This window comes from Rhinoderma darwinii, chromosome 3 (assembly GCF_050947455.1).
Source record: "Rhinoderma darwinii isolate aRhiDar2 chromosome 3, aRhiDar2.hap1, whole genome shotgun sequence".
Taxonomy (NCBI): Eukaryota; Metazoa; Chordata; class Amphibia; order Anura; family Rhinodermatidae; genus Rhinoderma; species Rhinoderma darwinii.
Window position 1 is genome coordinate 322,026,120 of NC_134689.1, and position 576,716 is coordinate 322,602,835.

The window sequence follows — 576,716 nt, forward strand, 5'->3', positions numbered from 1 at the left end:
CTTACCTGCAAACGCTGATGCTGCTGCAGAATCAACTGTAGCCTCTGGTGCCGATGTGGCCGTCACGATGCAGGACCTGTGAGTGACGTCACAGATCTGCACTGTCAGAAGCTGGGCGTTCTGAAGAGAAGAGGATGTTACTTCTCTTCAGAGCGCCCAGCTAGTGAAAGTATTAAAAACGCCCCGATGTACGCACATAATACACGCCCACTTGGACTTTTACTTTTAAACACACCCACTTGGACTTTTGCAAGCCTCATTTGCATAACTACAAAAATGGTCATAACTTGGCCAAAAATGCTCGTTTTTTTAAAATAAAAACGTTACTGTAATCTACATTGCAGCGCCGATCTGCTGCAATAGCAGATAGGGGCTGCAAAATCTGGTGACGGAGCCTCTTTAATATCTACATTTGCCTTTAGCAGTGAAACTCACTTGACATGTATCCGTGTATGAACTTTAGAGCAATCATCACGTCCACAAATTGTTACATACAGTGGACAAATATTAGTAGTAAAATTGGATTAAAATGTGGGAATGCAAGACCACACGCACATGGTAACATGATGTTTGCAGACAGGGTGAATAGAATTGGTCACACCAGCGCTGCTTTGTATAACCTCCTGACAGGGGTATTGCTTGTGAAACACAGAATAGAAGCGAGTGTACCGTGACAGATCGTATTTAAGCTACAAAGGGTCAGAACCACGGAGAACACCCACAAGACATGTGAATTAACCCTTTTTCCTTTTCCATTATTAAGCCGTATTGTTAGTTATTGGGTTACATTCCCAGTGGTAGGATATATGAACATGTAATTTCCTTCTCACGTAACCATTAAAACATTCTTGATATACCAGATGGACGTCCTCATTCAACTAGATAGAAGTATGGATCTGGTTCCCCTACTGTAGCCAACCTAATGAAAATATTCCTTACCCCCCCCCCCCCCCAAAGGAAATATAAATAAAAAAGAAAAAAAGTGAAAATGGGTACTTACTGCTACTTGGGTTCCTGGTGTGCACCATTTGATGACATGGCTAGCGGGCTGTGTTAATTTCCCAGAATGCTTTGCACTCACTAAATATAGCGCCATCTTGATTAGAGAGTACAGTGGGGACCGCACATGCGTGTTCCCTGCTGTGATAATACACGCCTCTGAAACGTCACTAGTGTCCATGTGATCGGTTTATGGCATGCCACCAGAGGCAGAAGAAAACGTGACATCACAGGTTACGTCACGCTCAGGGAGAGCCGAGAAAGGGGGACTTTTTAAAAAAGTAAGTAAATTACAAGGTTAGGGCACATTCACACAAGCGTGAATCTCGCCCGTGTGTAGCGCGTTGAAACAACGCACAGCACAAAGCCCCATTGATTTCAATAGGGCTATTCACACATGCCTGAGTTTTCACGCAGCGAAGCGAGTGTCCGTTATGTGAAGTTCACTGCATGCCTTATATTGGTGCGTTTTAAACGCACCTAGCCGCCCTTTGAAGTCAATGGGTGCGTGAAAACTACGAACATCCGTATGCTGTCCGTGTTTTAAGCAAAATGACATTGAAAAAAAAAAAGAGAAGCGATTGCAAGTGCGTGAAAAACACATGCCACACGCAAAGCACAGTGAGGCATAATGCAACGCACACGGACAGATTTACGCTCGCGTTTTTTACGTGCGTAAAGCAGTCACGCTCGTGTGAATGTAGCCTTAGTGTGGAGTATTGACCATATAAAAATTGATCTTAAAATGGGAGATTTCTGTTGGCTGATCTCTAGCTAACAAGCTCACATCTATGGGACCTGGACAATGGTCCCCGATGTCTCCTGTCTGGAGAAACATTGATCGACAGATTAGGTTTTAACCTCTCTGATACGTAGTTTCTCTAGATAAGTAGTGGTCGAGGTGTCTGGCAGCCACATATCTCCCTCCTTGAAAGTTCAGAGGGGGGTTGGGGGAGATATCGGTTTACGCACAACTATATTATGTACATAAAAGTAGACAGAAGTCACACATTCCTTGAACCGTTTGTAAATAGAAGCATGAACACACACGCGCACGCACGCACGCACGCACGCACTAGTAAGAGGTAAATTATGCCCCTGCCAAAAACAAACATGACATGAAAGGTGTGAACCCTCCCTCACTAATCTTTTAATAAAACAAATTAAATGTGCTTTGTTGCGATGAGCAACAAGGCCTTTTTCATGAGAAGGAACCAATTAATAATAATGATAAAGTAACGCACCACGTTCCAAGAAGCGATGCATCACAATGAAGTGAGGGCGGCCAATGAGAGGTTAGCCTAGATTTTCTGACACAACCAAGATATCCTCAAAGTGGTAAAGATAGAGAATTTGGCTTAAAAGTACACTTTTTAATGAAACATTGATACGGTATATTCCAGTAAATACAGATATGAGTCTTGTAAAATCAGGTCCTAACTCTGTACACAACTGCTTTATAAAGGTACTTTCCTTCCACATATGACATCAACACATGTAGTTGAAAGTGCAAAATATCTATCTATCCACGGATTGAAAATGTGACAATGAAAAGACAAATGCATAGGGCTGACCGCCACATCACATCAGTTAACCTTATTGGTTTGACGCCATTTCTAAGGAAAACATCATTCAGAGCGCCATACTGTAGTGAACCAAAAACCATCTACAACATTATCTGTTAAACTGACAAGTCACCAAATTTTCTGGAAATGCAACATGTCCCTCCAAATGCAGGTGTCACCTTGCATATAGCAGCCATCTTTTTTCAGTAGAGGACGATTAGTTCACCGTATGCTCCAACCAAACTCCACATCAGGTACACAAACTCGATACCCTGAGGGGCAGAAGGAGATGCTACTGTTGCAGGCGGGTTAGTCCCTTCATCTTGCTGGTATTTTTTAAAGAAATAACACCAGCAAGTTGCTTTAACCTCATCCCCCGCCTGCGGAAGGCCCTCTTCTCCCAGGTCTCCAGGCACATGTACCTCCGCTGTCACCTGTTAGAGGGTTATAACCTAAAGAAAAAAAAGACAGATGGCATACAGGTTACGAATATACATCGTACATGTCTTCGTTATATATTAACATGATTATATATATAGCCTCTTCCCAAAATTTTACATACAGGCTTGTCACAGATGAGGGTGGGGGGGTTGGGTATGGAGCAGGCTCACAGGCTAGACCCGCTCCATACACCACAGGTGTAAGCGGTCTATTACAGCTGACACGCCGTTCTAATGACAGGGATCAGACATAACTCCAATCCAGGCCATTTAACTGCTTTGGTTCCAAAAGTCAATAGCGCCCACAGCATCTAAGCTGTCAGGGAGGGAGGGCTCCCTCTCTCTCCGCATCGGCCCCCCAGGTCAGCCAACTGGGTCCTCCTATTATGTCCTTAATAGGAGGACGCTAAAAACACCATTAAAAAAAATTCCCATAAGTAATGTAAAAACATAGAAAAAAAACAAACATAATTGGTATCGCCGCATCCGTAAAAGCCTTAACTATGACAATATAACATTTATCCCGCACAGAGAACGCCATACAAAAAAAAATTACAAATAATTGTGTAATTATGTTGTTTTTTTTCCATTTCACCCCCAAAAATAATTTTTATAAGTTTCTCCGTACACTACACGATACATTAAATGGTACCATTACAGACACTTACAAAAACAGACATTCAACTCGTCCTGCAAAAAAAATAAACCATCATGTTGATGGATAAAATAGGATCGTTATGCTTTTGGAAGGCGTGGAAGAAAAAACTAATATGAAAAACAAAAAAAATGGTCTATGAAGGGAAGGTGTTAAAAGTCTTATCCATGTCATGATAGGTAACGAACGTCTTCTATGAAGAACGTTCTCTTAGTGTAAGAAGAAATTTGTGTGCCCTCTTCAGGACAGTCAGAGTATTACATCTATATCTGATTTCTAAATAAAGCCCTGTTATAGTGCACAATATCTCTATGTGCTGTCTTATAAAGTTCAGCCTTGTGCACATATACAGAGCCAGGGGTGCAGCCAGGGAATCAGTGGTGACAGAATACAACCCAAGGCTGTTTACGTGGAGTTGGAGTAGCAGAGCGGTCAGCCCCCTTGTAGCAATACTGGCAGCGCACACAGAATTCATACCGGGCATGCATGCATTAAATACTTCACTTGTTCAGCAATGTAAAATCAGAACAACTACTGGTTTATTTTAAACCCTTGACCCATTTTCTACCACAGCTCTCTAGTGTCCTCCAGTTTTAGGACAAACTGACCTTCGCCTCTGAGAGGTTTCCTATCTGGTTTTGGCTTTGGTGCAGCCGATGATGCCGATGTGCTGGGAGCTGGCTCCTGGGGCTGTAGTGAGAATGAAGAAGAGACACAAATAGTACAAGAAGAGAAAGAAGAAATCTCCATAGAACAGGATGATAATACACATGGTAATGAAGTGATCAGTAGGTGGGTATAGAACGTGTAAAGTGGATGATGGGATTTATTAAAACCAATCAATTCTGGCTTTCAGTCCTGAAGTACTAGAAATATTAGATAAATGTCAGCAAGATCAGACGTTAAAATGTGTGTGGAGCAGCAATACTGTCCTCCCGGAGTCTGATGGAGGTCGACATGCTTCAGCCTTGGTCAACAAGAGCAATCCGATGTTTTCCTTGGAGATAAGTGCTGTTAGATGTTACTAGAAAAAGCTTATCTCCTTCTTCAGATTAAAATAAACAAGCACATTCCAAGGAGATAGTGTTGGCCGAACACACAACAGACAGCTATCTTACGTGTATTGCTGGCTAACATAAAGCTGGCCAAACTTAAAAATCTGCCAGCCTGTGTTGGAACCCTGTTACACTGGCCAATTATTGGGCAAACGAGCGTTCACAGAACGATCGTTCCCAAGAATTGTTGTGTAAACAGGGCAACGATCAGCCGATGAACTAGCAAATGTTTACACAGGGAGATGTGCTGCCGATATGATAAAAGCGTTTGGGGATGAGCGATCGGAGTAGCGAGCGCTCGTTCCTATACTAGCTCCCTGTGAAACGAGCACCGATCAACAAGCAGTCTCGTTGATCGGCGCTCGTTTACGTGGCCCAGGTCGGGCCGTGTAATATCACCTATACAACATCAGATACAGGGGATATTTACTAAATACCATCTCAGATTTAGACAGGCAAAAACTACAACATTAGTCACAGTGGCACGTGCTGTAGGATAACTTTGTTGCACCTTGCTAGACTCCTCATGGCTGCCGTACTTTAACCAAATATTTTGTACCAAAAGAACGGCACATGCCATTGATAAATCTTGTGCATTTTATGACATCCCTTAGCCAAGTCCCTTTCTCTAGACACTTTGCAAAACGGTCGAATGAGATGGTAAAAAAAAAAAGTAAAAAAAAAAAAAAAAAAAAAAGTCTAAAAAACAGAATAAATTTGACACAGCACGTAGGCACATTTTTTGGTGCAATTTGGGCTAGAAATCTGGTGCATTTTGCGTTAAAAATCGCCCCCGGTTCTTTTATTACTTCCCCAGTAGAAGGTCGAGTGCTGAAGGCATTCCCTAGAAAGGTTTACCAGCGAGTAGCTCTGGAGCCACATGTGACTCTTGGGCACCCTGCATGTGGCATCGATAGCACTAGGGATATCATAGCATTACCATATCACTGACAGTTAACACTAGGCCATAGAGTTAATAGGATTCTTCACTTTCAATATTCAGTGCAGCTCAACACATCATATTTAAATGTGGCTCGGAAACTACAAAAGGTTGGGGTTCACTGGTCTAGTGTAATGTCCAATTGGCCTGCAGTTGGTTGTCCATGCCATGTCAAATTTGCCTCATATCTTTAGATTCACAGGATATCGTACAGAAGCTATAATCTAAAGGAAACCTGGCCAAGTTGTATCCAGCCTCACCTGACTGACACGAGTGGCCACCTTGTAACTTTTTCCTTCCTTCATACTCTCCCAGCTCTCAATCTTCTGACGCCTTTTCTCTTCTTCCAGCTGAAATATAGCAAAATAATAAGATGGTGAGAGGTAGGATATACAGAGAATACACATGCCGACAGATACATAGTCCTGCTAGTTACACATAGTCTTATTCTATCAACTACAATTTTGACAGAATGGCATCTCTGGCCCCTGAATGTCATCTATTTTAAGAAAAAATGGTCCCAAATAAGAAATAAATACAGAGAACAAAACGGTCATGACTTTTTCTGAGCTTGAGGGCCTTTTACATGGGTTCTATTGAACGAAAGTTTCCAATTATTGTCCAGTGTAATCCTGTGTGGCAAGCGATCAGCGATAATTTGCTCATTGATCACATCTTTTATGCTGACCTTAAAATTATAGTTTGTCGGCTGTACATCCACTCATGTAAACAGGAATCTGCCTGTCGTATGTAATGGAAACAGCATGAGAGGAGAAAAGACAAGGGATCGCAGATACGAAAAAAAAACACCCGATTATTGTAGCATTTATATTAACTCCTTCAGGACTGAGCCTGTTTTGGCCTTCAGGACGAAGACGATTTTTCAAATGGGACATGTGTTAATTTATGTGGTAATAACTCCGGAATGCTTTTACCAATCCAAGTGATTCTGAGTTTGTTTTCTTGTGACATATTGTACTTTATGTTATTGAAAACTTTGGTCGATAAATTCAATATTTATTTGTAAAAAACACCAAGATTTGGAGAAAATTTGCAAAAATTTGCATTTTTCTAAATTTAAATGTATCTACTTGTAAAACAGATAGTAATACCACACAAAATAGTTACTACTTTACATTTCCCATATGTCTACTTTATGTTTGCATCGTTTTTGAACATTCTTTTATTTTTCTAGGACGTTACAAGGCTTAAAAATATGAGAAATGCTGCTAAAGTTCTAAGAAAATTTCAAAAGGCGATTTTTACAAGGACCAGTTCAGTTCTGAAGTGGCTTTGAGGGCCTTATATATTAGAAAGTCCCCATAAATCACCCCATTTTGAAAACTGCACCCCTCAAAGTAATCAAAACAGCACCCCTCAAAGTAATCAAAACAGCATTCAGAAAGTGTTTTAACCCTTTAGGCGTTTCACGAGAATTAAAGCAAAGTAGAGGTGAAATTTACAAATTTCATTTTTTTTTGCCAAAATTCATTTGTAATACATTTTTTTCTATACCACAGAAAGTTTTACCCGAGAAATGTAACTCATTATTTATTGCCCAGATTCTGCAGTTTTTAGAAATATCCCACATGTGACCCTAGTGCGGTAATTTACTGAAATACAGGCCTCAGAAACAAAGGAGAACCTGGTGGATTTTGGGGCCTCCTTTTTTTAGCATATATTTTAGGTACCATGTCAGGTTTGAAGAGGTCTTGTGGGGCCAAAACAATAAAGACCCCAAAAATGACCTCATTTTGGAAACTACACCCCTCAGGGAATTTATTTAGGGGTATAGTTAGCATTTTGAACCCACATTTTTTTTGCTAAATTTATTTGAATTAGTATGTGAAGATGAAAATCTACTTTTTTTCTGAAAATAAAATAGAATAAAAGAGAAAAAACACACCAACATATGTAAAGCAATTTCTCCCGATTATAGCAATACCCCATATGTGGTAATAAACTGCTGTTTGGACCCACAGCAGGACTCAGAAGGGAAGGAGTGTCATTTGGATTTTGAAATTCTGATTTTGCTGGAATAGTGTTGCCTAGTGACAGCTCTCCTGACAAGTGCGTGCTCGGCAGCAAAGTAAATGATGCTATAAACAACGTTTATATGTACAGATTGTGCCGCCAAAAACGGTAATTTTTCACATCTGCCAATTATCACTACAAACACTCAAAACCAAGTGAATCGTGACAATCGGCCATTGAAGTTACACAAACAGATTTTTTTAAAGATTCAACTTTCAGATGCGGTTTACACACAGGCACATTAAGGTACCAAAAGGGAAGATTAAACGTAAATTTCTATGAATAAATATTTATCTACCCTTTAAAGCGGCTCTGTCACCAGATTATAAGTGCCCTATCTCCTACCTCATGTGATCAGCGCTGTAATGCGAGAACAGCAGTGGTTTTTATTTTGAAAAAACAATAATTTTTGAGCAAGTTATGAGCAATTTTAGATTTATGCCAATTCGTTTCTTAATAGACAACTGGGTGTTTTTTACCTTTTACCAACTGGGTGTTGTAAAGAGAAGTGTATGACGCTGACCAATCGGTGACCAATGAGCTTCATACACTTCTCTCCATTCATGTCCATTTGTACTCACAGCACAGCGTGAACTCGCGAGATCACACTGTGCTGTCACATACACCCACATTAACTTTACTGAAGTGTCTTGAGAGAGAATAGACATTCCTTCCAGCCAAGACGCGATGTCTATTCACACTCCCGACACTTTGGTAACGTTTCTGTGGGACTTACTCACACAGCACAGCGTGATCTTGCGAGATCACGCTGTGTTGTCATTCACAGCTTGATCTCCCGAGATCATGCTGTGCGGTCACATACTCCCACGGTAACTTTACCGAAGTGTCAGGAGTGTGAATAGACATCGCATCCTGGCTGGAGGTGATGTCTATTCACTCTCAAGACACTTCAGTAAAGTTAATGTGGGAGTATGTGACAGCACAGCGTGATCTCGCGAGTTCACGCTGTGCTGTGAGTACAAATGGACATGAATGGAGGGAAGTGCATGACGCTGATTGGTCAGCATCATACACTTCTCTTTACAACTTATTAAGGTACAATAGACTGCAGTACTTGAAATTCAAAATGCCAGACCCTTCTGTCCTCCAACATTGGGACGCCACCATGCGCATTAGACGTAAGCCGGTTCCGCCAAAATTGGCGGGTTCGCCTGACATACATCTAATGCGTATGGCCAGCTTGGATAAAAAGAAGTGGAGAAAAAGCGTCATGTCTGATCTTATTAGGATAAGAGCAGTACTGTTGAGAAGCCATCCTGCTCTTGTAGCGATTGCTATCACTGGCTACATTCACAAATAGTGGAATTGCTGCAAATGTTCCGTCTGGACTTGTGGGCGGAAAATCTGCAGCTTATTACACCCCCTGAGGAAGCGACACAAGCGAAACGCGCGTCGGGGTGCCTCAAACATTAGGTGGATCATTCTATTCCCATAAACTTCATGGGTAAGCTATTATCTACTCATTTCCCTGGTTCTTGCCAGGTGGACTATTTACATACCGGGTTTTTTCAGGTTATACTTTTCTCTTGTCTTCTACCCGGGACCCGGCAATAGGTGGGATTAGACATAACTCCTTGTGGCATTTATTTGTATGCTGCTAACTTGATACGCATTTGCTATTTCATTGGTGGAATGAGGAAGTGCTGTTTCAGGGTACCGGCACTATCTGTATGGAACATCACTTTGTCTTTTTCCTCCATTAAAACCACAGTCAGTAGAACTCTCTGCCTGTAATATTCTAGGCATACCTGTGTAGAAGGTCTAGAATTTGATCTACCCATTTACCCTTCAATTTTAATACCTCGTTGTGTATTTGTGTTTTTATATTTGAATTTTTTGATGTAACAATAAAAGTATATTTATTTCTCTGTACACTTATGGTTTAAGACTCCTGTTTCTCATAGTTTTCAAGCTTATTACAGTAGCAGTAAGGTGGATGAGATTTTAACAAATCTTATCTACACGCTGCTGAAAATTTCTGTGCAGTTATTGACCATGTTCATTTATGCTGCAGAATGGTCGCGCATTTGTTGCAGATCTTACCTATTGAGCTAAATGGGGAAATGAAAATCCACAACAAATGTTGCTGAATAGCTATGTAACTGCAACAAAAAAATCGTTAGGGAATAAAAAAATAATTCCACTGCCACTCCCAAAGCGTCACATTTCTGCTCCCCTGGCTGGTGACTGTATACCAAGTCTTCTCTGATGACGTTTCGTCCCATGTGACCGCTGCAGCCAATCACAGGCGCAGCAGTCACATGGGTCGAAACGGGGGAGATAGCGGTTGCGCAAGTGACATATTATGGTCAGTTATCTCATGAATATGGTAAGCTTAAAGGGGTTTTCCAATTAACTTGAAAGGGGCTGACACTTTTTTCCAAATCTGGACAACCATTCCCAAGGACAGTACTATTTGCATGTCTAGAAAAAAGCTCTACCTACATAAGGTAAGTTTACATGTGACTCCCCCGCCCACTGCATTTTAATTTAACGAAAATATAATGATTTATTTTTTTACTTCAGTATTTTATATTAATTATCTTTAACCTCATTAAAGGGTAAATAAACGACCAACAAACTTCTGACACGTCATAGGGACGTTTTGATCGCTGGGGGTCTGAGCACCGAGACCCCCACCGATTGCTAAAACGAAGCGGCAGAAGCGCTGGTGTGAGCGCTGGTGTACGGGCTCAGACTTTCTATTAAGTCCGTACACCAACTGCTTGGCTTACCAAGAAAAGCCGAACAGAAAGCAAGCGGCTTAGCTCTCACCCGAGCGCTTATGCTACTTCATTTTAGCGATCAGTGGGGGTCACAGTGCTCAGACCCCCAGCAGTCAAAACTTCTGACAGGTCACTGACACGTCAGAAGTTTGTTGAACGTTTAGTTACCCCTTAAGGGTCAGTTCACAACTGAAATTGCCTCCCATTGATTAAAAAAGAAAAAAAGCGGAATGTCCTTTCTTGATGCGGTTCCACCTTTGACCTCCCATTCAAATCATTAGGAGGCAGAAAAAGCACTTTTAAAAGGCATTTTTTGCCCGTGGTCCTCAACGGCAGCAGGCGTAAAACGCAGCGAAAGCCGCTGCAAAAAAAAAAAAAAAAAAGAACAGGCAGGTCAAAATCTGCCTCTAAATTCCTAAAGGAGTTTTAAGGCAGATTATTTCTGCCTGCAAAATACCCTGTGTGAACAGGGCCTGAAAGTGAAAAAATGCCAGGAGACATCAAAAAACAAAGAAAAAGCATTGCATACAGTCAAACAGAGCGACGCAGTGCAATAACATGTCAGTCAGATGAAGCGGTAGGGAAGAAAAAAAGAGGGGAGGGGGAACAAAATAAAAAGGTGCATCATAAAAATAATCACACTTAAAAAACTGGTCATGAGCGTTTAGGAGAGAAAGTAAGAGAGCCGGTAGCCAGAGAATCTCTGTGTCAGCAAAACCATCTCTCTGCAAGGGGCACACTCAGGAGGAGGAGTACCAAAGTTGTGATGCTGACCAAGGGGACAAGCTGACCTGGAGAGTCTGTTTAGACTGGATCAACCTCTCCACACGCTTCCAGTGGGTCTGAGCTACTGGACAAGACCACCAAATGTTGCCCAATGATCCCACCTCACTGCAGCCGGGAAAGCATAAATCAGAGTGTCAATGAAAGGTTTTCTTTCGCCAGTCGCACGGGAGTTAGATACCATATAGTTAACAGTTTGTATGAAGCTTCTTTAACATTATATGAGCGGAAACAAGTGTGAACATTCTCCCAAACCTGCTGCTAAATAATGTTATCAGGGATCAGGCCAAGTTCCTTCTCCCAGGCCTCTACATAGGAGGGGGAACCAGTGGAGCTCTGGTTCCTAAATTGAGAGTAAAGTTGGGAAATCATCCCTTTATTTTTAAGGGCCAGTCTACAAATATTCTCAAATGTGGAATCGAGCGTCCTAGGAGTGACTGAACATTTGAGATCTATGCAAAGATATCACTTCATTTAAAAATTCTTTAAAGAGAACCTTTCACTAGCCCATACATGTGCAGCGGAGTGCACCACGTAATAGGCAGTGCTGCACAGAACTTGTGTCACTTTAAACTATGTTTCTAGCCTCCTCTGTTTTTTTTAAATATCGGTGCCGTTCTACTAGGCGCCAGATATGTAAATTACCCCCTGTACTGTCAATGGGGCGTTTCTTTTATTGGAAAGGGCAGCGGGGCGTGTTACTTATCGCTCTGACACTTGCCAATCAGCTAAAGACAGTGTGAGCGGGTTGTGAGGTGTAATCTCTCTCGCGAGATCAGTCTTTCCTTCACTGTCTGACAAGAGCTGTAGAGAGGAGAGAGCGCGCACACACACACAGATCCGCCACGGAACAGAAGAGAAGAAGAATATGAATTCTTCTCTTTTGTTCCGTAGCGGCGGAGCAGTACGCTCATGCTCTCCTCTCTCCAGCGCTGGTCAGACAGTGAAGGAAAGACTGATCTCGCGAGAGAGATCACACATTACAAACCTTCCACTAGCCCATACATGTGCTATATTTCATACATTGTTATTAGTGAGATTGTTCCATTTTGCTGCAGGAACAATGATAACATACAGTGCATGCTATGGAAATGCCAGTTCCTTGTGGTTTCCCAGTGTACTAGGTCAGCTGTAAGTACGCTGCTACATGTCTGAATTTTAAAGGAGGGAGTCCAGACTACAGATTCTGCTAAAACAACTGTCATAAGCAGGGAATCCTCTTCAATTCCCATATTAAAATTACGACCTACCGGACTCTCTGATGAGTTAAGGGGCGAGCAAGGAAATCCAGTGGTAGGTGCGCATCCCTCACTCACCAAAGCATCTGGCAGGTAGAGCAGGGAGATCAGATTAGCGTGGCTGGTTATTAGGAACGGACTGAAACAGTCTAGTCTGTTGTAGAAATACCCAATGTACTCTAACATTGTGTGCATCGTGTTTCAGGAGCAGGAGGCATGAAGGGTTCCCCACTGAGAGTAGCTGTATTCAGTGTGTACGGCGCCGAATACGGATTTTCCCTAGCAACGGCCCATAGTTGAGGCTAGGGACAGCAGTTCAGGAACAGTTTGCAATGAAAGGAGGCTGAATTGGTTAATAAAGCATATTGCAATATTTCTTGAAATTGCCTGCCCTATACTTTATTAAAAAATATATATTTTTTTTATATATAAATGGGTCATCCACTCAGACTCTCAGTTTGATATGGTAAAAGTTCCAAAATGTCTATCCTTTACTGTAAAAATTGCCCTCTAAACTGTCTGAGCCTCTCGATAGGTCTGTGTGGTATTCCTGGAAGTATGGGCCGTGCTCAGACCTCTCCTGTTTTGTAGGACTCATGCAGATATGATGTATTATATCTGGCATGTTCAGATTCCCACAGTCCCAGCTGCTCCGAGCAGGAGAGGACGCTGCCAGGACCTGGCTGTCAGTATTTGCTTTGGGTAAACAAACCAGCAGTTTTCACTGCCAACATGACTATTGTTATATTGGGTGAGGAACCCTGCCAAGACGTCTCCCCTCATCTGTGCTCATTTACTAAAGCACAAGTAATCTGAAAATTCCAGATAGGCAATAAGACAAGATTCTGTAGCCAGTCTCAGGAAGAATTTGTCATTCTGTATGTAGAAGAGAAGAATTACATATTTCTATTATTATTAGAGAGGCTGATTAATTATGGTTATCTAGTGTCTATTGCCACCCTGAACCCTCCATTAACATAATGTTATGTCTAATGACCTTTGTGTACATATTGTATGTTAGAAGATGGCATTGGTTGGGTCCAGACCATGGGACCCTCACTGATCATTAGAACAAATGGGCAGCCGTAATCCTACAAGCACCTTTATTAGTCAAGCGGTCAGGCCACAACAGCAACACCCTTATTTGAACCTTTTCACTACCAAAGACGTATGTAATAGGTCAAGACTTTAAAAGCTATGTCAACTTTTGAATGCAATGCTTTATTTTATTTTGAGCAAGTTTTGAATTGGGTTTTATTAAAAATAATTTTAACTTTTTGAGATACAGCTTCTATGTATCCGGGATCAAAGCCGAACCCGTCATCTAAGAGGGACCAACGGTTTCAGTGAGCGCTGGTCCTGCGAGTCTCTGATCTGCAGGATCCAGCTATTATCAATCACTTGTAAATTAAACAGTCAGGAGAATGGGATTTTCTTGTTCCCCCGTTTAGCCCTCCAGGGAATAGGAGATGAGGTGGCCATGGATTCCAACTACAAAGTGTCCCAAATAATGTACCAGCCACACAGTGTCCATCATTAGTACCAGCCACACAGTGCCCCCCTCTACTGCCAGCCACACAGTGCCCCCCCTCTACTGCCAGCCACACAGTGCCCCCCCTCTACTGCCAGCCACACAGTGCCCCCCCTCTACTGCCAGCCACACAGTGCCCCCCCTCTACTGCCAGCCACACAGTGCCCCCCCTCTACTGCCAGCCACACAGTGCCCCCCCTCTACTGCCAGCCACACAGTGCCCCCCCTCTACTGCCAGCCACACAGTGCCCCCCCTCTACTGCCAGCCACACAGTGCCCCCCCTCTACTGCCAGCCACACAGTGCCCCCCCTCTACTGCCAGCCACACAGTGCCCCCCCTCTACTGCCAGCCACACAGTGCCCCCCCTCTACTGCCAGCCACACAGTGCCCCCCCTCTACTGCCAGCCACACAGTGCCCCCCCTCTACTGCCAGCCACACAGTGCATTATTAGTACTTACCAGTCCCTGCTCCACATACAATTCTCTTCTCTCTGACATGGAAGATATATGTGAGCAGCCACAAAGGGCACTTACATGTATCTTCTAATACCTGAACTGATATTGGAGATCAGTGCAGGAAAGAACAGAGCTGCCCTCTAATGACGGCACAGTTCTCTGCATTGGGAGAGGGCAGGCCTGTCCGTATCTCAATGGTTGGGGGCTGAACAGAACGGCATAGCGGGCTACAGGTTGTGCACCCCGAATCTAGATGTAATATTCGGGATGCAGCACCCATTTAATGTCAGGGAGCAAAATGAAAGGTTTTACTTCGTAGTTTTGCATCTCTGTAAAGAAGGGGTAAGAGGGAGAAGCTGCAAATTACATCAGGAAAAAGAAACGCAGCCGGTTACAGTCTCTCCCCCTGTACAGTCTCACAGTGATCTTAGGGAGTAATACAGGAACATTTCTTCATGTCATCGCCTCCATTACCAATGAGAGAGGATATGTGCTCTCTAATTATCACACTTTGGATTTTTGGTCTATTCAGTTCTTGTGAATATGTAAAGATATATGCATGAAGATATAAGGGGGGCTTTACACAGGGCAATTATCAGGCAGACGAGCGTTTATAGAATGCTCGTTGCCGATAATTTCCCTGTGTAAGCAGGGCAGCGATCAGCACATGAACGAGCAGATGCTGTATTATCTGCTGATCGTATAGTTTAAAAAAAAAGTAAAATATTATCGTTGTCGGCAGCAAATGTGTAAACAGGGAGACGCGCTGCCGACATAATAATAATGTATGAAGACGAGCGACCGGAGTAACAAATGCTCGTCCCCATCCATGGCTCCTTGTGACGGGAGCAGACGAGCGCCGATCAACGAGGTCTTGTTGATCGGCGCTCGCTGCACCGGCCAAAATCGGCCAGTGTAATAGGGGCTATAGGCAGTAGTGGCATGTATGAACTCTGAACATCTTGTACTTTTATTTTTAGTAGGTGATGTGCGTCTCAGGCTCTGCTTAGGTCAGACTTTTTGCCTCAAACATGAATTTTTATGCATTACACAATGTTATGCTTTCATACAAAACTACATGAAGGTGCCCATGAGTGTAAAGTGCTGGGTGCCATATTACAATGTGCCAAGTGTTTAAATTCATAATGTAGATTTATTTTTTATTTAATATGCAGGTTTTAATTCTGTACGTCAAAAGTGTTAAAATTGTCGCAACAGCAAAAGGGTTAAAACAGGCACAGACCCTTGATTTTATTCGACAGATCCCGACAATTTCATTGAGGTCTTTAAACAATCCAATATAGAAAGTCCCCTAAAATCTGCCATCGGGGAAATAGACGATCCGACTAGTACATTTTGTAGAGATCATTTTGTTTCTTCCATGTCAGAAAAAGGCTTTGAATGGGTTGAACTCACAACTATTCATGATCTCTATGTATTCTGTATATGTTTGTATGAGGGACAAGTCTTTAGGCTACAAAGAAGCTAAATATATTTTAGGAGACTCTTTCATGGCAGATAGACTCTCTCTCTTCAAAAGTACAGGTGATGTAATTTCCTTGCGGTTACTCTCCCCTATTATATATTATTAAGAGAGTTACTCTAAAAAGAGTTCAAATAATAGACCTATTTTAGGAATTTGTACATTAGGGAATTGCACTATGAGCAATAAAAGGTTCACCAAGGCAGAAAGGTTACGTTAGATAAGACGATCACCACGACTCACCTGTTTCTGCTTCTCTTTAAACCTCTCAGCCTGAGCATTGAGCTCCTGCTGCATCTTCAGCCTGGCGGCAGCCACTGCCTCCTGTCTTCTAACCACTTCACCTGGGTCTACAGAGAAAAGCATGATCACTTAGGATATTCTACCCCTCAGAGATTTATTTACCTATAGGATGACCATTTACACGTTACGATTACACTATAGAGAATGATCATACATTTTCATCAATGAGAAACAAAATTATCGTTGATCATTTTGTGTTTTTACATTGGGTGATTATCGTTACGATCTATTTAAATCATAACAATAATCTGCATGTGTAAAAAAGACTTTACTGCCATGGAATAATTGCTTTTAATTATAAATATTCCTACATAAAAGCTTGAAGATATATATATAAAAAAAAAAAGTGAACTGTTAGAGCAAAATGCTGCCCTACACTTAGGGCCAGTTCACACCTGCATCTGTATTTTCTTTGTTCTTCTCCATCAGAGGAGCAGAACAACAAAAATACTGGAAGCACCGATTCTGATACATGATGGACACCATCGACGCCCGATGGGACCCATTGACTTTAATGGGTTCCATCTATTTTCTGTAATGCTGCACGTCTTTTACCGGAAACAATAGCAGATGTTTGTCTGGATTTTTTTTAGTGCTACGGTTGTAGAAATAACTGACCAAATTGCCACAACGTCTGCACTTGGTGGTATCCCACTCAGGAAACCTCCACCTGGCAACTGTACGACGCCCAGAGAATATTGTGCATTAGAATTGGACCTGTGAACGATACTCTCAGGGCATCGTATGGTTACCATGGCAACTGTATGGCACCCAACTTGGTGGGACATCAATTTCTATAGCTATAATGTATACTCTTAAAACAAACTGTAGTCTAGACAATAAACCAGGTGTAGATCTTTTCTTGATTCCCCTCATCTTCGGCATGGTATAACCAGAGACGTGGGTTTCAACTAAAGGGTCAGGGTATAGCTTTTCAGGTCTCACTGCAGACAGAGCAGTGGCGGAAGCTTTCTGCTGCAGCAACATGCCTCCCAGCCAGAGATGAAGCAGCCTAATCCCGCCCCTTTACCAAATTTACTGTTTTACATGTTATGGAACCGGAAGGGGGAGAAGGAGAGGAAGACAACATGGAAGTCTTCTGGGAAACATAGAAGGTTTTTTTGTTTTATTCTACACCCTATGGAATGCAATGTGGGACAGAGCAGGAACAAGCAATGGGAGAAGGTTATGGAAAAGCTTTTCTTCCATGGATATATCAATACACCGTATAGCTTGTAAAGCTGTGTGGCTCAGAGACTGCAGCTCTCCAAGGCTAGGGGGAGGCTGCAGAGTGTGCTGAGGAGAGGAGAGGAAGAAACGTAGACAGAGAACAGGTTGAATATGGAAACAGCCGGCTACAGACTAATTTGAGCCCGAGTTTGTTCTGTCTGAGACTGAAGTGAATCAGGAATGAATTCACATTTTGTAGCTGCACGTGAATTAAATATTTCACAATTGCAAAGTGCTAGAGGTGAGATGTATTTATCCGTCATCATTTTTGGGTTGTGCAGCAGGGGGGAAACTCTGATCTGCTTATTGGCAAGGGACCCTTCTAACAAACAGGGATTGTCCAAAGCACCTAACCCCTTTATTGGTGCGGTCACACGTGGTGTACTTGCATTGTTGCTGCAGAAAACTTTACAATGTATGCCTTTAGGAAAAATATTCCGCAACGCAAGAAATCTGGTCTAAGTTGCGGAACATGTTTTTCTATATGCATATATTGTAGGTTTAGGCAGCATATTTTTGTGCTCCGGAAATACAATGCAAGTACACCAAGTGTGAACAAGGCCTAAGGATGCAGTCACAGAAATTTATGCTACCGGAAATGTATCTGAATGGGGTTGTTTCTGCAGCAGGTGCATGGATTTCTATAAGTTCCATTTAGATGAATGGAACCGTTTATCAGTTGCAGAAAATGTCTGCAACAAGATCTGCCACGTGTGACTGCACCTTTAGATTTCCTCCTTGTAATGCACCTTGCTTCTGTATTTACGGAGTTGGCTATAAAGGGGCAGTAGCCTGGTAAGTGGACTAGGAGTTCTCGACTCTTGATAGTACCAGGCATTTATGTAAGGCCTCTTAAAAGTTACTAGTAGCCGCTTAAGTGTGTGACGGACGATACCGCAAAAGGTAGTGGTCAACCACCACAAGGACCCACAGTGGCATTTGAGGGCATTCTTATCTAAATTTGTGGTGTGGCCAAAGACAAAGTGCTCCTCCCTTTGGAATAGGCTGTGAGGTAGCGGGTGGTCTTCGCAGTAACCCAGAGGTGATTGGAAGGATACGACCACACGGTCGTAGGCGAATCCTACACGCAACAGGTACAGGTTAGGACTCCCACGAGGCAGAGTTCCCCAACCTAGAGTTGACCTTTCAGTAGACAAGGCATTATTCTTCAACAATATAATTGAATTGGATAAACAACACTCTAAATTCCTCCATTACATGCGAATATCACGTTTTATCTATGACTTCTACATTGTGACATTAGATGTCTCAGCAAATTAAAACTCATAAGGCAGACGGCAACAAATACCTTCTGTGGATCTGGGTGCAGACGTGAGCAAAGAGCTGATGTTATCGGAGAACCTCTGTTTCAGAAGATACAGCAATATACAGCCTAATAGGATAAACCATCCATAGCTTGACAGCACTGTGCCCGCTGCAGGAGGAAGAGACAAGAGTCAGAAACGCCCTATACACAGGTATCACACAGCCCCTACCCTAGCTCCTAAAACATAGGCCCCCCAGAACTGCTCGAATACCCAGTCTACTCGCATAAACAACCTCCTGCCTCGTCCTAAACATACACGTGTGTATAATCCTGCCCCGTACTAAACATACGTGTGTATAATCCTGCCCCGTACTAAACATACGCGTGTGTATAATCCTGCCTCGTCCTAAACATACGTGTGTATAATCCTGCCTCGTACTAAACATACGTGTGTATAATCCTGCCTCGTACTAAACATACGTGTGTATAATCCTGCCCCGTACTAAACATACGTGTGTATAATCCTGCCTCGTACTAAACATACGTGTGTATAATCCTGCCCCGTACTAAACATACGTGTGTATAATCCTGCCTCGTACTAAACATACGTGTGTATAATCCTGCCTCGTACTAAACATACGTGTGTATAATCCTGCCCCGTACTAAACATACGCGTGTGTATAATCCCGCCTCGTACTAAACATACGTGTGTATAATCCCGCCTCGTACTAAACATACGTGTGTATAATCCTGCCCCGTACTAAAAATACGTGTGTATAATCCTGCCTCGTACTAAACATACACGTGTGTGTAATCCTGCCTCGTCCTAAACATACACGTGTGTGTAATCCTGCCTCGTACTAAACATACGTGTGTATAATCCTGCCCCGTACTAAACATACGTGTGTATAATCCTGCTTCGTACTAAACATACGTGTGTATAATCCTGCCTCGTACTAAACATATGCGTGTGTATAATCCTGCCTCGTACTAAACATACACGTGTGTGTAATCCTGCCTCGTACTAAACATACGTGTGTATAATCCTGCCTCGTACTAAACATACGTGTGTATAATCCTGCCCCGTACTAAACATACGCGTGTGTATAATCCCGCCTCGTACTAAACATACGTGTGTATAATCCCGCCTCGTACTAAACATACGTGTGTATAATCCTGCCCCGTACTAAAAATACGTGTGTATAATCCTGCCTCGTACTAAACATACACGTGTGTGTAATCCTGCCTCGTCCTAAACATACACGTGTGTGTAATCCTGCCTCGTACTAAACATACGTGTGTATAATCCTGCCCCGTACTAAACATACGTGTGTATAATCCTGCTTCGTACTAAACATACGTGTGTATAATCCTGCCTCGTACTAAACATATGCGTGTGTATAATCCTGCCTCGTACTAAACATACACGTGTGTGTAATCCTGCCTCGTACTAAACATACACGTGTGTGTAATCCTGCCTCGTACTAAACATACGTGTGTATAATCCTGCCTCGTACTAAACATACGCGTGTATAATCCTGCCTCGTACTAAACATACGCGTGTGTATAATCCTGCCTCGTCCTAAACATACGTGTGTAAAATCCTGCCTCGTTCTAAACATACGCGTGTGTATAATCCTGCCCCGTACTAAACATACGCGTGTATAATCCTGCCTCGTACTAAACATACGCGTGTGTATAATCCTGCCTCGTCCTAAACATACGTGTGTAAAATCCCGCCTCGTACTAAACATACACGTGTATAATCCTGCCTCGTACTAAACATACACGTGTGTATAATCCTGCCTCGTACTAAACATACACGTGTATAATCCTGCCTCGTACTAAACATACGTGTGTAAAATCCTGCCTCGTTCTAAACATACGCGTGTGTATAATCCTGCCCCGTACTAAACATACGCGTGTATAATCCTGCCTCGTACTAAACATACGCGTGTGTATAATCCTGCCTCGTCCTAAACATACGTGTGTAAAATCCTGCCTCGTACTAAACATACACGTGTATAATCCTGCCTCGTACTAAACATACACGTGTGTATAATCCTGCCTCGTACTAAACATACACGTGTATAATCCTGCCTCGTCCTAAACATACGTGTGTAAAATCCTGCCTCGTACTAAACATACCTGTGTATAATCCTGCCTCGTCCTAAACATACACGTGTATAATCCTGCCTCGTCCTAAACATACGTGTGTAAAATCCTGCCTCGTTCTAAATGCCGATCTAATACTAAATGCTGATCCAATGCCGTCAGCGTGCTGTCCGTTTTTTTCACACACCCATAGACTTTAACGGGCGAGTCTGGGCTGCAAAAATGGACCGGAATAGGAAATTCTGAGAGCGCCGTGAAAAAAACTGAATAACCTAATTTAGGGCCAGTTCACATCAGCGTTGGCTTTCCGTTGAGGGGTTCCGTCTGAGGTTTCTATCGGGAGAACCCCTCAACGGAAAGACAAACGAAAACCTTAGCTTCCGTTTGCATCGCCATTGATATCAATGGTGATGGAAGCATTGCTAATGATTTCCATTTGTCACCATTGTCAGGCTTCCGTTTTTTGATGGAATCAATAGTGCAGTCGACTGCGCTATTGATTCCGTCAAAAAAACGGAAAGGTGACAAACGGAAACCATTAGCAATGCTTGCGTCACCATTGATATCAATGGCGATGCAAACGGAAGCTAAGGTTTCCGTTTGTCTTTCCGTTGAGGGGTTCTCCCGACGGAAACCTCAGACGGAACCCCTCAACGGAAAGCCAACGCTGATGTGAACTGGCCCTAAATTACACGCGTCAGTGTGCTGTCTGACTGACGAGAAACACGCCTGTGTGAACAAGGCCTAAGCAGTCTGACAAGTAATGAACGAGAATTCCCTGGGGAACACTGACCAGACTGGCCGTGGATTATAAGCCTGTATGAAATATTTTGCATCGTCACAATTAACCTTTTTTCTTTTTACTTGTGTGGCTCGGTCACGTGGCCTTGTCATTTTAATAGTGGGATATCGTGGCCATGACTTATTGTCACGCTGGCACATTACGTCAGGTCAGGAAGAGGACACATTTTCCTCCTATCTTGCTCTATGACTGCGTCCATGGGAACAGTTTTATGGTGTCGTGACAGAACCTACAAGTTAACGTGTGCGAGTTGGTGCGATTTTCCCCTGACCCCAGCCTGTTCTTTCTGTTGCTGTTAAGTCTGAATGGGTGATTTAAAAATCCTAATATAATAGTTTGTGGCTTTTCTCGGCAGTATAAGCGCATAGAAAAAACGTCACTACCCGTCCTTGCGACATAATTGATGGTTGCGCCCAAGTATGTGACCCTATACACCAGTCGCCCTCTGCTAGTTACACAGATACAACACCAGCGTTGACCTGTGTCTTGGAGAAAAGCGCTCCATTCCACCTCTAGCTCGGGCTTGGCCGCTGGGACTTCCCGCTCTCCCAGCTCCATGCTGACGGTGCTAAATCCTCAGCTCCGGCTTTCTCTGTGTTTACTCCTCTCCAGCCAATGACAGCACAAGATGACGTGTCCTTGCCTGGCGTCACATCCAAGCAGCCGGAAGAGTGCTGCGTTCCAGACCTCGTCTTGGCGATGACAGGTGGACATGTGACTGGTAAGACGTGACACACGGAGACGGGGAGGAAGTGTCCGTGGTTTTATTCCCGCCACATGTAAGGCGCATGGTGTGAGGCCGGGCTGCTCCTGGAGATATGTCCGCTTTCTCCTTGGAGCCTCCGGGTAAGTAACGTCTCCTTCGGGATAGAGAAGTTAGGACTGCAGGTGTATTGCCTTTGGAGTTGTGCGACAACACCCCCATGGGACAAGACTACGGCGACCTGAGCCTGGCTATGATTTATTGCGCGGAGCTTTTTTCATTGTCATTATAAGTGAATGGCAAATCTGTTGTCCCATCCTTGAGGACCGTGCTGATCTGCGGTATGACCTGTTGGATTGTGATTTTGCCACACCACCACTCCATCCTGGCACTGCCCACCATACCATCCTGGCACTGCTGCACCGTTTGCATCACACCCATCTATAAGCCAGAGTGGCACAATGAATGGCATGATGTACTTAAAGAGGCTCTGTCGCTAGTTTATAAGTGCCCTATCTCCTACATAATGTGATCGGCGCTGTAATGTAGATAACAGGGGTTTTTATTTTGAAAAACGATCATTTTTGAGCAAGTTATGAGCAATTTAGATTTATGCTAATTAGTTTCTTAATAGACAACTGGGCGTGTTTTTTACTTTTTACCAACTGGGTGTTGTACAGAGGAGTGTATGACGCTGACCAGTGACAAATCAGCGTCATACACTTCTCATTGTTCCAGCCCGGCTTCTTTCACTGCACAATCACACTAACAATGGGCTGGAACAATGAGAAGTGTAGGACGCTGATTGGTCACTGATTGGTCAGCGTCATACACTCCTCTGTACAACACCCAGTTGGTAAAAAGTAAAAAACACGCCCAGTTGTCTATTAAGAAACTAATTAGCATAAATCTAAATTGCTCATAACTTGCTCAAAAATGATCGTTTTTCAAAATAAAAACCACTGTTATCTACATTACAGCGCTGATCACATTATGTAGGGGATAGGGCGCTTATAATCTGGTGACGGAGCTGCTTTAATACAAATGATTGTGACTGTTCCAGTTAATTTCTCTAGGACTCGCATTGACGCCAAAGTGCATCCGTCTTCTTTGGTTGTGTCCTGTTCAGGTTTTTTTTAGGCCGGTGTCTTGGTCTCTATGTTGTATAAAACTGTAATGTGTCGCCCTTATTTTTATACAGAGGCACGTGAGGGTCACTTTCTCCCAGAGTCCATGAGACTCCATTGGATGCTGTATTACATTAGCTTTGCTTCTAGAGGATAACACGACACCTCAGGGTGGCACCTACTGATGACACATGAGTAACACAGACCTGTAGGGACCCACTCTATTGCCATACGGGGTGTGCGTTGGTGACGAGACGTACATTTATAGTGCCATGTAGTCAGTGCCAAGCACAGTAGCTGTACGGCAAGGAGATGAGCCTGCACCATCTGCAGTGGGTGTCTTTATATTACAACTTATACTCTGCTGCAATGGCTCGGATCAAAGATGATCCGACTGTTTAACCCCTAAGATGCTGCGGTCAATAGTGACGGGCTATTTAGTAACAATGAAGTGTTTTGGAGCTGTCGGGGTGGTCTTGGTTGGAGATATTAGGCAAGAATAGATGTAACTGAGAAGTATGTTGGAGAATTGTGGAAGGTTTTGCAGACATGTTAAAAAGATGCTGTGTAAGATTAGGGCTGCTAGTTCCTCCAGGCGGTAAACTTGGTCGACTTTATCCAATGCGCTATTGAGGGACTAGGTCTCCAGAGTTGAGATGAGTGTTGCTCCTGCGAGGAGGGTAGCGTTAATTTAATAGCCTCACGTATATGCAAAATAACTCCCTCGCACCGGAAAACATTTCCTCAACTTACACTAACGCTACACCTCCTCGCAGGAACAAAACTCCGTTGCCCTCAATCACTCCAAAAACATACAGGTAGGGAATTTAGATTGTGGGCCCTCCTGGAAACTGAGAGTGATGTCCGCTTCTGTACATCTCTGCGGAGTATGTTGGCACTATATCTAAGCAACTGAAATAAATAAGCAGTGTGCATGTGGTAAACGTAAGTAAAATGGAGATTTCCTGTTTTTTTTTTCCGCGTCTTATCTACTTTTTAACTGCATCTCTTCTGTACTGCATTAATGGCCTGATGAAGACGGTGGATCGGTGTTGAAACGCGTAGCCGCTGTTTTATATGGTTAAACTCTTTTACTCCAACACTGCATGATTCTTCTGGATATTGGCAGCTCTGTTATATTTCCCAGTTTTTCTACATTTTATTTGCGGTGGTGCCTGATACCCACCGGTTTTGGGGTTTACCTGCAGCCGAACATAAATGATTACCTGTCTATGCCAGCATTGTACAACTCTCCCAGGTATTATCGCCCTGTCGATTTTCACTTCTCTTTGATCTGCACGATGTGGTGCCGTGTGCCACCTTTTTTTCCTCTATTTGTGGCAAACGTAAACACATCTTCAAGCCGTCAAGCACCAATATCAGAAACGCTGGTCGGACCGAAGGCTTGTCTGTTTCTGATTGCTATCTATCGGGTATAAAAGAATTAGAATATCTTCAAAAAGTTGTAATTTATTTCAGTAATTAAATTCAAAAAGTGAAACTCGTATATTATACAAATTCATTACACACAGAGGGATCTATTTCCAGCATTTTATTCTTTTAATGTTGATGATTTCTAAGGGTATGTTCACACGATGAGGCATTTACGTGTGAAAATACAGACTGTTAACAGCTGCCTCGTTTCACACGTAAATGCTCCTCGCATTTTGCGAGCCGTCTGAGACGCTCGTAAATCTTGAGCTGTGCTTCATTGAGTTCAATGAAGAACAGCTCAAATTACGTGGCAAAGAAGCTGTCAAACGACGACGCGTAAATGACAGGTCGTCTGCACAATACGTCGGCAAACCCATTCAAATGAATGGGCAGATGTTTGCCGACGTATTGGAGCCCTATTTTCAGGCGTAAAACGAGGCATAATACGCCTCGTTTACGCCTGAAAATATGTCGTGTGAACCCAGCCTAACAGTTAATGAAAACCCCAAATTTAGTGTGTCAGAAAATTAGAATATTGGGTAAAACTTGAAGATTAGAGTGTCACACCATGAGTCTACAATCAGCTAATCAACACACCTGCAAAGGTTTCTTAAGCCTTTAAATGGTCCAACAGTCCGGTTCACTAGGCTACACAATCATGGGAAAGACTGCTGACTTGACAGTTGTCCAGAGACAGTCATTGACACCCTACACAAGGAGAGTAAGCCACAGAAGGACATTGCTAAAGAAGTTGTCTGTTCACAGAGTGCTGTATCCAAGCATATTCATGGAAAGTTGAGAGGAAGGAAAAAGTGTGGTAGAAAAAGCTGCACAAGCAACAGGGATAACCGCAGCCTTAAAAAGATTGTCAAGAAAAGGCAATTCAAGAATCTGGGGGAGATTCACAAGGAGTGGACTGCGGCTGGAGTCAGGGCTTCAACAGCCACCACACACAGACGTATCTAGGACATGGGCTACAATTGTCAGATTCCTTGAGACGTCACAAGCGTCTTACCTGGGCTAAGGAGAAAATGGACTGGTCTGTTACTCAGTGGTCAAAAGTCCTGTTTTCAGATGAAAGTAAATTTTGCATTTCATTTGGAAATCTCGGTCCCTGAGTCTAGAGGAAGAGTGGAGAGGCATCAATCCAAGCTGCTTGCGGTCCAGTGTGAATTTTCCACAGTCAGTGATGGTTTGGGGAGCCATGTCATCTACCGGTGGTGGTCCACTGTGTTATATCAAGTCCAGAGTCAGCGCAGCGTCTACCAGGGAATTTTCGAGCACTTCATGCTTCCCTCTGCTGACAAGCTTTATGGAGATGCTGATTTCTTTTTCCAGCAGGACTTGGCACCTGCCCACACTGCCAAAAGTACCAATACCTGGTTTAATAACCACAGTATCACTGCGCTTGATTGGCCAGCAAACTCGCCTGACCTAAACCCCATAGAGAATCTATGGGATATTGTCAAGAGGAAGATGAGACACCAGACCAAACAATGCAGATGAGCTGAAGGCCGCTATCAAAGCAACCTGGGCTTCCATAACACCTCAGCAGTGTCACAGGCTGATCGCCTCCATGCCACGCCGCATTGATGGAGTAATTCATGCAAAAGGAGCCCCGACCAAGTATTGAGGGCATATACTGTACAGACTCTTCAGTAGGCCAACATTTCGGTATTAAAAATCATTTTTGAAATTGGGCTTATTTGATATTCTAATTTTCTGAGACATTACATTTTTGGTTTTCATTATCTGTTACCATAATAAACATTAGAAGAAAAAAATGCTGGAAATGGATCACTGTGTGAAATGAATCTATATGAGTTTCACTTTTTCCATTGAATTACTGAAATAAATTAACTTTTTGAAATTCATTGTGAAGTATGTGTGTGTGTATGTGTATATATACACACATGCTGGGGGTGCTGGTTTCTACGTAGGGAGGCTGGAGTAGGTGGTGGTCTTTTTTTTTATGTGTCTCATATAGATCTGGGCAACGTCTAACGTCGCACTGATGCACGCAGAGGGTGTTACTGTCTCAATGTGTGTCCCATGCTGGCGGTTCAGTATATAAGAGGTTTTGGAAAAGCTCGCACTGAGGGTTGTCATCCTGTACAGAATTCCGGTTTAAAAAACAAAAACTTTTTTTTTATATTTTACATAAAATAGCTTTTATTGAACAAAAACGATCAAACATTAAACTATAAATATTTGGTTTTCATGTAAATATAACGACCCGTAGAATAAGGCTCAGTTCACATCTCGTTTTGTGCACACATTTGTGGTATATGACAACTTACGTTTTTTAAAGTTACAAAAACATATGCATTTGTAATCTACGCTTATGTTTTTTTGTAGTATACGTTTTGTGTCCGTTCTTACTTATAAAAACGTATATTTTTTTTTTATTTTTTTTTTCGTTGAGCTAAATCAAATTGACTTCAATACAAATAAAAACGTATAAGTTTTGGAGAAGTACGGAAAAGCGCAGTAGACTACGCTTTTCAGGACATGGAAAAGAAAAAGATGTAACGTAAGCACAGAAAACGTCTGCACAAACGACACTATTAGGGCATCCGTCCTGACCATAGGAATCTGTATACACTCTGTAGTACATGTTTGGACACTATTTTCTCATGTCAAAACGTGCACGTCAGACGTACATTAAAAACGAGATGTGAACTTGGCCTAGGCCTCATGCACACATCAGTTGGACATTGTACGGCCGCTAATGACAGATCCGTGAAACACGGATGGCTTCCGTGTGCAGTCCGTTGTTTCAATGGACCAAATGAAAAAGGCCCAGACTCTTCCGTCAAAAATGGACAGGAGTTGGACCTGTCCTATTTTTGTTGGAACAGCCGCACAGTCCCGTTAAAACAACGGAAGCGTGCATGGCCCCATTGAAATGAATGTCAGGGTGCTATCCGTTTAAAAAAAACAGATTGCACCCTGATGAAATTAACTGAAGTGGGCATGAGGACTTAACGCACATAATACAATGGCGGAATTGATTTTTGCTTTAACCCCAATATTTGTTTTATAAAAGTTATTGTCTGATCTCAAAGCGTGCAGATTCCTGTACAGGGTTCAATGACCACTGTATAGAGACGTTATTGCGCCCTCTGTCTCTGGGGCATCTTTGCTTGTGCTGTATTCGCCAAGATAACGCACGTTGATTGTGGAATATGGCTTGGCTAATGAGCAATGACAGTTTTTTGTTTTTGGTCCTTTTTAATATCTATTTATACAGTTTTACCCATCAGTGGAGGAGTTTATTATGTTTTCTGAAGTTGCAACTTGCGCAAATAATTTGCAATGTTTGTGCCATTTTTGCCGCTCACAACAGAATGAAGCAAAGTGGAAGTGGGCAAGGCCACCCACAGCCCGGCACATTTACTGTGATTTACGCCTGAAACTTGCGTAAATTATTGTGGAAATTACGCCAGCTGTGAGCACACAGAAAGCAGAAGATGAAAGACATTTGTTAAGGGGTGTGCGCCTCTTAATAAATTAGCCGCATCTTCAGGATTCATAATATATGAAACGCCAGTCGTAGTAAATCTGCCTCCGTGTTGTTGATGGCGCCTGTATGCGGTAAGCTGTCCACTCATGAGCTGGATGCTAGTTGGCTCAGATACACTGTAATGAGCCATTCACCTACATAATGCTTCCAATCCCTGACAGCAGGCAGAAGTTTTGAAAGCTCTAATGTGAAAGAATATTGTAAAGTCATTAATTAGGGTCTGAGGTCGGCGGGGTTCTCCGATTCCCACCCATAGAAACTTCCCACATGTCTCTGATCTCAGAAGTTTTCTATAACTGGAGGTACACTTTAATTCTTCATTATACAATGAACAAGCTGTATTTACATGAGACCTGAAAACCATTGCTGTCCCCTATAATAGAGATATAGAATTCTGCATTAAGTGTTTCATTTAGTTTTTGAGGAAGCAGATCCCATTGTAGCAGAGACTGTAAGACTAGGGCTCCACGGCAGCATAACTATGAATCTGAAGCGACCTCCGTGTTTCCCTGATTCCTCGGGGAGTTCCCGATTGTCACCACGATTTTACAGCAAATTGCGGGTGACTTAATGTTGCCATGTAGCCCTCGCCTCGATAATATATATTCCAGCAAAGAAAATTGAGTATTGAACTTGTAATTATGAGTGGGTTAAAATTGTATATTTTCCGTACTGCAGGAGAGTTTCCATTTTTAAGTCTTGTATGTTGATTCTTTCCTTTTTCTGCAGGTGGAGAGCCAATGGCAATGGGTTCACCAACATCTCCAAAATCAGGCGCCAGTGCCCAGTTTTTGCCTGGTTTTCTAATGGGTGATCTCCCAGCACCTGTAACACCACAGCCACGCCCGTCATTTATGGAATCACGATCACCAGTGTTGGGAGGTAATATAAGTAAACACAATCCAAATTCAATTAGAATAGTAGAGCCCATTATTGTAAAACTTCATTACTTCTAAGTGGCCACCTAATAACTGTGAGCAATTATAGACTGCAGCTTGTACTGTGCATGTGTGAGAGCCAAGGAGACTGCAGCTTGTACTGTGCATGTGAGAGAGCCAAGGAGACTGCAGCTTGTACTGTGCATGTGAGAGCCAGGGAGACTGCAGCTTGTACTGTGCATGTGTGAGAGCCAAGGAGACTGCAGCTTGTACTGTGCATGTGTGAGAGCCAAGGAGACTGCAGCTTGTACTGTGCATGTGAGAGCCAGGGAGACTGCAGCTTGTACTGTGCATGTGTGAGAGCCAAGGAGACTGCAGCTTGTACTGTGCATGTGAGAGCCAGGGAGACTGCAGCTTGTACTGTGCATGTGTGAGAGCCAAGGAGACTGCAGCTTGTACTGTGCATGTGTGAGATCCAAGGAGACTGCAGCTTGTACTGTGCATGTGTGAGAGCCAAGGAGACTGCAGCTTGTACTGTGCATGTGTGAGAGCCAAGGAGACTGCAGCTTGTACTGTGCATGTGTGAGAGCCATGGAGACTGCAGCTTGTACTGTGCATGTGTGAGAGCCAAGGAGACTGCAGCTTGTACTGTGCATGTGTGAGAGCCAGGGAGACTGCAGCTTGTACTGTGCATGTGTGAGAGCCAGGGAGACTGCAGCTTGTACTGTGCATGTGTGAGAGCCAAGGAGACTGCAGCTTGTACTGTGCATGCGTGGGAGCCGGGGAGACTGCAGCTTGTACTGTGCATGCGTGAGAGCCAGGGAGACTGCAGCTTGTACTGTGCATGCGTGGGAGCCTTGGAGACTGCAGCTTGTACGGAGCATGTGTGGGAGCCAGGGAGACTGCAGCTTGTACGGAGCATGGGGGAGAACCAGGGAGACTGCAGCTTGTACTGTGCATGCGTGAGAGCCAAGGAGACTGCCGCTTGGACGGAGCATGCGTGAGAGCCAAGGAGACTGCAGCTTGGACGGAGCATGTGTGTGAGCCAGGGAGACTGCAGCTTGTACTGTGCATGTGTGAGAGGCAGGGAGACTGCAGCTTGTACTGTGCATGCAGGAGAGCCGGGGAGACTGCAGCTTGTACTGTGCATGCGTGAGAGCCAGGGAGACTACAGCTTGTACTGTGCATGCGTGGGAGCCTTGGAGACTGCAGCTTGTACGGAGCATGTGTGGGAGCCAGGGAGACTGCAGCTTGTACGGAGCATGGGGGAGAGCCAGGGAGACTGCAGCTTGTACTGTGCATGTGTGAGAGCCAAGGAGACTGCTGCTTGGACGGAGCATGCGTGAGAGCCAAGGAGACTGCAGCTTGGACGGAGCATGTGTGTGAGCCAGGGAGACTGCAGCTTGTACTGTGCATGTGTGAGAGCCGGGGAGAATGCAGCTTGTACTGTGCATGCGTGAGAGCCAGGGAGACTACAGCTTGCTGTGCATGCGTGGGAGCCTTGGAGACTGCAGCTTGTACGGAGCATGCGTGGGAGCCTTGGAGACTGCAGCTTGTACGGAGCATGGGGGAGAGCCAGGGAGACTGCAGCTTGTACTGTGCATGTGTGAGAGCCAAGGAGACTGCCGCTTGGACGGAGCATGCGTGAGAGCCAAGGAGACTGCAGCTTGGACGGAGCATGTGTGTGAGCCAGGGAGACTGCAGCTTGTACTGTGCATGTGTGAGAGGCAGGGAGACTGCAGCTTGTACTGTGCATGCGGGAGAGAAGGGGAGACTGCAGCTTGTACTGTGCATGCGGGAGAGAAGGGGAGACTGCAGCTTGTACTGTGCATGCGGGAGAGAAGGGGAGACTGCAGCTTGTACTGTGTGCATGCGGGAGAGCCGGGGAGACTGCAGCTTGTACTGTGCATGCGGGAGAGTCGGGGAGACTGCAGCTTGTACTGTGCATGCGGGAGAGCCGGGGAGACTGCAGCTTGTACTGTGCATGCGGGAGAGTTTAACAGCAATGGGGGGAGGAGAGACACTTACAGGAGCTCTAGGTGGGCAAAAGTTGAGTTCAGCTCAAGAATATACTTGGACTTACAAATAAACTAAAAAAAAAAAAATGTCGGAATTGCTCTTTATATGCAGCATGAAATGGTGCCATTAAAAATACAACTCACTCCGCAAAAAACAAGACCTCATACGGCTGTGTGAACGGAGTTGTGGCTTTTGGAATGTAGAGCTGAAAAAACGAATAAAAAAAATATGCTTTGTCCTTAAGGATTTCATTAAGGAACAATGTCTTGTTTTTCTTCATGCTGCTTTTAGGTGGCTCTCTTCAGCCCGTGGTTCCTGCTCATAAAGAAAAGAGTGGTGCGCCCCCTGTTGGAAGCATATATGATGACTTTTTACTTCCAAGTTTTAACACTACACCTTTAAGTTCCAGAAAGCTGGTAAAGTATTTTTTTTTCCTTTTCCTTTGGTTGGTTGTCACTGTCCTGACCAGTGGATTCACTGTTCAAGACGGGAATTGATCACTTTTTTTTTTTTTCGTATAATCGATTGTTTAAACCAGTTTCCCACAGTAATTATTTTTTTTTTTTTTTTTTTACTAAGAAGTCTTATTTTTATTACAGGATTTTATTATTCTATGCTTAATGAACAATATTATTTGCACTCTTTTTGGTGGTGAATATATTCAGCAACAATATTAGGCCCCAGCCGATGGGTGATACTGGGAGATGTCCTGGCTCCTGTGGAGATGGGTAGTGTCCCTCGCAGGCCACGATCCTCCTGGACCCAGCAGCTTAGAGGGGGTTTTTGGAGAGTGGATTTCTTGGTTCATTTTTTTTATTTTAAAGTTGCAGTTTGGAAGCGGGCCAAGGAAAAATAGACTTCACTGTAGGAGAGATTATTATTCCAAGGCTGGAATTGCAGTAAATATTCACATAGCCATGAAATGTTAAAATCGAAAAATTCTGCATTATATTATGGAACTAGAAGAAAGATGCATCTGGTTATAAGAAAGATTTTGTGATGATTATAGACTATGTTTTGTGGCGAGTATATATGCCACAGTTCTGAGACTGTCCACTTGCCGTTAAAGGCTAGTAAGTGTTGGTTTTTGTTCATACATATATATATATATGTCAGCCAGTGTGTTTACTGACACTTTCAAATTTAGTCTTTATTAAAGATTCTTTTTACTTTTTGAGATAGCTACTTTGTATACAAGATACAAATCCGCTGTATCAGAAAATGTAAAAAGATTATTTTTTTTTTTAACAAAAAGGCGGTTAGGCTGCAAGATACAACCTAAAGGTCCTTTTACACAGTCTGATGATCTGGCGTTCAAACGCTCTTTTCCGATCAACCCGTGTAACATGCCCGGCGAGAAACTAGTAAATGATCAGATCTTTTATACAGCCAAAATAAATATTATTTGTCAGTAGCACATCTCCCCATGTAGACAGGGGACGTGCACCGACATGATGCAAACTGTATGGGAACGAACGATCCTATTAACCATTGGTCGTCCCCATACTCACGATCATTTCTCCATATAAATGGAGCAAACGGCGCTTGTTCCCGGACAGGAAATCTGACTGCTAAAAGGACGCTTCCACATATTGAGCCAGTTCAATGCCAGTGAGTATTGGATATCTTTTGCCTACCTTATTAACTAGGCAGGTTGTAGGCACAATGTCCGGATGGTGGCGGGATGCAGTACTGCACCATGTGGTGCAGCGCCTCCCTCTTCTGCGGCACTCCTAGTATTTCACCCATTCACTTCCTAAGCTGAGCTACGTCCATCCTTGACTGCTTGATGCGGTTTCTTCTCTGCTTGTAAGGGAACGAGACTGCCAATGCACTTTCTCAGCAGCCCCCAGACAAGCACAGAAGATGCTTCAGTATCGGAGAGCCTTCTCACCACACCAGGGATCCCTCCGCTTCCAGGACAGGAGTTCCTGCATATGCAAAGACTGCTTTAGAACCTCGCATGCGCGTCAACTTCGACACTGTTACCAAAGTGGATGCCGTAAAGAGCGAGAACAGGTGGCGCTATACACATCTGTAAAGTTAAATCATTTGTGAAATTAATTTTTCAATTTTTTTAGTGAAAATTGATCATATGCTCAGATTTTTGTGCTTTGTTTGAAATAAAAAAACATATTTTTCGTGGGACAACCCATGGACCGTGCCATGTTTCTTTCTATTTGTGTATGTCTGTATGTTGCTTTTTTTTTTGCATTGCATACTTCATTCTATTCATTTAGAAACCTACATATTTATTTAGACATGGACATTTTGCTAACAGGTTTTTTTTTTTTTGTTTTTTTTAGGGATCGAGCAGTTTTTTTTAGCAGACCGCCATGAGATTTTATTCTTACAAATGGCTGGCACAGTTAGTGATGGTGTAAAGGGATAGGAACATACCAGTGTTGTAGATCTTAGGGATTGCATCAGGGTAAAAAAAAACAAAACTTTTATTCCGACACGTGCCGGATGCAAATTAAGTTGGAATGTCCACCGAACCCGAAAGTGTCTGCCATATAGAGCTCCAACCTCTCCCCTCTCCGCTGCAGTGGATTGACAGTTCTGCTTATTTGACAAAATGACAATGAAGACGAGCAAAGCAGTCAATCAATGGAGTGGTTGGAGCTCAGCAAACCTAATTTGCATTAGACGGAATAAAAGTTATTTTTTAACCTGATGCAAACCCCAAGATCTTCAGCACTGGTAAATTTCCTATTGCTTTACCCCATCACTAACAAGCAGTGTCAGCTGTTAGCCTAAAAATCCCATGACCGACTCCCTTCAATCAGCTTACTGTTCTATTTAGTGACATTGTAATTGTGTGGCAGTTCAGGCTCTTTATTTAAGCAATAGAAGAAGGCGGCGATGTCCTCCATTTGAATGTGCATACAGTGGTTTCAGACTTGTTGTCCTCCATTAGTGCAAAGTATAGAGAGCATTGCATTTTTGCAGTGGTGGCCAAATGGCGACCTGCTTGTACTCTGCAGCCCTGATACCAGCAGGATAGCGGACAGTAAAAACCTCATGGTAATAAATGGTCAGGATTGCCTCTGCACAAAGTTCTGTTCCCAATGGTAGAATACAGAGGGGCTGCCATGTGACAGCCTCTCTCTGCACCAGAGTCAGGAAGTGGTAGAGATTGGCTATTTACTCAGCTGCCTCTTGCACAGAAGGATGGAGCGACTAATGGTAGCCACCGACGGCCCCTCACAGTCCTGCTAAAATAAAAAGGTTGTTGGGTCATTGGACAGTTACCGGTGGGTTTTTTTTCAAGGCTGACGCAGGGTGCACTGTGGTTGTCAATTTTAAGGGGCCACTATAGTTGGTATTTTTTATTAAGAAAGTGTTACTCTATTTACAGCCTTTGTTCTCTATATATTATGCCAAGTGCACAGGTGAAGTGAATGTGAACAGCAAAAATAGTGGAGTACACAATCCGTATATACTATATGGACAAAGGTATTGGGACACATCAAAATCATTGACTTCAGGTGTTTTATTCAGTCCCATTGCCACAGGTGTATAAAATCCAGCACCTATCCATGCAGTCTGTCTTTACAAACATTTGTGAAAGAAAGGGGTGTTCTAAGGAGCTCACTGAATTCCAGCGTGGTCCTGTAATAGGGTGCCAGTGTTGTAACAAGTCTGTTCGTGAAATTTCTTCCCTCCTAAATATTCTACTTTCAACTCTCAGTGATATTATTACAAAGTGGAAGTGTTTAGGAACCAAAGTGGTAGACCATGTAAAGTTACAAAGCGGTGTCGCTGAGTGCATTAAAGTCGCCAACACACTATTGAATCAATAACTGCAGAGTTCCAAACCGCTGGAATTAACTTCCGCACCAAAAACTGTGCCCTGGGAGCTTCATGGCATGGGTTTCCATGGCTGAGCAGCTACATGCAAGCCTTACATTGCCAAGCGTTGGATGGAGTGGTGTAAAGCTTGCTGCCACTGGACTCTGGAGCAGTAGAAACGTGGTCTGTGGAGTGATGACTTGCCCTTGTCTATCTGGCAGTCTGATGAACGAGGCTGGGTTTTACGAATGCCAGGAGAACATTGCCTGACTGCACTGTGCCAACTGTAAAGTTTGGTGGAGGAGGGATAAAGCTATGGGGTTGGCCTAGGCCTCTTAGTTCCAGTGAACGGAAATTTTAATGTTTCAGCATACCAAGACATTTTGGATAATTGTATTCGTCCAACTTTGTGGGAACAGTTTGGGGAAGGCCCTTTTCTGTTCCAGTATGACTGTGCTCCAGTGCACAAAGCAGATTCAGCAAGGTTCATAAAGACATGGTTGGGGGAGTTTGGTGTGGAAGAACTGGACTGGCCCAACCTCAACCCCATTAAACACCTTTGGGATGAACTAGAACAGAGATTGTGAGCCAGGCCCTCTCGTCCAACGTCAGTGTCTGACCCCACAAATGCTCTTCTGGACGAATGGGCAAAAATTCCCACAGACACACTCCAAAATCTTGTACAAAGCTTTCTCAGAAAAGTTAAGGCTGTTTTAGCTGCAAAGGGGGGACCAACTCCATATTAACCCCTTCCCGACATACGCCGTATATATACGGCGCTGTCGGGAGGTGGTTCCCGCAAAGCGCCGTATATATACGGCGCAGTGATGGTGCGGGCTCAGGAGCAGAGCCGGCACTATCACTGCGGGGGGACAGCTGTATTATACAGCTGGCACCCTCCTGTAACTGCCAGGACCGGAGCTACTCTCCGATCCGGCAGATTAACCCCTCAGATGCTGCGCTCAATAGAGCGCAGCATCTGATAGGTTTTCACCCGATCGGCAACCCAGTGATGCAATCGCTGGGTTGCTGTGGCAATCGGACGCCAGAAAATGGCGTCCGAGTCTGCCTTGTACGGGAGCCGATGAGGACCCGCCTGCGGTGAGTCCTCATAGGCTTGCTGTCAGTGAATAACTGACAGCGCTAATACACTGCACTACGTATGTAGTGCAGTGTATTAGAGTAGCGATCGGGGCATCAGGCCCTCATGTCCCCTAGTGGGACAAGTAAAAAAAGTTAAAAAAAGTAAATAAAAATGTGGTAAAACAATAAAAACACACACATTTCAAATAAAAATAAAGCTAAACTGACTTTTTTCCCATAGTAAGTATTTTATTATGGGAAAAACCGTAAAAATAAAAAAAACTATACATAATTGGTATCGCCGCGTCCGTAACGACCCAAACTACAAAACTATTATGTAATTTATCCCGCACGGTGAACGCGGTGAAAAAAAAAACATGAAAAACAGCGCCAGAATCTTTGTTTTTAGGTCACATCTCCTCCCAAAAAATGCTATAAAAAGTGATCAAAAAGTCACATTTACTCCAAAATAGTACTAATAAAAAACGCCAATCCGTGCCGCAAAAAATAATCCCTGACACCGCTTTGTGCACGCAAAAATAATAAAGTTATGGGTCTTACAATATGGCGACACAGAAAACAAATGATTTTATAAAAAAAGTGATTTTATTGTGCAAAAGCCGCAATACATAAAAAAAAGTATATAAATTTGGCATCGCCGTAATCGTATCGACCCGCAGAATAAATCTAACATGTAATCTAGGGCGCACTGTGGATGCAGAGAAAAAAAAACAATAAAAAAACTATTCCAGAATTGCTTGTTTTTGGTAATTTCCTTTACCAAAAAATGAAATAAAAAGTGATCAAAAAGTCGTATGTGTTCTAAAATGGTACCAATAAAATCTACAGCCCGTCTCGCAAAAAACAAGCCCGCACACCGCTCAATCTACTGAAAAATAAAAAAGTTACGGCACTAGTAATGCGGTGATGAAAAAACATCTCAATGCGCAGGCCGGAGGGGAACATTCCTGCAGTTTTAGGGCCCTAGTATTTAGGAACTAGGAAAGGGAAGGGACATCGCACATCCGCTGGAAGCGAGGGCGCCCGTATTATATCAGCGCATAAGTTTCCCAGCAATATTTCCCAAACTACGAAGGAGAAAATGTCCCCAAAAGGTGCAGAGCGTTACAAAGGAGGGATAAGAAAGAAAACCGTTTATCAGTGTGACGGATCGCTTCACAGCGTAACACACATCTATGGAGAATTGTATTATTTACCCCATGATTATACCCTCCTATTATGCCCTGATGTTCTCCGCCCAGCTTACATATGCCACCACATTATAAGCTGAAATACCAGCAAAACCCCAAACAGAACTATTACCAAGCAAAATCCATGCTCAAAATGGCGGTCTTTCCCTTCTTAGCCCTACAGTGTGCCCAAACAGCAATTTATGGCCACAAGTAAGGCATTACCATGCCCGGGAGAACCCGCTTAACAATTTATGGGGTAAGATTCTCTAGGGGCACAACATCTTGTGCGGTGAATGGGCAGATCAGTGGAGAAATTGCAATTTTCACTTTGCACCATCCACTGCGTATTCATTTCTGAAAAACACCTGTGGAGTCTAAATTGTCACTACATCCCTTGATAAATGCCTTTAGGGGTGTAGTTTCTAAAACGGGGTCACTTTTGTTTGGTACATCAGGGGTTTTGCAAATGCAACATGGCGTCCGCAAACCATTCCAGCAAAATCTACGCTCCAAAAGATAAATACCGCTCCTTTTCTTCTGAATGCTCCCATATATGTAAACAGTCGATTATAACCACATATGGGGTGTTACCGTACTCGGGAGAAATTACTTTACAAATGTTGGGGTGCTTTTTCTTCTCTATTCCTTGTAAAAATGAAAAATGTGTATCTAAAACTACATCTTGTTGGAAAAAAAAAATATTTTTCATTTTCATGGCTTAATTCTAATTAATTCAGCAAAAAACCTTTGGGATCAAAATTTTCACTATACCCCTAGATGATTCCTCAGGGGGTGCAGTTTCCCAAATGGTGTCACTTTTGGGGTGTTTCCACTGTACTAGTACTACAGGGGCTCAGCAAATATGACATGACACCCAGAAACCATTCCAAAATCCAAATGGTGCTCCTTCCATTCTGAGCCCTACCGTGTGTCCAAACAGATGTTTGTGACCACATGTGGGGTATTATTTTACTCGGGAGAAGTTGCTTTACAAATGTTGTGGTGCTTTTTCTCCTTCAGTCCTTGTGGAAATGAAAAAAAAATACCTAAACCTACATTTTCTTTGAAAAAATGTAGATTTTCATTTTTACGGCCTAGTTACAATAAGTTCTGTAAAAAACCTGTGGGGTAAAACTGCTCACTCTACCCCTAGATAATTCCCTCATGGGGTGTAGTTTCCAAAATGGGGTCACTTGTTGGGGGTTTCCACTGTTTTGTCCCCTCAGGAGCTTTGCAAATTCGACATGGCCTCCGCAAACCATTCCTGCTAAATTTGAGTTCCAAATGCAAATGGCGCACTTTCCCTTCTCAGCCTCGCCGTGTGTCCAAACAGCCGTTTATTACCACATGTGGGGTATTGTTTTACTCGGGAGAAATTTCTTTACAAATTTTATGGTGCTTTTTCTCCTTTAGTCCTTGTGGAAATGAAAAAAAATTAGCTAAACCTACATTTTATTTGAAAAAATGTAGATTTTCATTTTCACAGCCTACTTGCAAAAATTTCTGCAAAAAACCTGTGGGGTCAAAATGCTCACTATACCCTAGATAATTTCCTCAAAGGGTATAGTTTCCAAAATGGGGTCACTTGTTGGGGGTTTCCACTGTTTTGTCACCTCTGGGGCTTTGCAAATGTGACATGGCCTCCGCAAACCATTCCTGCTAAATTTGAGCTCCAAGAGCCAAATGGCGCTCTTTCCCTTCTAAGCCCTGCCGTGTGTCCAAACAACTGTTTATTACCACATGTGGGGTATTGTTTTACTCGGGAGAAATTGCTCTACAAATGTTGTGGTGCTTTTTCTACTTTAGTTCTCTTGGAAATGAAAAAAAATTAGCTAAACCTACATTTTATTTGAAAAAATGTAGATTATCATTTTCATGACCTAGTTCCAAAAATTTTTGCAAAAAAACTGGCCGGTCAAAATGCTTGCTACACCCCTAGATAAATTCCTCGAGGGGTATAGTTTCCAAAATGGGGTCACTTGTTGGAGGTTTCCACTGTTTTGTCCCCTCAGGAGCTTTGCAAATGCGACATGGCCTCCGCAAACCATTTCTGCTAAATTTGAGCTCCAAGAGCCAAATGGCGCACTTTCCATTCTAAGCCCTGCCGTGTGTCCAAACAACCGTTTATTACCACATGTGGGGTATTGTTTTACTCGGGAGAAATTGCTCTACAAATGTTGTGGTGCTTTTTCTACTTTAGTTCTCTTGGAAATGAAAAAAAATTAGCTAAACCTACATTTTATTTGAAAAAATGTAGATTATCATTTTCATGACCTAGTTCCAAAAATTTTTGCAAAAAAACTGGCTGGTCAAAATGCTTGCTACACCCCTAGATAAATTCTTCGAGGGGTGTAGTTTCCCAAATGGGGTCACTTTTGGGGGGTTTCCACTGTTTTAGTTCCACTAGACCTGTTCAAAGCTGACATGGTGCCTAAAATATATTCTAATAAAAAGGAGGCCCAAAATCCACTAGGTGCTCCTTTGCTTCTGAGGCCGGTGCTTCAGTCCAGTAGCACGCTATGGCCACATGTGGGATATTTCCTAAAACTGCAGAACCTGGGCAATAAATATTGAGTTGCATTTCTTGGGTAAAACCTTCTGTGGTACAAAAAAAATGGATTCAAAATGAATTTCTGGAAAAAAATAATGAACTTTGTAAATTTCACCTCTACTTTGCCTTAGTTCCTGCGCAATGTCTAAAGGGTTAAGAAACTTTCTAAATGCTGTTTTGAATACTTTGAGGGGTGCAGTTTTTAAAATGGGGTGACTTATTGGCGGTTTCTAATATCTAAGGACCTCAAAGCCACTTCACAACTGAACTGGCCCCTGTAAAAATAGCATTTTGAAATTTTCTTGAAAATGTGAGAAATTGCTGCTAAAGTTCTAAGCCTTGTAACGTCCTAGAAAAATAAAATGATGATCAAAAAACGATGCCAATCTAAAGTAGACATATGGGGGATGTTAGTTAGCAACATTTTTGTGTGGTATAACTGCCTGTCTTACAAGCAGATGCATTTAAATTGAGAAAAATGTTAATTTTTGCAATTTTTCGCTAAATTTTGGTGTTTTTCACAATAAATACTGAATGTATCGGGCAAATTTTGCCAGTAACATAAAGTCCAATGTGTCACGAGAAAACAATCTCAGAATCGCTTGGATAGGTAAAAGCATTCCGGAGTTATTACCACATAAATTGAAACATGTCAGATTTGAAAAATGAGGCTCTGTCAGGAAGGTCAAAAGTGGCCAAAGAGGGAAGGGGTTAATAGCTGTGTATTTATAATGGGATGTCCAAAAGCTCCTGTGGGTGTAATGTGTACGAGTCCCAATACTTTTGCCAATTGTGTGTGTGTGTGTCCGTGTGTGTGTGTGTCCGTGTGTGTGTCCGTGTGTGTGTGTGTCCCCATATAACTACTCCCTCTCCCATCACTGGCTGAATGTGATGTATGGCCATCATTGAGTCAAGGTCTATATTTAAAGAGGCTCTGTCACCACATTATAAGTGGCCTATCTTGTACATGATGTGATCGGCGCTGTAATGTAGATTACAGCAGTGTTTTTTATTTAGAAAAACTATCATTTTTGACGGAGTTATGACCTATATTAGCTTTATGCTAATGAGTTTCTCAATGGACAACTGGGCGTGTTTTACTATATGACCAAGTGGGCGTTGTACAGAGGCGTGTATGACGCTGACCAATCAGTGACCAATCAGCGTTGTACACTTCTCTCCATTCATTGACACTACAGATATATATATATATATATATATATATCGCTATGTGCAGTCACATAAACACAATATAACGCTACTCATGTGTCATGACAATGAATATACATTACCTCCAGCCAGGACGTGATGTGTATTCAGAATCCTGACCACTTCTCTAGCGGTGTCAAGTTTTCTGTATGACGCTGTCCATTCCTCATACACCTTATCCACCTTCCCTGCCCAGCAACACCGTGTGATCATATAGTATACAGCTTCCATTCCCGACTGTATTCAACTGGTGATATCTCCGGTTCTGTCACCTCTAGAACTGTGATTCTGGTGTCATATGAAAGATTAGAATCTCCTCTTCCATATGCCACAGCTGTTCTAGGTTGGCCACAGACTGAGATATAGCTGTTTGACGTGATCCCCCTTCCCTCCAGCCTCAGTCTCTCACACTGTGTGAAGCAGCTTCATGCTGATAGGACAGAGTCAGAGGCTGTGAGGCAGCTCCATCTCAGGAGAATCACTGGTGTTGACACCCACTTGGCTAATAAAGGCTCATTTACATATTTAGAAAAAAAGCTCATAACTTTTAAAATAATAAACACTTCTGGGACACTATTTTCACTAGCATTATTAGTGTGACAGCGCCTATTAGATTATCTAGGAGATTGGGCATTAGAAAACTAGTGACAGATCCTCTTTAAAGGAACCATTTTTGGGGATTTGTGATACGTTCCCTTTGGAGAAGGCATTGGTGTACTTTAGTTTCTCATTGGAAGGCTTTATAATGGCTTTCATCCCACAACATTTTAACCTTGCTGGTCGTATCTTATGAAATTTACTCTTTTGCCAGCCAGTGGATTAAGGGTTTGTATAATACACAACTTGTGAACGTTATGATGGAACTCCTTTTATATGTGACTGGGGGTTGTATTTTCTTTTTAATGTGACTTTTTGAGTGGTTTGTGAATGACTTTAGAGAACGTGCAGCACCTGGATTTATTATGAATCCAGTTGACTGTACAGTTTAGCGGTTTTACCTTTTGTGCCATATCCTGATCAGATGAATGTGATAAGATCATCTCTCTATTGCTTCCCGACATGAGGCTATCCTGCATATTCACTACTGTAGTTATTTATCTAGTATTTTCCTACGTTGTATTGTATGTTAACATGTTTAATACATTTTTTTTTTCTTGTTCCTACAATGCAGACTACTTTCACTGCAGGAATTCCATTGACCCCACCAAACCCATACACACGTAAGTTATAGTCACAAGATACAAGCTGCCATTGTTTTGTGTATATAGAGCAGTTCCACCTTTGTGAGCCTTTGCTTACATATTCGGGACTGTATATACAGCATGTCCTCCAATCCTCCCCAGTATATAAGTGAAGGATGAACACCCCCATAGGGCTAAAGTGAACCCCCAGTTATGTCAAAGAATTAAAATACTACAGAACTCGCCAATTGATAATATTTTTGACCACTGTCTTCTGCACACAGAACAGTATCCTCGCTTTATGGATTTTATTGATTACAACAGGAGATTTTCAGTAGACACTTCCATGCTGTATCCATACTCTATCTCCTCTTCATTATACACGATATGGCCAAAAGAATCTGGGCACCTGACCATCACACTTGTATGAGCTGTTGGACAATCCATTCCAAAACCATGGGTGTTCATATGGAGTTGGGCCCCATTTTGCAACTAGAACAGCCTCTACTCTTCTGAAAAAGCTTTCCACAAGATTTTGGAGTATCTGTGTGAATTCCGCCAAAAGAGCATTTGTGAAGTCAGACACTGATGTTGGATGGCGTTCTAACACATCCCAAAGGTGTTGGGTAAGGTTGAAGTCTGGGCTCTGTGCAAGCCACTTGAGTTTCTCCACATCAAACTCCTCAAACCATGTCTTTATAGAGCATGCTGGAACAGGAAAAGGCATTTCCCAAAGGGGGAAACTACAATTGTCTAAAATGTTTTTGTATTCTTTAGCATCAATATTACCATTTTATTGGAAATATAGGACCCAGCACAAACCCCGAAAAACTGCCCCAGACCACTATCCCTCCACCACGTTCTACAGTAGACACTGCATTCCAGTAGGTAGTGTTCTACTGGCATCTGCCAAACCCAGATTCCTCCATCGGACTGCCAGATCGTGAAATGTGATTTATCACTCCAGGGAACATGTTTCCATTACTCCAGAGTCCAGCAGGGCAGGTCCCCGTGAAGGATGGCACTCCACTGTCAGCTTGCTAGGGGAGGACACCAGCCCTCAATGGATTCTGTAGGGTCTACATCGCGGATGTGTATATATTTTTTTAGAGCAACTTGTGCTCTGTCTTGTGTTAACCTGTATTTAGTGAATATTAATTTAGTCTGTGCTCACTATTAATATTTGCAAATCTTTTTTTTAAATGTAAACAGCTTCAAGTACATTTAGTCCATCAACCATTGTTCAAAGCAGAAGAGCCACGCTATCACCTGCTCAGCTTGATCCGTTTTACACTCAAGGCGATTCTTTGACATGTGATGACCAACTGAATGATACATGGGTTACTGTATATGGGTAAGTTATGTTATATTTACATATCCACCCTGCTAATAGGACAATGAGACATTGTGAGGCTAGGGATACACTTTACTGTCAGTCCGCTTATGTACCCTGTAGTAGCTATCCTAGTGGGTGCAACAAAAAACGCATCGTGTATGGGGCAACTATAAAGTTAAAGCGCATCCAAAATGTAAGTTATAGTTCAGTAGATACAGATGTATTTACTTCTAAAACAAGGGTCCCAGAGAGCGTTTAACCTGTTTTGATATAGAAAGTTACCGAAATATAAAGATAGAATATAGAGAGACTGACTGATGTACTAGATAGCTAACCGTTTGACTGAAGCTGCTCTCCTTCTGCCACTATTTGTCCTTATGTATACAGCTTATATATTATCCTCTATTAGATGTGCAGACGTTCGTGTAACGTCTGCCAAGCATAAAGGTCTGAAGCGCCAGGATCCTCAAAGTTTCCCAGGTGGCAGAGGGTCTGATATCTACATCTCATGTTTGATGATGGGATCTCTAATGATAAGTAGGCATTGTTCTGCTTGTCTTTCATATTACTTTGGTACTTTAACACCGCATGCTCGTGGCAGAGCCAGAGTGAGCTGTAGGCACCCCATGTGCCGCTGTATGGTGCAGTGCTTCCAGAGTATATTTCCAGGGGTACAGTATGAGTCTTTGGGTACCATATTACTGATCCGTACAACTCGTAGAGAGTCCTAATTCAGCCGTGTGCATAAGGCCTACATCTTTTTATTGTTGACTTCTTTCATTACAACTCAGGTTTTTACCATTTGTTTCTAGGTTTCCTCCAGCCTCTGCTTCCTACGTCTTACTACAGTTTGCTCAGTATGGAAATATAAGAAAACATGTGGTAAGAATTGTCGTCTTTTTCTTTATGAATCTGCTTCATTGAAGGGCGAATCCGTGCTTGCTTACTATGTATGCCTGGAGAAGGTTTAGTGCTGACATTTTGTAGCTCATTATAGGTGAAATTCATGTGGATCAAAATCACATCTACCTCATAGCTCTTGCTATAAGTCACTAAGGATCGTTTAGCATATAGACATTCAGGTAGATCAGGATTTTGACCTGCATCGATGTACCCTATTAGGCCTTATTCACACGAACGTGTTTCACGTCCGTGATACGCTCGTGAAAATCACGCGCGTCGCACGGACCTATGTTAGTCAATGGGGCCGTTCAGACAGTCCGTGATTTTCACGCATCGTATGTCCGCTGCGTAAAACTCACGACATGTCCTATACTTGGCCGTTTTTCGCGCATCACGCACCCATTGAAGTCAATAGGTGCGTGAAAATCACGCATGGCACACAGAAGCACTTCCGTGGGACGCGCATCATTTGCGCAACATCAGATAAAGAAACGAAGGAAAAAATAAAAGCACTTCCTTCATTTCTTTTTCTAAATATCAAAACCGCGTGTCATAAGGATGGCATATGCGTGAAAATCACGCAGCCACGCACCATTCACTGATGACACACGGATCTGCAACGCGCGCAAAACGCACACGTTTGTGTGAATAAGGCCTTACAGTGATGTCTGGCAGGTGATGAAGACTGTCGGTACTATCTTAGGAACAAAAGGAATGCATCCTTTTTATAGGGAGCCCGGATGTCAAAGAGGGAATAAGAGTAAGGGCTCATTCAGACGATGAAAATTACGCACAGCACACTGATCCATTGATTTCAATGGGACCATTCACACAGGCAGGAGTTTTCACACAGCACGTGTCCATTGCGTGAAACTCGCTGCCTCTCCTATATTGGTTCGTTTTTCATGTACCTACGTGCCCATTGAAGTCAATGGGTGTGTGAAAATCACGCACAGCACACTGCTGCACATCCATGTGCTGTGCGTGATTTGCGCATCAATTCCATTGAAAAAAAATGTGCTTTGCGAGTGCGTAAAAAACGCATGCCACTCGCAAAGCACATGGACGCGTGTATCTGATCCGCTCGTGGGAATGTAGCCCAAGTTGCTGGTTGTATTTTTTTTATTTGGAGAACGCTGTAAAGAGATTGCTCATTTGGGAGTATTTTAATTTTTTTCTTTAAAGGGTTATACTCTGGCTAAACCATCATTTCCCATGTGAATTCTCCCCTGTAACATTGTCTGATGCTGCTGCTCACTTATCTTATTATTCAGAAACAAACATATCAGATAAAATATGTTTAGGCCATTGTATAGCAAGAATCTAGGAATACAATAGGTGACCACTGCAAAAGTTTTGTCCTTCATGCTGCTTCCTGTAGATATTGTTAATCTATTGCCAACCCATTATCTCTGCCCCGCTCTGCAGTAGGCACCGAAGATCCAGCCAATCGGCATGGGCATTTTACTGGTAAAATACCTGTTGTAATGCAGTTCATGCCCTGATTGGCTGTCTAGTGCGCCTCTCTACAGTACAGTACCACAAAAGGTCTGGATCTCGGGCATGTGTGATTGGCTGGAAAAACCAGGCAATTAGCATGGGAATTTTACTGGTTAAACACCTGCTGTAATGCAGTGCATACCCTGATTGGCTGCCCAGTAGCGCCTCTCTACGGTACAGTACTGCATGTCCTGTACTGCGCTTTACCTGCACCAGGACACCAGTTGAGCGCGGCTCCATGTTATATTTCTGGTACACTGTGTACTGTACAGACTCCTGAAGAAGCTCCTGTCCTCATTGTAGAAAGTGATTTACAGCCTCTAGCAGCTACAGTATTTCTGACTTTTAGGCTACATTCACACGAATGTGGCCAACGTCTGACGTGAAAAGCTACAGTTTTTGACGTCTAGGTGCACCCGTGCGGAGCGTGTTATTACGCATCCCCCATAGTCTAGGGAGGGATGCATGAAGCACAAAAAAATAGGGCGTTCTATTTTTTCATGGACCCTTCACACGCTCCGTTGAAGCAACAGTCGTGGGAACGGCCTCGTTGAAATACAGGAGTCCGTGTGACGCATGCTACGCTGCTTCCGTAACTGCCATTCACTACTATGGGAGTTATGGAAAGAGCGCAGCTCTGCGAGTTACGCTGCTTCCGTAACTCCCGACCTTGTAATCAGGAAGTGGCTTGGAGTCAGCGTGTGCACAAAAAGGGGTCCCTGTTCTAGAGATAGGTGCGGGTCCCATAGGTAAGATCTATTTGACATTTATGACATATCGGGAAGGAAAGGGAAAAATGATCCCGCGCATTCGAGTTTAAAATGAAACGTATGTTTCAATTTTATTCCAAATCTAAAAACAGGGAATAGCTTCCAGGTACAAGGAAATAAATCAAGAAATTTGCCTACGCCTTTCAGGCGTATACTACGTCCTTCCTCATGGCTTGTCTGTCATATTTGTCATAAATGTCCCTGATGGGAAAACCCCATGCCGCGGTCAACAGCGACCACCGCATTTAAACCGTTAGGAGGGGGATGGCCCCCTCCAACAGCTCAATGTTCCCCTGCAACGTAATCGGGTGGTGCCGATGGTAGGGATGCCAGCCTAATTAATGAAGGCCCCCAGGTCTGCCTCTGCTAAGCCATGCCTCCAGCAGGGCTTGGCAGAAGCCTGTAAAAATAACAATATACTGCAATACATCTGTATGAGTTTGATCGCACTCCCCTAGGGGAACTAATAAAATGTGTCAAAAATAATTGGATACGTTTTCAGGAGTGTAAAAAAAAAAAACAAAACCTTTTTCCATTTTTCCCCAAGCACAATGTAAAAAGTAAAAAACAAATGGGATCGCTGCCTCCGTAAAAGTCCAAACTATTACAATATACAATTATTTAACTCGCACGGTGAACGGTGTGAAAAAAAAAGTAAAGCACAAGAATCGTTGTTTTTTTGGTCACGCTAGAGTTTAAAAAAAAAATTGTATTTACCGAAAAATGGTACATATAATGGTACCAATAAAAACGACAGCTCGTTCCACAGAAGAAAAAGGCACTCACACAGCTCAATCGATGAAAAAATATAAACGTTATGGCTCAGAATGTGGTGAAACAGAACACTAGTTTTTTTCTTTGTAAAAGTAGTAAAATATGAAATAATTTTTTCCTATTTTCTGTTGTCTAAAACCTGTGTGCGTCTTATGGTCAGGTGCATGTTATACCAAAAAATATGGTGAGTGTGTGTGTAAATATATATGTGTGTGTGTGTGTGTGTGTGTGTGTGTGTGTTTATATATTTTTTTTTCATGTACAGTACATAAGAAAATGGCAACAGCACTCTGCGAACACCAATGGTAACTAAACACTATAAATAATTTTTTTATAGATGTCAAATACTGGAAACTGGATTCACTTACTATACCAGTCCAAGCTACAGGCAAGGAAAGCTCTAAGTAAAGACGGCAAGATATTTGGTGATTGCATTATGATCGGTGTGAAACCCTGCATAGATAAGGTGAGAATGATGTGTAAAAAATATATTATATATAAATATGACACTCCGGCGGCACTCCCAGTGATTGTATACAAGCCTGTAGCATGTCACCGCTGCAACCAATCAGTAGTCATGTGCTCTATGTGTGGCATTATGCCAGAAATAAGATTGGTCACCGCTGAGCCCTCTGATTTGCTGCGGTGGTCACATGCTACGTGCATGTAAACAATCACTGGGAGTGCCGACTGAGCATCAGCACTGGATCGCCGGGGGAAAGGATAGCCGATTACTGCTTATTTTCTTAATTTATCTCATTTGCAGCCATTGGCAAAAAAAAAATTCAGAACCTGGATAACCCCTTTAACTATTGTCATTGTTTTTCTGTTGAAATACATCTCTGTAAAACCAATCTGAATATTGTGTTCACATGGCGGTACCACTCGCTGCTATGCAGGGACCCATTTATAGCTATTTGATGAGCTAGATGTTCTTTTGACCATTAAAGCAATACATCTATTTAACTTTTTTATTTCTGGGATTTTCGATTGATGGCCTAACCTTAGGGGATAGGCCATCAGCGTATAACTGTTGGGGGTCCATCCCACTGGACCATGACATGCTGCACAACGAAAGGACAGCGGCGCTTGCTGGAGTAAGGCTAGGAAAACACTGGGCGTAAACAATGCGGATTTTCCACAACGGATTTCATAAGTCGCAAATGGAAAAAATAACTCTCTTTTTTAAGTTAAAAGGAATAATAAAAAGCTTATACTTACCCCCGGCCATTGTCACAGTACAGCGGATCGCGTCGCTGGGTGCAGCACGGCCTCTTGGGATGACAGCGGTCACATGGACTACAGCGGCATCCCAGGAGGCCGGGCTGCGCTCAGAAGAGAGGGTCGTGTCTTTGGCAAGTATAAGCTTTTATTTAAAAAAAAAAAAAATTCCTGCAGTATTTCCGCAGTGGCCATGCTGCCCGAATAACTGCACCACAAGTGCATCCGGCCTGTGTGTTCCTACCCTAAATCTCGTAAGCCCTGCTGAAGTGCAGTCTCTTCACTGCAATATCTGACACAGCAGTTTCCGCTCTGCCCCGCTCACTTGACTAGGCTGAGCTGCAGTACCAGACAAAGCCACATGAATATGACTGTCACTGTGTCAAGTACTGCAGTGAAGGGGCCATGATTCTCCAGCAAGTGCTGATGCCCCTTTGTTATGCTGATCATGGGGATAAGGATAGGCCATTTATGTAAACTCCCAGAAAATTCCTTTAAATTATTAATCTGATCTGTAGGTTTAAGCCCCATGCACACGACCGTGCCCGCAAGCATGGCCCGCAATTGCGGGCACGGCCGGCCGCCGACTGCCACACGCATTTTCGGGCCATGCTCCTATACAAAGTATGGGAGCACGGCCCGCAAAATGCAAAAGAACGGACATGGTCCAAAATTTTAGGAACATTTCTACGGCATGGACACCCATGAAAGGTGTCCGCGTTCAATGAAAGTGAATGGGTCCATTTTTGCGGACCGCAAAAACTGAGATTTTTTACGGTCGTGTGCATGGGGCCTAACTGTTTGCATTGCTGCCATTACCAAGGTTACAAAACCAATTGCATAAGAAGAATGTAATGTTGAATATAAACCCAACTTGCCATATCGTTACTTATGCATGTACGATGAAAGTAGCTCTATAAAGATTACAAGATTTCTAGAAGGTGTAACGTAATCTAGAATTGTCATTTTAAGGGCTTGTCCACACGTAACGGAATTGCTGCGTATTTTCCGTCCGGAATTGCGGACGGAAAATAGGCAGCAGAATACGGTAGCAGCAAAGTGGGTGGAAATGAGCAAATGTCATCCACATGCTGCATAACATTTCAGTTCTGAAATTCACCTGCGGTGCGTATTTCTTGTACCGCAGCTTGTCAATTCCTGCTGTGGAAAGTGGACTAAATTGCTGCGTTTTTCAGGAGATGTCACCATTACACAGGGTTGAAAAAACACAGAAAAATCTGCACTATTTTCTGCATTAAAAAAACCGCAATGTCTGCTAGTTTTAGAGGAAATGTTGCAGAAATTTTCTGCTGCAATTCCATTGTGTGTGGACAAGCCCTTATTTATTTTTTAGCCTCATTTACCATTTGCTGTATTTCTTTCAGAGTTTAATGGAGGGTAGCGAGAAGGCGTCCAACTTTTCGGTGTATTCAGTTGTCACGCCACCCGTTAAAAGCATAAGCTCTCCACATTCAGGAATGAGACCTCTTGCTGCAGCTTACAGGGCTACAACTAGTCCCTACAAGGTAATTGAATTGGCTCCACCCAAAGCTCTACATTTTTAACCAGTGGAAGGGAAGTGTAACTACTACCCAGATGGATTGCAGTAAACTGCTTTTACCTACTGCCTGAATCAGCCAGCTGCGCAGAGCATTGCCGTCAACCAATTCAGCTCACCAAGATGTTCTTGCCTGAGAACAAAGTGATAGCTGCCATTTCTCCCACACTGCTGCGCCCAGCTGACCAACACTCAAGTGGAAGCAGCTTGCAGCCGTTTATAATGAAAGGAAATGCCTTTGGGTATATTCAAAAATGGCGTTTTGCCACGTGGGCAAATACCCACACTGAAAAAGCTACACATCTTTTACCGCAAAAATAGTCAAATCGCGGTAAAAACACATTCCCTTTTCTTGTGCGGTTTTCTTCCGCACGGTGTACAAGATTGCATGCAACTCAATGTATTCATTTGGACTTCAGCTGTCACTCAATAGTTAATCAATCAGTAGCGCTACACAAACTGTTGGTGCAGCCCTGGTCTGTAAGACAGCGTTCTCCTGTCACTCATTGACAGCACAGCACCACTGTACGGAACACTGAAAATGCAATGGAGGTTGGGTTGGTTAGGGTCAGTTCACACGTTGCAGAAAATCCGCAGCATAATACAGTAGCAGCAAAGTGGATGAGAGAACAAATCTCATCCACACGCAGCGTAAATAGTGAGCGGAAGAACCGCTCAGAAATTGACATGTTGCGGAATAAAACTCTGCACCGCATCTCAATTGTATCTGCATAAACGCTGCTTATTTGTTGTGGGTTTTTCTCCATTGAATTGAAAGGGGAGGTAAAAACCACAACAAATAGTCGTTGCGTTTATTTCAGTGGAATCGTAGCGAAACAAAAAAAAACAACTTATACTTACCCAGAAGTCTGTGTTGTTCTTCCAGGTCGGCTTCCTGGGATGTTTCATCCCATGTGACCGCTGCAGCGGCAGCCTCCTGGAAGAACGTTTCATCACATGTGACTGCCGCTGGAGCCCATCACAGGCTGCAGCGGTCTCCTGACATTCAAAGTCCTGCTAGTAGGCCGGCTAAATGCTAAGCAGGTTTCCTCAGCAGACATTCCGGGCGAAAAACTGCACCTAAATTCCCTGCGGCCACCGGGGTGCATACCAAATGATCCGCATCCCGGTGGTTGGGGATCACTGCCTCAGATGACGTGGTTAATAATGACCGCTGCATCTAAGCTGTTAGAAACAGGGGGGTGCGATGGTGGTCATCGTATCTTGGGCAGTAATTAAGCCCCCAGGTCTGCCATCTTTGTGCTCCTGTCACATTGTGGTGCCGTTTTTCGGACAGAATTTCCGCTCCGGAAAGCAGCGCTTGAAAAAAAAAAAAAAAAAAGTGTGTGGCCCCTCCCTCTTCGCATAGTCTGGCCTCCTGGTATGATGTTGCAGGCCATGTGACGCTGCAGCCTGTGATTGGCTACAGCGGTCACATGGGATGCAACGTCATCGCAGGAGGCCAGACTGCAGGAAGGAGAGGCTTCTGGGTAAGTGACCTTTTTTTTTTTTCTTCCCTGAATTGCGATTGTTGTGGCAGATTTTGCATCCCCATTGAATTCAATGTGGATAACCCGCAACGGAAACCCAACAAAAACGCAGCATAAATTTATGCTGCGGATTTAAACTCCACACCGCAGGTCAATTTATGAACGTTTACGCTGTTATTTTTCCGCATGGTGGGCATAACATTTTCAAAATCTCATCCACTTTGCCTCTACTGTAAATGCTGCAGGATTCCTGCAGCGTTTACACTACGTGGGAACCTGTAACAAATAGTGATATACTGCAATACGTTCGATCATGCAAGCAATCCTACATTCAAGTACCCTAAAGTAAAATACAGTGTGTGTGATCTATCCAAAAAGCAAACTGATATCGCCACGTCCGTAAAAGTCCAAACTATTACAAAATAACATTACTTAACCCAAACTGGATGCAGTTTAAAAAATCCAAAATTCATCTATTGGCCTCATCTCCGACAAAAAAAATTTAATAAAAAGTCTCTTGTATGCTAGAATAGTACCAACAAACACTACAGCTGGCCCCGAGAAAAACAAACCCTTACACAGCTCAATTGGCCGAAAAATACAGTTCTGGCTCTTAAAATTAAAATTTTCTTTTGTCGCAATATTCTAAGTTTTTTTTATTTCTTAAAGTAGTAAAGCAAAGATGAAACTTGATCTCGCCGTAATCCTATTGACACATAGAAATAAAGTAAACATGTCGCTTTTACCACACGTAACATTGGAACCCAAAATAAGGAATCCCTGTTCTTTTTCCCTTACACTCCAAAAATGTTTGATGTCCAGTACATTCTATTGTACAATAAATGGGGCTGTGAAAAACTACAACTCGTCCTCCAAAAAACAAGCCCTCATACAGCTATATCAATGGAAAAATAAAAAGTTATGGCTTTTGAAACATGGGGATGAAAAAACGAAAATGAACTGAAAATGGCTACAGATGGAATGGGTTAAAGCAGATCCCCAGACCTCTCCCCTCCTATTTTCACCAGAATACATGAGGCAGTTGGTTAAGTTACTTAGTTTGATTCTGTTCTTGCTATAATGGAAATCCGCTCTCCATGCACTGCTTTCCTTGTGGGCTTCTGTTCATATACAACAGCTAGTCTAAAGAAGCAGAGCTGCAGTATAAAACAGGGGGAAGGGGCAGAGCAGACAAAGGGGGTAATTTATCAACATTTCTATGACCGTTTTCTGACATAGTGTCATAAGAGGGCCTAAGTGTCAGTTTGTGGAGTAAATTACTATGCTTGGTATTTTCCTGCCACCCTTGCCACTTTTGTGGAAAGAGGATGTGGCCATCAAGGCCTAGCAAATTATAATTTACAGCAGAAGACTGGTGTAAAAATAGTGGAAATCAAACTGGCCTTGGTTACTCTATGGTGAGTAGCAAGGTAGCATGCTTTCTTTTGCCTCTGAATAAGGCCCCATGCAAACGACCGTAAGAAATCTCCATAATTGCGAACCGAAATACGGTCTGCAGTTCCGGACCCATTCAGTTTTATTCGCTGCGGACACCTTTCTGAAATTATGGAGCATGTCCTATTTTTCGTATTTTATGGGCCGTGCTCCCATACTTTGATTACGGCCACAGCTGTGTGTATGAGGCCTAAGCGTTGCAGTTTACTCTAACTTTTCTTACTATTAAGACTGGCATTTCATACGCCAGCCTTAATAAACTGCCCCCATGGTGTTTGTGATTAGGAAGGTGGTTGATTTAACACTACTGTGAACAGCCATTGGACTATACAAGCTAAGCTAGAGTCACAGCGCAACCCTAAGGCTAGATTGATACGGTTTCAACGCAAAATAAAAACCACCACCAAAACACTTAGCATTGCTGCATTTTATGAGTTTTAAAACGCATGTAAAAGACAACAAGCAGTCAACACAAAAACTTAGCCTATATTCAGACAGCATAGCCAATCCAGGTCCTTCAGACTGGAGTCAGGAGGGATGCAGGACAGTAAAAAGGACATGTCCTAATTTTCACGGACCCTTCACACGCTCTGTTGAAACAATGGTGGCGTAAATTGCCTCATTGAAGTACATGAGTCCGTGTGACGGCCGTTGTTTTAACTGCCGTCACACACTACATATACAGTGCAGTACGGGCTCATTCATAGGAGCGTAGAATTTATCTTGCCAAAACTGGGAAACCAGTAACATATGTAAAGGCTAAAAGAAAGTGCCTAATGTCAACTTTTTAATTCTTGCAGGCATTCATGGATAGACAGACCCCTAAAAAGGATGACACGCTAATGTCTAAAGCTCTGGAATATCTATTTGGATGGTAGTGGGTTTTATATCATGTATCAAACTGCCATATTTTTGATATTTAACTTATTTATATATGTTCATTTTTTACATAAACTTTGTACAAAGAACAAATTATTCTTCAACATTGGGAGTCATACTGGGTGTCATTTTGAGTACGAGGAAAACTAATCACAGATGAAGTAACTTACAAGCAAGCCAAAGAATAACCTCCTGCAGCAGCAGTCCCCGAGAATAACCTCCTCCTGCAGCAGCAGTCCCTGAGAATAACCACCTCCTGCAGCAGCAGTCCCTGAGAATAACCTCCTCCTGCAGCAGCAGTCCCTGAGAATAACCTCCTCCTGCAGCAGCAGTCCCCGAGAATAACCTCCTCCTGCAGCAGCAGTCCCTGAGAATAACCTCCTCCTGCAGCAGCAGTCCCTGAGAATAACCTCCTCCTGCAGCAGCAGTCCCTGAGAATAACCACCTCCTGCAGCAGCAGTCCCCGAGAATAACCTCCTCCTGCAGCAGCAGTCCCTGAGAATAACCTCCTCCTGCAGCAGCAGTCCCTGAAATCAGTGTTTGGCGATTAACATGTATTAGGAAGTTCTCGCTCTAGATGTGTTATTTTAGCCCGATTTACTGAAAGGTATGGAATCCTATTTAGTAATCTAGTTATATATTTTTTTTTAAGTGATGTATGTGAAGATTATGCGGAGATAAGTGGAAAGTTTATAAGACTAGAGTTTCCACATTGCTGAGCTTCATGGATCATACATCTATTATAAATCACTAGTGTTCGGGTATGTGCACACGCAGTCGTGTGTTTTCAGACGTTTTTCGGGCTGCGAACGTCACGAAAAACGGCTGAAATAAATCGGAAACAGAACGCTTACAAGCATCTGCCAATTGATTTCAATGGGAAATACAGTGTTCTGTTCCGACGGGCGTTTTTTTACGCGGCAGTTTTTCAAAATGGCCGTGTGAAAAAACACCCACGAAAAAGTGCATGTCACTTCTTGAGCCGTTTTTCATTTTCCCTTAAATGGCTCCGTATTTTCAGATGTTTTTGCTAAGCATGTGAACATACCCTTGGGAGTAAAGGCCATTTTAGTAATTACGCCACGTTTTTACGGGCCCATGGACTTCTATTGGCCACGGGTACCGCCCCGTATACTTACGGGAAGGTGCCCGTGCCGTTGAAAAAGATAGAACCTATTTCAGGCCCATAGAAGTCTAGGTGACGTCAGTAAATAGTCACTGTCCAGGGTGCTGAAAGAGGTAAACGATCTGCAGTAACTGTTTCGGCACCCTGGACAGTGGCTACCGATCACAATATAGATAAAGCTGTAAAAAAAAAAAAATGTTCATACTTACCCAGAACTCCCTGCTTCTTCCTCCAGTCCGGCGGCCTGGGATGACGTTACAGCCCATGTGACCGCTGCAGCCAATCACTGGCTGCAGCGGTCACATGGACTGCCGCGTCATCCAGGGAGGTCGGGCTGGAGGTCAAGAGGGACGCGTCACCAAGGCAACGGCCGGGTAAGTATGAAATTTTTACTTTTACCTCGGAAAGGGCTGCCCCTTCTCTCTATCCTGCACTGATAGAGAGAAGGGGCTGCGGATTAGTGCAGTGCAATTTTGCAGCGAAATTGTGCCCGTAAATACGGGTCGAATACGTGTGACCAAGGACCCGTATTTACAGGAGGACAAAAATACGTTTGTGTGCATGAGGCCTTACACTCGGCAATTATCAGGCAGACAAACTTTGATAGACTACTCGTTGGGGATAATTGCCCTGTGTAAACAGTGCGGCGATCAGCAGGAAATGCTCCCAATGTATGCCAAGAGACTAAACGTTTGGGTGCTATGCATAGGCATAACTTGCAATACAGAGGGATCACAAATTTTCTCTTTTTCACAGTGGAGTCAATGGGTGACTCAGTTTACAAGTTATGAAGTTTTAAACGAAGCAGCGAAGTATGAACAGAGCCTTAGGCTACATGCACACGTTGCAGATTTTCTACACCAAATTCTGCATCAAAACCGCATGTAATTCCGGAGGTGCCGTTTTTACATTTTGATGTGGAAAGGCAAGAAATATTGACATGCATGCGAATTTTAAAATATGCACTGCAGGTAAATTTATGTGCAAAAAAAAATAAATCTGCAATGTGTAGATGGGATTTCCTGAAATCGCATTTGCTTTGCTAATACTGCACCAAAATATGTGCAGAAAACCTGCACGTAATACGCATCGTGTGCATTTCACCTGAGTCTGCCCACACACCTACAACAGCTGGATGTTCAGTAGAGAGCTATTCCTCCTGACTCTCCCATACCCAAACATACATGTTTGCAGATTTCAATATGGAGAGGGGAAGCAGCCACTGCCAGAGGCTTGTCCCCTGCAGGTACAAAGGATTGGGCATGTTGGAATCCAACATGCCGACCCTTCTTATCCCAGTATCTGACATTGGGTGGCGGGCTGAGACTTTCCCCATACAGTCGTCCAGTCCTCACCAAAATTGGAACGTTCGTCTCACTCCTCTAATATGTATGGGCACACTTACATATGTATATACTGGGTCTCGTGGTGTTGTACAATCAATGGAAAGATAATTACTTCATCAAAAACAAATAAAATACAAAAACTTTTATTGAAATAAAATTTACAGAAGGACATTTACAGTGAAACAAACAGTCTTGTAAATAAATATCACAAAACTTGACTCATCAGGAGCCATTTACTTCTGAATCCTCTTCCATTTCCTCGTCTGCCTCCTCTGAAATAAACACTTCAGTGCCTGAAAATTGTGCAAGAGAGACGTTTGAATAATGTCATGCAGCCAACATAGGGATCTATGCGAGAAACAGTGTCTGTAGCTGCTCCTCACTGCTATTATAACAATACTAATGGAGTTCATATTCTGTAAGCTTAACCCCTTAAGGACACGGCCAATTTTAGCCTTGAGGACAGAGCAATTTGTTTTAAATTTCCCTCTTTGCATCCCAACGCTCATAACGCTTTTATTTTTTGTACGACGTAGTTGTATGAGACTGTTTTTTTGCAGGACGAGTTGTACTTTATGTACGTACCATTTTTTGGTACAAATACATTATAGTTTAATTTCTATAAATTTTAAATTAGATTAAAATGCAGAAAAAAAGCAGTTGTGCAGCAGTTTTAATATTTTTTTTTACACCATACACCGATCATAAATAATGTTATACATTTGTTGTACAGGTTGTTACGGTCGTGGCGATACCAAATATGTCTATATTATTTCATGTTTTGGGACTTATATTTTAAAAAGTTTATTTATTATAAAAAATGTGTGTGTGTATTTTTTTTACTTTATTTATTTACCATTATTTTTTTTTTACATTCATTTAACTTTTTTTTTTAATCCCATAACGGGATTTATCATTTTGATTTTTATTTTGTAACTAATGTCCTGGCATAGATCTATATGCCAGTACATTAGCCTGTTACTGATCGTACACAGGCAGTTGTTAGGGCAGACCTCAGTATGCCCTAACAGGAAATATGTTCAGACAGCCCTGGGGTCCTTCACTGGACCCTGGGCTGTCTGCCCATACGAGTTGTTGGCTTTGATCGCGTCAGTTATTTTCTGTGACGCGATCAATGTGCAGTCCTCTCCTTGAACGCCGCGATCAGCTGTCATCGCGGCGTTCAAAGGGTTAACAGCGGAGAGAAGATGTTTCTCTCCTCTCCGCTGTCAGAGCGGGGCCGTGGCTGTGTATTACAGCCGTTGCCCCGCTCTCGATCGCACACACAGAGACGGCACAGACGGCTGTCACACAGGACGAGTATGCTCGTCCTAATGCGCGAAGTGCTCGCTGCTCAGGACGAGCATACTCGTCCTGTGTCAGAAACCAGTTAAGGACACAGCGTAAACACTGCAATGGATTTCATTGTGGAAAATTTGCAGCGTATTACAAAAGCAGCAGAGTGGATGAGATTTGAACAAACCTCATCCACACGGCAAAAAAAATAATCTGAGAAACCGTTCGTAAATAAACCTGCATCTCAATTTATGCTGCATAATTGCTACTAGTTTGATGTGGCTTTTCCCTATTGAATTCAAAAGGATGGTTAGACAAGTTGGAAATGCGGATTTTTATTTTATTTTGGTGAATAAGCTGCAAAAAAAAAAAATACTTACCCCCAGATGTTGTCATAGTGACACATTTTTCTATTCTCTGTCCAGGCCAGCTTCCTTGATGACGTTTCATCCCATGTGACTGCTGCAAGTGTCACATGGACTGCAGAGTCATTCCAGAAGGCCGGGCCGCTCTGAGAACAGAGGGATGCGTCGCTGTGACAACATTCAGCTGGTATTAGCTTTTCTAGCACTGTTTCCACATTGAGATTCTGCCCCAATACGCACCATTATGTGTGCAACCAGCCTATAACGGCATTACCTGGTCACTGGAGAACCTTCCGCAACAGAAACCAGTGGATCTGAAGTCATCTATTAGATCCAATAGTGGTTAATCTAGTAAAAGAATTCCTCAGTGACCCAGCCTGCAACGTCACAGCTAAGCAATGGGAAACTAACAGGATTATCTGCTGCCATTTAAGTAGCTGGGCCTTTTAACAAAAACTAGACATAAGTTAAAATAGATCAGAAACCCCAGAATTGTGTGTATGTAAACAAGCAATTCTTTATTAATGCCCAGCTGAATTTCAGTTTTTGCCTCTGCCTTTGAGCAGCAATAACGGATTTTTTTCATTGACATGGCTGTATGAGGCCTTGTTTTATGCGGGAGAAATAGTATAATATAGGAAATAGCCAGTCGGCAGAGTTTTTTGTTTTTTTTATCCCTTTCACGCTAAATAACCTGTTAAACTAATTCAGGTTACTACGGTCGTGTAGACACCTAATATGTGTAGGTTTTTTGTTTTTCTGTAATGTTGGGGTAATAAAATATATTTTAGGCAAAATAATGACTTTTTGGGAACGTATTTATTTTTGTTACTTTTTTTAATCCCATTAAGGGATAACTTTACTTTAAAAGTAAAAAAAAAATAAAAAGTTGAATGTATTAGCATACAGGAGTATGCTAATACATCATACTGTGTCCCCAAACAGGCAAACTGAACAGACAGCCCTGGGGTCCTTTCTAGATCCCCAGGGCTGACTGCAGATCCATTCCCCGGTCTTTGATCACGTCACCGGGCTTCCGATGACAAGACCAGAGGGGAAATCCCTTTGATCTTGCCGTGGTCACAGACCGTGGCGATCAAAGGTTTAAACAGCTGGGGTTGGAATGTTTTCAGACCCCAGCTGTATTTAGCAGGCTGCTCTAAGCAGGAGTTGTAGCTTACAGCTCCTGATCTTAGAGGATGAGCGCTGGTCAGCTTCTTCTACAACAGCACCAGAAGACGTCACTGTAGAGTATGCACCTGCAGTCAAGACGGTAGGCAGTCAATAAGGAGTTAAGACTTCTCTGCCATCACAGCTATATGAAGAATGTGATCTACGTACGAACCCTATGAACAATTTTGATCCCTGGATTCTAAACACATTGTGCATTTATATTCCACTGGCCACAAATTCCTTCAATGATCAAAATCTGCAATTGTAAAATCAAATTTCTTGCATAAATATTAATGCTAAGAGGGGGATAAAAAAAAAAAAAAAAAAAAAAAAGTCTCTTCTTACCAGGAGCACGGTCTTTGCCAGGAATCTGACCGGACTGCAGCAAACCTTTGAGCCGCTCCACTTCTGCTAGGGTTGTAGCATTGGCAATAGCATTCTGTATACAGTACAACAGTTAACAGAATTAAAAACAAACTATCAACCCCCCTAATAAAATCTCTATGAAGTGTATGGCCCATATTACAGATATTTACACATGGGGGGCAGACTCAAATTCATATGTACAAAAAGAAAAAAAACACGTTTCTATCAATATATCCCAGGGTGTCTAATGTGATTAGAACATTAAGCTTACACAGGTGCAATCGTAACATGCGCCTAGACCCCCTCAACACCAGAAAGTCATGGCAACAGGCAATAGATGTTTTGCCTAATTTTAGTTGTGAAATATGAACATGTTTTTAAAAGGGATGCCCTTGTAGGATGAAAGCTGATGCGTTGATAAGTTGAACACAGTGGGTCTGGCTTCAGAGATCAGTGGTTATCTTCAGGGGAAGCATTGCATCCTGGGGAAACGTAGCATTACACATTGGCCATCAACTGAATGGCTGACCCTGTAATGCATGGACAGGCCGAGTCCACCAGAGCAGCTATTCCATTCTGACTCAGAGTGAGGCGTTTTGTTTTTTGGTAATGTAATTGGTGAAAAAAAGGAATACAATACACTTGTTTAAAAATGTCCCTGGTTTCGGTTATGCAGCTTCTTTATATCCACTGCACATAGAAGCTGTAGAAAGCCTCTGTCAGCTGAATTAGTCAGTGAGCTGGACTGACTGCTCGGATGACAGAGACTCCCGTTTGCCTCTGGCACCTCAACTAACCCGAATACTGATAATACTGATGAAATCGAAGTTGCTCAGTTCAGTTTTAAGAGTTAGATTGATTAGGCCAACAGCAGCGTTCTACAGAGTCTATGTAAAGTGGTTACATAGCAGTTGCAAAACCGAAAAAGAACATTTTTAATTTATTTTATTTTTTTTAAAAAGATTACTAAACTTATTTTCACTAAATAAATTACAGTATTTTATTTTTTTTTTTCATAAAAACACTACCTTAATGGCTTCGACATCACTGGGCGAAGGGCCAGATTTCTTCTTTTCCAGTTGTAAACCTGCACCCGGTGTGAATCTATAAACAGAATGGAAGGAAAATTTTCAACAAAAATCAGTTCATGAACAGTTATCGGCTTCTCTCATCTTTCAATGGGGACACCATGAAAGAGATTTCAACCCAGTGTAGTATCTTATCTTGGTTAACAACTGACACATAGAAAGCTTCTTCAGAAGCACCTTGTGGGAAATGGACTTGTGGTCTATGAGCAAAAGTGCTGTTGCATGGCGCTTACTTTTATCTATAAACTTAAAATTCTATCTACAAATTATTTGTACATTGTTTAGCCTTAAAATTCCCAATCTGTTTCGCAGTTCAACCAGTGATTTGGAGACTGCCTATGATGTAACGGACGCCATCATTGCAGGATTACTGTGCAGTATATGACCATTTGCCATGTCCTACATCTCTTTATCAGACGTGTGTGACTGAGGAAGGTGCTTGTGAAGGAAACTTTCAAGCTTCAGAGAGAAATTCGTATCTTACGTTTTTGATCTCTTGGCAATATCCTTTGCAAGCTGTGCACCCCGCTTGCCCTTGAACATACTCGCTGCTTCCTCTCGCTCCTGAAGCGATACCATACACAGAGTTAAATGAGAATCAGCAAGAGCAAATTGAAGAGTGGGGACTAACTGCTCAGCAGCCGTCTTGTTACAAAACTAAGTGTCATGAGCTCAAAGAATAAACCAAAAATCAGCCAGCATTGGTGACTATGGGAACTCTACATTGGGCTGTTCCTCTGTTATTCCTGTACCCATAACACCTAGTTGTCTATCATTTCATGGGGAATGCAAATATTTACAAACACATTTAGGAGATCTGACAGGTCCTCTTTAGGGTCAGTTCACACAGCGGTTTTTGGCGCCGATTTTGACACGGAAACCGCTTTGGAATCAGCACCAAGAAGCCCCTAATCGCCCCATGGATTTCAATGGGAGGCAGAGGCTTTTGTTTTTACCGGGCGGCTTGTGTGCAGAAAAAAATAAATAAAATCGATAAGTGGCATTGAAAACAATAGGAGGCAAGAAAAACCCTCAGTGTTCGCTTGAAGCATTTTTTGGAGCAGATTGTGTGTGCAGTTTTTGCATTAGATTCAACAGCCGCAAGCTAATACAGTTGCAAAAAAAAAAAAAAAAAAAACGCTGGCAATTAAAAGTCCGCCTGATTTTTTTTATGCCTGTCAAACTCCGTGTGAACTAGGCCTAAAGGGATGAAGCGTGTACCAAGTTTAAATTCCCTCATACTGGATAACAAGTTACAGCCAGTGTAAACTTTGCCATAGTTTATTGGGGAGAGATTAACGTCTCACGTACTTCTGGTAAGAGAACATCTTTTCTGCTATAGAGAATACCAATTAGTGCCGAGCACAGACATCGGGGATTACAACTTACGGCTAGTCTGATTTTCTGGAAGTCCAGCACACGGATCTGTGGTATTTTGTAAACCACGTACAATCTGTAATGTCGCTTGTTAATGACTGGATTTCTTAATAAACTGAAAGAGAAAACAACGAGTGCTCATGGTTATAGTTACTGGAAACAATGGCTGCAAGAATTAATATATATATATATCTCCTTGACCAGAAACCACCCAAAATATGTATGTAGGCCGTTTGCACATATTTCAGCACCGGTAGCCTGCGGAGTCCAACGTTATACAAAAGGTACACCGATACGGTAAAAAATAAATTTTGAATTAAAAAGGTGTTATTCATCCCTATAAGCATTTATTTTTCTAGGGGAAATACAGTGGAGCAGATGTACTAATGCGGTCTAACTTTTAGACAACTGAAAGGAAAAAAAAAGAAAACTTATAACCTGAGTCTGAAAATGCAGCACATTTAACTGGTGCACGCTGTATGATGAATCGGGTGCATCTTGCTTGATCTTGACACTTCTTTCTTATGCCACTTTTGGCTTGTTTTGCAACAGAACGTGCTAGATATTGGTCATGCTCATTTAAGCCGCTCCCCCTTTCTGGGACAAAAAAAAAGTCTAGAAAGGCACAAAGATCTGTTTTTTAGCGCATTTGCTTAATACGACTAAACTAGATGCCATATTATGCTTTATATTTTGGAGCATTTTCAGACATTCATGGGTGCAAAGCATTCTACGCTATACATTACTTGAATTCTACAAGGCTACCACCTATGTATGGGCACGGCCTGGAGAGGAGGGTGTTAAAACTTCCCTGCACTGCATTCTTAAATGACATTTTGATTTAACAAAACTTCCCTCATATTTAATATTTGATTTATATCAGGACTAGAGGTTCACTTAAAAGAAACATGCTCCTTCCAGTACAAATTCCCGTTTTCTGGCATTTTAGAGACAAAGATGGTATTGGTAGGGGTCCAGGACCAGAGAGCCCCACCGATCTGACCGGGCCTGCGTCACTCTTCTGAGCTCTCCATGGCTCCCATAAGCTTCAGTCATCAGAACCATATACATTGTGGGTGTATATGTGCAGCCACACACTGGTAATAACGTAATAAAACGGCAGCGGTTTGTGCAAACCTTATATCTCTGTAAAAAGATCTTATATTGTCAGTACATTACTTACCAGAGATAAGTGAGATTCTTAAGCGTCGACAGATTATCCAAGTCACCCTAACAATAAAAGAGCGCATAAACAAAAATTAAAGTAATACTGAAAGCTGTAAAGCTAATGACACACGCAAAGGAGAGAGAAGTCTTACCAGTTCCATAATACTGTTATTGGTAAGGATCAGTTCAGTGAGATTAGGTAAAACCTGTTCAAGTCCTTCCCCGACACGGCTAGAAGAAAACAGAACCGTTGTTATTTTAGGTCTGCAACAAAGCTAGAACTGATAAAAAGACATTTTCACCGCATATATTAACCATATTTACAGAATGATGCACTAGACAGTCGGCTACACAGGGGACACTGTCATTAATCTTGTTAGCTATGCCTGCAGTATGTAAGTAACTCCAATCTTGGCCCAGTGACAACTTAGATGCCACAGTCAATAGGATTCGCGGTATCTCAGCCATTAGAAAGGGAGGAGCGCCCCCTTCAACAGCCCACTGACCGCATCCCGCTTCCGTGATGCGATCGCGGGGTGCTAGTATTCACCATGGCAGCCTGGGGCCTAATAAAGGCTTCCAGGTCTGCCATCTGCTTGTTTCTGTGGATATGCCATAAATGTCTGAAAAGGAAACCCCTCCCCCATTAACACACGTTTTGTGTTCTGAAAATCAAAGCAGCCTACTCTTAGTACTCCTAAAACGCACACAAAATACTGTATTCAAATATAATCCTGACAAGCATATGCCCAAAAGATACACTTTTGGCATACATCTGCCCCACGTAAGCCTATAGATCTAGTACAACAAACATCTACATATTTTTTTTTTAGAGAGATTTTATTCTGCCCAATGTATGTGCAAACAGACTGAAACCAGTCAGATTGGGTCACTTCACTTCCAGAGAGCCACAGAACGTGTCTTTTGCCGAATGCAGGTGATCATGTGACCACCAGTATTGTTTTTTAATTTCAAGGATCCAGACAGATCTAAGATCACCATATTATTAACCACTATAATCAGTGTCATAACGCAATATAATAAAATATTTTGGATCGGGCAACATCTTCAGTCTGCATTTATACATACTACAACACCAGGAAACCTCATACTGAGCCCCCATCACAATCTGTCAGGCTGAACGTGGTGTTACTGAAACCAACATAGCCATGTCTGAATAATATGTGGAGGGGGGGGGGGAAGCAGGCAACCAAAAACTAGACCATAACGAACACGAATCTTACCATATTCTGTTATTGTTTAGTAATAAACATTTAAGTCTCTTCAGCAAAGGAAATCCATCCAACTTCCTGATCTCATTGTCTGAAAAATCTATTGTATCAAACTGGTCCAGTGTGGCCCCGAGATTCTCAATAACTGGGATTTTGTAACCTAGACAGAAAATATGTAGAGTTAAATACACACACACATATATATATATATATACACACACATACACACTCGCTACTGAGTACAGTTGTCATGTATAAGGCCTCATGCACACGAACGTAGAATTAGTCTGTAATTACGGACACAATCGCTTCTATGGCCCACAGACACCTTCCCGTATATTTACAGGAAGGTTTCCGTACCGTAGAAAGGCTCCGCAAAAGATAGGACTTGACCTATTTTTTGCTTTTTACATACCGTGCTCTGAAACTTTATAAGGGAGCACAGCCGGGTGGCTGTCTGTGGCCGGCAGTGCCCATAACGACGGACAGTGATTACGGGCACAGTCATGTGCAGGGGCTTTAGTTGATGTAAGAATTGCTGGTCATTTGCGACGGCAGAAAGAAGGAACAGGCAAAGGTGTCTGGAAGCAGCATATTTCCCTCCCCCTTTGAATACATACACGCCGCCAGCTATCTAAAGCGTATGGCCACCATAAGATTTTGCAATGTGTCAAAGAAGTAAAAGAACTAGCAATCTGCCACCCTCAAGATGTGAGAAGATCCGGCGCTGTCACTCAAACCCTATATCGTATACAGAGATTAAAAGGAGGGGGGGGGGGGGGGGGGGGGGAGTCTGGAGAGCTCCTCAAGGGGGTATTCCCACCCTGGACATTTAGGGAATATCCACAGGATCTCTCTCTAGATTGGGTCCCCTGAGCCCCATTCTACCTTATTCGGCTCCCTCTGCCTCCAGGCCACTTCTGGATGTGGTGGTTGGGAATTACGCAAATTGAGCTTCGCTGTTTCTGTAACTCCCATAGAAGCGAACGGGAGTTACAGAAACAGCGTAGCACTGCGAGCTACGCAGTTACCAGAACTCGGGAGCTGCGGAAACAGCGTAGTTTGCTGTGCTAAGCTTTCCCCATAACCTCCCTTCACTTCTATGGGAGTTGATGGAGGTCATTAAGATGGGCAGAGATATAAGTGATAACAACTAGATTATTAGACGAGTATACATACTCAACATGTCTGACAGGAACGGACAAATCCCAGGAGCCAGGAAGAGAACATGCCTAGAAATTTGCTGGTGACATCTGAGTCGATTGCGACAGTAGGGTTTGTATCCGGACACAAATAAATGGCAGCCTGGCTCTACCTCATGTTGTCCCACGTTGGACCTCACTGATAACATGATCAGTTCCACGTTAATGTCTACATATAATTTGTTGGAATTTATCATAGCGTCATTCAAGTTTACGCTGTTAAAATAAAAAACTGTTTTCTTTCACTTATTAATGTGAGGCTCGAGGTTATTAAAAACTTTTATATTTATTTGTGTGTTTGTGTTTTACTTTTTTTCACTTTTTCTTCCCTATGGGGGCTGCCATTTTTTTCTCCATTTCTGTATGTGTCGATTAACGACACATACAGACATGGAATACGGCAGCTCCAGTCCCATAGTGAATGCGAACGGGGCCCGTTCCATTCACTATGCCGTACGCCGTCTGTGTGGGAACACACAGTCCAAGATGAACTGCGCGCTGTCCGGCGCCATTTTCCTGTAGACCGGAAGTCGCGGCCGGACAGTAAGATTACTACTTCCGGTCGCGGCTTCCGGACTTGTGCACTTGGAGCGGCGCTAGCAGACGGAGCGGACGGACCGGAGGGAGCGGCGGCGGCAGGAGCAGGTAAGTTATTTCTATGTATGTTCGTGTTTCAGTGTGTGTTTACTAGTGTATGTTAACCTTCTACACTGTGTGTTAGCACAAAAAATGGCGACACACAGTGTAGGAGGTTTGACCGTTCAATCCCCTCGTTTCTCCCGGCACTAGCCAGGATAAAGGGGATTCTGAGAGCTCACTAGAGCGAGTGAGTTTTCCCAAATTTTGCAGCATAAAGCAATGTGGTTGCTTTACCACATGCAATGCTGCAATTTTGGGAATTGCTCCATCTAGTGACCAGCACTGGGAAATATTATAAATTAGAATCTAATTTATAATATTTCCTGACTAGTGAAAAAAAGTAAAAAATTAGAACACTGTTTAATCATTTTTACACTAACTGTTCAATTAAAAAAAAAAAAAAAAAACCTCGCAACACATTCCCTTTAAGGCCCCATGCACACGACCGTAAAAAAACCTCCATTTTTGCAGACCGCAATAGACCCATTCACTTTCATTGAACGCGGACACTTTTCCGTGCGCTACGGATGGGTGTCCGAGCCGTAGAAATGTTCCGAAAATTATGGAACATGTCCGTTCTTTTGCATTTTGCGGGCTGTGCTCCTATACTTTGTATGGGAGCACAGCCCGAAAATGCGGGTGGCAGTTAACGGCCGGCCGTGCCCGCGATTGTGTGCATGGGGCCTAACTGAATGTTGTCCATTATGACTGAGGAACATGATGGGGTTAATCACTATTAATGTGAGGGACGTAGAGGTTCAAGATTCATCACACCACGTGCCTCACATCAGAAAATGGAACTTTTTTTCTATTATTGTTGCAAAAGTATCGTTTTGGTATAGAGTATCGCAATACTACATGAAGTATCGATATCAAAGTTCAAATTCTGGTATCGTGACAACCCTACTCTGGCCAGGGATTCTGGTCCTGGAGACGCCCCCGACAGCACTGTTGATGTATAAACAGTGATGCCATGGACTCCGTACTTAACCCCTTCCCCCTGCTGGCAATCTGGGCCCTAATGTCCAAGCCATTTTTTAGATTTTTCCATTGTCACATTCGAAGAGCTGTAACTTTTTTATTTTTGCGTCGGCATAGCTGTATAAGGTCTTGTTTTTTGCGGGACGACTTGCAGTTTTTATTGGTACCATTTGAGAGTAGATGCGACTTTTTGATCACTTTTTATCACATTTTTTTTAAGTCAGGATTAACAGAAAACAGCAATTTTTCCATTGTTTTTTATTTTATTTTTTACGGCGTTCACAGTGCGGGTTAAATAATGTAACAGCTTTATAGTCGGGGTCGTTACGGACGCGGCGATACCAAATATGTGTAACTTTTTTGCTTTATTGTAGTTTTTTTTAATAGTAAAGCATTTTGTAAGGGGAAAAGCTGGGTTTTTCATTTTTTTTTTTCACTTTTTTTTTTTTATTAACTTTATTAAACTTTTTTTTCTTTTTTACTAGTCCCACTAGGGGACTTCCCTATCCTCCGATCGCTATTATAATACACTGCAATACTTTTGTATTGCAGTGTATTACTTCCTGTCCGTTTAAAACGGACAGGCATCTGCTAGGTCATGCCTGCGGCATGATCTAGCAGGCATTCGCTGCAGGCAGACCTGGGGGTCTTTATTAGACCCCCGGCTGCCATAGAAGACACAGACACTCGGCGATTTTATCGCCGGGTGTCAGTGAGATGAGAGGGAGCTCCCTCCCTCTCTCCAAAACCATTCAGATGCGGTGCTCGCTATTGTGCACCGCATCTGAAGGGTTAAACAGGTGAGATCGATACTAATATCGATCTCACCCGGCAGAGCAGGGACGCCCCCAGCCCTCAGCTGCTTCTGGCAGCTGAGAGCAGGGAGATTTCACGGCTCCCTGCTCTGTTTACTTTATTCTACAGCAGCGACGTAGTTTGGCGGCGCTCTAGAATAAAGCCCACTAATGACCGCCGTAAAAAGACGTATCGGCGGTCATTAAGGGGTTAAAAGCCCCTGACATCACTGCCCATATACAGTGACGTCAGGGGCCTCAATTTCCAGAGCGCTACCTGATGCTCTTAACGGGGACTCTGGCCCTAGGGAAGCTCCCCTAGCTATATGTTTAACATATACATGTGACCGATGCCATACATCACCTGTAAACTCCCATGTTAAAAAAAAAACGCACAGTGCATGTTTTGTTTTTCTTCAATTCCCTCAGAATGCAATACTATAATACATTATTCCATCCTCCAAAAAAACATACTAGCATATACTGGCCAGACATGTCATGCTAATGGAGCTCTATGGACACTTTAGCATGTACGTAGGAATTTCCTGCTAAATATAGGGCTAAAACGCAGTGTGAATCAGGCCTAAAGCATACGGATGCCATAGAAAGCTCTCTCTCTCCCCCCCCCCCCCCCCTCTCTATGTGCTAAAGTGGAGAGAGATTGCAAAGGGCCTCTAGGCAGAGGAGGACTCCGCAGTATCACGTATGGCGGGCGGTACTACATCCCCCCTGAAGTGGAACATGGAGGCCACACGATGCTTCCCAGTTATTTGTTGCGTGCAATAGAACTAATACACATACATTTTATACCCATGCAGGCTCCTCCACATAAGACTCGCAACATGTGAACATGGCCTATGGATTACAAGAAGCTTCTATGGGTGGCAGTCTGGAAGCAGAGACCCCAACTAGGAGCTCAGGAAAGTATAGCGCCCCTTAGCACAGACCACCAAACTAAAAGCCCCTCGAGGCTCAGCACTGCAAAGAGCACCGGAAGCCCCCACAACTGTATCACTGTGTGGAGGACCCCCGTGTTAGTCCAGTAATACTGCCAGAGTCCGGCTCTGGAATAATCCTCCGGTCAACTATTTAACACAACGACCGGGGTTAGTAAACGCAAGCAAGTTCTGGACCCGTGCTTTCCACCCGGGACCAAACGTATACCCCCCGCTCCCTCATCGACGCGCTCCGGTACTTACCCCGCAGGTCCATCTCTCTGTCCCGCACTGCATTCGTGTACTGCGCCGCCTGTTCAATTAAATCGGCCGTGAGCTTCACCATCGCGCCTTCGGAAAATTACGACACGCCGAACAGAAAGCGCGCTGCAGCACAGGATAACGAGGCCCAAAACGTCACTTCCGGTAAGAATCAATGAGCTTCAGAAGCGTCCAATCACGACAGGCGAAATGTCAGACCAGACAGAAAAAGTCGATCAGAGAATGAATCGAGCGCAAAGTTGAGTGAAAGGCTCTTGGATCAATTAGCACGTCTGCTCATCTGATATACAAGATCGTCTGCTCCCAGGATGATCGTAGTGGTCTCCACCTGGGGTCTCAGACTGCCAATCATGGGGCGTGTATAAATATGTCGTTGACGTCTGTCACTGTCACTAGCAAATTAGAATCTAGAATCACGCTTGACTACTTTTATTTTATTATTTTTTTTATTTATTTTTAAATAGGTCTAGAATTCTGTGCTGATGAATTTCTTAGGCTCTTTTTATCTTTTTAAAGGGAATGTGTCATTCATTTTTATTTTTTTTAATCATATTGCTTTTAATATAATATTTTCAATTTTTTTTATTTATTTGTGTTCTCATGTTTAACTTTTTAATGTTTTCTGACTTTTACTTCTCTATGGGGGCTGTCATTAGGGGGTCTGTATTAGTTTAGTGGGTCTGGTCTGGGGTCTCTATTCAAGGGGTCTGTATTTAGGAGGTCTGGGGTATGTATTATTTTAAGGGGTCTGTATTAATTTAAGGTGTCTGTATTTAGGGGGTCTGTATTATTTTAAGGTGTCTGGGGTCTGTATTTAGGGGGTCTGGTCTTGGGTCTGTATATTTAGGGGGTCTGGTCTGGGGTCTGTATTTAGGGGTCTGGGGTCTGTATATTTGGGGGTCTGTATATTTAGGGGGTCTGGTCTGAGCTCTGTATTAGTTTATGGGGGTCTGTATTTAGGGGTCTGGTGTGGGTTCTGTATTAGTTTAGAGAGTCAGGTATGGGATCTGTATTAGTTTAGGGGGCCTGGTCTGCAGTCTGTATTAGTTTAGGGGGTTTGGTCTGGGGTAATTAGTTTAGGGGGGTCTGGTGTCTGTATTAGTTTAGGGTATCAGGTCTGGGTTCTGTATTTAGGGGTCTGGTCCGGGGTATGTATTTAAGGTGCTTGTTCTGGGGTATGTATTTGTTTAGGGGGGTCTGGGCTGGGGACCGCAATAGTTTGGAAGGTCTGGGGTCTGTATGCATTCTAATTTATTAGTCTGAGTAAAAGGGTTTGTCCGGGCACATCGATAGGTCATCAGTATGAAAAACCGGTCCATACCGGTCTGTGTCAGATGGAGAAGAAAAGATAGTGACTCCCATCAGAGAAAACGTCACTTGTGAGTCACTAGATCTATAGAGGATCTGTCCCCTCTCCTGACATGTCTGTTGTAGGAAATCAGGAAATCCTTGTATTTCACATAAAGTCTTTGCGTACCCAGGACTAATAGACAAATGCGTGTTACCATTCCCATTGTCAGAGGATGTGTACCTACACAGTGTAATACAGTCAGCGATGGTTGGAGACTGTCAGTATGTAGGGACACAGCCCTTTGACAAGAGGAATCGTAACACCCATTTGTCAATGCTCACACAAAAAGGTGGTGTTCACTATAGACACGGCAGAGCGGCGGAGGGGAAGGGGGGCCCAAGTTTGTGAAACAGCCCAGTGCCTATGGTCTACTTAATCTGCCACTGGATGTCACATATTATGTAAGAGAAATTCACACCAAAAATCAGCGTAATCCAAAGATTATACAGACAAAGTGAGTACAAGTAAAACATAAATCACATACGATGTGTATTAATGAATTAGTTGTGACATACATCCCTACTATTATTTTGTTCCTGAGCAATCTGGTAAGATGACTTTTTCATCCTCTTTACGTTATGCATTTTGGATATCCTCCTAGACATATTGTCAGTCTTTATATCTAAGTCTCTTATATAGAAAAAAGCAAAGCAAAAGCAGCACCGTTCCTCCAGTGTCAGGTGCACAGGTTCTTGTTCAGACACACGACCATTGTCTCAAATAACCAACGAAATCCAATACACAAGACAGCACTCCAAATTCAGTGAAAAAATCGGATCACATTAATCACCACATGCAACGTTTCAGCCCTACTCCATGGGACCTTTCTCAAGCAATATTTGAGAAAGGCCCAGTGGAGTAGGGCTGAAATGTTGCATGTGGTGATTAAAGTGATCCGATTTTTTCACTGAATTTGGAGTGCTGTCTTGTGTATTGGAGTTCGTAAGTTTCTTATATAGATCAGAACACGTGGACAAATCGGTTACAATCTGTTTCAATTTGTGATAGAACTAAGTATATTTTTTGTAATTCTCTGGCCGTTTGATTGGAAATAGTAGGGATGTATGTCACAACTAATTCATTAATATACATCGTATGTGATTTCTAACATTATCTATGGTGATGTTTTACTTGTACTCCCTTTGTATAATTTTTGGATTACGCCGATTCTTGGTGTGAATTTTTCTTACATATTATTATGTGACATAGTAAATGATGTTGTATACAATTTTTTTTCTATTTTGTTTTATAAATATTTATCTGATGAAGGCCTAATGTGGCCAAAAAACATTTATATGAGTGGATTGCATAATAAAATATATCTACTTCACCATAAACCTGAGAATTATATTATATAACTAAGGAGCGGAATCCTACCTGAGCACCACCGTTTTTTGAAGTGACGCACATTCTATAAACATTGTAACAAATTCACCAGCTAACCATCCTACGACTGTTGAATCAGGCCCGTGAACTCATTGCGCACTACTGGAAGGTACCAGAATCACCTACTGGTGCTAAATTGTATCCAAAGTTAAAGGGGTATACCCAGAATCATAAATTATCACCTATCCACAGGATAGGTAATAATTTTCTGATTGCTTGGGGCCCCACCACTGGAACCCCCACCGAATGCAAGAACGGGTGTCCCAAAGCTCCAGATTTTCCCACGCAGTCAGGAGTTTGAGTGGAGCACCGTACTTGGCTGTTTCTGTCATTCTCATAGACTTTGAATGGGGCAGTAGCGCGTGTGTTCGACCGCCGCTCTATTCAATGTCGAGCGGTGAGGAGGAACACGGGTTCAAGACCCCTGTTCTCACGAACAGTAGGGGCCCCAGCAGTTGGGCCCCCAGCGATCAGAAAATGATCATCTATCCTGTGGATAGGTCATCATTTTTGATTTTGGTACAAGTCTTTTAATACTGTACTGCAGTTCAAAAGATATGTATTTATGAAACAAAGCATTATACAGAAATTTGAGGATTTTTGGTTACCGTGGCTGAATACCCAAGGTCCAGCTTCCTTAATGCTTACACGAGCCATACCGTTTTATACCGGAAACAATTTTGAGTTAAAGTTACCCTGGGATGTACCTGGCTTGTGGCTCTCCCTTTGGGACGTTTGTGGCATGCTGTTAGTGGATTATAGATAGATCTTTACAATATGGCTTATGTATGATTTAATTGATACTTATGATATCTGTTTAGACTTATGCAGACGGCATTAATATAGATAACACCTGTTTTGGAGAACTCAATATTTCTGAGGGTAGTCTGAAATGAGAACTAAACTATACCAATTTATCCTTCTCTGTTACAGGACTTATGCATATATATGGATACGGGATTCATAAAAACTAAAATAAGGCTATTAATGGAATGTTCTTTACAGAATAATGGCGTTCACTCAAGGACTTTCACATAGGCGGCACTGGGAAGGGATGGTATTTTGTTTGTTTTTCTAATTGCAATAAATATTCGTAATAAAAAGTTAAAGTCAGTTGCCATCCCCTCCAAAACACGAATTTGTTGAATATTTAAATGACATTATGCATGTGAAGGAGCTGACGGCACTTGAACACGACTCCTATGTTTTGTTTTCCTCTACTTGGTCTCATTGAATAGAAACAATTTAAGAAAACTTTTTCTCTGCATTGATGGGTAACATCCCTGGTAGTCTAGCGCACTGAAGTGGTTAATTATAACATCCCTGGTAGGCTAGGGCAGTGAAGGGGTTAAAGAGATTTTCCAAGATACATTTTTATATTGTCAATAAACCTAATGTCTACTCCACACTTACATTGTAATTTCCTTAATTTTTCAAAATTGTGCCCGTTCTCGGCTCTCACTACGTGTCATGTGACCTGTGATGTCAGGTTTCCTTCTGCTTCTAGTGGTATTCCGTAGACCGGCCACATGGGCTAGGAGCCATTCAGGGGCGGACATACAATTGGTGCAACATGTGCAGCTGCACAGGGGCCCAGTAGGTAAGGGGCCCAATGTCACCTTAAAGGGAATGTGTTGCCAGAAAAACATGTTTTTTTTTTAAAAATTAAACATTTAGTGTGTGGGTGATTAAACATTGTTCAAATTTTTTTTATTTTTTTGCACGAGTCCATGTAATATTATAAATTATTTCTAATTTATAATACTACCCATTTTTGGTCACTAGATGGAGCTGTTCCCAAAATTGCAGCATTGCAACATTGGGTTAAAAGCCCTCGCTCTAGTGAGCTCTCAGCATCCCCCCCTCCTTTATCCTGGCTAGTGCCGGGATAAACGAGGGGTTTGAAAGGTTTAACCTCCTACACTGTGTGTCGCCATTTTTTGAGGTAACCCACAGTGTAGTAGGTTTACATACAGTAGTAAACACACACAAACACTAACATACATTGAAATCTCTTACCTGCTCCTGCCGCCGCGGCTCCCTCCGGCCCGTCCGCTCCCTTTGCTGCCGCTGTTCCATGTGCACAAGTCCGGAAGCCGCGACCGGAAGTAGTAATATTACTGTCCGGCCGCGACTTCCGGTCCACAGGAAAATGGCGCCGGACGGCGCCAATTTCGAATAGGACTGTGTGGGAGCGGCGCATGCGCAGTTCCCACACAGACGCCGTACACGGCAGTCAATGGGACGGAAGCCGTTCGCAGTCCCTATGGGACTGTGGCTGCCGTATTCCATGTCTGTGTGTGCCGTTAATCGACACACACAGAAATGGAACAAAAAATGGCAGCCCCCATAGGGAAGAAAAAGTGTAAAAATAAGAAACAGTAAAACACAAACACACAAATGAAAATAAACGTTTTTATTAAAGCACTAACATCTTTAACATATAAAAAAATTATTTGTGATGACACTGTTCCTTTAAAGCAGCCTTCTTCTGTCTATTACATTGCTTGTAAATGCTTGAGGTAATATATTTTATAACTAACAACTACTGATGGATTGTTAGAGTGACATCAGAAGAGGATCTGTGATAAAATATTGGAAAACAAGGGGCCCATATACTGTTCTTGCACAAAGGCCCCGAGCTGTCTGTGTCCGCTACTGGAGCCATTAGTCCTAGCCGAGTATATGACACATCACTAGTGATGTTTATTTACGTTAGCGTGTATAGTTGCAGTCCCCGCTGTACTCTCTAATAGAGATTTATCAGCACATTTGTTTAGCGAGTGCAAATAATAATAATAATAATAATCTTTATTTATATAGCGCTAACATTCCGCAGCACTTTACAATTCAGTGGGTACATGTACAAACAAAATCAGACATTGCATAGTGACAACACAATTCAAACAAGAGGCGTGAGGACCCTGCTCACTAGAGCTTGCAACTTATGAAAAGCATTCTGGCAAATTAGGTTTCAGCAAACTGCTGAGTAAGGCCGTATTCACACGAGTGTGTTCAGTCCAGGGGCGGACATACCGCATGTGCAGCCGGTGCAGCTGCACAAGGGCCCCGCGTGGGAAGGGGGCCCGTTCCTCTGCTGGCCGACTCAGTTCTCAGCTGCGCGATGCTGAGGACTGAGACAGAGGCCCGTGGACAGTAGCTGCGAGCCCATCAGCGGGCCCCCCGTGGACAGTAGCTGGGCAAAGAAAATGTGGGCAAAGAAAATAAAAAAACTATACTCACCTCCTCCCTCGCCTCCGTTCACCCGCCGCAGCCCCCATCCTCCTGTCTCGGTCTGTGTTACAAGTGTACAAGGCTGCACTGGTGACGCGCTGCCGATGGCACGTGACCGCTGCTGCCAATAACTCCTCATTGGTGTGCTGCTGAGGACAGTAGTTCCACAGCAAATCGCTGTTGAGGGCATTGATTGGCTGCAGCGGTCATGTGCCATCGACCGCGCGTCACCACAGCAGCTTTGTAAACACAGAAAGGGATAGGGGCTGCGGAGGGGGAACGGAGGCGCCGGAGGAGGTGAGTATAGGTTTTTCATTTTCTTTGCCCACATTTAGGGACTTAGTTTAGATAAGAATTTAACCCGGAAAAAAATGTGTTACTTGTGTTCTAAACTGGTAATAAAATGTACAATATAAATCTTCCTTCATAATTTTTATTAGTAAGGTTTATTTTTATATGCATATATATGTTTAGGTAACTTTGTCGGTATTGGGGGGGGGGGGCGGGGGGGCCCTGGCACATTATCTGCACAGGGGCCTTTTGCAGTCTGTGTCCGCCACTGGTTCAGTCCGTGATATACGGTCCGTGTGTCGGCTGAATTTCCCGGACCGAACACACTGCAGGGAGCCGGGCTCCTATCATCATAGTTATCTATGACGCTAGGTGTCACTGCCTCTCCGTGGAACTACTGTCCCTCACTGAAAACATGAGTACAGAACGGGACATCTATGGCAACATCTGGGATTTTCACTTTACTTTTCCCATACAGTATTTAGATGTAAAGGGAGTGTAAAGGGAAGTGTCCATATATGTGTGTATATATATATATGTATATATATATATATATATATATATATATATATATATATATATATATAGTATGTATGTATACAGTGTGTGTGTATATATATATATATACACATATATATATATATATATATATATAATATATGTGTATGTATAGTACATATAATGTATCATGAGCCAGGGCTGTAACAACAGCCCTAGTCATGAATACGGTTGGAAGCAAAGCAGGACAATTAGCATGTCCCTGCTTTGTTAGGAAACCATGGAGACAAGGGATAGTTATCCCCTGTCTCCATTTCAAGTCTCCCGCGCGCACGGACTGTCTTGTGCGGGCTCTCATGAGTCGGCTGGTGATACATTATTACCATGCCGACCCATGCTAGCCTGGGGCAAGCGCCACACTCCCCGCTGCGAGCGTACCGACAGGGTTAAATAGCCCTGCTTCGGTACGCTCAGGAGCCGAGCTCAGGAGCCGAAGCTGAAGAAGATCAGCTGTGAGCTTCCTTCACAAACCACCGACGGCTCACCTCTCTCTCTCTCTCCTCCAAAGACCTGGGTTCCTGCTGCTGCCTCTGCTGCTCCACAAAGTCAACGCTAAGTATCAAGTGTAGCAGCAGCTACACTTAACCCTGTCTCCTCCTGCTGTAACCCTTGCTTCCCTGAGTTAACCCCTTGATCTCCCTGAGTACTGTCCCTGAGTTAACCCTTGCTTCCCTGAGTTAACCCCTTGCTCTTCCTGAGTCCCTACTGTCCCAGAGTTAACCCTTGCTTCCCTGAGTTAACCCCTTGATACTGTCCCTGAGTTAACCCCTTGCGCTCCCTGAGTCCCTACTGTCCCAGAGTTAACCCTTGCTTCCCTGAGTTAACCCCTTCATCTCCCTGATTACTGTCCCTGAGTTAACCCTTGCTGTCCCAGAGTCCCTGAGTTAACCCTTGCCCTGAGTTAACCCTTGCTGTCCCAGAGTCCCTGAGTTAACCCTTGCTGTCCCAGAGTCCCTGAGTTAACCCTTGCTGTCCCAGAGTCCCTGAGTTAACCCTTGCTGTCTGTTTTACACAGTAACCCATTCCCCTTGTTCCTCCTTATCCCGTATTAACCCTTAGTGTATAGGGAAAGTTATATTAGGAGGGAGTGGGATAGAGATAGAGAGCGTGTGAGAATCACAAGTAACTTATGTTTATTGTGTTGTAACGTAACTGTATTCTGTGTATGTTTATGTAAGTGGGTGGCGGTATAATATCTTGATACCGTGTTTATACTGTACGGTGATTAGTTACTGTATTATACATATGAGAGTGATTACTGTATGTTAATAAATATTACCTTTATTCACTATACGGTCTTATTCCCTTGAGTAGCCGCTAAAGCAATTAGATCGACGTTAGTATAAGGAAAAGGTAGGGGAACTAGGCATAACACTAGTGACCCTAATTATAAAGGCGGTAGTAATAGTGGGTGTCACTAACCAGTGAATCCCGTTATTACCCCTCCCCCTTTAACATTGGCGAGCCAGCCAGGAGGCTATATGTGTATATATATGTATATGTATATATATGTATATATATTTTATATATAGCTCCTTTAACATTGGCGAGCCAGCCCATACTGCTTTCAATTTATTTCTGTCTTTTGTACAATAAAGTTGTGTTAAAACGTGAACTGCAGATAGGCGGCGAGGCGTGGACAGGTAACGTACATACACGGTGTAGTGTTGGGTTATACTGTGCGCCTAGACCTTTTTGAAGTTCAGACGAGTAACACAATTTTATTTAATTCTTGATACAGGATATAATTGATCAGCGAACCTATTGTTTTTTGTTTTATTTTCTGAGGTATTAACGTCTTTTATTTTGCTTTGCGGCATGCTGCTCTACGGCGACGAATCGTCGGGCGAGCGAGCAACTTATACAAAGTTGTTTGCAGAAGTTTTAACGTCGGTGTTCTTCCGGTGAAGTCCAGCTGATCGGGAAAAGGCGTTCCGGAAGAAAAGGACCTTTTTCAAAACAGCGGGTGACAAGGAGGACAACGCAGACGGAGATGACTTCTGGAACAGTGAGTATGGACTTCTCCACACTTAAACACCTCGCCAAACACAGTAAATTTAATCCAGTAACACCCACGACATACAAGTCAGCAGGAATGCTGTGGTCCACTCTGCTGGACGAGGCTTATGCACATGATAAGTTGTGTATTAGCAAGAGGAGTGTTCTTAACAAAACCTCCAAACGTCTCCACATGCTCGCTAAACTTATCTGTGTGTATGAGGAGACGTGGAAACCTGATCACTCAGAAATGAAGAGTGATTCCCCAAATCTTCACTGCCATTGTTGTGCCAACAATGTGAAGCAGGTTTGTGATTTGCAGACACAACTGGCAGAGAATGTCCAATGTAGAGATCAGCAAATTTGCATGCTGGAATCGCAGGTGATAGATTTGAGAAATCATGGTGATGATATTGATGCACAGCTGACTGGGTCTTATGCTGTGATCAATGCGTTTAAGGATAAGGCGGCCTCTACGGATGCCATCATTGCCAAGTTGAATGATGAGCTTGCTACTAGGTCACAATTGGTTGCCAGTATGCAAAACATCATAAAAGATTTCTCAAAAATGTTACCGGCCTTGTCTTTTTCAAGGGCTGATTCTGCTGTAAGTTTGCCCTCTACAGGGCAAAAAGGGGGGAGTAGTAAGAGTGATGGATCAGATGTCACAAATCGTGATCCCATCCGGAAACCTGAAGGTAACATTGTTACGAAAGTGTTACGCAGATGTAAGCGTACGATATTTAGAAGTGCATCCCTGGCCATGCAGAACTTTAAGAGATCATGCACTGCTGACTGCCCTAAGTTCAGCAGAGCATGTACTGTTAAATGTTTTGCATGTGCCGGATCAGGCCATATTGCGAAGTACTGCAAGTCTTTGAGTACTAAGCAATGTGGTCCTGTTAAATGCTTTAAATGTGGTCAGATGGGACATATTGCAAGGAACTGCCACGGCATAAGCAACCATGGAAAGCCCAGTGAAATGGCAATAGAAAATGGCCACGTCAGAACAAAACGTGGATTTAGACAAAATGGCTGCACAAGAGTCTCCTTACAGCCTTATGTGCTCCGCCACGTGCTCAAGGGTCTAAATGACCAACCACAACCAGGGAGGTGTTTAGGAAGTTGGCCATAAATTGCATGTTCAGTCTGGTGTTACGACTGTAATGGTTGTTTATGGTCTGTTGTGTTTGTCCCCAGTTGTCCGTTTGTTTTCATTTGTGTTTTTATTTTGTGGTTCTTTCACATATTCTATTGTGGTATATCCCTGGTTATCAGTAATATGTATTTATACTATATGTGTGTTGCCTGTATTTATAATGCATAATTAGAAAACCACTCCAGGAAAACAACTGGAGAATCAAACATTGGATAGTGGTGTATTTGCGCCCAATGTTTTAATTGCTCTCTATTAGGATAACGTTGAAGTTGTTATTATACTGTGAACTCAGGTTGGGCGGTGCGGACAGGTAACATAAGTTCACGGTGTAGTGTTTTATGATATTCTGTGCACCTAGACCTGGGGGGTTCAGACAGGTAACACAAATTCATCTGAGGCCTAATGCGAGTGCAATTAAATACAGCGAATAACAGTATTGCTGATTCTTTTGTGTTTAACTGGAGTTAGGAAACTTTGGACAGGGGGAGGTAACCCTGGCATTACACCCATATCTTGATTTTAAGATAATGGGTTTGGTAAGACAGGGATATAGTTTCACAAACCTGAGAATTGTGAGGAACCACAAAAACAGTGCTTCATCCACAGCTCCCCTCGGATATCCTGACAGACACCAGTGTTGGGATACCGAGGGGTCCTGTGATATGAAGGCTAATCCAATGCCCTCCTCAAGACATGGGTCAAGGATATTGGTGCTGGTATCTAATGCAGAATGCCACGCGACTAACTGCACCGAAAGAGGCATACTCCTCCCAGGAGCATACTGTACCCTTAATCCCGTATTAGGCGTTGATGTGGCGGATCAGAAGGGAAGAACTCCAGTGACACCTGAAAAAAGGCTCGACATCCGTCCAGACACCCCTGTGAGACTCCAGACGATTCCTCTTGGGTTTGGCATCGAACTCTCCTGCTAGACTTCAATGAGGAAGAGGATATCTTGGAGAAACTGAAAGATTCCCAACACCAAGCCACTATTCAGTTGGAACATGACACTAAAAAGATCACAGGAATTGTGAACAACCTTGACGCGGACGCGGAAGTGTCTTGGTGGGAGAGCTTGTTCGGATATAGTCCCAAGGCCACTTGCTTCTTCAACTTGCTCATCCACCCAGTGATAATCCTTCTCACTCTTGTGGCGATTATGTACGTTGGACTGTTCTGCGTGTACCGACGAATGAAAGGACTGGTTGAGCAAATACAACGAGGTCAAGTAGAAAGCCACGAATACATTCGTAGACAGGGTCTAAGGACATAATGATACAGTCCTGCGACCCAGAATTGTTTATTATTGTATGTGTATATATATATTTGTAAAGTGTAAATCTTAATCAATGGGTCGTACAAAATTTTCAAGGTGTACATATAGACATTCTAGGTGTTGATATGTGTCCGCAACATAGGCATACTCAGTGAGGACGCGCCCGTCCCACAGCGAGTGTGTGTATGTGTAGGCGGGCATATATTTACAGCCTGTTGTCACCCCATTTGCATCTGTACCTTGCACGTGTTTATGGAGGAGTAGTGTGAGATGCTGTTTAAGCATGGATCTCTATATGTACATATACCTATGGTTGGTGGGGGAATATTTTTGTATGTTTGGTTATTTTTCACTTTGTTTGTATGATTGGGTAGTGTGTAGGTACCCTTAGGGACAGGTAAGGTATTCACACACCCTTGTAGGTATTTGCCACCTCAACCTGAGAACTGGTATGGTCAATATGATGATGGATTGAATGTCAGAGGGGAAATCGAAGGCGATGCTCCACCCCACAGTAGATTCCTGGGTACCAAAACCTCACCTCCTCCTCGGGGATGATAACCTGCCATGATGAAGACCTGGATATCGGCCCACAAAGATTGTTTCGTCTTCAATCAAGATGCTGGGAAAAGTTGGAAAAGTAATGGATCACGTACAAAAGGTTGTTGAAAGTCGGACTAAGCCATTCCAAGGCTGACCATATGAGGGCACAAGTAGCCTTACACGGGTCGGCATGCTAAAATTGGATCGGCCACTGGAAAGACCTGCTGACGCCACTTAAGAGGAAGAAACTCCAAGCAAGAAAGAACAAGAAATCTGCGGTTCATGGACTTTGAGATTTTCAAATGAGCTTTGTTCGTTTGATGAGCTTTGAGGCTTCGTTCTATGGACTGTGAGTTTATTTTCAACTTCGTCTGATGAGCTTCGAGGCTTCGTTCTATGGACTATGAAGGTTTCTTCGTTCTATGGACTATGAAGGTTTCATTTCAACTTCGTCTGATGAGCTTCAACTTCGTTCTATGGACTAGGAGATTTAATTTCATCTTCATTCTGTGAACTTTGAGGTTTCGTTTCTTTGGACACTAGACTCCAGAGTCAGAGGACTGGCGGGAAGGTGTCCTTGAGGAGATAGCTGATGTCGAATATCTAGGTCTAATAGTATACTTCCTTCCATCTCAGACCATTACCAGTAACCGGGGAGGTTGAGGGGGTAAATAGAACCCCACAAGCACTTCCCCAAATTGCATTGTCGAGTCCCCGACAACAGGGGGATTGTAAAGGGAAGTGTCCATATATGTGTGTATATATATATGTATATATATATATATATATATATATATATAGTATGTATGTATACAGTGTGTGTGTATATATATATATATACATATATATATATATATATATATATATATATATATATATATATATAATATATGTGTATGTATAGTACATATAATGTATCATGAGCCAGGGCTGTAACAACAGCCCTAGTCATGAATACGGTTGGAAGCAAAGCAGGACAATTAGCATGTCCCTGCTTTGTTAGGAAACCATGGAGACAAGGGATAGTTATCCCCTGTCTCCATTTCAAGTCTCCCGCGCGCACGGACTGTCTCGTGCGGGCTCTCATGAGTCGGCTGGTGATACATTATTACCATGCCGACCCATGCTAGCCTGGGGCAAGCGCCACACTCCCCGCTGCGAGCGTACCGACAGGGTTAAATAGCCCTGCTTCGGTACGCTCAGGAGCCGAGCTCAGGAGCCGAAGCTGAAGAAGATCAGCTGTGAGCTTCCTTCACAAACCACCGACGGCTCACCTCTCTCTCTCTCTCTCCTCCAAAGACCTGGGTTCCTGCTGCTGCCTCTGCTGCTCCACAAAGTCAACGCTAAGTATCAAGTGTAGCAGCAGCTACACTTAACCCTGTCTCCTTCTGCTGTAACCCTTGCTTCCCTGAGTTAACCCCTTGATCTCCCTGAGTACTGTCCCTGAGTTAACCCCTTGCGCTCCCTGAGTCCCTACTGTCCCAGAGTTAACCCTTGCTTCCCTGAGTTAACCCCTTGATCTCCCTGATTACTGTCCCTGAGTTAACCCTTGCTGTCCCAGAGTCCCTGAGTTAACCCTTGCCCTGAGTTAACCCTTGCTGTCCCAGAGTCCCTGAGTTAACCCTTGCTGTCCCAGAGTCCCTGAGTTAACCCTTGCTGTCCCAGAGTCCCTGAGTTAACCCTTGCTGTCTGTTTTACACAGTAACCCATTCCCCTTGTTCCTCCTTATCCCGTATTAACCCTTAGTGTATAGGGAAAGTTATATTAGGAGGGAGTGGGATAGAGATAGAGAGCGTGTGAGAATCACAAGTAACTTATGTTTATTGTGTTGTAACGTAACTATATTCTGTGTATGTTTATGTAAGTGGGTGGCGGTATAATATCTTGATACCGTGTTTATACTGTACGGTGATTAGTTACTGTATTATACATATGAGAGTGATTACTGTATGTTAATAAATATTACCTTTATTCACTATACGGTCTTATTCCCTTGAGTAGCCGCTAAAGCAATTAGATCGACGTTAGTATAAGGAAAAGGTAGGGGAACTAGGCATAACCCTAGTGACCCTAATTATAAAGGCGGTAGTAATAGTGGGTGCCACTAACCATTGAATCCCGCTATTACCCCACCCCCTTTAACAGGGAGCATTGAGTTAGAAGCTTTGCCAAAATTAATCAGGACCTAAATCAGGAGCATAAGCATTGCATTTTGGGGACTTTTATTTTACTGACCACCATAATGTAGTCATACAGAGATGCTAATTGTAACCTTGCATTGACACATTTTGGTAGTCATAACTTTTTAGACAGAAAAAAATAATTAAAAAAAACGGAAGTGCAGTAGCACAAGTCCCAGAATGTAGGATGGCGTCACGTCATCCTATATCGGATAGACCTCCTCCGATCTGCTGCAATACTTCCACCAGTTTTTGGACAACCGCACACATCTCCAATAAGTCCAAGTGGTATTTATTAGTCCAACATCAATAGCAAAACAGTAAAGTTTCGACCCATCATAAATATAGGGTCTTTCTCAAGACTAACGCCACTGCGCATGTCCATCTATCCATGTATTACATCATCCCATCCCAGATGGGATGATGTAGTACGTGAACATGCGCAGTGGCATTTGTTAGAACCAAAAAAATCCTCTACATGTGGTGAGCCGGCCCCTCCGAGTTTCAGAATGGATAAAGATACGGATGAATTTTGAATATATTTCAAATATGTTGCTCTTTATATTTATATTATATACAATGTATATATACAAACTTACTGGCTTGTTCAGTTGATATGTACCAAATGTATACCGGGGGCTAATTGTTCATGAATTTTTTGATACTATTGTTTATGAAACAAAGTATTAGAGCATTTTAGACAACGTTCTAACTGGTTTTTATTAAAAAAAAAATTACTTTTTGAGATACAGTTTCTATGTATCCTGGATACATAGAAGCTGTATCTTGCGCTCAAACCCAAATCCGTCAGGTCAGTGGTACAGACGGCTTTGGGGACAGCGGGTCCTGCATATCAGAAACATTTGGGTTTGAGCGCAAGATACAGTTTCAAAGTATCCAGGATACATAGAAGCTGTATCTGAATAAGTGAATTTTTTTAATAAAAGACAATTAGTTGTCTAAAATCCTCTAATAGGTTGTATACACTGGTGTAATGAAAAAGAAAAAAAGTTTAATGTTTTATCAGATGTTGTTTATTGGAGGTATTCTTCCCTTTAGGCACCCGACAGAGCCTATATGGCAGCACATGGAGGCCATACAGTAAGGCTCCGTGGAGATGGCCCTGCTGTCATTGATCTGCAGTCATTGATCTCATCGTTACGGCAGCTTGAGCTTCTAATATAAGAGCAGAGAGCCGAAATCCTGATCCCTACTGTTCAAAAATACACTGTGATCACTTCCTTCGGTACAAACCTGAAAAGCCTCATGATCCCAATCAGGGATGTCAGGATGACTATTGTTAGCTGCCATATCAGAGTAAGGCCCCCTTTATATAAAATTCATTTACTGCTTTTAAGGTGTACATCAGGAAAGCTCTTGGCGTAAACACTAAACATATACATAGGGCTTCATTTTCCCGACGAAGGCCAAAAGAATGTCCTTTTGGCTTCCGTCGGACTGGTATACGTTGGTTTATGGAATAGCGTATCAGACTACACTATTCAATACAACTAAATCCCGTAAAAAAATTTATACTGTGCGTTATACTTTTTTGTTAACATGGGAACCTATGGATGCCATACAGTGGCAAAAGTCACAGGCATCCATTTAACGCATAAGTCATCTATAGACTAGAATAGTATCTGTTTAACAGAAATGTCCTGAACTCTCATGATCACAGTTCATAACGTATCTGTTTATTGCCTACCATTATAGTCTGTGGTGACGGATGCCACTATTAGGGCATCCGTCACAGCCTGCGTTTAAAGTATATGTTGGTTGCTTATCTCAGAGTATATGTCAAACGTAGCGCAATAAGCGTGATGTTAAGGGGGTTTATCTATGCTAATGGTTTACCATATAAACACATTTTGTTAAACGGATTCTCATAATCGATAATTACCACCTATCCACAGGAGGCGTGGGTCCAACCGCTGGGACCCCACCCATTCCGATAACAGGCTTTTTTCGCCGTCCCTGTGTCCCATACATTTTCTATGGGGCTGCCAGACGCTATCTCTGGTACCCCATAGAAAGTGAATAGAAGTGATGGTCGGCATAGGTGAAAAATATTGACTATGGGAAAACCCCGTTAAGTCCAAAACTGAAATAAAAAAATCTGTTGAGGACATGAATAATACTGCAAACAAAACTGGGGAAAAAAAGAAATTGCAAATGACAACGAAAGATGGATAAAATCATAAAAAGACAAACCTCACACATTTTCAGAATAAATTCAGTTTATTAAGGAAACATTAGTTGCTTATATTTGGTATCCATATTGCCATGACAAGGTATACTATTATTATTATAATAAAAACAAGATGATAACAAAAAAGGATGTAATGCAGGACAGCAATAACATGCAAAGACGTCTCAAAAATGGACCAACACTTCATTGCTGCCTAACAAGCTGGTTCAGTTGGCATATGACTGCCTACTGCTGCCACAGCTAATGTGCCATTTATAACATGCTATCAACTCTATATATAGTACCAGCGAATTCTCATTTTTGAGGTCATTTGATAATGTGCGTATAAAAAAATCTTCTCTTAATAGGCGGCCATTCTGCATCTTTTTCCCATCAGCTATAACAGCACTGTCATGGTGAAGAGGAAATAAATATTATAGGTATTTGGTATTTGTTTCTCAAAATAAACAACAATTAGGTCGCCTCAACTCCTTAAAGGGGATGTCCAGGATTACATAGTTACATAGGTTGAAAAAAGACTCGGGTCCATCAAGTTCAACCTTTCTCAATAAATGACCCGTCATTCATTGCTTGATTTATTATAACCCTCAATGCCATTCGTAAATAAATAAGCATCTAGCCTTTTTTTTAAATGTTGACATAGTATCTGGCATCACTACCTCTTGGGGAAAGGCTTTCCATAGCTTGACCACTCTAACTATAAAGAACCCTTTTCTATATTGATGTCTGAAACTTCTTTCTTCCACACGCAATGGGTGTCCCCTTGTCCTTTGTAGAGTCCTTGGAAGGAACAGATCATGTGCTAGTTCTCTGTATTGACCAAACATATACTTATACATATTAATAAGATCACCTCTAATACGACTTTTTTCCAAGCTGAACAAGCCCAATTTTTCTAGCCTTTCATTGTAAGCGACACCTCCCATCCCATTTAATAATCTCGTTGCCTGCCTTTGAGCCCTCTCCAGGTCTCCTATATCCTTATTACAATGTGGAGCTCAAAACTGAATTCCATATTCTAGATGTGGCCTTACAAGGGATTTATAGAGTGGTAATATTACATTTGAATTCTGGGTTTTTATCTCTCTTTTTATACATCCTAAAATCCTATTTGCTTTTGCTGCTGCCTGACATTGAGTGCTGCTGCTTAGCTTATTTATTACCAGAATACCCAGGTCCTTCTCCTGTTCCGTTATCCCTAGTTTTATTCCATTTAACGTATATGAATTAATACTATTATTGCATCCTAAGTGCATTACTTTACATTTATCAACATTAAATTTCATCTGCCATGTTTTTGCCCATGCTGCCAACTTATCTAGGTCTTTCTGTAATATTTTAAAGTCAAGCTTTAAGTATCCTACAAAGTTTTGTATTGTCAGCAAAAACGGACACCTTGCTATCAATCCCATCCACAAGGTCATTAATAAAGAGATTAAAAAGAATTGGGCCTACCACCGATCCTTGTGGTACCCCGCTGCTGACTTCAACCCATTTTGAGTAAATTCCAGTTATAACAACTGTTTTCTGTCCCTTAACCAATTCTTTACCCAATTGCATAAATGTTCCCCCAGTCCCTGTGTCTGTAGCTTCAGAACAAGACTGTTGTGTGGAACAGTATCAAAAGCTTTTGCAAAATCCAAATAAATCACATCATGACCAACATGCAGGTTTGCACTTACCTCCTCATAGAAACCGAGCATGTTGGTTAGGCACGACCTGTTTTTCATGAATCCATGCTGGTTATCAGTAATTACTTTTCTCCACTATATACTTTTGTAGCTCATCTCTTAGAATACCCTCAAATAGTTTACATACCATAGATGTCAAACTTACTGGATGGTAGCTACTTGGTACCACTGATTTACCCTTTAAGAGTGGGCACGAGCGTGCGTGCGCACCCTGCGGGATCCGAATGAGGTGAGTGTAAGCGAGTGCTGGTGTCTCCTGAGGAGAGGGCTGGGGCCAGCGCTTGCCGACTCGTGGCTGCGGCTGTCAGGGCGAGATTGGAGCTGATGGCCCACAGCCACGGACATGACAGTAACCCCCCTCTTACGCCCCCTCTTCTTGGGACCAGAGCAAGAGAGAAACTTTTTCAGAAGAGTAGGAGCATTGAGGTTCTCCTTTGGGTCCCAGGACCTCTCTTCAGGACCAAACCCCCTCCAATACACCAAATAAAAAGTCTTTCCTCTCACTTTTTTGGTGTCCAAGATCTCCTTAACCTCAAAGGTGTCTGAAGGACCACTGGGGGCAACCGCAGGGCTAGGAGTTTTGGTATAGCGGTTCAGAACCACCGGCTCCAGGAGGGAGACATGGAAGGAGTTGGGGATCTTGAGGGTAGGAGGCAGCCAAAGCTTGTAGGTGACAGGGTTGATCTGCTGTAGGATCTCGAAGGGTCCGAGGAACCTGTGAGCAAATTTGCATGATGGCACCCGTAGTCAGATATTCCTAGAAGACTGCCAGACCTTCGTGCCAGGGAGAAATTGAGGAGGTTCTCTTCTCGTGTCAGCCTTCCGTTTCATGTGGTCGACTGCCATTAGGATGGATGATCGAGTCTGCTGCCAGATCTGCAGGAAGTCTCTAAAAGCGGAGTCAGCCGCTGGTACCTCGGAAGTATTGGGCACCGGGAGACAATGAAGAACGGTGTATTCCTTGTGGACTCGCTGGTGTGATTATTATATGAGAACTCAGCCCACGGAAGCAGCTGCACCCAGTCATCATGCTGCTTGGAGATGAAGTGGCGTAGGTAGTTCTCCAAGATCTGATTGATCCTCTCGACCTGACCATTGGACTGAGGATGGTAGGCTGAGGAAAAGTCCAACTTCACACCGAGGAGTCCGCAGAGGGCTCTCCAGAACTTCGAGGTAAACTGAACCCCCCGATCAGACACAATATGCTGCGGCAAGTAGTGCAGGGGGAAGATGTGTTTTGGATGAATAGTTTGGCCAGCTGGGAGCAGTGTGAAGACCGATCAGAGGAACGAAGTGGGCCATCTTCAAAAACCGATCTACCACAACCCAGACAGTACTGCATCCGGCAGAAAGAGGCAGGTCTGTAATAAAGTCCATAGCTATATGCTGCCAGGGAGCATTTGGCACAGGCAATGGCTGGAGCAGACCAGCAGGTCTGGAGTGAGCGACCTTGTTGGCTGCACATACAGAACAGGAAGAAACAAAGTCCATAATGTCCTTGGGCAGCGTGGGCCACCAGAAATGACGAGCAATCAGATCCCGGGTCTTACAGACCCCACGTGACCTGCCAGTCTAGAGGAGTGTCCGCAGCGGAGGATTCTTCCACGATCAGCTAGGTGCACAAAAGTCCTCCCTGGAGGAATGTCCCCAATTTGCTGGGAATTGAGAGAGAGAATGCAAGACAGATCAATAATGTTCTGTGGTGTCTTCTGTCTCGAAAGACCTGGACAAGGCATCGGCCCTCACATTCTTGTCGGCCGGGCGATAATGGAACTCAAACTGGAACCTGGTAAATAACAGTGACCACCTGGCCTGACGAGGGTTAAGCCGTTGGGCCGTCTGGAGGTTGGTCGGATTCTTGTGGTCAGTAAAAATTAGGATCAGATGAGCTGCGCCCTCTAGTAGATGTCTCCACTCTTCCAGAGCCAATTTGATGGCCAGTAACTCCTGATCCCCAATCGAGTAGTTGCGTTCTGCGGAAGAGAAGAGCTTAGAAAAACACGCACTTCTCCAAGTTGGCATACTGATGATTCTCCCTTAACCGTAGCAGAACTTGCCGGACATGTCTCTGATGCGTCATAGGATCTGGAGAAAAAATCAAGATGTCATCAAGGTATACTACAGCACAAACATAGAGGAGGTCACGGAAAATGTCATTAGCAAACTCCTGGAAGACCGCAGTAGCATTACACAGGCCGAAGGGCATTACTAGATACTCATAGTGACCATCACGGCTGTTAAATGCAGTCTTCCATTCATCACCCTGGCGAATCCGGACTAGGTTGTAAGCCCCACGCAGGTCTAGTTTAGAAAAATGTTGGCTCCACGTATACGATCAAACAGTTCAGAGATCAGTGGCAACAGATATTTATTCTTCACCGTGATCTGGTTGAGACCTCGGTAGTCGATGCAAGGACAAAGAGAGCCATCTTTCCTTTTGACAAAGAAGAACCCGGCTCCTGCCGGGGAGGAAGACTTTCGCATGAAGCCCCTCTCCAAGTTCTCTTTCACATAGGCGGACATGGACAGGGTCTCTGGCAAGGACAGAGGATATACCCTACCACGGGGAAGGGATGCACCAGGAATCAGTTCGATAGGACAGTCATACGCCCGATGTGGAGGCAATGTCTCCGTCTCCCTCTTGCTGAAGACGTCCGAAAATGCAGCATAATGACTCGGCAATCCTGCCAATGACCGAGGCAGAGAAGGCTGAACCAAACTAATCTGCACCAGGCAACGGTTTTGACACTCAGGGCCCCACTGGAGAACCTCTCAAGAATTCCAGTCCAGGACTGGGGCATGCAGTCGGAGCCAAGGCAGGCCCAGCAACACAGGGTTAACGACTTTGGGTAGGACATAAAATGACAGAAGGAATGAAGGGCCCCTACTTGGAGCCTCAGCGGCTTGGTCACAGCTATAACTGGGTCTGGCAGAGGTAGTCCATTCACTGAGGCAACTGTCAACTGGCTCTCCATAGGGGTGGTAGGCAATTGCAGAATGTCCACCAGGTTTCTGCGGATGAAATTAGCAGCTGAACCAGAGTCCAGATACGCAGAGACCTGATGTGTTCCCACACCGGACACTATGTTCACAGGTATGGACAATCTAGACGGAAGTCCATTCTTACCCAAGGTTGTCACTCCTAACAACCCTAGTGTAATGTCGGGGGAGGGAGACAGACAGGTGAGCCCTAATCTACCTGCCACTCAGTCCCTGCCTACTTGCACGGCCCGTCCTATGCGACGGCGTACAACTGGGCGACGGTCCCTACGCTCAATATGTGCACGACAGACAAACAGACAAGGGTACACAGAAGCTAAGGGAAATGGGGCAGTTGCCCACGGCAACACCGTGATCAACAAGAGTAGTGAACGAGCCGAGTCAAACCAGGAGTGTACAAGATACCAAACGCAGAGCAGGAGCGTAGTCAGTAAAGCCAGGGTCGATATGAAGCAGAGGTCAATAGTTATAGCAGGAACAGGAGAGCCAGGAAACAAGAGAGAATCACAGGCAAAGACAAGCAGGAAATGAAGGTATAAATAGACCGAGGGCGGGAGCTAGAACCGTCTGGCCAGGCTGTGATAGGTTCTCCCACTCCTCAGCCTACCAGCCTGAGTGGTAGCAGATCGAGTCACTCTATCAGACCTTGGAGCAGGTGCAGACTGATTAACCACGGGCGTCGACACAGAAGCTGTGTCTGGCAGATCCTTTACAGTACCACCCCCTTTTATAAGGGGCCACTGGACCCTTCCTAGGTGGACCTGGCTTATTGGGGAACCGAAGATGGAACCTCCTGAGCAATACCCCAGCGTGAACATCCCGGGCGGGTACCCAAGTCCTCTCCTCAGGCCCGTATCCTCTCCAATGGACCAGGTACTGGAGGGAGCCTCGGACCATCCTGCTGTCCACAATCTTGGCTACCTTGAATTCTACCCCTTCAGGGGTGAGAACAGGGACCGGAGGTTTCCTCGAGGTAACCAAGGACAGGGAGCAGCGTTTCAGGATGGAGGCATGAAACATGTGTATTTGAAAAGACGGGGGTAACTCCAGCCAGAAGGAGACAGGGTTAAGGACCTCAATGACCTTGTATGGCCCTATATACTGGAGAGCAAATTATTTGGACGGAACATTAAGGCGCAAATTTTTTGAAGACAGCCACACCAGATCCCCGACCACAAACAAGGGGTTAGCAGAACGTCTTCTATCTGCCTGAGTCTTTTGTATGCTCTGGGACGCCTCTAGGTTCTTCTGAACCTGGGCCCAGACTGTGCACAGTTCCCGATGAATGACATCTACCTCGGGATTGTTGGAACCACCAGGTGAAATGGAGGAGAACCGTGGATTAAACCCAAAATTACAGAAAAAGGGGGAGACCCCTGATGAGTTGCTGACCCGGTTATTAAGGGAAAATTCGGCGAGGGGAATGAAGGAGACCCAATCATATTGACAGAGATAAAACACCTTAAATATTGTTCTAGAGACTGATTAGTCCTCTCAGTTTGGCCATTAGTTTCAGGATGGAAGGCCGAGGAGAAGGACAGATCAATCTCCAACTTTTTACAGAAAGCTCTCCAAAACAATGAAACAAATTGTACCCCTCTGTCAGAAACAATATTGACAGGAACCCCATGGAGACACAGGATGTGTTTGACAAACAAGGTAGCGAACGTCTTGGCATTGGGTAGTTTCATGAGGGGCACAAAGTGGCACATCTTACTGAAGCGGTCTACTACAACCCACACCACCGACTTGCCTTGAGATGGAGGCAGATCGGTAATAAAATCCATGGAGATATGGGTCCAAGGTCTCTGGGGAATGGGCAAAGAACATAGTAAGCCCGCTGGTCGGGACCTGGGAGTCTTGGACCTAGCACAAATTTCACAAGCGGCGACATAGGCCTTAACATCTTTAGGCAATTCAGGCCACCAATAGTTTCTAGCAATGATGTGCTTGGTACCCAGGATGCCTGGATGGCCAGATAGTGCAGAGTCATGATTTTCCCTGAGTACCCTTAGCCGGAATTGCAGGGTAACAAACAGCTTGTTCCCAGGAAGGTTCCCGGGAGCTGAACCTTGATCGGAGACTAAGTCAGAATCAACAGAGGAAATAATTATACCTGGGGGCAAAACACAAGCAGGACCTCCCTCCGAAGGAGGGCTGGCCATGAAGCTACCCGACAGTGCATCAGCTTTAATATTTTTAGACCAAGCCCTATAAGTGACCACAAAGTTGAATCTAGTAAAAAACAATGCCCATCGAGCTTGTCTCGGGTTTAGCCTCCGGGCAGATTGTAGGAAAACCAGATTCTTGTGGTCGGTAAGGACCGTTACCTGGTGCCTAGCCCCCTCCAAGAAGTGGCGCCACTCTTCAAATGCCCATTTAATGGCTAAGAATTTGCGGTTGCCGACGTCATAGTTACTCTCAGTGGGCGAGAACTTCCTGGAGAAGTAGGCACAGGGACGGAGATGGGTGGGGGTCCTGGTACCCTGGGACAAGACAGCACCCACTCCCACCTCGGAGGCGTCAACCTCCACGATGAATGGCTCCATTTGGTTAGGCTGAATCAGCACTGGGGCAGAGATAAAGCACTTCTTAAGGATCTCAAAAGCCTGGACCGCCTCTGGAGGCCAGTGGAGGAGATCAGCACCTTTGCGAGTAAGATCCGTAAGAGGCTTAGCGATGACCGAGAAGTTAGCAATAAATCTCCTGTAATAATTAGCAAACCCCAGAAAGAACTGTAACGCCTTCAGGGAGGCAGGTTGGACACATTCAGCCACAGCCTGAACCTTGGCAGGGTCCATGCGGAATTCATTAGGAGTGAGGATTTGACCCAAAAATGTTATCTCCTGCACCCCAAACACACATTTTTAGGATTTAGCAAAGAGTTTGTTTTCCCGAAGGGCCTGGAGCACCTTCCTGACATGCTCAATGTAGGAGGACCAGTCCTTTGAAAACACAAGTATGTCATCAAGGTACACTACCTGAAATACCCCCAGGTAGTCTCTAAAAATCTCATTTATGAAATTCTGAAAGACCGCGGGAGCATTACACAACCCAAAGGGCATGACGAGGTATTCAAAATGACCTTCGGGCGTGTTAAACGCAGATTTCCACTCATCCCCTTCTCTGACTCGGATAAGGTTATAAGCCCCCCGAAGATCAAACTTAGAGAACCATTGGGCCCCCTGAACCTGATTGAAGAGATCAGGAATCAAAGGAAGGGGATACTGGTTCCTTACAGTGACCTTATTCAAGTTTTGGTAATCGATGCACGGCCTAAGACCACCATCCTTCTTCCCTACGAAGAAGAAGCCAGCACCTACAGGAGAAGTAGAGGGGCAAATGTAACCCTTGGCCAGGCTTTCCTGGATATATTCTCTCATGGCCTCACGTTCGGGACAAGAGAGATTAAATATCCTACCCTTAGGGAGCTTAGCTCCTGGTACCAAATCGATTGCGCAATCGTATTCTCTATGATGAGGTAACACTTCGGAGGCCTTTTTAAAAAAAAAATCAGCGAAGTCCTGAATAAACTCAGGTAGAGTGTTCACCTCCTCAGGGAGAGAAATAAAATTAACAGAAAAACAGGACATCATGCATTCATTACCCCATTTGGTAAGATCCCCAGTATTCCAGTTAAACGTGGGATTATGCATCTCCAACCAGGGAAGACCTAAAACCAAATGGGACGATAATCGCTACATCACCAGTACAGAGCACTGCTCCAAATGAATGGAGCCAACAATGAGTTCAAAAACAGGGGTATGCTGCGTAAAATAACCATTAGCAAGTGGAGTGGAGTCGATACCCACTGCCGGGACAGGTTTAGGCAAATCAATAAATGGCATAGCTAGAGACAGCAAATTCCACAGACATAATATTAACAGAAGACCCTGAATCCACGAAGGCACTGCCGGTGGCAGACCTACCCTCAAACGAGACCTGAAAGGGAAGCAAGACCTTATCATGTTTCATATTTACGAGAAATACCTGTGCGCCCAAGCGACCTCCCCGATGGTCACTTAGGCGCGGAAGTTTTCCGGCTGGAGTATTCTTACGCCTAGGACAGTTGTTCACTTGATGCTGGTCATCCCCACAGTAGCAGCAGAGACCATTCTTCCTGCGGAGCTCTCTACGTTGTTGGGGAGACACGGAGGCCCCGAGTTGCATTGGTTCATGCGAATTTTCCGTGGAAGAACGAAGCAACGGATCCTCGGGAGCCATCATGGGGGAGCCAGAAGAGAAGGCACAAAAACGTTCAAGTCGTCGTTCCCTGAGATGTCGGTCAAAACGTACCGCTAAAGCCATAACCTGATCAAGAGAGTCAGAAGAGGGATAGCTAACTAATAGGTCTTTCAGGGCGTTTGACAGACCCAATCTAAACTGACACCTCAAGGCAGGGTCATTCCACCGAGAAGCTACACACCACTTCCTAAAGTCAGAACAGTACTCCTCAACGGGTCTCTTACCCTGACGTAAGGTCACCACCTGACTCTCGGCAAAGGCAGTTTTGTCAGTCTCGTCATAGATGAGCCCGAGAGCAGAAAAAAAAATGGTCAACAGAGGAAAGTTCAGGAGCCAAGGAGAAGGCCCATTCTTGGGGGCAGTCCTGGAGCCGGGACATAATTATACCCACTCGCTGGCTCTCAGAACCTGAGGAGTGGGGCCTTAGACGGAAATAGAGCCTACAACTCTCCCGAAAGGAGAAAAAAGTCTTCCGGTCCCCTGAGAACCAGTCAGACAACTTGAGGTGGGGTTCAAGAGGTGAGGTGGAGGGCACTACCTGATTAGCATCACACTGGTCGCACCTCTGAGCCAGGACTTGGACCTGTAGGGAGAGACCCTGCATTTGCTGAGCCACGGCCTCAAGGGGGTCCATAGTAGTGTAGGAACCAGGGTAGAAAAGGTATATGGGCCTGTGATTATGTAATGTTGGGGTAGGGAGACAGACAGATGAGCCCTAATCTACCCGCCACTCAGTCCCTGCCTACTTGCACTGCCCGTTCTAGGCGACGGCGTACAACTGGGCGACGGTCCCTACGCTCAATATGTGCACGACAGACAAACAGACAAGGGTACACAGAAGCTAAGGGAAATGGGGCAGTTGCCCACGGCAACACCGTGATCAACAAGAGTAGTGAACGAGCCGAGTCAAACCAGGAGTGTACGAGGTACCAAACGCAGAGCAGGAGCGTAGTCAGTAAAGCCAGGGTCGATATGAAGCAGAGGTTAATAGTTATAGCAGGAACAGCAGAGCCAGGAAACAAGAAAGAATCACAGGCAAAGACAAGCAGGAAATGAAGGTATAAATAGACCGAGGGCGGGAGCTAGAACAGTCTGGCCAGGCTGTGATAGGTTCTCCCACTCCTAAGCCTACCAGCCTGAGTGGTAGCAGATCGAGTCACTCTATCAGACCTAGGAGCAGGTGCAGACTGATTAACCACGGGCGTCGACACAGAAGCTGTGTCTGGCAGATCCTTTACACCTAGGCTTTGGGATCTTTGGGGACACAGGCGCACAAGATGGCCACCGAGGCCGCAATAAAGACAGAGCAAAACTGGGAAGGACTCCCTCCTGTCGAACCTCTTGGAGACGTTCTCGGATCCGTATATCATTCCGGGCGTACAGAAGGATGTCATCCAGGGTAGACGGCAGAGCCCGAGCGGCAAGTTCGTCCTTAATTTTAGGAGCCAGTCCATGCCAGAATGCTGCCACCAGGGCCTCATTGTTCCAAAACAGCTCTCCCGCCAGGGTGCGGAAGTGGATAGTGTACTCACTCATGGAGGTGTCTCCTTGGCGTAGGTTAATCAAAGAAGCCGCTGCAGAAGAGACCCGACCAGGCTCCTCAAACACCATACGAAAAGTCCGGAGGAAGGCTTGGAAGTCACGGGTCTCTGGTCCTTGTCTCTCCCAGATAGGGTTTGCCCATGCAAGAGCCTTGCCAGTGAGGAGAGAGATGATGAAAACTACCCTTTCGCCATCAGACAAAAATGTCCTATTATACAGGCTGAAGTAGATCTGGCACTTATTCAGAAATCCACGACAGGTACTTGCTTCTCCATCATAGCGGTCAGGAAGTGGCAAAGAAACACGCGGGTCAACACTGCCAAGAGGTGTAGTCTGAGGATTAATACTGCCAGGAGGTGTAGTAGGAGGAACGGCAGCTTGTGCCTCCTGCCGACGTGCAAGAATGTTCAACGCCTGGAGGAGTTGGTCCTGTCGGGACCGGAGGTCTAGCATATCCGCTCGCATCTCTTGAGACGTCGTCATAGTCTTGAATCGAGCAGCGGGGTCCATGGCCTGAGCGTACTGTCACGAAGGGTCTGTGGACCCACTGGGCCGTACCGCCTTGGCGGTATGGCAGCTGGCCAACAGGGCGCAGGACAATGTCTATAGTTCGTATAGGTACCTGTGGCAGCTCGGACAGCAGTAAGGCAGGCTCGGCAGGGACTAGGCAGTAGGTAGACGTCAGGTGAGGTGAAGCAGACGTGGGATACAGCACAACACGACTTTGGCACAGCATAGTGCTCAACCAGGATGGTATGGAATGCAAGGAACAGGAACTGGAAAAGGTAACATTAACACACTAGGAGGCCATCACATAGACAAACTTAGGAAACATCAACAGCGCGCAGGCATAGAAGCAGGGGGCTGGACCCCTCTTATGGTATGTGCACACAACCTATTTTCAGACATAATTCAGGCGTTTTATGCCTCGAATTACACCTGAAAAGACGGCTCCAATACGTCTGCAAACATCTGCCCATTGCTTGCAATGGGTCTTACGATGTTCTGTTCAGACGAGGTGTAATTTTATGCATCGCTGTCAAAAGATGGCGCGTAAAATTACACCCGCGTCAAAGAAGTGCAGGACACTTGGGACGTTTTTGGAGCCGTTTTTCATGGACTCCAATTTAAAACAGCTCCAATTATGTCCGTAAAAACGCGAGTACATGCAAAAACGTCTGAAATTCAAGAGCTGTTTTCACCTGAAAACAGCTCCGTAATTTCAGACGTATTTTGCATTTGCGTATGAACAAACCCTTATAGTCCAGGGTACTCACGGGTTAAATTCAAGTCATCAGAAGTCCGGTGCGCGCTGCTACTTTAAGAGCGGGCACGAGCGTGTGCGTGCAACCTACGGGATGTGGCTGAGGTGAGTGGACGCGAGCTTCTTCTCCTATATAACCCCCATCATTCCTGTATATACGAGCCTTCATCCATGTATATAACCCCATATATATATATACAGCAGGAACAGAAAACAAGTAACAGCACCAGGACTTCAAAGTTGGGGAGATGTTGGTTTATTCACAACCAGGTGGAAAGAATGAGCAACGTTTCGGGTTCACATCTGGACCTTTCTCAAGCTAATTCAAAAGTGCATAGTGCCAAATATATATAGGAATACACAGGAGATACCGTATCTAATTAAATTAATAATACATGTATTATTAATTTAATACATATAGAAACATGATCATAAAAACAGTGAAAACGTGAATCAATATAACATGATAGGTATATTTAAGTACAACATCTCTCAAAACTAAATAGATAGTGCAAGATATCAATAAAAAAAGATTATAATTATATCAATCAGTATCATTAACTCACAATGAAGGGGAGGAGGAGCAGAGGCCAATAATGTATTAAAAAATAGTTCTAATAATTAGAAAATTGGAACTTACAGTGCCAGCTCTCAGAGGTGCGTGGAGCAAACAACGGTGTCCCGCGATCCATAGTGCGCATGCGCAAGGTGGCGGACTACCGGAAGTACGTCAAATGGAACACATCCCTGGACCGCAATGAAATCGCGAGACAACACCGTCCCAACGCATGTCCGAAACAATAATGAACAGGTAAGATATAGCAAAATAAACATACAAACGGAAATATGACAAAAAATGTATGCTTTATATGCAGATCAATGTATATGATATGCATATATATGCATATATATATATATATATATATATATATATATATATATATATATATACATATACATATACATATATCTAAGACTCTACACGGAGTCCATGTTATGATGGCCACAAACTACGTCCGTGGGAAGAAAGGTTATGCCTGATTACAGGAAACCGCACCACAAAATCGTTGTCTACAACTCACACATTTTTTTGTATATAGCCATAAAAAATATATAAGATATAATATTCACTGTCAGATACAAGATATGCATAGATAGATAAAAGTCATGTTGGTTCAAATGCTGTTCAAGTTTATTCCACACATATTTCCGAGAGCATATAATATACAGGAAAAAATATATCCTATAAATATATTTTTCACAAAAAATAATCATTAGAATGATGATTTAGAGTAGCAACCTCTGCTCCCATGGTATATGTCCCTTCAAGGGCAGACACCTTTATAACCGATTCGGAATTATCGGATGACCCATACAGCGTTCCTTTTTTAGGGGATAGTACCGAAACCCCAGGAGAAAGAAGTCTCGCAGGGGCGGTAGGAGGCATAAGAGAAATGGTAACCAACACCAAATCAAGGGGGAAGACAACCCCAGTACGAGGGAATCGCCATTACCACACAAGGAGAACGAATCTTTAAACCTCGTGGTGAATATTTAACCTGTTCCATTGAATATGCTGCAATTGAAAATAATTAATCGTGGATTATCATTCTGTCCCACTAATTTTGTCAATTGGTTTGAATTGGATCTTGATTTAAAGCGTTTTTTTTTAGAATGTTAAGATTAAAAGCACATTTTTCAGGACAACCAATTTCAAGTTTTTCTGATGTAAATGTGCCCTTATCTAATGATTGCGGGCTTGATATGAAGAGCTTAGATCTAACTAAAAAGAGCAGATTTCAGCCTCCTCGGAATTCACATGAGATAGAGGCATACATTTCATTGGTAGATAAACATATTCAAGCATTCCGAATTAAACAACTTAGAAGGGATAACCATCATAGGAATATGACACGGTTAGAATAGACCGCTTTTAATAAATTAATTGACAATACCTTTATTACTGTTAAACCAGCAGATAAAGGGGGTGCCATCGTGGTGATGGACACGTCCTTTATCTGCAAGAAATGGAGACCCAATTGAATGATCATGATGTGTATGTGGAATTATCAAGTGATCCCAAATTTTCATTCATGTATTTATTAGAGATTACCTGTTGATGAAGCTTTTTTTAACAAAAGTAATTGACAAAGACCTCTGTGAATTTTTGAAGGTCAAACATCTGGTTACTCTGGTGTTGTACCTCCTTTCGAAGATTCATAAGGATCCATTAAAACCCCCAGTGAGTCTTTATTTGTTCCAGCAGTGATCTTTGTGGATAAAATTTAGCAGCAGTTTGCTATGGGGGCTGACTCCTACATCAAGGATACCACTGATTTTCTCATCCGGATTGGCTCTCTTAGGGTACTTGGCCGGTCTATCCTTGCTGCCCTTGATGTTGGAAGTCTTTATACCTCCATAGATCATTCTTAAGGGATTGAAGCTGCTCTTCACTACCTGACACGTTTGGATTTTTCGAATAAGAAAATTTAATTTGTTAGAATATTACTTGAGTTCATACTCACAAAAAATTATTTTATGGTTGGTGACAAATTTTACCTTCAGAAAATGGCTCCGACTTATGCAAATATTTTCATGCGGCGGATTGAGGAGGACCTTGTCTATGTGTCCAACCACTTTGGGCATGTCCTACGGTGGTGGCGATACATAGATGATGTCTTCCTCATCTGGACCGATTCAGAGGAGGAACAAAATAAATTTCATGCTTTTTTGAATGACGTGTCAAGGGATCAAATTCACCATGGTCTATTCCAGTTCTTCTGTTGAATTTTTGGATACTAAAATTCATTTACATGATGGTATTGTCACCAAAGATATATTTTCTAAAAAAAACTGATAGAAATAGATTGTTGCACTATAACAGTGGACATCCTAGGGCAATGGTGAGATCATTGCCTTTCAGCCAACTTCTCAGGGTTAGAAGAATTGTTAGTAATGAAGATCAGCTATCTACAAGAGTAGACGAAATGTGTAATAAATTTGTAAGTAGGGGATATCCGATTGATATGCTTAATATGTATAAAAGACAAACCATTACAATGGACAGACAACAATTACTAGAGAAACAGACGGTTGGACATAAGAGGAATGTTCGCATAGCATTTGTCTCAACTTTCTCTACATCTAGCCCAGAAATTGGGAACATTTTGAGAAGGGAATGGCGCCTACTGACTAGGGCTTTTCCCTTGATTAAGGAATTTCAAGAGCCGCCATTACTAGCATATCGTAAAGGTAGAACTGTTAGGGCAGACTTGTAAAGGCAGACATTGGATCTAAAATTAAAGGTTCACAGATTGTTCTAGCCCCTCTAAAACGTGGCTGCTTTCCTTGCCTTGGATGTAATATGTGCAATCATATGATTAAAGTGAATGTGTCGTGAATTAAACCTTTTTTTTTTAAGTGTCGTTACTTATTTCCATAATATTTTTTACGTTTTTTGCTGTATTTTTTTTTTTTCTTCCACATAGTGGAAAGTATTAAAAATTAAATAATAATTTGACATGTTTTCCTATGTTGGTCACCAGGGGGGGGGGGGGGGGCACTTCCCAGAATTGCAGCAAAGTGAATAAGACAAAGCAACGTGACTCACAGCTGCCGTAAATGTGGGAGGGAATCTCACCCCCCCCCCTCCTACAAGCCAGGAAAAGGTGTCTTCAAATTGCTAAGCAGTGTCTGGCTGCCATTTTGGGTGTGATTCTGGAGCTGGCAGAAGTTATAGGACACACCAAAAGGCTATGGGTATGTTCACACGCTTACTAAACAAAGGGAAAACCGCTCCTGATTTTCAGCCACTTTTTAATCAAACTCGCGTTTTTTACGGCTGTTTTTGGAGCTGTTTTTCTATAAAGTCAATGAAAAAAGGCTCCAAAAACGTCCCAAGAAGTGATATGCACTTCATTTTGGCGGGCGTCTTTTTACGTGCCGTTTTTGGAAAACTACCACGTAAAAAACGCCCTGTCGGAACAGAACGCCGTATTTCCCATTGAAACCAATGGGCAGATGCTTGTAGGCGTTCTGCTTCCGATTTTTCAGCTGAAAACATTGTGTGTGAACATACCCTTAGAATGATGAAAGTGAATGACTTTTCAGTTGACAGGTTCACACGCCGTGTATTTGACACGTTTATTTTTTGCACATTTTACGTGCCAAAAAACACATAAAAAAACGCTTGATTACACTTGATTTTGTGCGCGCGTGTGTGTGTGTGCTCGTCGCTGATTCTCCAAAACAGCTGATAAGCGGCTATGAAGTATCAGCGGCGCCCGTGCACACTCCGCTCTGACACGCACACACACACACACACGGGAAAAGTCTTAAAGGGGTCGTCCAGGAAAACATGGCGCCGCACCTGTCCTCAGGTCGTGTATGGTATTACAGCTCTGTCCTATTCACTTCAATGGAGGTGAACTGCAATACCAGACACAACCTCAGGACAGGTGCGGCGCTGTGTCTCCAATCCAGACACCCCTTCTGTCCTGAGATGACCCGACAGGGGAGGCAGGTGTCAGAGCCACCCACCGCCATCACTGCAGACAGAACCACACAACTATGGCATGAGGGCAGGGCTTGTCCTGAGTGTACTGTCTCTTGTTATGGACAGATTTATAGTCACATGAACCCCGTCTGCATCAGAACCGCTAACCTAGGTCCGATCACATGACAGAGGGGGATCACCAAAAACCCTATGCACCCTCAGCCCGTCCATCCAGCCCTTTCCTGGTTATATCTGCTTCTGGGAAAGCTGGGTGACCACCATTACCCCTCCTACTGGAGTGTGTTTGGGGATGTGACTAATGAACCTCTCACACTCCAGTAGGAGTGGTAATGGTGGTCACCCAGCTTTCCCAGACCCCTGAACGGTAAATCTCTCTAGTTGTGCTGAGACTGTTTGGGGATGTGACTAATGAACCTCTCAGTCTCAGCACAACTAGAGAGATTTATAGTTCAGGGGTCTGGGAAAGCTGGGTGACCACCATTACCCCTCCTACTGGAGTGTGAGAGGTTCATTAGTCACATCCCCAAACACACTCCAGTAGGTTGTACTTAAATATACCTATCATGTTATATTGATTCACGTTTTCACTGTTTTTATGATCGTTTCTATATGTATTGATTTATAATACATGTATTATTAATTTAATTATATACGGTATCTCCTGTGTATTCCTATATATATATTTGGCACTATGCACTTTTGAATTAGCTTGAGAAAGATTCAGGTGTGAACCGAAACGTTGCTCATTCTTTCCATCTGGTGGTGAATAAACCAACATCTCCCCAACTTTGAAGTCCTGGTGCTGTTACTTGTCTTCTGTTCCTGCTGTTTATTCCATTCCAAGGAGTCGATTCATCCTTTCACTGGTAACGTGCACATGGCCTGATGTTCAGCTTGCCTTGAGTGCTGTGGTGTTTTCTCTATCTATTTTGAACTTTATATATATATATATATATATATATGTATATAAAAAAACCAAGAATAAAAAAAAAATAAAAAAAAATATATATATATATATAACCCCCATCACCTCTGTGTATACCAGCCATCATTCCTGCATATAACCCCCATCATCCATGAATATAACCCCCATTACCCCTGTGTATACCAGCCATCATCCATCCATTTAACCCTGATCATCCTTGCATATTTTCAGATTCCGCTGGACTTCTGCCATATACCCGCTCTTTAGGGATCCTATTGGTCCAAAATCTCCTCAATGCCCGGCCCATTTACTTTTATTTCCAGCTCAATGCCCACCCCATTTACATCATGTTTAGCTTCAATGCTCGCATGCCACGGTGAATGAACAATGCCCACCCCAATTGTATATATACAAATGATGCGGGTTATATACAGGGATGCTGGGGGGTTAAAGGGGTAATATACAGGGATGATGGGGGTCCCCGTATATAACCCCCATCATCCCTCTATATTACCTCCATCAAACCTGTATACTACCGCCATCATCCCTCTATATTACCCTCATCATTCCTGTATATAACTCCCATCATCCCTGTATACAGGGTTGATGGTTGTAGTATACAGGGATGATGGGTGTTATACACAGGAATGATGAGGGTTATATACAGGGATGATGGGGTAATATAAAAAAAATTATGGGGGTTATATACAGGGATGATGGGGTTATATAAAAAAATGATGGGTTATATACAGGGAAGATGGAGATAATATACGGGATGATGGGGGTTATATACTGGGATGATCGAGTTATATACAGGGATGATGGGGGTTATATACAGGGACCCCCATCAACCTTGTATTTAATCCCCCCATCCTCCGTGTATATACCATTGGAGTGGGTACTGTCCGCACCGTGTGAATACACCCTAAAGCAGCAGTAAATGTCACCACAGTCCATAGGAAACCTCTGTTGTTGTTTTTTACCATTCTGACTGACACATTTTTCCCTCCTCCAGTCAAGCTGATCAATTCTTCTGTAAAATATACTGTGTTTCTGCTAACTGTAAAATATACTGTAAAAATAGCATGCTGTGTAAGTACAGTGTATGGAATAAACAGGGTCGCTTATATGGTGTTGGAAAAAAGACAGTTATATCATGGTAGATCTTAAGAACCTTCTGTATTATTACAGTAGATCTCTGCTTCACCAAGATTTCCTACCTCTACTATAGAGGCTGGGGATAACTGCAGAAGTGAGGGGCCAAAGATGTCTCAGCAGCAATCTCTGCAGTGCTCATGAGAAGTATTCATGGAGGTCCGGGCCGGATGGAGAAGAAAAGGAAAGAGATAGTCAACAGAGAAGACGTCACCTGCAAGTTACTGGATTTAGAGCTGTCACTTCTCCTGACATGTCTGTTATAGTAAATCCTTGTATTTCACAAAAAGTCTGTGTACCCCAGGACTTATTGATCACTGTATTCACATTTCCCTTGTCAAGAGGATGTGTCCTTACACAGTGTGATACTGTCAGCGATGATCGAACTCTGTCATTGTGTACAGATATAGCCGCTTGACAAGGGGAATGGTAACACCCAGATTTCAATGCTAGCACAGAAAGAGGGTATTCACTATAGATACAGGTTGGCAGGAAAAGGAGGCACCCAAGTTTGAGGAACAGCTCAGGACCAATGGTCTAATCAATCCGCCACAGGATGCGTTCTGTCATTTAGAAAAACAGCTGATGCAGCAGCCCAACCCGGCACACTTACAAGTCACTGATAAGTGGGCCAGGCCGCTACTGCATCAGCTACTTTCTTAAACTTGCACAGTAGCCTCTGTCCGTTTTAAGAAAGCCGCTGATGTATGGCGTCTGTGTTATAGCCTAAGTATATATAAAGATTTGTTCACACCTAAATATGCTGTGCATAATTCTGTATTATTAAAACAATGCCCTTAGTTACCTTTTCATCCACCTGTGCACCTGCCCAACATATTACCACTTGAATTCTTCAAGCTTGCCTGCTAAGCGGTCATCAAAACCTGGGAACACTAAGCCCCAAAGCAGAAAATTAGAATCCAGTGTTACCAACATGTATGAGAGAGTTAGGGTTCCTTAGGAAATTTTTAGGAGATTTTAGGGTTCTGCGTGCTAAAGGAACTTTGGGAACCAGAGGACTACACTACTATATTTAGCCATTTCAATTGTTGTTTTGTATTAACCACAAATAAAACCTATAAATGTGTATGTGACAACAAGTTAGTATCATGGCGCCATCTGATGTGGGTGAAGATTCATCACCTCAGGGTCAGAGGTCTACAGCAGCTGGATCAGACCTTATTGCTGTAAAACAATGGGGCCTCAGCCCTAAAAACTGTTCACTGTAACTAAACAGACCGTAAATGGTTGCTTTGAGAAATACTAACTTTTTCTAAGATCCAAAAATGATTGTCAAAAAACACAAAATCTTATGTCAATTTACAACACTGGTTTATTTTCCAGGAAGCTGCCATATCGAATAGCCCCTGACCGAGAGACACAGACACAGACACACACACACACACACACACACACACACACACACACACGAGTAAGGATAGCAGCCAACCCTATCTTCTATGCAGGAGCTGTATCAGCTGTGAACTTGGCAGGTGCAGTTGTTAAATATAATGCACGCCAATAGAATTCTACTCTTCCTTATTTGTGATAAGAAATGTGCAACTAGGAATATACGTAAGAGAAAAAGGAGATTTATAGCAAAGTTTACATCAAAAGAGCAAATAAACAAAATAAACCTCTTACAGATAAGTGTTGAAAGTGTAGGGATGACTCTCCGCACTGTGACACAGAAGCTCTACTTTCTATACCAGGAATATATGCGTTTTTGTGGTAATCACGGCAAAAACGCTGTAGTTTTTCCACAAAATCGCAACAAAATGTCTCGGTTTTTGCAAAATAGATGAGGGAGGCAACCACTAAAAAAAAACCGCTAAATTATGGGACTATTGATTTGTGTACTCCTGGCCTGGGTGTAATGACCGCTCACTTGGCCGTTGGGTGGAATGTAAAGCTGGGTTCACATGTCCCGGTCAGAATGTGATTTTATTCTGAAATTTTCGTAAAACTGCACTATTTTGCAGCAGTTTTCCAAAAATCGCGACAAGCAAAGCATTTTGAATGTGACGTGTGAGCCCAGCCTCAGGCGTTTGAGACGTAAAAGTCATGACATGATTTTTTTGCCATGACTACCCAGGAATAGTGGCAAAATGCTCCGTTCTTGCCACGGTTTTATCTTTAGAAAGGGTGCTCACAATGTGTACACATGTTCATCGGGGCAAAAGAAAACGGGACATAACTGCACTCAATACTAGTCAGATCCGGCAGCCTGCCAATAACCTGATCATTTCGGCAGGGGGAGAGCCAGTTATTTCCCCCACATACCCAGGGCGGCTTCTTGATTCAGGGGAGGCAGCGCCACTGAAACTAGTCACTGCCATCCCCTCCTGCACTATAATTGCACCTGTGTCTATAGGACACAGATACAATTACACGCATAAGCATTGAATGGAAGGGCACGTTCGGTGCCCTGCCTTGCAATGACGCTTGTGTCATTGAAAGGCGCAAATTGGTAGGGTAAGTCATTCTGCCCTGCCAATCAGAGCCTTTCAACGATGCAAGTGACGCGATGATGTAATCGTGACGCTTGCGTCGTTCAGCCCCAGCAGACCACAGAAGAGAGCAGGCCTGCATAGCAAGAGGACATTGCGGGAACAAGATCAGGTGAGTATGTTAAGTTGTTTTTTTTTCCTTCTAAAAGTGTGAGTGGCAACATCTACAGGCGGAGCTCTATCTTCAGGGGGCACGATCTACATGAGGGGCTATCTTCAGGCACAATCTACATGGGGGGGCTATATGTAGGACACAATCTACAGGGGGGGCATATGTAGGGCACTATCTATAGGTGGCTATATGTGGGGCACTATCTACAGGGGGGGGCTACATGTGGGGCACTATCTATAGGGGGCTACATATGGAGCACTATCTACAGAGGCTATTATCTACAGGGAGCTCTATGTGGGGCACTATCTACAGGGGCTCTATGGAGGCACTATCTACAGGGGCACTGTGTGTGTGGGACACAGTGTATGGCACTATTATATTTAGAGGTGCAATGTATGGCGCGATTATATTTAGGGGCATGGTGTGTGGCACCATAAGAATTTTATCTCCGTATATAGGTGCAAAAATGTTTGAAAAGTGAGAAGCTGAAGACATCTGAGGGGCAAACTGTAGAAATGGGCTGTGGCCAGGAAAAGTCATCATAGAAGTCTGAACCGGATGGAGAAAAAAAAAAGAGAAAAACGAACAACTAGAATCTGAGGACATCACCTGTGAATCACAATGTAAATGTTTATTCTGCCTCTAATCAGTACTATAGTCACTGTATGATCTGCAGCGAGATGATAGGTGGTATGATTTTTTTTTTTTTTTTGTGAAACAGCATCTCCCAGGATATCCTATCATTGTACGAGCCATGCTGAGAGCTGTAATTTTACGCCGTACAAACCTATACGGCAGGGGTTGCACTAAATTGATTGTATTTGTGCTGGTGCTGTATTTCTGAATTGAGCTTGGTTCTGGTGTTGTATTTATGTACTGAGCTTTTTTTCTAGTGCTGTATTTATGTAGTGTATTTATGTAGTGAGCTTGGTTCTGGCACTGTATTTATGTACTGAGCTTTGTTCTGGTGCTGTATATATGTACTGAGAATTGTGCCCGCGGGCACGTCCTACTTACCTGTATCTGCGACCGCAAGACACTTTCTTCATGCCGGCGTCTCCCTCCCCAGAGATGCCACCACACAGGGCTGCAGCTCCCCTCTGTGTTCTGTAGGGTTCGCACGCTCTCTCTTGGCCTTAAAGGACAAGCGTGCGCACCTGTGTATAGTTTCCCGGCCAATCCCCTTACACCCTGGACTATAAAAAGGGCTCTGCCCTTCCCCTGCTTGCCTGAGTGTTGTTGCATCTACCGATGTTCATTTAGCAAATAGTCCCTTAATTGTATCCTGTTCCCTGATCCGGTTTCCTGTATCCGTATACAGTAATTGTGTTGGCGTCGAATTCATCCTCTGTGCCACACCAAGCGTCATCTGTGCCCACCACGTCTGTCAGAATTTCTATACAGTACTCTGTTCTACAGACTTTCATTGACTGTAGTTTGGCCAGCTGCTACTCCGCTACGATGGATCAGGCTAGTGGGTCCACATACCACCAGAGCAGTGACAATGAGCTTGGTTCCGATGCTGTATTTGCATACTGAGCTCGGTTCTGCTGCAGTATATATGTACTGATCTTGGTTATGGTGCTGTATATACACCATGTTCCAAATTATTATGCACATTGGATTTAAGCGTCATAAACATTTAATTATTAGTTTTTCAATTAAACTCATGGATGGTATTGTGTTTTAGGGCTCTTTGGAGCATTGTAATCAATCTCAGACACCTGTGATAATTAGTTTGCCAGGTGTGCCCAATCAAAGGAAAACTACTTAAGAAGGACGTTCCACATTATTAAGCAAGCCACAGGTTTCAAGCAATATGGGAAAGAAAAAGGATCTCTCTGCTGCCGAAAAGCGTGAAATAGTGCATTACCTTGGACAAGGTTTTAAAACATTGGATATTTCAAGAAAACTTAAGCGTGATCATCGTACTGTGAAAAGATTTGTGGCTAATTCAGAGCACAGACGGGTTCGTTCAGATAAATGCATAATGTGGAAGGTTTCTGCCAGACAAATTAATAGGATTAGGAGAGCAGCTGCTAAAATGCCATTGCAAAGCAGCAAACAAGTATTTGAAGCCGCTGGTGCCTCTGGAGTCCTGTGAACCTCAAGGTGTAGGATCCTCCAGAGGTTTGCAAGTGTGCATAAAGCTATTATTCGGCCACCCCTAAACAATGCTCACAAGCAGAAACTGTTGCAGTGGGCTCAGAAATACATGTAGACTAATTTTCAAACCGTGTTGTTTACAGATGAGTGCCGTGCAACTTTGGATGGCCCAGATGGGTGGAGTAGTGGATGGTTGGTGTATGGCCACCATGTCCCAACAAGGCTGCGACGTCAGCAAGGAGGTGGCGGAGTCATATTTTGGGTTAGAATCATGGGGAGAGAGCTGGTAGGCCCCTTTAGGGTCCCTAACGGTGTGAAAATGACATCTGCAAAGTACGTAGAGTTTATGACTAACCACTTTCTTCCGTGGTACAAAAAGAAGAACCGTACCTGCCGTAGCAAAATTATCTTCATGCATGACAATGCACCATCTCATGCTGCAAAGAATACCTCTGTGTCATTGGCTACTATGGGCATAAAAAGGAGAGAAACTCATGGTGTGGCCCCCCTGTTCCCCTGACCTCAACCCTATTGAGAACCTTTGGAGCATCCTCAAGCAAAAGATCTATGAGGGTGGGAGGCAGTTCACATCAAAACAGAAGCTCTGGGAGGCTATTCTGACATCCTGCAAAGATATTCAAGCAGAAACTGTCCAAATACTCACAAATTCAATGGATGCAAGAATTGTGAAGGTGATATCAAAGAAGGGGTCCTATGTTAACATGTAACTTGGCCTGTCACGTTTTTTTTGATTGAAAGAGCTTTTGATTTCTGTAAATATGACCTCCTGATGCTGCAAATTCAACAAATTACCATTTTAGTTCTCTTTACAACCTTTAAAATGTTTTGATCTCTGTTGTGCATAATAATTTGAAACCGTGCATTTTGAGTTTTTTACTTCTAAAAAAAATCTGTTATCAATAGATTTGTTCAATAAAATTTGCATTATACTCCAACGGTTGATGGCTTGAAGATTATACTGACTGTCATTTGCATCGACTATTTAGGAAAATCAGCGAAAAATAACATTTGCATAATAATTTGGAACGCGGTGTATGCACTGATCTTGCTTATGGTGCTGTATATACACACAGCTTTGTTCCAGTACTGTATTTATGTATTAAACTTGGTTCTGAATCTGTAATTATATAAGATATTTATAACAAAATGTCAGGCCAGATGGAATGGTTTTAAATTCATTGTATATTTAACGGAAACCTGCCTGGTAGCTTTAAGCCCTTGAACTACCACCATGCGGTAATACATGACCTGAAAATACTTCCAAACATTATTCCCCTGTATGTTTTTTTCAGATGCAGCAAAATCTATAAAATCAACTTTTAAGACGGCACACACTATATGCTAATTACTCATTAAAAAGGGTCATGGGGCTGTGCCGCTATCCTGAAGAGTCATAGTCCTGCCTCCAAAACCATCTTTCCATGCTTGATTGACATCCCCCTGGCTGTTATATATCACTTGCAGCCTCCTCCAAATTTCTCAGTTGTGCCATTGCCTTGGTTGTACTACTTGGGCATGCACTGTGCAGGGAGGTGTACACTACCCAGCTTCATTACTGCACTGCATATGCCAGGGGAGTACAAGGCAATGGCGCACCTGCTGGAGTTGGATGAGGTGGATAGTGATGTAGAACAGCCAGGGGGAATGTCAATCAAGATCTGGAGGGCACCATTTCAATTTTCACCTCAGACAGCAGAAAAACTAGAAGTGGCCCTGCCCATACCAGTCAATTCCGATATACACTAGAGACATTTAACCCCCTCTCCTCACTACGGCTATGTGAAGACAATTTCTTAACCCTACGATTTCTACCACTTTTTGTTGCTAAAAATGGACATGGATCAGTATGCAGCGAAGACCCATTCAATGGTGGAAATCTATGCGTGACTTCCTGATGCGGTTTTCTGGCAGAATACACATCAAGAAGGAACGACATTTCCTTTTTTTCAGCAGAATCCGCATCAGAATCAGCCTGAATTTTCTATTGTCTGAACAAGGGCTAAGGATATTTAAGTCATCCTGCATTACCACTAAGATACACCCCATGTGTGCGTATATATAGAGCAGCTTAGATACACCCCCACATGGTGTTGTGCATTATATGGAGAGTAGCCTAGATTTGTACTGCACTGTGCTATGTGGGAGTATCTAAGCTACGCTCTGAATGTAATGCACCGCACACTGCACTGTATGACATTGAATCAGTCTATATGTGATCTCTCATATTATATATCTAATTATGTACTTCTTTGGCACTGGTGATTTCACTTAAGTCTTTCACTACAGACTAAGGCCAAATGCACACGATGCACGTTACATGCAGATTATTTTTGTGCAGCAAATCCACAGCGGAATACAGTATCATCAAAGTATGCTATGTGGGAACCTGGCGTAAACCGCTGCAGAATCTCCACAATGGAATTCTGTGTTGCTACTGTAAATGCTGTGGAATTTCTGCAAAGTAGATGAAACTTGGAAAATCTCATGCCCACGCTGCGGAAAAAGTTAATAAATTGACCTGTGGAACCTAAATCCACGGCATGACAATTTTTGCAGCGTTTTCATTGCTTTTCTGTTGCTGGTTTTCCCCATTGAATTCAATGGAAATTTAAAACCCACAACAAAATGCCTAGTGTTGCGACTTTTGCGGAAGAATCGCAGTAATTCCGATGCAAAACTTGCAACAGAAATTTTTTTGTCATTTATACTTACCCGGAATGCCCTGCTACTTCTTCCAGTTCAGCCTCCCTGGATGACGTTTTAAATTTTTTTAAAAAACGCACCAAAATCCAAACCTAAAAAACACACCATTAGGGTAAGGCCACACGGTGCGTTGTTGACACTGTTTTGTTGCGTTTGAAAACCGCATGCGGTCAACTGCATGCGTTTTTTGTCTCTGTAACGCTGCAGTTCTATTGCGTTTTTAAAGGAAATAATTGATGGACAGTTTTCACCCGTGTTGAAGTTTGTTAGGTGCTTCCTGTATCTAGTTCATTACATTGTATTGCAGAACTGTTAGCAAAACGCAAGCAGTTCAGCATCAACTTTGGCAGCGCCGTCATTAACTGCATGCGGTCGGACATTATGAAGATGCAGTTACTGCACAAAATACACATTGTAATATAATAGCAGCAGTCGGTCCATAACCAAAATGTCACCATTGACTTATATTGAAAAATGACTTGCTGCAGTTTCAAAACGCAACATAAATGCAGTGAGGCCTTACCCTTAGGCTGGATTCCCACGAGCATATTCGGTCCGTAAAGGACAGAACGTATTTTGGCCGCAAGTCCCGGACCGAACACAGTGCAGGGAGCCAGGCTCCTAGCATCATAGTTATGTACGACGCTAGGAGTCCCTGCCTCGCTGCGGGACAACTGTCCTGTAATCATGTTTTCAGTACGGGACAGTAGTTCCACGGAGAGGCAGGGACTCCTAGCGTCGTACAGAACTATGATGCTAGGAGCCCGGCTCCCTGCACTGTGTTCGGTCCGGGACTTGCAGCCGAAATACGTTCCGTCCCTTACGGACCGAACATGCTTGTGTGAACCCAGCCTTAGGTGCAGATTTTACCAGTGGATTTACCTGCAATTTTGCTGATTTTCTGCACCAGAATTTCACAACATGTGCATGTAGCGAAGGCTAGATTCAGACGAACGTCTGCAATTTTGGACATGAAAAACTGACGTTTTCACCTCCGAAATGAACCCATGCAGGACGCGTCGTCACGAATCCCCCATAGACCAGTCACGCAGCAATAGGACATGTCCTATTTTTTCATGGACCATTCACACGCCCCTTTGAAACAAGTCGTGTAAACAGCCCCATTGAAATACATGAGTTTGTGTGACGGGCGTCGGTTTAACAGCCGTCACACGGACGTGATACAGACTGCCCTGAATGAGCCCTAAAGACTTTACCACTGGGCATACACCAACAAAATGGCATTGCACAGTGGTATTGAAGGAAACCTACTACCCCCACCTTTGGCACAGAGCTACAAGGAGAGGCGAGGGGAGGTATGAGGTCACAAGCAGTGAGAGGCCTAATCTGTTTTACAGTCTGCTTGTCTTCACAACTATTTTAAATTAGCTCCCTCTGCTGGCCAAAATCAGAAATATATTCTGTAATCTTTCATATTTCCAGACAAATGATATAAAAAAAAAATACTTAATTTTTTTTATTATTTAATCTTTAAATTGAAAGTAAAAATGGGGACATATTTCCGTTGAGTATGCCTGTATTAATGTCAATAGACAAACAGTTTCCTGGATTTCTGATAGTATATTCTAAAGTGGTGTTTCTCAAACTGAGGTGGGGATGGACTTCTACCATTGGCGAGGCCGCAGTAGAAAAACCCTGTCCTAAAGAACATTCCCTAATACGTAGAAGCGCCAAGGATGAAAAGCAACAACAAATGGGTTACCTAGTAAGTTATTTATCAGATTCCCTGGCATCTAAATGCCTATCATGACCCAACACCTCATGATGCCACATACTATCCATAGCACCAGTATTATGAAGGGTTATCCGGAAGCAGCTACAGGAGACAGAGAGGTGACCATTGCATAGATCATAGACCCACACTCCATTTGCAGGACATGGAAGGATTTTCTTATTTCAAACCACTGGCATTTTGCATTCATTGTATTCCATACGGTTTACGCTTTTTCTTTTATGGAGACCAATTTATATTCAGTAAGACCTATATTTTCCGATCGGTAATAAAGCACTAAAAATATTCAATAAAGTTCTTAGGACAGGATTTCACAGCTGGGCACCTTGTGTAAATATGATTACGGGCCAGACCCTTGGGCAGAGACCAACTGATAAGTTATGGCGTATTCTAGCAAAAGGATAATGGCGTAAACAGACAGTCAGTCAGTGGGGTCTGACCCAGGGGTGGACACAGACAACCTAAGGCCCCTGTGTAAGAAAAGCATGTGGAAGGAAGAAAGAAAACTAACAGATACCCCACATAGTTTTCTCCTCTGCCATTACTTTACAGACATTAGACAGGTCCCACCGTTAACTGAAAGATCTGAAGTTCACATTATATGACATGACAGGAACATTACATACATTTCTCCCCGGAAGCAGTGGTCATTGCGATCATTGGAGGGGTGGATGTGGACATTCAGCCACAATTGAAAGGTGCGAATGAAGCTTCTCTCTTCAATGAAGAGTTAAAGATAAACAAACTTTTACTACTACATTTCGCCAACAGAGGGCAGCATACTACCTTTTTCTGCTAAAGCGATTCACATAACTGTATCCACTGAGCGGAGCGTCCTAGTAACGAAAACTGAGCGAACTTTACAGATTGTGCAAAACGCACAAAATCTGTGCATAGGCGTGCAAGTACTTCGTTGGAACATGTTCCAACAAACGTAGAATTATGCTAAACAAATAAATGTCATGTCTGCAACATTTTTGCGCCTTTAGACCAGGCAAATATTGTAAAAAATGTTTTTACTCTACAATAAATTTACATATTCAGATCTTATGGATTTCCATAGCAGTATTGCAGGAACTCTTTAATTGAATCAGATCTACGGTCAGAGAATGTCTTCTCACTAATGGGGTTTTTACACAGGACGATTATCGGACAGATGAGCACTAATATAACTCTCGTTGACGATAATTGCCCTGTGTAAACAGGGCAGCGATCAGCAGAAGAGCGAGCAAACGCACGATCATACGCTGGTCCTATCGTTTTAAAAAAAAAGTGAAATATCATTGTCGGCAGAACATCTCCCTGTGTAAACAGGGAGACATGCTGCGGACATGATAATTTATGGGTATGAGCGATCGAAGTAAAGACCGCTCGTCCCTATCCATAGGCCCGTGCGACAGGAACAAACTAGCGCCGATCAACGATGTCTCGTTGGTCAGCGCTCGCTGCACCGGCAGCTTATCTCTTCGGCCAGTGTAAAATTGCCTTCGTGACAACATGCTGACAGCGACCGGTTGGTTTATAAGTAGCAATTTGTAGACTATCGTTAAAAAGGTAATTTAGAAAATTATAAAAGCTTCTGTGTTCAATCTGTTGTCAGATGTTTCCTTACATTTCACTAAATCATTTTAATACAATTTTTATAAAAGAAAAAAAAAAGCTTGTGCAGTAAACCTCCAGGAGTTCACGTATAAAATATAGTACGGAACAATTGCAAGAGGGCAAATCTGCAGCAAAAGAATGTGCATGCTCAGATTTTCATCTGCTATATGTGGATAGGGTTTTAAAAACTTCATCCACATGTACAGTACTGTAACGTCAGAACGTGGCCCTCAATGAACAAGCTTGAATTGATAGCATGGGCTGCTAGCTAACACAATGGTTATAGGCAGTATCACACAAGCAAGCATTTTCATACAATGCCAGACAAATGATGCAGGTTGATCACACATAACACTGGAAACTGGGCAACAACATTTATTTGGCCAATTCCTCATGATATGGTAACCAATTCTCAATTATTTTCCAATAGTCATTATGCCGCATCTAAATGACCGTCACCACGCACACCTTTTAAACAAGTGGTGGTACAACAGTGCCCGTAAAGAGCCGCCAGTCTAGTTTTGTGTTGGGACGGGGGGGGGGGGGGGGGGGGGGGGGACGGGGGGAGGTGGGGGGTACATCATCTCAGCAGCCGGTTCTCCATGAAGCAGCGGACTATGGTCCATTCTGTAAAACAAAAATGTGCACCAAAACCGTGTCCCCTTTTCAATTACATTTTTAATTTCTGACATGCAATTCTGATAAGTGTCAGTAAGGTGTAAGAGAAGTATAGAAGGTTGGGGTAAAGTCTGTTTTTGTACGAATTGACCTATTAAAGTAAAGAATCAAACGACATTTTAGGCAAGTAGGAATTTTATTGATCAGGATGGAAGTTCTTTGGACTACCTCAGGTTCTGTAGATTGAGATAACAGAAATGCTTCCTTTTTCATGGTCTGAAACTGATGAAGTAAAGAATGAGATATTCAGGATAGGCTATTAAGAGTAAGTATTTTTTTGTCTATTAAAAGGCTGTTCTTTAAAGGAGTATTCCCAGTATCATAAAAGCGGCCCCTTGTATCCCATTTGCAAAAGAACAACTTGTCAAATATAAATCATTTTTCAAAACGATACAATTTATCTGCCATGATCTCCCAAAATACCCCATGCTAAACAGTTGGTTGTTTATATTTTGGCGCTACTAGAGCCATCCTCCAGTAGAACGTTCTCTACCAGCTTGAGCAGTAGGACACCCCCATATAACAGCTATGTTTCTCTCCCTGTGCAATCCACGCATGCGTGGTTTGCCCGTCCTCTGCACAGGTCAAGCATGGGCAGTGGACAACATTATTCTTCACCTATTGCTGAAGTTTATCTACTTTGTATTGACACCACTCGGCCGTGACAGTGGCACAAGAGCGTGCGCAGAAGACTACACCACTTGAACCACCAGCGTTTCAACTTTAAATAACTTCTGCGAAGATGTAGAGGAGTGGCAAACATCACCATTGTACAGGATAGCAGAGGGCATTGCCAGGAGAAGACGCAGGGGGGCTTCTAGTAACTGTTTCCCAGCGTAAAACATTGGTTAAACTGAAGGACCGCCTTGTTAGTTTACTGACCAAGGGAAGACCAGAGGAAGAAGAGACAGAAGGAAATCACATAGTAAAGTTGTGTGGCATTTTCTGCGCTAACAAGAATGAAAAGGATCCTGGGTAGTTGGTGGGCGCAATACACAATAATAACTAATTGCCGTTAGGCAAAAAAGCCCTGTTTTCCAACTGCCATGAAAGATAATAAATAAATAAATAAAGTAAATTCTTTAATGTGCTATATATAGCAATAGGACAGACCACATGAAAGTTAAAAATATCACTGCTTGATTGCCGGGTAAACGTATGCAAGACTGCTGTCCATGCACTAGTGTGATACACCTATGAACCAACGTGCCACGACCGCTGACTTAGCCGTCAGTGATTATAGTGTGTGATTTAGTTTAACCAGCAAGCAGGAATTAAAAATTGAAGAGCCCCCCCGACATGTTTCGTTACTGCTGTAACGTCCTCAGGGGAAATGGGGCTAATGGCGACGCGCCGGGAAATCCTCCCCTCTTGTAAAGTCCGTCTATGACGTAAGCCAAAGTACGTCAGTATACACTCCCAATCACCGAGAGCGAAAGAGTACCAGCCTCCACAGCTGATCCGTGGGCCAATAGGAGGCCGTTCATGGAGCCAATCAGCCATGGAGAGGTGCGCAGGCGCACACTTGCCGATCGGAAACGTAGTCCATTTTCTGCGCTAACCCCCATAGGTAGAGGCATGCCTATTCAGCAATAACCTAGTGTAGCATAGATCACTCAGAATTTCTGACACTGAGGTATTAAGTATAATGTGCATTGTTCCTCAGGTCAGGCCTCTAGCACCTCATGAATTCAGTAGGGGAATTACAAAAGATTTGTTTCAGAGCACAGAACATTTGTCTTCATTATGTGTAAAAGAACAGGTGCACTTGGACCGGTTAGATCTCGACATGCCTGTTTTAGTGAATACTTGCATTCCGCACGAAACAAAATTTCTAGAGCATTTTTAGAACTGTGTTGTGCTTTTCCTCAGTTATTCCTCCTGGAAAAAGTATGAATAAATTGTAAACATTGTGTTTTGTCAATAAGGTGTTTCCCTATATAATCTGACACTGTAAAATCAGTACTGACAATGTCACTGTGTGGGGACAAACATGTTTGCATTTCCAGAAGCAACGCCACAACAAAAAGCTCTAAGAAAACGTGCACCAGCCTTATTTCATGGAGAACGCAATTATTTACTAAGGCAGGCGAGCGGACAGCTCCTCTTTGAAATGGAGGAGTAAGCTTAACTCATACTGTATATGCAGACCTGACATAGAAACACCAGACAAATATTTCTAATACAAAAAAGACAATTTATGGGAAAATAATACACAGTCTGACGTTATAATTTAAGGAAAAAAAATAATAATATGTAAAAACAGTGCCGAGCATTTGGAAACACATTACATAAAAACGTATTCCCTTTAGGGGCCGTGCAGCGCAGAGAATTCGACTTCTACACTGACATCTAAAGGCCTATGTACAATTTTGGCAATGGTTCTTCAGGCATAGTTTCCTATACAAATGATACAAAGAATTAAGAAAAAAAAAAGCTTCAATTATAATAGAGGATTATATTAAGGACAGAACTTTGAAATATATATTATATACAAATCTCAACTTTTTTCACAATATTCCTGGAACAGAGATGTCAAAAGATTATTTGAAAATATATTCATATTAAAAGGGTTAATCCAGCAAAAAGGGTAAAACAATTGTATAATATATATCATTATCTAGTATTTGCTGGTCTTTCCTCTGATAATTGCCTCGGACAGCCCAGAATAAGAATATTTAGGGTATGTTCACAGGCAGTGACCAAAAACATCTGAAAATATGGAGCGGTTTTCAAGTGAAAACAGCTCCTGATTTTCAGACGTTTTTGTAGCAACTTGCGTTTTTTAGCTGCGTATTTTACGGACGTTATTTGAGCGGTTTTTCAATGGAGTCAATGAAAAACTGCTCCGAAAACAGCCCAAGAAGTGACACTTTTTCGCAGGCGCCTTTTTACGCGCCGTATTTTGACAGCTCGTGGGAACAGAACTTCGAAAACCCATTGAAAGCAATGGGCAGATGTTTGTAGGCATAATGGAGTCGTTTTTTCAGGCGTAAAACGCCGAATTACGTCTGAGAACAGTGCATGTGAACATACCCTTAGAGTGTAACTACACTATAAAATAAAAGAAAAAAAAGAAAAACAAAAACGGATGTGTAAATTCCAATATCCCTCTTTCCCGATGCTCCAACCAGAGGTCTTCAAGAAGCTGAAAAAGTGGAGATGTTTGGTGGGGTCCTTAAACACTACAGCTGATTTAGCCGAGCCTTTGCATACATATATATATATATATATATATATATATATATTTATTTTTTTCTTTAAAAAGTGTCTTTGCTTTTTCCACAGAACCAACTCTTGTCATTGTATTGTGTCTTGCACTGCAGCTCGCTTGAATGGGATTGAACTGCAATACCAGAAACAGCCTGTGGACAAGAGCGGCAGGCACTGTTTTTTTATGGAGTAGCCTAGAGTGCAACTATTTTTCTATCCTAGCAATACATGCTAATTGGAGCCAGTGTTTCAATTTATTTCAGGACAATGCAAGATATCTAAAAAGATTGCTGAAAGTGTACTCTCTTTCTACAAGATATATGAACCAATGTTTATTTTAATAATTAAAAAGGACAAAAAAAAAAGGGATAACATTTTTATAAGGCCTAAATCCCTTCACACTGACTGAACATGCTTCCATTGGTCAGAACCTATTGAACCCATAAACATAACCCAAATGTAAATAAGAATTAACGCTCAAAACTCTCCGCTTTAGCCATGGAAAACCTTTGGAACCAAACTTTTCTCACCAGGACAGACAGGACCAACTAAGGCAGCTCACCAGTAAGAACCCAACCAAACACCACCTTATGTCTCCACTACCTGGATCCCTGGGAATATGACATGGAGGGAGATGGATATCGCAGTCAACTGAATTGTCAGATTTTGAGGGGAATTAGCCTTTGAGGTTAGGGCTCCACAGCAGCAGGGATTTGTCAACAATTTGCAGTAAAATTGCAGCAAAGCCATGACTTGTGGACAACTTCAATGTTTCTCTATTGGAAAGCTGCAAGTGACCTCATAAAAAATGCAAACAATCTATAAAGGGCTGCTTGCAACTTTCTTTCCCGTGGAGAAACATTGAAGTCCTTACGAGTCGCGGTACCGCTGAGATTTAACCACAAATCCGTGTCGACTGCGTCGGTGAGAGAAGGGGTGTTCATCATTGAGCACCTTGCATATATGAATTAAAGGCGATTCTATCTGTTGGTTGTCTCAATATGAATTTCATTTTTCAGGAAAGGGGAGGTGGATAGATCAGGAGTTTATGAAGTACTTCTCCAGTCTGCACTTATAATACAATATAAATTACAAGCTTAGCTGGCATCTGGAAATACTCCCCGAGTTATCAAAGCAGCCACGACTGTGGTGAAAAACATGCAATGAAAACGGAAAACTGACAGATACCTTACCTTGCTCGGATTTGCCAAGTCATCCGATCACAAATAGACAGATCCATACCTGTTACATACAATGGTTACCTTGTGCAAGAGTGACTTTTTTTGTTTTCTTTCCTTTATGTCAATTTAAAACGAATAAAACCATGCTGACAAAACAATCCTATAATACGTTGGGGGTGTGTGAGAAGACTGGAAATCGTGCTCAAGTGAAATATTCCTTATGTGAACCCCAAGACGTGTTACTAAATATTTGTGCATTCAATTGTGTGCGACCTCAAGGGTGTAAAAATAAAAGGGTTGTGTGTCAATTTGTACTTTACCATCTTCTGTACATGCCCTGTGACCTATGAAAGTATATAGCAGCTACCAAAGTGATCCAACCAACCCAATAATATGTCAGGAGACACCACGACAATTCTTCAGAAGCATAAGGCTGACTTCCAGTCTAAAGCCATATGTTCATATGCAAGACACATGTTCCTTCTTACTGCTAGGAATACGATAAAGGAAAAGTTCACCCTGAATTAATACTGCAGCCCTCCCCACTGTCATAATTTACTGGAATATCTATTGTCACTCAGACTACAATTTCGAGCTGATAAAGATGGGCACTGGGAGACTGGGCAACTAAAACATGACCGGTTAGGAATTGAGAATTAAATAAAAGTTTGAAATTTCTTCTAGAAACATTGCTTGTAGTCAATGTTTAACAATACAACACAATGGGGTTATCGTGAAGCAGACGGCCTTTTAACCATTAGTTGCCAGTTAGCCTTGGCATGAAATGGATTAATGCCATCCGGTTAGCACCATTGCCAGAAGTGTGTGTTCTGGACACTACATCGGCAGAAATCACGCCATGGTGGGAAGTAGAAGACACTTCAGGATCAGCCGGCCAGCATACAAGTCCGACAGCAGAACTGGATGAATAGCTTCCGTTCACAGAGTTTGCTGGACTTCACCATCTCACAGAACATTTCGTCAGCTGATTTACAGGGAAATAAAAAAAAAAAAAAAAGTTAGAATGGCACCATCATAGAAAGGTTGTAGACATAATCTAACTTTCTAAATTTGCACTGTCTAGAATTACATGGCAGGTTTTGGGTGCAATAAGTGTGACATCAGCCTTTGCATAGTACAAAATCTGCACAATTTAACCCCTCTAGGACGTCGCCTGTTTTGCCTTGTGGACACAGAAGATTTTTTCAAATCTGACATGTGTCACTTTATGTGGAAATAACTTTGGACTGCTTTTATGTATCCAAGCGATTCGGAGAACGTTTTCTCGTGACAAATTGTAATTTATGTTATAGAAACAATTGGTCGAAAATTCTACATTTATTTTTGAAAAACACCAAAACTTAGAGAACATTTGCAAAAATTTGTGCTTTTCTAAATTTAAACGTATCTGCTAATAAAGCAGGGATAGTAATACCACACAAAATAGTTTGTCTACTTTAAGTTTGCATCATTTTTTGAACGTCCTTTATTTTTTTAGGACGTTACAAGGCAATTATATATTAGAAAGTCCCCATAAAATCACCCCATTTTAAAAATTGCACCCCTCAAAGTATTCAAAACAGCATTTAGAAGGTGTGTTAACCCTTTAGGCGTTTCACAGGAATTAAAAGGAAAGTAGAGGTGTAACTTACAAAATTCATTATTATTGCCAAAATTCATTTGTAATGCTTTTTTTCCCCTGCAACATAAGTGGTTTTACCAGAGAAACGCAACTCAATATTTATTGCCCAGATTCTGCAATTTTTAGCAATATCTGACACGTGGCCCTAGTACGATAATGGACTGAAACACCGGCCTTAGAAACAAAAAGGAGCATCTAGAGGACTTTGGGCCTCCTTTTATTAGAATCTATTTTAGGCACCATGTCAGGTTTGAAGAGATCATGCGGTGCCGAAACTGTGGAAACCCCCCGAATGTGACCCCATTTTGTAAACCACACCCTCTAGGAATTTATCTAGGGGCATAGTTAGCATTTTCACCCCACAGTTTTTTTTGATACATTTATTTGAATTAGTCTGAAGATGAAAATCTACTTTTTCAGAAAAAAACGAATTTTTAATTTTTACAATGAATAAAGGAGAAAAAGCACCCCAACATTTGTAAAGCTATTTCTCCCGATTACAGCAATACCCCATATGTGGTAATAAACGGCTGTTTGGACCCATGGCAGGGCTCAAAAGGGAAGGAGCGCTATTTAGATTTTGGACTGCAGAATTTGCTGGAGTCATTTTCGGTGCCATGTAGCGTTTGCAACACCCTGAGGGGGCCAAAACAGAGGAAACACCCCAAAAGTAATGCCATTTTGGAAACTACCCCTAGAAAAATTCCTTGAGGTGTGTAGAGTTAGCATTTTGACCTTACAGGTTTTTTGAGGAATTTATTGGAATTAGTCTGAAGATGAATGCTTTTTTCTGAATTTTAATTTTTACAAGGAATTAAGAAGAAAAAAAAACCCTAACATTTGTAAAGCAATTTCTCTGGATTACGGCAATACCCCATATGTGGTAATAAACGGCTGTTTGGACCCATGGCAGGGCTCACAATGGAAGTAAAGGTTACATTTTTTACAAATGCGTCATTTATTGGACATATTTTTCAGGCACAGAGCATGTAAGTGAAGGAAAGCACCTGAACATTTATTGGGCTATTTCTTCTAAATTCAGAAATACTCCCAAAGTAGTCTAAATATGTTGTCTGGACACCTAGCAGTGCCTGAAAGTGAAGGAGCAGAAGGATTTTGAGGCCTTATTTTTGCTTGGATGATTTTTGGCCACAAGCATAGGCCTAAAAAAATAAAAATAAAAAAAAATGTGCAGATCACACATTTGTTATAGTATTAGGTATTCATCTAGGGGAATAATGAGATGTTTTTTGTTTTGTTTTTTAGTGGGTCCAATTTTAAAAATGGTAAAAGACCAGAATGATAGGGAGGGGTGGGGGTTTTAAAAGTATAACATTTTTAATCCATGGAGGTGTGGAAGATGCGGAAGGAGTCCTTCATGCAGAGTCCAGGTCTGGATGGACAGGTGTCGCACTAATGTGTGGTATCCTTTCGGATACCCCTTTTTTGGAGACATGCCACCTTTTTTGTGCCTTGTCTTTTTTTTGCTGTGGCAGGCACTTCACTTGGAAAGTGCTGCCCAGGAAGAATTCGGCAAACACTACTTGAGCAGCAGAAGTTTTCTCCCACACAGTCTGAGTAAAATAATTTTTCTAATTTTTTCTTGGTACTCCAAATATGTACCCAGATGGCCAGCTTTCCTGTAAATTAAAAAAAAGAGTTCTATAGTGCCATCTTTACTGAGTACACCGCCAATTTTTTTGTACCAAATTTTGCTTTTCCGCATGGCACTATACGGTATTAACACCTAATCATTCAGGTCAACCCCCCATTAATTTATTACATGCCTTAATGCACACAGGCTTCATTGTGGACGCTGAGAACCCACGTGTGGGGACAAGGGTGCAGCTGGCATCGCGTATCGATGTCAGCATAGAGACATCTTTTTTGTCCCTGTATTTTAGATACAGGACCCCATCCTGCAGTAATACCCTGCTTTCGCCAATTTGTAGAGATTGGCCAATGAGGGTCTTGGGAAGGTGCCTTTGGTTTTTTGTCGCACCATCCCACACGCCAATTTTTCTTTTTTTGTCTAGAAGAAATTTGAACAGGGGTACACCTGTGTACCAGTTGTCCAAGTACAAGTTGTACCCCTGATCAAACAGTGGGTGCTGGAGGTCCCACACTATCTTCCCAGTTGTGGTCAGGACGGAGGGACAGTTTGGGGGCTGTATTGTCCAGTCCTTCCCCTCATAAATTTGGAAAGAGTGTGTGTATCCGGTCTCAGATTCACGCAGCTTGTACATTTTGTTTCCTTATCTGGCGCGCTTATTTGGCAAATATTGGCGAAACTTTAGTCTGCCCTTGAAGTGCACCAGGGATTCCTCAATTAAAATGTCTTTCTGGGGTTTTGATTTCGGAAAAAATGGAGGGACCTAATTTTAACAAGTCTATCGAAATTGGGGTCATCCTGGGGGTAGGGGGGCATTGGGAGTTGTCATTAAAATGGGAAATCTATGAAGGACCTCAAAGCAGGGTCTGGTCATGGTATTTCAGTACAACGGATAATGATATGAAATGTCCGTGGACAAGTAGGATCGCAGTTCTGGCATTTTAGTTAGACCCATCTTGAGGACTAACCCCCAATACTTCGGTGGATCTGCAACCGACCAATTGTGCAGAAATGCAGACCACTATTCTGGGTCCATTGCCGGTTACTCGTGAGTGTTGGCTGTCTGGGACAGCTGCTTTCCTGCTTCTCTGTGCAAACAGTCTCTCACAGTGTGCACTGGGAACGTCTCAGTAACTGTACGTCCTTGTGCGGGAAGTCATCTCCCACGACAACGTACAGTTAGAGTGGTGCAGCTAGGGGTTAAATGCCAAATGTATATTTGGCTCTGATAAATCGTTAACACAGTACTAAAACCTTCAGGACACGAATGTGGACTTTAGTTTAACCCCTTCCCTCTTTAGCCACTTTTGACCTTCCTGACAGAGCCTCATTTTTCAAATCTGACATGTTTCACTTTATGTGGTAATAACGTCGGAATGCTTTCACCTATCCAAGGGATTCTGAGATTGTTTTATCGTGACACATTGGACTTTATGTTACTGGCAAAATTTGCTCGATATGTTTAGTATTTAATTGTAAAAAAAAAACACTAAATTTTAAAATCGAAAAAATTCGTATTTTTCGCAATTTAAATGTATCTGCTTGTAAGACAGGCAGTTATACCACACAAAATTGTTGCTAATTAACATCCCCCATATGTCTACTTTAGGTTGGCATAGTCTTTTTGAATATCCTTTTATTTTTCTAGGACGTTACAAGGCTTAGAACTTTAGCAGCAATTTCTCTGATTTTCAAGAAAACTTAAAAAGGCTATTTTTGCAGGGGCCAGTTCAGTTGTGAAGTGGCTTTGAGGGCCTTCTATATTAGAAACCCCCAATAAGTCACCCAATTTTAAAAACTGCACCCCTCAAAGTATTGAAAACAGCATTTAGAAAGTTTCTTAACCCTTTAGATGTTTCACAGGAATTAAAGCAATTTAGAGGTGAAATTTACAAAGTGTTTTTTTTGCAGAAATTCATTTTTAATCCATTTTTTTTTGGTAACACAAAGTTTTACCCGAAAAATGCAACTCAATATTTATTGCCCAGGTTCTGCAGTTTTTAGAAATATCCCACATATGGCCCTAGTGTGCTAATGGACTGAAGCACCGGCCTCAGAAGCAAATGAGCACCTAGTGGATTTTGGGGCCTTACTTTTATTAGAATATATTTTAGGCACCATGTCAGGTTTGAAGGGCTCTTGCGGTGCCAAAACAGTGGAAATCCCACAAAAGTGACCCTATTTTATAAACCACACCCCTCTAGGAATTTATCTAGGGGTATAGTTAGCATTTTCACACCATAGATTTTTTGCTAAAAATTATTGGAAGTAGGCCCTGAAAATAAAAATCTACATTTTTTCTCAAAGAAAAAGTAGGTTTAGGGATCTTTTTTTCTCATTTCCACAAGGACTAAAGGAGAAAAAGCACTGCAAAATATGTAAAGCAATTTCTCCCGAGTAAAACAATACCCCACATGTGGTCATAAATGGCTGTTTTGACACACGGCAGGGCTTAGAAGGGAAAGAGCGCTATTTGGCTTTTGGAGATCACATTTAGCAGGAATGGTTTGCGGAGGCCAGGTCGCATTTGCAGAGCCCCTGAGGGGACAAAACAAAGAAAACGCCCAAAAAGTGACTCCATTTAGGAAACTACGCCCCTTGAGGCATTTATCTAGGGGTGTAGTAAGCATTTTGACCCCACGGGTGTTTCATAGAATTTATTAGAATTGGGCAGTGAAAATAAAAAACAATCCTTTTTCTTCAATAAGATGTAGCTTTAGCTCAAAATTTTTAATTTTCTCAACAAATAAAGGAAAAAAAAGAACCCAACATTTGTAAAGCTATTTCTCCAGAGTACGGCAATACCCCATATGTGGTCATAAACTGCTGTTTGGGCACACGATAGGACACAGAAGGGAAGGAGCACCATTTGGAGTGCAGATTTTGCTGGATTGGTTTCCGGGCACCTGTGGGACCAAAACAGTGGAAACCCCCCAGAACTGACAACATTTTGGAAACTACACCCCTCGATGCACTCACCTAGGGGTGTAGTGAGCATGTTAACCCTGCATGTGTTCTGTAGAAATTAGTGTGCATTCCATGTTGCAGAGTAAAAATTGGATTTTTTCCATAGATATGCCAATATGTGGTGCCCAGCTTGTGCCACCATAAGGGTATGTGCACACGAGAAGTGGCTTTTACGTATGAAAAGACACTGTTTTCAGGAGAAAACAGCTGCGTCGTTTCAGACGTAAAAGCTCCTCTTCGCATTTTGCGAGGCGTCTTTGACGCCCGTAATCTTGAGCTGTTCTTCATTGACTTCATTGACTTCAATGAAAAACGGCTCAAATTACGTTTCAAAGAAGTGTCCTGCACTTCTTTGACGAGGCAGTCATTTTACGCGTCGTCGTTTGACAGCTGTCAAACGACGACGCGTAAATTACTGGTCGTCGGCACAGTACGTCGGCAAACCCATTCAAATGAATGGGCAGATGTTTGCCGACGTATTGTAGCCGTATTTTCAGGCGTAAATTGAGGCATAATATGCCTCGTTTACGCCTGAAAATAGGTAGTGTGAACCCAGCCTAACAAGACAAGCTCTCTAATTATTATGCAATGTTTCCCGGTTTTAGAAACTCCCTACATGTGACCCTAATCTTTTGTCTTGACAGTCGACCAGGCTCAGGAGTGAAAGAGTAACATGTAAAATTGAGGCCTAATTTGGCGATTTACAAAGTATTGGTTCACAATTGCAGGGGCCCAGATGTGAAATAATAAAAAGAAAGTGACCCCATTTTGGAAACTACACCCCTCAAGGCATTTATTAAGGGGTGTAGTGAGCATTTTCACTCCACAGGTCTTTTCCATAAATGAATGTGGTGCGGATGGTGCAAATTAAAAATTAATATTTTCCCCTAGATATGCCATTTCAGTGGAAAATATGTTGTGCCCAGCTTATGCCACTGGAGACACACACTCCAAAAATTGTTAAAAGGGTTCTCCCGGGTATGGCGATGCCATTTATGTGGAAAGAAACTGATGTTTGGGCACGCTATAGGGTTCAGAGAGGAGGGAGCGCCATTTGGCTTTTGGAGAGCGGATTTTGCTTGGTAGTAGTTTTGTTCGAGTATTGCTGGTGTTTCCATTTATAATGTGGGGGCACATGTAAGCCGGGCAGAGTATATAAGGGGCATAGTCAGGTGGTATAATAATGGGGTAAAAAAAAACAATAAAATGATCCATAGATGTGTGTTACGCCTTGAAGCAATCCTTTCTACACAGGCTGGTGTCGCACTGATATATGGCGTCCTTTCTTATGCCCCTTTTGGTCTACACTCCGCACCTTTGCAGTTTGGGGAATTTTGCTGGGAAAGTGTTGTCCTGGTATAATACGGGCGCCCTCGCTTCCAGCAGATATGTTTGGGCCCCCCCCTTCCTTGCTCCCTAATTTTAGGGCCTTGATAAATCGCCTCTTGAAACAGAAGAAATGTTTCCCTCGGGCTGCACAACTGCATATTTTTTATTTCCTGACTTATTGGAGCCTTAACTCATTTTATTTTTTCATAGACTTAGTGGTATGAGGGCTTTTTTTTTGCTGGACGAGCTGTAGTTATTACTGGTAACGTTTTGGGGTACATGCGACTTTTTGATCACCTTTTATTCTATTTTTTAGGAGGCCAGGTAACCAAAAAAAAACAAAAACACAATTCTGGCACAGTTTAAGTTTTTTTTTATACAGCGTTCACCACGCGTTATAAATTACATGTTAACTTTATTCTGCGGGTCAGTCCGATTCCAGCGATACCCAATTTATGGCACTGTTTTAGGTTTTACAACGTTTTGCACAATAAAATTACTTTTGCAAAAAGAATATTTTTTTTCTGTCGCCAAGTTGTGAGAACCATAACTTTTTTGTCGACTGAGCTGTATGAGGGCTTGTTTTTTGCGAGACTAGCTATAGTTTTTATAGGTACCATTTTTGATCACTTTTTATTTCAATATTTGTAGGGCAAAGTGACCAATAAACAAACTCTGGTATAGTTTTTTACCGTTTTTCTTTACGCTGTTCACCGCGTGCAATAAATATAATATTTTCATACCTCAGGTCGTTACGGTCGCGGCGATACCAAATACGTATGGTTTATTATTATTTTTTCAATAATAAAGGACTTAAAATAAAACACAATCACCCTTTTTCTCTTATTACTTTAAACTTTTATTGTTTTCAAACTTATTTTTTTCACTTTATTTCAAGTCCCACTAGGGGACTTGAAGGTCCAACTGTCTGAAGCTTTTTTTCTAATACATTGCACTATCTACGTAGTGCAATGTATTAGATCTGTCAGTTATTCACTGACAGCAAGCCGATTAGGCTTCGCCTCCCGGCGGGGCCTAATCGGCTTCTGTAACGGCAGAGCAGGAGGCTATTGTGTCTCTTGTTGCCATAGCAGCAGTCGCCAGTCCGGATTGCCTGTCAGGGCTGGCGATCTGCTAGCAACCGCTAAGATGCAGCGATCTCTATAGATTGCTGCATCGAAGGGGTTAGTGGCAGGGATCGGAGATAGCTCCGGTTCCTGCCGTTACAGGTGGATGTCAGCTGTAACATACAGCTGACTTCAACCGCAGATGACGCCGGATCAGCTCCTGAGCCGGCGCCATCTTGCCGGCGGCTACGGAAGCCGATGAGACTCCGCCGCCGGGCGGGTCCTGAACGACTTCCGTGGTAAGCAAACCGGGAGGCCAGTATTAGGCCTCCAGTTGCCATTGCAGCCACCTGAACCCCGGCAATTTCATTGCTGGGGTTCCGATGAGCTGCAAACACCTTAAGTGCAGCGATCACGTTTGAGCGCTGCACTTAAGGGGTTAATGGCGGGGATCGAAGCTAATTTCGGTCCCCGCCATTACAGCCGGATGTCTGCTGTAAGATACAGCTGAGATCTGGCGATGATGGCACCGACTCAGCTTCTGAGCCGGTGCCAAACATTTGGGGTATGGATACCGCATACGGAAAATGTCGGAAAGGCGTTAAATGTGTGAAAATAAACTATATAGTAATTGGAATATTTAAATTATGCCATTTCCATCTCAGAAGCCTGTAGGCACAGATTGTCCATCACTTTAGACTCTGTCCATCAAGTAGACCACACCTTAAAGAGGCTCTGTCACCAGATTTTGCAACCCCTATCTGCTATTGCAGCTGATCGGCGCTGCAATGTAGATTACAGTAACGTTTTTATTTTTAAAAAACGAGCTTTTGGCCAAGTTATGACCATTTTCGTATTTATGCAAATGAGGCTTGCAAAAGTACAACTGGGCGTGTTGAAAAGTAAAAGTACAACTGGGTGTGTATTATGTGCGTACATCGGGGCGTTTTTACTACTTTTACTAGCTGGGCGTTCTGATGAGAAGTATCATCCACTTCTCTTCAGAACGCCCAGCTTCTGGCAGTGCAGATCTGTGACGTCACTCACAGGTCCTGCATCGTGTCGGCACCAGAGGCTACAGTTGATTCTGCAGCAGCATCAGCATTTGCAGGTAAGTAGCTACATCGACTTACCTGCAAACGCCGATGCTGCTGCAGAATCATCTGTAGCCTCTGGTGCCGATGTGTCCTCGCTCGTCTGACACGATGCAGGACCTGTGAGTGACGACACAGCGTGATCTCTCGAGAACACGGCTGTGTCTGCACTGCCAGAAGCTGGGCGTTCTGAAGAGAAGTGGATGATACTTCTCATCAGAACGCCCAGCTAGTAAAAGTAGTAAACACGCCCCGATGTACGCACATAATACACGCCCAGTTGTACTTTTACTTTTCAACACGCCCAGTTGTACTTTTGCAAGCCTCATTTGCATAAATACGAAAATGGTCATAACTTGGCCAAAAATGCTCGTTTTTTAAAAATAAAAACGTTACTGTAATCTACATTGCAGCGCCTATCTGCTGCAATAGCAGATAGGGGTTGCAAAATCTGGTGACAGAGCCTCTTTAAGTCACGTATGATTTTAAAATATTATTCTGCCCTTACAAAACAAAAGCAAAAACACTGTGGTGCGCTCTTCACAATCTCTAAGACCCACAGCAGCCTTCTCATTGTCCTTGCCTGGGTGTCCTCCAGGGAAGGACTCCATATAAATACACTGAACATTGTATATTCATATGTAAATGTATATTTATATGTACATCTTCAACAGGAGCCCTCCTTCTCAGGGCTGCCTACAGGCACAGGCCTATTGTGTCTAAATACTACAAAATCTGCCCCAGCAGCTAAATCAACCTACATGCTCTATGGTTTCCATGCAAGGCCCATTGGCAACCAAAGTGTCCCTCACTGCAATGTACAGGCTTTGTATAGAGTAGCCTGTATTCTGCTGAGGAACCTGCAGGGTGTTTAGGATTTCCTACTTTTCTACGTCATCACAATGGTATATTATCTAAACCTCATTTTAGCATGATAATTACTTTTTACACTCTACCCGAATATAATCTTATGAATAAGGAAGCACTATGAAGGCAGTGTCATCTCAGCTACTACAAACATTACAGTTATTGCCCTGTAAGTTTTCTCTAATGTAGTAAATGGCATAAAGCAGGCAAGTATGTGTCAGAGGTCAGCGACAGCAGTATAACATGACTAATGTCTGGTGAACATGGTCGTGCAATGGAGCAAGGATTTCCTGGGAAAAGACTCACCATTGTTACAGGTGTGATTAGTAACACAGGACCCGCTGACTAGGTTGTAGCCTTCTTTGCACTTAACACAATTTTTCACAGTGGCTTCACAGATCAGGCAATTCTCTTCACACCTGCAAGAACAGGGAATGGTTAGACTGAACATATAGTTCCCACCCAACCCTTACCCTGAGCAGAAGGGCATATATCATCTCTAGAAAAAATAATGACATTGTATATACAAAACCATCATACCAGTACAGAGATCATACGAGAAAAATAAGAACAAGTAAAAGCTAGTGCGATAAGGATATTATGTGAGAAAATACAACCTTGAACCAGCAGCAACCCCTGGTATATAAAGTAGAGTACATCAAGAAACAAACAGATTTTGAGCAGTGAAATAGATTGAGCAGTGCTCAAAAATTCCATAACATTCAACACAGCCATTCAAATCAAGTGATGTGCTTAGAAGGAAGAGCACCACCGCCCATTTGTTCTGAATATAGGTGGTGATCACGGAGCCCACCAATGTGATTCTTTCATGCGTCCCTAAGACATGTAAGATAATTTCTGGCTAGATTTGACCAAAGGGAGTTGGAGGGGCGTCCTCCACTCAGGACCACACTATAGAAGCCTGAGCAGAGAGTAACTAAAAAGATTAGCTCTTGCTCTGGAGGACTCTGCGTGACCTTGTATTACATGGTCACCCATTGATTTGAACGGATGCCATTTCTCCTCTAGCGTCCACCCCAGTGATAACAGCGGATCACCAGTGCTTCACTTGCTGAACCATCGCAATCATCTTTAGGTCTGTAGGTGTACATTTAGCCAAGTGGTTATCCCAATGGGACAACGCCTTTATTTATTTTTTTACACGACTGGATAACTTACCTTCTGCAAACTTTGTGTGGTAGCCCAGGCACTTCTTCAGAATAAAACCCAGGGCCGCAGGTTGGGATACAACGCCAGTCATGCAGATGAAAGTCCTTGGCACACTGAGTGCATTGATCTTTGCCAGTTCCTAAAACCAGAACATAAAATAAAGGGGAAGTAGTATAGAAAAAAGTTTTCAAACTTGTGCTAACCCAGAACTAGTTATTATTTTCGTATATTTTTCTCCCAATAAGATTTGCCTGATGTCTTCCGCATTCTATGTAGAGTACCTCAGTTAGAATGTATCTTAGAAATGTCATATTACTAAACAAGATCCAAGCTGTAACCTATGTGATGTTCTCAGGCTCCTTCTGTACAATGACTTAAGCTAGCTAAGCACGAGCTGCTCAGCCGTCCGCCATCTCCTCGGACTCCCACATAAACATGCGCACTCAGTAATGCCTACTTATTTATTTCAATGTCGAGAGGGGACCAGGCTGCTGGCAGGCCTCCCTCACAGCGACTTATCTCCCATTGGAACAGAGGATCGGGCATGTTGAAATCCAACATGCCCAATCATTTGCTTTCTACATCTGCATTCGGGACTATCGGGATGCCCCCATACACTATAAAAACTTTGTCCCACTCCTTCATGACAGCAGATCTTTAAAGGGCAGCCGTGTTCTTTTTGGAGGTGAAGTTTGGGATTTTTCCTAGGGAGCATTGTGTAAAATTTTACGTTTTTGTTGATTCTTCCCAAGGAAAATTAGTATTTCTGTGAAGCTCTATATATACCAACGCACATATTTCAAAATTGTGAACCCTAATAATGGAATGAAATTAAAAGGCTGCAGCTATAGGGTTTTACTGAAATATTTGAAGTAGAATAAAATGCAGATCCAAGAAATTGCAACCAATGATGCTATGTGGTTACAGGCACCAATGTTTCATGGTAGGAAACATCTATATTAACTAGCATGTTCACCGTACATTCAGGTCATGTATTTGATCAGGTAACACTTCATTTTTCGTGAAAGCTTGCATGGTGAAATGACAGAAGACTTCCGACGTATGTGAGGTCATTGCACTAATCATGGAGCCGCCAAAAAAATGAAGACTACATGCATCCAAATCCACAAGGCATCAATGATCTGTTTGTCTGCTTTTAGTTCTAATATAAAAATCGGTGAAAGCTCAGCTTTTCCTCTATCACCCTGCCTTAATGTAGAAAAATCTAGAAACACCTCGCAGCTCTTCCAGCATGGACTCACGTCACAGGTACACTGGGCCACCCAGACACTTCCCAAACTGTGTGTGGCAAAGCCACAGAGCAGACAAGTCCCTCTACCGGGATCACAGAATCAGAGCAAAGATTTTGCACATAATATAAAAGCACACAGGACAAGAGCAGAATATTTCAGAAAATCTAATCTAAGTAAGGCTCTGTTTACATCACAGGGATATACATTAGAGGCATATGCCAGCAGTATTAGTTCCCTTAGTATACCTCCAAAGCATGGCAATGTATAACCATACAGTCGCATGTCAGACATTTGCCACAAAGTAAAAAATAAATAAAACTAAAATAAAAAGCATACATAAAAGTGCTTGTATTAGGCACATGTACAAAATAAATCACAAAGGTTATGCATACAACGTACTGCCACAATCACTGTGACCCATACAATCAAACTATCACCGCATGGTGAAAAATAGAAAATTGCAATTTTTAGTTTATTTATACATGTTGCTCAATAAGTACAGAGTACCTTAATGAATACCACTGGTAGTTACAGAACGAGTAATGTTTTTGCTTACACAGCCACGCTGACATACTGTAACATTTCATGAGACAAAGCTATATGTACACATTGCATAGAAATATTAGTAGTAGCAATTCGAAGCATCTGTGCTGCCATTACAAGTCATTCTCCCAGCAAGCTCATGTGTGCACTCCCAATTGTACAAATTAATATTCTGCAACATAAGGCCGGATTCACACGAGCGGGTCATTTTTGCGCGCACAAAAAACGCTGCGTTTTGCGAGCGCAAAAGTTCTGTGTGTCAACAGCATATGGTGCGCGGCTGCGTGATTTTCGCGCAGCCGGCATCATGATGACACTCTGGTTTTATGTTTACAAACAGGAAAGCACGTGGTGCTATTCATTGTTTTTACTGCGGTTGCGCGAATCACGCGCGGCACCCGGAAGTGCTTCCGTGTGCCGAGCGCGATTTGCACGCACCCATTGACTTCAATGGGTGCGTGCAGCGCGACACACGGCCAAATATAGGACATGTTGTGCGTTTCATGCAGCGGACACACGGACACACGCTGCGTGAAATTCACTGACAGTCTGAACGGCCCCATTCAGTAACATAGGTCCGTGCGACGTGCGTGAAAATTATTATATTATTATAATTATTATAGTATTATAGTATTAAAGTATTATACGTTCGTGTGAATAAGCCCTAATAAAGCAAGTGTCCAGACCTGCCAGGTTTTAGCTAAAAAGCAAACACAAACTGCATGGAAAAGTTCAGCCTAGAAGGAAAGATATCTTACCCACACATGACTGGCATGTTGCATGGCACCTGTCACATTTCATCACAGCCGTATTATAGAACGTCCCCTGCTCACACTCTGGCACACACATTGACCCTGAAAGGCTAAAGAAAATGAATTGCTAAAATAAAGTTCACAAAACGTCACTTTTATATGAATTAGTAATGCGAAAAATATTTTCTACGTAAAACATGGCTAAAGAGGACTGAAAAGGTCCTTTAAATCACCGGCTCATTTGACAAGCCTTCAGTTTTAACTCCGTGGCGTTGCTAGCACCAGAGTCTTGTCTAGTGCCCCGGGTCTCTTGGCACCAGCGATCACATTTAATTGCATCTGCATCCTCCCCCTTCCGCCAGTGCCCCAGATAGCTTCAAGCTTGTTGGGAACGTCAATGTTCGTGAAAACCTCGGTAACAGTGATCATAATATAGTTACATTTTACCTATACTGTAAAAAAACAAACACAGGCTAGAAGGGCAAACACACTTAATTTTAAGAAGGCCAATTTCCCCAGGATGAGGGCTGCAATTCAGGATATGGACTGGAAAGAACTAATGTCAAATAATGGTACAAATGATAAATGGGAGATTTTAAAATCTACTTTGGGTAAGTATAGTGCAAAATTTATTCCTACAGGTAACAAGTATAAACGACTCAAATTAAACCCCACATGGCTTACACCTTCTGTAAAAAGGGCAATACATGTAAAAAGAAAAAAAAGGGCATTTGAAAAATACAAAACTGAGGGTACAGCTGTAGCCTTTATAAATTATAAAGGAGCTTAATAAAATTTTTAAGAGGGTAATAAAATCAGCAAAAATACAAAATGAAATCCAGGTGGCCAAGGATAGTAAAACAAATCCCAAAAATTCTTCAAGTATATAAATGCAAAAAAGCCAAGGTCTGAACATGTAGGACCCCTAGATAGTGGTAACGGGGAGTTGGTCACAGGGGATCAAGAGAAGGCAGAGTTACTAAATGGGTTCTTCAGCTCTGTATATACAACAGAAGAAAGTGCAGCTGATATAGCTGGTGCCAGTGCTGTTAATATATCAGTTGATATACTAAATTGGATGAATGTAGATCTGGTGCAAGCTAAATTAAATAAAATAAATGTACACAAGGCCCCGGGACCAGATGGGTTACACCCTACAGTTCTTAAAGAGCTTAGTTCAGTTATTTCTGTCCCCCTCTTCATAATATTTAGAGATTCTCTAGTGACTGGTATAGTGCCAAGGGACTGGCGCAGCGCAAATGTGGTGCCTATTTTCAAAAAGGGCTCTAGGTCTTCCCCGGGTAATTATAGACCAGTAAGCTTAACATCCATTGTGGGGAAAATGTTTGAGGGGCTATTAACCCCTTAAGGACGCAGCCTAGTTTGGGCCTTAAGGCTCAGAGCCCATTTTTCAAATCTGACATATTTCACTTTATGTGGTAATAACGTCGGAATGCTTAAACCTATCCAAGCGATTCTGAGATTGTTTTCTCGTGACACTTTGGGCTTCATGTTTGTGGTAAAATTTGGTCGATATATTCAGTCTTTATTTGTGAAAAATTGCAAAATTTAGACAAAATTTACAAAAAATAGCATTTTTCAGAATTTAAATGTATCTGCTTGAAAAACAGACGGTTATACCACCCAAAATAGTTACTAGTTCACATTTCCCATATGTCTACTTTAGATTGGCATCGTTTTTTGAACATTATTTTATTTTTCTTGGACGTTACAAGGCTTAGAACATAAACAGCAATTTCTCAAATTCTTAAGAAAATTTCAAAAGCCTTTTTTTGAAGGTGCCAGTTCAGTTCTGAAGTGGATTTGAGGGGCCTATGTATTAGAAACCCCCATAAAACACCCCATTTTAAAAACTAGACCCCTCAAAGTATTCAAAACAGCATTTAGAAAGTTTTTTAACCCTTCAGGAATTTCACAGGAATTAAAGCAAAGTGGAAATGAAATTTGCAAATTTCATTTTTTCTGCTGAATTTCAATTTTATTAAATTTTTTTTTAGTAACAGAGAAGGTTTTACCAGAGAAATACTACTAAATATGTATTGTCCAGATTCTGCAGTTTTTAGAAATGTCACACATGTGCCTCTAGTGCGCTCGTGGACTAAAACACAAGCCCTAGAAGCAAAGAAGCACCTAGTGCATTTTGAGGCCTCTTTTTTATTAGAATATATTTTAGGCAGCATGCCAGGTTTGAAGAGGTGTTGAGGTATCAAAACAATGGAAACCCACCAGAAGTGACCCCATTTTGGAAATTACACCCCTCAAGGAATTCATTTATGGTTTTTGTTATCATTTTGACCGCACAGTTTTTTCACAGCACCTATTTGAATTGGGCTGTGAAATGAAAAAAATGATATTTTTTCCAATAAGATGTCATTTTTGATCAAAATTTCTTATTTTCACAGGGAACAACATACCCCATTTTGTTGCCCAATTTGTCCTTAGTGCGGCAATACCCCATTTGTGGTGATAAACTGCCGTTTGGGCCCATGGGAGGGCTCAGACGGAAAGGAGCGCTATGTGTTTGTTGGAGTCCAGATTTTGCTGGATTGGTTTTCGGGTGCCATGTCGCATTTGCAGAGGCCCAGAGGTATCAAAGCAATGGAAACCAACCAGAAGTGACCCCATTTTGGAAACTACACCCCTCAAGGAATTGATTTATGTTTTTTGTTATCATTTTGACCGCACAGTTGTTTCACAGCACCTATTTGAATTGGGCTGTGAAATGAAAAAAATGATATTTTTTCCAATAAGATGTCATTTTTGATCAAAATTTCTTATTTTCACAGGGAACAACATACCCCATTTTGTTGCCCAATTTGTCCTTAGTGCGGCAATACCCCATTTGTGGTGATAAACTGCCGTTTGGGCCCATGGGAGGGCTCAGAAGGAAAGGAACGCTATGTGTTTGTTGGAGTCCAGATTTTGCTGGATTGGTTTTCGGGTGCCATGTCGCATTTGCAGAGCCCCAGAGGTATCAAAACAATGGAAACCCACCAGAAGTGACCCCATTTTGGAAACTACACCCCTCAAGGAATTGATTTATGGTTTTTGTTATCATTTTGACCGCACAGTTTTTTCAGAGCACCTATTTGAATTGGGCTGTGAAATGAAAAAAATGATATTTTTTCCAATAAGATGTCATTTTTGATCAAAATTTCTTATTTTCACAAGGAACAACATACCCCATTTTGTTGCCCAATTTGTCCTTAGTGCGGCAATACCCCATTTGTGGTGATAAACTGCCGTTTGGGCCCATGGGAGGGCTCAGAAGAAAAGGACCACCATTTGGCCTACTGGAGCTTTTCTGGTGCTAAGTCATGTATGCAGAAGCCCCTGAGGTACCAGTACAGTTGAAACCCCCGAGAAGTGACCCCATTTTAAAAACTACACCCCTTAAGACATTCATTTAGAGGTGTAGTAAGCATTTTGACCCCACAGGTACTGTGTAAAAGATAATGCGCAGCAGATGGTGCAGAGTGAGATTTGCAATTTTATATATATATATGGCATGTCAGTGTCCGATATAGTGTGCCCAGCATGCGCCACCGGAGATATACACCCCTTAAATTGTAATGTGGGTTCTCCTGGGTACGGCAATACCCTACATGTGGCTGTTATCAGCTGCCTGGGCACACGGCAGGGCTTAGAAGGGAAGGACCACCATTTGGCCTACTGGAGCTTTTCTGGTGCTAAGTCATGTATGCAGAAGCCCCTGAGGTACCAGTACAGTTGAAACCCCCGAGAAGTGACCCCATTTTAAAAACTACACCCCTTAAGACATTCATCTAGAGGTGTAGTGAGCATTTTGACCCCACAGGTACTGTGTAAAAGATAATGCGCAGCAGATGGTGCAGTGTGAGATTTGCAATTTTATATATATATATGCCATTTCAGTGTCCAATATAGTGTGCCCAGCATGCGCCACCGGAGATATACACCCCTTAAATTGTAATGTGGGTTCTCCTGGGTACGGCAATACCCTACATGTGGCTGTTATCAGCTGCCTGGGCATACGGCAGGGCTCAGAAGGGAAAGATGAGGGGGGTAAGCTGTGCGGAGTGCATCAGGGTAAATTAAAAATCAAGGGATGTATGATACATTTTAAAACAATCTTTTATACAGAGCCCTGGTTTTTCGGGACACGTGTCACATTGGTATATTGTGTTCTTCCTTATCCCCCTCTTATAGCAGACTCTGCACCTCTTTTGACTCTTTCCCTTTCCACCGGTTTGGGGAACTTCTCCTGGAAAGTGTTGCCCTGGTACGATGCGTGTGGCCTCGCTTCCAGAAGTACTGGGTGCCCCCCCTTCCTGGTCCCTAAAGATTAGATCTTGAAATTCCAGGAAAGTTCCCCTCTGGCCTGCACATCGACGTAGCACGTACGCATTGTACAAAGCCATCTGTATGATGTGCCCGGCCAGCTTCTTATACCACACCGCATGGCGCTGTAGGGCTTCAGGACTTAATTTGACAAATCCATCCCTCCCATGTACCTATTGTAGTCCAGGATGCAGTCTGGTTTGGGGGTGGCCTTTCCTTCATATATCCTAAATCTGTAGGTATACCCTGATGCACTCTCGCAGCTTATACATCTTCACGCCATACCTTGCCCTCTTACCTGGCAGGTACTGGCGGAATTGAACCCTCCCTTTAAAATGTACCAGGGACTCATCAATAGAAATACACTTCTCGGGGGTGTATGCTTGGGAAAACCGGGCACTGAAACGGTCTAATAGGGGTCTCCGTTTATACAAACGGTCAAAACTGGGGTAATCTCGGGGTGGGCACGGCTCATTATCAGTATAATGTAAGAAGCGAAGTATTGCCTCATTTATTTATTTTTTTAGGTTCCAGTTCATTTCTGAAGTTGCTTTGAGGGGCCCATATATTAGAAACCCCTATCAAATACCCCATTTTAGAAACTAGACCCCTCAAAGTATTCACAACAGAATTTAGAAAGTTTATGAACCCTTTAGGTGTTTCACAGAAATTTAGAGCAAAGTAGAGGTGAAATTTACTCTTTTTATACCATTTTTTTAATAACACAAAATGATTTATCAGAGAAACGCAACTTAATAGGTATTGCCCAGATTCTGCAGTTTAGAGAAATATCCCACATGTTGCCCTCGGGCGGTAATGGACTGAAGCATCGGCCTCCGAAGCAAAGGAGCACCTAGCGGATTTTGAGCCCTCTTTTTTATTAGGCACCATGTCCGGTTTGAAGAGGTCTTGTGGTGCCAAAACATTGGAAACCCCCCAAAAGTTACCCCAATTTTGAAACTAGACCCCTTGAGGAATCCATTGTAGTTTTCTTGGGGTGCATGCGGCTTTTTGATCAGTTTTTATTCCATTTTTAGGTGGCGTGGTGACTAATAAACAGCAATTCTACTATTGTTTTTGTATACTTTTTTTTTTACAGCGTTCACCGTGCGCTATAAATGACATATTCACTTTATTCTGCGGGGCGATACGATTACGGCGATACCAGATGTTTATAGTTTTTTTTTATGTCTTATGGCGTTTGCACAATAAAATACGTTTTGTAAACAATCATTCACTTTTTGTGTTACCTTATTCTAAGAGCCATAACGTTTTTATTTTTCCATCAATAAAGCCGTGCGAGGACTTATTTTTTGCGTAACGAACTGTAGTTTCAATCATTACCATTTTTCGGTACATGCGACTTTTTGATCTCTTTTTATTCCATTTTTTGGGAGGTGAAGTGACCAAACAATTGTGATTGTGGTACGGTTTATTAATATATTTTTTTACGGCGTTCACCGTGCGGGATAAATAACAAAATAATTTTGTAGTTCAGGCCGTTACGGACGCGGCGATACCAATTATGTATAGTTTATTTGTTTGTTTATATATTTAAATTAATTATAAATGACTGATAAGGGAAAAAGTGGGACTTTTACTTTTATTACTTTTAAAACTTTTATTTTCTTATTTTTACACATCTTTTTTTAACTTTTTTTTTACTTTATTACTTTGTCCCACTAGGGGACTTGAGGGCAGGAGGCCCTGATCGCTATTCTAATACACTGCACTACATGCGTAGTGCAGTGTATTAGAACTGTCAGCTACTCACTGACAGCAAGCATAGTGGGTCCTGACGTTGTCAGGACCCACTAGGCTTCCGTCTATGGCATAGCCGGACGCCATTGTTTGGTGTCCGGTTGCCATAGTCACCATCGCCGGCCGCTATCGTGTAGCAGGCCGGCGATGGCGGATTAACCCCTAAGAAGCCGCGATCGCTATTGAACGCGGCTTCTGAGGGGTTAATCGGCGGGGGAGCTCCGCGATCGGTCCCGGCACATTGAGCAGTGATAGTCTGCTGTCGGAAACAGCAGCTATCACAGCTCATGAACGCGCCCCGCGCGAACGGCGCCGTGTTTACTCCATGACCTACTATTAGGTCACTGAGCGCGAACGCTACAGTTAGCATGACCTAATAGTAGGTCATGGAGCGTTAAGGGGTTAAGGGACTATATACAGGATTATGTGACAAAAAAAATAGTATTATAAGTGACAGCCAGCACGGTTTTACTAAGGACAGAAGCTGTCAAACCTGATTTGTTTTTATGGAGAGGTGAGAAGAAGCCTAGACAGAGGGGCCGCTGTGGATATAGTGTTTTTTGACTTTGCAAAGGCATTTGACACTGTCCCTCAGACGTCTAATGGGTAAATTAAGGACTATAGGTTTAGAAAGTATCGTTTGTTATTGGATTGAGAATTGGCTCAAGGACCGTATCCAGAGAGTTGTGGTCAATGATTCCTACTCTGAATGGTCCCCGGTTATGTGTGGTGTACCCCAGTTCCGTGCTGGGACCACTATTATTCAACTTATTGATTAATGATATAGAGCAGGGGTCTCAAGCACGCGGCCCCTGGGGCTGTCATCTGCAGCCCGCGGGACACAGAGCCGCTAGTATCGGCTCTGCTCAGAGACTCTGGAATTCCCCGACATCGCTGTCCACATATGAACAGCGATGTCTGGGGCTTCCCCAGACCCGGAGTCCCGTGCAGAGATCTAGTACAGGCTCTGATCCGGGACTTTGTGGAATTCCCGGACATCGCTGTCCATATATGGACAGTGTATCAGGGTCTTACCCAGAGCGGAGACCCGGGCAGAGCGCTAGTATCGGCTCTGCTCCAGGACTCTGGAATTCCCTGACATCGGTGTACATACATCGACAATGATGTCAGGGGCATCCGCGGAGGGCACTGCGGCAGCATCCGCAGAGGGCACTGCGGCAGCATCCGCAGAGGGCACTGCGGCAGCATCCGCAGAGGGCACTGCGGCAGCATCCGCAGAGGGCACTGCGGCAGCATCCGCAGAGGGCACTGCGGCAGCATCCGCAGAGGGCACTGCGGCAGCATCCGCAGAGGGCACTGCGGCAGCATCCGCAGAGGGCACTGCGGCAGCATCCGCAGAGGGCACTGCGGCAGCATCCGCAGAGGGCACTGCGGCAGCATCCGCAGAGGGCACTGCGGCAGCATCCCCAGAGGGCACTGCGGCAGCATCCCCAGAGGGCACTGCGGCAGCATCCCCAGAGGGCACTGCGGCAGCATCCCCAGAGGGCACTGCGGCAGCATCCCCAGAGGGCACTGCGGCAGCATCCCCAGAGGGCACTGCGGCAGCATCCCCAGAGGGCACTGCGGCAGCATCCCCAGAGGGCACTGCGGCAGCATCCCCAGAGGGCACTGCGGCAGCATCCCCAGAGGGCACTGCGGCAGCATCCCCAGAGGGCACTGCGGCAGCATCCCCAGAGGGCACTGCGGCAGCATCCCCAGAGGGCACTGCGGCAGCATCCACAGAGGACACCGCTTAAAAACTTCCCGCCCATAAAATCTAACAAGGGGCAGTCTATATTTCCATAAGTGTTACATGTACGAAATGGAATAAACCGTCAACCGTATTTCTATATAAAATGCATAGTGAATTCAACCAGAACATAATGGCCCCCTGGAATAATAACCAGGTCATGAGATCTAAAAAGGTGGTCACACGCAGCAGATTTTGTTGCAGAAATTTTCTGCGGATGAAAAATCAGTTCCATTTATCCGAATGGAACTTGCAGAAATGAATAGATCGGATTTTCTTAAACAAAAATGCGCCGCCTGTGATTGCACCTTTTTTTTTTTTTTTTTTGTGCAAATCAGTTTTAAAAATGCAAAATTGCTCTCATCCAGAGAGAACACTGTCTCTCCAGTGTCACATATATGTAACTACCCTTGTAAGTCAATGTCCGACGCCGTAATGACCTTGCCTACATCCAGTCTCTGCATACTCTCACTAAGTGATCAAACGATTACATGAAAAAAATAAAATTATATATTTTTTTTTAAAGATTGAGGCAGAATGGTGTCCATTGTACTACTGTAAAAAAATTTTGGGGGAAAATCAATGAATGTTATACAGCTGAAATCAACCAGAAAAAATTAAAGGAGTAAACAGACCTTTCGCTATGACACTAAGCACAGAGGAGCCGAGTTGGTAGTGGCAAAATAACTTGTTACCATGACAACCATCTTTTGCATTTAATGCTTTTAGGACATTTTTGTGAACTATAACAAACAATTCTCAGGAGTGCGCAAAATATCAGCACATTGTTTTTACATTTTTAACCAACATTAAATATGTAACCTGGAATCCTTATGTTCAATTGAATGGGCCAATATAAGGGAAACTTGCCATCTGTACACGATGGCAAAAATTCTCGGCAAAACATTTAAAATACATAGGTAATAGGAGAAAACAAAAAAAAGGAAAAGAGGGCAGAAAAAGGAAACAACTTTATCAGAGCGAGGGAAGAGTGGAGAGGCAACTACGCTCTTTTCTCAAAACTTCTGGTTTAGGCTTTCTGGAGTAAAATCAGACGTTATTACCTGTGAAAAAAAAACCTCCTTTATTAAGCTCCTGTTCTGAAATGTAGAAGTAAAGCTCTATTCCCACGGTTTACAGGTTGTGTCTTAAGGATACGTTTGCTTAGATAAAAATAATTCCAAAACGTATCCTATGTCAAAAGAGGATTCGATTAGAAAAAGTAGCTGCCTTTCCCGATAAACCATGCCACACTTACGCCAGTGTCTGGTATGGCAGCTCAGCCCCATTAACTAATGGAGGAGACACCACCTGTGGACAAGGGGGATGCAGTTTCTCTGAAGGGGGGGTGGGGAGGAAGATTTTTCTAATCCAGGACAACTCCTTTAGGCTATGTTCACACTGAGTATTTTGGGGGAGGAATATCTGCCTCAAAATTCCGTTTGGAACTTTGAGGCAGATATTCCTCTCCCTGCACGCCGATTATCGCGCCGTTTTTTACCCGCGGCCATTGAGCGCCGCGGTCATAAAACAGCGAGAAATACCCTTTCTCCTGCCTCCCATTGAAGTCAATGGGAGGTCAGAGGCGGAAGCGCCCGAAGATAGGGCATGTCGCTTCTTTTTCCCGCGAGGCAGTTTTACTGCTCGCGGGAAAAAGACGCCGACGCCTCCCATTGAAATCAATGGGAGGCGTTCTCGGGCCGTTTTTGCCGAGTTTTGCGACGCGGTTTCCGCGTCAAAAAACCCCGTGTGAACATAGCCTTAACATCTAGAAATAGTATATTGATAATATTGAAAAGTCTAGTCTATCATGCTATAACAATACAGCAAACAAAATAAAAAATAAATAAAATAAATTGTAAAGCATATGTCCACCTTTGCAAATTGTTTTCTACTTATCCCAATGCATCTAAAAAAAATTTTTGCCATAGGTCTTGAATAAAAATATCTTGGGCTCCATTCAGGTGAGCGTGTCCAATTTGCACAAGTAAAAAACCCAGCGTTTTTCCTACATTTCACGTCCGTGTGGAATCAGTGTGCTTTGTGTGTGACATGTGTTTCACGTCCATGCAAGCGTTTTTAAAAAAAAAACAAAAAAAAAAACAACTTCTCTGCTTTTCTATATAATGAATGCGTGAAACACGGACAGCCCACGGATGTCCATATTTTCCACGCACCCATAGAATTCAAAGCACGACTAGGTGCGCAAAAATGCACCAATATAGGACATGCAATAAGTTTCACGCAACGGACACTCAAGCATGTCTGAATAGCCCCATTGAAATGAGTGGGTCCGTGTGCTGCGAGTTATTTCAACAAACAGCACACAGAAGAGTATTGCGCTCGTCTGAATGAGCCCTTACTCTTTTTGCCTACAGCTCCTATACTGACAAATTTGTCTCCAAGGTAACAGGTCCATGGTCTGATCCTGTAGTCCTACTCCCATCTGTCCCTTCATTCTTGATATACATTTGGTAGGTTAGCAAGAAGTAGGGGGCATATAGAAATTGCATGACTGCAGGAGCAGACTACAATGGGTTGAGCTGTAGACACAAAATAGGAAGTTACTTTCTTTTAATTTTAGATCCATTACAGCATTACAAAAAGAGAGACATCGCCTTTAAAGTAAACCTTTTTTATATTTAGCTTACAAAAATAACACTTGCTTGGCAAAGATCCTTGTTATAGGTATTAGAAACCATAAGTAGTATTTGGGGCCTCCTTTTTAGGGAGGTCTATTTAACCTAGAGGAACCCCAGATAACTGAAAAGGAAATAGATTATTGCCAAAATGTTTTGGGGAAAAAAAAAAAAAAAGTCCCCAGAATTGGTAGGAAAGGATCTCAAATACATATAATAAATGTTTACATAGCAAAGTGATTTAGTAAGAAAGCCAGCAGCATCTATGGAAGGTTAACACTGTCCATTTATCGGAGCTGAATGTTTTGCTGACGATTTCATGTTAATTGCTCTCTAAAGCACAAGGGATACTTTATACATAAAACGTTCCGGCATTGAAGATGGAGAAAGTCAGAATTCAGAGGATTTTACTAGTATTTGGGCAAAGCAGCAGAATACTGCGCATATTGTCACAGGCACCGAGGGACTGCATTGAGTCAGGACTTGATTGACATCCATTTAAATGAGTGAAGAGGAGAAAGCCGCTACTATTCTGAAGGACAGAGTTCCAGCAACATTAGATGCTGTCCAATAAACCATGACCGCGGGGGAACCCCGGGAGGTAAGCTGAGAAAGTGGCCTCGGCAGTGAAGAATCATGATGTACCTGCTCCAGGTCATGATAAGGACAACCTTCTATACCCTCTCTAATGGGACAAGCTCTGCCCTTTATGTGCAGACCCTTTAACCCATATGACATCTCAGAGTAGTGTCATAACATTTTAACCAGTTAAGGACAGGCTGTTTTACAGCTAAATGACCAGGGACAGTTTCACAATTTTGCTATGCGCTACTTTAGATGAATATAACTCTGCAGGTGAATAAAGTTTATATTTGAATTTTACACTTTAAAAGGACAGATAGGGTTTTGTTTTAATGGTATTTGTCAGTGTACATCATTTCTATTTTTACTCTAAAGTAGGCAAAATTAGAAAAAAAATCAAGAATTTATCAAATGTGTCATTTTATGCAAACCGTGATCACACATAGTATGGACCACAAATAAAATTTTCTCTCATTTACTCCCGTGTATGGGGATACCACACGTGTGCTTTATTCACTGTAAAGGCATGTGCCAGGGTTTGGCATTAAAGGTGGCTTTTTGGGTCCACCAATTCTGCACTTGATTTTTTTTTAGCAGCATACTGTATTCTGGGGGGCCTAATGCCCTTGAACATTAAAAACACCCCATAAATGACTTAATTTACAAAAGTAGACCCCCCCCCCAAGGTTCTTCAAGGGGTCTATCATCTTTTGAGAAAGTCCAGTAGTCTTCGGAGAGTTTCTAGAATAAGAAATAACAAAATTTAATTTCACATTCTGCTACTTCTCCCATGAATGAGGATACCAAATATATGTGTGCCTTATGTATCACAGAGATGTAGGAGGGCTTACGATAGAAGAAGCTTATTTCACAAGTCATCTATTCCCAGCTTTTTTTACAAAATTCAACGAGTTTCTATAAGACTTTCAAAATAACTTCTCTTGAAGCTTAGATCCCAAAAGTATTCATCTAGGGTTATAATTGGAATTTTATTTTGGTATCCTAAAATAAGAAATTGCAGGTTTATGCAAAAAAGGGAGCTGTACGGCAGTCTTACATTAGAAAATATGCAAACATGACATCCTCCCCCCACCTATTACCTTCCTCACCCTTTGAGTAAAATAAGGGGAAAAATAAAGATGTAAAATAGGGCAAATATATTTTCAACGGTGAAAAAAAAATCTAAGAATTCAGAGCACTATGGAATTTCCTATAACATGGATGAATACACAGGCCTGGTTGTGAGTGATGAAAGTACTGGGAATCCTTGCGGCGCCCATATTTTCTGCAGACGCGGCACTTTTTCTGGAGGTTTCTTCTAGTTGGTGTTGGGGGAATGCGAGTGATAAAATGTCTTTCAGTCAGTCGCTTGACATCCTCAGACTGGGGGCATTCTCTGGTGTCCGGAACGTCAAAAACGAGGCCTTCAATAATTCTTTCCTGAAAATCCAAATGTGTCTCACACGGCTTTTTTTTTTTATTATGGAGAACAAATGTATTGTGGATTACCACCTGTATAAGATAAATGCCCACTTTTTTCTACCAGGTTTTTAAATAGGGCAGTAAAATCTGGTTGCTTAAATCCACCACCCATGTACTTTATATTCGGACACGCTCACAGGTTTCCCTCACTGCCACTGCGGAATGAATTGCGTTTAGCACATAAAGGCCTTTGCAACGCCTGTACTTGACCGCCAGCAATTCCTCACATGCTTAAGCACATTCCCACTTTACCATGCGATTCCCCACGAATTGCTGCAGAAAAACAAATTCGGTTTTTGCACATTGTCTCACACGTCCTTGTAACAGAGCACACTAGAACAACAATTGTCGCAGTACAGGTAGTACCCCTTGTGAAGCAGAGGCTGCATTATCGCCCAAATAATCTTCCTGCTGGACAAAAGATCAGGGGGGCTATACAGGAACATCTATTGATCGGTCCCACCCTTCATAAATTCTGTAGGCGGCTGTATAACCTGACCCGCTTTCATATAATATGTACAGCTTAACGCCATATCTTGCCCTTGAATAATTGAATAGTAGTTACGCTGCTTCCGTAACAGCCATTCACTACTGTGGGAGTAACTATGGGAGTTACAGAAACAGCGTAGCTCAGCTAGTTACGCGGTTTCCTTAACTCCCGACCATGTAATCAGGAGGGGACCGGGAGTCAGCGTGAGCACAAAAAGCTAGAACGGGGATTAGGGGGCCCCGTTCTAAAAGATCGGTGCGGGTCCCAAAGGTGGGACGTGCATCTATCAGACATTTATGACATATCCTGTGGATATGTTATAAATAGCCCTCATGGGAAGACCCCTTTAAAGGGGTTGTCCGGGCACGGACCGGTTTTTCATACGGATGACCTATCCACGTGCCCGTACAACCCCTTTTACTCAGACTAAAATTCGGACCCCTGACTAGATCCTAGAATACATACAGACCCCCGACCTTGTAAACTATTGCAGTCCCCAGACCAGACTCCCTAAATAAATACAGACCCCAGAACAAGCACCCTAAATACAGACCTCGGACCAGACCCAAGACCTGACCCCCTACACTAAAAATGACCCTAGGCCTGACTCCGTAAAGTAATACAGACCACAGACCAGACCCCTAAATAGACCCCAGACCAGGCCCCCTATACAGACCCCAGACCAGACCCCCTAAATACAGACCCCTTAATCTAATAGACCCCCTAAATACAGACCACTGATCCCTTCAACTAATACAGACCCCAAGCCAGGCCTCCTAAATACAGACCCCTTAAACAAACTTATCCCCTTCTCTTACCCAGCAGCTCACCTCACTGTCTTCTCTATAGCTGCTGTTCTAGGACCTGCAGTCATGTGACCAGCAGGTCTCTAAACAGTAACAAGAATTGGAGATAAGGTCATGTGACCTTATATCTTAAGGTCCTTTTGCAGGACACAATGCAGTTTTGTCATGGTCATGGGCCCCCCAGGAGGCTGCCCAAAACACCCCAATGAAGTTCCGCCAATGACTGTGTTTATAGATTGTATTTAACCCCTTAATGACCGACCATGAACCTTTTCATGGCGGTCATTAAGGGTAATTATGTCACAGTGGCGCTGTGACAAACCTGGCACGGGTGTCGGGCTGCCTAAAGACAGCCGGGCTACTGCTCTAATAGGCGGAATTGAAGTTATTAATCCCGCCCATTTAAACCCTTAAATGGCGCAGTCAATAACAACCGTGGCTTCCAAATGGTTTCAGAGGGAGGGGGATCCTTATGTTACCCCATCAGCAACCCCGGCGACGTGATCACGGGTTGCCGATGGCTTTTATGGCAGCCGGGGACCTAGCAAAAAGCCCCCAGGTCTGCCTTCAGTGTATGCCTAATAGGCCCTGCCAAATTGGCAACTCCACGTCCGTAACGACCCAAACTATAAAAGTATTACGTTATTTAACCTGCACGGTGAACGCAGTAATACAAAATAAAAGAAAATGCCAGTATTGATGTATGCTGTTCATCCTGCCTTCCAAAAAATGCGATCAAAAAGTCTACAAAAATTGTCTCGCAAAAAATAATCCCTCATACAGCTAAGTCGGCAGGAAAATTAAAAACGAATGGCTTTTAGAACATGAATCCCCCCCCATTACCCTAAAAAAAGTGTTAATAAAAGTAAAATTATATCTACCGAAAATGGTGCCATTAAAAAATAAAACTTGTTCTACAAAAAAACCCTCATAAGGCTATGTATAAGGGGGAAAAAAATAAAGTTATGGCGTTTGAAATAAAACAATCACAAAACGAAAAAAATTGTTCCGTTATTAACCTCTTCCCGACATTTGACGTATCCATACGCTAAAGTCGGGCAGGGGAAATATGGAACGGGCTCACGGAGTGAACCCACTTCATGCGATGTGGGTGTCGACTGTATGTTACAGTCGACACTTCAGAGTAACGAGCGGGATTGCGCTCAATAGCAACAGCGGCATTTAAATCGTTAGAAAGAGGGGGGCGACCACCTCTAACAGCTCATCGCACCCCCCGCAATTCAATCGCAGGCTGGCGATGGTTGCTATGGCTGCCTGAGGGCTTAGTGAAGGCCCCCAGGTCCGCCATCTTTGTGCTCCTATAAAGCGTTGCCTCCGGCAGGGCTTAATAGAAGCCTGTCAGAAACACGATATACTGCAATACATTAGTATTGCAGTATATAGTGCAAGCGATCTAATGATCGCTGGTTGAAGTCCCCTGGGAGGACGAATAAAGTGTAAAAATTAGTAAAATAAAAGATTTTTTATGTAAAAAAAACACAAAAAAAAAAAAAAAGTTTAAAAAAAAAAAAACCTTTAGCCCATTTTCCCCCTAGAGCATAGTATAAAAAGAAATAAACATAATTGGTATTGCCGCATCCGTAAAAGTCTGAACTATTACAATATATCATTTAACCCGCACGGTGAATGTCGTAAAAAAAAAAATAAAAAAAAAAATTGTAAAACGCCAGAATCTCTATTTTTTGGTCATCTCATCTCCAACAAAAAATGAAATTAAAAGTGATCAAAACATCGCAAGTACCCCAAAATTGTATCATTATAAACTACAGCATATCCCGCAAAAAAATAAGCCCTCACACCACTTAATCGACGGAAAAATAAAATAAAGTTATGGCTCTCAGTATAAAATATAAAATTTATTTTGTGTCGCCAAATTCTAAGATTTTTACTTGTAAAAATACCAAATATATATAATTTTTTCTATATTTTACTATCGCCGTAATCGTATTGACCCACAGAATAAAGTTAACATGTTGTTTTAATTGCACAGTGAATTCCGTAAAAACGAAGCGCAAAAAACAATGGAGGAATCTGTTTTTTTCATTTTCTAGCCCACAAATATTTTTTCCCCCGTTTACTTGTACATTATATGGCACAATAAATGGTGCTACGAAAACCTACAACTCGTCCTTCAAAATTCAAGCCCTCATAGCACTACATCGACTGAAAAATAAAAAAAAGTTATGGCTTTTGGAATGTAGGGAGGAAAAAATGAAAATTAAAATCTGAAAAATGGCTGCGGCAGGAAGGGATTAAGGCCCAAAACCGGTTGGTCACTAAAGGATTAAAAATATATATTTATATCAGATGGAGATATATTTTGTTTTTATATTTTCAGACATTATTATTTGGTGGATGTTGTAGGTTCTCCTCTAGTTTGCCACATATCCTTTTTATACATTTTTTTCTGGGTGAAAAAACAAAAACAGAATAAATCTGCGGCATGTGTACATACCCGTACCTTTTTGTATATTCAGCCTTTTATACTGTTTTACTACAAGTTAAAGAGGCTCTGTCACCAGATTTTGCAACCCCTATCTACTATTGCAGCAGATAGGCGCTGCAATGTAGATTACAGTAACGTTTTTATTTTTAAAAAACGAGCATTTTTGGCCAAGTTATGACCATTTTTGTATTTATGCAAATGAGGCTTGCAAAAGTCCAAGTGGGCGTGTTTAAAGTAAAAGTCCAACTGGGCGTGTATTGTGTGCGTACATCGGGGCGTTTTTACTACTTTTACTAGCTGGGCGTTCTGACGAGAAGTATCATCCACTTCTCTTCAGAACGCCCAGCTTCTGGCAGTGCAGACACACAGCGTGTTCTCGAGAGATCACGCTGTGACGTCACTCACAGGTCCTGCATCGTGTCGGACGAGCGAGGACACATCGGCACCAGAGGCTACAGATGATTCTGCAGCAGCATCGGCGTTTGCAGGTAAGTCGATGTAGCTACTTACCTGCAAACGCTGATGCTGCTGCAGAATCAACTGTAGCCTCTGGTGCCGATGTGGCCGACACGATGCAGGACCTGGGGCAGGAAGTGAGTGACGTCACAGCGTGATCTCTCGAGAACACGGCTGTGTCTGCACTGCCAGAAGCTGGGCGTTCTGAAGAGAAGTGGATGATACTCGTCAGAACGCCCAGCTAGTAAAAGTAGTAAAAACGCCCCGATGTACGCACATAATACACGCCCAGTTGGACTTTTGCAAGCCTCATTTGCATAAATACAAAAATGGTCATAACTTGGCCAAAAATGCTCGTTTTTTTAAAAATAAAAACGTTACTGTAATCTACATTGCAGAGCCTATCTGCTGCAATAGCAGATAGGGGTTGCAAAATCTGGTGACAGAGCTTCTTTAAGGGTCCACCAAACAAAGCTGCTGTTCAGGAAAGGGGTCCTGAAACCAGCTGAAAGTGAATTTCAAAAGAACCAGTAGTGGAATAATTCTAAACAGTTTAAAAGGAGTTCTCTGGCCAAAAAACATTAGCTGTGTCCTGTAGTTATCCCATAGGGTCTTTATTCCTCATGAAGCGGTTTCCTGAGCCGCAATAAAAAAAAAAGAAAAAAGCTACTGAAATGAATGTGCCCCTGTGACACCAAGCAGATCAAAGAGCTTTACCTACATACAATCCTGCAAGCCAACACAGTGGTCCTTTCAAGACTACCTCCAGATTACCTATTTATCCAAGCTACCGGAAAATATTTGCTCAAGTCAATGTGTTGAGACTATCAGTCCACAAAGGAAGGGGAGGCTATCAAATCAGAGCTTATGATTTTATGGCACCTCAAACTATTCCATGGCCAGTGACATTTTCCTATTAGGTGACTGGTGCTAAAATTAGTTTGTGTCCGTGTCGGATAATTATTGGGTACATAGACAGAAATGACAGCGTACGTCAGCATCCCTCCTACTGGACCAGGCTGGTTCCCCTATGAAATGGGAAAAGCGCTCATGTTTTGCAACATTTAAATATCACCTCATTAATTCAGACTCCTTGGCAGATTATTATTATACACTGGAATGAAGTTCTGACCTCGTCCACAACCGGAGAAAGCCGGATTAGCTTTATTATACACTATGTGACACGGAAACCTTGACAGCTCCCACAATACGATCCGCCTGCATGTTCTAATTACCCGATCAGATCCTGACAACTGACAATCCCCGTAACCGTGTGTTAGAGATATTTTTAATATGGATTTCAATAAAGCCTGTAACCCTTCATGTCATCAGCCTCCATCTTGAACTTTAAAGATTATCGTACAATTAAATATGTAGACTATATGATAAGAATGACAAACAGTAACAGACCATTTGGGAGGCAACAACCATTCCGCTTGTGTGGTATGTTCAACTAGGGCTACACGGCAGATCTTGTGGTGACAACGTTTTGCTAACAGTCCTTTCCTTGTCCCCTTGTGTGAGCTACCCAAACCCCTGACTGAGTTTCAGATGTCCACCTATGGACTACATTTGATCAATGGTGACAGCAGGATCCATTTACAAATGTCCAGCAGCTACAATAAAATTTAGCATGGCAGCAAAAACAAAACTATGATCGATAGATTATATATATATATATATATATATATTTTATTCTTTGTGGCTTACGGTACATGTTTCCCCCTCCAATATTGTATCATGTCATTTGCTATAATAGGAGATTTAGCACTGTACAGTGAGCTCCAGACTATTAGCTTTCCCTCATTACAGATCAGCTGTCATTTCCAAAACCGCTTTAGTTCCCAAACGTGGATGTAGGGGACCATGGAGGGCATACATGCAGAGCCCAAATGGCACACGGCTGATGCAATATACGTCATAATAAAGCACAACTGGTAAAAATTTTATATTGCCTTAAAACATTGGTAAATCAAGAAAACATCCCTAGTTTTGCAAACTTGTGACTCGCCAGCCATTAAGATGCATTGGTGAACTGATTTCACAGGTTTGAGAATTAATTTTGGTTCATTTAAAGAGACCATCACCAGGATTCCAGCGGTGCAGGAGAGAACTTGTTATTTTGAGTCATTTTCATAAAATCCGTTTAAATGATTCACCACTGGATTTACAGTCTTTGGCACCACTTTATGCTGCACTATCTTCTCCTCTCTAATAGAACTTACATATAGTAGGCTTATTCAAATGGTGGAATGGAGTTAAATGCTTGTGTAAATGTGTGGCTGGGGACTTACCTGTACCCATCTCTGCAGACCACACACTTATCGGGGTAGCCAAGACATTTCTTACAGTTTTGGTGACACTTGAGACATCTACGGAGGCCTAAAACAAAGCATAGTATAATACACAACATAAGTTCAAACATCAGTAACATCAAAATATTATGGTCTCTATTCCTAGAAGCTAACAAAGACTTTTTGCAAGGCACAGCTTAAAGAGGCTCTGTCACCACATTATAAGTGCCCTATCTCCTATATAATGAGATCGGCGCTATAATGTAGGTGACAGTAATGCTTTTTATTTAGAAAAAACATCTATTTTTACCACTTTATGACAGATTTTTAGCTTTATGCTAATTACTTTCTTAATGCCCAACTGGGCGTGTTTTTACTTTAGACCAAGTGGGCGTTGTACAGAGGAGTGTATGACGCTGACCAATCAGCGTCATACACTTCTCTCCATTCATTTACACTGCACTAGCGATATAGCTATATCGCTATGTGCAGCCACATACACACACTATAACGTTACTGCAGTGTCATGACAATGAATATACATTACCTCCAGCCAGGACGTGATGTGTATTCACAATCCTGATACGTCGGAATCTTTTCTGTGAGATTTCCAGCAAGGCAAACGTAATCTCACGAGATTACGATGTAAACGAGATTACGTTGGCCTTGCTGAAAATCTTACAGAAAAGATTCAGAAGTGTCAGGATTCTGAATACACATGACGTCCAGGCTGGTATTGATGTATATTCATTGTCAGGACACTGCAGTAACGTTATAGTGTGTTTATGTGGCTGCACAGTGATATAGCTATATCACTATGTGCTGTGTAAAAGAATGGAGAGAAGTGTATGACGCTGATTGGTCAGCGTCATACACTCCTCTATACAACGCCCACTTGGTCTAAAGTAAAAACACGCTCACTTGGGCATTAAGAAACTAATTAGCATAAATCTAAAAACCGCTCATAAAGTGGTAAAAATAGATTGTTTTTCTAAATAAAAACCACTGCGATCACCCACATTACAGTGCCCATCTCCTTATGTAGGAGGTAGGGCACTTATAATGTGGTGACAGAGCCTCTTTAAGGCCTCGTTCACATCAGCATTGGGTGCCGATCATGGGTTCCCGACAGAAAGGTCTAACGAGAACTATAGCTTCCATTTGCATTACCATTGATTCCAATGGCAACGATTCCATTGCAAATAATCTCAGTTTGTCTCCTTTCCGTAAGGTTTCAGTTTTTTTTAGCGGAAACAATAGCGCAGTCGACTACAATATTATTCCTGCTAAAAAAAATGAAAAACCTTACGGAACGGAGACCAACGGAAACCATTTGCAATGGAAGCATTACCATTGAAATCAATGGTAATGAAAACGGAAGCTATGGTTTACGTTTGGCTTTCCTTTCATGGGTTCCCCTGACGGAAAGATCTAACGGAACCCATAAACTGAGCCCAACGCTGATGTGAATGAGGCCTAACTCAGAAGAATAGTCCACCAGTCGTTTAATAAAATATGATAGTTAGGTGCAGTATATGGCCGGGTCTGAAGAGTACTATGACAACTGGCACAAAAAAAATTATGCTGCGGGTCTATAAACACTTTAGATAGGACACATCTGCTCATTAATACACGGCACATACAATATGCTACTCTTAACCAGAGCAGCATAGTACACGGACAGATCTGCTTTAATGATCGTACTAGTTGTTTTTTTTATTCAATCCTCATTCAGATAACCATAGTGCAACATTTTAGCCAACAGCAAATCCTGGCTAGATTTTACCTGCAAATGGAGTCTTATAGGAGAGGGGTAAACCTAGACTTTTTGTTGCGCTACTGATTGATCTTATCTTTTGAGCTTCAGCTGAAGTCCAAATTAATACATTGCGATGTATGCAATCTTGAACTGCAGCTGTCACTCAATAGCTAAAATCAATCAGTAATACTACAAAAAGTTTAGGTGTAGCCCTGACCAAAAGGAAATAAAAGCAAATACAGCAGATCTAAAACAGACCGGCTGTGCCAAACGGTGACGTTCCATACCGGCACATGACTGCTCCAACCAGTCACTGGCCACAGTGGTCATGTACCGTATTTAACTGAGATCACTGCCTCGGCTAGAGAACTGTTCGAACAGTCACATGCCATTACGGACATCACCGCCTCAGCAAATATAAACAGACTAGCGGGGGCCCATAGTCCAGCTGCGCTGGAGGTGCAAAATAATATAAACTTTTCATTTTTCACTCTAATGCCCTCTTTTCTCATAATAAGTTCTATATTTTTAGGATAGGATTTGAAGGTAACTTAATCATTTAATATATTGGTTAGAACTAAAAAAAATTGGAAAAAGAATGAAGTTTAGTATTTTTTTTGTAATGCCCAATCTCCTAGCTTATCTAATAGGCGCTGTCACACTAATAATGCTAGTGAAAATTATGTCACAAAACGTTTATTATTTTAAAAGTTATGAGCTTTTTTCTAAATATGCAATTGAGCCTATACTAAACAAATGGGTGTCAACACCAGCGATTCTCCTGAGGTGGGGCTACCTCACAGCCTCTGACGCTGTCCTATCAGCATGAAGCTGCTTCACACAGTGTGTGAGAGACTTAGGCTGGGTTCACACAGTTTTTTGACTAGTTTTTTTACGCGGAAACCGCACCGCAAAACGCGCCAAAAAACGGCCGAAAATGCCTCCCATTGATTTCAATGGGAGGCGGAGGCTTTTTTTTCTACGGGAGCGGAAAAACCGGCTCGCGGGAAAAAAAAGGGACATGCCCCGTCTTCGGGCATTTACGCCTCTGACCTCCCAAACGGAATTTGAGGCAGATTTTCCTCCTGCAAAAAACTCTGTGTGAACCTAGCCTAATGCTGGGGGGAAGGGGGATCACATACAGAAAACAGAAAACATTACACCGTAGAGTGAAAAGAAAGTAACCGCCTATTTGGCTATTAGAGCCACATTAGCAAATTTAGAAAAATGCTCATAACTTCGCAAATAATAAAGGTTTTTAAAACAAAATTACACTGTAGTTAGCAGCAAAGCGCCTATTAGATTAGTTAGGAGATATGGCATTAATAAAGTAGCAATACAGTCTCTTTAAGGACAGTGTCCAAATTAAATCCAACCCCTTCCAAGCTCTTTGACATTACATGCTGGCATGGTGGTAAAGTGACCGCAACATATGGGTAGAGGGAGTGATAACCACAGAGCATTTTGGAAGGCTGCCTGCAAGGCATTATGGGGAAGCCCTCCTGAGGTCATGTGATCTCATTTCTAATTTGTAAAAAGGCCACCAATTTGCGGTGATTCGTGCGGCACAAACCCTAAGAGCTTCAGAATTCACCAAATCCAAAACTCTTGGAAAATTCTGACCGAAATCAATTCTGTAAAAAAGATTTGCTCATCTACTCATGGTCATGCACGAAACAGCTGTTGGCTGGACCCTTGTTCAGCTGACAGCCATTTCTCCCCCGAGTGCACCATATATATGCACACTAGGCAATGCGTGAATGTTTACTTCAATAGGGAAAGGGGAATAAGCCGCTGCCACAAACCTCTAACAGCTTATCTTCTGCGGGAACAAAGGATCAGGCATGCATAAATTCAACATGCGCAATCACTCCTTCCTCTGACATCTTGTGGGAGCACCCACAACCACATAAGCAAGTCATCAGATCCTGCCGACTTTTAGGCTGTGCATGGCCCGCTTAAAGAGGACCAGTCATCTCTCCTGACCTGTGTTTTAATAAATAGTTGTATAACCCATACTACAATTCTACAGCATATTTTCATAGAACTCTACCTTGTGCCATTCCTCTGTTATTCCTAAAAATGTATGGATAAGTTGACTACTGGGGGTCATCATTTGAAGGCGTTCTGACAGCAGTGATTGGACAAGGTCAGTGTCAGACTGTGTAGGGACACACATGTTTGACAAGGGGATTGGTGACACCCAGTTGTCAATTTCAAGGAGGAATAACTGAAAAAAGACTGTGTAGAATTATAGAAAAGGTGCTTCAGAATGGTTATTTCATAGAGAATACAGGTATTAACTAAAGCATGTCAGGAGAGCCGACAGGTCCTTATTCTTTGACATATTTTAGAGATATTTGGGTGGTTCTTGACCTTTGACCAACAATGTATTAAAGCCTTGTTGACACAGGTTTTTTTGCAGACATATTCCTTCAGGAATTTTGACGCCGATTTAGCAACGTTTTCTCGCCTCAAAAAACTCTGAACTGGCCCTAAGCCTCCCAAAAGAAAAAGAAAAACACAGGAGTGGTAGTTAATGAAACATAGTAATGATCCACAGGCACCTATAGATAGAAAAACAAATTTATATTTACTTTCTTCAGCATATGCTCCTGCTGGACAAGATGTCGTACAAGAATTGCTCTCAGGTTGAAGATAGAACCCTCTCTTGCAAGAGCTGCACTGATTTTGTCCTCGTCCAAAGCAGGTTTCACATCCTCTGTGGCAGCGCCTACATCTTCTACCAGAAACGTCTGCCATGTATCCCAAAGGACAGGTGCTCACACATTTCCTGCACAAACCATAATGTATATCAGGAATAATTAACTCAGTTAAGTCAGTCACAGCCCAGGGATAAGGCACAGAGCAAGGTCACAGCCCAGGGATAAGGCACAGAGCAAGGTCACAGCCCAGGGATAAGGCACAGAGCAAGGTCACAGCCCAGGGATAAGGCACAGAGCAAGGTCACAGCCCAGGGATAAGGCACAGAGCAAGGTCACAGCCCAGGGATAAGGCACAGAACAAGGTCACAGCCCAGGGATAAGGCACAGAGCAAGGTCACAGCCCAGGGATAAGGCACAGAGCAAGGTCACAGCCCAGGGATAAGGCACAGAGAAAGGTCACAGCCCAGGGATAAGGCAGGGAGCAAGGTCACAGCCCAGGGATTAGGCAGGGAGCAAGGTCACAGCCCAGGGATTAGGCAGGGAGCAAGGTCACAGCCCAGGGATTAGGCAGGGAGCAAGGTCACAGCCCAGGTATTAGGCAGGGAGCAAGGTCACAGCCCAGGTATTAGGCAGGGAGCAAGGTCACAGCCCAGGGGTAATGTACAAAATATCAGAGCATAAGATTATCGCACACAAGGATGTCACAGTAAGGCTGAGTTCACAATGCTCCTGGCGCATACGTATACATGGGGACCCATTGATCCAACGTATGCCAAAAGAAAGTCCTTTCAGCACACTTTTTTTTTTTTTTTATATGTTTTAATTGTATTAACAAGCATAGGTAACTGCACTATTTACCATGCAGAATATGTTTTTCTTTATAATGGTAGTCTATGGGTGACTTAGGACACCAAGTATTGGGTTGCCTTCCCATGCACATTTATACGAACAAATGTTTTTGTAACAAAAGTGCAGTATGCTTGCACTAAAGACAGACATTGTGTATTGATGAATATATTTCCAGTGTCCTCTGTCAACAAGGAAATCGGAAGCGCTCTGAATCAGCACTAGTGTAGTTAAGAGATCAGGTGGCGATCATAAGTACATAGAATAGAAAGTACGAAGGAATTTAGCAGTCAGTGAGGTGTCCAATTCTCTCCCTAAATATGCGATCTCATTGGTGAATGCCATGCTCGTACTTTCTTTACTATGGCCAATCCTTGCCTACAACGTCTGGAACATACCAATCTCTACAGTTCTTGTTGGTTACAAGTCCATCTTAATTTTTTATTTTCTACATTACCTGCCAGACTTGACACTACCAAGACTATAGTGGACACAGTGGAGACACTGCTCCGCACCTGGCCCATCACATCCTCTGTCTCCACATTCTGTGTGGCATGGACCTTGAAAAGGAAACACAAAACACATGGGTTACTAGAGGATAGCATTAATATGCAGTGAATCAGAGGGACTCTCACAACCAATGAGAATATTTAGAGGGGTTGGTGCTCTTTCTGGGGAAAAAAAAAAAAAGCAGAGCCTTTATTTTAATTCTGGACAAACCCTTTAAAGAGTCACTCTATAGGAGGTGGTGGAATGGATTTCCTGAGTTTGAGACTCTTCTCTGTGACCATTTATTCAACCTGAAATAAAGTTAGATAAAAGGCATCCCACAAGTTTGTTATGTAATGCAAGACTCTTCACTTTTGTGAACTACACACTAAATGGATCTATAGGGCCCCATTCACCTGGTGTCTGCCAAAAGTGTTATACAATGCACATTTTTGTGATATTTGGTGTCCTTGGATTACTGAGTGATGGACACTGGAATGGCGAACATTAGTTGTTTTCACTTTTCGAACCCAGCATCTATTAGACCAGATCAACTAAAATGATTGCTCAATACAGCCATTTAAGAATAAACAAAATGGTCAAATAATAACCATAATAAAAAAAATCACAATAAATCATATCATAATAGTAAAGCGAATACTATTCACAAGGAGAACACAGAAACTCACTTCCAGCTGTTTTTTCTTTTAATAATTATCTGCTTTACAATAGAACTGTACTGTGAAAAGCATTGCGTCACAATCTCACGCATTACCGTAGCATGTATAGCCACCCTAAAAGCCCAAAACCTCACTTAAGATCCTGCTCAGCAATTCTCTGACGATACCTGAACTTATAACAATGTACAACTAAAAATATTCTGAATTATGTAAACACTCAACAGTAACGCCTGGCTGTTTCCATCTTTCATCACACCATTGTACACCTCTGCATTATTGCAGAATTTCTGGTTGTCTTTTTACAATATAAAGATGATTCTCTAACTACTTTTTTTTATTCCTCTGAAGAAAGCAGCAGCTTAGTCTCCGTTTACATTCTTGATCTTTTCAACATTCAAGCTGCAACTTCAAGAGTGAATCCCAGTAGCTCACATCATACATTAAATATGCGTCTGGTCTGAAACAAAATAGAACCTGCGGAAAAGCGATACTTTTCTTTCAAACAAATGAATTATCTTGGAGACATGCTAAAAAAAACAAATCCCGTCACAACACTGGCATCACCAGCCATGATGCCATGCACAATTGGATCTCCTTTGTACATTCACCTCTGTGCTCAGGTCAGTAAATTATAGTCCAGGGGTGTTAACTGATGGAGAAGAAAACGGATCCCATTATAAGTTTTGTTTATGAGCCCCAAGTGAAGTCAAGTGCTATGCATTTGGTTGGTCTTTGTAAAAACAGAATAAGAATGTTTTATACAACTTGTTACTAAGTACAGTAAAAAATAGTGTAGTACTGTGTTAGGCTGGATTCACACGAGCGTTGCGTTTTTGCGCGCGCAAAAACGTGGCGTTTTGCGCGCGCAAAAACCATTTGACAGCTGCGTGTGTCATCCGTGTCTGATGCGCGGCTGCGTGATTTTCGCGCAGCCGGCATCATAGAGATGAGGCTTGTCGACGCCCGTCACTGTCCAAGGTGCTGAAAGAGCTAAATCTTTCAGCACCCTCGACAGTGAATGCCGAACACAACAGCGAAAAACCTGTAAAAAAAAAAAAGATAAAGTTCCTACTTACCGAGAACTTCCCGGCCGTTGCCTTGGTGACGCGTCCTTGGTGACGCGCCTCTCTTGACATCGGGCCCCACCTCCCTGGATGACGCGGCAGTCCAAGTGACCGCTGCAGCCTGTGATTGGCTGCAGGTTGTGCTTGGCCTGTGATTGGCTGGAGCTGTCACTTGAACTTAAAGAGGCTCTGTCACCAGATTTTGCAACCCCTATCTGCTATTGCAGCAGATAGGCACTGCAATGTAGATTACAGTAACGTTTTTATTTTAAAAAAACGAGCATTTTTGGCCAAGTTATGACCATTTTTGTAGTTATGCAAATGAGGCTTGCAAAAGTCCAAGTGGGTGTGTTTAAAAGTAAAAGTCCAAGTGGGTGTGTATTATGTGCGTACATCGGGGCGTTTTTAATACTTTCACTAGCTGGGCGCTCTGATGAGAAGTAACATCCTCTTCTCTTCAGAACGCCCAGCTTGTGACAGTGCAGATCTGTGACGTCACTCACAGGTCCTGCATCGTGACGGCCACATCGGCACCAGAGGCTACAGTTGATTCTGCAGCAGCAACAGCGTTTGCAGGTAAGTCGATCTTACCTGCAAACGCTGATGCTGCTGCAGAATCAACTGTAGCCTCTGCTGCCGATGTGGCCGTCACGATGCAGGACCTGTGAGTGACGTCACAGATCTGCACTGTCAGAAGCTGGGCGTTCTGAAGAGAAGAGGATGTTACTTCTCTTCAGAGCGCCCAGCTAGTAAAAGTATTAAAAACGCCCCGATGTACGCACCTAATACACGCCCACTTGGACTTTTACTTTTAAACACACCCACTTGGACTTTTGCAAGCCTCATTTGCATAATTACAAAAATGGTCATAACTTGGCCAAAAATGCTTGTTTTTTAAAAATAAAAACGTTACTGTAATCTACATTGCAGCGCCTATCTGCTGCAATAGCAGATAGGGGTTGCAAAATCTGGTGACAGAGCCTCTTTAAGTGTCATCCCGGGAGGTCGGACTGCAGGAAGGAGACAGGAGTAATCGGTAAGTTAGAACTTCGTTTTTTTTTTACAGGTTCATGTATTTTGGGATCGCAAGTCACTGTCCATGGTGCTGAAACAGTTTAACTCTTTCAGCACCATGCACAGTGAATGTCTCCCGACGTCGCGGACCGGAAATTTTTTGGCCGGGTTCGGCCAAAACGAGTTTGGCCGAACCCGGTGAAGTTAGCTTCGGTTGTCGGGGTTCGCTAATCGCAAAGACACTCCGTTTGGATGTTCGGAAACAGAAAAGCACGTGGTGCTTTTCTGTTTACATTCATCCTTTTGACAGCTGTTGCGCAAACACGCAGTTCGCACGGAAGTTGACATTGACTTCAATGGGTGCGTGATGCGTTGAAAACGCTGAATCAACGGACATGTCGTGAGTTTTTGGCAACGGAGCAACGCTGCGCAAAAAACGCTGCCATGTCTGCACGGCCCCATTGACAAATATAGCTACGGCCAACGCACGTGAAAATCACGCGCGTATTTTACGTTCGTCTGAATAAAGCCTTAGCCAGAAACCATATGCAATGTTAAATACTTTTGTGTCAAAAGAGAAAAGTATAGTAGGTCTGATACCTATATAGGCGAACCATAAAAATTTATGAAAACGCAAACTTTCAGAGCACACAGGCGCCTTCAGGCAAGCTTACAAAGAAACTTTTGTAAACTTGCCTGAAGGAGCTAAAATACTTTTGTATTTTTTGATACAAAAGTATTTAACAGTGCATATTATTCTGTTTTCGCAATAATTCTTAAAGGGGTTTTTCATTTTTATGTGGCTAAATTTTACTCTACAGGAAGGTCCACAACTTTCTAATATACTTTATGTTTCAATACCTCACCATTATCAACTTATGTTTACTTCTGCACGTAAGCAACAGATCTCTCATTCACTGATAGATTCCAGGAGCATGTGCCGAACATGTATGTAGGGCCCCACTTACCAGACCGTAGCCAAAAGTCGAATAAGGTGCATTTAAAACTCCATTCCTAATGGTAGGTTCCCATGAAAGACCTGGTAAGGTCCCAAAAACTCTTCAAGATCTCCACGGCACTCTATATCGCTCTTAATTAATTGTTCCTGAATACCTTATTAAACAGTAATATTTAATCCTGTGAAGTTCTTGGAGAAGAAAAGCTAAGTGTCTACGTTGGCATACTCCCCCCCCCCCCCCCCCCACCCCCACTGTATAGGAAATCGTAGTCTGCTGTGCTTTTCTATATAGATGCATACTGTAAAAAAAAAAAAAAAAAAAATACAGCATGCCACCGTATAAAAAAAGAGAACTGTATACCTTTTTGTCACAATGGCATTCTATGGGTGGCGTATGTTGCTGTTTGCCTATGTACAGCGGCACACGTTGGAGCCTTCCATTGAAGGTATACAGTACATCGATAAATACTCCAGAGCTATACCTCCGACAGAAGGCAAAAGTGATGTGGACAGAGCCTAAGCTAAATACATTTGCAGCTGCTGCAGTTTGCTACAAGGTCTGGCATTCAGGCTGTTTTACCTAGACTGGATACAATTGTATCCAGTGAATTGGAGTTACGGAAACCGGATGTTCGCACATTCTTAGGCCGGGTTCACACCTGCAGTAGTGTTTTTCCGCTGTTACGTCAGAGGGGTAGAACAATGGAAATATCAAAAGTGCTGGTTTCGTTATATGACGGATACCACCCTTTGACTGTCAGTATGCGCCATTGTTTCTGGTATTTTCGGCTAGATCTGCGATGGAGGACCCCAACTGAACCTCTAAGGGTCAATTCACACAGTTTTTTTGGTGCCCCACATGGATTTCAATGGGAAGCAGAGGCTGTTTTTTTTTTTACTGCTAGCTACTAAAGCCGCCCAGGAAAAAAAAGCTAGCAGTAAAAAAAAAAAAGTGCCATGTCCTTTGCTTGAGCGTTTTTTGCTGCGGTTTTTTTTTTGCCCATGGCCCTTGCATTAGCTTCAATGGACACATGCGAAAAATGGCACAAAAAAGAAGTGGAAAAATACGTGCAGGCAGTTCAAAATCTGGCTGAAGATTCCTGAAGGAATTTAGAGGCAGATTTTTTTCATCCTGCAAAAAAACCTCAGTGTTTCCAGAACTGCTTCTAGCTAATCTTTCTATAGATGGGTAAGGATTTCAGCTGCTACAGCTCTAATGATCTGACTTAGAAGTTAAAGGCGTTTTCCCATAATTAACTTCTATGTAAAAGCATAGGAATATGATAACACATGTTAAGCCACTGTACATGCCTGACATACCCTAGACTTGTACCTGAATACTCGTCCTCTTCCTCAAACTCCAAATGACTTTGAAAGAAAGCGGCTTTAGATGGCTCCATATCACTGGTGGATAAATCCAGCGCTTTAGTTCTTGAGTGATGAAAGTTGAGAGGATTATATGGGTGCTCAGCTGTGCCATAAAGAATCAGCGTCCATTCCTTCAGCTTCCCTGAAACACAGATTTATACCTTTATAGCGTAGGCAGACCGGACGGACATCGAATATACTAGACACCGGATAATCAATGTCAATATAGCAATCGAATGTCTGACTAAGGAGAGGAGAGCTGCTGCTTTCTTCAATGGGGCCACTAGGACAGTCTTTCAGGCTCTCTTTACATACAGAATTATAAAGTTAAGATTTCAGATTGGATCTATTAAAATGATTTCAGTAGCGCCAGTCAACTTAAACTTTAGGCTTGAAATTTTACATGTTTCTCATCACCGTGGTAAAATATGTACAGTGGCTGCTTCATGGGGCAAAGCACTACAAGGCAGTACATTTTTATTCTACTCTTTGAGAAAAGCAAATCACTTTTCCAAAGTACTTTCATAGTTACACCTCTGTGCATACATAATGAGAAGCCTCTGTCAGGAGGCTGCTGTCACCTACATCTTGTTGGGGAGTAGAATACATGGTCATGAATAAATTATTTTCTCCTGGATGGACTGTGAAGATTTAGCAGGGTTAATTGCGGAGATGTGGAATTTACAAGCGGCGTACTGCAACATACTCTTTCACAAAGTGACTTTTATACAAGGTAATTTTGTAGCATTTTCAATAATTTTTTTTTCTTACAATTCCATAAGATGAAATGAGGAGCATTACTGTGAGCTAAATGACAGCATTGCCAGTGATATGATACAACAATTAATGTGAACCTCCAATTGAAAAAAAAAAAAATACAATTATAGAAATATTATAAGATCACATGGTGCCAATTAAAATTCAGACAACATAATTTAGGAGGACAAGATCTATAATTTGGACAAAAAAAAAAGAAAAAAAGCCTTACACAACGAACATTAAAAAAAATACTTTAAATGCGGTTACGTAAATCTATGTATATGGCTGCCTTCCTACCATAGCTAGCTCTGGTCACTATTATCCCCCGCAAATGCTCACCATTCCATTTATAAAGGAAGAGGGAAGTGATTAAAGAGAACCTTTCACCTCCCCAAACATGTGCAGCTGAGCGCAGCATGTTATAGGGAGGGCTATAAAAAACCCCGTCTCACGAAAAAAATTACTTGCAAACTATCTCCGTTATTTACATATCGGTGCTGTTATATTTGGCGCCCGATATCTAAATAAGCCCCTGAACAGTCAATGGGTGTTTCTAACTAACTAAAAGGCAAGGGGGCGTGATGACTCCGCTCTGACACTGTCCAATCAGCTGCGGACAGTGTCAAGGTGGCTCGCGGGGAGTTCCCTCCCGCAAGAACACACACAGACTGCAGATAGCGTGCGCGCGCCCACACGCATGCGCGCACGGCCGCCCAACTTTTACAATATACCAATAAAATGTCAAAATCTCAGTTTTTTTTGTCACATTAGCTCTAATAAAAAAAAATAAAAAATGTAATAAAAAAAGTGCTCAAAAAGTTGTGTGTACCAAAACTTGGTACCAATAAAAACTACAGCTCGTTCCGCAAAAAATAAGCCCTCACACAACTCAATTGACCGAAAAATTAAAAATAAGCTTCTATGAATATGGAGAAACAACTTTTTTTTTTAACAAATAGTTTTTACTTTGTAAAAGTAGTAAAGTATAAAAAAACACAACTATAGAAATTTGGTATCACCGTAATCTTAGAGTCGCAGTAAAAATTCAAGTTGTCGTTTTTACTGCACGGTGAAAGCCGTAAAAATGAAACCCAAAAAACAAATGGAGGAATCGCAGCTTTTTCCAATTTCAGCCTGCAAAGAATTTTATTTTCAGTTTCCCAGTACATTAAATTTTATTTTAAATGGTGTCGATAGAAAGTACAACTCCTTCTGCAAGAAATAAGCCCTCACACCACTCTATTGACAGAAAAATATAAAAGTTACGGCTCCTGGAAAGCAGGGAGGGAAAAATTAAAAAGGAAAAGCAAAAGATGGATCAGTCTGGAAAGAGTGAATTAATTTCGAAAAAAAAAAAAAATGTATAACCACATATGGGGAATTGCCATGCCATACTCGGGAGAAATTTCTTTACAAATGTTGTGGTCCTTTTTCTCCTTTAGCCCTTGTGAGAATGAAAACGTTGAACATTTTAGTGGAAATAATGTTAATATTCTTTTTCACAGCCTAGTTCTAATAAATTCTGCAAAAGACATGTGGGTCTAAATGCTCACTATACCCCTAGATAGATTCCTTAAGTGGTGTAGTTTCCCAAATGGGATCACTTTTGGGGGTTTCCACGGTTTTGGTCTCAGGGACTTTGCAAACACGACATGGCCGCCGCAAACCATTTCAGCTAAATATGAGCGCCAAAAGCCAAATAGAACTCCTTCCGTTCAAAGCCCCGCTGTGGGTCCAAACAGCCGTTTATTACCACATATGGCGTATTGCCGTAATCGGGAGAAATTGCTTATCTCCTTTATGCCTTGTAAAAATGTCAAAATTTTTTCATAAAAAAAGTAGGATTTTCATCTTCACAGACTTATTTCAATGAATTCAGCAAAAACGAAAAAAATAAAAAAAAATAAAAACTGGGGTCAAAATGCTAACTATACCGCTAAAAAAAATTGGGGGGTTTCCACTGTTTTGGTCCCTCCAGTGCATAGACAATGCGACAGGTCACAGAAAACTATTCCAGCGCTCCAAAATCCAAAGGATGCTCCTTCTCTGAGCCCTGCTGTGGGTCCATAACAGTGTATAAACACAGCTGACACCCACAGCGTATGCAGCGCGCTCCATACTTCTCCCCATGCACCAGGACATACTGGCACATCCTGGTGCGTGAAGGGGTTAAGCAGAAAGGGAGGAGTGTACTCCATGATCTTAAAGGAATGGGAAATGGCTTCTTTGATCCATTGTGAAATGGTAATCTCGCTTGCTTTTCTGTCCCCGGTTCTGGATCAATAATTGCTCTTGACATCTAAACGTCTTTGTGCTTTCCACATAGGCGAGGATTTTTCTTACATCGAACATGAAATTCCACCTCCTTTTCATTTTTAGGGGAAGCACAGAAAGAAGAAAGGGATATATCTTGTTGACAGTGAAATCTGGATACTACCTTCGGAAGAAAGGACGGTAAAGGTCTTCAAATATGACTTCCGGAATGTATAAATAAGATGGACTAGAAGAGAAGGATTGTATTTCAGACTGTGAGCAGATTTAATTGCTAGAAGGAATGCCATCTCCATAGCCAGAAACTTTAATGATGAATTGATTCAAAGGGATGTTTGGCAAGTGTTGTTAGCACCTTGTTTAGATCCCAAGGAGGAACTCTAGGAACAATTTAAGACGCCATACGTGATGTCGCTCTAAAAAAAAGGTACGGAGTGCTGCAACATGGACCTTTAAAGTGCTGGTCTTTAAGCCTAAATCAAGACCGGATTTAAAAAAAAGTCAAGGATAGTAGATATCTTGGGTTGAATTAAAGAACCTGATGGAGATCTGGTTCAGGAAGGAAAGCTCTCCATACTTTGTGGTAAATTGTGGAAGTGACCTTCATTCTGCTCTTTAAAAAGGTATCTAAAACCTTTTTTAAAAAGACCCTTATCCATCAACAATCTCTGTTCAACAGCCAGGCTGTAAGATGAAGACTCCCCCCCCCCTCCCCCACAGGGTGCAGGACTGGACCCTGGAACAGAAGATACTGTCTGAGGGAGATGCCAAGGGGTTTACTGGGACATCTTTAGTAACAATGGGAACCAAGAACTCTTGGGCCAATAAGGGACTATAAGAATAATCTTTGCTTCATTCTCCAACACCTTCTTTAGGACCCTGGGAATTAGAGGAATTGTAGGGAACACGTATAGGAGTTTGTTCTTCCAGGTCTGAGATAGGGCATCTACTCAGTTTGGATTCTCTTGACAGGAAAAGAAGAAATTGAATACATTCCTGTTCTTGTATGCAAACAAGTCCATTTCTGGCTGCCCCAATCTTTCTGTAAGGCTTTTAAAAATTTGCAGATTCAAGCACCATTCTCCTGGAAATAAGTTGAAAATCTGTTCGGATACCTGACAAAAGCGACGACTTCTTGTTCCCCCTTGTTTGTTCAGGTATGCTACCGTAGACATGCCTGAAAATATCTTGACATCTTTGTCTTTTATTAGTCCTCCTAAGGCTTTCAGAGCTTTCCAAACTGCAGTTTGTTCTCTTATGAATATTCTTGGGGCAGACTAGAGCCAAATGGTCGGCATCAAACTGAAGATTATGAACCTCCTCCCTTAAAGGGGTTTTCCCATGACACATTTATGACACATCCACAGGATATAATCCAAAAAATAACGTATTTGAAGCATGGTTGAACAGCAGCACACGTCGCCAAAATTTCCATCAATATGTTCTTTTATTGGTCAAACATCCAGTAAAAAATGGCAACGTTTCGACCCGTGACAAATGAAGGCTTGAGAAAGACCCTCCACTTGTCACGGGTCGAAACGTTGCCATGTTTTACTGGATGTTTGACCAATAAAAGCATATTGATTGAAATTTGGGAGACGTGTGCTGCTGTTCAACCATGCTTTTTCTGAGGATTACATCCACAGGATATGTCATAAATGTTAGAGAGAGATGCGGATCCCACCTTTGGGACCCGCATCTATCTCCAGAACAGGGCCCCCTGAACCCAGTTCAGCCGCTGTGTGTTGCGCCTGAATGAGGTGTTTTCCGACCATGAGAAACATATGTTCGTGAGTTACATAAACAGCGTAACTCGCGGAGCTACGCTGTTTATGTAAGTCGCAAAGAACTTAATGGTAGTTACGGAAACAGCGTAGCTCGCTTGCTACGCTGCTTCTGTAACCGCCATTCACTACTATTGGAGTTACGGAAACAGAGTAGCTCAGCGAGTTATGCTGTTTACGTAACTCATGACCATATAACATTTTTCATGGTCGGAAAAACACCTCATTCAGCCGCAACACAGCGGCTGAACGGGGTTTAGCGGGCCCCGTTCTGGAGATCGGTGCGGGTCCCAGAGGTGGGACCCACATCTATCCGACATTTATGACATATCCTGAAATGTCCCTCGTGGGAAAACCCCTTTAACGTTACAGTAAGCCCATGAATCTCTGCGAGTCTGGATGTATTGATACTTGAAAACATGCATCCTGTAGGTCTATTAAAGTCATGAAGCAATAGTCTGAGTATATTTATTGTAGAACAAATCTCCATTTTGAATTTTCCGTACTGAATAATGTTTGTTTAGACGTTTCAAGTGTATTACTCTGAGTTTTCGGTTTTGTTTGGGAACTAGAAACAGTGGGGAATAATAACTTTGGTTGTGATGAAAAACCTGGAATGGAACCATGATCTGTTTTTAAAGGAGAGCATCTACTTCGCTTTCCAGTTTATACTGAGGTTAAAGGGGTTAGTATTGGAGTTATAACATTTTCTGGAGGTAGGGAGCTGAACTCTAGTTGATTGCCCTCAGACACAATGTTCTCTTGGCGTCTGGAATTTGAGGTGATCCTCTAGTTGTTCCATCCAAGTATTTAAGGATCTTACAGCAAACGTTGCAGCGCTGCTAGGTTTAAGAGCTGCTGTGCTGGCCTCCAATGTTGGCTTAAAAAGGATCTGTCACTAGTTTATTAATGCCCTATCTCCTAACTAATCTAATAGGCGCTATGATGCTAATAACCACAGCAAGGCCTTATTCACACGACAGTGATAAACGGCCGTTCTTTTAACGGCCATCTTCAGAACAATGATATTCTATGGGTGCATTCACAGGGCCGTTTTTTTGTTTTTTTAACAGCCCGTGAAAAAATAGGACATGTCCTATTTTTGGCCGTTTTAATGGCCTGACGGCCCCCATAGAAGTCAATGAATCCGTTTTTAACGGCTGTCAATACATGTAACAACCGTTAACAGGATCTGTGGCATTGGGATTTGCAAGGGAACTACTAATTCACTTGCTGGCTATCGGCGGCTCTATGACACACTCACCGATTCAGTACGGACTTCTCCTTGTCTGGTCACTAGACTCGCGGGTTCTGCGAAGGCGGCGCGATGATGTCATCGCCTTCACAGATCCCGTGAGACTAGCGACCAGACCAGGAGAAGTCGGCACTGCATTGGCGAGTATGTAGGGCATACATGTCGGGCTGTGTGGCATCATCGACAGGGGGGGGGGCTGAGCGTGGCATCATCGACAGGGGGGGGGCTGAGCGTGGCATCATCGACAGGGGGGGGGGGCTGAGCGTGGCATCATCGACAGGGGGGGGGGGCTGTGCATCACCGACAGGGGGGGGCTGTGCATCACCGACAGGGGGGGGCTGTGCATCACCGACAGGGGGGGGGGGCTGTGCATCACCGACAGGGGGGGGGGGGCTGTGCATCACCGACAGGGGGGGGGCTGTGCATCACCGACAGAGGGGGGGGGGCTGTGCATTACCGACAGGGGGGGGGGCTGTGCATCACCGACAGGGGGGGGGGGCTGTGCATCACCGACAGGGGGGGGGGGCGGGGCATCACCGACAGGGGGGGGGGGCTGTGCGGGGCATCACCGACAGGGGGGGGGGGCTGTGCGGGGCATCACCGACAGGGGGGGGGGGGCTGTGCGGGGCATCACCGACAGGGGGGGGGGGGCTGTGCGGGGCATCACCGACAGGGGGGGGGCTGTGCGGGGCATCACCGACAGGGGGGGGGCTGTGCGGGGCATCACCGACAGGGGGGGGGCTGTGCGGGGCATCACCGACAGGGAGGCGTGCGGGGCATCACCGACAGGGAGGCGTGCGGGGCATCACCGACAGGGAGGCGTGCGGGGCATCACCGACAGGGAGGCGTGCGGGGCATCACCGACAGGGAGGCGTGCGGGGCATCACCGACAGGGAGGCGTGCGGGGCATCACCGACAGGGAGGCGTGCGGGGCATCACCGACAGGGAGGCGTGCGGGGCATCACCGACAGGGAGGCGTGCGGGGCATCACCGACAGGGAGGCGTGCGGGGCATCACCGACAGGGAGGCGTGCGGGGCTTCATCTACAGGGAGGCGTGCGGGGCATCACCTACAGGGAGGCGTGCGGGGCTTCATCTACAGGGAGGCGTGCGGGGCATCACCTACAGGGAGGTGTGCGGGGCTTCATCTACAGGGAGGCGTGCGGGGCTTCATCTACAGGGAGGCGTGCGGGGCTTCATCTACAGGGAGGCGTGCGGGGCTTCATCTACAGGGAGGCGTGCGGGGCTTCATCTACAGGGGGTTGGGCCAAAAAAAAGCCTGACCAATGAAATTCATCAGTTTTTTTTTTAACGGCCATGAAAAACTGATGCAAAACGGATGTCAAACGTCCATTAAAAACGGACAGACTGACTGGAAATGGGTGAAAATTTAGAGACACACTGATGCAAAACGGCCAAGAAAAACTGAGTTTTTAATGGACATTTTTTTTCACTGTTGTGTGAATATAGCCTAAGTTCTTTTCAAAACCGTTTAGAAAAATGCACTTAAGTTTTCAAATAATAAATATACTAATTTGGCTATACTTGCCAAAATGGGAGGTTACGCTCTTTTCACTCTGGGCGGAGTAATGTTTTCTGTATGATGCTGTCCAAATAGTGTTATACAGCTCTCCTCTTCCCAGCCCAGCAACATAGCGTGATTATATAGTTTACAGCTTCCATTCTAGAGACTGTGTATTCAACTGGCGATATCCCGATTGTTTTACAGCTAGAACTGCGATCCTGGTGACATATGAAAGATTAGAATACCACTGTTCTAGGTGGTCCACAGCCGGAGATGTGGCTATTTGAAGGGATCCCCCTTTCCTCCAGACTCCGTGTCTCACGCATTGTGTGAAGCAGCTTCATGCTGATAGGACAGCAGAGGCTGTGAGGTAGCTCCACCTCAGGTTAGCGCCAACCTTGTATCCTGGTCCGGAAGGTCGCACTGCAGAACTTACACAAACGAGGTGGAGAGGAGGCACCTGCCCCTCAAATCCCAGCTCCCTGCTCTGATACTCCCTGAAGAGCCGCTGCTCATATGTCCAGGGGAAAGAAAAGACTGGGGGCGCTGAAGATAAAATGATGATCCCACGCAGCTCCTGCTTCTCATGTACCAAGGGACAGGAAACATCTGGAAAGGTTAAGGAGGAGGGGGAATTTATACTGCTTCCTGTCCCTTTGGAGGCGGGGAATCCCTCACAGTGGTGCGGTCGTGGAGGTGTAGATGAAATAAATCGGTTACGATGTAGGAGAGCTAATAAAGGCCGCAGAGGAGGAAAATGTATTAAGACTATCGATTCAAATGGGAGTCCTAACATACAGGCCCTGTTCAGTTTTTTTGCCGCGGTTTATGCTGAAATTGACTCCCATTGATTTCAATGGGAGGTGGAGGCGTTTTTTTTTTTACACGCTCACGGGTAAAAGAAGCCACATGCACGATCTTGAGGCATTTTCCGCCTCAAAAACCCCTTTGAAATCAATAAGAGACGGAAATAAACACATTTTGAGACGTTTTTTTCCCGCGATTTTTGACGCGGCAAAAAACGCTCTTGGTTATTCCATCTTTTTGTTGGAGATGGCTAAAAAAAAAAAAAACAACTAAAAACCCCCCCCAAAAAAAACAAAAAAAACGCACCAAAACAAGATTGTAGCGCAAAACCACTTAAAAAAACCAGAGCTGATTTTTCCAGGTAGAATTTTCTGCCTGTGAACATACCCTTACTGGAGTAAGATGCAACATGTTTATTAAATAAATGTGTTGCATATTTTGACTGGCCATGGCGTAACAACCTTGATCAGCTATATAAAAAAAAAAAATTTAATTACTCACCTCACCGCTCCCCCCCATCACCTCAAGCTCTCACATCAGGTCACGACGCATACAAGGTCCTGAAGTGGAGCAGTGTCAGCATATTATATGCGAGGCAGCATATTATATGCGACGCAGCAGAAATTTGTGTGCTGGGTCGCATATAACGTAGTGCCGCTGCCCGGCACCAGGACCTTGTATAATCCGCAGGCTGATGTGGGTACCTGAGGAAATCCGATCGGGGGAAACTGAGCAGTGTGCTACCATTTTTTTTGGGACGTGCTCGCATACAATTTTGGCGCTCACACACTTTGTCAATTACATTCCACTAACAACATCCTTGGATATCTAGATACTAGCACTTCACTAACGTTCCAAGTTAAAAAAAAATAAAAAATCTCCAGTGCAGCCCATAAAGCCATTTTACAAGAATATATATATATTCAGGATGGATTAGTAGAGGCAAAAACGAAGGGTTTTTAAAAAAAACTGTTTTCCCTATGGGAGTCCTTACGCTTAGTTCACAATTTTTTTGCAAGCAGAAAAAAATCTGCCTCAAAACACCTTCAGGAATTTTGAGGCAGATTTAGACTTGCCAGCGTGGTTTCATGACTCTTGCCTGCAGCTGTTGAATCTATACCAAAAACCGCTGCAAAGAACAGACCATCACCGTAGGTTTTTTTCTGCCTCCCATTGAATTCAATGAGAGGTCAGAGGTGGAAACCGCTCGAAGGAAGATTTTCCACAAACTGTCAACAGCCGCCCTTGAAAATAAGTGGGGGGGGGCAATTTATGCCTTTGTTTGGCACGGAATCAGACGAAGTTTGCGTGCGAAAAAAACCCCTGAACTGACCCTTAATTGACACTTCCACCAAGAATAAAACAAAAACCGCATACATACTTTCAAAATACCTACTGGTGCCTAGGAAAAACGGTAGCGGGAACCCCCACCTATTGCATATATAACCTACGGTTGTGTCGTCGATTCACATCCTATTAATCAAGCTCTTAACGCTCTATAAAGTGACTTGCGTGCCCTCCTTACCTGTGACTCTTACTTCCCCTCCCCCTTTTAAACCCCACAATTGATGGAGTATTAGTACTTTTAAATACTTTACAATGAATCTTAGACCGCAATATGTTTAGGGTAGTCAATGACGTCAATTACTTTACTGCTACGCATATTGCAACCAAAAATATTTACTCTGGGTGACTTATCTTCTCCCCACCCATACCATCCGCCTCCTAAACTCCTCCCCCCATTTGTTATATTGGAAAATTTCAATAGAACTGTCAAAAACAAGAAAAAAATAAAATAAGTGTGGGATAGACGAATATAGACAATTTCCGAATATAAACTCATTAAATGATAAAACACTGCGATACTTCTAAGTCACGCTTCCTGGTTATCACAGTCTTCTCCCCTCGATAGCATGCTGCTCCTGGCCAGAATATGGCAAATATTTCATCCCTGACCAAATTTTAGCTGATAACTAAACACATGAACAGCTAATAGGAAAAACACAGCTACAGTCTCCGGAAATCTCTCCATACTGTAGCGTGGCTATTAACCCCTTAGCCACCAGCCTATTTTAAACCCTATCGACCAAGCAATTTTTCCATAGGCGCATTTAAAGAGCTATAACTTATTTTTCCGGTGACATAGCTGTATGAGGACTTGTTTTTTGCAGGATTAGTTGTAATTTTTACTGCCACCATTTTGGGGTACATATTTTTTGGTTATCTTTTATGAAAAAAATTTTTTTTGGGGGGGGGGGGGGGGGAATAGAAAATAATTCCACCATTCTATTCTTTAAATGAAACTTTTGCACAATAAAGACTTTTGAACGTAAAATTTGTTTTGCATTGTTGCTTTCCAAGATCCATAGCTTTTTTTATGCTTCCGTCAATGTAGCCATACGTGGGCTTGTTTTTTGCGGGACGAGACGTAGTTTTCATTGGCACTTTTTTGGGGTACATGCAGGGGCGTAGCTAAAGGCTCATGGGCCCGGGTGCAAGAATCCAGCTTGGGCCCCCCTACTCCTCCCCAATACCACCATCATCATCAGACCCCTGTGCGCGCCTATGCCCAGACGCCTTGCCCAACAGCCCCCATAGTATAATGCCCCCACATTTTATTATGCTCCCATAGCTGCCCCACACAGTATAATGCCCCCCATAACAGCCCCATAACGTATAATGCTCCCCATATCAGCCCCCACAGTATAATGCCCCACATAGCTGCCCCCATACAGTAAAATGCCCCCCATATGAGCTCCCCATACAGTAAAATGCCCCCCATATGAGCTCCCCATACAGTATAATGCCCCCCATACGAGCCCGCCATGCAGTATAATGCCCCCCCATACAGTATAATGCCCCCATATGTGCATAATAGAAAAATAGCATAAATACTTACCTATCCCCGTTCCTTCGCCTCCTCCGGTGTGTGCTATGAGTGACTCGGCGCAGACAGGCGCGATGATGTCGCTACATCCCGCCTGCCTGCATCGAGCCACTCAGGGCACAGTGAATGCTGGAGCAGGGAGACGTCCGCTCCTTGCTCCAGCATTGGATGGAACCGGGACCTCGGTGACTGACTCGCAACCATCCCGGAGGTCTTCACACGACCACCCAGGGGGACGCAACCCACAGTTTGTAATGTATTGTATAGTGCAGTTTGTGGTGGAGAGAGGAGGGGGGGGGCTGTAATTTAAAGGGCCCCCCTCCACCGCAAACAGCACAATACAACACATTACAAGACAACACAACACTATACATTACAAGGCAACACAATACATTACAAGACAACACAATACATTACAATACAGACTCTGTAGCTCACCTGGAGTCCTCCGTACCGACTCTTCCACTGCACTGGCTGGAAAACGTGTCACGTGGCAACACGGTCACATGGTACACGAAGTGTACCATGTGACCGTAACCAGGAAGTGCCGGCTTCACGGCACAGAAAATGTATTTAACAAGCATGCTATATGGCAACGGGGACCCGTGGGCCCCCCAGGCTTAGGGGTTCAGTCAAAACTGCGACCCCTATAGCTACGCCACTGGGTACATGGCACTTAATTCACTTTTATCATGGAAAAAAATTGTAATTTTGCCGTTGTTTTTTGCGGCTTTTTTTATGGCATTCACCTTGCGGTTTAAATTACATGTTAACTTTATTTTTGGGGTCATTACGGTCACGGCAATACAATATATGTGTACTTTTATTTCTTTTTTATACTTCTACTAAATAAAACTTTTTATGGAAAAAAATTTGGATCTGTTTTTACTGTAATCATTAATAATTTTTATTTAACATTACTTTTTTTTTTAGTCCCAATAGGGACTCTCCTATGCGATCTTTAGATCGCAGATATAATGCTTTGGTACACTTCGTATATCAGAGCATTACTGCCTGTCAGTGTAAGACTCTGTGCCATGGCACGGCCTAATAGGAATATAACCTGGGCAGGCCTTGGGCGGGTGTTTATTAGGTTATTAGGCCCACAGCTGCCATGGCACCCCATCAGAGGCCCATGATGGTGACTAAGGGGTTAAAGCTTCAAGCTGCAGCTTCTTCGTTGCATTTAAACAGTTAACACTACTCCCTGCTAGTTGAGAAGTTAATGGGTGTTTTTGCCTGAAATATTTTGTTATTAGAGGGAGAAAACACATGAATAAGCACCATGACTAATGCTTATTATAGACGAATGTTCTCAGCCATCCCAGCCCATTCCTCACACACTGACAGATGTTCAACATATCGCTGTTTGATCTGGATTCAGCACGTGGGCTGACACTCCGCTTCTTATGTAAGTTGGCTGCCCACCGGAACATACAGCTTGTTGTCAACATCCTCTTGGGATCCCTAATTTTCTCTACATAGCTGATGTCCAGCTGGGCTCCTAGTTAATTCTAAGGGAGGCCGGAAACGGGAAAGAACTACACAGAATATTTAGATCTTTACTCCTTCAGGCAATCAAAAAAGTCAAATAGTAATATCTATGGTCAAGGATAAATGCACGTAATAACTTCTACGTAAAATGTCATGCCTATGGTGATCGAAGTCTGGTACAGAAGAAGCCTTTGGATCAGGGTGTTGCCGCTGTAATATGGACATTAAAATACAGCTGTATTGGAGCCATTTAAAACTGACCTAAATCAGTTACTCAACTCCAGTCCTCAAGTACTCCCGAAGGTTATGATTTGAGGATATCCCATAGAGAGAACACCTGCAGCAATTACAAATGCACTGACAATGACCGGTGTAATACTAGGGAAATCCTGAAAACATGACCTGTTTGGGGGTGCTTAAGGCTAGGATTTGTGATGTACTGGTCTAAATCATATGACACTTATGACCTACTAAAATACTAATGACTTACAGCAACATAACATTTGCTTAATAATCTACACAACAATCAAAGAAATAGGGATCCTGTATGTCTGAACCAACATTTCCTTTACAACAGCAGAAAGGGTGAGAAGGATGTTGAGTCGTACGTAAACATCGCTCTGTCAATGTACCCCAACCGTCCACCAGTTACTGGCGCCATCTACAACCAACTAGTTAGAATGGGTCATTAATATATTAGGATAGCGCCCGCATTCACCATACTTTCAGCATGTTGCAAATAATATTATCAATGTAGTCTACTGCCACAGACGAGAGAACTTAAGAGCAGAAAAGCTACATAGCCTTCTAGCCTACTATTAATGTGTATTTTCTGCTTATTTTGGGGTATTTTATGTGTATTTTTTATTTTTAATAGTAAAGACAAAACAAAGTTATTACTACAATACTATAATGCCTTATCATTGCTAAGAGGAATGCAAGCAAATGCCAGCATCTAACAAATGGCATATCATTGCAGAGCTGGTAGTTAGGTCTATTTTAAGCCACAAAGCCATGTGCAGGAGGCTGAACGGCAGCATATGAAGTCCTGTGCGGCTCCATAGTACGTGCGCTGCCTTATGATGCTTTGTATGTTGGGAGATTCTCTCCTAGAAGCATTGCTTGTAGGGGAGAATACCTCCGCAATATATTGTCTGTATATAGGTTTTAAAAATAAAAAAAAAAGACACTGGCCCATCAAGTTCAACCTTTCTATATCAAGTCTGTTATTGCTAAATTAATACCCTCTGAGTAAATAATCATATTGCCCTTTTTTGAATTTGGTGATAGTATCTGCCACTACGGACACTGGGGTAGGGCAATCCATAGTTTGACTACTCTAACTGTAAATAACACTTTCCTATACTAAATCAACTTTCCTCTACATGTAACAAGTCATCCTTAGGCCTCATGCACACGAACGTTTTTTCTCCCTGGCATAAATACGAGTCCTTGGTCACACGTATTCGACCCGTATTGCACCAGTATTTACGGACCCGTGCCCGTAAATTAGGGTCCGGTGTCACCCGTATTCACGGGCAAGTTTTCGCTACAAAATTGCACTGTAGTAATCGGCAGCCCCTTCTCTCTATCAGTGCAGGATAGAGAGAAGGGGCAGCCCTTTCCGAGGTAAAAGTAAAAGAAATTCATACTTACCAGGCTGTTGCCTTGGTGACGTGTCCCTCTCTTGACATCCAGCCCGACCTCCCTGGATGACGCGGCAGTCCACGTGACCAATGCAGCCTGAGATTGGCTGCAACGGGCTGAAACGTCATTCCGGGAGGCCGGACTGGAGGAAGAAGCAGGGAGTTCTGGGTAAGTATGAACGTCTTTTTTTTACACTTTGATCTATATTGTGATCGGCTGAAAGAGTTACGGCCGATCGTTTAACTCTTTCAGCACCCTGGACAGTGACTATTTACTGACGTCGCCTAGCAACGCTCCCGTAATTACGGGTGCAGACACACGTAGTCACCCGTAATTACGGGAGCCCCATAGACTTCTATGGACCTGCCCGTGCCGTAATTACGGCCTAAAATAGGACATGTTCTATATTTTTCAACGGCCCGGGCACCTTCCCGTAAGCATACGGGGAGGTACCTGTGGCGAATAGAAGTCTATGGGCACGTAATTACGGGCGTTTTTACGTTCGTGTGCATGGGGTCTTAGTCTTTTGTAAAACCCTTAGAAAATTAAATTGTGCACAGGATTTATTTCCGTCTGACTTGTTCAGAATCCATCAGAAAAAAAAAAAAGTCCTTTGTATGTATATGGAGGTACAGTGTGACCCCCCCCCCCATTCACTACTTTTAAGTCTTTGTACAACTTGGTGGTTGTACGGAGCAGTAATATTGCCATGAGGGTTCACAATCAAATGCCAGTTATACCCACTTGTTATATCCAACTATATAGAAAATCCTGTATTCGATTTTAATATGCAGCTTTTGTTTGTCTGCCACTGTTCCATATACACATGAAAATTACCCTGTGTCTCAGGATTACGCAGTTGGGATGGAAGGTCATGAATTTCCAGCTTCCATTCCCCTTCAGCTTTTTCTCCCCAGCAATGAACAGTCATGAACTCCCAGTTCTTGAAACCTTCGTTTGAGTAATCAAACGTCCTGCATAAGACAAAACAGCAGTTTATTAAAAAATAATATTCAACCCGTAACTGCCAAAACTACGGCTGTCCTAATGTCTCATGTACGAATGTCTATAGGCAAAGTCTGAGTTTTTAGTCTGTAAAGCCCCTGTAAATTCATTTAGCACTTTATTACATATCTACGCATCTGTGCGCAATGATAAAGGGATGCAGCGGTTCACATTGAAGTAAATGTAAGCAGCTCTGTCATTCCCTAGCAACATCTCTAACCAGGGATACAGAACTGCGCGGATTGTTTCCATAGCTATAAAATAGTATCTTTTAAAGGACCAGTGTCACGTAAAAAAAATTTTTTCGATCAATTTGATTTTAGTGTTTTATTAAACATTTTTTTTATTTATTTGTGTGTTTGTGTTTTACTTTTTTCACTTTTTCTCCCCTATGGGGGCTGCCATTTTTTTTCCATCTCTGCATGTGTCGATTAACGACACATACAGACATGGAATACGGCACATACAGTCCCATAGTGAATGCGAACGGGGCCTGTTCCATCCACTATGCTGTACGCCGTCTGTGTGGGAACGGCGCATGCGCCGCTCCCACACAGTCCAAGTTGAACTGTGCGACGTCCGGCGCCATTTTCCTGTGGACCGGAAGTCGCGGCCGGACAGTAAGATTACTACTTCCGGTCGCGGCTTCCGGACTTGTGCACTTGGAGCGGCGGTAGCAGACGGAGCGGACGGAACCGGCGTCGGCAGGAGCATTTAAGTTATTTCTATGTATGTTCGTGGTTTAGTGTGTGTTTACTACTGTATGTTAACCTACTACACTGTGTGTTAGCTCAAAAAATGGCGACACAGTGTAGGAGGTTTGACCGTTCAATCCCCTCGTTTCTCCCGGCACTAGCCAGGATAAAGGAGGGGGGATTCTGAGAGCTCACTAGAGCGAGTGAGTTTTCTCAAATTTTGCAGCATAAAGCAATGTGGTTGCTTTACCACATGAAATGCTGCAATTTTGGGAATTGCTCCATCTAGTGACCAGCGCTGGGAAATATTATAAATTAGAATGTTTAATCACCTATACACTAATTGTTTAACTAAAATAAATTTTTTTCTAGCGACACTTTCCCTTTAAATGGTCAAATGTCAGTAGGTGCCGCAATTTAAGACATTTTAGAAGACTTTCAAGTATTGTGACTTACTTATATTGATGGCAGTATGCAGGACAATGATGTTAATGTATTTTATAGTTCTAGTTTTAATTCTGCGGTTTCTTCTCCTTCTGAACAATGTTCTGGTTGAAGACCAATTTATTTGACATAAAAATTACCTAATACCCCAATTAAAATGTAGAAAATACAAAAAAACAAAACCAAAAACAGCAATTCCTCCCGTAATATTATTTTCTACGTGTCCCAGGAGATGAACAATTTTCTCCTCTTCTGCTCAAACACCTCGGGCTAGACCTGCCTCCAGCTGTAATGCCCTTCGCCATTATTTCCGGGACATGCAGGATCCTGACAATGTGACCAAGTTCTGTTTACATTGATACATTTCTAGGTTTAGAGTTCCTTAATTTAAAGTTTAGGTATTTTTAGGTTTCGGCTTTATCAGCTCAGTGAACTTCATTACCCATTTAATTGATTTATCAATGAAAAAAACTTTGTAAGGAAAGTATATTGCAAAGTCCACTCTGGTGTCCCACCACCAGTCTTGCGCATCCTGACGTCCCTCTATGTGCGCTGACTTATCCTCCATAGTGATAACTTATCAGGTAGGCAGTAGTGGTGAAATACTCGCAGCAGTGGTGATATCACTATGAACAGCAGCTAATGTAGCTGGTGCCAGTGCTGTTAATATATCAGTTGATATACGGAATTGGATGAATGTAGATATGGTCCAAGCTAAATTAAATAAAATAAAAGTGCACAAGGCCCCGGGACCAGATGGGATACACCCTAGAATTCTTAAAGAGCTTAGTTCAGTTATTTTTGTCCCACTCTTCATAATATTCAGAGATTCTCTAGTGACTGGTATAGTGCCAAGGGACTGGCGCAGGGCAAATGTGGTGCCTATTTTCAAAAAGGGCTCTAGGTCTTCCCCGGGTAATTATAGACCAGTAAGCTCTAGGAGCGGAATCCCCGGCCAGATCGGCAATGGGGATTCCGCTCAATCAGTAGCCACTGACGTCACAGTCCATATATGGACGGTGACGTCAAGGACTTCCGAGCACAGAGCTTAAGGCTATGTTCACACAGAGTATTTTGACGAGTTTTTTGACGCGGAAACAGCGCCAAAAAGCTCGTAAAAAACGGCCCGAAAATGCCTCCCGTCGATTTCAATGGGAGGCGGGGGCGGTTTTCTCCCGTGAGCAGTAAAACCGGCTCGCGGGAGAAAGAAGCGACATGCCCTATCTTTGGGCGTTTCCGCCTCTGACCTCCCATTGACTTCAATGGGAGGCAGAGAAAGCGTATTTCGCTGCGTTTTATGCCCGCAGCGCCCAACGGCCACGGGCGAAAAACGCCGCGAAAATCGGCTTGCAGAGAGGAAAATCTGCCTCAAACTTCCAAACGGAATTTTGAGGCAGAAATTCTGCCTGCAAAATACTCCGTGTGAACATAGCCAAAAAGTAGCACTGTGCTCTCTCTGCTCTGAACTAATTCTGAAGCAGGGAGCAAACGGCTCCCTGCTTCAGAATTGAGTTCAACTGTATCTGCGTCCTGAGGACGCAGATACAGTGGACAGCGGGACATACCCCCAGCCGCCTGGGACTGTCCCACTGAATCCGGGACGGTTGGGAGGTAGGATTCATCGGAATGGATCTTTGCTTAGATGTAAATTTTTTTGTAAACTCACAGTTTAGATTGAAACAATTTCTACAGACCTTTTATTCTAAAAATCAGTGGTGGTCCAAGATGAGACTTCAGCAATGTAATCTCTTAACATGGATCTATGACATACCAGAAGATCAGTTTGACCTCTTTAAATACAAGGTGGTTCCATTTCTGCATGTTCCAGTAACTCACCTTCGAGCTAGAAGTTGGGACTTTGTCCCTGATGGAGAAATTAGGTTTATCTGCAGGTCTCCTCTTCGTGGATGGGATATAGTAAGCCTTACAGCAACATGCTCGAGGTATGCCACGTGCTGCCCGCTGTGATCTGCACAGGCATTAGTTTGAGTTGCGGTTCGTATCAGCTGGTCAGCTCTGATAAATCTGTGCTCCATTACAAAGGAGAAAAACAGAGAAAGCCATTAAAATTCAGCTTGCAGAGGTGATCACCCAGCTTTCCAAGGCTACTGAACAGCAAATGTGTCTTGTTTTATAGTACCTGGGGCAAAGATTCAGTTTGGCACCCTCCCCCCTCCCTAAACCTCTTTCACGACATCTCCTTCCCCCTCGCCATGTTTGCTTTCTATACCAGAGATAGAATTTTTTTTTTAAAAGAGGCTCTGTCACCACATTATAAGTGCCCTATCTCCTACATAAAAAAAAATTTAAAAAAATAAAAAAAATCAGTGAAAAAAAATAGGACATGTCCTATTTGACTTTTTTTCATGGATCCCTCAATAGACTTAAGTCTATGAGGGATCTGTGAAATAGCTTCCTGCACAGATGTAAATATTAAAAGTTGCTAAATTTTTCCCTAAAGTAACATCTAAAAAAACCAAAAAACTAACAACTGGTATCGCCGCATCCGTAAACCACCAAATTTATGTTATTTGGTCACCTTAGCTCCCAATAAAAAATGGAATAAAGTGATCAAAAAGTCACATGTACCCCAAAATTGTATCAATAAATCTACAGCTCACCCTGCAAAAAATAAGCCATTACGCCGCTAAATAGACAGAAAAATTAAGAGTAATGGCTCAGACTGTTGCAACAACTTTATTTTAGTTAATATTTTATTTTATTTTTTTAAATGGTGTGGTAAAAAACTAAAATTTTGTATCGCCGTAATCTTATCAACCCATAGAATAAAGTGAACATGTCGCAGGGATAAATAGGCCGTGTGACATGGATGCATTATAATCAATGCACGTCTATAGGGCTATGCACACGAACTGTGTGAACGGCCCATGAAAAAACGTAGGATTAGGGCGAATTCAGACGAACGTGTTTTGCGTCCGTGCCGGCCGTGTGGTTTTCACGCGGCTCGTGCGGATCTAGAGAAGTCTATGGGGCAGTGCAGACAGTCCGTGAGTTTTGCGCAGCGTTAGTCCGCTGCGTAAAACTCGATATGTTCTATGTGTCAGCCTTTTTCGCGCATCACGCACCCATTGAAGTCAATGGTTGCGTGAAAATCACGCATGCCCCAGGGAAGCACTTCCGTGGGACAAGCGTTATTCGCGCAATAACAGTAAAATAATGAATGTAAACAGAAAAGCACCACATGCTTTTCTGTTTACAAACATCTAAACGGAGTGTGATAAAGCCGGCGGCTGCGCGAAAAGCACGCAGCCGCGCATCCATCTGAACACGGAGCTGTCAAGTGCCTTTTGCGCACGCAAAACGCCGCGGTTTTTGAGTGCACAAAAACGGCACGTTCGTCTGAATCAGCCCTAAGTCCTATTTTTGCCGGTTTTCCCTCAAAAGACTCCGCCCACGCACGTGTGCAAAACAGTTTTTCACAGACGATTTGACACCTGTTGGTGTGAATACGGCCTAAATGGTGTCATGAAAAAACTACAATTTGTCTCACCAAAAAACAAGCCCTCAAAAAAATAAAAGTTATGGCTTTTGAAATATGGGGAGGAAAAAAAAAACAAAAATTGGCTGCGTAATTAAGATGTTGAGCTTTCATTAGAACGGCACCATACAAAGTTCCCGCATCATCTCCTTGGCCATTCATTACTCAATATCACTTCCCTCCACACGCCATGATTGCTTCTTTTTAGCCCACTGGAACCTTGTCTTTTCTATTTAGGTGCTAGTGATTGTTTTCACTAACTTTTCTGTATGAAAATCCCATTTCATTCAGCAGATCTCACAGTTTTGTCACCCACATTGAATGTGTTTTTCATTTGTTCTGCTGTGCATTTTCTATTTTCAAGGCACATTGCTTTGCATTTTCTATCCTGACGGACCTACGCTTTCCTTGATCTAACCTTAATGTTTTCCTTTTATAACCTCCCCATTTTATTTATACTTGCAACCCACATCTTTTGCCACGCACGCACACATGCACACACACACTAATCATTACGCCAGGGGTCTTAAGCACGCGGCCCGCGGGCCGGTCATCTGCGGCCCGCGGGACACAGAGCCGCTAGTATCGGCTCTGCTCCGAGACTCTGGAATTCCCTGACATCGCTGTCCACATATGAACAGCGATGTCTGGGGCTTTCCCAGAGCTGGAGTCCCGGGCAGAGCGCTAGTTGAGGCTCTGCTTCGGGACTCTGTGGAATTCCCTGACATCGCTGCCCATATATGGACAGTGTGTCAGGGTCTTGCCCAGAGCGGAGCAGAGCGCTGGTGTCGGCTCTGCTCCTGGACTCTGTGGAATTCCCTGATATCGCTGTCCACATATGAACAGCGATGTCTGGGGCTTCCCCAGAGCCGGAGTCCCGAGCAGAGCGCTGGTGTCGGCTCTGCTCCGAGACTCTGGAATTCCCTGACATCGCTGTCCACATATGAACAGCGATGTCTGGGGTTTCCCCAGAGCTGGAGTCCCGGGCAGAGCGCTAGTACAGGCTCTGCTCCGGGACTCTGTGGAATTCCCTGACATCGCTGCCCATATGTGGACAGTGTGTCAGGGTCTTCCCCAGAGCGGAGTCCCGGGCAGAGCGCTATTATCGGCTCTGCTCCGGGACTCTGGGGAGCCTCTGACATCGCTGTCCATACATCGACAATGATGTCAGGGGCTTCCCCAGAGCAGGAGTCCCAGTGATGTCAGGAGCACAGCTGGAGTCCCAGGAAGAGCCTACTAGCGCTCTGCCTGGGACTCCAGCTCTGGGGTTGCCCCTGACATCTCTGTCCATATATGGACAGTGATGTCAGGAGCAGAGCTGGAATCCCAGGCAGAGTGGCAGAAGCGGCTCTTCTCCGGGACTCCAGCTCTGGGCAAGCCCCTGACATCACTGTTACAGCATCTGCAGAGGGCACTGTGGCAGCATCTACAGAGGGCACTGTGGCAGAATGTACAGAGGGCACTGTGGCAGATTGTACAGAGGGCACTGTGGCAGCCTCTACAGAGGGCACTGTGGCAGAATGTACAGAGGGCACTGTGGCAGAATGTACAGAGGGCACTGTGGCAGAATGTACAGAGGGCACTGTGGCAGAATGTACAGAGGGCACTGTGGCAGAATGTACAGAGGGCACTGTGGCATTATCTACAAGTGGGTGTGTGGCAGTATCTGAAGAGGACACTGGCATTATCTAGGGGTGTGTTGCCTTATCTACAGAGGGCACTGTGGCCTTATCTAGGGGTGTGTTGCATTATCTACAGAGGGCACTGCGGCAGCATTCACAGAGGGCACTGCGGCAGCATCCACAGAGGGCACTGCGGCAGCATCCAGAGGGCACTGCGGCAGCATCCACAGAGGGCACTGCGGCAGCATCCACAGAGGGCACTGCGGCAGCATCCACAGAGGGCACTGCGGCAGCATCCACAGAGGGCACTGCGGCAGCATCCACAGAGGGCACTGCGGCAGCATCCACAGAGGGCACTGCGGCAGCATCCACAGAGGGCACTGCGGCAGCATCCACAGAGGGCACTGCGGCACTATCTAAAAAGGGGCTGCCCAATCTTGACATGTGTGCCAACTGAGCCGCCGGACTGCATTTACCGACACTTAAACTGGAAAGCTGGATTGTTGAAATAAGCACGTGGAGAAATATCTCAAATTTTAAACCTAGCGGTATTATTATAGTAATGTAGTGTTATAGTAGTTCAAATAACGAATTGATTAACAATAATTTTGTATTGTATCAAATTTGAAAGTAATGCGGCCCGTCAACTTCCCATTTTTTCTATATGCGGCCCACTTACCCGGCCGAGTTTGAGACCCTGCATTACGCTGTGGAACTAGGCTAAAAATGCCGGATTGAGGATTTTGGTGTGGATATAGCACATCAATGAATGAAATCCACGGTGAAAAATAGCTGAATTTCTCCAACAGATAAGGCATGCGGCAGGTCTGTAGCATGCCTAAAATACACTACAGATTATTTTATGCTGAGAGTGAACTGGGTTTATTAAAACCCATTCACGTACATTGTACCGTACTTCTGCAACAGAAATATCAACAAATACTCAGTGTAAACAAGATAAATTTGTAAAAAAATTATATATGTAACAATCTTATGTTTTTTTGGAACTCAGTCGCTTTTGAAATTGCTTGTCTGCTCCTTAGAGAATTCACCACACCTCGGCCAATATTTCCACACCTCCTGCCCGTATGCGAACGACTAGCAGATGCCTGTGTACTGCCAACAAATGATAATTTCTAGGTCATCCTTAAAGATTTGATTAACCCCCTTCCCGCAAAAGGATGTGACTGCACGTCCAGATTACAAGTGCTTTACCGCAATCGGGTGTACAGTCCCGTCCTGGCTTTAAACGGTCACCGTGCTAAGTCAGGCAAGACAGTTGCTGGGCAGGACTCCCTGAGACGGGACCAAACGGAATGGTCCGGTGTCCTCAAGCGCGGATTGGCGAGTCAGTACTGACCGGCCAATCACAGCATTGGAGGGAGAATTCATAGGCATCTCTAGCTCTGATAAGCTCTTGTGTGTGTGTGAGAGTCTGTCAGAGTCGGTCAGTGTTAGTGAAGAGATCAAGTGAAGTGAAGTGGAGAAATAAGTGATAAGTGATAAAACCCTCAGATCTACCCCATTTCTGCCCACTGATACCACCTTCGGTGCCCACTGGTCATCTGATTCATGCCACCTGTCATCTAGATTTTCTAGGGCATCTTCACTCAAATACAATATTTGCTGTTCCGTTCTCTTTGCTACGTGAGCAATGATGAGGAGGGGGGGGGGGGGGGATTTCTTTATAAAGAAAAAAGTAATCGTAAAATCCCCCAATGTGCCCAGAAGGGTTTTCACAGCCGAGGAAGCATATGTAATGTTATGCTCCGATACAGACAGCACAAGCGAAGGTTAAGCGCAGTTCGGTCTCTCGTTCTTTGTCCGTATCAAGAAAAACTGAATCTGCACCCCCCCCTCCCGTCAGCGCAGAAGATCCGTAGAAATTACGTGATGCTGCTACCGGTTACTCCCATGGTTTCAAAATTTATAAGGGAAAAGACTCCCATATGGATCCCCGAGAAATGCACCTCCTTCATAGGAATTAGTGGAAAGATTCTTGGCAAAGAATACCATCTTTATCTTGATAACTTAACTTTTAGAACAGCGTCCCATTACTAAATGTTCTCTCCTCCACATCCACGTTGGCGTGCGGAACAATCCGCAGAAATCAGAAGGGCCGCCCCAAAACTTTGCTGGTTCAGACATTGAAATTAGGAGAGAGCGACGATCTGCTGCTCCTGAAATATAGGGATAAAAGGGACGTCCTTACACTGACCAGCATTCATGACAGCAGGTGCAGCCTTGTCCCGGTATGCGGATCCACCTCCCAAGTCCCCAAACCACTTTGTGTACAGGAGTACAATAAACATATGGGTGGCGTTGACCTGTCTGATCAGGTCATAAAACTATACAGCGCCATGCGCAAGTCAAAAAGGTATAGTATGAGAAGCCTTCTGTCCATCTTACACAGATTGCTTTAAACAACGACTTTGTCCTCTGCAGATATGCTGGCAGAAGGGATACGTTCCTGCAATTTCAGGAAAAAAAGTCACTAACTCCATGCTATTTGCTGACCAAGAAGGGGAGGGCAGCTCATCTGGTCCTTCAGTCAGCAGGATAATTCCCAGAAAGCATTTCCCCACAGAAATCTCCCCCACTGAAACAAAACAAAAAATAGAAGCCCCAAAAAAGGTGTCAGGTGTGCACTAAGCGAGGCAATCGGAAGAAAACCACATAGCAATGTGAGACGTGTCACACAAAGCCTGTCCTGTGCATGAAACAATGTACGAAGTATATCACACCTCCTTGGAGTTTATATTTATGCTTTATCCACCTTTTCTGTCTCCCATATTCGCAATGACAATTTTTTTTAAACTGACTAGCCCCATTGCTCATTTAAAATTTGTAAGAAAAACCCTAAAAATAAAAAAATTCTCACTATGCCAAGAACCCGAGGGAGCGTCTATCTCACCCAGATTGCAAAACTGGTTGAGAATAGAGCCACATGAGGTTGGTTGTCTCAGCAAATCTTTTTGCTGGGGCCATTGATTTATTTTTTGGGCTGGAATTTATGGAATGGTGGGTAGGTTGGTAGTGGGACCTGCCATTCCCTCTTCCTCCATTGCGGGTTTTCCAGGTTGTCCTCAATTACTGCACAAATTTAAAATTCTCACTATACAGCTAGATGAATTCTTTGAGTGGTTTAGTTTCGAAAATGGGGTCACTTTTCTGGAGTTTTTAATGTTTTGACACCCCAGAGCTTCTGTTTTCATGACACAGGGCAGTATATGCCACCATAGTAGGCCTCAAAAGGTTGCATCTGTTCCTTGATGTTTAAGCACATGGCAGGGCTCAGAAGGTAGTTTATGACCACAAATGGGATATTGCTGTACTTGGAAGAAATTGTGTAACAAATTAGGTGTAGTAGGAGAAAAATAACCCCACAACGAAAATTAAACCAACCAATTATTGGAAAAATGAAAATTTGTTTTTATGACCCAAATCTAAAATTCCATGAAACCTGTGGGTAAAAAAAAATAAAATTATGATCACAACACCCTTAGATGACTTCTTTGAAGGGTGTAGTTAAATAAAAGGGGTCACTTTTTTTTTTGGGGAGGGTGGGGGGGGGGGGGGTTCATAGTACTGGTAATCTGAAAAAAAAAGTAAAAGAAATAAAAATAAAAAGCCCTACTATCCGCTAGGTGCTCTGTTGCTCCTGAGGCTTGTGTTTCAGTCCAGTAACACTAGGGCCACATTTGAGATATTTCTAAAAACTGCAGAATCAGGACAAATAAATATTCTGTTGCATTTTTCTGGTAAAACCTTGTGTTGCAGAAAAGGTGGATCAAAATGGAGTTTATGGGAAAAAAAATAAAATGTAATTTGATAATTTCCCCTCCACTTTGCTTTAATTCTAGTGATACGCCTAAATGGTTAAGTAATTTTCTAAATGCGGTTTTGAATACTTTGAGGGGTGAAGTTTTTAAAATTGGGTGATTTATGGGGTTTCTAATATATGGGACGCTTAAAGTAACTTCAGAACTGAAGTGGTCCCGAAAAAACTAGGCTTTTGAAATTTTCTTGAAAATGTGAGAAATTGCTGCTAAACTTATAAGCCTTGTAACGTCCTAGAAAAATAAAAGGATGTTAAATACACGATGCCAAACTAAAGTAGACATATGGGGGATGTTAATTAGTAACTATGTTGTGTGGTATAACGGTCTTACAAGCAGATACATTTAGGCCAGACTTACACTTACTTACTGCGCGCGCAAAAGGTACTTAACAGCTCCGTGTGTCAGCCCCGTATGACGCGTGGCTGCGTGATTTTCGCGCAGCCGCCATCATTATGACATTCTGAATGAAAACAGAAAAGCACCACGTGCTTTTCTGTTTACAAACATACTTTTAACTGCTGTTGCGCGAATCACGCTGGTCAGATGGAAGTGCTTCCGTGTGGTGGGTGTGATTTTCACGCACCCATTGACTTCAATGGGTGCGTGATGCGCGAACAACGAACAAATATAGGACAAGTCGTGAGTTTTACGCAGCGGACACACGCTGCGTAAAACTCACGGACAGTCTGCACGGCCCCATAGACTAATATAGGTCCGTGCGAGGAGTGTGAAAATCACGCGCGTTGCACGGACGTATTACACGTTCGTCTAAATAAGCCCTTAAATTGAGATAAATGCTAATTTTTGCAAACTTTTGGTGTTTTACACAAATAAGGAATTCATTTATCGACCAAATGTTACCCCTGTCACGAGAAAATCTCAGAATCACTCAGATTGGGGAAAGCATTCCAAAGTTATTACCACATAAAGGGACACGTCAGAATTAAAAACAGGGCTCTGTCATTTAGTCCAAAATGGCTGAGGGGGTTAAGGACAAATGAGCAATTTCTCACTGATCTTTATTGTATGAAATGTAGTATCAACTATTGCCCCGTGTTAGGGCTTGTCCACAAGTAATGATTGATGTGTATTTTCCATCCAGAATTGCGGTCGGAAAATACGCAGCAGAATACAGTAGCAGCAAAGTGGGTGAGATTTAACAAATCTCATCCACACGCTGCGTACATTTTCAGAGCAGAAATTCACCTGCGGTGCGTATATTTCTTACATCAGCAGGTCAATTCCTGCTGCGGAAAGTGGACAGAATTGCTGCGTTTTTCAGAGAGGTCGTCACCATTTCCCAGCATTATGAAAAACAAAGCAAAATCAGCACTATTTTCTGCAGGAAATGGTGGGGTTTTTCACAGCGGAATGTCTGTTATTTTTAACGTAAATGCTGCAGAAATTTACTGCAGCAATTCCTTACATGTGGACAAGCCCTAAAAGGCCCCAATGAGTTTGCATCTTTAGAACGCTGATATTTTGGAAATGCTAATTACAAGGGGATTCTAAAATATATATTTTTTCCCCAGATAAGAGGAAAATGAAACAAGCCATTAATTAAAATTATTTAATTTGTTCCACAAAGCCTGAATGTTCAGCTATTAAACATTGATTGTGTCATAATTGTGATTTCTATATTTGCTACGAAGTAAAAAAGCTGAGCGACTATCCTGTAATTGTTGCGAGTCCATAATTTTATATTAAATTAACCACTGGCAGAAGGAAATTGCATTCCTAGCAGTAGGTAAGAATCCTTCACAATTCATTTGTTAACCCGTTAGTGACTGCCAATAAGCCTTTTCACGGCGGCCACTCTATTCCGATGCAATAGCCTTTTTACGGCGCTGCATCAGAATAAATAAACAGAGCAGGGAACCGTTAAATCTCCCAGCTCAGCTACCAGAGGTAGCGGAGAGCTGGTAGCATCCCTGCTTGAACAGGTGAGATCGATATCAGTATCGATCTCACCTGTTTAACCCCTCAGATGCGGCGCTCAATAGCGAGCCCCGCATCAGAGTTGTTTTGGAGAGAGGGAGGGAGCTCCCTCTCATCCCACCGACACCCGGAGATTTGATCGCCGAGCGTCTGTGTCTACTATGGCAGCCCAGGGCCTAATAAAGGCCAGAGGCATGACCTAGCAGATGCCTGTCTGTTTTAAATGGACAGGCAGTAATACACTGCAATACAAAAGTAATGCAGTGTATTATAAAAGTGATCGGATGAACGCATGTTAAAGTCCCCTAGTGGGACTAGTAAAAAAAAGTTTAAAAAAAAGTTTAAGTTAATAAAAAATAAATTAAAAAAAAGTGGAAAAAAATAAAAATGAAAAACCCACTTTTTCCCCTTACAAAATGCTTTACTATTAAAAAAACTAAATAAAGTAAAATAGTTACAAATATTTGGTAGCGCCGCGTCCGTAAAGACCCAGACAATAAAGCAATTACATTATTTAACCCACACGGTAAATGCCGTAAACCATAAAATAAAAAACAATGGAAAAATTGACGTTTTCTGTGAATCCTGCCTTAAAAAAATGTGATAAAAAGTGATCAGAAAGACATCTACTCCAAAATAGTACCAATAAAAATTACAAGTAGTCCCGCAAAACAAAAAGCCCTCATACAACTGCATCAGCGGAACAATAATAAAAAAAAAGTTATGGCTCGTCAAATAGACACAAAAACAAATAATTTTGAAAAAAAAAAAAAGTGTAAAAGTAGTAAAACATACAAAATCTATACAAATTTTGTATCGTTGCAACCGTAACAACCCGCTTTATAAAGTTATTGTATTATTTATACCACACGGTAAACGGCGTAGATTTAGGATGCAAAAAAAGAGTGGCGAAATGTGTTTTTTTTCTATTCCCCCCCAAAAAATTAATCAAATTATATGTACCCTAAAATGGTGCTATTAAAAAATACAGCTTGTCCCGCAAAAAACAAGACGTTATACAGCTATGTCGATGCAAATATTAAAAAAGTTATAGCTCTTGGAATGAGACGAGGGAAAAAAAAACTTAAAAAATAGCTTAGTCATTAAGGTTTAAAATAGACTTGTCATTAAGGGGTTAAAGAGCTGTTCTACGAATGCTATAAACAAAATGTATATATACAGTAAGGAATTCTAATAAAAAAAAATTCTATAAAAAAAACCCAAATAAAACCTAGAAACACCATATATTTCCTTGTATCCCCCCCTCCCCCAGTCCATACATTACAAAGATGGGTAATTTGATTTGCCGCAATGTATTCATTTATTTCCCCTGTAGTGGCAGACACGGCTTCCGCTGTTATCGCCAGGGAGCCAGACCCATGGCAATCAGCTGATCGCAAAGGCTTCTATTTGTCTTAGGGCAGATTCACACGAGCGTTGCGTTTTTGCGCGCGCAAAAACCATTTGACAGCTGCGTGTGTCATCCGTGTCTGATGCGCGGCTGCGTGATTTTCGCGCAGCCGCCATCATAGAGATGAGGCTAGTCGACGGCCGTCACTGTCCAAGGTGCTGAAAGAGCTAACTGATCGGCAGTAACTCTTTCAGCACCCTCGACAGTGAATGCCGAACACAATATCGCAAAACCTGTAGAAAAAAAAGAAAAAGTTCGTACTTACCGAGAACTTCCCGGCCGTTGCCTTGGTGACGCGTCATTGGTGACGCACCTCTCTTGACATCGGGCCCCACCTCCCTGGATGACGCGCCAGTCCATGTGACCGCTGCAGCCTGTGCTTGGCCTGTGATTGGCTGGAGCTGTCACTTGGACTTAATTGTCATCCCGGGAGGTCAGACTGGAGGAAGAAGCCGGGAGTTAGCGGTAAGTCAGAACTTCGTTTTTTTTTCTACAGGTTCATGTATATTGGGATCGGAAGTCACGGTCCATGGTGCTGAAACAGTTTAACTCTTTCAGCACCATGGACAGTGACTATCTCCTGACGTCGGGTACCGATAATTTTTTTGCCGGGTTCGGCCAAAACGAGTTTGGCCGAACCCGGTGAAAATCGGTACGCTTGTCCGGCTTCGCTCATCGCAAATACACTCCGTTTGGATGTTCGGAAACAGAAAAGCACGTGGTGCTTTTCGGTTTTCATTCATCCTTTTCACTGCTGTTGCGCGAATCACGCTCGTCCCACGGAAGTGCTTCCATGTGGTGCGCGTGATTTTCACGCACCCATTGACTTCAATGGGTGCGTGATGCGCGATGCGCGCAATACGCAGAGTTATTGAACCTGTCGCGCTTTTTGCGCAGCAGACAAACGCTGCGCAAAAAGCACGGACTGTCTGTACTGCCCCATAGACTTGTATTGGTCCATGCGTGCCGCGTGAAAACCACGCGGCCCGCACGGACCGAATACACGCTCGTGTGAATCCCCCCTTAAGGGATTGTCTTCATGGGACAACTCCTTTAAGGGGTTAAATGCTTGGAGCAAAAGGGTATGCAGTTCTATGAATATTTTATTATGAACGCTTTATTATTAAAAACTAAGCCATGAACTAGGTTTGAAATATTCAATGCAAGCCAGACAATGCAAAGAAATGTCTCACTATAACCTTTGTGTATTATTCTATATACAAACGCACATTTATAATGTATGACTAAGAATGGAACCTATTTGCACCGTACGCTATTCCACCCAACACATCCAAAATCTAATAAAAAATGACCGCATTTTCTGTATACGGATGGACGATTGTAAATATGACTAACAATATTACAGATGGCTCAAAACCTGGTTTATAGGACATCAATTCGCAGAAACAACATTAGGCAGAAGAAAAGTGATGACGAGAGGAACCAGAGAAGGGAGAAGGGCAGATCTGCAATAGAAGACCCAGAGTAACAAAATGATAGTGTGTTAACCCATCAATGTCAGTGATATTTGAACAGATCACATTACTAGGCGACCTCGTATGTATGCAGCTCTCAAATCTCCTCGGAGGCTTACAGCCGGGACTGATAAAATTACTCAGATTAAGTGTAAATATTTTAGTGAATGCTCGTTAGAACCCAAGGCATTTTAAAACAACCTAATCTGCTACAGAGCTCCCAAAAACAGCACTATCTGCAGCCAACAAAGTGAGCAGGAAATGTCAGGCTTTTAACGGTTACTAAAAGATAAGAATGAAGCTGTGTACCCGTAGTCCAGCAGAAGGAAGGCGGCCAGGGCTACACCTAGACTTTTAGTAGCGCTACTGACTGATTTTAACTATCAAATGACAGATTCAGTCCACAAGATTGCATGGAACTCAATGTATTGCTGTGGACTACAGCTGTAAGGGTATGTTCACACGGCCAAATTTCAGACGTATACGAGGCGTATTATGCCTCGTTTTACGTCTGAAAATAGGGCTGCAATACGTCGGCAAACATCTGCCCATTCATTTGAATGGGTTTGCCGACGTACTGTGCAGACGACCTGTTATTTACGCGTCGTCGTTTGACAGCTGTCAAACGACGACGCGTAAATTTACTGCCTCGGCAAAGAAGTGCAGGGCACTTCTTTGCCACGTAATTTGAGCCGTTCTTCATTGAAATCAATGAAGCACGGCTCAAGGTTTACGAGCGTCTCAGACGCCTCGTAAATTACGAAGAGGAGCTTTTACGTGTGAAACGAGGCAGCTGTTAACAGTCTGTCTTTTCACAAGTAACTGCCTCTCAGCGTGTGAACATACCCTAACTCGATAGTTAAAATCAATCAGTTGCGCTACAAAAAGTCTCATGTGTAGTCCAGGCCTCACTCTTCGGGATCATGACCAGAGTATTTTGTACGTGTTCACTACATTTTCAAGGCTTTGACCTCTATATCCACTGTTGCAGCTCGTCACTTCTCTGTGACACCTTTTCCATATCCATGCATGTGCTAAACTCTGAGGCTGGGTTCACACGACCTATTTTCAGACGTAGATGAGGTGTTTTATGCCTCGTTTTACGTCTGAAAATAGGGCTACAATACGTCGGCAAACATCTGCCCATTCATTTGAATGGGTTTGCCGACGTATTGTGCAGACAACCTGTCATTTACGCATCGTTGTTTGACAGCTGTCAAACAACGACGCGTAAAAATACAGCCTCGTCAAAAGAAGTGCAGGACACGTCTTTCAGACGTAATTTGAGCCGTTCTTCATTGAACTCAATGAAGAGCAGCTCAAAATTTACGGCTGTCAGAGAAGCCTCGCAAAATGAGAGGAGGAGCAATTAAGTCTGATACGAGGCAGCTGTTTTCTCCTGAAAACTGTCTTTTCAGACGTAAAAGCCTGCTACCGTGTGCACATACCCTGAATCTTCCCCTTCCCTATACAGGAATGTTCACACACCGCCTGAATACTGCGGACTTTCCGTAATGGATTCAATTGCAGAAAATCTGCGTGTGTTACATAAGCAGCAGAGTGAATGAGATTTGAACAATTCAGAAAGAGTTTATAAATTTACCTGCCGATCGGTTTTTTTATGCGCAGTATGTCAATTTATGCTGCGGAATCCCTGCTGACTTGTTGCAGATTTTCCCCATTGAACTCAATGGGGAAGTAAAACCCGCAACGAATAGCGAATGTTGCGATTTTTGCAACAGAATAGCTGTGATTCCATGGCAAAAATTGCAAATCAGGGTTTTTTTTTCTGTCACACAAGTGCCCCAATTAAAAGTAAGAATTGTAACAGTTTTTATTGTACAATTTTCAAGTCTTTTTCTTATGGCATCCCACAGGGGGTGATTTTGCGAAATAATGACTGGAGTTTATTTAGTTTCCCTTTATTCTTTTTCTATCCAGATAGGGGCAAAATTCTGTCCTGATTGAGTTCATTATATATGTCTTTATAAGGGTTAGAGCTTCATTTTTGTGATACTGTGCTCCAAATCCCTCACATAGCCAAAGTTAAGAGATACAATTCTGTCTCCTCGCAGCCATCACTAGGTGGGAGTAAATCGCATAAGGATTTAAACAGGTTCCATTGAGCTTCATGGATCTGTCTTTCGAAAGCTCAAAGCTCACCCTAGTGGTCGCTGCAGGCACAAGAATTTTATTATTTTATATTTATGGCAGTGTGAAGGAAACAAGGATTTGGAGCTCTCTAACACAAAAACGGAGTTCCAACAATTATAAAGATCAAATTAAAATCAGAATGGAATTTTCGATCTATTTAGAATTTTTTTTAGAAGTATAAATTTTCTTGTCATATCTCTGGTACCAACTATAGAACAATCTTAAAAGTGATTTTAAAAGGTCCTTTAACCCCTTCCCGCTTTGACTTTCCTGACAGGGCCTCGTTTTTCAAATACGACATGTTTCACTTTATGTGGTAATAACTTCGGAATGCTTTTACCTTTCAAAGCAATTCTGAGAATGTTTTCTCGTGACACATCGGACTTTGTTACTGGCAAAATTTGCTCGATAAATTCAGTATTTGTGAAAAACACCAAAATTTTGCAAAAAATGCAAAAATTAGATTTTTTCGAAATTTAAATGTATCTTCTTGTAAGACAGGCAATTATACCACACAAAATTGTTGTTAATTAACATGCCCCATATTTCTACTTTAGATTGGCATAGTTTTTTGAGCATCCTTTTATTTTTCTAGGCTTTTTACAAAGCTTAGAACTTCAGCAGCAATTTTTCACATTTTAGGGCCTTCTATATTAGAAACCCCCAATAAGTCACCCCATTTTAAAAACTTCACCCCCCAAAGTATTCATAACAGCATTTAGAAAGTTTCTTAACCCTTTAGACGTTTCACAGGAATTAAAGCAAAGTAGGAGGTGTAAAAATGAGTTTTTTGAAGAAATTCAATTTTAATCAATTTTTTTTGTAACTTAGAAAGTTTTACCAGAGAAATGCAACTCAATATTTATTGTCAGATTCTTCTGTTTTTAGAAATATCCCACATGTGGTCCTTGCGTGCTAGTAGACTGAAGCATCGGCCTCAGAAGCAAAGGAGCACCTAGAGGATTTTGTGCCTCCTTTTCATTAGAAAATATTTTAGGCACCATGTCAGGTTTGAAGGGCTCTTGCGGTGCCAAAACAGTGGCAATCCGCCATAAGTGAGCCCATTTGGGAAACTACACTCTTCAAGGAAACTATCTAGGGGTATAGTGAACATTTTAATCCCACAGGTTTATTGCAGAAATTGGAAGTAGGCCGTGAAGATTAAAATCTACATTCTTTCAAAGAAAAAGTAAGTTTAGCTAATTTTTTTCTCAATTCCACAAGGACAAAAAGGAGGAAGAGCACAACATTTGTAAAGCAATTTCTCCAGATTGAAACAATACCCCACATAAACGGCTGTTTGGACACACGGCAGGGCTTAGAATGAAAAGAGCAACATTTGGCTTTTGGAGCTCAAATTTAGCAGGAATGGTTTGCGGATGCCATGTCGCATTTGCAAAGCCCCCGAGGGGACAAAACAGTGAAAACTCCCCCACAAGTGACCCCATTTTGGAAACGACATCCCTTGAGTAATTCATCTAGATTTTATTAGAATTGGGCAGTGAAAATAAAAACAATCCTTTCTTCAATAAGACGTAGCTTCACCTCAAAATGTTTCATTTTCTCAACAAATAAGTACCCCAACATTTGTAAAGCAATTTCTCTTGAGTACAGACATACCCCGTATGTGGTCATAAACTGCGGTTTGGGCACACGGCAAGGATCAGAAGAGAAGGAGCGCCATTTGGCTTGAGGAGCAAAGATTTTCTGCATTGGTTTCTTGATATCATGTCGCTTTTACAAAGCATCTAAGGTACCAGTACGGTGGAAACTATCCAAAAGTGACTCCATTCAAAAAACGACACCCCTTGAAGAATTCATCTAGGGGTGTAGTGAGGATTTTGACCCCACAGGTGTTTCATAGATTAATATTAGAATTGGTCAGTGAAAATAAAAAATCTATTTTCTTCAATAAGACGTAGCTTTAGCTCAAAATGTTTCATGTTCTCAAATAAAGGAAACAGAACCACAACATTTGTAAACCAACTTCTCCCGAGTACGGCAATACCCGATATGTGATCATAAACTGCTGTTTGGGCACACAGTAGGTTTCAGAATGGAAGGAGCACCATTTGGCTTTTGGAGTGCAGATTTTGCTGGATTGGTTTCTGGGCGCTGTGTCGCATTTGCAGCGCCCCTGTGGGACAAAAACAGTGGAAAACACCCAAAAGTGACCCCATTTTGGAAACTACACCCCTCAAGATATTCACCTAGGTGTGTACTGAGCATGTTAACCCTGCAGGTGTTTTGCAGAAATTAGTGTGCACGCGATGTTGCAGAGTGAAAATGGGATTTTTTTCCACCAATACGTGGTGCCCAGCTTGTGCCACCATAACTTGACAGCTCTCTAACTATTATGCTGTGTTTCCCAGTTAAAGAAACACCCTACATGTGGCCCTAATCTTTTGCATGGACATTCAACAGGGCTCAGGAGTGAAAGAGTACCAAGGAAAGTTAAGGCCTAATTTGGCGACTTACACAGTATTGGTTCACAATTGCAGAGCGTATGATGTGACATAATAAAAGAAACACCTGAGAAGTGACCCCATTTTGGAAACTGCACCCCTCAAGGCATTTATTAAGGGGTGTAGTGAGCATTTTCACCCACAAGTCTTTTCCATAAATGATTGCGCTGTGGATGGTGGAGTAAAAATGTACATTTTTCGCTAGATATGCCATTTCAGTGTCAAATATGTCGCCACTGGAAACACCCCAAAAATAGTTAAAAGGGTTCTCCTGGGTATGGCGATGACATATATGTGGAAGTAAACTGCTGTTTGGGCACAGTGTAGGGCTCAGAAGGGAGAGAGTGCCATTTGGCTTTAGGAGCGTAGATTTTGCTTGGTAGTAGTTTTGTTTGGAGTATTACTGGTATTTCAGTTTATAATGTGGGGATACATGTAAACTGGGCAGAGTACATCAGGGGCATAGTCAGGTGGTATAATAATGGGGTAAAAAAAACAATAAAATAATCTATAGATGTGTGTTACGCTGTAAAGAAATCCTTTATGCACAGGCCAGAGTCGCACTGATAAATGGTGTCCTTACTTATCCCCCTTTTGGTCCACACTCCGCACCTTTGCAGTTTGTGGAATTTTGCTGGGAACTGTCGTCCTGGTACAATACGGGCACCCTCGCTTGCAGCAGATATGTTTGGACCCTTCCATTCCTGGTTCCCCAATTTTACGGCCTTGATAAATCGCCTCGATACAGAATAAATGATCCTCTCGGGCCGGCACAACTGCATATTTTTTATTTCCTTACTTATTGGAGCCTTAACTAATTTTATTCTTTCATAGACTTAGTGGCATGAGGGCTGTTTTTTGTGGGACGAGCAGTAATTATTGGTACCGTTTTGCGGCACATGCGACTTCTTGATCACTTTTCATCCTATTTTTTTGGGAGGCAAAGTGACCAAAAAAACAGCAATTCTGGCATAGTTATTTAGTTTTTTTATACAGCGTTCACCACGCGCTATAAATTACATATTAGCTTCATTCTGCGGGTCAGTAAGATTCTGGCGATACCAAATTTATAGCAATAAAATTACTTTTGTAAAAAGAATGTATCGCCATGTTGTGAGAACCATAACTTTTTTTTTTTGTCGACGGAGCTGTATGAGGGCTTGTTTTTTGCGAGACTCGCTATAGTTTTTTTTTTATAGGTACCATTTTTGGATACATGCGACTTTTTGATCACTTATTTCAATTTTTGTAGGGCAAAGTGAGAAAACAGAAATTCTGGCATAGTTTTTTACGCCGTTCACCGTGTGGAATAAACAACAATATTTGTATGTATGGTTTATTTTTTTTTCAATAATAAAAGGACTTGATAAGGGAAAAAGGGCAATAGAATTTAATTTTATTACTTGAAACTTGTTTAGTCCCAGTAGGGGACTTGAAGGTCCGTCAGATTTTTTTTTTTACGTAGATTATTTTTTTTTCTTACCTATGTAGTGCTATGTATATGATCTGTCAGTCATTCACTGGCCGGAAGCAGATTAAGCTTCGCCGCCGGACGGGGCCTAATCGGCTGCTGTAATGGCAGAGCAGGAGGCCATTGTTAGGCCTCCAGACAGCGGACATCCACCGCCGATGACGCCAGCACCATCTTGCCAACGGCTACGGAAGCCTTTTAGGCCCCATCTCCGGGCCGGGCCTGGAAGGTTTCCATACTAGGCAGACTATTAGGCCTCCGGTTGCCATTGCAGACACCGGCCCTCTCGGCAATTTCATTGCTGGGGTGCCGATGAGCTGCAAACACCTTAAAACGCAGCGATCGCGTTTGAATGCCGCATTTAATGGGTTAATGGCGGGGACCGAAGCTAGCTTCGGTGCCTGCCATTGCAGCAGGGTGTCAGCTGTAAGATACAGCTGACATCCGGGGATGATGGCACTGACTGTTTGAGCCGGTGCCATCCATTTGTCGTAAGTATACGTCAATTTGCGGGAAGCACTGGCTTTCCATGACGTATACTTCCGACAAATGTCGGGAAGGGGTTAAAATCTGACCTATTGAGTGAAAAATGCCCTAAACAATGACGTTTGTAAACTAATGCTCATAAAGTCACAGTAAGGGTATGTTCACACAGGCTATTTTCTGCAGTTTTTAAAAAACGGCCGCGTAAAAAAAATACCTCGTAAAAAGAAGTGCATGTCACTTCTTGAGCCGTTTTTCATTGACTCAATAGAAAAACAGCTCCAATAACAGCCGCAAAAAATGGCTGAAAATCAGGCTGTTTTCCCTTGAAAACAGCTCCGTATTTTCAGCCGTTTGTTAAGTGTTTGAGCATACACAAACTCTATAGAAGCAAAACATAATATTGTCTCTGAAGCCAACAATGGATTTTAGAAATATGTAAATTTAAACACACAATCCATTAAGCCCCTTTTGACATCCGCTTTCTGTCTATCTATATAAATATAGTGCGGTCACCATTTTCTTGTATATTGTTTTGCAGGTCACATGCGTACTTGCACCTGTATACATGTTGTTTTCATTTTGCTGGAATGTGCAGATCAAACTCGTGTATTGTATATAAAAATATATAGCAGAGGTCGGGTGGGCCTGTATGGAGCCATGGGCTGAGCACGCTCCATAGAACGAGCGTGACGGCTGTATGACACAGCGGACACTTCAGTGTAACAAGCAGGATCCCACTCATTTAACCCCTTAGATGCAGTGACCGCCGCATCTAAGCCATTGGAATGAGAGAGGAGGCCTCCACCCTGTTTCTATCGGCCGATGGTTGTCATGGAAGCCTGGGGGCCTAAGTTTCTCCAGTTTTGTACCTCTATATACCCATGCAGAGCTTAATAGGAACAAGTCAGAATCCAGATATACCGCTAAAGAAAAAAAAAAAAAAAAAAAAGATCAGAAGTCTAATGTACCCCGAAATTGGACCACTAGAAACTACAGCTGGTAAGAAAACCATTTTTAAACAATTATTTTTTTCCTTGCAAAAGCAGTAAAACAAAAAATAATTTTACAAATTGGAATTGCCGTAATCGTATTGACCCGCAGAATATTAACATGTCGTTTTTACCGCACGGTGAATGTTGTAAAAAATAAAACGCAAAACACTGTAGGAATCAGTTTTTCTCCATTTCACCCCACAAATAAGTTTTTCAGTCTCCCAGTACATAACATGGTACAAAAAAATGCGCTATGAAAAACTACAACTTGTCCCGCAAAAAACAAGCCATCATACGACTATATAGACTGAAAAATAATAATAATAAAAAAAAAAAAGTTAGGGCTTTTGGAAGGTGGGGAGGAAAAAGCAAAAGTAAAAATCTGACAGACTGCTGCGGAGGGAAGGACTAATAATCCTTCTATTTATCCCAATGATAGCAGGCAGAGGTTAAAGAGGCTGTGTCACCAGATTATAAGTGGCCTATCTTGTACATAATATGATCAGCGCTGTAATGTAGATTACAGCAGTGTTTTTTATTCAGAAAATCATTTTTGACGGAGTTATGACCTATTTTAGCTTTATGCTAATGACTTTCTTAATGGACAACAGGGCGTGTTTTGCTTTTTGACCAAGTGGGCGTTGTGGAGAGAAGTGCATGATGCTGACCAATCAGCGTCATAAACTTCTCCCCATTTATTTACACAGCATATAGTGATCTTATTACATCACTATGTGCAGCCACATAAATACACAGTAGTAACGTTACTCAAGTGTCCTGACAGTGAATATACATTACCTCCAGGCAGGACATGATGTCTATTCAGAATCCTGACACTTCTGTAGCGTCTGAGATTTACAGCAAGGCAAGCGTAATCTCGTTTTAAATGACAGGTTCCATCGTTATCTCGCGAGATTACGCTCGCCTTGCTGTAAATCTCACAGAAACGCTACAGAAGTGTCAGGATTCTGAATAGACATCACGTCCTGGCTGGAGGTAATGTATATTCACTTTCATGACACTTCAGTAACGTTACGGTGTGCTTATGTGGCTGCACATAGTGAACAATGCAGGATCACTATATGCAGTGTAAATGAATGGAGAGAAGTTTATGACTGATTGGTCAGTGTCACACTTCTCTCCACAACGCCCACTTGGTCAAAAAGTAAAACACGCCCTGTTGTCCATTAAGAAATTCATTAGCATAAAGCTAAAATAGTTCATAACTCCGTCAAAAATGATCGTTTTTCTAAATAAAAAACGGTTGTAAACTGCATTACAGCGCCAATCACATCATGTAGAAGATAGGGCACTTATAATGTGGTGACAGAGCCTCTTTAAACTAACCACTCCTAAGTGACCAAGCTCTAAAGTGGATGCCATGACACCCATAGTAGTTACCCAATGCCTAGCAGCTACACTAAAATATTCACAGAAGACAACAATGCTAATAGCACTAAATAGAAGGAAAGCTAATTCCTGCAAATGTCCTTAACCCCTTAATGACTAGCCTATTTTAAACCCTGATGACGAAGCTATTAACGTTTTTCCATCATCGCATTCAAAGAGCTATAACTTTTATTTTAGCGTCAACATAGTTGTATAAGGACTTGCTATTATGCGGGACAAGTGTTTTCTAATACCACCATTTTGGAGTACATAATAAAAGTTAATCAATAAATTTTAACTTTTTTTGGGGCGCAATAGAAAGAGCCATAACTTATTTTTCCGACGCTGTATGAGGGATTTTTTTTTGCAAGATGACTTGTTTCTATCGGTACCATTTTGGAGTACATGCGACTTTTTGATCACTTATCACATTTTTTTGAAGGCAGGATAAAACAGAACACAGTAATTCTGGAATTCTTTTTTATTTTATTTTTTGCAGCGTTCACCAAGCCGGTTAAATAACATAACATAATAGCTTTATAGCTTGGGTAGTTACGGACGCAGCAATACCAAATATGTGTAACTTTTTTCATAAAAGCATTTTGGAAGGGGAAAAAGTGGGTTGTTTATATTCACAAAATAACTGTATCAAACTTTTTTTTTTTAGACTTTTTTACTAGTTCCACTAGGGGACTTCACTATGTGATCGTTTGATCGCTTTTATAATACACTCCAATACTTCTGTATTGCAGTGTATTACTGCCTGTACGTTTACAACGGACAGGTCTCTGCTAGGCCAAGCCATAGTCACAGCCTAGCAGGCATCCACTACAGGCAGACCTGGGGGCCTTTGGGGTGAGAGAGGGAGCTCTAAGGGATGTAACGGGCGGATTTCGATCAGCCCGCTCGAGCAGCGCTGCCCCAAGTTCTCAGCTACCTCTGGTAGCTGAGAACAGAGTTTTAACTGCTCTCAGCGGCGCAGCTTTATTCTGATGCAGCGCTGTGAAAAGGCGTATGCATTAGAATAAAGCAAGTTAGTGGCCGCCGTGAAAATAGCGTATTTGCGCTCATTAACAGATTAAATCAATTAAAATCACAATGCTAATGCTATTATAATTGAACATTGATATTTCCAAAAGTTCACCTTGGCCTTCGGTCTGATGCTCCAACACATACATGTTGAGGTGGCACGGTCCTCCACTTCTTTGCCTCAACCACCATCGCATCGGCATCCACTAATCCATAGCCATAAAGATGGCTGACTGAAAAAAATAAAAGTCTGACAATTTCCTTTCCTTGACTATAAACACAAAAAAAATAAGGAAATAGAAAATTGGAGATACCACATTTAAGAAATTGTAGTAAGGCTTAAATCAGTAGGCAAGAGGAGATTTCCATTCAGTTTTTTGTCACATAACGAACGGATTCAAGAACAGGGAACATACGCGGTCCTTCCTACTAGGCAGATTTACACTATCCAAAGCAAGAAGAAGAATTTACCATGTGCAAACAATTAAGCGCGCGCGCACACACGGTAGCATGTATATATGTACATACAATTGCTATTGGAGATAGTGATTCTGGGTACTAGCTATGTTTTTAGAAGTAGACACCTGCAGCAGGCCAAGGAATGTGCAGTGTTTTAGATTTTTAGTAACTGAAGGGGACTGAGCTCACTCTGACCTGCTTTGAGGCCACACATTGAGCACTTTGGAAGGACTAATGTTTTATCAGCTGAATCTTGTGTAACATGAACCCAGATTCATAGTTGACTCATGATAAATATGCTTATGTTAAAAAGAAAAAAATCTGGATCACTTTTTAACCAAATGGATTGTACAAAGAAGCGCAATGAAAATTATACAGACACAAAAGACCGAGAAAGGAGGGTGAAAAGCAGGTTATACTAGGGCTTGAGTCAGCTCATGGTTTCTGACCTTTACGTCCAGCTCCGTTTGTTCTCCAGTCTGGGGCCCTGAGATGGACAGATCGGGAGGTTTTCACCAGTATATGCTGGACATCTCGCCAGTTGAGCATTGGGCTGCATAAAAAAGAAAGAGTCAACTAAATCAGCAGACTGGGAGATCCTATTAACTGCAAATAAAACATTTCATAAAGGCAAAGTACAGTCATGTCCACTTGTTTCAAGAGTGATCAGCTAAGAGGAATCCTTTTGTTAGTCACAAAAAAACAAAATACATTCAGGACTTTGAGATCTAGACATACCCTAAAAGACAAAGCCTTTAAAGAGGTCATCTAGTCATCCCATTATATGTCCTATAAAAGGTGGTTCATACTGCCATTGGACTATATAGAGGTGTGGAAAGAGAACTAAATAAGTACTTACAGTACCTCTAAAAAAAACCTTATATATGGAAGGCTAGATAGTTTAGGTCCACAGCACTCATACTAGAGGTTTATTGCTAATGACTATACTAGAATACTGCATATTAATAAAACGGACAGAGTCGGCAAAGCTCTGTCCAGGGCTTCCACTTGTAGAGGGAGCCCCTGATGTTACTGTCCATATACGGACAGTGATGTCAGGGGCTTTAAAGTACATAGTACATGGCCAGAGCATCAGAATCGGTCTGGCCAGGGAATCCAGGGCTGGAGGAGCCCCTAACATCACATCTCTGTCCATATATGGACAATAATGTCAGCGGCTCCTCCAGTTCGGAAGTCCTCAGCCAGAACGCTACTGATGCTCTGGCCAGGGACTACCTGTTGAAAGTCCCTGACATCACTACCCATACATGGACAGTGACATAAGGGGCTACCCCAGGGCCAGAATCCCCAGGCCAAGTACTACCTGATGCTCTTCCCGGGGATTCCAACCCTGGGAAAGCTCCAAGGTATACACTTAACGTATACCTGTGATGGATGGCATACAGTGGCATCTGTCACATATAGGTTCCCATTAAAAAAAAAAAAAAAAAGTATACCGCACGGTATACTTTTTTTGGTGGAATCCCTCAAGATGGAATAGCGTAGTTAAGAAAAAGAAAAAAAAAAAAAAAAAAAAGTATAGCGACGTTTACCGGCTCAACTGAGGACAAAAAGGCACTCTTTGACTCAGTCGGGCTAGTGGAGCCCTATGGACATGTTTAGCATGTACTGTATGTAGGGAGTTTTCCTATGTACACACTAAACATAGGGCCAAAACGAGATGTGAACATAGCATAGCCTAACTGCCATTTTTTAATGAAGCAGAAGGTACCCTTTTAAATACTTGTGGGTATTTAATTACATGGGTTCAATCACCAGTTACACAAACCTTCTTGAAGAAATTGTGAAAGGCGCAAGTAAAGCTGTACATTTTTATTTTCGCAGGGTAAAGCCGTTACAATGGAACTATAAATGGAAGAAAGTTGAAGTCACAAGGGCAACAACAACTTTCATACAATTAACAGTTTGGTGACTGGATTACGGCTGGCGACACTTAACGTCTCCCTTGTTGCATTAAGGTGAATGAGTGGTAGGAAAACCCAGCACAGCAGTTATACGTCTGCAAGGAATTAACTGACCCTCTCTAGACAATAAAAATAGTGCGTGGACGTATTTTGTGAATCCCTAGACGCTACCAACTTACTTTGCTTCCAACGCCAAAGCAACTACACCAGCCACCATTGGAGCAGAAACTGAAGTTCCAGTGTGATCATCTGTACATCTCTGTCGGAGATCTGTTGTGACCTACCAATTTAAGTTTGGACAATTAACAAGCTGCTGTAAGGCGAATGCTAGATGTACATTAACTGCTGCCTCAATCCTCCAAATACATTGCAATAATAAAAAATAAAAAAAAGGTTGTATATAAAATTAGTAGTTACCACCTTGAAGAAATACAAATCGAATCTGTCTTTATCCATTCAAAACTTAAAAATAGTGAGTTGGGACAAAACTGGAGACTTAAATATGCGGCAAGAGCCTATTTGTAAGTAGATTCAGCAGTAATGCATATTTATTTATCCGTAGTGCTTAGGTGGCATTGGTGTTCGCAGTGTGCGGTCACCATTTTCTTGTGTTCTGTATAAATTTGCAGTCACAGGCGTTCTTGCACCTGTCTACACGCTTTGTTTCATTTTGCTGGAATCTGCTGTTCAAACTTGTGTTGTTTATCCTTAGAATAGGCCATCGTATTTGATCAGCGGGGGTTAGACTCTGTTCCCACGCCCACTAGATTTTTGAAAAGGCGAGCGCTGCAGCCTCATCATGGTTTACATAGTCTTTTTAGGCTGTTCACAATTGCACATGCTGTTATCTTTGTAGAAGCTGTGCATGGTATTGAAGAGTTTTATTCAAGTGAATGGGACTGTACTGCAATATCTTGGACAGCCGCTACGAAAGCAACGGCAAGTGCAAACCAAAATGAAGCCTAAGGAAATGGCATTAATTTAAAAAAATAAATAAAAAAACAACAAAAAAAAAACACTGAAATGGGCACTTGGTTAGAACGTATAGGGAGGGTTGGCAAATATATTACACGTGCAACGTTTATTCCAAAAAACATGCACAGCGACAGCCTTGGTTTCCTGTTGAATAGAAAAGTCAGAAGCCTAGACCATTCCCTGCCCAACGTTGATGCATTTTTGAGGTACAAAAGAGTAACAGGAGACCTGAAGGCAGATATCTGTGGAAAAGTCGATCTGAAGTGATTGCAATTATGCCAATGACTAAATCCAACAACATCTAATAAAAGCCAAGTCACTAAAATCACTAGTGTTACGCCAGCTTAAAAATGGAAGCCATACCCATCTTACCTACACCTCAAATTGGTTAGCATTTCATGAATTAGTTATCAGTTAAACATAGGTAAGCTCCTGCGCCCCAATGCAATGCCTAGATCAGGGACCCTCACCTACCATGTGTCTTATGTGGCCACCTCAAACACCAATGCCCATGTGTGACTGCTACCCCTGGACTTTTATAGCTATGCCCCTAGGCAACTCCAACAAAGTAGAGATTATAAATACTCTATGGAGTATACCTTTTGCTTCATCATTGAGATGTTAGCTTAATTTTGTATTATCCTCCACTCACAAAATGGACTGTGAAATTTTAAGTCATAAGTAAATGGGATCCATCAGGGTCAATTGCAAAGCAGATTCATCAGATCCTATAAAAACAGAGCCCAAGACTGCAGTGTGAGCAGTTTTCAACCGCTTTCAGATCACCTTTACAACCGAATTTTTAAAAAGACACTGGACATGCTTATACTTGAAATCAGCTTTCTGTAGCTCCAGGTATAATTTCTATTATCTTCAGTGGGCATACAAGTTTTGGGTGCAAATAACTGGCACCATAAGAGTCATCAGCAGCTTCCGGCTCAAGATCACTGGCTGAGCAAACAGTGGGTAGCCACTGAATGTTATGTTAAGATAAGAGGCAGCACAAGCAAATTAGATTTCCCATAATGCTTTGCAAAGTATCATGGATAATTTAGTCAGCCAGAGCCAACATTACCCATCAGTGATTAATACAAGCACTAATGACTGCACCTGTTCGCGTGGCAATGCATACCGAGTCCTGCGCAAACATGGCCCATGCATTTTTTATAAATTATGTGGCAAACCTATGCATTTTCCTGAAGCAGAAGGCTCCCAGTCCATAAAATGTAAACTTCAGAGCGATACATATAGCACATTTCAGAAGAGTTTACAAAAACATCGCTCTGGTTTCATTAATGATTTATAAGGCGGCTCAGGTTATTTTGGAACTCATGCTGGGTTTTTCCTCTTAGGGCGAAGTTGTGCCTTATAAAATATACGGGATCATGCTGCATATTAAGTGTGCAATTACAGCAGAAGTTTGACAGTAAAATCCTTTAACTAGTTGTTACTCCCAGAACTATTAAACACATGAATAGTCTGCAATGGTAAGAAAACAAAAACATTAAATGGCTGAGTGCTTTCTACTATTTAACACCTCTTAATATATATAAAGCACATTTAAAGGCGAGATATTTATCTGAAGTCATAAATACACAGAACATTGGCCTGAACCTGAAATACCAGGTACATTAATTATTGTACGCTCTCCTTCCACCTAATTAGCGAGGCAGAGAGTATTGAGAGCTTGTCCTTTAATATTGAAAAGCAAATATCCAGCACAGCCGTGAACACTTGAGAAATAATAAATGGGTAATTGGATGTCAGTTGTCTGTCCAGCTGCAAAAGTATAGAAAGATCGATTGAGAATCTTTTCAAGTCATTAACCAAGTGCTAAAAATAAATCAAACAAGTGAAGAGTCTCCCTCTCCATAAGGTCACCACTTGTCATTGCCACGCTTCTTTGAGACTTCGAAAGACTGGAATATGCTTTAGTTCGCTCAGCATCAAATGTGAACTTTGTGGTGGGAATTTAGAATACTTTCTATGCCGTCTGACATAGAAAAGTAGCAAAAAAGGTTCCAAAAGTAACTTTTGTTGTTTGTGCAGCTCAACATTTTTGTGCCAATGGGGCGTGGTTTTTGAAATAAGGGACGGGGCCACAACTGCCCTACAAATTATAAATTTATGCCAGAATCGGTGTCAATTAAAGTGGAAGTCTACACCAGCTCTTAGTCTGTGGGGCAAAGCACAGTAGAGCCCCGTGCTGGTCCCTGTACCCTGCCCAAACAAAATCGGGCTAACCCTCCAAGCACCACCAAGTGAAAAATGTAAAAAATATAAAAAAATGGAATCCTTATCTTATCACTTATCTTCTCCACTCTGAACACCGCTAGCATGATTTGGTTCATATACTTACTGAAGTCAGGCTGTTGTATGTGACGCAGCACTTGTAAGCACGCAGGACTTGAACGTCAGAAGGCCCTGACACTGCTCGGCAGTATGCAGAGGGGACCCGCGAGTATTTTTTCTAAAATGTATGGTCGTGGGGGGGGGGGGGGGATGAATAGACGGCACACAGCCACAGTTGTTGCATAGCGGCCGAAAGATGCGACACTAAAAGGCGTAACCTCTTAATAAATGCGTCCCATCTCACTCTTTTCTTTCTGCTGAGCCTGCCGCATGAAACGCCAGTCTTTATAAATCCCCCCGTATGCCTTACATCAGTGGTCAATTGCACAAAAGAGATGTCCCGCAAACACGCAATCTGAACCTTTTTACGTGTGCGCATGTGTGATGGAGAGGTGGGAGGGGGAAAGATGCAAGTGGATTAGGAAGAAAGATCAGTCTGACACTCCTCTTTTCTTCGCTCAACCTCCAGCTATCCCAGGGGCAGGGGGTAGAGATGGGAATACCAGAACTTTTCTTCGTTATCGTTATCTGAAGTAACGACCGCTCGTCCCCATCCATAGCTCCGTGTGACAGGAGCAAACGAGCACCGATCAACGCCGGCTGCTTATCGGCTTTCAGCCACAAAAATTACTTTATACATTTTTAACACAAAGTTATACTTAAAGCAAAATTAGATAAAAAGGTGCCAGTGAGGGTAAAGTGCTGGGTGGCATTTTTAAAATGGGTACATTTTCATAAAATACAGTATATGGCTTTGGGATTATATTAGGATTTTTTATATCATATAATTGTGGTTTCATATGTGTTTGTCTAAAAAGTTATAAATGCCACGGCAATGAAGCGGTTAAAGACGTTTTACAGATTGTACACACTCAAGTTGAAGCCTTCAGACAACCCTTCATAATTAATTATTTCACTCTGGTCCCAAAATGCAAGATTCCAAGGTGTTCTGTACACTATCGGTCCTCAACACCACAGGCAAAACCAAAATACTGCCCTCTCATCTGACATCTCTTTCCACTCTGCAGCTATTCGCGTCCTGATCTGCCGCTTCAATCTGCACATAATACTGGAAATACTGAAAGCTCCCTTCTCTATCTTAGCTGCTTTCTCTTTTGTTTGGATAAAAAGTAGGCTGAAATAGCAAAGATGAAGAGGAGCTAGGCAAAAATAACAGTATGCAGTGCTATTCTTCCAGTGAAAATGACATAAGCCATAACGAAATCCATTGTAAGTCAATGGGGGTCTGTCCGGTGCCGTTCTGATCCATTTTACGACAGATCCAGCACAGAATGGTTTCTCCCGTTATGAACGGAAACCAAAACGCAGATGTGAACAGAGACTTATATGTAAGTGCACATTTGTCAAAACATGGCAAGTGTATTTTCAGCGTGATATCAACACAATGTTTCGTAACTTAGATTAAAGGAAAAAACTAAAAAAACTAGCTATACTTCTTTATGAATATCTCTGGAATTAGGCCTCTGCGATTTTGCCAAAAACGAAACTCTAGATTTTTTTTCAACCCCATGAGCGATTTTCGATTTGAATCTCGATTTTCTTATTACTATTAAATAAAACGAAAAAAAAAAACAAACACCAAGAGCGAATTTAAAGAAGAACTCCCATGAAAAATGTTATTTCTTTTCCAGTTTGTATTGGGCATCTTGTACATGTATATATTTATTTCCTCACCAAGCTTCAATAGATCGGCTCCGCTATGTGGTCACGGAAGCAATTAAATGGCAGAAAACTTCACTAAAGTAAGGCCCCCAGGTTGTACCCCCATAAATTTAGTGCCCACTGTAGAAATTGCTAAATTCAAAAAAGGCTGCCTGCCGGCAGAAATAAGCCGTTTTCCAACCATTATTAAAGAGTAAAAATAAAAAAGTCTTTATTAAATTTGCAACAAGGACAGACTACATGAAGTTTAAAAGTTAATGTCCATTTCTGACAGCAATTAGCACAGTGCCAGACGTAAGAGCTCTGTCTAGAAAGGGTTAAGTACCACAACCACAGAGCGCTACATGCAGTTAGTTATTAGTTAGATTCAAAGGTGTCAATAGGACAATTATTAAAATAAAGGTAGAAGCCCCCCCGACATGTTTCGCTACGATGTAGCGTCCTCAGGGGTATCGGGGCCAATGGCCCCTGTAGAAATTGCCACACAGCCCCCTCCACCTCTCAGGGAGTGCCACACAGCCCCCCCCCCCCCCGACTCCCTGTAGGTAGCACCTTTGGGGCTCCCTCTAGGAGTGGAATGTCCAACCAGAGCATTGCCAACGCTCTGGCCAGGGATTCCGAAGCAGGAGGAGCCCCTGACGTCACTGTCCACACATGGATAGTGATGTCAGGGGCAACCCAAGAGCTATAGTCCCAGGCAGAGCACTTCTAGCACTCTGCCTGGGACTCCTGCTCTGCCCCTGACATCACTGTCCAAATATGGTTAGTGATGTCCCGAGCAGAGTTGAAGTCCAGGGCAGAGTGCTAGTAAAGGCTCTGCTCGGGTATTCCGGCACTGGGGAAGCCCCGGATGTCACTGTCCATATACGGATAGTGATATCAGGGGCAATCCCAGAGCCAAAGTCCTGGGCAGAGCGCTACTAGCACTCTGCCTGGGACACTGCTCTGCTCCTGACATCACTGTTCATATATGGACAGTAATGTCAGGGGCTTCCCCAGAGACGGGGTCCCAGAACAGAGCAGTTTCTAGCGCGCTGTCTGGCACTCCTCCTGACATCACTGTCCCTATATGGACTGATGTCAGGGGCTTCGGCACCAATCTGAGTTTACATTCCCCCCCCCCCCCATCCCTTTTCTGAATGACCTCCTGCCATCGGCTGGCAGCATATGACTTCATAAGTTGCCAGCCAATAAAAGACTAACAGATGCAGTAGTGGCATGCCGTGCCAGTACTGCGGAGCATTACATCGGGCAGCCACAGGAGGAGGTGGGAGGACAGCATTGTTGTGTCCTGCGTCTCCTCTCTGAATGGATGGTATGGCGGCCAGCGTCAGCGCAGGGGAGCAACAGTGGTAAACGAGCGACTCCATTTTCGTCACAGGTGACGATGGGGCGGAGCGGAGCTTCCTGTGGTAGCTCAGCCCAACAGTGAGATTATGAAATAAATTCAACGATCACAGGACTCCAGGGCGAATTAATCTAATTACTTTGATTAATCGCCCAGCCCTATCTAGAACCATATAAATGAGGAGTGTAGTGCACCTATAAAAAAGGTTCCTGGTTGGTCTTTTAAAAACAAATAAAACAGCAGTGTATGTGTGTGTAAGGCTCTGTTCACACTACCATCATGACTTCTGCTCCTAATTGAGCCATAACCACTAAGGTGAATAACTTTTAAAAACACATCCCAATGGATCCTATAGACTTGAGGTTTAATCGTTTTTCAAGCATTTTTGACAGAAAGAATAGCATTTCAGAGTACACTATTCTTGCCATTAACTGAATGGGACCCCTAGCAAAAAAGGTAAAAATGCAAATGTGAACACCGCAGGTAAATTTCTCAGCGTTTTTTTCCGCTCAGTATTTATGCAGCGTGTGGATGAGATTTGCTTTATCTTATCCACTTCGCTGCAGGTTTTCCACAACAAATTCCATTGCGGAAAATCTGTAATATTTACGCAATGTGTGGACCGACCCTTATGGTCGTGTGCATGAGGCCTACGCGGCAGGACTTACTGAGTCTTACAGTAACTAAACCAGGCAGGTCCAGAGCTGTGCCATTAAGCCTCACAATGCTTGATTCAAAACAGTCAGATGTTTTGTAGCGGATTTGACAAAACGGATTTCTACCAGATTTAATAGACACTTGTGATAACTAAAAAGGCATTAAAGTTAGTGTCCAACATTGAAAACCAAATCCACCGCAAGGACAAAGGATTTGAAACCGGACGCTCTGGCTGCCTGCAGCCACCCCTAGAGGGAGCTTATTGTACATGGTTATACGTTGAATCCAATATTAAAACAATATGCAGTAAGCTCCCTCTAGTGGTGGCTGCAAGCAACCAGAATGTTACGTCTATGCAGGGTATTTTGGAATGGACCACTAGTAAGATTCATTAAGAAATAATTCAGCACAGTATTTTGTATGTAAAAATGAAATGGTATTCACTTTAAAAGGGTTGTGTCACCACAAACCTAAATGGCATATCCATAGGACGCTAGACCCACCTCTGGGACTACATTTATCTCCGGAACGAGAGTCCCCCTGCCCCCGTCCCATCTGGTGTTCCAGCCGCTAGCCACAATAAACAGACGAAGCTCAGGTGCACATCAGGACGGGAATCTGGAAACAGTGTAGCCACACTGCTTCTGTAACTCCAATACAAGTGAATAGGAGTTATGGAACCCGCGTAGTATGGAGTCTGATTCCTATCCTGTTGTGTGCACCTAGAGGCCGCTGTACCAAGCAGAACGAGGGGGGGGGGGGTCAGTGATTGGTCTCCGTTTTGATACAAGTTGCCCTCGGCCTGCTATCGTTAGGTATGGGGCAGGTACGATCCTCTACAAGTGCAGACATTGGGGCAGAATTACTAATCAAAAAGTACCAGAATTCTGGTACACATGCCTTGCGCCACATTAAAGCGTTTCAGACACTTTTGGCAACTCATCTGACAAGGTGCGTGGCTTAGTGGGGAAGATGGTGTGGCTTAAGATGCATAAGCCAACCAAGAGGTGGTGTAAGGTTAGACAGAAGTGTTTAAAGATTCACCAAATTTATCATCCAGCATGAGCCACTGTGACAAATTCAGACAGCTAAGAATAAGACTAGAAAGAAGAACTTAGAAAAAAAGCGGATATTCCCTCTGGCGCTACCTTCGATTTTTTCGTTCTACTCAGTTGGAGGACAGGTGAGTAAAAACAAGGCTTTATTTGTACAGAATACAACGATAATTGTTTCAAGATCGAACAGATCCCTTCCTCAGACTTGTACACTGCCTGAGGAAGGGATCTGTTCGATCTTGAAACAATTATCGTTGTATTCTGTACAAATAAAGCCTTGCTTTTACTCACCTGTCCTCCGACTGAGTAGAACGAAAAAATCCTACGAAGGTAGCGCCAGAGGGAATATCCGCTTTTTTCTATGTTCTTCTTTCTATGAAATATCGAGACGGTTTTCAGCTCTCGAAACGGATCTCCGGCTGCACCTAACTCCTAAAAACCACAAAGGACCATTGAACTAAACGTTTGTGGATGTTATGCTCCCAGCAGAACACCTTAAGGTGAGCACAATCATGTCACCCCTTGTTTAATAAGCACCTTACTGTTTCATGCACTATGTGCGCTTATTTTTACTTTTGTATCCCGTTTAAGAATCAGACTAGATACACCAAATTTAAGACCATTTAAGTAAACAAGCCCCATTCTTGGTAGAATTTGTAATACTCAATTGATGAATCACCTACATTGCGAAGAATAAAAATGAACAACCCTGTAGTGATGTTCCAAAATTACTATTTTGCTGTGACCAACGAGAAAATAAAAAGTTAAAATGTAAGAGTATTTACAGTTTTCCATGCACATGCTAGCATATTGGTAGGGGTCCATTAAATCAAACATCTTTTTGGAAGGCAAAGCTATTTATTCATAGGAGATTAGGATATATCAGAAACTATCATTTATGCATTTTTCCATTTTGCTCTTAACAGTGGCTTCAAGGTGGTATTTCCCAGATCCAGCCGCTACATCTATCCCAGAAGTTGACTTGTTCAACGGTATACAAAATATTCTTAAAATGTATTAGGATGTCAGAGGGGGTCTTCGAAGGGCATATGACCCGCTTGTAATCCACCTACATGAGCAGGAACAGAGAGCCGCTAAGTATCAGTTTCCTGCACTGGATATATATGGACAGCCATTCATATAATACTACATTTATCCTGCAGCTGTGATCACCGAGGAAAATTGTGGTTTGCCATACATTGTAGTATTACATGCTGGCCAAGCCAATGAATGGTCTCCTATTTAAAACATAGGCGGGCTGGGTCCGCTATAGTGAGAAACACTTTACGCCTCTTTGAAATCCATATGCCCCAATCGGACTTTTGGACTGGAGTTGTTGTAATGAGAAAACCCCGGTTTGCATTCTCTTAAGATGATATGAAGCCAATACAGTACAGAAAGTGTAACATTCTTATGGTCACGTAACATACAACATGGGGGGGGGGGGGGGAGGGGGAGCCTAAGTAGATTTATCGTTTCCACTTATGTCCTGCACAACTTACTATTTTTCGCTCATAAAAGGCACCGCTGCTGTAGGTTGTAGCCAGGGTAGACGCACACTCTTCCAAGTACCAAGGTTTGTATCCATTTTCTGTGGTACTACTGATGGAGATTGTATATATACTGTTGGTATATCCATCACAGGAGCAGTAGTCCCCTTCACGACCACCATTCCCAGACGCCCAGACAAAGATGGAGCCCAATCCTTTACGACCCTACAAGCCAATACAATAGGTCTGTTTCAATTACATGTTACACTTACTGGTCATTCATTGAATAAGACTTGCTTATGAGATGGAATAACCATTGTGCTCATATCCTCTATGTGTGAAGGCTTTTTATTTTATTTTTTTACCATTTGTGATTAGTTAGTATTAACAGATTCAATATACTCCTAATCCTGTCAACGCTACGCTAGCAGCTATGTTTCACAAGTGCAAACAATTAATAAAAAAAGGAGGGGCAGGTGGAGCAAGAGTCCTGATGCCTGGTGGATCAATGCCAGGACTCTCCTGAGGGCTCTGGATGAACACTAGCCCTGTACAGCTGCAGGCTCGCTCTTAATGAGAACAGACAACTGAGAAACCCTAATGGATTCCCTAGAACCTAAACGAATAGTCGGCCGGGACACCTCCCATTTGTGTCTTTTCACAGCACAGCAGCATGTGACAAGCGTGTCAGTTGTTTACGCCCTTACCACATGAACTCATGTAATGGAAAATGTAATTAAATTCATGCTATTACTAGAAAAAGCCTATTAGTCATGTCCCTCCAACAGGATATTATAGCTGCTCATTGCCCACTAGGTGTTGTAAACTCCAAACAAGAAATGTGAAGTGCATTATTAATCTTAAAGCTCGTTCAGACTAATGATTTTCACATCCATGTGCTGTCCAAACGTAGAATGCACAGAACTCTGACTAAACACTGATGACATAGTTAATGGGCCAATTCGGACGGCAGGTTTTTTTTATGGACCATTAGTCCATGATGAAAAAATTAGCATCATGCTCTCAATTTTTTTATGCAGGAATGGTCCATAGAAGTCAATGGGTCTTCGTGACACACGGATGCCAACCATTCTGATCTTCATGGATGGATGCCTAGCGACACTTGAGAAGTGAAACCAGGAAGTAGAGCCAGAGCAGTGTGGTCCTGAATACAAGACATGGTCAAAAGGCAAAAATATGCACAAGAAAAATCTTAATGCTATAAGCGATAGAAAATGGTGTTTGTGTTCAGTTTACCATCCTGTTGGTGCTTTCAGTAGGTTGGGACAACTGAGGACAATCTTAAAAAAAAAATTCACGGACGTGAAAGACTAATGGCACACTCATCTGGATGGAAAAAACTGACAAACTGAAGGCAACTGCATTAAAAACTGAATAAGCCCTCAAGGAAATCTAAACACTTACATTCTAGAACCTCTATGGATATTCAGGTAATGACTGGCATGCACTAATAGGCCAAACAACAAACTTTATAGTAAAAAAATTTATTGTTAAGATACAGAGGTATACGATTTAAATCAAATAACGCATCTTTAAGGCATGGTTCACGTGCCAATAGTGATGCGGCAGGGAGTAGGACCACCACTGCATTGAAAGCCAGACTCAAACATTTTAGTTTTGTTCAGATTGTCATTGTATTTTTTTTCCCTACGGCTGGATTCACACAAGCATATTCGGTCCGTAAAGGACGGAACGTATTTCAGCTGCAAGTCCTGGACCGAACACACTGCAGGGAGCCGGGCTCCTAGCATCATAGTTATGTACGACGCTAGGAGTGCCTGCCTCTCTGCAGGACAACTGTCCCGTACTGTAATCATGTTTTCAGTACGGGACAGTAGTTCCACGGAGAGGCAGGGACTCCTAGCGTCATACATAACTATGATGCTAGGAGCCTGGCTCCCTGCAGTGTGTTCGGTCCAGGACTTGCGGCCGAAATACGTTCCGTCCTTTACGGACCGAACATGCTCGTGTGAATCCAGCCTAAAAGAAGCAGTTCTCAGAAGTTTACCAAGAACTGCTTCTCCAGGAAGAAACACCACAAAAATGTATCAGATATAGCAAACATGGATTTGAAAGTGTATTTAACCACTTCATGTAAACTAGATTTCTTGAAATTCTATTCACTTCAGATGGCAATATTTGCTGTATATTAAAAAAAAAACAAAAAAACAACAACTAGAATTTGTGCAGTGTGACTTGTGTAGTCACAAAATCAGTTAAATCTGCCCTTACTCATCAGCAATCTACCCAAGCAAGGTGACTCAGTGGTTAGCACTAATCAAATCCGACCGAGGACCAACATCTGCATGTAGTTGTAAGTTCTCACGGTGTATGCGTGGGTTTCCTCTGGGTACTCCGGTTTCCTTCCACACTCCAAAAATATACAGATTGGGAATTTAGATTGTAAGCCCCACTGTAAACAGCAACGGAGGACAACTTCTGTACAGCCCTGGAGAATATTTTGGCCCTACATAACTAGCGATTAGTGAATAGTTGTGAGCACATCTTATCAAAAATTCTGACTCAAAAAAGATTCCAAATTTTAACAAAATTAAAACAAAATAAAAAAAAATAAAAAAAGGGTGGATTCTGCTACTGAGGTCTCCGTGCTCAAACACCGTATAGTATTTGTTTCTGTTCATCAGAAAGGTTTTACTTACAAGTGTTCGCTTCACTTTAAAGAGGCTCTGTCACCAGATTATCAAATCCCTATCTCCTATTGCATGTGATCGGCGCTGCAATGTAGATAACGGTAACGTGTTTTTTTTGAAAAACGATCATTTTTGGCCAAGTTATGAGCAATTTTATATTTATGCAAATGAGCCTTTCTAATGGACAACTGGGCGTGTTTTCTCTTATTTCCAACTGGGCGTGTATTGTGTTTGTAACATCTGGGCGTGTTTACTTGTTTTACTAGCTGGGCGTTGTGAATGGAAGTGTATGATGCTGACAAATCAGCATCATTCACTTCTCATCGTTACCACCCAGCTTCTGGCAGTGCACAGACACACAGCGTGTCCTCGCGAGATCACGCTGTGACGTCACTTCCTCCCACAGGAACTTCATCGCGTCGGAGGAGCGAGGACACGCTGTGTGTCTCTGCACTGCCAGAAGCTGGGTGGTAACGATGAGAAGTGAATGATGCGGATTCGTCAGCATCATACACGTCTATTCACAACGCCCAGCTAGTAAAACAAGTAAACACACCCAGATGTAACGAACACAATACACGCCCAGTTGGAAATAAGAGAAAACACGCCCAGTTGTCCATTAGAAAGGCTCATTTGCATAAATATAAAATTGCTCATAACTTGGCCAAAAACGATCGTTTAAAAAAAAACAAAAAAAACACGTTACAGTTATCTACATTGCAGCGCCGATCACATGCAATAGGAGATAGGGATTTGATCATCTGGTGACAGAGCCTCTTTAAGGGTAGGAACGCACACTGCGTACACACTGCGTATTTTCCGCAACTGAATCATTGCGGAAAATCCACAGTATTACAGTAGCAGCAATGTGGGAGACATTTAAACAAATTTCGTCCCCACACTGTGGAAAAATGCAGCCGAACAAAACGCACATAAATTGACCAGCGGTGCAGTTTCTTAAACTGCAGCATGTCAATTAATGCTGCGTATTCGTAGCTCATCGGTTGCGGGTTTTCCCATTGAATTCAATGGGGTGCTTAAACCCGCAGTAATTCCGCTGCAAAAATCATAAGTAAGAAAAAACTAAAACGTTATACTTACCCGGAGTTCCCCGCTTCTTCTCCAGTCTGGCCTCCTTGGATGACGTAAAAGCCATGTAAGCCTTTGTAAGGCAATTTTTTTTATCTTTATAAAAAGGTGTATCAGTGTGTTTGGTTCATAACTTCGATGTGATAATTTACAGGTGGATCCTGCATGCCAGAGAGACGCAGGACCCGCTGACACTGAAACGGTCAGGGCAGCGGGAGTGACTGATTCAGTGAATAGCACTAGATACAGCTGCTATGTATGGAGTATACAGAGCAGCTGTATCTAACGTAAAACTAAATTTAAGAAAAAGTATTTGTGCAGTTGAACCAAACAAACTGATACACCTTTTTATTAAAAAAATTTGCCTTTCAAAAAGGTTTATATAGCCTTTAATTAGACAAGAAATCAGACCCACATACTGAAGATAGATTTTTTTTTGTTTCGTAGACCAAAATAGTTATATCACCTTCTTAATGCCATCTTCAAATGCTTTCCTGGCCAGGGGCCCCGGTCCATCTACAGTCTTGCCATCATCATCAGGCCCCCAACTTGCACTATAAATATCAATGTAGTCGGGTCGGATGCCCAGCGACTTCGCCTCAACAACATCTGTCACATCCCCATCTAGCATGCGGATTCCTGAAAGAAAAAAAAAAAAAAGTTTGGCTCATTCAATAGCAGAAAGCATCAATCAGTACAGTAGATTAAATAATGGAAGCTTATATGAGATACGCTAAAGTACAAGAACAGAAAGTATGATAGAGGAGCAAAATCCTAAAAACAGATTCCCTCTTGAAGTAGTTCCCAGTAAACAAGCCCAAGATCTCTTCTGTCAAATCGTTAATGTGTTTTATTATTACACATTTTGGTTAGGCCTCATGCACACAGCCGTTCCCGCATTTTCGTGCCATGCTCCCATACAATGTACGGCTCTTGGAAAACTGGCAAAAATCTCCGAAAAGCTTTAATGAGAGCCATGTAAGATGTCACTCTGAATTCCTAGAATTTGGTAACTAAGAAATCTGTACAGAGAATTTATATTAAACACAACAGTAGAGGAGAACTCAAAAAACAAACAAAAACCAGCAGTAAATATTTCTTAAGGGCGATGATTTTAACGACAAGTTTTTATGGGAAACTGCAGCTCAGAACACATGTGTATTGAGTTGATCAGGCTACATTACACAAACCTGATATACCTAACAGTCATGCAGGTAGGGCTGGGCAATTAATGGGAAAAAACCCCCAAAAAAACTGCAATTCAGCGCAGATAACCAACGTCGTCTTGCACATTACGGTTTTTTTTCTCCCCAGTTTCACCTGTATTTGCATCTTCAGGACACATACTGTTGCATCCAATGGAGCAGGGGGCCAGTCAGCTCCCTCCTCTACCATAAAATATGTAATGCTGACATCTTATGGCTTGGCGCAGACAGGAGCGTTAGCGTTAGGGGAGTATGTATTTTATTATTTTTTATCAGGCACTATTGGGGCATTATTCTGTGTGAGGTCAACTATGAGGACATTATACTGTGTGGGGTCAACTATGGGGCATTATATACAGTAGGATCAGGGGATATAGATTAACTGACGGATCAAGCAAAAAGGGGTGTGGAATAAATAATCGATCATTAGAGGTTACATGTTCTATTAATAATGATTTTGATTGAGGTCATAAGCGTCCAGCCCTACTGTCACGTACACACCTACACAGAATGTGAAGTGGGTGCCGGGCTTAATGTATTTTCAACCTCGCACTCACTTCACGGAGGTTGCAAATTGAGCGTAAATCACACCCCAAATTAGTCCACACACAATTCACTGTTACCATCTACATATGTACCAAACACACACAGCTCTAAGTAGCAGTCAAAAGCTTAACACCAAGAAAGGATATGGACAAAAAAGGAACTTAAAGTTTTAAAAGGTAACCCAGAAGATTTTAGGTAATTAAAACATACACCATGCTTCTGTAGTGTTTTGCAAATACCTTTGTTCCCCAGTAATTGACCACATTACTATTAACAAAAATAACTTATAACGCACGCCCGGAGTCATTGGGGCGTTGAAAAAGAGGTGGGAGTCATGGTATTCCGGCTGTAATCACGCCCATTCTGCCTGGACCGAAGTGCCACTCGGCAGAGCTAGCGATGACTTAACACCCAGCAGGACATCAATCGCGTCAGAACAGAGACTCATCCCTTCTGCAACACCACAATGACTCAGAGTAAGCAAAATATATAGTCAATTTTTTTTTCCTCACGCATTGTAAAACGTCAAATTTCAAAAGTGGCAAGTCTGCAAAGGTATTTGCAAGTACTATAGCAGCATGGCATCTGTTAAATTGACAGGTTTCCTTTAAAGGGGTTTTCCCATCAGAGACACCTCTGGGTCCCGCACCTCTCTCTAGAACGGGGCCCCCTAAACCCCATTCTACTGCTCTGAGTTGTGGTTGAAGCATGTGATTTCCGACCATGAATTACGGAATCCACGTAGCTTGCATGACTCCGTAATTCATGGTCGAGAATAACACGCTTCAACCACAACACAGCAAGAGAACGGGGTTCAGGGGGCTACATTCTAGAGATAGGTGTGGGACCCCCATCAGTCATATGACATACTGTGGATAGGTCATAAAATGTCTGATGGGAAAACCCCTTTAAGCTTTAATACAAGTGCAATGCTTCAATATAGCAAAAAAAACAAGAAAAAAAAAGAAAGACCCAAACACTTACAACCCTAGTCTCTTCTGCTTCCTTGAGGGTAGGGAGAACAAGATATGCAGACCTCAGACTTGGGATCTAAACCCCACAAGTGAGCCACTTTTTATCGTCTAAGTCATTTAACTCTGATGCAAATGTGAACCCTTAGTTTTTTTTTTTACTTTCAAGTGATTACAGCTGATGCAAAAAAGTATCTGTTGCCATCAGGCTTTTTTCTACATTTTTACTACAAAACCATTAGTTGTCAGTTTTTACCATCCGTTTTAACCACAATGGTCCATCAAAAAGTAAGTCTAAGGTCTCAAAATGTGCCAATTTTTTCAGAGTGGTGCCTAGTTTGTGATAGATTGGATATATGATAGATTAGATGCATCTTGTGTACTTTTCATTTCACAAAACTTCTGATGTGATCCTGGCATGTCAGGGCTCTCCTATGCTCCGGCCTCGGCGCTACACTGAAGTCTGAGACACACATTGTAATGTAACGTGTGTCATTCAGTGCTGTACATTGCAGAGGCCAGTGCCGAAAGGGAGAGCCCAGAAGGCAGATGCTGTCCACTCACCTCTTCAAAGCAGCCTTGTGAACCTGCAAAAACGCAAACTGCCAGCCCTAACTTCAGGAAATAGTTTTTGGCGCCCTTACAGCTACCCAATCCCACCCCACGCTGGGATTGCGGTTTCTATTCACATGACAAGGTACGTGTGTGGGTTGTTTAAAAACAGCTGTCTCTGTTCATTTTTGACGGCACTTTTGCATCCGTTCCGTGTTTCCATTTTTAACGGGCGATTGCGACCTGAGTTGCATCTGTTTCACTGTCCTTTTTAAAAACGGATGAATTTCATGTGTAGATAATACCAGTGTCCCAGTAGATAATGCTTCACAGCCTCTGTAAATCATGCCACCCACCTCCCCTCCTGAAAGAGCCTCTGACGTCCCTGTCCATATATGGACAGGGACTTCAGGGGTTACCTCTAGGAGTGGAATCTCCGGCCAGAGCGTTGCAGACACTCTGGCAGAGCATTCCGCTCCAGGAGTAGCCCCCGACGTCACTGTCCATATAAGGAGCGGAATCCCTGGCAATCTCTGGCTGGGGATTCCGCTCCTAGAGGGAGCTACATTGGCACTATCTAGGGGTGGTAGCACTAAATTCCGCTCCTTCCCCTTGGCAATGCTCTGGCCTGGGATTCCCACACCGGGTGCTGCCGGAAGGTGAATGCGGCAGCACCTGGCGTTGATCCGGCTAACAGCTAATTAATATAGGACCTAAAAACGCTGCAGGTAAAGTTTTTGGATCCGGCTCCTGCACAGATGCAGCACCGTATGGTGCCACAACTTGTGTCCCATGTGTCACAACAGATCTCATAAAAAGCTATGGGATCCTTTCTAGCATCAGATTCCCTCTAGCTTATCTGAAACACGCCGGCAGTGAACTGAAAAGGGACAACTTACATACGTGAACGTCCCCTTATTCCTTCGGTCTGGTTTCAAGAGCTGCCCACCACTCTATAGGCAAATAAGATGTTTGTGAATGGACAGTAAGGCAATAAAAGGAGAAGGACCATGAATATTAAATAGATAATTGTCCCTTTATTCACCTCAGTAGGATTCCTCAGTCACGAGGCCCAACAAATCATTTACGCCAGAAAATCTACACCAGCTCCTAACTGGCGTACACTTCACTCTATAGGGCGTAGAAAGGTTATACTCACCTCTTCTCCCCCTCCGGCTTCCTTCCTCATTCCAGCTGGCCTCATACAACGTAATTACGCTGGACAGCGTCAGGGCGTATGTGACGCAGCACTGATGAAGTTTAATTCCTGCATCGCGTATAAGACCCTGACTCTGTTTGGCGAAGGGACCTTGTACAAGCGGTGTTTGAGTGGCGAAGTGACCCGGAGGGGGAGAAGAGGAGTGCTGAGGTGAGCATGTGTTTTATATTTTATGGGGGATGTGGGGGAATGTATCGCATATGGTCGCTGTCATTGTGCTACTAATGTGGCGCACAACCTGGTCGCAAGATGCAACAGTCTTATTGAGAAGCTTTAGACTTGAAACACCAGTCTTAATTTCCCCCCAATGTCTTCTCCAAGTGACAGGCCCTAAGCTCTGGTCACTGCTATAAACAATGGATCAGTTTATCCGGAAATACATTAAGAATTCCTAGCTACTCAGGCCAATTCCAAGAGTTAAATGCCCTTAAGGCCTTATAACGAGCGTTCATAGGAACACTTATTCCCAATCATTGCTCTGTGTAAACATGGCAATGATCAGCCGACGAATGAACAAACGCTCGTTCGACTGATCTGCTCTTTTATGCATTAAAAATCATAGTTGTCGATGTATGTGGTCGAACAATCAGTAACGAGCACGCATACTTAAGCAATCATTGCTCCTTGTGAAAGGAGCAAACGAGCACAGATTAATAAACTGTCACGGATCGGCGCTAGTTGGCACGGCCCATATCAGGCCATATAATAGGACCCTTACACAAAAAATTAAGCCAGTTGTTTACAGAAATATCTTTCATTACATTAACAAGGTTTTTCTATGTCAAAGGCAAGTACCTAAGTATCTAAAACCGATCTATACAGTTAAGAATCATGATAACCAGTAGCCTGTTATATGCAGAAAGCTTAATATAGGATCAGTGTCTATTAAAATGTGTCATCAGAAAAAAACTATTAATATAATGGTGGTTTCTCTTGGCTCAAAATACCCACAAAATCTCTCTCAGACCGGAGCAGGCAAAACTAAATTGGGTATGATCCAACAAATACCCTAAATAACATATATAAAGTACAGTGAAGTTTACCGCTCAGACGGCACTGGTAACAGTCCAATATCATTCAGTATAGACACTCTCTCCCAGAAAAAAAACTATTGTTTAAATAAAGTTGTGTTAAACATAAGAATTAGATTTTTTTAATTTTCTATGTCATATTAAAAAAGGGGGAGGAATCTGACCGCAAACCAAGACAGATGCTTAAACCTGAGCTCCCATTGCACGGGGTCCAACTCTGCCAATCTAGTGGCTCTAATCAGACCAATATGGTGAAACCTAATAAGGATCGCTTCAAGGATTCAAAGAAACCCCTAAATCTAATTGGGGACAGCCCGCAATGTACAAATACCTGAGGAGAAATGCAGTGGCCTCCCAGGCACAGGCTCCCAAATGGCGCCAGAGACGCAGCAGGCGTCAGATGCCGTGGAAGATTCAGACATTGAGAGCCTGTCTGATAAAGCAGATGTGGCTTGTGACCCTGACATTGCTCGTTCATTAAGGCCTCATGCACACGAGCGTAGTGGTGTGCACGGCCGTGAATTGCGGCTTGGACGGCCGTGGAGTGTCACACGCAAGTTGTGGGTCGTGCACATGGCCGCATGTATACATTTCTTGGTTCTAAATATCCTTTATTCTAGTTTTGTTTTTGCTTTACCTCCTATACTGTATATTGACTGTGCTGGGAATCTATCTCCACAGGCTTGTGCATAGTCCATCTTATGTTGAAAAAGGTAATCAACAAAACAATCGCTTCATTTAACAATAGAGGTCTCAAATGTTCCTCAAAAATGGTCACGGGTTATCTTCTTGCTATGGAGAAACAAGACATTTGTTTTCTCCAAGAATCATTTTAGATTTGGTCACCTCCTCACCATGTCACTTACCTTTCTCAAAACACTGGTTCTATAGCTGCTTCTCCGGCTCCTGCTCTAGAGGGGTCAGCATTGCCATTAGCAAGAATATTCCTTCTAAGCACTTGGTCACATATGACGAAGGTTGCGAAACGCGCGTCGAGGTGCTTTGTTCCCAGGTGTCTGGTCTCTTTACCATCATGTCCTCTACAGGTATGTTCTAATACACATGTATGTAATTATGGGGACTTGTTCATATCATGTACCATTACCTAAGCAGTATAACCAATACTCTATTTGTATCCATTATAGGTATCCTGTAGGATATTCAAACTTTATTTTGAGTAATATATATATTGCTAATAGTGAGGAATTGGTATTAATAGCGAAAAGTTTGACTTAAAATGGTATGACACCTGGCTGATTTTATTGTATTGTTTTTAAATGTTGGGCGTATATACATGTAGGGGGGTAATTTTTGTACTATGTATACCAATAAATTCTATTTTATAACTGAAACAGTGTGAAAGCAAGATGTTTCTTTTTGGCTTAATATATATGGTCACATATTCAGACTGGAGATGGTTTTATATGTGTTAAGGCCAAAATCGGTAACACGCTTGTGTCCCTAGCAAATCTATACGCCCCTAAAATGAAGCAAGCAACATTGATCAAGGAGACACTTGGCAAATGTAAGGATTTTGCCAAAGGCATTAGAATAGTTGGGTAGCGTCTAAACACTTGTGTTAAATCCAGTCTTATATACCTCGTGAAGGACATCAGTGCAGTCAGTCTTTTGTACTCTGCACATCTGACATCTCTTAGCGATTGGTACATACCTCCTCCAAAGACTATACATATTTTACAGCAGTTCATAACACTTTCGAGGCTAGATTGTGTATCTCAACTAATCATAGATCTGGTGCAGTCGGTGGACGTTTGTCCCATTACGATATCTGAGCATTCTTCAGCGTCTACGGGGCTTTCCTTTAATGAAATTCCAGCCAAAATTTTGAGTTTGAACAAAACATTAATGGAAAAGAAATCCGTGGTGTCTGCTTGGCTGGCTAAATCTAGTATTATTAAATTATTTGGGAAAAGGGAAGAGAGGAAAAGAACTGTGGTTCTAGTAGGAAATAAAAATAATAAACTTTATTAATATATTTATGTTAAAATAATTCTATCTTTTTCAATGTAGGTCAAAAATAATTAGCAGTGCAGAAGACCCCTTGTCCTGCACTTAAAGAACAAAATTTGTCTTGTATATGTTTAATTGTAAGTTGCTACTATCATACAATATCAAATTGGACTTTATTGCTTACTAGAGTGAGTAAAGATCTGACTACACTGGTATGTTATGTGCACTACGTATTTCAGCACTGGCTGTCAGTCTATGAACATTGTATCTACTGTTCTGTGTACACTGATAGTTGCAATGTTTCTGTTAGTAAATAGATATTGTATCAATTCCTTGGTTCTATGCTATGCACTGTTTGTGTCAATGTTGGCTAGCTAGTTCATAGAAATGTAAGGTTATTTAAATGCTCGTATTTACTGAAAAAATCAGCACTTGCTGCTAGTTGATATTCTCAAGATTGAATTACTGTTGGAGTATCGTGCTAGATTTTATAAAGTGTCTATTTTACAATTGTTATGTTAATATAACAGTCCACATTTGTTTGTTATGCCACGCTGGTCATTTCTACCAGAAATAGCAGTGATGCGGTAACCTGTGTGAATGAGCACTACAGGGAGTGCTCTGATTCTAAATTGCTCAATGTCAGTTCCCACCCTGCGTTTGTGAGAAGCTGTGAATAGCAAGACTCTAAATGACGGCACTTTATAATGTTAGAATGAATGAAAGGTTTTGTGTTCCACTTTTGCAAGTGACATGCACCTACGATCCTCGTATTAGGGAACAGCAGCTAGATTTTATAAAGTGTCTGTTTTACAATTGTTATGTTAATATAACAGTCCACATTTATTTGTTATGCCACGCTGGTCACTTTTACCAGATATAGCAGTGATGCGGTAACCTGTGTGAATGAGCACTACAGGGAGTGCTCTAATTCTTAGTTGCTCAATGTCAGTTCCCACCATGCGTTTGTGAGAAGCTGTGAGTAGCAAAACTCTAAATGACGGCACTTTATAGTGTTAGAATGAATAAAAGGCTTTGTGTTCCACTTTTGCAAATGACATGCACCTACGATCCTCGTATTAGAGAATAGCAGCAATGCAGTGATCTAGCTAGGTAGCCTTTACGTAGGTGAACTTAGTGAGTGCTATAAAATTAATTAGAAATGCACTTGCTGATGTGCTCTATTAGTTATCTGCTCTCTGTTTATTATCACCGTGTTCACGGAGAGGCAGTGAATAGCAGCACAATGTTAAATTAGCTGGCCTTAATACGTCAGCTGGCTTAGTTAGTGCTGTCAGGGATTTTACCCTGCAGCGTCTTTCAGGATACTCGCACCACTCTCCTATAAGGAGCAGCGCTTTTGCTTTTAAGTCGTTGCCGACTATTGATTGATATTTGTAGGTAGCATTCGATTAAGCTAGGACCTTCAACATTGAATTAGTTAATATGTCTGGACACCCGACGCGCGTTTCGCCGGCATTCCGGCTTCCTCTTGGGGTCTAGTATTCTAGTAAATCTAGTATTAATAGCAAGAGCCCATCTGTATTCAGTTAAAAGAACCATTAGCGACGCATAAAGTGTACATCCAGGGGGAATTGATCGCTCTAGGTGTCAAAGTGAGCATTCAATATCTTCCATTGTTCTGTACGTACACACACACACACACACACACACACACACACACACACACACACACACACACACACACTTCTAGGCCCAGGAGAGCTTACTGACCTAAGGCTCAAATTGCAAAATAATTTTAAATTCTAAAATTAGCTAAACAATTTCAGTATGCTAGTTTTAAATGTTATGCCCATGGGGACAAGTGGAATAAGCTCATGTCACATCTATTGAAAAGGGAAAATGACTCATTCAATCTGTATAGTGACAGATTCTGGTCTGAAAGCCGATCATACAGAACAGATTGTAAAAGAAATAAGCAATTGTCCTAAATTCTTCAATCTAAAATAGAGCCTCTCTCCTTCGGACCCAAAGACACATACCCAAAAAAGGGTAATTTCTGAATTCCCTCAATCTTCTTGCCCTTTCTCAACAGGAATGTGACATTGTTGAGGCCTATCTCCTCTCAAGAAATCTCTAACATTATTGACTATGCTCACGGGGAAAAGCCTTGGACCACATGGCCTTCCGATAGGCTATTATAAATAGTTACTGCCTACTCTTCCACATATGACGAACTGGTTCTTGGCATTGCTAACTGGGACACCTCACACCAGGCAGGCTCTAGAGGCTATGCAAGCAGGATCGTGCATGCAATTCCATACACAAGGATTATTTTGGTCCTTCTCAGCCCGTATGCGGAGGAGGCTTTTGATAGTTAGTTTTCGCTTTCTGGAAAAGATACTTCGCAAGTTTGGATTTCCTTCCAATTTTCTCTGCGATTATGTCATTAGACAACAACAAAAAGTGCAAATATCAGGGTCCATGGCATTTTGTCTTTTGCTTTCACCATACAAAATGGTACTAGACAAAGTTTCCCCCCCTCGCCGAGCCGCTTTATCCTGGTGATTTGAAAACATCCCTTGGAGGGCCTTAAAACTAAAAATGTCCATCAAAATGCAGCATTTGCTATTCTGCTTTTGTGGATCACAAGCTCCACCTTTGTTTTCACACATATATTGGAATTATTTTGAGCATTTTGGTAGGCTCTCCAATTTTAAAATCAACTATTCCAAATCTGAAGGGAAGGATGTCCAGGTCACTGAGCAAGAAATATGATTGATCCAAAGTACTTCACCTTTTAAATGGCAACCCTCCAAAATTACATTTAGGTGTACAATAACTAGAGATCGTAAACATCTTTTCCAAACTATGTGCCCCTATTGAATAAAATCAAAATGCTATTTCCCTACCATATGTGCCATGAATAGAAAGGAAAAACCTTCTGAAGTCTCATATTACCAAAGTTCTTATATATGATACAGATGCTACCAGTACATATCCCAAAATATTTCTCTTCAGGTTGAATCACTATTTACTTAGTTCCTCTGGAAGGGGAATAAACCGATATTAGCTTACAATAGACACTAAAAAAAATAAAAATAAACTTGAGGGTTTGGCCTTCCAGATCTATTAAATAATTATAATAGGGGCAGTCTCAGATTTCAGGCTGTGTCCCAATGTCCCTGGCGGCCATGTGCATTCAGGAAAACTCATACAAGCTCTTAACTAGATGGTATGAAACCCCTGCCTCCTTGAAACAGATGGGACTAGTGCCTTCAGATGATTGTTTCCAGTTTGGGTACCATGGTGGTTTAAGGTGTATATTTTCTGGTCATGTCCAGCATTCCGTACCTACTGGGGCACAGTGGAAAACTGATCCAAACCGCCCGCGACCTAGCTGAATCTCCAACTCTTAGATCAGCCCTATAGCTTCCTCATTTCAAATGGTCGCCAGCAAAAAATAAACAGGCCACCCACCTCATAAAGGCAGCAAAGTTACTTTACTTATCCCATTAAAGTGGCTGTGTAAGGACCCTCTGGTAGTGGATCTTCCATGTAATAAGGTCGATCAAATATACCGAATGGAGGAATTGGCTAGCAGGGAATCGAGAACACTAAATTCACTAGTCCTAACATCTTGCAGTTTTCAGTCTAACCACTGAGCTTCACAATAGACTGTTCTGTAAAGATCACTTCTCAGCACTAATCTTATCATCATAGGCAGAAATCAAATGAGAGGTAACACCTCTATATAGAGAACATAGGATCCAGCATTGACAATAGGTTATGACAGCTCCCTTCCTGGCGCATTGTTTCACTATCGGGTTTAAAAAAAAATGTCAAAAAATATATATGCATTTTATAGTCTGACTTTTCCAATCTAACTCCCTGTATACATCAAGTCCATAGATTACATAATGTAATAAACACTTAACTAATTCCTTGACTATTTGTGGCGCAAAGTTCGCGGGCGTGCGCTATCCATTCCCCCTTGCCATCGGACATAAGGCCGAGTACGTGAGTATTCATTTTTTTATCACATGCAACTTTTGGGAATTCTTGCAGCGTCTGCTAAATTCCCCTGTATCAAATACTGAAGTGGTTCTAAAGCACCTCTATCAACCACCAATTTGTGGAGTTGTACACTGTTTTTAGGCTTTTACCAGTACGAAATTTTGCTGTATCTCAGTATTATGTTGGAAGTTGACAGCCTCTACTCAATTCCTTCGAACTGTCAGTCAGGAATATAAAGGTGGTGGGTGAACGAACGGCCCTTTAAATCTGTTGCAGCAAATAGTTATTACTGACTAAAATGTACTACAAGAGGCGAGCTTTGCAGTTTTTGAACAGTTGGGTGCAAAGAAGAACTCATGCAATAGAAAAGTGGTTTATTATTCTGTCCATCTGAGAAATCCTTTAACAACTCCTAGGAATTTTCCATTATCAGAGTGTAAAACAGATTTGCATGTATAAATGCTATGTCCCTGAGCGGTCCTATTTTCACAGCTGTTTTGCTCAACCATATCTTTGCAGTTTCTGGGAAAACTGAGTGACAATTAATATGGCCTCCATTAAAGGGGTGATCTTATTAAGTCAACGCCTTTTCAAGTGTCCTCTTAGGATGCCTTATGTTCTTTCAGGATTAGGACATCACTCTATTAGCCAGAGCAAAAAGAGAATACATAAAGTGTTTCGTTCTGGAAGAACTGGCTATTTGAATCACTGGCATGTAATGCTACATTTCCCCTGCAGAACAATTATGGCTGTCCTCAACAATTCTCATTTGGGGGGTTTCTAAAGTCAGGCGCGCGGTTATCAGCCAATTTCCAGGCCAGCATCAATCTAGAAAGTGTTTCTCTTGAGAAGATAGCCCCTTTCTAAGCTCCATTGGGGTTGCTATCCAAGTTTATCTAAAGTCCAGAATGTCAAAGCTCCATAACAATACACTAACCCATCAGTAGGAAATGCATGACTGCAAAACCATCCAGGATAACTCTTAGGCCGAATTTAGACAAATATACGCTTGTATTTCAATGGGGACGTTCACACGGCTATTGTCTCAATGTACTGTGTGAAGAGTCCGTTGACAAATAGAACATTTCCTATTTTGTTTCGTTTTCACAGATCCCTCCATAGACTCAAGTCTGTGAGGATCCATGAAAACGGGGGCACCTCAAAGGTGAAAAACTTAATTTTTCACGTCAGTTTTTCCACGTTCCTGTAAATCTGGCCTCAGTAATAACACTGTTTTTTGTCAATACCAAATAAAGGAGTGTGGGGGTAAACGTGTGTGGGGGGGGGGGGGGTCCTTTCTATGACAGTTTTCTTGCATAGAGGAGTCGCAAGTGGGACCAAGAGTCGCAGTTTGCAGCGTTTGAACTTTTTATAACTGATAAAAATGGTGGGCACAAGAATACATTGTATATTTGGGTGCTCATTACCACATATTGTATAACAAATGCAAGACAACTCCTAAGAGACTGACCTGGCACACCAATATAGATGCAAAGGTAACATACAAAGTTTATTTAGACAATAAATACCAAACATGTGAGCTCAAGGGATAAAACATTAGACACCACGCACTCCTCCCTCATTAGGTAATCCAGTACATGAACAAACCTCCTATGGATGCTAACTATGATAAAGTACAAGGGGTATATGTAAACGAATACGAACTGCCCAAATAAATTTTATATATATTAGTTTACTTTTCTTTTTGGTTATATTCGATCTGATGTTATAGTAGTGATCACCCACCAAATACAAGTAATATATAAAAAAAATAGTTTTATTACGAGGGTTGATCAAAAGAAATTAGTTTAGTATATATTTGCCTGCAACCAAACTGAATGACCAAAAAGGCAAGTATGTAGTAGTATGACGCCACCCCTAGACGAAGGCAAGTGCGCGTCGGGATGGACGTCTATCAATCGCTCTAGCACCTTATGGGTCAGTATGGTCATTTATTCTCTAGAATCATCTTGTGATGCAGACTATTATTGAACATTTATTTATATACAAACATTTGTACATTTTTGTCTGCTATACTTCACTTTCTGACCCAGACTGTGTTTATCACTTTATGTGCAGGAGTTTTTGATGTGCATCTTTCTTTTAGTGTGTCTGTGAACCTTTTTACATGCTCTGTTTTAGTATTCTCACTAAAGATTATATATTTTATATTTGATACATTATAATTGCATTTTGCATCTTTTTTCATTTTTGGTTTAACATCAGATAGAAATTGATCATATCTGGAAATGACAGCCGGTATGAAGAAAAAAAAATACATCCCTGTATCAAAAGCGTCCATCTGGTACCCCATGTGTATCACCGCATTGTCCGCTTCCTCAGGGATCAATACAGGCTGTATTTTTTTTACACCGCCCCTTACCACTCGTGGAAAGGGGGCAGGGCTTCCGAAAAGTGGGTGGGCCGAAGCAGCCCAACAAATTATAAGTTACGCCAGAAAACTAGCGTGAATTAGAGTGGAAGTCTACGCCAGCTCCTAAAGATTTCACTTTACGCCGATCAGACTATCACCCTACCCATCCCTCATTGACAATTAAAAATAAAAAATTATGCTCACCACTACTCCAAGGCTCCCCTCAACATGACGTGGCTCTTACAACGTACGGACGCTGTGCAGCAGCAGGACGTTGTAGGCGATAAAGCACTGATGCAGTTAAAGTGCTACGTCGCATACAAGGGCCTGATGGACCTTGTAGAAGCTGTGCTGGATTGAGGAGGAGACCCAGGAGAAGAGAAGAGGTGAGTGGAGTATGTTTTTTTATTTTATGGTAGTGGTCAATTATGGCGCATGGCCCAGCCGAAAGATGCGACACATTTAGAGACGTTTGTTACTTAATAAAGGTGTCGTACTTTCCTTCATCTTTTCCATAATCTATAGTAATTCTTACATGCATGGTAAAACATGGCAACAACAAGAATTCAATACAACAGGTTATCTAAAACACGGATACAGTTTTGCAGCATAACTTCAGCATTTTTACTCGGGTAGTATTGACATAACATTTCCAACCTGAAAATAAAATACATATTTCAGACACGGTCCGTCAGCCTGGACATTGGGTTTGTTCATCTGTAAATGAAATTATTTGCAGTTTATAGAGAGTTCATTTACAGTGTAAGTCAGTAATAAGAGTGCATTGCACTGTGACCCAACCATAAAACAGCACAGAGCCAGACATTCTCTGCACATGGTTTCCCAACGACATTCAATACGCTGCAATCAGATTAACTATTAAGCACTGTTCAGTTAGAACAGACTAAGGCATTTTAACCCCTTCCCAACATCCACCGCATATATACGTTGTATATATACGGGTGCGGGAATATAGAACAAGTGTGTCAGCTGCATCTTACAGCCGACACTTCAGTGTAACGAGCGGTATCCCACAGTCAATAGCGACCGCGACATCCAAGTGGTTAGGCCCCCAGGACTACCATCTTTGTACAGGACTTCATAGGAGAATTTCAGTATAACGACATACTGCAATACATTAGTATTGCCGTAAATCTTTCGAGCAATCCTATCGCTGGTTCAAGTTCCCTAGTGGACTAGTAAAATATAAAAGTTAAATAAAGTAAAGTTTTTTTGATCTAAAAAAAAAAAGAAAAAAAGTTATCCCCCCCCCACCCGCCAGGAACAATATAGAAAAAAAAATTACATTAACGATAACTCATCGCCGCATCGCTAAAAATCTTAATTACAACATATTATTTAACCCGCACGGTGAACGCCGTAAAAAATTAAAAAAAAGTCAAAATCTGTTTTGCACCCTAGAATTGTACCAATAGAAACTACAGCTTGCCCCGCAACAATAAGCCCTCATACCGCTCAATTGGCGGAAAAAATAAATCAGGTTATTCCTTGTAAAAGTAGTAAAACACTCAAAAAAACACAACAAAAAACCTATATCAATTTGGCATCACTGTAATCGTATTGCCCTGAAGAATAAAGGTAATAGGCCGTTTTTACCGCACGGTAAACTCCATAAAAACTTGACTCTCCAAAAAGACTAAGGAATCACTTTCTTATTCCACCCCACAAAGAATTTTTTCCAGTTTCCCATTATATTATATGTTACAATAAATTAAGCCGTGAAAATCTACAACTCGTTCCACAAAAAAAAAAAGCCCTCATACGGCTATAAAGCATCAGAAAAACAAAAACTTATGGCTTTTGGAAGGTGGGGAGGAAAAAAAAAATAAATAAATAAATCCAAAAGTGAAAATCCCAAAAATGTCTGCGGCGGGTTAAGAATACTTTTTACCCTTTGTGTAGCAAAGAAAATAAATTCTCTATTTCTTGGGAAGGCAGCCACCTAGTATTAGCTATTGGGTTACAGTGGCTGCCTCCTGATCTGCTGGGAAAATTAAAAAAACTGCACTTGCAACCGTCCACTGGAAGCGCCCACAGACAAATTAGCAAGTCTTCTTCATTTTTATGGGGCCAATGGTGGACGCCTTCTTGATCGTAGCGTCTGTCAATGTGGACATCCCCACAAAATGCACCTGGGCTGCAAACAAAAAAGGTACTTGCAGTCCTCTCCCTGCTCCTTTGAGAAGGCAGTAAATAAAAAAACTAAAGAAAACCCAGCTGTGAACAGTGATTCTTGTTTCCCCCCCATTCAGGGTCTGTCTGAGGGGAGATCAGATTCCCATATACTGTACCTCATTTGAGTTTTAAAAGTGGGCAGAGAAAGGAGTTTTTCACAATATTAATGTGACCCCTACAGCTGGCAAGATGTCTTGTTTGAGCCAGACACCCATGGTCTTCAGCCACCAGAGTGAGGCATTTGCCTCTTCTAGTGCCTTTGCCCATAGATTCCCTGAGTTTTAGCCGAAGGTACACTGGAACTCAGAGCTAGTCATGCTACTCCGCTTCCTCGTAGAGAAGACAGTGGTGCAAGCTCCAAATGCAAAGGATTGGCCTTGTTGGGGGGGGGGGGGGGGATTGGTTGGTTGCTCTCCTTCCCAGGTTTGCCGGACTACACCAATGATTTGATCATTCACTTAAATCTATGACTCAAAGAAAATATTTGGCCATCATTGTGGAGTACCAGAATTGGTATTTCAGCAAATTGCCTGCTCTTAGCTGCCTCCCAATTAGAGGCTGCATTGGAATTTCTGGGTCATAAATTTCGATCACGTCAGGTCTTTAAACACCATTAAGTCTATAGGTTCTGCTCCAAACCCATTAATTACCAACTTCACATAGAACGAGGTCTATCGGAGAAGATTAAAGGAAGCAGCAGCCTCTAGGCCCTCCATTCACAAATATTCGACAACTTGTGATGTAGAACGCCTGTTAGATTTCCTCAGTGACTTTTCCCTCACAGATTCCCCACAGAGGGTGTGTGGGTATTAAGTGGTCTGGGTTTTCTAGCTGTGGCTATGGTAGCCAGAATAGCAGTACTCACCCTGGTCCTCTTTAACCCTGGGCGGTCTTCACATAGTGTTAAATGGAAGGAGAATGACAGCACCAACTTAGAATCTTCTATTGATCCAGTGACCCTTGACTGTCTGGTTAAAGTCTTGCAGGATTATCTTAAATTGTCTAAACTTCAAAAGACAAGCGATGAACTTGTTTATCACCTCGAGCCAGCGTTAGGGCTCATTCAGACAAGCGTGTATCTCGTCCGTGTGATGGCCATTAAAACGGCAGTCCCACGAACTCATGTATTTCAGTGGGGCCATTCACACAACCGTTGTTTAACAGAGCGTGTGAAGGGTCCGTGAAAAAATAGGACATGTCCTATTTTCCTGCATCCCTCCATAGACTAGTCTACGTGGGATCTGTGACAACGCATTCTGCACGGGTGCATCTCTGACGGGAAAAACTGCAGTTTTTCACCTCCGAAGTTAGCTACGTTCGTCTGAATGTGGCCTAGCAGGAAGGTCTCAATAAATGCCACAAAATGGTTGATCCTCTTTGCAATGAAGGCAGCAGGCATTTATGCCGCAACCTTTCAGTCACACTCTTCAGAAGCGCTGCATCTTCTTGTTCCACAGCTAGGAGCGTTCCTTTTCTGATCACTCAAAATTGCAAGATGGTCTTCAGAGCACTTTTAATAAATTTTATTGATGTCCGTCTAAAGCTTAAAGAGGCTCTGTCACCACATTATAAGTGCCCTATCTCCTACATAAGGAGATCGGCGCTATAATGTAGGTGACAGCAGTGCTTTTTATTTTAAAAAAAACTATCTGTTTTCACCACTTTATTAGCATTTTTAGATTTATGCTAATGAGTTGCTTAATGCCCAAGTGGGCGTATTTTTTACTTTAGACCAAGTGGGCGTTGTACAGAGGAGTGTATGACGCTTACCAATCAGCGTCATGCACTCCTCTCCATTCATTTAGTCAGCGCATAGCGATCCTTTTAGATCACTATGTGCTGTCTTATACTCACAGCCTAACAATACTGAAGTGTTTAGACAGTGAATAGACATTCCACAGGAGGTCTATTCACAATCCCTGCACTTCGTTATTGTTTCTGTGTTAGTTACAGCAGAGCAAAGCGTAATCTCGTAACCGGTCATCTACAGTGTAATCTCGCGAGATTACGCTTGCTCTGCTATAAGTGCCACAGAAAAGTAACAAAGTGCAGAGATTGTGAATAGACATACCGTGGAATGTCTATTCACTGTCTAAACACTTCAGAATCGTTAATGTGTTAGTATAAGACTTCACAGCAGACAGAGAGGAGTGCATGACGCTGATTGGTCAGCGTCATACACTGCTCTGTACAACGCCCACTTGGTCTAAAGTAAAAACACGCCCACTTGGGCATTAAGCAACTCATTAGCATAAACCTAATATCGCTAATAAAGTGGTGAAAATAGATCGTTTTTTTTAATAAAAAGCACTGCTGTCACCTACATTATAGCGCCCATCTCCTTATGTAGGAGATAGGGCACTTATAATGTGGTGACAGAGCCTCTTTAACACCTATAACTTGGGGGTTGGTGTGTGCCATTCTATCCAATAGCTGAGCTGATGCTAGGTAAGCGTCTCCCTGACAAACCAAATACAATTTGCAGGAATCTATTACCTGCAAATGGTATTTGTTCTAGGGGGAAAAAAAAAAAAAAAAAAGGTCAGCCAGCTAGCAACAGTGACTTACCCTACATCTCACCGGAGGATAGCCTGCTGGTAGCCTTTGGGGTCGTGGACTGTTCTCTTTAATATCTGCAGGTCAATCAAGAAGCCAGAACAGTGGCACAGTATCAATCGGAGGCAAAGAAATCGGGGTTGCCGGTACTATGCCAGAGATAATAAAGAGCATTTCAGTTTAGAACCAAAACTATATATAGAGATCCTTGATTTCGAAAGACCTAAAAATTAGGTTGCACCCAGTTTGCTTGTTTACTCACCAAGATATATTGGAGGAGGAGTCTATGATAATCTCGTTCCTCAACCCCTTACAGGCACAGCTAAATTTGGCCTTGAGTAAGCAATTTTTAAGTTCTCATCACTGCACTCCAAGAGCCATAACTTTATTTTATCCTTCCGTCAACGTAGATATGCGAGGGATTGCTTTTGCAGGATGAGTATGTACCACAAAATGGCATTAAATACAAGAGTATATTGCATGTAAAACGTATTTATTTATTTTTTTGGAGGGGAAGGTGGGAGGTTTAAAAAAAATAAAAAATAAAATTATTGGTACCATTTTGAGGTACATAGGGCTTTTTTTTCTTACACTCACTGGGTGGGCTTAATAATGCATTAGTGTTACAGTACGGGTTGTTACGGTTTCAGTGATGCCAATTATGTAGTCTTTTTTTATATTTTTTTTAGCAAAAGAGGGAATTTGCTAAGGTGGGGGAATGTTTTTGCTCTTGGTTTATTTGGATTCTTTTCATTTTTCCTCTGCAAATTTTTTTTTAAACTTTTTTTGTCCCACTAGGGGATTTGACCAAGTGATTGATCGCTTACAAAATAAACGGCAATACTCCCGTAAAACTGATAGGCAGGCCACTAGTCACTGCCGGAGGCATACATCCTTGGCAGACCTGGGGGCTTTCCTAAAGAGATGTGAATGGGTTGACTTTGTTCTTCCACTTTAATGTTGCAGTGACTAATGACCGCTGCATCTGAGGGGGTTAAATGGCCAGCATGGGCTTTATTTGTGATCCCGGCCATTGCAGCAGTGTGTCAGCGGTAATACACAGCTCTCTCACCATCTCTGTGCTGTACACACAGCGTTCTGCGCCAACTACATAGTGCTAGTGCTGTAAATGTACGGTACATGTCGACGAGGGGTTAAAGTCTGCCTGAGAACTTCTGTAGTGTGGTCAGTGCCTTTAGTATTCACGATTCTGTGGAGAGGACAGGGAAGTTAGATGGCTATCATGCTTCCTGCAACTGCACTTATTGGTCAGTGTAATATTAGAGCATAACAAGCATAGTTTTGTCAGAAGTAGCAGCAACATCCTCCTGCCTGTGCACGCCATTGTTACTTGTGCATCTCCTACAGTTTGTTACTGAACAGTAGCTGGTATACAAAGGCTTGGTGCCTCAGACAGACCATGGGGTGTCTAGTAATTTGTGGATCCGGATTGCAACTGTCTAATGGTTTGGTGACCCAGAAAGCCCCTGGTGTTGAGCGGTTGTTTCTGGAAAACAAAAAGTTTTACAATCCTGCCCAGATCCTAGTACCGGGGAGCAGAGCATAGCAATGGACTCCAAGAGTTTTACTATAAGGGGATCATCTAAAGGAGGTCACCATGAGGACTGAAATCACACTTCTGAAAACATGTGAACCCATTTTCCTTTGATTCTAATTATGAATATAGCTACACAACACTATATAATTACCGGAATGTAATATGTACACTTTAGCACTTCCACTCTGCTGTGAATCACAAATAATGTAGCACATTTATGTACTTCACACATTATGGTGCATAATCCACATCTCTGTTCATCATGGATAAACTCCAAATAATACATTTTGTGAAAGTTTGTGAAAGAAGCAGCTCCTGGTTTGTAACATAACTAAAGCAGATGTAGAGCTTCCAACTGACCACCATGGATTATTAAGATCAACTCTACAAACACTGATTGTTTATGACCAACTCCAAAATTCAGTAAGAGGAGGCATGGTTAGTTCACACGTACTTCAAGGACTGATGGACCACATTTGCTCTATAAGGACAGATAGGAAATATTGATATTAGTCCAATTAATTCGGCAGGAATTGCATTAAACCGATTGCCTTAAAAAAATAATAAAACTTGGTGTTCTGAAGTGGTTCGTATCCACCAGGTATTGTATAATCTTTCATATTAATCTGAGTGGCGGTGCAACAGAAAAAGCAATGTGTAGCAGTGACCCATTCAAATGACTTGTTTAACCCCCCTTTGCTGATCATTGGAAAGCCGCGCTACTTATCTCTGCCAGGATCTCAGCACATGAAGAACATAGTGAGATACAGAATGAACAGCACAATACACAGCAACCCAACCAAGTGTGACTAATTATTGCTTTCCCCTGGTACATGTTCCAGCTCATTGCCCAGAAGCAGGTGACGCACAATATAGACATCTACAGCTGTGTGTCCTCACACTCAAGGCATCAGAGGAACAATTCAAACCCTGTGAATAGACTTATTTATATACAAACACTACAGCACAACAAGCATTGAGCAACATTAATACCAATTCAGTATTCTCTGGAGCATGGAAATAGGAGCAGGAATGTTGGCAGCTGGCAGCACTATCACAATTAAGGGGCGCTTCGTTTGAAACAACCGCCAGAAGAAAAAAAAAAAAGTTATTGGGCTGTTTCGTGTTTGCGATGTCAAGTGAAGTGACGTGACATTCTGCAGGGCACCAACACAACTATAAAGCTTTACCATTTACTAACAATTCAAGAAGCTGGTGAAAGAGATGAAAACAAATTACATAAATAGTAAAGCAATCAAAGGTGTAACATGAAACTCCTGTGCCTCAATTTAGCAGTTTAACCAGGGAACCCACCTACCACTCATAATACTGGTCTCTTATTTTGTGGCAGAGGGCATTTAGGCCCCCTTAGATAGCAGGGCCCAGGGTGGTGGGGGGTGTGACTGATGCCTCCTTACCCTTTTACCATTCATTTAAGAAGCAGACAGATTTGCTAAAATCAATCAGATTTGGTGAATATGAAAGATTGCTTGGTGGACAGTAACCACCATCTAATAAGGAAAGAGCTAAAAAAAAATGCAAGAAAAAAACCACACAAAAACAAAACCTCTCCTGCTTTTCTGCGATTCCATTTGGTCTCAGTCCAATTAATATTAAGAAATATATAAAGAGTTCTTCTATATGCGTTCCAGTGGATGATCAGCCTACTCCTCCCAATTCTGAGCCTAGCTGTAAGACAACTGGCTGGAGACCACCCAGTACCCCAGTCTGTAGTAAAACACACAGATTATCAAAGAACTGCTACTTTACCAAGCTTTTTCCCAGCCGAAAATGGTGGGGATTCAGCAGGAAAATAACCTGTGTTCACTGCAGGATTTCTGTGGCATGTTCAGGAACATTCAGAAGATTGTTGTGTGAGCAAGTTTATCTCCTTTACTTTGATCGTTCATTTCTAGGTTTAGAGCTCCATTAATACAGACCAGTTTGAGCTAGCACCGCAGCTAAATAATGTACAGTAGTAAATGGGGATTTCCGAAATCCCTTTTACAGTGCAGATGAAAACCGCAATATTTCATGACAAGATGTGTTTTCTTTGTTTGTTTTTTTTATAAACTACATCCTGCCATATTGGTTGAAGGCTTGTGCCATTTTTGTTGCAGCTTTGGAAAATGTATGCAAAAAATAAATAAAAAAATATTGCCGTTTTAAGATGCATTTTTGTGCATGCTTGCTGCCACACCATCACTGCCTCATATACAGGTAACCTAAGAGGTAATACCGTTTGTTAAGAAAAAAGGGCAAATATACCTTATGTATAATATTTCAGTACAAGTTAAACTTACCACCAATCCTTGCATTATATGCAATACCTACAATGCAGTAGGAGTTATTTGCAGATGCTGCCACTTCACCAGCGCAGCGAGTGCCATGCCTAGAATATAGGAAGGGGGGGGGGGGGGAATAATAGCGCAGTTACATTGTATCTGAACACATTACATTTAAAGACATGTATATGTTCTACCACTAAGGCTGTGTTCACATCAGGTTTCTTTTATTTGTTTTATGGCAAGAATAGAAGGCTACACTATTCTTGCCATTCAAAACACGGCGACCCTGACGGAATGGAGACTAGCAGTGGTGTGAAACTTGCCTCATATTTCTAGGATATAAATCTAAAAAGGAAGACTAAATTGGAACAATTTTGATGAAAACACAATTCTCTGTTTGCAAGCAAACGACCCACTGTTGCCCTGATCATGCCTTCAGTGGCGGACATCTGGCAGCATGTATTCCGTCAGTGGACAGCAGAGGCTGCTGAATCCCATCACAATCGTCAGGCGATCTGAAACACTAGTGCCTGAAGAGTTATTATTGGAAAGTTCTCCCACTTGTAAAGAGATTACAATAATTTATGGGAAAATGTAAAAGCCAACAATTTTGGTGAGATAACAGAACCACTAATAACTCAATTCCATAAATAAGATCTTTGTGGCTACAAGGTGGAGATTTCAGTCACAGATCTAAGCCATGTTCCCAAGACTGCAGATTACATTCGTAAACTCCAGTTATGGTAGGAAAACTAGATATTCCTTTAGTTGATTTAGTCATAATCGTACAGTGCAATATAAAAATGAAATTCATGCAGATAGTTTAGCATTCTGTTCATTTACAAAATCTAATGTGTAAAACTTCACACTATCAGAGCACACTTTTCAGTTTGCAATTACTTTTGTGCCCATCACAGCTTTCTAAAGCGAGCAAATCTAAGCCGCATGGTTAATCAGAAAAAATAGACTTCAGTTATTAACCCCTCAATAACCACAACTAGCAATGATGAACCAAAACTAGACAGAATAAAATGAAAGCACTGTCAGGTGTGCCAGCATTAAAGTGTACCTCCACATGTGATCTCCTGCCCGACCTGACATCGAGCGGGTAGAGACACTCCTGCACATTGAACAGTGAACCGCCAGTGTGTAGAAGGGTCCCTCTACACCGGAAGTCAGGTTGGATGGAAATACACTTTAAGGCCCTGTTCACACGGAGTTTTGACACTTTTGACGCGGAAACAGTGTCGGAAAACACGCCAAAAAACAGACGAAAACGCCTCCCATTGATTTCAATGGGAGGCGGAGGAGTTTTTTTTCCGAGCGGTAAAACCAGCTCGCGGGAAAAAGCAGTGACATGCCCCATCTTCGGGCATTTACGTCTCTGACCTCCTATTGACAAAGAGAGGCAGAGAAAGCGTTTTTTTCACTGCGTTCTTGCCCGCGGCACTCAATGGCCGTGGGCGAAAAACGCCGCAAATCTCGTGCAGGCAGATTAAAATCTGACACAAAAAACTGTGTGAACATACCCTAAAGACAGTTTTAAGTTTACCAGGAATCATACACTAATACAGTACGCACTTATTTTCATTGCTGGCATCATATCTTGGACTTGGATCTTGATCATCCCCATTCACATCATGGCTTGCAAATGGATCCTAAAGGTTAAAAAAAAAAAAAAAGGACTAGCATAAGCCACCTTTATTAGAAAACAAGTTCCCACGAGAATGCACCCAGCTGTATAAAAATCAGTATTGTACGCATCAATAATATGGCATATCTACAATTCTATGGACCCAAAGTGTACCGCCAATCTCACGCCATGTTACCGAGATATTCTCACCTAGAAGCATTGCTTCTGGAGGAAGAATATGAAGGCGCTTAACTCACACCGCCTATTCATACTTAAATGTACTACAGAATAGGTCATCCAGTTTATTTCAGCATTACATGGCCACAATGTGAGGCCATCCTTGCTTCACCAATGGCAGATGCCTTGAGGCTATTGGAAGATTACCTAGTCAATAGCTCATTGCTTTGTAGAAACATACCTTTATAACAGATGTATACATTGAAACATTTACTGATTCACATATAGCGTTCCTCCTTAATAACCCAACTAGGAATTTCCAATCGTTCAACCCAAAGTAGGTGAATGAGGTTTCAGATGGAGGACCCAGTCATAATGGTATTCAAAAGGAATGTCTCATGTATTTAATTTTAGTTACTTAAGCTACAAGTTTATAGAAGAGAAATAATATTCTGGTTTTCTTTATTAAAATGTATGTATATATTTTTTATTTTTAAAACTTCCCTACTGGTGGCCCTCTCCCCCAAGGAGTGACAACGGAGCTGCAAATAGAGACAGATCTATGTAAATTAGTGTACACATCCGGCCTCACCTATGACTCCAGTAATGTAATAGAGCGGTCATTAAATTACCCACCCATTTCTATGAAATTACTTTGCACACATCTATATACAGTGAGCTACAGAGAGCAGCGAGCATCAGCCTATTGTGTCTACTCTTGTCGGCCAGTGTGAACAGTCAGAAAAAAAAAATTAAACAAAAACGACCAACAAATACAAAGTTTAAGATAGAAACCTGATTGAAATAAGTCATTTTCGGATGATACATTATATATATATACATACACATATACACACACACACACACACATATATACACACACACACACACACATTGGGTCAATGGTTGCACACGACATGCTTATACTCACGTAATTGTGAATAAGATCTGGGTGATTTTTCTCCACTCCATCATCCAAGATACTAACAACCACATTTTTGCCAGTGTAGCCTCTCTGCCAAGCAGCCATAACATTCATTTCTGACCTGCACCGGCTGCTCTTATCGCTACAATGCTGAAAAAAAAACAAAGAAAAAAGAAAAAATCTTAACCAAATCGCAGGTCAGCGGAAGATTGCCAGTTCAGAAGGTCTGAATCAGTCAGGTCAACGGGACTGCTTTAATGACCGTGGGTCCTGTATGTCTGACACACATGATCCACCGGTTATCGATCAAATTAAAGTTGGATCCTGCGTGTCACGGATTCAGGTTTCATCGCAAGATACAGCTTCTATGTATCCAGGATGCATAGAAGCTGTATCTCAAAAAGTAAAGCATTTTTTTTAAATAAACAATTACAACATTGCATTAAACACTAATACATTTATTTTTTTCCTCCTAAAACAAAAAGGTTTACATAGCCTTCAACTAAGTCTCACTACGAAGATCACTCACTTCTGCCCCACCATAAGGAAGCAATAATACATCAATGTACTAGAAATGATCTATAAATGTCTATAGTGCCAAGACCACCTGTAGTTAATGTGCATGTTAGGACTTTGCTATTCTTGGGCTCATCTGGCACCCAGCAGATCGTAGAATTATAGCATTGAGTGTACTTACCAAATACCACATGTTAGACCAGATGGGGTCATTAAAGTACAGAAGGTTAGGATCTACTTGAATGTGTCTTTTAACCCTTTTCTTTATTTGCTGCTGCTGCACCCAGTCTACCTGTATGGATATATAACACGTCAGGTCTGCTTTTGTATTTCAAAGTCCATACATTTGCAGTAGATTACAACAGATCCAAGTGAAATACTCCTAAAACAGAATCTATCAAGAAAAAAAAAAACTATTATTTTTTTCCTGTTTCAATTACTGTTCAGCCGCTGCAGGAAAACGATTGTGCTTTATTCCATGTTTAAACTCAATAAACAGGACCTAAGGGAATGGGTGACATGCTGAGAATATGAGTCGTGGTTCCCCTACAGGTCTCAGAAAACACTTCACATCAGAATTTATTTTGCTGCATTGGGTATGACATTCTATCAACAACCAAGGCATTAGATCGGGCAACTAACATTTATACAAAACCAGCAGATGTACCGATTATAAATCAAATGAGCAGAAATTATTTTGAATTATAACACTAGAGCTAACAAACCAATCCGATAAACGTTAAAGAGGCTCTGTCACCACATTAGAAGTGGCCTATATTGTACATGTGATCGGCGCTGTAATGTAGATTACAGCAGTGGTTTTTATTTAGAAAAAATATCATTTTTGACGGAGTTATGACCTATATTAGCTTTATGCTAATGAGTTTCTTAATGGACAACTGGGCGTGTTTTACTATATGACCAAGTGGGCGTTGTGGAGAGGAGTGTATGACGCTGACCAATCAGCGTCATACACTTCTCTCCATTCATTTACAAAGCACATAGATCGCTATGTGCGGTCACATATATACACACACACACACACACACACACACACACACACACACACACCACACGTTACTGAAGTGTCCAGACAGTGAATTATACATTACCTCCAGCCAGGACGTGAGGTCTATTCAGAATCCTTGACACTTCGCTAACGTTTGTGTGTGATTTACAGCAAGGCAAGCGTAATCTCGTTTTAAATGACATTTTACAACGTAATCTCGCGAGTTTACGCTTGCCTTGCTGTAAATCACAGACAAACGTTAGCGAAGTGTCAGGATTCTGAATAGACATCACGTCCTGGCTGGAGGTGATCTCTATTCACTGTCAGGACACTTCAGTAACGTTAATGTGTGTGTGTGTATGCGGCTGCACATAGTGATCTAGTAAGAGCACTATGTGCTGTGTAAATGAATGGAGAGAAATATATGACGCCGATTGGTCAGCGTCATGCACTTCGCTCCACAACACCCACTTGGTCAAAAAGTAAAACACGCCCAGTTGGGCATTAAGAAACTCATTAGAATAAACCTAAAATAGGTCATAACTCCATCAAAAATGATTGTTTTTCTAAATAAAAAGCACTGCTGTAATCTACATTACAGCGCCGATCACATTATGTACAAGATAGGGCATTTATAATGTGGTGACAGAGCCACTTTAAAGCGTACCTAACATTTCAGGTGACTTTTCAGAATAAGCGGTCATGTGTGTACATGAGGAATTTCTGGACAGTTTCTAGCAGTTTTCCCCTATGCAGGCACCATTTCTCCGAGCTAGTGGGTGGAGCCCAACGGCAATCATGACTTCTATACTACACAGGAGAACCATACTCTATCAAATATTTAGAAGCTGCAGCAGCATGGAGGACATCCAGCAGTAATGAGACGTGTAGCTAAGAATCCAGCACTGGGGTGAGATATAACTTACCAGGAAGCTGCAGCAAGTCTGTCTTTCTTCCTCTGCTCCTGCTTCTTCCCCCTGCTCTCCTCCCCCTCTCCAAAGACTTATATTAGCAGGCAGTGAAGAGAAGCACCCTTACTTTCTGCAGTCTGCCAATTCTGCCCCTGTAACTAGGGACAGACTTTGCTTGACAGCAGGGGATGGACAGCAAATTACAGGAAGGGAGACATCTGGTGGCAGTAACTTCACACAGAATTTGCATGGATAAAACTCAATTTGAACAGTAAACTACAAAGTTGATCTATATCAGGTATACTATTAGATTAGCAGAAGTTGTTTGAAAAGTTGATGTCCATTTAAATACTACTAAGTTGGTTCTCCACAAGACAGGCTTTCTAACATTAAGAGATTATAATCACCAGGCTAAGTTAAGGAAGAAAATATCTAAACTCCAGAAGTTAAGTAAAAGCAGCTTCTAAGAGCGGGTAATAATCCTAAAAGCTTTAAGACCATAAAAATAGAGAGAAATCTATTTTATGCAGTGTGCCCTCACATGCTCAGCAGTACGCACAATAAGAAATTGCTTGCACATTGTGAGTAGAGCGAGTTTCATAGCATAGGGTAGGGGGAAAGAGCTTTATAAAACTACATGCAGAAAAAGAGAAAAGCAAACATACAATTCTGCCCTCCAAGTATGACCTTTAAGCATCGGGGTCCAGTCACGCGCAGCAGATTTTTGCTGTAGAAATTTTCTGCGACTGAAAATCAGTCAGCCATCTGAATAGTGGTCTCTTTAGCAGGTACATTGATTTCTGCAAGCTCCATTCAGATGAATAGGATTGATTTCCAGTTGCAGATAATTTCAGCAACAAAATTTGCCACGTGTGACTGCACCGAGGAGCGGCGCAAAACGGCGTAGAGGAGCGGTGCGAAACAGCTTGCGTTTTTAACTTGCATTTTTTTTGTTTAGGTTGATAAACTCATTGAGACAAGGGAGTTTACCAAAAAAAATAAAAAAAATAAAAAATAAAAAATAAACTTGTTAAAAACAAAAAGACACCCAGTGTGAACTCAGCACTAAACTTAGGACATCCGTGGTTGGCTTTCTGCAGATAAGGAATTCACTGCATCAGTTTGATTAACAGGCAAAATACAGTGAAAGAAAATGCCAAACTGTTGAAAATATAGGACAGCGCATGAAACAAGACAATTTGTTGCATTACATCGATACTTCTAATACGAACTAGTTTCCTAATAAGTAACCTCAAGAGTCACAGAAACGTCAGATTTGGTGTTCAGAAACAGTGGCTACTAAATGGTAATGGAATTAATTTTGAATTTGTAACTTAATTCAAGCTTGCCACAGGAATGTATCACAGTTTAGAGAATTAGCATTTTAATTGCAGTGAAATGCGGAAGTTCTCATACAGAATTTCAAGTAATACAAACAGTAAAGTATTGCTCCTAATTTCAATGTATTCACAAAATCTCTTATTGCAATGGTGACCAAAAGCAAATGAAGACAGACAGCGGCATACAGAGTGGTAGTTAGAGTCAAACCCCTGCCATTCAGCGATATTTTACAAGTGTCCCAGATTTAGTAGGGCAGTGCCAAGTCATCCCCTCCTGTGGTCAGAGATTAGAATTTGATTTTAACAGACGATATTAGTTGTAGGACCATATGCGCTCAACTTTTACAAGACTTTAATATGAATTTATTGTTTGAACAACTTCAGGAACTGTTGGATCCTATACGATTTTTGGTATTAAAAAAATGAACATGTATACGAAATACACTTGTGTGAACAAGCTGATCGTGTGAAAGCCTATCAGTAAGCAAGTTATTCTTGGTTTAAAAACGTATAAATGGAGCCACTTCTTAATCATTCCATCATACAACCATTTACAGCTCTTTTGTTTTTTAAAGAAGGCGAGTTTAATACATGGTTTCCGAACCGTATTTTAAATGCAACCATTAACTGTGACCTTGTAAGAACATGAGAAAAAAATGCTAAACATCGAAATCTTAAAGTGAATATCATATTGAGAAAATGTATAAAGGGAAAAGCCATAAGATCGTACGATAGTCCAGAAACGAAGAATATTTATAGACATGACTCACATTAAGAAACGGTCACATTTCACATCGAGAAATAACCTCATTAAAATATGGAAAAGTTGATATGCAGGCAAACGGCTGAAAGAAACTAGACCCCCTACTTCGAGAAGTAATACATTATGTAAGAAAACACTTAATCAAAATGCTGAAATTATTAATACCCTGGCATACACCAACTGCAATAAATCTGACATGGTCAGTTCTCGAATATATCGCAAAAACATTTCCTGTGTTAAAGGGGTTGTCCGACATTTAATGACCGTTAATGCTTGCAATTTATAAATGTAAATACATTTGTAATATACTTACATTTTCCAAAGTGGCCCCGTTTCCAGATCCTGCCGTGAACTAGACGGGTGACTTCACTCTCTGCACTGGCCGCTTTGTTGATCTTGAATTATTTTCCGGGAATACGACACGTCACTTGTTAGGTGCTGTATATGGGCTTGTTCTGTTGTAATGCGCGGCCCCTGCTGTTATCTCGAGAACAGCCAGGACCGCGAGAACAGCAGTGACAGCGAATGCGCGTTACGCGGTGTGAAGCAGAACAAGCCGATATACACCATGTCACAAGTGACGCGTCGTATATCCGGCAAAGAATTCAAGATCAACAAAGCGGCCAGAGCCAGTGCAGAGAGTGACGTCACCCGTCAAGTTCCCCACGGCAGGATCTAGAAACGGGGCCACTTTGGAAAATGTAAGTATATTACAAATGTATTTACATTTATAAATTGCAAGCATTAAACGTCATTAAATCTTGGACAACCCCTTTAAGGGAAGGTGTCTGAATACATTTGTTGAATACACTACTACTACCACTATTAATAATAATATTTAAAGGGCTTTTTAAGCAATGACAAAAACTTATGAAGAAAAGAGTTATTTTTCTGGTGCTGGAAGAGAACCAATCTTCTTAGCTGGAGCTCGCGTGAGCATCGGTTTCCTTGTTCCTCCCTTCTGACAGAGTATTGTAGAATCCCAGGTCATCCCTATCAATTATGAATAGGTATTTGATGCCTTGCAAGGAACAAGACCCTGATAGCTTGGTCGAGCCTTGAGCATGGTCCTTCTCATCTCCTTAAATTCTAAGGGTATGAGTGTGCGAGCATCCGTAAGTATGTGTACAATACCCTGCAGCTGCTGGGCCTGATGTGACACAAATGACCCAATGGTTTTATTATCGAATCCGTACACCTGACAGCACATGCATTGCTGTACCAAGCACAGATCTGTGGAGCTAGGGAGGTTCACCTGAAAGGAGAAAGAGAAGTTGGCCAAGGAAAAACTGCAAAAATACATTGTTGCACACAATCCCCAAAGGCCGTATGAGCAAATATGTGGGTTCGCGTTTACAAAAACTAGGATGTGCTGACTGACTTGCACAATCCTTTCTTAGTAGTAAGCCTCCCCGTCCATCAAACGACCGCAGCGGATCTATATTCTCTAATAATTTGTGCTGCAGAACAGCATATTGACAGGGGTTATATCCAGGTGGGACAACCTCTGAGAATTTTTAATAGATGTCCCCCACGGTCTGAGAATCCGTTCGCACAGACTTATTTGCTTGGCTAAACATCTGATTAGAAAAAAATCTTGACAAAAAGTACACAGTGGTTTGGTTGTTTTTGGATGCCCACTGACAGGAAATTAAATTTTTTTTTTTTTTTTTAGAAGAGCCAGGGTTTAAGGAGTTCTCCAAAATATACCTTCAATAACAACGAACTAGGAAATTACCACACGTCTAGGTTTGTTTATTGAGCTATATTTATATAAATCTCTGAGAACTCCTTTAACGGTTGTCAGAGGAAGGATTTTTCAGTAAATGACTCCTGTCTGTAGCACCAAATTCAGGCCGTTTATAATGACTAGCAAAACTTTATATCCTTCTTAACACTTAGATTGCAACATGTCTCATTGGTTAGAAGCCCAAGTGTCTGCAATACACACCATCTACACATGAGCGCATGGAACATTTCAACACCTCACTACAGCAGAACACCACAAATAGAGGGAAAAATAATAAATAAAAAGAAACCAGTTACAGAGACTAGATTTTAGGTTATATTAATAATAGAACAATGTACTTAAAAAGGGTTTGTATCAAAAACAACCACTTTCCATATTAAAGCACAGAAATCATAGAGGAGGTCCCCCACTCGGGATCAGCCTTTACGACCCACATTGGAAAGCCACTATCAAGCAGCGGCTCACTCTGGCAGACCTCGGACACTAGTGACATGTTTGGCCATTTATCTCAATGGCCGGCATTTAACTAGCAGCTGACTAAGGGCCCTTTTACACCAGTCAATTATCGGGCAAACAAGCTTTCACAGAATTCTTGTTCCTGATAATTGCCCTGTGTAAACATGGAAACGATCATTTTAACAGGGTAGGAACGTGAAAGGCCGGGAAGAGAAATGTGAGAAAAAGGTGATTTAACTTGCCAGTAAGAATGTCAGTTGACGGTCGACGCTACTGGTCTTCAGTCATACGCCAGTCTATCCAGAGCTGACAGTCAACACCAGTGGGGAGGGATTAGAGCTCAGAGCATGGGAAAATAAAAAACAATTATTTACAGTTATGCATTGACTACGTCCAAAAAGGTATGTTTCCACATCTATTACATCTAATCAGCGGTGTTGGCGGTTTGCATGTTGGAAGCTGCGGACAATCTCCAAAAGTGGTATTGTAATCGCCGTAGCATACAGTAGACCAAAGAGATTGTGTGGAAGAAACGAGAAGAAATAAGTTTTTCAAATGGTGTGAGCGGAGTATTGAGTCTGGAAAACGGTGTCAAATAGTGCACAGAGCTATGCAATTTGTGGTATTGTAACCAGGTCCCTGGTGGTATAGTCATAGTTGGTAGGTGGGATGTATAAATGCAGCTCATGAGCTAAGCCTGCTCAATACTACGGGGCGTCCGCTGTATATTACAGTTGGCACTTCGCACGAACGTCCAGAATCGGAGATAATTCCGATCAGACTTTTAACCACTTAAGTGCCGAGGTCAATAGAAATGATGGCCCCGTAATGATGGCCCCCCACGTCTGCCATCTTGATCTTTCTATTAGGAAATCCCAGAGGCTAAGAGCACAGTACACTGCAATGAACAAGGGATAGCTGGTGCAATATACTGCAATACTTAAGACTCCTAGTGGGACTGATAAAAAAAAAAAAAATTACTTAAATAAAGTTTCTAGGATAAAGTTAGAAAAAAAAAAAAAAGATTTCTCCCTAAAAGAAATGTAAAACAAACATAATTGGTATCAGCGCATCTGTAAAATGTCCAAACAATTCCAAAATAAGGTTATTTAACCTAGAGTATCAGAGGGAACGCTGTCAAAAAACAAAACAAAAACTGCTTCTTTTTGGTCACCTTATTTCCCCCCAAAAAACGGAATTTAAAAAAAAAAAAAAAAAAAACTACTATCAAGTAGTAGTCTGTACCTCAAGAAGTTATGGGTCTCCGAATATGGCAATACAAGACAAAATATAATATTAGGTATATTAGATTAGCGCAAGTTGTATTAAAAGTTCATGTCCATCCTGGGCAGGGTTGTATTCATGATTAGACTTTGACCTTAACATTTCTGACTTTCCCAAATTCAATTTCCAAACTCATGTAACCCTATAATCTGGGGGAGGATCAGTAGACTAGCAAGTCACTTGCAAAGAGCCATAGTTTATGCCTTAAAAAAAATAAAATAAAAAAGGTACTTTCTTGATCCTGTAGCACTCAGTGTTTCAAGGGTGCATGAGTAGGCTTCCACGCCAACGTATAAAGAAATGGGAAATCAGCACTCCAAGGTATTATGCAATAAGTGATATTTTTTTCACATATAGTGAAAAATAGTAATCCCAAAATAGGTTTAACGTTCCGGTCTATACATTCGACCTTCTTCAGACACGGATTACATCCGTGGATATGGATATAAGGTGCTTGCGACCTTGGTCTGTGTTAGGTAATGGCGCGAGACAGTTTTTGCCTAGTGTTTCATACACTGATAACTATGATGGAGTCATCCTGTCTAAGTGGATTTGCCAGTCTCCATAACTAGTATGTATAAGTAGGGGTAGATGGGGAAGCCCTGCAGAGTCACATTTCAAATCTAAAAGGGGGCAGATCAGTATCCATTAATCCTAACTTGTACAGTAGGATGATTGTACAGTGCCATAATCAATTCCCTCATACGAGTACCTAGTCCAATTTTCTCAAATCGCCTCCAGGATCCCCCAACGAACCATGAAAAGCTTTTTGGCATCTATGGTTAAGAGAAAGGGGTCCTGGATTGTTCAGCTCTTGCAATCAATGACGTGGTTTTGCAGAGGTTGTCCCTGGCCTCACAGCCAGGGACAAAGCCTAACTGTTCTTTATGTAGGAGGGTTGGAATATTAGTTTACAATCTAGGAGTTGGAGCTTGAGCATACATCTTAGGTCTATACTAATTAAGGAAATAGGGTGGAAGTTGCTGTATACAGAAGGATCTTTGCCTGATTTGGGTATAACCATTATGGGCATCTGGAGCAATTGAGGGAAATTGAGAACCCAGAGAAACTGCTTTGAACATCCTAGTAAGGGGTGAGCAAGTCTTGGTCTAGGGCTGATGCATCCCAGTCCAGAATAGAACCAGGAACATCGTTCACTAAATCCTCCTTGTTTGGGTCTTGGACCACGTACTAGAACAGTCACCAGTTCTAGTGATATAATAAAAAGTTTAGCATATTAAGAACAGAACTCCTAAGATTTCAGAGGTGGAATACCCATTAGATTTTACTGCATGTCAATATAAGCACAAATTTTAATGGAATAATTCTTGGATAGTCTATAAAACTCTCCACAATGCTGCACTGTCATATTTCAGCTCTCAGCTACACCTACGAACCCACTTGTGCTCTTCACTTAACCAGTGACTTACGACTCATCGTCCCTTATTATATACTCACTCATCTGCAGGACTACTGTGCTGCATCAATTTTAATCAAACTCGCCACCCCGGAACAAAAAACGTGCTCCTAACATTCTTGGTCTTTAATGTGCGTTGAAAACTCATTTTTATTAAATGACTAAGATTTAATAACTGCATTTCTGCAGCAAATTAAGAGCCACAAGGTTCTTCTAGGTGAGCTTTAGATGGATTAGAAGCAATTATAAACTGTGCCAGCAAGCGCAAAACAAGAATGTTACGTTTTGTTAATGAAATCAAGCATTGAATAAAAAAAACAAAAACATTTCATAGTCTACAAACATTTACAGAAAAGAATAGAGTAAGAGCAAGGGAATGTTAAAGAACAGATTAATGTGTATGTATAAAAAAAAACAAAAAAACAGTAAAGGCATAAAAAGTTACAGAATAGGTTGGGGTTTTGTTTAACGTGCATTTTGCTTTTACCTGGAATTCTAGTACAAAGTAACAATCTGACAAAAACAATACGGAAACATAAAAGATGAGTGCGAATAGAGAGGGCGTAGAAATGTCACTCTGCTACAAAATAAAAAAAAATGCAATTACATGTCTGGGGAGACTGCTTAGTCCAAAAATAACTGCAGCAAGTTCTACAACACTTCAAAACTCTCACTTTCATCCTCGACACAGATGTTAACTACTATACTGCCAAAATAAGCCAACTAAAAGAGCAAGTGCATCTCGCTTAAAGAGGCTCTGTCACCACATTATAAGTGCCCTATCTCCTACATAAGGAGATAGGCGCTATAATGTAGGTGACAGCAGTGCTTTTTATTTAAAAAAAACTATTTTTTCCACTTTATTAGCGATTTTAGATTTATGCTCATGAGTTGCTTAATGCCCAAGTGGGCGTGTTTTTACTTTAGACCAAGTGGGCATGGTACAGGGGAGTGTATGACCCTGACCAATCAGCGTCATGCACTCCTCTCTATTTATTTACTCAGCGCATAGGGATCCTGCTAGATCCTTATGTGCTGTCTTATACTAACACATTAACAATACTGAAGTGTTTAGACAGTGAATAGACATTCCACGGGATGTCTATTCACAATCTCTGCACTTAGTTACTGTTTCTGTGGTAGTTACAGCAGAGGAAGCGTGATCTCGCGAGATCTCGCTGTAAATGACAGGTTACAACGAGATCGCGCTTCCTCTGCTGTAACTACCATAGAAACAGTAACGAAGTGCAGAGATTGTGAATAGACATCCCGTGGAATGTCTATTCACTGTCTAAACACTTCAGTATTGTTAATGTTAGTATAAAACAGCACATAAGGATCTAGCAGGATCCCTATGTGCTGAGGAAATGAATGGAGAGGAGTGCATGAGGCTGATTGGTCAGCGTCATACACTCCCCTGTACAACGCCCACTTGGTCTAAAGTAAAAATACGCCCACTTTGGCATTAAGCAACTCATTAGAATAAATCTAAAATCGCTAATAAAGTGGTAAAAATAGATTTTTTTTAAAAATAAAAAGCATTACTGTCACCTACATTATAGCGCCGATCTCTTTAAGTAGGAAATAGGGCATTTATAATGTGGTGACAGAGCCTCTTTAAGTATTAAGAAACATCCTCAGAAATGTTCCATCTTCCCTTGCTGAAAAACACACTATATGGACACCAAAAACAGCTTCTATGACCTACTATTCTAAATCCATAGGCATCTATATGGAGTTGGTCTCCACTTTGCAGCTAAAACAGCTTCCACTCTTCTGGGAAGGCTTTCTATAAGATTTTGGTGTTTGTCTGAATTTTTGGCTGTTCATCCAGAAGAGCATTTGTGAGGTCAGACTCTGATGTTGGATGAGAGGGCCTGGTTTGCAATTTCCATTGCAGTTCACCCCAAAGGTGTTGGATGGGATTGAGGTCAGGGCTTTGTGCAGGCCAGTCAAGTTCTTCCACACCAAACTCACCCAAACTTTCCTTGCTTTGTACACTGGGGCACAATCATGCTGGAACAAAAAAGGGCCTTCCTTAACCCCTTCCCGCTCAGCGACGTAGTATTCAGTCACGCTGAGTGCATCGTTCGCACTCAGTGTCGGAATAGTACGTCTTGGGGAAAATACATTGCCCAATAGCAGTGATTGCATACATAATTTCCTGCTCTGACCACAGATCCTGCCGCACCCACTCTCTGTTGGAGTTTGAGAGAGGTTGTAGCGTGAGGCAGTGCAGTTTAGATTAGAAAAAAGTAGTTTACAAAACATTTCCCACCTGCTTTCCACTTCCACTCCTGTCCTTGTGTTCCCCTTGTGACCCACATTTTTGGTCAGTGATCTCTATCACTGACCACTTTTGAGGCTTCAGGGCAACATTTTTTGGTCCCTGGGGATTATTATTTTTTATTTATTTTCTTTATGAAATATAATAGACAAAAAAAAAGTCAGTTTAGTAAGTCAGAGGATATTTTAGTATTAGGGTTAGTTCGGGTCAGGGAACCACCAAAAGCGTAGTTAGGTATAGCGTCAGGAAATTTAGCATCAGGAATCAATCACCGTAGTTAGATTTAGCGTCAGGGAATCGTTGCCGTAGTTTGGTTTAGTGTCAGGGAAGTTCACATAAAATCTAGTTCGGTTTACTGTTAGGAACCCTCGCCCTAGTTAGCTGTAGTTGTAGTGTCAGGGAAGTCCACTCGTTTTATAAAAACAAAAAAACTAAAAATAAAACAAAATATATATTATATAGACAAGTTTAGATATTTCGTTATCTGCAGCATCTCAGCTAGTATTAGGTTTTGTTAGTGCCAGGGAATAGTTTTATCAAAACAAAAAACTAAACTAAAAGTTTTAGGTAGCAGTCTTGCTTCTAGTAGTACTAATAAAAGTACACTTTTATTTTGTTTTTGGTCAAGCACACACCCTCTGCCTGTGCAAGAGAACACATTTTGATGTATACAAAATACACGTGTCTAAAGCACACAATTTACACGTGTGACACAAATAATAAATGTCCCAAAGGTAAATTTTCTCTTGAAGAGGCCTATGCGTTTCTTGCCTCTGACAGACATTAGATGGCGAGACTTATTTATCAACCTCCTCATCCAGGGATGAAGAGGAGGGACCCCTAGGAGACGCCCCAGGACCTTCACCACAGTTGAAACCACCACACCAGACCATTACGAGCCCCAAATCCCTGAGTACACAGACAGCCCAGGGGTAAAATTCAATACAGCAGGGCTTAGTGAGATGGACTTTTTCACGGATGAATTTATAGAGCTTATGGTGGCCCAGAAATTTATATGCCCAACAGTATATAACAAAGAACCCCACATCATTTTATGCCCAATCCCATAGGTGGACTCCTGTAGACGCAGCAGAGTTGGGCAAGTTCTGGGGCCTGCTCTTGAACGTGGGGCTTCTGAAAAAGCCATCCATTAGGATTTACTGGAGCACAGACATGTTATACCACACCCCGATGTACCGCATGGCGTTGTCCAGGATGCATTATGAGGCAATACTTCGCGTCTTACATTATACTGATAATGAGCAGTGCCCATCCCGAGATGACCCCAGTTTTGACAGTTTGTATAAACGGAGACCACTATTAGACCATTTCAGTGCCCGGTTTGCCCAAGCATACACCCCTTGAGACGTGTAATTGCAAATCTCACTCTGCACCATCTGCTGCGCATTATCCTTTACACAGTACTTGTGGTGTCAAAATGCTCACTAAACCTCTAGATGAAGGTCTTAAGGGGTGTCGTTTTTAAAATGGTCACTTCTCGGGGGTTTCAACTGTACTGGTACCTCTGGGGCTCTGCAAATGCGATATGGCACCTGAAACCAATCCAGTAAAATCTTGACTCCAAACAACGCATAGCACTCCTTCCCTTCTGAGCCCTCCCATGGGCCCAAATGGCAACTTATCACCACAAATGGGGTATCGCGGCAATATCACATTTTGAGCCAAAACTATATATTATTAGAAAACATTTCATTTTTTTAAAATTCACATCCCAATTCAAATAAGTTGTGAAAATAACGTGGGGTCTAAAAGGGTCACAATACCCATAACTTAATTCCATGAGGGGTGGAGTTTCCAAATTGGGGTAACTTTTGGGGGATTTCTACAATTTTGGCACCACAAGACCTCTTCAAACCTAGCAGGGTGCCTAAAATATATTCTAAGAAACAAAGAGGCCCCAAAATGCACTAGGTGCTGCTTTGCTTATGAGGCTTGTGTTTTAGTCCACGAGCATACTAGAGCCACATGTGGGACATTTCTAAAAACTGCAGAATCTGGACAATACATATATAGTATTGTTTCTCTGGTAAATCCTTCTGTGTTACAGAAAAAAAAAATGGATTAAAATTTAATTTATGCCAGAAAAAACGAAACTTGCAAATTTCACCTCCACTTTACTTTAAAGAGGCTCTGTCACCAGATTTTGCAACCCCTATCTGCTATTGCAGCAGATAGGCGCTGCAATGTAGATTACAGTAACGTTTTTATTTTTTAAAAACTAGCATTTTTGGCCAAGTTATAACCATTTTTGTAGTTATGCAAATGAGGCTTGCAAAAGTCCAAGTGGGTGTGTTTAAAAGTAAAAGTCCAAGTGGGCGTGTATTATGTGCGTACATCGGGGCGTTTTTACTACTTTTACTAGCTGGGCGTTCTGACGAGAAGTATCATCCACTTCTCTTCAGAACGCCCAGCTTCTGACAGTGCAGACACAGCCGTGTTCTCGAGAGATCACGCTGTGACGTCACTCACAGGTCCTGCATCGTGTCAGACGAGCGAGGACACATCGGCACCAGAGGCTACAGTTGATTCTGCAGCAGCATCGGCATTTGCAGGTAAGTCGATGTAGCTACTTACCTGCAAACGCTGATGCTGCTGCAGAATCAACTGTAGCCTCTGGTGCCGATGTGTCCTCGCTCGTCTGACACGATGCAGGACCTGTGAGTGACGACACAGCGTGATCTCTCGAGAACACGGCTGTGTCTGCACTGTCAGAAGCTGGGCGTTCTGAAGAGAAGTGGATGATACTTCTCGTCAGAACGCCCAGCTAGTAAAAGTAGTAAACACGCCCCGATGTACGCACCTAATACACGCCCACTTGGACTTTTACTTTTAAACACACCCACTTGGACTTTTGCAAGCCTCATTTGCATAACTACAAAAATGGTCATAACTTGGCCAAAAATGCTAGTTTTTTTAAAAATAAAAACGTTACTGTAATCTCCATTGCAGCGCCTATCTGCTGCAATAGCAGATAGGGGTTGCAAAATCTGGTGACAGAGCCTCTTTAACTCCTGTGAAATGCCTAAAGGGTTAAGAAACTTTCGAAATGCGGTTTTCAATACTTTGAGGGGGGTCTAGTTTTTAAAATGGGTATTTTATGGGGGTTATAATACATAGGCCCTTCAAAGCCACGTCAGAACTGAACTGGTACCTAAAAAAATAGGCTTTTGAAATTTATGGAAATACAAGAAATTGCTGATTTTCTAAGTCTTGTAACTTCCTAGAAAAATAAAATAATGTTCAAAAAATTATGCCAAAAGTAACTATTGTGTGGTATAACGATCTACTTTACAAGCAGATACATTTAAATTCAGGAATTTTCTGTAAATTTTGCCATTTTTCACAAATAAACACAATGTATCGACCAAATTTTACCACTACCATAAAGCCCAATGTGTCACGAGAAAACGATTTCGCTTGGATAGGTAAAAGCATTCCGAAGTTATTACCACATAAAGTGAAATATGTCAGATTTGAAAAATGGCCTCTGAGCCTTAAAGGGAACCTGTCACCAGCATTTCAACTATTAAACCAGCAATACCTGGTGATAGTGGGTGAAAAATCATTTCTATATAACCTATAATTGTCTTCTTAGTCGGCTCTATAGCTTTAGTATTCAGTTTTTTAGTGTTCCCACACCGTATGCTAATGAGCATAAAAGAGTCCTATCTTCATTTGGAAAGAGTCATATCTTCATTCCTCAAGTCTTTCCGAGTTTACCCCTCCTCCTATCTTTTGATGGACAGCTCCTCGCCTTCCCCCAGCACACAAAATCCCACGCTTGTGCATTGATGTCCTCTTCTGGTGTGTGCGTACAACGGGACACCGGATTATTACGATAAAAAAAACGCAAAATGTTTGCAGACCGTTATTTACAGTTGGAGGAGAAGTTTAGGAGAGGGGAGAACGGCAATTAACTTTTGATAGCAGTGGCCAGTGAGGGATACGTAAAGATCAATAGGTGAAATGCTGGTGACCGGTTCCCTTTAAGGCCCAAACTAGGCTGCGTCCTTTAGGGGTTAAACTGTTCCCACAAAGTTGGAAGAATATACTAGTCTAAAACATCTTTATATGCTAGAGCATTAGGATTTCCATTCACTGGAACTAAGGGGCCTAGACCAACCCCTGAAAAACAACCCCATAGCATTATCCCTCCTCCAGTTGGCACAGTGGTGTCAGGCAGGTAACGTTCTTCTGTCATTTGCCAAACCCAGACTGGTCCATCAGACTGCCAGATAGAGAAATGTGATTAGTTACGCCACAGAACACGTTTCCACAGCTCCAGAGTCCAGTGGCAGTGTGCTTTACACCACTCCAGCTAACCATTGGCATTGTGCTTGGCGATGTAACGCTTGAATGCAGCCATTTGGTTGCTGGGTATATGTAATAGGATCCCTCACATCAATTAAAGAGCTGGTGGCAAAATAATTTTTTATGGCCCGTCTGAAAATTGCAAGGAAATGGATGGCATTAGAATGCCTGGTGAATAGTGAATGGAAGAGTAATATACTGATGACTAGAAGCTATGAAAGGAGTGGCAGCTTGGAGGTCAAAGAAAGATATAATTGTAAAAAGCTGTGGGATCCATGGATTATTTAACTTTGATAGGGAAAAAAGGATGTTGCCTAATAAAAGAGGAGAATGGGTCTTTAGGAAGCGGATAGAAGTATGGGGTGCTATTGGGGTGAAATATGCGAAAATGTTAAGCAATTAATTAACTATGTTTTACTAAATCGTGAGAAAAAATAAATAAATAAAAAGCTTGCAGCTGCTCAGCCATGGAAACCCATGCCATAAAGCTCCCGCACAGTTTTTGTGCGGATGTTCACGCCAGAGGAGGATTAGAACTCTGCAGTGGTCAACAGGGCATTGGCGACTTCTATGCACCTCAGCGACCCCGCTCTGTAACTTTACATGGTTTGCCGCTTTGTGGCTGGATTTCTGTGGTTCCTAAACGCTTTCACTTTGCAATGATACCACTCCGTACAATTCTAATTCCGTGAGCGCTGTAGAACGACCCAATCTTTCACGAGTATTTGTAAAGTCAGACTGCATGGATAGGTGCTTTGTTTTATACACCTGTGGCAATGGGACTGAATAAAACACCAGAAATCAAGGATTGAGAGGTGTGTCCTAAAACTTGCCTACAGAGTGTATAGCGTTAAGGCAGAACATTAACCCTTTAATGACCAGACCATTTTGTGCGTTAATGACCAAGGATTATTTTTTTGTTTTTTCAATGTTGCACTCTAAGGGTATGTTCACACAGAGTTTTTTGCAGGTAGAAAATCTGCTTGCACTGTATTAAATAATGTATATAATTGTGCTCCCACAATATAGAAAAATTGGAAATTCACTGAAGTGACATTGGAGTAAAAAATACCTTTTATTATAGTAACTCGCTAAAAACAGGGGTAAGACACCACTGTGAAAAAAGCCCCACCGTGTATATTAAAAAATGTATTAAACAGTAAGCACTGAATCATTAGATAAGTATATCTCAGTGTTTATAACGATATTTACCGGAATCAGCATTTAACCTGGGCACAACAATAGTACGAGCCCCAAGAACACACCAGGGTCCGTAATCAAACACCGGAATCTCCTAGCGCTGGGTCCACCACAATGCTACTGTCCCCTATGCAACAATCCCATATACAAAAAACGACCCTACGCGTTTCAAATACTCATCCTCAGGGGTCTGTATCTTGGTCACTCTGGCCTGATTACCAGCGATAAAAATATTCGACAGCAGATATTCTGCTGCGCATCACGGAAGGATGCTCGCGTCGATGTCAGCGGCATACTTCATTTTGGGCACGGAGTTGCTATAAGCACCAAACTCCACCCCTCGTTCTTGGCGGCGCTGTACGAACTAACCAATCACAGCGCCCCCTGAATTCGTGACACCTGTCCATGTGACTCCCGGCCGTCAGCTGATAGCCAAGAATCATCATCGACCGCATCTGAACGAACACGCAGGCGCAGTGGAAGCCACGGACGTATCGCCCATGCTGCCAAGAAAAAGCAAGGTAAGAGCAGAACGATATAGAATATGGGGTATATCTTGCGGGACAGTTACCCACCGCAAGTGGACTACCTCAAAACTCTTTTATTATAAACACATATTGGATAGATGAATGCGGTGTCCCTCACATTACGAAATTTGGATTAAAAACCTGTTGTACACGAACTAGCCAATTGGGCCATATCAATCAGAGTGCACTATGCAGAACACCCACCCACCCACCCGTTAAAGCAACCAAATATTAGCCCGGCTGCTTAAAGATGGATGAGATTGCATGTTAAATAAAGCACGTGTAATTTGTCTGCTCGTTTAGACCCGCTGGTTGTATACATGCCAGTCTGTGGATCCATTGGGCTTCCTTGCGTAGAATTAGGTTGTCCCAATCGCCTCCTCTTTTTGGAGGTCTAATAAGTTCAATTGCTTGAAACTTTAAACATTCTGCACGACCCTGGTGTTTAGCATGTACGTGTTTCGATATCGGGGTATCCCTAGCATGGACAATATCTCCAACATGTTCCCTTAGCCGGCGCCGAAATTGTCGCACAGTTTTGCCCACATAATTAAGGGGGCATGGACATGTGTTAAGGTAAACCACCCCCGCTGTTTTGCAGTTAACAAAATCACGAATGTCATACTCCTCTTGTGTTGTGACACTCGTAAATCTGTTCCCTTTGAGGATGAAGTCACAGGCCTTGCAGCTACCACATCTATATGTACCTGGTGTTTGTCTATCCAGCCATGTGCCCCTCGGTATAATCGGGTCAAAACAACTATGCATGACTCTATCCCTAATGTTCTTCCCTCTCCGATACGTAACTGAGGGCCATTGTGTGATCTGGTCTGCCAGATCTGTATCTGCACTGAGAATACGCCAGTACCTTTTAAGGATTTGCATGATGTCATTTTGTTTCGAATCATAAGTACCTATGAGTCTCGTAACTCGTTCTTTACGTTTTTTAGGAACAAGGAGACTTTGTCTGTCTGCGTCCCTCGCTCCCTCATAGGCCTTCCTGATTACACCCATGGGGAAACCTCTGTCCTTCAATCTAATTTTGAGCTCCTGTGCCTGACTCTCAAAATCACCCATGGAGCTACAATTTCGGCGTACTCTCATAAATTGGCCTTTTGGAATGCCGCGTTTGAGGGAATAGGGATGACAACTGTTCCATTGTAAGAAACTGTTGGTAGCTGTTTCCTTCCGGTGTACCTTGGTGCGGATTGTGCCTTCCATCGTTTTTATAATTTTTAAATCTAGAAAGGACAGTTCTTGATCACTAATCTCGCACGTGAACCTAAGCCCTATATCATTGGTGTTGAGGGCTGCTACAAAACTATTGAACTCCTCAGCTGTTGAGTTCCAAAACAGCAGCACGTCATCAATATATCTAATCCATATTCCAATTGATGAAGTCCATTTAGCAAATTTGTCCCCAAAGACAATTGTCTCCTCCCACCAGCCAAGAAATAAATTTGCATAGGTGGGAGCGGTAGGACACCCCATTGCTGTGCCACATTGCTGGTGAAAGATCTTATCTTCAAAGATAAATATATTTTTTTCAAGAACAAAGTGTAGTAGCTGCAAGACAAACTGGTTGTGGGCTACAAACTGAGTGCCCCTAGATCTAAGGAAGTACTCAACCGCCTCACACCCTAGTTTGTGTGGAATGGACGAGTAGAAAATCTGCCTCAAAATTCCGTTTGGAATTTTGAGGCCGATTTTGCTCTGCCAGCACGCCGGTTTTTTGCACGCGGCTATTGAGCGGCGCGGGCAAAAAACGCAGCCAAATACGCTTTCTCTGCCTCCCATTGATGTCAATGGGAGGTCAGAGACGTAAACGCTCGATAAGGCATGTCGCTTCTTTTTCCCGTGAGACTGTTTTTCCGCTCACGGGAAAAAACGCCTTCCATTGAAATCAATGGGAGGCAGCTTCAGCCGTTTTTTGGCGCATTTTCAGACGCGGTTTCCGCGTCAAAAAGCTCCGTGTGAACTGGTCCTAAGAGTCGTAACTTTTTATTCCATCAACATAGCTGTTTAAGGGCTTGTTTTTTGCGGGACGAGTAATATTTTTCAATTGCATCATAATATACGGATTAACTTTATTTAAGGAAATAATTGAAAAGAAGTAGCTATTCCAGCATTGTTTTTCACGTTATAAATTTACGCCGTTCACCATTTCGGCATGAATAACATGTTACCTTTATTCTATGGGTCGGCACGATAATTGGGATACCAAAAACAGAGATTTTATATGTTTTCCTACGTTAGCAAAACAAAAACCCTTTTAAAAATATTACTTGTTTTTGCATCACCGCATTTCAAGAGCCGTAACTTTTTTTTGTTTTCACGTCGATGTAGCCATTGTGGACTTGTTTCTTTGCGGGACAAGGTTTAGTTTTCATTGGTAGTATTTTGGGGTACATGGGACTTCTTGATTAACTTATTTTATTTTTTATGGTGGGAATGGGAGGAAAAAAAAAGGAATTTTGCCATTGATTTAATTAATGCGTTAACTTTGCTTTAGTAGTTACGATTGCGGGTATACCATATGTGTAACTTTTTTTTTTTTACACTTTTACTAAGTAAAAATACGTATTGGGGAAATAAAAAAGTTTTTATTTTTACTGTAATTTTTTTTCTCTAAAACATTTTTTATTATAAATTCTTTTATTTTCCATTTTGAATATCAAGCTAAAAATAATAATGCATACATGAGGAAGCACACACATCGGCACGCAGACCAACTTAAAGCATCAATAGAAGAAGCGACAAAACCGCATTGAGCAACGGAGAACAGCACTAGAAAAGTAGCCCTGTGCACACAAACCAGCAGACATGTACAGGAACCTGTAAGACAAAAACAGGACAAAAAGACGGTAGAGAGGCAGAAAGAAGATGGGAGGGTGAGGGAAGGAGAGGATAGGGATCTATCAGAGAACAAGACCAGAGGAATTGAAGTCAAAAAGCAACAATGGTCCAATCCAATGATACCAGGTTTTAAGGAATTTAGCATGGGCCCCTCTCATGGATGCAGTGAGATCCTCAATTCTCATAATCTCCTTAATTTTGCCGAACCACATAGCAACCCACGGAGGACGAGATTGTCCCCACAGCGCAGGAATGCATGCCCTAGCTGCATTCACCAGATGGCGAACCACCGAACGCCTGTACGTAGTTAATATCACACAGATGGAGCAGGAACATGGAAGGGGAAGTCCGTAAATTTGGAGATGTGCCACACTTTCAACCAAACGTCAACTTCGGGCATTCCCAAAAGGTGTGTAAAATCGTGCCTACGTGCTCGCCACATCTCCAACACAGAGGGACCGCAGGTATCAATGTATGCAATCTGGAAGGCATTCTATACCGGCGCGACAAGATCTTAAATCCAGCTTCCTGGAATCCGCTAGCCATGGAGGACTTCTGTGTCATTGTAAACAAATGATCCTTATATTTCAGCAGTAAATGTTAGGTCCAAGTCTCTCTCCCAACTAACCAAATAGCAAGGTGTAGAGAGATTGGATGAAGAAATCAGGAGAGCACAAAGTCGAGATAGTGAATGACGTACTGTGCCTGTGCAAAGAAGCTCAAAAGGGGAGTTGTCTCAAGAGTATGACAATATATTAGGTAAGGATGTGAGGAAATGCCTCAACTGAGTAACCTACCAGAAGGTGAAAGAGTGAGGGTCTGTCAGAGATGCTAGTTGTTGGCTAGACATCCAATTCCCACCCTGAAGGAAACGAGCCACGTGACCATTACCTGCCCGCATTCAGTGCTGGAATGGACCCCAGTTCCTGTCCAGAAGGGAACGCAGGATTGCCCAGAACAGGTTACAATGGGGAGGGGGACGGCAAGATTTCTTACCGGGGAAAGAGCCGGGATCTCAAACAGTAACAGTATTACATTTATGTTTTGGTCCCACTAGGGGACTTCACGATGCGATCTGCTGATCGCTTATATAATGCTTTGGCATACTTCGTTTTACACTGACCGGCAATAATGCTTTGGTATACTGACAGGCAATATATAAGGCCATGCCTCTGGCACGGGCTAATAGGCAGATGCTGAAGGCAGACCTCCCGGCTGCCATGGATGCGCAACTGCGCCCTGCGATTTCTTTGCAGGGGTGCCGATGGCGTGACAGAGGGAGATCCCTCCGCTCGTCAAACACATTAGATGCCGCTGTCGTTTTTTTTTTTTTTAAATCAAACCAAATTTTATTGATACGAACACAGAAATGAAATAGCACAGTAACATTCACATTTCAATTTTCCAACATCGTATACAATAGTGACAGCATATCAGGAAATCCCCAACTTCCCCCCTTTCCCCCCCCTCCCCGCACGGCCCCCCACTATATCTCCGCCCTTTGTTTCTAGTACCATTCCTGGTCAGAGCACATTTCTCTTATCCAATTTCCCCACCACCTCTTTTTGATCCAGACTCTATCACCTACAGTTCCTCAGACGACTCTCGCCCTTATTCTGCTCAGTTCAGGTGTCAGCACCTCAGGACAGGCCAACCATCTGCTCCATTGTTTCTCAAATTTTTTTTCCGTGCCCCTTTTAGAAAATATCTTATGCTCCTTCAGGATATTATAGTTCAACATTCCTACAATTTCCCTCATCCCTGGTGGCTCCTCATCCAGCCAGTGTTTAGCAATGCATTTCCTTGTTTGATATAATATCTTGGCAATTGCCAGGCTTGCCATTCTGTCACTCTCCAATTCTCCCACCGCTCCCAACATCATAACTTTAGGGTCTGCCGCCAATTCCCGACCATACACCTGCTTTATCAGATCCAATATTTCCCCCCATAGGGTCCTCAGAGCCTCACATGACCAAAACATATGCAGTATGTCCGCCTTCTCTTCCGTGCACCTAGGACATTTAGCATCCGTTCTAACACCCATCTGTTTTAATACATAGAGTGTACCGCACCCCGTGGGTATCAGGAAGAGTTGTGATCTCCTCTGTTCCAGACTGAGCGATAAGTGACATGTGGATGCTAATATCTCCTCCCACTCCTCCTCAGTCAATGGACCAACATCCTGTTCCCATTTCGCTTTTACCAGCACCATTGGGTTTCCCAGGTGTTTGGACAGTAAGCTCCTGTACGCCATTGAGATCAGGCCTTTGGTCGTGTCAGCCCTTCCCACATACTCCAGGACCCCAAGAGCACAGACCGTCAGGTCCACCACATGCGCCTGCGCCTGTAGGGCATGACGGATCTGCAAATATTGATAAAACATATTGTGCTCTAGTGGAAATAGGTCTTTCAACTGCTGAAATGATCTCAACCCGTTATCATCATACAAGTGTTGTATTTGTCTAACCCCTGCCGATTCCCATTTTTGCATGCCCTCTAATTGGTATAATTCCCACAGGACCGGATTATGCCATAGGGGAGTATATTTGGTGCACATTCCCACTCCCAGGATCTGTTTGCATTGCCACCATATTTTGTGTATCAGGAGTAACGTTGGTTTAGCACTCGCCAATCTCTTAAAGGTATGCGCTTCCAGACCCTCTAGTGGGTTGAGTCCTCCCCCCATATATGACAATAAACGTGCACTGGAGCCCCAAGTCTCTGTGTCCTCCCATCCCTTAAATTGTTGGCTCTGGGCAGCCAGGTAATATATCCAGGCATTTGGCAGCGCTACCCGCCCTTCGTCTTTGGGCAATTGCAATTTCTCCAATTTAATCCTTGGAACCCCTTTTTTCCAGACCAGATCTCGAAAGAGATTGTGCAATCGTCTGAACCAGTGTTTAGGTATCTATACTGGGGAGTTATGAAGAATGTATAAAACTTGAGGCATAAGGATCATCTTGATTAGATTAGTCCTCCCCAGAGCAGAGAGCGGGAGCCTGTTCCAGGCATCCACCTTATGTTTCACCTTGAGCAGCAGTGGTGAAACATTCAAAGACATGTAGTCTTGGACCCTAGCCGTCACCTTAACCCCTAGGTATGTAAATTCAGAGACTATCGGAATCCGGAGTCCCACTCCAGTATCTACAATATTCACCGTGTCAAGTGGCATCAGAGCAGACTTGGTCCAGTTAATATTTAATCCCGAGAACTCCCCAAACCTTGTGATCGTATCCATTACTACCTGCAGTGTATTCTCAGTGTCCGTCATATGTATTAAAATATCGTCTGCATATAATGAAATTTTTTCCTCCATTTCCCCATATTGCAAGCCTCTTATATGCACCTCCTGTCTTGAGGCACGCCAGTGGCTCTACCGCCAAGGCGAATAGTAATGGTGACAGTGGGCACCCCTGTCGCGTACCCCGGGCCAGTGAAAATTTCTCAGACATTGCACCATTCACCCGTATGCGGGCTGTAGGGGCCACATACAACTGTACCCACTTCACGAAGTTAGGGCCGAATCCTATCTTTTCTATTACCCGCCATAAGTACCCCCATTCTACGCAGTCGAACGCTTTTGCGGCATCTAACGTTAGCACCGCCCTTCCTCCTTGCTCATCCGGTGTCGCCTGAAGATTTAAAAACAGCCGCCTGAGGTTGACCGCCGTCGATTTGGAGGGCATGAACCCCGATTGGTCTTCATGCACAACATGCTGTACCACCCTGTTCAGCCGCAGCGCCAATATCTTTGCCAAAATCTTGACATCCGATGTCAACAAGGATATTGGTCTGTAGGACTCCGGTAATGGACTGTCTTTCCCCTCTTTTGGGAGAACCACTATCGTAGCCTCATATAGGGAGTCTGGTAGTTTACCTCTGTCAAAACTATCCTGCAAAGTACTCAAATATTCTGGCGCTAGTTCCGTCCCATATTCCTTATAGATTTCCCCCGGTAACACATCTGGACCCGGAGCTTTCTCATTTGCCATATCCCTTATCGCCTGTTCCAACTCCTCCAGTGAAATAGGGGCCTCCAAGCTTTCACGGTCCTCCCGGCCCAAGGTAGGCAAATTAATGTTTCCCAGGTACTCGTCCAATTGCTGTGTGTCGTAATGCACTTTGGATGTATATAGGTCAGTGTAAAACCGCTGAAATATGTGCAGGATTTGCCCCGTGTCTGCCTCAACCCGCCCCCCCTCCCCCCTAAGGCCATTAAATTATTACTCCCATGCGGTTTTGCCATCCTAGCGAGTATTCTCCCCGCCGTTTCCCCTTCTTCATAATATTGCTGTTTAAGGAATAATCGTTTATTATCCGTCATTGTTAGTTGGTGATTTTTTAACAACGTCTGTGCCTCCACCCAATGTCTAAGTGTCTCCTCGGACCCCTCTTCTACATGTCTCCCTTCTGTTTCTGTCACCCGATCCTCTAAACTTTCTCCCAACTGCCTAGATTTAGTTTTAATTCGTTTAATATGTTGAATGAATACTCCTCTCAACCATGCTTTCATGGCATCCCATAACACTCCTCACGGCACTGACTCAGTATTAAAATTAAAATATTCTTTTATCAGGTTCCGTATTTCCCCGCCATCCATCAATCTTAACCAAAACACATTCAGCTTCCAATTCCCGGGGTTCCTGGTATGCCTTACACCCACTTCCAGCGTCACCGCCATCGGAGAGTGATCTGACAACGCCCTCTGTAGGTATTCTATTTGCGCTATGTACGGCACCGCTGAAGCTGAGCATGCTACCAAGTCTATTCGCGAAAGTGACTGAAATGTGGATGATGCACACGAGTACTGCCTCACCCCTGGATGTTTATCTCTCCAAATATCCCGCAGACCCAATTCCTCCATTAATCTTCCAAAGGCGGTCAGATCTCCTCTTTGCCCTCCTCCTCCTCCTCTATGAAACCTATCCAACCCTTCAGCCATCACCGCATTAAAATCCCCCATCACGATTAACGGTACCTCAGGCCACCTGGAGAGTTTCTCCGTAACTCGTTTCAGTACAGTGCTAGAATAAGGCGGAGGGATATACAACACTACCAGAATACACTCCCAGTGATATATAGTACAGTGCACTCCCACATACCTCCCCTCCTCATCAGAAAAGGACAAATGACAGACAAAGGGAAGACTCCTGTGTATCAGCAAACTCACCCCCCTGGAATAAGTCGTATGAAAGGAGTGAAACCCATGTGCCATCCACACTCTCTGCAATAAGGATACAGACTCTCCAGTCAGATGCGTTTCTTGCAGCCCCACTATCAGGGCATTTTGCTGTTTAACCCAGTTAAAGATTGCCTGCCGTTTCCTAGCTTCCCGTATTCCCCGGACGTTCCAGGATAGACATTTAACCGATCCCATCAGGCGTCATATCTTTAAGAAATCTGTTACTCCTCCAGCCTGCTCCAGTCAAGATATTAGGCCGTGCGTTCCCTCCCTCCTCCCCTCCCCCCCAACAAAACCTCCCCTCCGAAAAGGGTCAGAGCGACATGTACTGTCTCTCCTATCCAGCAGAAACGCACCATAGTGCGAACTTTTGACATGCCCTATTGGCATCTCTCTTTGAACCGTTTAACTTTCTCACCACTTCCAGTGAGCGCAGGCTCCCACTGCTAATCGCATGTATTAAACAATCCCACACAATCAGCAGAATTTACAGATACATTAGGTACCCAGTAACAATCCCACAATAACATTGCCATCAGGTGCGTCCATTCTTGTTAAAAGGATACCACCCTGCTGTGTTTCAGACAAGGTTGTTCACACACTTCGGAGAACTGCATAATAACATAATATGCTACAGTCCCGCAAACGCCAACATGGCTCCAGACTTCACCGCCCAGGCGGGCTTTCACGCATCTTCTTCTCCAGCCGGTCTCTGCAACCGTGCCTCATTGCTATACAGCCATCTTGCAGCCTCTCTGGGGTTCTCAAAGAATGAAGCAGTCCCAAAAGCAACCACCCGCAATTTGTCCGGATACATCATGGAGTATGGTATGGACAAGTTCCTCAGACGTTTCTTGACATCCCAGTATTGCAGCCGCTTCTTCTGTACATCCGCGGAGAAATCCGGATAAAAGGATATTTTGGCGCCATTGATGGAGATATCCTGCCGTTCCCTTGCCTTCCTCAGTATCTCATCTCTGTCCTTGTAGTGCAACAGCTTCACTAAGACCGGTCTCGGGGGCCTCCCCGGTGGTCCCGGTCTGGTAGGTACTCTGTGCGCTCTTTCAACAGCATATAAAGGAGACAGCTCTTCCCGGCCAAACTGCTCCAGCAGCCATTTTTCAAAAAACTCATCCGAGTTATTGGCCTCCGTTTTTTCCGGCACTCCGACCAAACGCACGTTGTTTCTGCATAGCCGATTCTCTAAATCATCCGCCTTAGCCTGCAGGGCCACCACCGCCAAGGACTGAGACTGCACATCCCGCCTGAGCTCCGGCAGAACATCTTCCACTTCAGACACACTCCCTTCAATAACTGTGGTTTTTTCTGCCACTTTCTGTAAGTCTAAATTCACTGTATAAATTGATATAAATATAATTGTGCTCCCACAATATGAAAAAATTAGAAGGTTCACTGAAGTGACAACTGAGTAAAATATACCTTTTAATAGTAACTCGTTTTAAAAACAGGGGTAACACACCACTGTGAAATGAGCCCCACCGTGAAAATTAAAAAATGTATTAAACAGAAAACACAGTCATTATGATATATCTCAGTGTTTGTAACAATATTTGTCTGGAACCAGCATATATCCTGGGCACAACAATAGTACAATCCCCAAAAGAAGCACCAGTGTCCGAAATAAATCACCGGATCTCCTAGCGCTGGGTGTAACACAATGTTACTGTCCCCTATGCAGACATTCCATATTCAATAAACGACCCTACGCGTTTCAGATACTCATCCTCAGGGGTCCGTATCTTGGTAACTCTGGCCTCATCACCAGCGATAATAATGTTCAACAGCAGATATTCTGCTGTGCGTCACGGGAAGATGCACGTATCGATGTCAACGGCATACTTCATTGCAGGCGCTGGGTTACTATAAACACCTAAACTCCACCCCTCGTATTTGGCGGCGATACATGAACTGACCAATCACAACACCCTCTCGATTCGTGACACCTGCCCATGTGACCCCCAGCCGTCAGCTGACAGCCAGGGGTCATCATCGACCGCATCATGCCGAACGCGCAGGCGCAGTAGAAGCCAAGGACGTGTCGCCCGGACTGCCAAGCAAGAGGAAGGTAAGCGCAAACCGATAATTTATTTTGTAAGTATGTCTTGCGGGACAGTTACCCACCGCAAGTGGACTACCTCACAAAGCAACTCTTAAGTTAATAAACACATATTAGGTGGACAAGATTACTGAGTCCCTCCCATTTGAAAAAACTGACAAAAGATCTCTTTATATGTTGGCTGGCCAATATGGCCATATCGAACATAGTGCACTATGCAAATGGAACCCACCCACCCACAGAGGAAACCCAAGGTGAAATTTGGCCACCTTAAGGGGAATGGTATTGCATATTAAATAAAACACGTATAATTAGTCTGCTCGTTTAAACCCGCTGGTTGTATGCATGCCAGTCTATGGATCCATTGGGCTTCTTTGCGTAGAATTAGGTTGTCCCAGTCACCTCCTCTTTTTGGGGGTCTAATGAGTTCAATTGCTTGAAACTTTAAACATGCTGCATGGCCTTGGTGTTTAGCATGCACATGCTTAGATATTGGGGTGTCCCTAACATGGATAATATCTCCAACATGCTCCCTTATCCGGCGTCGAAATTGTCGTGCTGTTTTGCCCACATAATTTAGGGGGCATGGGCATGTAATTAGGTAAACCACCCCCGCTGTTTTGCAATTGACAAAATCCCGAATGTTGTATTTTTTCTGTGTTGCAACACTGGTAAAGCTATTCCCTTTGAGAATGAAATCACAAGCTTTACAGCTACCACATCTAAAAGTGCCTGGTATTTGTCTATCCAGCCACGTACCCCTAGGTGTAATGGGGTCAAAACAACTGTGCATGACTCTATCCCTAATGTTTTTCCCTCTCCGATACGTGACAGAAGGCCACTGTGATCTGATCTACCAAATCTATATCAGAACTGAGAATACGCCAGTACCTTTTCAGGATCTGCATAATATCATTTTGTTTAGAATCATAGGTGCCTATGAGTCTCGTAACTTGTTGTTCTTTACGTTTTTTAGGAACCAGGAGACATTGCCTGTCTGCGTCCCTAGCTCCCTCATAGGCCTTCCTGATTACACTCTTGGGGAAACCTCTATCCTTCAATCTTGTTTTGAGTTCTTGGGCCTGGCACTCAAAATCACCCATAGAGCTACAATTCCTACGTACTCTCATAAATTGGCCTTTCGGAATGCCACGTTTGAGGGGATAAGGATGACAACTATTCCATTGCAAGAAACTATTGGTTGCTGTTTCTTTCCGGTGTACCTTGGTACGAATTGTGCCTTCTTCTGTTTTTATAATTTTCAAATCCAGAAAAGACAATTCTTTTTCACTGATCTCACGTGAACTTTAGCCCTACATCATTTGTATTGAGGGCTGCTACAAAACTATGGAACTCCTCTGCTGTAGAGTTCCAGAGAAGCAGCACGTCATCAATATATCTAATCCATAATCCAACGGATGAAGTCCATTTAGCAAAGTTGTCCCCAAAGACAATTGTCTCCTCCCACCAGCCAAGAAATAAATTTGCATAGGTGGGAGCAGCAGGGCTCCCCATTGCAGTGCCACATTGCTGATGAAAGATCTTGTCTTCAAAGATAAATATATTTTTTTCAAGAACAAATTGTAATAACTGCAAAACAAAATGGTTATGGGCTGCAAACTGAGTGCCTCTTGATCCAAGGAAGTACTCGATCGCCTTATAACCTAATTTGTGAGGTATGGATGAATACAACGCCTCAACATCCAGACTAGCCAGGAGTGTGTCTTTCTCCAAAGAAATACCGTCAATCTGTTTCAAGACATCCATAGTGTCACGTACATATGATGTGAGACTCAAGACAAAAGGGCGCAACACCTGATCAACATATGTACTCACATTTTGAGTTAAATTATTAATGCCTGAAACAATGGGTCTGCCACGTAAGGGGGGATACCCTTTGTGGATTTTGGGCAGGCTATAAAAACACGCCATGATGGGAAATTGTGGGAACAGGAACCCAAACTCACTCGCACTAATCAAAGATCTGCTCTTTGCATCACTCAGAATGCCCAGCAACTCCTTCTTGAATAGTGCTGTGGGGTTGTCCTTTAAAATGGTGTAACAGTCAGGGTTGAGTAAAATGTCCTCACACATTTTTTTATAATCATCCCTACTCATGACCACGATGTTCCCACCTTTATCAGATGCCTTTAGAACAATATTTTGTTTTTTCTCTAAAGTGGTCAGAGCTACTCGTTCGGACCAAGACAAGTTGTTATCTATGCCCCTAATGTCCTGACTAAGATTTTTGGTCTCATCTCCCACCATCTCCACAAATAAATCCACATTGGTAAAGTCTCCTATAGGTGGCAACTTTCTACTCTTCATTTTTAAATTGGTGAAAGGACCTAGACCTGGGGTTCTACCAGATTCCTCTAGTAACCCCTCTAAGGCCACAAGGCCTTCCATATCAGACTCTTCTAACCCCAATTCCATGCATTTTTTTCTATTATGGTGTTTGAAGAATTTGATCCATTTGAGCTTGCGAGCAAATAAATTGAGATCCTTTATCCAAGAAAATGAGTCAAATTTAACTGTGGGGACAAAGGAAAGTCCCTTTTCTAATAATGTACTCTCTGATGCACTCAAAATGTATTCAGATAGGTTTATGATTTGTAGCCTATCCATATTACTTCCCTTCACTAATCCTTTTGTCCCCTCAGCATGTAGCGGGAAATGGGGGGATTGTTGGCTAAAAAATTATTGCCACTATTAGAAGAGGCTCTAGCACGGCCTCTATTTCTACCTCTAGCTCCTCCCCTATATTTTTGTTTCCCACCACTACCACCAAAGACCCTTACGTGGCAGACCCATTGTTTCAGGCATTAATAATTTAACTCAAAATGTGAGTACATATGTTGATCAGGTGTTGCGCCCTTTTGTCTTGAGTCTCACATCATATGTACGTGACACTATGGATGTCTTGAAACAGATTGACGGTATTTCTTTGGAGAAAGACACACTCCTGGCTAGTCTGGATGTTGAGGCGTTGTATTCATCCATACCTCACAAATTAGGTTATAAGGCGATCGAGTACTTCCTTGGATCAAGAGGCACTCAGTTTGCAGCCCATAACCATTTTGTTTTGCAGTTATTACAATTTGTTCTTGAAAAAAATATATTTATCTTTGAAGACAAGATCTTTCATCAGCAATGTGGCACTGCAATGGGGAGCCCTGCTGCTCCCACCTATGCAAATTTATTTCTTGGCTGGTGGGAGGAGACAATTGTCTTTGGGGACAACTTTGCTAAATGGACTTCATCCGTTGGATTATGGATTAGATATATTGATGACGTGCTGCTTCTCTGGAACTCTACAGCAGAGGAGTTCCATAGTTTTGTAGCAGCCCTCAATACAAATGATGTAGGGCTAAAGTTCACGTGAGATCAGTGAAAAAGAATTGTCTTTTCTGGATTTGAAAATTATAAAAACAGAAGAAGGCACAATTCGTACCAAGGTACACCGGAAAGAAACAGCAACCAATAGTTTCTTGCAATGGAATAGTTGTCATCCTTATCCCCTCAAACGTGGCATTCCGAAAGGCCAATTTATGAGAGTACGTAGGAATTGTAGCTCTATGGGTGATTTTGAGTGCCAGGCCCAAGAACTCAAAACAAGATTGAAGGATAGAGGTTTCCCCAAGAGTGTAATCAGGAAGGCCTATGAGGGAGCTAGGGACGCAGACAGGCAATGTCTCCTGGTTCCTAAAAAACGTAAAGAACAACAAGTTACGAGACTCATAGGCACCTATGATTCTAAACAAAATGATATTATGCAGATCCTGAAAAGGTACTGGCGTATTCTCAGTTCTGATATAGATTTGGTAGATCAGATCACACAGTGGCCTTCTGTCACGTATCGGAGAGGGAAAAACATTAGGGATAGAGTCATGCACAGTTGTTTTGACCCCATTACACCTAGGGGTACGTGGCTGGATAGACAAATACCAGGCACTTTTAGATGTGGTAGCTGTAAAGCTTGTGATTTCATTCTCAAAGGGAATAGCTTTACCAGTGTTGCAACACAGAAAAAAAACAACATTCGGGATTTTGTCAATTGCAAAACAGCGGGGGTGGTTTACCTAATTACATGCCCATGCCCCCTAAATTATGTGGGCAAAACAGCACGACAATTTCGACGCCGGATAAGGGAGCATGTTGGAGATATTATCCATGTTAGGGACACCCCAATATCTAAGCATGTGCATGCTAAACACCAAGGCCATGCAGCATGTTTAAAGTTTCAAGCAATTGAACTCATTAGACCCCCAAAAAGAGGAGGTGACTGGGACAACCTAATTCTACGCAAAGAAGCCCAATGGATCCATAGACTGGCATGCATACAACCAGCGGGTTTAAACGAGCAGACTAATTATACGTGTTTTATTTAATATGCAATACCATTCCCCTTAAGGTGGCCAAATTTCACCTTGGGTTTCCTCTGTGGGTGGGTGGGTTCCATTTGCATAGTGCACTATGTTCGATATGGCCATATTGGCCAGCCAACATATAAAGAGATCTTTTGTCAGTTTTTTCAAATGGGAGGGACTCAGTAATCTTGTCCACCTAATATGTGTTTATTAACTTAAGAGTTGCTTTGTGAGGTAGTCCACTTGCGGTGGGTAACTGTCCCGCAAGACATACTTACAAAATAAATTATCGGTTTGCGCTTACCTTCCTCTTGCTTGGCAGTCCGGGCGACACGTCCTTGGCTTCTACTGCGCCTGCGCGTTCGGCATGATGCGGTCGATGATGACCCCTGGCTGTCAGCTGACGGCTGGGGGTCACATGGGCAGGTGTCACGAATCGAGAGGGTGTTGTGATTGGTCAGTTCATGTATCGCCGCCAAATACGAGGGGTGGAGTTTAGGTGTTTATAGTAACCCAGCGCCTGCAATGAAGTATGCCGTTGACATCGATACGTGCATCTTCCCGTGACGCACAGCAGAATATCTGCTGTTGAACATTATTATCGCTGGTGATGAGGCCAGAGTTACCAAGATACGGACCCCTGAGGATGAGTATCTGAAACGCGTAGGGTCGTTTATTGAATATGGAATGTCTGCATAGGGGACAGTAACATTGTGTTACACCCAGCGCTAGGAGATCCGGTGATTTATTTCGGACACTGGTGCTTCTTTTGGGGATTGTACTATTGTTGTGCCCAGGATATATGCTGGTTCCAGACAAATATTGTTACAAACACTGAGATATATCATAATGACTCAGTGTTTTCTGTTTAATACATTTTTTAATTTTCACGGTGGGGCTCATTTCACAGTGGTGTGTTACCCGTTTTTAAAACGAGTTACTATTAAAAGGTATATTTTACTCAGTTGTCACTTCAGTGCACTTTCTGTAAGTCATTACGTAACAGCAGTATATCTTCCTTCAGGCTTCCCACCTGCCCGGTCAGCACAGATAAAATTGAGGAGTTCTGCTTTACCGCAGCGAATATATCTGCAAGGGAAGGCTCCTTCACCTGGTCTCTCCTGCTATGCGTTCTGCCTCCATCTTCCTCCACACACCTCTCCCGCCGCTGACTCCCCAGCTTTTCCTCCTCCTCACTCACCGAGTCCTCTCCCAGCACGGAGTATCTGGAACCTGAGGCCATGCTGTCTGCCTTCCCACTGCCAGCCACCGGCGTCTTGCCTGCTGCAGATCCGCTCGCACGAGGGGTTCTTGCAAATCTCTCCAGCCTGTCTGCCGCTTCAGACCGCATGTGCCTGCTCCTGCATTCAGTCTCCTCGGCGCCATCTTGCCTTCTCGGCCCCGGACTCGCCGGCGGCGTTTTTTGCTTCTTAGAACGGGTCATTGCAGCTGTATTAAGCGGTACCGACTCCTCCAGCCTCCCAATCGGTGAATATTACCGGGTAATTCAGGGATAAACAGTACTTTCAGGATGAATACAGCAGGAGCTCCAGCCACACACGTCCTCTTACATCTGCTGCTAGGCCACGCCCCCCCGCTGTCGTTTTTGACAGCGGCATCTAATGTGTTAAACTGCCGGAATCTGGGCGTGCTTAGATTCCGGCAGTTGCCAGGCTGTGTATAACAGCTGTGCTCCTGCCGCTGATCGCTTGGGTACACTGGCAGTACCCACACGATCAGAGCAACAGATAGTTCCCGCGTAGCGACGGATAGAACACCTGCTGGTGAATGATATATCCATCGCTTGTCGTTAAAACCATTGAGAGGTGAAGTGAAAAATATTGATTATCTTAATACAATAGCATCCAGCAGGGGTGGGATATTTAGGCAGCAAGTGATCAGTTCTTAAAAGTTGATGTGCTGTGGATCCAAATTCTGATGACTAGGCAACTGGCAACTAGAGCATCTCTAAAACGTCAGGCTTAGAGTGGTTGGAACCTTACAAAAATGGTGCAAGGAAATAACTGGTGAACCAGCAACAGATTCATGGCCACCCAAAGCTCACTGATGCGTTGGCAGTGCGAAGGCTGGCCATCTGGTCCAATCCCGCAAAAGAGCTATTGTCAATAGTTGCTCTGGTAGAAAGAGATCAGAACACTCAGTGCTTCGCAGCTTGCAGTGTTTGGGGTTGCTTAGACACAGACTGGTCAGAGTGCCCATGCTGAGCAGTGTTCACCGACTAAAGCTTCTATAAGGCCTTATTCACACGGACATGTTCATTTTGCGCGCGCAAAACGTCCGTGTGGCATCAGCATATGGTGCATGGCTGCGTGATTTTCGTGCAGCCGGCATCATGATGACACTGATAGTTTTTACTACTGTAGCACGCGTCACCCGGAAGTGCTTCCGTGTGCCGAGCGCGATTTGCACGCACCCATTGACTTCAATGGGTGCGTGCAGCGCGAAACACGGGCAAATATACGACATGTCATGAGTTTCACGCAGCGCACATACGCTGTGTGAAATTCACTGACAGTCTGAACGGCCCCATTCATTAACATAGTTCCGTGCGACATATTTTCACGCGCATAGCACAGACGTATTAGGCCGTATTCACACGAACGTATAAGTCGCACGTGACTAAGAACTGAACCGTGTAGCAATGGAAGGTGGCCTGGTCTGATGAAATCGGGTTTTATTTTAGATCATGAGGATGGCCGACATGTGAGCTTCGCTTACCTGGGCAAGAGATGGCACCAGGATGCACTATAGGAAGAGGCAGTGTGATGCTTAGGGCAATTTTTTGCTGGGAAAACTTGGGCCCAGGCATTCATGTGGATGTTACTTTGACACGTACAACCAACAAACATTGTTGCAGACCAAGTACACCCCTTCATGGCAACGGTACTTTCTAATTGTAGTGGCCTCTTAGCAGGTGAATGTGCCCTGCAACACTGTAAAAGTTGTTCAGGAATGGTTAGAGGAACATGACAGAGTTCCAGGTGTTTACTTGGCCTCCGTATTCTGCCGATCTCGGTGTATCCGTGGGATGTGTGATCCAAGGAGGCCCCACCTTTCAAATTACAGGACTTAAAAGGGTCTGCTTTTAATGTCTTGGTGCCAGATACCACAGGACACCTTCAGAGGTCTTGTAGAGTCTATGCCGCGACAGGTCAAAGTAGTTTTCACAGCACAAGGGCGACCTACACAATATTAGGCAGGTGATTTTAAGATTACGACTAACTGGTTTAGATCCGCTTGAGAATATGTACTTTATATCAGATCATAATCCTCGTTTCACTGCACATAATCTGCACAAACCCGGTCATTAGAACTTCATTTATGTGGTTTATGTTGGACAACCCTTTCTCCCATGTAAGATCCCGCAAGGAGCACAAACTACTAGGAAATCTGGCTAGGCCGCTGCAGGAGGCACGCCACTCATTGAAATCAAGAGACCAACCATTTCCCCCACTCTCCACTCTGGCTAATAGAGATGGGTCCCAAGCAAGGGACTCGCATGTATAACAGCCATATGCCCTAATGGGGAATAACGAAAGGAGCAATCCGAAGCAGACGACCCCATTAACACCCAAACACGATATATAAAACGTATTTTTCATACTGGATACATTGCATAATAATTATTGATCTAATCTAATTGGAACAATGGGAAATCACAACATGGGTTTATGCCTCAAGTTGTTTTTTCTTCAATCCAACACCCATTAACCTTATTAAAAATTATCATAACTGTTCCTGTAAGACTTTCATGTAGGGAACTACAACTTCTAAGTAGTTCTTAACCCTTGGCTGTTTCCGCCCATGCGTCAAGTGTAAATTCTTTAGTCATACTGTTATGTCCTATACAAGTGAATCTCTAGCAGTTAATGAAGCTTAAGGGTACAGTATTAGCACAATTAAAAGCCCATTTCCAAGAATTACCAGCTATGGTACACCCTTAGCTTTGTGGGCAGATCAGCCAAAGGTGAAGAGCCACTTCATGCGACATCCTGCCTCAAGTCATCAACAGAACTCCTTTAACATCTCAAACAAGCATAACAATTCCTAGTCTAAAACATATTTCATGAGTAAATAATCCTAACGGAAACCTTACAAAAACAACCCAAATTTAAGTTGCTTGTACATTTGGTAACGCATAAGGTAGATGCAACACAGAGAGCGTTCCAAAAATATGCATAAATAGCATCAGTGCTCTGCAAGTATAGTTAATAGCTGCACAGCTTTGATCTACAGTAGGTGGTTTCAAAAGCTGTAGCTGCCACCACCACAGGACATCGGTTGTTTCACGTTGCTAGAAAGACTTCACAGGTCGCGCGTAGAAAACAAGCATTTGGGATATATAGATTTAGAATAAAACGGGGAATTGGGGTACGTTAAATTTTCCCTTTTGAACGATTTTACAAAACAAAATGTTTTTTTCATTTCAAAGTATTCAAGACACTGTACACTTCCAAAACAAGTAAAAAGGTGTTCTAGTGTAGGAAAACTAGCCATATTTACAAAATATATCCTTTCATACAAAAGGTCACATAAAATAACTAATAAAAAGCTCAGATGATCCATAAACTAGTCCCTGAACATCCTCAGCTACTGTTAATTACTGTAGATTATTACTTACATTTGGATCCATTTGAAGAAAGTTGTGTGTGCCTCTGCTGTTGTAGGTGGACCGCTTAATGGTCTTGCTGTGATAAAAATGGTAGTAATTCTCAAGACTTCCAATCTGCAAAATTAAGAAATACATAAACGTTAATCCAATAATATAAGTACATATTTCACTACACGTGTATGGACACAGACAGATTACAATTGCTGTAAAAGACCTAGGGGTTGCTGGTCTAAGGGTATGTTCACACGGCAGCGTCCGTAACGGCTGAAATTACGGGTATGTTTTCTCCTGAAAACATCCCCGTAATTTCAGCCGTAACGGCATGTGCTTGAACGCCGCGTCCATTACGGACGTAATTGGCGCTGCTTTTAATTGGAGTCAATGAATAACGGCTCCAATTACGCCCCAAGAAGTGACAGGTCACTTCTTTGACGCGGGCGTCTATTTACACGCCGTCTTTTGACAAAGGCGCGTAAATATACGCCTCGTGTGAACAGACAAACGTCAGCCCATTGCTTTCAATGGGCAGATGTTTGTCAACGCTATAGAGGCGCATATTTCGGACGTAATTCGGGGCAAAAACGCCCGAATTACGTCCGTAATTAGTGTGTGTGAACATACCCTAAAGCCCACTTTCCTATTAACATATCAGTGAAGACAAAAAGCAACTCAAAAATTGGCCATAATAGTACAGATTGTCATAATCATACAATAATGTACGCAATGAGTAGGAGTCAGTAAACTAGCATAACACTAATTGATATTTTTTCATAATATATGAAGGATTTTTAATTGGAAAAATCATCCATTCTATTGTGGGGAGTACATCTTTGCATTGTCCCTGTACACTTTTCTCTGACATTAACCACTACCAACAAAAGAAACATTTAAAAACCATGAACGTGTTCGGACCAGAAAATCTGTCAGAACCCATTGTTTTCAGTAACAGACAAATATCATTAACAATCTAAACAATTTTACAATCTGCTGCTCTCCGACCTGCTCTTGCTCTCTGACCAGCGGATTAACCTCCATTTGCTGGCCTCGTAAGCCAGCAGGCTTTAATCGGCTGCCTCACTTACCCCATTTACCGAGTTAGCGGATTATAGATCTCTAGGGGTGTGCGCGTCCACCCTCCAGACTAGCAGTCTTCATAATACCACAGGCCTGGTATGGTGCCTCAATTATATTCAACATACTAAGTATGCCTGCAAACTTCCCAGGCACTAGCAGAATACTATTGAATAAGCAGATTACTGAAAACTCGTGTGTTCATAAGGCAACCATGAGAGGCCACTAAATTAAACAGGCAACTCAGACGAAAACTTAACTCCAGTTGCAATTACAAACCCAACATAGCACTTTGCATAGGTAACAAAAAAAACGCAGGATTTTGTGTGCTGGCTGTAGGAGGGGAGCGGTCAATCAAAAGTAAGGAGGAGGGGTAAACTCGGAAAGACTTGAGGAATGAAGATATGACTCTTTTCAAATGAAAATAGGACTCTTATGCTCATTAGCATAAGGTGTGGGAACACTAAAAAAACTGAATACTAAAGCTACAGTGACGACTAAGAAGACAATTATAGGGTATATAGGAATGATTTTTCACCCACTACCACCTGGTATTGCTGGTTTAATAGGTGAAATGTTGGGGACAGGTTCCCTTTAATGTTCATAAACGTGACAGCATTGCAGAAGTTAAAAATGCATTTACATTGTACGAGACAGCTCATTGATGGGCGCTAGTTTGCTCCTTTCACAAGGAGCTGTGTATGGGATGAGCGATCGTTAAGATTGCTTATCCCCAAGCATTTCCAGCACATCTCCCTGCCAAGACGATACGCCGATGAACTAGTGTTTGCTCGTTCATCGGCTAATCGTTGCCCTGTTTACACAGTGCAATGATAGGGAACGTTTCCTGATCATTGGCCCATGTAAAAGCGCCTTAAAGAGGCTCTGTCACCAGATCTTCAAATCCCTATCTCCTATTGCAGGTGATCGGCGCTGAACTGTAGATAACAGTAACGTTTTTTTTTCTCAAAAACGAGCATTTTTGGCCAAGTTATGAGCATTTTTATATTTATGCAAATGAGCCTTTATGGACAACTGGGCGTTTTTAATCTCATTTCCATCTGGGTGTGTTTACTTGTTTTACTAGCTGGGCGTTGTGAATGGAAGTGGATGATGCTGACGAATCAGCATCATCCACTTCTCTTCGTTACCACCCAGCTTCTGGCAGTGCACAGACACACAGCGTGTCCTCGCGAGATCACGCTGTGACGTCACTTCCTCCCACAGGAACTTCATCGCATCGGACGAGCAAGGACACGCTGTGTGTCTGTGAACTGCCAGAAGCTGGGTGGTAACGAAGAGAAGTGGATGATGCTGACATATGATGCTGACATATGATGCTGACATACACTTCCATTCACAACGCCCAGCTAGTAAAACAAGTAAAAACGCCCAGATGTAACGAACACAATACACGCCCAGTTGGAAATATTAAAAACGCCCAGTTGTCCATAAGAAAGGCTCATTTGCCTAAATATAAAAATGCTCATAACTTGGCCAAAAAAGCTTGTTTTTGAAAAAGAAAAACGTTAGTGTTATCTACATTGCAGCGCCGATCACCTGCAATAGGAGATAGGGGTTTGAAAATCTGGTGACAGAGCCTCTAACTCTTGTTCACCACCAATCACAGCTGGAATCTCTGTACGGACAAAAGTAGCGCCAAATTCTATTAACCTTCCCCCTCAGTATAATACAATATGCCATGCAAAATTCTTCAGCAGCTTATACCACATACGGATTACACAGTCTGGATTAACAATTGCACTTCTACCCTAGGAAACATTTTTGGGAGGGGCCATTTTATATTTCTTCCATCAAATCTCTCAAACCTTCCATATTTCTTCTAGAATTTTTCTTCATTTTTTAATCAACAGTTACATCACATAAAAAAAAAAAGCAATAAAAAACAAAAACAAACAAATCAAAAAAATTAAAGCGAAAAAAAATTAAATTTATATCTAACAGCCCATGGGCTTATAAAGCGAACCATCTTATCCAGAGGATCTAGCTTTCCTGAAATAAAGAATTTCCGAATCCATTTTAACCAGAGTGTTTTTTCATACTGTAAATATATACGGACATTTACCACTTCAGTCTCACAGGGGGTTTTGTTGACTTTCTTCTAGAAATGTATACAAGTACCTGCAGTTAAGGTGCTTTGTGGCTGCACTGGACACCAACCAAGGTTAACCCTCCCACACTAAATAAGGCAAAAATTTATTTTCATCTCTGGTTAGGCAGGTGAGAAGTTAGTTATGAAGTGGACTTGTTTAGCTTCGGTGCCAAAATCAGGAAAACTACTAGCACGACAGGCCAGCGATTTCCCAACTATTCTTAAAGATGGTTCAGATTTCCTGGATTGTCTATACCTAGCCAACATTTCTCAAGTTTAAAATGACTCACTGAATGCAGACATAACAGGAGGAAAGGGGCATTATTTAAAGACTCCACAATGGCAAGGCGCCAGGCGGTACTCAGAGTTCTATAAATCCCTGCTTAACCAGATCTTTTCAACCTGAACCTTTTATTTCAACAATGACTTATACACCGGGATGCTCCCCAAAGTAGCCAATGCAGTACATACAAAAGTCCTACATAAGCAATACGCCAGGGTTCCTATCCGACCATCTATTTGATAAACTAAGACCTTAAAATACAATCCAAAATATTGCCTGACCATTTGGCTACCCTATTACCACCACTAGTGGAAACTTCACAGGTAGAGTTTGTCAAAGGCAGGTCAGTGAGAAAAACGTTAATGTTTTCCATCTGTACTAGAGCAGGTGAGGCACCATCGCTTGCAAGGAGTAAAACTTATCTTGTTGGTCTTTGACACAGAGAAGGCTTTCGATAAGGTAAAATTCAACTTTAGGGGAATGGTGCTGGAAATGATGAATATCACAGGTCTTATTGTATTTTCTAGAAATTGCCCACTAGCAAGGATACACTACTTCAAGATTTCTCTCAACCAAAAGGGACCTGCCAAGGATGCCTGAGTCACCACCACTGACTAAGTGCCTTGCCAGTGGCTCCAAGGCTAAAAGGATACAGAAGTTTATAGTGGCACTAATGATGGGATCAAAATAATGAATTGGCTGAGGATGCTTCATTAATGTCAGATCCAAGGGCTTCCAACACCGAACGGTACAGCAATATCTCAGGTCACCATGTTTGTGTCTGTGTGTACGGCTATATCTAGGTCCCCTTCAAGCCTCCTCCACATATGATACACTGTGCTTAAATACACTACCAATGCCCACTCAGATCACATAGTAAATGTTCTACAATATTCTTTGTATTTCCTTTAAAACAAATCTATACATACATAATTAAATTAATTAAACATCACTTTACTGCTGATCAACAGACTACTAAATGCCTAACTTTTTTTTCTATTCATTTAAAATGTCATTTGAACGAATTCAAGGAAACACAGCTAAATGTATCCAAGGGCAGAACATAATCCTTGGAAAACACATTACAACAAGGATCGTGGATGCAACTCCTTAATTAGAACTCTGTGCTGGAAAATATTCTACCACCAGGAGAAAGAACGCTATATTAATTTTTCTTGGCAGTATCTTTGTAACCAAGGTTCTGGGACAGCACTCACCCAATTAGTGTGGTAATACTTAATTAGAGGAACCATTTCAGCATAGAAATCACTTCTAGGCAGCGTATATAGTTCTAAAATGGATTCTAAACACCATACTAGTTACTAAAAAAAAAAACACCCCATATCTACTTCTTATACCTTGTTGCCTTGGTTTTGTCTTTTCGTTTTATTATTGGTAAAAAGCTGAAATTTACAAATTATAGAACGAGCAATAAAAGCTCAGTAACCACTTAACGGAATCTCATCAGAAAATGGGCTATTGCTTAAAGAGGCTCTGTCACCAGATTTTGCAACCCCTATCTGCTATTGCAGCAGATAGGCGCTGCAATGTAGATTACAGTAACGTTTTTATTTTTAAAAAACGAGCATTTTTGGCCAAGTTATGACCATTTTCGTATTTATGCAAATGAGGCTTGCAAAAGTACAACTGGGCGTGTTGAAAAGTAAAAGTACAACTGGGCGTGTATTATGTGCGTACATCGGGGCGTGTTTACTACTTTTACTAGCTGGGCGTTGTGTATAGAAGTGTCATCCACTTCTCTTCACAACGCCCAGCTTCTGGCAGTGCAGACACAGCGTGTTCTCGAGAGATCACGCTGTGACGTCACTCACAGGTCCTGCATCGTGTCGGCACCAGAGGCTACAGATGATTCTGCAGCAGCATCGGCGTTTGCAGGTAAGTAGCTACATCGACTTACCTGCAAACGCCGATGCTGCTGCAGAATCATCTGTAGCCTCTGGTGCCGACACGATGCAGGACCTGTGAGTGACGTCACAGTGCTGCACTGCCAGAAGCTGGGCGTTGTGAAGAGAAGTGGATGACACTTCTATACACAACGCCCAGCTAGTAATAGTAGTAAACACGCCCCGATGTACGCACATAATACACGCCCAGTTGTACTTTTACTTTTCAACACGCCCAGTTGTACTTTTGCAAGCCTCATTTGCATAAATACGAAAATGGTCATAACTTGGCCAAAAATGCTCGTTTTTTAAAAATAAAAACGTTACTGTAATCTACATTGCAGCGCCGATCTGCTGCAATAGCAGATAGGGGTTGCAAAATCTGGTGACAGAGCCTCTTTAAAACAAGTTTGTGTTTGAAATAAAAAAAAAATAACACATTTACCTCCTCTGGCACTCTCGTGGCAACACCCTGGTCCTCCCCCGCCAGTCTCTGTACACCCGGCCTTCAGCAATGACATTTCAGGAATTCAAGTTTCGAAGGATTTTTACCACCACTAGCATAACTCAGTTTTAAGATTGGCTCTTAATGTTTGAAGAGGTGCCTGCCTCTTGAGGAATTATCCTTTTGTAATCACATGTGGAACTTGGCCTAATTTCCATGATACTAGTAATCTACCAATTATTTGACCCAGACCTATGAAAAACCAAGTACATGATGAATGTATGCGTAAACCGACAAAATTGGTACAGTTTGTATTAGGCAAATTCTAGAATGATACCACAGATTATTCAAGGCTGCCATATGTTCTGTCTAGTGTCCAAGTTTTCATTCACCTGGGATAGAAAAATATTCTTCAAAGACCTCCGAAGTAGAATTTTCTCTAATGCGATACTTCTTAAGATACATTACTTCTCAACCCTTTGATAGAAAATATTCTGATTCAGGACACAAGAGCACATTACGGGTAGTTATACCAAATTATGCCAATGCAGTAATATGCAGGCCATCACCACATTTATGCAGTCATTATGGATAAGTAACATTGAAAGTTTTAGGACACATTTAGGCATTTTCTTTATAGAAAGATTGGTAGCACAATTTTCAGTGTCCGAATCTCGTTGAAATATGGCAGACATATGTAAAAAAGCATGCTTACACATAGTATAACCATCACATCACACTCCGAATCAAAATGTTATTTTTATTAATTGGATTTAAAGAGGTATTCCCAGAATTAACATCTATACCCTATCCACAGGATAGGTAATAAGTGTCTGATCGCTGGAAGCCCCAACATTGGGACCCCGTATGATCACTAGAACCATCATGACCACAGTGAGAACTTTCAATGAATCTTGTGGATAGGGGATGTCGATTCTGGGAATACCACTAAGTGTGCTCGATTTAAGGCCTGCTTTACAATGAATGGGAGTTAAAAGAATTTGTCCAGGATTAGAAAAAAAGAATGCTTTTTCTCCAGTAACAGCACCACGTTTCCATGTGCTATGCATTGGGCTGAACTGCAATACCAGACACACCCAAGCGATGGAGGTGGCGCGGTTTCTGAAAAATAGAATACATTTTTCTAATCCCCGACAACCTGTATGGTAAAAAAAAAAAAAGCCAATAGACCAATACCAGATAGACAAGAACAGACGAGGAGACAACACTTCCAATGAATATCAGCTTTATAAATCACCCATGCGACGTTTCAGTCCAACAGGACCATTCTCAAGCATGCTTGAGAAAGTTCCTGTTGAACTGAAACGTCGCACGGGTGATTAAAAAGCGGATATACATTAGAAGTGTTGTCACCTTGTCTATCTGGTATTGGGGACCGTGGACCAGGTCCTATTGAGGCGTGCACCCACCTGTGATCCAGTGCTGTGGTGCTTCTCTTTTTTGAATAGACCAATCAAGTCTTCCAAGAAGTAATTGCATTCAGCCCGACCCCCTGCCAGAGAGCAGGGGAGCTGCATAGAGAACCTTATATAGGCCCTCATTACAACAAAATAGTCATTGGTCATTAAACCCCACCCCCTCTGATAGTGAGATGCAGGGCCAGCCTTTAAGGTGTGCAATCTGTGCGATCGCACAGGGCGCATCACTCCAGCAAGCGGAAGGGGGCGCTGTGCTTGCTCCTCTCCATTTGCATTTCTCAAGTGTCCGGCAGTGCTCACATTAGGGTGGGGACTGGGCCCCCTGCCCACCAAAGCAGCCACAGCGCCTGCTACTGGGCCCACCTAGCCAGGCACAGAATATTTATGGGCCCGGGCGGCACTGGCCCCCTCATGCCCAGTGATGCAACTAGCACCAGGGCGGGGGGCGGCGCTAGAGACTAAAATTGAATACTATAGGCTGCAGGCCACATTAGGCCTGAAGACACTGGAAAAGAGTCCCTGTGCAGGCCGGCGTGATTACGCCACTGCATCGCGCTGTCCTACGCATGTGTCCTGTCTGGAGGCTGTGGTGCGCTCCGTCCGTTGTGGGAACGGAGCTAGGTAAGTGAATTTGTTTTTATTTGGGGGGGGGATTGCTATGTGGCACCATCAACTAGGGGATGCTGTGTGGCTCTATACAGGGAGGAGGGGAGGCTGTGTGGCGCGCTATCTACAAGGAGGGATGCTATGTGGCGCTATCTACAGGTGATGCAGTGGCACTATTAACAGGGGGTATATTACTGTGTGGGGGCACAGAGGGGGGGGGCGGTTACTGAGGAACACTTATGTCTAGCTCTGAGGGATCCTTACCACCGTCTTGGGATCTGTGGATTAAGAGTTTGTTTAGAGGATAGGGTATTGGTGTACTTGTCTCTGCAGAATTTAAGACGTCACAGTGCTCTGGGCAGGACGGAGACAAAAAAAAAAAAAAAGGAAAGTGAACGACTAATCAGTGAAAACCACCTGTGAGTCACTGGATATAAATGTGCTGTAATAACTTATATGGTCTGCAGAGCTCCTGTGTATAACTGGCATCTACCACTATATGGTGGTAATATTGGTCTTTGTATAGTGGTTTTTAGTCAGTAACAGTATGGGGGTATTATTCAGTCACTATATGCTTATGGTGTGGCGGTATTATTCAGTCACTATGTGGTTAAGGTCTGGTGGTATCATTTAGTATCAGTATAGGGACATTATTCAGTTACTATGTGGCTGTATTATTCAGTAGCAGTATGGGGGTATTATTCAGTCACTATGTGGTTATGGTGAGATGGTATTATTCAGTAACAGCGACTGAATAATTCCCCCATACTATGTGGTTAAAGTGTGGCAGCATTATTCAGTAACAGTATGGGGGTATTATTCAGTCACTATGTGGCTATGGTGTGGCGTATTATTTGGATCTTAGTTTATTATTGGAAATATTGGTCTTATAATAGTGTGTTGCGCTTCGTAACAGTATATGAGTAATATTTAAACTGGTATTGTGGTAGGATTTAACTGTATATAGATAATTTGTGTGCGCGAGAGGGGGGACATATGCTTTTGGGCTTGCAACACTCTTGGAGGCGCTGGAAATTAGCGATGCAGTTCTCTGCACACCGCCTTCTGAATTGACTGCATTATTGATACAGTAATTCTGAATTTGGGGCCCAACTTCTAAATTTTGCCCAGGGCCACACTGTCTAAAACCAGCCCTGGTGCTGCCTTGCAGCCCACCGGGGCGCTTGTTCTCTGCTCCGGTGCAGATGCGGCACTGAAATGGACACATGATGTGACATTACAATGCAATGCATGTCAGACTCTGTGCAGAGTCGGGGCCGAAGAAGAGAGGCGCCAAGTGGTGAGTGAAAACTAACCACCGCTCACTCCCCAGGCTGCATTTATATTTTGTGGAGACCGCTTGGGGGACATAATACTGAATGGTGGGCACTAAGGTCAATATACTGTGTAGGGGCACTAAAGGGGTATTATTGTGTGTAGGGGCACTAAAGGGGCCTTCTACATAGTTACATAGGTAGTTTATACAGAAAGGTTGAACCTGATGGACCTCTTTTTTTCAACCGGTCATTCATTGCTTGATTCATTACGACCCTCAATGCCATTCGAAAATGGGCATCTAGCTTTTCTTTTTTTTTTTTCTTTTTTAAATGCCAACATAGTATCTGGCATCACTACCTCTTGGGGGAAGGGCATGCCATAGCGTGACTACTCTTAACCGTAAAGAACCCTTTTCTATATTGATGTCTTAAACGTCTTTCTTCCACACGCAATGGGTGTCCCCTTGTCCTTTGTAGAGTCCTTGGAAGGAACAGATCATGTGTAAGTTCTCTGTATTGACCACACATATACTTATACATATTACTAAGATCCCCTCTAGGACGTCTTTTTTTCCCAAGCTGAACAAGCCCAATTTTTCTAGCCTTTCATTGTAAGCGACACCTCCCATCCCATTTAATAATCTCGTTGCCCGCCTTTGAACCCTCTCCAGTTCTCCTATGTCCTTTTTACAATGTGGAGCCCAAAACGGAGTTCCATATTCTAGATGTGGCCTTACAAGGGATTTATAGAATGGTAATATTACATATGAATCCTGGGTTTTTATCTCTTTTTATACATCCTAAAATCCGCTTTGCTTTTGCAGCTGCTGCCTGACATTGAGTGCTGCTGCTTAATTTGTTACCAGAATACCATGGTCCTTCTCTTGTTCAGTTATACCCAGTTTCATACCATTTAAGGTATATGAATTAATGCTATTATTGCGTCCTAAGTGCATTACTTTACATTTAGCCTATCTTTCTGTAATATTTTAAAGTCAAGCTGAGTTAAGTATCCTACAAAGTTTGTATCAGCAAAAACGGACACCTTGCCATCAATCCCAGCCACAAGGTCATTAATAATTAAAAAGAATTGGGCCTACCACCGATTCTTGTGGTACCCCGCTGCTGACTTCAACCCATTTTGTGTAAGTTCCATTTATAACTACTTTGTTTTCTGTCCATTAACCAATTCTTTACCCACTTGCATACATGTTCCCCCAGTCCGTGTGTCTGTAGTTTCACAAGACTGTTGTGTGGAACAGTAACAAAAGCTTTTGCAAAATCTAAATAAACCACATCAGCCGCATGTCCAACATCCAGATTTGCACTTACCTCTTCATAGAAAACGAGCATGTTGTTTAGGCACGACCTGTTTTTCATGAATCCATGCTGGTTATCAGAAATTACTTTTCTCTCCTATATACCTTTGTAGTTCTTCTCTTAGAATACCCTCAAATACTTTATATACCATAGATGTCAAACTTACTGGACGGTAGTTACTCGGTTCCACCTTTTGACCCTTCTTAAAAATTGGTACAACGTCAGCAGTCCGCCAATCCTGTGGCAATGATCCGGTTACAACAGAGTCTAAGAAGAAGATACAATGGTCTGTCCAATACTGAGCTTAATTCCCTTAATACTCGTGGATGAATGCCGTCTGGGCCAGTGGGATTTATCAATTTGCTCAGACATAGCTGCACTTCCTCCTGTATTAAGCAGGTAATTGGTTGGGGAACATTTATCACTGTCCCCCTGAATATCTGGTACTGGCAGCTTATCTGTGAACACAGAGGAAAAGTACATGCTTAATATCTCAGCCCTCACTTTGTCCTCTACAATTATATTCCCATGCTCATCTTTAAGAGGGCCAATATTATCAGATTAGTTTTTTGGCATTAATATATTTATAACATATTTTGGAATTTATTTTAAGGTCGTTAGCGATTTGTTTTTCTGTAGATATCTTTGTTAACTTGATTTACATTTTCTATTGAGATCTTTGTAAGTCTGGAATGCTTCTGCTGAGCCCTCAGCCTTCAATGTTTTGAATGCTTTTTGTCTTACTATATTCAGTAATTACCTATTCATCCATATTAGTCTCCTTTCATTCCTAGACATTTTGTTACCAGTGGGTATAAACTAATAACACGATTCATGTAATAGATCTTTAACCCCTTAACCCCTTCCCGTTGTAAACAACTTTCAGATTTTCATTTTCGTTTTTTCCTCCCCACATTCCAGAAGTCATAACGTCTTTATTTTTCCATCTATATAGTACTATGAGGGCTTTATTTTTGCGGGACGAGTTGTAGTTTTTCGTAGCAGCATTTTGCCGTATAATGTACTAGGAAACGGGAAGAAAATTATTTGTGGGGTAGAAAATGAAAAAACCAGTGATTCCTCCATGGTTTTTTGCACGCCGTTTTACAGGATTCACTGTGCAATTAAAAACATGTTAACTTTATTCTGTGGGTCAATAAGGTTATGGCGATACCAAAATATATATATATATATAGTTTTTTCTATATTTTACTTTTTCATGAAAAAACCGAAGTGTAAAAAAGAATTTATATTGCGTTGCCAAATTCTGAGAGCCATACGTTTTTATTTTTCCGTCGATTAAGTGGTATGAGGGCTTATTTTTTGCGGGAAAAGCTGTAGTTTTTAATACAATTTTGGTGTACATGCGACGGTTTGATCACTTTTTATTTCATTTTTTGTGGGAGATGAGGTGACCAAAAAAATAGACATTCTGGCGTTTACAATTTTTTATTTTTTTTACGGCGTTCACCGTGTGGGTTAAATAATGATATATTGTAATAGTTCAGACTTCTACGGACGCGACGATACCAATTATGTTTTTTTACTATTCTCTATACTAATGTATTGCAGTATATCGTGATTCTGACAGGCACCTATTAAGCCCTGCCGGGGGCAAGGCTTAATAGGTGTACAAAGATGGCGGACCTGGGGGCGTTCATTAAGCCCCCAGGCAGCCAAAGCAACCATCGCCCCCCCCGTGATTGCGTTGCGAGGGGCGTGATGAGCTGTTAGAGGGGGTCTTCCCCCTCTTTCTGACGATTTAAATGCTGCGGTCGTTATTGACCGCAGCATTTAACGAGTTAAACTAGCGGGATCGCGCTCGAGCGCGATGCTGCTAGTTACTCTGAAATGTCGGCTGTAACACAGCCGACACCATCGTATGGAGTGAGCCCACTGCGTGAGCCCACTCCATACTTCCCCCTACCCGACTCGGGAAGGGGTTGAGGACGCAGCCTAGTTTGGGCCTTAAGGCTCAGAGCCCATTTTTCAAACTGGACATATTTCACTTTGTGTTAACGTCGGAATACTTAAACCTATCCAAGCAATTCTGAGATTGTTTTCTCGTGAGACATTAGGCTTTATGTTACTGGTAAAATTTGGTCGATATATTCAGTGTTTATTTGTGATAAATTGCAAAATTTAGAGAAAATTTAGAAAAAATAGAATTTTTCTGAATTTAAATGCAACTGCTTGTAAAACAGATGGTTATAGCACCAAAAATAGTTACAAGTTCACATTTCCCGTATGTCTACTTTAGATTGGCATAGTTTTTTGAACACTTATTTTTCTTTGATATTACAAGGTTTAGAACAAACTGAAATTTTCTTAAAAATATGAGAAATTGCTAAGGCCTTTTTTTTTTAAGGTACCTGTTCAGTTCTGAAGTGGCGTTGAGGGGCCTATGTATTAGAAACCCCCATAAAACACCCCATTTTAAAAACTAGACCCCTCAAAGTATTCAAAACAGCATTTAGAAGTTTTTTTGAACCTTTTATGCATTTCACAGTAATTAAATCAAAGTAGATGGGAAATTTGCAAATTTCATTTTTCTTGCTGAATTTCAATTTTATTCCATTTTTTTCTGTAACACAGAAGGTTTTACCAGGGAAACAATACTAAATATTTATTGTCCAGATTCTGCAGTTTAGAAATGTCCCACATGTGGCTCTAGTGTGCTCGTGGACTAAAACACAAACCCCAGAAGCAAAGAAGCACCTAGTGCATTTTGAGGCCTCTTTTTTATTAGAATATATTTTAGGCAGCATGCCATGTTTGAAGAGGTGTTGAGGTGTCGCCAAAACGGTAGGAATCCCCCTCAAGGAATTAATTTATGGTTGTTACCATTTTGACCCCACAGTTTTTACACCACACATTTGAATTGGGCTGTGAAATTAAAAAAATATTTTCCAATAAAAAAAATTTTCAACATTTCTTTTTTTCACAGGGAACAAAATACCCCATTTTGTTACCCAATTTCTCCTGAGTGCAGCAATATCCCGGTTGTGGTGATAAACTGCCATTTGAGCCCATGGGAGAGCTCAGAAGGAAAGGAGCGCTGTGTGTTCTTTGCAGTCCAGATTTTGCTGGATTGGTTTTCGGGTGCCATGTCGCATTTGCAGAGCACCAGAGGTATCAAAGCAATGAAAACCCACCAGAAGTGAACACATTTTGGAAACTAAACCCCTCAAGGAATTAATTTATGAGTGTTGTGACCATTTAGACCCCACAGTTTTTTCACAGAATTTATTTGAATTGGGCTGTGAATTAACAAAACTAAATTTTTTTTCCAATGAGATGTCGTTTTGGCTAAATATTTCTCATTTTCACAAGGAATAAAATACCCCATTTTGTTGCCCAATTTGTCCTGAGTGCAGCAATATCCAAGTTGTGGTGATAAACTGCCATTTGGGCCCATGGGGGGCTCAGAAGGAAAGGACCACAATTTTGCCTACTGGGGATTTTCTGGTGCTAAGTCATGTATGCAGAAGCCCCTGAGGTTCCAGTACAGTTGAAACCCCCGAGAAGTGACCCCATTTTAAAAACTACAACCCTTAAGGCATTCATCTAGAGGTGTCGTGAGCATTTTGATCTGAGACATACACCCCATAAACTCATGTGGGTTCTCCCGGGTACGGCAATACCCTGAATGTGGCTGTTAGCTGCCTGGGCACACAGCATGGCTCAGAAGGGAGAGATAAGGGAACGATAAGCTGTGCGGAGTACATCAGGGTAAGTAAAACTGGGGTGGATTAAAATTCAAGGGATGTATGATAAATTTTAAAACACTTTCATACGGAGCTCTGGTTTTTCGGGACACGTGTCACATTGATATATTGTGTCCTTCCTTATCCCCCTCTTATAGCAGACTTTGCACCTCTTGACTTTTTCCCTTCTTGCCAGTTTGGGGAACTTCTCCTGGAAAGTGTTGCCATGGTGCGATGCGTGTGGCCTCGCTTCCAGAAGTACTGGGTGCTCCCTCTTCTTGGTCCCTAAAGATTAGGTTCTCTATAACCACCTCTTGAAATTCGAGGAAAGCTCCCCTCTGGCCTGCACATCGACGTAGCACGTACGCATTGTACAATGCCATCTGTATGATGTGCTTGGCCAGCTTCTTATACCACAACGCATGGCGCTGTAGGGCTTCAGGACTTGATCTGGAAAGTCCACCCCTCCCATGTACCTATTGTACTCCAGGATGCAGTCCGGTTTGGGGGTCTCTGTACTGGTACCTCGTACAGGTACATGGGTACTGGTGTGACATCTCTCGTGTCCTTGTAAGTGACACACAATATGTTGCTGCTAGATTGTGCCCTGCTCTCACCCTTTGAGTGTTTGCCCTGCAGAGTCTTAGGGAGGCCACTCAGATTTCTTCTAGCAGTGGAAGCGTGGCACTTTGAGTGGGACGCTGGTATAAAAATGATCCAGGTAGTGGTGGTAACCCTGGTCCAGCAGTGGGTGCACCAAATCCCACACAATTTTTGCATTAATTCCCAGTAAGGGGGTGGCATTATGGGGGCTGAATTCTGCTGTCCTTCATATATCCTAAATGTGTAGATATACCCTGATGCCCGCTCACAAATCTTATACATCTTCACGCCATACCTTGCCCTCTTACTCGACAGGTACTGGCGTAATTGAAGCCTCCCTTTAAAATGTACCAAGGACTCCTCAATAGAAATACACTTCTCGGGGGTGCAGGCTTGGGAAAACCGATCACTGAAATGGTCTAATAGGGGTCTTCGTTTATACAAACGGTTAAAACTGGGGTCATCTCGGAGTGGGCACTGCTCATCAGTATAATGATTAAGAAGCTAAGAATTGCCTCTTTTCAGTTCCAAAGTTGCTTTGAGGAGCCTATATATTAGAAACCCCTATAAAACACCCCATTTTAGAAACTGGACCCCTCAAAGTAGTGACAACAGCATTTAGAAAGTTTAACCCTTTAGGTGTTTCACAGGAATTTAGAGCAAAGTAGAGGTGAAATTTACATTTATTTATTTTTGTCAGACAATCCTTTTTATTCCATTTTTTTCTGTAACACAAAAGGTTTTATCAGAGAAACACAACTTAATACTTATTACCCAGATTCTGCAGTTGAGAAATATCCCACATGTGGCCCTAGTGCGGTAATGGACTGAAACACCGGCCTCCGAAGCAAACGAGCACCTAGAGGATTATGAGGCCTCCTTTTTATTAGGCACCATGTCCGGTTTGAAGAGGTCTTGTGGTGCCAAAACAGTGGAAAGCCCCCAAAAGTGACCCTATTTTGCAAACTACACCCCTTGAGGAATTTATTGCAGTTTTCATGGGGTGCATGCGACTTTTTGATCAGTTTTTATTATATTTTGAAAGAGGCATAGTGACTAAAAAAACAGCAATTCTACTATTGCTTTTTTATTCTATTTTTTTACAGCGTTCACCGTGCGCTATAAATGACATTCACTTTATTCTGTGTGGCAATAAGATTACGGCGATACCAATGTTTATAGTTTTTTTTATGTCTTCTGGCGTTTGCACAATAAAATACTTTTTGTAAAAAATCATTAACTTTTTGTGTTACCTTATTCTAAGAGCCAGAAATTTATTTTTCAATCAAGAAAGCCGTGCGAGGACTTGTTTTTTGCGTAACAAACTGTTTCGGTCAGAACCATTTTTAGGTACATGCGACTTTTTGATCTTTTTTTATTCAATTTTTTAGGAGGTGAAGTGACCAAAAAAAAATGGTGATTCTGGTATGGTTTATTATTTTCTTTTATGGCGTTCACCGTGCAGGATAAATAACAAAATAATTTTGGAGTTCAGGCCGTTACGGACGTGGCGATACCAATTATGTATAGTTTATTTTAATACTAAAGACTGATCAGGGAAAAAGGGAGGATTTTTACTTTTATCACTTTTATTTTCTTATTTTTACACAACTTTTTTTTAAACTTTATTACTGTGTCCCACTAGGGAACTTGAGGGCAGGAGGCCCTGATCGCTATTCTAATACACTGCACTACATGCATAGTGCAGTGTATTAGAGCCGTCAGCTACTCACTGACAGCAAGCACAGTAGGGCCGGACTGTCAGGCTTCCGTCGATGGCGCATCCGGAGTCCTTTGTTAGGACTCTGGTTGCCATAGCCACCATCACCGGCCACTATGATGAGGCGGGCCGTCGATGACGGTTTAACCCCTAAGTAGCCGCGATCGCTATTGAACGCGGCTTCTGAGGGGTTAATCTGCGGGGACCACCGCGATCGGTCCCTGCACACTGAGCTGTGATAGCTGCTGTTTCCGACAGCAGGCTATCACAGCTGATGAACGCGCCCCGCAAGAACGGCGCCATGTTTCATCCATGACATATGATTATGTCATGGAGTGCGAACAATGCAGTTACCATGACATATGTCTTGGAGCGTTAAGGGGTTAAAAGCTCCCCATTTAGTGTCAGTATTCCTATTTACCATTACATGATCCCAGTCAACAAGACTAAGCGTTTCTCACTCGATTAAATTATGCTCTCAAAATTTCAGGTTTTTGTGGCTCTCCTTCATATGGTTTTATTGAAAATTATATTAAAACTTACCATATTGTGGTCACTATTGCCCAAGTTCTCCCAGACCTCCACATCTGATAGTGTCAGGTCTATTAGATAAGACCAGATCCAGCACATTATCCCCTCTGGTTGGTGTATTGATCAACTGAGAAATAATGGTCTTGATTTGTCCCAATTAATGTCAGGATAGTTCAAATCCCCCATAATAAGGACCCCCTTATTTGCTGCTTTGTCTATTTCTTGCATTTCATCCTCTGCCTGTTCCACTATGTTCGGAGCTTATACCAAACTCCAATTAGAAGTTTACCGTTATTAACCGTTCCATGAATATTTAACCATAAAGACTCCACACTGTCACAGTCTCCCCCAATGCCTTCATTCAGGACTGGTCTTGGGCTGGATTTTACAAACAAACAAACACCTCCACCTTTTTATCCCTTCTGAACACGGTGTAGCCCCCCACATTTGTTACACAGTCGTGGCTCTCTTCCAGCCAGGTTTCTGATATGCCCACTACATCATAATCCATGTCAGTCATTAGAATCTCCAACTCGTCCATTTTACTTGCAAGACTTCTTGCATTCGCCAGCATACATGTAATCTTACCAAAACCTTTAATATTCCTAGGTCCGTATTTATGCCTTGTCACCTCCCGACTCTGCTTGCGAACCCCCAACCCCCACTAAATCCCCATTATCCCCTTCTGTATCCTACTCCCTATGTACTCTAACCCCACTTGTGTATCCCCACCTTTCCTCCCCAGATCCTAGTTTAAAAGCTCCTCCAGCAGTCTAAACATTCTTTACCCCAGCAGAGCTGCACCCTCCCCATTTAGATGCAGCCCGTCCCTACCATAGAGCCTGTAGCTGACAGAAGTCAGCACAGTTCTCAGTGAACCCAAACCCTTCCTGCACCAATTTCTAAGCCAGTTAACTCCCTAATCTCCCGCTGTGTCTTTCTAGTGACGCTCGTGGTACTGGCAGTATTTCTGAAAACACTACTTTGGAGGTCCTGGACTTTAGCTTCTCTCCGAATTCCCTAAAATCATTTTTAAAGGACCTTCCATCTCCCACTGACTTTCTCTAGCCCCACCCAGCAATCTGTCTAATCGATCCGCAATATGCCGAACCAAAGCACCCGGCAGACAACACATTGCATCTGTACCACCAGTATCTGTCTGACCTTTACTGCACTCCTACTTCCATCCTTCCTAAAGCAGTCCTTGTCCTGGTTGCTAGGAGCACCACCCTGCTGCAGTGATGCTGGCTCTGGACTTGCATCCCTAATTTCAGCCAAACAGGCATATTTACTAGATTGTGCCAGTTCAGGACTAGCCTCTGGCACTTTTTACCCTACCCCTTCCTCTGTTACCCATATTGTGTAGGGGGCACTAAAGGGCATTATACAGTGTAGGTGGCACTAAAGGGGCATTATACTCCTTTATGGGGCCTTTTTTGTGATGGGGTGGGGCGCAGAAAATTTTTGCAAAGGGCGCCATCCTAAGGCCGGGCATGGTGAGATGACATTGTTCCACTCTATACAACTAAGCTGACAAGTGGGCTGCAGAGAAGATTGTGTACACCAAACCCTAAAGCGCACACACTGGAATATTTCAGGATTTTTTTTTTTATTATATATAGTCAAATTAAAAATATACAAATGTTTTTCGGCTTAAAAGGTTTATAGTAAAAACCTGGTTTAAATAAAGTAATTTTTAATTTTCTAGTTATACATTCCCTTTAATTAGACAAGTATAAATAAACCATTCAATACAAATAATGAATCCGTATGGATTGCCTTGAGTAACTTTATAATATTTAGTAGTGCAGATTATTATTACGCTGGCATGGGTCACTATAGCTACACTTTTTTCAACCCACACAATTATATACAACATATTTGGCCCAGATGTACTACGACTGGCGTGTCACACGTTAATCCGAAACCCACAGGAGTAAGGTGCAACTAATTAAGAGGCGTACAACTTTTAATAAATTAGTCGCATCTTGGGCTGTTCGGTCACCAGAAAAAGGTAATCTGAAAAAAAAGATTCCGGCTATAAATTATGTCACTTTTTGGCATAACTTATAGTACATTTCTAGGGCTGAGGGAGGCCACACTCAGTTTAATTAGCCACATTAAAAAAAAACTTGCAAACCTTGAGAAATAAAAAATACAATATACATATCTACCTACCTCTAAAATGTACAACTTTTTTATGCCAAAATTCTTCTGTACAGCCTTAAATAAATTCCTCCACTTTGTATCTGAAGCTCCAGCTTGGAGGAACTTCAAATATAATAAGAGCATGCATAAATAGTTATGTTAAGAAAAGTAGGAATTAGACGTACCGGTAATTGTATTTCCAGGAGTCCATCATGACAGCACCACAGGAGGTTGCCCTATTTACCTCCATAGGGACAGGAAGACAAGTTAAAAGGCCCCTCCATCCACCCACTTGCCAGTGTTTTCCAAAATACTATACCAGGATGGATGCAACCCTATTTTATTTTTAGGGATAACAACTGACATGTTAACTGCACAAATCAGAAATTACACTAATGGGATGGAATGTAAGGTTGCGGTCATGGTTTACTCCTGGAAATACAAATACCAGTATGTCTAATTCCTACTTTCCAGTACCTCCCTCATGACAGCACCACAGTAGCAATACCAAATTATAATGCTCGGGGCGGGACTACGGATTGGAGGACTTTGCGTCCAAACTTAAATCCGTATCTGACAGAACATCTAGCCTATAATGTCTGCAAAACGTATGAGAACTCGACCAAGTGGCAGCTCTGCAGATTTGGTCCATAGAGGCTTCTCTTCTTTCTGCCCAAGAGGAAAAGACTGCTCTTGTTGAATGATCTTTTATGCCCATGGGAGCATAGAGTCGTGGGGAACCGTAGGCTTCTTGAATCGTAATCTTCAGCCATCTTGCTAGAGAGATTTTTTTTTAAGCTTTTATTACTTTGTTTTTTTCCACCATATAGCACAAATAATTTGTTATCTGGTCTCCAGTGGGATGTTACCTCCAGGTAATAGAGTACAGCACATCGAACATCCAGGGAATTGTACCTTCGTTCCTGCTGATCTTTTGGATCTTGATAAAGGGAATGCTAAATTATTTCCTGCTCTCTGTGAAAGGAAGTAGCCACTTTAGGAATAAAGGACGGGTGTAGTTTTAGAATGATTTTGTCCTCCTGGATTTCCAAGTAAGGTTCTATGATGGAGAGAGATTGAATTTCTCCAATCCTTCTTGCTGATGTGATGGCGACTAAAAATGCAGTTTTTAAAGTTAAAGCTATACGTAGTCGATGGGGTCAAAGGAGGGATCACAAAGAGCCGTCAAGACTACATTTAGGTCCCAGGATGATAGATTTTTTTAGGGATGGTTTTAATTTAGAAACTGCCTGTGTAAATATTTTGATCCACCTATGTTCAGCTAGGGGAGTGTTGAAAAAAAAAATTACCCAAGCTGAAAGTTGGACTTTTAGGGTACTAGGACTAAGTCCCCTTTTATAACCTAGCTTTGAGATTACCTCTTCTGAAAGCCCATGGTTTCTTAGGATTTGCCTTTTAGGATCCATGCTGTTAAGATTCAGATTCTCCACTTCTTGATAAAATAAGTGGCCCTGAGAGAGAAGGTCCCTTTTTACCAGGGAGTACGATCGGGCCTACCAGTGCCAACCATCTCAGGATTGGGAACCAGCTCCTTTTTGGCCAGTACAGTAGAATTGTTATTTAAGGTTTCATGTCCCACTGGGACAAAGCATCTACTCCTACCAGGTTATCCTTGAAGTTTAGGGGAAAAAAATTCTGACTTGTTTTGTGGCAAATAGATCCACTTAAGGAAGACCCCATTTCTGGGTTGGAGATTAAAAGATTATTGTTCAAGGACCATTCTCCCGGCTCAGAGTCGGCAGATATATTTTCTGTGCCCTTTACAGTCCTGGACTGCTGACACGGACAGGACATTTTCTTCTGCCCAGCTGAAAATTTGAGCGGAGAGAAGTTTGTTCCCCCTTGGTAACGAAGAAAGGATACTGCTGTGATCTGACAATATCCTTATATATGTTTCACTTTTACTAGTGAAAGAGCTTGCTTGGAGGTTTCCCATCTCTGTTCCCTGTAGTTTGAAGACATCTTCCCTATTCGAGGAAACCAGATGTCTTGGAAGTGCTGGTCTTGAATTATAGACGACCCCCCCAACCTTATTTGCTGGCATCTGGGGTGACTACCACGTATGGAGAAAACTTCAATGGAACTCCTCTGTTTAGGGACCCCCACCAGAGGAGGGATGTCTTCACTGACTCGCAGATCAATATCTGAATTTAGGGACTCGAATTCTATCCCAGTGGGATCACAAACTAACTTTCATTTTTGAGAATGGTATTCGCTCCACAGGATGGATTTGATACAGGATGTCAATCCCAGAATCTGCATCACCTCCATTACTGAACAGCTGTTTTTCCTAAAACTTCCTGATCTGGTTTTTCTAGGTAAAGCTTTTTTTCTCTCTAATAGAAATGAATATTAAAAAGGGGAGGAATCCAATAGTACCCCTAGAAATATTTTTCTTATTCTGGGGAGAAAGATTTTATTTCTCTGAGTTAATCAACCAACCCAAACTTTGGAGAAGGGTCAGGACTAAGTTTAGATGGATTCTTAGGATGGATGGGGTATCTGCCACAAGGAGAAAGTCTAGGTATGGGATGATAAATCACATTTTGCTTCCTTCGAGACTACATAGCTTCTGCACTCTTCGTAAACACCCTGGGGCTGAGACTATTAAGAAAAAGACAAGAACTGGTAATGGATGGAGGGAACATCCTGGATTGCAAATCTTCGATAGCTCTGATATAATGGGTGGATTGGGATGTGATAAGAATCTTTGAGATCTATTGTCACATTGCTGCATCCTGATTTATTAGTCGAGTGGTAGGTCGGATAGACTCCATCTTGAACTTCCGATATTTCACTCATTTGTTTAATCCTTTGAGGTTGATTATCGTCCTGTAAGATCCGTTCGGTTTTTTTTATCAAGAAGATTTTGAACAATGGACGTTTTTTACTTTGTGTGGCACAAGAGATATCGCCTTCATTTGTAGAAGTTCAGTAAAGATCGCTGATGAGAACTTTAAGATCTTTGGATCTGTATTAAGTTACCTAAAATCTTTCTGGAAGAGCGTAAAATTCTGTTTTCTACCCCTCTTCTATAATTCGTAGCACCCAAGGATTCTGGGATATCTTGGTCCACTCTAAATGAATGTATAGGGGTCTTCTCCCCCACACTCCTGGAGTCATTGTTGGGTTGGAATGAATTGTTGGGGCTTAGAAGAAATCCTTGACCTCTTCCCCCTTCAGGGTAACTCCAGCGACCAGACTTCCCTTAACAACCGAGCTATAGGAGGTAGACAAAATCTCCGAAACTGAGGCGCTTTTGGTTTCTCTTCTGAAAACCCTTTATCAGACGTGTTCTCCAACATTATCAAGGAGTGATCCCAACATGACGGATCCAGAGATAGGTATTGAACACAACTTTTTTGATTTTGTGTCCCGCATGTCTTGAGCCACTACGCTCCTCTGGCGGCGTTGGATAGGGCCCTATTTCTGGCAGAAAACCTGACCGACTCGGCTGATGCGTCTGCCAAGAAGCCTGTCGCCATCTTAAGTAGAGGAAGAGTTTCTAGAAGGTCTTCATTATCAAATTGTTTTCAAATTGAGTTAGCCATATGAACATTGATCTTGCGACTGATGTAGCCGCAATGTTGGTTGAGACTAAGGCAGATGAAGACAGTCTTTAGAAAACAGTCTTACAATCTTTTGGAGGTGAGGAAATCAAGAGGATTTCGGTCTTTTTTTGCTGCTCTTGCAACCGGGATGTATACTTTTAGAATTTCTTCCCAGGGTTTTGTATTTTCAGCAAAGAGAAGTCTATTTTTAAATTCGAGAAATAAACAGCCTTTTTCTGAGTCCTCTCATTCTGAAAATTTCATTTTCATGGAGGTTTTCATTTATAGGCCTCCAAACATTTTGTCTTGAACGGAACGGGGTTGATCTTCATCCTGAATACCCATGGTTTCTCTAATTGCTTGTATCAAGGTATCCATAATTTCTGGAGAAACAAAGCTTCCTTTCTGGAGCATATGAGGATGACCAAATCAGAGCCTCTCCCTCTTCCAATTTACCGTCAGACAGATAAAAACACTCCTGCTCCGAGTCGGATTCCCGAGTCTGGTGACCCCACTTCCGATCCATTTCCATCCTAGGTCTTTTTGCCTGGGACAACGATGGAGTAGCTTGGTGGTATAAAAGGAGGCCACTGACTGTTTTACTTCTTCACGTATTATAGTCCTCTCTTCAGACATAAATGATGGTTGTTGTTCCTTCAATAATTTTACTACGCAATCCCGGCATAATTGCTTTTTATACGTATCCCGCAGTTAGCTAATTTGTTAATATTTTTTAGGTCCGATTGCCCCAGAGAGGGCTCTTTTGCCCTAAAAAAAAATAAAAATAAATAAAGAAGAAGGGGAGGGCGGTAAAATACCTGTATATAGAAAGGGAGTATATCTTTAAATCCCAAGAGGGACTCGCATGACTGGGACACACTGGAATACCATCCAGCAGAGAAGGATCCACAATACACAGAGGATAAACTCCAAACAATCCTGTAGATAAGTATTAGCAGACCAGTACTAATAGGATATCCACTTGCTTACATGTGCATGTCCCGTTTTTATAGCTAGGAAGATTTGAATTTCCCACGGTCCTCCCAAGATGGACGCAGTCCGGTAGTGGTCCGACATAATTTCCGGTGACGCTGCCACCTATACTGCAAGACATGAGTCACGGATACTTCAGTTTTCGGCATTCCGGGGATTAAGGGAAAAAATAAATAAATAAAGACCTGTGGTTTGGTGTGCCCCAAAATGGCTGCGTCTTCAAGCCTTGCCGCTGGAGCTCGATGTGGCCATCAAATTTCCCACCTCCGGACTACACTAGGATTCAGCTTAGGCTCGTAGTCTGGGGGTGTGTGGGACTAAGGGACCCCCTCCTGTGAGCCCGAGGCAGTTTAAACCAGGGAAAGGAGAAGCCAGGTTCCCCGATCTTGCCCCACGCCTCAGTCTTCCAGGTAGCTGAACTCTGCTACTGTCCTCTGTAGGTAATGGAAGAACACTGGCAAGTGGGTGGAGGGAGGGGCCTTTTAACCTGTCTTCCTGTCCCTATGGAGGTCAATAAGGCAACCTGCTGTGGTGCGGTCATGAGGGGCATACTGGAAATTATTATAAATAGGAGTTTTAGTTAAACAACTTCATAATTAAGACTTCCAATCCAAGGAAACCAATTCCATGAAAGTTGGACAATACACACTTGCTCTTGTATTGCAGAAATTATTTTCTAAATTTCATTTACTTCCTTCTATATCTCGGCCAATGTTTATTTCCCTAATTGTAACGATTGCTTAACTTAAAACATTTTCTATACCACACAACTCTTACGCCATGTTTATTAATGTAAATAACTATGCTGTAATTAAGATTGACACTTCTAACGTCTGCAGAGAGAAGCTGTATGTAAAACAAGAATATCCAAACTTAATAAAATGTCTGTAAATACAATTTCGCTTTTAATCCATTCCTGCATTAACTACATCTCTGCTGAACCTGCATTTCAAAACGCTGAAACTTATTTTATGGTACTCTACTTTGCTGTCTTCCTATATAGTCTAATGTTCTCTAACTCTGCATAGCTTTAGTTGATTTGATTAATAGCTGAACGAGCTTAATTAGGCCTAGATCTGAGCATCTACTCCCCTATAAATTTAGATGTAGCATAAAGGGAAGGCACTCGTGCAGGGAGGCAGGACAGCAGAAGTCATCTCGTTCTAAGTGTCATATTGTCAAAGTGTCCTGGCAATTGTACATGGCAGTTGGAGAAGGTAAGTGACAGGTAAGCTGCATTGCCAAACCAAACAAACTAGCACACATTCTAATTACTACATTCAATATTTTACCTGTTTACAAACAAACATGTTCACTACCGCACTCATTATAGCTGCTCTTGGTTTACAATCCTACCCCCCATTTAGGCCTTGGGAAAAAAATCAGCCCACATAAGACCCTCTCTCCTGCCCTCGCCCATGTACAGCTCCCATGCACTATTCACTTTCCTCAATCACCTTAACCCATCTCATCCCACTGCTCAACATAAAAATCTATCATAAATCACAGAACCATCTGATGTGTCTCTCCTTTCTCCTGCTACTAGCTGCAGTGGACATCTCTCCCAACCCTGGTTCTCCTACCTTTCTTCTGCCAAGCTCAACCACTTACCTGCCACACATAGAAACCCTGCAAATCTTCTTACCATTCCTTGTATGTCTTCTCCTGTCTCTTAACTGTGCTCTCTGGAATTCTCGGTCCACGTGCAACAAACTCACTTTTATTCATGACATTCCTTTCTAACTCGCTCAACATTCTGGCTCTTACAGAAACATGGCTACACCTGTCGGACACAGCTTCCCCTGCTGCTCTATCTTATGGTGGTCTCCAGTTCTCTCATGCCCCCAGACCTGAGAACAGGCAGGGTGGAGGAGTAGGTATACTTTTTTCCCCATACTCCCCTTTTCAAGTCGTTCCCGGGTAGCCTCGCTCACATTTCCCTCTTTTGACGTCCACACCCTCAGACTCACCCTTTTTCCCTCCAAGTGGCAGTTGTCTACCGCTCCCCGGGCTCACCCCACCAATTCCTGGATCATTTTGCTGCCTGGCTTCCACAATTTCTATCCTCTGACACACCTACTCATCATGGGCGACTTCAATCTCCCCATCTGCCTCCCAGTTACTATCTTTAACCTCCTCCCTAGGTCTGTCACAACTTACTAACTCCTACACATTAAGACGGGCATTCGCTTGACCTGGTCTTCCGTTTCTGCTCAGTTTCTGACTTTATTAACTCTCCTCTCCCACTCGGACCACAACCTTCTCTCCTTTACGATCAAATATTCTCTGCCTCCTCAGGTCATGCATACCTGTCAGACAAACAGAAATCTACATGCCATTAACGCTCAGCAACTCAGACAGTCTACAATCCCCTCTCTCTTCCCACTCTTGTCCCAATCTGGCTGCCAAACATTGCAATAACACTCAAAAATGCATTGAAGGAAGCAGCCCCCATACACTTCGACACACCCGACAAAGACAACCCTGGCACACGCCTCAATCCCGCTTTCTTCAGCGGTGCTGGAGATGTGCCGAGCGACTAGAAAAAATAAAAATAAATCACATTTGGCTACAGACTTCCTCCGTAACAAATTGATGCTCAAAACTTACAAACTCTGCCCTTCACCGCGCCAAACAAGTCTATTAACCTCTCTAATCTCCACACTATCTAATAATCCAAAACGCCTCTGATACTTTTCACTCACTCCTTAGTCCTAAAGTGCAAATGCCAATCACAGATCTCAGTGCTTAAGACCTAGCCACTTATTTTAAAGTTAAAATTTACAACATCCGGCATGATATGATCTCCCAACTCCGATAGTAACATAGATACCCTTCCCTCCCGCACTCCCTCTTCTTCCCTTTCAGCATTTGACCCAATAACAGAAGTCTCCAGACTCCTCTCTTCTTCTCATCCTACTACCTGCCCTAGTGATCCTATCCCCTCACACCTCCAGTCCTTCTCCCCGGCTGTCAATAGTCACCTGACTAAAATATTTAACCTCTTTTTCCACTGGTATCTTTCCCGCTTTTAAAATTGCCATTATAAACCCATTACTGAAAAAAAAAAAAACAACTCTTGACTCATCCAGCGCTGCTAACTACCAACCAGTCTCTAATCTCCCCTTCATCTCCAAACTCCTGGAAAGCTTGGTCTACTCTTGCCTTATTCTCGATCTCTCTGCCAACTCCATTCTAGACCCCTTACAATCTGGTTTCCGCACTCTACACTCCACAGAAACTGCCCTTACTAAAGTCTCAAATGATCTCTTGGCAGCTAAATCGAATGGTAAATACTCTCCTGATTCTTCTGGATCTCTCTGCAGCCTTTGACACTGTAGACCACCAACTCCTACTTAACATGCTCCACTCTATTGGCCTCAAGGACGCTGCTCTCTTGGTTTTACTCCTCTCTGACCGCTCATTCAGTGTGTCATTTGCTGGTTCTACTTCTCCTTATCCACTTGCTATTGGGGTTCCTCAGGGATCAGTCATAGGTTCACTCCTCTTTTCTCTCTACACAGCCCCTATTGGACAAACCATCAGCGGATTTGGCTACCAGTAACATCTCTATGCCGTCATCGGAAGAGGCATATAAATGGGTGTCATCACCTCTGCTCTAATACAAAACACCAGTGATTGTCTGTCCGCTGTCTCTAACATGTCCTCTCTCTATCTGAAACTGAATCTTTCTAAAATGGAGCTCCTTTGTTCCCACCATCTACTAACCTCCCTAAACTGGATGTCTCCATCTCCGTGTGTGGCACTAATCATAACTCCTAAGCAGCACGCCCACTGTCTCGGGGTTATTTTTGCCTCCAATGTTTCCCTTACTCCTCACATTCAAATCACTTTCACCTAAAAAAAAAATAATCTCCAGAATCCCCCCTTTTCTTACTGAGGAAACAGCCAAAACTCTCATTGTTACTCTGATTCACTCTCGTCTTGACTACTGTAACTCATTACTAGTCTGTCTTCCCCTCACTAAACTTTCCCCTCTCCAATCTATCCTTAAAGGGAAGGTGTCACGAAAATTTTATTTTTATATAATATTGCTTTTAGTTTGATATTAATACATTTTATTTGTGTTCTTGTGTTGTACTTTTTACTTTATTCTTACTTCTCTATGGGGCTGCCATTTTTTTTTTACATCCCTGTATGTGTCGATTAACGACAGAAACAGAGATGGAATACGGCACATACATCCCCATAGAGGTGAACAGGAGCCGTTCCATTCACCATAGCATACGCACTCTGTGTGGGAACAGCGCATGCGCCGCTCCCACACACACCAAAAGGAACGTCTTCGGCAGAGCGAAATACGGTGCCATTTTCATGTGGACCAGACGCCGTGGCCGGACAGTAAGATGACTACTTCCGGTCGCGGCTTACGGCCAGATGTTCAATAGCAAAGACGCAAGGAATAGGAGCGGAGGCGGCAGCAGCAGGAGCAGGTAAGTTATGTTTGTGTATGTGATGTGTGTTTTACGTTCGTGTATGTTTGTGTTATACTGTCTGATTACCACTGTATCTAATCCTCCTACACTGTGCATCCTCTCAGAAAAAGGCGAAACACAGTGTAGGAGGTTTGAAGATTCAACCCCCTCCTTCTCCTGGCACTAGCCAGGATAAGGGAGGGGAGATTTTGTGAGGACACTAGAGTGTGTCTACCCCAAATTTGCAGCATAAAGCAATGAGGTTGCTTTACCACATTGCCAAAGCTGCAATTTTGGTAATTGCTCCCTCTAGTGACCAGCACATGGAAATGTTATAAATTAGAATTTAATTTAGAAGATTGCCCACATGGTCTTTAGACCAATCTCCGGCTATCATTGCATCTGAAACCATAGCGGGACTCCTTGCTGAAGAGGATAGACCTCCATTGTAGTCTTGCTGCGCACAATGAGAGCGGTGGCATGTGGTCAATGGAACACCTGTAGCTGGACGTCTGGCTCGAAGCCAAATGTTTTGCAAACTGTTTGATGGTTTGTGTAGACACCGGTTGGCGCCCTAGGCTTGGGATGAGACGTTCCAATTCACTTACAGTAAAGAATGGATTACTACGCGACATTCTTCCAATTAGATGATCCGTCCGTGCAGAGGTTCGCCTCTGCACACCTCTTGCTGTCAATCACATTCGTTGCCATTCTCCCAACCTCCGGGAAACGCAATGTTGAATATTTGACATTTCGGCCTAGGCGCATAGCGATCTGCCGGAGTGATAATCCAAGGTCTCCCAGTTCAAGGATTCTGTCCCCCTCAGTTTGCGATAAGTGGCAATAACTGGCACTTCGACGAACAGGAGGCATTGCACAATCATCCCACACCACTTGACCAATTTTTGAGGTGCCATGTGGCTAAAAAACTGCTGTCAATCTGGCATTTGTCCCTCCCACATGCCAGATTAGAGCTGGGTGCTTGAAATTTTTTCATTTGCAGATTTTAGCGACACCTGTTACTACTTTGATTTGCATAATCTTACGGCTTGCCCTTCTTGTTCAACTCAAACACAGAAATTTCAACACTAGCTCTCGTTTTGTTTCGTACCTGCAAAAAACACAAGCCTTTGATAAACAGCAAATATGTAGCATCTGGTAGGTCCAATTAACATATGCGATCACTGCGTCCTGCTGTCTCCCTTCTTGTGTGATGAGCTATTAAGCAAGAGTGAAATCTGGAAATTACCCAACTACGCAGACGAAGGTTGATTCACTAATAAATTTATATCCATCACCTTTTAGTGACTCCATATTCTCCAAGATGCAGCTCATGCGATGCAGAATAATCAGCCACTTATTTGTGAAAGCAATAGCTTGGAGGTTTTACTGCTCAAGATAATCTTGTTCTTATTAAGGATATTGGCGCAGGGCTGTCTCCCAGCCCACAACTCACTATATTTTTAGTTTTACTTTTCAGATGTGAGAGTAATGACGCACTTTGATCACCTTCCTATCATTTCTTTCTGCTGCTTGGGTGAGCTAAATAGCATGCTTCATCTTGAGATGTGACATCCCATTTCTACCATCCTAATGGAAATAAATAAAAACACCAGCCCAAATCCTTTTTTGTCTAATCTATGGCATTTCCCGGATAAAACCAGCAGGCTTAATAAAAAAATAAACACGGTCGAGTAACCTCTAGCTAGACTTTCTGCTTGATGCTATAAAGCAAAATTAAAACTGAGCGCACAACTTCTCAGAATACAAATCCATGTCTAGTATTAAACAGGACTCCGACATCCCCATTACCCAAGAGGTCACTCAAGATGTTGCTCAAACACCCATCATTTTATTTCACTGCATTCGTTTTGCAAAGCAAATGATTTTGATAGGACCGTGCGCTTTATAGTATGGAATACTTAGGTTTTTTTTTAAAAAAAATTCTACAACTTCAAGAAGGCTTAGGATTTTTCCTAAATACACAGCTGTCCAAATGCCAAACCTCATATGGGAATAAAGTAGTGAGTTTCCTCAAAAATATCCCTCCCCAGCACTGCTCCACCCATCAAACCATTCCCCAGAATTGCAGGTCGAGTGGGTGTATGGTTATGCAATGAGAAGAGCTGTAGGAGGCATGGTTACAGCAACCAGCCTAAACAGCACTGAAAACTGCACTCCTTTATCCTATCCTGTCATTGCCCTCTTGGTGCTAGGCTAGGTCTCCAGCTAGAAGAGAATGTATCACCTGTAAGAGGACTACATATTGATATGGTAGCTCTAGTACTTATAATGTGGTGACAGAGCCTCTTTAAGTGCCCTATATTGTATACATGATGTGATCGGCGCTGTAATGTAGATTACAGCAATGTTTTTTATTTAGAAAAACTATCACTTTTGACTGAGTTATGACCTATATTAGCTTTATGCTAATGAGTTTCTCAATGGACAACTGGGCGTGTTTTACTATATTACCAAGTGGGCGTTGTGGAGAGAAGTGTATGACGCTGACCAATCAGCGTCATACACTTCTCTCCATTCATTCACACTGCAAATAGCGATATAGCTATATCGTTATGTGCAGTCACAAACCCACTATAATTCTACTCATGTGTCAGGACAATGAATATACATTACCTACAGCCAGAACGTGATGTGTATTCATTCTCCTGACCTCATCTGTAGTGTCTGAGTTACAGCATAGAAAGCATAGTCTCGCGAGATTACGCTGTAAACTGTCATTCACAGCGAGATCTCGCTGTGCTGTAACTGACGCTACAGAAGTGGTCAGGAGAATGAATACGCATCACGTCCTAGCTGGAGGTAATGTATATTCATTGTCATGACACATGAGTAGCGTTAGTGTGTTTATGTGACTGCACATAGCGATATAGCTATATCGCTATTTGCAGTGTTAATGAATGGAGAGAAGTGTAAGACGCTGATTGGTCAGCGTCATACACTCCTCTGTACAACTCCCACTCGGTCATATAGTAAAACACACCCAGTTGTCCATTGAGAAACTCATTAGCATAAAGCTAATATAGGTCATAACTCCATCAAAAATGATAATTTTTCTAAATAAACACTGCTGTAATCTACATTACAGCGCCGATCACATCATGTACAAGATAGGGCACTTATAATCTGGTGACAGAGCCTCTAAGCATTGGTTACTAGGAAATCTATGTCTAAAAGTCCTTAAAGGGGTTCTCCTCGAACGGACAACTGATTACCTATCCGCAGGATAGGTAATCAGTATACGATAGGTTGGGGGTCAGACACCCGGACCCCACACCGATCAGCTGCCTCCTGGCAACGGATGTCCATGCCAGAGGCAGATGGCTCCAGTCACCGAATAGCAGCCGAGCTGCAGCTATGCTCCTATTCTAGAAGCAGTGCTGCAGAACTGCTGCTAAGCAGTGGTTGGAGCCATCTCCTTCCAGCTCCAACTACTGCATACCTGTCAAAACATTTGGTGCCCAGAGGCAGCTTATTGGTGCGGGGTCTGCACCAATCATATACTGATTATCTATCCTGTGGATAGGTCATCAGTTGTCTGTTTGTGGACAACCCCTTTAAAAAGAGGTTTTCCCCTCAGACATTTATGGTATATCCACAGGATATGCCATAAAAAGACAGACCGGCGTGGGTCCCACCTCTCTAGAACGGGGTCCTGTAAACCCTGTTATTACTGTGTTGTAATTTCTAACCATGTAAGCAGAAAACCGTGTAGCTTGCCGAGCTAGGCCGTTTTTCTAACTCCCATAGACGTGAATGGCAGTTACGGAAAAAGCGTAGTTGGCATGCTGCTATACAAAAAACCCACAAAGAAAGGACCTGAAATAGTCTCCAGAGAAAGCCTGTACAACAGGATCAGCTATTTATACAATGGACAGTAAATCTTAATTACCATTAAACTTACTACAACACTTAGATTAAAACCAAAAACACTGTGCAATTTTTTTTTAAGCTTGGTTTGATATTACTTATGTAAACCTTACTGATGTGTGAATGTGCAATCTTACAGAAATTAAATCCCTGTACCTAATCTTGAAAAGTTATATATATGTATGTATATAAATAAATATATATATATATATATATATATATATATATATATATATATATATATATATATATATATATAAATAAAAGTTGTGTTTTCCTGTATACAACATTGATGATCTGTCATTAGGATACGCCATCTATATATGATTTTTGCGAGCCATGGGACACAAGAGCAGCAGAAAGGTGTCTCAGTCCCTTTACTGCAGTAGCAGCTGCAGTGCTGTTCAGGTCATTGAGGCGGTGTCTGGTACTGCAACTTAGTCCAATTCAATTGAAAGCGGCTGGGCCCGAGTTGCAATACCAAACACTGCCACATGGAATGGACGTGCGCATATTTGTGTTGGGAACTGTAGTAGTTTCGCATGATGGTTAGGAATCCCAGGGGTTAGACCCTCACTGAGCATGTATTGATAGTTTATCACAACGATTTGCCATCATTTTATATACCCGTTAGAAATGAGTGAATAAACAGCATATAAAATCATCAATGATCTGTGTGTCAAGAAATACTAAGAAAAAAACATCTACGTGATACTATCTTCTGAAAGCTTACAAACTCCACAATAAATTATGTAGGATTTACCTTGCATAGAATTCCTCCAACACAGTAATATAGAATGCAGTAAGGTAAACATAACGGTGTACAAATGAAAAACTACCTACTGTACGAAGTGTTAATGTCTTATGAATGAGTAATCTTACTATTAAAGCATAATAGTTGAAGCGGAATACCTTCATTTTTCAAACAGCATATATAAAGCATACATCGGGGAAGTAAGGAAATGAGTCGCAAACTCGTCTTTATTTAGCTTATGTAATGCTGCCCTATATAAAACGGCTTCCCTTCAATTCATTGAATCAATCACGCATCAGGATTTCTATAAATGACACGTCTGAACCACTCCATAAATAGCAATTCTATAATAAAATGTTTTCATTGGACTCACACCCATATACCATGGGAGAACTAACTGCAGGGCTTTCAAATTCAGTCAATGTACTCCAGACAGCAAGCCGTCATATAAAACCCTGGATTCTGCTGATGGATCTGAAGGCAACCACAGGATATTTAACACTACCCACAGCTCTGAATGTTACTGGACTACTCACAGCTAAACTGGGCATTTCTGACACGCTGCATCAGAAAACTTGAGAGATTTATGCAATTTCCGAATATATTTTTTAAAGTGGCTCTGAAGGGGACACATCAGTTAAATTACTCATGGCTACAAATTAATACAAATAAGAGCTGGAAGGCTGTACAAGAAAACAAGGTTCTGTTCCAGAAAGGGTTTGCCCGGTTGTATAATGGAAAGTTATGAAACTTTCTAATATATTTTAGTTCTTGACGAGTCACTGACCGCAGGGATTGTACATGGCGAGGAATAAACACATTTATTGATTACATTTGGAGGCTTCTGTCCCTTACCTACAGCTTCTGGGTTTGCTTCAGTATCATGTAGGTAAAAGCAATCACCCTGGAGTTCAAGCCAGGAGAGGGATTTCTGCTGCTGTATTCAAGCTCACAGAACAAAGCATAGACTAATATATTAACATCTTCTCAGCTGTACGAGCAGGGCATAATCTAATAGCTTTAAATAACATTTTAGTGGCACATACCGATCAGCCATAATATTAAAACCACTGAGCGGTGAATTGAACAACAATGATCTTGTTCAATGACACCTGTCAAGGGGTGGGCTATGTTCAGGTACCCACGTAGTGAATTTATGTCAGATTTTTCACAGCACATATGTGGCTTCCCCAGCAAAGTCAGAGCTGAACTTGTTATGTACGTACAGACTTCACCCCTCCTATATTGAAAAGGGTGGAACGAACAGAATGAGCAAGTTGCGGATTTGAAAATCTGCACCATGCTCTTATTTCCATGAGAAATATGTTCAACTGCATGTGGATGAGATTTTATTTCTTTAAGGCTAGGTGCACACGGATAGCAGGCATTTACGTCTGAAAATACACTGTTTTCAGGAGAAACCAGCTGCCTCGTTTGTCGTAAACGCTCCTCCTCGCATTTTGCGAGGCTTCTCTGACAGCCGTAAATTTTGAGCTGCTCTTCATTGAGTTCAATGAAGAACGGCTCAAATTACGTCTGAAAGAAGTGTCCTGCACTTCTTTTGACGAGGCTGTATTTTTACACGTCGTCGTTTGACAGCTGTCAAACGACGGCGCGTAAATGACAGGTCGTCGGCACAGTACGTCGGCAAACCCATTCAAATGAATGGGCAGATGTTTGCCGACGTATTGTAGCCCTATTTTCAGACGTAAAACGAGGCATAATATACCTCGTTTACATCTGAAAATAGGTCGTGTGAACCCAGCCTAAATCTCACCCACTTGCCCGCAACAGTTTTCTGCTGAGGATTTTCCTCCTGCAAATCCAGACAGAAAATCTGTAACAAATCTGCTAAGTGTGCAAGGGGCCTTAGGCAGTAAGTGAACAGCAAAGTTCTTGAAGTTGGTGTTTTAAGAGGAAAAAGGGCAAGGGTAAGTATCTGAATGACTTTGACAAGGGACAAACTAATGGCTAGACAACTGGGTCAGAACATCTCCAAAACCGCAGGTCTTATGCAGTGTGTACCCGGTATGCAATAGTTACAACCTACCAATAGTTGGTCAATGAAGGACATTCAGTGAATCAGGGACAGGCTCATGGGGGCCCAAGGCTCATTGATGCGCTTGGAGAGCAAAGGCTGGCCCGCCTAGTCCGATCCCACAGTGGAGCTACTGTAGCATGAAAAAGTTACTGCCGGCTATGATAAAAAGATGTCCGAACACACAGTACATCACAACTTGCTGCATTTGGGGCCGTGTAGCCCCAGACCAAACAGAGTGACCATGCGGACCCATGGCTACCATCCAAAGAGTATACAGTGGGCACATGAGCATCAGAACTGGACCATGGAGCAATATGGAAGGTGGCCAGGTCTGATAAGTCCCTTTTTTGTAATTATTTTTTTACATGTGGACAGCCGGGTGTGTTTGCATTGCTTACCTTAAGAGGAGTTGGTACCAGGATGCACTATGGGTAGCAGGCAAGCCAGAGGAGGCAGTGTGATGATCTGGGCATTGTTCTGCTGGAAAGCCTTGGGTCCTAGCATTCACGTTGAGGCTACATTGATCCGTACCACCTACCTAAACATTGTTGCAAAGCAAGTACACCGCTTCATGGCAACAGTATTCCTTAACTGGTTCCCGACCGCTTTCTGTGTATTTACGGCCAGCGGTCAGGGTCCTTAAAACCCGCGCCATAGACTATTTACGGCGCGGGTTTTAACTTGCTGGCTGAGTGATTGGGCAGCTGAATGTCGGGTCTCCAGCAGTCCATGACTGCCGGGAACCCTGAGGAGGAGATCTAAGCAGCTTTCGCTGCTTCGGTCTTCTCCGATCTTTTACACAGCTAAAAAAGCTTATTTTTTTACTATGATTTTCAAACTTTAAGCCTTAAATTTTTTAAAATAGCAAAAAGGATGTGTATAAAAATTATAAAAAGAAGAAACTTGCATTGTCTACGGAAAAAACCAAATCGCAAAAATCACGTCGCTAGCCCAACAAATAACAAAGTTATAGCCATTTAACTAATGCGTGCTAAAAATAGCTAAACGGTGTCTGGTCCTGAAGGCTCAAAAATAGCCCAGTCCTGAACTGGTTAATGAAAGTGACCTCTTTCAGCAAGAAAATACGCCTTGCCACCTGACAAAATCGGCCAGGAATGTGCCTAAAGAGTTTAAAATTATCCAGATCTCAATCCGATCGAGCATCTGTGGGATGAGATAGAAAAACAAGTCGAACCATGGGAGGTCCAGCCTCACAATTTACAGGACTTAAAGCCCCTACTTTTAATGGTTTGGTGACACCACAGGATACCTTCAGAGGTCTTGTGGAGTCCATGCCTTTGGTGCCGTTTGGTGGCACAGGGTGGACATACATAATACCAGGCAGGTGGTTTTAAAAGGGTTTTCCAGACATAAGAAATTGATGGCCTAACAGCTGATTGGTAATCAGCTGTTTTCGAAGGGACAGCAGCGCTGTTTCCCCTTCCGATCAGATACTGATCTGTGGGGTTTTCGGGAGTTGGAACCCCACCAGATATTAGTGGCCTATACGGAGGCTTGGCCATCAATTTTGTTATGACTGGACAACCACTTCAATAAAAGTCAATTAAAAAAATAAATTTTAAAGTTTATTCTTTAACTTTTTATAAAACCGCTTTTATGTATCCTATACACATAGAATAGTTCTCTCTAAGCAGTACCAGCCACACCAATGCAACCCTCTATAAACTTAGATGTCACACCTATTAGGTGGATCCTGTGTGTCAGACACACTCTGTACGTCAGTTCAGCTAAACTGATAGATTTAGCTGCGAGAATGACCCTTCTATGTAAACAGAATACAGGGAAGCAGTATTGTAAAAAAAAAATAATAATTACAAAAAAGTAAAATTAGAGAAGTTCCAAAAAACATTGATTCAATGGGGTTTTCCACCTTCTGACAACTGATGACCTATCCACCGGATAGGTCATCAGTACATTATCTGTGGGGGTCCGACACCAAGGCCCAGTGTCGCACCTGCCAAGAGGCGAGATGAGCCGACAGACTGGGGGTGGCATTTTGAACCAGTAACGTCTGTAAGAACACTCCCCCCTCTGACGCTGTACCAGAGGAGCAGGTCTGCAGAAGGAGCGGTCGAGCGCTCTCTCCTCAAGGAGAAGCGACGAGATGCACGAGGTGAGCAGTGGCCTGTATTAAAAACTGAGTGCCACTTACAGCGCTCACGCTCCTGCCTTCCCCAATTTAAAAAGGTGTAGGGTCGGCCATAGCTGGGGGACCGGGACCCAGGAATATACTGCAAGGGAGGTCTTGGCATTTTACTGGCAGCCAAGGGCTCTATGGGGGGGGATTTTTCCCCCCCTAGAGCCCTCTGCTGTCAGTAAAACGCCCAGACCCCCCCCCCTTGCAGTATACTCCCGGCCCCCCAGCATCAGCCGACGCCTTTTAAATTAGTAGGCTCAGGATCGAGCGGTTACCGATCACATCTAAGATGTGATAGACAATAGGTGACCTAATGGATTAAGGTCTCAGCTCTAGATACAGCTGCTCTGTATACAGGATACAAAGCAGCTGTATCTCAAAAAGTAAAAATAATTTTCAAACAAAAAGTAGTTAAAACTTGCACCAGTCACATTGATCAATATCTTCATATATAAAAATAAAATAAAAAAAAGAAGGTGTACATAGCCTTTAAACTGTAACTAAACATTTATCATGTCATACTGACATGTCAGAAGTTTATCGGTGGGGGACTGAGCACTGAGACCCCACCGATCGCTAAAACGAAGCAACAGAAGTGCTCGGGTTAGCGCTGTGCCGCTTCATTTATGATAGACTTATGGCCAAGTGAGCGGTGTACGGACTCAGGCTTTCTATGGAGCCCGTACACTGCTCCAAGGAAAACCAAGCCAAATCGAAGCAGCACACCGCTCACCCGAGCACTTCTGCTGCTTAGTTTTAGCGACTAGTGGGGGTCTCAGTGCTTTGACCCCACTGATCAAAACTTCTGACATGTCTAAAGTGTAGCAACATTTTTCAAAAACTTTTGAGAGAATCTTTCACCTGCCCATACATGTGCAGTTGAGTGCAGCATGTAATGGTCAGGGTTGCACAAACTCTGGGGCACTTTACATAAGGGACGCCAAATATCTAAATAACGAATGAGTCTAGGAAAAAAATGTAAATAACCCCCTGAATGGTCAATGGGGCGGTAATTGGCAAGGGGGCGTGTAACATCGCTGTGACACTGTCCAATCAGCTGCAGACTGTCAACAGCAGGAGCTAGAGAGCATTTGCGTGCGCACGCTCTCACTCTTCAGCTCTCGGCAGGCAAGTACAAGACTGCATGATCTCTCGCGAGAGATCAGTCTCATCGTCCTAGTCTGCCAAGAGCTAAAGAATGAGCGTGCGTGCACAGCTCCGATGCCATGGAACAGAAGAATTATCCACATTCTTCTCTTCTGTTCCGTAGTGGCGGCAGAGCTGCGCACACACGCTCTCCTCTCTCCAGCTCTTGCTGTGACACTGTCCGTAGGTGATTTGGACAGTGTCACAGCCATGTTACACGCCCCCTTACCAATTACCGCCCCATTAACAGTTGACGGGGTTATTTAAATATTGAGTGCCAAATATTACTGTACCGATCTCTAAATAACGGAGGAGGCTAGGAAAAAAATGTAAAGTGCCCCAGGGTTTGTGCAGCCCGGCCCATTACATTCTGCACACGTATGGGCAGATGAAAGGTTCTCTTTTTATTTGATAGTTTATTGAAGTTTTACTTTATGGACCTATTTTTTCTAATTATTTTAATCTGTTCCCTAAAGTAACTATTTATTCATGTTTGTACTTCTGTGGGGGCAGCCATCTTTATTTTTAGTTTTCATACTGCTAATTTTTGTTTTGCAGGTTCCGCTGGAACATTTTGACTACGTCAGATTCGTTGGACTACTTCGCTGATTTAAGCTTTTTTCAATAAAATGGTTAAAGTGGATTGTGTGGAAGAGTTATTTCAATAAAACTAACCCCGTATTATTACCCCGGTACCCACCGCCACCAGGAGTACCGGGAAGAGCTGGGTACGATGCAGTACCCGACCATCTGAAGTGAAGGGTACTGGGGTGGCCGCAGGCTGGTACCATCAGGCTAGGAAGGGCCAAAATCTATGGCCCTTCCCACCCTGGTAATGCCAGGCTGCTGCTGCTTTATTGTATCTGGCTGGTTATGAAAAACGGAAGGGAGATCTCACGTAATTTTTTTTTTAAAAAGTATGTGGGTTTCCCCCTATTTTTCATAACTAGCCAGATACAATAAAGCAGCAGCAGCCTAGCATTCCCAGGGTGGAAAGGGCCATGTTTTTTTGGCCCTTCCCAGCCTGCAGCAACCCCGCTGCCTAGCCGTAGTTTCAGATGTCAGGTACTGGACCGTACCCGGCTCTTTCCGGTATCCCTGGCGGCAAGGGGAACAGGGGCAATAATAGGGGTTAGTGATAGCCTTGTTACTGGCTAATGCTAAGCCCCAGCCTTAGTAATTAAACGGTCAGACAGCAGCCCTAAGGCCTTAATTATTTTTAAAAAACCGAAAAGTGAATAGGAGCAGAACTGCAGTACGGCCGCTATGCTATATATGGAGCCAACCGCTTCCATATTATCTGCCACAACATCCAGTTCCCGCAGGCTACCGGAGCGGCTTATCGGTGTGGGGTCTGGGTGTCGGACCCGCACAGTTGACACTGATCCGGTGGATAGGTAGTCCGTTATCAGGTGGACAACCCCATTAATCAGAAAAGTGTACAGCGGTTTTCCAATTTCCGGAGTGGTGGACTGGTGCGGGGTCCGGGTGTCGGACACGCACTGATCATATACTGAGGACCTATCCAGTGGATAGGTCATCAGTTGTCAGAACATGAAAAGCCCCTTCAAGATTTTACCTGGACTAGAAACAATTAATTTTGACCCTTAACCCCACAGCCACTATTTTCAGGGGCAGAAATTGACAACCAAGGGCCCCTGTGAAAAAACAATGTGGGCCCCTTTCTGCCAGAATACCAGCATCTTCTCACTTTAGTCAATATTTTAAGTTTACTCTGCATTGATGGGTAACATCCTTAACAGGCTAAGGCAGTGAAGGGGTTAATGGCCACAGGGACTAGGAGGGGGACTAGAGAATTAGGATACTTTTTTTTTTTTTTTTTAAACCCTGTGGTCGGACTGGGCCCCCTTCCTTTGGGCCCCTGAACATACTGGACAGGATATAGGTTTGCCCCTGACTATTTTGATAGGTGAAGATTACCGATCACTACCAGCTCTCCAGTACAAGTATCCAGTCAAACAAGGCCACACATCTCAGCTTCCTAAGCCCTTGTAGTTGACTGGCAGATGAGATGAGGATATTGGGGTTAACTGCAGTCATACTTGAATAGTTTTTGAGTGAAGTTATGTTTCTAGGTAACTACTTCCACAAAACAAAGTTAAGTATTTCCAGAACCATTTAAGTGGAGAAGACACGTTTTTTCTTCCAGAGCATCTAAAACTAAAAAAAAAAAAAAAACCACCACAAGATATGAAAGACAATAAGGAAGCCTTTTATCAGCATGTTAAATGCCATTAACACGTTACAAAACTGATTACAATCAGAGGTGCAGCAGATCAGTTTGCCAGCTCGCGAGGTCACTCCGATGTAGTCCTCTGTAAAACCACAGAATGCCAGTCAGACTTGTACATGGTGCACTGTGGAAACATACCATCAAGACCAACTATGACGCCTCTTTAAGTTAAAGGACATTTTGCTTCATCTTTTACAAAACGCCCGTTTAGATCAAACTCTTATTACATCACAAATCAAAATTTTCCACACGGCCACTGAGAGCCAGTGTTACCCGCATCTTCCAGGTTGTGTTGCTAACAAACAGCCTGAACATATTTTTGGCTGTCAAAAAGCTGCGGTAAAGATTCATAACGGTGTATGTCTTCAGCCCATATGAATACACCCTTCGTGTTCTTAAAAAGGACACACTAACAAATAATTACTATAGGAATGATTTTTTTTCCCTTTAAATTAAGAATTATGAAATTCTCTTGAGCAAATTTGTTGAAAAACATGCTCATCTTGGAAATGAAATTTCTGCAACCAATCTCCCTCATATGACCATACCCTAATATCTTTTTCTACGACTAGAAATCCATTCCGTACATATGAATAGGTTTGTTTCTGCAGCATGTTTAAGAATTTCTGCAAGTCCCATTTAGATGAATAGTCAAAGAAATCTGACACAAAAATATGCCATTACAGTAGCACCATAAGTAAAATAAAGGACCATTTGCAATATGGTTTCTAGGTGAGCAACTTCCCCTGTACAAGCTGCACAGACAAAAACTGCATCGCAAACCCACAGCAATTCGCTAGGTGTACGGGCACCCTAAGGTTGGGTTCCCAAAGTCCAGATTTGCTGCAGATTTTGCATGCGTTTTTTTTTTTGGGTCAAAAACAGGAACGAATCCTTAACAGAAGTCAGGAGTGTAGCTAGGGAGCGCAGGCTGGGCATGTGCCACGGGCGCATCTAGGAAAGACGGTAGGGGTGGTGCCGGGTGCAGATACAATTGAGTACTCCACCTGGAACGGAATCCCCGGCCAGAGCATTGCCGTTGGTATGATAGCCTAGTTACATAACTAAGAATATGGTTATTTATACCACCTGGTGAATGGCGTAAAAAAAACATGAAAAACCATGCCAGAACTTTTTTGGTCACTTTGTCCTACAAAAATTGGAATAAAAAGTGATCAAAAAGCCGCATGTATCCAAAAATGGTACCTGTAAAAACTATGGCTCGTCTCGCAAAAAACAAGCCTCCATACAGCTCCGTAGGGGAAAAAAATGTGCAGAAAGTTGTAAAACAAAAAAGTGGTATAAATTTGGTATTGCCGGAATCTCACTGACCCACAGCATAAAGTTAACATGTAATTTACAACGCATGCTGAACGCAGTATAAAATAACAAAAAACTATGCCAGAATTGCTGTTTTTTGGTCACCTTGTCTCCCAAAAAAAACAGTGATCATAGTTGCATATACCCCAAAATGGTACCAAGAACTACAGCTCGTCCCGCAAAAAAGTTCTCATAGCACTAGGTCTACAAAAAATAAAATTAGTTAAGGCTCCAATAAGTCAGTAAATAAAAAATATGCAGTTGTGCAGTGCAGGCCCGAGTGGAACATTTCTTTTGTTTCAAGAGGCGATTTATCAAGGCCCTAAAATAAAGGAACCAGGAAGGGCCCAAACATATCTGCTCGAACCGAGGGTGCCGTATTGTACCAGGACAACAATTTCCAGCAAAATTCCCCAAGCTGCAAAGGTGCAGAGTGTGCACCAAAAGGTGATAAAGGACAGTTTATCAAGGCGACACACTGACCTCTGCAGAAAGGATTGCTTCAAACACACATTATGGATTTTATTGGGTTTTTTTAAGCCATTTTTATACCACCTGACTATGCCCCTGATGTACTCTGCCCAGCTTACAAGCACCCTCACATTATAACAGAAATACCAGTAATACTACAAACAAAACTACCAAGGAAGTCCATGCTCCAAAAGCCAAATGGCACTCCCCTACGGAGCCCTACAGCGTGCCCAAACAGCAGTTTACTTAAACATACATGTCATCGACATACCCGGGAGAATGCTTAATTTTTGGGGTGTCTCCCCAGTGGCACAAGCTGGGCACGGCATATTTGCCACTAAAATGGCATATCTAGGCAAAAATTTAAACTTTTACTCTGCACCATACTCAGCGCATTCTTGGCAAAGACATGTGGGGTGAAAATGCTCACTACACCACTTAATAAATGCCTTAAGGGGTGTAGTTTCCAAAATGGGGTCACTTCAGGGGTTTATTTTATTACTTCTCTTCAGGGCCACTGCAATTGCGAACCAATACTTTATAAATTAGGCCTCAACTTTGCATGGTACTCTTTCACTCCTAAGCCCTGTCGATTGTCCAGGCAAAAGATTACGGCCACATGTAGGGAGTTTCTAAAACCGAAAACGCAGCATAATAATTAGAGAGCTGTCTTGTTATCGTGGCACAAGCTGGGGACCACATATTGGAATATCTATGGAAAAAAATCCCATTTTCACTCTGACATGAAGTGCACACTAATTTCTGCAAAACACAGACAGGGTTAACATGCTCACTACACTCCTAGGTGAATACCTAGAGGTGGTTTCCAAAATTGGGTCACTTCTGGGGGTTTCCACTGCTTTGGTTCCACAGGGGCTTTGCAAATGCGACATAATGCCCAGAAACCAATCCAGCAAAATCCGCACTCCAAGAGCCAAATTGCGTTCCTTCCATTCTGAGCCCTACTGTGTGCCTAAACAGCAGTTTATGACCACATATGGGGTATTGCCAAACTCAGGAGAAATTGCATTACAAATGCTGGGGTTCTTTTTTTCCTTTATTTGTTGAGAAAACGAAAAAATTTAGCTGACGCTACGTCTTGAGGAAAAAGGATTTTTTTTTTTTCACTGCCCAAATCTAATAAAATCTATGAAACAACTTTGGGGTCAAAATGCTCACTACAGCCCTAGATAAATTCCCAGTGGGGTGTCGTTTCCAAAATGGGCTCTTTTTTGGGGTGTTACCTTTGTTTTGGCATCACAAAATCTCTTCAAACCGGACATGGTACATAAGATATATTCTAATAAAAAGGCCCCAAAATCCCCTAGGTGCTCTTTTGCTTATGAGACCTGTGTTTCAGTCCATTAGCACATAGGGTTGTCACGATACCAGAATTTGGACTTCGATAGATACTTCGTGTAGTATTGGAAAACCAAAAAGATAATTTTGCCCAAAAAATAAAATAAAAATTCTTCCATTTTTCTGATGTGAGGAACGAGGTATTATGAATTTTGAATCTCCATCTGCCTCATATTAATAGTAATTAACTCCATCATGTACCTCAGTCATAACGGACAACATTGGGTTAATGTGTCAGGTACATGATTGGGTTAATTACTATTAATGTGAGGCACATGGAAGTTCAAAATTCTTAACACCTCGTGCCTCATATTAATAAGTGAAAGAAAGCAGGTTTTATTTTGTTTTATAACAGCGTAAACATCCATCATAAATTACGCTAGACGTTTATTACGGTCGCGACGATACCGAATGTGTATATCTTATGTATTGAGACTTATTTTAATGTTTACTGTAAAAAATAAAAAAAAGTTCTTTTTTTTAAAGTTTTAAACTTTAATGCACTGGCATATATCTATATACCGATAGGGCAGGTAAATCCTAACTGCCTGTGTACTAACAAGAAATATGGTAAGACAGCCCTGGGGTCCTTCAATGGATCATATATCGTATGTCCCTCAATCGCGTCACAGGGATTTCCTGTGACGCATCCAAAGGGCATCCCCCCTGTTCATTTACCCCATAAATGCTGCAGTGAGCTTTGTTCGCAGCATTCAGGGGTATAACGACGGAGATTAGAGATTTCTCGGATCTCCGCCGCGGCTGTTTAATACAGCAATTGCCCCGATCCTGTGCGCGCGGTCAGCACTAGGCGATGCGGCCGGCGCTGCACTAATACGCGGAAGCGCAAGCACTGAACATGGGGGTGTTTTGCAGTGCACCCGCCATGTTCTGTCTTCATTGCCAGCGCTCATTAGTGCAGCGTTAGTTGCATCACATCATGCTGACCGCATGCGCACTTGTTAGGACTCAGGAGCAGGGCAATGGCTGTATCACAGAGCAGCAGCCCCGCTCTAACATTCACGTGTTACAATGCTAGGCTGTGCGACCGCTCAGCTTAGTATCGAAATACATGAAATAACGGTATCGAACTGTTTGAGGGTGCACAGTATCGAAACAGTATCGAAGTTTCGATGCATCGTGCAACCCTATTAGCACACTAGGGCCACATGTGGGATATTTCTAAAAACTGCAGAATCTGGGCAATAAACATGGAGTTATGTTTCTCTGGTAAAACCTGTGTTACAGAATATTTTTTTTATTAAATATGAATTTCTGCAAAACAAATAGAATTTGTAAATTTCACCTCCACATTGGTTTAATTCTTATGAAAGGCCTAAAGGGTTAAGAAACTTTCTAAATGCTGTTTTGAATACTTTGAGGGGTGCAATTTTTAAAATGGGGTGATTTATGGGGGTTTGTATTGTATAGGCCTCTCAAAGCCACTTCACAACTGAACTGGTCCCTGAAAAAATAGCCTTTTGAAATATTCTTAAAAATGTGAGAAATTTGTCCCTTTACTCTAAGGAATGCCCATAAAGCAGTTTATGAGGGTTTTTTTTTTATACAAGGGGCACGGTATAAAAAAATTGAAAATGGCCACTATGAAGTCTTTATTATCGGACATCCGTTCTGTGGAACAGGAACTTCAACAAAATAAGTTACCTTCCCTGCATGATAAACTTATGATCCTCAGACGGAATTTCAGTCCTTTATTAATAAAAATAGATAAACAAATGAACCATACATAATTGGTATCGCCGCATCCGTAACGGCCTGAACTACAAAATTATTTCGTTATTTATCCCGCGCGGTGAACACCGTAAAAGAAAATCATAATAAAACCGTACTAAACACAATTGTTTGGTCACTTCACCTCCCAAAAAATGGAATAAAAAAAATTAAAAAAAAGAAGATCAAAAAGTCGCATGTACCTAAAAATGGTAACGCTCGAAACTACAGTTCGTTACGCAAAAAATAAGTCCTCGCACGACTTTCTTGATGGAAAAATAAAAAAAAGTTATGGCGCTTAGAATAAGGTAACACAAAAAGTAAATGATTTTTTACAAGTATTTTTATTGTGCAAACTCCATAAAACATAAAAAACCATAAAACATCTGGTATTGCCGTAATCGTATCGCCCCGCAGAATAAAGTGAATGTCATTTATAGCGCACGGTGAACGCTGTAAAAAAAAATAAAATAATAGAATAAAAACTGATCAAAAAGCCGCATGCACCCCAAGAAAACTGCAATGAATTCCTCAAGGGGTCTAGTTTCCAAAATGGGGTTACTTTGGGGGGGGGGGGGTTTCCACTGTTTTGGCACCACAAGACCTCTTCAAACCGGACATGGTGCCTAATAAAAAAAAAAAAGGCCTCAAAATCCACTAGGTGCTCATTTGCGTCGGAGGCTGGTGTTTCAGTCCATTAGCGCACTAGAGCCACATGTGGGATATTTCTCAAAACTGCAGAATCTGGGCAATAAATATTAAGTTGCGTTTCTCGGGTAAAACCTTTTGCGTTACAGAAAAAAAAAATGGTATAAAAAGGATTTTGACAAAAAATAAATATGTAAATTTCACCTCTACTTTGCACTAAATTCCTGTGAAACACCTAAAGGGTTAATAAACTTTCTATATGCTGTTGTGAATACTTTGAGGGGTCTAGTTTCTAAAATGGGGTATTTAATAGGGGTTTCTAATATATAGGCCCCTCAAAGCAACTTCAGAACTGAACTGGAACCTAAAAAATAAAATTAAAAAAAAAGAGGCAATACTTCGCTTCTCCTAATGAGCAGCGCCCACTCCAAGATGACCCCGGTTTTGACAGTTTGTATAAACGGAGACCCCTATTAGACCGTTTGTGCCCGGTTTTCCCAAGCATACACCCGAGAATTGTATTTCTATTGATGAGTCCTTGGTACATTTTAAAGGGAGGCTTCAATTCCTGCCGAGGAAGAGGGCAAGGTATGGCGTGACGATGTATAAGCTGTGGGAGAGTATCAGGGTATACCTACAAATTTAGGATATATGAAGGAACAGCAGTATTCAGCCCCCAGAATGCCCCCCCTTACTGGGAGTTGATGCAAAAATTGCGTGGGATTTGGTGCACCCACTGCTGGACCAGGGTTACCACCTCTACCTGGATAATTTTTATACCAACGTCCCACTCAAGTGCCTTGCTTCCAGAAGTCCTGCGGCATGCGGCACTGAAGAAGAAATCTGAGAGGCCTCCCTAATACTCTGCTTGGGCAAACAAGGGTTGATAGCAGGGCACAATCTAGCAGCAATATATTGTGTCAAGTACAAGAGAGATGTCCTTGTATTGACAATACATGCCCACACCAGTACCCATGTAGACCCCCAAACCAGACTGCATCCTGGACTACAATAGGTACATGGGAGGGGTGGACTTGTCAGATCAAGTCCTGAAGACCTACAGCCCCATGCGGTGTGGTATAAGAAGCTGGCCGTGCACATCATACCGATGGCTTTGTACAATGTGTACGTGCTACGTCGATGTACATTCCAGATGGGAACTTTCCTGGAATTTCAAGAGGTGGTTATCAAGAAACTAATTTTTAGGGACCAAGAAGGGGGGGGGCACCAAGTACTTCTGGAAGCGAGGCCACACACATCGTACCAGGGCAACACTTTCCAGGAGAAGTTCCCCAAACTGGCAAGAAGGGAAAAAGTCAAGAGATGCAAAGTCTGCTAAAAGAGGGGGCTAAGGGAGGACACAATATATCAATGTGACACGTGACCCGAAAAAAAAAAAAAAGGGCTCTGTATGAAAGCGTGTTTTAAAATTTATCATACATCCCTTGATTTTTAATCTACCCCAGTTTTACTTACCATGATGCACTCCGCACAGCTTATCCCCCCTCGTCTTTCCCCTCTGGGCCTTGCTGCATACCCAGGCAGCTGATAAGCCACATTAATGTGGGTTATGGCTATACCCTCAGTTTATGGGGTGTGTCTCCGGTCAAAATGCTCACTACACTTCTAGATAAAATACCTTAAGGGTGTAGCTTTTAAAACGGGGTCACTTCTTGGGTGTTTCAACTGTACTGGTACCTCAGGGGCTTCTGCATACATTACTTCGTACCAGAAAATCCCCAGTGGGCCAAATGGTGGTCCTTTCCTTCTCAGCCCCCCCCCCCCATGGGCCCACACGGCAGTTTATCACCACAAATGGGGTACTGCCGCACTCAGGACAAATTGGGCAACAAAATGGGGTATTTTATTTCTTGTGAAAATAAGACATTTTCAGCCAAAACTACATATTTAGAAAAAATTATTATTATTTTTTTTTTAATTCCCAGCCCAATTCAAATAAGTTCTGTGAAGAAACTATGGGGTCAAAATGGTCACAACACCAATAAATGAATTCCTTGAGGGGTGTGGTTTGCAAAATGGGGTCACTTCTGGTGGGTTTCCATTGCATTGATGCCTCTGGGGCTCTGCAAATGAGACATGGCACCCGAAAACCAATCCAGCAAAATCTGCACTCCAAAGAACACACAGCGCTCCCTCCCTTCTGAGGACTCCCATGGGCCCAAACTGCAGCAATACCTCATTTGTGGTGATAAACTGCACTCAGGACAAATTGGGCAACAAAATTTGGTATTTTGCTCCCTGTGAAAATAAGACATTTTGATGAAAAATGACACCTTATTGGAAAAAATGACTTTAATTTCACAGCCCAATTCAAATACGTGCTGTGTAAAAACGGTGAGGTCAAAATGGTAACTACAACCATAACTTATTTCCTTGAGGGGGATTCCTGCCGTTTTGGCACCTCGACACCTCTTTAAACCTGGCATGCTGCCTAAAATGTATTCTAATAAAAAAAGATGCCTCAAAATGCACTAGGTGCTTCTTTGCTTCTGGGGCTTGTGTTTCAGTCCACGAGCATACTAGAGCCACATGTGGGACATTTCTAAAAACTGCAGAATCTGGACAATACATATTTAGTAGTGCTTCTCTGGTAAAGCCTGTGTTACAGAAAAAAATTGACTACAATTGAAATTCAGCAAGAAAAATTAAATTTGCAAATTTCACCTCTACTTCGCTTTCATTTCTGTGAAATGCCTAAAGGGTTAAATAAACGTTCTAAATGCTGTTTTGAATACTTTGAGAATCTAGTTTTCAAAATGGGGTGTTTTATGGGGGTTTCTAATACATAGGCCACTCAAAGCTACTTCGGAACCGAACAGATACCTTAAAAAAAAAAAAAAAAAGGCTTTTGACATTTTCTTAAAAATGAGAAATTGCTGTTTATGTTCGAAGCCTTCTAACGTCTAAGAAAAATTAAAGCATGTTCAAAAAACGATGCCAATCTAAAAAGTAGACATATGGGAAATGTGAACTAGTAACTATTTTGGGTGGTATAACCATCTGTTTTACAAGCAGATGCATTTAAACTCTGAACAATTCTATTTTTTATAAATTCTCAAAATTTTGCAATTTTTCACCAATAAACACTGAATATATCGTCCAAATTTTACCACTAACATAAAGTCCAATGTCTCACGAAAAAACAATCTCAGAATCGCTTGGATATGTTTAAGCATTCCGACGTTATTACCACATAAATTTAAATATGTCAGATTTGAAAAATAGGCTCTGAGCCTTGGGGTATGTAAGCACACACTAATTACGGACGTAATTCGGGCGTTTTTGCCCCGAATTACGTCCGAAAAACGCGCCTCAATAGCGTTGACAAACATCTGCCCATTGAAAGCAATGGGCTGACGTTTGTCTGTTCACACGAGGCGTATATTTACGCGCCGCTGTCAAATGACGGCGCGTAAATGGACGCCCGCGTCAAAGAAGTGACCTGTCACTTCTTGGGGCGTAATTGGAGCAGTTATTCATTGACTCCAATGAAAAGCAGCGCCAATTATGTCCGTAATGGACGCGGCGTTAAAGCGCCTGCACATGCCATTACGGCTGAAATTACGGGGATGTTTTCTACTGAAAACATCCCCGTAATTTCAGCCGTTACAGACGCTGTCGTGTGAACATACCCTTAGACTGGGTTCACACCACCTATTTTCAGACGTAAACTAGGAATTTTAAGCCTCGATTTACGTCTGAAAATACGGCTCCAATACGTCGGCAAACATCTGCCCACTCATTTGAATGGGCTTTACGATGTTCTGTGCCGACGTTTCTTTTTTACGCGCCGCTGTCAAATGCGGTGCGTAAAAAAAGACACGCCTGGGTCAAAGAAGTGCCTGTCACTTCTTTGGACGTAATTGGAGCCGTTATCCATTGGTACCATAGAAAAACAGCTCCAATTACGTCCGTAATGGACGCAGCGAAAACCGCTGGCAACATGCCATTACGTCTGAAATTCAGGAGCGGTTTTCTCCTGAAGACCGCTCCGTGATTTCAGCCGTAATGGACGCTGCCGTGTGAACATTCCCTTAAGGCCCAAACTAGGCTTCACGTTTATTAGATATCCTGCCCACTATAGTACACTCTGATCAGGTTGGTTTCATAAAGGGGAGACAGGCTCCTGATGGTACACTACGAATAATTGATCTCATAGCTAGGGTGGGACAGACTGGCGCCTTCTCTCCTCCTTACCCTGGATGCAGAGAAGGCGTGCGATAGAATCCACTGGGGTTTTGCCTTGACTAAGTTTGGATTTATGGGGAATATATTTAAAGCTATATATTTAATGGTTTATTTTCTACCCCCTTCCATATTACCAATGGGACTAGACAGGGGTGCCCGTTATTTCCCCTGCTATTCACATTAGTGATGGAACCCCTCGCTGAATCTATACGCTCAAATTTACTTTATACGAAGTAGTCCTGTGGGGTTTAGACAACATAAAATTGGGTTATTAGCAGATGATATTATTTTAACTATTACTGATCCTTTGCCTTCTTTAAGGGAAATATATTATTTCAAGTTTTGGGTTAATTTCGTATTATAAAGTGAACGCCTCCAAGTCTCAGATACTTGGGCTTTTTATTAACTCTACTATGAAACAGTCTATACAAAATGAGTTCCCATATAAAAGTGTGAAAGTTCCTCCATTCCTTACCTGGGGATTCAAATAGGTTTTCCTCTGTCCCTACTTCCTAAAATTTATTTTGAGCCTCTTGGCTTCTTTGCAGGGAGATTTGGACCAAATTTCTAAACATGAACCATCATGGCTAACAATGTTTGTTATAAAATGTATTTACCGAAAAACGGCCCGAAAATGCCTCCCATTGAATTCAATGGGAGGCGGAGGCGTTTTTTTCCCACGAGCGGAAAAACCGGCTCGCGGGAAAAAGGAGGGACATGCCCAATCTTCGGCCATTTACGTCGCTGACCTCCCATTGACATCAAATCGGCGTGCAGGCAGAGGAAAATCTGCCTCAAAATTCCAAACTGAATTTTGAGGCAGATTTTCCACCTGCAAAAAAAGTGTGTGAACCCAGCCTTACCAGGGTTTTCACGAACATTGACATTCCCAACAAGCTCGGCATTAGAAATGACCAGAACCAAAAGAGCTTCACTTCTATTCGGGGCTTCCACAAACTGGCCCATAAAATTTTCCGGCAACAGGTTAAGGAAATTTCTCCCCTTTGCAGTTGAAGCCAAACCGTGACCCCAATTAATATCTGGGTAATTAAAATCCCACATTATCACTAGAATATCAGCCTGTGCAGCCCACTCCATCTGTTTATATAGCTGACCTCCCATCACATGCTATATTGGGAGGGGCGTCTATAGATTACACAAAAAAAAAAATAAAAAAAATAATGCAGTTTACCTCCCTTTTTATTTCCACCCACAAGGTTTCAACCTCCTCACAAACTTCACCCACTATTGTCTTTCACACTCACCTTCATATCACTTCTCACATACAGACATACACCACCGCCTTTCCTATTTGTCCTGTCTTTCCGAAACAATATAAAAGCCTGTAGACTTACAGCCCAGTCATGAGAAAAATCTAGCCACGTTTCAGCAACACCAACAAGATCAATATGTTCCTCCAGTACCAAGGCCTAAAGCTCCCCCATTTTACTTGCTAGACTTCTGGCATTTGTGAATATACACTTTAAGTTGCAGTTCAATTTGTCATGTTCGGTATCAGAAATGTGATTTGACATTTGGGCATTTTTATTTTCAATGTTTTGTAACACATGGATCTCCTTATCCTGTTGCCTAGTCCTCTCCCCCATCAATATATTCTGACCTCTACCCCTTTATTTTCTACATTGACCTCCCTCAGCCCTAGTCACTAGTACCAGCAATTGTTAGGCTGACTGTTTTAAGAGCTAGCTCTGGGCCCAACAAAGGTCCCCGGGAATGTCCGCAGCATGCCCATGTTTCCACGCCAAATTTTCCGCTACATGATGTGGTTTTGAAAACCCCATCAACATGTATTGTACGGTATATCGCCACTGATTCACGTCTGAACATGGCTTTAGCCTCCGTTCATAAAGTATAGATTTAGAAAATATTTTTTCCGAGGAAGAATGGTTTTCCTATTTATATTCACTTTAGGATTCACTTTTTAAAAAATAATAAAAAAGTGGGGGGGGGGGGGCAATCAGTTTTCCTGCTGCAGATTAAATGCCATAATGCGGTAATGGGTTAAATAAAATAAGAATACAGCAGTACTGAATCTCGACATGTTTGTAGTCTGAATACAATTTCGAAATGATCATGTGTACACCGATATGAAGCTCTCTTCTATGTACCCACCAAATCAGAACTGCTTATTTGGGAATGGAGGAAAGGTATTTATCTTCACACTAAAAATGTCAGCTACCATTTAAAAGGCCTTTTATTTTCGTCCGGCACATCTTAAGGGATTAATCACACTGAACTTTAGGCTCCCTATGGTGAAAATTGCAGAAAAGTGGTTTGTCAGAGAAAAGTGAAAACCTATTAGAACTGTCCAGCGAAAAAAATAAACTTTTTAAACTCAGAACTGCAAAAAGTATGACAGTTTTTGTAAGACCTTTGATTAGAAGTATAAAAAAATAAAAAAATGCTGTTTTCTGTTAAAGAGGATCGGTCACCCCTCTGGAAACATCTATTTTACTAAATAATTGTGCTGCGTGGTACTTTTTCTCTTATTCCTCCTAGAAATGTATGAATAAATTGCAGAAAACGCGTCGGAAAACGGCCGAAAATGCCTCCCATTGATTTAATTGGGAAGCGGAGGCGTTTTTTCCCTTGAGCGGTAAAAACGCTTGCGGGATAAAGCGGCATGCCCTATCTCGGTTGTTTATGCCTGACCTTTCATTGACATCAATAGGAGGCAGAGACCGCGTATTTCGCAGCATTTTTGCCCAATGGGCACGAGTGCAAAAAGCGACAAAGGGCATTTTGAGGCCGAATTTTCTGCCTGCAAAAAAAAAAAAAAAAAAAAACCAGTGTGAACTCAGCCCAAGGGCTTGTCCACACAACAGAATTGCTGAGGAAAATTTCCACAGCATTCACGCATTAACTAGCAGACAATCCCCTGCGGAAAATCCATATTTAATTATTTTATTTTTTTTACGTGCTGTGTGATGTCACATCCACCCCTGAAAGAAATTCTGCAAGAAATTACACAGTACATCAGAAAGACTCAGAAAAGCCATCCACTTTCCACAGCAATAATTGACAAGCTGCAGAAATAAAATTACGCACCGCAGGTGAAATTCTGGATGGAAATTTTACGCAGCGTGGGTGACATTTGTTAAATCACACCCACTTTGCTGCGACTGTATTCCGCTGTATATTTTCCAGCCACAATTCCAGACCGAAAATACGCAGCAATTCCGTTACACGTGGACAAGCCCTAAGACGCTGTAGGGATACGATACCATACCCCTTGTCAAATGTGTAATACCCAGTTATGGATTTATTCATACTTCTTTAGAAGGAAGAACCGGAATAGCACAACGCAGAGTTCTAAGGCCCCATGCACACGAATGTGCTTTTGTGGCCGCAATTCCCCCTGAAAATCCACGGGTGAATTGCAGCCCTATTCATTTCAATGGGTCCATGCACACGACCATGGTTTCCACGGTCCGTGCATGGCCCAGGAGACTAGAGCGCAGAAAGAACAGACATGTCTTATTACGGCCGTGCTTTGAGGTCCAGGCTCAGAAAATAATGCACGTGGCCATGTGCACGGCCCTTGATTTGCGGGCGGCTCACGGAAAATCATGGCCGTGCATATGGCTACGGTTGTGTGCATGAGGCCTAAGAAAACATGGTCCAGTATTGCTATTTAATGGGAGACTACAAGTGCAGTGTCCACGGCCGCAGACCATCGGGATCACTGATAGCTGTAGCCACGGATCTGTGAGCGTTCTGCGGTGTCCCGTAGGGTGCTCACGCACACTCGTGCCCAGCATTAAAGGGCCAGCGCGCGCACATGAAAATCAATTTACCCATGATCACCCTGGACTAAAAAGGGTTCTGCCCTTTCACTCATTGTCTGAGCGTTGGTGTTTACCCTGTTAGTCTTGCAAGTGTTCCCTTAGTGTTACCCTGTTCCCGTACCTGCTCCACGTATCCCATGCTACCATTGTTCCTGTGCCTTAGAAAGTTGGAGTCATGTTGTGCCATCGGTCACGCCTGCTGTGTTACATCACGTCTGATGTCTGCTGCCCAGGTCCCATCTGAGCCTAGCCGTTACTACTGTCTGAACTGCTACAGGTACCCTTGTGCTTGGACTATATAGACTGACTTGCTACACGGTTTGGCCATGCAGGCGGATATGCTAGTCTGCCAATTACGACAGGACCAACTCCTCCAGGCTGTGAACGCCATTACACATCGGCTGGATGCACAAGCTGCAGTCATCTCGGCATCCGTTCCTGTTGCTCCGGCTGATCCTCCTGCAACAACTCCTGTCAGTAGCAGTGCGGACTGCAGATTCTCGCTGCCACGATCTCCTCGCTATGACGGAGACGCGAGGACCTGTAATGAATTTCTGAACCAGTGCCCGATCCACTTCAGTCTAAATGCCAGAGCATTTCCTACTGATGGCGCAAGGATCGCATTTATAGTCACTCCTTACTGGCAAGGCCCTTGCATGGGCAAACCATATCTCGGAACATCAGGGACCAGAGACCCGTTACTTCCAGTGTTTCCTACAGACTTTTCGCACAGTAATTGAGGAACCTGGACGAGTCTGCTAAGCAGCTACATCTCTTCTGACCCTTCGCCAGGGAGACACCTCCGTCGGCGAGTACGCCATTCATTCCGCACCCTGGCAGCAGAGCGGTCCTGGAATAATAAGGCCATGGTGTCTACTTTCTGGCAGGGACTGTCTCCTAAAATTAAAGGCTAGCTTGCCGCTCGTGATCTGCCACCTACCCTGGATGACCTCCTACTTCTAGACACCCGGATGGACATGAGGATGCGGGAGCGATCCCAAGAGGTCCCTAAGCTGGCTCCTATCTTCCAGCAATCCCTGTTGCCCACACCGGTTGTCCCACCAGAGGAGCCTATGCAGGTGGGCCGGCTCAAACAGTCTGCCAAGGAGAAACATGGCAGACGCACTTCAGGACTTTGTCTGTATTGCAGCCTCGCAGGCCATGTTGTACGTTTGTGCCCTCAGAAGCAAAAGAAACTCCAATGCCTAGGATTGGTTGGAGACACAACCCTAGGTGGAACAGCGCTAGATAGAAAGTTCTCCTCGAAACGGTCCATTCCCATGACCATAGTGTTTGGTGAAAAGACGCACCGGGTCCCAACCTATCTGGACTTCGGGTCCGCAGCAAACCTCATCCAAAAAGACCTAGTGGATCTTCTCCAGTTGCCCACAGTCCCGCTGGAGAAGTCTTTGGCTGTTGCTTCAGTGAATGGACTGCCTCTGCCCGGAAAACCTTGGAAACCAAGGAGCGGAACTAATTTAATTTATTGTTTTGCCTAAAGTCGTCAATCCTGTCCTACTGGGCCTGCCTTGGATCTGACTACATGCCCCAGTCCAGGACTGGAATTCTGGAGAGGTTCTTCAATGGGGCTCCAAATGTTGCAGCCGCTGTCTGTTACAGATCAATCCTATCCAGCCTCCACTGCCTCAGTCATTGGCAGGATTACCAAGTCATTTCTCTGTTTGCGGATGTCTTCAGCAAGGAGACGGCTGAAACGCTTCCTCCACACCGGGCATATGACTGCCCCATTGAACTGGTTCCAAATGAGCCCCCTCCGCATGGTCAGGTATACCCGCTCTCCTTGCTTTATGCTAATGTGTTTCTTAATGCCCAAGTGGGCGTGTTTTTACTTTAGACCAAGTGAGTGTTGTACAGAGGAGTGTATGACGCTGATCCATCAGCGTCATACACTTCTCTCCATTCATTTACACAGCACTAGTGATATAGCTATATCGCTATGTGCAGTCACAAACACACTAACATTACTGCAGTGTCCTGATAATGAATATACATTACCTCCAGCCAGGACATGATGTGTATTCATAATCCGGTCACTTCTGTAGAGTCTCTGAGAATTACAGCAAGGCAAGCATAATCTCACGAGATTACGGTGTAACCTATCATTTCAAACGAGATTACGGTGTAACCTGTCATTTCAAACGAGATTACGTTTGCCTTGCTGTAATCTCACAGAAAAGATTCAGAAGTGTCAGGATTCTGAATACACATCACGTCCTGGCTGGAGGTAATGTATATTCATTGTCAGGACACTGCAGTAATGTTAGTGCTTGTGTATGTGGCTGCACATAACGATATAGTATATCGCTATCTGCAGAGTAAATGAATGGAGAGAAGTGCATGACGCTGATTGGTCAGCATCATACACTCCTCTGTACAACGCCCACTTGGTCTAAAGTAAAAACACGCCCACTTGGGCATTAAGAAAGTCATTAGCATAAAGCTAAAAATCGCTCATAAAGTGATAAAAATAGATCGTTTCTTAATAAAAAGCACTGTCATCTACATTACAGCGCCAATCTTATGTAGGAGATAGGACACTTATAAATCACTTAAAGAGACTGTCACCACATTATAACATTTGCCCTTCAGAAAGCTTTGAGTGGCTTGGGAGCAATTGATCCTCTTCATAAATGTGTCACTGCAATGTTCTCGATTATCCTAGGTGGACAAGTGAATACTGGACATGGCTGCCTACCCAGAATCCCCACATCAGAACATATATACCGGTGTGTGATGATGCGAAACATGCAGAAATAAAATCCTCCAATATTAGTATTCACAAATCTTGAGGCTCTATAGATTTACTACCACAGGGCTCCAAAACGGACAATTCACTAGCATAGGAAGGGTTACTTCTCAGGACAGCATGCTGAGAAACCTAAGTGGATTTCAATGTCAGCAGATTTTCATACCCAAGACACCGGGATTACTTGATCCGCTATTTCCAGCCCCACCCTTTACAAAACAAATCACTTTGATGTTACTTGGAAATTAAAGTTTTTTTTAAATTAAATATTGATTCAACGCAGGTTGCAGTTTTGTGGAGGTCCCACATCTGACATTTCACATAAATCACAAAATCCAACTTGAGCCCAAGGCCAGATTCACACGGGCGTGTGCGTTTTGCGTACGCAAAAAACGTGGCGTTTTGCGTGCGCAAAAGGCACTTAACAGCTCCGTGTGTCAAGATCATATGGTGCGCGGCTGCGTGCTTTGAGAATAATGACACTGTTTGTATGTTTGTAAACAGAAAAGCACGTGGTGCTTTTGTTTTCATTCATACTTTTCACTGCTGTTGCGCAAATCACGCGCGTCCCACGGAAGTGCTTCCGTGTGGTGCGCGTGATTTTCACGCACCGATTGACTTCAATGGGTGCGTGATGCGCGAAAAATGCAGAAATATAGGACATGTCGTGAGTTTTACGCAGCAGACACACGCTGAGTGAAAATCACGGACAGTCTGCACGGCCAAATAGACTAACATAGGTCCGTGCGAGGCGCGTGAAAATCACGCGCATTGCACGGACGTATTACACGTTCGTCTGAATAAGCCCTTAAGCAGCACGGAAAATGCTACTTGCAAATGTGACAATCTCCTGATCTAGTGCCTCTAGGCAAGACACCCTTACACCAATAGAGGACCTTAACCCGTTCGTGACCACCAATACGCCTTTTCACAGCAGCCACTATTGAAAAATTACTGTTTTCTGTGAATCCGGACTCAAAAAAAGTAAGCAGCTTTGGCCAATCCGAGATCAGTGGGTGTGTGTAAGAAGTGCTGCGGCCACTCTGGGACAGAGCAGAGGGGGCCCTCAAATCGCAGATCCATGGCAGGGGGCGCAAGTGGAGGGTATCAGTTATTACTCCACACACACCGTGATATTTAAAATGTTGTACTGGGACAAGAGGGTCGCTTTAAGTCTGTAGATTTGTACCTACAGTCTTACGGAGGTTATTGATAAGAGCGCTAAAATTATAACAGTGGTGTTAGAAGGGAACTATCGTGGAAACAGACACCTTTAAAAAAGTGCATCTCAAGCTCCCAGAAATAAGACATGCAACCGCTGAACAGCCCCCGGAAGAATAGAACAAAAAGTTATGTTCCAATGAGGTGGCAGTAGAGAGGGACCACGCAACTGCCTCCATGACGGTTTTTACCCTGGATGCAGCCATATGGTATCACTTGGTCAAACAGTAGATGGTAGAGTTCTAAGCAAACACTTGTTCGGTTATGTAACCCAAAAAGTAATCAAGGCCCATTCAATGGGTCCAGTAACCGATGCCCTAAAAAGGGTTGAGTAGGATCCAGCAGTATTGTATGTCATCTTTGACCAAGCCAATGCTACGTATTAGGGCTGCACGATGCATCGAAACTTCGATACTGTTTTGATACTGTGCCTCCCCAATCGGTTCGATACCGTTATTTCATGTATTTCGATACGAAGCTGGGCGGCCACATAGCTCAGTATTGTAACACATGAATGTATGACAGCGGGGCTGCTACTGTGTGATACAGTCATTGCTCCGGAGTCCTGATAACAAGTGCGCTGGGTCAGGATGATATGATGCGATGCGGCCGACGCTGCACTAATGAGTGGCGGCACTGAAAACAGAACATGGCAGGCACACTACAAAACACCCATGTTCTGTCTTCAGTGCCTGAACCGCCTCATTAGTGCAGCGCCGGCCGCATCTCCTCATGCGGACCGCGCACGCACTTAATGTCAACAGCGGTGCAATGACTATTACACAGCCGCAGCCCCGCTGGCGGAGATCAGAGAAACCTCTCATCTCCGCCATTATTCCCATGAATGCTGCGATCACAGCGGACTGCAGCATTCAAGGCGAAAATGAGAAGCGGGGGATGCCCCTTGGATCGTGTCACAGGGAATTCCTGTGACGTGATTGAGGGACTTACCATATATGGGCAGATTGCCCCGGGGTCCTTTAATGGACCCTGGGCTGTCCTACCATATTTCCTGTTAGGGCATACTTAGGTATGTCCTAACAACTGCCTGTGTACTATCCGTACACAGGCTAATGTACTGGGATATAGATATATGCCAGTACATTAAAGTTTAAAAAATAAAGTAAAAACAAAGTAATGTTAAAATAAAAATAAAAAAACATACACCTTTTTTACAATAAACATTAAAATAAGTCTCAATACATAACATATAAATATTCGGTATTGGCGCGGCCGTAATAACCTGCACAACAATTTTTTTGCATCATTTAGGATGTGTCCGCTGTAAAAAAAATAAAGACTGCTTTCTATCACTAATTTTGGGGCACGAGGTGCGATGAATTTAACCCGTTAGTGACCGGCCCATAGTGTTTTTACGTCGGTCACTAACGGGCCTTATTCCGATGCCAGACTTTTACGTCGCGGCATCGGAATAAGTAAACAGAGCAGGGAGCTGTCAAATCTCCCTGCTCTCAGCTGCCAGAGGTAGCTGAGGGCGTCCCTGCTCTGCCAGGTGAGATCGATATTAGTATCGATCTCACCCATTTAACCCCTCAGATGCGGTGCTCAATAGCGAGCACCGCATCTGAGTGGTTTTGGAGAGAGCGAGGGAGCTCCCTCTCTCCCCCACCGACACCCGGCGATACGATCGCCGAGTGTCAGTGTCTCCCATGGCAGCCGGGGGCCTAATAAAGGCCCCCAGGTCTACCAGCAATGAATGCCTGCTAGATCATGCCGTAGGCATGACCTAGCAGATGCCTGTCAGTTTTAAACGGACAGGCAGTAATACACTGCAATACAAAAGTATTGCAGTGTATTAGAAATGCGAGCGGACCATCGCATATTAAAGTCCCCTAGTGGGACTAGTAAAAAAGTGAAAAAAAAAAAAGTTTAATAAAGTTAATAAAAAAAATATGTGCAAAAAAAAAAAAAATGAAAAACCCACTTTTTCCCCTTAAACTGCTTTACTATTAAAAAAACAAAATAAAGTTAAAAAGTCACACATATTTGGTATCGCCGCGTCCGTAACGACCCCGACTATAAATCTATTACATTACTTAACCCGCACGGCGGACACCGTAAAAATTTTTAATAAAAAACGACGGAAAAATTGCTGTTTTCTGTGAACACTGACTTTAAAAAAGTGTTATAAAAAGTGATCAGAAAGTCACATCTACTCCAAAATGGTACCGATAAAAACTACAAGTCTTCCCGTAAAAAAAAAGCCCTCATACAACCGCATCGGCGAAAAAAAAAAGAAAAACGCTACGGCTCTTCAAATATGGAGACACAAAAACAAATAATTTTGAGAAAAAAGCGTTTTTACTGTGTAAAAGTAGTAAAACATACAAAAACTATACAAATTTGGCATCGTTGCAATCGTAATAACCCGCTGAATAAACTTAGTGTTATTTATACCACACGGTAAACTGCGTAGATTTAGGACGCAAACAAGTGTGGCGAAATTTCAAATATTTCCTATCGCCTCCCCAAAAAAAGTTAATCAATAAATAATATGTCCCCCAAAATGGTGCTATTAAAAAATACAAATTGTCCCGCAAAAAACAAGACCTTATACAGCTATGTCGACGCAAAAATAAAAAGGTTATAGATCTTGGAATGAGACGATGGAAAAACGTAAAAAATGGCTTGGTCATTAACGTCTAAAATAGGCTGGTCATTAAGGGGGTTAACCTCCATGTGCCTTACATTAATAGTAATTAACCGTATCATGTACCTTACACATTAACCCGTTATGTCTGAGAAACATGGGGTTAGTTACTATTAATGCGAGGTACGCGGAGGTTAAATTCATCATCACACCACGCTCTTCACATCAGAAAATGGAAGATCTTTTTTTTTTAATTATTATTATTACTGCTGGCAAAGTATCGAATTGGTATCGAAATCGCAATACTAAACGAAGTATCTGTATCGAAGTCCAAATTCTGGTATCGTGACATCCCTACGACGTATATGTACAAATCACATACTGGGGCATCAATGGTTGCCGAGACCAGCTCTGTTACTATGAAAAAGTGGTCAGTAAAAGTCAAAAGGGGTGAACTGCGATACCACACATGGACAAGGGTCGCAGGGTTTCTGGGGGGAGGGGGACCCGTGTTTTTCAAACCATTTACAATTCCTTTAATTCCAGTGATGTATGAGACATTTGTTCTAAAACAAACCAGAAACTGCCTGATCTCATCTGTCACACTTTAAATAATTTGTCTTTAAGCTGGATTTAAATTGACTTTCTAGCATGAATATTCAGATGTAACTATTCAGCAAAAGCTGAAATCTACCAAGCTGCGATCCATAGAGAAGTGAATCTATGCAGTTCTTGGATGCACACTATTTCAATTGCAGAGCTCTCTAAACACACTGGCTTTGGGACATCAGCCTGGTCAGACCAGCTGTATAAAAATCATGCCGTACTTCGGCCAGTACAATCAGGCCTATACCTCATGGACTGATCTGTACTCACCTGGTTCTCGAACCTTTACTAGAAGATTACATAGCACAACAACAAAGCCGGAATCAAACTGTTTGGTACAAAAATATCAACATTCTGCATAACCTATGCTGCTGCCGCTCCTGTTTTTGACTGCACGGATAGTTTCTCCAAACCAGTGCCAGCAATTCCAAAGGGAGATGGCGCTCATGGTGTAAGATTCAGAATGAAGGCAGAAATTCCCTTTAGGTCTCTATACTACATTGGAATATGGGAAGAATAAGAAGTGGCTCCAGAAAAACCCACTCGTAATACTGTACACAAAAGGGTGTCATGGAAGCCCCTGCAGGCAGACACCGTATGTCAGAAGAACCATGGACTTCCCTTCTTTCGAGTGGTGTTCTGTCAGCTTTGAGAAATATATATGGCCCCCTTTACATCAAATCAGACAGCAGTCATGAGTTTATGCAAGAATATCTACACATAGTGCAGCAGAAAAGATAAAGAGGAAAGTATAGCAAAAACATCAGATTGTATAGACATAGCAAAAATAGACATTGTTATTTTACTAGTTACATGTAAATTTTCGTTTGGGTAGAAAATGCACACTTGTCTTGTGAAACCGTCATACATTTTTCCTTGTGCTTTAATACGAGCATTTTCAGTGATATTTTTTCTATTACCTTTGTAACATGCGTGTTTTCTGGAATTTAAAAACTAGATAAAGGCCACTGGCCCAAAAAAAAAACAAAAAAAAACACCAAAGATGCTCGAAATATCAAACTAAAAAACTCTGTAAAACATTAAATTCCACTCTATAGACTTTAAATTAACAACTGGCCGCAGTGTTTTTGAAAAAACAGAAAAACGCCACAAAAAAAAGCAACGTTTTTCCCAAAAACAAAGAATATTAACCAGACATTTGCTAGAATTACTAGAACTTGGCAGCGTATACTGTAAAAAAATAAGTGACATATTTACTAATAAGGCAGTCATAGGCGGCTTGTGAATTACAAAAGTCTCACGTGGATCTTATTTAGCAGAGCTTTAACAGACTTCCCACTAGAAAATCGCTGCGATTACAAGACCTCAAATCGCTCCCACAGTGATATTAAAATTCAAGCAGAGAACTCCTTGCCCATCAGACAAGTGCATTTCAATAACCATGGATCTTAGAAACTCTGCTGTGAAAGGAGAGAATCACTGCTACTTCACTTATATGGAGCCATGCAGCCCGACATGTTTGTGACTGATAATTTACCGTTCCATCACAGCAGCGCAACGCCTGTCAAAGTTAGTTCATTCTGAAGTTGTGCAATAGTTTTTACTTCTATTTTGATTCGCTGCATGCTTATTATGGGACATCAGAAGGAAGAAAACACTTTCTTCAACGTTTTGAAAATGGTCAAAAAAATAAAATTGTAACATTTTAAAGCGGCTCTGTCACCAGATTATATAAGTGCTTTATCTCCTACATGTGATCAGCGCTGTAATGTAGATAACAGTGCTTTTTCTTTTGAAAAATGATCATTTTTTACTAAGTTATAAACTATTTTATATGATAATTAGTTTCTTAATAGACAACTGGGCTTGTTTTTACTTTTTACCAACTGGGCGTTGTACAGAGGAGTGTATGAGGCTGACCAATCAGTGACCAATCAGCGTCCTACACTTCTCATTGTTCCAGCCCATTGTTAGTGTGATTGTGCAGTGAAAGAAGCTGGGCGGGAACAATGAGAAGTGTAGGACGCTGATTGGTCACTGATTGGTCAGCGTCATACACGCCTCTGTACAACGCCCAGTTGGTAAAGAGTAAACAAGCCCAGTTGTCTATTAAGTAACAAATTAGCATAAATCTAAAATTGCTCATAACTTACTAAAAAAATGATCGTTTTTAAAATAAAAACCACTGTTATCTACATTACATCGCCGATCAGATTATGTAGGAGATAGGGCGCTTATAATCTGGTGACAGAGCCTCTTTAAACTTTTAATTGTAAGACCTAAACACAGGCCTGAAGCAATTTAATATTACGAGAAATTCTCAAAAAGCATTTAGATGTTTAAATAAATTTCAGGACAAGCATTTTTAGTGTACCCAATTTCTACAATAGGGCCAAATGCCCTAGGCATGGTGTGCATAAACGAATGCACTCTGTCAATTTGTGTATGCCGCTAGTTAGTACGGTTTAAATAGAGCGTACATGGATGGAAGGAGGGTTGGGGAACTTTAGAACTTAGTTTACCCCTTTTAATCTAGGGGAAAGACCACACACACACTGAAAAGTTAAACAAAATTCCCTCCTTAGCACCAAGTGGTGATCAGATTAAATCCCCAATTATACAAGGTTTTTTATACATTATGTATTAAATTCTGTTCCAAGAAATTATCTAGGCCTTTTCTGCTAAAACCATCTCCTGGGACTATTCGGCCACTCGTGTGCTGAATTCAGACACGACAGAAATGCTCCAATTTTTTGGAGTTCACAAGGGGTGGATACGCTGGGTAAAAGCACGAGGCCTCTCCGCCCTGTGCGCCGCAAGGAAATCAGGGTGAAAAGCCCCAAACAGGTAGGAGTTTTTTGCCTGGAATGTCGGCTGTTGACTACTGAAGCATTAAACCTAGCAGGTCGGCCTCCAGGGATGACATTTCATCCAGGGAGACACTGCAGCCTGGGATTGGCTGCAGCGGCGGTCACATGGGACAAAACGTCATCCCAGGAGACCGGCCTGGAGGAAGAAACAGACTTCTGGGTAAGTAAGAATTTATTTTTTTCAGTTGCGTTAAAAATTGCAATCTCCAAAATGGGGAAAACCCGCAAGAAATAAGCAGCGTTTACACATACACAATGGACATGCTGCAGAATGAAGTTTCACACTGCAGGTCAATTTCTGAGCGTTTTTTCCACAGTATTAATGCAGCGTGAGGATGAGATTTCTCGCTCATCCACTCTGCGGCTACTGTATTTGCAGTAGATATGAATGCCAGGACTCAATGTTTCCCAGCAGAACATTGCCCTGAGCATCACACTGTCTCCGCTGTCTTGGCTTCTTTTCCATAGTACAACCTGGTGCCATCTTTTACACAGGTAAGCAACACATATGAATCGGTCTGTCCATGGTTTTAATTCACCAGACCAAGCAACCTTCTTCCGTTGCTCAATGATCCACTTCTAAAGCTCTGTGCCCATTGTAGATGCTTTTGGGGGAAGACAAGGGTCTGCATGGGCACTCTGACCGGTCTCCGGCTATGCAGCTCCAAATGCAGCGAGCTCTGATGAACTCTCTTCTGACACCTTCTCATAGCCAGAATTAACTTTTTCATCAATCTGTGCTACGGTAGCTCTTCTGTGGGATTGGAACATACGGCTAGCCTTCGCTCCCCACATGCATCGATGAGTCTTGGATGTCCCTGACCTAGGGATGCACGATGCATCGAAACTTCGATACGGTTTCGATACTCTGCATCCCCAAACTGTTCGATACCGTTATTTCATATATTTCGATACTAAGCTGTGCAGCTGCACAGCCAAGTATAGTAACACATGAATGTATGAGAGCGGGGCTGCGGCTGTGTAATACAGTCAATGCCCTGCTCCTGAGTCCTGACAAGTGCGCGCTGTCACTTATGAGCGGCGGCATGGAAGACAGAACATAACGGGCGCACTGCAAAACACCCCCATGTTCTGTCTTCAGTGCCTGAGCCGCCGCTTATTAGTGCAGCGCTAGCCGCATCTCCTCATGCTGACCGGGCGCACTTATTGTTAGGAGCGGGGCAATGGCTGTATTACACAGCCACAGCCCCGCTCTATAACGGCGGAGATCAGAGAAACCTCGTCTCCGCCACTATTCTCCTGAATGCCGTGATCAAAGCTGACTGCAGCATTCAAGAGGAAATGAGAAGGGGGGATGCCCCTTGGATCGCATCACAGGACCATTGAAGGACTCCAGGGCAGTCCTACCATATTTCCTGTTAGGGCATACTTCGGCATGTCCTAACAACTGCCTGTGTACTATCCGTACAAAGGCTAATGTACTGGCATATATCGAAGTTTAAAAATAAAGTAAAAACAATTTTAAAAAAAATATACATACGCCTTTTTTACAATAAACATTAAAATAAGTATCAATACATAAAATATTCACATATTAGGTATTGGTGCGGCCATAATAACCTGCACACTAATTTTTTTGCATCATTTATGATGTGTACGCAGTAAAAATATAAAATAAAAACTGCTTTCTTTCACTTAATGTGGGGCACGAGGTGTGATGATGAATTTAACCTCCATGTGCCTCATATTAATAGTAATTAACCCCATCATGTACCTTACACATTAACCCATTATGACGGAGAAACATGATGGGATTACTATTAATGTGAGGCACATTCAAAATTCATCACACCCCGTGCCTCACATCAGAAAATGGAAGAACTTTTTTTTTATTACTGTTGGCAAAGTATCATTTTGGTATCGAAATCGCAATACTACATAAAATATCGGTATAGAAGTCTAAATTCTGGTATCGCGACATCCCTACCCTGACCATGTCAGTGGTTCACCCGTTTCCCTTCGTTGGACCACTTTTGGCAAGTACCAGACATCGCATACCGGGAACTCCCAACAAGACCTACTTTTTTGAGGATTCTGACCCAGCCGTCTAGCCATCACAATTTGGCCCTTGTTAAAATGGCTCAGATCCTTATGCTTGCCCATTTTTCCTGATTCCAACACATCAATTTCAAGATTTGACTGTTTACTTGCTACCTAAAATATCTCACCACTTGACATGCGCCATTGTACATCATAACGAATGCTCTTCATGTCCCTAATCCACCACGTACTAACCTAGCTAAAGCGAATACTTCTATTTTAGTACTACCATAACTTCTAGGCAGCACACCTGCTGTCTTGGGCTTATGTTTGACTCCAATCTTTCCATTACGCCTTATATTTGAGGTGACATGAGCCTGTAAGTGATTTTATAGAATTCCATAATCAACCCTTTTCTTACTGTGGAAACAACCAAAACTTATTGTCGCTCTGATTAACTAATCTTGACTACTTTAAAGGGAACCTGTCACCAGCATTTCACCTATTAAGCCAGAAATACCTGGTGGTAGTGGGTGAAAAATCATTTCTATATAACCTATAATTGTCTCCCTAGTTGGCTCTGTATACGTAGTAGTTTTTTAGTGTTCCCACTCCGTATTCTAATGAGCATGAGCCACACCTTAGTTTGAAACGAGCCACACCTTCGTTCCTCAAGTCTTTCCGCGTTTACCCCGCCTCCTTACTTTTGATTGACAGCTCCTGCCTTCCCCCAGCACACAAAATCCCACGCTTCTGCATAGATATCCCCTTCTGGTATGTGCGCAACAAGGGACACCGGATTATTACGATAAAAGGCACGAAATGTTTGAAGACCGTTATTTACAGTCGTAGGAGGAGTTTAGGAGAGGGGAGAACTGTAACGAACTTTTGATAGCAGCGGCCAGTGAGGGATATGTAACGTACAATAGGTGAAATGCTGGTGACAGGTTCCCTTTAAAGGGATCCTGTCATCAACATCTTACCTGTTAAACTCGCCTGACCCCTCAATGGCCACAGCTGTCCAGACTTCGTTCCTGAAGTCCTCTTTGGCGGTAAATTTAGTCGTTTAAACTCTTCCCGCCTTTTATGGTAATTATTTTTCCCTCTGAAACGCAGCTTAACCCCGCCCACCGCCGCCACCTGTCCGGCCCTGACTGGCTAAGGAGCTGTCAATCAAAAAGAAGGAGGTGGAGTCCACTCTGAGACGCTGGAGGAATGAAAATCTGACTTTTCGGATGAAGATTTGACTCTTTTCTGCTCATTTGCAAACGGCGTGGGACCACTGAAAAATGGAATACTAAAGGTACAGAACTTACTTAGAACATATTTATAGCTTAGAGGACAATGATTTTTCACCCACTTTCACGAGGTATTGCTGGCTTTATAGCTAAAATGCTGGTGACAGGTTCCCTTTAAGGGTATGTTCACACGCTCAACCAAAAAAAAGTCTGTAAATATGGAGCTGTTTTCAAGGGAAAACAGCTCCTGATTTTCAGATGTTTTTTGAGCAACTCGCGTTTTTGCGGCGGTTTTCAATAGAGTATGAAAAACTGCTCCAAAAACATCCCAAGAAGTGTCCTGCACTTTTGACGAGCCGTCATTTTACACGCCGTATTTTGATAGCGACGCGTAAAATAAAGGCTCGCGGGAACAGATCATCATAATTCCCATTGCAAGCAATGGGCAGATGTTTGTAGGCGTAATGGAGCCGGTTTTTCAGGCGTAATTCGAGGCGTAAAACGCCTGAATTACACCTGAAAACACTGCGTGTGAACATACCCTAACTCATAACGAATCGGTCTTCTCATCACTAAACTATTTCCACTCCAATCTATACTGAATGCAGCAGCCAGGCTCATCTTTCTGACCAACCGCTACACCAATCAATGGCAGTCACTGCACTGCTTGCCCACTCACTTTAGAATACAATTTAAACTTTACACTCACCCACAAAGCTTTCCACCATGCTGCACCTTCTTACATCTCCTCCATCATGTATCTACCACCCTACCCATGCTCTACATTCTTCCAATGACTGAAGATTAACATACCAAACCAAACCATAATCCAAACCTCCCAGTCCAGTCCCTCATGCTGTACCAGTCCTCTGGCGTGCGCTACACCAGGAAATTAAATTAGTTCTCAACATTCAGTTTTAAGAGTGCCCTGAAAACACACCTTTCTAGACCGGCTTAACACTTCTAATCTCATTCCTTAGCTTCACCCCCCCTATTACATTAGTCATCAGAACCTGACCGCTTCATTCAGAAGTATCCCCCTCACTCCTTGCCTCCTAATGCACTTTATATCTGTAATACACAGACAATGGCTGGTGACTGGCTAATGCAGCTTTATATGTACTACCCGGTGTTTATAAAACCTGCTGGGCCATTGCACTAAACAAGCTCTTCACATCATGTAATCCTTTTTCCTCAGATTGTAAACTCTTGCGAGCCGGACCCTCACAATGAAAATCTTTCTACTTTTTCCAACTCCAGGGGAGAAAAAAACCCCCCAAAAAAAACATTACTGCATAATCTAGGAGGTCGCACTAATATCTTGTAAGGTGGTAAAATGATGTCCCTTGTGAGTACATGCCTCTTTATACGGCAGCATCCCGCTGGCCTTCGAAGCAGCCGATTAAGTTTGTTTACACGCGAGACACTTGGCGCACGCTATCTATTGAACTTCGTCTCAATCAGCAACAGTTTTGCCTAGTAAAAACTCATTGTGCCTATCGTGTCCACTGTATGAAGGGATGTGTCCTATGTGCGTCTGCAGTGATTCGGGGGGGGGGGGGGGGGGATTTACATGCTCTTATCTGTAGAAGTAAAGTACAACGAAATAGATTTCTGTACAAATCCTATGAACACAATCAGACCCCTTTATCAACTCGAATCATACTGGGAAGGTTAAAAGCAACATATTAATCCCTTAACGATCTGTTGAGGTCTATGGACAGACAGCAGTGAGCTGTAGTGTAATCGCCTGCTTTGCTTGGACTGTTCTCAGCACAGATCGAGCTATTCATGACAACTGGAACATTTCAAGATCAACATTTTCCTTGCCACAGAAAATGCAGCATATTAAAGCTTACATTAAGTTCTTTTCAGCAGAAAAAAATAAATTAAAAAAAACGAAGGCACAGCCTAAAAGCCTCGACAATCACTGAGCATTGATTTTCAGTGGAGACTAACTAAATATATATGGAATTTACAAATATAGCATTTCCCTAATAGAAATACTCCCATCGAACGCCAGATTCACTACAAAATCGTTTTTTTCTAAATGTGCATTGTTATTATAAAGAAGTGTCCTATGGTATTAAAGAGGTTCTGTCACCAGATTTTGCAACCCCTATCTGCTATTGCAGCAGATAGGCGCTGCAATGTAGATTACAGTAACGTTTTTATTTTTAAAAAACGAGCATTTTTGGCCAAGTTATGACCATTTTTATATTTATGCAAATGAGGCTTGCTAAAGTCCAACGGGGCGTGTATTATGTGTGTTACATCGGGGCGTGTTTACTTCTTTTACTAGCTGGGCGTTCTGACGAGAAGTATCATCCACTTCTCTTCACAACGCCCAGCTTCTGGCAGTGCAGACACAGCGTGTTCGAGAGATCACGCTGTGTCGTCACTCACTTCCTGCCCCAGGTCCTGCATCGTGTTGGACAAGCGAGGACACATCGGCACCAGAGGCTACAGATGATTCTGCAGCAGCATCGGCGTTTGCAGGTAAGTCGATGTAGCTACTTACCTGCAAACGCTGATGCTGCTGCAGAATCAACTGTAGCCTCTGGTGCCGATGTGTCCGACACGATGCAGGACCTGGGGCAGGAAGTGAGTGACGTCACAGCGTGATCTCTCGAGAACACGCTGTGTGTCTGTGCACTGCCAGAAGCTGGGCGTTAACGAAGAGAAGTGGATGATGCTGATTCGTCAGAACGCCCAGCTAGTAAAAGTAAAAACGCCCCGATGTACGCACATAATACACGCCCAGTTGTACTTTTACTGTAAACACGCCCAGTTGGACTTTTGCAAGCCTCATTTGCATAAATACAAAAATGGTCATAACTTGGCCAAAAATGCTCGTTTTTTAAAAATAAAAACGTTACTGTAATCTACATTGCAGCGCCTATCTGCTGCAATAGCAGATAGGGGTTGCAAAATCTGGTGACAGAGCCTCTTTAACTGGGCTTGTAAAAGTTCCATTCACAAATATATAACATCTGGCCAAAGCACAGTATAGCCAGTGAATGTGAACATACCCAAAAGAGATCATGCCCGTTTTGTCCACAGGTGTTGTCCCGTGAACACTGAGCTGGTTGGACAGAGCTTGCATGGTGGCACACTGTACCCAAGAACTCTGTACCACTGTATAGCCTTGCCTCCTTTGGCACTTTGTTACCGGGATATTGTTTCCTAAAAGCAATGCTACTTGTTGTGAATACCTCTGTAATACAGTATCTGACGGAGCATGCCATAGAAAATCTCTTTACACCACCATATGAAATCAGAAACAAAGCCGGGGGGGGGGGGCGGGTGCCGTATTTCTGCTCTGTACAACTTATCATAGCTTGGGGTCCAACCACTGGGACCCCCAGCCGTAACCGGGGATCGAAAATCCCCCCCCCCCCCCAAGTGCTCCATGAGAAGCATGGGACTTGCGGTGTCTACGCCCAGCTTGTGCGCCCGGAAGCCATAGAAATGAATGGAGCACCAGTCACGCTTGTGCACATGCATGACCGGCACTCCATTAATTTCTATGGAGCTTCCAGACAACCCTGGAAGGCCCATGCTTCTCATGGGGGACTATCGTTCCCCCGTTCTCCTTGTTGCTGGGGGTCCCAGCGGTCGGACCCCCAGTGATCACACATGTAACCCCTTATCCTGTGGCTAGGGGATACATGTGTTTTGTGACTACCCCTTTAAACTGAGCAGTAATACGTCGTGCATGAGCAATAAGTGGTGTAAAAAAAAAAAAAAAGGGAGTAAAAAAAACACCAAAGTTTTCAGTGAGGTTTGCCGCTATGCAAAGTTGCACACAAATACTACTCAAACTGATCTATTCTGAGTGTGTAATGATCCATTTATCCATGACATGCAATAGGTGTTTTTACACATCTATATTAGATGGGATCCAACTGAAAATTTTAAATCAAAAGCAGCAATAATTGAGTAAAATCATATTTCTATCTGTGTGAGAAGCGTTCATGGTCATCCCAACAACCCCACAGCGTGTAAGTGGTGGACACAGACCACATTATGGATAACGGTTTTCTATTTGCTACTATGTTCCAATCCCTGCATAATGGTTTGTTGCGTTTTTAAACAAACTTGTATTAAAGAGACTCTGTCACCACATTATAAGTGCCCTATCTCCTACATAATGTGATCGGCGATGTAATGTAGATAACAGCAGTGTTTTTATTTTGAAAAACGATCATTTTTGAGCAAGTTATGAGCAATTTTATATTTATGCTAATTAGTTTCTTAATGACCAACTGGGCGTGTTTTTACTTTTTACCAAGTGGGTGTTGTATAGAGGAGTGTATGACGCTCACCAATCAGCGTCCTACACTTCTCATTGTTCCAGCCCATTGTTACAGTGTGATTGTGCAGTGAAAGAAGCTGGGCTGGAACAATGAGAAGTGTAGGACGCTGATTGGTCAGCGTCATACACTTCTCTTCACAACGCCCACTTGGTCATTAAAAAACTAATTAGCATAAATATAAAAATTGCTCATAACTTGCTCAAAAATGATCGTTTAAAAAAAAAAAAAACTGCCGTTATCTACATTACAGCGCCGATCAGATTATGTAGGAGATAAGGCATTTATAATCTGGTGACTGAGCCTCTTTACGTTAAACATCCATGTCTGTCAATGGGAGTTAATGAACGCAAACAAATAAATGAATGAATGCTAAAAACGCAAACAAAAACGCAGTGTGAACCCAGCCTAAATGGTCACATCATGGTGCCAGTAATTAATCAGAACCACGTTCGAATAGAAAAACCAAAAGCAAACTGCATCGCAATGTAAATGAATACATTTTTCTAACCCCGGCCCCCTCCCCTCAAGCAGAAACTGTACAGATTTTAGGGCTTGCTCAGGACTTTGAAATACACAGCACACTATTCTGCTGCTGAACGGTAACAGATTGCACTTTCGCCACTACACAGTGTGAAATCCGCAGTAAAATGCATGGCCAAAAAAGATTAAAATCTGCATGACTAAGGTTCGACTTTTCAATGTGGAATGTAGGGTTGATTTGCTGACTATTCTATTCGCAGCAAATCCACACTGTGTGGAAGTACCCTAACTCTGTCTTGCTCAGCCACAAGTTATAATGCTGGCTAAATCCATATTTTTCTTTTTAACCGTTGTTTTCGTTAAGATAAGACGACATTAGCAATACTTTAGAACGGTCCATAGCGGTGACGTGCCGAGCTCAGACGTCACCGCTGCAGCCTGTGATTAGCTGCCATGGTCACACGTTGAAACAAATAATCACTAGTGGCGTAAACCAAGACCAGTGGGGGACCATGGGGGCATCAGTGGCTCAGGATTATACAGGTAAAGTCTATTTAATTCAAGACGCAAAAGAAAAGGAAAATAGGTGAAGCTCAAAAGGGGAAGTGAAGCAAAAGACACAAAGGTAATACAAAAAAAAAAAAATAGGCATCAAAGAACAGGCGCACAGTTCAAAAATGACAAAAAAATAAAATAAATCATCATCAAGAAGAATGAAACTAAAAATGTAGACCTGTATACAGGTGAAACAATAGGGTAGTCCATGATAGGACATACCACAAAAATATAAAAAAAATGTAAACCAAGTAAACATAGCGAAATGCATGCAGAAAACAAATAATGAACTGAACAAAGTTATGAGAAATGTTGAGTCCAGGGATAGATACCAACCCCTGCCCCATGCGGATCGCCAGAGGAACAGGTTTCCACAGGGGTCATTATTTGTTATTTTAACATGGATATTTGGGGAGAAAAACCCTCATGTGGTACAGATAACAGCATCAATAAGTCACAATCTAAAACTGACGTTTACCCAAAGTGACCTTACATAAATATTTGGGATTTTTACAACCCATTATTATATTATATAGACCTTTCCAGAAACACTTTTTGCAACCAGAAGCAAACTAAGGGAGAGTTCACACTGTTTTTTTTACGCGGAAACCGCGTCGGAAAACGAGCCAAAAATGGCCGAAAATGCCTCCCCTTGATTTCAATGGGAGGCGGAGGAGTTTTTTTTGCCCGCGAGCGGAAAAAGGGACCTGCCCTATCTTTGGGCGTTTACTCCTCTGACCTCCCATTGACCTCAATGGGAGGCAGAGAAGGCGTATTTCACTGCGTTTTTATCACGCGGCGCTCAATGGCCGCGGACGAAAAACGCAGCAAAAAAAGGCATGCAGGCAGAGCAAAATCTGCTGCAAAATTCCAAACGGAAATTTGAGGCAGATTTTCCACCTGCAAAAAAATCTGTGTGAACCCAGCCTAAAGGGAGCAATTATGATAAGTAATAGAAAATCCCTAATATAAAACATTAACCATTTAAGTACAAAACATGCACTATAAGGCTGGGTTCACATTGAGTGTTTTGCAGGTGGAAAATCTGCCTCAAAATTACGTTTGGAAGTTTGAGGCTAATTTTCCTCTGCCTGCACACAGATTATCGCAGCGTTAAATGCATGCATAAACCTCCGCGAAATACGCTTTCTCTGCCTCCCATTGATGTCAATGGGAGGTCAGAGGCGTAAACGCCCGAAGATAGGGTATGTCCCTTTCTAACGCGAGCTGGTTTTACCGCTCGCGGGAGAAAACCGCCTCCACCTCCCATTGAAATCAATGGGAGGCATTTTCAGCCATTTTTTGGCGAGTTCTGCGGCGCGGTTTCCGCGTCAAAAAAAACTGTGAACCCAGCCTAATAAAACCTGGAAACTGAAAATTCACAACTGAAAACCACTAGCATTAGCTGTAAATACAACACATATACAAGTGTGAATGATCAGTTTAACCACATCTTACGGTTATATAGACGGAGGGATAAACAGATACTGCACTGTAATATCCCATACATTAGAATTACTGCCACAGATTAGCTGGTTATTAATAAAGCTGCCCACAGAAGGAACAATGTGATGCCCAGTCTGATGGGTATTGCAATACTTTTAATTCCGTGCACTAACATTCTGAAATGGCATATATTTTACTATGACAGAAACATTTCCTTGTCCCAGTGCAGCATAAATGACATTACATTAATATTCACCATTAGGATGACGGCAGAGTGCTGGTGAGAACAGTCTCCTATGATGGAAGGAGACAGCCAGTCATCCACTACCATAAGACCAGGGCTACACCTACACTTTTTATAGCGCTAATCTGATTTTAACTATTTAGTTTCAGACCAAATGTGTACATTGAGTTGCATGCTTCTGCAGACTGCAGCTGAAACTCCGTTAAAATCAATCAGAAGCGCCGCAAAAAATTTACGTGTAGCCCTGGCCCAAGGCTCTATTCATAAGTTGCCGTTGAGGTGCGGTTAGAACCGCATCAGAATCCGCACGGGTTTTAATGCAATTTGGTATGTGATGCGACTGCGGTGAAAGACACAACTGCATTGAAAAACGCACCAAATTACAGTAAAAATTTATACGGTTTTCCGATTCGATTCTAAACACCACAAGGTTTAAATGGACCAATGGTCCAACGGAGCAGATTTATCAAGGTGTCTTAAGGTGGCATTACACAGCCTGACGTAGAGCGTGTAAACAAACGCCAATCAACAAGACAGCTCGTTGATCAGCGCTCGTTTGCTTCTTTCACTAGGAACTAATATGGGGATGAGCACTCGTTACTCTGATCGTTCGTCCCCATACATTTCTATCATGTCAGCAGCACATCTCCCTGTCCACACAGGGAGACGTGCTGCCAACGATAGTTTCGGCATTTAAAACTATGCGATCAGCTAAACGAGCATTTCAACAGGGCAATTTTCGTGAATGAGTGTTCTGTGAACACTCGTCTGCCCGATGTAAAGGACCTTCAGGCCAGGATTACACCTAGACTAATTGTAGCACTGCTGATTCATTTTAAGGGTATGTTCACACACCCTATTTACGTCGGCAAACATCTACCCATTGAATTCAATGGGTCTTACGGTGTTCTGTGCAGATGGGCTTTTTTTTTTTTACGCACCGCTGTCAAAAGACAGCTTGTAAAAAGACGGCCGCCTCAAAGAAGTGGATGTGACTTCTTGGGACGTAATTGGAGCCATTTTTCATTGACTCCATTGATAAACAGCTCCAATTACATCCGTAATGGACACCGCGAAAAACACGTGCACTTGCAAAAACTGCTGAAATTCGGGAGCTGTTTTCGCCTGAAAACAGCTTCGTAATTTCAGACGTATTTTACGTTTGCGTGTGAACATACCCTTACTATGGCGCTACAGATCCAGTCCTAATGAATACATGGAGTTACATGAAGCAGTCACACAAGAGTTAAATTCAATTAGTAGCACTACAAAAAGTCTAGATGTAGCCCTGACTTGAGGCTTTATGCAGCAATACTGATGGATTTTAACTCTTTAAAGTGTAGCTAAACATTTGACAAACTTCACATGTCATAGTGACATGTCAGAAGTTTGGATTGGTGGGGGTCCGAGCACAGAGACCCCAATTTTCTAGAACGAAGCAGCTGAAGGTCTCGTGTGAGCGCTCAGCCGCTTCGTGTCTGTTTGGCTTTTTCCGGAAATAAATGTATCGTGTACGGACTCAATAGAAAGTCTATGCGCCCGTACTCCGATACATCGGCTTTCCGGAAAAAGTAACAGACACGAAGCTGCTGAGCGCTCCCACGAGCATTTCCGCTGCTTCATTCTAGAGATTGGCAGGGGTCTCAGTGCTCGGACCCCCACCAATCCAAACTTCTGACATGTCACAAGTTTGTCAAATGTTTAGCTACACTTTAAGGACAGCCGCAGCCCAGGATGGCAAGCCACCCAATGTATTCATTAGGACTTCCATCAATGAATCCATCAGTATTGCTATGAATAGTCTCGGTGTAGTCCTGGCCTGAAGAGGCTCCTGAACACGCACAGGTGAGGGGTGCACCACATTTCTTGGTTACTACTGGATTTCTCTGGGGCATGGCTATTAATCACTACTTTGCAGTATATCTATTAGTGCCCGACCACAGACATACACAAATGGAGAAAAAGTAACAAAAATGTGTGCCCCTTGCAGAATCTTAGTATCGGAGACACTTAGTCATAGAACACTATAAATGGCTCCGTTTTCTGACCGTTTTTACACTAATCCCTGAGCGAATTGATAAAATCTGAAACAAAACTGCCCAATTTATAAAGACAAAAAAAACAAAAAACAAAGACAGGCAGCAATTTACCATCATGGCCTATATTTAGTAAGTCATGCAAGACAATGGGGGGGAAAAAAACTTCATCCAACACATCAGAATATAGAACTTCCATATATAAAGGGGTTAATAAATCAACACGTTACAAACCCAATTCAGTACAGAAAAGTGCAGTGCAGCCCGGAGACCTGGAGCAGATTAGCGCCAAATGCACTAAGTCAGTCAGAGAAGTGGATTTATAAATCCTGTTGGTAATTGTGAAACCTATGCGACATTTTCCAGTAAACATGCGCCGTCACGTGCGACACATTCTGCTCACACTGTCCGCGCATAAATCGCAGAACTCTGACAAGATTCCAGCAGACATAACCGGACTATGAAACCATCATGTGGTACAATACAAGTATACAGGCAGCGAAGACAGGAGCGAGAAACAACCACAGAACCACCAGTAAAGTTTCAGCAGACAACACAGCATGCAGACAGACACTGGTACAGCAGTATGCCCTCCCTCCCGGGTGTGATGCCCACCTGCCCCATGTTCAGGTAGCCGTATCTGGCAGCCAGCTCAGCCGCTTTCTCGGGTCCCCCGGGCACTCGTACAGCCCAATGGTTGGAGTAGACGATGCGGGGAATTGGGGCCAGACAGCCGGGCAGCAGCAAGAAGAAGAAGAGCGGACCTGTCAAGGAGAGCATGTTGGGAGTCATTGGTAACTTGTGGGGTCCGCTGCCCGCTCACAGGGTGCACTGGGCGGACATGCAAGGAGTAACTCCCGGGCTCTGGACATCTGCTGTAAACCGCGCTCTGCCGCCTGCTATTTGACAATTCTTCAGCCAATCAGGAGCCAGACCTGTACACGGTAGGATGTGAGGGAGGTGTATGATAGGGGGCGTGTCCTGGACAGCGTGAGTGGGCGGAGGCAGGAGAGGAATGTCACTTTGGGTGAGGTTGACGGGAGTACATGACTTCATTCATAAAAGGCTGTGGGATTATCTACATGTCAATGGTAGGAGGAGGGATTCATGGGGACCTGCACAAATACATGAGGCAGTTCTCTAATACAGTGTTATGGAGAATGTGGGCCCTTGTGTAACTGAGTCACAATGTCCCTATCTCTATCCAACCAATAAGGCTGGGTTCACACTGAGTTTTTTGCAGACAGAAAATCTGCCTCAAAATTCAGTTTGGAAGTTTGAGGCAGATTTTCCTCTGCCTGCACGCTGATTTTCGTGGCATTTTTCGCCCGCGGCCATTAAGCTCCGCGGCCAAAAAACTTTGCAAAATACGCTTTCTCTGCCTCCCATTGATGTCAATGGGAGGTCAGAAGCGTAAACGCCTGATAATATGGCATGTCCCTTCTGTTTCCCGCGAGCCAGTTTTTCCTCTCGCGGGAAAAAAAACGCCTCCACCTCCCATTGAAATCAATGGGGGGCATTATTGGCCATTTTTTTACGCGTTTTCCGACGCGTTTTCCGTGTCCAAAAAACGTGTCCAAAAACTTTGTGTGAACTGGCCCTTAGGGCTTATTCAGACGAACGTGATATACGTCTGTGCAACGTGCGTGATTTTCATGCGTCTCGCACGGACCTATGTTAGTCAATGGTGCCGTGCAGACTGTCCGTGAGTTTTACGCAGCGTGTGTCCGCTGCGTAAAACTCACGACATGTCCGATATTTGTGCATTGTTCGCGCATCACGCACCCATTGAAGTCAATGGGTGCGTGAAAGTCATGCACAGCACACGGACGCACTTCCATGTGACGCGTGTGATTCGTGCAACAGCAGTAAAAACTGAATGTAAACAGAAAAGCACAATAAAATGTGTTGCATAAAATCCGCAGTGTTCATGCCTAGTGTGTTCCTACCCTAAGGCCGGATTTACACGAGCGTGTGCTTTTTGCGCGCGCAAAAACGTGGCGTTTTGCACATGCAAAAGGTCCATAACAGCTCCGTGTGTCAGCAGCGTATGATGCGCGGCTGCGTGATCATTATGACACTCTGTTTGTAGCACGTGGTGCTTTTCTGTTTTCATTCACAGTTTATACGGCTGCGGAAGTGCTGGGCGTGATTTTCACGCACCCATTGACTACAATGGGTGCGTGATGCGTGAACAATGCACAAATATCGGACATGTCGTGAGTTTTACACAGCGGACACACGCTGCGTGAAAATCACTGACAGTCTGCACGGCCCCATAGAGTAACATAGGTCCGTGCGAGGCGCGTGAAAATCACGCACGTTGCACGGATGTATTACACGTTCGTCTGAATAAGCCCTAACAATAAGGCCCAGTTCACAGAGTTTTTGGGCCTTGATATTGACTCGGACACTGCGTCAGAATCAGCACCAAACAACTTCCAAACCCACCTCCCATTGATTTAATCTGAAATCAATGGGAGCCAGTCGCGGAAAAAAGAAAAAGCAGCACGTCCTTTCTTGCCGCGGTTCTGCCTCTGACCTCCCATCGAAATCAATGGGAGGCAGAAAATGCATTTTTCGCTGCGTTTTTTGTCTGCTGTCCTCAATCGCCGCGGGCAAAAAACGCAGCAAGATAGTGTGGGCAGGTCAAAATCTGCCTCAAAATTCGGTGCGCGGTTCCAGGCGGTCGCCGGTGCGCATGCGCGGGAGTTTGCGGGTGCGCGCGATTGGTTGCACGGGCGGCGGTGTTTGACTGCCCCCATGACGACCCCCATGCTACCCAGGGCTGCCATCAGGGGGGGTATTAGGGGTACTGATGTGAGAGGCCCGGCCAAACCTAATTGAAAGGGGGGCCCGCAGCTCATGACATTCTTTTGGTGAAAAAAATGGGCCCCATTGCAGGGGCCTGTTTTTTTTCTACCAAAGGCAAGTCGCGGCAGTTTGCCGGGCCCCCCTTTCAATTAGGTTTGGCCGGGCCTCTCACATCAGTACCCCTAATACCCCCCCTGATGGCGGCCCTGGGTAGCATGATATAGTGCTGGACGGAGTACCGTTAACAGGCGGTGCCACGGTAGGGGGGCCCAGAAAATTTAGCTGTAGGGGGCCCTGAAATTCCTGATGGCGGCCCTGGCTGGACCCCTCTTATAGTCCAGGGTACTCACGGGTCAAAGTTCGTCCATGAGGTCCGGTGCGCCCTTTAAGAGCGGGCAAGAGTGGGCGCGCTCACCCTACGGGATCCGGCAGAGGTGAGTGGACGAGAGCGCTGGCGTCTCCTGAGGAGGAGGCTGAGGCCAGCGCTTGCCGACGCGTGGCTGCGGCTGTCAGGGGGAGGTTGGAGCTGACAGCCCGCAGCCGCAGACATTACACAGGCTAGAGTAGCTTGCAGAGGAAAGATAAAAGAGAAAGAAAGAAACAGACACTACAGCACAAGAGTCTTGGACTACCAAACTCCATGAAGGAGAGTAACCTCAGGAATTGGATTTAGAGCCAGAAAGCCTGACAGGATTAAGAGATGCTGTTCTGGGTTAGGAAGCAATACACAATTTATATTCCAGGTTCAACTACGGGTAGCCTAGGAGTAAACTACTGAAGGGAAGAAACCAGGTCCACCTAGAAAGGGTCCGGTGGCCCCTCATAAAAGGGGGGGTACTGTAAAGGATCTGCCAGGCACAGCTTCTGTGTATACGCCCATAGGTAATCAGTCTGCACCTGTTTCTATGTCTGTGAGACTGACTCCATCTTCCACCACTCAGGATGGCAGGCTTAGGAGTGGGAGAGCCTATCACAGCCTGGCCAGACGGAGCTAGCTCCCGCCCTCTGTCTATTTATACCTGCCTTTCCTGTTCCTCCTTGCTTGTGATTCTTCTCGTGTGGTTTCCTGGCCCTGCTGCAGCTTCTGAACTATTTGACCCTGCTTCATACTGACGCTGGCTTACTGACTACTCTCCTGCTCTGCGTTTGGTACCTCGTACACTCCTGGTTTGACTCGGCTCGTTCACCACCCTTGTTGCTCACGGTATTGCCGTGGGCAACTGCCCCATTTCCCTTAGCTTTGTGTACCCTTGTCTGTTTGTCTGTCATGCACTTACTGAGCGTAGGGACCGTCGCCCAGTTGTACCCCGTCGCCTAGGGCGGGTCGTTGCAAGTAGGCAGGGACTGTGTGGCGGGTAGATTAGAGCTCACTTGTCTGTTTCCCTACCCCCACCATTACATCGGGATTGTTGGAACTACCAGGTGAAATGGAGGAGAATCGTGGATTAAACCCAAAATTACAGAAAAAGGGGGAGACCCCTGACGAGTTACTGACCCGGTTATTAAGGGAAAATTCGGCGAGGGGAATGAAGGAGACCCAATCATATTGACAGTCAGAGATAAAACACCTTAAATATTGTTCTAGAGACTGATTAGTCCTCTCAGTTTGGCCATTAGTTTCAGGATGGAAGGCAGAGGAGAAGGACAGATCAATCTCCAACTTTTTACAGAAGGCTCTCCAAAACAATGAAACAAATTGTACCCCTCTGTCAGAAACAATATTGACAGGGACCCCATGGAGACGCAGGATGTGTTTGACAAACAAGGTAGCTAACGTCTTAGCATTGGGTAGTTTCTTGAGGGGCACAAAGTGGCACATCTTACTGAAGCGGTCTACTACAACCCACACCACCAACTTGCCTTGAGGTGGAGGCAAATCGGTGATAAAATCCATGGAGATATGGGTCCAAGGTCTCTGGGGAATGGGCAAAGAACGTAGTAAGCCCGCTGGTCGGGACCTGGGAGTCTTGGACCTAGCACAAACTTCACAAGCGGCGACGTAGGCCTTAACGTCTTTAGGCAACCCAGGCCACCAATAGTTTCTGGCAATGAGATGCTTGGTACCCAGGATGCCTGGATGACCAGATAGTGTGGAGTCATGATTTTCCCTAAGTACCCTTAGCCGGAATTGCAGGGGAACAAACAGCTTGTTCTCAGGAAGGTTCCCGGGAGCTGAACCTTGATCAGCCGCAATTTCAGAGACTAAATCAGAATCAATAGAGGAAATGATTATACCTGGAGGCAAAATACAAGCAGGATCTTCCTCCGAAGGAGGGCTGGCCATGAAGCTACGCGACAGTGCATCAGCCTTAATATTTTTAGACCCAGCCCTATAGGTAACCAAAAAGTTGAATCTGGTAGAAAAAACAACGCCCATCGAGCTTGTCTCGGGTTTAACCTCCGGGCAGATTCTAGGAAAACCAGATTCTTGTGGTCGGTAAGGACCGTTACCTGGTGCCTAGCCCCCTCCAGGAAGTGGCGCCACTCTTCAAATGCCCATTTAATGGCTAAGAGTTCGCGGTTGCCAATATCATAGTTACTCTCAGTGGGCGAAAACTTCCTGGAGAAGTAGGCACAGGGACGGAGATTGGTGAGGGACCTGGTACCCTGGGACAAGAAAGCCCCCACTCCCACCTCGGACGCGTCAACCTCCACGATAAATGGCTCCGTTTGGTTGGGCTGAACCAGCACCGGGGTCGAGATAAAGCACTTTTTAAGGATCTCAAAAGCCTGGACAGCCTCAGGAGGCCAGTGGAGATCAGCACCTTTGCGAGTGAGATCCGTAAGAGGCTTAGCGATGACCGAAAAGTTAGCGATAAATCTCCTGTAATAATTAGCGAACCCCAGGAAGCACTGTAACGCCTTCAGGGAGGCAGGTTGGACCCATTCCGCCACAGCCTGGACCTTGGCGGGGTCCATGCAGAATTTATGAGGAGTGAGGATTTGACGCAAAAATGGTATCTCCTGCACCCCAAACACACATTTTTCGGTCTTAGCAAACAGTTTGTTTTCCCAAAGGACCTGGAGCACCTTCCTGACATGCTCAATGTGGGAGGACCAGTCCTTAGAAAACACAAGTATGTCATCAAGGTACACTACAAGAAATACCCCCAGGTAATCTCTTAAAATCTCATTTATGAAATTCTGGAAGACCGCGGGAGCATTACACAACCCAAAGGGCATGACGAGGTATTCGAAATGACCTTCGGGCGTGTTAAACGCAGTCTTCCACTCATCCCCCTCTTTGATGCGGATAAGGTTATACGCCCCCCGTAGATCAAACTTAGAGAACCATTGGGCCCCCTGAACCTGATTAAAGCGATCAGGAATCAAAGGAAGGGGGTACTGGTTCCTTACAGTGACCTTATTCAAGTTACGGTAGTCAATGCATGGCCTAAGACCACCATCCTTCTTCCCTACGAAGAAGAAGCCAGCACCTACCGGAGAAGTAGAGGGGCGGATGTAACCCTTGGCCAGGCATTCCTGGATATACTCTCTCATGGCTTCACGCTCGGGACAAGAGAGATTAAATATCCTACCCTTAGGGAGCTTAGCTCCTGGTACCAAATCGATAGCGCAATCGTATTCTCTATGAGGAGGTAACACTTCGGAGGCCTCCTTAGAGAAAACATCAGCGAAGTCCTGAACAAACTCAGGTAGCGTGTTCACCTCCTCAGGGGGAGAAATAGAATTAACAGAAAAACATGACGTCAAGCATTCATTACCCCATTTGGTAAGATCCCCAGTATTCCAGTCAAACGTGGGATTATGCAACTGCAACCAGGGAAGGTCTAAAACCAAATCGGACGATAATCCCTGCATCAACAGTACAGAGCACTGCTCCAAATGCATGGAGCCAACAAGGAGTTCAAAAACAGGGGTATGCTGTGTAAAATAACCATTAGCAAGAGGAGTGGAGTCGATACCCACTACCGGGACAGGTTTAGGCAAATCAATCAAAGGCATAGCTAGAAACATAGCAAATTCCACAGACATGATATTAGCAGAAGACCCTGAATCCACGAAGGCACTGCCGGTAGCAGACTTACCACCAAAAGAGACCTGAAAGGGAAGCAAGATTTTATTACGTTTCATATTTACGGAAAATACCTGTGCGCCCAAGTGACCTCCCCGATGATCACTTAGGCGCGCAAGTTTTCCGGCTGCTTATTCCTACGCCTAGGACAGTTGTTCACTTGATGCTTGTCATCCCCACAATAGAAGCAGAGACCATTATTCCTGCGGAACTCTCTACGTTGTTGGGGGACACGGAGGCCCCGAGTTGCATAGGTACCTCCGAGTCTTCCGTGGAAGAACGAAGCAACGGAACCTCGGGAGGCATCATGGGGGAGTCAGAGGAGAAAACACAAAAACGTTCAAGTTGTCGTTCCCTGAGACGTCGGTCAAGTCGTACCGTTAAAGCCATAATCTGGTCTAGGGAGTCAGAAGAGGGATAGCTAACTAGCAGGTCTTTCAGGGCGTTCAACAGACCCAACCTAAACTGGCACCTTAAGGCAGGGTCATTCCACCGAGAAGCTACGCACCACTTCCTAAAGTCAGAACAATACTCCTCAACAGGTCTCTTACCCTGACGTAAGGTCACCAGCTGACTCTCGGCAAAGGCAGTCTTGTCAGTCTCGTCATAAATGAGTCAGAGAGCAGAAAAGAAAAGATCAATGGAGGAAAGTTCAGGGGCGTCAGCAGCCAAGGAGAAGGCCCATTCTTGGGGCCCTTCCTGGAGCCGGGACATAATTATACCCACCCGCTGGCTCTCAGAACCTGAGGAGTGGGGCTTTAAGCGAAAATAGAGCCTACAACTCTCCCGAAAGGAGAGAAAAGTCTTCCGGTCCCCTGAGAACCGGTCAGGCAACTTGAGGTGGGGTTCAAGAGGTGAGGGGCACTACCATGGTAGCATAAGGCTGGTTGACCCTCTGAGCCAGGGCCTGGACCTGTAGGGAGAGACCCTGCATTTGCTGAGCCAGGGTCTCAAGGGGGTCTATAGTAGTGTCAGGGACCGGGGTAGACTAGGTATATGGGCTTGTGATTATGTAATGATGGGGGTAGAGAAACAGACAAGTGAGCCCTAATCTACCCGCCACTCAGTCCCTGCCTACTTGCAACGACCCGCCCTAGGCGACGGGGTACAACTGGGCGACGGTCCCTACGCTCAATAAGTGCACAAGAGACAAACAGACAAGGGTACAAAGAAGCTAAGGGAAATGGGGCAGTTGCCCACGGCAACACCGTGAGCAACAAGAGAGGTGAACGAGCCGAGTCAAACCAGGAGTGTACGAGGTACCAAACGCAGAGCAGGAGAGTAGTGAACAAGCCGAGTCAAACCAGGAGTGTACGAGGTACCAAACGCAGAGCAGGAGAGTAGTCAGTAAGCCAGGGTCAGTATGAAGCAGGGACAAATAGTTCAAGAAGCTGCAGCAGGGCCAGGAAACCAAACGAGAAGAATCACAAGCAAGGAGGAACAGGAAAGGCAGGTATAAATAGACAGAGGGCGAGAGCTAGCTCCGTCTGGCCAGGCTGTGATAGGCTCTCCCACTCCTAAGCCTTCCACCCTTAGTGGTGGAAGATGGAGTCAGTCTCACAGAAATAGAAGCAGGCGCAGACTGATTACCTATGGGCGTTGACACAGAAGATGTGCCTGGCAGATCCTTTACATGTTGAATATCTAATTAGATTTTGGGACAAACCTGTGGGGATGTGTCCGTTATAGGGGTTGAGCAGTTTGGGGGCTTTTTATTATACTGATGGCCTATCCACAGAATAGGTCATCAGTATATGATCATGGGGCATTCGACTGCGCATTGATCATCTGTCCTGGCTGCCTCCGGGTTCCAGAAGCTATGCATGGGTCAGTGCCGGAAGCAGAAGGCACCGACCCATGCATAACAGAACCAGAGTTAGTGGAGGCCTCCTACAGCCTCAAGGTGGTGAACGCCCAGGGGTATGTTCTTTGCGTGCCCTCTCAATATTCCAGCCCTGGTGTATCTACACACAGTGCCTACAGCAGCATCAACAATTAGGCTACATTCACATGTGTACTACTGCATCATTAATGCAGTTGTGAACTGCAAAAAAAGCCATGTGTTAAATATATATGAAGTTCCTGCAGATTCACCACAATAGTGGTGCTAATATACTCATGAAAACTTTATTGCAGGTCTAAGGGCAACTTGGTTTTTCCTATTCTGGGCAACGGCACAAGCAGGGAGGATTTCCAGTTGCCTGGAAACCCCTCCTGTGACCAGGGCCAGAAAGCCCTCACAACATACAATTGGCAGCGCTAGTGAGGCAAGGGAACCATCAGTTCCCTTCCACGTCATTCGGCGCTCTTCTTGGGATTCAAGTACTGATGGAGAAGGCCTGGTCAGAAAAGACTAGGCCTGCATCGCTGGAGGATGGCCCAGGAACGAGGACTGGTGAGTGTGGCTCTATCTACGTCTGTGGCATTATCTACAGGGTCACTGTGTCACTATCTAATGGGAGAGTGTGTAACTGTATGGCACTATTTACAAGGGCAATGTGTGGGACCAGAGGCGTAGCTAGCTTCTCCAGCACCCGGGGCAAAGAATCAGTTTTGCACCCCCCCCCCCAACCTCTTTCCCGACATCTCCTTCCCCCTCACCGTGTTTGTTTTCTCTACCAATCAATGACGTGTCATTTCTTTTCCACATTTCTTTTTATGTAACGCGAGCATAAAAACATTTGTAAATTTTACAAGCAATATAGTTCTATACACAACACCAGAACCAAGCTCAGTACATAAATACAGCACCAGCACAAATACAGCTCAATTTAGTGCAACCCCTGCTGTACAGGTTTGTACGGCGTAAAACTACAGCTCCCAGAATGGCCCGAACAATGGTAAGGATATGCTGGGAGTTGCTGTTTCACAAAAAAATAAATCCTATCATAATCATACCACCCATCATCTCACTGCAGATCATACAGTGACTACATTACAGATTAGAGGCAGAATAAACATTTACATTAAGTGACTCACCGGTGACGTCTCAGATTCTAGTTCTTTTTCTCCATCCGGTCCAGACCTCTATGATGACTTCTCCTGGTCACAGACCATTTCTGCAGTTTGCCGCTCACATGTCTTCAGCTTCTCACTTTTCCAACATTTATGCAACTATAAATAAAGATAAAGTTCTCATTATACCACACACTATGCCCCTAAATATAATAGCGCCATACACTGCACCTCTAATTATAATAGCACCATACACCATGTCACACACACACACACACACACACACACACACACACACACACACACACACACACACACACACACACACACACACACACTGTGCCCCCTGTAGATAGTCTGCCATAGAGCCCCCTGTAGATAGTGCCCCCATATAGCCCACCCCTGTATATAGTGTCCCACAAATAACTCCCCCTATAGTGCACTACAGATAGCCCACCCCTGTATATAGCCCCCTGTAGATATAGCCCAGCCCTGTATATAGTGCTCCACATATCCCAACCCTGTATATAGCCCCCTGTAGATATAGACCACCCCTGTATATAGTTCTCCACAGATAGCCCACCCCTGTATATAGCCCCCTGTAGATATAGCCCACCCCTGTATATAGTGCTCCACAGATAGCCCACCCTTGTATGTAGCCCCCTGCAGATATAGCTCCACATATAGTCCACCCCTGTATATAGTGTTTCACAGATAGCCCACCCCTGTATATAGCCCCCCTGTACATATAGTCCACCCATGTATATAGTGCTCCACTAGATAGTCCACCCCTGTATATAGTGCTTCACAGATAGCCCACCCCTGTATATACTATATACAGGGTGGGCTATCTGTGGAGCACTATATACAGGGGTGGACTATATGTACAGGGGGGCTATATACAGGGGTGGGCTTTCTGTGGAGCACTATAGGGGGAGCTATTTGTGGGATACTATATACAGGGGTTGGCTATATCTACAGGGGGACTATATACAGGGGTGGGCTATATCTATAGGGGGACTATATCTACAGGGGGACTATATACAGAGGTGGGCTATATCTACAGGGGGACTATATCTACAGGGGGACTATGTCTACAGGGGGACTATATCTACAGTGGGCTATATCTACAGGTGTGGGCTATATCTACAGGGGGGGCGATCTATGGAGCACTATATACAGGGGTGGGCTATATCTACAGTGGGGATATATACTATAAAGCCCCCCTGTAGCTATAGCCCACCCCTGTATATGGTGCTCCATAGATAGCCCACCCCAGTATATAGCCCCCCTGTAGATAGACACCCGCCCGTAGATAAAGCCCCCCCGCGTGTAGATAAAGCTGCCCCCCGTAGATAAAGTCCCCTCGTAGATAAAGTCCCCCTTGTAGATAAAGCTCCCCCCGTGTAGACAAAGTCCCCCCCCCCCGTGTAGACAAAGTCCCCCCCCCATAGATAAAGGCAACCCTCCGTAGATAAAGTCCCCCAGTAGTTAAAGGCCCCCCCCCCCGTGTAGACAAAGTCCTTCCTTCGTAGACAAAGTCCTTCCTCCGTAGATAAAGTCCCCCTTGTAGATACAGCCACACACTTTTATTGCAATTAAATTAAAACAACAACTATTTAAACTCACCTTAATCCCGCTCCCACGCCGTCCGGCAGACATGGAGACCTGCTCTCTTCTGCGCAGGTCTCCTGGGGGTTGAACGCAGCGTCTATGAAAGGCGCTGATTGGCTGGGCAGCATGACTTTCCCTGTCAATCAGCGCCTTTCATTGACGGAAGCTTCACTGGTACAAAAGGTACCAGTCGCTTCACTGGTGCAAAAGCGCTGAATAGCCGGGCACGGAACGTGCCCGGTCAGTCATTGCTTCTAATTGTACCTGTGTCCTATAGACACAGGTACAATTATAGTGTAGGAAGAGGTGGCGCTGGCGCCCCCCTCTAAGTTGCGCCCGGGGCACATGCCCCGCCTGCCCCCCCCCTAGCTACGCCCCTGTGTGGGACTATGTACACGGGGCTGTGTGTGGCACTATTTACACGGGGCACTGGGCACTATTTACTTGGGCACTGTGGCGCTATCTACATGGCACTGTGACACTATCTACAGGGCGTAGTGTGTGGCAATATCTATGGGGCACTGTGGCACTATCTACATTAGCACTGTGGCGTTATCTACAGGGGGCAGTGGGTGACAGTATCTACATTAGCAGGGCGGCACTATCTACAGGGGGCAGTGTGTGTCACTATCTACTGGTAGCAGTTTGTGGCACTAATTACAGGGGGCAAGGTGTGGCACTATCTATAGGGGGTATTGTCTAAACGTGAGTTGAATCAGGGAAAAGGAAAGGGGAAAAGGATGTGGTCTGTGAAGAAATTAATATTTAACTTTTATTAAGTATGCATTAAGAAAATTGATTAAAAGGTCCAATGGTGCAATTTGGTATGTGTGAGTGACCCCTCAATTCACATACCCTTGGCCAAAAATTAATAGATGAGGTAATATATAATATTGCTGTCCGTTGTTCCGTTACTAGTACCAGATAATTAAACTGCAGTGGCCACAGATTAATGAAAATGAATGAAACTGTAAATTAGTAGTTCACTCTGTCTTAGATTGGACCGGCTGTATAGCCTGGATTAGAGTATTGACTGTTATACTGTATAATACTAAGTGCAGCTGGGCCAGTAGCGGTGTGCCCTGTAATGAGAAGAGGTATGAGAATAAGCAAGGTGAAACCTTGCAAGCCTCTTACCCCTGCGTTAGTGTTGGTATGGTGGTGTAAACAGTAAATGAACTGCACCCTCACGCTGGTGTCCCTGGGGATCAGAGCAGCAGTGTTGGGAACGGTCGTGTAATACAGTGAGAACACTCTCAGCTGTCAGCTGAGAGGCAAAGTGAGAACGGCCGTAAGCAATAGTAGCTGTGCTCAGCTGTGAGCCGAGAATGAACTGCACCCACACGCTGGTGTCCCTGGGGATCAGAGCAGCAGCGTTGGGAACGGTCGTATATTACAGTGAGAACACTCTCAGCTGTCAGCTGAGAGACAAAGTGAGAACGGCCGTAAACAATAGTAGCTGTGCTCAGCTGTGAGCCGAGAAGCAGTGTGTGCGGCAGGGTTACTGTCAGTACCCGCAGGTGAACTGAGTCACCAGCGGGAGCCGGCGATAGGCCAGACAGGATGAATCACCCAGCTGATAAACTCAGCAGGGCGCACTGCAGTCACAAGCACGGACAGCCAGCAAGCAGCTGGCAGCCGTGGTTGAAGGAGGATCGTGGAGCAAATAGTGGAACTTGGACAGGGATGCCAAGTAGTGCACCATAGGATTATTAAAATTGTTGCTGAGCACAGACGCGCGTTTCGCCAGAATTCTGGCTTCTTCTAGGGGTGAAAAGCCGCCATTAGACCGCCCTATAAATAGGGTTCATGGCTGAATGACAGCCCCATTAGCCAATCAGAGACCTTGGTCTCCATTGGTATGGGATTAGACGTGTTGTCATTAGATTTGAGATAGAACATATGGCAGCAGTTATAGTACACCTTACAGATGTGTCAAAGTTCAAATTAAATTATAGACATTTCCTAAGCTCTGCAATTATGCAGATATGAATCAATACTGGGAAATAATAAGGGGATAGGGGAGGTTTTCCCTCAGTCCCCATTGTGTTGTAAGGAGCAGCATTTATGAAAGATTTTATGAAGGGATTTTCATATACAGTTATGTAGCTTATATTATTAGCTTTATTGTATTAATATGAGAAGCAGCCAAAAACAAGGTGTATGTTTGTTATAAAAAACAGCCAAAGCCAAAATTTTCATTTAGTCCTGTGGGACTCACAGTCCGCATGTGGAAGATCCATTCGCTCTCCTTTTTAAGGAGTGCTTGATCTAGATTGCCCCTTCTGATGCCCAGATGTATTTGGCACAGGGCCCAGCCCTTCAGGGTGGTCCAATCAGAATTATGTGCGTCCCCGAAGTGTCTAGCTATAGGGGTCGGGGTGAAGGGCTTGTTTTTGGTCTTGCAGTCTTTCATATTTTTTTCAAAATTGATTATTGAATTGATGTGCTCGCGAATTCGTATGCGCAATTCTCTCTTGGTTTTCCCAATATATTTGAGGCCACACGGGCATTCAAGGCAGTAAATCACACCAGCAGTTGAGCATCTTATGTGATCTGTAATCCGATGGAGGTTACCAAGGGCGTCTACAAACTCTTTTTTGTCCACTAGTACCCGGCAAGCTCTACACATTTTGCACGGATGGAAACCAGGACTGAGTACCTTATTGGCTCTATTCTTTCTTGAAAAGTGACTTTGTACCAGGATATTTGAAATAGTTTTACACTTACTATATCCCAAGGAGACTTTATTGGTAAGGAGATTTTTGAGCACTGGGTCACTGAGTAAGATGTTCCAATGGTGGTTCAGGATATTCGTCATTCCATCCCAGTTTTCATTGTAATCTGTAATAAATCGTGGTTGTGGTTGTGTTATGTTGGCCCTAATTTTAGGGGTCAATAAGCTATCACGATCAGTCCTCAGCGCCCAATTATAGGCTTTCTTGATATTTCTGTTACTGTAATTCCTGCTTGACAGCCTGTTCTTAAGTTCTGTTGCCCGCATTTTAAAGAGCTGGAATGTGGAACAATTCCGTCTGAGGCGTAGGAACTCTCCCTTCGGTATGCCTCTGATAGTGTTAACAGAGTGTGCACTTGTTGCATCCAGAAGGCTGTTTGTAGCTGTTTTCTTGCGGTAGAGGTCTGTCTCAATAGTGCCTTGCTCATTGGTGAACAACCTCACATCCAGAAAAGGAATTGAATGCTGGTCATATGTGAGAGTTAATCTAAGGTTGAAGTTGTTGGTATTCAGAACCCTTATAAACTCTTCAAGTTCTATAGAGGGACCGTTCCAGATGAGTAATATGTCGTCTATGAATCTTCGCCAAATGTTAATCCTGGATGTGAATTTGTCCATTTCTGGACAGAAGACATGACATTCTTCCCACCAGCCCAGGTATAGATTGGCAAAGGTGGGTGCCACTGCCGCTCCCATGGCTGTTCCGCGTAGCTGCAGGTAGAATCTGCCATCAAAAAGGAAATAATTATGCTTCAAAATGAACATAAGTGCACGTAAGACAAAGTCTCTACGGGATGAATTGTAACCTTCCCTTCTCTGCAAGAAAAATTCCACCGCTGCACAGCCTACCTTATGATCTATGCTAGTATAGAGGGACTCTACGTCGCATGTGGTAAGCCATTCACTCTCCTCCAGGGAGCTACCATTGAGGTCTTTGAGGACCTGCATGGTATCCCTGGTGTGGGAGGGCAACTGGTAGACCAATTCGCGTAGTTCCTCATCTAACCAGTGGTTACATTTCTCAGTCAAATTCCCCACACCAGAGACAATAGGCCTCCCTGGAGGATTGGTGGAATTTTTATGTACTTTCGGAAGGAGATAAAACGTGGCAATTCTAGGGTATTGTACCTTCATATAATCCCTCTCTTTGGCGGTTATGGCACCTCCTTCAAAACCATCCAGTATCATGTTATTATATTCCGTGAGGAATTGTTCTGTTGGGTCTCCCCAAAGTGGCCGATAACACGCTTTGTCCAATAGTTGCTTTTTTGCCTCCTGTACATATTTATCTTTGGACCAGATGACAACGTTACCCCCTTTATCGGAATTTTTAAAAACAACATCGTCCCATTTTCTCATTTCATAAAGTGCCCGTTCTTCGTCTGGGCTAAGGTTGTTGGATGGCCATTGGTCAGAGAGTGACAATAAATCCTGTGACACTAGGTCAATAAAGACTTTGATTGCTGGACAACCATCCAGGGATGGCATGATTGAGGTCTTAGATTTAACTTTGGATTTTTTATGAGAGGTTGTAGTGAGGGGTCCGGGACCAGGTTCACCTGGCTGTGTGGAGTTTTCAAATAAAAGTTCCTCAAGGTCTTCCAGTGTATTAAGTTCTATTTCTGAGAGGCACTCAATGCCGACAGTATTAAGCTGTTCATTGTTAGCGTTATTTACTTGTCTATTATACATTTTTTGATAGAACAATTTGCGTCCAAAGAGGTGAAGGTCTTTAATGACAGTGAATTTGTTTAATTTGGTTGTTAGGCAGAAGTTAAAACCTTTACTGAGGACTGAGGTTTGAAATTCAGTGAGTACATGATTAGAGAGATTAATGACCCTCAGGCATTCCTCACTGGGATCTACGTTACTGGACTTCATTTTTTGTGGGGTCTCTGAGATTCTTTCCTCCACTGTTGGGAGCCCCTGAAGCCCCACCTCCCTCTGTCCCGTAAAAAAGGGACTTCGGTGGTGATGTTGTCAAGTTTTCTATTGGGATTTCTGTTCCTACTCAATTGTCTACCCTGAGTTGGCTGTAGGTCTGTATCTGAGTCTGAAGGATCTGTCCCATCTGTCCCTGTGTCAGAAAATTCATGTGGGTCCATTGACTCTGGGTGAGTTCTTGTATTAGTTGGTCTACCACTTGGGAACCTCAGGGACCTCTTTTTGCCCCAATCGTAGATTTCTCCTCTGGCGAAGTCTGCCTTATCTCGTGCATATTTTTTCTTTTTGCGGTTTTTGATTTTGACTTCAACCAAATCTACATGGTCTAATGTTTTTTTGAAAACCTCTGCGAATTGTATTGAGCCCTCATACTTCTCCAAATTAGGTGTAAGGGCTTCAAGATCCTTTTCGACTATGTTCAAGATATGGGTTTCGTCTTCAATTAATATGCCCATAAGCGTGTTGGAACACGCTGTTAGGGCTGATTCCCATTTCTCCTTTAATCCAGCTTTGGAAAGTTCATATGAGGGGAAGAGTGGAATTCGCAGACCTCTGGAAATGAGCCCCTGTTCCAAATATTGTTCTAATGTGATTTTAGTCCAAGTGGACTGTACTTGTCTAATTTGAAGGTTTTTAAACTTCTTGACAAGGTCATCCATGTGCAGTTCTGTTACTTGGGTCTCTTGAGTGCAGACCCGAGTGTCTGAGAAGACGCTGCCGAACTCTTCTTTTTGGCGTGCTTGTCTCTGTTTGAGTTGATCTAAAATGCTGGTTTGGGCCATGGTGTTCTATAGAATTAGGTAGTGAACGGGGTGATCAGAGAATGTCCAAGCAGGACACAGCAATTTGCAAGGATTGGTGAGGATCACCTATTACACAATATATGTCATGTCAGAGAGACCACATGGTGTGCACCACCAATTTGAGCTGAGTTGAATCAGGGAAAAGGAAAGGGGAAAAGGATGTGGTCTGTGAAGAAATTAATATTTAACTTTTATTAAGTATGCATTAAGAAAATTGATTAAAAGGTCCAATGGTGCAATTTGGTATGTGTGAGTGACCCCTCAATTCACATACCCTTGGCCAAAAATTAACATGCCCCGCCTGCCCCCCCCCTAGCTACGCCCCTGTGTGGGACTATGTACACGGGGCTGTGTGTGGCACTATTTACACGGGGCACTGGGCACTATTTACTTGGGCACTGTGGCGCTATCTACATGGCACTGTGACACTATCTACAGGGCGTAGTGTGTGGCAATATCTATGGGGCACTGTGGCACTATCTACATTAGCACTGTGGCGTTATCTACAGGGGGCAGTGGGTGACAGTATCTACATTAGCAGGGCGGCACTATCTACAGGGGGCAGTGTGTGTCACTATCTACTGGTAGCAGTTTGTGGCACTAATTACAGGGGGCAAGGTGTGGCACTATCTATAGGGGGTATTGTCTAAACGTGACACTGAGTGTAGCACTATCTACTCTGGTTTTTTCATGTTCAGTTGTGTTCAGCACATATCCACTAGCCTAGCCCTTTATATAGAGCTTGTAATATAAAGGGCTAGGCTAGTGGATACGTACAGAGTGCAGACCAATACTCAAAGTGTAAAAAACAGAGAATAACTTGGTTTTAAAGGTATGCATTTAGAAACCCCTGTAATCCTGTGCTTGCCCCTACTAGGGGCTGTATTTTCCCCAAGTCTCTACAGTTGCTGTTAGGCTAAATTCTCACTTATCCATGGGCATCCAGAGTTTGATCCTCTTTGCAATATTATGCTATCTCATTATGTTGGGTAAGAAAACATTGCATACTGCACTTTCTTGCCCAGCGAAAAGAACCTTTGGCACACAGAAAAGCAAACCATGCATGTCCATGAATAAGTGTGCACAATTGTTAAGCACTTCCAAGTATTGCCTCCATGGAAAAAACACACCAAAAACTGCAAGCAAACTATTGCTTGCATTTTTCACTGTAGTCATAAAAAAAACAGCATTTTAGTGGTGAAATACAAATCATGTCAATAAGGCCTGATTCACACGAACGTTGTATACGTCGATGTGCTGTGCATGAAAACAACGCACAGCACAAATACCGCTGCGTGAAACTTACAGCATGTCCTATTCTGGTGCATTTTTGCGGATCACCGTGTGCTGTCCTTGATTCACGCACCAATTTCTAAAGAAATGCAGGGAAAAAAATGTATACAATTTTTTCTCCAACATTGACATCAAACACTGATGCCACACGGAACACACAATGATGGCACACAAAGCTGTAATGCAGGAAAAACCCTACGTTTTTTGCGGACGCAAAACGGACACGTTGGTGTGAATCTAGCCTAAAGGTGTGGATTTTTAAAATGAAAAACCTAAAAATAAATTCAACAACTTGCCATGTCTACACTTGCCCAAATGCGGCACTCTAAATATGAAGGCAAAGCATATTTTTTATGAGCTGCTGACAGGTTACAGAAAGCAGAAATATTCCTGACAATGTGGAGCTTTCTCATCAGCTGTGAAGCTCATTTGCATGCAGCAGCCTTTGGCTAAAATGCATGATAGTAATCCATAGAAAAGGGCAGAGTATCTAAAAAAGATTGTATTTTGTTATTGCATTAATTAATTTAAATAATTTAAACTCTCTTTTCTCTTTGTCAGATATTTCCAGATAAATTGTTATAGCTGACATGCTACTGTAGAAACAATGTAAGGGCTTATTCACACAACCGTAGTATACGTCCGTGTCAGGGCCACCTCTAGGTTTATGTGGGCCCATGGGCGACACAGACTTAGTAGGCCCCTTTTCGGGTGAACTCACGACGGCAGTAAAATGGCAGAAAACGTCACTTTGTGCCCCCATATAGAAATTAGGCCCTGTTTATGCCCCTATATAGAATTTAGGCCCCCAGTTTGCACCCCCATATATTTAGTGCCCTCTGTAGATAGTGCCACACCGCCCCCCCTCCCAGGCAGTGCCACACAGCCCCCCCCCTCCCAGGCAGTGCCACACAGCACCCCCAGGCAGTGCCACACAGTCCCCCCAGGTAGTGCCACACAGCCCCCTTCCTGGTAGTGGCACACAGCCCCCTCCCTGGTAGTGCCAGACAGCCCCCCTCCCAGGTAGTGCCACGCAGCCCCCTGCTCCCAGGTAGTGCCACATAGCCTCACCTCCCAGGTAGTGCCATACAGCCCCCCTCCCAGGTAATGCCACACAGCCCCCCGCTCCCAGGTAGTGCCACACAGCCCTCTCCTCCCAGGTAGTGCCACACAGCCCCCTCCAACCAGGTAGTGCCACACAGCCCCCACCTCCCAGGTAGTGCCACACAGCCTCCCTCCATGGTAGTGCCACCCAGATCCCCTCCCTAGTAGTGCCACACAGTCACCCTCCCTGTAGGTAGCGCAGTTGGGGTTCTTCTAGGAGTGGAATCCCCAGCCAGAGCATTTCCGACACTATGACTGGGGTTTCCGCTTCAGGAGAAGCCCCTTACATCACTGTCCATATATGGACAGTGTTGTCAGGGGCAACCCCATAGCACTAGCACTACTAGCACTCTGCCTGGGACTCCTGCTCTACTCCTGACATCACTATCCATATATGGATAGTGATGTTCGGAGGAGAGCTGAAGTCCCGGGCAGAGAGCTAGTAAAGGCTCTGCTCCGGCACTCCGGCTCTGGGGAAACCCCTAACATCACTGTCCATATACGGCTGGTGATGTCAGGGGCAACATCACCAGGCAGATGTTCCAGGCAGAGCGCTCTGCCTGGGACTCTTTCTCTCCTCCTGACATCACTGTCCATATATGCAAAGGTAAAGAGTATGGGCAGCACAGCAGAACAAGATAAGCCTCCAGGGCCCAAACGGGTGACAGACTCCAGTGAACCGACTTGTAGATCCCACAATCTCCAAACGAAAAGTAAAAAAGAGAGGCGGCACTCCAACATGCTTGACAAAGGCTGCATTCAGCAGTAAATCTACCTTTTTTCTGACATCTGTTTGGTGTGCCGCCTCTCATTTTTACTTTTCAACTGTCCATATATGGACAGTGATGCCGTGACAACAGCAGCGTCAGCACCCGCTGGCCGAGTGGCCCCCCCAAGGGTAGTATGCCCCAGCACTTGCCCGGGTTCGCCGAGTGCTGACGCCGGCCCTGGTCCGTGTGACGACCGTTAAAACAACTGCCGTCACACAGACGCATGTATTTCAATGAGGCCGTTCACACGGCCGTTGTTTTAACGGACTGTGTGAAGGGTCCGTGGAAAAATAGAATATGTTCTATTTTCTTCCGTTTTCATGGATCCCTCAGTAGACTAAACTCTATAAAGGAAGCATGAAAACGGGTCCCGTACAGGTGCAACTTGGGCGTGAAAAACTACAGTTTTTTACGTCCGAGTTTGCACTCAGTTGTGTGAATCTAGCCTTAAAGTGACACTGATAAAAGCGGAAAAGCCAGCGTTTGCCTAGAATGGAAGCGCCAACCCATCCCTTAAGTTTCTTACCTATATGGTCCCATTGATTGATTGATCCAGCCTTCTTATGCGGTCAGATCCCAGGCAGCGATTGTCAAGATCCGTCATGGAACCTGTGCTGGAAGTAACCCCAAATTTACATTTGCACGCACCCCCGCACGTTTGCTGAGAGTTATTTCATGACAACCACTGCCTGGGAACAGAATGCACAAGCAGATTGCGGGAGTGACTTGCAAGAAGTCATATGTGGATCTCCGGATTGGCAGGAACCACGTAAGGGAATCTTGGTGAGTGGTATGGATGCTTCCACGCCAAGTTGAATTTTTAGCTTTTGCTTGGAGTGTCACTTTAAAGTTTGTCTCAGTTAACAAATTTTTTTGCAACAAATCCTGTCAATCTTTCTTTTCGATTTAATAGCCCCTTGGGGGCAATAGGAGATGGATTGAAAACTAATGCGAATTGATGTCAGTTTGTCAATAAGTGTGAACCCAACCTAAGACCATATTCAGACGAGCGTATTATACGCCCGTGTGCTGTCCGTTAAAATAACGGACAGCACACGGACCTATATGATTCAATGGGGCTATTCACACATCCATGTTTTTTCATGTCTGTTGCGTGAAACTCACTGCATGTCCTATTTTGGTTTGTTTTTGCAGACCACGTCACCCATTGTAGCCAATGGGTGCGTGAAAAACACGGACAGCACATGGACGACATTTGTGTGGTGCCCGTGTTTTTCACACACCTGTTGCTAAAGAAATGATGAGAAACAACAAACGATAAACAGGAACACTGATGCCACACGTTAAAACACACTGACACTACACAGAACTGAAATGCATGAAATACGCTCCTATTTTAGCAGACGCAAAACAGACACGCTCGTCTGAATAAGGCCTTAGAAACATCTATCATGCTCATTGTATTATCCCATTGGAAGAGTAATATAGAAAAGGAGTTTTGTGTTTCGGCACGCCTTGTCAAATATAGCCCAAAGCATGAGTACAAATAATGATAAATGGGCTCATAAGCAGTGGAATGCCAGCCATTATACAGTGGCATTGTGCCCTTTTTTCAATTTTTAATGTACCCCGCAGAATGACACAAAGGGTTGTATCAGCCTCAGCAGATTATTGACCACACTACCACTGAAGAGGACAAACCCAGCACCTCATTGCAGATGGGATGTGACACTCCATATAAAAATATTTATCCAGGACAGAACCCGGATGGCACTCTCTGGCTAGTGTGGTGGGGACTTGGATGACGTCTCGAAGATGGTGAAGCAGAGTTGTATGCCGTAGTAGAAAGGTGTAGCAGCCGGCAGAAATAATAAGTGACTGACACCGTTTTTGAGTTAGTGCAGGCCAACCTGCGGCACGAAGTCTGCGGAATCCCCGTTGCTTGCCCTTAACCCCCTCAACGAGGCATGGACTTTAAAAGATAAGATTCATAGGTCGTGGTCCCCAGTATAGTCCCCAATAACTGGTTGGACTGCACATGGCAGGTATGAAACCTCTCATGGTCAAACAGATTCAGCGTCAGGTTCAAAAATCAGTACCAGGAGACTAGGTCAGGATCAGGCCAAAGGTCGGTACACAAGTTGACATTATAAACGGGTCAAACACAAGAAAATCCAGCGAAAAACAGGAACAAGGCAGCAGGAAACTGACCAGCAAGGTTGATAACCAAGCACTAAAAGATTAGAGTGAATCCTTTTTAAGGACCTGGGAGAATGAGGTCACTTGCCATGCCGGGTCTCAATCCTGTGGCTGGTTGCCATAGTGATACCACTGCTCCAGACGGGCCAACGCGCCGCTCTACAGGCAGGGAGGATGCCGTGACAGCTTGTGTCGGTTCAGGGCTGACATCGGAGGTGGCAAGGGAGCTGGCATACATCTTTGGTAAGGTTGCCTGTGTTTTCCTGGCTATGAGGCTGTGTGGTTATCGTATACTTTCTTTCTCCTCAGGTGATAAGCGTGTCATAAAGAAAGCTTAGTAATATGGTATGTGTCAGATCCCCCATCAAATATAGGAATATAACGCCACCGGCCAGGTTCTTAATCTCTTCCTAGGACAGGTGTGCAATAAAGTAGAAATGATGAAAGTGAATATACGTTGAGGAAACTTTTGTTTTATTTCCCTGCATTATGATTTAATGAACGCTTTATCACTTTCTAAGTCGCTGTTTTAAGTAAATCTGCTGTTTTCTGGCAGAGTAAATTTTGTTCTTTTTTAAATGCTGCACTGAGAAGATTATGAATTATGTATACATATTACATTTGTTATTTGATTTTCACACAAAGCGGCAGAACAGCCAGTTGTTTTTATTGGCTGGCAAGCGTTATGTCTGAAAATCCAGCATTATTGTCTCGAAAAAGCAAGAGGACTGATAGCTGTCTGGAATTTGTGTACAAGACATAAAGCAAAAAAAAAAAGATAAAAAAGTTGTATATGATTCTTCCTAATTTTTGTTAAGTTAATGGTCTGTGGAAAAATGCAAATAAATCTTATATTCACATTTTATCTTTACTGCTGAGATTTTCATAAACTGAAAGTATGGAAATATGTTTGTTTTTCTGCGCGGTGTTTTACACACAGTGCAATGAAATAGTGTTTAAATTCCAATGTATTATTATATATAGAAGACATAACAGTGTATATGTGGCCATTTATCAAAAAAAAGGATGATTTTGATTTATTTTTTTTAAGTTCTATCTAACCCATTAAGTAAATGAAGAAAAAAAAATATTTACAGTTATTCGCATTGCGGTTTAAATAACAGGTTACATTTATTCTATAGGTTGTTATGATACCAAAATATTTTTTTAATTTTATTACTTTTGTTGAACCCCTTAGTGACCAGCCCATTTTAGGCCTTAATGACCAAGCTATTTTATTTGTTTTTCTATAGTCGCATTCAAAGAGCTATAACTTTTTTATTTTTTCGTCTACATAGCTGTATGAGGACTTGTTTTTTGCGGGATTAGTTGTACTTTTTAATAGCACCATTTTTGGGTACATATAAATTTTTTTGTAACTTTTATTAACTTTTTTTGGGGGGATTATAAAAAAAACTGAAATTCCGCCATTGTTCTATGCGTTTTTAAATTGACGCCGTTCACTATGCGACGTAAATAACATGTTACCTTTATTCTATGGGTCGGTACGATTACGGCAATGCCACATATGTAGAGGTTTTTTATGTTTTACGACTTTTGCACAACAAAAACACTTTTGAACTAAAATTATTTGTTTTTGCATCGTTGCTTTCCAAGAGTCGTAACTTTTTTATTTTTCCATCAATGTAGTGATTTTTTGGGCTTGTTTTCTGTGGGACAAGACGTAGTTTTGATTGGTACTGTTTTGGGGTGCATGGGACTTATTGATTCATTTTTATTATGACTTTTTTGGGGGGCAAAGGAAAAAAATGGCAATTTCGCCATTGTTTTGTTTGCGTTTTTTTTTACGGTGTTCACCTTGCGGTTTAAATTACATATTAACTTTATTAATGGAGTCATTACGGTCGCGGCGATACCATATATGTGTACTTTTATTTATTTTTTACACTTTTACTAAATAAAACCACTATTTATTTTTTTACTGTAACTTTTATTATTAATCTTTATTTCACATTTATTATTTATTTCACTAGTCCCACTAGGGGACTTTACTATGCGATCTTTAGATCGCTGATATAATGCTTTGGTATACTTCGTATACCAGAGCATTATTGCCTGTCAGTGTAAATCTGACAGGCAATCTGTTAGGACGTGCCTCCGGCGCGTCCTAACAGGCATATGTCCAGGGCAGACCTGGGGGCTTTCATGAAGTCCCCGGCCGCCATGACACCCCATCGCAGACCCGTGATTGCATTTGCGGGCCGCCGATGGGTGACAGAGGGAGCTCACTCCCTCTGTAAACAAAGTAAAATGCCGCGGTCGCTATTGACGGCGGCATTTAACGGGTTAAACGGCCGCGATCTAAGTAAACTTCTATTGCGGGCGTTGGAGCAGGAGCTCAGCTGTCATCGGACAGCAGAGCCCCGATTCCAGCCTGCACGGGAGACCCGTGCAGGACTTAGACTAGGCGAACGTGAAAAGACGTCAGCCTAGCCTAAGGCCCGTTAGTGACCAACGTAAAAAGGCGTATTGGTGGTCACTAAGGGGTTAAAGGTACTTTTACACGGTCCGACCTGGGCCATGTAAACGAGTGCCGATTAACGAGACAGCTCGTTGATCGGCACTCGTTTGCTCCTGTGATACGGAGCTATGGATGGAGACGAGCGCTCGTTACTCCTATCGCTCTTCCCTATACATTATTATCATGTCAGCAGCGTATCTCCCTGTATACACAGGGAGATGTGCTGCCAACAACGATAATGTAGCATCCATGGCCGCGGGCCGTCGGGTTTACTCACCTCCCGACTCCCGCAGCCATGGATCCGTGAGCGCTGGTCGCCCGTCTCCCTCCTAGGAGACGCCAGCGCTCCCTTCCGCTCTGTTCGGCTGTGTCCCGTAGGAAGTCGTCATCATCATCAACTGCCACGATTTCCTGGTCTATAAGAAGGCCCCAGGTCTTCTAATCCTTGCCTGAGCGTTGTTAGTCTATCCCAGTCTGTCTCGCAAATGGTCCCTTAGTGTTTCCCCGTTCCAGCTGTTACCCATGCCCTGTTACCCGTTCCTGTATTCCGTATTGTTCCAGTTCCTGTGCCTATCAGCGTTGGAGTCGTGTCTTCTGCCACGTCCAGTGTCTTCTGCCACGTCCAGTGTCTTCTGCCACGTCCAGTGTCGTTTGCCACGTCCAGTGTCTTCTGCTTCATCGCATACTGCCCGCCACGTCTGGCGCCACCTGCCGCACCAGCCTCCATCCATGCTGTAGCCACAGCCACCGTCCGGACTATTTCAGGTACCCAAGCATTACTGTCTGCCATTGACTTTCGCATAGACGGTGACCTGGTCAGCTGCCTTCCCGCTACGGCGGAGTGGCCTAGTGGGTCCACATACCCTGTGTCCGTGACAGTACGCTCAGGCCATGGAACCCGCTGGCCAGCCCAAGACCGCAGTCCAGAAGATTCAGACAGAGATGCATGACCTACGCACACGTCAGGATCAACTCCTTGAGGCGGTGAATTCTATCATGGTCCGCCTGGATCGACTCGCTGTTCCACCTCAGGTTCTTCCTCCTGAAGCTGTTGCTGTGCCACTGCCCGTTGCTCCTCCTGTTTGTCCCGGAACCACAGTTTCTCTGCCTCTTCCTCCTCGCTATGACGGTGACCCCAGAGCATGTAGAGGATTTCTCAATCAATGCACGGTGCATTTTAGGCTACGGCCTCATCTCTTCCCCTCCGAGGAGGCCAAAGTAGCGTTTATTATCTCCCTCCTCGCTGGCAAGGCCCTCGCATGGGCAAACCCAATCTTGGAGCAACAAGGACCTGTATCCGCGGACCTTGCCTTGTTCCTGCAGTCCTTTCGTGCCGTGTTCGAGGAGCCGGGTCGAACATCCTCTGCCGCAGCCACTCTGTTGACCCTCAAGCAAGAAGGCTCCATTGTAGGGGAGTATGCTATCTCCTTCCGTACCCTAGCAGCCGAGCTGGCATGGAACAATGAGGCACTGGTGGCGACCTTCTGGCAGGGACTGTCCTCTCACATCAAGGACGAACTGGCAGCCCGCGACCTTCCTTCTACCTTGGATGCCCTCATCCTGTTAGCCACCAGGGTTGATATGAGAATCCGGGAGCGCTCTCAAGAGGTTCGGCAGGAGAGCCGGGCCCACAGACCAGCACCATCAGTCCAGAGACCACTATTTTCCACTCCTAGTGCGCTACCTGAAGAACCCATGCAGGTAGACAGAGTCCGGTTATCTGAACAGGAGAAGCAGGTCAGACGCTCCGCTGGACTATGTATGTATTATGGCCTCAAGGGTCATTTTGTGCGCCAATGCCCACAGAAACCGGGAAACTCCAGTACCTGGGGTTGATTGGAGAGGCAACTCTAGGTGGAACGTCTCCAAACGTTAAAACCTCTTCCAGATTATCGATTCCTGTGGCCATCGTCACCGGAGAGACATCACATACTTCCTCCGCCTATCTTGACTCTGGAGCGGCTGCTAATTTCATCAAGCAGGATCTAGTGGATCGTTTTCGTCTACCCACAGTCCATCTGGAGAGACCCCTGGCTGTTGCCTCCGTGAATGGTCTACCATTGCCCGATCCGATTGTGTTCATCACGGAGCCGTTGACACTACGGGTCGGAGCTCTTCACTCAGAACAGATCACCTTCCTGGTACTACCCAAGGCTATCAATCCTATCCTGCTGGGTCTGCCATGGCTCCGTCTACACGCCCCGACACTTGACTGGAATTCTGGAGAGGTTCTTCAATGCGGTTCCAGATGCCATAGCCATTGCCTGTCACAAGTCCGTCCAGTTGTGCCCCCTCTGCCTCAGTCACTTTCCGGTCTACCATCTCAGTATGCCAGTTTTGCAGATGTCTTTTGCAAACGAGAGGCTGAGACGTTGCCTCCACATCGGAATTATGACTGTCCCATTGAATTGGTTCCCAATGCTTCTCTTCCCCGTGGACGAGTATATCCTCTCTCCTTGCCAGAGACTTTATCGATGTCAGCCTATATCAAGGAGAACTTGGAGAGGGGTTTTATTCGAAAATCTTCCTCCCCGGCCGGTTCAGGCTTCTTCTTCGTTAAAAAGAGAGATGGATCTCTTCGACCCTGCATTGACTACCGTGGTCTCAATCAGATCACGGTCAAGAACAAATACCCGTTGCCACTTATTTCCGAGCTCTTCGATCGCATACGAGGAGCCAAAAATGTTTCTAAGCTAGATCTGCGGGGGGCTTATAATCTAATCCGGATTCGCCGGGGTGACGAATGGAAGACGGCATTTAACACCCGCGATGGGCACTACGAATACCTAGTGATGCCCTTCGGACTGTGTAACGCTCCCGCAGTATTTCAGGAGTTCGTTAATGATATCTTCCGAGATCTCCTCTATATGTGTGTTGTAGTTTATCTCGATGATATTTTAACCCCTTCCCGCGATTGGGCGTAACTGTACGTCCAGAATGCAAGTGATTTCCCGCATTCGGGCGTACAGTTACGCCCAAGCTTCAAACTGTCACCATGTCAACAGACATGGTGACAGCGTCCCGATCGCAACTGTCATAGACAGTTGCCGAGCAGGACTCGCGGGCACAGGACCAATCAGAGTGGTCCCGTGCCGGAACGAGCTGTGATTGGCCAGTCAGTACTGACAGGCCAATCACAGCGCAGGAGCAGTGGTTTGCCGACATCTCCGTCTCTGACAAGCTCATTCCTGTCAGAGAGCTTGTCAGAGACGGAGACAAGAAGAAATACAGTGTGTAAGTAAAAAAAAAACAGCGATCTGCCCCTTTTCTGCCCTTTTGTGCCCACTAACCTGTGATCACCCCCTTTGGTGCCCACAGGTTAAGAAAAAAAATATATATATATATAATATATATATATATATATATATATATATATTATATATAATTTCAGGCCACCACAGTGTCCTTCTGCCGTGCTGTGATCTGTCACCTGTCGCAGTACCCGGTCGCCATCACTCTGCTGTGTCCCTAGATTGCCCACTGCCCGAGTTCCCTGTTAGGTAGCAATGCAACGTCTCATTTAGTTTTTCCCCTGGTAGGTAGGGTACCCTTACTAATTGAATACAGCAGGGTCTGTTCTCATTCCACGGTTGAGAGTAGCGGTTTATTTTTTGATTAAAAAAAAAAATTGTAAAAACATTTTTTTCAAAACATTTAAAAAAAATAACGTACAAAATTTTTTTTTCGTTAGTTCGTTAGTTAGGTAGCAAAAGTTTATCAGTATGGCCAAAAGAGTCTTTTCAGCCGAGGAAGCATATGAAATGCTGTGTTCCGACACGGACAGCGCGAGTGAAGGTGAAGAGCAGTTCATGCTTCCATCTTCCTCTGCATCCAGTGACTCTGAATCTGCACCCCCCAGTCGGCGCAGAAGAGCCGTAGGTCCTGCTCTGCCTGAGCTGACCTGGGAAGCTGCGGAGAATTATACCCCCCAGGTGCCTGAGTTTACAGCCCGCTCAGGCATTCAAATTGAAATTACGGGTTTCAGCCCCATTGATTATTTAAAACTTTTTTTTTCAGACTCCCTTTTAGCGTTAATGGTCCAGCAGACCAACATCTATGCGGAACAATTTATCGCCCAGAACCCTGACTCTTATTATGGGAGAAGCCAAAATTGGACCCCCACAAACCTAGTGGAATTGCGGAAGTTTTGGGCCATATTTTTAAGTTTTGGTCTAATAAAAAAGCCTAGTATTAGAGACTATTGGTCCCTTGATATTTTATATAACACCCCCATTTACCACACAGTAATGACAAGGAAGCGCTTCGAAGCCATCCTGAAATTCCTTCATTACAATGATAATAGCCAGTACCCACCCCCACAGGACCCAAATTTTGATAGGCTATATAAAATACGACCATTGATTGCCCATTACTCCCAAATTTTTTCCCACGTTTATACCCCCCAGCAAAATATTTCGGTGGATGAATCCCTAGTCAGCTTCAAGGCTAGACTGCACTTCAGGCAGTATCTACCCAATAAAAGAGCCCGGTACGGCATAAAGCTCTACAAGCTGTGCAAAAGTGCCACCGGTTACACCTACTCCTTTAGGGTCTATGAGGGAAAAGACTCCCATATAGATCCCCCAGAATGCCCCCCTTTCCTTGGAATTAGTGGAAAGATCGTATGGGATCTTATCCATCCTTTACTTGGGAAAGGCTATCATCTTTATCTGGACAACTTTTATAACAGTGTCCCGTTACTAAAAGTTCTCTCGTCCAGATCCACCTTGGCGTGCGGAACAATCCGCAAAAATAAGAAGGGCCTCCCCAAAACATTGCTGGGTCAGATCCTAAAATTAGGAGAGAGCAAAGCTTTCTGCTGCGACGATCTGCTCCTCCTAAAGTATAAGGAATAAAAGGGACGTCCTTATACTGACCAGCATACACGACAGCAGAGGCAGCCTAGTCCCTGTACGTGGATCCACTTCCCAAGTCCCAAAACCATATTGTGTACAGGAGTACAACAAGTATATGGGTGGCGTTGACCTGTCCGACCAGGTTATAAAACCATACAGCGCCATGCGCAAGACCAGGGTATGGTATAAGAAGCTGTCTGTGCATCTTACACAGATGGCTTTATACAATGCCTTTGTCCTCTACAGATATGCCAGCAGTGGAGATACGTTCCTGCAATTTCAGGAAAAGGTCATAAAGTCCCTGATATTTGGTAACCAGGAAGGAGAGGGCAGTTCATCTGGCTCTTCCGTCAGTAGGATAATTCCCGGCCAGCATTTCCCCACAGAAATCCCCCCCACTGAAAAAAAAGAGAAGCCCCCAAAAAAATGCCGTGTGTGTGCCAAGCGAGGCATTCGTAAGGACACCACATACCATTGTGAGACGTGTCCCACAAATCTCGGCCTGTGCATGAAACAATGTTTCAAAATTTATCATACCTACTTGGATTTTTTATTTATTTATTCTTTATTCACCTTTTCTGTCTCCCATACTGGCCATGACCAATTATTAATTTTTTTACTGACCAGCCCCATTTAAAATTTGATCATTTAAAATTTGTAAAAAACCACCTAAAACAAAACTAAATATTCTCACTATACCAAGGACCCGAGGGAGTGTCTGTCTCATCCAGGTTGCAAATCTGGGTGAGAGGAATAAATCCAGATGAGATTGGTTGTCTCAGCAAATTTTTTTTTGCTGAGGCCTTTGATTTATTTTTTGGGCTGGATTTTATGGAATGGTGGGTAGGTTGGTAGTGGGACCTGCCATTCCCTCTCCCTCCATTGCGGGTTTTCCAGGTTGTCCTCCTTATTTACTAAAATTAAAGTATTTCTTATTATACCCCTAGTTGAATAACTAGAGGGTTGTCACTTCACAATTTAAAAATTCTCACTATACCCCTAGATGAATACCTAGAGGGTTGTCACTTCACAAATTAAAAATTCTCACTATACCCCTAGATGAATACCTTGTGAAAATTATGAATTTGGGGCTAAAGCAACATTTTCTTTGAAAAAAATCTAAATTTTATTATTTTACTGCCCAGTGTATGACACACCTGTGGGGTCAAACTGCTCACTACACCACATGAAAAATTCCTTGAGGGGTGTAGTCTCCAAAATGGGGTCACTTGTGGGGGTTTTCCACTGTTTTGTCCCCTCAGGGGCTTCGTAAATGTGACATGGCCTCCGCAAACCAATCCTGCTAAATGTGATCTCCAAAAGCCAAATGGCACTCCATCCCTTCTAAGCCCTGCCGTGTGTCCAAATATCCGTTTATTACCACATGTGGGGTATTGTTTTACTCGGGAGAAATTGCTTTACAAATTTTACGGTGCTTTTTCTCCTTCAGTCCTTGTGGAAATGAGAAAAAATTAGCTAAACCTACATTTTCTTTGAAAAAATTTAGATTATCATTTTCACAGCCTACTTCCAATAATTTATCCAAAAAACCTGTGGGGTCAAAACGCTCACTATACCCCTAGATAATTTCCTCAATGGGTGTTGTTTCCGAAATTGGGTCACTTGTGGGGGGTTTCCACTGTTTTGTCCCCTCAGGGGCTTTGTAAATGTGACATGGCCTCTCAAACCATTCCAGCTAAATTTGAGCTCCAAAAGCCAAATGGCGCTCTTTCCCTTCTAAGCCCTGCCGTGTGTCCAAATATCCATTTATTACCACATGTGGGGTATTGTTTTACTCGGGAGAAATTGCTTTACAAATTACAGCCTACTTCCAATAATTTCTGTAAAAAACCTATGCGGTCAAAATGCTCACTACACCCCTAGATAATTTCCTTGAGGTTTCTAGTTTCCCAGATGGGGTCACTTTTGGGGGATTTTTACTGTTTTGTCACTGCAAGAGCCCTTCTAACAAAATAAGGCCCCAAAATCCACTAGGTGTTCCTTTGCTTCTGAGGCCGGTGCTTCATTCCAGTAGCACGCTACGACCAAATGTGGTATATTTCCTAAAACTGCAGAAACTGGGCAACAAATATTGAGTTGCATTTCTCTGCTAAAACCTTCTGTGTTATAAAAAAAATCGTATTAAAAATTTATTTCTGCAAAAAAATATGAAATTTGTAAATTTCACCTCTACTTTGCTTTAATTCCTGTGAAATGTGTAAAGGGTTAAGACATTTTCTAAATGCTGTTTTGAATACTTTGAGGGGTGTTGTTTTTAAAATGGGGTGACTTTTTGGGGGTTTCTAATATATAAGGCCCTCAAAGCCACTTCACAACTGAACTGGCCCCTGTAAAAATGGCCTTTTGAAATTTTCTTGAAAATGTGAGAAATTGCTGCTAAAGTTGTAAGCCTTGTGATGTCATAGAAAAATAAAAGGATGTTCAAAAAATGATGCCAATCTAAAGTAGATATATGGGTGATGCTAATTAGCAACAATTTTGTGTGGTATAACTGCCTGTCTTACAAGCAGATACATTTAAATTAAAAAAAATTCTAATTTTTGCATTTTTTCGCTAATTTTTGGTGTTTTTCACAATTAAATACTGAACATATCGAGCAAATTTTGCTAGTAACTTAAAGTGCAATGTGTCACGAGAAAACAATCTCAGAATCGCTTGGATAGGTGAAAGCATTCCGGAGTTATTACCACATAAAGTGAACATGTCAGATTTGAAAAATGAGGCTCTGTCAGGAAGGTCAAAAGTGACTAGGTCGGCAAGGGGTTAATTTTCTCCCCAGATCTGATGACCCATCAGAGGCATGTACGTCAAGTTTTTCTGCGACTAAGAGAGAATCGCTTGTATGCCAAATTGGAAAAGTGCACCTTTGAAAAGAGGTCTTTGCCGTTCCTGGGCTACGTCATCTCGGATCAAGGCCTTAAGATGGACCCTGAGAAACTAAAGTCTGTCCTGGAATGGCCATGTCCTCAAGGCCTAAGGGCCATACAACGGTTCCTGGGATTTGGCAATTTCTACCGCCAGTTTATTCCGAACTTTTCTTCTCTGACGGCTCCCATCTCTACCCTTACCAACAAGGGTGTGAACGCAAAGGTGTGGACTCCAGAGGCAGAATCCGCATTCATTAGCCTCAAAAAAGCCTTCACTTCAGCTTCAATCCTCCATCACCCTGACGTGTCTCGGCAGTTCTCACTAGAAGTGGACGCCTCCTCTGTTGGTGCAGGTGCACTTCTGTTCCAGAGGAGCTCCAAAGGAAAGGCAGTGGTATGTGGCTACTACTCAAGACTGTTTTCTTCTGCTGAGCGCAATTACTCCATTGGAGATCGGGAGCTACTGGCTATCAAATTGGCCCTGGAGGAGTGGAGACATCTTCTAGAAGGTGCAGCTCACCCCATCCTGATCTTCACCGACCACAAGAACCTCACCTACCTTCAGTCCGCTCAAAGACTAAATCCCCGTCAAGCCAGGTGGTCGCTGTTCTTCACCCGTTTCCAATTTCTGCTCCACTACCGTCCCACTGACAAGAATGTGAGGGCCGATGCCCTGTCCAGATCATTTGAGACGGAAGTCACGATGGAGTCCCTTCAGACTATCATAGACCCATCCTGCATTGTCACCGCTAATCCTCTGCAGCTTAGAAATATCCCTCCGGGGAGGACTTTTGTTCGGTTGGTAGACAGAAAAAGAATTCTCCGCTGGGGACACAGTTCTAAACTAGCTGGGCACGCTGGTGTCCGTAAAACCCAAGACCTGATTTCCCGTGACTTCTGGTGGCCCACGCTACCTAAAGATGTTCTGGACTTTGTCTCTGCTTGCTCGGTGTGTGCCTCTAACAAAGTGACTCACTCCAAGCCTGCCGGCCTGCTTCAACCTCTGCCTGTACCCAGTGCCCCCTGGCAGCACGTCGCAATGGACTTCGTCACAGACCTTCCTCCCTCAGCAGGATGCAACACCATCTGGGTGGTGGTAGACCGGTTCTCTAAGATGGCACATTTTATCCCGCTGACCGGCCTACCTTCTGCTCCCCGACTGGCGAGTCTCTTCATTCAGCACATCTTTCGCTTGCATGTCTTGCCTCTTCACATTGTGTCCGACCGGGGGGTTCAGTTTACCTCTAAGTTCTGGAGAGCCCTCTGTAAACTCCTGGATGTGAGTTTGGACTTTTCCTCTGCCTATCACCCCCAGTCCAATGGGCAAATTGAGAGGATCAACCAGATCATGGAAAATTATCTCCGCCACTTCATCTCTTCACAGCACGATAACTGGGTACAGCTTCTTCCATGGGCCGAGTTTTCATACAACAACCACACAAGTGAGTCCACCACTTCCACTCCGTTTCACATCGTGTACAGTCAACATCCCAGAGTCCCTCTTCCTGTGTCGACTTCATCTCAGGTACCCGCTGCTGACTCTGCATATGGGGACTTCCTGCAAATCTGGCAACAGACCCGGTCCTCTATTTTGCTGGCAGTAAATCGCATGAAGCGAAAGGCAGATACTAAGAAAAGAGAGCCGCCTCAGTATCTTCCGGGGACTAAAGTCTGGCTGTCTTCTCGGAACATTCGCTTGAAGATACCCTCATACAAGTTCGCTCCCAGGTTCCTTGGTCCTTTCGAGATTCTGCAAAAGATCAACCCTGTCTCCTATAAACTGCAGCTGCCTCCTACCCTCAGAATCCCTAACTCCATGTGTCCCTCCTGAAACCAGTGGTCCTGAACCGCTACAGCAAGACTTCTAGTTCCACAGTTGCCCCCAGCGGTCCTTCTGATGTATTCGAGGTAAAAGAGATCCTGGACTGCAAAAGGCTAGGAGGAAGGACTTTCTATTTGGTGGACTGGAGAGGGTTTGGTCCTGAGGAGAGGTCCTGGGAGCCAGAAGAGAACCTCAGCGCTCCTGCTCTTATTAAAAAAATTCCTCTCTCGCTCTGGCCCCAAGAAGAGGGGGCGTAAGAGGGGGGATACTGTAGCGTCCATGGCCGCGGGCCGTCGGGTTTACTCACCTCCCGACGCCCGCAGCCATGGATCCGTGAGCGCTGGTCCCCGTCTCCCTCCTAGGAGACGCCAGCGCTCACTTCCGCTCAGTTCGGCTGTGTCCCATAGGGTGCGCGCGCACGCTCGTGCCCGGCCTTAAAGGGCCAGCACGCGCAAATAGGAAGTCGTCATCATCATCAACTGCCACAATTTCCTGGTCTATAAGAAGGCCCCAGGCCTTCTAATCCTTGCCTGAGCGTTGTTAGTCTATCCCAGTCTGTCTCGCAAATGGTCCCTTAGTGTTTCCCCGTTCCAGCTGTTACCCGTGCCCTGTTACTCGTTCCTGTATTCCGCATTGTTCCAGTTCCTGTGCCTACCAGCGTTGGAGTCGTGTCTTCTGCCACGTCCAGTGTCTTCTGCCACGTCCAGTGTCTTCTGCCACGTATTGTGTCTTCTGCTACGTCCAGTGTCTTCTGCCACGTCCAGTGTCGTCTGCCACGTCGTGTCTTCTGCTTCATCGCATACTGCCCGCCTCGTCTGGCGCCACCTGCCGCACCAGCCTCCATCCGTGCTGTAGCCACACCCACCGTCGGGACTATTTCAGGTAACCAAGCATTACTGTCTGCCATTAACTTTCGCATAGACTGTGACCTGGTCAGATGCCTCCCCGCTACGGCGGAGCGGCCTAGTGGGTCCACACACCCTGTGTCCGTGACAGATAATATTAACAGTATTTAAAACGATACTATCAGCTGATGAACAAACGTTTGCTCGTTCATCGGCTGATCGTTGCCCTGTTTACACATTTATTGGGAACGAGCGTTCTGTGAACGCTCATTTGCCCGATGATTGGCCAGTGTAAAGGGGCTTTTACAGTTTCGATGGGAAAAAAAGGTGATTTAATTCTTTCTCTTACTTACATAATTTAATTTCCCTACACTTAGGCACCCAATTTTTTTTTGTGTAAAAAAACTTAAAGTCCTTATAGGCATTTAGCAATGGGATCCCTGGAGGACTTTGTTCGTCCCCTCGTTGCAATAGAAACCTATTGATACCTCACAACAGCACCTTACTATTTGTTTTCACCCTTAGGTTCTGCAGTTGCTATTGACTACAAAATGTAAGTGGTTAAATGGCTCACACTGGTGATAGCTCAGGCATGGCTCCTGCACTATTACTGCACCATAATAATTTGGTGGTTTGCAGGAATGATTCACTTACCGTGACACAGGGGCGTAACTAGAGTCATTTGGGCACCAGGGCAAATGTTGTACCTGCAAATCAAACCCCCACCCTGCTTGTCACACAGATGTGCGAGCCCCCCCATTGGCATTGCTAGGGGTCTATACAGATGTATGTATAACCCGTTAGTGACTGCTGAGAGGTGTTTTTACAGCGGTTTTTACAGCACTGCATCAGAATAAATCTTAGCAGCAGGGAGCAGTTAAAGCTCCCTGCTCTCAGCTACCGGAGGTCGTTAAGGGCTTGAAGATGATCTGCTCGAGCATGCAGGATCAAAATCAGTATAGATCCCGCCCGTTTAGCCCTTCAGATGCGGCAGTCAATAGTGACCACCACATCTGAGTGGTTTTAGAGGCAGGGGGCTCACTCTCTCACCTCACCGGCACAAACGTGATGCGATCACAGGGTGCCGATAGTTTCTATGGCAGCCGGGGGCCTAACAAAGGCCCCCAGGTCTGCCTCTAGTTATTGCCTGTTAGGCCATGCTAGAGGCAATCTTACAAGCAGCAATGTCCTTGCCAATAAAGCCGTTTTGATGCAAAGCAATGATGACTCTATGTGTTTCCTTGGTTGTAACCATGGTTAACAGAAGAAGACAATGATTTTAAGCACCATCCCCCTTAAAAGATAAACTGTACATCAAACAATTCAATTAGCATCTGGGGTAATCCCCATAAATTGAATCATGATAGACAAATATATTTCAAATGTTGCCACATTTCAAAAAGAAAGAAGGAATAAAAGGGAGGGAGAGAAAAAGGGAAAATAGGGGGAAGGGTAGGAGGGTGAGGGTCAAATGTCTTCCAGGCAAGATGAACCTAAGAGGTCGTCCCAAGATAATTGATCCATGGCTGTCAATCTTGAAGAAAGTGCTCTTCCTTATCTGATACCATACAGTGTAAACGGTCATTGACCATAATCCAATTCAGTTTAGTCTTAACCAGATGAAGAGGAATTACAGGACATTTTCCAGGATGTAGCTATAGCAATTTTGGCAGCCAGGAAAAGAAAGGACACAAATTTATGAGAGGCCTTAGATAATTCAAAGATGGTCTCATTAAGTAATGCCTGTGACAGGGAAAGTTTCAAGTTAATTTGAGTTATAGAATGTAACATATTAAAGATTAGTCGCCAGAATAGGCGCACCTTCGGGCAACTACACCATATATGTAGAGGGTCTGAAGCAAGAAGATGAGGAAAAAGGGAACATCTTGTCCAGTCTAGAGGGACTTGCTTTCACAGCAGGTGGCTCCGTGGGTGCAGCGGAAGGCACGACTTGACTTTCTCAGCAGGTAGCACCGTGGATGCAGCGGAAGACTCGACTTGACTTTCACTGTAGATACGATAGCACGGGATACAGGGTACAGGCAGCAGGAACGGGTAACACTGGGAACTGGAAAACACTGGGAGACCATTTGCAAGACAAACTTAGGTATACAACAATGCTCAGGCAAGGAACCAGTGGGCAGAGCCCCTTTTTATAGTCCAGCAGCCATTTGGGCTGTTAAGTGATGGATGACAGCTGGACGCGTACTGGCCCTTTAAGGCCGTGCACGCGCGGGCGTGCGCGCCCTGCGGGAATCAGTCCGAGGACCCGGAAGTGAGTCCGGCATGTGATGTATAGACTGATAAAAATGACAGGGTTTTACGCCCAGTCTATCAAAGAAATGTCCAATACGGTATAGATTTTTATCCAACCACCATTGGAACGCTGACGGTTGCATTCTAGGAGCAAAGGTAGGATTAGCAAATAATCTGGCTGCAGGTGTATGTATAGAACAGAACCGGAATCTGTGATTCAACCTATCCCACAGCTCCAAGGAAGAAGAGAGGAGCGGGCATAACACAGGTGGTCTGTGTTTGGGTTTCAACCAAAGCAACTGGTCTACAGGAACATCAGGAGTAACTGACTGTTCAAGAGAAATCCAATGCGCTTGGCTACCTACGCGGTGGAGTGAGACTAAGGGTGTCAGACGAGCAGCATAGTAGTATTTAGTGTGGTTCGTTAAACCCAATCCCCCCGAGACTTTAGCGGCATAGAGAGTACTTTGTGGGACTCTACATAGCTTGGGACCCCAAATGAAGGACAATATAAGTCTTTGAAGGTCTTTTAAATAGGGGGTAGGGATATCTATTGGTAAAGTGTGGAAGAAGTATAAGATTCTGGGAAGAACTATCATTTTAATAGCTGCAATCCTGCCGAACCAGGAAAGAGGCATTGAAGCCCAGTGCAGCAGTTCTGTTTTCAGATTTTGTTTTGGTGGGAGGAAATTTGTGTGTAGGAGATTTTGTCTTCCCTCCATCTCAGCTCAAAGTTCAGTTTTATCAACTTGGCCATGGAATGTGGAATTGTGATGTTCAAGACTTGTCATGGTTGACCTTCAGTCCTGAGATTTGGGAAAATTGGTCTAAGACGTGATAAAAATTCGGGAGGGACGTAAGGGGGGATGACAACACCAATAATTTGTCGTCTGCATATAGTGCACATTTATGTGTCTGACCCCTAACCTCAACTTCCTTTATGTCTTTATTCATCCTGATTAGGTGGGCCAGTGGCTTAACTGCCAAGACAAAAAGGATAGGGGAGAGAAGGCACCTCTGCCTCGTCCCCCGGGCTATAGATATACTGTCTGAAAGAAATCCCTTGATCATTACCTGGGCAGATGGAGTCGAGTATAGGCTTTTCAAAAGGGTTGTAAATTTATCGCCAAACCCCCAATGCCTTAAACAAAAAATAAGTAGTCCCAGGTCAGGGAATTGAAAGCTTTATACAGGTCAAGCGACAGGCACAGTGCTACCATTTTCCACGATCCATCCCACTGTGAATCATCAATGATTCTTCTAATCTTGTCAGCCGCTTGCCTGTTTGGTACGAAACCCACCTGATCAGGGTAAATGTACTGTTCTAGACCGGCGAGTCTCGTGGCCAGGATTTTAGTGAGAATCTACATGTCGACATTAATTAGCGATATTGGGCTATAATTTTTACAAGAAGAGGGGTCTTTACCTGGTTTTGGGATCACCGAAATGTATGCTCTGAGGGCTTGAGGTCCAGGAGAACCTCCATCCCGCAAAGCATTAAAGAGGGTGACCAAGTGAGGGGCTAAAATATCCGCACATTTTTTATAGTATAGGTTAGAGAACCCATCTGGTCCTGGTGATTTAGCTGATTTGAGGGATTTCATCGCAGCTAACACTTCCTGAGTCGATATAGGGGCCTCCATATTATCTCTGTGGGGGTCTATTAATACGGGCAAGGAGATATCCTGAAATAAAGCCTCAGCTTTCAACTTATCTAGCTGGGGAGGGGATCTATACAGGGAGGAGTATAATGAAAATAAACTATTGAGAACCTCTTTAGGGTGTTGCGTGAGATTACCGTTCGCTAGCCTTTAGGGACCATAAAGTTACGGGACAATGGAGCAAGTTTCCGAGCCAAAAGGGTACCTGTGTGGCTGATTGCGATAGAAAAATGTGAGACGAAAAGGGAAGGCCCAACGATATCTAATCTCCTGGCGTAACAGGACTTGGAGGAGAGATTTTAATGAACGACGCCTCTGGATCGTGCGAGGAGCCAGATCAGCGAAAATCTGTATATCACAGATAAGCAGTTTTAGTTGTTCAGAGGTCCTGGAAGCTTTCATGACCTGTTCCTTCACAGAGTAAAAATAAGGCTTCACCCACACATCTCTGGGCAGTCCATCCGTGCAGGCAGCTGCAAGTGCCCCATGCACTCTGACAATATTGAAGTAGCGGTCAGGTAAATCAGGGAGGAGATGTTTGAAAAAATTGTGTACCGCAGTTTCTAAATCCAGGATGTTTTCTGACAGACCTCTTATATGGAACTTTTCCCAGCTGGATCTATTTTCCATATCTTCCAGCTTAGATTGGGCTTCCTCAAGCTGCTGGTATATGTCATCAATACAATCAGAGTGCTGGCTAACAGTAGTCACTGTGTTATCAATTTTAGTCTCCATTGCTTCCATTCTAGACCCTAAAGCATGAGAATCAGCTTTAAGTTCAGATGTGATCTTTACACACGTTTTTTTCAAGTTCGTTCTGTAAGAGTTGTGAAAAACTTGCAATAAGAACTTTGTCACCAGAATATGCCCCAATTTCAGCTTTTAGCTGCGAGGAGGATAATTGATAAGACCCCCTCCTGCCCAGCCTGGCTAATTGAAAACCCCCTTACCGCACCTTCTGAGGAGGAAGCATTGGAGTCATCGTCACAAAACAAATCTGAGGCAAGGCTTGGGGGTCTGTAAACATGGAGCACCACCATCCACGCTGTGTATCGTGTCTGATGAAGGTGCCTGCAACTGTGGTGAGTGAGGCGGGTCCGGCACCATTATGGCCTACTCCGCATGTGCAATCTGCAATGGAGGCTCTGGCTCGGCAGCTGCCGATCTGGTCAGGATCCCGGAATTTTTGGTGTTCCCTTTCGCCATCAAAAGATCCCTGAGGGGAAGGAGGAGAAATTCCGGTGAAATCTGAGCGAGGTGAGCGGCTGGAAATAGCTGAAAATAGCTGGATACTCTCATTGAGATGCGGAGCTCTAGGGGAACATGTCCACAATTAGCCCCGCGTGCATGCGCCTCTCCGGTACCATCCCCCTTTTAAAGTAACCAGTCTGCTCTTATAATTCAATCAGAGTGATAACAGCTGCCTTGTCCTCGTTAACACTTTCTCCTGAGCTAACGAGAAGATCACGGAAATTATGTTATCCGGTCATTTTGTGCTGTGCTGAAATGCAGTGGAAATGGTTTTTTTTGTGATTAAGTTAATTTTCATGGCAAGGAATGACTTTGCAATTAATTGCAATTCATCTGATCACTCTTCATAACAATCTAGATTTAATGCAAATTGCCACTATAAAAACTGAAGCAGCAAACTTTCTGAAACCTAAAATTTGTGTCAGTCTCAAAACTTTTGGCCAGGACTGTAATGTCCTCTTTTTTACCCCAACACAGTAGAAGTAGTCGTTTGTGCTCCCATATAGTAGTTATCCTATTTTGTGCCCTTATATAGTAGTTCCGATATAGTGTTAAGTGCCCCATATAGTAGTTTGGCCCCATGTAGTAGTTATGTGCCCACATATAGTAGTTAGGTCCCCTCATATAGTAGTGAGGTCCCACCATATAGTAATTAGGTGTCCCTATATGGTAGTTAGGTCCCCCATATTGTAGTTAGGTCTTCCTCACCCATTAATACTGCCCCCTTCACACCAATTAAAATAGAGCATCTGGGTCTTCTGCCTGCTGCCCGGTGCAGGCAACGCAATGCAGTGATGTCATTGCACTGCCTGCGCCTGGTTGTGAGGCTGATGTCCGCCCAACCTCTAGTCGGTCACAGGCCTAAAACAGTCTGTGGCTTAGAAGAATAAGTGGCGCAGGCAGCGAACCAATGGCTCTCTGCTCCGCCATAGTAAGCAGCACTTGCTCGGGGGTCCGAGACTACTGGCAGGCCCCTTCCCCTTCAAGCACCAGCATGTGCAGGCTTCATGTTGCAGGGGGGCCTGTGGGCCCCCTAGGCTTTGGGGCCCAGTTGAAACTGCGACCGCTGTGAACCCTATGGCTACGCAACTGCTGGGACTGTTAGGGCATACGTTAGGTATTAGCTATTACCACACTTTTAACAGCCTCTGCAATAAAGTTCCAACATATATATATATATATATATATCCTTTCAAAATACGAGACAGCACACCTTGATAGTGAAAAAAGTGGACTTATTCACCACATGCATGTGGTGAATAAATCCACTTTTTTCACTATCAAGGTGTGCTGTCTCGTATTTTGAAAGGATTTACTTGGTATTTGGGACATTGGTCATATGTCCAAATGAGACCTTGCACCCTGGCTGTACGTATTTTGATGAACGGTGCTGCTTGTTTATCCTTTGTTTGTGGGCTTGTTAAACAAGTGGTTTGTATATCAAGTGGAGTTACAAAAACCTGAGTTAAAAAGAGGAGTTAAAGAACCAGTAAGTACTCTTCTATTCTTTTTGCATTAACAACTGTTCGCTGTTTTTTTGTAACTGGGATAATGGGCAGCAAGATTGGAGGTTTTCTTCAGTGCACAGTTTGCCATATGTATGCACGACTGGAGCCTGAGTTCCAGGGTGAATACCTCTGTGGCAGATGTGAGCATGTTGGTCACCTGGAAGCTCGCATTCGAGATCTGGAGGAGCAAAATGCAACACTGAGGGCAATAGACAATCTTGAGCGAAGCATGCTGCTCACGCAGCATGCAGTTAGTGGGTTAGAACTGGAGGGTGAAGACATGGGTGAGCAGGATCAGGCAAGTAGCTGGGTTAATGTAGTTAGGGGCAGTAGAAAGGGGTCAAAGAAAAGGAAGGCCGATCCGGTTTCTGACATTCCAAGCAAAATTGCCAAGTTGGGTGATGATGCGAGGGTGTCAGTCTCAGAAATGGCAGCCCTAGGTGATACTGATCTGGGATAACAGCCCAGCTAGTAGTCGGTGGGATGGTAATGCAGGTAAGCCAAGGCAATTGATAGTCGTAGGGGATTCTATAATCAGGAAGACGGATAGAATAATTTGTCGCCAAGACCACCTAAACCGAATGGTTTGCTGTCTCCCTGGTGCCAGGGTTCGGCATGTGGTGGAACAGGTGGACAAATTGCTGGGAGGGGCTGGTGATGATCCAGCTGTCGTGGTCCATGTCGGTACCAACGACAGAATAAATGGTAGGTGGAGGAGCCAAAAGAATAATTTTAAAGAACTAGGCTACAAGCTGAAGGGAAGGACCTCCAAGGTTGTATTCTCAGGAATACTGCCTGTGCCATGCGCATCACAGGAAAGACAGCGGGAACTCAGGGAGTTAAATGCATGGCTTAAGTCTTGGTGTAGAGGAGAAGGATTTGGGTTCCTAGAGCACTGGGCTGACTTTTCATTGGGGTACAAACTGTATTCTGCAGATGATTTGCACCTAAATGGAAGGGGGTCTGCTGTGCTGGGGGAGAGAATTCTAGCTGGGGTGGTGGAGTATTTTAACTAGGGCTGAGGAGGGAGGTCAATGTAGAAAAAAAAGGGGTAGCCAGGTTAGAGAGGGGTGAGACTATATTGGTGGGGGGAGAAACAGAATGTGGGGAGAGGACTAAACAACAGGATAAGGAGATCCTTTAGTTACAAAACAACAGTGTAAATAAAAATGCCCAGATAATGTCAAATCACATTTCTGATAATAAAAGTGAAAAACTGAAAGGCAAGTTAAAGTGTATGTTCACAAATGCCAGAAGTCTAGCAAGCAAAATGGGGGAGCTGGAGGCCTTGGTACTGGAAGAAAATATAGATATAGTTGGTGTTGCTGAAACATGGCTGGACTCTTCACATGACTGGGCTGTAAATTTACAGGGTTTTACACTGTTTCGGAAAGACAGGACAAATAGGAAAGGTGGTGGTGTATGTCTGTATGTGAGAAATGATATGAAGGCGAGTGTGAAAGAGACAATAGTGGGTGAATACTGTGAGGAGGTTGAAACCTTGTGGGTGAAACTAGAAAGGGAGGTAAACACTGAAAAAATTACTTTTGGTGTAATCTATAGACCCCCCAATATAACTGAGGAGATGGAAGCTCAGCTATATAAACAGATGGAGCGGGCTGCACAGGCGGGTACTGTAGTGATAATGGGAGATTTACATTTCCGGGATATTAATTGGTGTCATGCATGGTTCGGCTTCAACTGCAAAGGGGAGACATTTCTTCAACCTGTTGCAGGAAAATTTTATGGGCCAGTTTGTGGAAGACCCAACTAGAGGTGAAGCTCTGTTGGATCTGGTCATTTCTAATAATGCAGAGCTTGTTGGGAACGTCAATGTTCGTGAAAACTTCGGTAACAGTGATCACAATATAGTTACATTTTACCTATTCTGTAAAAAACAAACGCAGGCTGGGAGGGCAAAAACATTTAATTTTAAGAAAGCCAATTTCCCCAGGATGAAGGCTGCAATTCAGGATATAGACTGGGAAGAACTCATGTCAAATAATGGGACAAATGATAAATGGGAGATTTTCAAATCTACTTTGGGTTATTATAGTGCAAAATTAATTCCTATAGGTAACAAGTATAAACGACTACAATTAAATCCCACATGGCTTACACCTTCCGTGAAAGGGGCAATACATGACAAAAAAAGGGCATTTAAAAAATACAAATCTGAGGGTACATCTGCAGCCTTTGTAAAATATAAAGAGCTTAATAAAATCTGTAAAAATGTAATAAAATTAGCAAAAATACAAAATGAAAGGCAGGTGGCCAAGGATAGTAAAACAAATCCCCAAAAATTCTTCAAGTATATAAATGCTAAAAAGCCAAGGTCTGAACATGTAGGACCCCTAGATAATGGTAATGGGGAGTTGGTCACAGGGGATCAAGAGAAGGCAGAGTTACTAAATGGGTTCTTTAGCTCTGTATATACAACTGAAGAAAGAGCAGCTGATGTAGCCTGTGCCAGTGCTGTTAATATATCAGTTGATATACTGAATTGGATGAATGTAGATATGGTCCAAGCTAAATGAAATAAAATAAATGTGCACAAGGCCCCGGGACCAGATGGGTTACACCCTAGAATTCTTAAAGAGCTTAGTTCAGTTATTTCTGTCCCCCTTTTCATAATATTTAGAGAATCTCTAGTGACTGGAATAGTGCCAAGGGACTGGCGCAGGGCAAATGTGGTGCCTATTTTCAAAAAGGGCTCTAGGTCTTCCCCGGGTAATTATAGACCAGTAAGCTTAACATCCATCGTGGGGAAAATGTTTGAGGGGCTATTGAGGGACTATATACAGGATCATGTGACAAAAAATAGTATTATAAGTGACAGCCAGCACGGTTTTACTAAGGACAGAAGTTGTCAAACTAACCTAATCTGTTTTTATGAAGAGGTGAGCAGAAGCCTAGACAGAGGGGCCGCTGTGGATTTAGTGTTTTTGGACTTTGCAAAGGCATTTGACACTGTCCCCCATAGACGCCTAATGGGTAAATTAAGGACTATAGGTTTAGAAAATATCGTTTGTAATTGGATTGAGAATTGGCTCAAGGACCGCATCCAGAGAGTTGTGGTCAATGATTCCTACTCTGAATGGTCCCCGGTAATAAGTGGTGTACCCCAGGGTTCAGTGCTGGGACCACTATTATTCAACTTATTTATTAATGATATAGAGGATGGGATTAATAGCACTATTTCTATTTTTGCAGATGACACCAAGCTATGTAGTATAGTTCAGTCTATGGAAGATGTTCGTGAATTGCAAGCAGATTTAAACAAACTAAGTGTTTGGGCATCCACTTGGCAGATGAAGTTTAATGTAGATAAATGTAAAGTTATGCATCTGGGTACCAACAACCTGCATGCATCATATGTCCTAGGGGGAGCTACACTGGGGGAGTCACTTGTTGAGAAGGATCTGGGTGTACTTGTAAATCATAAACTAAATAACAGCATGCAGTGTCAATCAGCTGCTTCAAAGGCCAGCAGGATATTGTCGTGTATTAAAAGAGGCATGGACTCGCGGGACAGGGATGTAATATTGCCACTTTACAAAGCATTAGTGAGGCCTCATCTAGAATATGCAGTTCAGTTCTGGGCTCCAGTTCATAGAAAGGATGCCCTGGAGTTGGAAAAAATACAAAGAAGAGCAACGAAGCTAATTAGGGGCATGGAGAATTTAAGTTATGAGGAAAGATGAAAATAATTAAACCTATTTAGCCTTGAAAAAAGACGACTAAGGGGGGACATGATTTATTTATATAAATATATTAATGGCACATACAAAAAATATGGTGAAATCCTGTACCATGTAAAACCCCCTCAAAAAACAAGGGGCACTCCCTCCGTCTGGAGAAAAAAAGGTTCAACCTGCAGAGGCGACAAGCCTTCTTTACTGTGAGAACTGTGAATCTATGGAATAGCCTACCACAGGAGCTGCTCACAGCAGGGACAGTAGATGGCTTTAAAAAAGGGTTAGATAATTTCCTAGAACAAAAAAGTATTAGCTCTCATGTGTAGAAATTTTTTCCTTCCTTTTTCCCATCCCTTGGATGAACTTGATGGACATGTGTCTTTTTTCAGCCGTACGAACTACGTAACTATGTAATATAAATATATATATATATATATATATATATATATATATATATATATATATATATATATATATATATATATATATATATATATATATATATATATATATATATATATAAGGAAATAAGTATTTGATCCCTTGCTGATTTTGTAAGTTTGCCCACTGTCAAAGACATGAACAGTCTAGAATTTTTAGGCTAGGTTAATTTTACCAGTGAGAGATAGATAATATAAAAAAACAAAACTGAAAATCACATAGTCAAAATTATATATATTTATTTGCATTTTGCACAGAAAAATAAGTATTTGATTCCTTTGGCAAACAAGACTTAATACTTGGTGGCAAAACCCTTGTTGGCAAGCACAGCAGTCAGACTTTTTTTGTAGTTGATGATGAGGTTTGCACACATGTTAGATGGAATTTTGGCCCACTCCTCTTTGCAGATCATCTGTAAATCATTAAGATTTCGAGGCTGTCGCTTGGCAACTCGGATCTTCAGCTCCCTCCATAAGTTTTCGATGGGATTAAGGTCTGGAGACTGGCTAGGCCACTCCATGACCTTAATGTGCTTCTTTTTGAGCCACTCCTTTGTTGCCTTGGCTGTATGTTTCGGGTCATTGTCGTGCTGGAAGACCCAGCCACGAGCCATTATTAATGTCCTGGTGGAGGGAAGGAGGTTGTCACTCAGGATTTGACGTTACATGGCTCCATCCATTCTCCCATTGATGCGGTGAAGTAGTCCTGTGCCCTTAGCAGAGAAACACCCCCAAAACATAATGTTTCCACCTCCATGCTTGACAGTGGGGACAGTGTTCTTTGGGTCATAGGCAGCATTTCTCTTCCTCCAAACACGGAGAGTTGAGTTAATGCCAAAGAGCTCAATTTTAGTCTCATCTGACTACAGCACCTTCTCCCAATCACTCTCAGAATCATCCAGATGTTCATTTGCAAACTTCAGACGGGCCTGTACATGTGCCTTCTTGAGCAGGGGTACCTTGCGGGCACTGCAGGATTTTAATCCATTACGGCGTAATGTGTTACCAATGGTTTTCTTGGTGACTGTGGTCCCAGCTGCCTTGAGATCATTAACAAGTTCCCCCCGTGTAGTTTTCGGCTGAGCTCTCACCTTCCTCAGGATCAAGGATACCCCACGAGGTGAGATTTTGCATGGAGCCCCAGATCGATGTCGATTGACAGTCATTTTGTATGTCTTCCATTTTCTTACTATTGCACCAACAGTTGTCTCCTTCTCACCCAGCGTCTTACTTATGGTTTTGTAGCCCATTCCAGCCTTGTGCAGGTCTATGATCTTGTCCCTGAGATCCTTAGAAAGCCCTTTGGTCTTGCCCATGTTGTAGAGGTTAGAGTCAGACTGATTAATTCAGTCTGTGGACAGGAGTCTTTTATACAGTTGACCATGTAAGACAGCTGTCTTTAATGCAGGCACCAAGTTGTTTGGAGCGTGTAACTGGTCTGGAGGAGGCTGAACTCTTAATGGTTGGTAGGGGATCAAATACTTATTTCTCTGTGCACAATGCAAATAAATATATATAATTTTGACTATGTGATTTTCTGTTTTTTTTTAAAAATATAATCTATCTCTCACTGGTAAAATTAACCTAGCCTAAAAATTCTGGACTGTTCACGTCTTTGACAGTGGGCAAACTTACAAAATCAGCAAGAGATCGAATACTTATTTCCTTCACTGTATATATATATATATATATATATATATATATATATATATATATATATATATATATATATATATATATATATATATATATATATCCAAGAAGAAAATTCAGCAGCACTCCGATGATCAAGGTGAAAAAAGTGAAGTTTATTGTGCCAACATGGCAAATGCAACGTTTCTGTCCCACCTTGGGACCTTTCTCAAGCATAGTGATATATACACATTCAGTGGTTTATATAGTGTGTATCTAATCTGCATAATCAATCTCATTAGAATAATGGGGCTGTCATATACATCTCAAAACAACGTGATAAAGACAATGAAAGAGTATCTAAGCAGCATAAATCGATACATATTGTGAAACAGTGAGTTGATATTAAAAACAACATAAAACATACATGGTTCATGCAAGAAAAGACATAATTACATAAATCGCAATATTCAACAGCTGGGTAAGACTTGGAGACTGCACGACCACTAGCCAATCAGAGAGCGGATATTTGATTGTTGTTTGACGTATGCAGCCTGTCATTCACAGCCAGTGTCTGTCCGGCTCCAGTGCGCATGCGTCGGATCAGTCCGGACCGGAAATGACGTCTCGCTTTAGTAACTAGGATACCGATTGTTTGGTAAACAGAATCTCCTCAGCACTCAATTGTAAGTAAGAGATCAGTATGAACCGGAAATGATGTATCGCTCAAGGAACTAAAATATAGATCGCTGATAAACAGCAAACCCTCGAGCGAATGATTATATGTAATATAAACTCAAAGATCGCACATTGTGTCTGTAATCAGCATCTAAAGGGTAAATAGATGCTCACTGTTTCACAATATGTATCGATTTATGCTGCTTAGATACTCTTTCATTGTCTTTATCACGTTGTTTTGAGATGTATATGACAGCCCCATTATTCTAATGAGATTGATTATGCAGATTAGATACACACTATATAAACCACTGAATGTGTATGTATCACTATGCTTGAGAAAGGTCCCAAGGTGGGACAGAAACGTTGCATTTGCCATGTTGGCACAATAAACTTCACTTTTTTCACCTTGATCATCGGAGTGCTGCTGAATTTTCTTCTTGGATATGTGTATGGTCTTTGGATCGGGACTATCAGCTGGCACCCTTCATTACTTGATGTCGTATTTGGAATCAGAGTGCTGCCGTCTTTCTACTGGTGTATATATATATATATATATATATATATATATATATATATATATATATATATATATGTATATAATAAAAATAAGAGTGGCACAAAATATATTCAAATTAATATAATTGTGTGTGCGCAAGCCTTAGGACCTCAGACTCCAATCCCACATTTGTATTTCCAAAAGAATAGGCAGCACAACACAGGTTCCAATTCCGTGAAAAAAGGTTTTATTCACCCATACGACAGTACAGCGTTACAGCTCGCATGGGCGATGCTTTTATATATATATATATATATATATATATATATATATATATATATATATATATATATAAAAACACAAAAAATAAAAAATCCAGCAGCACAGATGGCTTGTGGATGCAGGCCCTGGGGAACAGGCTTGAGAAAGGCTCCAGTGGACAGAGTTGAAACGTTGCACTGGGGGTAATAAAGTACCCCTGATTTTTTCACATTACCTACGAAGTGCTGCCTATTTTGTGCTTTGTATGTATATGTATCTCTATATAAAATAACATTTTCAAACATCTACTGCTTGGCCCACAAAAATAAGGCTTTAAACTGCTATTCAGTCTTAAAAATATTTAAAACGTTATAGCTATTCCCCTTACAAACAAAAAACAAAATAAAGTAAAAAAGTGACACATATTTGGTATCGCCGCGTCCGTAACGACCCCAACTATTAACTTATTACATCATTTAACCCGCATGGTGAACGTCGTAAAAAATAAAATAAAAAACCATGCAAACATTTCTGTTTTCTTTGAATGTGAAAAATGTGATAAAAAGTGATCAAAATGTCGCATCTACTCCAAAATGGTACCGATAAAAACTACAAGTCGTCCCGAAAAAAAAAAAAGCCGTCATACAACTTCTTCGGCGAAAAAATAAAAAAGTTATGACTCTTCAAATAACAAATAATTTTGAAAAAAAAGTTTTTTTACTGTGTAAAAGTAGTAAAACATACAAAATCTATATAAATGTGGTATTGTTGCAATCGCAGCAACCCGCTGAATAAAGTTATTGAGTTATTTATACCACACGGTAAACGGCGTAATTTTAGGACACAAAAATGTTTGGCGAATTGCAGTTCTATTCCCCCCCAAAAAAAGTTCATAAAAGTTAATCAATAAATTCTATATACCCCAAACTTGTCCCGCAAAAAACAAGACCTTATGCAGCTAATGTCGATGCAAAAATAGAAAAGTTATAGCTGTTTGAATGAGACTATGGAAAAACGTAAAAAATGGCTTCGTCATTAAGGTCTAAAATAGGCTGGTCATTAAGGGGTTAAGGGGGTTAATGATATCTGCTTCTAGAATAGCTGAGTGACAACCAATATGGCCACCATTACAGTTCCGGCCAACTTTGCCAGAATGTACTATATGATGAATCTTCCTAGTTATGCAATGCATCATTCACACCTACATTTTTGTACAACTAGATAGATTTAGGTGATAACCCCTCTGGGAGCTTTAATGGCAACCATATTGATTGTCATCTAGTTTTTCTATAAACAAATAAGATAAAGGAACTGCTAAAGTGGGATCACTCACAACAATAATAAAGAGGGGTCTCCGGCATTATGGTAACTTAAAAATATATACATGTATAGTATACAGATTTGTGTGTTCTCGTTTAAATTGCAGGTGTGACTTTAGTTCATGGAGTGTAATTCATAATACACAACCTTACCTCGTTCCCGTTCCCCCCAGTTTTCAATGCAGCTCAGGTTCCTGTACACGTATAGGTAAACTGGGACCTTACCAGCCAAATAGGTACAAGCGGGTAGTGTGTTTATTGTCTATGGATGTTACTATGGTATGTCAAGTTCAAACAAGGCTTTTTTTATCTTTAAGTTTTCTGCAAATCATTTTAATTTTTTGGAAACCAATAATATTAATATTCCATCCTGAAATAGCATGAGCATCCCAACACAGTTGGTATATAATGTTATGGACACTGCATACATAGTCTGTGTATAATCTGTTTTATCTTTGTACAAGAGTATTAAAAGGAAGTTAATACAATTTTAAATAATAAAGTCAAAATAGTCTTGAAAATGATCAGCTTGTATCTGCGACTGTTCAACATTTAAAGGATTTTATGGGGTTTTATAAATAAAAGTTCATTGAAACAAGTACATGACGTTTGTACTTTCTAATGACTCTAATATTTGTTTTTAAACATAATTACCAGACATATCTCACGCAATAACACTAAACTAGTAATGGCCCTGCAGCTTTCTTATATACACAGGCAGCTGCCTTATGACAACAGCAATAGAGCCTGGTAGACTAATGTTTTTATGTCATCTAATAGTTGCCCTAATTTAAAAAATAATGGAGGATGAAATGCAGAGGCAAAACCAACAAAAAATAAACTAGTCATTTGGGCCCTTTCAGGACTGGCTTTTAAAGGGTTAAATGTTACACCAAATTTGCAAAAAAAAATGTTTTACTTTTCTCTTCAGATTTGAAAAGTAACAAATGGGCTCCTCAGTAAAGAGAAAAGGCATTAAAGTGGTTTTCCAGTCCCTAGAAATTGATGGCCTATCCTCAGGAAGGGCCATCAATAGCTTAACGCTTGTGGTCCGACTCCCGAGACCCCACCGATCAGCTGTTTTTAAGGGGGTGCAACGCTCGTACGAGCTCTGCTTCCCCTTCATTTCTGCTTGCTCACTGCGAATGTTCAACACAGATGGAGTGGCGATTGACAATATTGCAGCCTCCTTCTCCCATTGAAGAGAACGGAAGAAGGCTGCAATACTGTGAATCGTCGCTACATCTGTGTTGAACGTTAACAGTGAGCAAGAAGAAATTAAAGGAAAGCAGCGCTCGTACGAGCGCTCCACCCCCTTCAAAACAGCTGAGTGGTGGGGTACCGGGAGTCAGAACAGGAGTGATCAGCTACTAATGGCCTATCCTTAGGACAGGCCATTAATTTTTAGAGACTGGAAAACCCCTTTAAGTTATGCTGGAAATCTACGTCTACTCATAACAAGCGGCAAAAGATTTTTAACCTGTCAGAGAATACAAAATGCACCAAATTTATCAAAAGGGATGCGCAATATGCCATTATTAGTAAATCTGAGCCAATTTGTTTATGGTCAGGTATGTGTAAATATACTAAACCTCATACTTGTTCTGTGTGAGTTCTAATGTTATTGTTTTTTCTAAATATAAATATATATATAGCTGTGACCCACCTCATCAGCTCCATATCTTTTTCTAGCACCAGTAGCAAAGATAAAAAATAAATAAAAACTTCTATAAAATGTCCATAAATATGATGTGGGATCATAAATAAAAATACCATTGTTTCAAAATGGCACAAGTGAATATAAATAAAAATAGTGCAATGATATACACCTAATTTATAATACCGTGTTCAACATTTTTTTTATTTATTTCTGACGCCTTCCGTCACTGGGAACTTAGGTGTAGATGATACAAATACTTGACTGCAGAAATTGTATTTAAAAGCTATTTTTCCAGAAAAAATCAGTAATTGCCCCTGAATGTCTCATCATGTCATAAGTTCTTTGACTGGTGGTTTTATATATCAAGCCCAGTGTATACAAGTGAAATTAATTTGTCTATGTGTGTGTTTTAAGCAGGGCTCCATCTGCGTGGTGTTTATATGTTCTCCCTGTGTTTACTTGAGTTTCTTCCAGGTGCTCCAGTTTCAGCTCACGGTCCAAAAATATTCTGACAGGTTAATTGGCTTCCCATGAAATTGCCCTTAGAGGACACATGAACTTCTTGTGTGTATCGAGTCCATTCAATATACACATTAAGCTCTAAACAAAGTATTTCTATTAATCCTTAGATTCCATTGGATGCTGCCGTTCCAATTTCGTTTGTGAATCCTTGCTTTCTGGCTGTTGTTCTAACATAATAATTTTACAATCATTACTTAGTGTAGCGTCCATGGCCGCTAGCCGTCGGGTTTACTCAACTCCCGACGCCCGCAGCCATGGATCCGTGAGTGCTGGTCCCCGTCTCCTTCCTAAGAGACGCCAGCGCTCACTTCCGCTCCGGTCTGCTGTGTCCCGTAGGGTGTGCGCACACGCTCGTGCCCGGCCTTAAGCCAGCACGCGCACAAAGGAAATCGTAATCATCATCAACTGCCCATGATTTCCTGGTCTATAAGAAGGCCCCAGGTCTTCTGATCCTTGCCTGAGCGTTGTTAGTTTTCCCAGTCTGTCTTGCAAATGGTCCCGTAGTGTTTCCTGTTCCAGTTGTTAACCGTGCCTTGTTACCTGTTCCTGTTTCCCGTGCTGTGCCTATAGTATCTAGTCGTGCCACGTCCTGTGTCACCTGCCACGTCTGGAGGAATCCGCCACGTCCTGTGTCAACTGCCACGTCCGGAGGAATCCGCCACGCCCTGTGTCAACTGCCACGTCCATCAGTGCCAGAGCTGCGGACACTGTCTGGACTATCCAGGTACCCTTGTTTGGGACATTGTATTGCTGGGGTTTCCTGTTGTTTGGCCAGCTGCCTCCCCGCTACGGCTGTACGGCCTAGTGCGTCCACTAACCCGCTTCGTGACACTTAGCCAAGAAGTAAGAGTAACTACATTAAAAGCCCCTGTTTCCCAATTATGGTTAAACAATTCTATTGTAAGAAATATTTTGATATTGTTCGTCAATGCTAATTCAGAGTCTTTGATTTTTATATGATGTGATTATGGTGATTTTCCAATTTTTTAAATAGTACAAATTGTTAAATTGTCCTACACTGCCACTATGTAGTTTGTAGTTTAGCAATAATTCACTTAATTCTAAGGGTATCTTCACACGCAAGATCAAAAACGGCTGAAAATTACAGAGCTGTTTTCAGAGAGATTTTCAGCTGTTTTTGAAGCTGAAAACGTTTTTTTGAGGCGTTTTTTCTAGATGTTTTGGAGCTGTTTTACTAATGACACAATGAAAAACAGCTCCAAAAACGTCTCAAGAAGAAATATGCTCCTTTTTATGCAGCGATTTTTACGCGACATTTTTTTAAAACGGCAGTGTAAAAAAACGCCCTGTTTGAACAAAACGCAGTTTTTCCTATTGATTTCAATAGGCAGATGTTTGTTAGCGTTTAGCTACCATTTTTTCAGGCGTATTTCGAGGCTTTTACGCCCCGAAATACGCCTGAAAACACAGCGTGTGACCATACTCTAATAGGATATATGTTTGTTTGTTTTTTCAGCTTTCTTCCCTACTAAAACCCCCAAAAAATTTGAGGAATACTCTTGGAGCCAGCCCTATCCAGTTTAATGTAGCCTTCCAGGCACAGCTCATAGACAAGAGTACCGTTTTTTTCTGGGAGAATGCAACAATGTTTTTCTAATCTTACAAAACAACATAAAGGGGTCATCTCATTAAGACCACCCCCCCTTCTCTAAAGACAGCCGCCCCAGCAATCAACCCATCACTGCAAGCCTGGCCCTGGAAACTCCAGTGAACAACTTTTATAGCTGGGGAAAATTTTTGGTGTAGTATTACATGTTGGCCATTCAAATGAAGACTTACCATGTAATATATGCATAAGGTAATCTTATTGGTAATTACGGAACTAACTCTACATCCCCGTACAGCTGCCGTAAGCGTTGATGTGGCATCTGCAGGCAATAACAGCTAAACGCCAGACCCACGGAAATCTACTTATCGCTGCACCAGCTTCTTTTTAAAAAATGGTTGTCTTCATGAAATAAGCCCGTTAAGAAGACACGTCAAGGCACATATTTTTTTTTTTGTTATTAATTTATTCAGTGTAATATACAGGATCACAGTTGAATAGCAAGGAGTATCTGATAATATTGGAGCAGGGACCCTGTTTTCCTCTTTGCTTGCGCCACTGTGTAATAATCACATTGTCATTTGTGTTTACTGTTCTTCAGCTCTACATCCGCGAGACTCGTCTATGAACCTACAGCCTCACAATATCATTCTGCAAATACCATTCTGCAGATGCTCAAACATCCAGGTCTGGCTGCCCCTCGGGCGTTGTCTACACTGTCATTCCCAAGACTGAGAAAAATGCTTTCAATTTCATCCCTGAACGGCGCCTTCAATCAAAAGCAAAGAAAGTGTTCATGATCCACTTATTCGATGTAACAGCAGACTAGAATATAGATTGTGCAAATTTGGAGTAAAAAATGACTCCGGAGATCTGAACTACAGAAAGGGGTTTAAATTCTGCGGCAATTAAAATAGTAATAATTGTATGGATACAATGTGAGCACGAAAATGCCTTTTAACTATATTCAATAATCATAAATAATTTGTCAGCTCCATCATCAACAATAGCACATCACAATTCAATTGTGGGCTCTGCGCAGCCAAGTCCCACAATTAATTATTTTCACAGCAAGACCATTTTTTCTCTCTGAGGGTGGAAAATCCCTGACAAATAGGCATCTAACTTTCTGAGGGTTAACGTTTCGCAGTTCTCCAGAGAGAGACGTATGGAATTCAATTAAACTTTTCCACCATAAGTATTGGTGTAAACAGGTTGCAGGCGTACACTCTGGATCGAGGGGACTAATGCTTGATTTCATTACGAAGCATATAAACTATTCATGAAAGCTGCTGTAACACAGTGTCGACTTAAAATAATCCCACCATCCCAACATGAAGGAAAATTGGCATCTTTAGAATATTGAATACAAATTGTTAAACTTGACAAGGTTATTTACTAAGTAAAAAAAATACAGCTACAAAGCATATTTTAAAGGGAACCTGCCAGCTCCTACTTGTCTGCCAAACTGGTGCCAGTGTTTGGTAGGTCTTGTAAAACTATTTGATTGCTTTGTATTACCTTTTTTGTCCAGATAAACGACTTTATTGCCATATGCAAATGACTCTGCAGGTGCCACTCTGGCAGTCTGTTCCCCTACAAGTGCGACTGTTTTTGCCATTTTAGCATTCTCAACTCTGCCCATTTGTTTAGGATTGACGTCGGCATTCTATGACCACATCACTCTCATCCTCACTGCATCGCTCTCATTCTAGATGAGTGAATAGCTGTGTATGATTCCAATACGAGAATGAGCATGCTACTAACTAAGGACTAATAGTGGCTTTTGCTCCACCCAGCTCCAAGTCTCCGGCAGTGAGGTTTGGTCTTGATTTCTTCCCGGTGTACTCGTGACGTCACGGCGCCGAATCCAATGCGAGTGGCGCTTGCGCGAGGCTTCAGTGAGGATGAGAGTGATGTGGCCATAGTGTACCGACGTCTATCCTGAGGGGTGGAGTTGAACAGGCTAAAATGGCAAGAACAGGAGCATTTGCGGGGAAACGGATCACCCAAGAGGCCCCTGCAGAGTCACTTGCATATGGCAATAAAGTAGTTTATCTGGGAAAACAAGGTTATAAAAAGCAATCGACAGGTATGTGAGCACATAGTTTTACAAGACCTACCAAACGCTGGGACCAGTCTGGTAGGAAAATAGTAGCTGGCCGGTTCCCTTTAAGGTGTTCCTCGGGATTTTATCAATAAAGTTTAGTGAACAGGGCACAGGACGTGATCACACTTTGTAGTGTACTTTGTGTTACAATTCTGTCCCTGAACTTAGGGGTATGCGAGTACAAGCACTCGCACTGTATGTTTGCAAGCAGTATACACCCGTGTTTCAAATTATTATGGACATTGGATTTAAGTGTCATAAATAGAGATGAGCGAACCGGGACAACCGAACCCGGTTTCGGTCCGAACTTCCGGTAAAGTTCGGTTCGCAGCGAATCCGAACTTCACCGGGTTCGGCCGAACCCGTTTTGACCGAACCCGGTCGAAAACATTATCCAAATCGGCAGCCACTTATCTCTATCAATCACTGATAGAGAAAAGAGGCTGCTGATTAAAAATAAAATAAAAAGCATTTCATACGTACCCGGTCGTTGTCTTTGTGACGAGTCCCTCTTCTTCCTCCAGTCCGACCTTTTCTGACGCGGCAGCCTGTGATTGGCTGCAGAGGCCTCTGCAGCCTGTGATTGGCTGCAGAGGCCGCGGCAGCTTGTGATTGGCTGCAGCGCTCACATGGGCTGCATCGTCATCAAGGAATGTCGGGCCGGATGTCGAGAGGGACGCGTCACCAAGGCAACGGCCAGGAGACCGGACTGGAGGAAGCAGAAAGTTCTCGGTAAGTATGAACGTCTTTTTTTTTACAGGTACTGTGATCGGTAGTCACTGTCCAGGGTACTGAAACAGTTACTGCCGATCAGTTAACTCTTTCAACACCCTGGACAGTGACTATTTAGGGTATGTGCACACACACTAATTACGTCCGTAAATGACGGACGTATTTCGGCCGCAAGTACCGGACCGAACACAGTGCAGGGAGCCGGGCTCCTAGCATCATAGTTATGTACGATGCTAGGAGTCCCTGCCTCTCTGCAGGACAACTGTCCCGTACTGTAATCATGTTTTCAGTACAGGACAGTAGTTCCACGGAGAGGCAGGGACTCCTAGCATCGTACATAACTATGATGCTAGGAGCCCGGCTCCCTGCAGGGTGTTCGGTCCGGTACTTGCGGCCGAAATACGTCCGTCAATTACGGACGTAATTAGTGTGTGTGCACATACCCTTACTGACGTCGCCTAGCAACGCTGCCGTAATGACGGGTGCACACATGTAGCCACCCGTCATTACGGGGCCTCATGCACACGACCATAAAAACACCCGTTATCACGGGTCGTAATTACGACCCGAAATAGCGGGCCCATAGACTTCTGTTAGCCACGGGTACCTTCCCGTTTTCTCACGGGAAGGTGCCCGTGCCGTTAAAAAGATAGAACATGTTCTATTTTTTTATTTTACGGGCCGTGCTCGTAATTACGACTCGTAACTACGAGCACGGCCGGCCGGCCACGGGCAGCCGGCCGCTTTTGCGAACCGTGCTGTCATTATAATTATAGCAGCACGGCCCGTAAAATAGAAAAATAGAACATGTTCTATTTTTTTAACGGCACGGGCACCTTCCCGTGAGAATACGGAAAGGTACCCGTGGGTAACAGAAGTCTATGAGCCCGTTATTGCGGGTCGTAATTACGACCCGCAATAACGGGTGTTTTTACGGTCGTGTGCATGATGGGAGCACGGCTCGGAAAAACGAACGGCTGCCCGTGCTCATCTCCTGAAATAATCTGTGCTGCCTTAAACTCTGTGGACAGGTCAGGATCCTGTTTCTTTTAAATGCTGCTAGGGAACCCGCTCGATCCACTATATAAGGCTACGCTACAGTGCAGCATTTAAAAGAAACAGGATCCTGACCTGTCCACAGAGTTTAAGGCAGCACAGAGTATTTCAGGAGATGAGCGTGCAGATTCAGTGCTGCTGTGAACTCTGCTCTTACCATTACGTAGCTCTCTGTTACCTCTCCTCCACTCCTGTCCTCAAGAACACCTTCACATGATTGGCAAGTCACCACGTAATGGTAAGAGCAGAGTTCACAGCAGCACAGAGTATTTCGGGAGATGAGCGTGCGGATCTTGTGCGTGGTGGTGACTTGCCAATCATGTGAACGTGTTATAGAGGACAAGAGTGGAGGAGATGTAACAGACTGAGCTACGTAATGGTAAGAACAGAGTTCACAGCAGCACAGAGTATTTCAGGAGAGGAGCGTGCAGATTCAGTGCTGCTGTGAACTCTGCTCTTACCATTACGTAGCTCTCAGTCTGTTACCTCTCCTCCACTCCTGTCCTCAATAACACCTTCACATGATTGGCAAGTCACCACCCCGCACAAGATCCGCACGCTCATCTCCTGAAATACTCTGTGCTGCTGTGAACTCTGCTCTTACCATTACGTGGTGACTTGCCAATCATGTGAAGGTGTTCTGGAGGACAGGAGTGGAGGAGAGGTAACAGACTGAGAGCTACGTAATGGTAAGAGCAGAGTTCGCAGCAGCACTGAATCTGCACGCTCATCTCCTGAAATACTCTGTGCTGCCTTAAACTCTATGGACAGGTCAGGATCCTGTTTCTTTTAAATGCTGCACTGTAGCGCAGCCTTATATAGTGGATCGAGCGGGTTCCCCAGCAGCATTTAAAAGAAACCGTGTTTGTGTGTGTTTGTGTATATATGTGTGTTTGGGTATGTGACTTTGTCTGTTTTTGTTTTTATATGTGTGTTTGTGTATATGTGTGTGTATATATGGGTGTGTTTGTGTATATGTGTTTTGTGTATATGTTTGTGTATATATGGGTGTATTTGTGTATATGTTTGTGTGTAGATGTTTGTGTGTGTTTTTGTATATGTGTATATGGGTGTGTGTTTGTGTGTATATATGGGTGTGTTTGTGTATATGTGTTTGTGTATATGTGTGTTTGGGTATGTGTGTTTTTGTTTGTATATGTGTTTGTGTATATGTGTTCGTGTATGTGTGTATAACTGTGTGTGTGTGTGTTTGGATATGTGTGTTTTTGTTTGTATATGTGTGAGTTCGTGTATATGTGTGTGTTTGTCTGTTTATGTGTGTGTGTGTATATCTTGTTGTGTTTGTGTATATATGTGTGTGTCTGTGTATGGTTGTTTGTTTGTGTGTGCGTGTATATATGTGTGTAGGTGAGTAGAAGTATTGGTATTGTTCACATTGATAACTGTTTTTTTATGTTGTTGCAGATTTTGATGTACCGATTGGACTACATCTTCGATTCGTTGGACTACTGCGTAGATCTGCGTTTTTTCAAATTTTAATAAAATGGTTAACGAGGGTTTTGTTGGGGATTTCTTATTTCAATAAAAAAGAATTGTCTTTGTGTTTTTTTTTCAAACTTTATTAGTGCCTAGATAATGGCAGTTGGCTGATTGACAGCGTCCATTATTAAGGCGGTACTTAGTGTTAGCCGGTGCAGAGGCTAGCACTAACCACCCATTATTACCCCGGTACCCACCACCACCAGGGGTGCCGGGAAGAGCTTGGTACGATCCAGTACCCGACCATCTGTTGTGATGGTCGGGTACTGGGGCGGCCGTAGGCTGGTATTATGAGGCTGGGAAGGGCCAAAATCAGTGGACCTTCCCACCCTTGTAATGCTAGGCTGCTGCTGCTGTGTTGTATCGGGCTGGTTATAAAAATGGGGGGGACCCCCACGTCGTTTTTTTTTTTTGAATTTAACAAATTTAGCAATAGACGGGTCCCCCACATTTTTAATAACCAGCCATATACAAGGCCGCAGCAGTCTGGCATTACATTGGTGGGAAGGGCCACTGGTTTTGTCCATTCCCAGGCTAATAACACTGTGTTGTATGTGGCTGGTTATGATAAATTGGGTGGAACCCCATGTCTTTTTTAAAAAAAAAATGTAAATAAATAATTTAAAAAAATGACGTGGGGTCCCCCCCACTTTTATAACCAGCCAGATACAACACAGCAGCAGCAGCCTAGCATTACAAGGGTGGGAAGGTCCACTGTTTTTGGCCCTTCCCAGCCTCATAATACCAGCCTGCGGCCGCCCCAGAGCCCGACCATCACAACAGATGGTCGGGTACTGGATCGTACCTGGCTCTTCCCGGCACCCCTGGTGGTTTTGGGTACCGGGGTAATAATGGTGGTTAGTGTTAGCCTCTGCACCGGCTAACACTAAGCCTCGCCTTAGTAATGGATGTTGTCACTCAGACAGCGGCCATTACTAAAGTGGTAATAATAAAATTTGAAAAGACAAAGATATAGATAAAATATTTTATTGAAATAAAGCACCCCCAACACAACCCTCATTAACCATTTTATTGTAGAAAAAAAAACGTCATCTACGTAGTCCTCGAAACCGACGTAGTCCAAACACCAAACCTGTAAAAAAAAAAAAAAAATGAAATAAAACATGTCGTAGGCTTAGATTCAGTTTAATGTGTGATACTGACTGTTATACCATGTATAGAAGCCTGCCGTGAAGTTGACTTAGATACAGGGCGCCAGCAGACAGTATCATACATGGCCATACATACATATATACAAATATACATACATACATATATACAAACATACATACATATATACAAGCATGCACATATATACATGCAAATATACATACATGCAAACATACACACATATATACATGCAAACTATCATACATACATGCATACACACACACATGAAAACATACATACATACAAACAAACATGCAAAGATACATACATACATATATACAAGCATGCACAAATATACATGCAAACATAAATACATGCAAACATAATTACATACATGCACATATATATAAACATACATGCAAACATACATGCAAAAATAAAAACATGCAAACATACATACATGCACATATATACATACATACATGACAACATACATACAAACATACATGACAACATACATACATGCAAACATACATACATGCAAACATACATACACACATGCAAACATATATACATGCAAATATACATACAAACATGCACATGTATACATACATGCCAACATACATGCAAACATACATGCACATATATACATACATACATGACAACATACATACATGCAAATATACATACATACACACATGCACATATATACATACATGCCAACATACATGCACATATATACATACATGACAACATACATACATGACAACATACATACATATATATACACACATGCAAATATACATACAAACATGCATACATACATGCAAACATACATTCATGCAAACACACATACATGCAAACATACATACATACATACAAATATACATACATGCACATATATACATACATGACAACATACATACATACATGACAACATACATGCAAAAATACATACATGCAAACATACATACATACATGCAAATATATACATGTAAATATACATACAAACATGCACATATATACATACATGCCAACATACATGCACAGATATACATACATACATACATGACAACATACATACATGCCAACATACATACATACATGCAAATATATACATGCAAATATACATACAAACATGCACATATATACATACATGCCAACATACATGCACAGATATACATACATACATACATACATACATGACAACATACATACATGCCAACATACATACATGCCAAAAAATAATAATAATACGTTCATACTTACTTTCCTCCTGTCCGGCCTCCAGCGATGACGTTTCATCCATGTCGCCGCTGCAGCCTGTGATTGGCTGCAGAGGCGGTCACGTGGGATGAAGCGTCATCCTGACGTGCGTGACCGCCACTACAGCCTGTGATTGGCTGCAGCGGCGAAAGGGATGAAACGTCATCGCTGGAGGCCGGACAGGAGGAAAGTAAGTACGAACGTATAATTTTTATTTTTTTATTACATTTAAATAGTATTTTCCGCGCGCCGAGCATGTACTGTGAAGGTTGCTGAAAGAGTTAGTGCAGCCCATTAACTCTATCAGCACCCTGGACAGTAGCATGCTCGGCGCACGTAAGTGACAGGTTCGGTCAGAACTAGTTCGGTCCGAACCGAACTTTTTTGTGAAATTCGGCGAACTAGCCGAACCGAACTTTTGATAAGTTCGCTCATCTCTAGTCATAAACATTTAATTATTAGTTTTTCAATTAAACTCATGGATGGTATTGTGTCTTAGGGCTCTTTGGATCATTGTAATCAATCTCAGACACTTGTGATAATTTTTTGCCAGGTGTGCCCAATCAAAGGAAAACTATTTAAGAAGGACGTTCCACATTATTAAGCAGGTCACAGGTTTCAAGCAATATGGGAAAGAAAAAGGATCTCTCTGCTGCCGAAAAGCGTGAAATAGTGCAATACCTTGGACAAGGTATGAAAACATTGGATATTTCAAGAAAACTTAGGCGTGATCATCGTACTGTGAAAAGATTTGTGGCTGATTCATAGCACAGACGGGTTTGTTCAGATAAAGGCATAATGAGGAAGGTTTCTGCCAGACAAATTAATAGGATTAGGAGAGCAGCTGCTAAAATGCCATCGCAAAGCAGCAAACAGGTATTTGAAGCCGCTGGTGCCTCTGGAGTCCCGCGAACCTCAAGGTGTATGATCCTCCAGAGGTTTGCAAGTGTGCATAAAGCTATTATTCGGCCACCCTTAAACAATGCTCACAAGTAGAAACGGTTGCAGGGGGCTCAGAAATACATGAAGACTAATTTTCAAACCGTGTTGTTTACTGATGAGCGTCGTGCAACCCTGGATGGTCCAGATGGATGGAGTAGTGGATGGTTGGTGAATGGCCACCATGTCCCAATAAGGCTGCGACGTCTGCAAGGAGGTGGCGGAGTCATGTTTTGGGCTGGAATCATGGGGAGAGAGCTGGTAGGCCCCTTTAGGGTCCCTGACGGTGTGAAAATGACCTCTGCAAAGTACGTAGAGTTTATGACTGACCACTTTCTTCCGTGGTACAAAAAGAAGAACCGTGCCTTCCGTAGCAAAATTATCTTCACGCATGACAATCCACCATCTCATGCTGCAAAGAATACCTCTGTGTCATTGGCTGCTATGGGCATAAAAGGAGAGAAACCCATGGTGTGGCCCCCATGTTCCCCTGACCTCAACCCTATTGAGAACCTTTGGAGCATCCTCAAGCAAAATATCTATGAGGATGGGAGGCAGTTCACATCAAAACAGAAGCTCTGGGAGGGTATTCTAACATCCTGCAAAGATATTCAAGCAGAAACTGTCCAAATACTCACAAATTCAATGGATACAAGAATTGTGAAGGTGATATCAAAGAAGGGGTCCTATGTTAACATGTAACTTGGCCTGTTAAGTTTTTTTTGATTGAAAGAGCTTTTGATTTCTGTAAATATGACCTCCTGATGCGGCAAATTCAACAAATTACCATTTTAGTTCTCTTTACAACCTTTAAAATGTTTTGATCTCTGTTGTGCATAATAATGTGAAACAGTGCATTTTAAGTTTTTTACTTCTAAAAAAAAATCTGTTATCATTAGGAGATTTGTTCAATAAAATTTGCATTATACTCCAACGGTTGATGGCTTGAAGATTATACTGACTGTCATTTGCATCGACTATTTAGGAAAATCTGCAAAAAATTACATTTGCATAATAATTTGGAACGCGGTGTATGCATGGAAGTGGAATGGAAACATAACTTTGAGTACTCAGTTTTTTGAATGTCCTTTTATTTTTCTAGGATGTTACGAGGCTTAGAACTTTTAGCAGCAATTTCTCACATTGTCAAAAAATTTTCCAAAGGCTATTTTCTAAGGACCAGTTCAGTTCTGAAGTTGCTTTGACAGCCTTATATATTAGAAAGTCCCCATAAATCAGGCCATTTTAAAAACTAAACCCCTCAAAGTATTCAAAATAGCATTCAGAAAGTTTTTTTTAACCCCTTAGGCGTTTCACAGGAAATAAAGCAAAGTAGAGGTGAAATTTACTATTTACATTTTTTGCCAAAATTTATTTGTAATACATTTTTTCTTTAACACAGAAGTTTTTACCAGAGAAACACAACTTAATATTTATTGCCCCGATTCTGCAGTTTTTAGAAATATCCCACATGTGGCCCTAGTGTCCTAATGGACTGAAGCACCGGCCTCAGAAGCAAAGGAGCATCTAGTGGATTTTGTGTCCTCCTTTTGTTTTTAGAATATATTTTAGACACCATGTCTGGTTTGAAGAGGTCTTGTGGTGCAAAAACAGTGTAAACCCCCCAAAAGTGACACTATTATGGAAACTACACCCCTCAAGAAATTTATCTAGGGGTATAGTTAGCATTTTGATCCCACAGTTTTTTTTCTAAACTTATTGAAATTAGTCTGTAAAAATTAAAATTTATTTTGTTTTTTAAAAACTTAAAATGTTTTCATTTTTACAAGGCATAAATGAGAAAAAAAATTTGTAAAGCATCTTCTCCCAATTACGGGAATGCCCCATATGTTGTAAAAAAAACCTGCTGTTTGGACCCACAGCAGGGCTCACAATGGAAGGAGCGCCATTTGGCTTTTAGAACGCAGATTTTGCTGGACTGGTGTACGGGCGCCGTGTCGCATTTGCAGAGCTCCCTTAGGTACCAGAGTAGAGTGGAAAACCCTGAGAAGTGACCCCATTTTGTAAGCTACACCCCTCAAGGTATTTATCATTTGCCTGGACATATGACAGGGCTTAAGAGTGAAAGAGCAGATGCGAATATGAGGCCTATTTTGGTGATTTTCGCAGTATTGGCCCACAATGGCAGGACTCTGGGGTCAAATAGTAAAAAAACCCTCAAGTAGTGACCCCCATTTTGGAAACAACAACCCTCAAGGCATTTTTTTAAGGGGTGTAGTGAGCATTTTGACCCCACAAGTTTTTTTTTATTAGAAATGAACGCTCAGTGGATGGTGCAAAGTGAAAATTGCAATTTTTCACTGGTATGCCATATTAGTGCACAATATGTTGTACCCAGTTCGTGCCACTGAAGACAAATACCTTGTCTGGGAGTGCAGATTTAGCTTGGTATTAGTTGTTTGGGGTATTGCTGGTATTTCAGTTTATAATGTGGGGGCATATGTTAGCTGTGCGGAGTACTTCAGGGCATAATAAGAGGGTATAATAATGCGGTAAATAAATAATAATCCGCAGATGTGTGGCCAGTTTCGCACTGATAAATGGTGCCCGATCTCATCCGCTTTTGGAACGCTGTGCACATTTTGCATCGCCATATGCTGGGATCCAGAACTTTTTAAATTTTTCTCCACCAGAGCTGTGTGATTGCTTATTTTTAGTGGGACAAGCTGTAGTTGTCATTGTACCATTTTGGGGTACATGCGATTTTTTTAACACGTTTTAATTCATTTTTTGGCAAGCAAGGTGACCAAAAACCAGCAATTCTGACAATGTTTTTTCATTCTTTTTTTATGGCGTTCACCATGCACTATAAATGGCATATTTACTTTATTCTGCGGGTCGATACGATTACAGCGATACCATATGTATATAGTTTTTTTTTATTTTTTGCAGCGTCTGCTCAATAAAATTACTTTTGTTTCAAATAATAAATTTTTTGTGTTGCCATATTCTGAGAGCAATAACTTTTCATTTTTCCTTCAAAAGAGCTGGGGGAGGTCTTGTTTTTTGCGGGACGGGTTGTCGTTTTTAACGGTATAATTTCGGGGTACATGCAACTTTTAGATCACTTTATTTAATCTGTTTTGCGAGGGGTAGTGACCAAAATAAGAGATTCTGGAATTGTTTTTTATTTTATTTTTCACGGTGTTCACCGTGCTGGTAAAATAGTGTGATATTTTTTAGTTGGGGTTGTTACGGATGCGGGGATAACAAATATGTGTACGTTTTTAATGTTTTCAGTTTTTTCTTATAATAAAAGACTTATTATGGCAAAAAATGCGAAATCGTGGCCTAAAAGGCTTCCGTACTTGGCATACCAGAAGCCATTGTTAGGCCACCGGTTACCATGGCAACCATCAGCATCTCGAGACTACATCTCAGGGGTGCAGTAGGCTAGAAACCCAGGTGCAGCGATCGTTTTTGATCGATGCATCTAAGGGGTTAATCGGCCGGATCGGAGGCTAGACCGGTTCTGACCGTTACAGCGGGGTGTCGGCTGTAATATACAGGCCACACCAGGCAGTGATGGCGCTTGCTCTTGCGCTCCATCACCATTACGTACAGTTACGTGGGGATGTGCTAACACACTAGCTCCCATCACGTAACTGTACGTGATTTTGCGGGAAGGGATTAAATGGGTTGTTTCAGGAGAGATGTTAATGGCATATTGATATAAAATGGCATCAATATTAAAGGGAACCTGTCACCAGCATTTAAACTTTTGAACTTTACTCACAGCTGGCCGCTGCTGTCAAAATGTAATATCTGTTATCCCCTCTCCTAAACTCCTCCTCCGACCGCAAAGAACGGTCTGCAACCATTTTGCGCTTTTTTCTTCCTATGCCCGCCCACAGCCAAAAACTGGCCCGTCCTGAATGCCAAAATCTCATCTGAGATTGCGCCTGTCATGTATGGTCCGCACTCTTCCCTGCTTCATCCGGGCCTCAAATCCAGTTACTGTGCATGCACCGCTAGGGTGTCCCTTTGTGCATGCACATGCACCAGAACAGGACATCGATGCGCAAGCGCAGGATTTTTATGTGTGCTGAGGGAGGCGAGGAGCTGTCAATCAAAACTGAGAAGGCGGGGTTAACTCGGCAAGGCTTGAGGAATTAAAATATGACTCTTTTTAAATGAAGATATGACACTTTTATGCTCATTAGCATTAAGTGCAGGAACACTAAAATGTACAGAGCCGACTAAGAAGATAATTAGAGGTTACATTAAAAAAAAATTTCACCCACTTCCACCAGGTATTGCTGGTTTAATAGGTGAAATGCTGGTAACAGGTTCCCTTTAAATCGGTAGTGGACGAACCAATGTGACCCCGCTGATCGCTAGAATGAAGTGGTGCACCGTCTACTGTCAGCTCTGCTTTCTCTGGAGGCCACATTGTCAGCCTTTGACCACAATAAGCCGTACATGCATCCTTTAGAGCAGTGATCCCCAACCACTGAACCGCGGATCACTTGGTACCGGGCCGCGGTATCTGGTATCTGCTCCAGTGGCCAGGGAATTTCGGGTGAAAAACCACACCAAACTGTGGTGCAGTTTTTCGCCTGGAATGTCCGCTGCGGAAAACTGCTGAGCATTTAGCATTTAGACGTTTCATCCAAGGAGATCGCTGCAGTCTATGATTGGCTCCAGCGGCAGTCACATGGGATAAAACATCATCCCAGGAGGCCGGCCCTCTAACATCATCCAGGACGGCCTCCTGGGATGATGATTCATCCCATGTGACCGCTTCAGTCTGTGATTGACTGGAATAAAACGTCATCCCAGGAGGCCGGCCTGGAGGAAGAACACAGACTTCTGGGTAAGTATTTAGTTTTTTTTCCCGGGTTTTTTTCGTTGCGATTCCGCCGCAATAAATACAACAACTGCTATTTGTTGTGTATTACCTCCCCATTGAATTCGATGGGGAAACTCGCAACAAGTATGCAGCGTTTACGCAAATACAATTGACATGCTGCGGAATAAAACTCTGCATGCATGTCAATTTCTGAGCGGTTCCTCCGCTCACTATTTACGCAGCATGTGGATGAGATTTGTTCTATCTCATCCACTTTGCTGCTACGGTATTATGCTGACAAAATAGCTAGTTTGATATACAGTGAGGGAAATAAGTATTTGATCCCTTGCTGATTTTGTAAGTTTGCCCACTGTCAAAGTCATGAACAGTCTAGAATTTTTAGGCTAGGTTAATTTTACCAGTGAGAGATAGATTATATAAAAAAAAAACAGAAAATCACATAGTCAAAATTATATATATTTATTTGCATTGTGCACAGAGAAATAAGTATTTGATCCCCTACCAACCATTAAGAGTTCAGCCTCCTCCAGACCAGTTACACGCTCCAAATCAACTTGGTGCCTGCATTAAAGACAGCTGTCTTAAATGGTCACCTGTATAAAAGACTCCTGTCCACAGACTCAATTAATCAGTCTGACTCTAACCTCTACAACATGGGCAAGACCAAAGAGCTTTCTAAGGATGTCAGGGACAAGATCATAGACCTGCACAAGGCTGGAATGGGCTACAAAACCATAAGTAAGACGCTGGGTGAGAAAGAGACAACTGTTGGTGCAATAGTAAGAAAATGGAAGACATACAATATGACTGTCAATCGACATCGATCTGGGGCTCCATGCAAAATCTCACCTCGTGGGGTATCCTTGATCCTGAGGAAGGTGAGAGCTCAGCCGAAAACTACACGGGGGGAACTTGTTAATGATCTCAAGGCAGCTGGGACCACAGTCACCAAGAAAACCATTGGTAACACATTACGCCGTAATGGATTAAAATCCTGCAGTGCCCGCAAGGTCCCCCTGCTCAAGAAGGCACATGTACAGGCCCATCTGAAGTTTGCAAATGAACATCTGGATGATTCTGAGAGTGATTGGGAGAAGGTGCTGTGGTCAGATGAGACTAAAATTGAGCTCTTTGGCATTAACTCAACTCGCCGTGTTTGGAGGAAGAGAAATGCTGCCTATGACCCAAAGAACACCGTCCCCACTGTCAAGCATGGAGGTGGAAACATTATGTTTTCGTGGTGTTTCTCTGCTAAGGGCACAGGACTACTTCACCGCATCAATGGGAGAATGGATGGAGCCATGTACCGTCAAATCTTGAGTAACAACCTCCTTCCCTCCACCAGGACATTAAAAAGGGCTCGTGGCTGGGTCTTCCAGCATGACAATGACCCGAAACATACAGCCAAGGCAACAAAGGAGTGGCTCAAAAAGAAGCACATTAAGGTCATGGAGTGGCCTAGCCAGTCTCCAGACCTTAATCCCATCGAAAATTTATGGAGGGAGCTGAAGATCCGAGTTGCCAAGCGACAGCCTCGAAATCTTAATGATTTACAGATGATCTGCAAAGAGGAGTGGGCCAAAATTCCATCTAACATGTGTGCAAACCTCATCATCAACTATAAAAAACGTCTGACTGCTGTGCTTGCCAACAAGGGTTTTGCCACCAAGTATTAAGTCTTGTTTGCCAAAGGGATCAAATACTTATTTCTCTGTGCACAATGCAAATAAATATATATAATTTTGACTATGTGATTTTCTTTTTTTTTTTTTTTAAATATAATCTATCTCTCACTGGTAAAATTAACCTAGCCTAAAAATTCTAGACTGTTCATGTCTTTGACAGTGGGCAAACTTACAAAATCAGCAAGGGATCAAATACTTATTTCCTTCACTGTATGCAGTATATGGATCTGTCATGTTGGATATACTGTGGGCAGCATGTTATTGAGCAGGTGATGCTGATCAGATTGATTTATTATTTTGTGGGGAAAGATTTAGTATAACTATTGACAGGGGGCATTCTCAATCATTAATTGACGCATGTCTGGTCATACAGAAAAGACTGCCAATTAATATGTACGTAAGAGCCTGGGGAAGTCTCCTTTCTGGACTCATAAATCCAATAAACTACTGGTTTATGCTGAACTTTTCCCTACAAGACAATCAATCTACTCAGCTCCTTGGTCTCTACAATATATTACCTGCATATAGAGTGGCAGTGGCGTAACTATAGGGGTCGCATAGGTCGCAATTGCGACCGGGTCCTGAAGCCAGGGGAGTACGCGGCCCCCTGCACCACATCAATGAAAAGTTACTAAAGTAACTGGGGCCTATGTTATAAACGACACGGGCCCACATTACTATAGTAACTGACAGTACTTACCCCCCGCTTTCCGGAGCGCAGCGGAGATCCTGGCGTCACAACGCTATGTTCTGTGCACAACATCCTGACCCTGGATGGAGTCAGGACCTCCGCTGCGGCCGAAGAGGAGGGTAAGTTTAATACCACTGTCTGCTGGAGCTGATGGTCGGGGTCCGACTCCCGGAACCCCCGCCAATCAGCTGTTTTGAAGGAGGTGCAGTGCTCGTACGAGTGCTACTTCCCCTTTATTCTGGTCACTTATTTACACACTGAATCACCGACACGGACGTGTCAGCGATTTACAGTGTGAGAAAGAATGGGAAATGAAGGGGAAGCAGCGCTTGTACGAGCGCTGCACCCCCTTCAAAACAGCTGATTGTCTGGGGTCCCGGAAGTCAGACCCGACCCATCAGCTATTGATAGCCTATCCTGAGGATAGGCCATCAATATTTAGGGACTGGACAACCCCTTTTACGACCTACCATGCGGTAGGCTAGATACAGGGCCCCAGCAGACAGTTAATCTTATACTGTATGAGATTACTGTCTGCTGGACCCTGTATCTAAGCCTACCTTAGGCTTAGATACAGGGTCCAACAAACTGTATCACACATGCACTTGGGCCCTGTATCTAAGCCTACCATAAGTGTTAGGCTGTGTTCACATCAAATAAACAGGTTTATTGAATTTAAAAAAAACACACAATACTCATTAACCATTTTATTGATAATAAAAAAAAGCCGTCATCGAAGTAGTCCTCGAATCCGACTTAGTCCAACGACTGAACCTTTAAAAAAACAAAACACAAAAATAAAACCTTACTAAGGGCCTGTTCACATCACCGCTGCCCTTCCGTCGGAGGTTTCCGTCGGGTAACCCCTCAACAGAACGTCAAACTAATATCTCAGCTTCCATTTCCCTCACAATTGATCTCCATGGTGACGGAAACATTGCTAAACTGTGCAGTCGACATTGCTATTGCATTGCAGTTGGCTGTGCTATTGATTCCGTCAAAACAACGGAACCCTGTCACAATGGTGACAAACGGAAAACTTTAGCAACGTTTCCGTCACCATGGAGATCAATCGTGAGGAAATTGGAAGCTGAGGTTTCATTTAGCCTTTCCGTATTTGTATTTTTAAAAAAACTTTATTACTACTGCCTTATTAATAGCTGCTGGCTGGTTGACTGTCCATTACTAAGGCGGAGCTTAGTGTTAGACGCTGCAAAGGCTAACACTAACCCCCGTTATTACCCCTGTACCCACCGCCACCAGGGGTGCCGGGAAGAGCCGGGTACGATCCAGTACTCGATTATCTGTAGTAATGGCCGAGCACTGGGGCGGCCGCAGGCTGGTAATATTAGGCTGGGAAAGGCAAAACACAGCGGCCCTTTCCACCCTGGTAATGCTAGGCTGCTGCTGCTGTGTTGTATATAGCTGGTTATGAAAAATGGGGGGGACCCCACGTCATTTTTTTTACATAAATAAATAAATAATTGGAAAGAACGATGTGGGGTTCCCCCATTTTCATACCCAGCCAGATACAACACAGCAGCAGCAGCCTAGCATTACCAGGGTAGGAAGGGACACTGTTTTTTTTACTTTCCCAGCCTAATACCACCCTGCGGCCGCGCCAGTGCCCAACCATCACTACAGATGTTCGGGTACTGGATCGTACCCGGCTCTTCCCGGTACCCCTGTTGATGGTGGGTACCGGGGTAATAATGGGGGCTAGTGTTAGCCTCTTCATGTCTAACATTAAGCCTCGCCTTAGTAATGGACGCTGCCAATCAGCCAGCGGCCATTACTAAGGTGGTAGTAATAAAGTTTAGAAAAATGCAAAGACATAGGAAAAATATTTTATTCAAATAAAAATCCCACACAACCCTCATTAAGGGTATGTGCACACGATAGCAGGCATTTACGTCTGAAAAGACAGACTGTTTTCAGGAGAAAACAGCTGCCTCGTTTCAGACGTAAATGCAGCTCCTCGCATTTTGCGAGGCTTCTCTGACAGCCATAAATTTTGAGCTGTGCTTCATTGAGTTCAATGAAGAACGGCTCAAATTACGTCTGAAAGAAGTGTCCTGCACTTCTTTTGACGAGGCTGTATTTTTACGCATCGTCGTTTGACAGCTGTCAAACGACGACGCGTTAATTACAGGTCATCTGCACAGTACGTCGGCAAACCCATTCAAATGAATGGGCAGATGTTTGCCGACTTATTGTAGCCCTATTTTCAGACGTAAAACCAGGCATAATACGCCTCGTTTACATCTGAAAATGGGTCGTGTGAACCCAGCCTAACCATTTTATGGAGAATAAAAATAAATGCCGTCATCGAAGTAGTCCAACGACCGAACTTGTAAAAAAACACAAACACACAAAAGTAATTAGTAACACATAAAAAATCAAAACAATTATTATTCTTACCTTTCCTGGGTCCAGCGCTGGAGCCGCAATGTCAGCGAGCTGGGCCCTATTTCTAATCCTATCTTGTGTGATACTGTCTGCTCAGCCACTGTATCTAATCCAATCATGTGTGATAGTCTTCTGCTGAGCCACTGTATCTAATCTTATAATCTGTGATACTGTCTGCTGAGCTACTGTATCTAATCCCATAATGTGTGATACTGTCTGCTGGACCTTATATCTAATCCTATCATGTGTGATACTGTCTGCTGAGCCACTGTATCTAATCCTATCATGTGTGATACTCTTCTGCTGAGGCACTATAGCTAATCCTATAATGTGTGATACTGTCTGCTGTGCTACTGTATTTAATCCAATCATGTGTGATGCTGTCTGGTGAGCCACTGTATCTAATCCTATCATGTGTAAGACTGTCTGCTGAGCCACTGTATCTAATCCTATCATGTGTGGTACTGTCTGCTGAGCCACTGTATCTTATCCTATCCATAGCTATGGGGTTGTAGTGCTAGAAATATGCTGTCTCCTATATACACATATACATACACGCACAATTTTTTTTTGGGGGGGTATGTATTGGGGCTATTTCCCCTGACGTTTCAAGACTCAGTGACGCCCCTGGCTGCTAGTGCTGCATTGTTGGGTCACTTAGGAGACCGAGCGATGCAGCTGAAAGCTGCAGGCCGTCGACCATAAGAAGTTTGTGGGGGGCCCAAGAAGAACCTTTGCATCGGGGCCCATGAGCCTTTAGCTACGCCCCTGTAGAGTGGTATGTCCATTGTGATCGATCCATTTGACATGTCCGGTTGGACACATGTATGGCAGACAACCAAAAAACCTCTTGAAATGCATATTTTGATTCCACGTCGATGTCAAATGTTATTAGTGCTTCAGTTGAAATATTCTGTGCATTGCAGATTGGTGCTATATGGGCTGAGGCCATATACACAGTTTGGGATATTTCAAGTTTGTCAATCCATTATCATAGTTATGTCTGTCTCCGGCAAATAGGGTTTGTTTATCTGTATACGTGTGTCAGTATATCCACTACTACAGTATGTCCAGAGTATAGCAAGCTAGAAGGATTTAATATTACCCTTTGTAATATACACTCCACAACTTCATTTCTCTCTAGGTGTCAATTTTATAGACTGTTCTACCAGAAAAATGCAAATGAGTTCCTAACGCCAATATTTAACTGAACTATGCTGGGACAGCTTCAACCACTAACTAGATTTTAGTATTGTCTGAGTCTAAATGTCAAAGATACAAAAACAGGTAAAAAGCATACGTTCAATTTACATATAAATGTTTGATTGCGAGGAAAAAGTTCACTCGCACATTACTTTTTGCCCTTACAAGTATGGCAAACATTTACAATGGTGGTTATAAAATAGAGCATCAATAAATGGCTCATAACCGCAGAGTACTGAAGCCATGCCATCATAAAGAACCGAAGGCTTGCTTGGCAATAACATTTGGAATGAGTCATTTCACAGTAATAGAAGCACCTTAGTTTTACTACACAACAAAAGCACTGAAGTATGTTATGTCAGACCTGGTGAATCTCCTTCTTAAATGTCATTTGGGCATGGTGGATAAAGACGAGCTCACATCAACAAAACATGATAACTTCCAGGATTCATCAATTAACACATGGTCTGAGAATCAGGCACCTCACATTTGTAGAAGCCTGGGCACTGATTCCAATAGAATTGCATGAGGAAGAAATAGCCATAAACATGATTAGGGTATTAGCTAAAGAAATACTCATCAGCTTCAGCCTTTTGGACCTCATCAGCATATGTTCATGTGCAGACAAGTCAGTTTCAGTCTTTTGGACCTCATATGCAGAACCGGCCTGTGCGGTAACTTCTGTTGGTGATTCCCCTACCCCATATGGTGTACAAATAACTATAACAAACAATGCCTAATCAAAGAATTATACAGGCCAAATAGCACTTCCATACAGTTGCCTAAATAACAATACTATACAGTGCTGCCAAAACCATACACTTAAAAAATAATATACTGTACAGTGCCAAAGTACCAGTGCCACACAATGCCTATAAAGTAAATTCCACCATATAGTGCTCAAAAAATACTAACACATAGTGAAATTCTTCAATTGCAAGGAATAGGGTTCCTCTATCTTGCATCACAAATTGTATCACTGCAGAGATTGAAGTGGAACTAATACTTAACTATTATTAGTTACTATTAAAAATACTAGGCAGATTATGTTAAACATTAAAATTCATAAAGAACTACTTAAAATTCTATGTAGCCCTGTTAATAAAAAAAAGTAGGGGATGAAAATTGGACAGACTAGAGTTAACAGCAGCAAGAACATTAGTCTTTTCCTATCCAATTCTGCCTAATACTGCTCTTTCCAATTTTGTCTTTCCTGCCGTGATCACCTTGTTCCTTCCTAATATTTACTCAATACATATGTAGCTCTCTCGATAATATTCTGCTCAGCATTGATTACTGAATTCACTCTATGATCTTAGCTAGCTTCTTGGCGTTTCAGCAGACCAATCATCCCCTGCCTCATCAGGAGCGCTTTCATTTGAAAATAACAAAAGATCACATCCAGCACTGATGGTCATATGTAAGACAAAATTAGGAAGAGTAGTATTAGGCAGAACTGGATAGGGAAGACTAATGTTCTCGCTGCGGTTATATCTAGTCTGTCAGATTTTTACGCCCTCCTTTTCTGTCACCAGGGCTACATAGAAATCATAGTATTCCTTTATGAATGTTAATGTTAAAAAAAAAATCTGCCTATTCTCTTTAATAGTAATTAATAAAAGATGAGTATTAGTTCTTTTACAATCTCTGAGATGCAACATATAGAATAGTGAATTCTGGAGCAAGGAGCCATCAGCTACTTGCTCCAGCATTGAATTAAACTGTATCTGCATCTTGTGGACACAGATACGGTTGAAACTGTGACATTAGTGTGTGGCACGTGACCCCTCGGAGGTCTTCACATGAACCCAGGGAGTCGCGACCCAAAGTTTGGGAAACACTGTTGTACATAAATCCACACAGTATGTACATACAGGGGTGCATCTAAAACGTAATCTGGCAGGGACCAAAAGCTACATGGGGAGAATTAAAGCTGGCCATATACATTAGATGTATGTGGCCGAACTAATATGTATGGCAGTGTCTCGACTGTACCCCGACGGCAGAAAAAGCCTTGTTTCAAAAAAATCTGCATAAAAAAATAACCCAACTATGAACATCCCACTATGAACATCCCACAGAGCACGATTAAATCCATTATAACAAAATGGAAAGAATGCAACATAACTACAAACCTGACAAGAGAAGGTCGCCAACCAAAACTCTCAGACCGGCCAGATTCAGCAAAGACACCAACACTTAAGGAGCTCCAAAGATCCACAGCGGAGATGGATGTTTCTGTCCATAGAACCACTATAAGTCGTACAATCCACAGAGTGGGGCTTTATAAAAGTGGCTAGAAAAAAGCCACTGCTTACAGAAAAACACATTTTGAGTTCGCCAAACAGCCTGTGGCGGATTGCCCAAACACATGGAAGAAGGTTCTCTGGTCAAATGAAACGAAAATTTGAACTTTCTGCCCATTATGGGAAACGCTATATGTGGCATAAACCCAACATTTCCTATCACCCCAAGAATACCATTCCCACAGAGAAGCATAGTGGTGGCAGCATCATGCTGTGGGGATACTTTCATTGGCAGGGACTAGAAAAATGGTCAGGATTGAAGGAAAGATGGAACACTGTAAATACAGGGCAATTCTTGGGGAAAACCTGTTTCAGTCTGCCAGGGATTTGGGACTGAGATGGAGGTTCAACTTCCAGCAGGACAATTCCCCTAAACATACTGCTAAATCTACACTGGAGCGGTTTAAGGGGAAACATTTAAATGTCTTGGAATGCGCTTTGTGGTCTGGTCTGCGAGTAGTCTGGCCTCCTAAGGGTATGTGCACACGAGCTATTTTACCGGCGTAACTCGGGCGTTTTACGCCTCGAATTATGCCTGAAAAGACGGCTCCATTACGATGTTCTGTTCAGACGAGGTGTAATTTTACGCGTCGCTGTCAAAAGACGGCGCGTAAAAATACGCTCACGACAAAGAAGTGCAGGATACTTCTTGGGACGTTTTTGGAGCCGTTTTTCATTGACTCCAATGAAAAACAGCTCCAATTACGACCGTAAACTACGCAGCGAAAAACGCGAGTACTTACAAAAACGTCTGAAATTCAGGAGCTGTTTTTGCCTGAAAACAGCTCCGTAATTCCAGATGTATTTTGCGTTTGCGTGTGAACATACCCTTAGATGACGTTGCAGGCCATGTGACACTGCAGCCTGTGATTGGCTGCAGCGGTCACATGGGATGAAATGTTACCCCAGGAGGCTGGACTGCAGAAAGAAGCAGAGCGTTCTGGGTAAGGTTGATTTTTTAAAATTTTACAACACTTGGCTTTCTGTTGCGGGTTTTGCATCCCTATTTAATTAAATTGGAAAACCCGCAACAGAAAATCAACAAAAACGCAGCATAAATTGACATGCAGCGGATTTAAATCCCACACCACAGGTCAATGACTTTAACTTTTATGCTGCGGTTTTTATCCCGCAGCATGGGCATGAGATTTTCTAAATCACATCCACTTTGCTGCTACTGTAAATGCCTTGGAATTTCATTGCGGAAATTCCCCAGCGATTACGTCACGTGGCAACTTGGCCTAACAGTATTTTTATTGCAGTTGTTATGCAGTTATAAAATTCTTCTTAGTTGCTTTGAAAGCGCATGCGTTTACCATGAATTTGCAATGCGGTGTAATAGCCACATGGCCAAATAACACATAACAAAATGGTGGCAAATTGCATTAAAACGCATGCGTTTTTTAAAGCGTTTTTCAAAGCAATTAAAAAGCACATTGAACTGCAACAAAACTGCAAGATAAACGCTGTAAAAATACAATAAAACCGCCCTGTGGAAACCCAGCGTTAGAAAGTATTGCCTGTAAGACTTCATACCAGCTGTGTCAAGGGTACATTAACACTGCAGAATTTCCGACTGGAATTTTTGTGGGTGGACATTCCGCAGCGTATTACAATAGCAGCAAAGTGGATGAGATTTGAACAAATCTCATTCACACACTGCAGAAAAAATATACAGAAAAAAACTGCGGAAATTGACTTGTGTGGATTCTCAATCTGCAGTATAACAATTTCAGTAGTAAAAACGCTTCAGAATTCCCACACAGAAAAAAACGGTCAGAATTTTCAAAGTGTTTACGCTACGTTTGAACTTTCCCTGAGGCCTTATTCACATGGTCGTATTTAATCAGTATTTTGCATCAGTATTCGTAAGCCAAAACCAGGAGTGGAATCTACACAAAGAAAAAGTGTAATGGAAAGATTTGTAACTCTTTCGTGTTGTGGACCCACTCTGATTATGGTATTCAAATAGTGAAGCAAAATAATTCCATGTTAAATATTATTTTAAAGGTTAACTATCTTTTCATATACTAGTATATATGTTTCTTAATAAAGTATAGGGCTGGCAATTTCAAGAAATATTGCAATATGCCTTATTAACCAATTCAGCCTCCTTTCATTGCAAACTGTTCCTAGCTGTCCCTAGCCTCAACTACGTGCCGTTACTAGGGAAAATCCGTATTCGGCGCCGTACACACTGAATACAGCTACTCTCAGTGGGGAACCCTGCATGCCTCCTGCTCCTGAAACACGATGCACACAATGTCTCAGTACATTGGGTATTTCTACAACAGACTGTTTCAGTCCGTTCCTAATAACCAGCCATGCTAATCTGATCTCCCTGCTCTACCTGCCAGATGCTCTGATGAGTGAGGGATACGCACCTACCACTGGATTTCCTCGCTCGTCCCTTACTCATCAGAGAGTCCGGTAGGGAGAGCAGGGCAATTAGATTAGTGTGGCTGGTTGTTTGGAACAGACTGAAACAGTTTACTGTAGAAATATCTGATACACTGAGACAATTTGTGCATCATGTTTCAGCAGCAGGCAGCATGAAGTGTCCACCACGCAAAGTAGCTGTTTTTAGCGTGTACGGCGCAGAATACGGATTTTCTCTAGCAACGCCAGTAGTTGAGGATAGGGACAGCAGCTAAGGAGCAGTTTTACAGTGAAATTAGGCCAAAGTATAGTGCAATATTTCTTGAAATGTCTGCCCTGTACATTAAGATTTTTATTTTTTTAAATGATAATACTGTAAATATCTGCGTTAGATGTCCTACATAATAGTGACCATGGCAAAAAAACAAAACCTCATCCCTTTACTGAATCTATAAAACAATTTTTCCAAAATATGGGAAATTGCCAAACTTTTTTACTAGAAATGTATTATATGTTATGTTTAAATATGTAATTTAATTGTATATCCATTGTAAGTAACAAAATGTAATTTAACGAGTAAAAGGAAACGATTGGATAATTAAGATAATATATTAATAAAGAAGAACAAGAAAACGGGCAAGAAATTATTATAAGTATAAAACGTACTTAGTGATTTCACATTTGTTAATGATTTGTTAGTCGGCTAATGTCAATGACCTGGATCATTTACCCAGAATTATTTCTTTAATTGGTTTAGTGAAATGCTGCTTTGTTTATACAGTTCTGTATTTGCTTTCCCAGCTGCACAGCCTCTTAAAATGTGAAATATTTAGGAGCTTTCCATTTCTAACAATTCTCACTTCAAAACATATGACTTTCTGTACCTTTAAGAGCAGCTGTGGATGGAAAAACATCTAATGAGGGCTACCCAGATGAGAAGAATCCAGCTGTGGGATTTTTACAGCATGTATGTACAGAATGTTTAAAGGAAATGCCTTTAAGAAAAAAAAATTCTCTCCCAAAGTGGGATAAGGGAAACTTTTCTGTGGTAGTCGAATTTCTCCAACATAAGCATTTTACTCATGTTAGCTCCCAATTTTCAATTATCTTTTGTCTAGGAAAAATCAAGCTACCAACCAGAAATGTTTTACATTGAGCAATCCTTTAATATTATTCTGTCCATATGATAACATGATTGGGGTCTGTGAGCTACAGGACTAATTCCCAGAATGTAGCACTTGGTAATGTTCTAGTGTCCCTTCTGTGATTTCCATAACTAAGAGCAGAGAATTTTGTTTTTTGGGGTTTAGGTATAGTATTAAATGGACCACTTCTTATACAGGTGACATAAATAATCAGTTTATTTGCACATTTTCTATGGTTCCATATTTCTGTACTGTAGCCCTGTTATATAACGGCCTTGTTCTGATGCTGTAAACTAAGAGTAAAAGCCAGAAGTGTAATTATCAATTATGGGGCCCCATAGCTGTATAGCAAAACTTTGACAGAACCCCCTTGTGCTCAAAGTTTCTAAAACGAAATAAAGAAATAAAAAGATAAAGAGGTGCCGGCCTGGGTTTCTTGGGTCCACCAAAGGTGATGATCCTGAGGGCCCATCCTCCATCTATACAATTCATGTACACATCCATTTTAAATTTCATTGTAATCCCTGTTTTTATAATTTCACACACAGGGCATACAATAAGAACTAATAGGTTATTACTTAAAGGGGTTTTCCACAATTTTTTTTTTTCTTCAAATCATTGCAATGCTGCTGCCTTGTAATTTTGTCCCCTTACTACAGTTTAAACAATTTTATATATTTAAATCAGCTTTACGCTGTATTGTTTATATTGTGGTTTGTTTACAATATTTTGCGCATTCGTAATGAAAGCAATTTCATTGCGCAAGTCGCATTAAATGTTATTCCTCAGTGCCATTATCACTGTAGATACCATCTTTGCGGGGCGCCCGGGCACTAAGGGATAATGAAAATAAAATAGTGCTCGCATTGAGACATAATCTAAGAAAGAACGGGGTTGCTATTGAGGCGGCTAAGGATGCCTCGAATACAGGCGCAATGAACTTACTGTTAATGCGCATGCCCAATGAAATTGCTTTCAATGCGCATGCGCAAAATATTGTAGGTTACTGTGCATGCGTCGGCGCAAGGGGAAGAGGACGTCATTCAGAAGAGAAGAAGCAGGAATACTAGATGTAACGTCCGTGGTCGCTGACCACAAACGCCTTCCATCCAGTTGACGCCCTTCTCTCAAGAGATGTCTGCACATACTGCCGTCCTGCTCCACAGTGACCACCAGGGAGCGTTCACGAGCTCAATCCAGACTGAAGCCAGAGCGCACGCATGTTGGAGATTGAGCTAATTGCTCCCAGAGCACCCTGGGCTATAAGAAGGTCTCAGCCCCATCTTCCCACGCCAGAGCTTTGTTGTCGTATTCCAAGTTTGTCTTGCAAATGGTCCCCTAGTGTTTCCTGATCCCAGTGTTCCCTGTTCCTGTATCCTGTAACCTGTATCCTGATCTAGTGCCGTGCAGTGCTGTATACCACGCATGGCCTGCTTCTCCACGCCTGACGTCTACCTGCTGCCTAGTTCCTGCCTAATCTGCCTTGCTACTGTCCGAGCTGCCACAGGTACCATATATGAACTATAGACTCTGACCTGCGCCCTGTTGGCCAGCTGCCATACCACCAAGGCTGTTTGCCCAGGGGTCCACGAACCCTACGTGAAAGTAAGCTCAGGCCATGGACCCCGCTGGTCGATCCAAGACCATGACGACGTCACAAGAGATGTGGGCGGATATGCTAGACCTCCGGTCTCGACAGAACCAACTCCTCCAGGCCTTGAACATTCTTGCACGTCGGCAGGAGGCACGAGCTGCTGTTCCTCCTACTACACCTCCTGACATTGTTGATCCTCAGATTACACCTCCTGGCAGTGTTGACCCGCGATTCTCTTTGCCACTTCCGGACCGCTATGATGGAGACGCAGGTACCTGTCGTGGATTTTTGAGCAAGTGCCAGATCCACTTCAGCCTGTATACTAGGACATTTTTGTCTGACGGCGCAAGGGTCGCTTTCATCATCTCTCTCCTCACTGGCAAGGCTCTTGCATGGGCGAACCCTATCTGGGAGAGACAAGGACCAGAGACCCGTGACTTCCAGGGCTTCCTTCGGACTTTTCGCATGGTGTTTGAGGAGCCTGGACGGGTCTCATCTGCAGCGGCTTCCTTGGTTAACCTATACCAAGGAGACACCTCTGTGAGCGAGTACACCATCCACTTCCGCACCCTGGCGGGAGAACTGTTATGGAGCAATCCAAGAGGTTCGTCAGGAGGGAGGCCTTCCTAGTCTGGTCCCTACTTTGCAGCAACCCCTGCTGTCCTCAGATGTCAATCCTCCTAAGGAGTCTGTGATGATGGGCCAGGGTAGGCTATCCACCCAGGAGAGACAACGCAGACACAATTCGGGACTCTGTCTATATTGCGGCATCGGTGGCCATCTTGTGCGTCTGTGTCCTCAAAAATCCCAAAGTCTAGGGTTGCTAGGAGTGACAACCTTGGGTAAGAAAGGACTTCTGTCTAAATTGTCCATACCAGTGACCATAGTGTCCGGCGAGAGAACGCATCAGGTCTCTGCGTATCTGGACTCTGGATCCACTGCTAATTTCATCCGTAGAGACTTGGTGGATATTCTTCAATTACCAACCACCCCCCTGGAGAGGCCGTTAACGGTTGCATCAGTGAATGGACTACCTCTGCCAGACCCAGTTATAGCTGTGACCAAGCCACTGAGGCTCCAAGTGGGAGCTCTTCACTCCAAACTCCTGTCGTTCTATGTCCTATCAAAAGCCGTTAACCCTGTGTTGCTGGGCCTGCCTTGGCTCCGACTACATGCCCCAGTCCTGGACTGGAATTCTGGAGAGGTTCTCCAGTGGGGCCCTGAGTGTCAAAGCTGATGCCTGGTGCAGATTAGTTCGGCTCAGCCTTCGCTGCCTCGGTCATTGGCAGGATTGCTGGGTCATTATGCTGGATTTTCGGACGTCTTCAGCAAGAGGGAGGTGGAGACAAGAATAAATATCCGCTGCCACTGATCTCAGAACTGTTTGATCGTATACGTGGTGCCAAGATTTTTTTCTAAACTAGACCTGCGTGGGTCTTACAACCTAGTCCGGATTCGCCAGGGTGATGAATGGAAGACTGCATTTAACACCCGTGATGGACACTATGAATATCTAGTAATGCCCTTCGGCCTGTGTAATGCTCCCGCGGTCTTCCAGGAGTTTGTTAATGACAATTTCCGTGATCTCCTCTATGTTTGCGTAGTAGTCTACCTTGCTGATATCTTTATTTTTTCTCCAGATCCTATGACGCATCAGAGACATGTCCGTCAAGTTTTGCTGCGGTTAAGGGAGAATTAGAATTGTCTGTACGCTAAGTTGGAAAAGTGCGTGTTTGAAAAAGATGCTCTACCCTTCATGGGCTATATCATCTCGAATCGAGGTCTCGAGATGGATCCTGAAGAGGTAAAGTCTGTCCTGGAATGGCCACGCCCTCAAGGCTTGTGGGCCTTACAGCGCTTTCTGGGATTCGCCAATTTTTACAGACAGTTTATTCCAAACTTCTCCTCACTAACTTCTCCTATCTCTAACCTCACTAAGTAGGGCATGAATGCCAAGGCATGGACTCCTGAGGCAGAGTCTGCATTCAATAGCCTGAATAGTGCCTTCACGTCAGCCTCTATCCTCCATCATCCAGATGTCTCTCTACAGTTCTCGTTGGAGTTGGACGCATCCTCTGTCGGTGCTGGTGCACTCCTGTTCCAGAGAAGCTCCAAGGGCAAGTCAATGGTATGTGGATATTTTTCTAAGCTCTTCTCTTCCACAGAACGCAACTACTCGATTGGGTATCAGGAGTTACTGGCCATCAAATTGGCCCTGGAGGAGTGGAAACATCTACTAGAGGGCGCAGCTCATCCCATCCTGATTTTTACGGATCATAAGAACCTCAGATGGCCCAACGGCTGAACCCTCGTCAGGCCAGGTGGTCACTGTTCTTTACCAGGTTCCAGTTTGAGCTCCATTATCGCCCAGCCGACAAGTATGTGAGGGCCAATGCCTTGTCCAGGTCTTTCGAGACAGAAGACACCATGGAGATTCCACAGAACATCATTGATCCGTGTTGCATTGTCTCTGTCAATCCCCTGCAAGTTGGGGACATTCCTCCAGGGAGGACTTTTGTGTGCCTGGCTGACCGTGGAAGAATTCTCTAGACTAGCAGGTCACGCGGGGACCCGTAAGACTCGGGATCTGATTGCTCATCATTTCTGGTGGCCCATGCTGCCCAAGGACATTATGGACTTTGTTTCTTCCAGTTCAGTATGTGCAGCCAACAAGGTCGCTCACTCCAGACATGCTGGTCTGCTCCAGCCATTGCCTGTGCTCAATGCCTCCTGGCAGCATATAGCTATGAACTTTATTATGGACCTGCTTCTCTCTGCCGGATGCAGTACTGTCTGAGTGGTGGTGGATCGATTTTCAAAGATAGCCCACTTCGTTCCTCTGACTGGTCTTCCTTCTGCTGCTCTGCTGGCCAAGCTGTTCATCCAACACATCTTCCGCCTGCACGGCTTGAGCAGCATATTGTGTCTGATCGGGGGATTCCGTTTTCCTCAAGGTTCTGGAGAGCCCTCTGCAGACTTCTTGGCGTGAAGTTGGACTTTTCCTCGGCCTACCATCCTCAGTCCAATGGTCAGGTCGAGAGGATCAATCACATCTTGGAGAACTACCTACGCCCCTTCATCTCCAAGGAGCATGATGACTGGGTGCAGTTGCTCCCGTGTGTTCTCTTACAACAATCATACCAGCGAGTCCACACAGAAGACACCGTTCCTTATTGTGTATGGCCAGCACCCACAAATTCCTCTCCCGGTCCCTGTTACGTCTGAGGTGCCAGCTGCTGAAACGGCTTTTGGGGACTTTCTGCAGATCTGGCCGCAGACTCGATCCTCCATCCTGCTGGCGATCGACCGCATGAAGCGGAAGGCGGACACAAGGAGAAGGGAACCTCATAGTTTGTACGGTTGAAAAAAGACACATTTCCATCAAGTTCAACCAAGTGATGGGAAAGGGGAAGTAAAAAATTTCTACACATAGGAGCTAATATATTTTGTTCTAGGAAATTATCTAATCCTTTTTTAAAGACATCTACTGTCCCTGCTGTGACCAGCTCCTGCGGTAGTCTATTCCATAAATTCACCATTCTCACAGTAAAGAAGGCTTGTCGCCTCTGGAGGTTGAACCTTTCTTTTTCCAGACGGAGGGAGTGCCCCCTTGTTTCATGAGGGGGTTTTACATGGAACAGGATTTCACCATATTTTTTGTATGTGCCATTCATATATTTATATAACTTAATCATGTCCCCCCTTAGTCGTCTTTTTTCAAGGCTAATTAGGTTTAGTTCTTCTTTCCTCATAACTTAGATTCTCCATGCCCCTTATTAGCTTCGTTGCTCTTCTTTGTATTTTTTCCAACTCCAGGGCATCCTTTCTATGAACTGGAGCCCAGAACTGGACTGCATATTCTAGATGAGGCCTCACTAATGCTTTGTAAAGTGGTAATATTACATCCTTGTCCCGCGAGTCCATGCCTCTTTTAATACACGACAATGTCTAGCTGGCCTTTGAAGCGGCTGATTGACATTGCATGCTGTTATTTAGATTATGATTTACAAGTACACCCAGATCCTTCTCAACAAGTGACTACCCCAGTGTAGCTCCCCCTAGGACATATGATGCATGCAGGTTGTTCGTACCCAGGTGCATAACTTTACATTTATCTACATTAAACTTCATCTGCCAAGTGGACGACCAAATGCTCAGTTTGTTTAAATCCGCTTGCAATTCACGAACATCTTCCATAGTCTGAACTATATTACATAGCTTGGTGTCATCTGCAAAAATAGAAATAGTGCTATTAATCCCATCCTCTATATCAGGGGTCTCAAGCACGCGGCCTGCCGGCCACATTTGGCCCCTGGGTCTGTCATCTGCGGCCCGTGGGACACAGAGCCGCTAGTATCGGCTCTGCTCCGAGACTCTGGAATTCCCTGACATCGCTGTCCACATATGAACAGCGACGTCTGGGGCTTCCCCAGAGCTGGAGTCCCGTGCAGAGCGCTAGTATCGGCTCTGCTCCGGGACTCTGGAATTCCCTGACATCGCTGTCCATATATGGACAGTATGTCAGGGTCTTCCCCAGAGCGGAGTCCCGGGCAGAGCGCTAGTATTGGCTCTGCTCCGGGACTCTGTGGAATTCCCTGACATCGCTGTCCATATATGGACAGTGTGTCAGGGTCTTCCCCAGAGCGGAGACTGGGCAGAGCGCTGGTATCGGCTCTGCTCTGGGACTCTGTGGAATTCCCTGACATCGCTGTCCATATGTGGACAGTGTGTCAGGGTCTGCCCCAGAGCGGAGTTCCGGGCAGAGCGCTAGTATCGGCTCTGCTCCGGGACTCTGTGGAATTCCCTGACATCGCTGTCCATATATGGACAGTGTGTCAGGGTCTTCCCCAGAGTGAAGACCCGGGCAGAGCGCTAGTATCGGCTCTGCTCCGGGACTCTGTGGAATTCACTGACATCGGTGTCCATGTTTGGACACACGATGTCTGGGTCTTCCCCAGAGCCGGAGTCCCGTGCAGAGCGCTAGTACAGGCTCTGCTCCGGGACTCTGTGGAATTCCCTGACATCGCTGTCCATATATGGACAGTGTGTCAGGGTCTTCCCCGGAGCGGAGTCCCGGGCAAAGCGCTAGTATCGGCTCTGCACCGGGACTCTGTGGAATTCCCTGACATTGCTGTCCATATATGGACAGTGTGTCAGGGTCTTCCCCAGAGCGGAGTCCCGGGCAGAGCACTAGTATCGGCTCTGCTCCAGGACTCTGTGGAATTCCCTGACATCGCTGTCCATATATGGACAGTGTGTCAGGGTCTTCCCCAGAGCGGAGACCCGGGCAGAGCGCTAGTATCAGCTCTGCTCCGGGACTCTGTGGAATTCACTGACATCGGTGTCCATGTTTGGACACATGATGTCTGGGGCTTCCCCAGAGCCGGAGTCCCGTGCAGAGCGCTAGTACAGGCTCTGCTCCGGGACTCTGTGGATTTCACTGACATCAGTGTCCATGTTTGGACAGTGTGTCAGGGTCTTCCCTAGAGCGGAGACCGTGCAGAGCGATATTATCGGCTCTGCTCCGGCACTCTGTGGATTTCACTGACATCAGTGTCCATGTTTGGACACACGATGTCTGGGGCTTCCCCAGAGCCAGAGTCCCGGGCAGAGCGCTAGAATAGGCTCTACTCTGGGACTCTGGGAAAGCCTCTGACATCGCTGTCCATACATCGACAATGATGTCATGTGCTTCCCCAGAGCAGGAGTCCCAGTGATGTCAGGAGCATAGCTGGAGTCCCAGGAAGAGCCTGCTAGCGCTCTGCCCGGGACTCCAGCTCTGGGGTTGCCCGTGACATCTCTGTCCATATATGGACAGTGATGTCAGGAGCAGAGCTGGAATTCCAGGCAGGGTGCTAGAAGCTAGAAGCTAGAAGGCTCTGCTCCGGGACTCCAGCCCTGGGCAAGCCCCTGACATCACTGTGGCAGTATCTGCGGAGGGCACTGTGGCAGCATCTGCAAAGGGCACTGTGGCAGCATCTGCGTAGGGCACTGTGGCAGCATCTGCGGAGGGCACTGTGGCAGCATCTACGGAGGGTACTGTGGCAGCATCTGCAGAGGGCACTATGGCAGCATCTACGGATGGGACTGTGGCAGCATCTACGGAGGGCACTGTGGCAGCATCTACAGAGGGCACCGTGGCAGCATCTACAGAGGGCCCTGTGGCAGCATCTACAGAGGGAACTGTGGCAGCATCTACAGAGGGCACTGTAGCAGCATCTACAGAGGGCACTGTGGCAGTATGTACAGAGGACACTGTGGCATTATCTAGGGGTGTGTTGCATTATCTACAGAGGGCACTGTGGCATTATCTACAGAGGGCACTGTGGCATTATCTAGGGGTGTGTTGCATTATCTACAGAGGGCACTGTGGCATTATCTACAGAGGAATCTGTTGCAGCATCTACAGAGGGCACTATGGCAGCATCTACAGAGCAATCTGTGGCAGCATCTACAGAGGGCACTATGGCAGAATCTACAGAGGGCACTGTGGCAGCATCCATATAGGGCACTGCGGCAGCATCCACAGAGGGCACTGCGGCAGCATCCACAGAGGGCACAGCGGCAGCATCCACAGAGGGCACTGCGGTAACATCCACAGAGGGCACTGCGGCAGCATCCACAGAGGGCACTGCGGCACTATCTAAAAAGGGGCTGCCCAATCTTGACATGTGTCTCTGCCAAACGCTGCTAACTGAGCCGCCGGACTGCATTTAGCGACACTTAAACTGGAAAACTGGATTCTCAAATTTTAAACCTAGCGCTATTATTATAGTAATGTAGTATTATTATTATTATTATTATTATAGTAGTAATGTAGCATTATTATAGTAATGTAGTATTATTATTATAGTAATGTAGTATTATTATTATAGTAATGCAGTATTGTTGTAGTAGTTCAAATAACTAATTGATTAACAATAATTTTGTATTTTATCAAATTTGAAAGTAATGCGGTCCGTCAACTTCCCATTTTTTCTATATGTGGCCCACCTACCCGGCTGAGTTTGAGACCCCTGCTCTATATCATTAATAAATAAGTTGAATAATAGTGGTCCCAGCACTGAACTCTGGGGTACACCACTTATAACCGGTGACCATTCAGAGTAGGAATCATTGACCACAACTCTCTGGATATGGTCCTTCAGCCAATTCTCCATCCAATTACAAACTATACTTTCTAAACTTATAGTCCTTAATTTACCCATTAGACATCAATGGGGGACAGTGTCAAATGCCTTTGCAAAGTCCAAAAGCACTATATCCACAGCGTCCCCGCTGTCTAGGCTTCTCCTCACCTCTTCATAAAAACAAATCAGGTTGGTTTGACAGCTTCTGTCCTTAGTAAAACCGTGCTGGCTGTCACTTATAGTACTATTTATTGTCACATAATTCTGTATATAGCCCCTTAATAGCCCCTCAAACATTTTCCCCACAATTGATGTTAAGCTTACTGGTTTGGAACCTCCTCAGTTTCTTCCTGGCACGAAGGTCTGGCTGTCCTCCAGGAATATTCGACTGAGGGTGCCGTCGTACAAATTTGCTCCCAGGTTCCTTGGTCCCTTCGAGATCCTGCAGCAAATCAACCCTGTCGCCTACAAGCTTCGGCTGCCTCCTACCCTCAAGATCCCCAACTTCTTCCATGTTTCTCTCCTGAAACCATTGGTTCTGAACCGCTTTACCAAGACTCCAAGCCCTGCGGTGGCCTCCAGCGGCGCTTCAGGCATCTTCGAGTTTAAGGAGATCTTGGACACCAAGAGAGTGAGAGGAAATACTTTTTATTTGGTGGATTGGAGGGGGTTTGGTCCAGAAAAGAGGTCCTTGGAGCCAGAGGAGAATCTCAACGCTCCTACCCTCATTAAGAGGTTTCTCTCTCGCTCTGGTCCCAAGAGGAGGGGGCGTAAGAGGGGGGATACTGTAACATCCGTGGTCGCTGACCATGAACTCCTTCCATCCAGTCGACACCCTTCTCTAAAGAGATATCAGCACATATGGCCATCCTGCTCTACAGTGACCACCAAGGTGCGCTCACGAGCTCAGTCCAGACTTAAGAAGCCAGAGTGCACGCATATTGGAGATTTTGCTAATTGCTCCCAGAGCACCCTGGGCTATAAGAAGGTCTCAGGCCCATCCTCCCACGCCTGAGCTTTGTTGTCATATTCCAAGTTTGTCTTACAAATGGTCCCCTAGTGTTTCCTGCTCCCAGTGTTCCCTGTTCCTGTATCCTGTAACCTGTATCGTGATCTAGTGCCGTGCTGAGCTGTAGTCCTGCTGTGCTGTATACCACGCCTGTCCTGCTTCTCCACGCCTGACGTCTACCTGCTGCCTAGTTCCTGCCCAGCCTGCCTTGCTACTGTCCTGCCACGAAGGGTCTGTGGACTCACTGGGCTGTACCGCCTTGGCGGTAAGGCAGCTGGCCAACAGGGCGCAGGGTAATGTCAATAGTTCGTATAGGGTACCTGTGGCAGCACGGAAAGTAGCAAAGCAGGCTCGGCTTGGACTAGGTAGCAGGAAGACGTCAGGCGAGGTTAAGCAGGTCAGACCTGGAAACAGCACGACACGACTTTGGCACAACACAGTGCTCGACCAGGGTGGTATGGAAATGAAAGGAACAGGAACTGGGACAGGTACAGGAACAGGAAACACACTAGGAGGCCATCACATAGACAAACTAGGGAACACAACAACACTTAGGCATAGAAGAAGGGGGCTGGACCCCTCTTATAGTCCATGGTACTCACAGGTCAAAGTTCATCAGAATGTCCGGCTGAGGTGAGTGGACGCAAGCACTGGCGTCTCCTGAGGAGGATGCTGGGGGAGGTTGGAGCTGACAGCCTGCAGCCACGGACATTACACATCCGAGCTGCCACAGGTACCCTATATGAACTATAGACTCTGACCTGCACCCAGTTGGCCAGCTGCCATACCGCCAAGGCGGTACAGCCCAGTGGGTCCACGAACCCTACTTGACACTGGAAGGGGAGGTCATCCGGAAGTCAAGATTGAAGAAGACCAAACGAGACGTCAGCGGAAGAGAAAAGTTCTGATGGTGGCGGAGTCACGGGACACTAGGCATCTGCAACTTTGAGATGGTAAGTATATTTAAAAAATACTTTAATAAATATTTAATAGGTATTGCTTGATTATTTTTCAAAAGTGGACAACCCCTTTAATATACCCGAGCGGCAAGTGATTGGCTCTAAGGTTACTTCCAAATAGGGTTATTTTCTGCTGGATAATTGGAACTTATTATTGTCAGGCCTGTATTTGTCTCCAGGCACTGGGGGTGAACTGCCTAGGGCATTCAGTTGGAAAGGGCGGCTGCAGGAGCGTTTTTTTAAAAAAAAATTTAAATCAACTGTGACCAGATTGACCGAGGGTCAGGTCACTCATAGGGGGGGTAGACATTATTGTACATAATTGTATCTGCATCCTTAGGGTGCGGATACAATTATAAGTGCTAGCGGGGGAAAGGGAACCATCTGTTCCTTGCCTCGCCATTGTACACTTTTATTGTGATGGAGGCGGCGTAATGATGTAATCGCGCCGCCTGTGTCGTTTCGCTGGAGCAAATCTTGTCAGAAGAGACCAGACCTGCATCGCAGAAGGAGAGAATGGTGCAGGAAAGCCAACAACAAGGTAATTACCCTGGTAATGCTAGCCTACTGCTGCTTTGTTGTATCTGGCTGGACCCCACGTTGTTTTAAAAAAATAAATAAATAAATAATTGGAAGAAAACTACGTTGGTTACCCCCGATTTTGCATAACCAGTCAGATCCAACAAAGCAGCAGCAGACTAGCATTACCAGGGTGGGAAGGACCATGGTTTTTGGGCTTTCCCAGCCTTATAATACCAGCCTGTGGCCATCTTAGTACCCGACAATCACTATAGATGGTCGGGTAGTGGATCATACTTGCCAATTCCCGTCACCCCTGGAGGCGGTGGGTACCAGAGTAATAACGTGGGGGGGGGTGTTAGCTTTTTCACCGGCTAACTCTAAGCCCCGCCTTAGTAGCGGATGCTGTCAATCAGACAGCGGTCATTACTAAGGCAGTAATAATAAAGTTACGCAGCTGCAGTTTAATCCGATGGTGGAGCAGGGAAACCGTCATCTCCCTGCTCCACTATTCATTACATAATACCAGCCGTGAGAAGCTCGGCACAGACAGGTGCGATGCAGTAATGTCATCGCACCTGTCTGCGCAGAGTCACTCATAGCACAGACCATAGGAGTAGAGGGATCTCCTCCACTCACCGTGGGAACGAGGCTAGGTGAGTATTTATTTTTTATTTGGCACTATGGTAGCATTTTACTGGGTATGGGGGCCAGCTATGGGGACATTATACTGTGTAGGTCAGCTAAGGGGGCAATACACTATATGGGGGGCAGCTATAGGGCATTATATTGTATGGGGGCAGCTATAGGGGCATTATAATGTATGGGGGAAGCTATGGGGGCATTATACTGTAAGGGGCATTTATGGGAGCATTACACTGTGTGAGGGGCTCTATGAGGCATTATACTGTATGGGGCAGCGATGAGACACTATACTCTATGGGACAGCTATGGGAGCATTAAACTGTATTGGGGGAACTATGGGGCATTATACTGTGTAGGGGCACTATGGACCAGTATTCTGTGTGGGGGCACTACGGGGGCATGAAACTGTGTGGCGGGCAGTATGGGGACTTTATAATGTGCAGGATTCACTCTGGGGCATTATACTGTGTGTGGGCCCTATGGTGGCATGATATTATGTGGTGGCAGCTATGGGGGCCTTATACTGTGTGGGAGGCACTATGGGTCATTACACTGTGTGGGGCTGATATGTGGAATTATATGAGGACAGCTTTGGGAGCATTAAATTGTTTGGGGCAGCTATGGGGGCATTATACTATGTAGGGGCACTATGGGACATTTTTCTGTGTGGGGGGCACTATGAAGGCACTATTGGGAGATTATACTGTGTGGGAGGCACTCTGGGGCATTATACTGTGTGGGGGCACTATGGGGGATTATACTGTGTGGGGGCAGCTTTGGTGGCAATATACTGTGTGTGGGAGACACTATGGGTCATTACACTGTGTGGGGGATGCTATGTGGCATTATACTCTGCGGAGGCCACTAGGGGGGCATTATACTGAGTGGGGGCATTATACTGTGTGGAGGCCACTATGGGGGCATCACACTGTGTGTGTAGGGGGGGCCTCTATGGGGCATTATACTGTGTGTGTGTGTGTATGTGTGTGTGTGTGTGTGTGTGTGTATGGAAGGCACTATGTGGCCTTACACTGTGTGTGTGTGTAAGGCACTATGTGGCATTATACTGCGTATGTGTGTGTGTGTGTGTGTGTGTGTGTGTGTGGAAGGCACTATGTGGCATTATACTGTTTCTGTGTGTCTGCGGAAGGCACTATGGGGCATTATACTGTGTGTGTGTGTGTGTGTGTGTGGACAGTTATGGGGGCATTATACTGTGTGTAGGCCACTACCGGGATTATACTGTATAGGGCAGCTATAGGACCTTATACTCTATAGAGACAGCTATGGGAACATTAAATTGTATGGGGGCAGCTATGGGGGCATTATACTATGTAGGGGCACTATGGGACATTATACTGTGTGGGAGGCACTATAGAGGCATTATATTGTGTGGCGGACACTATGGGGGCATTATACTGTGTGGGGGCAGTATGGGGGCTTTATACTGTGTGGGGGCAGCTATGGGGGTATTATACTGTATGTGGTTATCTATAAACAACCAAGTGAAGGTATACGTTCAAATATTGAAGATATTTTACTGCCTGAATGAACGGTTAAAATAATTTTATTATAGAAATATTAAAACCTAGACACTTATGCCCAAATAGACCTGGTAACAGGCATTGGCAGACAGATCCAACAACTGATACAGTGTGTCCAGAGTGTTTTCTCAATGTGGCTGAATGTGGAGGGCACTATGGGGGCATTATACTGTGAGGGGGCAGCTATGCGGCATTATACTCTGCAGAGGCCACTAAGGGGGCATTGTACTGTGTGGAGGCACTATGGGGGCATTATACTCTGTGTGTGTGTGTGTGGGGGGGGGGCAGCTATGGGGGCATTATACTGTGTGGAGGCCATTATGGGGTAATTATACTGTATGGAGGCCAGATTAGGGGGGCATTATACTGTGTGGGGGTCTCTATGGGGCATTATACTGTGGGGAGGCCCTATGGGAGCATGAAACTGTGTTGGCTGAACTTGGCGTGTATGGGTGGGGATTGGGCAGGTTAGAGGCATGGCTTAACAGGGAAAAAATTGACCTTTAGTTCCTCTTTGCAATACTTGAAAGTTTGGAGGTATGCAATGTATCATAACATAGATATGTTAAAAGTCTCATAAGATGGAGGTACTTTAGAAAAAAACCTGAAGGCAGATGAATATATTATTAAAAGAAAACATGTACTGTATTATATGTAAGAAACGTTGCATCTGTGGGTGCAATCCATGCCCTATTAGGTGTTTGTGACACATTTACTGAATTTAGTGCTTCCACTTTATGCCAAGATAATTCAATGGTTTTCTTAAAATACAAAGCAAACATAATTTCTGTGTGCATAAAACATGCAGCTTCTGAATACTGCGGGGAGTTTGGAGATGTTTTCATCTGGAAGTGCAACAGAAGAATTCTGTCTGGCACAGATGTGGCAGTGACACTGCCTTGCAGCGCGATCTTAGATACTGTTTGTCTTCATATTAAGTGTCGTACCGCTTTATTTGCTTAACTTTCTGAACTTCTCTAAGGTTGTATGTGGGAGCAACCCGTTCTGCAGAACACATAGGAGTCCACAAGCTTAGAATATTGACCAGTTCCGGACTTAGCCTTAAATATATTTTTATCTTTTTCGTTTTTGAATGAGTCTGGAAATGGAGACAGACTTAAATGTGTATATCTATGCCTTTGGCAAGGTTGCCCTTTTGATTTAAACATGGGATCGACTTCTTACTCTGGGTATCAGGGATATCACCCCTCAAAAAAGTGGCAGGGCTATAATGTCTGAAAGGGTAGTAAGCAGCAGAGCTCTCCGATTTGTAAAATTTTTGTGGGTGTGGTCATGAAAATAAAGGCACGGTAATACAGACAAGGAGTGTGGTAAGGTATTGCATCATTTGAGGAACTGGTTGAAAATAGATTTAAGCAGGTTATTAGCAAATAAAACTATTATAACGTCCGCGACCGCAGACTCCTATCTTCCTGCAGACGTCGTCCTCCCCAGAGAAGCCAGCACATGAGGCCGTCCTGTCCTGCAGTGACCACTAAGGTGCGTGCTCAAGCTCATTCCCGGCTTCAATGAGCCAGAGCACACACATGTTTTCGATTTGATCTGATTGCTCCCAGATCACCTTGGACTATAAGAAGGGCCCTGCCCCTTCCTGCATTGCCTGACTGTTGTTTGTACCTACCCGTGTCTGTCTCTGCAAATGGTCCCTTGAGTGTTTTCCAGTTCCAGTGTTCCAGTTCCTGCTACCTGTACCCTGTATCCCGTGCAATCTTGTTCCAGTGCCCTGTAGAGTTGGAGTCGTGTTGTGCTGTATACTACGCCTGTCTTGTTACACCACGCCTGGTGTCTGCCTGCTGCCAAGGTCCCATCTGAGCCTATCCTGCTACTGTCTGAAGTTACCACAGGTAAACCTATATGAACTATAGACTTTGACTTGTATCCTGTTGGCCAGCTGCCATACCGTCAAGGTGGTACGGCCCAGTGGGTCCACAATACCCACAGATCGTGACAGTACACTCAGGCCATGGACCACGCTGTCAATCCAAGACCATGACGACGTCACAAGAGATGCTGGCGGATATGCTAGACCTCCGGTCTCAACAGGACCAACTCCTCCAGGCGTTGAATATTATTGCAGATCGGCTGGATGTGCAAGCTGCCGTTCCTCCTACTACACCTCCTGGCAGTACAGACCCTCCGACTACACCTCCTGGCACTGCTGATCCCCGATTTTCTCTGCCGCTACTTCCTCGCTATGATGGTTAAGTGAGGACCTGCAGGGGATTTTTGAACCAGTGCCATATCCACTTCAGTCTGTATGCAAGGGCATTTTCTACTGATGGCGCAGGGGTCGCTTTCATCATCTCTCTCCTCACTGGTAGGGCCCTAGCTTGGGCGAACCCTATCTGGGAGAGACAAGGAACAGAGACCCATGACTTCCAGGGGTTCCTACGGACATTTCGCATGGTGTTTAAGGAGCCTGGACGAGTCTCGTCGGCAGCTGCCTCCTTGCTGAACCTTCACCAGGGAGACACTTCCGTGGGCGAGTACGCCATCCACTTCTGCACCCTGGCGGGAGAGTTGTTGTGGTACAATGAGGCCTTGGTGGCTACATTCTGGCAAGGACTGTCCCCTGAGATTAAGGACGAGCTTGCCGCCCGAGATCTGCCTCCCTCTGCTGGATGCAGTACAGTCTGGGTGGTGGAGGACCGATTCTAAAAGATGGCTCATTTTGTTCCGCTGACTGGTCTACCTTCTGCTTCTCAACTGGCCAACCTCTTCATCCAACACATCTTTCGCCTGTACGGCCTACCTCTGCATATTGTGTCTGATCGGGGGGTTCAGTTCACCTCAAAGTTCTGGAGGGCCCTCTGTAAACTCCTCGATATAAAGTTGGAATTTTTCTCAGCCTACCACCCCCAGTCCAATGGCCAAGTTGAGAGGATCAATCAGATCATGGAGAACTACTTACGACACTTGATCTCCAGGCAGCATGATGACTGGGTGCAGCTTCTTCCTTGAGCCGAGTTCTAACTATAACAACCACATAAGTGAGTCAACCGCCTCCACACTGTTCTTCATAGTCTACGGCCAACATCCATGTATTCCTCTCCCTGTGTCTGCTTAATCCCAGGTGCCTGCAGCTGACTCTGCATTCCGGGACTTTCTACAGATCTGGCAGCAAACCCGGTCCTCTATTCTGCAGGCAGTCGACCGCATGAAGCGAAAGGCAGATACGAGGAGAAGAGAGCCGCCTCAGTTTCTTCCGGGTACCAAGGTCTGGCTGTCCTCCAGAAATATTTGGCTGAGGGTGCCATCTTGCAAGTTTGCTCTCAGGTTCCTCGGACCCTTCGAGATCTTGCAACAGATCAACCCTGTCTCCTACAAGCTACGTCTGCCTCCTACCCTCAAGATCCGCAACTCCTTTCATGTCTCCCTCCTGAAGCCTGTGGTCCTGAACCTCTACACCAAGATTCCTAGTCCTGCAATTGCTCCCAGCGGATCATCAGATACATTCGAGGTTAAGGAGGTCCTGGACACCAAGAGAGTTGGAGGAAGTTTTTATTTGGTGGATTGGAGGGGGTATGATCCAAAATAGAGGTCCTGGGAGCCAGAGGAGAACCTCAATGCACCTACCCTCCTGAAGAGGTTTTTCTCCCACTCTGGTCCCAAGAGGAGGGGGCATAAGAGGGGGGGATACTGTAACATCCACGGTCGCAGACCGCAGACTCCTATCTTCCTGCAGACGTTATCCTCCCCAGAGATGCCAGCACATGCGGCCGTCCTGTCCTGCAGTGACCACTAGGGTGTGTGCTCGAGCTCATTCCCGGCCTCAATGAGCCAGAGCACACATATGTTTAAGATTTGAGCTGATTACTCCCAGATCACCCTGGACTTTAAGAAGGGCCCTGTCCCTTCCTGCATTGCCTGAGCGTTGTTTGTACCTACCCGTGTCTGTCTCTGCAAATGGTCCCTTGAGTGTTTTCCAATTCCAGTGTTCCCGTTCCTGCTACCTGTACCCTGTATCCCGTGCTATCTTGTTCCAGTGCCGTGTAGAGTTGGAGTCGTGTTGTGCTGTATACTACGCCTGTCCAGTTACACCACGCCTCGTGTCTGCCTGCTGCCAAGGTCCCATCCGAGCCTATCCTGCTACTGTCTGAAGTTACCACAGGTGCACCTATACGAATTATAGATCTTGACTTGTATCTTGTTGGCCAGCTGCCATACCGTCAAGGTGGTACTGCCCAGTGGGTCCACAATACCCAAAGATCGTGACAACTATATTACTTTAAAAACATATTTTATGTTCCATCTATTTACCTATTCACACCTCTAAATAATACAGTCATACCATTACCATGTAATAGCACTATACAAGGGCCAAATAATACCGCAACACCATGACCACACATTACCACGACATAGTGATTGAATAATACCACCATACTGTTACTGAATAATACCTCCACTTCATGACTACATAGTAAATTAATAATACCCTTGTAACGTCTATGGCCGCGAACCGTTGTCCTGACTTACCCTCTGACGGCCGCAGCCATGGACGAGTGAGTTCCCGGCAGCATCTCCCTCCTGAGAGACACCGGCACTCACTTCCTGGTCTGGACACTGTCTCCCGCAGGGCGCTCGCGCCCGTGCGTGCACGGCTTTAAAGGGCCAGTACGCGCACAGTTACAGAATACTGCAATCAGCCCAGAATGCTTCAGGACTATAAATGGGGCTCTGCCCTCTCGATCCTTGCCTGAGCTTTGTTGTGTTACCTAAAGTTTGTCATTGAAAATGGTCTCCTAGTGTTTCAGTTCCCAGTGTTACCCGTTCCTGCTGCTTGTACCCTGTGTCCCGTACTACCGTGCCTTTGTGCTGTCAAGAGTTGGAGTCGTGTTGTGCCCTCCGCTCCATATTTTGTGTCGCATCCCGCCGGGTGTCTGTCTACTGTCAGTGTCTCATTTTAGCCTGAATCTATCACTACTGTCTACATTGCCTCAGGTACCCTTTCTGAACTATAGACATTGCATTTTACCTGCTTGGCCATCTGCCATCTCGCTACATGGTACGGCCCAGTGGGTCCACACCCCGCGCCGTGACAACACCAATACTGTTACTGAATAATACCGCCACACCTTAACCACATCGTAACTGAATAATACCCCATACTATTACTGAATAATATCGCCACACCATAACCGCATGGACAGAATAATACCCCCATACGGTTACTGAATAATACTGCCACACCATTAATACCATAGTGACTGTATAATACCCCATACTGTTACTGAATAATATCGCCACACCATAACCCCATATTGTCTGAATAATACCACCATACTGTTACTGAATAATATAGTCTACAAGTAAGGTCAATTAACCGAGTTTTAGAAAAATACAAAATATCCTTTATTATGAACATATATTTATGAACAAGACAGGTTAAAAAATGAAGCATACAGTGCAATATAAGGTGTCTTTACAAAGCGGGGAGCATATGGGTATAGCGTAAAGTGTGATACATAAACCACAAGGGACAAAGTCAGAGTACACACAATATAGTTGTGGGTAGAGAATCCCAATGTGTGTATTTGAACTGGTCCAGAATAATATACAGATTGTTATCACAAATATTTATCTATTAATGCTGAGTACCAAAAATATGGACATAATGTGACACCAAGAGGTCTGGTATGTCTAAGTGGTAATGTGAGCAAAGTTACCTACCCATATTGTAGCTCCTCCACCAGCGGAAGCTTCTTTTTATCTGACAGTCGTCCAATCATGTGAGAATGTCGAAAAACAAGAGGGAAAAGCCTCTATGTGGCGACATGCGTCAGGTACGCGAGTGTCCGGCGGTGCACTTCCGGGATTGCATCATCAGGAGGGGCCAGAGGGAGAGCGACGAGAACGTCACTCAGACTCCGCCCATTCAGATGGAGATACGAGTCCGCAAAGCACCTCGGACACTCCCCCCAGCACGTAAGCGCTTGGCTAATCCCTGGCTAAGTGAATGAAATAAATTACATCAAATACATGATCGGACGGATGTGATAAAAATAGATGCTGCAGGGAGATGGGCGAACAGCGTTAATGTTATAACTAGGATTATGTTAAAAAAAGATGTGTAATATATAAGAATAAATAAATACCAAGTGCCAATGGACGAAAAATACAAGTGTGTGAAATGAACAATGAATCAAGATAAAAGATATTAATGAGAATATTATAATCAATATATTACGTGCATATTACATATATAGGAATTATATCTACAAAAAATATATGTAATGAAAAAGTTGTTGTGTTGTGAAGTGAATAAGGTGCTGATGTATGAACACATTATATGTCCAAAGTGTATACATATATACCAAGATAAATATATTGGCAGATAATCTGTCGTAAAAATAAAAAAATAAAAAAATATATATATACAAATACTGTGAGATAAAAAATATGAAAAGGAAAATAAAAGTAAGAAAAAAATGTGGTGTTAAGTTTGGGCATCTATTCGTATCCAAAGGTAGATCTTCTATTTTTTGGATTCTTATTACATGTAATCTAAGCACCATTAGTCCAAAATTAGATACGATCTCAAATCCGTATACATGCGTTAAAAGTCAAAGAGAAAAGAGAAGCATAATTAAAAACATAACAAAACAGAATTAAACATATTTAATAACTAATATAAAAACGGAATAGGACCCGCTAGAGATCCATGGTCAGAGAAAAGGAGCGAAACTGAGAACTTCATTCAACCCATGTGGGTACATGGTATTGAGAGTCCAAATCCATTTTGATTCGCATTGTGCAAATTTCTGCCATATGTCACCCTTCCGAATGCCGATTTTAATGCAGTCAATGCCTCTTACCTTTAATTTCGTAGGATTAAATGCATGATGAGTCTTGAAGTGTCTGGCCATTGGTTTTAGAGTTTCCAAAGTTTCTACTTCAGCCGCTCCCAAGATGTCTCGTATGTGCTCACTTACTCGCACATTTAGTTCTCTAGAAGTGAGGCCGACATATATTTTAGGACATGGGCATACCTCATAATATACGACCACCTTCATGAAGCAGTTAATATGATGTGTGATGTCAAAGGTTTTCTCACCTCTTGCATCCACAAAAGTGGTCGTCTTTTCGATGTTTGGACATGCGACACAATGCCCGCATGCTTTACACCCCCATTTGGGGGCTTTAGTACCAAATGGAAATTTGGACATTTTAGATTGATAATCACTCCTCACAAGATGATCTTTTAAATTTCTTGAGCGACGAGCAGTGATACATGGAAATTTGGTGATATATTTCTCAATGGTAGGATCTGTTAACAGAATAGGCCAAAAATGTTTCACAATGTCTTTCATTTGGGACCAACGTGAATGGTAATCAGTAGTAAATCTTACCCAGGGGTCATTCTGTTTTTTACTTTTTGGGAAAAGAAGGTTTTCTCTTGGAGGGTTTCTTGCGCGGTGATAGGCCTTTTTTAACCCCTTCCCGCTCCTGGACGTACTATTAGGTCATGGTAGCTGTATCGTTCGCGCTCCATGACCTAATAGTACGTCACGGGAGTAACGGCCGTTTCGGCCGTCCTCCCGACACATACAGGAGCTGTGACAGCTGCTGTCTCGTACAGCAGCTGCCGCAGCTCCTACAGCGGGGACCGATCGCTGTGTCCCCGCTGATTAACCCCTTAAAAGCCGCGTTCAATAGAGATCGCGGCTTTGTAGGGGTTAAGCTACCATCGCCGGCCTGCTACTCGATAGCGGCTGGCGATGGTTACTATGGCAACCGGACACCGAACAATGGCGTCCGGCTATGCAATCGATGGAAGCCTAGTGGGTCCTGACAAAGTCAGGACCCACTATGCTTGCTGTCAGTGAGTAGCTGACAGCTCTGATACACTGCACTACGCATGTAGTGCAGTGTATTAGAATAGCGATCAGGGCCTCCTGCCCTCAAGTCCCCTAGTGGGACAAAGTAATAAAGTTTAAAAAAAGTTAAAAAAAGATGTGTAAAAATAAGAAAATAAAAGTTTTAAAAGTAATAAAAGTAAAAATCCCCCTTTTTCCCCTATCAGTCCTTTATTATTAATAGAAATAGATAAATAAACAAATAAACTATACATAATTGGTATTGCCGCGTCCGTAACAGCCTGAACTACAAAATTATTTCATTATTTATCCCGCACGGTGAACGCCGTAAAAGAAAATAATAATAAACCGTACCACAATCACAATTGTTTGGTCACTTCACCACCCAAAAAATGGAATAAAAAGAGATCAAAAAGTTGCATGTAACTAAAAATGGTCCTGATCGAAACTACAGTTCGTTACGCAAAAAATAAGTCCTCGCATGGCTTTATTGATGGAAAAATAAAAAAGTTCTGGCTCTTAGAATAAGGTAACACAAAAAGTGAATGATTTTTTACAAAACTTATTTTATTGTGCAAACGCCATAAGACATAAAAAAACTATAAACTTATGGTATCGCCGTAATCGTATCGCCCCGCAGAATAAAGTGAATTTGTCATTTACAATGCACGGTGAACGCTGTAAAAAAAATAGAATAAAAAAACAATAGTAGAATTGCTGTTTTTTAGTCACCACGCCACCTAAAAATAGAATAAAAACTGATCAAAAAGCCGCATGCACCCCAAGAAAAGTACAATGGATTCCTCAAGGGGTCTAGTTTCCAAAATGGGGTCACTTTTGGGGGGTTTCCACTGTTTTGGCACCACAAGACCTCTTCAAATCGGACACTGTGCCTAATAAAAAAGAGGCCTCAAAATCCACTAGGTGCTCCTTTGCTTCGGAGTCCGGTGCTTCAGTCCATTACCGCACTAGAGCCACATGTGGGATATTTCTCTAAACTGCAGAATCTGGGCAATAAATATTAAGTTGCGTTTCTCTGCTAAAACCTTTTGTGTTTTAGAAAAAACTGGTATCACAAGGATTTTCTGACAAAAATAAATATGTAAATTTCACCTCTACTTTGCTCTAAATTCCTGTGAAACACCTAAAGAGTTCATAAACTTTCTAAATGCTGTTGTGAATACTTTGAGGGGTCTAGTTTCTAAAATGGGGTGTTTGATGGGGTTGTCTAATATATAGGCCCCTCAAAGCAACTTCAGAACTGAACTGGAACCTAAAAAAAAAAAAAATGAGGCAATACTTTGCATCTCCTAATGAGCATTGCCTACTCCAAGATGACCCCAGTTTTGACCGTTTGTATAAACGGAGACCCCTATTAGACCATTTCAGTGCCCGGTTTTCCCAAGCATACACCACCGAGACGTGTATTTCTATTGATGAGTCCTGTACCTGCCGAGTAAGAGGGCAAGGTATGGCGTGAAGATGTATAAGCTGTGCGAGAGTGCATCAGGGTTTACCTACAAATTTAGGATATATGAAGGGAAGGACACCAGTGCTCAGCCCCCGGAATGCCCCCCTTACTGGGAGTTAATGCAAAAAATGTGTGGGATTTGGTGCACCCACTGCTGGACCAGGGTTACCAACTCTACCTGGATAATTTTTATACCAGCGTCCCACTCTTCAAGTGCCTCGCTTCCAGAAGTCCTGCGGCATGCGGCACTGCTAGAAGAAATCTGAGAGGCCTCCTGTAATGACAGGGTAGGGAGACAGACAGGTGAGCCCTAATCTACCCACGGAGACACCGTGAGCAACAAGAGTAGTGAACGAGCCGAGTCAAACCAGGAGAGAACGAGGTACCAAACGCTGAGCAGGAGAGTGGTCAGAAAGCCAAGGTCAATAACAAGCAGATGATGAGAAGTACAAACAGCAGCAGCAAGCCAGGAAACAAGCATAGAAGTGTCACAGGCAAAGGAGGAACAGGAAAGGCAGGTATAAATAGACAGTGGGCTATCCTGAGTGGTGGAAGATGGAGTCAGTCTCACAGACATAAGAGCAGGTGTAGACTGATTGCCCACGGGCGTCGACACAGAAGCTGTGTCTGGCAAATCCTTTACAGTACCCCCCCTTTTATGAGGGGCTACCGGACCCTTTCTAGGTGGACCTGGTTTATTGGGGAAACGAAGGTGGAACCTCCTGAGCAATACCCCAGCGTGAACATCCCGGGCGGGTACCCAAGTCCTCTCCTCAGGCCTGTATCCCCTCCAATAGACCAGGTACTGGAGGGAGCCTTGTACCATTCTGCTGTCCACAATCTTGGCCACCTCGAATTCTACCCCCTCAGGGGTGAGAACAGGGACCGGAGGTTTCCTCGAGGGAGCCAAAGATGTGGAGCAGCGTTTAAGGAGGGAGGCATGAAAGACGTCGTGCACTCGAAAAGACGGGGGCAACTCCAGTCGGAACGAGACAGGGTAAAGGACTTCAATGACCTTGTACGGCCCTATAAACCGGGGAGCAAACTTCTTGGACGGGACTTTAAGGCGCAAATTTCTAGAAGATAGCCACACCAGATCCCCGACCACAAACAAGGGGTTAGCAGAACGTCTTCTATCTGCCTGAGTCTTTTGTATGCTCTGTGACGCCTCTAGGTTCTTCTGAACCTGGACCCAGACTGTGCACAGTTCCTGATGAACGACATCTACCTCGGGATTGTTAAAACTACCAGGTGAAACTGAGGAGAACTGTGGGATAAACCCAAAATTACAGAAAAAGGGGGAGACCCCTGACGAGTTACTGACCCGGTTATTAAGGGAAAATTCGGCGAGGGGAATGAATGAGACCCAATCATGTTGACAGTCAGAAATAAAACACCTTAAATATTGTTCTAGAGACTGATTAGTCCTCACCGTTTGGCCATTAGTTTCAGGATGGAAAGCCGAGGAGACGGACAGATCAATCTCCAACTTTTTACAGAAGGCTCTCCAAAACAATGAAACAAATTGTACCCCTCTGTCAGAAACAATATTGACAGGAACCCCATGGAGACGCAGGATGTGTTTGACAAACAAGGTAGCTAACATCTTAGCATTGGGTAGTTTCTTGACGGGGACAAAGTGGCACATCTTACTGAAGCGGTCTACTACACCACCGACTTGCCTTGAGATGGAGGCAAATCGGTGATAAAATCCATGGAGATATGGGTCCAAGGTCTCTGGGGAATGGGCAAAGAACATAGTAAGCCCGCTGGTCGGGACCTGGGAGTATTGGACCTAGCACAAACCTCACAAGCGGCGACGTAGGCCTTAACGTCTTTAAGCAACCCAGGCCACCAGTAGTTTCTGGCAATGAGGTGCTTGGTACCCAGGATGCCGGGATGGCCAGATAGTGCAGAGTCATGATTTTCCCTTAGTACCCTTAGCCGGAGTTGCAGGGGAACAAACAGCTTATTCTCAGTAAGGTTCCCGGGAGCTGAACCTTGATCAGCCGCAATTTCGGAGACTAAATCAGAATCAATAGAGGAAACGATTATACCTGGAGGCAAAATACAAGCAGGATCTTCCTCCGAAGGAGGGCTGGCCATGAAGCTACACGACAGTGCGTCAGCCTTAATATTTTTAGACCCAGCCCTATAGGTGACCAAAAAGTTGAATCTGGTAAAAAATAACGCCCATCGATCTTGTCTCGGGTTTAGCCTCCGGGCAGATTCTAAGAAAACCAGATTCTTGTGGTCGGTAAGGACCGTTACCTGGTGCCTAGCCCCCTCCAGGAAGTGGCGCCACTCTTCAAATGCCCATTTAATGGCTAAGAGTTTGGGGTTGCCAATATCATAGTTACTCTCAGTGGGCGAAAACTTCCTGGAGAAGTAGGCACAGGGACGGAGATGGGTGAGGGACCTGGTACCCTGGGACAAGACATCACCCACTCCCACCTCGGAGGCGTCAACCTCCACGATGAATGGCTCCATTTCGTTGGGCTGAACCAGCACTGGGGCTGAGATAAAGCACTTCTTAAGGACCTCAAAAGCCTGGACAGCCTCAGGAGGCCAGTGGAGGAGATCAGCACGTTTGCGAGTGAGATCCGTAAGAGGCTTAGCGATGACCGAGAAGTTAGCAATAAATCTCCTGTAATAATTAGCGAATCCCAGGAAGCACTGCAACGCCTTCAGGGAGGCAGGTTGGACCCATTCCGCCACAGCCTGGACCTTGGCGGGGTCCATGCGGAATTCATGAGGAGTGAGGATTTGACCCAAAAATGGTATCTCTTGTACCCAAAACACACATTTTTCGGTCTTAGAAAACAGTTTGTTTTCCCGAAGGACCTGGAGCACCTTCCTGACATGCTCAATGTGGGAGGACCAGTCCTTGGAAAACACAAGTATGTCATCAAGGTACACTACAAGAAATACCCCCAGGTAGTCTCTTAAAATCTAATTTATGAAATTCTGGAAGACCGCGGGAGCATTACACAACCCAAAGGGCATGACGAGGTATTCAAAATGACCTTCGGGCGTGTTAAACGCAGTCTTCCACTCATCCCCCTCTTTGATGCGGATAAGGTTATAAGCCCCCCGTAGATCAAACTTAGAGAACCATTAGGCCCCCTGAACCTGATTGAAGAGATCAGGAATCAAAGGAAGGGGGTACTGGTTACTTACAGTGACCTTATTCAAGTTCCGGTAGTCGATGCACGGCTTAAGACCACCATCCTTCTTCCATACGAAGAAGAAGCCAGCACCTACCGGAGAAGTAGAGGGGCGAATGTAACCCTTGGCCAGGCATTCCTGGATATACTCTCTCATGGCTTCACGTTCGGGACAAGATAGATTGAATATCCTACCCTTAGGGAGCTTAGCTCCTGGTACCAAATCGATTGCGCAATCGTATTCTCTATGAGGAGGTAACACTTCGGAGGCCTCTTTAGAGAAAACATCAGCGAAGTCCTGAACAAACTCAGGTAGAGTGTTCACCTCCTCAGGGAGAGAAATAGAATTAACAGAAAAACATGACGTCATGCATTCATTACCCCATTTGGTAAGATCCCCAGTATTCCAGTTAAACATGGGATTATGCATCTGCAACCAGGGAAGGCCTAAAACCAAATCGGACGATAATCCCTGCATCACCAGTACAGAGCACTGCTCCAAATGCATGGAGCCAACAAGGAGTTCAAAAACAGGGGTATGCTGTGTAAATTAACCATTAGCAAGAGGAGTGGAGTCAATACCCACTACCGGGACAGGTTTAGGCAAATCAATCACTGGCATAGCTAGAGACATAGCAAATTCCACAGACATAATATTAGCAGAAGACCCTGAATCCACGAAGGCACGGCCGGTAGCAGACCTACCACCAAAAGAGACCTGAAAGGGAAGCAAGATTTTATTAGGTTTCATCTTTACGGGAAATACCTGTGTGCCCAAGTGACCTCCCCGATGATCACTTAGGCACGGAAGTTCTTCCGGCTGCTTATTCTTATGCCTAGGACAGTTGTTCACTTGATGCTTGTCATCCCCACAGTAGAAGCAGAGACCATTCTTCCTGCGGAACTCACTACGTTGTTGGGGGGACACGGAGGCCCCGAGTTGCATAGGTTCATCCGAAGCAACGGAACCTCGGGAGGCATCATGGGGGAGTCAGAGGAGAAGGCACAAAAACTTTCAAGTCGTCGTTCCCTGAGATGTCGGTCAAGTCGTATCGCTAAAGCCATAACCTGATCTAGGGAGTCAGCAGAGGGATAGCTAACTAGCAGGTCTTTCAGGGCGTTCGACAGACCCAATCTAAACTGGCACCTCAAGGCAGGGTCATTCCACCGAGAAGCTACACACCACTTCCTAAAGTCAGAACAATACTCCTCTAGGTCTCTTACCCTGACGTAAGGTCACCAGCTGACTCTCGGCAAAGGCAGTCTTGTTAGTCTCGTCATAAATGAGCCCGAGAGCAGAAAAGAAAAGATCAACGGAGGAAAGTTCAGGGGCGTCAGGAGCAAAGGAGAAGGCCCATTCTTGGGGCCCTTCCTGGAGCCGGGACATAATTATACCCACTCGCTGGCTCTCAGAACCTGAGGAGTGGGGCTTTAAGCGAAAATAGAGACTACAACTCTCCCGAAAGGAGAAAAAAGTCTTCCGGTCCCCTGAGAACTGGTCAGGCAAGTTGAGGTGGGGTTCGAGAGGTGAGGTGGGGGGCACTACCAGGGAAGCATCACGCAGGTTGTCCCTCTGAGCCAGGGCCTAGAAGGGGGTCCATAGAAGTGTCAGGGACAAGGGTAGACTAGGTATATGGGCCTGTGATTATGTAATGACAGGGTAGGGAGACAGACAGGTGAGCCCTAATCTACCTGCCTACTTGCAACGACCCGTCCTAAGCGACGGGGTATAACTGGGCGACGATCTCTACGCTCAGTAAGTGCAAGACAGACGAACAGACAAGGGTACACAGAAGCTAGGGAAACGGGCAGCTGCCCACGGAGACACCGTGAGCAACAAGAGTAGTGAACGAGCCGAGTCAAACCAGGAGAGAACGAGGTACCAAACGCTGAGCAGGAGAGTGGTCAGAAAGCCAAGGTCAATAACAAGCAGATGATGAGAAGTACAAGCAGCAGCAGCAAGCCAGGAAACAAGCATAGAAGAGTCACAGGCAAAGGAGGAACAGGAAAGGCATTTATAAATAGACAGTGGGCGGGAGCTAGCTCCGTCTGGCCAGGCTGTAATAGGCTCTCCCACTCCAAAGCCTGCCATCCTGAGTGGTGGAAGATGGAGTCAGTCTCACAGACATAGGAGCAGGTGCAGACTGATTGCCCACGGGCGTCGACACAGAAGCTGTGTCTGGCAAATCCTTTACACCTCCCTAAGGCTCTGCTTGGGAAAACACTCAGAAGGGGTGAGAGTAGGGCACAATCTAGCAGCAACATATTGTGTGTCAAGTACAAGGACAAGAGAGATGTCACACCAGTACCCATGTACCTGTACGAGGTACCAGTACAGACACCCCCAAACCAGACTTCATCTTGGACTACAATAGGTACATGGGAGGGGTGGACTTGTCAGATCAAGTCCTGAAGCCCTACAGCGCCATGCGGTGTGGTATAAGAAGCTGGCCGTGCACATCATACAGATGGCATTGTACAATGTGTACGTGCTACGTCGATGTACAGGCCAGACGGGAACTTTCCTGGAATTTCAAGAGGTGGTTATCAAGAAACTAATTCTTAGGGACCAAGAAGGGGGGGCACCCAGGACTTCTGGAAGCGGGGCCACACGCATCGTACCAGGGCAACACTTTCCAGGAGAAGTTCCCCAAACTGGCAAGGAAGGAAAAAGTCAAAAGAGGTACAAAGTCTGCTATAAGAGCGGGATAAGGGAGGACACAATATATCAATGTGACACGTGTCCCGAAAAACTAAGGCTCCGTATGAAAGCGTGCTTCAAAATGTATCATACATCCCTTAATTTTTAATCTACCCCAGTTTTACTTACCCTGATGCACTCCGCACATCTTATCCCCCTCATCTTTCCCTTCTGAGCCCTGCCGTGTGCCCAGGCAGCTGATAACAGCCACATTGAGGGTATTGCCATACCCGTGAGAACCCACATTACAGTTTATGGGGTGTATGTCTCCGGTAAAAATGCTAGATGGGTGTAGTTTTTAAAACAGGGTCACTTCTTGGGGGTTTCAACTGTACTGGTACCTCAGGGGCTTCCTCATACATGACTTAGCACCAGAAAATCCCCAGTAGGCCAAATGGTGGTCCTTTCCTTCTGAGCCCTCCCATAGGCCCAAACGTCAGTTTATCACCACAAATTGGGCATTGCCGCACTCAGGACAAATTGGGCAACAAAATGGGGTATTTTATTTCTTGTGAAAATAAGAAATTTTCAGCCAAAACTACATATTATTGGAAAAAATTAATTTTGTTTGAATTCCCAGTCCAATTCAAATAAGTTATGTGAAAAAACTATGGGGTTAAAATGGTCACAACACCAATAAATGAATTCCTTGAGGGGTGTAGTTTCCAAAATGGGGTAACTTCTGGTGGGTTTCCATTGCTTTGATTCCTCTGGGGCTCTGCAAATGCGACATGGCACCCGAAAACCAATCCAGCAAAATCTGCACTCCAAAGAACAAATAGCGTTCCTTTCCTTCTGAGCCCTCCCATGGGCCCAAACGGCAGTTAATCACCACAAATGGGGTATTGCTGCACTCTGGACAAATTGGGCAACAAAATGGAGTATTTTATTTCTTGTAAAAATAAGAAATTTTGAGCTAAAACTACATATTATTGGAAAAAATTATTTTAAAAAAAATTCCCAGCCCAATTCAAGTAAGTTCTGTGAAGAAACCATGGGGTCTAAATGGTCACATTACCCATCAATTAATTCCTTGAGGGGTGTAGTTTCCAAAATGGGGTCACTTTTGGTGGGTTTCCATTGCTTTGATACCTCTGGGGCTCTGCAAATGCGACATGGCACCCGAAAACCAATCCAGCAAAATCTGCACTCCAAAGAACACACAGCGCTCCTTCCTTTCTGAGGCCTCCCATGGGCTCAAACAGCAGTTTATCGCCACAAATGGGGTATTGCTGCACTCAAGAGAAATTGGGCAACAAAATGGGGTATTTTGTTCCCTGTGAAAATAAGAAATTGTTTTAAAAAAATGACATCTTATTGGAAAAAATTACATTTTTTTTAATTTCACAGCCCAATTCAAATAGGTGCTGTGAAAAAACTGTGGGGTAAAAATGCTAACAACCATAAATGAATTCCTTGAGGGGTGTAGTTTCCAGAATGGGGTCACTTCTGGTGGGTTTCCATTGCTTTGATACCTCTGGGGCTCTGCAAATGCGACATGGCACCACAAAACCAATCCAGCAAAATCTGCACTCCAAAGAACACACAGCGCTCCTTCCCTTCTGAGGCCAGTTTATCGCCACAAATGGGGTATTGCTGCACTCAGGACAAATTGGGCAACAAAATGGGGTATTTTGTTCCCTGTGAAAATAAGAAATGTTTTATCAAAAATGACATCTTATTGGAAAAAATTTAATTTTTTTCATTTCACAGCCCAATTCAAATACGTGCTGTGTAAAAACTGTGTAAAAACTGTGGGGTTAAAATGGTAACAACAACCATAAATTAATTCCTTGAGGGGTGCAGTTTCCGAAATGGGGTCACTTTTGTGGGATTTCTACTGCTTTGGCACCTCAACACCTCTTCAAACCTGGCATGCTGCCTAAATTATATTCTGATAAAAAAGAGGCCTCAAAATGTACTAGGTGCTTCTTTGCTTCTGGGGCTTGTGTTTTAGTCCACGAGCACACTAGACCCACATGTGGGACATTTCTAAAAACTGCAGAATCTGGACAATACATATTTAGTAGTATTTCTCTGGTAAAACCTTCTGTGTTACAGAAAAAAATTGAATACAATTGAAATTCAGCAAGAAAAATTTAATTTGCAAATTTCACCTCTACTTTGCTTTCATTTCTGTGAAATGCCTGAAGGGTTAAATATACTTTCTAAATGCTGTTTTGAATACTTTGAGGGGGTCTAGTTTTCAAAATGGGGTGTTTTATGGGGGTTTCTAATACATAGGCAGGTACCTTAAAAAAAAGGCTTTTGACATTTTCTTAAAAATATGAGAAATTGCTGTTTATGTTCTAAGCCTTGTAACGTCCAAGAAAAATAAAAGAATGTTCAAAAAATGATGCCAATCTAAAGTAGACATATTGGAAATGTGAACTAGTAACTATTTTGCGTGGTATAACCATCTGTTTTACAAGCAGATGCATTTAAATTCTGAAAAATTCAATTTTTTATACATTTTTTATACATTTTCTCTAAATTTTGCAATTTTTCCCCAATAAACACTGAATATATCGTCCAAATTTTACCACTAACATAAAGCCCAATGTGTCACGAGAAAACAATCTCAGAATCGCTTGGATAGGTTTAAGCATTCCGACGTTATTACCACATAAAGTGAAATATGTCAGATTTGAAAAATGGGCTCTGAACCTTAAGCCCAAAACAAGGCTGCGTCCTTAAGGGGTTAAAGATCTTTTACTATATCCTGAATAATACCTCTACACCATGACCACATAATGTCTGAATAATACTATTACTGAATAAAAACACTATAGAAAGACCAATATTACCACCATACCGTTACCATATAGTGGTAGATACCAGTTTTACACAGGCAGTTTTAGTATATAATGATATTTTAATACTTTGAAACAACTATACTAATTATTTTTACTTTTTTATTTTTTTACATAGGAGCCAAAGTACAGTAAAAAATAGTGTAGAACCGTGTTAGCCAGAAACAAAATGCAATGTTAAATACTTTGGTGTCAAAAAAGACAAAAGTATAGTAGGTATGATACCTTTTGTCACGAACAAATACACAGTAAACAGTGAGGTCCCTGTTCTTCCCAAACCTCTGTCCCTACCTACTTGTATGACCCGACCTAAATGACGGCGCACAACTGGGCGGCGTTCCCTATACTGGTACAAGTGAAACTGACAAACGGATAAGACAGAGACAGTACGAAATAACGAAGGGTCACCTGGGAAGACACGGAGGGAGAGGCCGGGCACAAAAGGCGGAGTCAGGCAGGCAGGGTCAAATCAGGAGAGTGCGGAAAAAACAAAAGTCAGAAGTGAAAGAAAAAGTCAGGAGTCAAGCCGAGGTCAGGTCACAGGAAGTCAAAATGCAAGTCGCTCAGGGGAGTCTGAAACAAGGGAAAGCACCAGGCAAGGAAACTCTAATTTCAGACAAAGGCCTACTATCCCAGGCTGAACTAAATAAGGAGAGGCCGGAAGATCAGGAACATCAGCCAGGCTTTGATTGGCCTGACGCTCCTGAGCTCCTATTGGCTGCAGACTGCCTCAGTCTGCCAGGCCGGGCGACGCCCGAGCGGGTAACTCTCAATGTCCTTGAGACCGTGGGAGCCGCAGGCAGAGAGTACGTGACACTTTTATTGCCTAACCATAGAAGTTCTATATGCAAGCTTTCAAATTACAGAGGCCCCTTCATCAGGCAATTTGCCTCTGTGCTTTGAAGGCTTGCATATAAAACTTTTATGGTAAGCCAATAAAGGTATCCTACCTACTATACTTTTGTCTTTTTTGACACAAAAATATTTAACATTGCATTTTTTTTCTGGCTTACACGGAACTATACTATATTTTACTGTACTTTGGCTCCTAAGTAAAAAATAAAAAAGTAAAAATAATTAGTATAGTTGTTTTCAAAGTATTAAAATATCATTATATATTAAAACAATCTACCATAAACCTACAGGCCGTTCAGCCTATCTGAGATGGAACAGCTTCCATCCGAGACACAAAGAAATCCATCATCTACAGCCAGGTTCTGCGGTACATACGGATCTGTTCAGAGAGTGAAGACAGAAAACAACACCGGCTATCACTGGGGAATACATTCTTACAACAGGGATACCATCCACGGATTATAGACGATCAGATGTACAGAGCAACAAGAATTCCAAGGAGCAATCTTCTGGAGTACAAAAAGAAGGAAGACAACAGAAGGGTACCCTTAGTGGTCATATACAACCCACAAATGAACATCTTGAGAAAAATTGCTGCTGATCTCCAACCTATATTCAACAAAGACAATAAACTGAAGGAAATACTTCCTGAATTTACCTCTCCTTGCATACAAACAGCCAACAAACATAAGGAATCTCCTGGTCAGAAGTGCCCTCTCCTCACCATCAGAGACTGGCACCTTTCCTTGCAACAGTAGAAAATGCAAGACCTGAACCAACATCTTGTCATCAAACACCATCCAGATACCAAACACGCAGCAGGACTATAAAATCACTGGCACGTTCTCCTGTACATCCTCCAATGTAGTGTACATGATCCTGTGTACAAGGTGCATCAGTAAAGGTATCTACATTGGGGAAACCATACAAAAACTACAAACCAGGATGAATCTTCACAGACATACAATAAAACAGGAGTTGGATACACCCGTGGGAAAACACTTCTCTGGACCCGATCACAGTTTGGCAGATTTAAAGGTCCTAATTCTGAAGGGTCATTTTAAAAACAACAGAGATAGAAAAATTTGGGAATTCAAGCTGATGATAAAATTCCAGTCATTGACAGGAGGCCTCAATCTAACACCTGGATTTATGAGCCACTACATGGACACACGTCACATCCCCCATCAGACTGACTCCAGATGCCTTAACTCCTAAGTCATCACCCCTATAACCTCAGTTTTATTGCCCCGGCTTATCTTAATGATGTACTAATTGTCTTTGTGTAACAAATGGTGTGCTTTTTTCTCAGTCATTAATTTGTAAATTGCCTGAGGAAGGGGCATTTGTGCTCTGAAAGCTTGCATATAGAACTTTTATGGTTAGCCAATAAAGGTATCATACCTACTATACATTTGTCTTTTTTGACACAAAAGTATTTAACATTGCATTACATAGGAGTCGAAAGATGGCAGACCTTGGGATTCCAGACTGCCATGACAACCATTGGCCCTCCTGCTATGGGCTGATGAAGGGGGGCCACCTCCTCTTTCTAATGGCTTAGATGCCGCGGTTGCTATTTATCACGGCATCTAAGTGGTTTACTATCCGGGATCTGAGTCATTTACAATACCGGCCGTTGCAGCAAGGTGGGTCAGCTGAGTTTTGAGCATGCTCAGCCCGTGAGTCCGCTTTATACTCTGCCTTGGCGGCTGTGATGTACAATTAATTTCCCATTTCACTTATATATAAGAGAGTATGTGCATTGAAGAAATATTGAAATAAGTACTCTGGGCAAATCTTTTTTCTTTACCTCTGTTGGTGGCTGTAAAGGAAGCAATTGTATCTTGCAGATGTAAATGTGGTTCACTAGTTCTAGAATGTATTGGACGTGTTTAAAAATGGTCGCTATCTTTTACATTGTAACAAGTAAATCACCCAATACTTTCAAGTATATGAAATGCATTCATTACAATAAGGGTATGTTCACACGGCTTATTTCCGGCCATTTTTCAAGCGGTAAACGGCTGCAAAACGGACGAAAAATCATAAGCAGAACACCTCCAAACATCTGCATATTGATTTCAATGGGAAAAATGGTGTTCTGTTCCGACGGGCCTGTTTTTTTATGCGGCCGTTTTAAAAAACGGCTGCATAAAAAAACGCCCGCGAAAAAGAAGTTCATGTCACTTCATGAGCCGTTTTTGGAGCTGTTTTTGATTGACTCTATAGAAAAACAGATCCAAAAACAGCTGTAAAAAACGCAGCAAAAAACGTTAGTTGCTTAAAAAACTGCTGAAAATCTTCCCTTGAAAACAGCTCCGTATTTTCAGAAGTTTTTTGTTAAACACCCTCACTACATCCTTTGCGGGGAAAATCATTCTGCCTAGGTAAAATCTATCCAAGTATACATCAGAACGGTGGTTCCAATAGTGAAATAATATTGATTGCTGGTACAGAAAAAAAAATATTTGTGCGTCTGCCTAGGATGACAATTTTGTGTGTGTCACAGAGAACAAGCAGTTATTTACTACACAGGAGTTATCCCTAGGCAGAACTGTCTAGCTGAATTACATGGGAGACAATTTGTCTATCTCCTGATTAGTGCCAGTGACTTTTTGTTTGCATCAGTACTACACAGCCTGCAGCTCCACAGACAGCCTCACTACTGCAGCATCTGCAAAGAAAGTTCAAACTCTCTAGAATTTAGATATTTGGTCCTAAAGAATAGCAAAACACATTATCTTCTCCATTTCTCGAACAATTTTGCACATTTGCCTCATAGTAGAAAAAAACTTCTGTGCAAATCCTCTGGATCAAATTATTACTGATACCATTAATAATAAGATAGGTAAGCATCTAGACTAATGTACCGATCAGCCATAATAATAAAACCACCTGCCTAATATTGTGTAGGTCCCCCTCGTGCCGCCAAAACAGCTCTGACCCATTGAGGCATGGACTCCACAAGACTTATGACGGTGTCCTGTGGTATCTGGTACCAAGATGTTAGCAGCAGACCCTTTATATTGTTTTTTCCAGCAAATCCCACAGATACTTGATCGTATTGAGATCTGGGGAATCTAGAGACCAAGTCAATACCTTGAACTCTTTGTCATGTTCCTCAAACCATTCCTGAACAATTTTTTCAGGGTGGCATGGCACTTTCTCCTGCTGAAAGAGACCACTGCCATTAGGGAATATGTTGCTATGAAGAGGTGTACTTGGTCTGCAACAATGTTTAGGTAGGTGGTACGTGTCAAAGTAACAACCATATGAATGTCAGGACCAAAGGTTTCCCAGCAGAACATTGCCCAGAGCATGACACCGCCTCCACCAGCTTGTCTTCTTCCCATAGTGTATCCTTGTGCCATCACTTCCCCAGGTAAGCGACGCACACGCACCCGGACATCAACATGATCAAAAAGAAAACGTGATTCATCCAGGCTATTTTCTTCCATTAATAATATTGATTTATGCTCTTTGTGGGATCTTGTGACCATTTTAACATCTGGGGGACCAGGCTGCTTTTATGTTCGGATTCCATCTCTTTATGAGGGTTCACTCTTTTTACTGTGTATAGTTGTAATGTGTTTTCTGTGTATTTTTGACTGAAATAAAGATTGTTTGTAATTTTGCAAATACTTGGTCGTGACTTTTCTTCTCTTTCTGGTTTACTTTCTTCCATTGCTCCATGGTTCAGTTCTGATGCTCACGTGTCCATTGTAGGTGCTTTCGATGGTGGACTGCATGGGCAGTCTCACAAGTCTGCAGCTATGCAAGCTGCAATGTACTGTGTCTTCTGACACCTTTTTATCATAGCCAGCATTAACTTTACCAGTAATTTGGGCTACAGTAGCTCTTCTGTGGGATTGAACCACACGAGCAAGCCTCATTGCTCACACGCATCATTAAGACTTTGGTAGGAACTAACCACTGCATACCGAAACACAAGATCTGCTGTTTTAGAGATGTTTTGACCCAGTTGTCTAGCCATTAAAAATTTTGACCCTTGTAAAAGTCACTCCTGAATAAGGCCTTATTCACACGAACATGTATCACGCGTGTTCCACGGACCTATGTTAGTGAATGGGGCCGTTCAGACAGTCCATGATTTTCACACAGCGTATGTCCGCTGCGTAAAACTCACGACATATCCTATACTTGGCCGTTTTTCGCGCATCACGCACCCATTGAAGTCAATGGGTGCATGAAAATCACGCACGGCACACGGAAGCACTTCCGTGTGTCGCGCAACAGTAGATAAAGAAATGATGGAAGAAATAAAAGCACTTCCTTAATTTATTTTTCTAAACTTCAAAACCGCGTGTCATAAGCATGGCATATGCGTGAAAATCACGCAGCCACGCAAAATGATGTACCCCAAAATGATGTTATACTAATACCAAAACTCGTACTGCAAAAAACAAGGCCTCATACGGCTACATTGATGGGACAATTACAATGTTATGGCTTTTAGAATGGGAAGATGAAAAAAGTAAAACAATTGCCGCGTCCTGAAGTCCAAAATAGGCCACATTCTTAACAGGTTCCTGACCGCTGGCTGTTTTTTTACGGCCAGCGGTCAGGGTTCCTGAAGTCCGCCGTATAGACTAATTACGGCGGCACTTCAGAGACTGTGCACGCACGATCGCATGCACACAGCTCTGTGCCCTGGCTGTTGCTAACAGCCATGGGCACTGGGCAGAGTGTCAGGGGCCAATCTTTTGGTCCCTGAACATGTGATCGCTGTGACAACCAATCACAGCGATCACATGCATTTCTATGTAAAATACAGTGTGCTCGCAATCGCGTGCACACAGCCCTGTGCCCACGCTGTTACCAACAGCTCTGGGTACTGGGCAGAGTATCAGGGACCAATCTGATGGTCCCTGAACATGTGATCGCTGTGAAAACCTATCACAGCGATCACATTTGTTTTATTTTGACATTTCTGGCAGCAAATCTCCTGCCTTTTTTCTTCTCCTCACACATTGTTTCAGTTTAAGGAGAAGAGACTTAGAGAGAATTGCTGCCAGAATAATACTGTGAAAAAAAATACAGTGTTACACTTCAATACACTCTTTGTATAGATAGATTTCTATCTATCTATCTATACAATCTATCCATGTATCTTTTTTTCTATCTATCTGCCTTTCTATCTTTTATTATATTAGAATAGGCAGGTAGGGAATATATAATATATATATATATATATATATATATATATATATATATATATAGATATCTATATATATATATATATATATATATACATACATATATAACATATATCGCAATAGCGGTTTATTTTTTATTTTTTTGTTAGCGGTATTGTAGATATATATATATACCAGTTAGTTTGTGTGTTTATAAAAAAAAAACAAAAAACTTTGTTTAGTTAGTGTTAGTGACGTTATGGCGAGGAAGATTTTTAGTGCTGAGGAGGCATACGCCATGCTGTGGTCTGAGTCTGGGACCGCATCAGAGATGGCGTCAGAGTTGGAACCTGTTTTAGGTAATGACGTTGATAGCGTCACTTCAGGTTCATCTTCAGGGGTCGTTGTCCCTGACGCAGTTGAAACTGCAGAACATGGAAGCGCAGGGCCTAGTAGCGCTGTAGCAAGGGACAGCCTGGTCCCTCCAGTTCAGGCTCTTGTATGGCACTCCTGGCATAACTGTGGACAATACAAATTTTGTCCAAATGGATTACTTCCATTTATTTATTACTGATGACATCCTAAATATGATTGTCCACTAAACTAATTTATATGCCGCTCAGTATATAAGGCAGAAACCTTCATCCACCCATGCCAGAGATTGTACGCCCACCAATTTGCTGGAATTAAAAAAAATTTTGGGGCTCACCCTAAATATGGGTATTGTCAAAAAGCCCTCCATTAGGTCTAACTGGTCAACAAGACCCGCCCAAGCCACCCCAGTATATTCTTCAGTAATGCCCAGGTCTCGTTATGAGACAATAATGAGGTTCCTCCACTTCAATGACAACGCAAAGGCCCCCCCAAGTACCGATGCAAACCGTGATCGGTTGTTCAAAATAAGACCGCTAATAAATTCCCTCAATAATTTATTCCTGCAACTTTACACCCCTGAGCAGAATGTAAGCGTGGACGAATCCCTCCTCAACTTTCATGGAAGACTTTAGCTTTCGCCAATATCTACCTTCCAAAAGGGCAAGATACGGCGTTAAGCTTTACAAATTGTGTGAAAGCGGGTCAGGATATACCATCGCCTTCAGAATTGATGAAGGGCGGGACCGCACAATAAATGTTCCTGGATGCCCCCCTGATCTTTCCACCAGCAGTAAGATCGTGTGGGAGATAATGCAGCCTCTGCTTCACAAGGGGTACCACCTGTACTGCGACAATTTTTATTCCAGTGTGCCCCTGTTTAGGCATTTGCATACTGCAAGGACAGGGGCATGTGGTACCATGCGCAAAAACTGAATTGGTTTTCCGCAGTGGGGAAGTGCATGGTAAAGGGGGACTCCTGTGCTTATGCATCTGAGGAATTGCTGGCGGTCAAGTACAGGGATCGCAAAGATGTGTATGTACTAAGCACGATTCATACCGCAGGAACAGTGGCAGTGAGGGAAAGGGGAGCAACATCGGACAAGCACAAACCAGTGAGCGTGTCCGAATATAACAAGTACATGGGGAGCTGGATTTAAGCGACCAGTTTTTACAGCCGTATTTAGTAAAACGCAAAACAAAAACCTGGTACAAAAAAAGTAGCCATTTATCTGTTACAGGTGGCAATCCACAATTCATTTGTGCTCTATAAAAAAAACAGAGGCAGAGACACATATCTGGATTTCCAGGAGAAAATTATCGAAGGCCTCATATTTGACATTCAGGACACCAGGGAATGCCCCCAGTCTGAGGATGTCACGCGACTGACTGAAAGACATTTCATCACTCGGATTCCCCCAACACCAACTAGAAGCAACCCCCAGAAAAAGTGCCGCGTCTGCAGAAAAGACGGGCACCGCAAAGATTCCCGATATTTCTGTCCCTCATGTCCCTCGCAACCAGGCCTGTGCATTGACCCATGTTTTAAAAAATACCACACTGTTCTGAATTATTAGATTTTAGTTAATTAGTTGAAAATATATTTTCCCTACATTACATTTTTATTTTTCCCCGATTTTACTCCAAGGGTGAGGGAGGGAATGGGTGTGGGGGTGGGGGGGAGGGTTGGATGTCATGTTTGCATACTTTCTAAACTTTATCTGCTGGAGAGCTCCGTTTGCATAAACTTGCAATTTCTTATTTTAGAAAACCCCAAAAAATTAATTCCCATTATACCCCTAGATTAATATTTTGGGATCTCTGCTTCAAGAGCAGATATCTTGGAAGTGTTATAGAAACTCTGTTGAGTTTTGTAAAACCAGCTTTGAAAAAAGGCGATTTGTGAAATAAGCTTTTTCTATCGTCCACCCTCCTACTTCTCTATGTGATAAATAAGGCACACATATTTGGTATCCCCATGCACAGGAGAAGTGACAGAATGTGAAAGGAGATGAATTTTGTCCGTGGTCTATACCGTGTGTGAAAAATGCTAGCATAAACTGACGCATTTGCTAAAAAAATTGCTAATTTTATTTTGTTCCATCTTATTCAAGAAACTTTCAGAAGAAAACTGGACTTTCTAAAAATATGATAATCCCCTTGAAGAAAACCTTGTGGGGTCTACTTGTGTGAATGAAGTAATTTATGGGGTGTTTCTAATGTTTCAGCAGCATTAGGCCCCCCAGAAAACAGTATGCTGCTATAAAATCAAATGCAGAATTCCTGGACCGAAAAGGCCAAAAAGTCTCCTTTTATGCCAAGCCCTGGCACATGCCCGCACAGTGAATAAAGCACACATATTTGGTATCCCCATACACGGGAGAAGTGGAAGAATGTAAAAGGAGATGAATTTTGTCCATGGTCCATACTATGTGTGAAAAATGCTATCATAAACTGCCGCAATTGCTAAATTCTTGCATTTTTTTCCAATTTGGCCCACTTTAGAGAAAAAAATAAAAATGATATATACTGACAAATGCCACTAAAACAAAGCCGTATCTGTCCTTTAAAAAGATTGTAAAATTCAAAGATGAACTTTAGTCACCTGCAGAGTTATAGTCATCTAAAGAAGCGCATAACAAAATTGTGAAATTTGCTCTGGTCATTTAGCTGTAAAACAGCCTAGTCCCTAACCGGATAAAGTGGTTGTCCAGTCCCCAAAAAATTATGGCCTATCCTCAGGATAGACCATCAATATTTGATCAGTCAGGGTCCAACTCCCGGCACCCACGCTGATCAGCTGTTTTGAATGAGCCGCAGTATTCACATTGTGAGCAATAAAGGAAATGAAGGGGAAGCAGCGTGTCACAAAGCGGGTTAGTGGACCCACTAGGCCGTACCGCCATAGCAGGGAGACAGCAGGCCAAACAACAGGAGACCCCAGAAATACAATGTCCCGCACAAGGGTACCTGGATAGTCCAGACAGTGGCCGCAGCTCTGGCACAGATGGAGATGGGTGCAGCAGATAACGACAAACATGGCGGATGACACAGGTGCCGCAGGTTTCGCCAGACGTGGCGGATTCCTCCGGACGTGACAGAAGACAGAGGACATGGTGGATTCCTCTGCACGTGGCAGGTGACACGGGACGTGGCGGATTCCTCCGGACGTGGCAGATGACACAGGACATGGCACGACTCGATACTATAGGCACAGCATGTGAAACAGGAACAGGAAACAAGGCACTGGTAACAACTGGAACGGGAAACACTAAGGGACCATTTTCAAGACAGACTGGGAAAACTAACAACGCTCAGGCAAGGATCAGAAGGCCTGGGGCCTTCTTATAGACCAATAAATCGTGGCAGTTGATGAAGATGACGATTTACTTTGTGTGCGCGCTGGCCCTTTAAGGCCGGGCACGAGCGTGCGCGCGCACCCTACGGGACACAGCAGATCGGAGTGGAAGTGAGCGCTGGCGTCTCCTAGGAAGGAGATGGGGACCAGCGCTCATGGATCCATGGCTGCGGGCGTCTGGAGATGAGTAAACCCGACGGCCCGCGGCCATGGACACTACACAGCGCTCATACTTACTTCACGGTGGTAGTAACCACTTCATAGCAAATAACTAGCATCTTTGGCCTCCCAGCCCTTTTTAGCCCTTTTTATACCATACATTGAAACATAGACGAAACCTCCCTTTTTTTTAATCCAGTTTTCTGAACCGTCTGTCCTTTAGGGCTAATTCCCACAGCTTTTTGGTGCTGTTTTTGATGCGGAAACCATTTTGGAAAACACGTCCAAAAAAATCGCCAAAATCGCCTCCCATTGATTGCAATAGGAGGCAGATTAGTTTTTTTCCCACGAGCGGAAAAAAACACTTGCGAGAAAAAGGAGTGACATGCTCTTTCTTCCTACGTTTCCGTCTCTGACCTCCCATTGAAATCAATGGGAGGCAGAGAATGCATTTTTTACAGCATTTTATCCCCGTGACGCTCAATGGCCGTGACCGCAAAACGGGGCAAAAAACGCCACAAAAAACGCAGCAAAGAAAGTGCAGGCAGGTCAAAATCTGCCTCGAAATTCCAGAAAGAATTCTGCCTGCAAAAAACTCATTGTGCACATACCCTTAATATTCCAACATTGTGTGTTTCCTTACAGCTCAGGCTAGGTTTATACTATTATTAGACAGATGTATGCCAAAAGAGTGACCCTTTGGCATATGCTTAGCAGGTACAGTATAGTTCAGTATACCTTTGCCTCAAGAGCTGGGCCGCCATCAGGAATTTCTGGGCCCCATACAGCCAAGATGTCTGCCCCCCCCCCCCCTCCATTACCGGGGGTGGGCAACGGAAATTGTGGCACTCACGTTTGTACGTTATACGCATTAACTGATTTTGGTGCTGATGTCAATTACAGTGAAGGAAACCATGGAGCCGGCAGTGACCCGTTAATGCTCCGGATTTTGATCTATTTAGCTAAAACGTATACGACAGTATGGCATACAGTGGGAAACGTCGCCCGGGGAATGGCCCAGGGGAAACTACTGAAGTCACTGTCCATAAACAGGCCTGGAGCCTTCTACTAGCGCTCTGCCCAGGGACTATGGCACTTTTCCTGATGTCCATATACGTAAAGTGACGTCCGTAGCTTTGCAAAGCCTGAGTACATGGCCGGAGCGTCGGCAACTCTCTGGCCAGGGATTCCGGCTCTGGAGAATCCCCTGATGTCACTTTACATATATGGACAGTGATGTCAGGAGCTTTCCCAGGGACAAAGTCCACAGGTTGAGCACTTGTGATGCTGCCTGGGGACTCCGGAATAACAAAGTCTACTACGCCATTTGATCCTTCAAAAATAAGGTAAACCGACGTCCACCAGCCCGACGGAGGCTAAAAGGACATAATGGTGAATTAACGTCTATGTTGTTTATACTGTAAGGTAGGAGATTTCCTGATGTACACGATAAACTTAGGGCAACAACACGATGTGAAGGGGGAAGGGAGGGGGAAGCACTTGTGAGGATGTAAGGAGCACTAATGCTCCGCTCTTACGTTGCCATTAAAGTTCAATGTGTTTTTCCACAGCAAAAATCGGAGGCTTTCCCTTTGATTCCTGGTGCAGATGCTACAAGCATCGTTGACTCTATAGAAAAACAGCTCCAAAAACGGCCGTGAAAAACACAGCGAAAAACACGTGTTTGCTTATAAAACTTCTGAAAATCAGGAGCTGTTTTTCCCTTGAATATCTTCGTATTTTCACTGTTTTTGCTAATTGTGTGAACATACCCTAATAGGCATGCAGCTTATTTAACCCCTTCGCTCCTCAGCCATTTTTTGGATTTTAACTTTTCCTCTCCACCTTCCAAAAGCTATAATTTTACTTGAGGGTTTTTTTTTGTGGTACAAGTTGTAGTTTTTCATGGCACCATTTATTGTACCGCATAATGTACTGGGAAGCTGAAAAAAATTATTTGTGGGGTGAAATGCTGCATGTGCATGAGGTTTTGACAAACCCCATTCACATAAGTTAGGGCTTATTCAGACTAACGTGTTAATCGTCCTTGTGAAGGACGTTTTTTTTAATGGCCGTCACACGGCTGCATGTATTTCTATGGGGTTATTCACATGGTCATTGTTCTAACGGACCGTGTGAAGGGCCTGTAAAAAAATAGGACATGTCCTATTTTTGTGCGTTTTCACGGATCCCTCAATAGACTCAACTCTATGAGGGATGTGTGAAAACGGGTCCCGCACGGCTGCAAATCGGTCACGAAAAACGGCCGTTCTTCACGTCTGATTTCACACGTTGGTCTGAATATCGCCTTAGGCCTTATTCACATGAACGTGTCCATTTTGCATGCGCAAAAAACGCTGCGTTTTGTGCGCGCAAAAGTTCAGTGTGGCATCTGTATATGGTGCGTGGCTGCGTGATTTTCGCGCAGCCGACATCATTATGACACTCTGTTTTGATGTTACAACACAGTAAAGAAGGAGGGGCTTTTATGTTTCCCTTCACTTCTTTACCTACTGTAGCGCGAATCACGCGCGTCACCCTGGAAGTGCTTCCGTGTGCCGTGCGCGATTTGCACGCACCGAATGACTTCAATGGGTTCGTGCTGTTCGAAACACGGGCAAGTATAGGACACGTCGGGAGTTTTATGCTGCGCACATACGCTGCGTGAAATTCACTGATAGTATGAACGGCCCCATTCACTAACATAAGTCTGTGCGACGCGCGTATCACGGACGTATAACACGTTCGTGTGAATAAGGCCTTATATTGTAATTTGTAGTGAATCAGTGCGCAATCCGCATCAAAAATAGGAGGCAAGTAAGTGGCCTTATTCAGACGTCCATGTTCGGTTTGTGATATACGGACCGTGCATCGGCCATATTTCCCGGACCGACCACAGTTCAGGGAGCCGGGTTTCTAGCATCACAGTTATCTATGATCATAGTCCCTCCCTTCCTGTGGGAATACTGTCCCCGGTCCCGTACTGAAACTGTGCCATTTTTGCAGTGATTACGAAAATCGCGGCAAAAAAAACGCTAGGAAAATGAAGAAATACCAAAAAACATTTTAACATACTTTATACATTCTACAAATGAGGTCAGGGGGATTGGGAAGCAGGATGGATAGGGGAAAACACTCACCAGCCTGCAGGTACGGTCGGCAGTGTAGAGGAGCTGGCTGGGGGGCAGGATCTCCACACGGAGCTTCAGCACCTTGCTGCATCTTCCCCATCCAGTACGTGAAGTTACAACAGGTATGCAGGAGGTGCCGCAAGCGTTGCTAGGGGGGTGCCGCGGGCGCTGCTAGGGGGTGACGCGAGCGTTGCTAGGGGGGTGCGCGAGCGTTGTGAGGGGGGGCCGTGAGCGTTGCGAGGGGGGCCCGCGAGCGTTGCGAGGGGGTGGGTGACAGTCCGAGGGGGGGGGGGGCGACGGCAGCCCGGCTGGCCCCTTTTCTTCATCTATGTGGCCGGGCCCCTGATGGGAGTACCAGTAGTACCCGCCTGATGGCGGCCCTGCTCAAGAGTATTCAAAAGTATAGTCGTTATCAATACAATTGTATGCAAGAATAAAAGCGTACCACACTGTACACTTTTTTTAAGATGGGAGTCAATATATAGATATATTGTTGCATATGTTTGGAGCATTCGTTTGGGAGACCGGTTCAAATGGTGGACCCAAAATGTGGCGTGAATTGAGCCATACTTATATTCAAGATTTCTCCTCTGAATTGTTCTGTCCAAATTAGTTTCAGGCTTTGCAGCTGGGTTATTGCATTGAAAATCCATATAAACTTATAATATGCGTATAAACCTCAGGATAGGAGATGTCTTTATGTAGTTTTACAAACATAGTCACAGTGTAATGACGGGGTAAGGAGACAGACAGGTGAGCCCTAATCTAGCCGCCACTCAGTCCCTGCCTACTTGCACGGCCCGTCCTAGGCGACGGCGTACAACTGGGCGACGGTCCCTACGCTTAATATGTGCACGACAGACAAACAGACAAGGGTACACAGAAGCCAAGGGAAATGGGGCAGTTGCCCACGGCAAGACCGTGAGCAACAAGAGTAGTGAACGAGCCGAGTCAAACCAGGAGTGTACGAGGTACCAAATGCAGAGCAGGAGCGTAGTCAGTACAACCAGGGTCAAAATGAAGCAAGGTCAATAATGATAGCAGGAGCAGCAGAGCCAGGAAACAGGAAAGAATCACAGGCAGAGACAAGCAGGAAATGAAGGTATAAATAGACCGAGGGCGGGAGCTAGAACCGTCTGGCCAGGCTGTGATAGGTTCTCCCACTCCTGAGCCTACCAGCCTGAGTGGTAGCAGATCGAGTCACTCTAACAGACCTAAGAGCAGATGCAGACTGATTAACCACGGGCGTCAACACAGAAGCTGTGTCTGGCAGATCCTTTACACACAGGCAACCTATTGACCACTACAGCTAACCTTTAAATTGGGTTCATCTACTGGAGTTAGCATATATACACTATTAGGAAAATGCAAATAACTCAGTTCCCTATTATACAGTGTATATTGAATATATACAAATAATTGGAAGGTGTGGCTCTCAACTATATGGCTAGAGACTTGGAAGCTTCTTAGGCTGTTATCCCTTTGAAGTGTTTGTTATTGATCAGAGGTCATCTGCAGGTGTACTCAGTGCCTCCGAGTCAGGTTACGATTGGTGGTAAGAAAATTGTTGTTGGCAGATGGCTGCCAAAAAACATTTGGGTAGCTTCAAGGACTTTCCCTGTCATTTATGTCAGTTAATTTTTGAATGTTATGACCCTGATAGGGTCGCATTTTTTAATGTTGAATTCCATTGTGGGAATTTCATGTTATTTAATATATTATTATGAATGTCATTATTCTTGGCTATTGCATTTAATTAACGGCTGCTGTGGCCATTAAATCCAACCCTGTTTTCCGGTGTGAGTCTTTTTATTTGGTTGTGGGGATTACAGAGATGGTAACAGGTAGAAGGTATATCGAATTACATAACTCTACTTATTCAAGTCATGTATCCCTCCATTAAAAACAAGTTAGAAGAAAATGAATGCTCTTATTCCTATGTAAATCCACTCGTGTAGGGGGGTGCAGAGGCAGAAGGGGGCCAAAGGCCCATCTCTGACATAGGAAAATAGTTTTATAAATAGCACATTATAGTTGGGGGGGGACTCTGTTACAGAATTTTGGGCCCCTGAGCTTTACGTTAAGACTTTGGTAGGACCAGTAATTTGATTTATATGGGGAACACATGTTGAATAGTTAGGAAATAAAACTTTTTTGCACACCCCATCAGTAAGGAATGCTGCCCTGCACTAACTGTTTGTACAACGAGAGCAGGAGATCTGCTAGAAACAGACCTATAAATGGGCCTTTTTCTTGTTTGTGTGTTTGTTTGTTTCTGCTGTAGCCAAGTTACACAAGTCAGATATTCAGACAGCACCAGGCATGAGCGAGATGGGTACATGAGAAGAGCCAGGAGAAATGTTGACAGAAGTTGGAACTCCAATCAGGGCCCTATAAAGAGCTGTGGCCAAAGCCAGAGCGCCCCAGGGGGATATTATCGCACAACCCGTCAATTGGAGAGCTGACAAGAGACTGAAGATAGAGCACGTTCAACCCTGGGACTGGGGTCTAGCTGGTCAGTTACTATGAAAGAAAGCTGTAAGCTTGATGCACGTAACTTATGAACAACTTTGGCCAAGTTATTGTAATTACCTCGCCTTCTCATAAGATTTTTTTAAAATACTTCATGTTACCTGAATGAAGATTACAGAAAACATTGGATGGAAGACATTACTCTTAAAATGTAATTCCATTCCGTTTCTGCTGTTAAAATGGTATTCAATTTTCAGCAAATAAACATAATTCATGCATTTTTTCCATATATTGTGTGTTGATTCCTCACAGTTTTCAAGATAAGTGCTTGCGGTCAGTAAATGGGATCCTTCATTACTTCCAGAGAATGAAAATCTGTCCTGTTCACGTGAGAATTACACCGGCGTATGATTCATTACAGTACAGTTATCATAGCAGTGACTTGTAACAAGACATACACCGGTATGAGCTTCAAATAACCATGACAGATTTTCATTCTCTGGAAGAAAACTATTAAAGGGGTTAATGCTATGTACGGAGCCCGGAAGCAGTTGGCTCCATACATAGCATAGCGGCCGTGCTGCAGAACTGCAGGTTTGCTCCTATTCACTTGAATACCGTACTGAAGCTCAGCCGCTATTCCGTGGCCGGTGCTAACTGCTTCTGGCTTGTACGTCCGGTCCATGGAAGCACCGGACCAGCTGATCTGTGCGGGGCCCGGGTGTCGGACCCCCGCAGATCATGTACTGATGACCTATCCGGTGGGGACGCCGTCGCCTGCTTTCCCCCTCACCTGGTCCCAAAGTTGTGCCGCTGACTCCAATGGCTAGGGGAGTGTCTCCCCCTCCGAGCTGCAGACAGCGCAAGGCACCCGGCTGATAACTGGAATGCAGAGGCCGGTTCGTGTAATAATGCACTGCTCGTGCTTTCTACCGGCCACCCAGATTTATCCCTTTCACAGCAGTCCAGGTCTGAGAGGGGAGCTGGGGGGGCAGGTTTCAGAGGCGCAGTGACGCAGGCCCCAGTTACCAGCAGTTTAAGAGTGCAGTCTCTGAGCCCTGCTGGTGGTTCTGAGTATGACAAAGAGCTGGGGAGAGAGGTGGTAAGTGGCCTGTGGATACCAGGCACATGCAATTCGCCCAAGCAGAAATTGCCTGGCAGATTGTCATGCAGTAGCAGTGATTTGCTGTCGGGTGGAAAATCTGCGGATCATCGTGATTTGCCTGTTTCCCTCTCTCGGTTTTCTCTTCCAGGTGCGGTGTTGGCGAGACGCAGATGGCAAAGGAGACGGTATGACAGAGGACATCGGCGTGTTGGTCACGAGTGTCTACGCCATCTGGTTGAGAGACGTCGCCGTTCCCGGAGTAGAAGCGTTTCATCCAGTGCAGCATCTTCTTCGCCGACGCAGTCGTCATCTGCAGCTAGTAAACCCAGCCGCTCTGTAAGGAGATACTCCAGGAGTCGTGGTGAGCAAAGGGATCAGCTTTCTTCTTCGGTTCTTCCGTTATCAGAAGCCACCTCAGCCTGTCCACCTGGTGGTGATAGGTCTGTGGTTCCTGCGTCCATGGTGGGAGTCGAAGCACCCTCGGAAGTCACTAGGACGTCCTTATCTGGTGAGTCTCCATGTGTTAATGCATGGCTTGCGAAGGGTGATTTATCTGCTGTTGATTTAGTTTCAGCATTGAAAATTTTGTTGGATGGTTTGTGTAGAAAAGGAGGAGCTTTGGTTGAATTGGCTTCGCCAGGGGGGGGCTCAGCTTCCGCCTGAGCAGGTGGCTAGCATGGCTGGCTTGACATTTCGTGATGCATTGAGGTACTCATCTGTCGGTCGATGTCAAGGACAAGATATGGTCACATGAATTTGTGGATATTTGGTTCTTGGTTTTGGTCGATCATGTGACGGTGGATAAGAAGCGTGTGTTCGAAAGAGGTTCAGAAAGGAAGGTAAAAGTTGCGAAAAGCTTTGGCAATTGGCTACAGGGTTTTTCTACCTTGGCTCACGTTATTTGCCAACGTTTTCCGGAAAAAGGGGCTGAGCTGTCTGTGTATTTAGAACCTATATTCAGTGCTCACAAGTTGCATGGAGGAGCAGCTTGGTGGAGTTATGATGAGGAATTTCGCCGTCGGTTGGCTCTGACGTCTGATATTGGTTGGGCGTCGAAGGCAACAAATTTGTGGTTACAGCTCATTTTGGCTCAGAAGCATGCTCAGCCCTTTCAGGCAGGAGCCGCAGTTTCAGGTTCAGAACCCGGTGCTGTGGATAAGCGCTTAACTGGAGCCTGTTGGCTCTACAGTAAGGTACATTGCAGCTTCTACTCCTCCTGCAAGTTTCGTCATGAGTGTTCCATCTGCGGGGGTGCCCATTCCGCACTTCGCTGTTTCCGACCGGCCAAACAGCCTTCCAAGGTGGGTCCTGCTGGTGCAGTGGAGAACCCCGGTGAGCGCTCTCATGGTGGAGCTGTGGCTCGCTAGGTATCCCAAGAGACGGGAAGCAGAGCTGCTAGAGTGGGGCTTCAGTGAAGGTTTTTTCATTCCTCATGTACTTTCTTCGGTTTTTTGTCGTTGAAAGAAATCATGGTCGTGGCGTGGCACAGCAGCTAAAGGCACTAGCTACTTCCTTCTCCGCTCCTATGCAAGCTCCTCCAATTGACCCTCCTGCTACACCTCCTGGCAGCCCCAGTTCGGATCTTCGGTTCTCACTGCCATTGCCACCTCGGTTCCATGGAGATGCAAGTATGTGTCGTGGGTTTCTGAACCAATGCCATATGTACTTCACTCTGCACGCCCGAGCATTTCCTTCGGATGGAGCCAGTATCGCCTTCATTATGTCTCTACTTGCCGGCAAGGCCCTGGGGTGAGCGAATCCAATCTGGGAACAACAGGGACCTGAGACTTCCAGGGGTTCGTGCGGTTATTCCGTACCTTATTCGAGGAGCCTGGACGAGCAGCCACTGCTATCTTTAATCTTTGCCAGGTGGACGCCTCCGTGGGCGAATACACCATCCAGTTCCGGACCCTGGCAGGAGAACTGTCCTGGAACAATGAGGCCTTGGTAGCTTCCTTCTGGCATGGCCTATCGCCATGCCATCAAGGACGAACTTGATGCTCGAGATCTACCACCTGCCTTGGACGACCTGATTCTACTTGCTACTCGAGTGGACATAAGGCTCAGAGAGAGATCTCAAGAGATTCGACAGGAGAGATGGCTTCCTAGACTGGCGCCCAACTTCCAGCAACCCCTCTTGCCTTCTTCTACTACTCCACCCGATGTTCCGATGCAGGTGGATTGGCTTAAACTGTCCGTTCAAAAGAAACAGCGCAGGCGCACCTCTGGACTCTGTTTATGTTGTGGCCTCGCTGGCCATGTCATGCGTCTGTGTCCTCAGAAGCCAAAAAACCCCAACGCCTAGGATTGGTTGGAGAGACAACCCTGGGCGATACTGCATTTAATAGAGAACTCTCCACAAACTGTTCATTCCTGTGAGCATCGTCGCTGGCAAGAGGTCCCATCCAGTCTCTGCGTACCTGGACTCTGGCTCTGCAGCCAATTTCATCTGCCAAGACCTTGTAGATCTTCTTCAGTTGCCCACTGTTCTGCTGGAAAGGCCGTTGATCGTTGCCTCGGTAGATGGACTGCCTTTGCCTGACCCTGTTTTGTCTGTAACCAAGCCGTTAAGACTCCAAGTGGGAGTTCTTCACTCTGAACTCATCTCCCTGTTTGTCCTGCCCAAGGCCGTTAACCCTATGCTGCTGGGTTTGTCTTGGCTCCGTCTACACGCTTTAGTCCTGGATTGGAACTCTGGAGAGGTTCTCCAGTGGGGTCCCAAGTGTCTCGATCGCTGTCTGGTGGAGGTCCATCTGCCTCAGTCTCCTCCGTATCAGTCACTGGCAGGGTTGCCTCCTTGTTACTCTCTGTTCTCAGATGTCTTCAACAAGAAGGAAGCAGAGACATTGCCACCACATCAAGCGTATGATTGCAATATCGACTTGGTTCCTGATTGGCCCACTCCTCGCGGTAGAATATACCCTCTCTCCTTGCCTGAAACTTAGTCTATGTCAGCCTACATTAAGGAGAATCTGGAGAGGGACTTCATTCGTAAATCCTCATCCCCAGCCGGAGCCGGGTTTTTCTTTGTCAAGAAGAAGGATGGATCCCTCCGACCCTGCATTAACTACCGAGGCCTCAACCAGATCACGGTGAAGAACATGTACCCATTGCCTTTAATTTCGGAACTGTTTGATCGTATACGGGGGGCAATTTTTTTTCTAAGCTAGACCTGCGGGGGGCTTACAATCTAATCCAGATTCATCAGGGTGACGAGTGGAAGGCTGCATTTAATACAAGTGATGGACACTACGAATATCTGGTCATGCCCTTTGGCCTGTGTAACGCCACCGCGATGTTTCAAAAATTTGTCAATGACATTTTTCGTGATCTCCTCTATGTCTATGTTGTGGTGTATCTCGATGACATTTTGATTTTTTCTCCAGATCTGGTGACTCATCAGGGTCATGTCCGCCAGGTGTTGCTTCAATTAAGGGAGAATCATCTTTATGCCAAGCTGGAGAAGTGCGTGTTTGAAAAGAAGTCTCTACCCTTCCTGGGCTATATAATCTCCGATCAGGGCCTCAAAATGTACCCAGAAAAGGTAAAGGGTGTCCTGGAATGGCCACGTCCCCAAGGCTTAAGGGCCATACAACGCTTCCTGGGATTTGCCAACTACTACCGGCAGTTCATTCCCAACTTCTCTTCATTAACAGCTCCCATCTCCACCCTCACTAAAAAGAGAATCAATGCCAAGGTGTGGACTCCGGAAGCAGAAGTCGCATTTAAAACCAAAAAAAGTCCTTCACGTCAGCCTCTATTCTTCATCACCCTGATGTATCCCTATAGTTTTCATTAGAGGTATACGCTTCCTCTGTTGGTGCCGGTGCACTTTTGTTCCAAAGAGGTTTGAAAGGCAAGACGATGGTATGTGGCTACTATTCCAAGCTGTTTTCTCCCGCAGAGCGCAACTACTCGATTGGGGATCGGGAGTTACTGGTCATCAAGCTGTTCCCGCAGGAGTGGAGACACCTACTGGAAGGCGCAGCTCATCCTATCCTGGTCTTCACGGACCACAAGAACCTGACCTATCTACAGACGGCTCAACGGCTGAATCCACGTCAAGCCAGGTGGTCGTTGTTCTTTGGTCGGTTCCGGTTCGAACTCCATTACCGACCTGCCGACAAGAATGTGAGGGCCAATGCCTTTTCTAGGTCGTTTGAAACAGAGGACACTGTGGAGTCCCCACAGAATATTATCGACCCTTCCTGCATCTATTCTGTTAAAACTCTGCAAGTTAGAGACATTCCTCCGCGAGGGACTTTTGTACGTCTGGCAGACAGAGGAGGAATCCTTCGCTGTGGTCACAGTTCCAAGCTGGCAGGTCACGTGGGTGCCCGTAAGACCCGAGATCCGAGATCAGTTCTGGTGGCCCACACTGCCCAAAGATGTCATGGACTTTGTCTCCTCCTGTACGGTGTGCACAGCAAACAAAGTTGCCCACTTCATACCAGCCAGTCTGCTCCAACCACTGCCTGTGCCCGATGCCCCCTGGCAGCATGTTGCTATGGACTTTGTCACAGATCTGCCTCTCTCTGTGGGATGCAGTGTGATCTGGGTGGTGGTGGATTGATTTCCTAAAATGGCTCATTTTGTTCCTCTGACTGGTCTACCTTCTGCTGCTCGACAGGCCGACCTCTTCGTTCAACACATGTTCCATCTGCATGGCTTGCCTCTGCATATTGTCTCGGATCGAGGGGTCCAGTTCACCTCAAAGTTCTGGAGAGCACTCTGCGGACTCCTCGGTGTAAAGTTGGACTTCTCCTCGGCTTATCATCCTCAGACCAATAGACAAGTCGAAAGGGTTAACCAGATTATAGAGAACTATCTGCGTCACTTTGTCTCCAGACGGCATGATGACTGGGTGCAGCTGCTCCCGTGGGCCGAGTTCTCCTATAATAACCATACTAGTGAGTCCACCACCTCCAGTCCGTTCTTCATGGTCTACGGCCAACATCCTCATATACCTCTTCCTGTCTCTACTATGTCCCAAGTGCCTGCAGCTGACTCTACCTTCAGGGACTTTCTGCAGATATGGCAACAGACACGATTTTCTATTCTGCTGGATGTGGACCGCATGAAGAGAAAGGCAGACACTAGAAGGCGAGAACCTCCCCAGTTTCTTCCAGGTACGAAGGTCTGGCTGTCTTCCAGGAATATCCGGCTGAGGGTGCCGTCTTGCAAGTTTGCTCCCAGGTTCCTCGGACCCTTCGAGATTCTGCTACAAATCAATTCTGTGTCTTGCAAGCTTCGGCTGCCTCCTTCCCTCAAAATCCCTAACTCCTTCCATGTCTCCTTGCTGAAGTCCGTGGGTGGTTCTGAACCGCTACTCCAGGACTCCTAGTTCCGCAGTGGCTCCTGGCGGTTCATCTGGGACTTTAGAAGTTAGGGAGATCCTGGCCACCAAGAAAGTGGGAGGATGAACATTTTATTTAGTGGATTAGAGGGGATTTGGTCCAGAGGAGAGGTCTTGAAAGCCAGAGGAGAACATCGATGCCCCTGTCCTCGTGAAGAGATTTCTCTCCCGCTCTGGCCCCAAGAAGAGGGGGGATACTGTAACGTCTATGGCCAAGGGCCATCATTCCGATTTACCCTCTGACGGCCCCGGCCATGGACCTCTGTGTTCTCGGCGACATCTCCCTCCAGGGAGACGCCGGCACTCACTTCAAGTTTCTGGGACTGTTTCTGTAAAGGATCTGCCAGACACAGCTTCTGTGTCGACGCCCGTGGGTAATCAGTCTGCACCTGCTCCTAAGTCTGAGAGAGTGACACGATCTTCTACCAGTCAGGCTGGGAGGCTGAGGAGTGGGAGAGCCTATCACAGCCTGGCCAGACGGAGCTAGCTTCCGCCCTCTGTCTATTTATACCTGCATTTCCTGCTCCTCCTTTGCCTGTGATTCTTTTCTGTTTCCTGGCTCTGCTGCTCCTGCTATGATTATTGACCTTGCTTCATTTTTGACCCTGGCTTTACTGACTACGCTCCTGCTCTGCGATTTGTACCTCGTGCACTCCTAGTTTGACTCGGCTCGTTCACTACTCTTGTTGCTCACTGTGTTGCCGTGGGCAACTGCCCCATTTCCCTTAGCTTCTGTGTACCCTTGTCTGTTTGTCTGTCGTGCACTTATTGAGCGTAGGGACCGTCGCCCAGTTGTACGCCGTCGCCTAGGATGGGCCGTTGCAAGAAGGCAGGGACTGAGTGGCGGGTAGATTAGGGCTCACCTGTCTGTCTCCCTACCCCGTCATTACATAATCACAGGCCCATATACCTTTTCTACCCTGGTTCCTGACACAACTATGGACCCCCTTGAAACCCTGGCTCAGCAAATGCAGGGCCTCTCCCTACAGGTCCAAGCCCTGGCTCAGAAGGGCTACCAGCATGATGCTACCCTGGTAGTGCCCCCCACCTCACCTCTTGAACCCCACCTCAAGTTGCCTGACCGGTTCTCAGGGGACCGGAAGACTTTTTTCTCCTTTCCGGAGAGTTGTAGGCTCTATTTCCGTTTAAAGCCCCATTCCTCAGGTTCTGAGAGCCAGCGAGTGGGTATAATTATGTCCCGGCTCCAGGACGGGCCCCAAGAATGGGCCTTCTCTTTGGCTCCTGACGCCCCTGAACTTTCCTCTGTTAATCTTCTTTTATCCCTCTTCTGACTCCCTAGATCAGTTTATGGCTTTAGCGGTACGTCTTGACCGACGTCTCAGGGAACGACGACTGGAACGTTTTTGTGCCTTCCCCTCTGACCCCCCCCCATGATGGCTACCGAGGTTCCGTTGCTTCATTCTTCCACGGAAAACTCGGATGAACCTATGCAACTCGGGGCCTCCGTCTCTCCCCAACAACGTAGAGGGTTCCGCAGGAAGAATGGTCTCTGTTTCTACTGTGGGGATGACAAGCATCAAGTGAACAACTGTCCTAGGCGTAAGAATAAGCAGCCGGAAGAACTTCCGCGCCTAAGTGACCATCGGGGAGGTCATTTGGGCGCACAGGTATTTCCCGTATATATGAAACCTAATAAGATCTTGCTTCCCTTTCAGGTCTCTTTTGAGGGTAGGTGTGCCACCGGCAGTGCCTTTGTGGATTCAGGGTCTTCTGCTAATAGTATGTCTGTGGAATTTGCTATGTCTTTAGCTATGCCATTGATTGACTTGCCTAAACCTGTCCCGGTAGTGGGTATCGACTCCACTCCTCTTGCTAATGGTTATTTTACACAGCATACCCCTGTTTTTGAACTCCTTGTTGGCTCCATGCATTTGGAGCAGTGCTCTGTACTGGTGATGCAGGGATTATCGTCCGATTTGGTTTTAGGCCTTCCCTGGTTGCAGATGCATAATCCCACGTTTAACTGGAGTACTGGGGATCTTACCAAATGGGGTAATGAATGCATGACGTCATGTTTTTCTGTTAATTTTATCTCTCTCCCTGAGGAGGTGAACACTCTAACTGAGTTTATTCAGGACTTCGCTGATGTTTTTTCTGAAAAGGCCTCCGAAGTGTTACCTCCTCATAGAGAATTCGATTGCGCAATCGATTTGGTACCAGGAGCTAAGCTCCCTGAGGGTAGGATATTTAATCTCTCTTGTCCCGAACGTGAAGCCATGAGAGAGTATATCCAGGAATGCCTGGCCAAGGGTTACATTCGCCCCTCTACTTCTCCGGTAGGTGCTTGCTTCTTCTTCATAGGGAAGAAGGATGGTGGTCTTAGGCCGTGCATTGACTACCGAAACTTGAATAAGGTCACTGTAAGGAGCCAGTATCCCCTTCGATTCCTGATCTCTTCAATCAGGTTCAGGGGGCCCAATGGTTCTCTAAGTTTGATCTATGGGGGGCTTATAACCTTATCCGCATCAAAGAGGGGTATGAGTGGAAGACTGCGTTTTACACGCCCGAAGGTCATTTCGAATACCTCATCATGCCCTTTGGGTTGTGTAATGCTCCCGCGGTCTTCCAGAATTTCATAAATGAGATTTTAAGAGACTACCTGGGGGTATTTCTTGTAGTGTACCTTGCTGACATACTTGTGTTTTCCAAGGACTGGTCCTCCCACATTGAGCATGTCAGGAATGTGCTCCAGGTTCTTCGGGAAAACAAACTGTTTGCTAAATCCGAAAAATGTGTGTTTGGGGTGCAGGAGATACAATTTTTGGTTCAAATCCTCACTCCTCATGAATTCCGCATGGACCCTGCCAAGGTTCAGGCTGTGGCGGAATGGGTCCAAACTGCCTCTCTGAAGGCATTACAGTGCTTCCTGGGGTTTGCTAATTACTACAGGAGATTTATTGCTAACTTCTCGGTCATCGCTAAGCCTCTTACGGATCTTACTCGCAAAGGTGCTGACCTCCTCCACTGGCCTCCAGAGGCGGTCCAGGCTTTTGAGGTCCTTAAGAAGTGCTTTATCTCGGCCCCTGTGCTGATTCAGCCTAACCAAATGGAGCCATTCATCGTGGAGGTTGACGCCTCCGAGGTGGGAGTGGGTGCTGTCTTGTCCCAGGGTACCAGGTCCCTCACCCATCTCCGTCCCTGTGCCTACTTCTCCAGGAAGTTCTCATCCACTGAGAGTAACTATGATATTGGCAACCGCGAACTCTTAGCAATTAAATGGGCATTTGAAGAGTGGCGCCACTTCCTGGAGGGGGCTAGGCACCAGGTAACGGTCCTTACCGACCACAAGAATCTGGTTTTCTTAGAATCTGCCCAGAGGCTAAACCCGAGACAAGCTCGATGGGCGTTATTTTTTACTAGATTCAACTTTTTGGTCACCTATAGGGCTGGGTCTAAAAATATTAAGGCTGATGCACTGTCGCGTAGCTTCATGACCCGCCCTCCATCGGAGGAAGATCCTGCATGTGTTTTGCCTCCAGGTATAATCATTTCCTCTGTTGATTCTGACTTAGTCTCCGAAATTGCGGCTGATCAAGGTTCAGCTCCCGGGAACCTTCCTGAGAACAAGCTGTTTGTTCCCCTGCAATTCCGGCTAAGTGTACTCAGGGAAAATCATGACTCTGCACTATCTGGCCATCCAGGCATCCTGGGTACCAAGCATCTAATTGCCAGAAACTATTGGTGGCCTGGGTTGCTTAAAGACGTTAAAGGCATGGTGTCGCCCCAAAAACATGTTTTTTTTTTAAAATTTAAACATTTAGTGTGTGGGTGATTAAACATTGTTCAAATTTTTTTTATTTTTTTCGCGAGTCAGGAAATATTATAAATTTTTTCACATTTTTCAAAATTTATAATACTACCCATTTTTGGTCACTAGATGGAGCTGTTTGGAGCTAGTTCCCAAAATTGCAGCATTGCAACATTGGGTTAAAAGCTAACGCTCTAGTGAGCGCTCAGCATCCCCCCCTCCTTTATCCTGGCTAGTGCCGGGATAAACGAGGGGTTTGAAAGGTTTAACCTGCTACACTGTGTGTCGCCATTTTTTGAGGTAACTCACAGTGTAGTAGGTTTACATGCAGTAGTAAACACACACAAACACTAACATACATTGAAATCGCTTACCTGCTCCTGCCGCCGCGGCCCGTCCGCTCCCTTTGCTGCCGCTGTCCCATGTGCACTTGTCCGGAAGCCGCGACCGGAAGTAGTAATATTACTGTCCGGCCGCGACTTCCGGTCCACAGGAAAATGGCGCCGGACGGCGCCAATTTCGAATAGGACTGTGTGGGAGCGGCGCATGCGCAGTTCCCACACAGACGCCGTACACGGCAGTCAATGGGACGGGAGCCGTTCGCAGTCCCTATGGGACTGTGGCTGCCGTATTCCATGTCTGTGTGTGTCGTTAATCGACACACACAGAAATGGAACAAAAAATGGCAGCCCCCATAGGGAAAAAAAAGTGTGAAAAAAAGAAACAGTAAAACACAAACACACAAATGAAAATAAACGTTTATATTAAGGCACTAACATCTTTAACATATAAATAAAATATTTGTGATGACACTGTTCCTTTAAGGCCTTTGTCGCCGCTTGTGAAATTTGTGCTTGGTCCAAGACTCCCAGGTCCCGACCAGCGGGCTTACTATGTTCTTTGCCCATTCCCCAGAGACCTTGGACCCATATCTCCATGGATTTTATCACTGATTTGCCTCCATCTCAAGGCAAGTCGGTGGTGTGGGTTGTAGTAGACCGTTTCAGTAAGATGTGCCACTTTGTGCCCCTGAAGAAACTACCCAATGCTAAGACGTTAGCTACCTTGTTTGTCAAACACATCCTGCGTCTCCATGGGGTTCCTGTCAATATTGTTTCTGACAGAGGGGTACAATTTGTTTAATTGTTTTGGAGAGCCTTCTGTAAAAAGTTGGAGATTGATCTGTCCTTCTCCTCGGCCTTCCATCCTGAAACTAATGGCCAAACTGAGAGGACTAATCAGTCTCTAGAACAATATTTAAGGTGTTTTATCTCTGACTGTCAATATGATTGGGTCTCCTTCATTCCCCTCGCCGAATTTTCCCTTAATAACCGGGTCAGTAACTCGTCAGGGGTCTCCCCCTTTTTCTGTAATTTTGGGTTTAATCCACGGTTCTCCTCCGTTTCACCTGGTAGTTCCAACAATCCCGAGGTAGATGTCGTTCATCAGGAACTGTGCACAGTCTGGGCCCAGGTTCAGAAGAACCTAGAGGCGTCCCAGAGCATACAAAAGACTCAGGTAGATAGAAGACGTTCTGCTAACCCCTTGTTTGTGGTCGGGGATTTGTGTGGCTATCTTCTAAAAATTTGTCCCTACCAAAAAATGTGCTCCCCGATATATAGGGCCGTACAAGGTCATTGAAGTCCTTAACCCTGTCTCCTTCCGACTGGAGTTACCCACGTCTTTTCGAGTACACTACGTGTTTCATGCCTCCCTCCTTAAACGCTGCTCCCCATCCTTGGCTCCCTCGAGGAAACCTCCGGTCCCTGTTCTCACCCCTGAGGGGGTAGAATTCGAGGTGGCCAAGATTGTGGACAGCAGGATGGTCCAAGGCTCCCTCCAGTACCTGGTCCATTGGAGAGGATACGGGCCTGAGGAGAGGACTTGAGTACCCGCCCGGGATGTTCACGCTGGGGTATTGCTCAGGAGGTTCCATCTTCGCTTCCCCAATAAGCCAGGTCCACCTAGAAAGGGTCCAGTGGCCCCTCTTAAAAGGGGGGGTACTGTAAAGGATCTGCCAGACACAGCTGGGTAATCAGTCTGCACCTGCTCCTAAGTCTGAGAGAGTGACACGATCTTCTACCAGTCAGTCTGGGAGGCTGAGGAGTGGGAGAGCCTATCACAGCCTGGCCAGACGGAGCTAGCTCCCGCCCTGTCTATTTATACCTGCATTTCCTGCTCCTTTTTTGCCTGTGATTCTTTTCTGTTTCTTGGCTCTGCTGCTCCTGCTATGATTATTGACCTTGCTTCATTTTTGACCCTGGCTTTACTGACTACGCTCCTGCTTTGCGATTTGTATCTCGTGCACTCCTGGTTTGACTCGGCTCGTTCACTACTCTTGTTGCTCACTGTGTTGCCGTGGGCAACTGCCCCATTTCCCTTAGCTTCTGTGTACCCTTGTCTGTTTGTCTGTCATGCACTTATTGAGCGTAGGGACCGTCGCCCAGTTGTACGCCGTCGCCTCGGACGGGCCGTTGCAAGTAGGCAGGGACTGAGTGGCGGGTAGATTAGGGCTCACCTGTCTGTCTCCCTACCTCGTCATTACAGTTTCCCGCAGGGCGCGCATGCCTGCGCGTGCACGGCCTTAAAGGGTCAGTACGCATCGAGCTGTCATTAGTCAATAATTAGCGCAGAATACTGCTGGACTATAAAAAGGGCTCTGCCCACTTGATCCTTGCCTGAGCATTGTTGTCTACCTAAAGTTTGCCTTGCAAATGGTCTCCCAGTGTTTTCCAGTTCCCAGTGTTACTTGTTCCTGCTGCCTGTACCCTGTATCCCGTGCTACCGTGCCTTTGTGCCATCCACAGTGAAAGTCAAGTCGTGTCTTCCGCTTCATCTACTGTGCCATCTACAGTGAAAGTCAAGTTGTGTCACCGCTGCTGTCTACATTGCCTCAGGTACCCGTTATGGACTATAGACATTGTTTTGTACCTAGTTGGCCAGCTGCTATCCCGCTACGTGGTACGGCCAAGTGGGTCCACAACCCGCGCCGTGACAGTTGGGTTGTCATTTGGTTATTCAATTCCTTGTAGATATGTGTTTGCCTATGGGGTGTTCCATATCATGTTACTATTTTGAGGTTTTTGGTTCTTTCCTGGAATGGACGGTTTATTTTTAGACACGTATCTCATCAACTATTCACTTCTTAGACGACTTTTTATTTGTTGGTCCTAGTATTTCAGGGATATGTGCTTATTTGTTGAAAACCTTTTCGAGTTTTAATGTCCGAATTTGGTGTCCCATTGGCGGAGGACAAAACAGAGGGTCCTGTCATGAATTTGTCATTTCTGGGTATCGAAATTGATACGCAAGAGATGGTTTTCAAATTGCCTTTCCACCATTGATAATTTGTTGTGGAGAAAAAGGATACCCTGAAGCATCTTCAGTCCCTGTTAGGGTTATTCGTCTTTGTTTGCAGGATCGTTCCCATGGGACTAGTTTTCTCTAGGCGCCTATCATTGGCAACTAGGGGTATTTCGCGTTCACATCATTTCATTCGTGTCAATAGACAAATGAAAGATGATTTGCATGTTTGGCAGACTTTTTTGCGGTCATTTAATGGTAGTGGCGATTTGTCAGAATGAAGAGTTTTCCAGTTTTGAGTTGCAGTTGTTCACGGATGCTGCTGGCGGTGTTGGTTTCGATGCGATTTTTGGTGTGGAGTGGTGTTTTTCACGTTGGCCTGCTTGCTGGAGTAGTATGGGTCTGACTCTGAATTTTACACTTTTAGAACTTTTTCCCATAGCGGTCGCAGTGGAATTGTGGGGTTCAAAAATGTTGAATAATCGCATACGTTTTCGGACGGATTATATAGCAGTGGTGCAGGCTGTCAACAATTTGTCTTTTGGATCTTTGCCGGTTTTGGCTTTAATTAGGCAATTAGTTCTGCGTTACATGCTATGGAATATTTCGTTTCGGGCTACATTTGTGCCCGGTCTTGAGGATAAAACCACATATGCCTTATCTCGTTTGCAGATGGTGGACTTTTGGGAGCTTCATCCGGGAGCAGGGCGGGAATGGGAGCTTTGCATGGATCACTTATGGGCCTTGGTCGAGGAGAACTTGTCCGGCTAGCTCAAAATTCTATTGTGCCAGGTACATGGCGGAGCCATTATAAGTCCTGAGCGGCGTGGTTGGATTTGGCAGGCGGGGTTTTTCCCATGAATGATGAATGACATTTTGAGATCACGTTGCATTATTTGTCTTGGATGCGTGCCAATGGTTCTTCTGCGAATGCTGTTGTGAAAAGTTTGGCTGGTATTGCGTTTATGTTAAAATTGTGGGGTTGCACTGATGTTACTAAGATGTTTGTTATTAGGCAGGCATTGAAGGAATGGAAGAGAGAACCTGTGGTGAGGGATGCTAGGAGGCCCATCACTTATGCTTTATTGCAAAGGATTTTGGCCGTTGTTCCAGCAGTTTGTTTTGATCCTTATGAGTCTGTTTTGCTACGTACTGCTTTTTCTTTAGCCTTTTTTGGGGTGTTGCGGGAGAGTGAATTGGTGTCACCGAGTGCAAAGCACTTTCGGGGTCTTATGTTTGCGGATATTTTATTGGATGTAGATGTGGTCCGTGTATGTGTGCGTAGATCCAAAACTGATCAGATGGGAGTTGGTGTTTGGTTGTGTGTGAATTCGTTGGGTGGGGAATTTTGTCCAGTTTGTTTGGTGCGTGAGTTTTTGTCTTTTCGAGCTGCTGGCGTTCCTTTGTTGGTACATTCTAATTATTTTTCGCTTACCCGATTTCAATTTGGAGCCATTCTTAAATCTTGTCTTGAGCATATGGGTATTGATCCTGCCGAGTTTGGGACTCATTCTTTTAGAATAGGAGCAGCTACTAAGGCTAATGCTTTAGGTATGGGGAGGGGGATATCAAACGATTGGCTAGGTGGAGTTCAACTTGTTATAGATCCTATGTGCGTCCAGATCTTGTTTTGATTTATTTTATTGTCGTTTCAGACGGTCGGCCGCAAGTATGGATAATTGGCCACTCTTTTGTTTTCTGGGCTGCTCATCGGGCTGAATATCGTCCTTTAGGCCTCAGTCTTGGTGTCTCATCGGCTGATGTACACTGGAAGGGGATGAGGGGGTTAAGGTGGGTTAATTTGCTGCCGGTAATAGTGGAAGTTAGTCGAGAATGTCGTGGTCCAATAGTGCTTGTTTTACATGTTGGGGGAAATTATTTGGGTAAAGAGAAATTGTCCGAATTATTGTCCCTTATTAAGGCTGATATGGGGCATTTCAAACAACTCTTTTCTGACTGTGTTATTGTTTGGTCCGAGGTTATTGCCAGAAAACATTGGTGAGGGGCTAGGAGTGTCTCAGCCATCGAGCAGTCGCGAAAGCTGTTCCATTGGTGGTGTGTCGATTCGTCATTTAATGTTAGAAGGCGATAATGGGGATTTATTGTTATTTGACAGCATTCTTTTAAATGACATTGGGATCGACATTATGCTGTCGGGTTTGCAAGATGGCGTGGAGGCTGGTCTGGCGTTGTTTAGTGGGGGTGGTCGGAGTACCACGCAGGTGTTTGTGGTATCCTCCTTGGCGGAGATAGTCTCTGAATAGTTAAAATTCGTGAGAAGTACCTACATGTGCGCAGCTTCACAATGGGCGGCTTCATAGGAAATGTTAAAAAGGTCTTGAGTTAAGTGGTTACTTCAGGGCCATGTAAGAAATGTTGTTGTTAATAAAGCTGAGGCCATTCCCACAATTTTCCAATAAACAGCTTTCTTTGTTTTATTTAATTATTAAAGTTTGGGTAATTATTAAAAATAATGATTTAAGTGACTATCAGTATAGGTGTAATATTATTACATGCAGTCTAAGCGTGTGTAATAGTTTGACAATTAGAAGTGCTACTTAACCCACTGAATCACTTTCAAACATAATGCTGATAACAATGGCGTAACGTTCACGGTCGCAGACCGTAGACTCCTATCATCCTGCAGATGTCTTCCTCCGCAGAGATGCCAGCACATGTGACCGTCCTGTCCTGCAGTGATGACTAGGGTGCGTGCTCGAGCTCATTCCCGGCCTTAATGGGCCAGAGCACACACATGGTTTAGATTGACTGATTGCTCCCATGATCACCCTGGACTATAAGAAGGGCCCTGCCCCTTCCTCCATTGCCTGAGCTTTGTTGTGTTTACCCATGTTAGTCTTTGCATATGGTCCCTTACCTTGTTCCTGTGCCGTAAAGAGTCGGAGTCGTACTACACCTGCTGTATTTCACCACGCCTGGTGTCTGCCTGCTGCCAAGGTCCCATCCGAGCCTGCCATCGCTACTGTCTGTATTGCCACAGGTACCCTTATTCGAACTATTGACGTTACCTTGGTATCCTGTTTGGCCAGCTGCTATCCCGCTACGGCGGTATGGCCCAGTGGGTCCACACACCCAGCGTAACAAATGGCAACACATGGGAAAAAAGTCTGGAAATCTGAGAAAAAATTGTAATTGCAAAAACAGGACAAGGGTACATGAGGATTAGCAAATCTGATTTTAGTCAGAACACAGTTGCATAAGTAATACAGAAATTAAAAAACAGATGGGTCTTATGACAAGCTCCCTGAAATATTCAGGCCATCGCCATAAGGTTTTACTTTATGACGAACTTTTGGGAATTCATACTCGTCTGATGAGACCAAAGTCAATCTCTTTGGATCTAAAAGCATCCTAAATTTATGACATTGCAAGGGGGAAGAATATAGTGAAAAGTGCATGGTCCCACCAGTAAGTATGGTGGTAGTGGTGGTAAAATTCTTATTTGGGGATTATGAGTACTAAGGGTGTGGGCGAACTGTACTTCATTAATAGCATCATGAATTCCTAGTTGTACTGCAAAATCTTGAAAGAGAAAATGCTACCCTCTCTATACCCTGGCCTAGCTAGTACTTTTTCAACATAGCAATTGTCATGATCTGTGGGTATGTGGACCCACTGGGCCGTACCGCCGTAGCGGGATAGCAGCTGGCCAAACAGTGTACCAAGTCAATGTATATATACACACAAGAAACGGAATATAGAGCCAGGTATATACACCAAAAGAATAGCAAATTGTATTAAATACATATAAGAACAGACATGTTAAAAAGGTACATGAGTGGAGAGACTCTATATAGTATGGACACAGGTAAATAGTTTAACCAGGTATATAGTATATTATAGTCCCTATATTGAGGACATATGAATGGGGTAATGTGTTATCGTATATAACGTTAGTTGTTTAGGTGTAGACTATTTAGTTAAGGACATGAATGTCCAGAGAGTAATTTCTACAATAAAAGTACTCCTAACATTGATAGTTCAGATAACCTTACCCATATCAGTAGTCTCTGGTAGCCTGGATAACAGCAGAGGAATAGCCAGCCAAAGCGTCGGCAACGCTTTGGCTGGGGATTCCACTCCTAGATGTAGCGCCAATTGAGCTATCTACTTGTGGTGTGTTTGCCATTATCTGCGGGGGGGGTTTGTGGCATTATCTGCGGAGGGCACTGTGGCAACATCTGCAGAGGGCAGTCTGGCAGCATCTGCGGAGGGCACTGTGGCAGCATCTGTGGAGGGCACTGTGGCAGCATTTACAGAGGGCACTGTGGCAGCATCTACAGAGGGCACTGTGGCAGCATCTACAGAGGGCACTGTGGCAGCATCTACCGAGGGCACTGTGGCAGCATCTACAGAGGGCACTGTGGCAGCATCTACAGAGGGCACTGTGGTAGCATCTACAAGTGGGTGTGTGGCAGTATCTGCAGAGGACACTGTGGCATTATCTAGGGGTGTGTTGCATTATCTAAAGAGGGCACTGTGGCATTATCTACTGAGTGCACTGTGGCATTATCTACAGAGGGCACTGTGGCATTATCTACAGAGGGCACTGTGGCATTATCTACAGAGGGCACTGTGGCATTATCTACAGAGGGCACTGTGGCACTATCTAAAAAGGGGCTGCCCAATCTTGACATGTGTGTCTGCCAAACGCTGCCAACTGAGCCGCCGGACTGCATTTAGTGACACTTAAACTGGAAAACTGGATTGTTGAAATAAGCACGTGGAGAATTCTCTCAAATTTTAAAGCTAGCGGTATTATTATAGTAATAGTATTATTATTATTATTATTATTATTATAGTAATATAGTGTTATAGTAGTTCACATAACTAATTGATTGACAATAATTTTGTATTGTATCAAATTTGAAAGTAATGCGGCCCGTCAACTTCCCATTTTTTCTATATGTGGCCCACTTACCCGGCTGAGTTTGAGACCCCTGCTTTAGACGGATATTCCTTGAAGACAGCTAGACTTTGGTACCCGGAAGATACAGAGGCGGCACTCTTGTGCTTTTACCTACCTTTCACTTCATGCGATTGACTGCCAGCAGAATAGACGACCAGGTTAGCTGTAAGATCTGTATAAAGTCCCCGAATGCAGAGTCAGATGCGGACACCTGCGACGTAGCTGAAACAGGAAGAGGAATTTGTGGATGTTGGCCATAGACAATGAAGAACGGTGTAGAAGCACTGGACTCACTTGTGTGGTTGTTGTATGAGAACTCAGACCAGGGAAGAAGCTGTACCATCATGCTGCATGGAGATGAAGTGTCGTAGATAATTGGCCATGATTTGGTTAATCCTCTCTACTTGGCCATTGGACTGGGGATGGTAGGCTGAGCAAAAGTCCAACTTCACATCTAGGAGTTTACAGAGGGCTCCCCAGAATTTCGAGGTAAACTAAACCCCCTGATCAGACACGATATGAAGGGGCAGGCCATGTAAACGGAAGATATGCTGGACGAAGAGCTTTGCCAGTTGAGGAGCAGAAGGTAGACCGGTCAGCGGGATAAAATGTCCCATCATAGGGAACCGGTCCACCACCACCCAGACCGTATTGCATCCTGCTGAGGAAGGGGGGTCTGTGACAAAGTCCATTGCTATATGCTGCCAGGGAGCATTGGGCACAGGCAAAGGCTGGAGCAGGGCGGCAGGCTTGGAGTGAGCAACCTTGTTGGAAGCACACACAGTGCAGGAAGCGACAAAGTCCGCAACATCTTTGGGCAGCGTGGGCCACCAGAAATGACGAGCAATCAGATCTCGCGTCTTACGAACCCCCGCGTGCCTATCCAGTTTGGAGCTGTGTCCCCAGCGAAGGATTCTCCTCCTGCCTGCCAAACGCACAAACATCCTCCCCGGAGGGATGTCTCTTACTGTCCTTGTAAGGGGGTTATCAGAAATAATGCAGGACGGGCCTATGATACATTGGGGGGGACTCCACAGTGTCCTCTGTTTCAAATGACCTAGACAGTGCATCGGCCCTCACATTTTTGTCAGCAGGACAGTAGTGGAACACAAATTGGAACCAGGGAAGAACAGCTACCACCTGGCTTGACGGGAGTTCAGTCGTTGAGCCGACTGGAGATATGTAAGGTTCTTGTGGTCGGTGTATATCAGGATGGGATGAGCTGTGCCCTCTAGCAGATGTCTCCACTCCTCCAGAGCCAATTTAATGGCCAGAAACTCCCGATCCCCAATAGAGTAATTGCGCTCTGCGGAGGAAACAAGTCTCGAGTAATTTCCACATATCACTGCCTTTCCTTTGAGGCCTCTCTGGAACAGAAGTGCACCTGCACCAACAGAGGAAGCGTCCACCTCCAACGAGAACTGTTGAGAGATGTCAGGATGATGGAAGATTGAGGCTGAGGTAAAGGCATTCTTGAGGCTATTAAATGCAGATTCTGCCTCTGTAGTCCACACCTTGGCGTTCACACCCTTCTTGGTAAGGGAAGACATAGGAGCCGTAAATGATGAGAAGTTTGGGATAAACTGCAGGTAGAAGTTGGCGAATCCTAAAAAACGCTGTATGGACCGCAGGCCATTCCAGGACTTTACTTTCTCAGGATCTATCTTGAGACCTTGATCCGATATGATGTAGCCCAGGAAGGGCAGAGAGTTTATTTCAAAGACGCACTTCTCCAGCTTGGCATACAGACAATTCTGCCTTAAACGCAGCAGAACTTGACGAACATGCCTCCGATGAGTCGTCAGATCTGGAGAGAAAATCAGAATATCATTGAGATAGACTACAACACAGACATAGAGAAGATCTCATGAGATATCATCACCAGGTATTCGTAGTGCCTGTCTCGAGTGTTAAATGCCTTCTTCCACTCGTCACCTTGATGGATTCGGCTCAAATTGTAAGCCCCACGCAAGCCTAATTTAGAAAAAATCTTGGCTCCTCGGGGCGTGGCTAGCGGGCAAGATGGCCGGATGCGTTTGAGCTGCTCTCCAGGGGACCGCTGCACATCCTGATAAAATCCTGAGCTGACGGAATGCTCTGGTGATCCGCAGCGACTGGAACCGGACCATTATACCCCTGACTATTCCCGGACCGACTCAGCAGCTTCTGCCTCCTCCAAGCGCCGAGTAAGCACCGAGTGAAGTGTAGGCCGCATGTGGCCGCAGCCTAGCTATCTTCCCTGAGCGCCGACCACCACAGGAAACTCCTTCAGCGCGCACCGCACATCATACCTGAGTGCATCGGCGGGTGCCTGGAGCTGATGTATCTCGGTGGACACTGTCATTGGGGCAGGTACGACATATTAGCACTCCGGTGTGTTACCTTTGGCTCAAGCCACGTGACTTTGCACGATACAGCCAGGCTTTTTGAAAAGACGGCGGTGGGACACAGGGGGGTGAGAGACGCGCCCTGACTCCTGAATAATACGGTGGTCTGACCCAGCATTTACCCTCCTCAGCCACATACATCTCGCGGTGTCCCTCGGTGTTGGTGCAGGGAAGATTACACCAGGAAACCCAGAAATTCCACCATTACTATCAGGACCATCCTGTATTACCGGGGATGATATACTGAGCCTGCCCTGCCTGTCTCATCCTCAGCTGCACGCTTCCCCTGCACTCTGGAGCTTCATCCTTTACCCTGCTACTCTCAAGATCGCCTTGATAATTCATTATAGTAACTTGCCTGTTGCTTACTTCCTCATATAGGCGACATGCACAGATCTAAACTTCAACCCACAATGGATAGGCTGAAAGAATATGCTCATACATACAGCGATGACACTGTCTCCACTCCTACACGTTCCACACAGGGCAAGACACGAGACGGTGACTCCCAAAGGGATAACACTGAACCTGAGATGGATCCTGAGCCTACCTTACGCCAAGTCTCTACTCAATTGCTGGCGGCCATAAACACCTGTAAGATCTCATTAACAGGTAAAATCGATGAAATAAAGATCGACGTCATCTTATTGCGTCAAGACATGCAAAACCTGCGGGGACGCATCGGAGAAATGGAGGACAGAGTCTCCCCGACAGAAGATAAAATCCGTCCATTGCTATCCACACTCTCCTCCACCTCTCGCAAATTGGAAGCTAATCACTCCAAAATGGATGATTTGGAAAATTGCATGCGGCGTAATAATTTACACATTATTGGTCTCCCTGAGAAGACCAAGGGACAGGCTCCTGAAACCTTCGCTGAAACGTGGCTTAAAACTACGTTGGGAGACACTTCCTTCTCGTCATGCTTTATTGTTGAAAGAGCACACAGAGTCCCAGCTAAACCTCCTCCTCCAGGTGCAAGTCCTCGACCATTTTTGGCTAGACTGCTGAATTATAGGGATCGGGATACAGCTCTCCGCCTTGCTCGCCTGAAGGGACCGCTAAAGCACAACAACTCAATCGTATCCATATTTCCTGATTTTTCGGCTGAGTTACAGAAACAACGGGCCACCTTTATTGAAGTAAAGAAGAAATTTCGAGACCGTGGCATTCCCTACTCGATGTCCTATCCAGCTCGCCTCCGAATTGTGGCTGACGGGAAGGTGGTCTTTCTGCATACTCCGGGAGAGGCGACTGAATGGCTCCAGATGCATCCACCTCAACCTTGATTTGGACGCTGGGTGATGTACTACATATATGAGGATATTGCGGGGATGTATTTTTAGTTATCCATTCTGTATTGATTTCTCTTCCATATTAGGGGTGAGAGAATATAAGGGAAATGCTTCCACATAGATAGATGGGAGTTACCTATTTCGACACTACCGTGACATATCCACACCCCTTTTTTATACAACATATATCATACTGGCTATATAGCAAGTGAGTTGGTACTTAACAGCTTGATATTAAGGTCCTTGGTCGCTCTCACCGAACATGCTTTGTCACATGCCTGACAAATTATGGTCAGGCATTCCCCATTTATCTCAAATTCAACCCTAATGTTACATCTTCTTAGGGTCATTTTGTTTTTGTTCTTCAGTGATACCCTGATATGGTATTATGTTCTAATGTTAATAGCCTATGTCGCAAGTCAATTCAATATCTCTTATGGTCAGTTTCATGCCTACTATATATGCACTTACTGTTTTTATTGCTTTTCATGGCTCAAACTTTAAAATGTATATCATGGAATGTGCGTGGTTTGGGCACCCCCATAAGCGTGCATCTGTGTTCTCTCATCTGAGGCAATTCAGTCCCTATATCATTGGTCTACAGGAGACCCACCTCACCTCTGATAAATCAGAATATCTACGGAAACCCTGGATTCAATGGTCCTGCCACTCATACCATACCTCTTACTCCAGGGGGGTATCTATTCTTATTCATAGGTCCATACGATGGAACCCCATTCAAACCCGTAGAGACCCGGAGGGACGATTTGTCTTTGTGTATGCGGAAATAGATATAAGGCCTTACGTGCTTATCTGTCTTTATAACCCCCCGCAGGCTAATCTATATGTAATTCAGGCAGCTATTACCTTTGCACATCAATTCCCGACCTCCTTTATAGTGTGTATGGGTGATTTCAATCAGGTTATGCACTCCTCTCTAGATAGATTTGGAACCTCCTCATCCCCGCCCACCTCTAATCCTACTCCCTTATGTCGGCTGATGGATAGTGTGGGGTGGATCGACCTCTGGATAACTCACCACCAAGGAGAGGTGGAATACACTTGTCACTCGACAGGGCGGCATACACTGTCTAGGATAGATTACTGTTTTGGGTCCCCAAATGTATCTATTTATGTCTCTCAGATTACACATGATCTTAGGGGTATATCTAATCATAGCCCAATATTGCTCCATTTAACATTTCCAGGCAGCTGTGTGCTGACCAACTGGAAATTTCATCCATTTTGGTTAAAATTAATTGGTTCATCTGATCGCATACCAGATCAGATTGATCAATTTTTACAAATCAATGACTCGTCAATATCGCATACCTTACGCTGGGACTCGTTCAAAGCATACCTCAGAGGTTGTTTGAAATCATCCATATTGTATGTTAAGAAAACTTTGGCGCGGGTGGAGAGGGAGTTGGAGGAACAGGTCTCAGCGGCAGAGACACAGTATGTCGCAGACCCCACTGATACCCACAGAACGGCCTGGTTAAGCCTGACCCAATTATACAAAAGGCAGCTTCATCTCAAGTCTAAACGCAAACTATTTTTCACCAGACAATATTATTTCGAAATAGGGAACCAATTTAGTCAATTACTGGCCCATCTTATAAAACAAGCTAATGGTACTAACTCAGTGTTGGGGATTTGGGACTCTGATGGATTAGTCATCACAGAAGCGGGGTGTATCACATCTCGATTTAAGGAATACTATACTGAGTTATGCAGTTCCTCCACTTCTCACTCTATGACTGATAGTTTAGAATATTTAAGTGATCTCACATTCCCAACACTATCGCCTGTTCTATGTTAGATGCTCCCTTTACACTTGAGGAAATGCATGAGGCTATCCGTGATATGGCTCTTAATAAATCCCCTGGCCCGGATGGCCTCCCAATCGAAATTTACCACAAATACATGGATAACATAGCTCCATTTCTCCTAGAAACTCTTAAACAGGCGTCCCAATTACACACTCTTCCTCCCACGTTTTATGATGCTACCATTATAGTTCTTTTGAAACCTGGTAAGGAACCTCTTGATTGTGGTTCAGTGGTAGGGTCAGTGGTATCCAAGTAGAATCAGACATGTACCTTGTGACTGCAGACATAGAATCACTCTATACGAGTATCAGGCATCAGGATGGGCTGGAGGCAGTTCGCTTCTTCCTGGGGACCAGCAACCGGGATGGCCAACTATGTGATTTCATCCTTGAATTATTACAGTTTATTTTAAGCCACAATCTTTTTGTATTTAAGGACTGCTTCTATTTGCAGCGGCAGGGTACGGCAATGGGGGCAGCGTATGCGCCATCCTATTCGAACCTGTTCCTTGGACTTTGGGAGAGACAGGTTTTCCTTGGGGACGACGCCCACGCTGCCGACCAGGTGCAGATGTGGCTACGATATATTGATGATATTTTCTTTATTTGGCAGGGTTCGGAGTCTGGCCTGATGAGGTTCATGCAGCAACTTAACCTAAATCCGTTTATTATTAAGCTAACATATAAATACCATCGTCATCAAGTGGAATTTTTGGATATACAGATTTTTTCTGACAGTCAAGGTTTTTTGCACACAGATGTATTTCGCAAATCTACATTGGTTAATTCTTTGCTGCATGCCTCATCAGCCCACACTCCATCCACAATTAAAGCCATCCCGGTTGGTCAGTTCCTTAGGATGAGGCGGATCTGCTCGTCTGATGCCCTTTTTGAACAACAATCAGCAGATCTGAGGAATAGATTCATGGATAGGGGATACAGCAATAGAGCTATCAAGTTGGGCTATAGGAGAGCAAAAACGACGTTGCGTAATGACCTCCTTAAACCCAAAAAACAACTAGATAGTCAATCCGGGGTACGTTTTATATCTACTTATAATGGGCAGTGGAACAAGATGCGGAGTATCTTGGAGAACCACTGGCCCATTCTTATGTCTGAACCTCAGTTAGCTCAGAACTTATCCGACAGACCCTTGATGACAGCTAGAAGAGCGAGGAATCTGAGGGATTTCCTTGTAAAAAGCCACTATGTCCCACATCAGATATCACCTTTTGGTTCTCGTGGACCTAGAAAAGGATGTTATCCTTGTGGAAAATGTAGAGCATGTGCTAACATTTGTCGGGCAACAAATTTTTCCTCAGCAGATGGAGCACGTCACTTTGATATCCGTGAATATATTTCATGCAGTACGACACACGTGATTAACTACGCTACATGTGGGTGCTCAAAAATATATGGCTCTGAGGAAATCCCGTGTAGGGATGAAACGCGTCAGCTGTTCTAATGGATCTAATCAAGCTGGACAGGTAGTGACGTCCTTACCTGGCCCTGCAAATCCCTGACCAAATTTGGAGACACGATATGGAAGGAAACACCATGTGAATAGAAGTTCACTCATTTACCGGCATATGCTCTTGCCCTCCCGGACTGTGTATCTCCTCGCGCACGTTGTGGACTGAGTGGATGTTGAAAGGAAAAAGTCGCCGGCTATCCAATTTTGCAGTGGAGTTTGAAAGTGGTCTGATATACGGATGATCATACAGCCTGGGACTTCTCTTTGGAAGGTCTCTCCGTCCCACTTATGAATAGACTGCTCCTGCATATGGATCACAGAGGCTGACCTGAACATCAGAGGTAAAAACATAAGCCTCCAGATAAAATCTGGGAAAATCATTCGCCCTCAAACAAAGAGGATGGAGTGGGATCTATTGCGATCTTGTGTCTATTGAATAGACTGCCTATATCTATCTATCTTCCTTAAAATATAAGGCTGCATGAAATAGGAGGGAAGAGCTTAATAACATACATATCTGCCGTTAAAACAGCTTATGTACCATATGATTATTCATTTCCTAGGTCTAAATCTCCTACGCATAGGAGTTTACTACTCAAAAAAGAATGCTACCTATTGCAAATAGGGATGGTGGCCACCCTGAAATGATAAAATTTATTTTGTCAAAAAACGCAAGTGTGAACACAACCCAGTGATTGTTCAGATTATTTTTTCTTCTTTTTTGTCCCTATGCTTAGTGAGAACAAATGTAGCATATGAGTGAATTTATCTACATTTTAGGTGTCTTAGATCACTTGTTATCTATCTCTTATGGTCAGGAGATTTTTTTATATAACATTTGTATGTATATATTGATATATCTGAAATTATTCGGAGGTTTAAATAAATTGGATTTTTATATGAATTGTGTATACCTGAGAGTGCCTGCATATATTTCTGGATCTTCTTTCTTTTTCTTTTGGCTCAAAAATATATATTGGACTGACTTCTCGAGAGCTGAGAATCCGTACTAGAGAACATGTACGTGACATTCTGGGGGCCAGCGAGGTAGATGACCTGACACAACTAAAAACTATACCTCTGCATTTTAAAGGGATCCTATCATCAACATCTTACCTGTTAAACTCGCCTGACCCCTCAATGGCCGCAGCTGTCCAGAGTTTGTTCCTGTTCTCTTCTTTCCTGAAGTCCTCCTCTGTCTGTAAATATCGTCGTTTAAACTCTTCCCGCCTTTTATGGTAATTATTTTTCCCTCTGGGATGCAGCTTCTTAACCCCGCCCACCATTGCCACCTGTCTGGCCCTGACTGGCTAAGGAGCTGTCAATCAAAAAGAAGGAGGTGGAGTCCACTCTGAGATGCTGGAGGAATGAAAATCTGACTCTTTTCAGATGAAGATTTGACTCTTTTCTGCTCATTTGCATACGGCGTGGGACCACTGAAAAACGGAATACCAAAGGTACAGAGCTTACTTAGAACATATTTATAGCTTAGATGACAATGATTTTTCACCCACTTTCACCAGGTATTGCTGGCTTTATAGCTAAAATGCTGGTGACGGTTCCCTTTAAGATTCACCATGACTGTAATCCGAGAACCTTTTCAGTTAAAGGTATTGATAGAATACACTGTGGCATCGGGGGGGTGGGGGGTAATGTGAAGAAGGCTCTGGCGCAAAGGGAATGCAAATGGATTGTCATGTTGGGATCCATGACACCAAGTGGACTTAATGAAAATCTCAGCTTTGTTCCATTTCTGTAAACTTATCCGACAATCTCTACCGTCCATCCGTTTGTATTATTTTTTGTATTTTAATTATGTGTTGTTCTATATGTCCTTTTTATTAGGCATTATGTGTGATATATCAAGTACCCGCTATCTCGCTCTTTGGAATGGCCCGGAATATTATGGATCCTCGTGGGACAATGTGTACAACAATTGCATCCTCATCTTCACTGTATGGAAATTGTATTTGCTATGTTTGGGCAGTGTTTAAATACTCTTTCTCTGACTCTGTATCTCAATATATGGGCACTAATTTTTAGTGTGTCCAATGTATGTCTTTGAATATTTATAATACCAGATATATACAGTATATTTTTAGTTAGTTACGGAACCAAGTGAATGTATTGTCATTATTTGGATATTTATTTCCCTATACATATTGATGTATTTGACTAATATTTCACTATTTATGTGTATGGGGTGTATCTTAATTGTTTTATTTTAAAATAATATGTGACTATCACTTATCTATATATTTATCCCTATGATATGGACCTATTCAATTAAAGATCCTACTATGTACTTTTCACTTATATATTTGGGGTGTTCCATCTATTTTTAACCTTGTGGGGTATTTATAGATTGAGTCTATTATGTTGTCTTTATTTATTGATTGGTATAATTAATTTTTAACTATTTTTGGGTATGGGGCGGTCTACCAGACATTTTGGATAATGATACACTTTTTTTCCAAGTTTTTATTGACTATATTAATATATATAGTTTCCTATACATACTAAGATCTCACTATTGTTTATATATGGGATGTTTGAGATATATTTATATATTGGGGGTATCATGCATTTTAATGAGGTTTATTCGTGTGTATTGATGTATATAATTAATATTCCAATTTTTCGATACATGGGGTGTTCTATTTCCACAAAATTGGGTGATTATTTATTTTTGTGACTGATCTATCTATGTACTGAATGGACTAACCCTATATATATAGAAAAATAAAAAATAAATTTCTACATATATAATATTTTATGGGTAAAAATTGTGTCTGTTATTTAAACTCGGTATATAATTATTATTTTATGTAATCAGTGCTTTTCTCTTCTTATTACATGGCACGTGCTTTTTCTATATATATTTGGGTCATTATGTACTCCTTAACAATATTTGTTTCGTGGCACGAATTTTTATCACACGCTGTTTTGCTTTTGTTCTTCTCTTTATTTTTTCACTTCCCTTTACAAATTTTCGCACTTACCCTCTTTTATTTATACAAACGGGAGTAGCCGGGACATCAGACTACTCTGTCCCTTATATTAATATATATATATATATATATATATATATATATATATATATATATATCGGTAAATATATAAAAAAAATCCCTTTATTGCACATATACACAGTTATCTGAACAATAGATACACATAGATAAATCTTTTGATTATATTTCTAGGTATGGTGAATTCACTAGGTTCACTCACAAATGTATCGTTAATATAATCCACAGTGAGAGGATAGGGTGATCGAATAGCTTAATACATTGACGTAGGTCTCCATACTTAGATTCTGGTGCTGTTGTGCGCATGCCCGCTGTGGCGGCTGCTTGCGATGCGCTCCACCTCCGCCTCCATTGGCGCACTGCGCATGTCCGGAACTCCCGTTACGCATCGGGAATCCGGACACGTGCTGCCGTGCCGGGAGCCGGATGTGGGGATTGCCTCGCTTCCGGCCGTCCCAGCGTTGATGCGCCGCTGAACACCATCATAATCACACGGTCTGGGCATTATATAAGGGCAATGATGGGGCACACATTAGTATACATCCCCCTGAGGAAGCACACGTGGCGAAACGCACGTCGGGGTCTATGCAGCGGAGCGGACACTACCTTTCTTCACTTATTGACTCTACCTATGGGTAAGCTTGTGACCTAACAGTTATTCTTGTTCAAGTCACCATTATATGTACTATTATATGTACTGCACCTTCTCTTGTTTACAACCTCCTACCTATGGAGATATTGTCCTTTTTCTTTGTCTCTTAGAGATGGTGTATTAGTGCTATGATGATTTGGAAATAAATGTCTACCTAAGTATCTATATGGCTACCCCTAGACTATAGGTAGTAACAGTATTTGGTGCGGTCTCCGCTTATTATACTAGAGTCGTCTCTTTATGTTATTTTAACTATTTATGGTGTTTGTGTAATAAAAATTTGAACTTTTATATATATATATATATATATATATATATATATATATATATATATATATATATATATATATATATATATATATATATATATATATACATTGGCATCAAAGGCTCTTAATTGTTTCTTTGTGGTATATGGATTAAGCTCATGGAGCCGCCTAGATGATATGGGGGGACAGTTGTGGTTTAAACAGCTCCCAGCCCTTATTACAACCCTGTTTGGAGTCTATATATTGCCTATTATTGGCATACTGAAGTCTCAAGGCCCCAAGGGTCTTATTACAGCTTTATATACCCATCTAATTTTGGCTAAAATTAGCTCTACTCCGCTTCCGGTTCTGACTAAGTGGAAATCACAAATACCAGACCTCTCTTCGGAAGATCTGACTAACATCTTAAACTCACACTTAACAGTTTCTCCGGCTATAAACAATAAGCTTATTCAGTTATACATTATACACCAAGCTTATCTCACCCCAGTTAGACTACACCGTATGGGCAGAGTACCCACTTCAGCATGCCATAGATGTGGTCAACCAGAGGCAGATTTTTGGCACATCATGTGGTAATGTTCATTCATATTGACATTTTGGACAAAGGTTTATGATGTTATTGTTCCATTATTGCCTAGTCCTCTGTTGTTCTCCCCGAAAATAGCCCTACTGGGACTTATAGATGATGAACACTGGACACATCACACTGGCATTTTCATAAAGGAATCTTTATTTCTGGCAAGGAAAACAATAGCCATACACTGGATGGCAGATACAGCCCCGTCAATACCCTCGTGGAAACTGTTGGTCGATACTGTTGTTACTTACGAACAGCTGGTATACTCCCACAGAGGTTGCCCGGACAAATTTCAGGGAGTGTGGGGCCAGTGGTTAGATACCAGGGTAGTTCCTGCTTTTGACCCTCGTCCCATGGTAGGGTAATTCAGCTTCCGGGTTCCCGGGCAGGGGGTATGGTACTAATATCCATGACCTGGTAGTGTGACATAGGCGATTTGTTCTGTTTGGTTATATTTGGTTACTTGTTCATTTTAATATATGTGAAATAATTATATAGTAATCCTGCATTTTACTGTATGATCGGCAATTGGCTGCTATGCTATTGTTATATATGTGACTGTATATTACTGTTGATATCATACACTGTATATGCAATGTCATCTTTGATACTGTCATACACTGTCCAATTGCTGTGATACTTTGTATGTGATATTTTGAATAAACGAATTTAAAAAATAAAAAATCTTGGCTCCTCGTATGCGGTCAAATAGTTTGGAAATTAGTGGCAACAGATATTTGTTCTTGACCGTGATTTGATTGAGACCACGGTAGTCAATGCAAGGCCGAAGAGATCCATCATTTTTCTTGACAAAGAAGAACCCGGTACCGGCCGGGGAGGAGGATTTTTGTATGAAACCCCTCTCCAGATTCTCCTTGATATAGGCCGACATAGACTGAGTCTCTGGCAAGGAGAGAGGGTATACCCATCCACAGGGAGGGCACGCATTTGGAACCAGTTCAATGGGGCAGTCATAAGCCCGGAGTGGAGGAAGCATCTCAGCCTCCTTCTTGCTGAAGACATCCGCAAACTGGGAGAAATGAGGGGGTAATCCTGCCAATGAATGAGGCACAGGAGGCTGGACAAGATGGATCTGTGACAGACAGCGGCTGCGACATTTGGAGCCTCATTGAAGAACCTCTCCAGAATTTCAGTCCTGGACTGGGGAATGTAGACAGAGCCAAGGCAGGCCCAGTAGGACAGGATTGACGACTTTAGGCAAAACAAGAAACAAAATTAGTTCAGAATGAAGGGCTCCATCTTGGAGCTTCAGCAGCTTGGTTTTAGATACGATCGGGTTGAGCAAAGGCAGTACATTCACGGAGACAACAGCCAAAGATGTTTTCAGAGGGGCTGTGGGCAACTGGAGAAGATCCACTAGGGCATTTTGGATGACGTGTACTGCGGACCCTAAGTCCAGATAGGCAGGGACCCGTTGCGTCTTTTCACCGGATACTGTGGTCACGGGATTAGACAGTTTAGAGGAGAACTTTTTCGCCATTCCACCTAGTGTTGTCTCTCCAACCAATCCTAGGCATTGGAGTTTTTTTGGCTTGTGAGAGCACAAACGCACAACATGACCTCTGAATACAGACAAAGTCCCGAAGTGCGTCTTCGGTGTTTCTCCTGGGCAGAAAATTTGAGCCAGTCCACCTGCATAGGCTCCTCTGGTGGAACAACTGGAGATTGGAAACAGTTATTGCTGGAATGTAGGAGCCAGCTTAGAGAATCTCTTCTCCCGACGAACATCTTGAGTTCGCTCTCAGATCCTCATGTGAATCCGGGTGGCTAGAAGCATGAGGTCATCCAGGGTAGGTGGCAGATCACGAATGGCAAGCTCGTCTTTAATTTTAGAAGACAGTCCCTGCCAGAATGCAGCCACCAAGGCCTCGTTGTTCCAGGACAGCTCTGCTGCTAGGGTGTGGAACTGAATGGTGCACTTGCCCACGGAGGTGTCCCCCTGGCGAAGGATCAGAAGAGATGCAGCTGCTGAGGAGACTCGTCCAGGTTCCTCAAATACTGTGCGAAGAGTCTGTAAGAAACACTGGAAGTCACGGGTCTCCGGTCCCTGACATTCCCAGATAGGATTCACCCATGCTAGGGCCTTGACAGTAAGGAGTGAGACTATAAATGCGATCCTTGCGCCATCAGAAGAAAATTCTCTGGCATGTAGACTGAAGTGGATTTGGCACTGGTTCAGAAATCCCCTGCAGGTCCTCATGTCTCTGTCGTAGCGAGTAGTTAGTGGCAGCGAGAATCGGGAGTCAGCACTGGTACTGACAGGAGGTGTAGCAGGAGGAACAGCCGGCGCAACAGGAACGGGTGCTGTGAAGACTGCAGCTGTACTGTAAAAAACAAACACAGGCTGGGAGGGCAAAAACACTTAATTTTAAGAATTTCCCCTGGATGAGGGCTGCAATTCAGGATATAGACTGGGAAGAACTAATGTCAAATAATGGTACAAATGATAAATGGGAGGTTTTAAAATCTAATTTGGTGTCACGAAATGGGTTAGTGGACCCACTAGGCCGTACCGCCGCAGCGGGGAGGCAGCTGGCAAAACAACAGGACACCCCAGAAATACAATGTCCCGCACAAGGGTACCTGAATAGTCCAGATGGTGGCCGCAGCTCTGGCACAGATGAGATGGGTGCAGCAGATGGCGCCAAATGTTGCGGATGACACAGGAGCCGCAAGTTGCGCCAGACGTGGCGGATTCCTCTGGATGTGGCAGATAACACAGGACGTGGTGGATTCCTCCGCACGTGGCGGATTCCTCCGGACGTGGCAGATGACACAGGATGTGGCGGATTTCTCCGGACGTGGCAGATGACACAGGACGTGGCAGATTCCTCCGGACGTGGCAGATGACACAGAAAGTAGCGGGTTCCTCTGGACGTGGCAGATGACACAGGACGTGGCAGATTCCTCTGGATGTGGCAGATGACACAGGACGTGGCACGACTAGATACTAGGGCAAAGCACGGGAAACAGGAACGGGGAACACTAAGGGACCATTTGCAAGACAGACTGGGAAAACTAACAACGCTCAGGCATCGAACAAGGGGGCTGGACCCCTCTTATAGCCCAGGGTACTCACGGGTCAAAGGTCGTTCAAGATGTCTGGTGCGCGCGCTGCCCCTTTAAGAGCGGGGACGAGCGTGCGTGCGCACCCTGCGGGCTCCGGCGGAGGTGAGTGGATGCAAGCGCTGGCGTCTCCTGAGGAGGAGGCTGGGGCCAGCGCTTGCCGACTCGTGGCTGCGGCTGTCAGCGGGAGGCTGGAGCTGACAGCCCGCAGCTACGGACATTACAGTATCCCCCCTCTTACGCCCCCTCTTCTTGGGACCGGAGCGAGAGAGAAACTTCTTTAGAAGAGTAGGGGCATTGAGGTTCTCCTCTGGCTCCCAGGACCTCTCTTCGGGACCAAACCCCCTCCAATCCACCAAATACAAGGTCTTTCCTCTCACTCTCTTGGTGTCCAAGATCTCTTTTACCTCAAAGATGTCCGAGGAGCCGCTGGGAGCAACCGCAAGGCTGGGAGTCTTGGAATAGCGGTTTAGGATCACAGGCTTCAGGAGGGAGACGTGGAAGGAGTTGGGAATCCTGAGGGTAGGAGGCAGCCGAAGCTTGTAGGCGACAGGGTTGATCTGCTGCAGGACCTCGAATGGTCCAAGGAACCTGGGAGCGAACTTGTATGAGGGCATCTTCAAGCGAATGTTCCGAGAAGACAGCCAGACTTTAGTCCCCGGAAGATACTGAGGCGGCTCTCTTCTCTTAGTATCTACCTTTCGCTTCATGCGATCTACTGCCAGAAAAATAGAGGACCGGGTCTGTTGCCAGATTTGCAGGAAGTCCCCATATGCAGAGTCAGCAGCGGGAACCTGGGATGAAGTCGACACAGGAAGAGGGACTCTGGGATGTTGACTGTAGACGATGTGAAACGGAGAGGAAGTGGTGGACTCACTTGTGTGGTTGTTGTAAGAAAATTCGGCCCATGGTAGAAGCTGTACCCAGTTATCATGCTGTGAAGAGATGAAATGGCGGAGATAATTTTCCATGATCTGGTTGATCCTCTCAACTTGCCCATTGGACTGGGGGTGATAGGCAGAGGAAAAGTCCAATCTCACATCCAGGAGTTTACAGAGGGCTCTCCAGAACTTAGAGGTAAACTGAACCCCCCGGTCGGACACAATGTGAAGAGGCAAGCCATGCAAGCGGAAGATGTGCTGGATGAAGAGACTTGCCAGACGAGGAGCAGAAGGTAGGCCGGTCAGCAGGATAAAATGAGCCATCTTAGAGAACCGGTCCACCACCACCCAGACAGTGTTACATCCTGCTGAGGGGGGAAGGTCTGTGACGAAGTCCATCGCAATGTGCTGCCAGGGGGCATTGGGTACAGGCAGAGGTTGAAGCAGGCCGGCAGGCTTGCTGTGAGTCACTTTGTTAGAGGCACACACCGTGCAAGAAGAGACAAAGTCCAGAACATCCTTATGTAGCGTGGACCACCAAAAGTGACGAGCGATCAGGTCTCGGGTTTTACAGACACCGGCGTGCCCAGCAAGTTTAGAACTATGTCCCCAGCGGAGAATCCTTCTCCTGTCCGCCAACCGAACAAAAGTCCTCCCAGGAGGGATGTCTCTAACCTGCAGAGGATTAGCAGTGACGATGCAGGACGGGTCTATGATGGTCTGGAGGGACTCCACCGTGTCTTCCGTCTCAAACGATCTGGACAGGGCATCTGCCCTCACATTCTTGTCCGCGGGACGGTAGTGGAGCGCAAACAGAAAACGGGTGAAGAACAGCGACCACCTGGCTTGACGAGGATTAAGTCTTTGAGCGGACTGAAGGTAAGTGAGGTTCTTGTGGTCGGTGAAGATCAGGATGGGGTGAGCAGCGCCCTCCAGAAGATGTCTCCACTCCTCCAGGGCCAATTTGATGGCCAGCAGCTCCCGATCTCCAATGGAATAATTGCGTTCAGCAGAAGAAAACAGTCTAGAGTAGTAGCCACATACTACAGCCTTTCCTTTGGAGCTCCTCTGGAACAGAAGTGCACCTGCACCGACAGAGGAAGCGTCCACTTCCAGTGAGTACTGCCGAGATACGACAGGATGATGGAGGATCGAGGCTGAAGTGAAGGCACTCTTCAGGCTATTAAATGCAGACTCTGCCTCTGAAGTCCACACTTTGGCGTTCACACCCTTCTTGGTAAGGGTCGAGATGGGAGACATCAGAGAAGAGAAGTTAGGAATAAACTGCCGGTAGAAATTGGCGAATCCCAGGAACCGCTGTATGGCCCTTAAGTAGAGATGAGCGAACTTATCAAAAGTTCGGTTCGGCTAGTTCGCCGAATTTCACAAAAAAGTTCGGTTCGGACCGAACTAGTTCGACCGAACCTGTCACTTACGTGCGCCGAGCATGCTACTGTCCAGGGTGCTGATAGAGTTAATGGGCTGCACTAACTCTTTCAGCAACCTTCACAGTACATGCTCGGCGCGCGGAAAATACTATTTAAATGTAATAAAAAAATAAAAATTATACGTTCGTACTTACTTTCCTCCTGTCCGGCCTCCAGCGATGACGTTTCATCCCTTTCGCCGCTGCAGCCAATCACAGGCTGTAGTGGCGGTCACGCACGTCAGGATGACGCTTCATCCCACGTGACCGCCTCTGCAGCCAATCACAGGCTGCAGCGGCGACATGGATGAAACGTCATCGCTGGAGGCCGGACAGGAGGAAAGTAAGTATGAACGTATTATTATTATTTTTTGGCATGTATGTATGTTGGCATGTATGTATGTTGTCATGTATGTATGTATGTATGTATATCTGTGCATTTATGTTGGCATGTATGTATATATGTGCATGTTTGTATGTATATTTGCATGTATATATTTGCATGTATGTATGTATGTTGGCATGTATGTATGTTGTCATGTATGTATGTATGTATATCTGTGCATGTATGTTGGCATGTATGTATATATGTGCATGTTTGTATGTATATTTGCATGTATATATTTGCATGTATGTATGTATGTTTGCATGTATGTATTTTTGCATGTATGTTGTCATGTATGTATGTATGTTGTCATGTATGTATATATGTGCATGTGTGTATGTATATTTGTATGTATGTATGTATGTTTGCATGTATGTGTGTTTGCATGAATGTATGTTTGCATGTATGTATGCATGTTTGTATGTATATTTGCATGTGTGTATATATATATATGTATGTATGTTGTCATGTATGTATGTATGTTGTCATGTATGTATATATGTGCATGTATGTTGGCATGTATGTATATATGTGCATGTGTGTATGTATGTATATTTGCATGTATGTATGTTGTCATGTATGTATGTATATATGTGCATGTATGTTTGCATGTATGTTGGCATGTATGTATACATGTGCATGTTTGTATGTATATTTGCATGTATATATGTTTGCATGTGTGTATGTATGTTTGCATGTATGTATGTTTGCATGTATGTATGTTGTCATGTATGTTTGTATGTATGTTGTCATGTATGTATGTATATATGTGCATGTATGTATGTTTGCATGTTTTTATTTTTGCATGTATGTTTGCATGTATGTTTATATATATGTGCATGTATGTAATTATGTTTGCATGTATTTATGTTTGCATGTATATTTGTGCATGCTTGTATATATGTATGTATGTATCTTTGCATGTTTGTTTGTATGTATGTATGTTTTCATGTGTGTGTGTATGCATGTATGTATGATAGTTTGCATGTATATATGTGTGTATGTTTGCATGTATGTATATTTGCATGTATATATGTGCATGCTTGTATATATGTATGTATGTTTGTATATATGTATGTATGTATATTTGTATATATGTATGTATGGCCATGTATGATACTGTCTGCTGGCGCCCTGTATCTAAGTCAACTTCACGGCAGGCTTCTATACATGGTATAACAGTCAGTATCACACATTAAACTGAATCTAAGCCTACGACATGTTTTATTTCATTTTTTTTTTTTTTTTACAGGTTTGGTGTTTGGACTACGTCGGTTTCGAGGACTACGTAGATGACGTTTTTTTTTTCTACAATAAAATGGTTAATGAGGGTTGTGTTGGGGGTGCTTTATTTCAATAAAATATTTTATCTATATCTTTGTCTTTTTCTTTTCAAATTTTATTATTACCACTTTAGTAATGGCCGCTGTCTGAGTGACAACATCCATTACTAAGGCGAGGCTTAGTGTTAGCCGGTGCAGAGGCTAACACTAACCACCATTATTACCCCGGTACCCAAAACCACCAGGGGTGCCGGGAAGAGCCAGGTACGATCCAGTACCCGACCATCTGTTGTGATGGTCGGGCTCTGGGGCGGCCGCAGGCTGGTATTATGAGGCTGGGAAGGGCCAAAAACAGTGGACCTTCCCACCCTTGTAATGCTAGGCTGCTGCTGCTGTGTTGTATCTGGCTGGTTATAAAAGTGGGGGGGACCCCACGTCATTTTTTTAAATTATTTATTTATTTACATTTTTTTTTAAAAAAAGACATGGGGTTCCACCCAATTTATCATAACCAGCCACATACAACACAGTGTTATTAGCCTGGGAATGGACAAAACCAGTGGCCCTTCCCACCAATGTAATGCCAGACTGCTGCGGCCTTGTATATGGCTGGTTATTAAAAATGTGGGGGACCCGTCTATTGCTAAATTTGTTAAATTCAAAAAAAAAAAACGACGTGGGGGTCCCCCCCATTTTTATAACCAGCCCGATACAACACAGCAGCAGCAGCCTAGCATTACAAGGGTGGGAAGGTCCACTGATTTTGGCCCTTCCCAGCCTCATAATACCAGCCTACGGCCGCCCCAGTATCCGGCCATCACAACAGATGGTCGGGTACTGGATCGTACCAAGCTCTTCCCGGCACCCCTGGTGGTGGTGGGTACCGGGGTAATAATGGGTGGTTAGTGCTAGCCTCTGCACCGGCTAACACTAAGTACCGCCTTAATAATGGACGCTGTCAATCAGCCAACTGCCATTATCTAGGCACTAATAAAGTTTGAAAAAAAAACACAAAGACAATTCTTTTTTATTGAAATAAGAAATGCCCAACAAAACCCTCGTTAACCATTTTATTAAAATTTGAAAAAACGCAGATCTACGCAGTAGTCCAACGAATCGAAGATGTAGTCCAATCGGTACATCAAAATCTGCAACAACATAAAAAAACAGTTATCAATGTGAACAATACCAATACTTCTACTCACCTACACACATATATACACGCACACACACACACACACACAAACAACCATACACAAACACACACATATACACAAACACACCCATATATACACACACACACATAAACAGACAAACACACACATATACACGAACTCACACATATACAAACAAAAACACACATATCCAAACACACACACACACAGTTATACACACATACACGAACACATATACACAAACACATATACAAACAAAAACACACATACCCAAACACACATATACACAAACACATATACACAAACACACCCATATATACACACAAACACACACCCATATACACATATACAAAAACACACACAAACATCTACACACAAACATATACACAAATACACCCATATATACACAAACATATACACAAAACACATATACACAAACACACCCATATATACACACACATATACACAAACACACATATAAAAACAAAAACAGACAAAGTCACATACCCAAACACACATATATACACAAACACACACAAACACGGTTTCTTTTAAATGCTGCTGGGGAACCCGCTCGATCCACTATATAAGGCTGCGCTACAGTGCAGCATTTAAAAGAAACAGGATCCTGACCTGTCCATAGAGTTTAAGGCAGCACAGAGTATTTCAGGAGATGAGCGTGCAGATTCAGTGCTGCTGCGAACTCTGCTCTTACCATTACGTAGCTCTCAGTCTGTTACCTCTCCTCCACTCCTGTCCTCCAGAACACCTTCACATGATTGGCAAGTCACCACGTAATGGTAAGAGCAGAGTTCACAGCAGCACAGAGTATTTCAGGAGATGAGCGTGCGGATCTTGTGCGGGGTGGTGACTTGCCAATCATGTGAAGGTGTTATTGAGGACAGGAGTGGAGGAGAGGTAACAGACTGAGAGCTACGTAATGGTAAGAGCAGAGTTCACAGCAGCACTGAATCTGCACGCTCCTCTCCTGAAATACTCTGTGCTGCTGTGAACTCTGTTCTTACCATTACGTAGCTCAGTCTGTTACATCTCCTCCACTCTTGTCCTCTATAACACGTTCACATGATTGGCAAGTCACCACCACGCACAAGATCCGCACGCTCATCTCCCGAAATACTCTGTGCTGCTGTGAACTCTGCTCTTACCATTACGTGGTGACTTGCCAATCATGTGAAGGTGTTCTTGAGGACAGGAGTGGAGGAGAGGTAACAGACTGAGAGCTACGTAATGGTAAGAGCAGAGTTCACAGCAGCACTGAATCTGCACGCTCATCTCCTGAAATACTCTGTGCTGCCTTAAACTCTGTGGACAGGTCAGGATCCTGTTTCTTTTAAATGCTGCACTGTAGCGTAGCCTTATATAGTGGATCGAGCGGGTTCCCTAGCAGCATTTAAAAGAAACAGGATCCTGACCTGTCCACAGAGTTTAAGGCAGCACAGATTATTTCAGGAGATGAGCACGGGCAGCCGTTCGTTTTTCCGAGCCGTGCTCCCATCATGCACACGACCGTAAAAATACCCGTTATTGCGGGTCGTAATTACGACCCGCAATAACGGGCTCATAGACTTCTGTTACCCACGGGTACCTTTCCGTATTCTCACGGGAAGGTGCCCGTGCCGTTAAAAAAATAGAACATGTTCTATTTTTCTATTTTACGGGCCGTGCTGCTATAATTATAATGACAGCACGGTTCGCAAAAGCGGCCGGCTGCCCGTGGCCGGCCGGCCGTGCTCGTAGTTACGAGTCGTAATTACGAGCACGGCCTGTAAAATAAAAAAATAGAACATGTTCTATCTTTTTAACGGCACGGGCACCTTCCCGTGAGAAAACGGGAAGGTACCCGTGGCTAACAGAAGTCTATGGGCCCGCTATTTCGGGTCGTAATTACGACCCGTGATAACGGGTGTTTTTATGGTCGTGTGCATGAGGCCCCGTAATGACGGGTGGCTACATGTGTGCACCCGTCATTACGGCAGCGTTGCTAGGCGACGTCAGTAAGGGTATGTGCACACACACTAATTACGTCCGTAATTGACGGACGTATTTCGGCCGCAAGTACCGGACCGAACACCCTGCAGGGAGCCGGGCTCCTAGCATTATAGTTATGTACGATGCTCGGAGTCCCTGCCTCTCCGTGGAACTACTGTCCTGTACTGAAAACATGATTACAGTACGGGACAGTTGTCCTGCAGAGAGGCAGGGACTCCTAGCATCGTACATAACTATGATGCTAGGAGCCCGGCTCCCTGCACTGTGTTCGGTCCGGTACTTGCGGCCGAAATACGTCCGTCATTTACGGACGTAATTAGTGTGTGTGCACATACCCTAAATAGTCACTGTCCAGGGTGTTGAAAGAGTTAACTGATCGGCAGTAACTGTTTCAGTACCCTGGACAGTGACTACCGATCACAGTACCTGTAAAAAAAAAGACGTTCATACTTACCGAGAACTTTCTGCTTCCTCCAGTCCGGTCTCCTGGCCGTTGCCTTGGTGACGCGTCCCTCTCGACATCCGGCCCGACATTCCTTGATGACGATGCAGCCCATGTGAGCGCTGCAGCCAATCACAGGCTGCCGCGGCCTCTGCAGCCAATCACAGGCTGCAGAGGCCTCTGCAGCCAATCACAGGCTGCCGCGTCAGAAAAGGTCGGACTGGAGGAAGAAGAGGGACTCGTCACAAAGACAACGACCGGGTACGTATGAAATGCTTTTTATTTTATTTTTAATCAGCAGCCTCTTTTCTCTATCAGTGATTGATAGAGATAAGTGGCTGCCGATTTGGATAATGTTTTCGACCGGGTTCGGTCAAAACGGGTTCGGCCGAACCCGGTGAAGTTCGGATTCGCTGCGAACCGAACTTTACCGGAAGTTCGGACCGAAACCGGGTTCGGTTGTCCCGGTTCGCTCATCTCTACCCTTAAGCCTTGGGGACGTGGCCACTCCAGGACAGCCTTCACTTTCTCAGGATCCATCTTGAGGCCTTGATCCGAGATAATGTAGCCCGGGAAGGGCAGAGAACTCTTCTCAAAGACGCACTTCTCCAGCTTGGCGTATAAATGATTCTCCCTCAATCGTAGTAGAACCTGACGAACATGCCTCCGATGAGTCGTCTGATCTGGGGAGAAAATCAAAATATCATCGAGATAAACAACAACACAGACATAGAGTAGATCTCGGAAGATGTCGTTAACGAACTCCTGAAACACTGCTGGAGCGTTACACAGTCCGAAGGGCATCACCAGGTATTCGTAGTGCCCGTCCCGGGTGTTAAATGCCGTCTTCCATTCGTCACCCCGGCGAATCCGGACTAGATTGTAAGCCCCACGCAGGTCTAGCTTAGAAAAAATGTTGGCCCCTCGTATGCGATCAAATAGCTCAGAGATGAGTGGCAACGGGTATTTGTTCTTGACTGTGATCAGGTTGAAGGGATCCATGCTTCTTTTTAACGAAGAAGAATCCAGCCCCGGCCGGGGAGGAAGATTTTCGTATAAAACCCCTCTCCAGATTCTCCTTTATATAGGCCGACATGGATAGGTAAGTGAGGTTCTTGTGGTCGGTGAAGATCAGGATGGGGTTACATTTGGTTAATTATAGTGCAAAATGTATTCCTATAGGTAACAAGTATAAACGACTAAAATTAAATCCCACATGGCTGACACCTTCTGTAAAAAGGGCAATACATGACAAAAAAAGGGCATTTGAAAAATACAAATCTGAGGGTACAGCTGTATCCTTTTTAAATGATAAAGAGCTTAATAAAATCTGTAAAAAGGTCATAAAATCAGCAAAAATACAAAATGAAAGGCAGGTGGCCAATGATAGTAAAACAAATCCCCAAAAATTCTTCAAGTATATAAGTGCAAAAAAGCCAAGGTCTGAACATGTAGTGCCAAGGGACTGGCGCAGGGCAAATGTGGTGCCTATTTTCAAAAAGGGCTCTAGGTCTTCCCCAGGTAATTATAGACCAGTAACCTTAACATCTATCGTGGGGAAAATGTTTGAGGGGCTATTGAGGAACTATATACAGGAATATGAAGGTGTTCAGGCCGCACTAGATTTTCGTATGGGTGCATGCGTAGCGGCCCAACCCGTATAGTATAAGAAAACGTACTATGCACACCAGAAGTCTTTATCCAAAGATAGATTTTTAATATTAGTGATTATGCCAGTATAAGTGCTATTTATACTGGCATAATTAATAATATTAAAAATCTATCAGGATTATGTGGCAAAAAATAGTATTAGAAGTGACAGCCAGCACGGTTTTACTAAGGACAGAAGTTGTCAAACCAACCTGATTTGTTTTTATGAAGAGGTGAACAGAAGCCTAGATAGAGGGGCCGCTGTGGATATAGTGTTTTTGGACTTTGCAAAGGCATTTGACACTGTCCCTCATAGACGTCTAATGGGTAAATTAAGGACTATAGGCATAGAAAGTATAGTTTAGATTGAGAATTGGCTCAAGGACCGTATCCAGAGAGTTGTGGTCAATGATTCCTACTCTGAATGGTCCCCGGTTATAAGTGGTGTACCCCAGGGTTCCATGCTGGGACCACTATTATTCAACTTATTTATTAATGATATAGATGGGATTAATAGCACTATTTCTATTTTTTGCAGATGACACCAAGCTATGTAGTAATGTTCAGTCTGTGTAACATGTTCGTGAATTGCAAGCAGATTTAAACAAACTAAGTGTTTGTGCATCCACTTGGCAAATTAAGTTTAATGTTGATAAATGTAAAGTTATGCATCTGGGTACCAAAAATCTGCATGTATCATATATCCTAGGGGGAGCTACACTGGGGGAATAACTTGTTGAGAAGGATCTGGGTGTACTTGTAGATCATAAACTAAATAACAGCATGCAATGTCAATCAGCTGCTTCAAAGGCCAGCAAGATATTGTCGTGTATTAAAAGAGGCATGGACTCACGGGACAGGGATATAATATTACCACTTTACAAAGCATTAGTGAGGCCTCATCTAGAATATACAGTTCAGTTCCGGGCTCCAGTACAAAGAAAGGATGCCCTGGAGTTGGAAAAAATACAAAGAAGAGCAACAAAGCTAATAAGGGGCATGGAGAATCTAAGTTATGAGGAAAGATTAAAATAATTACACCTATTTAGCCTTGAAAAAAGACGACTAAGCGGGGACATGATTAACCTATATAATGGCAAATAAAAAAAAATGTGGTGAATTCCTGTTCCATGTAAAATCCCCTCAAAAAACAAGGGGGCACTCCCTCCGTCTGGAGAAAAAAAAGGTTCAAACAGCAGAGGCGACAAGCCTTCTTTGTGTGAGAACTGTGAATCTATGGAATAGCCTACCGCAGGAGCTGGTCACAGCAGGGACAGTAGATGGCTTTAAAAAAGGCTTAGAAAATTTCCTAGAACAAAAAAATATTAGCTCCTATGTGTAGAAATTTTTCCCTTATCTTTTCCCATCCCTTAGTTGAACTTGATGGACATGTGTCTTTTTTCAACCGTACTAACATAATCTGTGGGTATGTGGACCCACTCAGCTGTCCCGCCTTAGCGGGATAGCAGCTGGCCAAACAGTGTACCAAGTCAATGTACAGTATATATAGTCCAAGCACAAGGGTACCTGAAGTAGTTCAGACAGTAGCAATGGCTAGGCTCAGATGGGACCTTGGCAGCAGATACCAGGCGTGGTATAACACAGCAGGCGTGACCGGTGGCACAACACGACTCCAACTTTCTAAGGCACAGGAACAAAGGTAGCACAGGATACAGGATACAGGTAGCAGATACGGGAACACTGGGACACTGGGAACAGGATAACACCATTTGCAAGACTAACACGGTAAACACAACAATGCTCAGGCAAGGAGTAAAGGGGCAGGGCCCTTCATATAGTCCAGGGTTATCATGGATTAATTGATGATTATTTTCATGTGCGCGCGCTGGCCCTTTAAGGCCGGGCACGAGCGTGTGCACGCACCCTACGTGACACAGCAGCATTGAGTGGAAGTGATCGCTGGCATCTCCTAGGGAGGAGATGCGGGTCAGCGCTCACAGATCCATGGCTGCGGCTGTCCGTGGGGAGTAATCCCGACGGTCCGCGGCCATGGACGCTACAGCAATGACCTCAAACATTGTTCCAAGGCCAATGGTGCAATCTTAAACCTCCAGTGACATTGCGTAAAAATCATTTTTGCACAGCTGAATAGAGCCCTTCACTACAATTCCAACAATACCTATATTATGCAAATAGCTACTTCCTAGCCCGTGATCCAGCCATTATACATGTCAGAAACTAAATGTAAAATATTCTCTTGCTTTTTCATTAAATGGGCCGGCACTTCCTGATTGTGACATCAACTAAGGGAATTGAAGCCAGAGCTAAGCCCTGATAACCCAGGATGCTTTGCTTTTGTCTCATGCACTAGTATCAGCTCAACTGCAATCTCTCCCCAGCACATAGTATCTATACAGATACCTTATGCAAGGCAAGAGACAGATAGGGGGGTCTATATGTGGGCCACTGTCTACAGGGGGGCCTACATGTGGGGCACTATATACAGGAGGAGCTATATGTGAGGCACTATACAGGGGTGGGCTATATGTAGAGCACTATCTATAGGGAAGTTATTTTTAGGGCACTTTCTATAGGCATGGGCTATATGTGGGGCACTATATAGAGGGGTGAGGTTACCTGTGGGGCACTAGCTACAGGGTGGCTATATGTAGGGCACTGTGTACAGGGGTGGGCTATATGTGGGACACTATATACAGGAGGAGCTATATGTGAGACTATCTACAGAGGTTGGCTATACGTGGAACACTGTCTATAGGGGAAGCTATATGTAGGGCAGCACGGTGACTCAGTGGTTATCACTATTGTCTTGCAGCTCTGGAGTCCATTTGTGGGCACTATCTACAGAGGGCTGTATGTGGGACACTATATACAGGGGCTTCTATGTAGGGCACTATCTACAGAAGCTCTATGAGGGTCACTATCTACAGGGGGCTATGGGGGCACTATCTACAGGGGGCACGGTGTGTGTGACACAGTGTATGGTACTATTATAATCAGGGACACAGTGTATGGGGGCTATTATAATTAGAGGTGCAGTGTATGGCGCTTTATTATATTTAGAGGTGTTGATCATTTTAACTTCGTTTATAGGTGCAGAAATGTTTTAAAAGTGAGAAGCTGAAGACATCTGAGCGGAAAACTTCAGAAATGGGTCATGGCCAGGAGAAATCCATCATATATGTCTGGACCTGAGGGAGAAGAAAAGAACTAGAATCTGAGGCGTCACCGGAGAGTCACTTAATGTAAATGTTTATTCTGCCTCTAGTCAGCACTGTAGTCACTGTATGATCTGCAGCGAGATGATGGTGGTATAATTTTTTTTTGTGAAACAGCATCTCCCAGCATATCCTCACCATTGTTCGGCCATGATGGGAGCTGCAGTTTTACGCCGTACAAACCTATACGGCAGGGGTTGCACTAAATTGAGCTGTATTTGTTCTGGTGTTGTATATATGCACTGATCTTGGTTCTGATGCTGTATGTAAGTACTGAGCTTTGTTCTGGTTCTTTATATACGTATGAGATTTGTTTTGGTGCTGTATATATGTACTGAGCTTTGTTCTGGTGATGTATTTATGTACTGAGGTTGGTTCTGGTGCTGTATTTATGTACTGAGGTTGTTCTGGTGCTGTATATATGTATGGGCTTGGTTCTAGTGCTGTATTTATGTACTGAGCTTTGTTCTAGTGCTGTATGTATGTACTGAGCTTGGTTCTGGTGCTGCATATATGTCAGAGCTTTGTTCTGGATCTGTAATTATATAGGATATATTTATAATAACAAAATTGCCGGACAGATGGAATTGTTCTTAATTCATACTATATTTAATGGGAATCTGTCAGGTAGTTTTAACCCCTTGAACCGCCACCATGCTGTTATACATGACCTGACAATATTTCCAAATTTTTGCTTGTATGTTTTTTTCAGATGTAGCAAAATTTTTAAAATCCACTTTTAAAACAGTGCACATGATATGATAATTACTCATTAGAGGGTCATGGGGCGGTGCCGATATCCTGAAGAGTCACAAAGTCCTGCCGCCAAACCCACCTTTCCATGTTTGAGTGACATCTCCTTGGCTGACACAACATTCTCGGATGCGCCATTGCCTTGTGGCACTATACACAAGGGGGGGGGGGGCTGTATGGCACTATACACAAAGGGGGGCTGTGTGACACTATACACAAGGGGGAGCTGTGTGGCACTATACACATGGGGGAACTGTATGGCACTATTTACAAGGGGAGGCTGTGGCACAATCTACAGGGGTCTGTGTGTGGCACAATCTACAGGCGTCTGTGTGTGGCACTATCTACTAAGGGGGGCTGTGTGGCACTATATACCAGGGAGGGGGCTGTGTGGCACTATATACAGTGTGTAACGTCTATTGCCACGGCCCGTCGTTCTGACACCCTCCGACGGCCGTGGCCATGGACACGTGAGTTCCCTGCAGTGTCTTCTTCCTGTGAGACGCTGGCACTCACTTCCTGGATCTGAGACTGCTTCCCGCAGGGCGCACACGCCCGCACGCACAATTGCAGGAAATCTGCAATCAAGTCCAGAGAGCTGCTGGACTATAAAAAGGGCTCTGCCCTCTTGATAAGTGCCTGAGCGTTGTTGTGTACCTAAAGTTTGTCTTGCAAATGGTCTCCTAGTGTTTTCCAGTTCCCAGTGTTACCCGTTCCTGCTGCCTGTACCCTGTATCCTGTGCTACTGTGCTACCATGCCTCTGTGCCATCTAGAATCGGAGTCAAGTTGTCTCTTCTGCTGCATCTACTGCGTCACACCCCGCCGGGTGCCTGTCTGCTGCTGGAGCCTTATCTTCAGCTTGAATCACCGCTACTGTCTGCATCGCGTCAGGTACCCTTTCTGGACTATAGACTTTGTACCGTACCTGTTTGGCTAGCTGCTATCCCGCTATGCGGTACGGCCCAGTATGTCCACACCCCGCTCCGTTACAGTACACTCAGGCCATGGACCCCGCTGGTCAATTCAAGGGCATGTCACCCTCCCAAGCCATGCAGGCGGACCTGCAGGATCTGCGAGCATGACTGGATCAACTTCTTGTGGCAGTAGATTCCATGGCACAGGAGCTAGGGGCGCTAGCTGCTTCCTTCTCTGCTCCTATTCAAGCTCCTCCGATCGACCCTCCTGCTACACCTCCTGGTAGCTCCGGTACAGATCCTCGGTTCTTGCTGCCATTGCCACCTCGCTTCCATGGAGACGCAAGTACGTGCAGGGGGTTTCTGAACCAATGCCATATTCACTTCACTTCGGACAGAGCCAGAATCGCCTTCATTATGGCTCTACTTGCCGGCAGGGCCCTGGCGAGGGCGAACCCAATCTGGGAACGACAGGGACCCGAGACCCGAGACTTCCAGGGGTTAGTGCGGTTATTCTGTACTGTATTTGAGGAGCCTGGACGAGTCTCGTCGGCAGCCACTGCTATCTTTAACCTTTGCCAGGAGAACACCTCCATGGGCGAATACACCATCCAGTTCCGGAACCTGTCAGGAGAACTGTCCTGGAACAATGAGGCCTTGGTAGCATCCCCCTGGCATGGCCTTTCGCCCGGGATCAAGGACGAACTTGCTGCTCGAGATCTACCACCTGGCTTGGACGACCTGATTCTACATGCTATTCGACTGGACATAAGGCTCAGAGAGAGATCTCAAGAAGATCGACAGGAAAGACGGCTTCCCCTCTTGTCTTTTTCTACTGCTCCACCCGAGGTTCCGATGCAGCTGGATTGGCTTAAACTGTCGGTTCAAGAGAAATAGCACAGGCACACCTCTGGACTCTGTTTAAATTGCGGCCTTGCTGGCCCTGTCGTACGTCTGTGTCCCCAGAAGCCGAAAAACTCCAACGCCTAGGATTGGTTGGAGAGACAACCCTGGGCGATACTGCATTTAATACAGAACTCTCCTCCAAACTGTTCATTCCTGTGACCATCGTCGCTGGCGAGAGGTCCCATCCGGTCTCTGCCTACCTGGACTCTGGCTCTGCAGCTTGAGCGTCGTTGTGTACCTAAAGTTTGTCTTGCAAAATGGGGGCCCCGGTCAAGAGTTTGCTATGGGGCCCAGTCTTTCCTAGTTACGCCCCTGAAAACCCCCTATTATTACCCCTGTACCCACTTCCACCAGGGGTACCGGGAACAGCCGTAAACAGCCGGTACCCCTGGTGGCGTTGGGTACCGGGGTAATAATGGAGGGTTAGTGTTAGCCTTTTCACTGGCTAATACTAAGCCCCGCCTTAGTAATGGGCACATTCATTCAGTCAGGATGGGATAGCGTACTAATCCATCTTGAGGGATCTCATAAAAAAACAAATACCACATGGCATCTGTCACAGGTATAAGTTAAACATATACCTCTGGAAGCTCCCGACATGACTGTCCATATAAGGACAGTGATGTCAGGGGCTTCACCAGAGCTGGAATCCCCAGGCAGTGTGCTATTAGAGACTGTCCCAGCCCTGGGAAAGCTCCTGGTGTCACTGTTCATATATGTATATAGTTTTTTCATGTTTTTCAGTGTTTTTTTTTTAAATTATTTATTTTTTGTCTCACTATATTATGAGGGCCATAACTTTTTTATTTTTCAGTCAAAAAAGCTGTGTAAGAGCTTGTTTATTGCGGGATGGGTTGTAGTTTTTATTGGTACTATTTTAGGGTACATGCGACTTTTTGATCACTTTTTATTCCATGTTTTGGCAAGGGTGGTGACCAAAAAATAGTGATTCTAGCATTGATTTTTATTTTATTTTTTTGCACTGTTTATCGAGCGGGAAAAATAACATTATAGTTTTATAGTTTGGGTCGTTACGAATGCGGTGATACCAAATATGTGTATTTTTAAAACGTTTTAATTTTTTTCCTATAATGAAAGTCTTATTATAGGGGAAAAAAATGTGTTTTTGTTTTTATTAACTAAAAACGTTTATATTTACACTTTTATACAACATTTTTATTAACTTTTTTTCACTTTTTTTTCAGTCCCACTAGGGGAGTTGAAGGCCTGCACCTCTGTTCTTTACCCACGTAGTGCAATGCATTATAGCTGTCAGTTATTCACTAACAGCAAGCCTATTAGGTCCCGACTCCGGGCTGCACCTAATGGGCTTCCGTACGTGACAGACCAGGAGGCCATTGTTAGGCCTATGGTTGCCATAGCAACAATCGGCAACCCCACGAACACATCGCGGCGACAAAGATTCCGTGATCCGTGATCGCTTTTGATAGTGACATGCTAAGGGGTTAATGGCAGGGATCGGAGCTAGCTCCATTCTCTGCCATTACAGCAGGGTGTCAGCTGTAACATACAGCTGACACCCACAGCTGATGTCGCAGGCTCAGCTTCTTAGCCTGCCCCATCTTCTTTTTGCGGCTGGAAGCCATTTAGGCCTCGTCTCTGGGCAGGACCTAACAGGCTTCCATACTTGGCAGACAGTAGGCCATTGTTAGGCCTCTGGTCTGCCAGAGCATCCATCGGAAACATGTGATTGCATTGTGGCGTTCAGATCTGCTACTAAACCCCATTGATGCAGCGCTCGCTTTTGAGCACTGCATCTAAGGGATTAATCGGGCGGATTGGAGATTAGCTTCGGTCCTGGCCCTGCAGCAGGGTGTCAGCTGTAACATACAACTGAAACCTGCTGGCGATGGTGCAGGCTCAGCTTCTTGACCAGCAACACAACGTACCTATATGTTGTGTTGTGTTAAGTACATGACGGCAACAACGTACAAGTAAGTTGGATGTCGTTAAGGGGCTAAAAAAAAATTCACCCAAAATTCTTAAAAAATATGTTTAACATAAAAACTGGATTTAAACAATAGGTCATTTTTTGATGACACATTCCCTTTAATTACTGTTCATATGCACAGGAGAAGGCCTGAATTGATTTATGAAAGAAGTAGAGTTCCATGGACAGTATAGATAATTGGCGACTGTTGTCCTGAATCTAAGGCCTCATTTACACGAGCGTATTATACGCGCGTGCGACGCGCGTGCTTTTCACGCGTGTCGTACGCACCTATAATAGTCTATGGGGCTGTTTAGACGATGCGTGAATTTTGCGCTGCGTGAGTGCGTTGCGTAAAACTCACGACATGTTCTATATTCTTGCGTTTTTCACGCAACACGCACCCATTGACTTCAATGGGTGCGTGAAAACAACGCATGCCACACGGACGGTCCTGCGTTGCATGCGCGAAAATCACGCAAGAGCTGTCAAAAGGATGAATGTAAACAGAAAAGCACCACGTGCTTTTCTGGTTACAAACATCCAAACGGAGTGTCAAATTAGAGATGAGCGCACCGAACTTCACCGGGTTCGGCCGAACTCGTTTTGACCGAACCCGGCAAAAAATGTTCGGGTACGCGACGTCAGGAGACAGTCACTGCCCACGGTGCTCAAAGACTTAAACTGTTTCAGCACCATGGACAGTGACTTTCGATCACAATATACATATACGTGTAAAAAAAAACAGAAGTTCGGACTTACCGATAAGTCCCGGCTCCTTCCTCCAGTCCGACCTCCCGGGATGACAATTCAGGCCAAGTGACAGCTGCAGCCAATCACAGGCCAAGCACAGGCTGCAGCCAATCACAGGCTGCAGCGGTCTCATGGCCTGCCGCGTCATCCTGGGAGGTGGGGCCGGATGACAAGAGAGGGACACGTCACCAAGGCAACGGCCGGGAGACCGGACTGGAGGAAGCAGGCAGTTCATGGTAAGTTTGAACGTCTTTTTTTATTCACAGGTTGGTGTATATTGTGATCGGCATTCACTGTCGAGGGTGCTGAAAGAGTTACTGCCGATCAGTTTGCTCTTTCAGCACCTTGGACAGTGACGGGCGTCGACTAGCCTCATCTCTATGATGGCGGCTGCGCGAAAATCACGCAGCCGCGCATCATACACGGATGACACACGGAGCTGTCAATTGCCTTTTGCGCACGCAAAACGCAGCGTTTTTTGCGCGCGCAAAACGCACACGCTCGTGTAAATCCGGCCTAAGACAGTTGGGAGTAAAGATGTACTGTAGAATAGGATGTACTTTCTTTATTTTTTTTTATTCCACAGCTTGTTCTTGTTCAGTTTTCTTTTTGTTAATTTCAATGGTAAAGAGCAATAGCGAACCATGGGCAGTCTTTATAATGCACATGTAGTGTTCAAAAGAAACCATTCTAGGGAGTTTTAATTGAACATTTTTTAACATTTTTTTCATAGTGGTGTAGTTAGGAACCCCCACACAGTTGCCTAGTTTGAACCCAGTGTATTTTGGGTTGGGATGAAGATGATTTTTCTGCCAACGTAAATAAATGGAAAATAATTCCTCTATGATCGTTATACTCCAGTAGTAGAGCTGGTTCTGATGCTTTTCATGGAATCCCTAGTGTCTCTATGGATAAAGGCATAAAGCGGTGTTAAAGAACAGTATAAACTCTCGGCATAGCAGAAATAGTCAAAGGTTTAAACTAGAAAAACATGTTTTCTGTCATGAAGCAAGTAGTGGCATATTTGCTATACACAAACTTTTAGCATGCAGAAGCTCAAAAAATGAATCTTGTGCGCTTCTCATATTTGTACTTGGGAACTACTGGAGTTTAACCACAACCTCAGTGTAGCCCTCATATTCTGAATTATTTCTATTATTTTAATTTCCACATAATGATTTATAATACATTATCAGTTGGCATATAAAATATAGAAGAATCTAAGCTTCAATGTCAGGGTGTTGCATTATGAGCAATTCCTTAAAGGGGTTTGCCAGGAAAAAAAAAGTCTAAAAAGTGTCCCCCAGCCTTGATTTGCCTTCTCTAATACCCCCTATTAAACTTCTAACCAGTTTCTGTTTGATTTCCATCGTCACTGCTGCTTTTTCTGTTTGTTTACATCCCTTGCTGTTTGTTTATATCCCTTACTGTCTGTTTCCTGTCTTGTAACCCACCATACCCATTGTTACGTCCATGGCCGGGGATCGCCGTTCTAACTCACCCCCTGACGATCCCGGCCATGGACACCTCTCTGCTCGGCGTCCTCCTCCCTCTGGCAGGCGCCGGCACTGTCTTCCGGGTCCTCGCGCCGTTCCCGGCAGGGCGCGCGCGCCCGCGCGTGCACGGCCTTAAAGGGCCAGTACGCGTCCAGCTGCCAGTAATCAGTTATTAGCCCAAATGGCTGCTGGACTATAAAAATGAGCTCTGCCCACTGGTTCCTTGCCTGAGCATTGTTGTATACCCTAGTCTGTCTTGCTAAAGGTCTCCCAGTGTTTTCCAGTTCCCAGTGTTGCCCGTTCCTGCTGCCTGTACCCTGTATCCCGTACTATCGTTACCTGCTGTGAAAGCCAAGTTCTGTCTTCCGCCGCATCCGCGGCGTCACCTGCTGTGAAAGCCAAGTCGTGTCTTCCGCCGCATCCGCGGCGTCACCTGCTGTGAAAGCCAAGTCGTGTCTTCCGCCGCATCCGCGGCGTCACCTGCTGTGAAAGCCAAGTCGTGTCTTCCGCCGCATCCGCGGCGTCACCTGCTGTGAAAGCCAAGTTGTGTCTTCCGCCGCATCTGTGGCGTCACCTGCTGTGAAAGCCAAGTCGTGCCTTCCCGCTGCATCCGCGGCGTCACCTGCTGTGAAAGCCAAGTCGTGATCCTGCCACTGTCTACTATTGCGTCAGGTACCCGTTTTGAACTATAGACATTGTTTTGTACCTAGTTGGCCAGCTGCTACCCCGCTACGCGGTACGGCCCAGTGGGTCCACACCCCGCGTCGTGACACCCATGATCCCCTGCTGCATCTGAGGAGACAGTTGCATCCCCCCCCTCCTCCAAAGCATCTCAGCTATTTGCATACTGCCACGCCCCTCCATGGTCACAGTGTCCTTCCCTGCTCTAATTACAGATTACAGGCAGACAGCTCCCTCCCTGCACACTGTCTGAGGCCGGATTTACACCAGCGTGTGCCTTTTGCTTGCGCAAAAAACGCTGCGTTTTGCGCGTGCAAAAGGTACATAACAGCTCCGTGTGTCAGCCCCGTATGATGCGTGGCTGTGTGATTTTTGCGCAGCCGCCATCATTATGACACTCTGTTTGTATGTTTGTAAACAGAAAAGCACGTGGTGCTTTTCTGTTTTCATTCATACTTTTTACTGCTGTTGCGCGAATCACGCACGTCACACGGAAGTGCTTCCGTGTGCTGCTCGTGATTTTCACGCACCCATTGACTTCAATGGGTGCGTGATGCGCGAACAACGCACAAATATCAGACATGTTGAGAGTTTTACGCAGCGGACACACGCTGCATGAAACTCACGGACAGTCTGCACGGCCCCATAGACGAACATAGGTCCGCGCGAGGCGCGTCAAAATCACGCGCGTTGCACGGACGTATTACACGTTCGTCTAACTAACCCTTACACAGTAATAATCATCATTATCCTTTGTGCCTCCATCTATCCCTGATCTAAGTACAGGCACCCATCTCCCTCCGCCACCCCTTTCACAGCCTGATAAATGTTAGGGTATGTTCACACGCAGAGTCAAAAATGTCTCAAAATACGGAGCCGTTTTCAAGAGAAAACAGCTCCTGATTTTCAGACTTTTTTGTGGCAATCGCGGTTTTCGCTGCATTTTTTACGGCCGTTTTTGGACCTTTTTTCACTACAGTCTATGGAAAACGGCTCCAAAATCGTCTCAAGAGGTTTCCTGCACTTCTTTTTCACGGCCGTTTTTTAATGCGTAAAAAAACACATCAAAAAACGCTCCTTCTGCTTCGGATTTTTCGGTCGTTTTTCGGGAGTTTACGGCCCGAAAAACGGACAAAAATAGGCCGTGTGAACATGCCCTAAGTCTGCCCACTCCACCTAAGGCCTGATCTACACGAGCGTGTGCGTTTTGCGCACAGGAAAAAAACGCGCCGTTTTGCGTGAGCAAAATGCACTTAACAGCTCCGTGTGTCATCAGCATATAATGCGCGGCTGCAAGATTTTCTCGCAGCCGCCATTATTATGACACTCTATTTGGGTGTTTGTAAACAGAAAAGCACGTGGTGCTTTTCTGTTTACATTCAGAGTTTGACAGCTGTTGCGCGAATCACGCAGTTCGCACGGAAATGCTTCCGTGCGGCATGCGTGGTTTTCACGCACCCATTGACTTCAATGGGTGCGTGATGCGCGAACAGCGCACAAAGACCCCAGCCCCCTGTAGGTAATGCCACACAGCCCCCCTGTAGGATATGCCACACAGCCTCCCCTGTAGGAAATGCCACACAGCCCCCTGTAGGTAATGCCACACAGCCGCCCTGTAGGTAGTGCCACACAGCCTCCCCTGTAGGTAGTGCCACACAGCCCCCTTGTAAGCAATGCCACACAGCCCCCCTGTAGGTAATGCCACACAGCCCCCCTGTAGGTGATGCCACACAGCCCCCTGTAGGTAATGCCACACAGCCCCCCCTGTAGGTAATGCCACACAGCCCCCCCTGTAGGTAATGCCACACAGCCCCCCCTGTAGGTAATGCCACACAGTCTCCCCCTGTAGGTAATGCCACACAGCCCTCCCTGTAAGTAATGCCACACAGCCCCCCTGTAGGTAATGCCACACAGCCCCCCTGTAGGTAATGCCACACAGCCCCCTTGTAGGTAGTGCCACACAACCCACCTGTAGGTAGTGCCCCACAGCTCCCCTTGTAGGTAGTGCCACACATCCCACTTGTAGGTAATGCCACACACCCCCCTGTAGGCAAAGCCCCACAGCCCCCCTTGTAGGTAGTGCCACACAGCCCCCTGTAGGTAATGCCACACAACCCCCTTGTAGGTAGTGCCACACAACCCACCTGTAGGTAGTGCCACACAACCCTCCTGTAGGTAGTGCCACACAGCCACCCTGTAGGCAATGCCCCACAGCCCCCCTTGTAGGTAGTACCATCCCCCCTACTTTCCTGTAGGGGACGGCTCTCTGAGAAATCCCTCACTTCACTGTTCATATATGAACAGTGAAGTGAGGTACTTCTGCTGGAGCGGAATCCCCGGCCAATTCGCCGGTGATTCCGCTTCAGAAGTCCCTGACATCACTGTGTCCATATATGCACACAGTGAAGTCAGTGACTTCTCCTGGAGCGGAATCCCCGGCCACATCGCTGGGGATTCCGCTTCATAAGTTCCTGATGTCATTGTGTCCATATATGGACAGTGAAGGCAGAGACTTTACCTGGAGCGGAATCCCCGGCCAATTCGCCGGTGATTCCGCTTCATAAGTCCCTGACGTCACTGTATCCATATATGGACACAGTGAAGTCTGTGACTTCTCCTGGAGCGGAATCCCCAATCCCGGGCTTGGGTATTCCGCTCCTACAGTGAGCAAACAAACACCCTCCTCCTCCTCACATGCGCTTCGGACTGTGAGGAGGAGAAGGAAAGAGAGAGCGAGCGACGACAGACACGACCGTCACAGTACACACCGACACCACAGAGTTAAAACTTGCGCATGCGCAATGTAACATACACGGCTGCTGAAGACGCAGCCATATCATTTAACAAAGCATGCGTGGTAGTGTGTCAACCACGTATGCTCTAAGCCGATGGGGAAACACCTGGTACAGTTACGTCATTTATGACGTAACCGTACAATGTGATAACTGGAAACCCGAAACCGGAAGTTAGGCGCGAATGGACGGGTATGCACAGGAAGTGCGAATTTTACATTGACAAGCGGTCACGTGACGGAAGAGGGAATACGACGATACATTCAGATAATAAAACGTAAGTACATTACAAAGTTATATGTTTTCTATTGTTTAGTTTAATTAAAAGTAATTTTTTGCTTCTGGAAAACCCCTTTAAAGGGTTTCTCCAGGAATTCAACTCAGGATAGGACGGCAATGATTGATCGCTGGGATACGCCCTCCGGGACCCCTATTGATCAGCACAATAAAGGGGCCTAGTTCTGCAGCTTGTCCCATGCACTTGAGTGGGAGGAAGCTGTTATACTGTGTACCACCGCTACTAGTGCGATTTACAGTGCATTGCAGCGTAAGCAATGAAGGGGATGCAGCACTAGCTGAAGCGCTGCCGCTCCTTCAAACAGCTGATCTGCAGGGGTGCCGAGACCCCCAGTTATAAGATATTGATGGCCTCTCCTGAAGATATTTTCCTATTTAGAATGTTAGTAGAAACAGTGGGAGATTTATTACTACTGTTGTAGTATGTATCAATTAACAAGATGGCAAATTGATCAAAATGGTAAACATGGTCTGATAACCTCGGCACAACTCTTCAGGAATACGAGAAACACTTATCTTCCCCTCACAGCTGCCATACATGTGCCCAAGTATTTTATGCCAAAAAATGTTAAGACCCTTCTTAGCCACTCTTGTTTTTCTAAACAATTTTTTAAACTGTTGAGATAGATGGAAAAAGTTTGTAAACTCATATAAATGGGGCACCAAATTTTTACACAATTTGCAACAGAATTTGGAAAAATGTTTGTTAATACATTTTCCTCATGTGTCATGCTACCGCTTCTTTATTTTCTTTCTGATGGCTTTTATTATGGAAAGCTAACAGCACCATGGGAATTGAATTATTTTATTATAAAGTTTTTAATGTTTCCCAATAGCAAAATGCATAGGAAGATTTACCAATTAAATAGAATGAAAGATGATTAGGTTTATTTAGATCCTTCATAAATAGACGCTCCCATGTCAGCACTGAAATAACAAATATTTCTATTTTTTTAAAGTAGCTACATCATGTCCAAACAAACATGCTATCTATAGCGTCCACGGCCACAGACCGTCGGGATTACACACCCCCTGACGGCCGCAGCCATGGATCTGTGAGCGCTGGCCTGCATCTCCTCCCCAGGAGACGCCAGCGCTCCCTTCTGCTTCGTTCTGCACATGGAAATAATCAGCAATTAACCCATGATCACCCTGGCCTATAAAAACGGCTCTGCCCTTTCACTCATTGGCTGAGCATTGTTGTGTTTACCCATGTTAGTTTTGCAAATGGTCCCTTAGTGTTATCCTGTTCCCAGTGTTCCTGAACCTGCTACCTGTATCCTGCATCCCGTGCTACCGTTGTTCCTGTGCCTCAGAAAGTTGGAGTCGTGTTGTGCCATCGGTCATGCCTGCTGTGTACACCACGCTTGGTGTCTGCTGCCAAAGTCCCTTTTGAGCCTAGCCTTTACTACGGTCTGAACTGCTACAGGTACCCCAGTGCTTGGACTTTATAGACATTGACTTGGTACACTGTTTGGCCAGCTGCTATCCCGCTATGGCGATACGGCCCAGTGGTTCCTCAATACCCAGAGATCATGACACTATCATTTAGTACAGTACATAATCTGCAAACTATATTTTACATGTTTAGAAATATATGATTTAAATACAAACAGAATATTAGCTGGCATTGATTTTTTTTGTTTTGCAGTATGGGTTGGCCCATGACATGTTCTTAATAGTGCCCTGAGAAGTGCCCCACACACAAAGGGTACTGTGAGGCATGCATTGCATACTTCAAAGTGTGCATGTAGAAACCAGGTCTTTCCTGTGAATACTTCTACTTTCAGGATAGAGAAGTAGAGTCCTCTGTGGCTTTAGTTGTCTCTATGAAAGCTATTTGTGGATATAACAGGCTCAGAACAAACTGGGCTGTGACAGCAGTAACGTGGACTGCCAGCATGCTGTTTGAACAGGGCTCCTATGTAATTCTGCTGGGCGTTCCATTTAACCATTGAATGCTAGAGGCTTTTACAGTGACCTTATTTCAAATGGGATATAAACACATTCAATGTAATCCCTATACTGTTCAAGCATGGTGGCTAATTCATATACAGGAGGATTCAGATGCCCAGTGGAAAGTACAAAGGCATGTAGATGACTGTGGTCAGAAATGTGTCCTGCCTTTAAGTTAAAAATATTGATGGTCTATAAATTACTTTTGATTTATTAATGAAACTACTCACTAGAAAAATTTCAATGTGTTTCCTTCAATATTTTATATCACCGCTGGCCCAAAAGGATGTACTATTTGAAGACATCAGTGTCTAGGGAAAATAACTTTTGAAAAATAACTTGACAGAATAAATTAGTAATTGATATATTTACTAGAGAATTATAACTGAAATGTGAGCAGCTAAGAGAATTTTATTTGTATAATTATGTGTTCAACTGGTAAATGTTATAATACTCACTATATCATACTCACTATATTTGCTAGTAGTCTTTGTCACTGTGCAAAACAGGCCATACCATTCTCATATAGGTTAAATCATATTATGAGGATAGGTGGAAACATTTCTTGCTTTTTATTATCCAAAGGGGTTAGTAGAGGATAGTGTCCAATTATTTCTATTGATGTTCATCATGACTATGGTTCCTAATAAAGTCCTGGAGCCTTGAACCGCGGTTGATTTTCTGAGCATTGACTAGATCCTATGTGGTTTTTACTAGTAACCGACTTATTGACTAATCCACTGTCAGATCAGTTTTGTGTAGATACTTTGATGTTTCTTGATATAGTATTGTAGTATGTGTTAGAAGATTGTATGTACTTAACAAAGAGATTCAAGGAGTCACCTGAATAGAGATGCGTGACTTTTATTCTTATTGATAAGGAGACAGTATGGCAAAATGTCTGCCGCTACCTTCAGTATCACAGCTGTCACGATTTGTGGGTATGTGGACCCACTAGGCCGAACTGCCGTAGCGGGGAGGCAGCTGGCCAAACAACAGGGAGCCCCAGCAATACAAAGTCCCGCACAATGGTACCTGGATAGTCCAGACAGTGGCCGCAGCTCTGGCACGGATGGCGGTGGGTGCAGCAGGTAACGCAGGTTGCGCCAGACGTGGCGAATCCCTCTGGATGTGGCAGATGACACAGGACGTGGCGTATTTCACAGGATGTGGTAAACAACAGCAGGTGAAGTAGACACGACTCCAAATAGTAGGCACAGGAACAAGAACACACGGTATACAGGAACAGGTAACAGGGTGCAGGTAACAACTGGAACGGGAAACACTAAGGGACCATTTGCAAGACAGACTTGGGATATACTAACAATGCTCAGGCAAGGATCAGAAGGGCTGGGGCCTTCTTATAGTCCAGGAAATCATGTCTGTTGCAGAATTTAAAAAGGACAGAGGAACCTGGGAGCAAACTTGTATGAAGGCACCTTCAAACGAATGTTCCATGAGGACAGCCAGACTTTGGTACCTGGAAGATACTGAGGCGGCTGTAATGACGGGGTAGGGAGACAGACAGGTGAGCCCTAATCTACCCGCCACTAGTCCCTGCCTACTTGCACGGCCCATCCTAGGCGACGGCGTACAACTGGGCGACGGTCCCTACGCTCAATATGTGCACGACAGACAAACAGACAAGGGTACACAGAAGCTAAGGGAACTGGGGCAGTTGCCCACGGCAACAACGTGAGCAACAAGAGTAATGAACGAGCCGAGTCAAACCAAGTACCACACGCAGAGCAGAAGCGTAGTCAGTAAAGCCAGGGTCAAAATGAAGCAAGGTCAATAATGATAGCAGGAGCAGCAGAGCCAGGAAACAGGAAAGAATAACATGCAGAGACAAGCAGGAAATGAAGGTATAAATAGACCAAGGGCGGGAGCTAGAACCGTCTTGCCAGACTGTGATAGGCTCTCCCACCCCTGAGCCTACCAGCCAGAGTGGTAGCAGATCGAGTCACTCTATCATACTTAGGAGCAGGTGCAGACTGATTAACCACGGGCGTCGACACAGAAGCTGTGTCTGGCAGATCCTTTACAGTGCCCCCCCTTTTATGATGGGCCACTGGACCTTTTCTTGGTGGACCTGGCTTATTGGGGAACCGAAGATGGAACCTCCTGAGCAATACCCCAGCGTGAACATCCCGGGCGGGTACTCAAGTCCTCTCCTCAGGCCCGTATCCTCTCCAATGGACCAGGTACTGGAGGGAGCCTTGGACCATCCTGCTGTCCACAATCTTGTCCACCTCGAATTCTACCCCTTCAGGGGTGAGAACAGGGACCGGAGGTTTCCTCGAGGTAGCCAAGGACGGGGAGCAGCGTTTAGGAGGGAGGCATGAAACACGTCGTGTATTCGAAAAGACGGGGGTAACTCCAGTCAGAAGGAGACAGGGTTAAGGACCTCAATGACCTTGTACGGCCCTATATACTAGGGAGCAAATTTTTTGGACGGGACTTTAAGGCGCAAATTTTTTGAAGACAGCCACACCAGATCCCCGACCACAAACAAGGGGTTAGCAGAAGGTCTTCTATCTGCCTGAATCTTTTGTATGCTCTGGGACGCCTCTAGGTTCTTCTGAACTTGGGCCCAGACTGTGCACAGTTCCCGATGAACGACATCTATCTCGGGATTGTTGGAACCACCAGGTGAAATGGAGGAGAACCGTGGATTAAACCCAAAATTACAGAAAAAGGGGGAGACCCCTGACAAGTTACTGACCCACCCGGTTATTAAGGGAAAATTTGGCGAGGGAAATGAAGGAGACCCAATCATATTGACAGTAGGAGATAAAGCACCTTAAATATTGTTCTAGAGACTGATTAGTCCTCTCGGTTTGTCCATTAGTTTCAGGATGGAAGGCCGAGGAGAAGGACAGATCAATCTCCAACTTTTTACAGAAGGCTCTCCAAAACAAATGAAACAAATTGTACCCCTCTGTCAGAAACTATATTGACAGGAACCCCATGGAGATGCAGGATGCGTTGAACAAACAAGGTAGCTAACGTCTTAGCATTGGGTAGTTTCTTGAGGGGCACAAAGTGGCACATCTTACTGAAGCGGTCTACTACAACCCACACCACCGACTTGCCTTGAGATGGAGGCAGATCGGTGATAAAATCCATGGAGATATGGGTCCAAGGTCTCTGGGGAATGGGCAAAGAACATAGTAAGCCCCCGCTGGTCGGGACCTGGGAGTCTTGGACCTAGCACAAATTTCACAAGCGGCGACGTAGGCCTTAACGTTTTTAGGAAACCCAGGCCACCAATAGTTTCTGGTAATGGGGTGCTTGGTACCCAGGATGCCTGGATGGCCAGATAGTGCAGAGTCATGATTTTCCCTGAGTACCCTTAGCCGGAAATTGCAGGGGAACATACAGCTTGTTCACAGGAAGGTTCCCGGGAGCTGAACCTTGATCAGCCGCAATTTCGGAGACTAAGTCAGAATCAACAGAGGAAATGATTATACCTGGAGGCAAAACACAAGCAGGATCTTCCTCGGAAGGAGGGCTGGCCATGAAGCTACGCGACAGTGCATCAGCTTTATTATTTTAAAACCCAGCCCTATAGGTGACCAAAAAGTTGAATCTAGTAAAAAATAACGCCCATCAAGCTTGTCTCGGGTTTAGCCTCTGGGCAGATTCTAAGAAAACCAGATTCTTGTGGTCGGTAAGGACCGTTACCTGGTGCCTAGCCCCCTCCAGGAAGTGGCGCCACTCTTCAAATGCCCATTTAATTGCTAAGAGTTCGTGGTTGCCAATATCATAGTTACTCTCAGTGGATGAGAACTTCCTGGAGAAGTAGACACAGGGATGGAGATGGGTGAGGGACCTGGTACTCTGGGACAAGACAGCACCCACTCCCACCTCGGAGGCGTCAACCTCCACGATGAATGGCTCCATTTGGTTAGGCTGAATCAGCACAGGGGCCGAGATAAAGCACTTCTTAAGGACCTCAAAAGCCTGGACCGCCTCTGGAGGCCAGTGGAGGAGGTCAGCACCTTTGCGAGTAAGATCCGTAAGAGGCTTAGCGATGACCGAGAAGTTAGCAATAAATCTCCTGTAGTAAATAGCAAACCCCAGGAAGCACTGTAATGCCTTCAGAGAGGCAGTTTGGACCCATTCCGCCACAGCCTGAACCTTGGCAGGGTCCATGCGAAATTCATGAGGAGTGAGGATTTGAACCAAAAATTGTATCTCCTGCACCCCAAACACACATTTTTCGGATTTAGCAAACAGTTTTTTTCCCGAAGAACCTGGAGCACATTCCTGACATGCTCAATGTGGGAGGACCAGTCCTTGGAAAACACAAGTATGTCATCAAGGTACACTACAAGAAATACCCCCAGGTAGTCTCTTAAAATCTCATTTATGAAATTTGGAAGACCGCGGGAGCATTACACAACCCAAAGGGCATGACGAAGTATTCGAAATGACCTTCGGGCGTGTTAAACGCAGTCTTCCACTCATCCCCCTCTCTGATACGGATAAGGTTATAAGCCCCCCGAAGATCAAACTTAGAGAGACATTGGGCCCCCTGAACCTGATTGAAGAGATCAGGAATCAAAGGAAGGGGATACTGGTTCCTTACAGTGACTTTATTCAAGTTTCGGTAATCGATGCATGGCCTAAGACCACCATCCTTCTTCCCTACGAAGAAGAAGCCAGCACCTACCGGAGAAGTAGAGGGGCGAATGTAACCCTGGGCCAGGCATTCCTGGATATACTCTCTCATGGCTTCACGTTCGGGACAAGAGAGATTAAATATCCTACCCTTAGGGAGCTTAGCTTCTGGTACCAAATCGATTGCGCAATCGTATTCTCTATGAGGAGGTAACACTTCGGAGGCCTTTTTAGAAAAAACATCAGCGAAGTCCTGAATAAACTCAGGTAGAGTGTTCCCCTCCTCAGGGAGAGAAATAAAATTAACAGCAAAACATGACGTCATGCATTCATTACCCCATTTGGTAAAATCCCCAGTATTCCAGTTAAACGTGGGATTATGCATCTGCAACCAGGGAAGGCCTAAAACTAAATCGGACGATAATCCCTGCATCACCAGTACAGAACACTGCTCCAAATGCATGGAGCCAACAAGGAGTTCAAAAACAGGGGTATGCTGCCTAAAATAACCATTAGCAAGTGGAGTGGAGTCGATACCCACTACCGGGACAGGTTTAGGCAAATCAATCAAAGGCATAGCTAGAGACATAGCAAATTCCACAGACATAATATTAGCAGAAGACCCTAAATCCACGAAGGCACTGCCGGTAGCAGACCTACCCTCAAAAGAGACCTGAAAGGGAAGCAAGATCGTATTAGGTTTCATATTTACTGGAAATACCTTTGCGCCCAAGTGACCTCCCCGATGGTGACTTAGGCGCGGAAGTTCTTCCGGCTGCTTATTCTTACGCCTAGGACAGTTGTTCACTTGATGCTTGTCATCCCCACAGTAGAAGCAGAGACCATTCTTCCTGCGGAGCTCTCTACGTTGTTGGGGAGACACGGAGGCCCCGAGTTGCATTGGTTCATCCGAGTTTTCCGTGGAAGAACGAAGCAACGGAACCTCGGGAGCCATCATGGGGGAGCCAGAGGAGAAAGCACAAAAACATTCAAGTCGTCGTTCCCTGAGACGTCGGTCAAGACGTACCGCTAAAGCCATAACCTGATCTAGAGAGTCTGAAGAGGGATAGCTAACTAACAGGTCTTTCAGGGCGTTCGACAGACCCAATCTAAACTGGCACCTCAAGGCAGGGTCATTCCACCGACAAGCTACACACCACTTCCTAAAGTTAGAACAGTACTCCTCAACGGGTCTCTTACCCTGACGTAAGGTCACCAGCTGACTCTCGGCAAAGGCAGTCTTGTCAGTCTCGTCATATATGAGCCCGAGAGCAGAAAAAAAAAGATCAACAGAGGAAAGTTCAGGGGCGTCAGGAGCCAAGGAGAAGGCCCATTCTTGGGGCCCGTCCTGGAGCCGGGACATAATTATACCCACTCGCTGGCTCTCAGAACCTGAGGAGTTTGGCCTTAGACGGAAATAGAGCCTACAACTCTCCTGAAAGGAGAAACAAGTCTTCCGGTCCCCTGAGAACCGGTCAGGCAACTTGAGGTGGGGTTCAAGAGGTGAGGTGGGGGGCACTATCAGGGTAGCATCACGCTGGTTGCCCCTCTGAGCCAGGGCTTGGACCTGTAGGGAGAGGCCCTGCATTTGCTGAGCCAGGGTCTCAAGGGGGTCCATAGTTGTGTCAGGGACCAGGGTAGAAAAGGTATATGGGCCTGTGATTATGTAATGATGGGGTAGGGAGACAGACACGTGAGTCCTAATCTACCCGCCACTAGTCCATGCCTATTTGCACAGCCCGTCCTAGGCGACGGCGTACAACTGGGCGACGGTCCCTACGCTCAATATGTGCACGACAGACAAACAGACAAGGGTACACAGAAGCTAAGGGAAATGGGGCAGTTGCCCACGGCAACGCCGTGAGCAACAAGAGTAGTGAACGAGCCGAGTCAAACCAGGAGTGTACGAGGTACCAAACGCAGAGCAGAAGCGTAGTCAGTAAAGCCAGGGTCAAAATGAAGCAAGGTCAATGATGATAGCAGGAGCAGCAGAGCCAGGAAACAGGAAAGAATCACAGGCAGAGACAAGCAGGAAATTATGGTATAAATAGAACGAGGGCGGGAGCTAGAACCGTCTGGCCAGGCTGTGATAGGTTCTCCCACTCCTGAGCCTACCAGCCTGAGTGGTAGCAGATCGAGTCACTCTATCAGACTTAGGAGCAGGTGCAGACTGATTAACCACGGGCGTCGACACAGAAGCTGTGTCTGGCAGATCCTTTACAGTGGCTCTCTTCTTTTTGTATCCGCTTTTTGCTTCATGCGATCGACTGCCAGCAAAATAGAGGACCGGGTCTGTTGCCAGATTTGCAGAAAGTCCCCAAATGCAGAGTCAGCAGCGGGTACCTGAGAAGTAGTAGACACTGGAAGAGGGACTCTAGGATGTTGACTGTACACAATGTAAAACGTTGTGGAAGTGGTGGATTTGTTTGTGTGGTTGTTGTACGAGAACTCGGCCCATGGAAGAAGCTGTACCTAGTTATCATGCTGTAAGGAGATGAAGTGACGGAGATAAATCTCCATGATCTGGTTGATCCTCTCGACTTGCCCATTGGACTGGGGGTGATAGGCTGGGGAAAAGTCCAATCTCACATCCGGGAGTTTACAGAGTGCCCTCCGGAATTTAGAGGTAGACTGAACCCCCCGATCGGACAGCATGTGAAGGGGCAAGCCATGCAAGCGGAAGATGTGCTGAATGAAGAGACTCGCCAGTCGGGGAGCAGAAGGTAGGCCGGTCAGCGGGATAAAATGTGCCATCTTCGAGAACCGGTCCACCACCACCAAGACGGTGTTGCATCCTGTTGAGGGAGGAAGGTCAGTGACAAAGTCCATCGCAATGTGCTGCCAGGGGGCATTGGGTACAGGCAGAGGTTGAAGCCGGCCAGGAGGCTTGGAGTGAGTAACCTTGTTAGAAGCACACACCGTGCAAGAAGAGACAAAGTCCACAACATCTTTGGGTAGCGTGGGCCACCAGAAGTGACGAGCAATCAGGTCTCGGGTTTTATGAACACCATTATGCCCAGCCATTTTAGAACTGTGTGCCCATCGGAGAATTCTTCTCCTGTCAGCCAACCGAACAAAAGTCCTCCCCAGAGGGATGTCTCTAACCTGCAAAGTATTGGCAGTGACAATCCGTGTCATCCGTCTCAAATGACCTGGACAGGGCATCGGCCCTCACATTCTTGTCAACGGGACGCTAGTGGAGCACAAATTGGAAACGGGTTAAGAACAGCGACCACCTGGCTTGACAGGGGATTTAGTTGTTGAGTGGACTGAAGGTAGGTGAGGTTCTTGTTGTCGGTGTAGATCAGGATGGGGTGAGCTGCGCCCTCTAGCAGATGTCTCCACTCCTCCAGAGCCAATTTGATGGCCAGTGGCTGCCGATCCCCAATAGAGTAATTTGGCTCTGCAGGAGAAAAATGTCTCGAGTAGTAGCCACATACTACTGCCTTTCCTTTGGAGCTCCTCTGGAACAGAAGTGCACCTGCACCAACAGAAGAGGCGTCCACCTCCAAAGAAAACAGCCAAGGTACGTCAGGATGATGAAGGATCGAGGCTGAAGTGAAGGCTTTTTTGAGACTAATAAATGCAGACTCTGCCTCTGGGGTCCACACCTTGGCGTTCACACCCTTCTTGGTAAGGGTGGAAATAGGAGATGTCAGTGCTGAGAAGTTTGGGATAAACTGCCTGTAAAAATTGGCGAATCCCAGGAAATGCTGTATGGACCTCAGGCCTTGAGGACGTGGCCACTCCAGGACAGCTCTCACTTTCTCAGGATCCATCTTGAGACCTTGATCCCAGATGATGTAGCCCAGGAAGGGCAGATAACTCTTCTCAAAAACGCACTTCTCCAGTTTGGCGTATAAACGATTCTCCCTTAATCGTAGTAGAACTTGACGAACATGCTTCCAATGAGTCGTCGGATCTGGGGAGAAAATCAAAATATCATCGAGATAAACTACAACACAGATATAGAGGAGATCTCGGAAGATATCATTAAAGAATTTGCAGGAGCGTTACACAGTCCAAATGGCATCACCAGGTATTCATAGTGCCCGTCTCGAGTGTTGAACGCCGTCTTCCACTCGTCCCCTTGATGGATTCGGATCAAATTATAAGCCCCATGCTAGTCTAGTTTAGAAAAAAATCTAGCTCCTCGTATATGGTCAAACAGTTCAGATATAAGTGGCAAAGGGTATTTGTTCTTGACCGTGATCTGGTTGAGACCACGGTAGTCAATGCAGTGTCGAAGGGATCCATCCTTCTTTTTAACGAAGAAGAATCCAGCCCCGCCGGGGAGGAAGACTTTCGTATGAAACCCCTCTCCAAATTCTCCTTGATATAGACCGACATGGATTGAGACTCTGGCAAGGAGAGAGGATATACTCGGCCACGGGGGAGAGAGGCATTAGGAACCAGTTCAATGGGGCAGTCATAAGTCCGATGTGGAGGCAGCGTCTCAGCCTCCCTTTTGCTGAAGACATCTGCAAACTGAGTGAAGTGGGGGGGCAGTCCCGCCAATGACTGAGGCAGAGGAGGCTGGACAGGAAGAATCTGCAACAGACAACGACCAAGGCACTTGGAGCCCCATTGGAGAACCTCTCCAGAATTCCAGTCCAGGACTGGGGCATGCAGTCGAAGCCAAGGCAGGCCCAGCAGAACAGAATTGATGACCTTGGGCAAAACAAGGAAAGAAATTAGTTCGGAATGAAGGACTCCAACCTGGAGCCTCAACGGCTTGGTTTTAGAAACAATGGGATCAGGCAGAGGCAGTCCATTCACTGAGGCAACAGCCAAAGATGTCTCCAGGGGAACTGTGGGCAACTGAAGATGATCCACTAGCTCCTTTTGGATGAAGTTTGCCACAGTCTCAGAGTCAAGATAGGCAGAAACTTGATGCGTTCTCTCGCCGGATACTAGGGTCACAGTAATAGTCAGCTTGGAACAGAATGCTTCATTAGGTACCGTTCCACCTAGGGTTGTCTCTCCAACCAATCCTAGGCAATGGGGTCTCTCTGGCCTCTGGGGACACAGATGCACAATATGGCCTCTGAGACCACAATACAGACAAAGTCCAGAAGTGTATATGTCCCTGTGTTTTTATCGGTTCTGTTTGTGCATCAGGAACGTTCTGTTCCAGTTTAGGATTTAGGGACTCGCAAGTCTGGGGATCCTTGTCGTGGATTGCGAGCTTGCGTCCTTTTGGCCAAAATGATTACCAATACCCCAGGTATTTTTCATTATTATGTATATTCGCTTCTCTTGGACACAGCCGGGTCTTTGATGCTGGGAGAGCATGGTGTGTTGTTGTTTGGCATAGCAAGCAGGGTAGCCCGCTCTATGAATTATCAAGGCGTCACAAATAGGCTTCTACCTGGCTATACACGTTGTGCCTCATGACGTACACACTATCCCTCCATGTTTCACTCACTTGCACCCCATTATCCATTTATTTCTATTGAGGCACTTCATTTATTACTGCCCCCTATATTTCACTTATAGTATTACACTTGCACACACACTATTCATTTATTATTTCTTACTACACATCCCATGCACCACACACCACTCCCCTCAAGACTAGTGGGAGTGGCTATTATTATTTAAAGCACCTGCTCGCCCTTTCATCAGCATTTCTGGCCTGGCTGTGTCCATTTGTAAGTATGGCCTTTTTCGGTGTTTTTGTATATGTCCCTGTGTTTTTATCGGTTCTGTTTGTGCATCAGGAACGTTCTGTTCCAGTTTAGGATTTAGGGACTCGCAAGTCTGGGGATCCTTGTCGTGGATTGCGAGCTTGCGTCCTTTTGGCCAAAATGATTACCAATACCCCAGGTATTTTTCATTATTATGTATATTCGCTTCTCTTGGACACATCCGGGTCTTTGATGCTGGGAGAGCATGGTGTGTTGTTGTTTGGCATAGCAAGCAGGGTAGCCCGCTCTATGAATTATCAAGGCGTCACAAATAGGCTTCTACCTGGCTATACACGTTGTGCCTCATGACGTACACACTATCCCTCCATGTTTCACTCACTTGCACCCCATTATCCATTTATTTCTATTGAGGCACTTCATTTATTACTGCCCCCTATATTTCACTTATAGTATTACACTTGCACACACACTATTCATTTATTATTTCTTACTACACATCCCATGCACCACACACCACTCCCCTCAAGACTGGTGGGAGTGGCTATTATTATTTAAAGCACCTGCTCGCCCTTTCATCAGCATTTCTGGCCTGGCTGTGTCCATTTGTAAGTATGGCCTTTTTCGGTGTTTTTGTATATGTCCCTGTGTTTTTATCGGTTCTGAAAGTCCAGAAGTGCGCCTGCGTTGTTTCTCCTGGATAGACAATTTTACATGGTTCATCTGCATAGCATCCTCTGGTGGGATGACTGAGGAGGATAGTAAGGATTGCTGGAAAGTAGAATCCAGCCTTGGAAGTTCTCTCTCCCGGAGAACCTTTTGGGAACACTCCCGGACACTCATGTCAACCCGGGTGGCAAGTAGGATAAGATCATCCAGGATAGATGGTAGATTGCGAGTGGCCAGCTCGTCCTTAATCCCCGAAGACAGTCCCTGCCAGAATATGGCCACCAAAGCCTCGTTGTTCCAGGTTAACTCAGCAGCCAGGATACGGAACTGAATGGCATACTCGCCCATGGAGAGGTCTCCCTGGTGTAGGATCAGCAGAGATGCAGCAGCCGAAGAATCTCTCGCAGGTTCCTCAAAGATCGAGCGGAAGGTCCTTAAGAAGCACTGCAAGTCACGGGTCTCTGGTCCCTGATGTTCCCACAGAGGATTTGCCCATGCCACGGCTTTGCCAGTAAGGAGAGAGATGATGAAGGCGATCCTGACGTCATCCGAAGAGAAGGACCTGGCATGTAGTCTGAAGGGGGATCAGGCACTGAATCAAAAATCCCCTGCAGTTCCCCGGGTCTCCGTCATAGCGTGGAGGTAGCGGCAAGAAGCTCAGGGGATCGTCACTGGTACAGACAGGCAGTGTAGCAGGAGGAACAGCAGGAATGGGTGTGGTGACGACTGTGGTTGGAGCAACCAGCCGATGGGCAATGGCATTCACCAACAGGAGGAGTTAGTCTTGCCGTGAGTGGAGGTCTTGCATCTCGGCCAGCACGGCTCATGTCGTCAAGGTCTCAGGTTGACCAGCGGGATCCATGGCCTGAGTGTACTGTCACAGTTTGTGGGTATGTGGACCCACTAGGCCGCAACACCGTAGCGGGGAAGCAGCTGGCCAAACAACAGGGAACCCCAGAAATACAAAGTCCCGCACAAGGGTACCTGGATAGTGCAGACAGTAGCCGCAGCTCTGGCACGGATAGATGTAGGTGCAGCAGCTAACGCCAGACGTGGTGGATGAAAGCAGGTGCCGCAGGTTGCGCCGGACGTGGCGAATCCGTCTGGATGTGGCAGATGACACAGGATGTGGCGGATGACACAGGACATGGCAAACAACAGCAGGTGCAGTAGACACGACTCCAAGTAGTAGGCACAGGAACAAGAACACAGCACAGGATACAGGAACAGGTAACAGGGCACGGGTAACAACTGGAACGGGAAACACTAAGGGACCATTTGCAAGACAGACTTGGGATATACTAACAACGCTCAGGAAAGGATCAGAAGGACTGGAGCCTTCTTATAGTCCAGGAAATCATGTGAGTTGATGATGATGATTTTCTTTATGTGCGTGCGCTGGCCCTTTAAGAGCAGGCACGAGCGCGCGCGTGCGCACCCTACGGGACACAGCGGACCGAAGCGGAAGTGAGCGCTGGCGTCTCCTAGGAAGGAGATGGGGACCAGCGCTCACAGATCCGGGCCCCGCGGTCATGGACGCTACAATAGCTTTTATACATGGGATAAATCTAGTTCAAACCAGTTTTTAGACAGCTTTGTTATCTCTTTACATGACCTCGATACTTATGTAAATACTTCATTTCTCTCTCTAAAGGAATTCAACTGCCCACCCCCCTCACACTTGATAACATATTAAACATTTTGTCAGCAAAAAAAACCTTTGCAGGGAAACTTGTATAGCTTAACCCCTTAAAGGAACAGTGTCATCACAAATTATTTTTTTATATGTTAAAGATGTTAGTGCTTTATTAAAAACGTTTATATTCATTTGTGTGTTTGTGTTTTACTTTTTCTTATTTTTACACTTTTTCTTCCCTATGGGGGCTGCCATTTTTTGTTCCATTTCTGTGTGTGTCGATTAACGACACATACAGACATGGAATACGGCAGCCACAGTCCCATAGGGACTGCGAACGGCTCCCGTCCCATTGACTGCAGTGTACGGCGTCTGTGTGGGAACTGCGCATGCGCCGCTCCCACACAGTCCTATTCGAAATTGGCGCCGTCCGGCGCCATTTTCCTGTGGACCGGAAGTCGCGGCCGGACAGTAATATTACTACTTCCGGTCGCGGCTTCCGGATTTGTGCACTTGCACCAGCGGCAGCAAACGGAGCGGACGGGCCGGAGGGAGCCGCGGCGGCAGGAGCAGGTAAGAGATTTCAATGTATGTTCGTGTTTGTGTGTGTTTACTACTGTATGTAAACCTACTACACTGTGGGTTAGCTCAAAAAATGGCGACACACAGTGTAGGAGGTTACATCGTTCAAACCCCTCGTTTATCCCGGCACTAGCCAGGATAAAGGAGGGGGGGATGCTGAGAGCTCACTAGAGCGAGGGCTTTTAACCCAATGTTGCAATGCTGCAATTTTGGGAACAGCTCCATCTAGTGACCAAAAATGGGTAGTATTATAAATTAGAAATAATTTATAATATTACATGGACTCGTGCAAAAAAATAAAAAAAATTTGAACAATGTTTAATCACCCACACACTAAATGTTTAATTTTTTTAAAAAAAACATGTTTTTCTGGCAACACATTCCCTTTAAGGACGCAGCCTAGTTTGGGCCTTAAGGCTCAGAGCCCATTTTTGAAATCTGACATATTTCACTTTATGTGGTAATAACGTCGGAATGCTTAAACCTATCCAAGCGATTCTGAGATTGTTTTCTCGTGACACTTTGGGCTTCATGTTCGTGGTAAAATTTGGTCGATATATTCAGTGTTTATTGGTGAAAAATTGCAAAGTTTAGAGAAAATTTAGAAAAAATAGCATTTTTCAGAATTTAAATGCATCTGCTTGTAAAACAGACAGTTATACCACCCAAAATAGGTACGAGTTCACATTTCCCATATGTCTACTTTAGATTGGCATCGTTTTTTGAATATTAATTTATTTTTCTTGGACGTTACAAGGCTTAGAACATAAACAGCAATTTCTCTTTTTTTTAAGAAAATTTCAAAAGCCTTTTTTTCAAGGTACCTGTTCAGTTCTGAAGTGGCTTTGAGGGGCCTATGTATTAGAAACCCCGATTAAACACCCCATTTTTAAAACTAGACCCCTCAAAGTATTCAAAACAGCATTTAGAAAGTTTGTAACCCTTCAGGCATTTCACAGGAATTAAAGCAAAGTGGAGGCGAAATTTGCAAATTTCATTTTTCTTGCTGAATTTCAATTTTATTCAATTTTTTTGGTGTAACACAGAAGGTTTTACCAGAGAAACACTACTAAATATGTATTGTCCAGATTCTGCAGTTTTTAGAAATGTCCCACATGTGGCTCTAGTGCGTTCGTGGACTAAAACGCAAGCCCCAGAAGCAAAGAAGCACCTAGTGCATTTTGAGGCCTCTTTTTTTATTAGAATATATTTTAGGCAGCATGCCAGGTTTGAAGAGGTGTTGAGGTGCCAAAACAGTAGGAATCCCCAATAGTGACCCCATTTTGGAAACTACACCCCTCAAGGAATTCATTTAAGGTTGTTGTTATCATTTTAACCACACAGTTTTTTCACAGCACCTGTTTGAATTGGGCTGTGAAATTAAAAAAATGAAATTTTTTCCAATAAGATGTAATTTGTGATTAAAATTTCCTATTTTCACAGGGAAGAAAATACCGAATTTTGTTGCCCAATTTGTCCTGAGTGCGGCAATACCTCATTTGTGGTGATAAAGTGCCGTTTGGGCCCATGGGAGGGCTCAGAAGGAAAGGAGCGCTATGTGTTTGTTGGAGTCCAGATTTTGCTGGATTGGTTTTCGGGTGCCATGTCGTATTTGCAGAGCCCCAGAGGCATCAAAGCAATGGAAACCCACCAGAAGTGACCCCATTTTGGAAACTACACCCTTTAAACAATTCATTTATGGGTAATGTGACTATTTAGACTCCATAGTTTCTTCACAGAACTTATTTGAATTGGGCTGAAAAGAGACAAAAACCACGGCGCCACATAGTGTAGATTACCAGAGGTAAGAGGAAGCAATATCCCGAAGTCCAAATAGGTGCTCACCTAGAATCAAAGGACAACGGACGATGGAGAGAAATGCTGCTGCTGCTGCCAGGACTCGGTGCCGGTGATCCAAGGAAGACCGCAAAAATAATGCTGATATACAGAAAAAAATTGGAGTCTCCAAGGCGCTGCTGCACGGGAAAGCAATAAGCAAACGATGTATCAAGTAAAGGTGATTTAATGAAATCAAGGCTACGCGTTTCAATGCCGCACCGGCATCTTCATCAGGCCATAAAAGAAATAAAACATCTGCACAGTTTAAATACACACTGACCAATTAAAAAACCCGCCAATATGACTGGGGTCAAAGTTCTCAGATGACGTCATGAATGAAAAGAGCTGTAACAGTTCACACGAGGCAATAGATAGTAAAACAGCAGTCAGGACCATGGACAGCGGTAGTGTCAAAAATACGCAACTGTATAAAAGGAAAGCACATAGCCGACAGGATAATAATGGTACATAGGGAATAGAAATGCGAAATTGCAGAAGGGATAATCGATGATAAAATGCAAATAATGTTGAAATAAGAATAATATATGACATATATAAAAGAGGAAAGAAAAAGGATTCAGATATACAGTAAATAAATAACTGTGCCGCAATATGCTTGCTCGGAATAAACATCCAATGGATGTTTAATAACTAACATACAAATGGATGTTGGGAGAAAGATACATAATGATGTAAAATGGAGATGTAGAAAAAATGAGTGAAATGAACAGAAGAGACAGCGCAATAGTCGGGAAAGGACAGGGCATAGAAAACTATAATGGGCATGATATACATAGTGATCCAATAAAGTACCATTAGAAATGGTGTTACGATGGATACTATACAGTTTATGAAATACAATTATGCGATGATGTACAATTACAGAATCAATGCAGTACAAAAATAGATAAAACAATTGATAATAGACATAAAAAAACGGGGTAAAAGGGAACAAGTTGCAAGAACACCAATATATAAAAGGATCATCGGGGGGCTGGGTAAAAAACAACATATATAGAGCCAAAAAGTGAGAGAGTAATTGGAAAAATCGGGTATCACGAAAATGAAGAGCAGGAAGGGAAATCACTAATAATCTTTATTTAATTGCGCAAAAATGCCGCTAAATAGAAATGACCTTAAATTATGAAGCAAACGAATTTAAAGGAGTACATAAAACTAGGAAGTGCAAAATACTCACAAATGTGAGGGAAAAACAGACCCAAACGAACGGGCAGAGAAATTAGTGGTGAATGGATGGGCAAAATGTATTGTTAATAAATGATAATTAATCAAGGGACGATTCAGTTAGATCATTTAGACCATATGGTTGTAGAGTCCTAAGTTTAAAGATCCAATAGTTTTCGCGCTGCTTGAGTTTATTAAACCTATTTGCAGTGTTTGATGAAATCAGTTCGATCGGTGTGACCGTTATTTCATTAAAATGATTGTTATGAGTGGAGGCAAAATGACGTGAAACACTATGTTTCATAAAACCAGAGGTGAATTGGGCTGGGAATTTAAAAAAAATATATATTTTTTCCAATAATACTGTACGTAGTTTTAGCTCAAAATTTCTTATTTTCACAAGAAAAAAAATACTCCATTTTGTTGCCCAATTTGTCCTGAGTGCAGCAATACCCCATTTGTGGTGGTAAACTGCCGTTTGGGCCCATGGGAGGGCTCAGAAAGAAAGGAGCGCTATTTGTTCTTTGGAGTCCAGGTTTTGCTGGATTGGTTTTCGGGTGCCATGTCACATTTGCAGAGCCCCAGAGGTATCAAAGCAATAGAAACCCACCAGAAGTGACCCCATTTTGGAAACTACACCCCTCAAGGAATTCATTTATGGTTGTTGTTATCATTTTTACCGCACAGTTTTTTCACAGCACCTATTTGAATTTGTCTGTGAAATAAAAAAAATGAGATTTTTTCCAATAAGTTGTCATTTTTGATAAAAATTTCCTATTTTCACAGGGAACAAAATACCCCATTTTGTTGCCCAATTTGTCCTTAGTGCGGCAATATCCCATTTGTGGTGATAAACTGCAGTTTGGGCCCATGGGAGGGCTCAGAAGGAAAGGAGTTCGATGTGTTTGTTGGAGTCCAGATTTTGCTGGATTGGTTTTCAGGTGCCATGTCGCATTTGTAGAGCCCCAGAGGTATCAAAGCACTAGAAGTGACCCCATTTTGGATACTACACCCCTCAAGGAATTCATTTATGGGTGTTGTGACCATTTTGACCCCACAATTTTTTCACAGAATGTTAGGGATCTGCCAGGTACTACGTCTAGGTATACTCCTGGGATTAATCAATCCACACCTGAGGCCAGACCTGTTCGACTGACACCATCTCCCACCAACGAGGGTGGCAGGCTCAGGAGTGGGAGAGCCTATCGCGGCCTGGTCAGTCGGAGTTAGCTCCGCCCCCTGTCCTTTATTACCTGCCGTGTTCTCTTCCTCAGTGCTTGTAATTCTTCTGGATTCCTGGCCTCACTGCTGCTTGCTCCAGCCTGCTTCTGCCGTGCTTCTGCCTTGCTGCAGTTCCGCTTAACCTGCTTTGCTTTGCCCCTGGCTTGCTTCCTTCTCCGTGCTCACTTTGGTATACTCCACTTCATCCTGGTCCTGACTACTCATTCACCGCTCCGTTTCCTCGCGGCGTTCCGTGGCTACTGCCCCTTCCCTTGCGTGTTCCCTGTTTGTTCTCCCGTGCACTTAGACAGCGTAGGGACCGCCGCCCAGTTGTACCCCGTCGCCTAGGGCGGGTCATTGCAAGTAGGCAGGGACAGGGCGGTGGGTAGATTAGGGCTCACTTTCCCTTCACCTCCTTCCTGCCATTACATAATTACAAGCCCTTACCTAGTCTACCATTTCTCCTACGCTGACGCTATCATGGACCCCCTTGAGACCCTGACCCAGCAGATGCAGGGCCTCTCCCTACAGGTCCAGGCCCTGGCCCAGAGGGTCAACCAGGGCGACGCTGCTTTAGTAGTACCCCTCACCTCACCTCTAGAACCCGACCTCAAGTTACCTGACCGGTTCTCAGGGGACCGTAAGACGTTTCTCTCCTTCCGGGAGAGTTGCAGACTGTATTTCCGCCTAAAACCCCACTCCTCAGGTTCCGAGAACCAGCGGGTGGGTATCATCATATCCCGACTCCAGGAAGGGCCCCAAGAGTGGGCCTTCTCCTTGGCTCCTGACGCCCCTGAACTTTCCTCTGTTGATCGTTTTTTCTCTGCCCTCGGACTCATTTACCACGAGACTGACAGGACTGCTTTAGCCGAGAGTCAGCTGGTGACCTTACGTCAGGGTAGGAGACCGGTTGAGGAATACTGTTCTGATTTTAGAAAGTGGTGCGTAGCTTCTCGGTGGAACGATCCGGCCCTAAGGTGCCAGTTTAGGTTAGGATTATCTGACGCCCTGAAGGATCTGCTGGTTAGCTACCCCTCTTCTGACTCCCTTGACCAGGTTATGGCCCTAGCAGTACGACTTGACCGACGTCTCAGGGAACGTCAGCTTGAACGCTTCAATGTGCTCCCCTCTGACTTTTCTGCGATCCCCCCCGAGGTCCCGTCTCCTCGCCCCTCCACGGAGGACTCGGAGGTACCTATGCAACTCGGGGCCTCCATGTCCCCTCGACAACGTAGGGAGTTTCGCAGGATGAAGGGTCTCTGCTTCTACTGTGGGGACGACAAGCATCTACTGAACACCTGTCCCAGGTGCAAGAATAAGAAGCCGGAAAACTTCCGCGCCTAAGTGATCATCGGGGAGGTCACTTGGGCGCACAGGTATTTCCCGTTAATGTGAAACGCAATAAAATTTTGCTTCCCTTTCAGGTCTCGTTTGCTGGCCGGTCTGCCACGGGCAGTGCTTTCGTGGATTCTGGCTCATCTGCTAATATCATGTCTGTGGAATTTGCTATGTCTCTAAAGATGCCTTTTATTGATTTACCTTATGCTATCCCTGTAGTAGGTATCGACTCAACTCCCCTTGCTAATGGTTATTTTACTCAGCATACTCCTGTTTTTGAACTCCTGGTTGGCTCCATGCATTTGGAGCAGTGCTCTGTACTGGTGATGCAGGGATTATCGTCTGATCTGGTATTAGGTCTTCCCTGGTTGCAGATGCATAATCCCACGTTTGATTGGAATACTGGGGATCTCACCAAATGGGGTAGTGAATGTCTTATGTCATGTCTTTCTGTTAACTCTATTTCTCCCCGGGAGGAGGTAAACACGCTTCCTGAGTTTGTTCAGGACTTCGCCGATGTGTTTTCTAAGGAGGCCTCCGAGGTGTTGCCCCCCCATAGAGATTACGATTGCGCCATCGATTTGGTGCCTGGTGTCAAGCTTCCTAAGGGTAGGATATTTAATCTTTCATGTCCTGAACGTGAAGCTATGAGGGTGTATATCCAAGAATGCCTGGCCAAGGGTTTCATTCGCCCCTCGACTTCTCCTGTAGGTGCTGACTTCTTCTTCGTGGGGAAGAAGGATGGTGGTCTTAGGCCGTGCATTGATTATCGTAACCTGAATAAGGTCACCGTAAGGAACCAGTACCCACTTCCTTTGATCCCGGATCTTTTTAATCAGGTTCAGGGAGCCCAATGGTTTTCTAAGTTCGATCTACGGGGGGCATATAACCTTATCCGCATCAAAGAGGGGGATGAGTGGAAAACTGCGTTCAACACACCCGAGGGTCATTTCGAATACCTGGTCATGCCCTTTGGGTTGTGTAATGCCCCTGCTGTCTTCCAGAATTTTATTAATGAAATCCTGATTGATTACCTGGGTAATTTTCTTGTTGTGTACCTTGATGACATACTGGTGTTTTCCAAGGACTGGTCCTCCCACGTGGAGCATGTCAGGAAGGTGCTCCAGGTCCTTCGGGAGAATAATCTGTTTGCTAATACTGAAAAATGTGTCTTTGGGGTACAGGAGATACCATTTTTAGGGCAAATCCTCACTCCTCATGAATTCCGCATGGACCCTGCCAAAGTTCAGGCTGTGGCGGAATGGGTCCAACCTGCCTCCCTTAAGGCGTTACAGTGTTTTTTAGGGTTCGCCAACTATTACAGGAGATTTATTGCCAACTTCTCGGTCGTCGCTAAGCCTCTTACGGACCTTACTCGCAAGGGTGCTGATGTCCTCCATTGGCCCCTTGAGGCCGTCCAGGCCTTTGAGACCCTCAAGAAGTGCTTTATCTCGGCCCCCGTGCTGATTCAGCCCAACCAAGAGGAGCCATTTATTGTGGAGGTTGACGCATCCGAGGTGGGAGTGGGGGCCGTCTTGTCCCAGGGTACCAGTTCCCTCACCCATCTCCGGCCCTGTGCTTACTTCTCTAGGAAGTTTTCGCCCACGGAGAGTAACTATGATATTGGCAACCGCGAACTTCTAGCCATTAAATGGGCTTTTGAAGAGTGGCGGCACTTCCTGGAGGGGGCCAGACACCAGGTAACGGTCCTTACGGATCACAAGAATCTGGTTTTCCTAGAATCGGCCCGGAGGCTTAATCCTAGACAAGCTCGGTGGGCACTATTCTTTACCAGATTTAATTTCTTGGTTACCTATAGGGCTGGGTCCAAGAATATTAAGGCTGATGCTCTGTCACGTAGTTTCATGGCCAATCCTCCTTCCGAGAAGGATCCTGCTTGTATTTTACCCCCTGGTATAATCGTTTCTGCCACGGATTCTGATTTAGCTTCTGATATCGCGGCTGATCAGGGTGCAGCTCCCGGGAACGTCCCTGGGGACAAACTGTTTGTTCCCCTGCAATACCGGCTAAGGGTACTCAGGGAAAACCATGACTCCGCTCTATCTGGTCATCCTGGCATCTTGGGCACCAAACACCTCATTACCAGAAACTATTGGTGGCCTGGGTTGCCTAAAGACGTTAGGGCTTACGTCGCCGCTTGTGAGGTTTGCGCTAGGTCCAAAACCCCTAGGTCCCGACCTCCGGGCCTACTACGTTCCTTGCCCATTCCCCAGAGACCTTGGACCCATATCTCCATGGATTTTATCACCGATTTGCCTCCATCTCAGGGCAAGTCGGTGGTGTGGGTGGTAGTCGACCGCTTCAGCAAGATGTGCCACTTTGTGCCCCTTAAGAAGCTACCTAACGCCAAGACATTAGCTTCTTTGTTTGTGAAACACATCCTGCGTCTCCATGGGGCCCCAGTCAATATCGTTTCTGACAGAGGGGTACAATTTGTTTCCTCATTTTGGAGAGCTTTTTGTAAAAAGCTGGAGATTGATCTGTCCTTCTCCTCCTCCTTCCATCCCGAAACTAATGGCCAAACGGAAAGGACTAACCAATCCCTGGAACAATATTTAAGGTGTTTCATCTCTGACTGTCAATTCGATTGGGTCTCATTCCTTCCCCTTGCTGAATTTTCCCTGAATAACCGGGTCAGTAACTCGTCAGGGGTCTCCCCGTTTTTCTGTAATTTCGGGTTTAACCCAAGGTTCTCCTCCGTTTCCCCTGGTTGTTCCAATAATCCTGAGGTAGAGGAGGTTCATCGGGAACTGTGCACTGTCTGGGCCCAGGTTCAGAAGAACCTAGAGGCGTCCCAGAGCGCACAAAAGATTCAGGCGGATAGTAGACGTTCTGCTAACCCCCGGTTTGTCGTCGGGGATTTGGTCTGGTTGTCGTCCAGGAACTTGCGCCTTAAGGTCCCGTCCAGGAAGTTTGCTCCCCGATTTATTGGACCTTATAAGATCATTGAAGTCCTCAACCCTGTATCCTTCCGTCTGGTGCTGCCCCCATCCTTTCGCATACATGACGTCTTCCATGCCTCCCTCCTTAAACGCTGCTCCCCGTCCTGGTCCCCCTCGAGGATACCTCCTGTTCCCGTTCTCACCCCTGAGGGGGTGGAATTCGAGGTGGCCAAGATTATGGACAGTAGGATGGTCCAGGGCTCCCTCCAGTACCTGGTCCATTGGAGAGGATACGGGCCGGAGGAGAGGACTTGGGTACCTGCCCGTGATGTTCACGCTGGGGTATTGATCAGGAGGTTCCACCTTCTCTTCCCTACTAAACCGGGTCCTCTTAGTAAGGGTCCGGTGGCCCCTCATAAAAGGGGGAGTACTGTTAGGGATCTGCCAGGTACTACGTCTAGGTATACTCCTGGGATTAATCAATCCACACCTGAGGCCAGACCTGTTCGACTGACACCATCTCCCACCAACCAGGGTGGCAGGCTCAGGAGTGGGAGAGCCTATCGCGGCCTGGTCAGTCGGAGTTAGCTCCGCCCCCTGTCCTTTATTACCTGCCGTGTTCTCTTCCTCAGTGCTTGTAATTCTTCTGGATTCCTGGCCTCACTGCTGCTTGCTCCAGCCTGCTTCTGCCGTGCTTCTGCCTTGCTGCAGTTCCGCTTAACCTGCTTTGCTTTGCCCCTGGCTTGCTTCCTTCTCCGTGCTCACTTTGGTATACTTCACTTCATCCTGGTCCTGACTACTCATTCACCGCTCCGTTTCCTCGCGGCGTTCCGTGGCTACTGCCCCTTCCCTTGCGTGTTCCCTGCTTGTTCTCCCGTGCACTTAGACAGCATAGGGACCGCCGCCCAGTTGTACCCCGTCGCCTAGGGCGGGTCGTTGCAAGTAGGCAGGGACAGGGCGGTGGGTAGATTAGGGCTCACTTTCCCTTCACCTCCTTCCTGCCATTACACAGAACTTATTTGAATTGGGCTGGGAATTAAAACAAAATTATTTTTTTCCAATAATATGTAGTTTTGGCTGAAAATGTCTTATTATCACAAGAAATAAAATACCCCATTCTGTTGCCCAATTTGTCCTGAGTGCCGCAGTACCCCATTTCTGGTGATAAACTTCCGTTTGGGCCCATGGGAGGGCTCAGAAGGAAAGGACCGCCATTTGGCCTACTGGGGATTTTTTGGTGCGAAGTCATGTATGCAGAAGCCCCTGAGGTACCAGTACAGTTGAAACCCCCAAGAAGTGACCCCGTTTTAAAGACTACACCCCTTGAGGCATTCATCTAGAGGTGTATTGAGCATTTTGACTAGAGACATACACCCCATAAACTGTATTGTGGGTTCTCACGGGTATGGCAATACCCTACATGTGGCTGTTATCAGCTGCCTGGGCACACGGCAGGGCTCAGAAGGGAAAGACGAGGGGGGATAAGCTGTGCGTAGTGCATCAGGGTAAGTAAAACTGGGGTAGATTAAAAATCAAGGGATGTATGATAGATTTTGAAGCACTCTTTCATACGGAGCCTTAGTTTTTCGGGACACGTGTCACATTGATATATTGTGTCCTTCCTTATCCCCCTCTTATTCCAGAAGTACTGGGTGCCCCCCCTTCTTGGTCCCTAAAAATAAGTTTCTTGATAACCACCTCTTGAAATTTCAGGAAAGTTCCCGTCTGGCCTGTACATCGATGTAGCACGTACGCAGGACTTCTGGAAGTGAGGCAGTTGAAGAGTGGGACGCTGGTAGAAAAATTATCCAGGTAGAGTTGGTAGCCCTGGTCCAGCAGTGGGTGCACCAAATCCCACACAATTTTTGCATTAACTCCCAGTAAGGGGGGGCATTCTGGGGGCTAAATACCGGTGTCCTTCCCTTCATATATCCTAAATTTGTAGGTATAGCCTGATGCACTCTCGCACAGCTTATACATCTTCACGCCATACCTTGCCCTCTTACCCGGCAGGTACTGGCGGAATTGAAGCCTCCCTTTAAAATCTACCAAGGACTCATCAATAGAAATACAATTCCAGGGGGTGTATGCTTGGGAAAACCGGGCACTGAAACGGTCTAATAGGGGTCTCTGTTTATACAAACGGTCAAAACTAGGGTCGTCTCGGGGTGGGCATGGCTCATTATCAGTATAATGTAAGAAGCAAAGTGTTGTATAAAGTATTGTATAAATAAATGTATTAATTTTTTTAGGTTCCAGTTCAGTTCTGAAGTTGCTTTGAGGGGCCCATATATTAGAAACCCCTATGAAACACCCCATTTTAGAAACTTTAGAAAGTTTATGAACCCTTTAGGTGTTTCAGGGAATTTAGAGCAAAGTAGAGGTGAAATTTACTTTTTTTTTGCCAGAAAAAACCTTTTGTGTTATAAAAAAAAATGGTGTAAAAAGGATTATCAGAGAAACGCAACCTAATATTTATTGCCCAGATTCTGCAGTTTTGAGAAATGTCCCACATGTGGCCCTAGTGCGGTAATGGACTGAAGCACCGGCCTCCGAAACAAATGAGCACCTACTGGATTTTGAGCCCTCCTTTTTATTAGGCACCATGTTCGGTTTGTAGAGGTCTTGTGGTGCCAAAACAGTGGAAACCCCCCAAAAGTGACCCCATTTTGGAAACTAGACACCTTGAGGAATTCATTGTAGTTTTCATGGGGTGCATGCAACTTTTTGATCAGTTTTTATTCTATTTTTAAGTGGCGTTCACCGTGCGCTATAAATGACATATTCACTTTATTTTGCGGGGCGATACGATTACGGCAATACCATATGTTTATAGTTTTTTTATGTCTTATGGCGTTTGCACAATAAAATACGTTTTGTAAAAAATCATTTACTTTTTGTGTTACCTTATTCTAAAAGCCATAACTTTTTTATTTTTCCATCAATAAAGCAGTGCGAGGACTTATTTTTTGCGTAACAAACTGTAGTTTCCATCAGTACCATTTTTAGGTACATGCGACTTTTTGATCTCTTTTTATTACATTTTTTGGAGGTGAAGTGACCAAACAATTGTGATTCTGGTACGGTTTATTATTATTTTCTTTTACGGCGTTCACTGCGCGGGATAAATAACGAAATTATTTCGTAGTTCAGGCGATACCAATTATGTATAGTTTATTTGTTTGTTTATATATTTTTATTAATAATAAACGACTGATAAGGGAAAATCTTTTATTTTCTTATTTTTACACATCTTTTTTTTACTTTTTTTAAACTTTATTACTTTGTCCCATTAGGGGACTTGAGGGCAGGAGGCCCTGATCGCTATTCTAATACACTGCACTACATGCGTAGTGCAGTGTATTAGAGCTGTCAGCTAATCACTGACAGCAAGCATAGTGGGTCCTGACTTCGTCAGGACCCACTAGGCTTCCGTCGATGGCATAGCCGGACGCCATTGTTTGGTGTCCGGTTGCCATAGTTACAATCGCCGGCCGCTATCATGTAGCAGGCCGGCGATTGTAGCTTAACCCCTAAAAAGCTGCGATCGCTATTGAACGCGGCTTTTAAGGGGTTAATCAGCGGGGACACAGCGAACGGTCCCCGCTGTAGGAGCTGTGACAGCTGCTGTACAAGACAGCAGCTGTCACAGCTCCTGTATGTGTCGGGAGGATGGCCGAAATGGCCGTTACTCCCGAGACGCACTATTAGGTCATGGAGCGCGAACGCTATGGTTACCATGACCTAATAGTACGTCCAGGAGCGGGAAGGGGTTAATACATACTTTAGTTTCCGATACGTCAATTTAAAATAAAACTTTTCTAACATTCCTAATCAAGAAATGTTGTTCACCAGTCCTTCAGAATCTTGACCGTCATCATGGGGTGTTTCAAAGCCATCGCATAAGTCATCATTTTGAATATCTTGGTATATTGTTTTAGTAATTGAAGTGTTAATGAGTCTCTGAATTAATCCTCTAATGCAAGAAATGCAATAACATCCACAAATTACAAGTATGGCTGCCACTGTTGCTAAGGAAATCAATAGACTGGATATGTGGTGAAGATATCATTTATTCCACAGTTTTCCACAAGCTCTTTGGACAGGGAATTGAGTCCTTCCAATGAGTTGGTAATACTGCCATTAGGAGTTGTATTATTGGAAATAAAAGCACAACAGAAGATACAAACATTTTGCAGACACCCCCTTTTTCTACTAGTAACATATCCAGGGCCATTCTATTTTTCCATGTCATTAAAGAGATTGGTTCCAACTGATCTGCAATGCCCGTTATTGCATCTCTGGTATAATTAACAACTCTCTGTATATTGTAATAAATATAATTAATCCAGTCGACATTCTTATTTATCATAGACCACCAGAAAAATACAGACTCGAAGCCTGATGCAATCTGATTTCGGGCCTTAAACTCATTAGGCCCCCCTCGGGGTACTCCTATTTTATCTATGTATATTCTATGGTCAAAGGAACCTCCAGGGATAGACCGCTTATAGCGATTCAGATAGTCTCCAGGGCTATTTTCTAATTCTCTGAAACTCAGGGGCTGAAATCAAGTGGATGTCATCAGAAGCTGAACCGCAGTACAGCTTCCCTGCCACTTGGCCAGTAGCCTAGGTCTCAGCTTCCTGTCTCCACATAGCCATCCAAGATCAGTCCTTGCCCTTGTCTGGTTGGTAAACCAATTAGAAGAGTAATTACCATTATCGGTACAAATATCTATGGTGGTTTCACAAAACTCTTCAGTGAGGTTCCCTACTTTATAACCTTGCCCATTCCTAAGAAAGCAAGTGTAGTTGCCTGGATAAGCAGCTACTAAGGGAGGGATTTCATCTCTCCCCACAGGTGGGTACGATAAAGAGAATGTCTTAAATAATTTATCACCTGGATTATATGATGCATTATATAAAGATAACAGGCATTGCAGACCTTGTGGGTTCTCCTTATCTGATAGCCTGAAAGGTATAGTAGCCATATGTGGCTATGCTTTTGCACTAGCGATACAGTTAGTTCTTTTATTTTGGAATGCAGTGTATCCCATCCAGGCTAATCATTCATTTTTATCACTGTAAACTGTTTCTAATGCCAATTTATCTTCATAAGTGAAGTTGGCCAGATAGACTATAGTGGGTAGGTCTATCTTCGGGGCTAAAGGACTTTCAATTGCATCCTTTTCCTTAACATCAATAAAATGCCATATAGCAGGGGTCTCAAGTACAGGCTCTGATCCGGAACTCTGTGGAATTCCCTGAAATCGCTGTCCATATATGGACAGTGTTGTCAAGGTCTTCCCCAGAGCGGAGTCCCGGGCAAAGCGCTAATATAGGCTCCGCTCCGTGACTCTGGGGAATCCCCTGACATCGCTATCCATATATGGACACGCGATGTCTGGGGCTTAGCCAGAGCCGGGGTCCCAGGGAGAGTGCTAGTATAGGCTCCGCTCCGGGACTCTGTGGAATCCCCTGACATCGCTGTCCACATATGGACAGCGATTTCTAGGGTTTGCCCAGAGCTGGACAGTGATGTCGGGAGCACAACTGGAGTCCCAGTAGGGGCGCTACTAGCGCTCTGCCAGTACTCCAGCTCTGGGGTTGCCCCTGACATCTCTGGCCATTTATATATATGGACAGTGATGTCAGGGACTCCTCCAGCACAGGAATCCCCGGCCAAAGTGTCAGCAACGCTCTGGCTGGGGATTCCACACCTAGAGGGAGCCCCAATGGACCTATCTACTGGGGATGTGTGTGTGTGGGAGGTATTATCTACAGAGGGCACTGTAGCAGCATCTGCAGAGGGCACTGTGACAGCATCTACAGAGGGCACTGTGGCAGCATCTAAAGTGGGCACTGTGGCAGCATCTAAAGTGGGCACTGTGGCAGCATCTACAAAGGACACTGTGGCAGCATTTACTGAGGGCACCGTGGCAGTATCTAGAGAGGGCACTGTGGAATTATCTACAAAGGCTGCTGTAATTATCTACAGAGGGCACTGTGGCATTATCTATGGGTGGGTGGGTGGCAGTGTCTACAGAGGACTTTGTGGCATTATCTATGGGTGTGAGGCATTATCTACAGAGGGCACTGTAGCATTATCTACATAGGGCACTGTGGCATTATCTACAGAGGGCACTGTGGCAGTATCTATAGAGGGCACTTTGGCATTATCTATAGAGGGCTCTGTGGCACTATCTAAAAAGAGGCTGCCTAATCTTGACATTTGTGTCAAACGCTGCCAATTGAGCATCTAGACTGCATTTAGCGACACTTAAACTGTAAAACTGGATTGTTGAAATAAGCACGTGGAGTAAACTCGCAAATTTCCATTAAGTTTAAACCTAATGCTATTATTATAGTAATGTAGTATTATTATAGTAATGTAGTAGTGTTATGGTAATGTCTTATTAATATTGTAATGTAGTATTATTATAGTAATGTAGTGTTATAGTAATGTAGTATTGTTATTGTAAAGTAGTATTATTATAGTAATGTAGTATTATAGTAATGTAGTATTATTATAGTAATGTATTATTATATTATAGTAATGTAGTATTATTATAGTAATGTAGCGTTATAGTATTGTAGTTGTCACGTAGGGTTCGTGGACCCACTGGGCCGTACCGTCTTGGCGGTAAGGCAGCTGGCCAACAGGACGCAGGTAAAAGTCTATAGTTCGTATAGGGTACCTGTGGCAGCTCAGACGGTAGCAAGGCAGGTTTGGCAGGAACTTGGCAGCAGGTGGACGTCAGGTGTGGAGAAGCAGGACAGGCGTGGTATACTGCACAGTATGACTACAGCTCAGCACGGCACTAGATCAGGATACAAGTATAGGATACAGGAACAAGAAGACTGGGAGCAGGAAACACTAGGAGGCCATATGCAAGACAGACTAGGAATACACAACAAAGCTCAGACATGGGAGGATGGGCTGGAACCTTATTATAGCCCAGGGTACTCTGGACCAATTAGCTCAATCACAAACATGCTTGTGCTCTGGCTTCCCAAGTCTGGACTGAGCTTGTGACCGCACCCTGGTGGTCACTGTGGAAAAGGACGGCCGTATGTGCAAATATCTCTTGAGAGAAGGGCGTCGACTGGATGGAAGGAGTTTGTGGTCAGCGACCACAGACGTTACAGTATCCCCCCTCTTACGCCCCCTCCTCTTGGGACCAGAACGACAGAGAAACCTCTTAATGAGGGTAGGAGCATTGAGATTCTCCTCTGGCTCCCAGGACCTCTCTTCTGGACCAAACCCCTTCCAATCTACTAAATAAAAGGTTCTTCCACTTACTTTTTTAATACCAAGATCTCCTTAACCTCGAAGGTGTATGAAGGGCCGTGGAGGCAACCGCAGGGCTTGGAGTCTTGGTAAAGCGGTTCAGAACCACTGGCTTCAGGAGAGAAACATGGAAGGAGTTGGGGATCTTGAGGGTAGGAGGCAGCCGAAGCTTGTAGGCGACAGGGTTGAAGGGACCAAGGAACCTGTGAGCAAATTTGTAAGACGGCACCCTCAGTCGAATATTCCTGGAGGACAGTCAGACCTTCGTGCCAGGAAGAAACTGAGGGGGTACTCTTCTCCTTGTGTCAACCGCCAGCAGGATGGAGGATCGAGTCTGCTGCCAGATCTGCAGAAAGTCCCCAAAGGCCGTATCAGCAGCTGGCACTTTGGACGTAACAGGGACCGGGAGAGGAATTCGTGGGTGCTGGCCATAGACAATAAGGAATGGTGTCTTCTGTGTGGACTTGCTGGTATGATTGTTGTAAGAGAACTCAGCCCACGGAAGCAACTGCACCCAGTCATCATGCTGTTTGGAGATGAAGTGGCGTAAGTAGTTCTCCAATCTGATTGATCCTCTCGACCTGACCATTGGACTGAGGATGGTAGGCCGAGGAAAAGTCCAACTTTATACCCAGGAGTCCACAGAGGGCTCTCCAGAACCTCGAGGTGAACTGAACTCCCCGATCAGACACAATATGCTGCGGCAAGCCGTGCAGGCGGAAGATGTGTTGGATGAACAGCTTGGCCAGCAGAGGAGCAGAAGGAAGACCGGTCAGAGGAATGAAGTGAGCCATCTTAGAAAATCGTTCCACCACCACCCAGACAGTACAGCATCTGGCAGAGAGCGGCAGGTCCGTAATAAAGTCCATAGCTATATGCTGCCAGGGGGCATTGGACACAGGCAATGGCTGGAACAGACCAGCAGGTCTGGAGTGAGCGAACTTGATGGCTGCACATACTGAACATGAAGAAACAAAGTCCATAATGTCCTTGGGCAGCGTGGGCCACCAGAAATGACGAGCAATCAGATCCCGAGTCTTACGGGTCCCCGCGTGACCTGCCAGTCTAGAGGAGTGTCCCCAGCAGAGGATTCTTCCACAGTCAGCAAGGCGCACAAAAGTCCTCCCTGGAGGAATGTCCCCAACTTGTAGGGGATTGACAGAGACAATGCAAGACGGATCAATGATGTTCTGTGGAATCTCCATGGTGTCTTCTGTCTCTAAAGACCTGGATAAGGCATCGGCCCTCACATTCTTGTCGGCCGGGCGATAATGGAGCTCAAACTGGAACCTGGTAAAGAACAGTGACCACCTGGCCTGACGAGGGTTCAGCCGTTCGGCCGTCTGAAGATAGGTAAGGTTCTCATGGTCCGTAAAAATCAGGATGAGATGAGCTGCGCCCTCTAGTAGATGTCTCAACTTCTCCAGAGCCAATTTTATGGCCAGTAACTCCCGATCCCCAATCGAGTAGTTGCGTTCTGCGGAAGAGAAGAGCTTAGAAAAATATCCACATACTATTGACTTGCCCTTGGAGCCTCTCTGGAACAGGAGTGCACCAGCACCGACAGAGGATGTGTCCACCTCCAATGAGAACAGTAGAGAGACATCTGGATGATGGAGGATAGAGGCTGACGTGAAGGCACTCTTCAGGCTATTGAATGCGGATTCTGCCTCAGGAGTCCACACCTTGGCGCTCATGCCCTACTTAGTGAGGTTAGAGATAGGAGAAGTCAGTGAGGAGAAGTTTGGAATAAACTGTCTGTAAAAATTGGCGAATCCCAGAAAGCGCTGTATGGCCCTCAACCCTTGAAGGCATGGCCATTCCAGAACAGACTTTACCTTCTCAGGATCCATCTTGAGACCTCGATTCGAGACGATATAGCTCAGGAAGGGTAGAGCATCTTTTTCAAACACGCACTTTTCCAACTTAGCGTACAGACGATTCTCCCTTAACCGTAGCAAAACTTGACGGACATGTCTCTTATGAGTGACAGGATCTGGAGAAAAAATCAAGATATTATCAAGATAGACCACAACACAAACATAGAGGAGGTCACGGAAAATGTCATTAACAAACTCCTGGAAGACCGCGGGAGCATTACACAGGCCAAAGGGCATTACTAGATATTCATAGTGTCCATCATGGGTGTTAAATGCAGTCTTCACCCTGGCGAATCCGGACTAGGTTGTAAGCCCCACACAGGTCTAGTTTTGAAAAAATCTTGGCACCACGTATACGATCAAACAGTTCTGAGATCAGGGGCAACGGATATTTATTTTTCACAGTGATCTGGTTGAGACCTCGGTAGTCAATACAAGGACGAAGAGAACCATCCTTCTTTTTGACGAAGAAGAACCCGGCTACTGCCGGGGAGCAAGACTTCCATATGAAGCCCCTCTCCAAGTTCTCTTTCACATAGGCGGACATGGACAGAGTCTCTGGCAAGGAGAGAGGATATACCCTACCACGGGGAAGGGATGCACCAGGAGTCAGCTCGATAGGGCAGTCATACGCCCGGCATGGGGGCAATGTCTCCACCTCCCTCTTGCTGAAGACGTCTGAAAGTGCAGCATAATGACCTGGCAATCCTGCCAATGACCGAGGCAGTGAAGGCTGAGATGAACGAATCTGTACCAGGCATTGGCTTTGACACTCAGGGCCACACTGGAGAACCTCTCCAGAATTCCAGTCCAGGACTGGGGCATGTAGTCGGAGTAAAGGCAGGCCCAGCAACACAGGGTTAACAGCTTTGGATAGGACATAGAATGACATGAGTTCGGAGTGAAGAGCTCCCACTTGGAGCCTGAGCGGCTTAGTCACAGCTAAAACTGGGTCTGGTAGAGGTAGTCCATTAACTGATGCAACTGTCAATGGCCTCTCCAGAGGGGTAGTGGGTAATTGAAGAAGATCCACCAGGTCTCTACGGATGAAATTAGCAGCGGATCCAGAGTCCAGATACGCAGTGTCTCGGACACTATGGTCACTGGTATGGACAATTTAGACAGAAGTCCTTTCTTCGCCAAGGTTGCCTCTCCTAGCAACCCTAGTCTTTGGGATTTTTGGGGACACAGTATAGACAGAGTCCCGAAGTGCGTCTGCGTGGTCTCTCCTGGGTGGATAGCTTACACTGGTCCATCATCACAGACTCCTTAGGGGGATCGACATCTGAGGACAGCAGGGGTTGCTGCAAAGTAGGGACCAGACTAGGAAGGCCTCCCTCCCGACGAACCTCTTGGAGGTGCTCTTGGATCCGTATATCAATCCGGGCGGACAGAAGGATGAGGTCATCCAGGGTAGATGGCAGGTCTCGAGCGGCAAGTTCATCCTTAATTTTAGGAGACAGTCCATTCCAGAATGCAGCCACCAGAGCCTCATTGTTCCATAACAGCTCTCCTGCAGGGTGCGGAAGTGGATGGCGTACTCACTCACGGAGGTGTCTCCTTGGCGAAGGTTAATCAAGGAAGCCGCTGCAGATGAGACCCGTCCAGGCTCCTCAAACACCATATGAAAAGTCCGGAGGAAGCCCTGGAAGTCTCGGGTCTCTGGTCCTTGTCTCTCCCAGATAGGGTTCGCCCATGCAAGAGCCTTGCCAGTGAGGAGAGAGATGATGAAAGCGACCCTTGCGCCATCAGATGAAAATGTCCTAGTATACAGGCTGAAGTGGATCTGGCACTAGTTCAAAAATCCATTACAGGTACCTGCGTCTCCATCATAGCGGTCCGGAAGTGGCAAAGAAAAGCGCGGGTCGACACTGCCAGGAGGTGTGGTCTGAGGATTAACACTGCCAGGAGGTGTAGTAGGAGGAACTGCAGCTCGTGCCTCCTGCAGACGTGCGATAATGTTCAAAGCCTGGAGGAGTTGGTCCTGTCGAGACCGGAAGTCTAGCATATCCGCCCGCATCTCTTGTGATGTCGTCATGGTCTTGGATCGACCAGCGGGGTCCATGGCCTGAGCTTACAGTCACGTAGGGTTCGTGGACCCACTGGGCCGTACCATCTTGGCGGTAAGGCAGCTGGCCAACAGGACGCAGGTAAAAGTCTATAGTTCGTATAGGGTACCTGTGGCAGCTCAGACAGTAGCAAGGCAGGCCTGGCAGGAACTTGGCAGCAGATGGACGTCAGGCGTGGAGAAGCAGGACAGCATAGCACGACTACAGCTCAGCAAGGCACTAGATCAGGATACAGGTATAGGATACAGGAACAGGAAGACTGGGAGCAGGAAACACTAAGAGGCCATTTGCAAGACAGACTAGGAATACACAACAAAGCTCAGGCGTGGGAGGATGGGCTGGAACCTTCTTATAGCCCAGGGTACTCTGGACCAATTAGCTCAATCACAAACATGCTTGCGCTCCGGCTTCTCTAGTCTGGACTGAGCTCATGACCGCACCTGATGTGCAAACATCTCTTGAGAGAAGGGCGTCGACTGGATGGAAGGAGTTTGTGGTCAGCGACCACAGACGTTATAGTAGTATTGTTATGGTAATGTAGTATTATTATTATAATAATGTAGTATTATTATAGTAATGTAGTATTGTTGTAGTAATGTAATGTCGTTTTATTATAGTAATGTAGTATTGTTATAGTAATGTAGTATTGTTATAATAATGTAGTGTTATAGTAATGTATTATTATTATTATTATTATTATTATTATTATTATTATTATTATTATTCTAGTAATGTAGTATTATAGTAATGTAATGTAGTATTATTATAGTAATGTAGCATTACTGTCACTTACTGTACTAATCTGAC

General features: G+C 43.7%; 4 protein-coding genes across 6 annotated transcripts; 1 reads left to right on the forward strand and 3 right to left on the reverse strand.

Moving 5' to 3' along the window:
- Positions 1–2,351: 2,351 nt before the first annotated feature.
- SELENOS (selenoprotein S) lies at positions 2,352–22,283 on the reverse strand. The gene is made up of 6 exons (XM_075858266.1): positions 22,124–22,283; positions 18,770–18,895; positions 16,171–16,277; positions 5,915–6,004; positions 4,268–4,349; positions 2,352–3,016 (listed from the first exon to the last, which is right to left on the reverse strand). Exons 1-6 carry the CDS (start codon positions 22,200–22,202, stop codon positions 2,934–2,936), a joined length of 567 nt encoding a protein of 188 aa, XP_075714381.1. The 5' UTR covers positions 22,203–22,283; the 3' UTR covers positions 2,352–2,933.
- A 39-nt stretch (positions 22,284–22,322) lies between these two features.
- Positions 22,323–59,167, forward strand: LOC142749798 (nucleoporin NUP35-like). Of its 2 annotated transcripts, none has more exons than XM_075858263.1 (9): positions 22,323–22,490; positions 29,164–29,316; positions 31,623–31,747; positions 42,334–42,382; positions 43,556–43,697; positions 44,492–44,561; positions 47,964–48,092; positions 50,233–50,373; positions 58,423–59,167. In XM_075858263.1, the coding sequence occupies exons 1-9, from the start codon at positions 22,463–22,465 to the stop codon at positions 58,510–58,512; spliced, it is 927 nt and encodes a 308-aa protein (XP_075714378.1). In that variant the 5' UTR covers positions 22,323–22,462; the 3' UTR covers positions 58,513–59,167. The 2 variants fall into 2 exon arrangements, with proteins under 2 accessions (XP_075714378.1, XP_075714379.1); XM_075858264.1 differs by lacking the exon at positions 58,423–59,167 and adding an exon at positions 54,151–57,471 and having other exon boundaries at positions 22,324–22,490.
- On the reverse strand, positions 56,829–69,754 carry SNRPA1 (small nuclear ribonucleoprotein polypeptide A'). Its single transcript, XM_075858265.1, has 9 exons — positions 69,581–69,754; positions 64,778–64,925; positions 63,686–63,764; positions 63,550–63,596; positions 62,379–62,481; positions 61,474–61,553; positions 60,930–61,005; positions 59,881–59,974; positions 56,829–56,994 (listed from the first exon to the last, which is right to left on the reverse strand). Exons 1-9 carry the CDS (start codon positions 69,660–69,662, stop codon positions 56,924–56,926), a joined length of 780 nt encoding a protein of 259 aa, XP_075714380.1. The 5' UTR covers positions 69,663–69,754; the 3' UTR covers positions 56,829–56,923.
- A 48,074-nt stretch (positions 69,755–117,828) lies between these two features.
- Positions 117,829–359,625, reverse strand: PCSK6 (proprotein convertase subtilisin/kexin type 6). Of its 2 annotated transcripts, XM_075858267.1 has the most exons (21): positions 359,281–359,625; positions 282,361–282,465; positions 246,139–246,249; positions 245,448–245,591; positions 244,288–244,364; positions 242,722–242,810; positions 220,728–220,900; positions 216,513–216,725; positions 207,120–207,220; positions 205,465–205,568; positions 204,672–204,789; positions 182,620–182,808; positions 179,477–179,613; positions 164,177–164,353; positions 159,096–159,198; positions 157,724–157,920; positions 153,368–153,455; positions 134,306–134,409; positions 131,761–131,890; positions 130,888–131,000; positions 117,829–120,988 (listed from the first exon to the last, which is right to left on the reverse strand). In XM_075858267.1, exons 1-21 carry the CDS (start codon positions 359,455–359,457, stop codon positions 120,891–120,893), a joined length of 2,748 nt encoding a protein of 915 aa, XP_075714382.1. In that variant the 5' UTR covers positions 359,458–359,625; the 3' UTR covers positions 117,829–120,890. The 2 variants fall into 2 exon arrangements, with proteins under 2 accessions (XP_075714382.1, XP_075714383.1); XM_075858268.1 differs by lacking the exons at positions 117,829–120,988; positions 130,888–131,000; positions 131,761–131,890; ... (5 more) ...; positions 179,477–179,613; positions 182,620–182,808 and having other exon boundaries at positions 204,684–204,785.
- Between the last annotated feature and the right edge of the window lie 217,091 nt (positions 359,626–576,716).

Excerpts from the sequence above, each read along its gene's own strand:
- SELENOS (XM_075858266.1), bottom strand. The coding sequence starts at position 22,202 with ATGGAGCTGGGAGAGCGGGAAGTCCCAGCGGCCAAGCCCGAGCTAGAG. Across the intron at positions 6,005-16,170 it reads TTAAAGAGAAGCAGAAACAG|CTGGAAGAAGAGAAAAGGCG; the intron begins GTGAGTCGTGGT and ends GCTATATTTCAG. Across the intron at positions 4,350-5,914 it reads TGGCCACTCGTGTCAGTCAG|CCCCAGGAGCCAGCTCCCAG; the intron begins GTGAGGCTGGAT and ends TTCTCACTACAG.
- PCSK6 (XM_075858267.1), bottom strand. The coding sequence starts at position 359,457 with ATGACTCCCAACATGCTCTCCTTGACAGGTCCGCTCTTCTTCTTCTTG. Across the intron at positions 282,466-359,280 it reads GCTACCTGAACATGGGGCAG|ATTGGAAGTCTTGAGAATTA; the intron begins GTGGGCATCACA and ends TTAATTTTGCAG. Across the intron at positions 153,456-157,723 it reads AGGAGCATATGCTGAAGAAA|GCCTCCGTAGATGTCTCAAG; the intron begins GTAAATATAAAT and ends GCTTTGTTTTAG.
- SNRPA1 (XM_075858265.1), bottom strand. The coding sequence starts at position 69,662 with ATGGTGAAGCTCACGGCCGATTTAATTGAACAGGCGGCGCAGTACACG. Across the intron at positions 63,765-64,777 it reads CTAAACAATAACAGAATATG|CCGTGTCGGGGAAGGACTTG; the intron begins GTAAGATTCGTG and ends GTTTTCTTCTAG. Across the intron at positions 62,482-63,549 it reads AAGAATCTCACTTATCTCTG|TTTATTAAGAAATCCAGTCA; the intron begins GTAAGTAATGTA and ends TTTCTCTTTCAG.
- LOC142749798 (XM_075858263.1), top strand. The coding sequence starts at position 22,463 with ATGTCCGCTTTCTCCTTGGAGCCTCCGG. Across the intron at positions 44,562-47,963 it reads GAAATATAAGAAAACATGTG|ATGTCAAATACTGGAAACTG; the intron begins GTAAGAATTGTC and ends ATTTTTTTATAG. Across the intron at positions 50,374-58,422 it reads CTACAACTAGTCCCTACAAG|GCCAGCTTCCTTGATGACGT; the intron begins GTAATTGAATTG and ends TTCTCTGTCCAG.